The sequence below is a fragment of the Lepidochelys kempii genome, chromosome 3 (assembly GCF_965140265.1).
Source record: "Lepidochelys kempii isolate rLepKem1 chromosome 3, rLepKem1.hap2, whole genome shotgun sequence".
NCBI classification, from domain to species: domain Eukaryota; kingdom Metazoa; phylum Chordata; order Testudines; family Cheloniidae; genus Lepidochelys; species Lepidochelys kempii.
The window spans coordinates 140,783,447-141,251,810 of NC_133258.1; the positions used below are offsets into that span (position 1 = coordinate 140,783,447).

The 468,364-nt window shown below is 42.8% G+C and overlaps 1 protein-coding gene and 1 long non-coding RNA gene across 5 annotated transcripts; one reads left to right on the plus strand and one right to left on the minus strand.

The window, feature by feature from the left end:
• Nucleotides 1-46,226: 46,226 nt before the first annotated feature.
• On the minus strand, nt 46,227-48,541 carry LOC140909301 (uncharacterized). Of its 2 annotated transcripts, XR_012158169.1 has the most exons (3): nt 48,047-48,511; nt 47,071-47,257; nt 46,227-46,984 (listed from the first exon to the last, which is right to left on the minus strand). It is a non-coding gene; the product is annotated as an uncharacterized lncRNA (long non-coding RNA). The 2 variants fall into 2 exon arrangements; XR_012158168.1 differs by having other exon boundaries at nt 46,227-47,257; nt 48,035-48,541.
• KIF26B (kinesin family member 26B) lies at nt 46,803-467,731 on the plus strand. Of its 3 annotated transcripts, XR_012158167.1 has the most exons (16): nt 46,803-47,307; nt 47,975-48,400; nt 181,974-182,507; nt 220,350-220,516; nt 318,943-319,126; nt 368,797-369,003; nt 370,737-370,830; nt 372,937-373,199; nt 377,523-377,706; nt 390,336-390,495; nt 437,371-437,533; nt 438,830-442,253; nt 458,899-459,101; nt 460,283-460,433; nt 462,660-462,900; nt 465,864-467,731. XR_012158167.1 is itself a non-coding variant. In XM_073338289.1 (15 exons), the coding sequence occupies exons 1-15, from the start codon at nt 47,245-47,247 to the stop codon at nt 462,806-462,808; spliced, it is 6,372 nt and encodes a 2,123-aa protein (XP_073194390.1). In that variant the 5' UTR covers nt 46,803-47,244; the 3' UTR covers nt 462,809-464,937. The 3 variants fall into 3 exon arrangements, 2 of the variants coding, with proteins under 2 accessions (XP_073194390.1, XP_073194391.1); XM_073338289.1 differs by lacking the exon at nt 465,864-467,731 and having other exon boundaries at nt 462,660-464,937; XM_073338290.1 differs by lacking the exons at nt 46,803-47,307; nt 47,975-48,400; nt 465,864-467,731 and adding an exon at nt 48,553-48,574 and having other exon boundaries at nt 462,660-464,937.
• Nucleotides 467,732-468,364: the final 633 nt, after the last annotated feature.

A 468,364-nucleotide genomic window follows, 5' to 3' on the forward strand; every position in this document is an offset into this window, starting at 1 on the left:
CCTGTTGCTCTTGCCTCGGCAAGCGCATGTTCTTTGCAGCGTCCTTTTTAGTGTAGCTTCATAATAGCTTCATAAGTTTCCTTTGGCGGGGGGGTTCCTCCACCCAACATTCCCCCAGTACCGGGGCATGCCTCTGTCCCCGGGCTTTAAGGCATGTACAGACTGTGGCAGGACTATACCTAGAAGCGACCCGCACACTTCATGCTTGAAATATCTCCGTGAGGGTCACCTTAGAGAACGTTGTAAGATCTGCAAAGGGTTCCGCCCTAGGACCCTAAAGGACAGAGATCAGTGCCTCCGTATTTTGCTCATGGAGGGAGCGCTTCAGCCTCAGTCAGAACCCAGTGCAGGGAGCCAAACCCAGTGCGGGGAGCCAACCCCAAGCACCGTTTCCTTTAGTGCACGGTGCGCTGACGCTCTCGACGCATGAGCCAGTGCCGAGAAAGGGCTCCTCCAGAGATCCTTGGCACCACCACGGCTCTGCACACAGAACCCTGACCTCTGTGAGGCACCAGTCTCAAATCCTGGTGCCTCACAAAAAGAAGAGGTCATTCAGAGGCCGTTCCCTGACCAGGTCTAAGGATCAGGCAGTCAGTAACCCTCCATCCGGTGCCGTGCCCAATCACCACAGGTCATGTCGACTCCTGCCCCAGCGGGGGTTCAGTCAAGTCCAGACCCTCCTCACTTGCCAGGCCGCCAACAAGAAGACCTGCAGTTCCCCTCCATGCTGGCTGCGTTTGAGGCTGCATTGGGCCTTCTGGCACTTATGGCACCAGCCTCCCCTCCAAGGCAGGAGAGGTAGCTGGCAGTGGTTCAGGCCCCGGTGCAATCCATGGACAAGCCGGCAATGATGACAACTATGTGTGCACCATCCCTGGCGCATCCCCCCCTTCCCCCTCCCTGGCACTGGCCACCCTTATGGAGGAGCCATTCCGGTCCCCCAGTTTGTGGCACCCGTCACTGGCACTGAGGGGCTCCGCTCCTTCCTGGTTGTCTCAGTCAGAGACCTCAGAGTCGGAAGCAGAGTCTTCATGCTCCATTATAAGCAGGAGGTCCTGCTCCTGCCAAGACCGCCATCCCTACCTGGCACCATGACCAATCTAGTGGCAAGCTCCTCAGTGGCCATTCTGGACGCCCTGGGCCTATCATGAAAGCCAGGGGCAGAGCCACAGTTCCAAATTGGCACTGGTGGTCTCGGTGTCCTTTGGGCAGCCTCTCACACTTTCAGCACTCGGGATTTCAACGGTGACCCAGCTGACTTGCATACCAGTGTTAACAGTTCCAGCACTGACTGTGGCACCGACTGCGGCACTGGAGGTCCTTGCTCCTTGGGACCCCAGATTTGCTGAGGGCAGAGAGCAGGCTCCTGTACCGGTCAGCCTTTCGTCCTCCCTGGATGAGGCGTGGCCGGCACATCAGCTGCCTAGCCCTGGAGGACAGCAGGGTCTTACAGGAGCTGCTGAGATGGATGGCTCAGAACCTCAATATTGAAACAGAGAAGGTGGTGGAGGAGACTGACGGATGGTCAATATCCTTTCCCATCCTGGGCCATCCTGTATCACGCTACTCCTGATCAAAACCATCAGCGAAGCCACTAAGATACCGTGGCAGACCTCGTCCTTGTTGCCACCCACTGCAAAAAGGTATGAACGGAGACACTTTTTGTCCCCTCCAATGGGGTATGAACATCTGTATACACCTGTCCTCCCTCCGCTGGACACTCTGGTAGTGAACAAGGCCAATCAGTATGAGCGCCAGGGCTACCAGGGGCTCTCCCCGAAAAGTCAAGAGGCCAAAAAGTTGGACCTTTTTGGGGGAAAGGTTTACTCAACAGGGTGGTTGCAGCTTTGCATTGCTAACCATCAGGCAGTGGTCAGCAGATATAACTTTAATACATGTGGGGCCTTGACAAAGTTTACTGAACTCCTGTGTCTAGACTCTCGTGCTGAGTTTTCCGCGCTAGTAGAGGAGGGTAAACTAATTTCCTGCGTGTCTCTGCATGCAGCTTTGGATGCAACAGACATGGCTTTATGCACCATGGCGACTGGGGAGGCCATGAGGAGGAGTTCCTGGCTGCAGGTCTCTGGCCTCCTGTATGAGGTCCAGCAGACCATCCAGGACCTCCCCTTTTAAGGTCAGACTTTATTTTTGGAAAAGACTGACTCCCACCTGCACAGCCTCAAGGACTCTAGGGCCACCCTAAAGTCCCTTGGCTGTCACGCCCCTGCATTGGGGTGGAGGCATTTTAGAGCACAGCACCCGCCGAGGAGTTACTATCCTGAGAATAGGCAGGAGGGTCCCCATCACCACAGCAAGGAATTGCCAAAGCCCTGGCTGGGATGATTTAATTGGCGATTGGTCCTGCTTTGAACAGGGGGTTGGACTAGATGACCTCCTGAGGTCCCTTCCAACCATGAAATTCTATGATTCTTGGGACACATGGCCATGTGTACCTATGTTGTGCAACAGGCCAGGCTCAGACACCAGCCACTTCAATCTTGGCTAGCCTCAGTGTACCAGCCAGTTCAGGACAGTGTGAACAAGGTTGTGACTCGGCCTTCCCCGGTCCTTGACTCCCTCCCGTGGTGGCTCAACCTGCAGGTAGTGTGTGGGGAAGTCCCCTTTACCAGTCCTCTGCCATTCCTCTCACTGATGACACACATGTCAGACTTGGGCTGGGTTACGCACCTGGAAGACCTCAGGACACAAGGCCTCTGGTCGCAGGTGGAGCTCGCTCTCCACATCAACGTCAGAGAGCTGAGAGCAGTGTGTTTAGCGTATCAGACTTTCTGAGCCAACTTGGCAGGGAGATGTGTATCAGTTATGCCAGACAACAGCATGGCGATGTTTTAGATCAACAAACGGGGGGTGCACTCCTCTCCCCTGTGCCAAGAAGCCCTCATGCTGTGGGACTTGTGTAGCTCATTTGATACACCTGCAAGCATCGTACCTCCTGGGAGTACAGAATGAGTTGGCGGACCATCTCAACAGGTCATTCCACGGCCATGAGTGGTCCCTACACCGGCATGTCGCAAACTCCATCTTTCAATGGTGGGGCTTTCCCCAAATAGATCTGTTCACCATGTGACACAACAGCAAGTGCCAGCAATTCTGCACCTCCCTGAATCACAGCCCGGGCTCCATCGCGGACATGGTTCCTCCTCCCATGGGGAGGCCATCTCCTATATGGGTTTCCGCCTATCCCTCTTGTTCACAAGGTGTTCCTCAAGATATGGAGGAAAGAAACTGCAGTGATATTGATAGCTCCAGCCTGGCCTTGCCAACACTGGTACACATCTGTACTCAAAATGTCCATGGAAGCCCCAGTCACCCTGCCACTCTTCCCAGACTTAATAACTCAGGATCATGGCCATCTCCAGCACCCGAATCTCAAGTTGCTGCACCTCACGGCGTGGAAGCTTCGTGGCTGAACCTAATGGAGCTCTTCTGCTCGGATCTAGTCAGACAAGTCCTCCTTGGCAGTAGGAAACTCTCCACCAGGGCTACCTACCTGGCCAAATGGAAGAGATTTTCAATCTGGTCGGCACAGCACTGTCCATCCCTGATGCTCACCTCAATACCACTTATACTGGACTACCTTCTCCATCTTAAGCAGCAGGAGCTGTCCATATCGTCAATAAGGGTTCACTTGGCCACCATTTCTGCCTTTCGTCCAGGTGCAGAGAGCCGCTCTATCTTTACCAACCCTATGGTCAGCCGTTTTCTGAAAGATCTCGATAGACTATATCCACAAAGCTGACAACCGATCCTGGCCTGGGACCTTAATCTGGACCTCCCCAAACTGATGGGGCCACCCTTCAAACTGCTGGCGACGTGCTCCCTGCTCTACCTCTCATACAAGTTGGTGTTTCTAGGAGGGTGTCTGAGCTCAAGGCCCTAATATCAGAGCCTTCTCACACAGTGTTCTATGAGGACAAGGTTCAGCTCAGGCCCCACCCAGCTTTCCTCCTGAAGGTTGTCTCCAAGTTTCACATCAACCAGGACATCTTCCTTCCAGTGTTCTATCCTAAGCCCCACATAAGTGACAGAGAGCAGAGGCTTCACTCGTTGGACATCCGGAGAGCTCTAGCTTTTTACATAGAAAGAACGAAGCTGTTCCAAAAGTCAATTCAACTGTGGCTGTGGTAGACCGGATGAAAGTCTCCTCTCAGCGAATTTCATCGTGGATCATGTCCTGCATCTGAGAGTGGCAGAGATGCCTGCTCCTCTGCTCACAGCACACTCCCACCAGGGTTCCCACCCAGGAAATATGCAGACCAGCGACGTGATCCTCAATACATACCTTTACATCGCATTATTCTATCATCCAGCAGGCCAGAGACAACGCGGCCTTTGATAGAGCAGTGCTCCAGTCAGTGGACATCTGAATTCCAACCCCGCCTCCGGAATTTAGGCTTGGGAGTCACCTGATTGGAATTGACATAAACAAGCAGGCAAAGAAAATAAGGTTTCTCACCTTCTTGTAATTGTTGTTCGAGATGTGTTGTTCGTGTCCATTCCAATACCCATCCTCCTACCCCTCTGTCGGAGTAGCCAGCAAGAAGGAACAGAGGGGGTGGTGGGTCGGCAGGGCATATAGTAAATGCCATGAAGGCACAACTCTAAGGAGAGCCCAAGCCGATCCTATGGATACTGCTAGAGGAAAATCTTCCAGCTGTTGTGCGAACAGTGCACACACACCTGATTTGGAATGGACATGAACAACACATCTCGAAGAAAACAGTTACAAGAAAGTGAGTAACTGTTTTTTTTTTTCCTGACTCATAGGCCCTTGGATAACCACTTTGATATTATACATATAATACTCATCATTTAACCTCCATCTGCTATTTAATACACTATAGAGTGATGCCTGCTGTCTGTCATAGACAAGTGTTTAGCATGATTTGCACTTACTGGTATAAATTGTATGATCCAGTTATCCAAATCTATTTCTCAGATTGAAAGGTCTCTATGGGAGGGATCATCTTTTTGTTGTCTGTACAGCGTCTAGCACAATGGGGTTTTGGTCTATGACTAGGGCCCCTTGGCTCTACAGTAATACAAATAATAAATATCTCTTAACAACTTTACCATGTTTTCTCCCTGCATGGAATTTTACTCTTGATGACATTGTCCTAAGGGTCCTATGGTTTTTGCATTGGGAAACCTGCAGGAAGGAACCAACTTAGAATGCAGAGTAACTTCATGGAGGTATCAGAGTAACAGCCGTGTTAGTCTGTATTCGCAAAAAGAAAAGGAGTACTTGTGGCACCTTAGAGACTAACCAATTTATTTGAGCATGAGCTTTCGTGAGCTACAGCTCACTTCATCGGATGCATACCATGGAAACTGCAGCAGACTTTATATATACACAGAGAATATGAAACAATACCTCCTCCCACCCCACTGTCCTGCTGGTAATAGCTTATCTAAAGTGATCATCAGGTTGGGCCATTTCCAGCACGAAAGCTCATGCTCAAATAAATTGGTTAGTCTCTAAGGTGCCACAAGTACTCCTTTTCTTTTCATGGAGGGAGGTAAAGCCAAAGGCTGTAAGGAGAAGAGCATGTACACCAGGATGGGCTTTTCCAACCCAGTAAAGGGCTGTAGGGAAATGAAATTCTTATTCTCTTTGAATGGTGAGGGAAGAAAGGGAGGAAGTGAAGGAAGGTCATCACCCAGATGTACAAAAAATCTAAAACAAATTCTGAATAATAATCACAATTTGGGTGCCTTCTACACTATAAATACAACTGAGTCAGGAAACTTCACAACATGATTGCAAGTTTAGGGTGGAAAGGACCTCAACCATGTTCTATAAATCATGTAATGGCTTAGATGTGTTTAACTGAGTTATGCAACAGGGTCCTCTGAGTTTCATTTGTAGTGTGAACAAACTCTTCCAGCTGCTAAACCCCACCCCCACTGACCCCAATGGCAAGTTCTTGATTCTAACCACCTGCCAGCTGGCAAAAATGCTCCCACTGCCTATTCCCCAATGAATGCCTGCTCCTGACTTTACTCCCACTTTCCACTGCTCCCCACAAACACTTGTTCATGGCTTCCTGTCAACCAGCTGCAGAACATTAGGATCCACTCCCCTTCCCAAAGACACGCATCCTAGTTTTCCCTTCTTTTCCGGTAACTTTCATCTCAAGACAAGTGTCCTGCTGAGACCTCCCACAATCCTCCCCAACAAACAATCCCAGTGCTACTCTCTGCCTGTGAAATCCATGCCCCAGCATTCCAAGTATGGAGGCCTTACTCTAGAGGTATAGTCTAGAAAGCCACCTTTACCCCATTCAATGTACATATACTGGCTACAGACCCCAGAGTACCCCAGGCGCCCCTGGTAGAGAGCGACTGGAGCAGATGGGTTTTTCCTCAAGAAAGCAAGCAGATGTCAATTTTTGCCCTCTCTTTCCTCTTGCTTCATTCACCAATTTGCCTGGCTACCTGAGAGTTGAAACAGCCACTGCTGCGCCTCTTCCTCTGCACGTTCAGTTTTAGTTCTGCACCTCGTTGATGTCTACCTGTCTGCTGCTGCTGCAATTGCCTGTGCACCATCTGCTGTCCAACTTGGGGGCTCTCAGCATTTATACCCTGAGGCCCAAATCCTGAAGTCCTGACTTGGACAAAACTCCTATTGACTTCAAAGGGAGTTCGATCTGCACATGGACTTCACGAATTGACCCTAAGTGATGTACAGGATAATAAGGCACTGAAAAAAACCTTTCAGCCTCTTCAGATGTATTCTAGCTAAGGTTACATTTTAGTCACAGGTATTTTTAGTAAAAGTCATGGACAGGTCACGGGCAGGAAACAAAAATTCAGGGCCTGTGACCTGTCCACGACTTTTACTATATACCCCTAACTAAAACTTGGGGGGGGACCCCGGGGGTGCTGCAGGTGCAGTGCAGGATGGCCTGGGAAGTGCAAGGGAGGGAGGCGCATCCTGGGGGAGGAAACAAAGTTTGTAATGTGAAACTTTAATGTAGGAAAATATTTAAATGTTTCTTGCGGAGATATTAACCCCTTTCCTACCGTGGGGCGTAGCAACTGCCTGTGCAGTATGGGTCCTAGGTTCTGCTTTAGTGCATCTGTTCACTTCTCCCTCCAGGGGCTTGCCTAAATTATTATATCCGCCTATTGCTTTCCCAGAGAGAGGTTCTCCGTCAGCTCAAGTTGCAGGGGGGGCTGTGTTTTTGGAGCTGGTGTACAAATGTTCAATTCCAGGTCATGCCTGAGAGGTCTGTACATATGCTGCCATGGTTTGTTACACTCCTGTAGGAATAATAGGATGTTATTTTCAGTAATTAAAATATAGGATGGGCTTAGGAATGATTTGTAATTGTCACCTTTTTCCTCTACACAGGTTATTTTGTCTGCATCAAAGTTTTGAGAGAGACACTGACCTGGTTTATCTTTTATAAATGTAGTAGAAGATTAAACAAGCCGTTATCGAACAAATATAAGTGAAATACATATCAGCTAATTTACAAGGGTACAAGGCAATAGTACACTTAAGGTTATAATTAAAATATAATCAATCAGTCCAATTAATCTGGCTCGCCACTTACTACAATTAATAATTAAACCAAATTATAATGAACATGTTAAGGAAAACAATTCTCTTAAGGTTATACAGCAAGATTGAGCAGAGAAGCTGTTCCATCTGTTTTAAGACAGTCTGTTAAAGGCAGAGGCTGTTACTGGCCTTGGTTTTAAGGAAGCTGAAAATTTAGTGTGGAAATATTAAGCAAGTATATTAAGTAAAACAATCAAGGTGAAAATTACAGCAAAAGCTGACATTTAGTTTCAAAATAACTTTCAGTACCAGAGCTGTGAAAAACTTCACAGTTTCAATTACAGCTCAAGAGAACCTCTTTTAAAGTTTCAGTTTGCATGGGGGAGTTTCGCTGTGAGGTTTGAACAAAAAAGCATAAGAGAAATCTCAACACAAGAGTCCAACTTTCACCTGGTTTCAGATGGGTTACCAGAAACTACCCAATCCTTCATAGTTTCCCCCTAGACCCAGGTTCACGGGAGAACTCGGCCCAGGTCTGTCAAATCGTTTGTGAACCTGTCTCAAGTTTTGGAATGGTAACAAAACTTGAAACCGATGAGTTTCTTCAGGCTTCCTTATGAAAGTTTTATGAAGTTCAGTTGAGTAGTTAATAATAAACTATTTCTGTTTATTAACAATTGAGATCAGCAGGGGAGCTCTTGCTGAAACAATTAGTACCTCTCCGAGCTGGAAGCAGAGTATTCTAAGTGGAGAGGGCCCTTGACTCTGGAACTCTTTTCCCCCATTGGTCCAACAGAACCAGAGTTTGTTGATCTGCAGGACGTGTCGCAAGGCCTATATCCTCAGGCTGTCTGTTTACTCCCCCTAGGGGAGTTGGCTTGAGTCTCAAGGTTTTCTTCTGTGAATTAAGTTTTGTTTTCATTGGCAGTTTCTTCTTAAATCTCCTAATTTATTGTTGTTCTTTAATATTTATATTACAGTAGCCCATTGAGATCAGGGTCTTATCGGAATAAGTGCTCTACAAACATATGAAGACATAGTCCCTGATGCAAAGCATTTACAATCTAAGAAGAAAAGAGAAACATGAGGTGTGAGTGAGACAATCAAATTTTTTATATAAATATATACATTTGTATTTTGTAATTTATATAAACAAGTATTGATTTCTCCCTCTTTCTCCTCAGCCAAGATTGATTTCTTGCAGATGTCATCTAACCATACAGATATTTTAATGCATGTGGCTTTAAAAATTGTGTTTTAAACATGCTTTGAAGTGGTGACCGATACATAAAACAACTGTTGGATTCAGAATATGTAGCCATCTCTTTTGCACAAACATGAAGAATATGGTCTGCCTCTTCATTTTATACTTGTGACATGCTGCCAGTATTTCAAGAGGCTACCACAAAAGTTTCCCTTCTGGCCTCTGACAAAACCTTGGACTCAGGAGTTTTGTCAAAGAAGAGGAGTGAGGGACTGGGGAAGCATTTTTTTGTTTTTGTTTTTGCTCAGGTAAAAAAATTGCTTTTTCAGAGCCATAACTAAAAAGGCAGGCCACATTTTAGCAAACCAATTTATGTGAAATGTGTTTGCTGGGAAGGTCTATATTTTATTCTTGGAGGGAAAAAAAGCTCTCTAGATTCTCTAGTATAGCACAGTGGAAGGTGAGTGGAAGTGGAGACTGCAGGGAGTATATGGGCGATAATCTTCTCCAGGAACTATTAAAAAATTGATGCAATATGGTACATTTCAGAAGCAGAAGCCTTGCTCTTCGTAAGGACATTTCTGAGCCCCTGGGATAAGTTCTCTCTAGCAGGGATGATTTAGCAGTATTCAGACAGATGGTGAAATCCACCAGATGTAGGGAAATCACTATAAATCTTTTTTTAGCTTAATAGCAAAATTTTAACAAGGGGCTCCCACAAGCCTCCTTAAGCTCCTTCTATCACATCACTGTCTTAGGGTCTGATCATTTAGGAAAGCAATGGTTGTGTAAATACATGGGGACAATGCCCACTAACAATGCAAAAGCATGGCAGTTTTGTAAACCATGCCACTGAGCCCATGATAGCTAGAAACCATTGCTCCCTAAGGAGGCAATGTCAGCTGAAAGAAAAAAGCCATAAACTACAGTGTGAATACATTTGTGTTATCTCCCGATAACACACAAGTTGAGTGCCAATGTTCACTCTATGCTTATTCTCTAGGGAGAAGAGCAGACTTTACAATGATATGATCACAAAAGAAAATCACGAACAATAAACTCTTGACACTTGCAACAAACCTTGAAATCATATGAAATGTTCTACAGATGAAGATTTTCATTCTGCATTCCCTGCACACTCAAAACTCCCACAGGGAGAGTCTTTGGGGCATAGGGAAAGTAGGACCAGTCCCAAAACTAGTAGGCACAAAGAATGAATTCAGGAAAACTGTTTTCACTCTCAGAGCAGTAAATATATAGAATAGAGTGTTACTGGGAATGAGACACTGTACACAAATCCAATCTGTTTGATAGGTACCTTACAAATCTCCAAGCAAATGTAGGCCACGTCTACACTGACACATAGTTAGTTACTGGACCTTGGATATGCTCATGCATGCTCCCCATATGAGCACCAAGTGTCCACATATGCATAACACTGTCTACCTGCCTCCACTCCGCTGCTGTTACATGACGTTAGTGCTACCATTTGAGGAGCAGTATCCCAGGGTTCTGGGCCGACAGGGAGACACTCTAGGAACCCCTTTGGTGTGTGGTGTTGGTACTGTGCCCTGCCTTCACACATTTGCCTATGGCAGTTCCTGGTTATGTCTCCATCCTGCCATATTGGAAGGAAGACATGGAGCAATGGGATGATGATTTGGTTCCGCTCCTGCTTCTTATTGCAGGACAGCAGGTTATGCAGTTGAGTAGGTGGTCAGTGAGCTGCTGGATAGAATTTGGACAGAATTTTTGACACATCGAAGATGGCTGCCATTGAGGGTCAATGACAATTAGTTCAGTTCCCATGGTACAGATGTGGTGAATGCTGGCATTGACAAGGTGTGCCCTTGGGTGGACTGTCTCTTCTGGTGCAGGAGAACCAGCATAGTGCAGTGGTCTCACATTGTTTTGGAAACCTAGGATGACCAGTAGTGGCTTCAGAATTCTGTAATGAGGAAATAGACCTTCAGGGAGCAGGTGTATGAGGTGCTCGCACCAAACCTCCGGCTCCAGAACCTGTGATTCAGGGAAGCCATGCCCGCGTAGAAGTGAGTGGCTATTGCCCCGTGGAAGCTGGCAACACCAGACAGCTATTGAGCGTTTGCAAACCAGTTCGATGTTGGAAAGTCCACTGTCAGGGTTGTGATTGTGCAGAACTGTAGGCAATTAACACTGTGATTTACTCATGGGAGCTTGCTATAAGACTAATTCCAGAAATAACAGCTGGATTTGAGAGGATGCTGTATCCAAACCATGTAAGAGCCATGGATGGCACCCATATCCCAGTACTTTGCCCATCACAAGGGGCAAGTATGTGAACTGAGAAGGTTACTGATTCACTCATTCTGTAAGGCTTAGTGGACCACAGAGGCAAATTCATGAATACAAATGTGGGAAGCACTAGAAAGGTTCATGCTCACAGGGTGCTGAGGAGATCAGGATTGTACTTGAAGGAGGAAGAAGGAGCTTTATTCCCCAGAAATGATACTGAGCTGTGCCAGCTCTTATTCTGGGGGACCCTGCATACCTGCTCCTAACTTGGTTCATGAGACTGTATCCCAACATCAAGACTCTGGGGGAAAGAGTTTAGTTACAAGCTCATTAGCTGCAGAATGGTGGTGGAGTCTGCATTTGGTAGGCTGAAATCTCATTGTCGCTCCTTACACACTCGTCTGGATGCCAGTGTGACATTGTTCATAATCATTGTCTGCTGTTCCCTGGACCCTCACAAATGTTATGGCGTGGAGTACTTCTGTCCTAAGTAGGCTCAGGACAAGACTGGTTTACAAACTGTGTACTGGCAACTGCATCCCACCCCTGTGCACATTGGTCTTGGTTCCCAGTGGGTGAGGGATATCAGAGATGCCATATGCACACACATCTTGGCACAGCAGGGAGGCAGAGGATGTCATCTGCCTGTGGCGAGGGACAACTTCACACCCTGTACAGCTGCTGGAGAAGTATGTGAGGGAACATTGGCACATACGGGTGGGGCCACATAGCTTTGTGAGGGGTTTGTTCCCTTGTAGTGAACAGTGGTTAGCTGTTCATTTTTGTTAGGATTCACACATAAACAGGGCACCCCCACTGGGTTAACACCTTAGGGCTGGGTTTGTGCTGGGGAGCCTAGCGGCTGAGTTGTAATGGGATCATTTTTCAATGCTTTTTGTCTTCACTGTTCACACTTGTTTACAAACCTCTGTTATTGAGAGCACTCGGTCCCTCTTAACGGCCATCTCAACATTTGCTCATGGGGGGGGAGGGCACCTACTCTTTTTTTTATTATTTTTAACCATTTGTTTTGTCAGCCAACCGCACTTAGCACCTGTTACGGAGCACCAATCCCTGCTAAGTTTGAAACCGGTCGAGGCTTTGAGGGGCAGCCAGGCCCCGGGAGGGAGCCACTTCCCATGCCGGCTGAAGGTGGCTGCTCTGGTCGCTGGCTCTGTGCAGCACGGTGGATGCCTGAGAGAGATCCACTCTCTCCTCTCCCGGCTGCCAGGGACAGGGGCCGAGCGAGCCGGAATCGTGCCAGCGGGAAGGGGGACCGTGGCTTGCTTGGCTCTGTCCCTGGCAGCTGGGCCCTGGTGGTGAGCAAAGGGGGTGGGATGCCTCCACCTCCCCAGCCAGGTTCTTGCAGGCAGCTGCCATGCTGCACAGAGCAGTGACCCACAGTGGCCACCCTCGGCTGGCATGAGAAGCGGCTGGTCTTGTTCCTTTCACTCTCTGTCGGGGCCAGAGATGGGCCGAACGTGCCAGGGCAGGCGCAGCGGGAAAAGGACAGAGCCCCTTCCTTCCCCCCCCCCCCCACGTAATCTAGGGGGCACTTGACCTCCCCACATGTCTCCTCCCTACCCCCAGCCCAGGACCCTCCTTCTCTCCCCACCCCCTCTCCACCCCACGTTATGTGGGGAGGGCTCTGTCCTCTTGCTGCCCCTTTTCCCCCGGCACCCTGGCATATTCGGCTGCTCTTCCTGGCAGCCAGAGCCAGGCAGGGAGTGGGACAGAGCCCCTCCCGGACGCTGCCTGGTGCAACGCAGCAGATGCCTGGGAGCATGCCTGGCTGCGGCACCCGCAGGCTGCCTCCGGCCTGGGCTTAGCTTCTGGGACAGCGGCTGAGCAAGTTGGAGCCCCCCTACCACGGCATGCTCAGAGTCAGCTCCTGTCCCCAGAAGCTGAGCCAGGGCAGAGGGCAGCCCGCTGCTGCCGCAGCCAGGCACTCTCCCAGTCAGCTGCGCTGCACTTCCCCTTCCTCTCCGCACCCAGGCTGGCTGCTTGGGGAGGGGCACTTGACCCTTTGTGCCCCTCCCACGGGTCACCTCTGTAAACAGGCCATAGAATGTCACGAAGTGGTTCCTCCATCAAACCCATCCATGTGGCTGAGCCAGAGCACGTCTTTTGGAAAGGCATCCACAGGCATTAGAGCCAAATGCTATCAGAAAATCTTGTGTCCTCTTGAGACAGGAGGACATCACGGCCAAGGTGATGTGCCAGCTCCAAAGCATCTGATCCTTTCACTGGGTGCCCGAGGCTCTGCAGGGGCTGCACCTTTTAGCATGCCTCTGATGGGGTGTATAACCCCACACCAGGCCAGGAGGTGTTAGAGAGCAGTCCTGGGCTATGGTGATCCTGCCCCACCACACCTGCAGAACCTGATCAAGCTGAGGAGGAGGAGGAGTTTCAAAGGGGGCCTGTTGTGGGTTGTATGTACTCCCACACTAGCCCAGCAACCAAAGGGTTAATACGGGCACTGCCAGCTGCTGCTGATTGGCAGGCTAACAGCAGCTGGGAGGATAAAAGGGCTGGGAAGCAGACCTGTGGGGTGGCTAAAGAGGAGTGAGCAGGCAGGAGACAGGAATGCCAGTCAGCAGCCTGCTAGAGAGCTACCTGGGAACAACACCCCAGAAAGAGGTAAACAGGCCAACAGACTGAAGAGCCTACAGAGGCCTGAGGGAAGGTAGGAAGGAGCTCAGGGCACTGTCAGTATCAGTGTCAGCAAACTCTCTGACTCTCCTTGTCTAGTTTCAGGGCCCTGAGCTGGAACCATGGAGGGGCAGGCCTGGGTTCCCCTATCAACCCCCCCCCCCCGACAGAACAGAGAGGATGTCCAGATTACTAGATACCAGGAGTGGACTGAAGCCCCCCGAGCTGAATGAGCCAGAGTCACATCCTCCCCCTGTTTTGCTAGGGGAGGTACCTTTGTACTGACGCAGCACCTCACAGAACCAGACAGCTCGGAAGGGGAAGAGACAGCAGAGAACAAGAGACTTACCTGGGGAGATCCTGACTAAAGGTGCAGCAGGAGTCCAGGCTGCAGGAGAGATTCTGCTAGCAGCTGCTACCCCAGGCCTGAGAGGAGGGGTTAGCCTTTCCCTAAGACTACAGAACCCTTTGATCTAACTTCTAGAGGATTATGGGTGAGGCATTTGACCATAAACCCGGTAGAGAGGGCGGGCCTGGGCTCCCTTACTAACCACCCATTTCATGGAGGGGACATAGACCCCCCCCTTTTCCTCCATTGGAGAGGAGGAGGGAATAAAGACATTATAAACCCTGAGCCAGAGGTGTGCCACTCACAGGCAATGAAAGGTGAGTTGAAGACCCTTTCTTTTGTGGGGACGTTGGACTGTATACTTTTTGTTGGACTATGTTAATCCGAACTCAATTGGTGAACTGGCTGGAGGGCCAAGGCCTCAGATCCCCATCACTGAGCCTGGTTGATCCCATGCCTCCTATTATTCCCAGTTGAGCTACTACATGGGAGGCAGCCCCACAGGATCCTAGCTCTCCCCCACAAGACATGGGAGGAGCCAGACCCAGGAACAACCAACATGGTACAATACGTGTTCTGTTTGAAGGAAAACTTGGAGACTCTGGGGCGCGCGCGCTCTCTCTCTCGAGAGCTATTGAAATCTCAGTAGAACCAGGAATGGACCTAAAATAATGGGACCAGGATGTGAAAATTTAAGCCCAGTGGTAGGGTTTGTTGTTGGTGCCAACCTCAAAACTGTGCCAAGTGGCAAGGATCATTCAAGGTGTAAAAAGGGCAAGGGCAGTTGATTATTAAATCCACCCTCCAGGGAAGAGAAAAGAGAGAAAGGGTGTACCACATGAACCTACAGAAGGCTTGAAAGGACCAAGAAGGCCTCCTCATAATGCCTTTTTCACCAGAACCTGACTCGGCCCACAAGTGACCTTAATCCTTTATTCTGGCCCAAACAGAAACAGCAAATGCAATGGTTAATCGAAGACCCCCGCTTGGTGTTCTTAGCATTTCTAGAACAAATCCCACCCAGTCTACCATTAAGTGGACACCAACCCTGAGGAAAAGGTCACTGAAAATCTAGAACTTATTCGGCAGAAGTTGTGGGAAACTGTCCACCAGAAATTATTGGCCGTGTTGGACCTCAGGGTTGTTGGGGAATCCCCTAGTGCAGCCTTTCTCAAACTGGGGGTCCCAACTCAAGAGGGGGTTGCAAGGCTAGTGTAGGGGGTTGCAAGTAGGGTCACCATATGTCTGGGTTTTCCCAGACTTGACCTCTTTTTTGCTCCTCCAATCTCCCCCCGGGCAGATTTTGGAAATATGAAAAAATGTCTCTGATTTTTCCTTACCTTCAAAGCAGCAGGAGAGTGGTGGCCACTGGGCAGGCAGCCAGCTCGGACAGCAGTGTGACCCCCACCGCAGCCTAGAAGGAAGGGTGGCTATTGCCACACTTCTTTCTGCGCCACAGCTGGCGGTGACTCTGTCTTCCAAGCTGGGCGGCTGGAGAGTAGCAGCCTCTGGCCGGGCGCCCAGTTCAGATGACCGCGCCGCCAGCAGCAGCCCAGAAGAAAGGGTGGCACGGTATGGTATCGCCACCCTTCCCTCCGTGCCCCTGCTCGTGGGAGCTCTGCTTTCCAAGATGGGTAGCTGGGGAAGTGGTGGCCACTGACCGGGCACCCAGCTTGGAAGGCAGCGCTGCCTCCAGCAGCAGGGCAGAATGAAGGGAAGGGTGGCATGGTATGAAATTGCCACCCTTCATTTTGTGCCCCTGCTGGCGGTGCCAATGCTTTCCAAGTTGAGGAGCCAAAGAGTGGCAGCAGCCCTGCCTAGAGGCCCTGGCCAACTGCAGGTCCCCCTGGAAAAATGGGTGCCCCCGCACCCAGCTCCCCAGCAGGAGTGCCGGACGAGGGGGGGGAGGTGGGCAAGCCCTCATGCCCTGACCCCTTTTCCCCAGCAGGAGCACAGGGGGTGGGGGGAGGGCAAGAAGGACTGAAGGCGGGTGCCCCCACTTGCTCTGGCCCAGGGCCCCACAAACCCATAATCTGCCTCTGACTGATACGGATTGATCTGGATCATTTGGTAAACTGAGCACAAGCAACACACTTGCATTTTAACACAGCTAAATGTAAATGTGTATATATATTGGAACAAAGTATGTAGACCATGCTTACAGGATGGAGGACTTTCTCCCAGGAAGCAGTGACTCTGAAAAAGATTTGGGGGTCGTGGTAGATCATCAGCTGAACATGAGCTCCCAGTGTGATGCTGTAGCCAAAAAGAGCAAATGTGATCCTGGGATGCATAAATGGGAATTTTGAGAAGGAGCAGAGTAGAGTTTATTTTGCCTGTGTATTTGGCACTGGTTGCTGCTGGAATACTGTGTCCAGTTCTGGTGCTCACAATTCAAGAAGGATGTTGATAAATTGGAGAGGGTTCAGAGAAGAGCCCCGAGAATGATTAAAGAATTGGAAAACATGCCTTATAGTGATAGATTCAAAGAGCTCAAACTATTTAGCTTAACAAAGAGAAGGCTAAGGGGTGACTTGATTAAAGTCTGTAAGTATCTACATAGGGAACAAATATTTAATAATGGGCTCTTCAATCTAGCAGAGAAAGGCAGGACATGATCCAATGAGTGGAAGTTGAAGCTAGACAAATTCAGACAGGAAATAAGTTGTACATTTTTAATGGTGAGAGTAATTAAACATTGGAACAATTTACCAAGGATCATAGTGGATTCTATATCACTGACCATTTTTAAATCAGTGTGATACAACTGTGAAAAAGGCAAATGTGATCCTAGGATGTATCAGGTGAGGCATTTCCAGTAGAGAGAGAGAGCAGTATTAATGCCATTGTACCAGGCACTGGTAAAACCTCATCTGAAATACTGTGTACAGTTCTGCTCACCCATGTTTAAGAAGGATGAATTCAAATGGGAACAGATGCAAAGAAGAGCTACTAGGATGATCAGGGGAATGGAGAGCCCATCTTGAGATGAGACTGGAAGAGCTTGGCTTGTTCAGCCGCATAAAAAGAAGGCTGAAAGGGGATGTGATTAACTCTCTGATGTGTTTATAGAGAGTAAACACCAGAAAGGGTGAAAAGCTATTTAAGCTAAAGGACAACATTGGCATAAGAAGAAAAGGATATAAACTGGCCATGATCAAACTCTGTCTGAAAGCTAGAAAAACCCTCAGAGGGGTGAGGTTTCTGGAACAGCTTCCCAATAAGAGTTTGTGGGGACAAGCAATTTAGTTAGTTTGAAGAGAGCTGGACAAATGCATGAGTGTGATTGTCTGAAGGGACTGCTTGTGTTGGTAGCCGTGGGGTTCACTTCTGTATTATGTCTTACGTTCCTAAAAGATCATGCTTTAAGGCTTCATCCTGCCACCTGCAGAGGTCGGGAAGGGATTCCCTCCCCCATCCCCTGCCTACAGTGTATTCTGGTGGGGTTTTTTTATTTGTCTCCTTCCTCTGAAGCATCAGGGGTGGCCGCGGCAACAGATGGGCCTCTGGACAGGGCGGGACAGGGCTCTGAGGTGGCAACGAGCATTCTCTCTCCCAGGTGTTTGGCTGGCTGGTTCTTGCTCCCATGCTCAGAGCAGTATGTGGGGTTGGGACGGAATTTTCCCCCAGGTCAGATTGTTTGTGATTTTGGAGGGGGAAGGGGGTTCACCTTCCTATGCAGCATGTGGGTGTGGGTCACTTACCAGGATTATCTGGCTACATCTCACTTAAGGATCTCCCTGCCACTGTGGGGGTCTCAGGCACTGGTGCACCTCGGTCCCTCTATTCTCTCTCTGTGGTGCATAACAGTCTAGTCTCCGGTGGGCAGTAATTCTTTGGTCCAATTTTGGTTGTTGGGTTTAGTGTGCGGGTCTGGGTGGGGTTGGAGGCCTGTGACACATCGGAGGTCAGACTGAATGATCGAGTGGTTGCTTCTAGCCTTCAACTCTATGACTCTAAAAGCAATGCATTCATCACTACTCAAATTTTAACTTTTCGTTGCCAATGGGTAAATTACAAATTAGTTGCAGGGACAATAAAAAGGGCAACGTGGGGACACTCTTTCTGTTCTTTCTTTAACTGCAGTATTTAGTGTTTGTCTAGTGCTCATGTGCATTGAGCTGAGACCACCAAGTGCATTTTGCTCAAGCTGCGCTATGAACCAAATCTGAACCATCTTGTGCATTGGGCGTCTGGCGCATCTTGTGTAATGCTGATAAATAGCACAGAGCTCAAACTTTTGTTTAAACAAGGAAAGATTATGACTCTGTTTGCAAGGCATTTTTTAAAAGAAAGCAGATGGAGTAAAAAAGTACTTGTTTATAAACGCCTGTGAGTTGTACCACTGTTGGGCAATTCATTAGATTATCTGAATAGCAGGAATAATGATATCTACACAGCATAACTGTGTGAATTTAAAGAAATACCATGCTGCTGTCCATCTTCTAGCTACTGCTGCTGCACTGAGCCTGTTTCACTCAGGGCTGCCTATAACTTTCTGTACTGCCACAGCTACCTAGAGGAAAGTAGAATCATTAACTGACTCAAACAAAAACTTAATTGAATGACACTTAAGGGAACCGCAGCCAATGGGAGCCGCGGAACCGGCACTCAGGCAGAGGCAGTGCGTGGAGCCTCCCTGGCCACCCAAGTGCTTAGGGGCTGCAGGGACCTGGCAGCTTTTTCCAGGAGCCATGCAGAGCCAGAGCAGGTAGGGAGCCCGAGCGTGCCCCGTCCCTGCTCCTTCCCCTCCATCCCAGAGCCTCCTGCACGTCACTGAACAGCTGTTCCCCAGCGTCAGGGAGGTGCTGGGAGGGAGGGGGAGGAGTTGATCAGCAGGGCTCGCGGACTCCCTGGAGTAACCTCACGGACCCCTAGAGGTTCGCAGACCCCAGTTTGAGAAATGTTGCTCTAACGCAAAACCTTAACTGCAATTTCACACTCTCCTGTATCCAGAAATGGGCACATGTGAATGATACACAGCCCACACGTGTAATGTTATTCTACCTTAATAGCGAAGAGGTCACCTTCAAGATTTTATATTGTTTTTCCGCTGACCGTGCAAAAGAAACCACCATTGGCACATTTTAAAATGAAAAGCTGCATACGTCCTGAAAAGGGCCCTTGTCCACTGATTCCTCCAGCTTGACAACCATTTCTGGATCCTGGGTCCACTCCAAAGAAACCTGTAGGTCTAGGCAACATGTCTGCTATCTCCTGGTCTAGCTTCTCTTGTTAGCTCCTCCAGTTCACAGAAATAGTGTTGTCCTTTGCATATTCCTTGTCTCTCATTAATGCACCAAGGTGCCTTCAAGCTGCCAACAGGCGCCTCAGACAAGTTGTAGGGGTGAGTCCCACAATTCAGTCTAGCTCTTTATAAAAGGAGTACATTGTCCACACTGAACTGGACTGATTTTTTTGGCTCCAGATCTTAATACAAAGGATCTTCAGTCCCTTAACTTCTTGCCATTCCTGATGATGTCCATTTTATCCAGCTATCCAGTATAAATGATCAAATGCAGCCTGGACTTCCTCTGCTGTCAAGCAAGATACCAGAGCCCACTCAGCAACCTGAAGTCAGCTGGTGTTCTACTTGTTGTATACTGACCTCTATCTGACATGTTCTGGTGATCACACTGAGAAGTAGAAGTTGTTTGCTTTGGAAATAGCTTGCAGCTGAGCGCCACACGTGTCCAGCATGATTTGTACAGGTAAATGGCTTCTGGCCAGCTTAACCCCTGTGCAGCAGAGTACAGGGAATAGAGCAAAAGGCTACCTAAGAAGTGACTGTTATACCATGGGAGGGTAGTGAGAGGGCTGCTTACACCATTTTTGATGGTTTTACCAGTGGTCTCTGTCCACACGGATGCTGCATAGGTGGAGACATGCACGGTAGAGAACCACACAGTGGTTAGTTTTTCTTGAAGCAAGTCTGCTTGAGGGCCCCAAGCCTAGTGAAGGTTGAGTTTTGGTGTCTCCTGTGACGGTGAGGGCATAAAGGCCTGTAAGGCCCAGATTCCACTTGAGGTCTTGTGGGATTTGGCACAGGATTTGAAGTCACAAGATATTGCAGGATTTGCTATGAAATTTGGAGCTATAATAGGAGCCCTCCGCTCTGGGCCACTTCCCGATTGCTGATTGCCAGCAGTCAATGAGGACCAAAGCACACAGAGCACATGGGTCATAGGCAACAGTTTGGCAGTGACCAAAACCTGCTTGATAATGCAAGGCATATGGCCTGCTGGCTGCAGGGCTAGGACCAAGACCCAGTGGGGCAGCAGGACTGGCTAACAGACCCATTGCAGCTGCTTAATGCAGGGGGCCATGTGTTGCCTATCCCAGACCAAGAGGTAACTAGAATGGTCAGGAAGGAGAAAGAAAAGAGCAAGAGGCCATGAAGGGAACTGTGTCCTAAATAGGCAGGGATAGGGCAACTCATGGAGATGATACAGTCCATTTCTGATTGTTTTTCAGGGCTCTGAGCCAATGGTCAAGAGCAACATGAGACACCCCGGTCCCTGCAGCAGGGTAAGTTCACAGTCAGGGACCACTGGGAAAGTAGGAGACAGGCCCTGGAGGTATGACCAGCTCAGTGGGTGTGTTTGGAGTTCAACACACTCCCCCTAGTGAGGCCGCATGGTCTCGGGCTCTCTGATGGGAGTGATGAGTGGGGCTCCGGGTGGCTTCAGGATCAGACCTATGGGGGAACACAGGGGGGGTCATGGAACACATCGTGTCTGCAGGAATAGGGTATGGGGGTCCCCAATGCACAGGGTCCCTGCAGCTGCTGGCCCTCCAACCACCAGTTGCTCAGCCAGTGGCCATTCAGATTTTGGTGTCACAGCTGCTGGCCTCACAGCCTCAGCTCCCATCCCCACTGCATAGCCTTTATTGCAGCAACCCAGCAGGTCTGCTATGTTGGTCTGAATGCGATCTTGTATGTAGCTGCTTCTGCTTGGTTGGGGGGCCCATCTTCCCCAGTTAACACATGGGAACCTATGACGGGTGGAGTATATGGACATATTTTACCTGCTGTTCAGGGAACTTATACTGGAAGAGGGGACTAAGGCTGAGAGGAGGAGAACAGATAGGACAAGGTGCCCCAAAGTAGAGAGGATTTGGGACAACTGGCTTTTGGCCTGCATCACCTACAGGAGGGTGATGGGACAGCTATACCCAACAACATATGGGCCCATGCAGAAGTCTTTAGCTATTATAGGTAGGGTGTATAAAATGCCCACCTCATGTTTCTTGTATGATGAGCACTTTAGAATGAGGGCAGACCTGTCCCCCTGCCTGTGCTGGGACAAAATTGATCAAGAACTATGTCTGGAATGCATAGCTTGGAGTGGGAGGGGGGCCTTTAACAGGCTCTCATACTGTTAACAGCCATACGCTGGGGTGAGATTGTGAAAGGGGGGAGTAGGCTCAAGGCACCAATGCCTGACCAGCTGAGGCTTTTGTGCTGGGAATGCAATGAGACAGAGAAGTGTTTTCATGAATGCAGACATGGAGGCAGGCACGTGTCTTCAGTCTGACTGTGTTTTAAGCACACCTTCCTCAGGAGTCTTGGGCGACAGTCCAAGACTGGGAGGAATAGGGACAGGGCCAACATGGCTGAAAAAGGCAATGTCGCCAATTAACTTGGGTGGTTTAGCCGCCCTTTAAAGGAACTACCCTAAGAAGGAGGATCTCATATATTCATGGGAGGGTTTTGTTCAGAGTTTCAGGATCCAGTACAAAGTGGCGAGGCATGAAAGAGATGAAGGAAGACCTGGTGACTAGGCACCATTTTGTCATTCACTATGACAGGGTGGAGGGATGTTTACATGCTAGAGACTGACCTGCAAGTCCACTTGGACGTAGTGAGTGGGATAAGTTTTGATTTGTATTTCAGGAGTCATTGGTGTGCCCATGAGTGGCCTGGGAGAGGAAGGAGTCTGGAGTTTTGAAGGACATCATATTCCTGGAGTTCTTCCCCATTCTGGTGGTGGTCCCCATCTGGGCTGGGGAGTTCACATGACAAGAGCGTCAGGTTTTGGTGGGACAATCAAGTGACTCAACAGCCACTCGGTGAGGGTCCCCTGTTCCTGCACAGGGACCATTCCTTCCTAAACACTCCCACAAATTGGAATTCGGTTAGGAGAGGAATGTCATTCTTGGGTTTGCCACTTGTTCCATATACAGTCCGCAACAGGAGCTACCCATTTGGGCCTGGGTACATGAGAGATCCAGGCTATAGAACACTCACAATCCAGGGCCTATAAGTCACATGTGTGGCTGCCTGATGGAGGCCTTGTTAGTTGAAACACCAGACATCATTATTATCCACCTAGGGGAGAACAAGCTGGAACATGGTCCAGGCGCGAACTGATTTGGAAGGCTAAGCAGGATATTAGACTGTTGGTGGACATGTTTCCTGGTGTGGGGATAGTACGGTCAGAGATGCTGACCCACAGGATTTGGTGGCCGATTTGTTCCTGGATGATCTTTGTATTAAGTTGGCCAAACTCTTAGATAGCCTGTGTGGGGTGAAGGCAGCCAAGCGGATGCTAGCGCTTCCTTATGTCAGGTGCCCAGTGCAGGACTTGCTGATTTACAAATCAAAAAGGTAACATAGCGAGCATCCCAAGGGCATCCCCTTATGAGATGGGAGCATTGTGTCTAAACCCCTGGGGACAAATGAGAACCAGGAAGTGGGACGCTACCTGGGGCGGGAACCACTGCACCAATGTGCTTGATGGAGGAGCTGCTGTGGGGAACAATGTCTCCTCTCACCTCAACCCCCGAAAGGGGGAGGGATGCTAGAGGCTGAGTGGCAGCGTGTGATGATTGGCTCCCCCTAAAGTAAGAGCCACCAAGAATTGACAAAGGATCAATGGGGTGCAAGTGACTGCAGTGGGCTTTCCCCCAATGGGAACCTTGGATGTAATTTGAGCACACCAATAAATGATGGCTGTAAAGTCTATGAACTATTAGAACTCTTGTGTGTAGACATCAGTTGTATTACAGGTGTGCTAGGGGGAAAATGGCTTGCATGTCAAATTGAATTGCTACGTCAGCATAACCTCCTAATGTAAATGCAGCTTACAGCGACAGAACAGGGTTTTTCCCCCAGTGCCATAAGAACATCACCTCCCCAAGTATTCTTCCATTGACTTAGCTGCACCTAGTCTGTGAGCTAGATCAGAATAGCTTTGGTGCTCAGGGGTATGGATTTTTCCTACCCCTGAGTGCCGTAGTATTGTCGACCTAAATTTTAAGTGAAGTCCAGGCCTCTGTTTAGCTTGCACCATATCAGTTTAATTTACAGGTGCAAGATGAAACCATATAAACCAGCTGTAAACTGATGTAACCATCTGCACAGGGGGTTGTACTGATTCTGTTTTCAAATCGACTTAAACTGATGCAACTTCTGTGTGTCGCCAAGTCCTCTCTAAAGAGTTAAAGAACGATGTTCTGCCAAACTTGGTAACATTGGGTCACTCATTCTGCTCTATTTTATGCAAAAGCTTTCCAATGTGTGGAAATAGTAACCTATTAATTGCTGCCTGACATCCACTGAAATTACGCTAGCACTGATAGCTGCCAATGTATTTGATTGTTTTCCCTCTGCTGTAGAGTGTTTGAAAGCATAGTTATATTCTGGAAAGGGACTAGATCAAAATCGCTGTGGATGGGATCATGTTGTGGAGTGCAGCTGCTTCATGGCTTCACTCCTTCCATGGGTGGGGCTAAACTTGATGGAACACACCCAAACTTTCATAATGCTGCAAATGAGAGGCTTCCGGGGGTGTGGGTCCTCTGAAGAGGGAGGCATGCCACAGAATTAACTGTCCTCACCTTCCCACTTCCATGCCCCTCTGACCTGCTCTTTCAAGTTTAGCACCTCTCAACTGGCCAAAGCAAAAATAGGGGTGGTAATTTGGGACTCAATGGTGAATCCTGCTGTACTCCGCTGTACTCACATAACCAGCACCTGTGCAGGGGTGGAGGTGGGTGGGCAGGGAAGAATGGAGAGAGCAGCTGACAGGCTTCTACACCTTCTCCTATGCTGGGAGGTGAGGAGTGGGCAGGCAGGGGTCTGTATCCCCAACCTGCCAGCCAGCACATCCAAGCTAACAGAGGAAGAAGCAGGCATAATATTGTGGCTCTCAGAGCAATAAGAAACTAAAGCAAGTCCTATAAAGATAAGAAGGAAATGTAAGATAGATAAGCCTGTCACTAGCCCACTGAATTTTCTCTGTAAATAATGTAACTGGCATGCAATAGATGTATATCAAAAAGAGAAATGGGGCATTAACATTTTCAGTAATCTGCTCACTGTAAGATTCACATTCAGCCTTAACCTTAGTGAAAAAAATATATATCTGAATCAGATGCTGACAAAATGGTTTTAAATGAAACTGGTGCTCTCAGGTCTGCTGTGCTCACAGAACATGTCCTGCAGTTTTTAAAATCTTAAAGATGTAGTGGAAAGAGATCCCGCAGTCCTAGTGCACTGTAAATGCATTTCTTTGTCAGATATTCAAGCCTTGACTAGAATTAGTATGCTATAGATGTGGTGGTGCGTAGAGTAGTAAATTCTTTAGCCTCTCACATTGTGTTTCATCTGATGCATTTATAGGATTATTATAGCCTAATGCCTGATATGTCTGTTCTGTTGTCAAGTCCCTACTAACATTAGTTACTCCAGCTGCAAGAAAGAGTGCAACACTAACAAGGACAACTTAAACATTTCTTTATTTGGGTTTTCATGGGGCTTATTTACACTGCTCTGTCCTCTGCTTGTACCCTTCCACACCCACTCTGCGCTTCTTATTTATGTGCACCTAACTCCTACCATTAGGTATACATAAGAAGCTTTAATCTAGTCCACAGCATGGAAGCCATTAACTCACTTCCATTTGCCAGTTTTCCACCTTCTATACCTTCTGGCCTATATTCCTCCTATCCGTACAACCAGTGTGATTAGAAATATGTTGGATCTCTTCTGCTCTCTACCTTCTCCTTTTTTAAGAAGATTACCAAGAATGGGTAATTCTACAGGAAGCTGCAGGTCCTAAGAACCAGGATTCATTTGTTTTTAGATAGTAAGGAGTGGCTTTTAAAAAAGTAAATCTTTAAATGGTGTGCTTTGCCCTTGAAAGACACCAGTGTGTTTCAATGATGCCTTGGTAAAAGTGTTAGAATTATGCTAGGACCCATTAGTTCAAGAAGAACTCTCAGTATTTCTCAAAATGGCACTTCAGGTTAAATGCTAACAGGCTTCTTTAATTCCATCAGCTCCATTGCGATACCACACATGTGTTATATTGGGATCCATTATGACTCCACAAAACTCAGAACAATGGAAAAGAGATGGTTTCCCCACACCCCTATAAAAGAAACTAGGATTTTTAGGATGATAAAAAAAAGTCTCATTTTTGGAGTGAGGCCATTTACTCACACACAATGTGGTGCTCACACTTGCTACCCCAACATATTGTTGGTCTCTAGTTACTCCATGTGTGTCTGATAATATTACATAGTCACAGGTGCTCACAGTTGGGTTTTTTTTTCATTCTTCTAATTCATCTTTAGTTGTAGAGTTGTTCATTGTATCTGGGATAGAGGAAAATGGGATTGTCTCAACTTTTAGTATTTGAATTTATGAACATTATAATGCATCCCACGGCATAAAATGACTAAATTACTCCATGCTGCCGTACTCTGTGTATATGTATGTGCACACACTAAATCCTTTATTACTCATGAAACACGTATCAATATATATTAATAATTAGGCATCGATTTTTACTGAGGAGAACAAAGATTTATGAAAGTAGGCAGTGTTATGTGGCAAAAATTGAGAAAGTAGTTTCTATAAAAATCTATGAAACATTTTATATTGGAGATGCAAGGGAATCTTCCATCCCAAACAAAATTAAACCAAAGCGACCGTCCCAGTTGGAAAAACAAATTGATTTAGGTATGTGGAAAACTCAACATTTAAGAGGCCATTGTCTCTGGGGAAGGAGTAAGGACAAATGGTTTGCAATCAATGACCACGCTTGAAGACAAATGGTTTCCTTTGATAAGCTTTCTTGTCTGAGATTCTTAAGTGCAGTAGGGACAGAGGGGGTTAAGACACCTGCATAATTCCCCTCAGGCAAAGTGACTGAACTAGGAAGACAGGGAACCATATTCTCCTTTGGACTAAAGACACAGCTTTTTGTCATTTACACTAGGAAAATGTGCAAGTGTTTAACTGTACATTTAAACAGCTCCACTTGTACTATCAATAGTGGAAGCTGTAGTACAATCAGTTTAGAGAGAGCCCATAGGTTAAAAATGCCTATGTCCTGTCTACACTACCACTTCCAGGACTGGTAGCACCAGTCCAGTGGTGCTGGTGCACAGGAATGTTTAGAAATATTATAAGTGTAGATGCATCCTTTTTGTGGAGGGAAGGATCTGTTGGAGATAAATATTGGGCTTTGTTCATGAAGGGACTTACCATCATTAGAAATGATGTATAGGGCTGTGGCGGGTTTTGTACCTAGTCAACTCCTTTGATTTTGGCGGGGGGGGGGAGGGGGGAGGAGTTAACCCCGCCTCCTGGCTTCTATGCCGGTTCTACAATCTCCCTGGTAGTCAAGGCTGTATGGCCCAATGGCCAGAGCCCCTCTAAATCATCTTCCCCTGGTGGGATAGGGTGACCTAGCAGCTGGAGTCCCTACAACGTGCTCCTAAAGCAGCGTGGCCCAATGGTCAGAGTCTCCCGAAACTCTCTTCTTTTGGTGGGATAGTGTGGCCTCACGGCTGGAGTCTCTACAGTGCACTCCTAAAGCGGTGTGGCCTGAGGGCCAGAGTCCCTCTAAGTCCTCTTCCCCTCGTAGGATAGTGCGGCCCAGCAGCTGGACTTAATCTATCTCCTTTGAGATAAGAGAGAGGTCGGTTAACTATGTCGTCACAAAGGGGTGGGGTGGAGGGGGAGTTAGAGACCCCCGGTAGGGGAGCCCGGGCCCATCCACCTTCACCAGGCTCTAACCCAGGGCCCTGTCACTGATGGCGTGATCCGCCCCGGGTCAGCAGGGAATCCTACCGCAACACGCTGCCCTCAGAGTGGTGGGAGATACCACTCCCTTCCCTTTCCTGGGTCACTTCCTACCAGTTCTCCAACCGTAGCAGTCCCTGTGGCATCAGGATCTTCAGGTTCCTCAGCCCCTGGGGTTCCCACAGCTGCCAGTCTCTGGTCACACTTCCTGGCCCCTCGGCTCCCTGCTGTACGAGTCGCCACTGCTCCTGGGCTGGAGCCTCTCCTGGGTGTCCTCCTTCCTCAGCCACCAGCCCTGACTGAGCAGCTCTGCAGGCTTTTATACTTGACTCTCACTGTTGGAGCATGCCCAGCAGAGCTTCAGGGGTGTGGCTTCTTCTGCCAGCAGGGAAGGGTTGACCCTCTCATTCCCAGTGCGGGGCCAGTTCACCCCGTCACAAGGGCGAATATATTGAAGATTGGAGTCCATTTATTAGAGACAAGGGCAACTACATTTGTATTCCTCCTCAGCAGTCCCTTAAGAGCATCTACTATAGGCTTCTGGCTCCTCAGCTGTTACCTCTCTTGGGTAGAGATCTGTGTCTCTCTCCCTCCTGACTGGGATTTTTCCAGGCTGCACAGTTTCATGCCTACACTGTGATATCCCTAGCAAGCCAGATTGCCTAGGTAGGCCAATACCTGCACTTTGCTTTCTCTTCAAAGGTAATGACCAACATAATTGCAGCAGCTTTGAATTACTGCACAGCTCTTTATAAGAAAGCACATTTATTCTTAAGGTGAAAGCATTACAGAGAAAACATATTAAAACAATAAAAGTTCCTATGTGCACACTGAAAGCTTACCAGAGGTCACTCATCAGTCTTATGGGGCCTCAGTAGGCTAGAGTCTCTCCTTCCCTTGAACAGAAGGTCCTGTCTGTTTGTTGATTCAGAAAGAAGACGCTGAGTCAGTTTAAACTCAGGCTATTTAGCCAAAAGTCCTTTCTTTGTCTGTTGGTCTCTGGAGAATCCAGTTTGAACTAATATATGTGAGCCTCGCCAGGTGGTGTTGCTTCTCTGGAGGTGTTACTACAATCTGAGTAAATTTGTCTAATTACGGTTCACTGTTCTTAGTTCCTGGAGGAGCTGTGGTCATTCTCCCCCACAGAATTATATACAATACCAGAATGATACATGAACTTAATACCGTAATATTTCTCAGATATTGCCATGTCTGTCACAGAAATGGAAGACACAGAATATGTGTGTAAGTCATTGAATCTTAATGTTTCCCTTTACTAATGTAACTATAAACTGTTCTTTTTGTTTTTTCCTTTTAATATTACTCAAATTTTCTTTGTGGGCTTGGTTCTGTATTGTATTAGCATGTTAATGTAACTCCACTGAAGTCAATGACAAGGAAAAAACAAAATGAAATCAAAGCAATAACCAACCGCTGAACAGTAGTATAACCAAACATTATACAAAAATATTACCTAAGACATCAAAAGTACAAAGACATCAGAAGTCCCACCTCATAAAACTATGTGTAATATTGTGTCATTGGCGATCCCTCGAGGAGGATCTCTTTCACAGGTTTTATTTTTCATGGGTCCTTTGGTGACTGAAAAGTCCGATTCTTGAGCCACAGGCTCATTGGCAGACATTGCAGGTGATGTTGGAAGACAGGATTGGGCTGCAATTGCTGTGTGACAGATTTCTTTCCTTTCTTTTCTGGAATTTTTCTGTGACCAGAAAAAGGCGATTTTCCTCAAAAGTGGACGTTCCCTCTCTGACAAGTTATCTTTGCCAGTTATCCCTATCCTGGGCCGCTGTCTCCCAGTGGGTGGTGTCAATGCCACATCTCTCTATGTTTATCTTGAGGGTGTCTTTAGAGCGTTTCTTTTGGCCTCCTCATTTCCTTTCTCTGGTGAGTTGGGCGTACAGCAGTTGTTTTGGTAAGTGTATATCAGGCATGCACACACAGTGCCTGCCCCACCTCAGCTGGTGCTGGATAGTCAGGGCCTCAACACTGAAGATGTTGGCCTCTGTGAGGACACTGACATTAGTGCGATGATCCTCCCACTTTATGTTGAGGATCTTCCAAAGAAAGCGCTGGTGCTGGAGTTCCAGGTTTTTCAGATGTTTTCTGTAGGTCACCCAAGTCTCACAGCCATAGAGGAGAGTTGGGATTACCGCGGCTTTGTAAACTAACAGTTTGGTATGTGTTCTGATGTTGTGATTGCTGAACACCCAGCGAGACAGTCTGCCAAAGGCACAGCGAATTCTGTGCTAAATCTCGACATCTATATCTGCTCTCTGTGAGAGATGGCTGCCAAGGTAGGCAAAGTATTCTACATTTTCCAGTTCTTCTTTGTTGATATAGATCTTCCTTGATGGATCTAATGATTGACCAGTGACTGGCTGGTGGAGAACTTTTGTTTTGCCGATTCAGAGTTATCCCTAGGCTTTTGTAAGCTTCAGAGAAGCAATTAAGGGCTGTTTGTAGATCCTCCTTTGAGTGTGCAACTACAGCACAATCATCTGCATACTGGAGTTCAGTTATGTTGCCGATATTACTTTAGTTCTGGCTCAGAGATGAGAATGGTTGAAGAGGTTGCTGTCAATCTGATATTGGAGGCCAATGCCCTATGGTAGATGGTCTTGGGTTAATGTTTTCATAGCTGCTAAGAAAATGGAGAAAAGGGTGGGTGCCAGTATGCAACCTTGTTTTACGCCAGTTCAGATGACAAAGGGCTCAGAGGAAGAGCACTGCACAAGATGGAGACAGTCATCTGGACATGGAGGCGTTTTACAATGGTAATAAATTTGCTTGGGCAGCCAAACTTTGACATGATTTTCCACAGAGCCTCACGGCTGACAAGGGTGTAAGGCTTTGGTCAGATCGATAAAGGCCATATACAGCTCTTGGTGGTGTTCTTGACATTTTTCCTGGATCTGCCTGGGTGTGAAAATCATGTCGGTTGTGCCTCATGAGAGTCTGAAGCCGCACTGGGACTCTGGAAGTACTTCCTCTGCAAGAGGGAGCAGGTGATTCAGTAAGAATCTAGCAAGGATCTTCCCAGTGATGGAGAGGAGGACAATGCCTCAATAGTTGCTACAGTCAGCGCTGTCTCCCTTTTTGAAAATGGCAAAGATGTTAGCATTACGTAAGTCGGCAGGGATTTCTTCGGTGCACCAGATTTTGAGGATCAGCAAGTGAAGCTTGTTAGTCAGTGTTTCTCCCCCCACTTTCAGTCAGCTGGTATGCCATCAGGACCTGGTGCTTTATTGTTCTTCTTTTGTTTAATTGCTTTGCAGACCTCCTCAGGTGTCGGAGGTTTGGAAAGAGTTTCCCCGATTGGGTGCTGAGGGATGGAGTCGACGGTGTCGTCAGTCACAGTCAATGCTTGATTTAGAATCTTTTGGTAGTGTTCCTTCCAGTGCTCTTTGATGGATTCATTATCTTTAAGAAGGGTACTACCATCTTCAGATATCAGAGATGTAAGGCCACATGAGCTTGGTCCATACAGCGTCTTTGTCTCTCAAAAAAAGCTCCGCATATCATGTCTGTCAGCGAATGTTTGGATTTCTTTTGCTTTGTCCTCCCACCATTTGTTTTTGATTTCTCCGATCCTCCTTTGAATTTCACCTTTGAGCTGATGGAAAGAGCTCTGCTTCTGACTGGATAGTGGTTGGTTTTGCCAGTCGCAGAAAGCTTTTCTCTTCTGGTCCAAAAGGGCTGTAATCTCAATGTTGTTGTTGTTGTTGTCAAACCAATCCTGATGGCGGTGGGTAGCAAGGCCAATTGATTCCTTGCAAACCTCATGGATGGTCTGTTTTAGGGCTTCCCAGTCTTCTTCAACACTTGTTTTGTCATTTCCAGGTGTGCATATGGCCAGTCTGGAATCCTGTACTCCTGGTAGGGTCACCCATGGCAATAAGGTTGAAGGCGAGGTACCAGACAAAGTGCAGTCCAGCACAGCACAACCCAGTATAAGACCTCAATGGCAGAATAGGCAGATGAAGCAGGATCACCTCTCAATGGCTGTGAAGGATGACAAAGGCTGCAATGGAAGAGAAATCCCCAGTCGTCTTGGACCTCCTTGCCATGGGACAGAAGTGCCTCTTCCGCCAAGATTTGTGTGGCTGCTGGTGCACATCAGCTCCCCCGCATTAAACTACTTGCGCGCAGGCTTCTTTCACAGGAAGAACTTTTCCCCCACCCCTACCCATAAAAGTCCTGCGGCGATGGGCGAGTGGCGATAGGGATAGGTGAAGTGATCACCAGGAGTCCCTTGTAAAAGACCCACACACAGGTGGTGACCGTAAGATGGTCGTCATGTGCCCTTGGACTGGGATAGGGGGGCATTTTCGGTAGCAGCGGTCATGACTGAACAGGCCTTTTTAGCCTTTAGCCCCATACAGGGAAGGGGATAGAAAAGGTGCCCCAAACATAGACTATCCCACTAGACCTGACTGGATAACCATGTCCAGAGGAATCACTCCCAATGCGGTCAAAAAACAAAAATGTTTCTTGCAACTTGGAATGTCCGTATTCTACTAGACGGATCAAAAAGTGAAAGACCCAAATGAAGAACAGCAATTGTTGCCTGAGAACTCTCAAGGTATAACATCAACATTGCTGCTCTCAGTGAAACAAGACGTACAAATGAAGGCCACTTGAGGGAAGAGGGCGGTGGTTACACTTTCTTCTGGAAAGGAAAACCAGCAAGCAACAGGCAAATACACTGTGTTGGCTTTGCGATCAGAAACCTTCTAGTCAACTGCCTGACTAAGCTCCCCATCAGCATCAACAAGCGCCTTATGACCTTCCACATACAATTGGTCAATAAGTCATTTGGCACTATCATCAGTGCATATGCACCAACTCTTGATGCTGAAGAACAGAAAGAATCCTTCTACGCTGACCTTGATAAAATTTTGTCATTGAGTCCAAAAACAGATAAGATAATCCTCTTAGGGGACTTTAACTCAAGAGTTGGCTGAGATTCTAACGTATGGAATAGAGGGAAGAAGTGGGCACGACCAATTCCAATGGCATCCTTCTACTCAGCAAATGTGCAGAGCATGACCTTGTGATCACAAACACAATCTTTAGATAAAGCAACAAGTACAAAACACCCTCGCTCAAATCAGTGGCACCTCCTAGATTGTCATTGTAAGAACACAGGATCTAAGAGATGTCCAAATCAACCATGTCATGAGAAGAGTTGACGATTGCTGGACTGACCGCCACCTGGTGAGGTCAGTCATGTCCATCAGGATTGCACCGAAACATAGAAAGCAATCCAAATCACACAGACGGCAATACAACATCCAAAGACGTCAATCCTCAGTGCCCCAAGAGAACTTCCAAACACTCCTCAGTGAAAAATATTGCATAATCAGATGGTGCTTTTTATTGCACTGTATGGGCTATAGAAAAAGATCAAGGCATTAATATTCTCTTAGCATAGTTTTTTGCTGGAATAATGATATACTTTGGGAAAGGCAAGAGAGCAAGAAGACTTTCTATGTTGGCTGCAAGAGATTTAGAAACCAAGCATCTCTAATTGGAAAGATTTTTGTCATTTTATTTGTGGTAGCCAAAGACTAGCTGCCCATATTTTTATAATTAGTTCTTTGTCCCAATTATTAAAGATGCAATTGACTTTCTCTTTGGTCCTCTGATGGATTTCCACTTGTTTATATGCAACTCCATTCACGTAGCTAGGTGGTCATGTCTCTTGAGTCTCCCAAAAAGAGCCTTTTAACATTTTAAATAAGACCTGCTTCTCGGGTCTTATTAGCACCAATCCTGAGAATGAGGCTTCTGTGTAGGGTGTGATGACTCTTGAAGTTGAAGCTGCCATCACCTTTTTTTAATCCATAGGTTTGTTATACATTTTAATGCCTCAAAGGATTTATGTGATGCAACTAATTTCTTTCTTTTCCCGTGAAATGCTATTTATTTATAGAGCTGGGCTTGAATCAAAACCCGGCATCCAAACACCAAATCCAAATTACGTAGCTGAACTTTACAGGTCAAATTCTGATCTCATGTACACTGATTTCAGGGGAGTTACTCTGAATTTACATCAATAGAGTGACAGCAGTGTAAAACTAGTGTAGTTGTGAACAGAATCAAATTATGTTTCTATAATGGTTAAAACCAACATCCGAGATCCGAACACTCTCAGTCACAGGGGTACAAACACTGGATCCAAATCAGAACTTTCCCAGATTTGGGGGTGTTTGAGTTCAGGGCCAAATTTTCAGCTAGGCAATCACTAGGCTTTCTTCTATGTATATCTCCAATGTACAGACACAAAACAAGCAGTTAGCTTTTCACTGGCCCCCAGAGCTTTGATTTGGCCCATTATAGAGATAGGTTTGAGCTGGAAACCTTGCCTTAAACCTGGATCTGGATCGGAGGGTATGTCTACGCTACAGAATAAGGTCGAATTTATAGAAGTTGTTTTTTTAGAAATTCGAGTGTGTGTGTCCCCACGGAAAATGCTTAAGTGCATTAACTCGGCGGAGTGCTTCCACAGTACCGAGGCTAGAGTCGACTTCCGGCGCATTGCACTGTGGATAGCTATCCCACAGTTCCCGCAGTCTCCGCTGCCCATTGGAATTCTGGGTTGAGATCCCAATGCCTGATGGGGCTAAAACATTGTCGCGGGTGGTTCTGGGTACATATCGTCAGGCCCCCGTTCCCTCCCTCCCTCCGTGAAAGCAAGGGCAGACAATCGTTTCACGCCTTTTTTCCTGAGTTACCTGTGCAGACGCCATACCACGGCAAGCATGGAGCCCGCTCAGGTAACCGTCACCCTATGTCTCCTGGGTGCTGGCAGACGCGGTACGGCTTTGCTACACAGTAGCAGCAACTCATTGCCTTCTGGCAGCAGACAGTGCAGTATGACTGGTAGCCGTCCTCGTTGTGTCCGAGGTGCTCCTGGCCACGTCAGCTGGGAGCACCTGGGCAGACATGGGCACAGGGACTAAATCTGGAGTGACTTGACCAGGTCATTCTCTTTAGTCTTGCAGTCAGTCCTATTGAACCGTCTTATGGTGAGCAGGCAGGCGAAACGGATTGCTAGCAGTCATACTGTACCATCTTCTGCCGGGCAGGCAAGAGATGAGGATTGCTAGCAGTCGTATTGTACCATCTTCTGCCAGGCAGGCAAGAGATGAGGATGGCTAGCAGTCATACTGTACCATCTTCTGCCGAGCAGCCATGAGATGTGAATGGCATGCAGTCCTTCTGCACCATCTGCTGCCAGCCAAAGATGTAAAAGATAGATGGAGTGGATCAAAACAAGAAATAGACCAGATTTGTTTTGCACTCATTTGCCTCCTCCCCTGTCTAGGGGACTCATTCCTCTAGGTCACACTGCAGTCACTCACAGAGAAGGTGCAGCAAGGTAAATCTAGCCATGTATCAATCAGGGGCCAGGCTAACCTCCTTGTTCCAATAAGAACAATAACTTAGGTGCAACATTTCTTATTGGAATCCTCCGTGAAGTCCTGCCTGAAATACTCCTTGATGTAAAGACACCCCCTTTGTTGATTTTAGCTCCCTGAAGCCAACCCTGTAAGCCGTGTCGTCAGTCGCCCCTCCCTCCGTCAGAGCAACAGCAGACAATCATTCCGCGCCTTTTTTCTGTGCGGATGCCATACCATGGAGGCCGCTCAGCTCACTTTGGCAATTAGGAGCACATTAAACACCACACGCATTATCCAGCAGTATATGCAGCACCAGAACCTGGCAAAGCGATACCAGGCGAGGAGGCGACGTCAGCGCGGTCACGTGAGTGATCAGGACATGGACACAGATTTCTCTGAAAGCATGGGCCCTGCCAATGCATGCATCATGGTGCTAATGGGGCAGGTTCATGCTGTGGAATGCCGATTCTGGGCTCGGGAAACAAGCACAGACTGGTGGGAGTGCATAGTGTTGCAGGTCTGGGACGATTCCCAGTGGCTGCGAAACTTTCGCATGTGTAAGGGCACTTTCATGGAACTTTGTGACTTGCTTTCCCCTGCCCTGAGGCGCATGAATACCAAGATGAGAGCAGCCCTCACAGTTGAGAAGCGAGTGGCGATAACCCTGTGGAAGCTTGCAACGCCAGACAGCTACCGGTTAGTTGGGAATCAATTTGGAGTGAGCAAATCTACTGTTGGGGCTGCTGTGATGCAAGTAGCCCCCGCAATCAAAGGTCTGCTGATAGCAAGGGTAGTGACCCTGGGAAATGTGCAGGTCATAGTGGATGGCTTTGCTGCAATGGGATTCCCTAACTGTGCTGGGGCCATAGACGGAACCCATATCCCTATCTTGGCACCGGAGCACCAAGCCGCCAAGTACATAAACCGCAAGGGGTACTTTTCGATAGTGCTGCAAGCTCTGGTGGATCACAAGGGACGTTTCACCAACATCAACGTGGGATGGCCGGGAAAGGTACATGACGCTCGCATCTTCAGGAACTCTGGTGTGTTTCAAAAGCTGCAGAAAGGGACTTTATTCCCAGACCAGAAAATAACTGTTGGGGATGTTGAAATGCCTATATGTATCCTTGGGGACCCAGCCTACCCCTTAATGCCATGGCTCATGAAGCCGTACACAGGCAGCCTGGACAGTAGTCAGGAGCTGTTCAAGTACAGGCTGAGCAAGTGCAGAAGGGTGGTAGAATGTGCATTTGGACGTTTAAAGGCGCGCTGGCGCAGTTTACTGACTCGGTTAGACCTCAGCGAAACCAATATTCCCACTGTTATTACTGCTTGCTGTGTGCTCCACAATATCTGTGAGAGTAAGGGGGAGACGTTTATGGCGGGGTGGGAGGTTGAGGCAAATCGCCTGGCTGCTGGTTATGCGCAGCCAGACACCAGGGCGGTTAGAAGAGCACAGGAGGGCGCAGTATGCATCAGAGAAGCTTTGAAAACCAGTTTCATGACTGGCCAGGCTACGGGGTGAAAGTTCTGTTTGTTTCTCCTTGATGAAACCCCCCGCACCTTGGTTCACTCTACTTCCCTGTAAGCTAACCACCCTCCCCTCCTCCCTTCAATCACCGCTTGCAGAGGCAATAAAGTCATTGTTGCTTCACATTCATGCATTCTTTATTCATTCATCACACAAATAGGGGGATGACTACCAAGGTAGCCCAGGAGGGGTGGTGGAGGAGGGAAGGAAAATGCCACACAGCACTTTAAGCACAGCACTTTAAAAGTTTACAACTTTAAAATTTATTGAATGACAGCCTTCTTTTTTTTGGGCAATCCTCTGTGGTGGAGTGGCTGGTTGGCCGGAGGCCCCCCCACCGCGTTCTTGGGCGTCTGGGTGTGGAGGCTATGGAACTTGGGGAGGAGGGCGGTTGGTTACACAGGGGCTGTAGTGGCAGTCTGTGCTCCAGCTGCCTTTGCTGCAGCTCAACCATACACTAGAGCATACTGGTTTGGTCCTGCAGCAGCCTCAGCATTGAATCCTGCCTCCTCTCATCACGCTGCCGCCACATTTGAGCTTCAGCCCTGTCTTCAGCCCGCCACCTCTCCTCCCGGTCATTTTGTGCTTTCCTGCACTCTGACATTATTTGCCTCCACGCATTCGTCTGTGCTCTGTCAGTGTGGGAGGACAGCATGAGCTCGGAGAACATGTCAGCGCGAGTGCGTTTTTTTTTCTTTCTAAGCTTCACTAGCCTCTGGGAAGGAGAAGATCCTGTGATCATTGAAACACATGCAGCTGGTGGAGAAAAAAAAGGGACAGCGGTATTTAAAAAGACACATTTTATAAAACAGTGGCTACAGCCTTTCAGGGTAAACCTTGCTGTTAACATTACATACATAGCACATGTGCTTTCGTTACAAGGTCGCATTTTGCCTCCCCCCACCGCGTGACTACCCCCTCAACCTTCCCCCCTCCCTGTGCTAACAGCGGGGAACATTTCTGTTTAGCCACAGGCAAACAGCCCAGCAGGAATGGGCTCCGCTGAGTGTCCCCTGAAGAAAAGCACTCTATTTCAACCAGGTGACCATGAATTATATCTCACTCTGAGGATAACACAGAGAGATAAAGAACGGATGTTGTTTGAATGCCAGCAAACATACACTGCAATGCTTTGTTCTACAATGATTCCCGAGTACGTGTTACTGGCCTGGAGTGGTAAAGTGTCCTACCATGAAGGATGCAATAAGGCTGCCCTCCCCAGAAACCTTTTGCAAAGGCTTTGGGAGTACATCCAGGAGAGCCGCGAATGCCAGGGCAAAGTAATCCTTTCACATGCTTGCTTTTAAACCATGTATAGTATTTTAAAAGGTACACTCACCAGAGGTCCCTTCTCCGCCTGCTGGGTCCAGGAGGCAGCCTTGGGTGGGTTCGGGGGGTACTGGCTCCAGGTCCAGGGTGAGAAACAGTTCCTGGCTGTCGGGAAAACCGGTTTCTCCGCTTGCTTGCTGTGAGCTATCTACAACCTCATCATCATCATCATCATCTTCTTCGTCCCCAAAACCTGCTTTCATATTGCCTCCATCTCCATTGAAGGAGTCAAACAACATGGCAGGGGTAGTGGTGGCTGAACCCCCTAAAATGGCATGCAGCTCATCATAGAAGTGGCATGTTTGGGGCTCTCACCCAGAGCGGCCGTTCGCCTCTCTGGTTTTCTGGTAGGCTTGCCTCAGCTCCTTCAGTTTCACGTGGCACTGCTTCGGGTCCCTGTTATGGCCTCTGTCCTTCATGCCCTGGGAGATTTTGACAAAGGTTTTGGCATTTCGAAAACTGGAACGGAGTTCTGATAGCACGGATTCCTCTCCCCAAACAGCAATCAGATCCCGTACCTCCCATTCTGTTCATGCTGGAGCTCTTTTGCGATTCTGGGACTCCATCATGGTCACCTCTGCTGATGAGCTCTGCATGGTCACCTGCAGCTTGCCACGCTGGCCAAACAGGAAATGAGATTCAAAACTTCGCGGTTCTTTTCCTCTCTACCTGGCCAGTGCATCTGAGTTGAGAGTGCTGTCCAGAGCGGTCACAATGGAGCACTCTGGGACAGCTCCCGGAGGCCAATACCGTCGAATTGTGTCCACAGTACCCCAAATTCGAGCCGGCAAGGCCGATTTAAGCACTAATCCACTTGTCAGGGGTGGAGTAAGAAAATCGATTTTAAGAGCCCTTTAAGTCGAAATAAAGGGCTTCATCGTGTGGACGGGTGCAGGTTTACATCGATTTAATGCTGCTAAATTCGACCTAAAATCCTAGTGTAGACTAGGGCTAAGTCTTCAGTGCAGGCCCACCTCTATATGTTTACCTTTTTAAACAATGCCCATTTCATCAGCAGCTGGTAACTTTGCACTAACTAAAAATAAATACAAAATTAATAAATTACAAATCTAAGAAGGTCTTTCTTCATAAACCTGCCCCAAAACAATGTGCCCTTGCTGGGGCTTCCACGTATTTGTCAAGCATAGTGCAGCGGTAAGTAAATCACAATGTATTAATCTATCCATGCAATCACACCAGTGTAAGTTTCTGTGCTGAAGCCCATTTCAGAATGAACTGGTTTCAGTTTCCACTCTAGCCAAACTGGAAAAAAGCCATTTTGTGCCATTGCTGTAACAAACGAGGGATCCAATATGATGCAATTGGAGCTATCTCAACACCTCTTTCTCCATATTCCCAAATTTGAGAAGTGAGAGAATAGGAAATAATTGATGAGACTGTTAACCTCGAGATGCTTTTTGGGACAGAGACTGTCACCGCTTGTTTAAGGGAAGTTGGTACCCTGTTCTTCTGAAGAGACGTGTTATCAGTCCTTGCTAGTAATGGACCTAACACACCATCCCTGGTTAGTCTTAATCATCAGTAAGAGACAAGGGACCAGTTCCCAGGTAGTGAGACACAAGTCCAACACTTCTAAGTGTGTGTCTGTACTGGAATGTTGCACTGATGTAGCCATACCAAGGCAAAACAAACCAGTATAGACAAGCCTTCAGATCTCATTGGCCAGGACAGGTGAAACTCAGCCAGAGAAGGCAATGCTCTGATAACCTTTTGCACTGACACTGCACACAGACCACTGTACAGCCATCCCCAGATGTGACGGATTTCTCCCCTAAGCAGTTTAGATGGAAGACTTGTTACAATGAGAGAAACTTGACTCTGCAACAGAGTTAAGACAAGTGGGGTTCCCAGGATAGCCCATCATTTCAGATGAGAGTTTGCTGAACATACAGCAAAGGGATCAGCCAGCGCACTGCCTCTGGGTGCCTGGAGGACTTCCTCAGTGCTGTGATTTGAGTAATAGATCATCTAAGCTTCCCCAAGGACAGGAACACACAACACCATAGTCGGTTCTGCTCACTTCTCATTGGTAGTGGGCTCTCTGGATGGAATGAATATGCTTTTGAGGAGATCACTGCTGCCTACAGGAACATGCCAATTTGGTAGTGAGTGATGTAAAGATAGTGTACATAGTTGTGGGGGCTAGATATTTAGGATCATGCCATGAATCCTTCATCCTGGAGTACCCAGGACTGCTAGCACTCATCAACAAGGGAGATACTGAATCTAGATGGATACTGGGTGAGTAGAATTCTCATGCACACAAATCCCTCAGTATACTGGGAAAGCCTTATGAACCACTCCCACTGCTTTAACTTGCTGTGGCTGTATGGCAGGCCCTGGTGGCGGGGGGAAGCAAACCTTTGAATAGCTCTAGGGAAAACCTGACAAGTGAATCCTCACCGATGCTGTCCAACTAATCCTGTGGCCTCTTTGGAATGTGTGCCATGGTTGTCAGGCTGCCTGGATCTCCCTTCCTGAAGCAAGAGAATGGAGCCATCAGACTGTTCTAAAGCTGCACCCCCTTTCCAAGATCTCTAAAAAATTAAATGAAGAATATCATCTGGCACTGGGCCTGGCACACTGCAGTGAGGGTTGCTTTGATGTGTGAATTGCAAAAGAACGATTCATGTGCAATGAGGGTTTTAGTCAAAGTTTTATTCCGATGAAGTGGGTATTCACCCACGAAAGCTTATGCTCCAATACGTCTGTTAGTCTATAAGGTACCACAGGACTCTTTGCCGCTTTTACAAATCCAGACTAATACGGCTACTCCTCGGATACACACTTTGAATGTATTTTTGGGTCATCGGGAACAGAAACCCCTTATCTGGGTGACATTCCACATTTTTCAACATTATAGCACAGACTGTCAATACTTGTAGCTATTCTGGTACTGTCTCTTTAAGATTAGTTGTGTGTAATCACTGAAGAGCATCCCATTATGAGGGTCTCTTACAAGATACAAGGCACACTGAGGGTCTGGATGCTCAGAGTCTAGCAGCCATCTTGTTATGTATTTACTAAAGAGAGCTGAGGTTTAAACTTTATATCCCTGGTTTCAGTCTGAGTTCCTGTAGTACCACAGCTGCATGGTCACAAGAAGACACTCTCAGCTGCCCTACCATGCCAGAAAGCACAACAATACTACAGTTAAAATTCAAAGTGACACTCATTTCCCATGCCCATCCTTTTAATGCTGCTTTTGTAGAGACTAAGGTGTTATTCAGGTCTTTATGAACTCCTATTAAGCCACCCTGGTGTCCCATGGGAAAATTATTGTAGTGTCCTGATTGATTGTAGAAGACAAAGAAGTGAAATTTAGAAATAACGGAACCTGCACTGGATAAATGGGACAGCAGTGTATGGCAATATTGAGGTTCTGAAAATCCCAGTAGTTGCATGGCCAAGTAAGAAATTAGCACCTAGACAACTTGTGTGCACAGTAAAGAGAGCCTATTTAAGAAAAATGGAAGGCAAAAATCTGGTCTGAATATTCCCTATTTCCTGAGCACCCTAAAGCTGGCCAGCCCAAGCCCATGCAAAGGGGCAAGCCTTTTGAAAGTTCTCCAAAGCAAGTGTCTTGGAATCTGCAGTCCAAGGTTCTGTTCCCAGGTCTACGTGACTGCTGTGTGAATTTGGGAAGTCACTTCAGTTCTCTTTGCCTCAGTTTCCCCAGCTGTAAAATGAGGGCAATAGCCATATTCGTAAAGTGCTGGATGAAAACTGAAATATATGAGCAAAATATTATTGGGTCAATTTCAGCCTTTATGCTGCCCTATTAATGTCAATAGATCCACACCAAGGGATTTAGCCTTGGTGTGGATTTAGCTAAATTGAATTTAGCCTATTATATTTTCACCTACAGATGCACAACTTCATCAGTAAGGAAATATATGTATATATGTACCAAACATATGATATGAGGTTTTTGCTCATAACTTATAACTAATTATCGTCAAACATATTAAAGAGATATAGTTGATCCTCCACCTTTCAAATCAATGAGAGCTTTGCCATTGACTTCAATGAATACAGGATCAAATCCTCAGTGACCTCTTAGAGGTTTACATTGAAGGACATTCAGATACTAATTTTGATATTCCAAAGATTAGTCATATTTTGATCACAAAGAGTCAGCAAACTTCAAAAAAGAGCAAAACAAGTATTCTTATCATCCTCAGCTAACCCAAAATCAGCTGAACAGTTTTTGTTCAAGCTTTCAAAAACAAGTCTCTTTTGGGAAGCAGGCCAAAATTACGTCACAAAAGGAATTTGTTTAGGAAGCTAATGACTTAAGGATGGGCCACTGGAGAACACCAGTAGATCATATGTGAATATTACCTCCACAGTCATCTAGACACCACATAGACAGTATAAGCTGCTTTAACCACGAAACACAGCAGCACCTTGCACATGCCCTCTTTCAGCCCCATTGGTATTTCTTGCCAGAACTAACATGGAAATCACTCAGAAATGAAAATACAAAAGATGTGCCCAGATTGTGCTTTCACACCAGTGTAAATCCAGAGTAACCCCACTGAAATAAATTGAATTACTCCAGTTTTACATCTCAGCAAAATCCTGCCCAGTATGTTTTTGATAATAATGTTTATTACAGTAGCGTCTAAGGGCCAGCCATGATGGACCTCATCGCGCTAGGCACTCTAACAGAGCAGTCCATGGTTCCTGCCTCGAAGAGCTGACACACTAAATAAACCAGACAGACACAGGAAGGGGCAAGGAGTGTTAACAAAGTGATGGCAGCAAATGTCATGTTAGCTCCATGTTTTTTGTTTTGTTTTTTGGTGGGATGAATTTACTTAGGAGGAGGATCAGCTAAAAGGACAGAAAAGGGGAGTGTAGGCACAGGGCAGTGGGAGAAGAGGGCAGATGTGGAGTGAAGTGACTGTGAGGGAAAGGGAGGTTTGGAGCAAACAGCCAGTCAGCACAGGGGAGTCCAATTAAAATGGTAGAAAGTGCTGTGAATGGCCAAAGGTCCCTGCTTTGGCTGCTTCAGCCGCTACTGGCTGGCTCCTCTCTGCAGTTTTCCCTCAAGGCTACATGGGGAATAGACAACCTCTGGGTCCTACTGCCCCTGTAGTGTGTGTTTGTGAGTGGAGGGGGGTCTTTCCTGAACAGTTTTGGATCCAGGGGTTGGAGTGGAGGGGTGGTCCTGCCTGGGCCCCCTGGGTCCTCCTCTTATTTACACAAACATAAATCAGGAACTCCTACAGATATATGAAATCTGTAGAGAAACAGGATTAAATGGGTTGCAAAAGAACATTTAGCAAGATTTGCATGCATTTGTGTTTCACTTTTACAGTGACGTGGCCTCAAAAACGGAAAGATTCAGAAGCTATAAGTATAGTGGAAAGCAAGAATGAGCAGCAGTCTCCTTGCTTCTTATTCTCCAGTACTGAAAAATTCAGAACTCGGCAGGTGAAAGAGCAAATTATTGCCATCACAGGATCCAAGGCAAATGGCCAGCTTACTTTGATTTTGGTAAGTTTAGCACAGACAGTAATGTTCCTGTAGAGTGCCTTCACATGCTAAGGTGCGGTGTTGCAGGGTTTTTATTTTAAGTTTTGCACCCCCTTTAGGTATTCTGGTTCCACAGTAATCTATCATTTTCTCTGTCACTACTCAGTCCATTCCCCTCCAGGTCCAAAAATAGGAAACTCAAAATCTAACGGACTTCAAGCCCATCTCCCAACATTTATCTGGAACTTCTTGTTCTTGGTTTCTTAACACTCATGCACCCGCTCTTTGTCCAGGGGAGAGGCAGGGGAACCCAGGCCTGCCCTCTCCTCTGGGTACCAGCCCAGTGACTCTGTTTTAGGCAGACAAAGACTGTTTCCTTCATCCCTCTGCCACTTCCCTGAGCTGCTCCTACCCTCAACCCACTTATCAATGTCTTCACCAGATCTCTAGACTTTGCTATCCTTGCCTAGACCTCTGATTTGTCAGAGCTTCTCTCTAGCCAGCTATGATGGTGGCTCTTTCCTGCAGCAGCCAGGCTGCACTGCGAGCAGTCCCTCTGCCTCTTGCTTTTAGAGCAGCTGATTCCTCCCTCCTCCTGAGCCCTCTTCCTGGAGCTGAGGTTTGTGTCACAGGCCTCTTGCCTTGGAATAGTCAGCTGCAAGGGTTTTGCCAGCTTCCTTTAGCTAAATGCTCTCTCTAATTGGCCTTCCCAACTGGAGGGCTCAGCAGACCAGCCATCTTCTGTGAGAGAGGAGGCAGCCTATATGCTGGCCCCTTTCTCCCAGTTCATCCTCCAACTGGTTGGGGAAGACAGGAGCCAGCCCCCATGCACTCTACCAGGCTCCTAGTCCCAAGCCTTTAAAGAAACAGTGCCTATCTTTCTCCCAATCACTGCTTATTCCAGGTACTGCTTCTTCTCTAGCTCTATCCCTCCTTAGGCCCTTGTATATCTTTATTGGGCCTACCAAAATCATTGAAGAGCCATGACAGGTGGTGGGGTGGGCTGATGATTGGGGCAGGCCACCCCATCACAGTTTCCTTATAGGAAATATTACAGCAATCTATACAGTAAGGATCAAAATACCAGTCTACATGTTATGCACTACAAACAGCAGAGGGCACTCACATCCCACTGAAAGCTTCTCTCTCTCTCTCTTTGGACTCCACTGCTTTGGAATACAAATCATGGCTGTTCAATGTGACAAATTTGCAAGGGGTTTGTTTTGTTTTGTTTTTTTGGGTTTTTTCTGCAGTACCACTTTGTCCATTTCATCTCATGGGTGCAGTTGCGCTGCATTTAACCTGATAAGCAAAGTGTTGCTAATGGCACTGAAATTTCACTTGCAGCTGTTTTGGTGAATACAAATGCAGCAGAGGAAGAAGTGCTGAGGGCTCTCATCCTCGCTGGCCCACACTGCAAGGCAACATCTACACTGGTAAATTTAGGAGCATATGCCCAACATACCTCAGGTGGCACGTGACCAGAATTCATTACTGATACAGCCCTCTTGCAGCTCCGGCAGTAGCAGTATCATTGGGGGCCATAATACAGACAGGACTAAGGCATTTTTACCACTTTGTTGTCTAATCTTACTGCGATCAAGGTTAGATGACAAAGTGGTCAGAACACCTGAATCCTGGATGCTCTACATTTCTAGACTCCAGACTTCCTGTATAACACAGGCCATAGAACTTCCGTACAATAACTCCTGTTTGATAGAGCATATCTTTTAAAAAAATCCAATTTTGATTTAAAAATTTCTAGTGATAGAAAATCCACCACAACCTTCGGTAAACTATTGCAATGGTTAATTACCCCCGCTGTTAAAAAATATTCCTTATTTCCATCTTCCACTATTGCTGTCACTGATGGAGCTGCAAAGGTGGCCAATTATGGGCCCTAATTTCCCTCACGTAGACGAGGCTACAGGTAATACACTGAAGCATTAGTGGGTGTTATTTCTCTCTCTCTCTCTCTCTCTCTGCTACTTCTTCCCTGCAGCATTTGGTATCTCTAAATAATGAAAACCATCAAGCATTTAAATGCACTTTTGTGTTTGCTGCTTCACCAATTAGCTGTACAATATTGCCTCATTGATCATCCTTGAACTGTTGTTGTGTCCACACACCCCCTCTAATACCTACTGTTTCCTCCCTGTGAACTTTTCAAGGAGATGGACACCAAGATGTTGTAGAGTCTCTGCTTCTCAATCCCTAACAGGGCAGTAGCCTGCAATTTGGACTGTGTAAGCATGTTAGCCAATCTGTTGCCCCCTGGCTACACTATATCCATAATCTCCCAAGGAGGCATGCCGTGACACACACTTTGATGATCACTAACACAGCAGATGTGGGAGGCAGGCACATCTAATAGTGGGGTAATGAAAGCTCTGCGGAAGAACAAAGCAAATCTGCCAGTTCACCGTAAGAAATGCCGAGCCCCAAAAATTAAAAGTTATACACTATGGTGTACAGGGCACATGTCTGCCTCTATTCATGGTCTCTGTTCCTGTGGGACTGAGAACAGAGTACAGTCATTCTTTAATATCAGGAAGCAGGGACTTGCATTACTTTTTCTTCATTACTTTGTGGTCCTGATTGCTCCTATCAGTGGAATGAATAACTTTGTACCTCTATATCAAAAGTTTTCTGAAACATGGTTGTATCTGGAGGGACTCAAGTAGCACCTTCTTTGTTTGCCCTTTTGATCCTATTTTAATGTGTTTGTAAATATTCAGGGCCAGATCCACCAGCAGTGATGTTGTTTTCTGCTGCACTGCCCATGTGATCTAGCTGTAAAGCTGGTTCAACTGACACAGGAAGAATTGTTCCAAAATAAAGATAATAGTCAGGTGGTGTCAAACCTTCCTGCTAGCAGCATAGTTAAGAAAAGGGGGCATCACTGGGCTATCTTTACAGCTCAGGAACACAGGACTTCACTTTTGGCCCCTTGTGGCCACTACATCCCAGTATTCATTAGAGCAGACCAAAGGCTGCTATTCAGAGAGCAGCACCAGTACCAGAAGAGTGCAAAGGTGGGGGTTAAACCACCTTTGCATCATGCCCCCTAATTTGCACTCTGCATTTTGACCACATCAGGGGATCTGGCACTTAGCCCCAGATCCTCAAAAGTATTTAGGCACCTCACTCCCTTTGATTTCAGTGGGAGTGAGGAACCTAAATACCTATAAGAATCTGGGCCTTAGTTTCTTAATTTCATTAGTTTTCTGTGGGAACCAACAAGTGATTTATTAGAAATGTTTGTGCTGCCTTCAAGATTTGAAATAAATAGGGGTCAGGGGGCAAAATAACCTTCCTCTGTGAAATGGGTGGGGGGAGAGAGGGGAAGACAGTTAGACTTTGGGATTCAATTGTTAACAAGTCACTGTAACATGCCCTTTATTGCAAGTTTAATTAATACATTCAAAACAATAACACAGACAAAGAGATTCTAGTGACTGTTATAGATGTGGCAAACATTCCAACTAGCTTTCCTTTCATGATTATTTATACAATATTGGGAACACTTGCAAAAATCATGTTCATTAAAGCTCTGGATATTGGCAACTAATCAATAACTGCAGGGAAGCAACAAGGTGGTTGGGGTTTTGTTTGTTTTTAAGAAGAAGAAGAAAAAAAAATCACAAATGTCAATCAAGAAACACTGCAAAATAAAATGGAACCTCCTCAGCAGCTAATCTATTGCACAGAACTGCAGTGAAGCTTTGACAGTATTTTCAAAGCCTTCAGGGGCGTCACTTGCAAACGTTCTGCAGCTCCTCTACTGACCAAGGAGTGTTATATAGCCAGAGTCTTCCTTTCCCTTACAAAACTGTCAGGCACAAATGGGCAGAAGGATATTGGCTACAAGGGACTCGGAAGCTCCTCCCAGAGACTGGATCCTGATATTTTTGGAGGATTTCTTTTAACTCAGTTACAAACCTTAGTGAAGGAAACAAGTTACCACAGCACCAGTAGCAGAGAGAGAAATCTCTGCTTCTAGGCAGAGCATAGCTCTCTGGCTTTCTCTCTCTTTATACCTTCCTAAAGCTACCTTGGATGTGATTGTTCATTTCACTTGTGGAGGAAAACTGTACTGTCTGGTGGGGGAAAATGCTGATACTCTGGATGCTGGTGTGTCTGTGAAAACAAGAAGTGTAAGTGAATGAGAGAGAAGATCATGAGGAAAAAGATGTTTTGAAGAAAAAAAAATCCAAAACATTTGCCTGAAAACTGATGGTGCTTCTGGGCTCAGTGTTTTCTCTGGAGGAAAAGGTTGAATTTGGTGCAGTGTTTACAGTCCATCTATCCAGCTGGTGAACCTTATTGGATTGAAAATTCTCTATTTTGGATGTAACCTGGGAAATTTTTAGGACATTCTCCTGTTTTATAAAATCATCATGAATTCAGTGGCTGGAAATAAAGAGAGAATTGCAGTCACAACCAGAAGCAGGAAATACGGGGTAAGTTATCCAGACATGAAATGCAGGGGATCTTTTAAATCCATCTGCGCTAAGGGTTTTAATTCCCCCTCCTTCCCAAGGACCCATGCTATAGCTTTCCCTGTAAACTGACCTGTAACAAATGACACCAACATATGAACCTTATTAAGCTGCACGTTCCCATTCAGAGCTTCACCTGGCTGAGTATATTACTTGGTCTATTCAATGTGCTCAAAAATAATTGCATGAAGTACACTGGGTTCCCTTCCCCCTGCGATCGTTGCAGACTTTCGCCCTCCGCATCCTCCCTGTGTAACTTTGTTTGTAATTTCCCAGCCCCGGGGTGCATCTCAGTGTGCGATTCGAGCTGCCCTCGCTTTGCACGGCCCCGTACCGGTGGGGACCGATTCTCTGCCGACCACACGTGCGGGGTGTTCTGACACCCCCTGCCCGGGAAGGCGTCCCCGAGCCACCGCAGTGCGTGGGGCCGGACACCGCTCCGGGGGGAGGGGATCGGAAGCGAGGCCGTTACCGCTTTGCCCCCGCCGCTCTCAGGGGGCCGCCCGGAGACCACGCGGGGCGCTTCGCGGCTGGGGTCGGCCGAGCAGCCGCAGTCCCCGACGGCCGCTGGCCGGCCCCGCGCTGCCCCGCGCCTCACTCGCTGCCTCCCGCTCTGCTCCTCCTCCAGGTGACCGAGCCCTGCTCCCCGACCAAGCCCGCGGCCCCCTTCTCCCCCGAGAGCTGGTACCGGAAAGCTTACGAGGAATCCCGGGCCGGGAGCCGCCCAGCCCCAGAGGGAGCCGGCTCCGCCCTGGGCTCGTCCGGCACCCCGTCCCCCGGATCCGGCACCTCCTCGCCGGGCTCCTTCAGCGGCTCGCCGGGTCCTGCCTCCCCGGGCATCGGCAGCAGCTCCCCGGGCTCGCTGGGGGGCTCGCCGGGCTTCGGCACGGGCTCGCCGGGCTCGGGCTCCGGCTCCTCGCCGGGCTCCGGCAGCGGGGGCGGCTCCTCGCCGGGCTCCGGCAGCGGCGTCTGGTGCGAGAACTGCAACGCCCGCCTGGTGGAGCTGAAGAGACAGGCTCTGAAACTGCTCATCCCCGGGCCCTTCAGCAGCAAGGTGAGCGGGGCGGGGCGCGCGGGCGGCGCGGGCTGGGCTCCCGCCACGGGGCGCAGGCCTCTGAGGGCCGGCGGGGGCCTTAGGCGGGCCCCCACGGCTCATGCTCCCACCCCCATTCGCAAGGCCGGCGGGGCTCCCGTGACGCCAGCAGACTCGCAGCCAGGATTGATGGAGGTCGGGGTCACCCCTCATTTGGGGTGGGGTTTTTTTTAATACCGTGTTTTTATTCCCCGCTTCCTAGCTCTTCTTTCCCTCCAATGCGCCCCCCACCTCTTGCTTTGTCCCTGTGGGAATCTCTCCTCTGCCCTTGCACATGTGGAAGGCTTCTGGGCATTTTGAGTCAGTCCCTCAAGCCTTTCTTTGCCTCCCCCTTTCATTCCGTTGCTGGTATTTCTGTACTCTGATTCCCCACGTACCTACTGTATTTGGTAACAGAGCATGGGCTAGGGTGCAAGTGTCTGAGCATCTGTGGTCCCACTCCCACTTCACACCCCTTCTCTCCTCCCCTGTAGGGGCCAGACTTTCAAACAAGCACCCAGATCTATTAGGTACTTACTTGGCCCTTAATACTGTAGTATCTTGCGGACCTTTTAATTATCAATACAGTTTTTCTCATAGCATCCCTGGGAGCCCCATTTTACAGATGGGTAATTGAGGAGGAGAAAGTGAAGTACCTAAACTCACAGGGGGAGTCTGTGGCAGAGCAAGCAATTGCACCCAGGTCTCTAGAGACCCCAGCTACAACGTCAACCACAAGGGCGATGAGCTCTCTTAAAGAGATGAGGGATCTGGCCACAGGTGTCATATTGGGAGCTGCTGCGTGCAGAGCAGTTTTGAAAAGTGCCTAAAGGGGAGATGTATTTTGGCTCTGATTGTGGGTGGTCAGCATTGGAAAATGTGGCCCTATTAAAGCCATCCTCTGTAGTCAGTAGTTTTTCCACTTGTATTGCAGATGAAGATTAAGGTGAACAGCCCTGAAAGAGTGATCAGCAGCTCTTGTGCTGATTGAGTGCCAACAGAATTGTAAGCACTGGACTCCTCCATAGCAACCCTGCAAGTGCTGTATTGTGAATAGGTCTAGAGCTCCCAGAATGTAACACAATGCAATTGTGTTTGCACTGTTGGGCCCAAGTACTATCAAATGATAATATTTACTCTTCCACTTCAAAGAGTTTTCATTAGTGGTTACGATAAAGAAGTACCTTGGAAAAGAGCTGATTGCTGTGGAAGGGTCTTTAGTACTGTTATTGTATTTACCATTATTTATTTATGTGCCTTGTGTTTTGAAAGGGAGTCAGTGTGATCCCAAACAACAGAATAAAGGGCTAGTAGTAATCTCCTCTCAATAGCTGGTTTGTTTAAGCTGAATTATTCACAAGCAGAAAAAAAAAAGTATGTTGAAAGGGTTAAATTGACTTAAATATTCATAACTGTTGCTGAATCCTGAGGAAGCTGTGCTTGGAATTAATTTATTTAAAACTTTCAGGTTACATGATATGTAACAGCTATGGCTTGCCAGCTTTGGAATTACTGCCCGTGTGATTGCCACAATGTGAGCTTTGAGATAAGAAGGGGAATCACATTTTACAGTAATGGGTGGATAAATCGTAAACTGTAGGGTTTTCTGCCCATAACAAAATGTCAGGTATTAAATGATAGATCTCATTGTATGAGGTAAAAACTCTTCCGCACTCTTGTATGGTTCTCTATTATTAACACTGTAAAGGCTGCAGTCATTACCTTCGTTCCCAACTGCATTAAATCCCCCTGGAATCACTTACCTTAGCTTTGTGCATTGTCCACTCAAAAATCCAGCTGCTAATGATGGTGTTATAGAGGCCTGATCCTGCAAGCCTTATGCAGTTGAGTAATCCTTTAATGTCCCTTCTCTCTTCCCCTTCCATTTAGCATGCCCCCATTCACAAATAAATAAACAAATTATGGAATTAACATACCATTTACATATCATCACTCTGCTTGTATGTGTGTATGGGTATCTCTTTCTCCTATCTTTTGTCTACCTTGTTTATGTAAGCAGGATTTAGAATCACGACAGAGACTGTCTACTCTGTTTGTAGCTGCCTAGGACAATGGGACCCCATTCTTGGTTAATCTCTAGGCACTACCATAATAAACATAATGTGAGTAGTTCCATTGACTTTATTAGGGTTATTTGTGTAAAGATTCCTCATGTAAGACTTTCAGGATCAGGCCCATAAATGGATCTAGTGTATTTGTTCCTAGAGTTCTGAAGGTTGCTGAACACCCTCAGCTCCCATTGAATCAATTCTGCTCCCATTGATTTCAATGAGCGATTGACAATTTGATTCAATGGGAGCAGGAGCAGGTCAAAAGGGTGATTCTCAGTATCTCTCAGGAGCACCTTGCAGGATCCATAGTGTCCACCGTAATATGATTAATTAGTAACATCCATTTGTAACTATGAAACATTGGGAGGATCATGAAATTGGGGATCTAAAAAGCATCAGTCATCTTGTATGGATCTAGCTGACTTAGAAGTGTTTTTTGTTTTGCTGCTGCTACTGAAAATAGCCTGGAACTTTCATAAGCATTATATCTATAGTCAGTAAAACATATTTTTCATTTATATTGTATTTAAAATGCATATAACTTTGGGTAGTTGATATTGTAGTAGTGAATATAATAATCCATTAGCAGCTTTATTTTGGCATATACACAATATAGATTAATAGAATCTGCAATGATTTATCTGAACCTGTACCTATATGAATTCTTTCATACTGAGTAATCATACAATTTAAAATGTTTGAATATATCTATCTAGCCTAATACCACACTTAATTGCTGTGTAAGCAGACTGAGTATGAAGCTATGCAGTGAAGCATTACATTGGTACAGAAAAAGCAATACTTAATGTGGAACAAGGCTGCCTCTGACTAGCTCATTGTTAGCACTGAGGTGTGGAGCTTTAACTTTAACTAGAAACATTCATTCTAAATATGTCAACAGGATGGAAATTTAGGGGTTTTGTTGTTTGGCAGAAAGATTAGTTCTAATTTCAGAAGTTCTGCCTTAGTTTAACCATTTAAATGCTGCACTCTTGGCATCTGGAACAGACATCATAAAGCTCAAATCCCTTTTCCCCTGGTGATACAGATATAAACTATGTACACAAACTAGCTATCTGCATTCAACGGGTTAAGTACTATGAGAATGAGATGAGTTACTGTAACTGTACCCTGAAACACATATGTGTTGAATATGATTTACACAATTGATCTTAGAAGGTTGTAATTAATTATACACTGTGCTGTATATTAAAAGGAATTCAGTATATTTTAGAGGCAGTTTTAATGAAGTATGCCATTTGAAAAGCAATAGGGACTGTCTCAGAAATGAATAAGACTATTGGTAGGTTTTTATTCCTTAATCCGTTTCTCCTTCAAAAGAGTTCATTAAGCTTTTTCTGAACCTGGCCCATTTGGAATATGTCTTCAGAAGGGCATCAGACTCAACTGTATCTATAAACATGTATGATGTGATAGCTTTATATTTACTATAGACTTGAGATGAAATCCTGGCTGCATGTAATGGCAAAATTCCCATTGACTTCAATGATGCTGAACACAGACATTATGTATTACAAAATAACTAGGGGTTAACTAAAGGTTCTGCTCTGTGTGTGTGTGTGTGTATAAATAACATGAATATTCAGATCAAGAGTATAGTCTCAGGCTTTCCAGTGCTATCTTGTTCTGGGGTTCAACAAAATCCAAAATGGGAGCTTTACTGTAAGAGGTAATTTAAATGTATCCTGTTTGGAAATAATTTCTGTGCTTACACTTATCTACCTGAAACATATTAACTAAACATTAGGTGGCCAAAACAGAGGTTAGTTTTGTAAAACACCATCTGTTAAGTGGTTTGTATCCTGGTCCATTTAGCTGAATAACCCACAGTTCCGGGGTGATGGATAAATAGATCTGGTTTAGGCCCAGGACGGTGAAAAGTCCTGTGGATTATGGGCGAAAAAAATTACATCTTGCATTTTTCTGAAACTTTTGCTCACTTGTGCTCACGTATTGTTGATTTAGCCTTTTCCCATTTCAGAAGAGTTCAGTAGTCAAAGGCTTGACTAATAATGAAAAAAGCTGTGCAGTTGATATAATGGAAAAATAGGTTCCCGATAGCTTGTAGCTACTTTAGAAACCTTCCCAGTAGAGACAAGACAGTAATGAACCCTTCCTCGAAGCTTAGTAAGTGGCAGAATAATGGAATTTCATTTCTGTCTAGACCTTTAATTTGTGAACAAGCACGGCCAGCCAGTACAGTGACTTAATTCACTGTGCAAAAATATCAGGCACCTAATCATTTCATCCCAACTCATTGTAATGCAGATAGGATTATTGCATTAGAAATGTGATTTTTAAATGGCCTGGGGCAGTAATTTGTCAGCATTTGGGGGCATTAACTCCATTAAAGTTTAGACAACAGCAACCATTCTTTTGTATTGCATCACAGGTCATAATACCAAACATTTAGTATAAGTCACCTGCAACACATTTTGCAATTGCATATCTCCTGGCAAATAGGGATGTCCCCACATTCTTCCTCCTGTGACCTGGAATTACAGCTGCTTAGAATGGTTCAGATTAGATATGTATACTGGAGAAAGCAGACCTAGGAATATATCTTCACCAATGAAAAATGCATGCCAACTTGCCATTGAAAGCAGCCGGAGGTCACCTGGGCTACAGTTCACTCTGAGACTCCTGCGTGTGAGATAATGTTGATATGATTATTTTGCCCAAACTTTCATATGGCAACCTTGCTTTGGGGAAAGGTGAAAATACTGTATTTTAAGAAGATCCCTTCTTGTGAAGTTGTCAAGGTTCGTAGCTTTGCAGTCACCTCTATGGGATCACAGAGGCTTCACTCTCATTACAATGTGTATGGTAACACCCATTGTTTCATGTTCTCTATGTATATAAATCTCCCCACTGTATTTTCCACTGAATGCATCCAATGAAGTGAGCTGTAGCTCACGAAAGCTTATGCTCAAATAAATTTGTTAGTCTCTAAGGTGCCAAAAGTACTCCTGTTCTTTTTGTGAATACAGACTAACACGGCTGCTACTCTGAAAAGAGGCTTACTATTATTGACTGAAATCGAAATTTGGACCAGGCCCATCTCTATATTCAATTGATTGGAGATTGTTTCCCTTTCTGAACAGAAAATACTTCCAGAGGGCCATGGCCTGACCTTTGGAGGGAAAAAATTGCATAAGATGAAAAATTCAGTCAATTTCTGTGAGTGAGGAAAGGAGTAGAATGTTGACCAAACTCTGCCCTTCCACAAGCTGTGAAATGGGTTTGCAGAACCATTATTCAGAAACATGTCAATGCTTAGTGTATAGCTAGCCCCTTATGTAGGGTGAATTTTGAGTATTGTGGTCAATTCAAGGTGTCTTTTACAGGCCCCAGAGAACACACTGGGCTCCCAAGGAATTTTCTTAACTAAATGCATTGGATTATCTTCCTAAAAGGGAATACTGTATAATCATTTGTAGCAATTTTTTGTGTGTGATACAAGAACAGAGTCCCAGTGTATTATTTTGGGAAGACTGTTTCACAATGAATTCCCTTGATAGTACTCGTGAAAATAGCACATACTACAAATATGGGCCATCAGTATGTAATGGGATGCTTGCTTATGTCAGTGGATTATTAGAAAGATCACAGTATTTGTGAATTTAGGGCTGAAAGAGGCTTGCACAGCTTTAGCCACATCATGAGTGAGCCCTTTAAGATCAGAAATTGAGATGCTTCCAAGCACTTAATTGGACAGCCCATCTCTGCACTATACCTGACTGTCATGCTTTGCATTGTTATGTAAAAGGGGTTGCTGCTTTTTGTGGCACATGGTACATATGTCCGAACTGTGAGGCATGTCACACATGGTTTTGACTGGTATGTCACACTGCTAGTTTATAATATGTCACAATGTAGGTGTCATGCCACGGCATAAAAAGCATGTCCATGGCATTCCTCACACTTCACTAACATATATGTTAGATGCTATCACGAACTGCAAGTACGCTTCGTGTTTTGGATAGGCAGTTTCCAGTCCATATTTGTTTAGGTCTCTATTCAGAAAAGAATCTCTATTCAGGAAAGCAGCTTACTACGTAAAGTTAAGCAAATGCTTAAGGCCTTTACACTACAACATGGCCCCGATTTAGGAAAGCAACAATCCAATACACCAAAAAGGTGCCATTTTGCTTTTCCAGGAAGTGTGAAGTTCTATAAGATGATGCTAAATTAATTGTCACATTTCTAATTTTTTCCATGCACAGAGGTGCTTATTTTTCTTTTGAAATTTTAGAGTGCTCATCTGAAAGAAACATGCAGTTTTCTTTTACATAGCATGTATAATATTGGAGCTAGATTGAGTCACAGACGAATACACTAATAGTTATGTCTCTATTCAGTAGTTTACGGGACCAAATCCTCCAAGATCATATGTGCCAAACTTTGATCACAATTTCTCCCATGAAACATCATTGATTTTAAGTGGTGTTACAAAAACATAACTGAGCATAATTTGACTAATATTGCTGATTGCTGTTAGGATTTTTCATTTAACTGACATGTGAAAGAAAGACCTGTAACCAGACAACTCCACAGCAATTGTCCGTCTGCAGATGCTGTAGAGAACAATTTATTCCAGATAAAACTGGCATTCATTTATTCTCAATGTTTTTCCTTCAGATCTATCTCTTTAGTATTATATATGCTTTCAGTCTATCTCTTTTGTGGGGCTGTGAGGCAGCTTCTATCCACACAAGGCCCTAGGGAAGAATCAGGGCTGATAAGGTCTAATGGCTGATGAAGCCCAGCTGGGGGAGGAGCTGGACTAAGCATAAGGAGAGGAAGTTGGTGGTAAGAGGGTGCGGTAGGAAGAACTCTGCAGTCACATTCTTGAGGTGGGGAATTGGCAAGAAACAAAGAGGAGTCCTAGGAGGGAGTAAGCCCTGGGATCATGCATGGGACTATAGACTGTGGCAAGAACTGAGGGGGAGGGAGCAAAGGGTGTGAAGTAGCCACAGGGAGCAGAGGAAGCTCCAGGGGTGGGCCAGAAGATAAGGAAAAGTAGGAAAGAGCCCAGGGAAACAGCAACAGAGTCTGAGACTGTTTGCTAGACATATCATCCCTGGACTGGGACCTGGAGCAGTGGGAGGGTATAGCTTCCCCTACCGGCCACTGGAGAAGTGGCACAGTCTGGGCAGTGGAGCTGAAAACTGCCTGAGGCAGTTTGTCCAGAGGGACTTTGACACCCCAAAAGGGGAAAATTACAGTGACCTGACCAGAGGGCCAAGCCACAAAGAGGGAGCTCCTTGAGTTAGGAAGAGTGAGCAGTCAAGTCCAGAGAGAGAGTGAGAGACGCCATCCTGCCACAGGGTGAGCAACCGAAGGAGGGGGCATCAGATGAGCCATAAGGACGTATCCCATTGGTGAATAGCTAACTGTCTGACAGGGCTTCTCCCAGTAGGACGCCATCATATCAACAATGCAAAAAATCTAATGTAGAGGCTGCTAACAGATCCTTAAACAAATAGTACTGAATTTTGAAAATTCTTAGTGTGGGCTTCTTGGTCTAATATGCCAAATATTGCTAGGAACTTATTATATCACTGAAGTAGTATGCTAAGAAGTATTTTTTCTACATGTGCAACATGCCTCAGGTGGCATGTGACCAGAGTTCATCCTCAAATTTGGTCTGCGAGTTGGATCATTAGGTTCCCTGGGCCAGGTACTGATGGGGAGTGCGACATGAACGCTGATCCAGGTCCTCTGAAAAAATTCTGGTCCAAATGTATACCTTGTTAATGCCATTGAAATCAATGGACTTGTGACAGGGACGAATTCTCACGCCACTGAAGTAAATGGGAGCTTTACCATTGACTTCAAAAACAAAGAACCAACCAGCTTCAAACATAGCCGAAGCATATCCAGCAGTCCAGCCTCCTGGTTTTGCCCTTCCATACCATCTGTAGGCAAAGCTAAATTGCTTAGAAGTAAAGTGGTCAGATGTGTGCAAATGCCTAGAAGTGGGGACTTTGTGACTCTCCCCTTCCTGCTGTGCCCAGTTAGGAGAGGAAGATCATATGCATGGGGCTGTTCTGCTCCCTCATGGACTTGCACAGTGCCATTCCCTCAGCTATTGAATGGCTAAAACGTTTAGACTAACATGCTTGACTTGAACATCTATGTAAATGCAATTGAAATTTGAAAAAAGCCAGATTTCACCTATTGTATCCCTTGACAAAAGGGATCGTTAAATGTATCTAAGGTGTAACTAATTTAGAACCTTGGTTCTATTTTTATTTAACTACTTGACCCAGTAGAATTTTGAGGCAAACACTGCTATCAATAATATAAAGTTATTGGGCAGTAAATCCAAGACTCAGTTTGGTTTTCTGATTTCCCCCGCCCTCCCCCTTTTGTCCTGGAGTCATAATTCAGTTCATGTTTTATAACGATTACAAAATGTGAAAAGTATTATGTTAAAAAAGCCATTTACCACTGCAGCAATGGTACATTTAACTTTTGTTTAGTTTGGTCTTTTGAAATTGTATCACTTTATAGTGCGTTGTTAAAATGTGTTTGTTGATTAGTTCAAAACTGTGGTTCAAATGAACAGCTGTTTGCAGTTCTAATATCTTCCCCTGATTAATATTTCCATCTTAATTGTCTGTGACAATCATAGAAATATAGGGCTGGAAGGGACCTCAAGGGGTCATCTAGACTAGCCTCCTGTGCTGAGGTAGGACCAAGTATATGTAGACAGGTGTTTGCCTAATCTGTTCTTAAAAACCTCCCTTGGAAGCCTATTCCAGTGCTGAACTATCCTTATAAGGATTTCCTAATTTCTAACTTAAATCTCCCTTACTGCAGACTAAACCAATTACTACTGTTCCTACCCTCAGTGGACATGAAGAACACTTGATCGCCATCCTCTTTATAACTGCCCTTAAACATTTGAAGACCGTTATCAGGTTCCTCCCTCTGTCATCTTTTCTCAAGACTAAACATGTCTAGTTTTTTAATCTTTCCTTATAGTTCAGGTTTCCTAAACCTTTTATCATATATGTACCTCTGTTCAGGATTCTTTTCAATTTGGTCACATCTTTCCTAAAAGTGGCGCACAGTACTCCAGCTGAGGCCTCATCAGTGCTAAGAAGAACAGCATTTGCCACTTACATATGACATTCCTGTTACTACATTCTGGAATGCTATTAGCCCTTTTGCAACTGCATCACATTGTTGACTCGTATACCATTCGTGATCCACTATAACCGCCAATTCCTCTTTAGCCTAGCTAGCTGTTTCACATTTGACTTTTTCCCCCTTCCTATGTGTAATACTTTGCAGCTGTCTCTGTTGAATTTCATCTTGTTGTCAGACCAATTTCTCCAGTTTGTCAAGGTTGTTTTGAATTTTATTCCTGTCTTCCAAAGTGCTAGTAGCCCCTCCCAACTTGGTGTCATTGCAAATTATTCAAGTAATTAATGAAAATGTTGTACAGTACTAGACCAAGGGGAGACCTCTGTGGGGAACCCTCTAGATACATCCACCCAGTTTGACCGAATCATCATTAACTACTTTTTGTGTACTGTGTTTCAACCAGTCATGTACCCACCTTATAGTAGTTCCATCTAGTTTGCTTATGAAAATGTCACGTACAACTATCAAAATCTTACTAAAATCAAAATATATCACATCATTTACTTCCCCCTTATTTATTAGGCCGGTAACCCGGCCAAAGAAGGAAATTAGGTTGGTTTGTTATGATTTGTTCTTGACAAATCCATGTTGGCTGTTACTTATTATCCTATTATCTCTAGATGCTTAAAATTGATGGTTTAATTAGATGTTCCAGTATCTTTCCAGGTGTCATAGTTAGCTGACTGGTCTATAACTTTCCAGCTCCTCTTTATTCCTGTTTTTAAAGATGGGTACTATGTTTGTCATTCTCAAGTTCAGTTGGACCTTGCCCCTCCATGAGTTCTGAAAAATAATTGGTAACAGTTCCAAGATTGTTTCAGATCATTCCTTAAGTATCCTACTATTAATTTTATCAGGACCTGCTGATATGAATACATCTGACTTATCTAAATAGTCTTTAAGCTGTTCTTTCCCTGTTTTGGCTTGCATTCCTTTCCTCTTGTAGTTAATGTTGTTGGTGGTAAATATCTGGTAACAAATGATCTTTTTAGTGAATACTGAAGCAATACAGCCATTAAACACCTGAACCATATTGATGTAATCCATTATTAGTTCTCCTTCCCCACTCATTAGTGGGCATACTTTCCTTTGTCTTTCTCTTGCTCCTAATGTATTTATTAGAACCTCTTCTTATTGCCTTTTATGTCCCCTTGCTAATAGGTGTAACTCATTTTGTGCCTTAAGCTTATTGATTTTTGTCCCTTCGTGCTTGTGCTATTCTTTTGTACCCATCCTTAGTAATTTGTCTATTTCAACTTTTCGTAGTTTTCCTTTTTGATTTTCAGGTCATTAAAAGAGCTCCTGCTGGAGCCAAAATTGCCTCTTACTGTAGAACAGGGTACTCTCACAATAGTAGTATACTTCCTGGGGAAAAAACACCATGATTTCAATCCTAAAAGGGCCCTGAATTATTTTTTTTCCCCTGCTGAGTGATGCAGAATGCAACAGTAATTTTACTAACTAAAAACTTAGCTATGACACAAAAGTAGAATTCTGTTCTTGATTCTTGTGCAAACCTTACATTGTTTATCAATGGGAGTTCTGCTGAAGAGTTAGGAGGGTGGTCCAAACTCTGTAGACTTAGCCCACGGTCCATGATTGAAACAGAAGTTCTCTCTCCACAGAACAAGGCTGACTTCTCTGGAATCACTTAAATGACTACTGTACGTTGTTTTGGGTAAGACTTTTGTATTGCCTGTTTGAGGTGGTTGGCTTTCTTTATAACTAAACATCGAGCTGAATCCCATTCATCTTTCTTCCACTGAAGTCAGAAGGAATTGGCTAACAGTAAATAAAGCCTGTGCTGTGTCTATTTGGCTGAATGATTGTTCAAGTTCTGTAACTCCAAGGGGTCTGTCCTTCAAAAAGATTCCACCAAACTCTGTTAATTCAACTATTAACTGCAGGCATGAAAGCATGGCTGCGGGAAGTGTCACACTGGCAGTAGCAGACTGTGATCACATAGATCACAAATACTAGGGTTTGAGGTGCACAGGAGTCCATGAAGGGTGCTATATAAATGTAAGATTGTTCGTTTTTTGTTCTCATCACTACAGCTTGCTTGGCAGTTAATAATTTATTCAACTAATTTATTTATTGGTTTACAAATTATCTTCAAATGGAATTTGCTTTTACATCTTCAAAAGTACACGATGGTTTATACAAACATATTTCAGCTTGTGGATTGCTCGTGAATTATTCATCATATCCTCATAAGTTAGTATTTGCTATTTATATTTCACCCTTTGTAGTGTGAGATTGGTCACCTAAATCATGAGTAGGCCCCTACCAAATTCACGGCCATGATAAAACGTGTCATGGACAGTGAAATCTGGTCTCCTCCCCATGAAATCTGGTCTTTTGTGTACTTTTACCCGACGCTATACAAATTTCATGGGGAAGACCAACGTTTCTCAAACTGGAGGTCCTGACCCAAAAGGGAGTTGCAGGGGCTCTCAAGTTTATTTTAGGGGGGGCATGGTATTGCCGCCCTTACTTCTGCGCTGCCTTCAGAGCTGGGCAGCTGGAAAGCAGCAGCTGCTGGCTGGATGCCCAGCTCTGAAGGCAGGGCCCGGGAGCAGCAGTGCAGAAGTAAGGGTGGTAATACCATGCCACCCTTACTTTTGCGCTGCTGCCTTCAGAGCTGGGCGGCCAGAGAGTGGCGGCTGCTGAGTGAGGGCCCAGCTCTGCAGGCAGCAGCACAGAAGTAAGGGTGGCTATACCATAGCATGCCATCCTCACGTCTGCGTTGCTGCTGGCAGCGGCTGTGCCTTCAGAGCTGGGCTCCTGGCCAGCAGCTGCCACTCTCCGGCTACCCAGTTCTGAAGGCAGTGCCGCCGCCAGCAGCAGCAGAGAAGTAAGGGTAGCAGTACCGCAGCCCCCCCCTACAATAACCTTGTTACTCTTCTTCCCGCCCAAACTCCTTTTTCAGTCAGGACCCCTACAATTACAACATTATGAAATTTCAGATTTAAATAGATGAAATAATGAAATTTACAATTTAAAAAATCATATGACTGTGAAATTGACCAAAATGGACCGTGAATTTGGTAGGGCCCTAATCATGAGTATTCATGCATGGATATATTTGCACATGGGTATTCCGAACACTTTCTTACTCCATGAATGTTCATGGGGACAAAATTCCACCTGCATGAATGTTTGAGTAAAGCAAATAAAAGGGGCTATGACTTCCATCATAGCAAATTCGTGCTTGTATTAACAAATGTCTGCAATTGCTTGGGGTAGGGGGGTTGTCCAGCTCTTTTCAAGGTTATTCATAGCCTATGGCACAGCTCCACAAAGATACTTAGATACCTAAATTCCAGTTTTATGTTCTACTGTGAACCACAAAATCCCAGCCTGGCTGCTGCCTATCCACTGTAGATGTCTGAACTATTCAACACCTACATTCTTGCAGTAAAAGTTCCCTACTTAACCTAGTTTCTCCTTCTGGGTACATGCACTGCTGCCTCATTCTAGTATCGGCACAGCTACCTCATACCTAAACCCTGGTGCGATCAATGAACTGGGGGAAGACCGGCAGAGGAGCACCTACCTCACCCATGGGGTCTGATCTGGTAGGTGTGCTCAAAGGCTGCCTACTGGATTTGGTTCCATTTAAAAGCTGGCCAGAGGAGGTGATGATGATACTGCTGCATCCTCCCCCCAGTATATATTTAGCCCAGTGGTTAGAGCACTCAGCTAGGATGTGGGAGACCTGGATTCAATTCACCCCTCTGCTTGATGGGGAGAAAGAGGTGGGAGACCCCTATTCAGATTCTAAGTCTCTAACCACCGAGCTATGGGATATTCAGGTGTGTGGCTTGCAGTCCCTTCTGTTCTTCCATTGTGGGTAAATAATTTTAAGTCATGGGGTCAGACAAAGAGAGTGAGAATAGCTCTGTAGCCTGGTAGCTCTGGTAAGAGAGTAGCTCTGTAGCTCTGGTAAGGGCACCCACCTAGATGCTTGGGGACCTTGGGTCCAGTCTCCCTGCTACAATTACTTTTTCTTTATCCAAAATGTAACCGCTTCAGTAGGAGAGATTGAGGAGGAAGACCCCCCCCCCCCGTCCTGTCCCCATCGGACTATCCCATAACTCAGTGGTTAGCGCACACTCCTGAGAGGTAGGAGACTGCTGTTCAAATCCCTTCTCCCTGTCTGACAGAGTGGGGAATAGAACCTGGATTGCCCACATCCTGGATGAGTGTTCTAACCACGGTGCTAAAAATTATAATTGGGCCAGTGGTGGTGGCAGTGGCCCTATCATCACCTCTTCTGGCTGTTTTGTGCAGAGTGAGGCAGGGGCCAAACTGCATCTCACAAGAAATTACTTGGGTGCCTAGGCCACCTGACTCCAGCAGAGAGGTTTCTGTTTATGGATTCCTAGCAGAGATGATGCCTGCCTCTGAGAGAGGTGCAGGACTTAGGACACACCCCTCTTGTTGGAATCTCCCGCTGTTTAGTTTAGGCTGCTCTTTGCTTAATGTTTTGCAGATTACGTTCTGAGGAGCCTGTCTCCTACCATTCATTGTACAGGGAGCCTATGTGCCTAACTCAGGTTTTGTGGATTGCATTATTGCTCCTGAGGTTCTCTAGACACCTAAGTCTCTTTGTGAATCTAGGCCTGTTTGCCTATGCTGAGGAATGAAATGTTGGTTTTTATCACCAGTCCAAAGTAAACAAGGACTGTATTTCATGAAGGAAAATGTATGAACAAAATCCTCCAGATTATGTGATTTATTGTGACTTTTTGCTTGAAAATTCCCATTCATCTTATTTTGGCAAGGATTTGGTCTAATGTTCTGTGGGAAGTGTAAGGAAGAGTGAAATGGGGACAGCGGTGGTTCTGGTATATTATGTGTTGGAGAGGTGTAGATGGGCAAAATTCTGTTCAGATTCACTTAAATACTGTAAAACCCTATCAGAATCAAATGAACTTCGATGGGATCTGAGTCAGGGCAGAATTTAGCCCTTATTTGTTTGTCTGTCAGGCTATACTAATGGAAGAACAGGTACTCATTGGTATAAATTCTATCTACCAACCAGTTCCACAGTGTAGGTCTCAACATATGCTGAAATGATTTCATGATACTTATTTCAAATGGATATTTTCATTTTTTCTGTGCCTCTTAGCTAAATGAACCTCTGACTTGCTAAGTGCCAAATGCTGAAAGAATTACTCATTTACTCCATCCACTTGATAGACTTCTGCAAAAATCCTAGGAGGCATTAAGGCACCAGAGCAGTCTTAACTGTAAACAGGCGCCGAACAGTAAGAATAGAAGCAATTACTCTTCATATCTCTATTAGTTTCTCTGCTCATTTAACAGTGCCAGCAGAAAGTAACATTAATATCCTATTCAGCAGTCAAATGCACCAAATTGGAAGTTGACTTGTGTGTTTTCCCCTTTCCTAATGGATATCATTAAAAGTTAACAAGTCATCTAAATCATGTTAGTATTCCCAGGGTCAATATTGCTGGAATTTCTGGCAGCATTCCCATAGGAAGAGTTAGCACTCTGAGATTGTGTGGCTGGCGTTTGTGTCTCAGTGGAAAGTACTGGGGCTGCCTAAACATTGGCACTATATATCCCTATATAAGCAACAACAACAACAAAAAAGATGTTGGATGGGGACATTTCTAATATATGGCATGTACTCCTTCCCCTTCTTTTTCTCCCTACTGTTCTTATAGCTCTAGTGTAAATATTTCTAATGGAAATTCTTCACAACAGGCATGTATCTTACTGCATGGAAACCCTGCTGGGAAAATGTACAAATGATGAACATGTCAGCTGGTATGAGTTTCAAATTTAAGGGATTGTTAGACCATAGATAGCTTTTATTGGGGTCAAGGTGGCTAATAAACTGGAAGATGCAATGAAAAAGGGCATTCAGCAGAAGAGGATAGCTAGCTGTCTCAGCAGGCTGAAAGTCGTGGAATTACTGGCCACCTGCAAGGCTGTTAGTGATGGTTTTATAAGTATTTTTGCAGTGAGGGTGGTAAATGAAATATAAGGGTGAACTTTAATATGCCTATCATCATCTCCTGCTTCCTTTGCTAAAAGTCCACTGATGATTAAAAGTCACACAGATGTTTTTGGGGTGGGGTGGGAAAAGTTGGCATTGGGGTCATTTCAAAAAATGAAGGCACTAAAGTTCAGGAGTTGGGTTAATGGAGATTCTTGCAGCCTCCTTTGTTCTTACATAGCAAATATGAAAAATAGGGTTCTAGGATTCTTGAAGAGTTGTTTTTCGTAAACTTTTCTCATGCTATGTTGCTGCAAAGAGGTTGCTTGGCCTCTGATGGGTAAGTGGGGTTTTCTGATAACCACTAGTTCTGATTTAGGTAGCTTTCTGCATCCACTACTTCTCCTTTATATTTTAAAACTTGTGAATATGATTTTGGCAAAATGCTGAACTAATAAGGGGTTGCAATTATATAACTTTTTGCTTTTATGTTCATTCAGAGAAAGTGAATGCAATGAAAAGATTGAGGGGGAGATCTTCAAAGGCACAAATGAAGGTTAGGCACCCAACTCCTATTGAGTTTCAGTGACAGAGTTAAGTACTTGACTGCCCTTTGTGCCTTTGCAAATCTCCTGCTCAAAAGGCCAATATAATTCTATGTGAGTACTTTAGGTTTAAATTAAGATGGGTGGGGGGGGGGTAGGGTATTCTGTGATTTTTCTCCCCTCACCCCTCAACTCTTCTGCCACGTTGTCCACTTTCTATTTCCAATGCTTTTCCAGAGCCTTGTCAAGAGAGCTCTGTGACAAGCAGCCAGAGGGAGTGGCTGGTCTGCGAAGAACATGCAAAGTGCTCCTAGGGCTGAGTGTGAGCATTATTTGTTCTTGTGACTGTTGGTGTTTTTATAAAAGCAGCTACTATCCCTGAGCAAGCACACGAAGCTACTAAATAAATCTTTGATTGTAACCTATTTAACAGTCTCATCCATAACACAGTTGTTAAAACATTACTATAATTATGTAGCCCATTCTTACCATAGAGAAGCTGCAAAAATTATTTATTAGCTCTTGAGTATTTGACAATTCAATATTGAATAACAGTTTTCAGTTTTTTGCAACATATTCAGTATTAATGCTGTAGGTCTTCTAGAGTAGAGGAATAAGGCAAAAAGAAGTAGCGTTTGAGGGAGAGGTGCATACAAAATATTGTAAAGGGACTTGAGTCTGGGAGCAAAGAGTGATAAGTATAGGATTTCCATTCCATAACTATAGACATCCTCACTTGTATTTCACCACTTCTTCTCTGTCCTGATTTAAAAAGCTCTGCTCATTGCTAGAGGAGCTCTTCTGGAGACTTGAAAGATTTATAGAAATACACTTTGTATAAAAGCTAGAAAAATTACTCCCAAATCCTCTTCTCTCTCATTTAGATCACAATGCAGAGACTTGTGCACATTTTGTTTTTTAAAAAAGAGTGAACTGTCCTAACAGCAGAAATGGTATTTTGAGGGAATCTTCTTTATTTAAATTTAGATTTAATATTTTAATCCTGATTTTCATTTCCCAAGGTTGAGGCCATGACTTGATTCTATGGACTTGGGAGTGTTAACTGCAGATTTTCCTCCTTGAATCAAGTTAATTTCTTCATCCTCTTCTTCCAGTCCCTAAAATCTGTACATTCCACTGCAGCATCTTGGATGTGTGGCAGATAGTCTTGAGGCTGTTGCACTGCCCATCTTGCACTTGTGGGGCAAGACTCATGCCTTAGTATCTGTGAATTGAATCTAACTACTTCTTGCCCAGGTATTAGGATCCATGCGGGACAGGATTGTCTCTCCAGATTAATTTATTATCAGTAATTATTTGTAGAGGAATCTAGAGACCCCTATTGAGAGCAGAGCCCCACTAAGCCAGGCTATGTACAAACATATAATTGAGAGAGCGTCCCTTTGCCAAAGACAAGAGTTTACAATCTGAATAGACAGGAAAGGCAACTTGGAAGAGGAAACCAAGATGAAATGACTTGTACAGGGTCACACATCAGGTCAAGGCTGAGCTGGCATTTGCGCTTAGGTCTCCTGACTCCCAAGCAAGTGCCTTATCACCAGATTCTGGCTCAGGGTCATCATTCAGGAAAGCTAAAAGGAATCAACTCAAGCTGCGAAGTTATGCGCACAAATTAAAACACAGTAAATCCCTGTGTGGATGCACTCATTCATAAGTAAAATGGCCTTAGCTCGCTGTAGTTTAACAGATTAGCGCTTTCTGCCACTGCTCTAGTTTAAATCATGGATGGTGGATGCCTCAGTTCTTCCTTGTAGCTCTCTCTGTTTCTGTCTTGTCTGTTTAATATTCCACTTCAGTTTAACCAAAGATGAAGCATCCAAATGTCTGTATCTTCTAGGAGTCAGTTTTTACCAAAGTGAATGCTTGTGATGGCTCTTTATAAGCAATGAGCTGTACATAAGTACAAGAGAAGAGAGAACTGCTGACTCCTATTTTGCTATTTGCATTATCAGCAAAGGAAATAAAACTCTTCCCTCCCGCAGTCCAAAAGCACACACAGGCTAACAGGAATCATTTCAATAAGCACATACTGGGAAAGCCCAGATAAGGGTTATTTTGTGGCTGAAATATCAGTGACCAGTGTGTGTTATGTGGGAAGCTTGTGTAGAAGTATTGCTGTTGAGGAAGTAGCGTATAGTAACATGTATAGATGAGACTGATAAATTGTCCTCTAAACAAGCATCTGCAGCAAATTGTCAGACTGAGACGATTTCCCAGCATACCCTATTCCTCTGTGTGACTGAAATCTCGGAGGCGCTATTTACTCACTTACATAAGAAATGAGGGGTTAGGATTCATTGGTTCGGTGCAGGTTTTATTTGATTTTTGCTTTGCATATATATAATTTCTCTCTTTGAATTGCTTTCTGCAGTGATGTATAATGGCAGTGGCAGCAGCAGCACTAGGCTATTTCTGATCAGAATGCTAGTCTCATTTCTAAGAGCTAAATGGCTTTCTGGGTAAAGTACTAGCCTTTGACTTCTAGAATCCTGTTTGCACCAAATGAAATTAATTTAATAGCCTCAGCTTCATTGTCTGTAGTCAGGAGAATGAACAGTTAAGTTACGAGCATGCTCCCAGAGCACTTCTGGCACAGGCAGTGAGTGGAGTTTGGGGAAAGGAAGAAAGAGGACTCTTCATTTTCATTGTCTGGAAGATCCATGATTAACCTCTGCTAAGGAAAGTGGGGCCATTTGCAAATATGTGTAAAGATTATCTCATTCTGAGAGAAGCTTACAGCACTATTCTCCTTTTGCTTACACCATTGTAAATCAGGAGTCAAACAAGTGATGTCAGCAGCGTTACACTGGCATAAAACTAGCGTGAGAGCAGACTCTAGTAGGAAGAGTCCAACACAGATCTGGGGAGAAGGATCTGGAAAAGAGCTGCAGCTGAAAGTCATTGAGGGAAGAGCAGCATGTGGAGGATCTGGCTGTTGGTTGCTTTTCTTTAATTGCTTCTGAGAAGATACGTTACCAACTAACTGTGCTAGAATACCCTGGGTCAGGATAGATGGTAACACTCAAATGCTCAAAAAATTCTAGAACTCCATTCTTCTGGTAGCACAAACCATCTGTTATATTTATATGGCCCCTGTCACCATAGTATCTGAGCACTTAATAATCTTAAATGTATTTATCCGCACACGAGGGAAGTACCATTATTCCCTTTGGCAGATGGGGGACTGAAAGGATCACTTGCCCACAAGTCTGCAATGGAGCAGTCACTTGGACGCATGTCTCCTGGGTCCCAGGCTAGTGCCCTCTATCCACTAGCCCATCCTTTCTCTGCCTCTCGCTGCCTCAGTCTCTTCTTGCAATGGCTGACTGTACCTGCTCTAGTGACCACCTGCTCCTTACAAAGGGAAGTGGGGAGCTGCAGTTTGCATCTGCGCTCTTAAGGGAGTGAAGTATGGTATTAGAATACCTGGCTACTAGTTTCTCAATATGAGAGAGAGACAAATCTTTTAAGAAGAAAAGGGAAGACTCTCTGGTTTTGGTTCTGCATGACTGGCACTGTATAATCTTTACCAGAAGTGAACTGATAAATTAAACTGGTCTGGCAGTTAGTGAGATTTGGTTCTTTAGGTTTTAAAGATAAGGTGTTTTGTTCCCCTTCCCTCTCCGCCTCCCTCTAAGCCTCCTGGAAATGGTCAGGGCAAACCTGGACAGCTCATATACATGAATAATTTAATTGTCCTCTGTTTTCGCTGCTGTGAATGACATGGTATTAGGCATTCTGTTCTTGTTAATTTAATTTTGTATTCAGCCTGCCTCTCAATGTCTATCCAAAGAACAAATGGATGATGCACGGCTTTACAACATATACATATTATTGAACTGTGTCAAAGAGAGCAGGAAGGGGCAGGAGCTGAGGGGGGGGGGCAAGGGAAAGGGCTTTGTCCTTTCCAATTAGGTTCACAACTTTGGTGGATAGTTTTATTCATTCCCCCTCCCAGTTGACAAGTACAGTGTTTGTGAATGCATTTTTTCCCTGTTGTTTGATCAGCTTTATAGATACATTATTTCAAGGGGTTTTATGTTTTGGTAATTGTTGAATAATTCTTTTCCATAGTCAACCAGATCTTGTTTAAACTATGTTCCTTCCCTGGGTTTCCAGTCTTCAGATTTGTATGGTTAAGGGCATTATCTGTAAGGCTTGGGTTGCAAAAATATCTGTTGTCTGAATATACCTCCCATTCCCCCATCCCCAACTAGCATTTTGGTGTTTGATGGCCTCTTCCCTGCACTGAGGGTGCAGCTTCTGCCCCTCTCTTGGTTCATCTCTCCATTTTCATGGGGTCAGAAGTTTATTTCTGGTTACATAGCATCATAGAATCATAGAATCATAGAATATCAGGGTTGGAAGGGACCCCAGAAGGTCATCTAGTCCAACCCCCTGCTCAAAGCAGGACCAATTCCCAGTTAAATCATCCCAGCCAGGGCTTTGTCAAGCCTGACCTTAAAAACCTCTAAGGAAGGAGATTCTACCACCTCCCTAGGTAACGCATTCCAGTGTTTCACCACCCTCTTAGTGAAAAAGTTTTTCCTAATATCCAATCTAAACCTCCCCCACTGCAACTTGAGACCATTACTCCTCGTTCTGTCATCTGCTACCATTGAGAACAGTCTAGAGCCATCCTCTTTGGAACCCCCTTTCAGGTAGTTGAAAGCAGCTATCAAATCCCCCCTCATTCTTCTCTTCTGCAGGCTAAACAATCCCAGCTCCCTCAGCCTCTCCTCATAACTCATGTGTTCCAGTCCCCTAATCATTTTTGTTGCCCTTCGCTGGACTCTCTCCAATTTATCCACATCCTTCTTGAAGTGTGGGGCCCAAAACTGGACACAGTACTCCAGATGAGGCCTCACCAATGTCGAATAGAGGGGAACGATCACGTCCCTCGATCTGCTCGCTATGCCCCTACTTATACATCCCAAAATGCCATTGGCCTTCTTGGCAACAAGGGCACACTGCTGACTCATATCCAGCTTCTCGTCCACTGTCACCCCTAGGTCCTTTTCTGCAGAACTGCTGCCTAGCCATTCGGTCCCTAGTCTGTAGCTGTGCATTGGGTTCTTCCGTCCTAAGTGCAGGACCCTGCACTTATCCTTATTGAACCTCATCAGATTCCTTTTGGCCCAATCTTCCAATTGGTCTAGGTCCTTCTGTATCCTATCCCTCCCCTCCAGCGTATCTACCACTCCTCCCAGTTTAGTATCATCCACAAATTTGCTGAGAGTGCAATCCACACCATCCTCCAGATCATTTATGAAGATATTGAATAAAACCGGCCCCAGGACCGACCCTTGGGGCACTCCACTTGATACCGGCTGCCAACTAGACATGGAGCCATTGATCACTACCCGTTGAGCCCGACAATTTAGCCAGCTTTCTACCCACCTTATAGTGCATTCATCCAGCCCATACTTCCTTAACTTGCTGACAAGAATACTTGCTGACAAGCATCCAGGTTCACCAAACCAAAACTTTAAAAATCATCATTATCCCAAGCATTTATTTAGTTCCCATCAAAGTATTATCTGGAATTCTTACAAAGTTTAAATTGAGATGCTGAAGATATAAGTAAGAGAAACCAAACACCATGCTTCTCTGCATCCTGAAGCTTTACCGGTTGTCTTGGAAACCAGGATTTAGTCAGTTAGGAAAGCCTGGGCAAAGAGGTGGGTTTTGCAGCTGTATTAAAAAGTGGTAGGTTAAAAAACAGCGTGAATCCCAGATGTGTGGGTCCTCTCCTGAGAAAGCTCCACCATTGGCCTCCATGGTGAACTTCATCCTTGGGGTACCAAATTCTAGCATTTACCCAATTGGGTAAACCACACACTGTCACAGTTTCCTACCTATTTGTGCCACAACTGACCCGTTAGAACAGTTTTTTAAGATATCTGTCATCAGTGGTGAATAGATATTTATGAATGGATGACTGGGTGAATGCTGCAGCTTTAACCTATTTTATTTGTTGACATTATTTCACTTTCCTCCCCACATCCTTCCCTCTATGTGCTGCCTATCAGCAACCTAATGCGGGTTGAGAAAAGAAGGGCAAACAAGAAATTTTTTCTTTAAAACTAACACCATTGCAATTAAATGACTGGGCAGCAGGTGTGTTCTTGCTTAGCTTGGCTTGGCTTGCTTAGCTTGGTCAGGGGTCCAGTCTTACAACCTTACTTTTGACTTCAGTCGTGTGAATGAGGGTTGTCAGACTGGGCAATGTGCTCTGGAATTTATCCTGAGGCAGGCCTGTCCTGAGCCACTGATCTCCCTATGAGCGCTGCTGGATGTGCGGCCTCTGTGCCTATGGAGCAGCTTATTAAGATCTCTTAATTTGAACCTTCTGGTGTAACGTGCATACTCTAATGTTATAATACTCTTATGTCTGTTTCCCAGAATCAGCTGGCAACCACCATGGGAATTTAGGTGAAAAATCCATAGGCAACACAGAATAAATGGTTCCTAGATTTACAACAGGTATAACATTAATTGACTTAAGTCTAAATTGTGCATATCCTGAGCCAAACTGTCCTCACTTGCCCTCATGCAACCACAGTGAATCCAGTGAAATTGGGTTGTAAATATAAATGCCCTGTGTGTGTGCAGCCATTTGTAAGGAATTCCTCTCATCTGGCTGAGGCAGTAAGGTAGCCTGTACTCCCCTTTATCATAGCGTGTTGATGGATCCTGTCAGACAGTTTGAGGTTTGTTAGATCACCCAGAACATAGGTGCCTTTAATTCGCTACAGCCCATGCTTGCTATACATATTGCAGCTTCTTTTCCTGTTAGCATGCACGCACAAACTTTAAAACTCTTTCCTCTAAATCTTTCATGCTGTTTAACTTCTCTACCCTGATGTCGTTGTCCCCCCCCCGTTTTAATATATTTTCTAACTAATGACTCATCTGGATAGGATTGCCTCTGGCTCTATGATGTAGCAATTAACTCTAACCCTAAGATGGCAACTTGCTGGTTTGCCTGGCAGCGTGGGGTCTGCAGTAGCTGATAAAACAGAAAGAAAATAAAGTCAGATTCATTCTATGTTAAGATGATTATTGATTTAGTATGCATGGCAGTTTTCTGTGTAGAGGTTTACCAGTTTTCAAGGTGACTAAAATATTTCCAAGTTGATGGGTTTTGTTTGATTTTTTTTTCCAGAGTTGCTGTGAATGTTACACAACTCAATGGGGCTGTGTGCTCAGCAATTCTGTAAACAAAGCCTTCTGGTTTTAGCTAAAAAGACTTTAGGATAGAACTTGAACAACTACTATTGTGCTGATTGCTTTTCTGTATGTTTATAATTAATTACACTGGCATTCAGCCCAGACCTAATGTTTTCTTACATTGCGGAGAAACATTAAATTCCAGTTTAAATGTATAAAGGGCCTTGGGAATCTTATTAATGTTACATTATGGGCACTGGCAAGCTAGCCCATGTACTAATAATGAAAAGATAAAATCTGACATGTAAGCCAGGGTTTGAAATCTTAAACAGACCGTTCAGGTTTGGAACTAATGTCACACATGGGAACTCTCAAAGCGTGACTTACTCCAGAAACCAGGTGCTAACAGAAAACTTCAACTTCTCAACTAGCATCAGAGGTGACAATGCAAAGAAGTTCTGCAGGGCTATGCAGCTCCATTCAATCTTTATAGCATTGAAGGCACCCTGCTAAACAGGCTGTCGGAAATGCATTAAAAAAGGTGCAAAATCTGCCTACAAATGACTAAGAGGCAATAATGATTTGACAAGATATTTTGTATTTTTTAAAATGATTTTTCCCAAAGGGATGATGGGGTTTGGGAGACCGGAGCAGAGGAAAGGAGTAAAAACAAAACCAAACTCCAAAAAAACCCCCTCCCTGCCTGTTAATGAATTATATTGGATTAGAAAGGCATCAAGTGCACCAATATGGCCCTACTACAATGCAACTGGCACACTGTTGTGCCAATCAGGTGGTAGGTATATGGTGCAGGCTATGTTCCCCTTGTTGCCTGCAGAGAGATTTTTTGTAACCGAATTCAGAATGGAGACCTCTGCATTTGTTGCTACATGGGCCAAATTCTGCTCTCCATCATGCCAGGGTAATTGTGTGACGTGAGCAGAGTTACTTAAGGGATTACACTAGTGTGACACAGATCAGAGTTTGGTCCTTAGAGGATTGAATGATCTTGGAGCCAGTGTGTAAGGGAAAGCTGTCCTTTGGCCACCTGTCATGCCCTGTGACTTGCTCACTCAGCATGTCAATCCTCATTTCACCTTTGTTCCCCCTCATTCCGGTGAAAGTGCCTATGCCTAATGAACCAATGTGAGTATTCCAGTGGCCAAATACTGACTTGGTTTGGTTTAGATAAGGCCTGAATTGTTCAGTTGACCTCATGATAATGCTAAAAGTTCTCACCCTGTGGCTAGATGTAGTCCTGGTATTTACATTGGTTTGATCACACCGTTCTGATTGTTTCACGCCAAAACTCACTCAGAACCCAAGCCCTTTATATATCATGGTGTCTGATTACCTCAATTAAATCTTTTTACAAGCATTTTCCTGCACATAGATTTAAATCTGTGAGATATAAATAGGTAGAAAGGGCAGGAGTTTTGTGCTTGGATTTGCCCAATTATTGAGGCAGTAGAAGAAAATGTAGACAGGTACTGTACTGGAAAATGTAGTGGTCTGGCTGGAGTGCTTCATGGAATACTGAAAGGAGTATTGCTGTAATAGGTGACCATTGATAGTTACAAAGCATGGGTTAAATGCTGCCTTTTTGAAGGAAAGCCCATGAGAGGGGAAAAGTGCTTGAAATATGCAGAGAAATTCACCTTGCAGAGTTACTGTCACCTTTGTCCCTTCAGGTGAGAGCAGACCTAGTAGTGCCCTCCAAAACTGGAGGAAGTGGGATCCCAACTCTGAGGATCCTGGGGCATCCTTTTGAAAAGCCTGATGCTCCATCTTTATCATTCTCTTTTCCCCCTCCCCCCATCAGTATAGCTCACTGTGGGGTCAGGGGGCTGCCAGAGGCTTCCTTTCCTGGGGGTGTGCCCTCTTGGAGAGAGTTAGAAAAAACAAGTGAGGATTGAAGGCTGCAAAAACCCTGCCAGATGACAGGAACATGTGGTGCAGAGTGGCCATTCTCTGAGCTGACATGCCTTCTACCTCAAACAGCCCCTTGTATGGAATGGCTTTTGGGGAGAGCAAGGAAGTATGCTGCTGAGTTTGAGAGTGTGAGGCACTATGCATCCAATATCCTGCTCCTTTTGCTCCCCTCTGTGTTGTGTATAGTAGCAAAGAGGAGTCTAATGAAACAAACCCAGCAAAGAGGTCTGCATTGCAACGGGGTGAATTTACATTCTCTCTGGGCTCTTTCCATTACTGAGAACTTCAGCATCACTTATTATTCTACAGTCATTGAAACCTTCTGTCCCTGCCCCTTCTTTCTTAGGGTTCGGTAGGACTCAAATCTGTGATTCTGGGATGGCTAATAGAAAATTGTCAATGACTCAGTTTAGCCTCACAATATGGATGGATAAATATCGTGGGCATCAACTTCTGTTGCCAAAGCCCCATGATGATTAAGTTTTTTATGTTTTTTAATGGAGCTGCTGCATTCCAACTGCGGGGGTTTTACTTAAAAAAATAACAGCCTATTAACCACAAAGTGAGGCAGGTTCAGTAGTGCCAGCTACTCCCTGAGTGGGTCGTGGGAAATCTCTGCACTAGTCAAAATTGTGCCCTGGCCACTTTACAGGGCAGTAAAACTTCATTTTGCTTACAATTCTCCAGCCTTCACAAACTTTGATCTCAAGGTGGTGTGAACCAGGAATAACTCTGTTGAAGCCAATGGAGTCAGGCCCATGTGAAAACTGGGTAAGCAAGAGGATTTAGGTGTTGCATCTTTTTTCTCTTCCTAATTCCTCACTGCTTCTCTGCAGCCCGCTTTTTAAATTTTTTTTATTTTACTCTTCTGCTTTATTATGATGAAAGTGAAACTGTTTCTAAACCATCTAGGCCTGATTCGCTTCAGTGGAGCTACAGGGGCACAAAATGAATGCAGTGGTAAACTGGCAGTTAATAGATAGACCTAATGTAAAAGTAACATGTCTGTTGGGTCATGGGGATACAGTGAGTGGAATATGTTAGCCTTGTAAATATCATTTTGACCTCTTCACTCCAAAGACTGCCGCCTGTATGTTGCCATTGATTAGTTCCTAGTGTTTTTAGTAATCAAGTAGTCCTATTTCATCAGGACTACAATACAGGGGGAGTGTGCATGGGCCTTTAAAACTTGTTGTTGGTGGGTTTTTGTGTGTGTGTGTAGACTTTTAAGAAGTCAGTTGGCCAGGTCCTGGGGTCCAGCTGAACTGCATCAGCTCACCTTTGAACTCCCATGATCCTGAGCCTACTCGCTGCTGGTCCAGTTCACAGACAGAAGATAGAGCAGCTTTCCGTTCTGCTGTAACTTGCTCCAACTGCAACAGCCCCAGGGGGCCAAAAATGATAACTATGAATTGGTGGAAGTAGGGCAGGTGTGCCCATGACTCTTTCCTCTGTATATGCCCCCTGTGGTGGCAATAGAAGCATGGGATGGTATAGGAGTCAATGTGCCAGATCGATTCCACCACAGAGTTCCCCTTCTCTGGGGTGATCATCCTGTGGCCACACCCACACACTCAAATGCACTCTGAGATCCTCTATGTGCCATCAGGGAAAACGTTAATCAGAATTTCCCTGTGAATCAATGATGTTCACAGTTACTCAAAATATTAAAATAGTGGCCATTTGTATTTAATGACTGATTTGGTTTATGTAACAAATTCTGTATAAAAGTCAAATAGTTCAAAAGATTAATGATCCATCTCTCAACACTCCCCCTATGCTAGATGAGGTGTACAGAGGTGAAGTGACTTGTCCAAGGTCACATGGGGAGGCTGTGGCAGAGTCAGGAATAGAAGCCAGATAGTCTGATGCCTGGTCCTGTGCTTTGGCCCAGGTTCTCTTCTGTGATTATTGGACTGGGATGCAGAAACCCTGAGTTCTATTCCTTGCTGTGGTACTGTGTGTGTCCTTGGACAAGTCACATCCTCTTTCTCCTCCCATCATTCATCTGTCTGGTCTATTAAGATTGTAAATGCTTTGGGATTGAATTCTCTTACTGTTTATGCAGTGCCTAGCACAATCTTGGCTAGTGACTCTAGATGCTACTGTAATACAAATAAGCAATGCTAGAGAAACACCATTCTTAGGGTTTTTGTTAAAGTGCTTTTACCCTGCTTCTCTTGATCTAGAAAATGTACATGGAGCTCTGTATTTTTCTCCCAATTATCACTGTACAAACAGATCCTGCCCTCATGTCTTGTCAGTTACAAAACATGCAAACAGTAATTTAAAGCTCCCCACAACTCTCTTATCCCTTCCCCCTTAAATAATAAAAGATAGTGTTTGCAGGGGGTTAGGTATCAATGGTTTGGCTCCTTGTCTCTCTAATGCAGTACATAAGCGCTACATATGAAGAGTATTGGACCAAATTTACTTCTGCTGTAGCTCAATGGCACTATTCCAGGGCTGACTTTAGCCTGCTGTTGTCTTAAAGTGTGTGCACATTAATGTCGTGTACACAGCTTCTCTCCAAAGGCTTTGTAATTTAAAGTTAAACAGTCTGGTTTCCTGTGTAATGCTTGTTGACACTCAGAACTCTGTCTTCCAAATGTAGTAGAGGAAAATATAACCCCTGTCAGAGTCACTGGAGGGTCAATGAAGAACAAAGGCAGTAATCAATCCAAAGCCTAATTAAAGGCAGCAATGTCAGGAAATGATAGGGAATTCAACTGCCTGACACTCACTTCCCTAATTGGACTAGTGCTCTTTATAACTGCTCCCCTCCCCTCTCCATATTGCCCCAGTCATGATAGCAATAGCCCACTGTGGTTTTTAGTGTTTCCCTTTGAGAAGTACAGCTGTGTGCCCTTCTCATTGCTCCAAATTCTCCAGACTGCAAGGAGGATCTGGTCAGAGAGAGACCCATTAGTAGTGATATCTATACCAGTGTATCCTTGCCTGTTCATACCCTTCCTTAAGGCTGGCTTGCTTCTGTGAGGCCCATGAGAGGTCAGTTTTTTAAATTTAAAATAGAACTGTCAAAATGTGCACAAACCTAAACTCTGTAACAGTATGATGCTATTGCTGCATCCCTTGTCATCACAGCTCCATCTTCTCTTGTCTGTTATCCTCACTTGTTGCACCACCTAAATGTTAGATTCAGGACAGGGATCAAACATCTTTCTGTGGGCTCAGTAGATTACCTAGCACCCTGTTGGGAGCTGTATAATAACATTCAACAGAACAAATGAAGGAAATTATAAACTTGCTGAATAAAGGGGACAACTTTGGTTCTTCAGAAAGTTCCTCAGAGTTGCCTTGTTTTTCTCCACTTCATGAGGGGGAAGGAGCGTTCAATAACAATCAGCTTAACAAAATTCAGGACAAAGTCTGTTGGCTCTGGAAGAGGAACTTAAATGACTAAGGTGAATATGTCAGCAGGAGAACAACTGGAGGATGATGTGCTATAAACGGATGAATAAAGGATGTGTCCTGTAATATGCTCCGTCACGTGGTAATTTTCATTGAAATCCAAGACAAATCTTTCCATATTGAGAACATTAACTGTCGTAAATTTCATGTCTATTGTACAGGATTTATGCTAATCTGATCTTGGCTGTGCTATGCATTCCCATTAAATGTTGTTGTGACAGTGCCTATACAGCAAGCCAATAAACTCAATCCTGTCTATTATGCAGAGAAGGATTCCCCAGAGCATTTGAATAGCCCAGAAAAAGGACTTCGGGGGAGGTTTTCAAAAGCACAGAAGGCAGGGAGGAGGCACCCCACTCCCAACAAAAATGAGTGGCCATTGGACATCTAACTCTCATTTGTACCTTTGGAGACTTTCCCTTTATATTTTATTGACCAGTGAAGATTCCTGTACAGTAGAGAAAAGTAAGTGTGTGAATTCTTCCTAAATTCCAAATCACTGGTTCTTGGAGGAAAAGGAGAAATTAGCTAGCACAGGACTTAGTCTTGCCCAGTGGAAAGCAAGGGGTGATCTGCTGATGCCTAAGCTGATGGTGAATCGAATGTTAACCATGGATAAATACAAAGTTGAGCACAGATACACAGGATAGTGTCCACTGGTGGAGTTTAAACTGCATGGGCTGAAGGGGAATTGACATCTGGAATAAGGCTGGCAGAATCTGGCCCTGTCTGTGAGATCAAGGTCTATGAAATATGGTCTGTTCTGGTGAAACCAAAAGAATTGAGAAGGCAAAATGCAGCATTTTAAATAAATAAAAAAAATTATAGACAGGCTCCAGCATGGCATAGGATTCAATGGTTTTCAAAGGATTTTAATTTATTTCTCATCCCCTCTTGAGCTAGACAACAGGAGCGCGATCTTGCAAACAGTGACTCATGCAAGTAGTCCAAACGTGAATAGCCGCACGCAGTTCAGTGGGTACTTGTGTGAGTATGACTGACTTACATCACTTAGGGTTTGTACGGTTGGGCCAGCAAGAGACTAGAACTGGAACTTTCCCGTGGGTCTCACAGATGGCACTGCAGTGCAGAGCACAATCAGCAGGCCAGCTCGCGGGCTCAGTATGACTGTGAAGAGTGCCTGTTCTAACTTCTTTAACGCTCCCCAAAGCGTACTGGAAAAGCATGAAGTATCCCTAGCCATATACAGCAAAGATTCAGGCATCTCTTGTTAAACACAAGTGGTTGGAGTTCTTTTACCCAATTTTCAGAAAATGTTAAAAATGATCACTTCTATCCAGACACAAGTTGGGATAGAAGAAAGAGGCTCCTATTGCACTGTTCTTGAGTCAATTTTAAATAGCAATCTTGATGCCCCTGAATAAAATAACTCAGCTGTCTGTATGAAATACATTAATATTTCTTCATATTTTAAATGCTTTTGTTTTATAAACACTTGAACAGCACTTTTATCCATAGGTCTCGAAGTGTTTCACAAAGCGCTTCATCTCATCTCCATTTTACAGATGGGGACGGGAAGAAACTGAGGCAGAGTAAAAAAAGTCAGTTGTCTCTGATGTCACAGGGAGCTGGAAATGGAAGCCAGATCTCTCATCTTTCCGTCCTTTTGCTCTACCCTCTTAATTAAAGAGTGACAACTACAAATGAAAGGGCACAGAAGGAAGTACCAAGTAGGAATAGTTTTTGTCGTTATAAAAACCATGACCCTTTACATTTAAACTTTTTAATAGTAATCCTCTGCTTTTATCCACAAAGGTGATTTTGAGCAGACTTGTTCTCCAGTACCTGTTCATCAAGGGTAGAACACTGAAACTATGCATAGAATAACTAACAAACAGTACTGCTAAGAGTGTGTTTTCTGTATACCCGTAGCCATGTTTGAAACAGTGTTTCTTTGTGTGTGTTGAAAAAACTTAGAAATATCTCCACTGGTTTATACAAGAGGTGTGGAAAACTCTCCACAGACCTGTCTGTCTCCCACCTCCTCAGGCCTCTTGAAAATTGTGAACCTCATAGTAAAGCATTATTATTTATAATGAACTGGTCTGTGGCATAGTCCAGATCTGTTTATAATCTTTCAACACTTTGGCATTCCCAGCATCCATCAGCAAGAAAGATCAGAGGTAAGGAGAAGAGATGGACCCACATTTCAATATGATAAGCACTCTGAAGAGAACAGATGTTGCTGCTCCTTTGTCTGGGAGTCTCTGCTGCTTATTAACTTACCATAATGATATATTTCTTTTAATTATGAAAAATGGTGAGCTAATAAATATCTCTATCCCAGAGGCCAGCTCTTAGGAGATGAGGATTGAGATTTGGGGGGAAGTCTAGAGCTCTAGACCAGTGGTTCTCAACCTTTCCAGACTATGCCCCTTTCAGGAATCTGATTTGTCTTGCATGCCCCCAAGTTTCACCTCACTTACGTGCTTACAAAATCAGACATAAAAATAAAAAAGTGTCACAGCACACTGGAAAACTTGCTTCCTTTCTCATTTTTACCATATAATTGTAAAATAAATTGATTGGAATATAACTATTGTACTTGCATTTCTGTGTGATACTTGAGCCTTGTTTGAAGCCTGAGCCCCACACAGCAGGATTGAAGCAAGTAACTTAGGTTCACGGGGGCCCCCTGTGGCATGGGACCTTGAGCAGTTGCCCTGCTTGCCATTCCCTAATGCCAGCCCTGCACATGGGATCCTCACCCAAACCCATCCCATGATCCCCCTAGGGGCTGAACCCCCCAGCTTGAGAGAAACTGATCTAGATGAGTTGAGTACCCCCTGGAAGACCTCTGCATACCCTCAGGTTGAGAACCACTGCTCTAGACTGTACAATAAAATGCTGGATGGCATTGTTCGTATCAGTTTATTTCTCCATTAAACCATTACAGAGAATATACCTTTTCCCTGAAGTCAGTGGGAACACTTTTTTCAGATGGACTTCAGATCTTCTTAATCATGGATAATCATACAGAATTTTCCACAGAATTTTGAAACAGTAGTTCCGTCTCCATGGTCAATCAATCTGAGGCTTCTCTGACAAGATGGTCAACAGGGGTTTTTTAGATTCTGGGTTTTGATTTACACACACACAATTCCCTTCATTAGTACCTTACTACTTACACAAAAGGTTCTTGTTATAACCAGATCTCTTCTGGTCGAATGGTGAATCTGTCCTCTTTCAGCTCTGGCATGAAAGATGGTCAAGATAAAGGCTTCAGTGTAGTATTTGATGGGTGAAACCCAGCTCAAGACCTATGCTTCACGTAAGTCACACTTCAGTGGAATAATAAGGCTTGAGAGGGACTTAATTGATGCATGAGCATTGTGCTGGCCTTTGACATAGGAGGGATGTTAACCAGGACAGAATGATAAATCTGTCTACTTTCTTTGGAAACTTCCTCCTTTCTTCTAGACCGGGATAGCTGAAAAAATAAAAATCTTTCCCTTGTGCATATTCTGATTCTTACCCACATTGACTAGAATAGATTGTAGCTTTGCTGTTTCAAATTAATCTAATATAGGTTGGGAAATGTTTCGTTTTTCATTTGTGTTGCTATTAAAAAGTCAATTTTTGCCAGCAGTTGCCAGACAGTGGCTGGGTTTCCTCAGTGTTGCCCTCTCCATTGCATAGGAAAACTTATCAGGTCCCTTCTGTCTTCTTTTTGAAGACTTATCAGGTCCCTTCTGTCTTCTTTTCTGAAGAAATGTACAACAGATTTTAGTCAACTACTTGTTCTTTCACCTGCCACGAGCATTCATTGAGGTTTCTCTTGCTTCATTTGCATCTTTAAAAATTTCCCAAACAAACCTCCTATAATGTTTGTATTTTATTATTTTTGGGTGTGATGACAACCTCTAGAAGATGTAATGCTGGATATTTAAGCTGTTGCTAGCCGTGGTATGGGTTACTTGCAACTCAGTATTAGCATCAAAGTCTAGGATCTGCACACATTTTCAGGTACAGAGGTCAAACCAAATACCTTCTTTCCCATAAATTATGGGATGTCTCAGTGCTGGATTATCCCAGAGTGGAGAAACAAGGGATCATGCTGTGTTTTGAACACCATATTTAATCGTTAGAGGGCAGGAAGGGAGTTAAATGATGTGAGTTTCAGAAATGTTCTGTATGACCTTGTGCAACTTTCACAATGTACTGATGCCTCAATTTAGAAAACTTACCTCTCACAGTGAAGCTTAATTCATTACTTTATTACCTGCATTGAGCTCCTCAGATGGAAGATGCTGTAGAACTTTAACACGTTTATTAATAATTAATTACCTAATTGTTACTGGTTAAATTATGGGGGCATGAATAATATATGTATGAAATAAACTACAAAATATCCATTCTTTATCATAATAAAAACACAGCTGCCTGACTTATTTTTAATCTAGGAGGGAATGAAAGGGAAACTTCTTCTTTATCAGTTTAACATTCCCAAAGACCCTGATTTTTCAGCAGCTAAGATAAGACGCTTCTCAGACACATACATACATTTCCAATCTCCTCTTTCCACACCCCCCAACAGCTGTTTTCCTGACCATTGGGAAACTTTACCCTGCAAGGGTTATTCACCACCTGGATAATTATAACTTTATAACTTTTAGGACATTTCTACCCAAAGGCAAAGAAAGATAACTATGGTAAATGACGTATAATTCTAGGTCTTCGATCTTTCACCTTGGCATATATTCAGTTTTCTCCTTCACAATGGAGGGGGAAAAGCCATTACTCTGAGAAATGAAAGCAGTTAAATGTTTCCACAGGTTGTTATCCAGCTTTTAGATTGGTTTAAAATGGAAACACACACACACACATTTCTTCTTTGTCTGTTATAGCTGACTTTTTTCCCCTGTGGATTGCTTGCTTGTTTCCCTGAGAATTCTAACCTCTATACTGTACGTGCAATATGTACATTATATGTAAACCTGATTTAAGTCAATGGGTTTCCTAATGTGAGTAAATATCTTCAGGAACATGGCTGTGGGGCCTGTTGATCAATGGGACAGCTCCTATTAACTTCAGAAGGAACAGGACTGGATCACCGATTTGTGTGTCAGAGATCTTTGCAGTTAGCAAGGCAGCTTGGGCCTGATTCTTGGTGCAGCCATTTGCACCAGAGCAAAGTGAGTGCAAGTGGATGCAAAATGCTCTTGTTCTGGTTTGATGGCATTTTACAGATATTTTTGCCATTTGCACCAGTGTAAATGATTGCACAAAGTGGAGGGCAACAGACAACTGCGTGCTTGGAGTGGAAGTGGCAAAGGAAGGCATTTTGTCATTGTTTCTTTTTATAATTGTTTGAATACTAAAAAACCAACCTACTAACCTGCTTGCTTCACTATGTCAAAGTATCATGGAACAGGACCCCATTCTGCAGCTCATACTCTCATGAGTGTTCCCACTGTACTCAGTTGGACTAATGAAGTGAGTAAGGGCAGGTCTGCACTACAAATGTACATTGGTGTTGCAGCGCATCTGGTGAAGATGCTCTAAGCTGATGGGAGAGCTCTCCTGTTGGCTTAGTAACTCCTCCTCCGCAAGAGGCAGTAGCTATGTTGGCCGGAGAAGCTCTCCTGCTGACATAGTGATTTCTACATGGGTGGTTAGAGTCAGCATAAGTATGTTGCTCAGGGATGAGGATTTTTCATACCCCTGAGTGACCTACTTATATCGAAGTAAGTATGTAATGTGGACCAAGCCTAAGACTGAAGAGTGAAGTACGTACATGAGGTGTAAGGGGCAGGGATCAAGCCTTGATGACTGTGGTCAGTGTAGTGGTGGACTCAACACCAGGCCAAATTCTACAGTCTTTACTTCAGCAAAACTTTGGCTTCAAAGGGTATTTTGTTTGAGTAAAGAACTCCAGAATTTGGTCCGAAGGCCAATCCTGCTCCTAGTGAGGTCACAGGGAGGTGTTTAGTTTTGAGGAAGAGGGCAAAGGTGAGTTGCTGTTGTCTGAACTATTTTTTTTTTTTAAAGGCTAGCGAATCAGAGCAAAAACTAAGCTGAAGACAGTGAATGCTTTGTTAATGCAGTTGGAGTGGGCTGGTGTGGGAAGGAGTGCACAGAATAGCAGAAATCTGTGCATTGTCTGTAGCCACACATCCTGGACTGGACTTGCCATGAATTGCCAATTAGGTTTTCTGTCAGATTCAAATATGAATGCTTCTAAAAGACTGATTACTGCATTTATGATTGGAGTCTGAGATGCAGGCAGTTCGGTTGGGGTCGGAGAAGGTGATCTGGTACTAGTATGTCTCAGCAGAGTTCTGAATGGCTCTGGGCTTCTTGGACATGTGTTCTGGTGCCCTTTGCAGCTAAGCTACTAGTTCAAACCCAGCATTAGGTCGGTAGCACTCAAAAGGTGCTACTCTCTGATGGATGTTTGGTGGCCTAAGTGAAAAGAGTTGGTAGTCTGTCTACTCCCATTGGGCAAGTATTCAACTGACAACCCCCGCGTCCCACCACACTTTCCTAGTTGGCACTTCACAGCTGACAGGCTGTTTGGACTTAGTTTAATGTTGCAGTCTCACCTGTCCATGCAGGTGATCCCTCCGCTTCAGAGCGGAGGTACATGTGTGGGGCTACAGGGGGAAGCTAGCACTGGTGCTGCAGCCTCTGTACCTCTTCTACAAATGGATACTTAATTCTTCTATACAAGACTGGCCACTTTCCCCAAGCACTAAAACTTTAAGAACTGCCCCCCACCCCTTTCATGACTGCTCCATAAACATATTTTTAATGGGCTAGCAAAACAAAGAAGAAATTTTGCCTCATCCACTCAGTGCTGCTGCAAATAGCTACATGGAAATGGGGGATGTAGGAGAATGAAAGCAAGTCTTTGTATGATTTTTCTCTGTAGCGTGTTTTGTTTGGGGCTGATGGAGAACCGATCACTTGCAGTATGAACAGGGTCTCTGCAAAGTTAGACTGTGCAATCCCATCTTTAATCAGTTTTTGGAGGGGGTAAATAATTGACTCTTTTCTCTCCCTCCTATTTCTTCTTTTATTGCTAAGGCTTAGAGAAATGCTCCGTTCATTGGTTTATTAGCTTTTCTGAGAACAGGATCAGGCAACTCACTTCACTTTTCTAAGCCCTGTTACTGATTGACAACTGAATAATTTGTTTGGGCCATCCAGTGGTATTCCCAGCCTTCCTCCAATATAATTTAGATCTTCAGGTTTTATTTTCTGTGTATTGCTCTTGCTGTGTGTGCACCGATCTTCACCTTTTTTTGTTGGTTTTGTTTTTTGCTAATGTCTTCAGACCTGGCTACTTATGAGGAAAGTCTCTGTGTTCCAAAAGTTCTACAGTATTTGGGACTGAGATGGAAACCTCACTATTGGAAAAAGGACTGAGCATATGGAGATGTTGGGAGAGTAAATAGCTCTGTTTTTAGATTGTGGATATCAAAGTTTTGAGAGAGTGGTTCCATGTTGTGAATCTAGTGGAGTGAGCTTGCGACTAAGAACTCTTGCTTTCTATTTCTCGCTTTACCATAGGCTCGCTTTTGGACCTTAATCAAGTCTTAGTCTCACACTGCTCCAGTGTATATCCAAGAGAGTTGTAACATTGGCTTCAGTGGGAGCAGGACTGTCTCTGTTTTCCCCACCTGTAAAAAGAATAATACTTTAGAGGATGTAAAATACTATTCTAATTCTTATGAACAATAAGAGTAAAATCTATTGGTAGGTGAAGTTTTACATGACCAGACTTTAATTTTTTCAATTACTTTCTAATGAATTTTAACCTGTTTCTAGCACCTTTTTCTGTTCAGTCAAGTAAGATTTTATTGATATTTTATGAAATGCTTAGAAACAAGTTATATGAAGCAGTTAACTTTTTAGAAGGAACCGCAAACTCTGCTGTGCCATCTCTCTGGGAGAGGGGAGAAGATTGAAGCAGGTGATGTAATGCCAGACAGAATAACTGCTTACAAGGGAGATAATGACAGGTAGTTTGACAAGCACCTAAAGGATTTTATAAACGTTTCACACATGCAAATTACATAATGCAACTAATAAAGTAATGGGGCGAGAAGGAGGCTGGGAGAAGAGAACATTTCTTCTTCATTCCTGGTGTCATGTTGTCCATACACCACAGAAAAGTCTGTCTTTGTGTTTTTGACAGTCTTCCACTCCATTACTTCTTAGAACACAAAACTTGCTGTAGGAAATTTGACCCCCTTCTTCCTGTCATAAGCCCTCTTTCTTTTTCTAGATTATATAGGTACTCCACTAATGACACTTAATTCTTAAAAGAAACTGATTATAGTTTAGCATTATTTTGCTTGATGATAAGGCCAACAAAGCATGATTTCAATCTTTTCTGTGTGATTGGTGCTGATGTCTGTGTTAGGGTAAAGAAGTGCAATTAGGATTCTGACATTCAGGCATGTTCCATAGACTCCAGGCCAAATTCTGCATTTTTTGGTGAAAATCTGGAGTCACTACACTTAAACAAACCCCCATTTGAACCAGTTTAACTGACAGCATAATTTGGCCTATTGATGAATTGCTTTTCCTGGTTCATGTGGTTTTTTTTGGGTGAGAAAAATAGATGGCACCTAAAAACATGCACACTTTACTTGATCTCTCTTTTTCCAGATTGCTACATCAGAGATTGATTTCTTACTTTCATGTCCACAGTAGAGGAACATGGCTCCTTGTAACTACAGAGACTGTTAGTAGCACAGATGTATTAGGCCCTGAATCAGCAAGGTATTTGGGCACATGAATAATCCAAAGACCACCCTGAAAGCTATGCACATGCTTAAGTACATTGCTGAATTGGGGCCTAACTGGGATAGACAATGTACAGCCCATCCAACTGGTTAGCTAAGATCAAAGGGATTTTTTTAAACATTATTTTCCCCTAATGTAGATTTCTATTAATTCTTTTCTTAATGTAACTGGGGCCCCTGTCTGTCAAAGCTACCCGTACTCTTAGTCGTGAAGTCTCCCTGATTGACAGTGCTGTTGCTGGAACTAGAAGAAAGTGTTCAGGGTCGTGTAAAGGATTCACTATAAAATAAAAAATAGACTGTACCACTAGCCCAAAGCGTCCTCTCTTAGAAATTCCTATGGCAGGGATTCTGGGGTGGGGGAGAAACCAAGTGAGAATCTCTTCATGTGTGTTTCGTCAAATACTAATTCCGTGTCAGAGGTGGTGGTAAGGAGGCCACTGTTCTGCTGCTGAGTGAGCCATAGTTCCATGCCCAGAACCCAACTGGTCTTGGGGATTCTAAGATGACAGGTCATCTATGCAGAGCCTTCTGGCAGCATGACTCCAGGGCCTTCTGTGCCATCGCTGCTCTTGGGCATCCCCCTTCCCCTTAAATGGCAGGATCCCCTGCATGGGGAACACATGCAAAAAGGCATTGCCTTGTCCTAGTACTCTACAAAAGAGCTGGTAAGAGGATGATTCAGTTCCCTTTTCCATTTTTATCTCTTCCCCCTGTGTGGATGCTGGAAGGGGGGAAGGTGCTGTGGGGAGATCTGTGCATGGAGGACCACTTCCATGTGCAGCTCTCTGGAAGACCATTTATCTTGCCAATACTTGTTTTCCCATGTCCTCCTAACATTGCAATACTAGTATTGGACTAAACCCTGCTCATCTTTGTGAGGCTGGCAGACCAGGTGCCAGCTCTTGCCGAGGCTTTCTGCCTCAGCCAAGCACTGACATGTTCATTGCTGGAAACCAGTCTTTTTCACCTGTGTGTAAGTTATGGTTAAGATGGGTATTGAATTTACAACAATGTGTGTAGTGTTGAGATTTTATGACATGCTTGTAAATCGCTACATGCATTAATATCACGTCTTTATCACATGCTATAAGGTAATATTTGTTTTTGCTTTATAACTGTAAACAAAATTTGCTCTGAAGCTATGAAATCAGTCAGGAAGAAGAGTCTCTTGCTCATCCAGAAGCCCTATCAAAACTAAATGGACCATTGTGGGATATCACAATATAAAGACTTTAACTGCCTCTTCACAGGTGTGACGAGGCTACATGCAAAAGGGCTTGCACCATTAGCTTGAATTCTGAAAGAAAGAAATAAAAATAGCTGACAAATTTTTTTTAGTTTCTTTTCCTATTTGGAGTCTCACAGGGCTGGAGCTATGAAACAGAAGCAGAGATTCCCCAGGGTCAACCTGGATTAGCCCTGAAAACATTCAGAGCTGACAGATTGCTACAACTCTGTCACCTTTTTAAGACTATAGACTTGAATCTTTTGTGATCTTTGGTGTATAGCAAACTATCACTAAGTCCAGCTTGCCTGAGTGGTAAAATAGATTGGAGTGCCTGAAGGGACTGTCTGTGACTCCATGGTAAGACTGCGATAGCGCTTCAGGAGTCCATGTTTGTTACTCGATTGATTGAAATCTAATTATAGAACATAAAACCTGTTTTGGGGTGTCTGCCATGTTTCTTGACTGTCTGCCTGGATGCTGGCATTCGGGTCATGAGCCATTCCAGACAGCATTGACAACCTTATTTGTATGGACTCTATATGTACAATCAGAAAACAGGCTAGGCTAGGGCTTATTTGAGGCTAAACTTCCCTCAGGAGAAAGAAAGGGGAGTCCAGTGCTTAGAACACTCATCTGAGATGTGGGTTCAAGTCTCTGCTCTGCAACAGATTTCTTGTGTGACCTTAGGCAAGTCACTTAGCTTCTCTACAAGACAATCTTCATTTGTAAGTTGGGGATATTAGCACCTCCCTACCTCACAGGGGTGCTGTGAGACTAAATACATTAGACTGTGAGGTGCTCAGATATTATGGTAATAGGGAACAAATACCCATAGTACTTAGACTAGACAGGCAACTTGTCCATTATTAAACCAAACAGTCCTGCTTTTCTAGGGTTTGTCCCCTATCCAGTACTTGGACAACTAGGTGTGGTTTTGTCTGATATTGGATGGTGGACAATACATTTTGAAGAGCACGCCGTTCTGCCCCACAGCCTCTCACGCAAGGTCATGCTGGCAGGGGGTGGAGTGGTGCGCTCTTAAAAATGATGCCTCTCCTTTGTGGTGCCCGAGGTCATACTGGCAGGGCTGGGGCTGTGTGCTCTTAAAATGGTGCCCCCCATGCAGTGTGCTTTCTCACACGTGTTTCCAAAGTCACACTGGCAGGGGTAGGGCCACAGCAGAGGCAGGCCCACGCCGTAACTGGAAGTACTGGAATGTTCAGTTTTCCTGCACACATAAGTGGTCACCCCTACCTTAGACAGAGAATATCAACCTGATTTTCTTCTTACCTACGCGGATAATTCCATTGACTTCAGTGGAATTATGCCCTGATTGACATGGATGAGAGAGGAGAATCTTGCCCTAAATTTCATTACAATCCTTAAATTGTTTGTTTTTAATATCCTTTTTCATATAGAGTACATGCTCTTAAAAGAGAACGTGTGAACTTTATCATTTTGATTGACCTCCGAGAACAGGTCTACGCTACAGACCTATATCAGTATAACATGTTGCTTGGGCGTGTGAAAAATCCACACCACTGAGCAATGTAATTATCCTGACATAGCCACCCCATATAGATAGTACTGTGTTGATGGGAGAGCTTTTCCCATCAACACAGCTACTGCCTCTTGGGGAGCTGGATTAACTATGCCGACAGGAGAAGCGTCTTCACTAAAGCGTGCATTGGCACAGTTGCAGCGCTGTATGTGAAGACAAATCACTCAGTAAATACAACTCAACAGATCCTTTCTTTTATGGTTGCATTTGAACTGATGCCCTTCAAGGCAAACGTCAATCTCATAAATTTTAAAGGGCCAGACCTTATCTATGAAAATTAGCAAGTGATGGTTAACATCATTCCACTTCATTCTCTTGCGTGTCAGATTGTGGGTGACAGAGGGATCTGATGCCAGAGGTTTACTGCTAATGAAAAAGTAAAGCTGAAAGAACGGTCTTTCAGACAGTATTTATGTTCTGTTTCAAGACCTCAATTACGAAGTGGGGCTTCTTAACTGTCAGCATGTAATTGAAAGTATATATAATCATTTAGAGAGAATTTATCAGCAACTGGATAATTTAGCTAAAAAGTAAAATGTTTCTGTGACTTTCTCCTGCAAGTGAGCCACATGCTACTGCTTAATTCAGAGTAGTTTGAAGCTTTAGTCCTGGACAGCAGGGGTGGGGGAATGGTTGCGTCTTTTGCTCTTTACATATCAAAATACTATGAAGGAACCACAGGCACAGCTGGATCCCAACCAGCCATGATTACTAAATATATACAAACCTAACCTGGCATAGCTATGTACATGCTGCTGCTCTGACTGGTTTCAGACAGCTTCTACAACATACAACACAGTGACTGCTACTAGAGGGCTCACAAACTGTTTATAGGAATAGGAAAACATCCCTGTATGCTGAAGGGATCAAAGTAAGAATATTTTGGAATGATTACAGTCGGGCTGGCAATAGGGGAAAGCACCACCCACTCAGAGATGCCAGTAGAGGCTTGAAGGAGCGTGTGTTGTAGATGCTATTGCAATGCTATTGACTAGTAAATAGTTTAAAACCTGTGTTGTCACATAGGCTTTAATTCATAAAGGCGTGGGGGGTGTGGGGCGAGCTGACAACTTGTATGTGGCTGAGAACTGAAAAAGACCACACAAGACAGTGATGATTCAACCATGGTGATATTCTGAACAAAAAAAGATCTCAGCCATACGTGCAGCTGCTTCCATCGCTTCACACTGACTCAAAAGACATTTTAGGCGTCAGAGTGATATTCCTGGAATCTTCTATAGATAATTGGTAGCAAATGTTCCCCTCTACCAGTGTAATCCCCATTTTACAGAGTGGTAAAATACTGACCAACACACAGGGATTTTGCAAGGATAAGTTTATTAATGTTTAAGAAGTGTGCAGTTCTGTGGTGCTGCGCACCATGAAATTACTGGTTTTTTTTCTACAAGAGACGTACTAGTTCAATCAAACTAATTCAGGGAAGTCCTACAGCCTGAATCCATGGGGGTAAAAAAAGATAAATAATGCTTAGATGCTCATCTGCTCCACTGTTAATTCATTACAAAATAGAATGTAAAATTCAGATGGAGGGATGCGTATGAGAATGAACACTGGCTCCATTTCCATTACATTTCTGTTCCAAAGAGAGAATAAGGAATGGATTGGGAAATGGGTAGGTACATTGAAATGGTCCTTCAAAAACACAAATCACTCAAGTATACAGGTTTTTTATAAAGTCAGCTCGCTGATTTCTGAGCATCATTCACTAGCTTTCTTTCACAGCAAATTCCTTCTCAAAATAAATATATTCTCTTTAGTTAGTGTGTGTTGCTTCTCTGTCAGTGCAATACAATTCCAAGTCTCCTCTGCAGACAGGATGATTTTCTCAGCAGTCTGATATAATTATATGTTGAAGCATGCAGTGCGGGACTCTTTCTGGCCAGTGATAAAATGACAATGATTGTACATAATTGCTGAAAACAATTTTGAATTTTATTAATGAGCTGCTCCAAACAACATCTTGTAGACTATTGTCTCAGTTAACAGCCAATTCATAGGAGTTAAGTGTTCAATAATTTGCATTTATTTTTCCCCTATTTATGCTGAAATGGCACTTGTCCATAATTGCCCACACTTCAGATACCTGTTGTTGCTTTTTAGTGGGGGTTTCTCTGTAAGAATTGAAAAATAAACATACATGACTTAGAACTATATTGATTAGCCCCATCCAGAGTATGAGTGGCTGCTTTACCTAGGCAGTCATTTCTCTGAGTTTTTGTGGGGTGGAGAAGCAGCAGGCATCAAGAGGGCTGTAGATGAAGATTGAACAGATACTGAAGTTGATCACTGGGAAGTGATTTTAAATATTGCAAAATGATTTTTTTTTTTGCTAGAGATGTGTTTTTTACACCTTTTATGGCCTTGATCACACAAAGACTTGCATGCTTAACTTATGCATTATTGCTTCAGTGGGACTACTCAGAGCCCTGGTCTACACTAGGACCTTAGGTCGAATTTAGCAGCGTTAAATCAAACCTGCACCCGTCCACACGATGAAGCCCTTTAGTTCGACTTAAAGAGGTCTTAAAATCGATTTCCATACTCCACCACTGATAAGTGGATTAGCGCTTAAATCGTCCTTGCCGGGTCGAATTTAGGGTACTGTGGACACAATTCGACGGTATTGGCCTCCGGGAACTATCCCAGAGTGCTCCATTGTGACCGCTCTGGACAGCACTCTCAACTGAGATGCACTGGCCAGGTAGACAGGAAGAGAACTGTGAACTTTTGAATCTCATTTCCTGTTTGGCCAGCGTGGCAAGCTGCAGGTGACCGTGCAGAGCTCATCAGCAGAGGTGACCATGATGGAGTCCCAGAATCGCAAAAGAGCTCCAGCATGGACTGAACGGGAGGTACGGGATCTGATCGCTGTATGGGGAGAGGAATCTGTGCTATCAGAACTCCGTTCCAGTTTTTGAAATGCCAAAACCTTTGTCAAAATCTCCCAGGGCATGAAGGACAGAGGCCATAACAGGGACCCAAAGCAGTGCCGCGTGAAACTTGAGGAGGTGAGGCAAGCCTACCAGAAAACCAGAGGGGCGAACGGCCGCTCTGGGTCAGAGCCCCAAACATGCCACTTCTATGATGAGCTGCATGCCATTTTAGGGGGTTCAGCCACCACTGCCTCAGCTGTGTTGTTTGACTCCTTCAATGGAGATGGAGGCAACACGGAAGCAGGTTTTGGGGACGAAGAAGATGATGATGATGATGACGACGATGATGAAGAGGTTGTAGATAGCTCACAGCAAGCAAGCCGAGAAACCAGTTTTCCCGACAGCCAGGAACTGTTTCTCACCCTGGACCTGGAGTCAGTACCCCCCAAACCCACCCAAAGCTGCCTCCTGGACCCGGCAGGCGGAGAAGGGACCTCTGGTGAGCGTACCTTTTAAAATACTATACATGGTTTAAAAGCAAGCATGTGAAAGGATTAATTTGCCCTGGCATTTGCGGCTCTCCTGGATGTACTCCCAAAGCCTTTGCAAAAGGTTTCTGGGGAGGGCAGCCTTATTGCGTCCTTCATGGTAGGACACTTTACCACTCCAGGCCAGTAACACGTACTCGGGAATCATTGTACAACAAAGCATTGCAATGTATATTTGCTGGCGTTCAAACAACATCCGTTCTTTATCTCTCTGTGTTATCCTCAGGAGAGTGAGATATCATTCATGGTCTCCTGGTTGAAATAGGGTGCTTTTCTTCAGGGGACATTCAGAGGAGCCTGTTCCTGCTGAGCTGTTTGCCTGTGGCTGAACAGAAATGTTCCCTGCTGTTAGCCACAGGGAGGAGGGAGGGTTGAGGGGGTAGCCACGCGGTGGGAGGAGGCAAAATGCGACCTTGTAACGAAAGCACATGTGCTATGTATGTAATGTTAACAGCAAGGTTTACCCTGAAAGACTGTAGCCACTGTTTTATAAAATGTGTCTTTTTAAATACCGCTGTCCCTTTTTTTCCTCCACCAGCTGCATGTGTTTCAATGATCACAGGATCTTCTCCTTCCCAGAGGCTAGTGAAGATTAGAAAGAAAAAAAAACGCACTCGTGATGAAATGTTCTCTGAGCTCATGCTGTCCTCCCACACTGACAGAGCACAGACGAATGCGTGGAGGCAAATAATGTCAGAGTGCAGGAAAGCACAAAATGAGCGGGAGGAGAGGTGGCCGGCTGAAGAGAGTAAGTGGCGGGCTGAAGACAGGGCTGAAGCTCAAATGTGGCGGCAGCGTGATGAGAGGAGGCAGGATTCAATGTTGAGGCTGCTGGAGGACCAAACCAGTATGCTCCAGTGTATGGTTGAGCTGCAGCAAAGGCAGCTGGAGCACAGACTGCCACTACAGCCCCTGTGTAACCAACTGCCCTCCTCCCCAAGTTCCATAGTCTCCTCACCCAGACGCCCAAGAACGCAGTGGGGGGGCCACCGGCCAACCAGACACTCCACCACAGAGGATTGCCCAAAAACAAAGAAGGCTGTCATTCAATAAATTTTAAAGTTGTAAACTTTTAAAGTGCTGTGCGGCATTTTCCTTCCCTCCTCCACCACCCCTCCTGGGCTACCTTGGTAGTCATCCCCCTCTTTGTGTGATGAATGAATAAAGAATGCATGAATGTGAAGCAACAATGACTTTATTGCCTCTGCAAGCAATGATTAAAGGGAGGAGGGGAGGGTGGTTAGCTACAGGGAAGTAGAGTGAACCAAGGGGCGGGGGGTTTCATCAAAAAGAAACAAACAGAACTTTCACACCGTAGCCTAGCCAGTCATGAAACTGGTTTTCAAAGCTTCTCTGATGCGTACCACGCCCTCCTGTGCTCTTCTAACTGCCCTGGTGTCTGGCTGCGCGTAACCAGCAGCCAGGCGATTTGCCTCAACCTCCCACCCCGCCATAAACGTCTCCCCCTTACTCTCTCAGATATTGTGGAGTGCACAGCAAGCAGTAATAACAGTGGGAATATTGGTTTCGCTGAGGTCTAAGCGAGTCAGTAAACTGCGCCAGCGCGCCTTTAAACATCCAAATGCACATTCTACCACCATTCTGCACTTGCTCAGCCTGTAGTTGAACAGCTCCTGACTACTGTCCAGGCTGCCTGTGTATGGCTTCATGAGCCATGGCATTAAGGGGTAGGCTGGGTCCCCAAGGATACATATAGGCATTTCAACATCCCCAACAGTTATTTTCTGGTCTGGGAAGAAAGTCCCTTCCTGCAGCTTTTGAAACAGACCAGAGTTCCTGAAGATGCGAGCGTCATGTACCTTTCCTGGCCATCCCACGTTGATGTGACGAAACGTCCCTTGTGATCCACCAGGGCTTGCAGCACTATTGAAAAGTACCCCTTGCGGTTTATGTACTCGTCGGCTTGGTGCTCTGGTGCCAAGATAGGGATATGGGTTCCGTCTATGGCCCCACCACAGTTAGGGAATCCCATTGCAGCAAAGCCATCCACTATGACCTGCACATTTCCCAGGGTCACTACCCTTGCTATCAGCAGATCTTTGATTGCGTGGGCTACTTGCATCACAGCAGCCCCAGCAGTAGACTTGCCCACTCCAAATTGATTCCCAACTGACTGGTAGCTGTCTGGCGTTGCAAGCTTCCACAGGGCTATCGCCACTCGTTTCTCAACTGTGAGGGCTGCTCTCATCTTGGTATTCATGCGCTTCAGGGCAGGGGAAAACAAGTCACAAAGTTCCATGAAAGTGCCCTTACGCATGCGAAAGTTTCGCAGCCACTGGGAATCGTCCCAGACCTGCAACACTATGCGGTCCCACCAGTCTGTGCTTGTTTCCCGAGCCCAGAATCGGCGTTCCACAGCATGAACCTGCCCCATTAGCACCATGATGCATGCATTGGCAGGGCCCATGCTTTCAGAGAAATCTGTGTCCATGTCCTGATCACTTACGTGACCGCGCTGACGTCGCCTCCTCGCCCGGTATCGCTCTGCCAGGTTCTGGTGCTGCATATACTGATGGATAATGTGTGTGGTGTTTAATGTGCTCCTAATTGCCAAAGTGAGCTGAGCGGCCTCCATGCTTGCCTTGGTGTGGCGTCCGCGCAGAACGATTGTCTGCCGTTGCTCTGACGGAGGGAGGGGCGACTGACGACATGGCTTACTGGGTTGGCTTCAGGGAGCTAAAATCAACAAAGGGCGTGGCTTTACATCAAGGAGTATTTCATGCAGGACTGCACGGAGGGTTCCAATAAGAAATGGTGCACCTAAGTTATTGTTCTTATTGGAACAAGGAGGTTAGTCTGGCCTGTGATTGATACATGGCTAGATTTACCTTGCTGCACCTTCTCTGTGAGTGACTGCAGTGTGACCTAGAGGAATGAGTCCCCTAGATGTGGGGGGGGGGAGCAAATGAGTACAAAACGTATCTGGTCTATTTCTTGTTTTGATCCACTCCATCTATCTTTTACATCTGCACCGCCTGCTGCCAGCCAAAGAAGGACTGCATGCCATCCACATCTCATGGCTGCTTGGCAGAAGATGGTGCAATACAACTGCTAGCCATCATCATGACTTGCCTGCCCGGCAGAAGATGGTGCAATATGACTGCATCCATCCTCATCTCTTGCCTGCCTGGCAGAATATGGTACAGTACGACTGCTAGCAATCGGTATCGCCTGCCTGCTCACCATAAGACGGTTCAATAGGACTGACTGCAGGACTAAAGAGAATGACCTGGTCAGGTCACTCCAAATTTAGTCCCTGCGCCCATGTCTGCCCAGGCGCTCCTGGCCAACGTGGCCAGGAGCACCTCGGACAGGACGATGACGGCTACCAGTCATATTGCACCATCTGCTGCCAGAAGGCAATGGGTTGCTGCTACTGTGTAGCAAAGCCGTACCGCGTCTGCCAGCACCCAGGAGACATAGGGTGACGGTTACCTGAGCGGGCTCCATGCTTGCCGTGGTATGGCGTCTGCACAGGTAACTCAGGAAAAAAGACGTGAAACGATTGTCTGCCCTTGCTTTCACGGAGGGAGGGAGGGAACGGGGGCCTGACGATATGTACCCAGAACCACCCGTGACAATGTTTTAGCCCCATCAGGCATTGGGATCTCAACCCAGAATTCCAATGGGCAGGGGAGACTGCGGGAACTGTGGGATAGCTACCCACAGTGCAACGCTCCGGAAGTCGACTCTAGCCTCGGTACTGTGGAAGCGCTCCGCCGAGTTAATGCACTTAATGCACTTAGAGCATTTTCTGTGGGGGGGACACACACTCGAATATATAAAACCGATTTCTAAAAAACCAACTTCTATAAATTCGACCTTATTCCGTAGTGTAGACATACCCAGAGTGAGTAAAGTTAAGCATAAGAGTAAACCTGAGGCCCCTGCAAAGACACTGTCTACATTATGAGCTAGAAGTACAATTCCCCGCTTGTGTACGCGCATACTTGCAGTGGAGCTCATTGAGCTAGTGTGAGTGTAAATTGCAGTGTAGATGCGATAGCACAGTAGTGGCAGCAGAGGCCTGGCTGCGTCGTGCCGACTAGAAACCCATTTAACACGCAAAGTGGGTATGTACTCGGCACAGCTAAGCCAGGCATCCTCTACTGTAACCCATGCTACTGCAGATACGCTGCTATTCATACTCGCACTCGCTCAGTGAGAGCTAGCACAAGTATGTGTACATGAGCAGGGGAATCATACCCCTAGTCCATCCTGTAACTGTTACCTCTGGCAATTTATTTATCCCTGCCAGATGAGAAACCACCAGGTGGGATTTGACATTACCATTGGAAACTGGAAGTAAAGAAACTAGCTGTCAACTATCTCAAGCATATTTGAGTATAGATTGATTGTTTGTAGATATAAACTCAGATATGTATTCTCTCAAAGTAATGAAAACTTTAAAATTAACAAGTCTGTCGAGGAGCAAGTCTATTTACTTGTCCTTTGCATGGTGAATAGAAGTAATGAAAAAATATAAAGCTTACTTGCTCAAGGTGAGTGGGAACATAGAGTATTGCAGGCTTGTGTGTGTATCTTTTTGGCAAGCGCATAATATCATTAGCTTGAACCCAAATTTACACACTCCCCTTTCTGAACATTCACAGCTATATTGGAATAAAACTATGGACTCTTCTCTCAATTCTGGTATTATCTGGTGGGATACTCTGTACTTTCAGTCTCATTATTGTCAGATCCTTCAGTTTTCATGAAGTGTGAAGCCTAATCACCTTATAACTGAGACACTGCAGAGAGTTCCTTCTAGTTCACCCTTCAGGAGCTTTCTGGATTTGTAATGCTAGTTAAACATCCTTTCATACAGGTAAGAGTATCTTCGTAAGCAATTCACAACTTTCTTCCAAAATGTGTAGTCTCCCTAATTTCCTCTTGGCAGTGGTGGGAAAGGATTAATTACTACCACTTGTTTCCTTTCCTTGAAAAATCAGGAGGCCTGTGTTCAGGGCCTACATATAGTAAACTTTAAAGATATATTTCTATGAACTTCCCTTTCTCTTATACTCCTTGCTCTGAAAGTTGGGATGTCGTGTACTCTGTGGCTTGGAATGCTTACTGCCTTGATACAAATCAGTACAGCAAGTACTGGTGGCTTGCAGTGGGAGGGCTGAAGTTCCAGCTTAGTTGGACACGTTTCAGTTAATACTGGTCTTAGTTGCAGGTCTTACTGACATGCTGTAGAGATGCTGAATCCAAATCTGGGAAACAGAAGAGGTACTGGGCAGGGCTGTATGCAATTCCCACATTTCTTAACCATTTAAAAAAAGTTTATTTAGGTTGAAGGTAATCCTGGTAGCTACCAGGAATCCGTATGCTGTGGACTACAATGCCACACTGGCAGATCTCCAGACACGACTACTTTATGGTGTATCTTCCTGACCCAACAGTAAGTGGAGGATCTCCAAAATATCAAAGTAGATGATGACACAAAGCCACGCAAGTGAGGGAGAAGACTTTCACACAACTCATGTATTTATTGGGCATATGCTTGGATAGATATTGCTTCGAGCTTCCTGTAGGTGGAGTTACACCATATAAAATGATGATTTATCTGAATGCCAAAAGTAGATTGGTGAAGGGCAACTCTAAGGAAAACAACACGAAAAATAAGAGGAAAAGAAATTGCCTTCCTATAATGACATCCTAATGTTAACAGATCCTTCAAGCATAGGATTGATTGTTCTGTAAGAAGTAGAGAAGGGCTCTAATCACAAAGTTAGAAAATTTACTTTCCACAAGCTCAGTGTGTTCAGATCAGGGTCTTGGTTTGACCCATTATAGGGATAGCAGCAAACTTCAAAGTTTGTACCCAGATCTGTGAAGCTCTCTCAAACTCCAGAGGCTGTTCAGATTTGGAATAGTCACCCGACCCATGTCTACTATTTAATTATCACTAAAGTTATAAATACTCTTTACGCTTTCATAAATAGGGAGCAGATTCTTGAGTAATCAAACCAATGTCTTGATCAAGCAAATAGTAAGATTCTAGAAGGTTGTATTAGAAGGGTAAATGCTGTAACTTTCTGATGCATAAACTTGCCGGGGAGGGAGAAGATGGTGAAACCTTATTGGCTGGGAAATTCCTAAGGCAAGCAATGTGGGTGAAGAAAATGAAATGTGCAATATCCCTGTGTATCACTTTTTCAAGGAGGTGCAAATAGGAAGCAGTTCTGGTGCATAGCCATGCAGATAAATGAATTTTTTGCTTATCTGATGAATTGCAGGAATGTTTCCACAGATGCTACCTGATGTAATTAAATATGGAAGGTATATATATCTCTTCCCCCTTTTCACCCTCCATTTGCTGCTGCAAGCATTGCCTGTGGGCTGGCTTGCTCATGATGTGTAAGAATTTGGAATTCAAGAAACTCCTCTCACAAAATGAAAGAGCTCATCTTAGCAGTTGCACCTTTGAAGCTGGTTATAAAAGGATTTGTCATGATTTTTTTTTTAACCTGTGAATGAATACATTTGCTAATGAATTTCTTGCCTGTGATGTCTTCCACAATGACTTTAAAGGAGAGGGGAAGGGCCAAGAGCAATTAAACACAGGACTTAGAGCAAGTAGGTCTTTAATGAGCAAAAATGTAACCCTTCCAGGCTGTTGTGTTCTTCCCACTGGTTCAAAATCCTGCAAATGGAGCAGCAATAGTTTGCAAGGCTGAAAGAAGGGAGGGTTTTCTGCTGTCTGCAGTATTTTACCAATCTTTGAACTCATCAGTCAATAGTCCTGGTTTCTTTCAGCTTTTCTAGGCTTTGGTAATCCCAGCACTGAAGGATTTCTTTCAATCTTCCATTTACAGTTACCCCCACCCCTTCATAATACCAGTAACAGTTTGGCTGGCGAGGTCAGCTTTGAAGACACAATGTAATTAAACAGGTCTATAATCAAGCAGACCTATAAATAACAATCATGGAGTAAGAATCTCTGAATATGGTCTGTTTCTGGCAGCCTGGAATCTCAAAGTAGTCCTGAAGCTATGGGTGGGCTTGAACACACCTGCCCTCCTGACTGGAAGATGAGGTGCCTTTGTGCTGTGTGTGGGGGAGGGGGAGTTATTCCTTAAAACGGAGAAAAACACATCCAAACATAACTTGTCCCTTTTCCTCAGCTCTAAGGCAGGGGACTCATTCATCTCCCTCTTTTTGGTACAGATGACTCCCCCCCCCCCCCCACGAGGGAGCACTTTTTTTTTTTTTTTTTGGGTAACTTGAAAATTTTCAACAAAAGTGGCTTTTTTGGCAAAAAGTCTAGTTTAATCAAAAAGGTATTTTCCATAGGGGGGAGAGGGAATGTTCTGAAGGAACATTTGACTAATTCTAATTGAAATGCTTTAGCAAACTTCATGTACAATCATCAAACTATTTAAGTCCCTGACCCAGTCATTTTTATCTTCAGTATATCCATAATCAAATAGTTAGAACAGCCTTCCAAGGGGAGTAGTGGGGGCAAAAGACATCTGGCTTCAGGACTAAGTTTGATAAGTTTATGGAGGAGATGATATGATGGGATAGCCTAATTTTGGCAATTAATTGATCTTTTCGTCTATTAGCGGTAGATAAGCTCAATGGCCTGTGATGGGATGTTAGATGGGGTGGGATCTGAGTTACTACAGAGAATTCTTTCCTGGGTGTCTGGCTGGTGAGTCTTCCCACATGCTCATGGTTTAGCTGATCGCCATATTTGGGGTCGGGAAGGAATTTCCCCCCAGGGCAGATTGGCAGAGGCCCTGGGCGTTTTTCGCCTTCCTCTGCAGCGTGGGGCACAGGTCACTTGCTGGAGGATTCTCTGCACCTTGAAGTCTTTAAACCACGATTTGAGGACTTCAGTAGCTTAGACATAAGTTAGGGGTTTGTTACAGGAGTTGGTGGGTGAGATTCCATGGTCTGTGTTGTGCAGGAGGTCAGACTAGATGATCATAATGGTCGCTTCTGACCTTAAAGTCTATGATTTTATGATTCTCTTGGCATTGTTCACACTGCCAAGGGAAGATGGGACTAGCTCAAAAATCTCTTTCTTCTGTGACCTTCACCTGGAATTTGGGTTAAATTTATTCAGTGTGTGTCTGAACATTATGTAAGTCCTAAAATAATCTTTTGTAAAGAATTCTCACTATGAAAAAAATTTGAGGAAAATGGAGGCAACTAAAATAGATATTTGTAAAACATGAGTTTAAGCAATTCTATTTATTATACTACTCAGTATTTGAGGATATTGAGAGAGGATGTAATTCAATGGAAGTATGCTCTTCCATTGAAAATTACAGTAGGGTTTTTTCTAGATTTGGATTTTTTTTTAGCAGTGTTATTGTAAGGGAAGGCAAATCCCCACCATTGCTGGAGAATGGCTACATCTCTCAATTTCTCTCTTCCTCTCTTTTTTCTTCTTCTGAGACTGCAATGAAAAATAAGGAGATTTGATTCCCTCCTTGGCACTACTCTTTATACAGGGAAGATTATGATTTTACAATCTGGTCCTTCGTATTTCATGGGCTGCTCAAAATATATCACCCAGGTTGCTTGGATTTGCCAGTCCAGTCCTGCAAACCATGCTGATCTGAAAGCCCAGAGTACAGTGAAGATGTGTATGAGGCTGGGAGTGGGGAGAAGGTATATCTTCTTGAGACCACCACTTCTGAGGTTCTGAGACAGTGCGGCCAAAAAAACCCTTGAAATGTCACCTGTTTTGACTCTCTTACCAGGCTAGAGTCACCATACTCCACCTGGTTTCAAGAGGAATTGCAGCCAACATCTCATCTGAAAAGAAATACACCATTTGGCTCAAAATTGTATTTATATTTTTTACTTGATTATTTTCAGGAGGCTAAAAAGTCATCCATTGATAGTGGGGGGAGCAGTGCTTTGGAGATGCAGGAACTGCAATGGGCTCAGAGCAGGAGGGAGAAGCAGTCAGCAGGGGTCACATCTGAACTGGCTACTTCACAGAAATTGGCTGGCCCTGAGGACCTAGGAAGCTACTGGACCATCAGGCAATGCCCAGTGGTCTATCCACAGAATGCTGCTATTTTAGTTATTGAGCAATGTAAGAGGGTGGTTATTCTTGCTTTAAAACTTTTGGTCATATTTGTGAGCTATATGTTTTACACTTTTCTTGTTCTGTAAATTCTAAGCTATGATTTCCTGTAGGATGAGCCAATATTAACATTGTGGAGTAAAATGAATTTCTCCGCCCGTAAATTGTAAAATCTTTCTAAGATCCTAAATTTGTAATGCAATATATATAGACTTGCAAATCAGCTCTTCCTTTATTTACCTGAGTATAAAGTTCAATATTTGTCTTGTAACAGATTATATTATTGTATACAGCTTGACTAGACCATCTTCCCACACTTCCTGCTTTGATTTAGATGCTGGTGATGCAATTAACTGCTGCAGGGGTGATCTTGAATGGAGGTCTTGAACAGAGCGAAGGAGGAACTTACTTTCAATAGCTTGGTATTAAAATATCCATGTGTATGTAAATCCTAACTACACACATCTATTTAGTTAGAGCTATAGTCTGCAAACCTTGCTTACCCAGGCTCTCTCACTTCAACTGCAGTTTGCCTGAATAAGGACTGGGTTATTTGCCCTTGATGATTTAGGATCTTTCATTAGCGATAAGTGGTGCAGTGGGCAGGTAGGGTTGCAGGAAGGCTCTTCATGGAGCATGCATAGAAGCCGGTGTTCCATATTAAGGGGCCTGTGTTTTTGTCTAGGAGGAGCTGCTTACCAGTTTCCATTCCTGAGCTCCAGGTCTCTCACCAACCTATGTCCCTCTAGAAACCCAACCCTCTCTTTCCAGTCCCACTCTTCAAACTACAGGATTAGAGTTCCTTCATTTACCAGTGCTTGTCTGCTTCTCGCTAATGGCTGAGAAGAAGGGCATTTCCTGGGGGATTAATCACTGGCTACAAGGAGGTGATGGCCTGAGATACAGCACTGTGCGTCAGTCTCGCTGGTCATTGATCTCTGGTAGGAAATAACCTTTGCCCAAGGCCAATCTTGTTTATGTAAATTGAACATGAGAAGAGCTCTTCAAAGTACATTTTGGGTGCTGCTCTGAGATGCTTTTGGTGCTACCATCAGCGCTTGATGACACTGATATCAGGATCAATCAATTGTGCACTGGGTGCTTCTAAATCCCCATCATATGAAAAGTGTAACATGACTACAGCTGAGTGAATAACTTGTAGTTAATAGTAATGTCAACTAGTTGATAACAGTTGCCTCGAATTGATTTATTATTCAAATTTATGCAACTAATTTCTATCTTCATACATTTTTTTTTAACACTGTCAGGACCGATTGATAACAATTTTCTGTGACTTTCATACTCAATAATTAAGCTTTTTAGGTTAGTTGTGATTGATCACATATGCCATGTTGTTTCTGATTGCATTGGCATGACTCTGTTAAACTGGGGGCATGAGCTTGAGGAAGCCACGGGGGCATTACATTTTTCAGGGAGAGGTATCAAACAGGATTAGGGAATTTTAGAAGACACTAAATTTGTTCTTTCTGGGTCACATCGCACTTGTTCCTGGAAACATTATCCTGCTGCCAGATTTACTGACTCAGTATAGAGTTTAAATTCATTTTTTTCCCTTCTCCTTCTCCGCTGCCCATCCATCCTCTATCTCATCATTATTTCCCCTCCCTTCCATAGTATCTGCAGCTCCTAAAAGTAGCGCAGTCCCCATTACAGATGAAGCATATGCATTGTACTCTTTCATGGAAACTTTACTTTTGTTCTCTTACTCTACATCACTCAAATCCTGTTATTGCTCTTTGTGTATGGAAAAATCACAATGCGTCCAACTCAAAGCTTCTCTGAAGACCTGTCATAAGGGGAGGAGAGTTTAGTGGCCACTTTTCCCCACCATATTCTGATGGTCCTGCTTTGAGCAGGGGGTTGGACTAGATGACCTCCTGAGGCCCCTTCCAACCCTGATATTCTATGATTCTATGATTAACTCAGTTTTCTCAAGAAAGGGGGCCTGAGTGATCTCAGACCAGTGTAAACTGGATGGAACTGTTGAAGTCAATGGAATTGCACTCTTGCAAATCAGTGTGAGAGCAGAACAGGACCCCAGCATCTTTCCTCAGAATGCATATTGGAAAACTGTCCCTGGATCTATGGGCTTTGGACCTTCCTCTGAAGTAGCTGGTACTGGTTCCTGTCGGAGACAGGATGCTGGACTGAATGGACCATGAGTCGGATCAGGTATGACCATTCCTGTGTTCTAAGCCACTTTTAAAAAATCCAGCTGTTCTGGTGGCAACCTGAGGGATAGAAGACTGGCATATTTTGATAGATCAGAGAGTGGAGAAAATAATTACTCCTTCCAATAACTACTGTATGTTTAAGGGCTAAGTACTGCTTTCCTTTATTCACGGAAGCTAATGGGGAAATTATTCACAAGAATAAGGTGAACAGAATCTTGATTCAGATGCTGATTTCTCTTACAGTGATATAAATTGGGAGCAACTCCTTTGGAGTCAAGATAATTCTAGATTTACATAAACATACCGGATCAAGATTTGGTCCTTGACTCATAATAGGAGAATATGCAGATTGATCTGGAAAAAATATAATTATATTTTTTCAAAGCACACACATGAAGCTGAGACTCCAAATTCATGTCTGTGTCCGTGGGGCATTTTAGGTAGATTAGCCCTTCCATCATGCTGAAGTTTATCACTGAAATCTGTCCTATTCCTGCTATTTAAAAAATGTCCCCAAACTGTAATATAACTCGCTATTTATTACTTGTTTTGACTATTAAGTCAGATTCCCATAATCCCCTGAATCTGTGTTTATATTGATATTGTCAGTCATCTGTTATGTAGGGCAGAGCACTCCTAAAATAAGAATTCCCTTCCAGTAGGAGAAGTGCTTCACTTTTCTGTCTTATTTCCTTACCAGATTAACAAAATGGCTTCCTGTAAAAATTCTTTTCATTGCAGTGGAGACATTAGATTTATCAAATGTGGGAGATTTAACTATTGGAGAGACAGACCCCCCCCCTTATTCAAGGTGTTCCAGAGAACAAAAGACCCCACGTATTAGGAGAATATACATTCTGTCATTGTAACACAAAACTATTAAATATAAAACTGTCCCTGAAGGCGAAACATTTCATTTGTTTTACTCCAAATGAATAATTTGTTTAAGATCTACATTTAGCCACTTAGTTCATCTTACTGCAGGCAAGAAAAATTGATTTATTTCAGCCCCTTTGTATTTGTGTTTTATAGTCGGTGGAATTATCCTCTGTTTTTAAATTAAGAAGAGTTCATTTATTTAGATGGAGCTGTTTCACTTGCTGGTAACTGTAATCTTGCTTTGGAATGTGCAATGCAATAATTTAACCTTTTTGCACTCATTGAATTGTGAACAATTTAATGTGCAAGTAGGTTTCTGACCGGTTTTGACATCTGATACGTACCTCAGAGAGATGGGTGCTTGTGGAGCCCACATACCTGTCCTAATTATAGCTCTTGCTTGTTTAAATTGAATGAGAATACAATGGTGCTAATAAATGGACACTGGAGCATTCTCTAGATTCTTCATGAGAATATTGTAAGGTTTTTGGGACTTAAGATCCTGTCTTTCTCTGTTTTTGAACATATCCTTGCACAATGAGACCCTAATTCTTATCCGCACCTGTGGGAGCTACTACAGTAGAAATATGCTGAAAAGTAGAGGGTTTTTAAATATTTCTGTAATTCAAGATGCTTGGGGGCATTGGGGTATGTTACATACACATTCCTATGTGTATAATGTTGCCCGTACTGTTGGAGTGGGAAGTGCATATCTCTCAGTAGGGAGGTGGTTTTGATTTCTGCTCAGTATGGGCTATCAGCAGAAGACGCATCTGATTTCTGTTTGTCCCAGCTGCTTTACTGAGAGAACAGAAAGGACATGGGGAAAACAGAACAAAGCAATGAAGAAACTTGTATAGAGTGCAGAAACATTTGCAAAATGGTGTGCTTGTGAATGTATATGTGGCGATGGGGGTGGGTAGGATGTTCTGTCTTGTCAATGTTATGTCTATGTGAGATCTTGATCTGGAAAATGAAGGGAATGAAGCCGTGGGAGACAGTGGACACACAAGAATTAGCAGTAGCAATAAAAATCAAAAGAAAATAAAGCCCAGCACCATATGGTCTAACCTTGTGCAGTGCGAATCAGTCGTCTTGGGGGACACACGGTGCTGATGAAGCTTAAAACTGCAAATCTAAATTAGTTGGCTTGTTGAAAACTTCTTTTTATATTCTGAGCTTTGCAAGTGTTTGTTACCTTGTCTAAAAAAAGTCATCTACGTATGAATCTCATGTTAAATCATTTGGGAGCGGGGCTTAAAGAAAGAGCAGCAAGTATTAGTAGTGACAGGTTTGTTTTTTTTTAAAGTCTGTCTCTCTGTTTCTCCCCTGTTATACTAATTTTATAGTGGCATAACTCTGTTTACCTCATTGGAACTACGCCTCGTTTTTCCATTGCCTTCAGTGTTCTTAGGATCAGGTATAATATAAAAGCAGTATAAATGAACTCAGAATTGTACATTGTTTGGAGAGGAAGGGATGATTGTGTGGCTAAGACTCAAATCTCTCGCCACAGACTCCCTGTGTGACCTTGGGCAGGTCATTTAGTCTCCCTGGATGGGATCCACAAAGGGACATAGGTGTTGCAATGCTGAGCATCACAGTGACTAACCTTTAGGTGCCTAGAAAAAACACAGGAACAACACTGTGACCCACAAAGTTGAGTTAGGTGCCTAGACTCCTTATGCAATGAATGAGAAGAGATAGGTGCCTAAGAATGTGATCCATAATAGCCAGCACCCTAGATGACTCCCCGCCTATGCTAGCCAATGGGAGATGCCAACAATTGGCGTGTTTTTCACTTTTTCTCTCTCTCTGGCCCAATGTCCACTGTATATTAATACTTACAATCACTGGGCTAGAGAGAGGGCAGAGGGAATGGGAATGACTCTGTAGTCCGGTGGTTAGGGCACCCACCTAAGAGGTTGGAGACCCCAGGTCCAGTCCCGCTACTCCAATTACTAGAGTACAACAGGTCCAACAGGGGAGACTGAAGGTTTTCCCCCGCAATGGAATATCTCCTAATTCAGTGGTTAGAGTAGTCTTCTGAGAGTTAGGATTTGAACAGGAATGTCCCTTCTCCCCTTCTGGAAAAGATGGAGGAATTGAACCTGGGTCTTAGTCCAGGTGAGTCTCTGACCAGTGGGCTTAAAGTTAAAAGGTGGGTAGCACCACCACCTGCACCTCATCCTACAACTGGATTTTGAAAGGAACCTAATCTGGTATGTGGCCTCTGAGCACACCTGCTGGATTAGGCCATGCACCCGTCTTCCCTTGGTTTGTGAATCACTGTGGGATTCATTAGATTGGAGATAGGCATTCAGATGCCCACAGGGAGGGCAGCAGCGTGCATGTCCAGAGGCAGGAACTGTAGGCACCTAGGGAACTTTTACTCTGAAAAACGTAGACGTCTACAGGGTTCGGCAGGAGGTTTGTGAATGTTGTGGAGTGAAAGCTTGGACTTAAGTGCCTAAACCTGAGATTTGGGTGCCTGAGTACCTTTATGGCTCCCACCATCTGTGCCTAAGCTCTTCATCTGTAAAATGGTGATAATGATATTTAGTTTTTCTCATCCTTTGTCTCTGTTGTCCACTGGGATGGCAAGCTCTTCAGAGTGGATACTGTCTCTAACTTCATATTTGTACAGTGTGCAGTACAATATCGCCCTGATTTCACCTGCTGCCTTTAGACGTGACGACAAAAGTTTATAGAAGTTCACATCCTTTCCCCTCAGTTGCTTCTAGTCGAGAAATAAGCACTGCCTGTAGGGTTTATAATTAAATTCCCTGTGCCTGTGAGAGACAGCTGCTTTAGTGGAACAACTGCTTTATTTTTTAAAAGCTGACTTATTTATTCAGTCATTGGCAATACTACAATGCTCAGAAGCCCCAATCAGGATCAGGGCACCATTGTGCTGAGTGATATATCCATATATATAATATGATTCTGAAAAACATGTTAACCCTAGCTTTGGATCTAATGGGAACTTTGCCATACAATGAGTCCCAGATTCCTAAACAAGTAGAGATAATTTTCATAATGAATAACTAGTTAACTTGGTTTACATGGTAAGTCTCTAATGTCACCTCTGTAGAGGTCAGCATAACACTCTTTATTGAGTGATGGTCATAGATAAACTAGAATTGCCGTAATAAACAGGATTTAGTTTAATTCTATTCAGCACGTTCTCCTGTAGCACACATGTTTCTCTGCTTTCATCTGTGTCCTTTCTGCCTAACTACAGATTAGATTCCCTCAAAGAATTTAGAGGTTTCAGAGTAACAGCCGTGTTAGTCTCTAAGGTGCCACAAGTACTCCTTTCCTCAAAGAATTGAATCTCGCAACCATTTTCCTGCTAAGTCTTTTTGACCAATAGATGGAGATGCAGCAATGTAGTCCAAACAGTTCAAGGTGTACAGACTGCAGTCAGATCCACCATCTTCTGGGTGACTTGCCAATATACTGGTAATATGGGATCTGATCCTCCAAAGCCCATTGAAGCCAATAATAGGAGTTTTTCCATTGACTTCAGTGGCTTTGGATCAGGCCCATACTACAGAGTCACAGCTAGATCAGGATGTATATATGATTACTTTTTTGTTGTTATGATGCATTATTGTTTTGCATGTCATAAATCAAGATATATTTCTTGATCAAATTATACCTCTGTCTGCTTCCCCATAAGCAACTTCTTTTTTAAAAATCACACTAATTTCCTTCCTAATAGCCAGGACATTGAGCAAAATGATGCTGGCAAGAGGAAACTGGCCAAATCCAGAATATTGAACCTGAACCTCTTCAGACTGCGGGGCGAGGGAGTTTGGATTTGATTCCAGGTGGAGCTGAATTTGCCCCTACAGTTTTGGTCTCAGACCACATACAAAAGAAGCCTGGCTTCTGGTTTTGGCCAAAATCTCACCAAAAATATGTGCTCCAAAGTTTTTGGCCTAAATTGACAGAATTATCATTAAAACAGCTATTCTGATGAGTCAGGAAAGGGATCAAGAAGATGCATAAGTAATAGGCTGTACTCTGAGGAACGTACTTGTGTACAAATTTAGCACCTAGATCTGTATTAAAAGGGGACACTTCACACATGGATCGCCTCAGTCCTGCATGGTTGACGGTCACACCATTCCACAGATGGCCCTCACAGATGACTTTCTGTGGTTAGGGCTATGTGCATAAGGAAGGGGTGAGAAAGGGCATGTATCTTCCTTCTCTCAACCCCATAGAGAGCCCTTTGCTTGCTGAAAGCGGGGTCTTAGTAGCAGCCACTGGCCTAGGAACCACACTGTCATAGAGCTGGGGCTAAAACCTGTTGGGCTTGGAGACAGGGGTCCCCCTCCTCCCAAGGGAGAAACAGTTTGCAATGTCCCCAAAGAAGAAAATGATGGGAAATGGGGAATTGGCTGTTTTCTCTCTCCTTTCTTGTGCCCCCCCCCCAATTTCTCCCACAGGTTTTACCATGAGGGAGCGTAATTTGGCCATTAGTTTCTATTTAGGCAAAATTACCATGAAGCAAAAGAAGGAAGGACTGAGGAAAAATCTGAGTAGGGACTTGAGAATTTAGCCCATCACTAGGAATCTTAGGCTCCAATCCTGGAAAGGCTTAAGCAGGTGCTTAGCTTTATGCACTCTGACTAGTCCCAATGAAAGCAATGGAACTACTCACTCAAAGTGTGCCAGGGCCCCTCTAATGTTATAGAGCTGGAAACTGTAACACAGTTCAGCTCTGTTAAATAACATCTACTTTGCAGAAAGATTCACCATGTTCTCATTTCACATGGAATTCAGACCCAGCTCTATTTTAACTGAAATTCAGGAGGGTGGTGGTGGTGGTGTGTGGGGGGGAGAGGTTTCTGCCAGGAGGTTGAAGAGTAGTTTCTACCCAATTCTGGCTTTCACAGCACGCTCACACTTACTGCTTTTCTCAGTGCAAAGTGTTCCTGTTTCCTTGACTGCGGAAGCAGAGAGTTATTTGTTAGTGAACTCCTTTTCTCTCTCCGCCTCCCCCAATAAAAGAACTTGTTTAAAAGTCAAAAGAGGTGGGGGTGGGGAAGAACTTCTGGGGCCATTGCCTTACAAGTTCTGACTTGGATTACTGCCAACCAGTGGGGGGGTATGATGCTGTGGGAGGAGAGAAGATGTATGTGTACTAATTTGTTTAGCAGCTGAATTAACTGATTTGTTGCAAGCTTTTGAATGGTAAGCAGTCAGCTCAGCGGGGGACTTCTCCACTGTGTCTTGCAATGCGCGCTTGCTATTAAGTGTTTATAACAGAATAAAAGCATATTGTGTTAACACACTGTGTATTTAACAAGCAGCATGCCTCTTAGCCAATCTAATAGACATCCTGTGCTTGGACGGAGACTATAAGAGATCAGTATAGCCTTTCTTTCCTTTTTATTAATGCAAGGACTGTTAACTTTATTGACCTCTACAAGTCTTATGAAATCACTGAAAAGCTAGACTTACGCATTCAGTAGCTTTTCTTAAAATTTAGATAAGTGGTGCATTGACAGAGCTGTTGTGAAAGCTTAAACCATACTTGTCCTCACTGTGACTAACTCTAGTCGGTTTTATTGGTCTGTCACTTACATGAGGCTCCAAATATATACATCCAAAAAATAAAAGCTATATTTTAAAAGTGGCCTGTGAGGGATTTTCAGAAATATGAGTTTGAGCACTTTTTGTTGCTCTATGATGTGCAAATATTTCTTTAAAAGTTTGCTTTGTTCCCCACGTGTGTTTTTTGTTTTAAACTTTTTGAGGGGTCAGGAATGTCAAATCCAGTTTTGCTGGGAGATCTTTGTGGATATGACTTAACTGGGCCGTTAAACCGGTGATTGGTACCTGGATTAGCCTGGCCCAGGTGTGAACATTTCCATAGCAGAGCTCTATCCCCGTTTGTTCTTGCACGTGGCTGTGTGTCTGGGGGCATATCCCATGCGTCCTTGTGTTTATACACTCTAGAATTCTTTTTGGGTCAGAGGCTTTTCGGGGGTGGGGGTGGGCTAAAACCCTAGTAAGAGTCTGAGTTAACTGTGCAGTGAAGACATTCCCTGGGAGGACTTAGGGATGTATATTGTGAACACTTAACTCCTTAATTGAAGGGTCTAGAGGCTGAATCTTTAAAAAGGCTTCATTGTTGGTCATTCAAGCTAAATAGATGTTAACAAAAACAAAACACAAGTATTCTAAGTAGTCTGACAAAAATGTTGTCCTTTCTCAGCTGCTCAACTTTCACTCTTCTGGGTCTTGTGATTCTGCCATTTCATTGCTCATCCCTCCTGTTTATCCTCATCCTTCAATCTATCCTCTCACCCATTTGGGTGGATTTGGGGACAGTGGAGAGGTGGCTCTCAGTAAGACTGAGTTGTCCATTTACAATCTGGTACCACCTCTGTTCAGTGAATTAGGACTTGTTCATGTTTTTGTGTATTTAAAAAACCAAAACAACAAAACCTACTCTAAGAAAATACCAGATTCCACATAACTGATTTCTGCTCCAACATGGGAAATTAACTTGCAAGGCTCTGGATGTTGGCTCCTGCTTGGCCAAAGGACACATCTTCTGGAGCACTCCTGCTGGAGTGGTCCTTGAGGCTTATGTAGTCAGCTAGCCAGCTGCATATGTGTCTAGAGAAGGACAGACTGACTTCCAGAATATTCTGTTTTGGTTCAATCTAGGTTATTTACGTCATCTTCGTCATCATTGTATCTGAGTGCCTTCCGAAAGTTCATTAAGTGATGTGACTGTCAAGTAGGGTGGGGCTGAGGGAGAGAGAATCAACCATATCTCCTGGGGAAAATTGTGCGTGCTATGTGATATTTTGGTAAGCTTCTGTGGATTTTCTTTTATATTAGAGTGGGCAGGTTGAAGAAGTTCACTTTGCACTTGGAGTAGAGGTTGTGAAGCTTATGATAGTCCTTAGTTCCTGAGGGCGTTTATTCCACAACTTCAGACCAGCCTCTGAGAAAAGCTCCGTCTCCCACCCAGATGAGCTTTGTTCTTATGGTAGGAAGTTACATTTTGCCAGAAGAGTAGAGTTGATGATCAGGGTCCTCATCCCAGAGCTTTAGGCAGTCTTAAGTGTCTTGGATCCAGACCATGTATCACCTTGAAGATAAGGACAAAGACCTTGAACTTGACTTGATATTCTATGGGAAATACTGGAGAGTATAGTACAGGTGTGCTTTGGTTTAATTAGGATTTAGCATTTCTGAACAGAAGCCAAAAGCAATTTCTTCCCTTTAATCATGTTTAACATTTTAAAGTCAGCATAATTCATGGCACAATCCACAGTGCTTTACATGACATCCACAATGCATGTTGCCAAACATGGACTCATGGAGAAATAGTGTAACCCTACTTCTCTCTGTTATATACAAAGATTGGCAGTTCTGCCTCTGCCCACACATTTTTAACTCCACTGGTCTCTTTGCCTTCTGGTGCAGCAGTTCAGGTTAGCTTTTTTCCATAATATTCTCTAACGCTCAAATCTTTCCATTCTCTTCTCATACCAGTTCACTGTCATTCGTTTCAGTGAAGTTCCTCCTGACGTATGCTGATGTGAGAGGAGAATCTGCCTCTAAGCCTTTGAAAAGTCATTTTTGCTTTCTGATTAGAGCTCTGTGAAACCCATTCCATTAGACTGAAATCAGCAACAGGGGGAGCCTTGAGTTTTTTCCTCTAAAACTCTTCCCCTGCTTGAAAACTCATCTTCAACACGTCAATACATTTTCTACCAAGGCCGATTATTTCACATGATAGTGTCAATGTATAAGTTTACATGGTCGTCTCAAACAAACACACAGCACCCAAGAGTAACTCCACTAAGCTCTTAAGCAATTGCCTTTCCCTACAGACCCTCATGTTCTATAAAGGCTAAGAGTGCATTTCATACAATTAAGGGGAAAAAAAAAGCTGTTTCAATACAGCTTTACAAACCGCAGGCAACAAGCCTGCTTTTCTCTTTATCTGTAATACTGGAAACACGGTTACAAGTCATTGGTTCCAGGCATTTCCCTGCGCTTCTTAGGGGATGTCTACACTATGAAATTAGGTCGAATGTATAGAAGTTGGTTCTGTAGAAAGAGGTTTTGTACAGTCGATTGTGTGTGTCCCCACACAAATGCTCTAAGTGCATGTAGTTGGCGGAGTGCGTCCACAGTACCGAGGCGAGCGTCGACTTCTGGAGCGTTGCACTGTGAGTGGCTATCCCACAGTTCCCGCAGTCTCCGCCGCCCGTTTGAATTCTGGCTAGAAATCCCAGTGCCTGATGGGGCTAAAACATTGTCGCGGGTGGTTCTGGGTACATATCATCAGGCCCCCCTTCCCTCCCTCCTTCCGTGAAAGCAGCAGCAGACAATCGTTTTGCGCCTTTTTTCTTGAGTTACCTGTGCAGACGCCATACCATGGCAAGCATGGAGCCCGCTCAGCTAACCGTCACCGTATGTCTCCTGGGTGCTGGCAGACGCGGTACTGCATTGCTACACAGCAACAGTTTATTTTGGCAGCAGACAGTGCAGTATGACTGGTAGCCATCGTTGACGTAGTCCTGGGTGCTCTTTTAACCGACCTCGACGAGGTCGGGGTGCCTGGGCAAACATGGGAGTGACTCAGCCAGGTCATTTCCCTTTTAAGTTTCGTCTCATGGCAATTGAGTCCTACCGGCAGTGCACTGTCTTTTAATCAGCAGCCAGCAGAAGATGATGGCCAGCAGTTATACTGCACCATCTTCTGCCGAGCACCCAGGAGATCATGATGGCTAGCAGTCGTACTTCACAGTCTGCTGCCAGCAAGATGTATAAAGATAGATGAAGTGGCTCAAAACAAGAAATAGACCAGATTTGTTTTGTATTCATTTTCTCCTCCCTCCCTCCGTGAAATCAACGGCTTGCTAAACCCAGTTTTGAGCTCTATCCTTAAGGTTTTGAGTTCTATCCTTGAGGGGGCCATTCTGTTTCTCGCAAAGCCACCCCCTTTGTTGATTTTAATTCCCTGTAAGCCAACCCTGTAAGCCATGTCGTCAGTCGCCCCTCCCTCCATCAGGGCAACAGTGGACAATTGTTCCGCGCCTTTTTTCTGTGCAGACGCCATACCATGGCAAGCATGGAGCCTGCTCAGATCATTTTGGCAATTAGGAGCACATTAAACACCACACGCATTATCCAGCAGTATATGCAGCACCAGAACCTGGCAAAGCAAAACCGGGCGAGGAGGCGATGTCAGTGCAGTGACGAGAGTGATGAGGACATGGACACAGACTTCTCTCAAAACACGGGCCCTGGCAATGTGGGCATTATGGTGCTAATGGGACAGGTTCATGCTGTGGAATGCCGATTCTGGGCTCAGGAAACAAGCACAGACTGGTGGGACCGCATAGTGTTGCAGGTCAGGGACGATTCTCAGTGGCTGTGAAACTTTCACATGCGTAAGGGCACTTTCATGGAACTTTGTGATTTGCTTTCCCCTGCCCTGAGGCGCAAGAATACCGAGATGAGAGCAGCTCTCACAGTTGAGAAGCGAGTGGCAATAGCCCTGTGGAAGCTTGCAACGCCAGACAGTTACCGGTCAGTCGGGAATCAACTCGGAGTGGGCAAATCTACTGTGGGGGCAGCTGTGATGCAAGTAGCCAAAGCAATCGAAGATCTGCTGATAACAAGGGTAGTGACCCTGGGAAATGTGCAGGTCATAGTGGATGGCTTTGCTGCAATGGGATTCCCTAACTGTGGTGGGGCCACAGACGGAACCCATATCCCTATCTTGGCACCAGAGCACCAAGCCGGCGAGTACATAAACCGCAAGGGGTACTTTTCAATAGTGCTGCAAGCCCTGGTGGATCACAAGGGACGTTTCACCAACATCAACGTGGGATGGCCGGGAAAGGTACATGACGCTCGCATCTTCAGGAACTCTGGTCTGTTTCAAAAGCTGCAGGAAGGGACTTTCTTCCCAGACCAGAAAATAACTGTTGGGGATGTTGAAATGCCTATATGTATCCTTGGGGACCCAGCCTACCCCTTAATGCCATGGCTCATGAAGCCATACACAGGCAGCCTGGACAGTAGTCAGGAGCTGTTCAACTACAGGCTGAGCAAGTGCAGAATGGTGGTAGGATGTGCATTTGAACGTTTAAAAGCACGCTGGCGCAGTTTACTGACTCAGTTAGATCTCAGCGAAACCAATATTCCCACTGTTATTACTGCTTGCTGTGCACTCCACAATATCTGAGAGAGTAAGGGGGAGACGTTTATGGTAGGGTGGGAGGTTGAGGCAAATTGCCTGGCTTCTGGTTACGCTCAGCCAGACACCAGGGTGGTTAGACGAGCACAAGAGGGCACGGTGCGCATCAGAGAAGCTTTGAAAACCAGTTTCATGACTGGCCAGGCTACCGTGTGAAAGTTCTGTTTGTTTCTCCTTGATGAACCCCCCCCACCCCTTGGTTCACTCTACTTCCCTGTAAGCTAACCCACCCTCCCCTCCTCCCTTCGATCACCGCTTGCAGAGGCAATAAAGTCATTGTTGCTTCACATTCATGCATTCTTTATTAATTCATCAAACAAATAGGGGGATAACTACCAACGTAGCCCAGGAGCGTTGGTGGTGGAGAGAAGCACCAAGAGGGGTGGTGGAGGAGGGAAGGACAAGGCCACACAGCACTTTAAAAGTTTAAAACTTTAAAACTTATTGAATGCTAGCCTTCTGTTGCTTGGGCAATCCTCTGGAGTGGAGTGGCTGGAGGCCCCACCCACCACATTTTTGGGCGTCTGGGTGAGGAGACTATGGAACTTGGGGAGGAGGGTCGTTGGTTACACAGGGGCTGTAGCGGTGGTCTGTGCTCCTGCTGCCTTTCCTGCAGCTCAACCATACGCTGGAGCATATTATTTTGATCCTCTAGCAGCCTCAGCATTGAATCCTGCCTCCTCTCATCACGCTGCCGCCACCTTTCAGCTTCAGCCCTGTCTTCAGCCCGCCACTTACTCTCTTCAGCCGGCCACCTCTCCTCCCGGTCATTTTGTGCTTTCCTGCACTCTGACATTGTCTGCCTCTACGCATTTGTCTGTGCTCTGTCAGTGTGGGAGGACAGCATGAGCTCAGAGAACATTTCATTGTGAGTGCATTTTTTTCGCCCTCTGATCTTTGCTAGCCTCTGGGAAGGAGAAGATCCTGTGATCCTTGAAACACATGCAGCTGGTGGAGAAAAAAAAGGGACAGTGGTATTTAAAAAGACACATTTTATAGAACAATGGGTACACTTTTTCACGGTAAACCTTGCTGTTAACATTACATACATAGCATATGTGCTTTCGTTCCAAGGTCGCATTTTGCCTCCCCCCAGCACGTGGCTAGCCCGTCCCTGTGGCTAACGGTGGGGAACATTTCTGTTCAGCCACAGGCAAACAGCCCAGCAGGAACAGGCCTCTGAATGTCCCCTTAAGAAAAGCACTCTATTTCAACCAGGTGATCATGAATGATATCACTCTCCTGTGAATAACATAGAGAGATAAAGAACGGATATTGTTTGAACGCCAGCAAACATACATTGCAATGCTTTGTTCTACAATGATTCCCGAGTACGTGCTACTGACCTGGAGTGGTAAAGTATCCTACCATGGTGGATGGAATAAGGCTGCCCCCCCTTCAAACCCTTTTGCAAAGGCTTTGGGAGTATATCCAGGAGAGCTGCAAATGCCAGGGCAAATTAATCATTAAACATGCTTGTTTTTAAACCATGTATAAAAGTATTTTAAAAGGTACACTCACCAGAGGTCCCTTCTCTACCTGGCGGGTTTGGGGGGTACTGGCTCCAGATCCAGGGTGAGAAACAGTTCCTGGCTGTCGGGAAAACCGGTTTCTCCACTTGCTTGCTGTGGGCTATCTACAACCTCCTCCTCATCATCTTCCTCATCCCCAAAACCTGCTTCCGTGTTGCCTGCGTCTCCATTGAAGGAGTCAAACAACACAGCTGGGGTAGTGGTGGCTGAACCCCCTAAAATGGCATGCAGCTCATCATAGAAGCGGCATGTTTTGGGCTCTGACCCGGAGCGGCCGTTCGCCTCTCTGGTTTTCTGGTAGACTTGCCTCAGCTCCTTAAGTTTCACGCGGCACTGCTTTGGGTCCCTGTTATGGCCTCTGTCCTTCATGCCCTGGGAGATTTTGACAAATGTTTTGGCATTTCGAAAACTGGAACGTAGTTCTGATAGCACAGATTCCTCTCCCCATACAGCGATCAGATCCCGTACCTCCCATTTGGTTCATGCTGGAGCTCTTTTGCAATTCTGGGACTCCATTGTGGTCACTGCTGATGATGAGCTCTGCATGGTCACCTGCAGTCTGCCAAGCTGGCCAATCAGGAAATTGAAATTCAAAAGTTCGTGGGCCTTTTCCTGTCTACCTGGCCAGTGCATCTGAGTTGAGAGTGCTGTCCAGAGCGGTCACAATGGAGCACTCTGGGATAGCTCCCGGAGGCCAATACCGTCTAATTGTGTCCACAGTACCCGAAATTTGACCCGGCAAGGCCGATTTCAGTGTTAATCCCCTTGTCGGGGGTAGAGTAAGGAAATTGATTTTAAGAGCCCTTTAAGTTGCAAAAAAGGGCTTTGTCGTGTGGACGGGTGCAGGGTTAAATCGATTTAACGCTGCTAAATTCGACCTCAACTCCTAGTGTAGACCAAGGCTTAGCATCTGGAGAGGCTAATGTCAAAATGCCTGAAAAGAAAGGGAATGAATATTTACGTGCAAGAAAAAGAAAATGGTGAATTTCTGAGTCAGAAGAGATTCAGGTATAAATTGCAAGAATAGGGAAGTATGAAGTTAATGTCTGAAATATTTCCAGATTAAGGCTTAACACGGTGAACACTGCTGTACTGTATGTAAACAATAGTATTTGTGTTGGAGAATGATCAAAGCTCTTTCTCTTTAAAATGACTAAAGAATGAATAGGTCTACTCTTGGAGACTATAAAATGAAATGCTGCTAATCACACTGAAACAGGCCTCTTTCCAAACTCCACCTGTTCAGCATAGAGCTACCTCACCCCAGTACCTATAGATTGTGGAACAGAGACTCTGTTTAGCAAACATAACTCTAGGGCTGCATTTACATAAAAAACTTGTGTAAAAATAACCACAAGTCCTAGGATAAAAAACAGTTAATCTTTTGTCGGACTGAGAATTGACCACTCGTTCTTCTTTGTTTTCTATCTTTTAGCCCATATTTAACCTATGATAGTATTTTACTTCTTATATCATGATGACTTTGTTTCCTTAATAGCCTCTTGCAGGGGACTTTGTCAATGGCATTTTGAAAGTCCAGGTAAATGATGACCTCCATTTTTCATTTATTCACTGTTATGCTAGAGAATTCTAATTGATTACACAGGCATGATTTTCCTTTACTTCCTGATTTACCCTTGACATGTTATGTTAGCAGGTTACCATGTCTCCTAGGTGCTTTAAAATAGATTTCCTGCTGCATTGTAGGAATCTTCTGCTACATCAGCTGACAGTTCTAGGTTTGCTAATGGAAGGTACTCTTAACAACTGCTGCTTTTGATTTGTGGGATTCAGGGGTCATGCAGAAAATTGCAGCATTAGAAACTTGATTCTGTTCCTGAGCTTCACCCATGAGAGACCATTGGAATAGTGAAAGTTGTGTTTGTCGCTCAAGACCTGTAGATGGTTCTGCAGCAAGTCAGGTCAGGACCAGGAGTAGAGTCTAAGACCCTAAACTACAATGCTGTCCGCAGGCAAATAATTTAACCTCTTCTCCCTGTCTCTGTTCTCCCACCTGTAAAAATGGGAATGACGGTAATATCAGCCACCATGGTAGGTCAAACCACACAAAGGACCTCATTTGGAATCCTTTCCAAAAACAAAAATGCCTGCTTTACCCCAGTGCTTTTCTCTTCCCCAAACATTCTGGAGGTAGCATGCTGTGCTCCAGAGTGTCTGTTTCAGACTACCTCAGATCGAAATCCAAACTTATCCAGGTATCTCCCTGGGGTCTGCTTCAGTTGTTTTTTCAAATAAAAAAGAGCTGTATATGAAAACAGAGCTAACCAAACTGCAAAATGGGTTACTTCTCCCTTCTTCTAGGAGAGACTGTCTGCCCCTCTGGCACATACCAGGTCTCTATCTAATCTAGGAGAATGTGAGGTTTATAGATCTCGTTTTCCCAGCAAGTCTTGTCTCAGTTCAATATCAGAAATTGCCTGCCTGGGAACTACATTTCCCAGCAATCATTCCATACTCAGGCGAGGGGGAGTTCTAGCCTGCCTTGCACTTGGTGTTTGTGTTAATCACAGTTAGTGGTGTGTGCTCCTCTTCCAACAGAAACTATCCCCCTAAGACCACTTTTTTCTCCTTCAGTGACTACTTCCCCTGTCAAAAGAGAGAATCTGGAACATAGTAGTGCTCTCCAGTAGTGCCCCAGCTGATTGCCCAACCAGCCCTACAGGGACAATACATACCATTACAATAATACTTTGCTTTCATATAGTACACTTTCTATTGTAGATCTCAAAGCACTTTGCTAATAATGCTCAACCATCTTAGTAGATCTATGGAGAGGACATAACAGGAAGTGTTCAAGAGGTGGGTTTTGGTAGCATGGTCTTTCCTTTTGCACAGTTGGGTTTTTGTTGTGGTTGCTTAAGCTAGCCAGCTTGTATTTACTTGTTTTGTTTTGTTTTCTATTTGATGGGAGGGAAGGGTGTGTTTTTAAAAAGACTGCCATAGCTGTTGCATTTGCTGACTTGTGGTCCAGTGGGAAATTCCAATGGTAAAATTATTTCCTGACTAGAGCACTTGGAGCTTGGAACAAGTCCTTAAGATAAATAAGACTTCCCAAAGGGAGGTGTGGGGTTTGAGGGCCAGTTGACAGGTCAAGCCATGGAATACCGAGACCTGTTTTTGTTTTGTTTTTTTAGTTTGTTCTCAGATATCTGTCAGACACTTCATGTAAGATTTGCCAAGGAGTTAGCAAATTAGAAACTTGACTAGCGATAACCTATGAAACGTTCACACTTGTATAACATAACTAAAGAGTGTGTCATTCTTAGGTGGAAGTCACTGGGGCGACATGAGAACATCTTGGAGGAGGCCTGACATTCTATCCAGCAGAGTTCCATTCCTGTACCCTGCAGGAAAACAGGTGCACAAATGGAGTGCATGTGACAGATGGTCTGTGTAGGGGATGATTAGACTGTGTGAGGTCTAGGTCAGTATGAAAACAAAGCTCTATCAGGTTGGAGGAGGGTGGCTATCAACCTGAATACTAAAAGATCTCAAAGTATTTTTAATTGTGATGCTGAGCATCATGGCACCTAATTTTTAGGTGCCTAGAAAATCACAGGAACAACGCTGCGATCCCCAAAGCCTGAGATGCGTGCATCGGTGCCTTATACAATGAAAGGGTCGAGATAAGTGCCTAAGAACATGATCCACAAAAGCCAGTATGCTAGGCTGGAAGATGCTTGAATGAACCAATGAGGGGGGTATGGGCTAAGCCCTACCCTCTTGTGGAGTTAGGCACCTCCCGGCAGCCCAGACTTGGGCATCTATCTGCTTGTGATCCGTGAATGTGAACCCCTGTCTTGGAGTCAGGTGGCCTATATGCCTAGGTTGTTTCTTGTGAGAATGAGTTAGGTGCCTGCTTTACTCCACACAAAATGGGTGTGTGAGGGGCTTGCCCTCCCTTATTACTTTTAATCCGGCAGGTGGAGCACTCTCCTAAGAAGTGGAGTCCCAGGTTTAATTCCTGTCCCTGCTTGATGAGGTAAAGATGTATGAACCAGGGTCTCCCACCCCTCAGGAAAGTGCTCTAACCACTGAGCTATGGGGTGTTCTGATGTGGGGTTCCCTCACTGTCCCCTGTTGAAGCTGTTCTACTTCGGATAAAGTAGTCATTGGGAGGGGGGAAGAGAGACAGACAGATTTTAGTCTGGTGGCTAGGGCACCCATCTGGGAGGTGGGAGACCCAGGATCCAGTCCCCCTGCTCCAGTGACCTGGATTCGGAATGGGGCCAATCCGGTAGGCAGCCTCTGAGAACCCAGCAGGGAAGCCAAGTTTTCGCCCATCTATCTTCCCTCGTTCATGGACTGCAATGCGGCTTAGATTTACCCTGAAAACTGAACCATCTACAGAGTTAAGTGACAGCTGAGTGGGGGTTGTATGGATTATAGTGCAGCATAAATGTGGTGGTTGTGTGCCTAAATACGTTTTGTAGATAGGGCCAAAGTTATTCAATCACCTACACTCTCTGCTGTGATTCGTGCATCTGAGACATTTATAACACGGGTTAAATGTAGCTGGAATACATGCCATTGTAGCCTTGTCTCATTAAAAGTACTGTATTTTATTGTAGGTAGTAAGCCAGAGAGAAAATATTAGGGTAATGTGGAAAATAGAATTTTAATTTAAATATTAAAGGAAATTCTATAGGGAACTTTGGCCGCCATGTAGTAAAAGGGTGTGTTTTTTTTTCTATAGGATGTTCTTCCCAGGATAATGTTAATTTACAGCATGCAGAGTGAAATTCACCCCAGTTCAGAGGACCAGCATAAGGTTACCACCCTCAATATGGAGATCAAGAAGGATGTAAGTGGAACACGGGTCCTTTGCCGTGGGGTGAATTTAGCTCTTAATGAACAAGGTAGGGGTATATATGTGTACGTGGCCTGCTTGCAGATCTCTTGCTAGGTCCTTAACCTGTATATCCAGACAGATCACCTTTTTGTCCACGACTAGCAATATTATTGTGCCACCGAACCTGTTCTCACGTGTTCGACAACCGTATAGCAGCATTCCTTGGTACACATGCTCTGGCATTCATTGGTCTTCCAGTCCAATATGCCCATACCAAGAAAGCCGGCAAAACCAAACCAGTGCTGATGAAGGCAGTTGCTGGGTTCAGCTTCGAATATCCTCATTTCTGATCTTGTTCTGCCACTTGATGTGGAGCAGCTGATAAGAATTTGATAAGAATCAAAATAACAATCCTGTGTTCTTCAGCTTCTCTCAGCACCCACATTTCACTCGCATACAATGAAGTTGGTATAGCTGTGGTTCTATAGATCCAAAACTTTCTAGCCAGCTTGTTGTCATGACATCCCCACAGATGCCACTGAAGGGCTCAAAACTTGGCAGCAGCTGCTGTTATACGAATGTCCACATCTGTCGAGCATACTCCACCATTGTCTATGACTCTGTCCAATGTGTGGACGTTTCCACCTCTTCAGTGTCCTGTTTGGATAGATTAAAACTGAACTGGTTATAATCTGACGCTGGAGGCTGCTTGATGGTAATGTCCAAGGACTTAGTTATATCTGCTTTAATAACCAGACCAATGCACACTGCTTCTAGCCTGAATAGATCAATCATCAGCTGCAGAGATTCATCAAACTGAGCCAACAAGACAATGTCATTGGCATATTCAAGATTGCAGAGCATAATGGTGTTCAGCACAACATCACCAACAGCAGCCTCCTCAAGATTATCCATCAACCAGTCAATGCTGATATTGAACAATGATGGTGATGGAACGCAGCCTTGCCAAACTGCCGTGGAGATAGGAAACCATGCCACGTATCTGCCTTCAACTCAAACACAGCTTTGTGTGTTCAAAAAGCTAAAAGTGTTTCTACTAACTCATCTAATGGGGATCTTCTATTAGCGCAATAAGAGCCTGTGGTTTTGAAGCCAATGCTTGTGGGTTGTACTCTCTAATTTCTATGTTGCACATACCAGATCACAGCTATGGGTGTGCAGCAGCACCTGGGCTCTTTCTACCTCACTAAAAATAGCTGTGTAGACATTGTGGCTTTGGGTCTGAAGCCATGGGAAGGGGGTGGTTTTCAGAGCCTGAGTCTTCAGCCCGAGCTGCAATTTAAAAGCACTGCTACACAGCTGGACATCAACATGGGACAAGGCATAAATTCCGTGTCATATCTAGTACGTTTAGGGTGGGATTTACAAAAATATTGAAGTGGCTTAGGAGCACAAAGTACTTTTCTAAATTACACCCTTGGTAACTGGGGTTGTTGGGGAGGTGACCTGAAAAAAACACAAGCAAACAAAACAGTTATCAGATTCTGTATATTCAGTGTATACATCTGAAAAAGAAAGATGTCCACTTTATTTACCAACACTTCAGCAAAGTAAAGGGAAAAGGTGGAGGAGAGTTTTTTGTAATGGCTTCAGTAGACTTAACCTTGAAATGGGTACTGGAGACTGTAGGGCTCATTTGTAGGCTTGAGGGAGACTTCAATGACCCCTATCTTAACTCAGCTGTCAAAAAGACAAATTTACTCCTTTCCAAAATCTCTCTTATCATTTATCACTTCTGGTTTATTCTGAGAGCTCAGCAACTCACTTTCAGTTACCTACAAACACAGCTATGTGTGATAAGGGTGCATTTGCATTATGCGAAATGAAACGCAGAGAGATTAACTTCAAGTTGACCGCTTTCTGTTACCTTCCAAACAAAATGTTCTTTCTCCCCGCAAAAAACTCCAAGAAGTCAGTTAGTGTAATGGCCAGACCTACTTAAAATTTCCAGCAGTTCTTAAGCTGAAAGGAATATCTCGAAAAGAAATACTTCTTCTAATTTAGCCCTTTGGATACTGCAAACACTCATGTATGATCATTCTTTTAAGCATGCACTGAATCATAGGGTTTGGAGATGGAAAAGTCTTGTGAGGTGATATAGTTCACTCCTTACCAGTCAAAGATTGTTCCCTACAGAATATTCTCTTGTGTTGTCTAGTCTAGTTTTGAGTGTTTTGAAGTTGTGCAATTTCCACCTCTTGCTTTGGGGAAACTACTCCACTATATAATATCTTACTGTCAGGATGTTTTTCCAAATATTAAATCTAATTTTTCTCTTTCTTGTTTTCATTCTATGACTCAAGGTAGTACAAGGAGCTATCATCTTAATTAGTTCCTTTCCTTCCCTTGAGTAAAAGTCTGTGACCGAATTCACACATAGGGGTGGGGAGAGGCCTACAGCCTATTTTAGGGTACGTCTATGCAGCAATTTAAAGTGTGAAGTAGGAATACATGCGGTAGCTTTAATTTAGCTAGCATGAGTAACTATAGTCATGAAGATGTGGCTGCATGAGTGTCAGCACAGGCTAACTGCTCCAATATAAGCCTATAGGGGACCCTGGGTATATACTTGCCCTGCTGACCTGCACTGAGGTCTGTGCCATCACTTCTCCACTACTGTTGTCCTACTACCTGTGCTAGAGTCACGTCTTCACTTGCAGTATAGATGTACCCTTAGCTGTTCCTGGAGGTCTGTTTAAGTTATGCCAGCCCTTTAGGCTACCCTATGGGTCCCAGCATTGCCTAGAATCTCCACAGTCCTGAAGTCTCACCACCTGCATTGCCATCTCACCAACAGTCTTGCCCCTGGTATATCCACTATGGCAGAGCTTGTGCGGGGGTCCTTGGAATGCAGTCTTGTACATGTGCCTGCAGTCCAGAGGAATCCTCACTGGATGGGTATGGGTCTCATAGGGCTTCTTTATACCACCAGGTAAATTAAAATAGGCAGAGTGTGAGTGAGGATCTCACCCTTTCACAAATGTGGATGTTAATCTTATTTTATCTTAGATGTAAGCCTGGAAAATACCAGTTTTCTAAGGGTCAAAGACTAGAACTTTGTCTTCCACTAAGAAAAATGGTAGCACAGCCTCCCCGTATCTTCCCTTATTGGGAAGAACTGCTGTCAGTGCAGAATGCTGTTTAATGACCTCTCACTGTTTTGGTTTTAATTTTTTGCTGGATAGTTAAAAAGCAAATACTGTTGGTACAGTAGGGATGGCAAACTTGTAGCAAAGGTTGCTTTAGTTGTCTAAAGACTTTCCCAGAATTTAACCACTTTAGGAGCCAGTTCTACTGTGTCTGCACAGCACAAACTCCCATCTAGTTCAACAGGAGATTTGCCTGAATAAGAACTGCAGAATCAAACTATGCATCTACTTCTTGTTGGATTGCATCATATCCATAGATGTAAATTCTCATCTTGCTGCTTAAGGTTTTCCTTTCTCTCATGGTGACCCCTTTGTATAAACTGAGGCTAAATCTGATAGGATGGCAATGTTTGTTTGTTTTTTAGTATGAAGCATTATTTATTAACTTTATATTGGAGATTCATTTTAAACAATTGGATACTACTGCTTAGTATGGATTTTAGTGTTTCATATGGGCTGTTGCCTTGCCCTTGTTCCATCGCAACACCGTGTGTCAAGGGTATCCCCACTTTCTTGCCTCAGTTGTCCAATTAAGGAGACAAACTTGTGATGCTTTTACCCCTTCCTTATGTTTCTGGGCAACTACTCTGCTTAAACTGGTGTAAATAGGGAGCAACTCCTCTGAAAACAAGTTGTACCAGTGTAAGAGAGGCAAATCAAACCCATGTATACTATAAACACATGGGAATATTTAGAACTTTTTTTTAGAAACTGTGTAGTCTTGGCAGGTTGCCTGTCTTGTGCACACACTTTTCTTTTGATGCATCTGAACAGAAGCTCAGAAAGCTCAGAAAGACAGCCACAAAAAAAGAAAAAGGGGTGAGATTAATAAAACGTGGAAAAGGCGGGCAGCAAGAAAAATGATTTTTTAAAGGGTTAAGAAAAAAGAAAAACAACAAAGGAAGAAACATGTCTGAATTAAAGTGCTTTAATTTTCCAACCTATTGCCATAGTGATTGCATTTCAGTCTCTGCCGTGCATAAATTTGAGTGGAACAATTTACCTGTATTGTTCACTTCATGTCATCAGTCTACTTTTCTGTCTTGCACATCAGTCATCCGGGCTCACTTCATTTACTACCATCTGATATCATTCTGTATTCATTTCCCTGCATTCCCATTTGTTACCAAGTATTCCCTTTTTAAACTCCTATGTATCAAGTTCAGTGAGTCTGTTGTTTATGTGTAAGACTAGATTATGCAACCCTTTCTCATGCTGAAGAAACACAATGTATACTCATGCCTACCTGCAGGAATGAATGCTCAGTAACGTAAGAGCTGCACTACTGAGCCCAAAGCATACAGAATTCCAGACCCAGGTTAACTGTGTTCAGGCCTTGATCCTGCTGTCCTTGCTCAGGCAAAACTCCCACTGTAGATTTGAAGTCACAGGAGATTTTGATGGATTAAACACTGCTGGATTGTGTGCATAATCCATCCTGCTCTCACACTTGAAATGGGTAATTTCTTTCCAACATAAGTTAGTCTATTCTGGTGAGTGGTGTGGTATGAAAAACTGGCAGCAAAGAAGTATAGCAGGGTTGGAAAGCTCAGAGCTGTTGGTTTTGAAACAAGTTAAGATTGATAAAAAACCAACAATCTCTGATAATGAGCAAGCCTGCTGAGCTCACATCAAACACACTTTCCCCCCTCAACTATTGTTTGGTAACACTGTTGCCTTAAAATACTTAGCACAACACTTGTCTCAACTCATTGCACACTACAATGTTAATATAGTTCTTGGTCCAACATCTAACTTTGTTATCCATACTTCCATTGCTGTTGCTTTTGTGTGTGACTTTTAGCCCTGCACTATATTCCCTCTTTGCTTGAATGCGTAGACATGTTCCATTTCTGTCTGTCTTAGGGATTTAGGATACATCTGTCACAGTAACGTCTCAGTGACCTGATTGAGCATTTAAGCTAAAAGATAATTAAGAATGAAAAACAGGAAAAAAATATCTTTGCCACAGGATAAGCTTTGCAGGCGAGATGATCTTTGTCAAAGTCTTACTGTAGAGTTGCCCCATTGGAAGGTTTTCAAGTGAGACTAACTCCTCCCACTTGCTTGATGTCATGATCTCCGTATTGCCAACCCCCAAAGTCAACATATCACAATTCAGATCTCCAGAAATCAAGCAGTTGGTGCAAAAAAAAAAAAAAAAAGTAGTCTTTAAAAAACAAAAAGATTCTATTGTGGTTTTTGGTCACTTTTGATTTTTTTGTATTTATGTTTAAAATTCTCCCTGCCCCCCACCCTGGTATGTGGGTGGCAGTAAGTGTATCCGCTATCTCTAATGTACAACATTAGGTGATCCTGACCCCTGCTGCAGGAGCGCTCACTGACTGCCAGATATCGCAGAGCTTCTCCCCAACCCCCACAGTCTAGTGAATTAATTCTGTTCTCTCCACCCCCAGTTCCATCTCTGCTCCTCCTGCAGCTCCACGGACTCTTCACCCTCCTCTCCCAGCCTTAGGTGGGGGGTAACTGCAGCAGAGTCCTCGTCTCTCCCTTCCCATTATTCCTTCCAAAGCTCTGGGGTGCACAGGGAGAGTGCTGCAGCTCCACCAGCCTTCCAGAAGGTGCAGTGTCCACTCCCATCTGTGCCCTGCTAGCTCTGTTATGGTCCCCCGCCCCCCCTCCTCACCATCTCTCCAGGGTCCAGTGCCAGTCTTTCCCAGTTCCCATGTATTTTCTCAGGTCAAGGGCTCACCGCTTCCCAAAGGCTTTTCATGCCCTTCTGCCCCCTCAGTGCATTCATGCAGGTAACAGGGAACACGTCTTGCCTTAAATTGTAACACAAGTGTCGTGATGTCACATACCCAAGCACTGACTTACCCTGTAAGTAAAGTGTGGTGCTGCTGCCAATACTAGGACAGGTGGCAACCCTAGAAGACTTCCTAGAGTGAAACTCTGATCACTAAAGTCTCAGGCCCTGTCTCTACTGTTGTTGTTTTTTTCTTTTAAACGTAACTACACAGCTATGCTGGTATAAATCCAGAGAGTAGATGTGCTGTGTTAGTGTAAGGCAGGCCTTGCACTAATGTGATTTAGCTTTGTAAAAATAACTGGGATAAGTTATACCCGTGCAGTGTCTCTACGGTATGGGGCTACACTACACTGATGTATTTACAGCAATGTAAATTTCCCAAGTCTAGACAAAACCTCGTTTTTCTATACAGTGATGTTTCTCTGTGGAAAATCTACCTTCGCTGTCGAAGCTTCCCCTGCACATGATAAGTGAGATCTGTAAAACCTCATTTTATCCCTGGAACCTTCACACCACAAAACTATGACAACAGCCAGATATGCTGACAGTATTTTGCATTAGAGTTATAGAGCTTGTTGGAGGCTGTTTCTTATCAATGAAGGGAAGGTTACTAGCTGTATTTTATAGGGCCCATTGTGGATTATTCTCTGTCTGGTCAAACTTGCATTTAAAGAAAAAATATTGTTTTTCTTCCCAATAGAAATCAGTCTGCTGCTTTCTAATGAACCATTTCTTCATTTAAATGTTTCCTTTTAAGAAGTTTTACTGCCTTTTTTATTTCCCTAGTTTAAAAGCAACATAATGAGTGCAGCTAGGGCCCCTTAAATACAGAGGCTTGCTGTGCAACAACATGATTCATTAACAGGTAGTTGTGATGTAGGGTCATCTGGCTCCCAGAGCTCAGAGCCTAAGAATTACAAGGGCTCAGGGGCATACAATGCCAATTCCCAGTTTATTAGCAACAAGAAAGAGACAAATCAGGCAGGATTCCCTTACTAGGTTCTAGGCTTCTTACTGCAGTACCCACAGACTCTTTCCAAGAGTCTATTCCAGACTGCTTGCCTTCTGGTAACTCTTACCTCATTTCTTGGAGAGGGAACCCAAACTGCCCTGCTCTTAAGAGGACAGCATCCATCACATCTAGCAAAGAACTGCCTTCCTCAAAAAGATTATTCAGAATATTAATGTTTATTTCATTTTTGTGGATTTGCCTTAAAGTCTCAGGTGAACATGAAGAAGTGGCCACAGAACTTACGTTACCCAGGACAACTATTTGATTTCCATCAAGTACAATTTGTGTGGGATTTAAGGCTAAAGTGTTTTCAAGTGCGTTTGTTTGTCTCATGTTTTCTGCTGCTTCCAACTTTTTGCACATACATGAACACAATGTGCAACTATCTATTATATGTGTATATTAGAGCAAGTCAGGAATTTTCCATCAGTTTTGGATGAAAAGTGAGTTTTCCACAAAACTGACTTTTTTTTTTTTTACAGGAAAAATTTTGATGTTGCTGAAATTTTTCACTTTTTCCATTCTTCTTCTTCATGGCAAATCCCAAAGGCACATAGCCTCTTTGTAGATCAAGCATACCCAGATGAATCTCTAGCGAAGTCCTTAAGACAGTCTGTCTGGATGATCAATCTATGTCATCCAGGGTAATTTTAGTCACACCACCAAAACTTTTGGTACTCGATCACTGGCCATGTAGTGAAATTTCTTCGTAAATCTGCATCGTAAATCTTTGGTCTTCCATCCTAATATCTCCATAACAAGAAAGGTGATGAAACCAAACCTGTGAGGGCATCTAAATGAAATATTTCATTTTGGTCCATGTTCTCGTAAATTTGAAACATTCTGGTTTGTAGAACTGCACTGAAACATTTGTTCTGGGTCAGTCTGATGTTAATCCATGCCTGGCTAGCTTCTATGGTGCCTCTGAGAGTTGTAGTTTGGATACCTCATGTCCCCCATTTGCTTGTATGAGCTGGGTTTCCTGGAAGGACTACATTTCTCATGGTGCACTGTGGTATCCCCTCTGGCTGACCTGCCACGGTGCATCATGGGAGATGTAGCTTGGCTGCGGAGCCCAGCTCATGGAAGAGAATCTGGGGAGAAAAACTGTCAGAATAAGAAAGAGGGAGCAAGAGTGAGTTATAAATATAGTAGTTTATAAAAAGAAGGAAGAAAAATACAGAAAATAATGGATTATATGCAATAGGAGCAGAATTAATTATAAAGAGAGGATCTGGGAAACTTTGTCCATGAGCCCTCAGTGGGTGTTAGAAGAAATATTATACCTTCTAGTGAAACCCTTGCAGTCAATGTATTGTATGCATGAAGATAATCCACTGAGGTTCCCCTCCTCCAACTTTCTACTCTCTTCCCCATTTATGAAATTCAAAGTGTTCTCTAAAGCACATATAGGGGTTATCAATCACGTCCAATATTAGGTTACTTGCAGAGGAGAGTCATTACCTTTAATGTGTAATAACTGTGCCATGAAGATAATACAATAAAATTCAAGAAATGTAATTTAGAAAGGCTTCTTGCTCAATCCTTGTGTTTAAAAAAAAAAATCTTTTATAATCCTATCCCAGGAGTCACAGAAAACCTTGTTTACTGTATTCCATTCTCATTGTCCCTTTTGCGGATTCTTGCAGTGCAGTGCATCATTGGTCTTGGGATGGTCTGTCACCGTGGGTCTGCTAATTTCAGATATAGTTTTAGAAACACGCAAGCCTGGTTTCTATTATAGTATAGCTGCTGAGTAGTTGGCTATTGTCGTGTGACGGCTGGTACTGCGTTGTATTAAAATTAGGGCGGTCGATTAATCGCAATTCATTTTTTTAAAATCATGATTAATTTTTAAGTTAATTGCGTGAGTTAACTGCGATTAATCACAGTTTTAATCGCACTGTTAAACAATAGAATACCAATTGAAATTTATTAAATATTTTTGGATGTTTTTCTACATTTTCAAATATATTGATTTCAATTACAACACAGAATACAAAGTGTACAGTGCTCACTTTATATTTATTACAAATATTTGTACTGTAAAAATGACAAAAGAAATAGTATTTTTCAATTTACCTAATACTAGTACTGTAGTGCAATCTCTTTACTGTGAAAGTGCAATTTACAATGTAGATTTTTTTTGTTTTGTTACATAACTGCACTCCATAACAAAACAACGTAAAACTTTAGAGCCTACAAGTCCACTCACTCCTACTTCTTGTTCAGCCAATTGCTAAGACAAACACGTTTGTTTACATTTACGGGAGATAATGCTGCCTGCTTCTTATTTACAATGTCACCTGAAAGTGAGAACATGCACTTTTATAGCAGGCATTGCAAGCTATATACGTGCCAGATATGCTATGCCCCTTCATGCTTTGGCCATCATTCCAGAGGACATACTTCCATGCTGATGATGCTCTTTAAAAAATAATGCATTAATTAAATTTGTGACTGAACTCCTTGAGGGAGAATTGCGTGTCTTCGGCTCTGTTTTACCCGCAATCTGCCATATATTTCATGTTGTAGCAGTCTTGGAGGGTGACTCAGCACATGTTGTTCATTTTAAGAACAATTTCAGTGCAGATTTGACAAAACGCGAAGAAGGTACCGATGTGAGATTTTTAAAGATAGCTACAGCACTCGACCCAAGGTTTAAGAATCTGAAGTGCCTTCCAAAATCTGAGAGGAACGAGGTGTGGAGCATGCTTTCCAAAGTCTTAAAAGAGCAACACCCCAATGCGGAAACTACAGAACCCGAACCACCAAAAAAGAAAATCAACCTTCTGCTAGTGGCATCTGACTTAGATAATGAAAATTAACATGTGTCAGTCCACACTACTTTTGATTCTTATCAAGCAGAACCCGTCATCAGCACAGATGCATGTCTTCTGGAATGGTGGTTGAAGCATGAAGGGACATATGAATTTTTGGCATGTAAATATCTTGCGATTCCGGCTACAACAGTGCCATGAGAATGCCTGTTCTCACTGTTAGGTGACATTGTAAACAAGAACCGGGCAGCATTATCTCCTGCAAATGTAAACAAACTTGTTTGTCTGAGTGATTGGCTGAACAAGAAGTAGGACTGAGTGGACTTGCAGGCTCTAAAGTTTTATGTTGTTTTATTTTTGAATGCAGTTTTGTTGTACATAATTCTACATTTGTAAGTTCAACTTTCATGATAAAGAGATTGCACTACAGTACTTGTATTGGGTGAATTGAAAAATAATATTTGTTTTTTACAGTGCAAATATTTGTAATAAAAATAAATATAAAGTGTACACTTTGTATTCTGTGTTGTAATTGAAATCAATATATTTGAAAATGTAGAAAACATCCAAAATATTTAAATAAATGGTATTCTATTATTGTTTAACAATGTGATTAATCGCTATTAATTGTTTTAATCGCTTGACAGCCCTAACTGATATAGCTGCATATCGTTTCCCCCTCTCCTTTCTTTAAACAGATGGTTAAACTACATAAAATATTTGGTTAAATCTACTAATTTTAATTTGTCACTCCCCCCCACCCCCCACTATGATGTATGCATTTGTTTACTTTCATCCAAATCCAAGCAGAGTCTAAGACTTTTGTGTTCTGTCACTGTGCTATTCACTTCATTTTCCAGTTGTGGAGGCTTTTCATTTGCTATTATTTCCCGTAGCTATTTTGTATCTCTCCCTCTAGAATTAGAGATTGAAGTCCCTAGTTCCCCGGCTCACATTGCTGTGGTTATTACAGTGATCTATCTTTGTGCTGAACTCTAGCATGGATCATTCTGTTTCCTGTTAGAATCTGTTTTCCATCCAACTTTCATTTCCTATTGTATGGTCCTTTGGGGACAAAGCAGCTTTGTTAGACTAACAGGACTCTCTTTGGAGTTATTTCTTCATTTTCATCAGCTGTGTGCATAGAAATGAGCAGCAGAGCGATGCAATAAAATGATTCAGCTGCGGTAAGCCCCTTTGGGTCTAAAACTGTAACAAAACCATAACTACAGTTTTCCCACAGCAGCTCTCTGTATTACCAGCACAGGCGGTGTGTGGTGGAGACATGGAGGAAACTGGGAAAGCAAAACAAGAAGCAAGGTACTGGAATAAGCTTTCTGTTGTTTTTGAGTCACTAATGGTAAAACTCAACTGGGAGGGGTGACTTACCTGACCTCCTGTATGTTTTAATTGAAACTGAAGGCTAGCTAAGCCTCTCTGACTCTTTCAGCCCTAGTATATGCATGTGATTAAAAATTAAGGTTTTTGCTTGTTTTTTGGCCTGGGGCTTTCCTGGATAGCATCACACAATAGTCCCATACTGAGGGAATGTGAAGTAGTGAAACCAGCTAAACCAAAAGAGGCTGCACAACAAGGTAAGCTTGATGTGTCGGCAGGTAATGTCTTTGTTAGAAACTCCTCAATTTGCCCTAGCTTAAATGACCACGCCAGGAGTTTAGTTTCACTGCAGATTTCTTTTAATAAATTAATGGAAAGAAAATAGAAAGGTTTTTGGCTTCTCTCCCCCAGAAGAGACATTGCTATGTCTTTGTTTTAAAATTGATCCCTTTTTTCAGAGCTAGGCAAATACTGCAAAAAAATTCTTTCACAAATATGCGCTCAAACTTTTAAATGAACTTGCTCTGACTGTTTTTCATGCCCTCTTTGCTGTGTTTTCTATGAGCTTTCAAATGATCCAGTGTACAGACATAAATGGTAGCAGAAAGCAAATTTCAAAGTCACATGCATGAGAACTCACAGAATCCCAATATGAAATATTCGGGCATGAGTGTTCATGCTGGAAGTGCTTAGGAATCTGTCTAATCAGACAGCAGCAACTATGTCAGGTGACTTTTCTAACCAATACAACTCAGATTTTGAAAACTGACTATTAAATAATCACAGTGAACTATCTGTGATTATTTCACAGAGTGTAAAACTTGATACAATTTTATGGAATACATTCAAAGAATGAATAAATCCAACTAGGAACTCATGGTATGTTTGCACATTTTCTACGAGTGGGGAAAAATAGATGCTAAATCTATCAAGTTGTATCAGGTGTGAATTATTCTCCTGACTCACGTTAACAACAAGAAGTTCTCTAGGCTGAAAATCAAATTTTAGGGCCAAATTTTACCTATTGTATTTTTTTATACCATCCTCATGATCATAGTATCTGAGACTTTCAGAAGTCTTTATTCAGTTCTGACTGATTTGAAGTCATTGGACTATTTCCTCTTCATTAGACTAGTGTAAATCAGAAGTACTTCCATTGTGCATAGTGGAGCTACTCCTGATTTATACTTGGTAAATGAGAGATGGTTTTGCTCAAATAGGAGTTCAGCCCAATTAAAGATTTTGGAATTTGGCTTGTATTAATAATATTTGTTTTAAATTGTCACTGCCTTCGGAAGTACAGAATCTAAGCCATGGATCACTCAATACCTTTTGAATAATGAAAGTCTGGAGACATTTTTCTGCATGGCTTGCTTACATACACGCACTGTATGCACCATGAAACTATATCACTGGTATTTTAGCCAAAGATGATTTTAATAATATGCTGCTGTACCTCAGTGTAATTTGCAGAGGAAGATGCTATCCACATGTCCCACAGCTGTTTAGATTAGCACTGATTAATTGCTATTTTCAGGACCTCCTTTTAAGATTTTGTTTTTTAATCTTCCACATTAGCCTGTCAATCAGCTGAGATACTACTTTATCCAGAGAAAGATAAGCTATCTGCTGAGGCTGGTTGCAGATTAGTGTATTTGGATGGGTGGCCAGTACTCAGATCCCTGATAGGCGGCTCAAATAGAGCAGGCAAGGGCAAGGCGGAAAGCCTTTCAGTGAAGTTCTATAGCACATTGGTGGAAGGTGATATAAAGAAACTCCAGACTAAGAGTTCCACTCACCGTCTGCGCAGCCCCTGTCTGCCAGTCTACACTCACTTGTCTTCCTTTGTGCACCTTGAGTTTTTGGCTTCCAGCACCTTTCTGTAAAGCTAGTCATTCTGAGACATGGATTCTCAGGGGGAAACTTTAAAGAACTTAATCATAGAAAGCAAATGCTTATGATTAGTAGTGCAATTAGGAAACTAATTAGAAAATAACTATTTGTTTCAATACTTCAGTTTCAGTAGGCTGAAGTCCTGAATTGGGCTGCATTCCAAAACTGCCTTTGAATGATCTGTGGCAGTGTCTGGCAAATTTGCTATACCTGCAGGCACCTAGCTCTGGCTTTAATTTGGAGTGGGCAAAAGGTGGATGTAGCTGGTTAAGATCTTAAATTGTTAACAGAAAGCAATGGGATAAATTCTCCTCTGTTACACCAATGTAAATCTGACGAAACTCCATTTCAGTGGAGATGTTGTTGCAACTAAGAGCAGAAATTTGCCCAGTGTATCCGGAAGCTTAAGGAAGATATACACTAATGTAGTGATTTAGAATCTTTTTTTTTTAAAGCCATTTTAATGGAAAAAATAAACATTTAAAGTGACATTTATATAGCTCCTATTCTGTTCTCTACAAACTGCATGGATGTCACTTAAAGCTGCATGAAACTAATCAGTTTGCTTCACATGGATTCTGTCACACTGTCTTGACAGTTCTGGCTCACATGGTTTTGTATTGATTGTGTACAAACATGCATGACGAAGCCAAGACTCAAATGAAACTGCTCAGCCCTGTTGTATTGCTTTTGCTTACAAGTTTGTGGTATCATCTGAAATAGAATCCGGAAGTGGGAATTTCTTTAAATTTGTAGCAGGAGGTGAGGCAGCAGAGGGCCAATGAAGCTTTTAAGTGGAAGCTCTGTAGTTGAATCAGAGCATCAGAAAAGCTTTCGGGATTTATTATTCAAATTTATGCAACTAATTTCTATCTTCATAAATTTTTTTTTACACTGTCAGGACCGATTGATAACAATTTTCTGTGACTTTCATACTCAATAATTAAGCTTTTTAGGTTAGTTGTGATTGGTCACATATGCCATGTTGTTTCTGATTGCATTGGCATGACTCTGTTAAACTGGGGGCATGAGCTTGAGGAAGCCATGGGGGCATTACATTTTTCAGGGAGAGGTATCAAACAGGATTAGGGAATTTTAGAAGACACTAAATTTGTTCTTTCTGGGTCACATCGCACTTGTTCCTGGAAACATTATCCTGCTGCCAGATTTACTGACTCGGTATAGAGTTTAAATTCATTTTTTTCCCTTCTCCTTCTCCGCTGCCCATCCATCCTCTATCTCATCATTATTTCCCCTCCCTTCCATAGTATCTGCAGCTCCTAAAAGTAGCGCAGTCCCCATTACAGATGAAGCATATGCATTGTACTCTTTCATGGAAACTTTACTTTTGTTCTCTTACTCTACATCACTCAAATCCTGTTATTGCTCTTTGTGTATGGAAAAATCACAATGCGTCCAACTCAAAGCTTCTCTGAAGACCTGTCATAAGGGGAGGAGAGTTTAGTGGCCACTTTTCCCCACCATATTCTGATGGTCCTGCTTTGAGCAGGGGGTTGGACTAGATGACCTCCTGAGGCCCCTTCCAACCCTGATATTCTATGATTCTATGATACTACTCTTCCTTAATGCAGTGGTTTTCGAACTGCGGGGTGTGCCTACCTAGGGGTGCACAGAGGAACATTTGGGGGCTCAGGCCAGTGACCGCCAGGTGGGGCTTAGGGAAGGAGCACCACCTCTACCCCTGACTCACTTCAGTGGGACACCCAGCCCTGGGGGTCAGTGTCAACATCCGCCGCGGCTGCAACGATTTCCACTCCCGACAACCTCCCTGCCCAGCCCTGGCTCCGCCCCCAGAGACCATCGCATGCGCCTTTCCCCACCCTGAAAACCTGAGGAGGAAGGGACAGATATTGTCTATTTTTTGTCTGAGGGGGGCGCAACTAAAAATTGTAACTCAAAGGGGAGGCTTAGCTCAAAAAGTTTGAGAACCGCTGCCTTAGTGTAACATTCCTTGTTTGAAGAAAATGACTTGCGTGATTAAGTTGCCATTGTCACATGACGGACTTAACTCAGTGGAAATTCATCCAGTCAACTTCCCTGTGACCAACATTCACAAAAGATTTTTTTTTAGGAAACTAAAAAATACATACACCTCAAGCTCAGATATGTCTCTTCAGAAAGAGAAGGATTTGGGCTTTGGGGATATCAGTGGGCATAGAAAGGCTTGGATAAAACTCTCCTAGTTTCACTGCTTGGCCTGGAACCCACACCTGGCCATTGCTTATGGTTTCAGGTTTTGTTTTGAAACAGTCACACAGCTCTAGTTAGCATGTGCATTGGGGAAGGTTCAGATGGAGGCACCATTAGCCTCCGAGGGGAATGAGTGGCTGGGGAGGTGTGTATTTTGAAATGAGCAGAGAACAGACCACTAGGTTTGTCTCTCAAGCTGACAAACCCAAGGAAGCATAAGCTGAGTTGGCCACTCTGATCCCATGTGGTGGTAGATGTATGAGGTTAGATTTTTCTGTAAGGTATGTAGGCATGCTGGACTATGATCAGCTCTGTCAGATCTGAGTGCTTAGACAGTAGCTGAGTTTAACAGATGATGCACACCTATGTGGAGTGTTGTATCACTTGTCATTCTGGGGCCATACCAGAGTCTAGCACAGGGGATTACACTAAATTTGGCTGGGCAGCCTCAACTGTGAATTTTTCTTGCTTTTGTTAGGCCTAAGTTACTACAGTGGCTCCCACACTGTGGTCCGCAGAACAGTGTCTAGTGGTCAGTACAGAGCTGTGTGCTTTGCAGGGGGCTGATTTTCTTTGTGTCTAGCTGCCAGTTGCATTCAAAGACAGCAAAAACCCAATAAGTATTTCCCTAGTATTAATCTGCTGGGTACCAATTGCTATCCTTTTCACTGGGACGGTATTTTATAAGAATAAGACGGGGAAAAAGGTTCTGTGCAGCAGTGAAAGGGAGGGGTGGCACCCACAAGATACTGCCTGTTAAGTTGTGATCCATACTATGAAAATGTTTGGGAAGCCTTGAGTTACTACACTGATGGTACTTTAAAATACTATGCAGCTTTTTGCATTTATTTTTGTGGGCTTGCTCTGAAGATTTATTCCTGCTGTTAGCTGCTGTGATGCCTTTGTCAGGACTGTATATTGGATCTGTTACAAGGAGATGATATATGATTTCAACAGATCAGGTTTGTCATGGATTTTTGTTCTCCTTTAGTAGAAATTCTCTGTCACGCAGTCCTTTACCCAACCATTGAACAAGGGGAAATACACAGGAAACCAGTTTAATGCATAGACCAGCGTACAACTCGTTACACACATTTAAGCTTTCAATATTTACATTTCTAACTGTATAGGCTTTCCTATGCAATCCCCTTGCTGGGCATTCACAGAGGGGTTGGTGATGAGAATGGTGTTTTCATGTATCTTATGTGAATTTTAGTAGAGCTCTGTTGTGCTGTCCCTATGGGTTGATCGCCCTGTTTCACCCAATGGCTAGGAAATAGTATGGAACCAAAGCTGTTTGCATTGGCCACTGCTGAGAAAAAACAGAGATGGATTATCTTGTACTTCTCATCAGAGGGAGCTGAGAAGAGAAAGCTGGGCATTGTTTAGTTTCATTTAGATGATGATAATAAACTGTAAGAAAGCAAACAAAACACTTTAGGCTGTGTTCATGTGTAAAGGGCAATTATAAACAACAGTTTGGGTTTGGAATGTGATATGTTAATATTAACACTTCTAGATTATTTTAAAAATTAAGACATTTTAGCAGAGGGAAATAATGTTGACTTTAATGGACACTGGATCAAGCCTTTAGGCCTGATGGTTCCTGTGATAGACTCTATAGGACAGGATTCCAGGAGAGGAACTCTCCCCTGGAAGGATTCCCATGTAGAGATGCCTCCTGTCATCCCAAACCAGGCAGATTTGTGGGTGGCCATAGGCTTTGGACCCTGTTGTGCTTCCACCAGCTCTCTGCCAGCATGGCTCCCTTTGAGCTGCTCCACTAGGGTATCCCGTGAATCTCTCTGGATTCTACTTTTCTGGGGCCGGAAGAGGTGGAAAACTATGTATACTTTCATTTGGGTTACCCACTCCTCTCCTCATCTCTGTCCCTGTGCCTGCACAGACCCCAGACCATAAGGAAAGGCCTCAATAGGGTGAAAGGTGCTGTGAAGGTACCCGAATCCCCTTCTATGCACAGATCTAGGCATTCAGTATAGCCACTTGTTTTCACTCAGTCCTCGCTCCATCAAACAGGAGTGAATGAGGATTTGCCTGAGTAAGAACTTCAGGATTTAGCCCATACCTAACATCTTATGGTGACACTTGGAACATCAGAAACAGTTGAAAGACATTCTAACCTTAACAAACCCTTTTATTATTCACTCAGGCTGGTAGAGACTCATATCTCAGAGTACAGTCCAGGGGTGGGCAAACTTTTTGGCCCAAGGGCCATATCGGGGTTGCGAAACGGTATGGAGGGCCAGGTAGGGAAGGCTGTGTCTTCGCAAACAGCCTGGCCCCCGTGCCCTCCCCCTCCCACTTCCTGCCCTCTGGCTGCCCCCCTCAGAACCCTCGAACCATCCAACCCCCTCTGCTCCTTGTTCCCTGACCAACCCCTCCCCAACTGCCCCCCCCAGACCCCACTCCCTATCCACACCCCTGCCCCCTGACAGGTCCCCTGGGACCAACAACCCATCGAACCTCCCCCCCACTCCTTGTGTCCTGACCGTCCCCTCCTGGGAACCCCATCCCTAACTGCCCCCCCAGGACCCCACCTCCTATCCAACCCCCCTGTTCCCTGTCTCCTGACCGCCCTCCCGCAAACCTCCGCCCCCCCGCAAACCTCCGCCCCATCCAACCACCCCCTGTCCCCTAACTGCCCCCCCAGGACCTCCTGCTCCCTATCTACTCCCTCTCCCCCTTACCATGCTGCTCAGAGCAGCAGGACAGGCTTATTGGAAAGCCTGGGAGGTGGGTGGGTGTAAGCTGTGCTGCCCATGCAGCAGCGTAACTGCGGGGGAGGGGGGACAGCAGGGGAGGGGCCGAGGACTAGCCTCCCTGGCCAGGAGCTCAGGGGCTGGGCAGGACAGTCCCATGGGCCAGATGTGGCCCGCGGGCCGTAGTTTGCCCACATCTGGTCCACTCCCTGCTCCCATTGAAGTTCCTGGGATTTTTGTTGTTGTCTTCACTGGGAACAGGGTCAGCTCATGTAACAGAAGAAAAAATCCCACCATTATGCTAGATACAGGACTGAATTTGTGGGGGGAAGTTGGGGTACTGGGACTTTAGTCCTTTTGGACCAAAGCCTGTTCACTGGGACTACTTGTATGAGTAAAGTAAAGTCAGTAGGATTAATTCTATGAGTAAAACAAGCAATATTTTTCCCTTTGTGGGAGGACCTAGACAATCTATTGTTGCATGCACAAAAATAATTTTCATATGTGACCCGTTTATGGAAAAAGTATTGCTAACATGTAATAATATAGTTCATATTTTCTCTTGATGAAGCAAAAGCCCAGGGCAACTGATTTTGATTTTCCTTAATTTTTTCCATCACATAGCTCTTGGTATAAACCAAAACCTTTCTACTTTATTTATTTATTATTTATTTTATTTGAATTCTCAGTATGTTTCTGTTGCATTCAGAGAACATGGAGAGCCCTCCTGTAGTTTTTCATAATGGTTTCTCAAAGTCTTCTTGAGCCACTGTTAGCTTCACATATCAAAGGAAGTGAGTTCAAATCCTGTTATGGTTTTATGTTTATATTAAAATTAATTGTAGCTCTTTTACATCAAGGCAGCAATAGATTAATTAATTCTTCTAAAGTAAAAAAACAGCTAAGAGAAAAGAAAATGAGGTGGGGAGGAAATATCTGATCCTAAATATTTTGCATGTTAAAAAATATATCCAAAATAAAATTCAGTCACATGAAGATGCCACAGTAGAAAAGCAGGGGGGAATTTAGACCTCCAATTAAGTGCTTGGCTGATATTAGGGGGTGATCCTGCAAACATTTACACATAAGTAACTTTACTCATGTAAAGTACTCACTCATGTTAACTTGAATGGACTTGGTCATATGAACAAAGTTGTTCGCCTACATAACTGTTTGCAGGATTGGGGTCCTTAACTGGTGCAGTTCAGAAGGAGCCTTATAGTCTCTCTATAAGCTGCAACAAACCACCAGAGGGCAAACTGCTCCTGCACAGTCTATTTGCATTCCAAGTAGACACAATTGATTGTTAATAACTTTCCTTAATTACAATAAGAAAAGGAGTACTTGTGGCACCTTAGAGACTAACCAATTTATTAGAGCATAAGCTTTCGTGAGCTACAGCTCACTTCATCAGATGCATATCGTGGAAACTGCAGCAGACTTTATATATACACAGAGAATATGAAACAATACCTCCTCCTACCCCACTGTCCTGCTGGTAATAGCTTATCTAAAGTGATCATCACCTGGATTTGTGCTGGAAATGGCCCACCTGATGATCACTTTAGATAAGCTATTACCAGCAGGACAGTGGGGTGGGAGGAGGTATTGTTTCATATTCTCTGTGTATATATAAAGTCTGCTGCAGTTTCCACGATATGCATCTGATGAAGTGAGCTGTAGCTCACGAAAGCTTATGCTCTAATAAATTGGTTAGTCTCTAAGGTGCCACAAGTACTCCTTTTCTTTTTGCGAATACAGACTAACACGGCTGTTACTCTGAAACCTTAATTACAATGTGTTTTTTTCCCTAACTATAACCCTATGCATAAGTTTCAAGGAAATTCAACTGTATGGAAATCTGAAGAGTTGGAAAAAGATGTCTGAGTACTAGAGGGAGACAAAGAAACAGACATAAATCAAAATTTCATACTTGGGTAAATTTTTCATGAACTGTCACTCAAACAGTTTGAGCAATTCTTTTCAAACTTTACAGAAACATTGTCCTTATTCTTCAGAGTATATAAGCCTATCAGTTCTTCAGACCAAACCAATTTTTGCTAACCAAATTATAGGGGACTGAAATAGGGCTTATAATGTTACCTGTTTGCAACCTTGATTATGGAGAAATCTCTCCTTATTTCTCCTCCTGGTGCACATCCTTCATTGAATTGGATTAGCCATATTCTTCTAATAGGTAATTGGCTTTGGTGGGGTTAGGAGCCACAGGTCATCAGAGCTCTCAGGAGGAGTGTGTAGAGCAGGGAGACTTGCAAAGAGTGGATTCTATCTTTCGAGACATGTATGGGGAGTTTTTCAAAAGCACTTAGTGTTGGCCTAACTCTGCTCCCATTGAAGTCAACGGGATGTTTAGCAATGTCTACAAGGAGTGGAGTTAGCCCATGCTGAGTGCTTTGGAAAATCCCATCCTTAATGCAGTTTCTGTTTTAATTACATGGCTCTTTGGGGCAGGGACTGTCTTTTTTTGTTCTGTATTTGTACAGCACTAAGCACAATGGGGTCCTAGTCTGTAACTAGGGCTCCTCAGAATTACAAGGCTATAAATAATAGAAGGATAACCGGCCTGATTTCCCAGTATGGACCGGTTGCTTTGCACCGTTGTAGTGCTGTAGAGCAGCCATGAACCTAGCTTAACCAGCCTGTTAAATTGGGTTTATGGCTGCCTTGCATTGTGAGAGTGGAATTTAGCCTAACATCCCAGGCTCGGTCATTCAGACTCTCTCACAACTTGATTAGAAATTGTCAAATGTTTTTGAAATGTTGCCAATGGAGGGCATATGATAAGACAGCATTGTGCCTGACCTCTCAGAACCTCCTTATTTTCAGTATATGTTTTGCTGCTTTGTCTCTGCTAGACGCATCATTTCCTTATAATCCTTACTGTCTCCTTGCTCGTTACCAAGGTATTCTCTTTTACATTAGCAATTGTGTGGCGAGTGCAACCCAGGGGGAGCTAGCATGATATCTGATTGGCTTCTGGCCTGCAGATTACAAGCTGGTGTTATAATTATCCTACATCTGCACAGCAGTGATTTCCAGATGTTTACAGTTTCAGAGAGATGTATTCTACAGGGAATTTTTTTCAAGATAGGTCAAAAGGGCTGGATCAGAACATGCGAAGTGCAAATTCAAGCATTATTTAAAGGGGCAATGTCTGAATGGTGAGAAGTGGGGGATGAAATTGGTGGTTTAGCAAACTGGGAAACTAGTTGACTTTTCCATTCATTCAGCCAGCCCTTGTAATCCCTGAGGTAGAGTGTGACTCTCTGCTTTTGAAGGTCAAGAGACACATCCACAAGCTAGTGAGCTGAGATCTGAAGATATTGGAGACTGAGTTTTCTTGGGCTTGAACAATGCTCTTAATGGGGTAATATCTTAATCAATTCAAACCTTATAATACATCCATTGTCATTTTGGAAAGGAGACAGTACTTGTCAATGAAATTTGCAAGAAGGAAAAGGTGAAGCAGACAATGTTAGTTACATTTCCCACCAGAATAATTTTCAGCTGATCTTGTGGCTTTGAGGGTATGTTTCTGTACCCTTTTCCCTCCCTGTTAATGAGTATCTGAAGGATGTCTCTTTATACTCCTAAACTTAAGCACAGAGTCTGCAGCCTATGAGGAAATTCTGTGGATGAATGGGAGGGGGAGAAAGAGAGTGTGTTTGAAATTTTGGTTGAAATTGGATGGTTAATGTACAGATAGGTAAAAGACAAAGGAAGACTTAAAGACTTTTAGGAAAAAATGCATAGAGACAGATGGAAAGCGCGAGTATGGAGCCAGTCTTGAAATTGTAATGTGCAGATGGAGAGCTAAAGCCCTTAAAGGGAGGTCTTCTACTGTAGACACTGAAGTCTGTGGATGTCATCATAAATTTTGGGTTTTTTTCTTTGCCTTCTGGTATCTGAGCCTTTTGAGTACACTGAGATCATGTTTTCAAGCTTTTCTCTGCAATGATGATGGCTAGAAACTTACTTTTTTTTAAAAAAAAGGAAAGCTGCAATTCTCATGTTGTCAATTGTATCCAGAAGCTAGGGCTTTCCACAGAACATTAAATATTGCCAGACTTTGATTAAAAATTGCAAAAATTGGCAGTGCTGAATAGCTGCATTCCAGTATAGACTGCTGCCTTTCCAAGGCAGTAATGATTTTCTGTTTGAGACAGGGATCTTTTTGATTCTGGCCCCTGTGGTTTTGTGTTGGGTGGGGGTGTGGGATGAACTGAAACTGCTAAGGAAACCTTTTCCATTTCAGCTCTCCAGCTCAATTGTAGGACACCGCAAAATCAAAAGGACAAAACCATCCTAATAGCAGTGTTTGGGTTCAGTTAGAATACTGAACTCTGCATTCTGTCTATCCATGTATAGCGCGCGCTCTCTCTCTCCCCTCCTTCAGCGTGAATAGTAGCCTATTTAACTGCAGAAGATAATGTGTAACTTTGCCATGCCATTCTTGCATAGCTTTCCTAGTGAAATCTCCTGCCTCTGGCTATGAGCCAGACTTGACAACTAGCCATGAAAGCAATTTGGCAAAAATAGTGATTTCCTTCCCCTTTATGTGAAGTTTCTTTACTATAATGTCTTTTTTGCTTGGCAGGATAATTACTATGCCAACTTTGTTCTTAGGGGGGAAAAGAAAGGAAAATTGACACAGTGACTCCCGTAACAGGATTACAAGGAACAAAAACATCTTACAGCTTTTTTGTCTGTGTGCATGTCAGTGAGCTTTTCAGACTGCCCCTCTTCTGCTCCTCAAAAAACAAATGAAAGAGCATCTCACAGACTCTATGCCTCCTTTTTATAGTTTCATCTCTCATTTCTCTGAGACCTTTCTCTTGAATAAGGTGTGTGTGAAGGGACTCCCACCTGGTGGTGGATCTGATTGCTATATAAAATAGCATCTTGACATCAAAGAAGTACACCCTTGAAAGTGCTGCTGTAGGGAAGGAGTGGGGAAGAGAGAAAGTATGTACAAATAAACTAGTTTATAAACTTGAATGTATATACCAAGCTAGTATATGTTTTTTAGTATAGTATAGTTACTAGTATAGTTTTTTTTCCAGTTAGTTAAAAAATGAGAAGGACAGCTGGTAGTTGACTTCTCAGCCCTTATCAATAGGTGTCACTGAAGCCAATGATTGATGAGCGTACCAGTAACTGCAGGGGTGATTTGGCTTGTACACTGCTTTTTCTTGTGTAAACATTCTCTCATCCTCCCTGACTCTAGGTTTTTGTATTTCCCAGTAGTAATATTGTCACTTACCAAGCTCAATATCTTTAAATCCATGTGTGAACATTAACTAGTGACTGTTTGGCCAATATGTTCCAGCTCTGGTTCATCAAAAACTTTACAATGGTTCTCTCTGCAATTTTGCACCTAGACTTCCTTCACTTCAGGGGAAGAGGAATCTGGATTGAGAGATCCTAAACCGTATATGTCCTTCTGTTCCCACCAGTAGCAGTTATAGGCTCCCCCTGCCTCCCCAGCTGCTTCTGGGGTAGCTGAAATATGTAATAAAATGAAGGCACTCTCACTCAAATGCGGCTGCTTTGGAGCCTCCTAGTGGAATGTGCACTACATAATTCAATATGCTATCACTTGCCCCCTTCTGATTTCTTTGGAGATCACAGCAAACCTCCACCCTCATACCATCGTCTCCTGTTCTTATGCCTGACCTGATTCTCCAAAAATGAGCAGGGCTGCAAGGGGGAGAGAGTTTTGGAATATACATACACAGTTTACAGTGCAAATTACACCAGAAATTAGTCTGGCCCCATGTATCTCCATTTGCCTTTAGCTGAATTTTACATGACATTAGGGCTGAATTTTAAAGCTAATGTACTATCTTTGAATCACTCTTCACCCTTTTCTCCTGCCACTCCCACACCATTACTTGTCTCCACTTACTGTCTCGTGTCTTATTTAGATTGTGACCTCTGTGGGGCAGACACATCTCATGTTTTTGTAACACACCAGGTATTTATATTGCTGTATAAGTAACAATACAATGTCATTAACAATCAGGGCAATTTAAGCACCTGTTCCTACATGTATCCTTGATCTGTGCCTCATTCTCCAGTGCCTTATACCTTGTGTAGCCATTTACACCTGTGCAAAGTGAGTCAAACATTACCATTCTGATTTAGAAGCATTTAACCCGCAGTTGGCAAACATTGTACATTGGTGCAAGCGAGTATACATGGTGCAAAGCAGTGGGAATCCAGCCCAGTGTTTTCTGATACCCTCTGGCCCAGATCCTCAGCTTGCACAGCTCCACTGAAGTCAGCAGAGCACACACCAGGCCTAAGATCTGAAGATCTGGCCCAAGAAACATGTAATAGACAGCAGACCTAATCGTGGTTGATCAATATCCCCTTTTCCCTCTCATCAAAGCAATTAGGAAAACTCTCCCACCCCCCTTCCAAACAGAGAATTGAAGAGAGAGAGAGAGAGAGAGGAGGAAAAAAAAAGCAAAGTAGGATTCTTAAAACTAGCACTCAGAACTCTCCGATAACCCTTGTAAGACTGGCAGCAGTCTGGTGAAACTGAAGGCATTACTGTGGCAACACCACCAAGCCAGGAATTTGTCCCTTACTGGCAAGAATAACCAAATGTTCTTTACGTAGCAGCAGAATATCTTGCCATTAAATGTGCCCCTTTACTGTGGCAGTAAGGCCTATATCTCTTGCACATTTTGTTTCTGTAAATAGGGAGCTTTCTGAAAACTTGGACCACCCATAGTCAGCACTTGCTCAAATATGAATAACTTTTCAGACCTTATGAATAACTAACTGAAATGCAGACAGATTCTAAATGGGAGGTCAGACTATATTTGACTGTGTTAGAGTGCCTTCTTTCCCAAGGTGTATATGTAGTATCGACGGCTACTTTTTTATAGTAACGAGAACTACAGCACACTGTGCAAACAGAAGAAATTCTGCCACATGAATAAAAGTCTAAGGGCTCGTCCATGCTAGAAAATTAATTAACCCAACTTCGGTTGGTCAAGGATGTGAAAAATCCACATCCCTGAGTGATGTAGTTAAACTAAATCCCCTTGTAGACTGCACTAGGTCAACCTAGCTACTGCCTTCTGGGGGAGGTGGATTTACTATATCTACAGGAATGCTCCTGTCAGTGTCGTAAAAACAGGACCAGTGCTTAATTTCTAATGAAAGCAGTGCTGGGGATCAGGCAATATTTTTTACATTCATAACTGATGCAGCAAACCCATAGGTGCCGGGGCTATGAATTGCCAAGTCTAGAGGTGCCAGGACTCAACTCTGGCCATTCCTGGCACAGACTAAGCACTGGGCAGGTCAACACTGCAGAATTACTTCAGCATAACTGTGTTGCTATGTTACATTTCCCCTGTTCTCTTTACCAAGCTACGGTTTGGGTAAGGACTGGCAGAGCCCAAGCCCCACTGACCTAACTGCTGGTATAAACAGCACTATGTCGGTGGGAAAGCTTCTGCCCTAAATGTCTTCATCAGTGGTGCCCAAACTTTTCCTGTCACGCCCCACCCCCCCTTACCAGTAATGGAATCTGGCCATGTCTGCCTCCATTACAGCACAGTTGGCTCAGCAGAGGAGCTTGGGCTGAAGGCAGATTTGGGGGCAGAATTGGGGATGGGAGAGGAGCTGGAGCTAGAGATGGGAGCTGGCCTGGGGGCAGAGAGGGAATGATGGTGGAGCTGCAGCTAGGAGCAGAGCAGGGCTGGGTGGTGCTCCCTCCCCACCCCCATCGGGGGCTGTGCCAGGCCCCATTGTACACCCCCCCCATGTTCCTCCATGCCCCCACAGGGGGTGCACCCTCTAGTTTGGGGATCACTGATCTACATTGAAGTGCTGTAGTGTTTTTAATGTAGATAATCTAAATATGAAATCAGAAATGTCACTTTTCAAAAAGATGTTGGCTGCCATGTGGAGGCTTAAAAATGCCACCATGAATTAGAAACTGTCTAATCTGTTGATGGTAGATATCTAAGTGCCAGACAAAAATAAGGAAGAAGCAAGAGTACAAAGCTACAGTGCTTTCTCTTTCCAGTCCCTGCAAGTTAGTCAGGTTTGGGCTCAGTTTCGTGTCTTCTGGCAAGCAGTCCTGTCATTAAGACTGATCTAATTGCCGGGTAGTCTGAACTTGCCTGTGTCATCTACCTCATCTCTGTGGCGCTCAGCTGTCTTGATGGATGTCTGATTCCTGACTACATCAATCTCTTTGAGAACATTTCAGATTAGGACCAGAGCCTTTAATTGTGTTCTGAAGTGCATCAGCAGCCACGAGTGCTCCGGAAGCATAGGTGTGAGAGAGCTTTTGTTGGCTTTTGCTGCTTATGAAACACACTGCTCCAAGCTGTGCCAACTTCAGACTTCTTGTGGCAGTTTTATATGACTGCTCCAAAAGCAGTTAGTGACAGGCACTAGTGTGGAGAGAGAACAAACTGCTGCAACTCTAATATATTTTTTTTTTTTGTGAGAAATCTGAATGTGGTGTGGCAGAGCTCTGACCTTGTCCCCATGGGTCCTGCGCTTCCAGGCGGTTTATGCTAGCCTCAGAGGCTCACTGCGACCCTCCACATAGCCCTTCTCTCTCTAGGGGCAGGGTTACAGTCTACTGAGCCCTTTTCATCATAAGCCAGCAAGGAGGTTGGTGAGAGAACTCCCACAGTCTCTGTTGTCCCTATGGGCTTATTCCAGTACAGTTTAGTTTCCTGTCCTGACAGGGGCCTGTCTTCCCCTCCTAGGAGGTGTTTCGGTAGTGGCGGGTTGGGGGGGAACCCAGGCCCACCCTCTACTCTGGGTTCCAGCCCAGGGACCCTAATGGCAGCAGCTGTTGGCAGCCGACCTTATGCTGCCAGAGTTGCTACATTTCCCTGGGCCACTTCCCCACTGCTCTCCTGCTTCTCTGTTCTTCACCCTTACCTTAGGGCTCCCTTTTCAGTGGCTTGAGGGTGTCTTCATTACCCAGCCCTTCAGCCACACTTCCTCTCCTCTGGCTCGCCTCAGCCTGACCGGAGTGAGCCCTTTTATAGTATCAGAGGGGCCTTAATTAGAGTCAGGTGTTCACATTAGCTTAATGGCCTCACCTGACTCTTTGCAGGCTAATTGGAGTCAGGTGTTCTCATTAGCCTGGAGCAGCCCCTGCTCTGGTCAGTCAGGGAACAGAAAACTGCTTATCCCGTGGCCAGTATGTCTGCCTTCGACTACTCTGCTGTACCTAAGTGGTCTGGGTCTATCACAGTGGTTAATAATTGCTGAGTTGCTCAACAATATTATGTGCATGTGTGTGCGTGAAAAATCCACTTTGTTTAAAAAAATTAGTACTTAGCCTAACTTGCACCATTGTTTCCATCACCTCTATGTCTAAAGTAGCACTTACGTTGGTAAAACTTCTGTCGCTCAGGGGTGTGAAAAAAACACCGCCCCTAAACCACGTAAGTTTTGCCAGCATAAGCACTCGTGTGGACAGCGCTATGTTGGCGGTAGACGCTCTCCCACTGACATAGCTACCACCGCTCCTTGAGCTGGTTTTATTATGTCGATGGGAGAGCGCTCTCTCATCAGCATAATGCGGCTACACGAGTGCTCTTACAGTGGCACAGCTGCATTGGTACAGCTCTGCTGCTGTAAGCTTATAAGTGTAGACATGTCAGGAAACAAGGGTGTAGGTATGCTACAAAGCAGAGCTGTATAAATTGTCCTCTAGCATTGCACAAAAGTATTTATTTTTTTATAAAGTGACACAAAGTCCTAGACAGAAACCCAAGTTGTGTTTGCAGGCTTTACATGAGGGGGGCAGGTAAATAAGATGTCAGGACACATCTCTTCTTTGGAGTCAGGTGGTCTTCATTTCATTTGGAAGATCCAGTTCTAATGACATTACTGCTGCTGAGGTATCTGCACTGTGTCTGGAAGGACGACTTGCGGGGGGGTGTGACTTTTTAATCCATCTGCTTTCAGTGCAAAAGTCAGCACACAGTTTTCTTGAGGCCCTTTCAAGAAACCTTTCCCCCACCCTTTGTAATCTAAATAGACCAGATGAATAAACTGTTCATAGCATGTACTATCTCTTATGTACTTTGTACAATACCTTGGCCAGTGGGCGCCCTAATCTTGATTCTGGGCTCTGGATTTTGTTTTATTATTTGTATTATCATAGCTCCTCCAAGTCCCAATCATGGACCAGGACCCCATCGTACTAGGTACTGTACAAACACAGAACAAAAAGACTGTCCCTGGCGCCACAGAGGTTACAATTTAAGTGCAAGACAAAATGATAAATGGGGGTGTACAAGGAAACACTGAGACAGTATTGGTCAGCACGGTGTTACTTTAACAATTCTTTCCTAGTGAAATCTGTTAGAAAGGGATAGTCCAGTGACTGTTATGTGTCCCTTCTGCTCTTTCATAGATTCCAAAGCCAGAAGGGACCACTGTGGTCACCTAGTCTGACCACTTGTATAATCCAGACTGTAGAATTTCTCCAAAATCATTTCTGAGAAAAACATCCTATCCTGATTTTAAAAATGTCCAGTGATGGAGAATCCACCACAACCCTTGGTTAATTACCCTCACTGTTACATCTTATTTCCAGTCTGAATTTAAGTTTGTGTCTAGTTTCAACTTCCAGCCATTGGATCGTGACCTTTCTCTGCTAGATTGAAGAACCCATAATCAGATATTTGTTTCTCATGTAGGTACTTATGGACTAATCAAGTCACCCATCAACCTTCTCTTTGTTACGATAAATAGATGGCTAATTGTTACTAATTCATTTTGAAAATAGAGGATGTCTGGTCACACTACATACCTTCCATGGCCTTTCCAGTTTTGGATCCCATCCTTGAACTTCCTGTGCTACAGGCTGATTACAGCGGGGCAGTCAAGGATTGTAATTTCGTATATGTATTTTTTGTCCTCCCCCTCCCTCATCCCTCATTCTATGCTATCCTAGGCATCCCACATTGCTTTTGTTGTGCTGGTGTCACTTGGACTGTTCAGAATGTTTTTAGATATAGTTTTTGAAATTAAAACACACTCTTGGGCACATTGGAAGTTTGTAACTGAGCAGGATCAACTGAGCAAATTCCGTTGTAGGGAGAGGTGGTATTACCAGATCTTTAACTTCTTCTGGTCTCCCTCTTATGGTGATAGGATTTATACCTTCTGTCTAACGTGGGATAGAGGGATTTAGATAAACTAAACTACCAGGTAAGAAATTTCCATTCCTTTCATATCTTGGCTGATAGCAAATTTTCTGCCTACTCACCTATTGTACCTCACAGCAACTATAACATTCTTTACAATGTTTACATTTGCTTGGGGGTCTTGACCCAAGGTGGTCTGTTACCTTGGGAATGTTCCTTTAGCAAAGGTTCTTTGAATCTTAGGGCCAGATCCTCAGCTGCTGTAAATTGGCATAGTCCATTTACTTCAGTGAAGCTAAACTGATTTACACCAATGCTGAGGATATGACCCATAGATGTTAGAGGAGAAAAAGACCTGTTTTCACAGATTCACAGTTTATATGGCCAGAAGGGACCATATTGATTATGTAATCTGACCTCCTGCATAACACAGGCCATAGAACTTCCTTGAATTAACTCCTCTTTGAACTAGGGCATATATCTGTTAGAAAAACATCCAATCTTGATTTTAAAAATGTTGTGATAGAGTACCCACCATGACACTTGGTAAATTGTTCTAATGGTTAAATGCCCTCACAGTTTAAAAAATGAAAAATAAAAAAAGAGATCAACTTAGCTCAGGATCTATTTTCTATAAAACCATACTGATTGGCATTAATTATATTACTCTCCTTTAATTCTTTATTTATTAATCTTACCGTAATATGCTGTTCTCTGCAATTAGTTTACAACTCAGCTGTTAGATTTCCTACACCATTCTCTTTCTCAGAATATATTTTCTCGTGCTCTAACCAGTCTCGTTTAAAAATTCTTCAGGGAAAGAATGGAGTTTCTGCTTACTCTTCACCATACTTTTCTTAGAAAAGGTTTTTTATCTAATAAAATGAACATTTTTTGTATTATCTCTTGCTCAAGTTTCATGGAAATTACATACAGTACTTGCATTATGAGGTCTGTCAAACTCTCTGGAGTAGCTCACAACTGAGTGTGCCTACCTCAGGTCAGACTGTCAGAAAACAAGTGTAGACACCTCAAACTGATGATATGTTCTATAATTAGATTTCATCAAGCCAGTAAGAAATATGAACTCCTGGATCACTATGCCAGTCTTACAATGGAGTCGCCCAGTGTCTCCTTAGACTCTATCTTGTCACCCAGACAAACTGGACTTTTATAATGGTCACTTAAACCAAAAATCACATCACTTCAGGTTTCTCCTAGTCCCAAGAAATGAGTCACTTACCCCAGATCAATTGGTACTCCAGATCTTAAACCAAAGACAATGCGGGCAGCCAATTCTATAGTAAAATAACTATAGGTTTATTAGCTAAAAGAAAAGGAAATGAGTTATTCAGAGGTTAAAGCAGGTAAAATATATTAACAGGTGAGTCACAGTTTGTAAATCCAAATGGTGGCAGTGATGTAATAAACTGCCAGTCTCCCAAAAGTCTTTTCAGGGTACTCAGATTGTCTCTGGGGATCTCTGCTTTGCATCTGGTACACTTCCCTTTAAGAGTCCAGACAGTTCAGAGATGAAGGCTCTTTCTTTGAATCAATTTTTCTATCTTCTTCTGACAGAAGACAAGCTGACATTCTCTACCCACATGGGCTTTTCCTATGATGATGAGTGAGGAATGCATTCAGACTTTTGACCTCTGGTCATCATCACAATGGCCATTTGCTTTGGAATTAGAGCATTTCTGTTAGTCCTTCATTAGTGTATCACAATATTTGTTTAGGTTATTTAGTTACGTGGGTATACACAATGGAAATGATTGTTATTACATTATAACAGGAATAGATAAGTGAACACAATACAAGTAACATTCCACTAGTTTTCATGAAGTTTAAATATCTGAATACACACTTATATATTATTCATTTTGATCTATATACTAATCTACACAAGCGAATTGGCCTGTGGCCCTGATCTGACCTGGTTTGCCAGCATCACAAGTTCTTCAGGACAGGATTGACTCTGTGTGTAATGGGCCCCGTCTTGGGGCAATATCAGGACAGCCTCCTGTACTATATCTGCCGTCACTGCAAAGATGAAACTAGGAATCCAGAATGTAGGGGTTTCATCATGGGAAGACATGCAAACAAACTAGAGGAAAATATTTATTTCCTGTACTTCTCTGGGCAGAAATGACAAGGGAATTAACTTTGATGTTTCAGCCATAATGCTTTGTACAGCTTGTTATATCAATGTGATGGTCATTGAAACATTTTGATGGTTTTAGCATCATTTATTATCACTTTGTGTCATCTTATGGTACTGTGTATAATCTGTTAAGATATGGATCCATATGGGGGCTTTGGTTTAGACTGATATTTAACTGGAAAAGACCTGCCAGTATCATTATCGAGCTCTAACTGGAGGTGGCAAGTGAACCTTGTAAGGGGAATCTTTTCAATATCTTAGCTCTTGAATGCATCCTTCCCCCCAGCTTTTTGACAGTAACGCCCCCATTTCCAGTAGCAAATTATTTAGGAACACCAAAGAGCAAACCTATGTAGTGTTTCATTATTTAATTTCTTTGGCTATAACTTCAAGTCTTCCATCCTATAGACTATAGCTCTATAGACTTCTGCCCAGAATCCCCTATATCTTTTACTAAAAAGGCCATTTCACTGAACTTCCAAAGCCTTACAATATTTATTAAATTTAGAGGTTGAATACCTGGTATGATCTGATTCCAGGACAAAAGGTCCTTTTTCTCTTTTATATTTTTGTATGGACTATAGTTAGACCCTTTAATGAAAATGTGCTGTGGTTTTTTTTCTTCTGACTGTTATAAAGCAAATTTTTCTGATATGCTTTGAGATTGTATCATTTGCACAAGAAGCTGCAGAAAGAGATGTCTGTAATAAGTGAACTTCAGTTTAGTATGAATTTTCCAACACAAACTATCTGTGTGTGTAGGTGAAAATGTAGTTTTAATGTTTATGGGAATTACAGTAATTCTAGCAGAAGTGAGGTAGACGTTTGGGCCTGATTCTGATATCCTATAGATTTAACTTAGTTGACTTCAATGGAGTTATTCCTGAGTTAAACCAGTGTAAATAATGTCAGAATTATGCCCCTTAACTGCAGTGATATGTCGCTAAGGAATTGTGAGTGCTGCTTGCTGTTTGAATGTAACAGTGAGGATGGTTGCTGGTGGGAACTGTGGCAAAGAATAATGAAAAGTCACAAAGTTGTTAGACCCCTGGTTTGAATTTGAACCTGCCCCAGCTCATGTGTCCTATTGCCTAATAAATAAATGGGCATAATGCTCAGATACATGAGTTATTTTTAGTGGATTCGGTGCTGGTCCTGCATATGTCAATGACAAAAGTCACACTGGCTTTGATAGCAACAGAAGCTGGTCCAAGATATCCATCTCTGGGTTATCAACATTAGTGTTGCTGGTAAAACCTTCTCCAAATTACCAGTGTTGACAGATATGGCAATTTCCTGCCATATTCTTGGGAGACCTTACTGAAATACGTTTTAAGTATGTTTGGAATCCATTGTATTAAATGAATGGGCCGGGATTGTATGTAATCTCTCTAGAGGGAAGATGTGATAGATATGAGACCTCGGGGTTCAAATGAATACTGCGTTGAACAGCGCGCCAGACAGGAATGGCCTTTTTGGAACAAAAATTGCTAAGTGGTTTTCCTGACGAATATCTAAGTGGGGAGGTGAATGCAAATTCCCCACATCTGGTTATGCAAAAACCCAGCCTTTTGCAACTAAGACTTGAGCAGCGGGCCAATGTTTGTTGATCATCTGTTATGTGAGAACAAGATCAAAGGCCCAAGCTGTATAAAGGAAAGACTGAACTATTCATGGTTCTGGTTCTGAATCTGAGACAGTTATGAACTTGTTGCCATGGGGAAAACCCAGTTGTAGGTTTTGAAGGACTGATACCTATCACAAACCAAGACTAGAGTTGGGGTGACTTCTAGTAAGCTTTTTTTTCGCATGCGGGGAGGTTGGTTTGTTGTTTGTTGTTTTTTAATGTTTTCTCTGTAATGCTTTCATCTTAAGAATAAATGTGCTTGGTTATAAAGAGCTGTGAGGTAACTTGTAAGTGTGAACCTTTACAGATGTTCATAGCCTCCGGAGAGAGAATAAAAACTCAGACACTGGCCTCTGTAGGCAGTCTGGCTTGCTGGGAATATCAAAGTGTAGGCATGGAACTGTGCTGCCAGGAGGAACTCCAGTCAGGAGGGAGAGACGCAGATCTCTGTCCAAGAGCAATGAGGGCTGATGAGCTATAGTTGCCCTTGGTGGATCACAGAGGGGGAATACAGGTGCAGGTGCCCTGAACTGTGACTACGAGTATTCCTCATATATTTTTTTTTAATATCCCTTAATTAAATAGCATTCCAGACCTGGAAGATATGGATGGCTAATGCTTGTTGTGTTTAACTTCAATGTATTGAGTGAACCTTCTTTTCAGTAACTGCTTCACATCTGTGCCTTTATGACTTCCCTTTCCATCTATTTCAGACATGTCAAGTCTCACTCATTCGTATCCTATCTCACTGTCACACACATTCCTAAGCTTATCTCGCTCGTTTTGAGTAAATATATAAATATTTAAAATATTTTTACTCAGGTGCTGCAAGAGACAACAATACATCTGGGGCCTAAGACATGGGGTTTAGAGCTTGGAAAGCTGCTTTCCAACCTTGTGTACTGTGTTAACCATGGAGGCTATGCTGGATTTTTCGTGTGTGAATTTGACAGTCAAAAAAATGAGTTTGCCCAAAAAACAAGCAGGACTTGATTGAAAGTTTGCAGGATCTGCAAAATACAGTTCAAAATTTAAACCGTACTGGACAAATTCATGTCCTCAGGGATCTCCAACGATCCAGGTTTTTGTTCCAATCAACAAATACTTGTTTTTATTAAAATCCACTGGTTTGTATTGCATATAGAATTCTCACATGCCCTAGACTTTAGTATGAATTAGATCATGTAAGTGTTTCATATGCAATATTAAGCAGTGTACGTTTTAAAACAAATGTAAGTGTTGGTTGGATTAAAAACCAGGACCAAAGATGAGAGTCCCTGTCTTAAGCAATGACCTACTACCACCTGGAAAGACTTACTCCTTGGCCTTGAATCTCACTCTTTGGGGCTGTAAATCTCACTCATAAGGACAGCCAACCTTTGGCATTTCTGCTATTTCAACTTCCTTCATGAATTCCATTTATACTCCCTCTTGATTTTTGTTTTGTTTGTCCCTCCCCCCAGCGTTCCTGATATTATCAGAGGCTCGGTAAGTTTCATGCTGTGTGAAATGGAGGATGTCACAACAGGCCTTGAAGCACCTCTTTGGGGGGCAGGGGAGATATACCCCCTGCTAGACAGAAAGGAGGCTGGATTGATTTGCCAGCTGTGTGCATGGTGTGTTTTGGCATCAGGTTAGATATAATCTTTTAGTGCTTTGGACTGGATGTTTTTAGGCTTGATTTTATATTGCCTCCCCTCTTGGCCATGGTATCCAGAGTGTCACAGTTTGGTGGCTTGTCGAAGGCATAAGTGACTGGCATGGTTTAGAACAGGGATAGGAGACCTTGGAACGCATCCTTGGTAGCATGCAGATTTGGAATGCAGTTCGGATGATGAGGTCAAAGCAAAGTGCTAAAACCCCTAGAAAGAAGATAGAATGGCTCTGTATCCTGCAGTTCTTATAAGCCCTTCAAAGATTGGAGGTAGGGTGGTAAATTTGTTAGTCTCTAAGGTGCCACAAGTACTCCTTGTTCGTTGTGATTAAGGTATATGCTTCCTCAGAGCCTGCACTAACACTTACCACTCTATTTGGCTGTGCATGCACAATTTAATTAAATTTGCATGTAGGCTATTGCTTATATCAGGCCTCTGTTTAATAATGGGGTTATTTTCCCAAGGAAACAAGTGGAGAAGAAATACTCTCAAGTATTTATTACCCTAACAGCTGATAGAAGTTAAGTAGATGTTCCTCTGCAAAAACTAAAATCTTCAGCAGCAAAGCACCTACAATATCAGGAAGATTTTCAAGATGTATGCCAAAACTTTTGGATTAATATAGAATGCCATAAATCTGCTATGGCCAAGTCTTTTGAGGAAGGTGAAGTATACACTGAAACTGGATGTTTTTGTTTGCCACAGCATACCTAGATCAAGTGCTGCCTCCTGAAAAAGGGACTCGATGAAAGAAGACATCTGATTCCAGGTTCTGCAATAGTGATTGATGCATTTTAATGCTATGTGAAGTGATCTCTGTGCATGAACAGTCTGTAAAGTGCTGTGGGATCAGTCTGCATGTAAGGTGTGGTATACCGGTCAATGCAAATTGTTTCTGAGCGTTTTTGAAGTCTGCATTAAGGTAGAAATCAATAAATTGGTTGCATCTTCACATGGTCCCTGTGAGAGAGAAAAGAAACTCTCCTTAAGATTTTCAACAGAAATATTAGAGGGGAAATAGAGGAGGGGTCTGGTCTTGTCCCCATTGGAGTCAATGTAAGTGGGATTAGGCAATAAGAGTTCAAAATAATACAGAACATTTTAAAGGCTTATAGACTTACTCTGGTTGTCCAACTTTGACAAATGGTTTATGGGTGTAGGAGAAAAACTGGATCCTTTTGATGTTCTTCGAAGACTAGTTACTTTGGAGCTGGTATTTTATAGACGATAGGTAATATGTTTTAGATTAGGCAATCTGAGGTTTTGCATTGGAGCGTGCTAATAAACGTAATGAACAAAAGCTGCTACTTTAGAGTAAGTTACATAAACTCTGGATTTGCTATTGTGACTTTTTCCCCACCGATCAATATGAGCAATAGCTTTCATTTATTTTTAGTGAGATATTTATATTGGGCTCTAGTCTGACTAGAGCCCCCTGAGAGTGGAAGTAGACAGCATTATGTGATCAATGGCTCCTGGAGGTACTACAGTTCAGATTTTCAAACGCACTCCATGTTGACCTGACTCTGCTCCCATTGAAGTAAATGGGATTTTCTCCGCGACTTCAGTGCGTGAGTGCCTTTGAAAATCCCACCCTACATCTGCTCAGGGATTTGGTCTGATCCTCAGCTGGTGCGAATCAGCGTAGCTGCACAGAAATCAGTGGAGCTTTGCTGACTTATGCAGTTGAGGATTTGGTTCATTGTTTTGGGTGGTGCACTTTTGAGGAGGCATTTGCCATGACTGTACTATGAGGGTAGCCAGCCTTCCCTTTGACATGCTTTCTATGCACAAAGCAGCCATGAACTTTTGCTTAGAATGATCTCTGTGTAAAACAAAGAAAGTGGAACATGAAAGAAAAAAATATAAAGTGTCTTCAGAGAGTCCTAGGGAGGGCGACTTCTCTCCATTTAAAGATGCAGTACACAGAACAAATCATAACAAAAATGATTAGGGGTCTAGAACACATGACTTACGAGGAGAGGCTGAGGGAGCTGGGATTGTTTAGCCTGCAGAAGAGAAGAATGAGGGGGGATTTGATAGCTGCTTTCAACTACCTGAAAGGGGGTTCCAAAGAGGATGGCTCTAGACTGTTCTCAATGGTAGCAGATGACAGAACAAGGAGTAATGGTCTCAAGTTGCAGTGGGGGAGGTTTAGATTGGATATTAGGAAAAACTTTTTCACTAAGAGGGTGGTGAAACACTGGAATGCGTTACCTAGGGAGGTGGTAGAATCTCCTTCCTTAGAGGTTTTTAAGGTCAGGCTTGACAAAGCCCTGGCTGGGATGATTTAACTGGGAATTGGTCCTGCTTCGAGCAGGGGGTTGGACTAGATGACCTTCAGGGGTCCCTTCCAACCCTGATATTCTATGATTCTATAACAATATCAGCTACTTACACCACCACGGAACTGCTTTGCACCTGAGGGCTGGTGCAGAGGGGAGCAAGACTATGGGCATGCCTCCACTCTACACCAACATGCCCTTCCTGGCCTAGTTACTGCAGCCAGCAGCACTGCTCAACCTGTCCTCTAGAGCTCTGAGTTCAAGCAACTAAATTATGGCTGCCTTCTGTGCAGGCTTCCTTTATGAAGGAAAGGGACTTGTTCATTCTTCCCTGTCTAGTGCTGCTTGGCAGAATACCAATAATTTGGTTCATCGTGTGCATTGTGGTATATATTGTGGGTCTGATTCACAAGCACTTTAGGGCCACTTTGCCCTGCTTCTGCAGTGCAGAGCTACTCTAAAGTTGGCTTAACTGGCCACTGGAAGATTCCATTTTGCTTTGGGGGATACTCTAGTGATGTAAAGCCAGTACAGGAGCGCTCACACCAGGCTCCTGGCCACCACCAACACAGGAAGAGTTAGTAGAGGAAAAGGGCCAGAGTGTCCCCTATGGTCAGTTGATCCTTGGCCACATTTCACAGCTGGTGCATATCAGGCTACTCTGCCCTCAGGCTAGCTGCCCTCAGGCTACTCTGGTATAAACGATATGACCAGGCCCAGGCTGCCCCACGATAGGTTGGAGCAAAGCTTGCTTAAAGCCCGTTAGCTACTTTCCCCCCATACCTCTGGATTTCTGCTGACCACTTTCCCTTTGGCTGAATCAGAATGCGAGTCTATTGTATTTTGGGGTGGGGGATGCGAAGAGGAGGAGAATGTGGAAAAATAATCCCTTTTCTTAATTATTGTAAGTTCTATCCTTGTGATAAAAACAATAATTATTGTTTAAAAAAGGAATAGCTTCCATTTTGCTTTCCATTTTTGCAGCAAATCTTTAAGAAAGTTTATTTTTGTCTAAGTATCTTTTGTAAATTGATCTTCTGTAATATGAGTAAATCTGATGTGTCAATATGTTTATTTTTTTTAACAAAGTGCTAATTTGAACTTCCGCAAAAAGGTCAACAGTCTATAGAACAGAGAGACTTTGGGAAGATGGCATGGTGTTTCGTGTGTTAGGTGAGCAAGATATTCCTAATGCCCAACTTCTGCTGAGATCATTGCTGCTAAGAATAAATGTGAAAACAATTATGCACCAAAGCTGGAAACGGGGGAAAAAAAGAAAATTCACAAAGGCTCAACTCTTCCCTGGGAGATGATGTGAAATGTCAGTGGTGCAAGTATCCTTTTTTTTCTTCATTCACTGAGGCTCCACATCAGTGGTGCTGGAACTAGGTATGCTAGGTATGGAAGAAGGGAGGGATCAGTAAGGAAAGCTACCTTATTGAGGTCAGAATATGTAGGGATAAAGTGAGACAGGCTAAAAGTCAAGTAGAGTTGGACCTTGCAAAGGGAATTAAAACCAATAGTAAAAGGTTCTATAGTCGTATAAATAGGAAGAAAACAAAGAAAGAAGAAGTGGGACCGCTAAAAACTGAGGATGGAGTGGAGGTCAAGGATAATCTAGGCATGGCCCAATATCTAAACAAATACTTTGCCTCAGTCTTTAATAAGACTAAAGAGGATCTTAGGGATAATGGTAGCATGATAAATGGGAATGAGGATATGGAGGTAGACATCACCATATCTGAGGTAGAAGCGAAACTCAAACAGCTTAATGGGACTAAATCGGGGGGCCCAGATAATCTTCATCCAAGAATATTAAAAGAATTGGCACAAGAAATTGCAAGCCCATTAGCAAGAATTTTTAATGAATCTGTAAACTCAGGGGTTGTACCGTATGATTGGAGAATTGCTAACATAGTTCCTATTTTTAAGAAAGGGAAAAAAAGTGATCCAAGTAATTATAGGCCTGTTAGTTTGACATCTGTAGTATGCAAGGTCTTGGAAAAAATTTTGAAGGAGAAGGTAGTTAAGGACATTGAAGTCAATGGTAAATGGGACAAAATACAACATGGTTTTACAAAAGGTAGATCGTGCCAAACCAACCTGATCTCCTTCTTTGAGAGAGTAACAGATTTTTTAGATAAAGGAAACGCAGTGGATCTAATTTACTTAGATTTTAGTAAGGCGTTTGATACTGTGCCACATGGGGAATTATTAGTAAAATTAGATAAGATGGGCATCAATAGGAAAATTGAAAGGTGGATAGGAAATTGGTTAAAGGGGAGACTACAACGGGTCCTACTGAAAGGTGAACTGTCAAGTTGGAGGGAGGTTACCAGTGGAGTTCCTCAAGGATCAGTTTTGGGACCAATCTTATTTAATCTTTTTATTACTGACCTGGGCACAAAAAGTGGGAGTGTGCTAATAAAGTTTGCAGATCATACAAAGCTGGGAGGTATTGCTAATTTAGAGAAGGACAGGGATACCCTACAGGAGGATCTGGATGACCTTGTAAACTGGAGTAATAGGAATAGGATGAAATTTAATAGTGAGAAGTGTAAGGTCATGCATTTAGGAATTAATAACAAGAATTTTAGTTATAAGCTAGGGACGCATCAACTAGAAGTAACGGAGGAGGAAAAGGACCTTGGAGTATTGGTTGATCATAGGATGACTATGAGCTGCCAATGTGATATGGCTGTGAAAAAAGCTAATGTCGTCTTGGGATGCATCAGGAGAGGTATTTCCAGTAGGGATAAGGAGGTTTTAGTACCGTTATATAAGGCACTGGTGAGACCTCACCTGGAATACTGTGTGCAGTTCTGGTCTCCCATGTTTAAGAAGGATGAATTCAAACTGGAACAGGTACAGAGAAGGGCTACTAGGATGATCCGAGGAATGGAAAACTTGTCTTATGAAAGGAGACTCAGGGAGCTTGGCTTGTTTAGCCTAACTAAAAGAAGGTTGAGGGGAGATATGATTGCTCTCTATAAATATATCAGAGGGATAAATACCAGAGAGGGAGAGGAATTATTTAAACTCAGTACCAATGTGGACACAAGAACAAATGGATATAAACTGGCCACTAGGAAATTTAGATTAGAAATTAGACGAAGGTTTCTAACCATCAGAGGAGTGAAGTTTTGGAATAGCCTTCCGAGGGAAGCAGTGGGGGCAAAAGATCTATCTTGCTTTAAGATTAAACTCGATAAGCTTATGGAGGAGATGGTATGATGGGATAACATGGTTTTGGTAATTAAATATTCATGGTAAATAGGCCCAATGGCCTGTGATGGGTTTTTAGATGGGGTAAGATCCAAGTTACCCGGGAAAGAATTTTCTGTAGTATCTGGCTGATGAATCTTGCCCATATGCTTAGGGTTTAGCTGATCGCCATATTTGGGGTCGGGAAGGAATTTTCCTCCAGGGCAGATTGGAAGGCCCTGGAGGTTTTTCGCCTTCCTCTGTAGCATGGGGCACGGGTCACTTGCTGGAGGATTCTCTGCTCCTTGAGGTCTTCAAACTACAATTTGAAGACTTCAATAGCACAGATATAGGTGTGAGGTCTTTTTTAGGAGTGGTGGGTGAAATTCTGTGGCCTGCATTGTGCAGGAGGTCAGACTAGATGATCATAATGGTCCCTTCTGGCCTAAATATCTATGAATCTATGAACCCCATGGCTTGAAGTAGTAATAACCAAATAATGGTTTCCATGGTTTCCATCAGCAGCAACCCTGCTATAAAAATTGTTCCAGCACCCCTGCTCTAGATATTAGTAAATTCACAAAATGTTACAACAGTAATGCCAAAAAAGTGGTGGAGTTTTTTTAACATGCCAAGAAGCTCTCGGTGGATAGTAATAAATGTGAGTAGCTTAAATTATAGCACTAACAGAGTCTGGTTAACTGAAGGACCAAAAGCATTTAAAAGGGAAAATGTTCCAGTAACACCATCCTTCCAGTCTCTATGGTAAGCACTAGAGTAATCAATGCTGACTCTTTAAACATGAATAAATCAAAATGATCCCAGTGTTACTGGGCTTACTCCTGGCAAAGCCTTGAACATTTTAAAAGTAGTCTGGGTAATGCGGGTAAAATATATGTAGAATAAGTTCAGAATCTAATAAAAAAGCCTTATAAGATTGAACCACAATTGTATAATTAAAGTTACTAATAACAAGTTGTAGGGGGGAAAAAAATTCTTGCACTTAATTAAAAAATGTGCTAAGAAATCAAGCTACACAGTAAAATTATTTCCAATCTTAAAAACTAAGTATAAGTAATATTGGAACTCCATTTGTTCAAACACACAGGTCAAGAACGTGTAAGGTGGGGCAACATTCATGCCAACAATGTGGTCCATTGGCATGTGGAAATTGGATCATTGTATGGCTAGTACTTGCATACAGTTCCCATTAATCTGCATGTGCAAATGGCCATTACTGTAGGAGCTAGTTTGTGTTTTCACAAGTGCAATTGTTTGTCCCCTGTTTGGCCAACAAAACATATAAGGGCAATATTATCCTGTGTTACAAAAATGTTGTTGATGGATATTGTATGGCATGTCTCCCTTACTTCCCCGGAACCCAGGCCAGCGGGCTGGTGATTTTCTTCTGCATCTTCTGATGCTTTGATGAGCTGCCTACTTGCCTTCAATCTTATTGTAGAAAAATCAGAAAACTCTTCATGAACCTTCATAGAATCATAGAATATCAGGGTTGGAAGGGACCTCAGGAAGTCATCTAGTCCAACCCCCTGCTCAAAGCAGGACCAATCCCCAACTAAATCATCCCAGCCAGGGCTTTGTCAAGCCTGACCTAAAAGCTTCGAAGGAAGGAGATTCCACCACCTCCCTAGGTAACACATTCCAGTGTTTCACCACCCTCCTAGTGAAAAAGTTTTTCCTAATATCCAACCTAAACCTCCCCCACTGCAACTTGAGACCATTACTCCTTGTTCTGTCATCTGCTACCACTGAGAACAGTCTAGATCCATCCTCTTTGGAACCCCCTTTCTGGTAATTGAAAGCAGCTATCAAATCCCCCCTCATTCTTCTCTTCCGCAGACTAAACAATCCCAGTTCCCTCAGCCTCTCCTCATAAGTCATGTGTTCCAGTCCCCTAATAATTTTTGTTGCCCTCTGCTGGACTCTTTCCAATTTCTCCACATTCTTCTTGTAGTGTGGGGCCCAAAACTGGACACAGTACTGTAGATGAGGCCTCACCAATGTCGAATAGAGGGGAACGATCACATCCCTCGATCTGCTGGCAATGCCCTTAGTTATACATCCCAAAATGCCATTGGCCTTCTTGGCAACAAGGGCACACTGTTGACTCATATCCAACTTCCCGTCCACTGTAACCCCTAGGTCCTTTTCTGCAGAACTGCTGCCTAGCCATTCGGTCCCTAGTCTGTAGCGGTGTATGGGATTCTTCCGTCCTAGGTGCAGTACTCTGCACTTGTCCTTGTTGAACCTCATCAGATTTCTTTTGGCCGAATCCTCTAATTTAGGTCCCTCTGTATCCTATCCCTACCCTCCAGCGTATCTAACCTCTCCTCCCAGTTTAGTGTCATCTGCAAACTTGCTGAGGGTGCAATCCACGCCATCTTCCAGATCATTAATGAAGATATTGAACAAAACTGGCCCGAGGACCAACCCTTGGGGCACTCCACTTGATACCTGCTGCCAACTAGACATGGAGCCATTGATCACTACCCGTTGAGCCTGACAATCTAGCCAGCTTTCTATCCACCTTATTGTCCATTCATCCAGCCCATACTTCTTTAACTTACTGGCAAGAATACTGTGGGAGACTGTGTCAAAAGCTTTGCTAAAGTCAGAGAACAACACGTCCACTGCTTTCCCCTGATCCACAGAGCCAGTTATCTCGTCATAGAAGGCAATTAGATTAGTCAGGCATGACTAGCCCTTGGTGAATCCATGCTGACTGTTCCTGATCACTTTCCTCTCCTCTAAGTGCTTCAGAATTTATTCCTTGAGGATGTGCTCCATGATTTTTCCAGGGACTGAGGTGAGGCTGACTGGCCTGTAGTTCCCAGGGTCGTCCTCCTTCCCTTTTTTAAAGATGGGCACTACATTAGCCTTTTTCCAGTCGTTGAGGACCTCCCCCGATGGCCACGAGTTTTCAAAGATAATGGCCAATGCAATGGCTCTGCAATCACATCCGCCAACTCCTTTAGCACTCTCGGATGCAGCGCATCCGACCCCATGAATTTGTGCTCGTCCAGCTTTTCTAAATAGTCCCGAACCACTTCTTTCTTCACAGAGGGCTGGTCACCTCCTCCCCATGCTGTGCTGCCCAGTGCAGCAGTCTGGGAGCTGACCTTGTTCATGAAGACAGAGGCAAAAAAAGCATTGAGTACATTAGCTTTTTCCACATCCTCTGTCACTAGGTTGCATCCCTCATTCAGTAAGGGGCCCACACTTTCCTTGACTTTCTTCTTGTTGCTAACATACCTGAAGAAACCCTTCTTGTTACTCTTAACATCTCTTGCTAGCTGCAACTCCAAGTGTGATTTGGCCTTCCTGATTTCACTCCTGCATGCCTGAGCAAAATTTTTATACTCTTCCCTGGTCATTTGTCCAATCTTCCACTTCTTGTAAGCTTCTTTTTTGTGTTTAAGATCAGCAAGGATTTCACTGTTAAGCCAAGCTGGTTGCCTGCCATATTTACTATTCTTTCTACACATCGGGATGGTTTGTCCCTGTAACCTCAATAAGGATTCTTTAAAATACAGCCAGCTCTCCTGGACTCCTTTCCCCCTCATGTTATTCTCCCAGGGGGTCCTGCCCATCAGTTCCCTGAGGTTGTCAAAATCTGCTTTTCTGAAGTCCAGGGTCCGTATTCTGCTGCTCTCCTTTCTTCCCTGTGTCAGGATCCTGAACTCGACCATCTCATGGTTACTGCCTCCCCGGTTCCCATCCACTTTTGCTTCCCGTACTAATTCTTCCCGGTTTGTGAGCAGCAGGTCAAGAAGAGCTCTGCCCCTATTTGGTTCCTCCAGCACTTGCACCAGGAAATTGTCCTCTAGACTTTCCAAAAACTTCCTGGATTGTCTGTGCACTGCTGTATTGCTCTCCCAGCAGATATCAGGGTGATTGAAGTCTCCCATGAGAACCAGGGCCTGCGATCTAGTAACTTCTGTTAGTTGCCGGAAGAAAGCCTCGTCCACCTCATCCCCCGATCTGGTGGTCTATAGCAGACTCCCACCACGTCATCACCCTGGTTGCTCACGCTTCTAAACTTAATCCAAAGACACTCAGGTTTTTCTGCAGTTTCATACCGGAGCTCTGAGCAGTCATACTGCTCTCTTACATACAATGCAACTCCCCCACCTTTTCTGCCCTGCCTGTCCTTCCTGAACAGTTTATATCCATCCATGACAGTACTCCAGTCATGTGAGTTATTCCACCAAGTCTCTGTTATTCCAGTCACATCATAATTCCTTGACTGTGCGAGGACTTCCAGTTCTCCCTGCTTGTTTCCCAGGCTTCTTGCATTTGTGTATAGGCACTTGAGATAACTTGCTGTTTGTCCTGCTTTCTTAGTATGAGGCAGGAGCCCGCCCCTTTCCCATTCTCCTGGTATCTCAAATCCCCACTTACCTCAGGGCTTTGGTCTCCTTCTCCCGGTGAACCTAGTTTAAAGCCCTCCTCACTAGGTTAGCTAGCCTGCTTCTTAAGATGCTCTTCCCTCTCTTCGTTAGGTGGAGCCCGTCTCTGCCTAGCACTCCTCCTTCTTGGAACACTATCCCATGATCAAAAAAATCCAAAGCCTTTTCTCCGATACCACCTGCGTAGCCATTTGTTGACTTCCACGATTCAACAGTCTCTACCCAGGCCTTTTCCTTCTATGGGGATGATGGACGAGAACACCACTTGCGCCTCAAACTCCTTTATCCTTCTTCCCAGAGCCACGTAGTCCACAGTGATCTGCTCAAGGTCATTCTTGGCAGTATCATTGGTGACCATGTGGAGAAGCAGGAAGGGGTAGCGATCCGAGGGCTTGATGAGTCTTGGCAGTCTCTCCATCACATCGTGAATCCTAGCTCCTGGCAAGCAGCAGGCTTCTTGGTTTTCCCGGTCGGGGCGGCAGATAGATGACTCAGTCCCCCTGAGGAGAGAGTCCCCGACCACCACCACCCGTCTCCTCCTCTTCGGAGCGGTGGTCGTGAAACCCCCATCCCTAGGACAGTGCATCTCATGCCTTCCAATCAACAGAGTCTCCTGTTCCCTTCCCTCAGATGTATCATCTAGTCCACTCTCTGGATTAGTACCTGTGGAGAGAACATGAAAACGGTTGCTTACCTGTATCTGCACTGCTGGTACATGGATGCTCCCCTTTCTTCTTCTGGAGGTCACATGCTGTCAAATTTCTTCACTGTCCTCCTGTCCCCGCTGCACAGCCTGCTCTGAATCTTCAGAACATTGTGCCTGTAGAAGCCTATCCTGACATCTGTCCAGGAAATCTTCAGTTTCTCTTATGCAACACATGGTCGATATTTGTTTCTCCAGACATTGAACCTTCTCTTCCAATATGGAGACCAGCTTGCACTTTGTACAGACAAAGTCACTTCTGTCCTTTGGAAGAAAGGCAAACATGGCACATCCAATGCAGATCACAACAGCTGAACGCTCCCCATCCATGTTACCTTCCTTCTGCGAGCTTCCTCAGGAGTTGTAGTAACTACTCAGAGAAGCCGGCAAGATGTAAGCCGCTGTGGGCTCTCCCCGGGCAAACTCCCAGGCAAACTCCCTCTGTTAGCCTCTCTGCTGTTCGTCGCCCCGCATGGAAAGTGATTGCCCATATTACACCCAATTCACAAGTGCTTGGGAAGGGCTGTATAAATTACACCTCGCAGTGCCAACAAAGCCTCCTGTGCCAAGGTGGGGATTCCCCCTGAGGCACATTAGGTACAGTAGTGTTATGCTGCCCTCCCTTGAGGTTCCTGTTGGGGAAGGGAGGGACATAGCTTTAGCTGGGGAAACATAGACCTTCCAGTGATGGAGGCTGCTGAGGGGAAGCGCTGAACTAGCACTTTCTGGCCAAGTCTCCAACAGTGCCACCCCCTGGCTAGTTTACTGGGCAGCACCGGTCCCCACGGGGCGGTGAAAGACGACGCTGTAGTCTTTCTGTTTCTGCCATCTCCCACTGGTAGATTTCCATCCCGGAGCCCTCTCTGCCATAGCTTAAGCCTTATACCATCATAAACCCTGGCTGAATCTACGCCATTAGATGTTCATAGGTATACAGTATGTTTTGGTGTTTGTTTTTTTTTGGCGGGGGGGGGGAATTTAAACCCGAGAAACGCAATCAGAGCTGACTTTAATTTGGGGCATGTGACCATCACTGCCCTGTGCTTTGTTACAGCGGTGTCCTGCCAGAGCAGTTCCCTTAACTCAGGGATTTTAGCTTGTTTGTGTGAAGGGAGGTAGGGCCTGGTCTAAAACTCATTGACTTGAGTGGGATTGGCTCAAGCCCCTAATGCTTACTTAGCTTTTTCTGAACTGTGTGACACTCTTCCCTTTCACTGATCATTTTGTGAGCCCTTGTCCAGTTCCATCAGCAGGAATAAATTGAAATCAGGATAACAATTCTAAGAGTTCTCAAACCCCCTCCCCCACACACACACGCACACATACTCCACCAATGTGGCCTTTATATTCTAGAAATACTGAGGTCCCATTTTAAATGTGCTATGTCGATCAGCCTGTCCCTGTTTATTTTCAGTGGAGAACAAAGCAGCCGGCTGGAAAAAATAATCCTAAATGAGGCAATAGCACTGTGTGTTTGAGCCAGAGGGATTTGAGATGTGCAGGGAAGTGTAAATAGAGAATAATCTTTAACACAAACACGTGTGACCCAGGCTCTGGGAATGGATCTATAGGCAAGATGAGATGATGTACTTGCTGTTTTATCTGTTTTACAAAATAATCTGGATTTCTTTACTATGTTTCTGGACTCCTATTTATTTATTTGTAGACATTCAGCTAAAAAGAAGCAGATTAGGGGAAGTACAAGTAATGCATGTGGACATGCACTCCCTCCCCCTATACTCTTCTTTATAGGTGGTGATAAAGTTTAAAAGACTCTGCCACATATAGCCTGGATTTAGATGGCATCAGCTTTGATACTTGAAAGCGAATGCAAATGTCAGTCAGTCCATCAATAGATGCATAATGATAAGTGATATTTCAGGTTGGATGAGTTCTGCAGCAGGGATGCCTGTATTGTATATGATCTGTAATCAACAGATTACTGGAATTTTTATAAAATGCTTCATGAAGCCACTGGATATTTTTTGTTGACCACAAAATCCATTTTCATTTCAGGAGGGATGTTTTAACTTTTTCCTAAAAGGAGCATTGTGTGGCAAGTTTGACTTCAGTGCCTATAGAATGGAGTCAGTGGAGGAGAACCTGGAGCCACTTGAACTTAAAGAGAGTTGCTGTTTCAGAATGCTAGATTAATTGCAAGAGATGCCCTTGGAGAAGCGAAGAGTGGGTAGCTCCAATCAGTGGATTTCAAGAGCATTGCAGCAGTGCCCAAGGCTAGCTTGAGAACTAAAAGCACCTTCCTTTCAGATGACATTCGTATTTCCCTATTGATTAGTTTGTGACTGGGGTACACAGGGAACACGGCATTAGTCTGAAGTAATGATCAGTGACTTTAAAGTTTACCCTTTTCAAAGGGTTGGAAGCCTATTCTCCTCCCCAGTGATTAGAGGGCTTTTCAGCTGACACTGTAACCCAAGTAAGAGTGTATTTTGATTTGCAGATTGGGTAATGTTACCAGGCTAGACTTTTCTTTTCTTTTTTTGGATGGGTCACTAGGGGAGTACTTGGGAAAAGATTTGTAATCTTATCCCTCGTCAGACCACACAAGTCAAGAGGCTGATCCCCTTTTGGGTGGTTTATTCAGTGGTTTATTCAGGACAGAACGTGAGCTGCGGAGGGGCTAAGGGGAGGTAATGTTTTCAGCCCACACCTGTAGATCAGTGACATAGGCCCAGCAACACCGTACTGATCGGTAGCGAGAGCTCATTACATGGCTCATCCTTATGCTCAGTATCAAAGACCTGCTGGCATGGTGTGTGTGTGTGTGTGTGTGTGTGTGTGTGGGATGTCCACGCACACGTGAGGGAAGAAAGCTTGGGGAATGGGAAGCATCTGGCCTTGCTCAGCTCTGAATGCTCTCTCACTGAGTCCCTGCTGAGAAGACTTTTCAGCTGAGACCATTCATATCCTGCATTTAGTCACAGGCTGGAGGCCTTGGGGTTTTACAAGGGTCCAGGAGAACGGGATCTTGTGACAACTAGTAGTTAAAAGTTTCATATACGATGGAATGGAGAAATGTGTAATGAATTGCTAAATAGTTAAAAACCCAAATGCAATTGAAAGCCCTGCTATGTTGCAGAGCCCTCATAATATTAGTGGCAAGGAGCAGAAGAGGGGGTACAGGTGGCCATAGCAATAGCTGCAGAGGGGAGAGGTGGGGGTTCAGTGCTGGCACCAGGTGCCCCACAGACAGCCTTCCCCTCACCCACTGTCCTCCAGCCAGTCTTCCAGCCAGACAACCCCCATCGTCCCACCAACGTACATCCAGCACTCCAGACACCTGTCAGCAGTTCCAGACCCCCTCCTGTAGAGCCATAGGCCAGAAGGCTGCCACAAGATCATCTACCCTGTGACCCAAGCACCTTCCAGTACCCACCTCTCTACAGACATCTTCCAGCACGTACCCACCCAGCTACCCTAGCAGCCACCATTCCTTGTATCCCTGCCATAGCTGCCAAGTTTTCCACAGCCCCATATCCTGCCCCAAGCGCTGCTCAGGGCAGGGTCTGTTGATCATAAGACAAAGTTTATGATCATATGCAAAGGATTTGCAAGGATGCAATTTAGCTCATTATACATCTTTTGTGGAATGTCACACATGAAGCTGGCAGGTATATGGGTATAGTTAAAGTGGTACATTTCCCCCTAGTGTGGATGCACCTATGCTGGTGGGTATCAACTGTTGTAGCTTCTTAGGGTAAGGGAAATAGGCTATACCATTATAACTGGGTCTACCCTAGGGATTGTTACCAGCATGACTTTTCTGCAAGTGTAATCTACTCTAATATCACCCTTAATCAAAACAGTTAAACCAGTAGAAAAATTGTGCAGACAGGGCCAAAGCCCTGATCTTGGAAAGAAATATGTACATAACTGAGCTCCTGGGAATATTTTCATTGGAATCAGTGGGGCTACTCACATTCATGATTGTTGGGCTGGTGTTGAAACAGAGTATAATCTCTTCATTGCTACTTTAGGGCCCTATCCTTCCAGGCGCTGAGTGCCTTTAATTTATACTGACTTCAGTGAAAGTTGAGGGCACTCAGTATCTTGCAGGATGGGGCCTAAATTTCTGTATGATGTTCCAACTTTTTTTTTAAGTTTTAGTTTTTATTCATCTTTCATATGTTTATATTAAATATTTTAGAGGCGGAGAGGTTTGTGTGGGCATTTCTCTGATCTCACTACAGGCATCGATTGGCAAGCTGCTAGCTGTTTAGGGATAGAGGCAGAGCAATGTGTTTCCATGTTACAATTTCACTCCTCAAGAAAGCCCCTTTGATATGCCACATCTCATTTTGGGGGTTCCAGGGATCACAGGCAAATAATTACATTTAATTTATTGTATGCACATAAATAAAGAAAAAATAACTATCATTAGGCAATTTAATAATTAGATCATTAACAAACCCTTAATATAATTATGTTAATAGAACCCGTTCTAAATACAAACTGCATCATCTAATACCACATTAAAGATTAAAAAGCTTTCATATGCAAGTGTAATCTCCTCCAAGATAATTTAAAAATGTTAAAATAAAATTTCATTGTTGCACAGGGATTTTCTTGCTCAATTCCCCTTAATGATAATGATAATAGTAATAATGCATAATATAGTCATAGGATTTGAGTAGCAAAATGCAAGTAACACACACAACATGCTAAGATTTAACAACATCAGTGTGGGAGGGGTTCATTATTCAGGCATGGCAAAGCCAGGTGTGAGTTAAGCAGGATGTTTCAAACAAGTGTCATAAATACCTGTGCCATACCACACCATCATGTATTTTACTTACGCTGTGTTTTAGACTATCAGCTCTTTGGGAAGAGACTGTGCAGTGGCTAGTACAATGGACCCTTAATTTGGTTGTCTTTTAGGCACTACTACACTATGTGGTGTTAGTGATATTGCTGTATCACGTCTGGTTTAGTAACAGTAGCTGCATTACACTCTTATCCTTGTGTAAAACTGCTTCTGTTTGGATACACCAGTGTATCTGGGTTACTTAAAGGTTCCCTAATGTCTCAGTCCCAATTTCACATCTTGTTCCTGCAGCTACACAGTTGTGTAGGACTGGGAGCAGGCCATGTGACCTTCATGTCTGCAGCTGTGTGATGTTACATATATTTTAAACTAGTGTTTGTTTACATGGAACAAGTAATGTTAGCACAGTGTTAAGGAGACTACATGGAAATCAAATGGCTTTAATGAGATGGATAGTGCTGCTGTTTATATCTCTCCCCTTTTTAATGATTTCCTGCCCTGGGGTGTTAAATGGTTTATATAGTTGTACAGTATCTTCCCTCATTGCCTGGAGCCCCAACTGCTGTAATCTCTACAGGTTGCTTTATGCTTTTGGTTTTGTCCTCCTGTGTGTTCGGCAACCCCCCACCCCACTAATTTGATCCTGGGTGAATTCACATCAAAGGAATACCTGACGTAGAAGGCATGAAGCAACTGCACAGGATGCAGAGAAGTGCTTGTTTTTTTGAGTTTGGTTGGGCTAAAAAGCTGGTGGAAATCCTAAAACAGTCCTGGTTGTGCTACAACTGCTTGCAGACTGACAGACAGCTGTTTTGCCATAGCGATGAAAGCAGGCGTGTAGGCCACCTGGAACGCTCCACAGACCACGGTTTGAAAACCACTGTGCTATACAGAGGCATTCCTAATTCCCCACTTAATTATTTTTTTAACAATGCAATCTCTGTGCTCATTGTTCACACCAGAAAGGAGACGTGGTGTGCATTGTGTGCGAGGAGAGAGAGAGTTATTCCTGTGAAGTATTTACCATCTCCCCACTCCACTGCTCGTGATCAGGAGCGAAGTTTATTCTCCTGGCTGATCTACACTACGGGGGGTGGGGAGGGGATTCATTGGTCTAAGTTAAGCAACTTCAGCTACGTGAATAATGTAGCTGAAGTCGACGTACTTAGATCTACTTACCGTGGTGTCTTCACTGTGATGTGTTGATGGGAGACGTTCTCCCGTTGATTTCCCTTGTGCTTCTTGTTAAGGTGGAGTATTGGAGTTGATGTTAGTGATTGGTGGTCAATTTATCGCTTTTATAGTAGACACGATAAATCAGCTCCCACTGGATCAATCGCTGCCCATCGATCCAGCCGGTAGCGTACACAAGCCCTCAGTCTCCTGAATGAAGAGTATAGAACATCAATTCAATTTCGGCAAGAAGGGCTGTTTGTTACTGCTACCTGTGGAGTTGCTGTTATGTCTGTTTTCCCTGATGAAATCCCTAATAGAATATCCCTCTCTGAAGCACAGCATAGTGTTCACTAGTTTCTGCCGACTGAAAATAGTTATGGAATTCCCTTCTGATCCCAAACACAGGTCTTTGGTTTGGATTTATTAACAAACTTCAGCCCCAGCTTTCTCCCTAGGCGTGGCTGTTTCTAGGGTTCCTTCTTTAGGACTGCTCAGCCTCAGGGTTTGTCTACATAAGGACACTGAAGAGAATTAATCTGAATGAAATAAGACTGAATTTACATTTAAAAAGTTAAGTTGACCAGTATGTTGCTTGGGTGTGAAAAATCCACATCCCTGAGCGACGTAGTTAAATTGGCCTAACCCCGGTGTGGAGAGCCGTAGACCAATGGTAGCTAGGTCAGCAGAAGAATTCTTCCAACTCACAGGGGGGTGCATTAAGTACAGTGACTGTAGAACCCCTCCTGCCGCTGTAGTGAGTGTCTACACTGAAGGCCTACAGCTGTGCAGCTAGTGAGGGTGTAGTCTACCAGTGTGAATTTGAAGTGGATTAGTTAAACTGCATTAAACCCCTGTGTGGACACTCTCAAATCTCACCATCTTCCGCTCCAAGTCCAAAGTGCATTTCTGTGACCTGTCTTCTCCAAGGGGTTATCTATACAGAGACTTAGTGCATGGCAAGCTGGGGTGTAAATGTACAGCACACCAGCTTGTTGTGCCCCAGGTGGTTGTGTGGATCCTGCTGCCATGCACTATAAGTTCCCTAGTGTGTTTTGATCTATTGCTGTAGCGTGGCCAGCAAGCTGATCCACAGTATATGTACACCACAGCTTGCTGCGCTCTAAGTCTCTGTAAAGACAAGCCCTAAAGTAAATACATAGCATATATATTTAAGCAATACCAAAAAACCCTACCAAAACAAGACCCTCCACTGCACATGCTACTCATCTTGGGGAGAGGATGAGAGAACAAACGTGACAGATAATAATCACGTTGCTTAAAGCATTACTGGAAGATGCTCGGATACTGCAGCCATGAGCCCGGTATAAGTCAGTTTCCTCTCTAATCTGCAATGTGTATGCCAAATTCATCCCCATGGCTTCAGGAAGTGCAATATTTAATCACTTGTGCCTTCAGGGATAGTTGCACTGGAGGGAGGTATTCACCCCTCTTCTGGCAGTTCAGCTAGGAGGGAACAGCTTTAGTTTATATGTAGGAGTCCAAAGGTTCTCAATCAGCACATTTCCAGACTATGCTGGCCACTTCTTCAGTAATAGGCAGATTACACCATGGTATCCCCATTTCTGCTCACTAGGTTGTACTTGTTTCTGTGGGTGCAGCCCTCGGAATGAATCTGATCCCATATGTTATTATGTAGTGGGACTTAAGCACGGGAGTATATTCAATAAAGATCTGTAGCACTGAATGTAAGTGTTGTACCAATGCTGTTCTACCCAAGCCATCCCATGACCTTCCCATCTAGTTATCTATCAAGCTTGATAGTGACTTGGTGCCAGGCAAGAAAAATGGGAGAAAGACCACAGTCTGATAGCTGATAGAGGCACGTGTAGCAGAGACTAATGAAGGGAGGAGGATATGGTGAATGAGATCAGTTCTGAACCTCAAAGTGAGATGAGGAAATTAGCTGTAGTGAGCTGTAGCTCACGAAAGCTTATGCTCAAATAAATTGGTTAATCTCTAAGGTGCCACAAGTACTCCTTTTCTTTTAGCTACACAGTGTGTGTTTCCATAGGAAAAGCCAGTAAAAGAAAACTAAAGAGAGGAGAGAAGAAAGAAAAGGTGTAAACCAGTCTATTCACCCCTTACAGAAGCTGGCGACAACATAAATCAGTATGTTTAGATCACTGTTTGAAAAAAACCCCAGAAGCTACCATTCATTCATAAGCAAACTTCTGATGCAAGTGTTGCTCAGTGTGGGAAGAGAAACATAAGGGCAAAAGCTAGGAATGTACAGGAAAGGTCACTACAGTACATATCCTGAATGGGTGAGGAGGAGGCCTAATTGGAAGAGAGAGTAGCTTTTCTGACTCCTGAATCGCCTGAGGGTTTTTCCCAATTATTAACACTTGGTTGTAGAGGTACTGGAAGTTGAAGCCAGATTAGATACAGCCGTTCTGTGCTTGGTAGCTCTCTTGAGAGGCAAGAAAGTTATGATGAAATAAACAGTAATTGTCTCCTGAAGCATCACGAGTGTTTTTGAATCGACAAGTAACACTGTTGTGTGAACAAAACAACTGGCTTACATCAGTTACAGAAGGTTCTGGATTTCTAGAAATGTCCCATGAGGCTACTGGAACTATACACATGTGCACATGCTTATGTTGGAGAGCAGTAGGTAGGAAAGACCAATGTTGCTCTCACCTTCACTCTTTGTGTTTCATGATCTGTTTGGCTATCATCCTGCAAGCATGTGACATGGTCATTTGGAAAGTCACTGGACTGGACACATGTCTGCACTGCAGCTGGAGGTGTAACTTCCAGCAGGGGTAGCTGTGTACACACTACCTTTGATCAAGCTGATGCACTAAAAAGCCGCAATATAGCCACAGTGGCATGGGTGGTGACTCAGGCTAGCTGGCTGAGTACAATCCCATTCGAGATCCTAGGTATGTGTTTGCGTGGCTAGGCTACGCTGCTATTTACCTCTACCCAGCCTGGAAATTACACCTATAGCTGCCACGTAGACCTACCCTGGTTATGATGTCAGTAGTAGCCTGGTGCTGACGCTCATCAGGAAACTGTAGGATCTCTCTCATGAGAAAAACAAACTAAATTTGAAAAAAAGGAGATACACCAGTGTAACTGTCCTGTGGCATTCATACTTAAACAGCCTCTATCGGGCCACTAATATTGATCTTTAATAAATCTTGGAATAATAGGCAAATCCCCGGGGACTAGAAAGAGCTAATGTTCCGGTATTTTAAAAGTGGTGACCCAGGTAACCATGGACCGTTAGCTTGACATTGATCTGAGTTAAAATCATGGAAATCCTGACTATGCTAACCATCATTTAATTCTTTAATACCAATCAACATGTTTTTATGGAAAATAGCTCTTGTCAGACAAACTTGATTGTATATTTTTTTATATGATTACAAGTTTGGTTGATAAAGTAACTGTGTTGACATAATATACTTAGACACCTGTACGGCATTTGATTAAAAAATTTAGCATTATAAGAAATGAATGCAGCAAATAGCAAATGGATTAAAATGTGGCTAATTAATAGATCTCAAAAAGTAATTGTAAGTGGGAAATCATTGTCCAGGGTTTTGTAGTGGTATCTCACAATATTTTCATCAATGTTATGAACTAAAACAAAATCATTACTAGTAAAGTTTTCAGATGATACAAAAACTGGTGGAGTGGTAGTGATAAAGACAGGTGATCTGGATTGCATGATAAACTGCGCTCACTTCAACAACATACACTTTAGTACAGCTAAATGTGAAGGTCATACCTCTAGGAACCAAGAATGTGTTGTACTTGTAGGATGAGGGACTGTATTTTGGAAAACAGTAATGCAGAAAAGGACTTCGGGGCCACAGTGGATAATCAACTGATCATGAGCTCGTAGTGTGCTCTGGTGGCTGAGAGGGCAAATGCAGTCCTTGGATGTGTAAGCAGGGAAATATTGAACTGAAGTTGGGAGGTGGTAGCATCACTGTATATAGCATTAGTGAGACTACTACTGGAAAACTGACTGGTTCTGATGTCCAGGCTGTAAAGAGGCTGTTGACAAATTCCAGGCTCTCAGCAAGGGCTTGTGTCTGGCTGCGGAGTAGCCCTCAGGATACCGCACACACTCTGTGGCCAGAGTCAGGCTGGGCTACAGAGCTTCACTCGACTTCAGGGCACGGATGAATGGGCAGGATTTGGATTCGCCCTATTGATTGTACCTTTAGATTTCCCTGCTGGTATTGTCATCTTTTCTTCCCACCCCAATTAAAAATCTGGCTGCTGTCTAGCTAGCAAATAATATGCAAACACCTGTGTGCCAGATGTGTACAGCTGTGAGCCTATTACTGCTGATCCATCCTCAGAGCCTCAAGCCAGCCCACAAAACAATTATCCTCCCCCCACTTCTTTTTTTCCCTCCTCCCTGTTCTCCTTTTATAACCTTTCTTCTGTTTTTCTCCTCCTTCCTGCTTTTATTCTGGTGCTGAAAGCTGCTGAAATAGGAGTTGGTTAGTAATTTTCAGGTAATAAGTCTGAGTACCCAAAGCAACGGAGCACTTTTTGCGGTGCAAAGTGGGCTTATTTGCTCACATCTTTGAAGTAAGTGTAAGTACATGAGTAAGCCACAGCTTAGACTATCTGTATTAAAATATGTATGTTGTGCAGATCTTACTAGTATATGTCACTTAGAGAAATGACGCTGGAAACTATTAGGATGTGCAGCGTGTCTTAGTTTAAATTTACATGTGACAGCACTGGCGGGGTTAGGATTTTAGAGTTTCCTCTGAGAAGAATGAGTTTGAAGCCCCCATATAATTCCTGTTTCCAGTTTGTACTTTTGGGACCCAATTCTTCCCAATGTACAAGTAACTGCCATTTACTTCCTGCAAAAGGAGAATGGAGCCCCCAGTGCAAAGCAGAGGTAGGAGTTCTGTCTGACCAGGGGAGGGCGGAGGGACAGGAGTAGAGTTGGTGGAGGGTCACTGAAGAGGTTGGATGTGGAGAGACCAGAGGAACAGAGAACAAAGGTTGTATTACAGGCTGGGGCCAATAAGACACCAGCCCTTTAAGGAGGCAGTCTGGAGTCTCACTGAAACCAGCATATTGTAAAAGCCCGTTTTTCTCTTCCCCAAGTCTCCTACTTCTGGCCCTCCTACTGGGGATCCCTTACTTTGCTCTCTTCTTCTCCTCAGCCTCTTTTTCTCCTTTATGAAGGAGGCCCAGGGAAGGGCTGGAGGAAGGGAAAATCTTAGTGGAGAAAAGGGGAGTTCCTCAGCTGTGGGAAAGCATAATGGGGATTCCTAAGGGAGGGGGCAGTTCCTTTGTGGGGGACGAGAGAAGTAGGAGGAGAGGGGAGTTTCTTTTGTGCAGAAGACAGGAGAAGGAAGTGGGTTGGTCATTTGTGTGGGGGAAGGAGGAAGCATGGGGAGCAGCAGGAAAGGGGAGGACCACCTGTGTGTTATACCACCCTCATGCCTGTATAACGTGTTTTTATTGGCCCATCTCCCTCATGACTGGAGGGTGTGGACAGATCCTTCTCCTTCAGAGTGTTCAAATAAACCAACCCCTTACTGAGGAAAAACAGCTGATTTGTATACAACAGCACCTTGCTCAGCGTGATGGTGGAACGCTTCTAATTTCTAGTCACCGGGTTAAAGTCTGCAGTTCTTATTCGCGTAAACCTCCCATTGACTTGAGTTTATTTTTGAGCCCCCTGTTGTTTCAGCCGAAGCACTGCCATTCCAGCAGTCATGAGCTGCTGTTTTGCCAACAGCCAGGCAATGGACTGCTGAAAGCAGCAAATCTCAGAGACCATTCAGTTTTAGGAAACCGCGTGTGTTCAGGTTGGGGTGCAGAGTCATTTGGAAAGTATCCCAGATGTGTCAGGAATGTGAATTTGTAGGTACTTTTTAGTGGAAGGAAAAACTCACTACATTTACCTTCACACAAGAAAAGAGTGCTTCTTAAACAGAAACCAGCCAGTTGGCTAGTGGGATAGTGCTTGGAGTGTATTTATACAGTGGTGAAAACCATGTGTTTTGTTTTGTTTTTTATCAGGGAAAGAGCCTCCCTTTCCACCAGTGTTTCTTAATTAGTTCTCTTACCCCCCACCCCCCACTGGGAGGAGAGAGTCTGGAAACCACACTTCTTCCAGGACAGAGTTGTGTATCCCTTGATCTTTGTTCTCCTCCCCCTCATCCATCACCTTGTATGATTGATCACATACCAGCAGCCATTGCCGCTTGTACTTTTTTAAAACCAGAAGCTCTATGTGGAACTTTGTGAGTGACTCCAAGCGGGAGATGGCCCCCACCATCCAGCTGCCTCAGTGACTCTTAATTCCTCTCCACTGCTCTTTCTGACAGGCTAATAGCAGCTTCTATAAATTAGTGTCAAAGAATACAACTGGATAAAAGAGACACTAGGCCCATTGGAGAATGGAGTCTTCTTCAGTAGACAAGATTAAAACCATAATTGGCTGAACCTAAGGAATAACTACAGAAGTATTACAAGTAGGGACAGCGTTCCAAAGTTAGATGTGCACAGTTGCGCACATACTTTTCATATGTGTGCAAAAATCTGGTACGCATAGCAGGTATTTCCACATACCTATGGTCTAACAGATACCTAATTGGGCATGTGCAAGTATCTGATTTGTGCCCATCTTTCTCTCCTTATTTGCATGACCCCCATCCAGTGGTGGATTAATGATTTTGCCACCCCTAGGCCCTGAAATAATTGCCGCCTCCCTTTATTATTATATTATATTATATATTATAGGTGTGCAACTGGGCATACTCAATGTTGAAATCTATCCTTTAAGTTTCCTTTTATAAGATCAGGGAGATGTGCAGCAACCCAGCTAGGACAAAGCAGGGATTTTTTTCTGGCTTTGAGCTGCCATTTTAGTGTTGAGATTGACGTTTCGCCCGGAGTGGTGTAGCTAGCCTGTATAAGTACTATAGTTTGTCCCAATCAGCATATTACGGGGTGCTTTTTAGAGGACGCAGTATGCTTTGCTAATGGGGAATGACCACAGCTGTCTCCCTTTCTTTCTGTGATGAGATAGCTACAGTGATGTCAGCTAGAAAACAGGAATGTTCTCATGTGGATTTAGTCCAGGAGTAAAAGCTTCAGGTATTGCTCAACTGCTCACAGTAGGGGAAAAGAAGTCCCTTAAGCTGAAGAGTCTGAAACATAAAAGGAAAGTACTTTCCTGATCCTCAACATTCAAAGAGAACAGGAAAGTCTTCCTGAAATCAGGGCAGACATACACCCACATTGTACTGGGTGAATATTAATATTGCCAGTGCAGTGTGTTCAAGTAAAGCCACAACAGGTGTGTGCCCTAACGAGGAAATCAGAGGATTGCAGGTGCACATAAATATAGAGTACTGAGCGTGTGGACGATAGGTTAGCACAGTGAACACAGACATATTAGTATCACTTCAATACTTAGCGGCGTTGGTCAGGGAGCAGGGCGCTGTTGTGCTAGATGCTGTTTAAAAAAAAAAGCTTACAATTCACTGGCCAGGGATTTGGGGTATGTGAGTTCAAATCCTGGCTCTGTAATCTATTTGGACAAATTTTAATCTCTCTGTGCCTCAATTTCTCATGTGTAAAATGAGGATAATACTCCTTACTTTACCCCACTGTGTTTTGTCTTGTCCATTTGGACGATGGGTTGTGGGCTCAGTTGGGGCCTCAAGGCATCAATATAATACAAATAGTAGGAATCATGTAACATAAACAGGATGGGACAAAGAGGGGAGGGTAACAGTAATAAGAGCATGTTTTCCATAAACTGACAGTGTGCACAGTTTAGATTGCCTGCCTGCCTAGCTGTTATCAGTTTACTCACTTGAGTTGCAGTTTTCGTTGTGACTGATCTCCTGATGCCTTCAGACTCCTTTAGCTTCTTCACCTGTTCAGTGTCAACTAGGTACCCACATTACAATGCTGTTTATACTGGGGATGGGTGAACCAGGTTTGCTGCAATAAAAGCCATCCTGAACCTTTGCCCTGAACTCAAACGAAGTCCTTTTTGTGATTCAAACAAAAGAAATGGTGAATCTTCTGTTATATTTCAGTTTTGGAGCTCTGCACTCCTGTGTTCCAGCCAGGACTGGGAACAAGTGCCAAAATGCCCTGGTATTTCTAGCCCAACCTGAAAACTCTCAAGCAAACCTGCTGTCATGAGATTTAGTGCTGTTTTGCAGACCCCAACAGTTCTGATAATATGGATAGCCTTTCAGGCTCCTGGTGCTTCTTGCAGTGAACATAAACTTCTTTTGAGGTTCGTCCATCCCTAGTTAATACACACCTATGGGACCAGTTACTTGCTGCTTATTAAAATAACCAGCATTCCTCCAGGGAACTCCTGCAGATTGCTTGCTGATGGAATGCTGAAGCCATAGTTGTCATGCAGCTGTTTCCTTGAAATCTCAAGTGTTTGCGTGGGTGTCTCTCTGAGAATGGAGTTTTAACGTCCTCCGTGTCAGAGGCAGTATAGGGTCCATCGGCCCAGTCAGACTTTCCTTTCCTGGCACAACATTGCAACAGATCTGCCAATGCAGAAGAACAAAAATGAGTCAAGACTAATATTTTTAAGCCAGCATCCACTTAGAGATCACAATATGAGAACAGACTTTAGTCCACTCAAATCTGATTAATGTTTGGGGTATTAGTTTGCCTAGTGACACATTTTTCTAGCATCTGTATGTCTTTTGTTTTTTTTATATTATGTTTTTTATATTTTGCGTCCTGAAACCAATGCAGAGCTATCCAGTGGACTCTTGTCAGAATGGCAAGACCATACATAAGGATCAAAAATCCAAAGTTGAGCCCATCTTCCTAGTTCCTCCTCAGGAAGAGGAGAGATCTTCCTTTCTCACTCTGTTTATTATATCAGAATGATCTAATGTTTGTTTTAACACTGAGATGAAGCTGAAGTAATTGACGCTCAGTATCTCTTAAAGCCACCGTGCTACTTGAATATTATTTATATCTTTCTGACATTTGCTTACTTTAGAAATGACCTTATTTCCTTGGAATACTTATTATAGTGTCCAGGAATTTCCATGCTGTACTGCTGCTGGATCTGAGCACTGTATATAATTACTTTGGGTTCCAGCCCAATTGCCTAAGGGGTGGTTAACTTTCAAAGAACAATAACCAGCTCTGTCTCACTAGCTAGAGGAAGGTAGAACTGTCAGGGTGTTTCCCTGGTACATATCAAGCAAATCGAAATAAGACCAAGATCTTAATCTTGCTATATAGAGAGCTTTTCTCAAGCACTGTGGTGAACGTACAGATTCCCTTTCTGCATTACCTGGATGTAAATGAGGGGGTGAAAACCTCCTATATTGCAGTTGAAATGGATAAGCTAGTTTATTCGATATGCAGCCATAGCTATGGTGGACATTCTGTGGGCTGGAAAATAAAATTTGACAACTGTGTTTCCCCATTTTTTCCTGATTCTTCACGGCAGTGTGACGAGCAGGGAGCTGCTGTACAACACAGCTCTTGTCTTCTGACACACTTTGATGCTCTGACCCCTTTGTGCACTGAATAGAAGTGACCAGCCTGAGGCTTGATCAAATCTCAGCCCCCTGTTGTTTCCCCATCAGTTTATATGACTCTCTTGGGCTTCTGCTGCTAGAACTGCTCTTTTTGCTGCTGTGCATAAAAAGGCACCGTGATTTATGAATCAATTAATCACTGCATGCTGAGGAGCTCTTCACGGTAGTTAAACAGAGAAAATAAAATGCTTGAGTATATAATAAAGACAGATCGTAATTAATATGACCCTCCCACTTATGAACCCCTCCCTCCATGCCTTATACTTGCCACTCCTCCTTTCCCAGTATGTGCATACTAGCCTGCCTTGATTTGCATTCTTTGAGTTTTGTTTAAAAAACAATTGTGAAACTGTTTTCTTCGTTTTCACCCAGCTCTGTTAGCTGTCAAAGACCAAATACTGACCTCTAGATAGATTGTGAACCTTATCAGCCAGTTGACTTCAATGGAGTTAGGCTGTATGTCACCTGTGTAAATGAGAGCAGATTTCATTCAAGCCAGCAGTGGGGTAGAGCAGGTTAATTCATTCTCTCTGCCATGCACTCAGGCTTGCGATGGAATTAAGAATATTTAAATACATTTGCCATTTCTCTGTATTTGAAGTAAAAGGGAAGGTTTCTCCTGAACACATCCTAGTTTCTGATTTTTGTTTCTCTGCTGCTGGCATATGTTCACTGTATCAAATGGCCTTTGTTTGCTCCTTAAGCTTATCTCATAAATTGCCTTTTGAAATGCACAATCCTCAGCAGAAATGTTTCACTGCAATGATCCTGGTTAAATGTTCCCTCCCCCCCTTCTTCTCTGCTTGGTTTTCAGGACCCAGCTTTCTCTTCGGTGATCCATGACAAACTCCAAGTTCCCAACACCATTCGGAAGGCATGGAACGAGAGGGACAACAGATGTGACGTTTGTGCCACCCACCTGAACCAGCTGAAGCAGGAGGCCATTCAGATGGTGCTAACGCTGGAGCAGGCTGCCAACACCGAACAGTATGATGCCTCACCAGGCTCACCCCCACCCCTCTCCAATATTCCCACGTTAGTGGGCTCCCGACATATGGGCAGCCTGCAGCCCAGAGACTGGGCATACATGCCCACTTCCTACACTACTGCTAATTACACAGGCTTTGTGACCAACAAGCACAGTGGGAAGCCCAACAGCCTGGGGATCATCAATGGGGTGGAGAAGAAAAATGGTTCCCCTGGACACCAGGCCAAGGTCAGCCTACAGATGGCTACCAGCCCCAGCAATGGCAACATCCTGAACTCTGTAGCTATCCAGGCTCATCAGTACCTTGACGGCACCTGGTCCTTGTCAAGAACAAATGGGGTCACCCTGTATCCATACCAGGTAAGTGGCTTAAAAATGTTTATTTAAACACTTTAATAATCTTAATCCTACTAACATCTTCCCAGCCTCACACTGTGGGACTGATCCTACAAAAATGTACTTCTGCTTTAAAAATGTGGGTATTCCCTTTTGAGTATGCGCGGTACTAAGCACTATGAGCCAGATTTTCCACAGTGACCAAAGATGCAGCTAGGCACCTAACCTGCTTGGGTGTTTTGAAAATCCCATGAGATGTCGAACTCCTCTCTTTTGGAAATTCTACTAGGTGCCTATCTCCCTGTTTAGGCACCTAAATACGTCTGATAATCTGGCCCTGTGCTCACTAATAAGCATTTGCAGGGTAAATCCCTCTGTTGCTATTTTAATACTTATCAGCTATGAGAGTAGTTACTATTATGGTAAGAAAAAAATAAGTGAATGAGGAGCGTTGAGACATCAGTTTTATCACACGTAGAAAAGGGCTGGGTCAAAAAATAAGAGTGTATTTAAAATTATTTTAACTGGAAAATATATGTGACTTTACAGTTTCCTGAATCACATCTGGAGATGTCAGCATGTGACATGGACTGTGCAGTTTGATCTAAGAAAAAACTAGACCTGAGCAAAGAGTGGATAAAAATTGTGAATTATTGCTTGAATAGGAAAAGTAATTTCAATTTGACTGTGTTCACAACTTTTTGCCTTCATTTTCTATGAGCATTTGGATGGTTGAGTTTTAGTATCTTGAACAACAACCGTATACTTATGGACCTCTGTTCATGCCCACACTGTACAACTTTATTACAGGAGTTTAAGAGCTCCACAGGGTTATTACTGGTCTGGTGCAGCCAGGTTAATCACAGGTGGCCCTATGACTGGTGCCACTCCATCATATTTTAAGCCTGAAAGCTCAAATATTTTATTTTATTTCTTCAAATGTCTAAAGTCAATGACAGGGCTAATAGGGTACGTGTGGCACCTTTTCAAGTATTTGTGCAATCAAAGAAAGGAGATGTTTGACATGAATTTTCACAGGGGGCTAGAGAGTGAGCCTGCCCTGCACTCACCTGGCATAGACTGGGCCCAGCTTCCTGCTCTGGGCCTTGCAACATGGTGCACACTACTCTCTGAAATTTGGCCTGGCATCCCAACTGTCCAGAGGGGTGCTGGGCCAAACCCTGAATGGCATTGCAACCCTATGTGCCAGGCTGCAACGCTAATCACTCAAATATGGTCCAGCTGCTCCTCCGTCATGATGGAGAAGTGGTTGGGGCAAATCTGAATGGAACTGTCACCCCGTGTACTAGGTTGCAATGCTGGGCCTACCTCCTGGGAAAGGAGCCACCTCTGCAGGGGGCGTGTGGGGCAGGCTCACTTTCCAGTCCATCACCCTGTGATTGCAAACCCTGGCTCCGCCATTGTCTAAAATATAGCTATTGATGCCGATCTTGTGGTTTCCGTAGCTATCCAATAAGTTGAAATCACAACATAATGCAAAAGGACTGCATGATAATCTGTCCACTTCAGCACAGCCTCTTCTCGACAGACTTGCAAAAGAGAATAAATATGGGCTTTGGAGTGAGGCCAGGAGACTAACAAATCTGGGCACTGGTGGACCAGTCATTGATAATCGTGAATTTTAAATTCTGTATTCAGTTGTCATATTCAAAAATTAAAATCTCTCAGTATTGGTTAGTTATGGTCATAAGGGAACAGAAATGGCAGCCTGTGTCATTTAATTATCAAAAAGCATGGATTTCAAAGTTTGAGTATTTGCCTCTGACTGTTTGAGTTATTTGCTTCAGTAGAATAATTTTGGGACGAAATTCATGAATAATTCTGAATGGTGAATAAATGTGAGAATTTTGTGTTCTGCCTGTGTACATTCTGTATACAGAAAAAAGATAAAATCTGTTGAATATGTTATGTTACACATGATCTCAGATTATCAGAACAGCTTTAGATCTGTCTCTCCAATTTCTTATATCTATATAAATAAAAATATTAATTGGTCAGAGCTAGAATATCCTGCTGGGAAAAGTGCTAGTAGACCATATCAGTTTTTCTGGCTCATTTAGAACCCTGAAAATGAACCTAATTTTCCTGGCTTGAAGGTAAAGTGAAAAAAATTGCTCTAGCCACTTGCCTGAGAATATTTCCTTGTATTGAATATTTCTCCTGCACCTAATAATGAAACACCCTCACTATGCAATAGCTAACAGAACCAGACAAAGGTCTCCAGGGGATAAAGAGCATTATGTTTCCAGCAGCGGTTCAGTGCCTTCCTGTGTCATAATTTTGTCAAACTGATGCCCAGGGACAAGAGCTGTGGGACTGGCTAGACTTAATGGCTCCTGGTGTGGGCATCTCCCCATTGTAAATTAGCTTTAGTCAGATAGTCTAGACAACCTGCCAGAAACAGTTGAGTGCTTTGAAAATTGACCTTATTTTTCCTACTAATATGCCCACCACTCCAAAAAGGGGAAACCTGGCTCATAAGCCATGCCATTCTGTGCCCTCAAGGTAATTTCACACACTAAGAAATATCCTAGTTACAGTTCTTCCAAGAGCGTTATTCAGCCTTCCTGGTGGAAAATCATTTCCAGTCTCTGCCTAAACCCAGAGCCCTGTGTAGGATACAGGGAATGAATGACAGCACTGCTTTGTTCATGTTGAGAACAATGGGAATGAAATTACCTGTGATTATTTCCCAGTGCTGTGCTTCTGAAGCAGGGTGGGGTGGGTAAAGGGTGGGGGGAGGGGGAAGAGAGAGAGTTTCCACTATTTTCACAGAATAAGTCAAAAATTACCACCTGAAAGTGTGTAAAATAGGTGTGAATTCAAAAGCTCCCCACTTTAATAACTTACTGTATGCTCACAGGCTAAAAACCAGCAGCCTTGAGTTGAGATGGGCCAGAACCAGAAACCCAGATCCAAAAACCCTGGGACTTTTCTAGCTCTGGATCTCTATTTAACAGCTGACCCATGATTCTGTAGTGGGCTGAATCCAAATCCCAGGTTAAAACTTGGTGACTCAGTTCAATTTCCAGTCTTCAGACAAGAGACTTGTGTACCAAAAAAAAAAAAAAGGTGGCGGGAGAGGGGAGAGGGTAGGGAGGAAAGAGCAAATTTTTACATTGAACAGTTTTTTCTTTTCTTTCTCTGTGACGACTTAGTAAACCAGTAATAGGGTGTTTTGATCAGGGGCAAAAATTATATTCCCCACAAGTTTCTTCTATTCAGTGTTATGCATACAATTAAGAAACTAATAATGGCCAAATCCAAATTGGATTTGAGCCAGATCCTGAAGTTCACATTCAGGGTAAAATTCTCCCCTGTGCAGAGTAGCACAAGGTGTATGCACCCTAAGTGCTTAGTTGTGTCTTAAATGGGGTAAAGATTTTGTGTGGGTCCTTTGCATAGTTTATACTCATTTAGTATATGAGTTTATACTCATTCCTTACATAGGGGAACGCTAGCTGATGTCAAAGGGAATTTGCCTGAGCAAGGACCTCAGGATTTGGCCAGTTGATGATGATACACCTTACAGGATACCACCCTAATCAGTACATTTCTATTGTTCATTGGTTGCCATGTTATCATTTACGACGAGTGGGAAAACTTTACAGCTGTAAGGATATGACTGTTCATTTTGTTAAGAATCCCAAAGTCCCAGTGTTTTTATAAAAATGAGGCAGAGCAACAATTTTATCAAGAAAGTGTCTCAATTAAATTGTCAGCGACTGTATGGAAACTTCATTATTCATTATCTATGTAAAGCTGTTAGTTAATGTATCTGTAAAAATGACACTGTTGGGCCACATTAAAGAAGCCACTAAAATCTGAATCATTAGCAATTAGAACTTCTGTTTTTAGTTTAAGCATGAGAGCCTGTGCCCTTATTCTCAAGGTTTTTGGTTGGGGACACTTCCTAGTTCAGTGATTCCAAATCCTTTTTCTCTTTTGGATCTCCACTTGTGAACCCTTCCATATGTCTGGGTCTTCAGTAGAGCTGGTCAAAATTTTTTCCATGAAACAGTTTAAAAAAAAGTTTCATCAAAATCCAAACATTGTTGTGGGAACATGTCTATTAGAAACCAAACTATTGGTGGGGAAAAAGTTGAAACATTTCATTTCAATAGTGTTTTGATTAATTTCATTTTGACTTTTATATAAGTCAAAATGAAATGAATTGAGACAACACTATCTAAATGAAATGTTTTGATGGCCCTGAATCAAAATGTTGTTTGGTGGGATATTTTTAAATTTAGCTTTTTATTCCAAATTGGATCAATTATTTTTTTAAAATGTTGGAATTTTCTCACAGAATGGAAATCCCAATTCTTGCCCATCTTTAGTTTTAGGGCATACGCCCACGAAGTTCCCTTTGATACCCAGTTTTGGGTGGAGGAGTCGTTCCCTCTCAAAGAATTTAAACGTCTATCCGGGAGAGGTGAGGGAGAAAAATATATTTTGATTCAAACTAAAACTGGATGGGTTTAATCCTTGTAAAAATTTGTGTGAAAGGCATCATGTGGATTAGCATTGTACAAGCTTCTCCTCATACTAGTCACTCTGACAGCACTCCTGGGTTCTGACCTGCAACATCCCTTGCTGTTCCAAATCTGAGCCTCTTGAGCAGGCCACGCCTCGTGCTCAGTTGGTGTGCTACACAAATTAACCCTAAAATGAAACCACTTAAAAGCTAGGCCAAACCCTCAACTAAAGTCTCCATAGGTGAAAAGCTACTAACCAACTGTTTCACCACTCCACCACCAAGCATTTGTCCAATCTAAACCTTGGAAGTAATTGGCACTGGTGTATTTATTATTTATTAGTGCATTATTACATTGCTATGACTTTACAACTGCAATAACTTTAGGCAGACACAAGACAAGGTCTCGCCTCCAAAGACTTGATAATCCAAGTCAAACGTAAAGAAAAGGGAATGGGGGAAAGGCATGTAAGCTGGTTGTATCTGCCCTTCTCCTAACAGACTGAGTAGGGGCCAAACAAACCCCTTTCCTGGGTTTCCTTTAACATTAACTTCAACAACAACCAATGTAAGAGGCCTGACAGAGTTTACTCTTGAACGTGGTGGTTTCTAGTGCTGCTCTCAGCTTTGAAGAGAGTTCTTAAAGCTTTTATATCCTGAGCTGGATCTAATAGGGCCCCTTCTTGTCTGGTTGCCATCTTGAGTCAGCAGAAGAACTCTCCATCTTTATGCAGGGTCCTAGAACCTGGATTACATTATTTAGATTGGCACATGTATTGTACTGTTCTAGATTATTTTAAAAAAAGAATTTGGTAGTTACTGAGTGAGCAGTGTGTGTCAGAGAGGGAGGGTTAGTGAGAAAGACAAGCCACAAGGATTGGAGAAGTTTAAAGGAGCGTGAAGTGGCATCTTGTAATGGAGAAGGAAAGCTATTCCAGGCATGGGGTGTGGGCAGTGAGAAAAAGGCAGAGACACAAGCACAGGGTTGTAGTAGGAGATGAGGACCGGTGTGGGCAGCGTGAGCACCACGTGTTCAGTTCCTTCAGACTGGGGACATGGAGCTTGGACTTGACCTGGAAAGGGACAGAAAACCAGTGGAGAGATTTGAACGTGGGGGGATGGGGAGGGGGGGATGTGTCCCTTTCTCTTAGTCCAGTAAAAAGCATCCCTTTAGAAACCAAGAACCTAGACTGCAGAGAGCCTGCTAGCCCGGGGCGTAATGATATAGTGTGTATTCAGAGAGCTATCAAAGGCTTTGTTTGTGTACGATTCATGAAAGCTTACAGTACATACTTTGTGTTTCCTCTTTATCTATGATGTGTGTTTATAACTGTACTGTTCTTGATGAAAGTACAAGTTAGTTCTGGAGCTGTGCAGTGATGAATGGTTTGTTTGGGGTTGATTTTGGTCACGGCTGCCTTGTAACACACTAACTCTTTCAGGCACAGGCTTTTTGCAAGAAATTGGTAATGATTAGAGTTTGGCATAAGATATAAAGTTCAAGCCTGGATCAAAACACTGTGTGTGGGGTATTCAGATCTGGGGATTTGATTCCTGCTCTTTCAAGTCTCTGCTCTCTAATTTCTTTCCTTTCACTTGCTGCTGCTGATAAACACATACAGCAGGAAAAGGCTGAAGTGTTAATAATCATTATGACAGAGCTAGGCTAATTTAATTGTTTCTAAAGCCTATAACAGGAGGTACCTAAATCATACTTTTGATTCAATTTGCAGATTAACGGGTGTTTAGTGTAACTATCATATTACACGCAGTCTTACAGATGTAGCGCTGCTTTGTCAAAGCATGAATATAGCAAGCAAAGGAAAAGCTAGAAGTGCCTACCACACCCTGTGACACACTTCTCAGGGTATTGCTGTTCTTACAGAAGGATTAGCAAAGTACTATGCTGGAGATAGGATAGGGGTGTCCTGAGTGTGGCCTCTGCACCAGCAGCAGGGAAGGTGATAGCCTAGAAGCCTGTTACCCCAGCTGTGTGCCCTTCCACTGAGGATTCCAGTACGTTGGCTGTATGGCCAAAGTCCATCAGTAATACAACACCAGATTATCTGGCCCTTTATTCTTATTTGTATTACAGTAACACTTAGAGGCTCTATTATACTAGGTACTGTATAAACCCAGAGCAAGAGACAATCCCTGCCCCAAAGAGCATGGGGCAGATGAGAGACAAAAGGTGGGAGGGGAAACAGGCACAGGGAGGTTAAGTGACTTGTCGGTAGTCACACAGCATGACTGGGAATAGAATTCAGGTCTCCTGAGTCCGTCTGCTTGCATGGCGGAGTAGTGGCTGCACAGAGGAAGAGTGGCTCCTCTCTCTCATGAGCTCTGACTCTGCTCTATCAGGCAGGGAACCTTGCTTGGGCGCATAAGGCAGTAGGCAAATATCCTCTGTGTGTGTGTGGTGTTCAGTTTGTGCTTTGGATGCTAACAAACTAACGAAAATCTTTGGACAATGATCCCAGTATAGAACACACAAACCAGCAATTTGATTTCACAAACTGGCAAACTGTCCCTTGGTGGACCTAGAAGAACAAGCTGATTAGCATTGAAACAAAATTTCCAACTCTAATCCTAGCTCCTGCCATCCCCACCCTCCACACTTTTATATATGTGTGTGTGTGTGTACATATATATATATAAAACATCTTTCCTGTGAATAGACTAATGTCCTTTTTGCGTCAAATCACTGATAATTAGATACATAGTGACGTTAGTGGGGTTATAAGTCATCAGCTGACCTTCTTTCCATGAAATGATCACTCAAGCTTGTGTATTACCGTAACTGGCTAATTATATCTGAATTTTTTTTCAAAATAATGCTCTCATTGTATCCTGACTCATCCCATCAGGATGGCAAAGTTCAGAATTCCATGCTAATTGTAATTTTTTTTTACAATTACTCTGGCGTGATTTGATGTCACATGGCATTTTTCTGCATGGCTTAATGACCCCTAGAATCATTACTCTTTCCTTCATGATATTACACTGACCAAGGGAAGTGAGAGGTAAAGGGTATCCCATGGTTTGAAAAGAGCTAAGGAGGCTTATCCTAGGAGTATGAGAGCCCCATGACTCAGCTGTGATGTGAGAAAGAAATCTATGAGCTCTGAGAGGAGTGAGATAATCCTGTAATTTAGTGAAAGCCATGAAACCACAATTAGTGAGGATTTGGAGTCTTGATTTCCTCCCCTGCTCCATGGCTTAGGAAGCTTGTCCAGATATGAGTCTCTCATGGAATAATAGTGACAATGTCCCTGCACTGATTACCTGCTATAGTTGGGTAAAAGTATCAGTTGGAGGAAGTGGGAGGAATGGGAAGGAAAAATTAGCTAGAGTTCTGGTAGGGAGTGAGACCCAATATGCCTGACTCGACTGTAAGTACCTCATAAATAACTGACTTACTGTATCTCCTGTCAGTATGTTGATTACCAGAACCTAATGTCGCTGAAAACATCATTTACCAGGCATTGTTTTCAGAGACTTCAACGTATAGAATACAATTTGGCTCCAATTCAGCAAAGCATTTAAGCACGTACTTAACATTAAGCATTTGCTTAAATCCCTCCCTATAAAGCACACGATGTTTAAATGCTTTGCTGAACTGGGGCCTTACAGTTTAAAGGGTATGTTGGACAGCCAAATAATGGAGATGAACCACAACCAAAGCCCTGGAATTGAACACTCCTAAACTTTGGAGGTGTTAGGAATCTGAACTTTGCAGCTTATCCCCATCCCCCAGATAGCTAATTTACCCTTAAATCAATGGAAAAATCTGTGTTTCTTCTCTGAGTAATCACCCTATGGGTGCTCCACTTCAGGTGCGCATGATTTTCCTTAGCAGTGTACATTCGGCCAGTGCGTGTGCTGATGATGTCCGGGAGGTGCCCCGCACTGAGGCTCTCTGAGGCTGCATGAGTGAACTGCCCTCAGTTCCTTCTCAACCACCTCAGCCTGAGACAGAGTTTAGCATGTCTGCTGTGTGTGTACCTCGGCTATTGCTGAGCTTTATTTTTTTTCTTAATTTAGTTAGCTTAGTTAGTTGTTAGTAGAGTAGCTAGTAGTTCTGGTTTGAGAAAAAGTCAGCTATGGGTGATGGAGTGCCCTCTTTACCCTGCTCTGGAGCCAGGTTAGGAGAACTCCCTCCACATCAGTGCCCGAGGCTCTCTAGTGCCCCTTCAACCTCGGCACAACATTGCCCCAGAAGGGGGAAATCTCAGAGACCTTGTCAAAACATTCTAAGAGGAGGCGCTCTAATTCCCTTCCCAAGAATTCTACCTCAAAAAGACCTTGTTCTCAACAGCCTGAGATGTCATCCCCCAAGGCTCAGTTCTGTAGAGGCAAAGAGCTCTTCCAGTACGGTGAAGCAGGAAAGTCCCACAGCTCTAAGTCCAAACATGGCTCTGAGCAGGCTCCAGTACAGTCTAGTGGAGATGGTCAAAGCAAGCACAGATTGGTACCCTTGGGCTTAACTCCTCTCCTGGTACCCTTATCAGGTTCTTTGGTACTGTGTAAGCCTCCAGCCACGTCAGTGCCATCTGCACAGCACTCCAGACCATCGGTACTGTCCAGCAAGGACAAGCATAGCGGTCTGTTGGTACCACAACACCTCTTGATGCTGTAGAATACCCAAAGGACTTTTCAGTGACTGCTGTACCAGAGTCTCCATTGCTGGTGGGTACTGAATGCCTCTTGGTACTGAGAACAGCTGGGTCTCTGCAACTGTATACATTCCCTGGTGCCATCACCTCCCTTTTCAGTTGGAGCTCCGCCATTGGAGGAAAAAGAGGACAATGATGATCTCCTTTCAGTATCATCAGTCTCTGTTCAGGGTTCCCCCAATACCCATATAACGACTCTTTTCTTGAAGAAGCAGGGAAGATGTTTGGGGACCTCATCATTCCCGGTGGGAGCAACCCTGGATGCTACCATATGGCCCTCAATGCCCATACTGGGACCCCTGAGCAACTTATCGCTGGGAGATCTCCAGGGCTATCACCCTCTCCCACTGGGATGATAGGGAGACTCAAGTTTCTCCTCCCCAGCAACAGGAGGAAGCATGTGAAGACCAAGAGACTAGGGCAGATAAAGAAACCACCCCTCATGCCACTATCTCACCCACTTTGCCAGATGAAGCAGTAATACTGCCTCCTCCTCTGTCTATGGCCAATGAATTTTGGCAGCTCCAAGATCCCAGTAAGCAGGTGGCAGACTCCCTACAGATACCTCTTGAGGAGGTCAGAGAGTCCCAACACAAGCTGTTGGATATCCCTCACTCTGCAATACGATCCAGAGTTGCTCTCCTTATCAATGAGACTCTGCTGGGACCTTCAAAAGCAATTTGGTAAACCCCAGCTACAGTAATGCCCGTACTTAAGAGGGCCAATTAAAAAAGACTGATTTTCCCATTTCCAACGAGCATGGGAACGTATCATCTCGAACGAATGAGTGATGGAAGTAATATCAGGCTACACCATCCAATTTATTTCCTTCTCTATTCCTCATTCCCCTTCCCGTTGCTCTTTGGGACCCCTCTCATAAGTTCTTGCTAAGACAGGAAATAAACTCCCTTCTTCGTTTAGGAGAGATAGAACTGGGCCCTGTTCAGTACAGGGGGAAGGAGCTTTTCTTTATATTTCCTTGTACCAAAAAAAATGGAGGGTGGAGATCAATCTTAGATCTAAGACTCCTAAACAAATTAATGAGGCCTCAGTTCAGGGGATTGGTTTTTGCCCTTAATCTTCAAGATGTGTACTTCAATATAACAACACATCTGTCTCATAAAAGGTTCCTGTATTTCATCATAGGCCAGGATCAGCATTGGATGCTCTCGTTCAGTCTCTCCTTGACTCCAAGGGTTTTTTCCATGGGTTCTATGGGTGCTGGCTGCCTACCTGTGTCATCAGGTGACCATAGTATTCCTGTACCTCGACGATTTGGCTACTCAAGGGTCTATCATACCAAGAGGTGTCATCCACTCAAGGAAAGTGCTTTCTCTATTCTTGGACTTAGGTCTTCAGCTGAATGTGGAAATATCCACACTGGCTGCCATTCAGAATGTACAATTTATAGGGGCAACCCTGGATTCCTTGGCATCCATGGCCTTCCTTCCCATGGACAGATCCATGACACTATCAAAACTTGTCAGAACTATTCCAGGGAGCCCCCAGACTTCAGTCAGAAACTGTCTTCAACTTCTCAGTCCCATGGCAGCTTGCATCTTTGTGACTCTGTGTTTTTCCAGGGGTGGCTCAGATCAGTTTACTTGCCAGACAGTCTACACAAGCAGGTGTCTGTTCCCCAGCTGGGGAAGCACTCCCTAGAGTGGTAGAAGGGTCATCACAATGTAGGGATGAGGGGTTCCCATCTTCCAACTGATGCCAACAGTAACTGTAACAATGGATGCATCTCTGTTAGGATGGGGGGCACACCTTGATGATCTCACAGTATGGGGCAGATGGTCACCCCAATAAACCACCCTCCATATCAACCTGTTGAAGCTCAGAGGAGTCAGAAATTCCTGCCTTTGTGTTTTTCATCTCATCAGGTACAGGGCTATCAGAATCATGACGGGCAGCATGGCCTGCATGTTCTATATCAATCAGCCGGGAGAAGTGAGATTCCCCTTCCCTCTGCACCAAAGTAATAAGCTTATGGAGCTGGCGTGTAAATCATCTCTTAAGAATTGCAGCAGTGTGTCTTCCTGCCAGACAAAATGTTATGGCCAAAGCTCTCAGCATTTTGTTTTTTCCCAAGACTATGAATGGAGGAACCAAAGGGGAACTCATTGTTACTGATGCCTGAAAAGATAAAAGGAAAGGATGGTGAGAGACTAAGAGATGAAAATTATTAGCGACCTTCCTGGAAAGTCCCAAAGGTACCTCTCCAATAGGACACAAATTAATGCATTGTTTCTGTGATTGAGATGGTTTTGTTATCCACTCCTGTGTAAAAATGAACCCTGAGGTTAGGATTCAGGGGTCAGGAGATGCTAATAAACTTATTATAATTTTGATAGAAGGACCCCATCTGAACTGTGATTTTTTTAAAGAGCAGATTGTCATGTTCTGGGGTGCAACCCAGACAAGGGAGGGACTGTGTAACCCTCTGCCTTGTAACTCTGGGTGTCTCTTAGTGTTTTGCTAAGCGAGCTCCCAACCTGGGCTGCTCACAAACAGCCTTCCAGCATGCAGGTCATACCCTGAATGTCTGTGTATAGCTGCACCTCTGACCCCATCAGCTTGCCAGTCACACACACCAGTTCATGCTGTGGCTTCCACCAGCTTTGGTTACTACTTGCAGGGATGTCCAGCCCTCTCCTGGACAGTTCAGATATTAAATTCCGATGTCCCTGTAAAGTGTCAGTATTTAACAGTTTGTTACTTTAATTGGAGTTACCAAACAGTTAAGCACACAGAACTGGGTTGGTTTAGATTACAAACAAAGTAAGTTTATCAACAAAATCAGATAGGACTTTAAGTGAAAATTCAGGTACGAGAGAGAAAGTTAGAAATGGTTGCAAGCAAATAAAAGTGAAAACACACCTAAAAGTCTAAAGCTTAATCTAGCAAAGTTTTGGTTCAAAGCTCTGTTTAAGATGGCCTTCTCACCAGCGTCTTCGAGCAAGATGGTGACTGATGGAAGGTCAGAATCTCTCCCAGAGGCCCAAAGTGCTGATGCCTTTGTCTTCTTAGATGAAAGAGAACATGGAGTTTTCTGCCCCCATTTTTTGTGGTCCAGTGAACCTTTGAAATGGATTCTGCTGAAGGTTACCCCTCAAAGCAAAGTTTATCCAAACAGTGGGGAAGGCGACATGGAATCTGGTGGTGAAGGAAGCTCCGTGCCCTTTCTTCCTGTACTTGTGTTTGCTAAAATGCAAATTACTCTGTTTCCTGCCATCACCTCTCCCTGTTGTCTTGCTGGCCCTGTTTGCTACTTTTATGTAAATTGAGGTAAACAGGATAAGCCTGTTTAAAAACTTTTGCCTAGGCAGGACTGTCTGGGTTTGAACATATGCTAATAGCATCATGCAGGGGGAATTCATAACTTTAGATGTAATGTTGATAAATATATTTCACCAGGATATTATTGACCAGTGAGTTATTAGTGTTCCAATGATACCTCACAAGGCATATTAGCTTATTACAGTGGTTCGTAGGGTGTGAATACAGGGGAGCTTTTGGTCCCAAAGATGTAAGCTTTTATAGGTGAAGAATCATATTCCCATACAGACAAAATGAAATAATAGTAATGAAGCTGTTTGCTTGGATGATATGCTTGTGGGAGGTAAGGAGGAAGTTACTAATGGCTGATACAGTTGTGAAATGTGATTCCACAGAGCTAGCATGTAAAACATTATTTTCTTTTCTTATAAAGTGTTCTTGAAATGGCCTTTTGAAATGTGGTATCAAATTCCATGCTGGGATAACTCCTTTTCAAATCAATGGATTGAAGTGAAGAGAATTTGGCCCATTGTTCCTTTGTAGTAGGCAGCACTATATTTTCTATTAAAACAAAAGTGAAAGGCTGATAGAGACCTCATCTTCTGTATATCAAGAAACTTTTTGTTTCTTTATCAGATAAAAATATATTTAGGACCAGATTCTCCTCTCACTTACACTAGTGTAAATCCAGAGTAAATTGTACAGCAGACAATGATATTAACACCAATGTAAACCAGATGCAAATGAAGTCAAGATCAGGCCCTTAGCATCTTGTCATCCCAAATGTGAGAACAGCTGAGGTAATAAGGAATGGATCTGGTGTGGTCTCAGGGTAAATGGAATTTCTCTTTAGTATGGAGTGAGAGGAACATATTTCCTTCCACACATCCCTCGTCTGACCCTTAACCTGAATAGGTCTAATTCACTATGTCAGGTAGAGCTGCCTCTACAATACGAAAGGCATGAATGAAGAAGGCCAATTGTCCAGCTGCTTCTGAACTTTGGACCAGCCCCGGGTGTATTTCCTGAAGAGCAAGGAGGGGGTTTCATGTGGCCAGGGGTGAAGAAGCACCACTCCCAGCTAATGAAGCCATTTTAAATGCAGCAATCTGTTCTGAGGGGGAATGAGACCATGCTTCACCTTTCACAACCACCTTATGTAATTGGTTGTACTCAGGAGAGCTCCAAGGATACACAAAGAATAGAGGGTAATGACCAGTAACCTTTGAGGGGGTTAAGCCGGTCATGCTTAAGGTCACTAGGAAATCTCAGCATGAACATCTGTAACTGTGCCTCAGAAAGGGAGAGGATTCCAGTTTCCATCATTCAAGTCCTTTAATGTAGCTGAGACTTCATTTTCATAAGCATAAAAAAAGTCTCTAGTCCAGTTTATAGTCTTAAAAATGTCCCTTAAAGACTCTACAGCAGGGGTGGGCAAACTTTTTGGTCTGAGGGCTGCTCGGGTTTCGGAAATTGTATGGAGGGCTGGTTAGGGGAGGGGGTCATGGCCCAGCCTCCACCTCCTATCTGCCCCCGGGACTCCTGCCCCATCCAACCCCCCCTGTTCCCTGACTGCCCCCCCCCGGGACCCCTGCCCTATCCAACCCCCCCTTCTCCCTGTCCCCTGACTGCCCCCTGCTGCCACATCCAACCCGCCCCCCTTCCTGACTGCCCCCCGGGACCCCTGCCCCAATTCAACCCCCTTGTTCCCACCCTGACCCCTATCCACACCCCTGTCCTCTGACCACCACCCCGAACTCCCCTGCCCTCTATCCAACTCCCCCTGCTCCATGCCCCCTTACCGTGCTCCCTGGAGCACTGGTGGCCGGCGGTGCTATAGCTGCGCTGCCCAGCTGGAGGCAGGCCATGCTGCCGCCGCCGCCACCATGCAGCACAGAGCACCAGGTCAGGCCGGGCTCTGCAGCTGCACTGCCCCAGGAGCTCACAGCCCCGCCGCCCAGAGTGTTGCACCGGCGGCGAGGTGAGGCTGTGGGGGGAGGGGCCAGGGGGTAGCCTCCCGGGCCAGGAGCTCACGGGCCGGGCAGGAGGGTCCCGCGGGCTGTAGTTTGCCCACCTCTGCTCTACAGGTAGTGCAGGAAATGGTGTGCTTGCAAATGAAAGGTTAAATAATGTTTAAATCAAAGGATTCTTCTTCTTTTACATTAGAATGGCTCCATTTTGAATGTGTGAGATTTAAAAATGAAAGTTTTATTTTATATATAAAAAAGAATTCGCTGAATTTGCCTTCAAAGTTTGTGGCTAGTAAGAGAGCCAATAAAGAAAATAATAGAGAGTAGATACTGCCCATTGACTGCAGTGGGGTTGCAGTGGTATAAACGAAGGCAGAATTTGGCCTGAGATGTGTAATTGTAACTACGACAAATTGAAACAAAATATAAAGGGCTGAATTGTGGACCTTTGTACACACACTTTGCTGTTCCACTGATTTCAATTAGTTGCCCAAGATATAGGTCAGTGCAGAATTTGGCCCACGCTTTGTATGTGCAATCCTTATTTAAAGGATTTAGGGTGATATTCTGATCTCAGTTACACCCTTTCACTAGGATTAAACAGGTTTAACTGAGGAAACCCTTAGTTGTAAAGTTAAATATTAGTCAGTTTTAGGTACCAGTGTTTTCTCACAGTTGTTAGCTTGTGGAGGACAAAGAAATGAACGACTTCTGGTAATAGTCCCATTTTGATAGTACCATGGTTAACATATTGATCCCTTGATGTTTTTCCTTTCAGGTCCCCCCATGTGTGCCAGATCATGGCTGTAAAGTCACTGGTTGGTACAGTGGTGGTCTGGAAGTCCACCACCCCTGCAGACGCTAGCATTAGCACTGTGCCTTAGGTACAATGCCTTTGGGAATGTAGGGGGAGCATGACAGTGGCTCCACTGATCAATTTAAAGAGGAGGCAGCTCAGGCCCCCACTAGTGCTCAGCTTTTCCCCTGGGCTACTTCTGGGAGTCTATCACCGACAGTGTTTCCAGATGGGAGGACTCTCTACACTCCTCAGCCGACTTATGCACACGGACAAGGCAAGGTGCAATCTGACTCTGTATGTTTTATTCATATGTATTTCCTTAGTCATCACAATGCAGGCATTTAATAAAGATAGTTCTGTCTTGGTAACAACCCAGGCCCCTCCGTATCTCTGATCTAGTGAAACTCTTATTTGATCTGGTGTGGATCTGATTACATACTTAAGTCAATTTTCTTAATACTCTGTGGACTTCACATGATCTTTTTGAAGTGTGTCGGGGGAGGAGGGGGACACACCTTAGTTTAAAAAAGGATATATACTTCTCTCCATGCAGGCACATCACTGCAGAGATATTAATAGGCATTACACACATGGATAAAGAGGAGTGTGTATTCCTCAGCAGTGATTGTTTAAGATCCTGATCAAGCTCCCATTGAAGTCAACAAGAAGATTCTCATTCACTTCAGTGGAGCTTAATCAAGCCCTAGAACTGGAGGATTTTTAGCTCTGAAGGAATTAAAGCAAACCCCTCTTTTGTCCTGTTGGCCAAACAATGTCGCCAGCTGAAATTAATCAGGTTTCTAGAGAACTTTTCAACATGAGGACTTTTTACCTCCAAATGTCACTGAGGAGTTTTGAAAGCATCATGCACAGTATGTGCTAAATTTGGCCATTTTTGGGGTAGATTTAGGTGCTAAATCAGCAGATTAGATTGTTTCACGATAAATGAGGGTTCTGGAGAAAAATAACTGGCAGGAAAAATACCTTTAAATGACCTCTTTTGTTGCCTATTTCATTACTATGTGACCTAGTCAGCTATCATAGGTGCCTTCAGCCTCATAATCCTAAATGCCTTGAAGCAATGTTAGCCGCCACTGATTATCTCCTGAGTGCTGTATTGCACTTTAGAGCATATGGAAGGATTGCTTTAGACCAGGTCATCAGTTTCAGTTCATGCTGAAATAAAAGTAGGAGAGATGGACGCCTGGCCTGATGACTGAGATTGAACCAGCATTTCTGTGAAAGGAATCATGAGACAGAAATTTGTAGATGGAATGGGCTGAGATGGACACGTGGCATGTATCCCCAGCTCTGACACTTACTGGTTATGTGACCTTGGGGAGTCACTTCAAGTCTATTTGTCCATTTCCCTTCCTACCCTTAGTCTGCCTTGTCTACTTAGATATAAACTCTTCGGGGGCAGGAACTGTCTGTCTGTCCATAGTGCCTAGCATAATGAGGTGCTTATCTCTGGGGCCTCTTGGCACTACTGTACAATAAATAATAATGTGTTGTCCTAGCACTGGTATATATTAGATTGGTAAAAGGGAATAAAAAGTATATGATGGCTTGGTTTGGCTAAATCTTTGCTTAGGTTTGTGTTGTGGGAAACAGCAAATATTAAGATATCGTTAATTTATTTCAGGACAATTTTTATCAGATTTAGTGTGGAGTATCTGTTTAAATGCTTGCTATTATTTTGTCTCTGTCTGAACACCATTACTTGCAGCGCCACTTTGTGTGCAGTAATGTCTTCTACTCCACTGAGTACCCTTTAGATGGTACCATGAAAAGCCAAAGGCCCTATTTGCTGCTAGTACAAGGAAACACAACACCAGTGAAATTGCATGTGCTTGCACGAGTAGAGAGTATGGCCCCAAGACCTTTTCTTGATTAGACTGTCTAACATTAGAGTGGAAAAAATAAACACAGACATCATTGGAAGTGCAAGGCATAAAATAATCTCTTACTACAACTGTTGTATATACTATAGCACCTTCCTGCCAAAGAACTTCAAGCATATTGCTTCACACCTGTGAATTACGTGAATATTATTATTTCCATTTTACACATGTGGGAAACGTGCAAGGAGAAGGGAACTGATTTGTCCATGGTCTCATAAACACAATTTGTGGAAGAGCTTGGAAAATAACCTTTGTTAGTTTAGCTGTAGGCAGCAGGAACAGTTGGCCATTGGATAGGTGGCATTGTTTAGATTTTTTGTGACCAGTGGGAAAGAGTCATTGTTAGATTGGACTGTGAAATGGGAAGAGAGAAATAATGATCCATAACACTCTGGAAGAATCTTTACTGTGAAAACAGAAGACCTTCCAACAAATAATATACACTATAGTAGATTAATCAGGCTGTGACTCATTTTGTGTTTTCTCTTTCCTGAAAAAAACGTGATTTACAGATTTTTTTTTCAATTAAACTGAGTTTATACACAATACTGCTTATGTATATTGCCATTGTACTTTCTGAAAACAAGGAGATCAGAAATAGGAGCGTTGTTTCTGGGGAGAACGCTTGAAAGTGTGCCCTTGGGAAAAGACAAGACTATGGAAGTTTTAAGGCTGTGATCTATGAAGTCTGTGAATTTAGCATCCTTGAATCTTGCTCTTTTTAACAAGCTTCCTAGTCCAGGGTACATCTCCCTTGCTATTTGCCCTGCTTTAGCTCTTAACACAAAAATAGTTCCTGCAGATGCTAAATTCCTTTCATCCAGTGTAAATTGCTTTGTTTGCACCGAGGGAACATCCCATGATTTACTGCTGGAAAAATCACCCTTCTTCATTACAAACTGTTTATTTCTTTATCTCTCCCCTTCATCTGTTCTTATGTGGGGAAGGCCACAGCATCCATATAGAGACCCTACTGCCTTCAAATGGCTTGCCTCCCAATCTGCTCTCTGCTATGTGCTGGCCTGTTTTCAACCTGGCACAAAGCCCTCCTCCATGGAGTCTAGAGCAGGGATAGTCAATTTTTTGTCAAGGTCCAAATTTCTTGGTCAAGTAACGGTCAAGGTCCAGACTCCAGAGACACTTTTTTTAGACCACAACAAAAATAATGATCATAGGCAAATAAAATTTCGCAGTCCATTCAAAAGCATCTGGCAGTCCAGATTTGGCCCACAGTCCGCCCATTAACTACCCCAGTCTAGAGTTTTCCCTGTGTGGTTGATACACCCATGACTTCCAAGGCCTCAGTGGTGTGGAGGGCTTGAAGCATCCTTGAGCTCCCAATTGATTTTCACCCATAATGCATACAAGTATTGGTCCTGTGTCTGATCTCACTTACACCAATGTAAATCCACTGGCATCAGTGGAGTTACTCCAGATTTACACTACTGGGACTGAAACCAGAATGTGGTCTATTGAGTCAACAGAAATACACTTTTAATTATATATATATATTAACTGCTCTCTTCTACCTGTTTTTTACTCTAAGAACGTTTTCTCCAGAGAAAATTACTGCTATTAGTAATATACACTTTGCAATATATTCCAATTTTCATTGCACAAGTGTGAATCCAGAGTAACCCTACTGAAGTCAATGGAGCTACTCTGGATTCACACTGGAGTAACTGAGCTCAGCATCATGTCCTTTGCCTTTATTCAGTGAACTGCCATACTTCTATCAATAAGAAACTTAGAAACAGACTCTCTGAGGTGTGATAGATAGTGCTGGAGGAGGAGAGTGGTATGGAAACCTTAACCTCTCTGTTAGGAACGATTCCTTCCTAGGAGTGTTTCTAGGACCATGTCTTAATCTGATTCTGCATTATGGGCATAAAAGGCTACCATGCTGATCTGATAGTGTTTTACGCCCACTCTGCATTCAACTCGCCCTGGTATAAATGACTAAAAGCCAACTAGGTTCCGTGTAAAAGGTATATTGGGGGATGGGAGTAGGGGAAATCTGCGTGTATCTATACAGCCCACAGAAGCGAGCCTCCCAGACCCAGGCCAACAGACTCAGACTAGCAGGGCTGCTGGTAGCGCTGTTATGGCTTGGGCTTGCAACAGCTATTTTTAGAGCGCTAGCATGAGCCCGCTAGCCCAAGTCTGCTAGCCTCACTGCGTGTACTATGTAGACAAAACCCTATGAAACCTGCTTTTAGTTTCACTTGTGCTGGTTTTACACCATTACAACTCTACTGACCTCAGCCTAGTTTCTCCTGATTTACACCATTGTGAGAGGAGAACTTAGTCCATGGTGTTTAATTGAAAAAAAAATTAAAACAGAGACCTCCTAAAATTTGTTCTTGAATCGCTCTGAAATATCTTATTTTACAAAATTTTTCTAATCAGTTGAGAAACAAACAGTTCGTGGGCATTTAGAACTCTCTTTAGAGAGTTCTAAGAGGTAATGAAAATGGAAGATAATGACCATGTAACACTTAGTATGATTTAGATGGATTACTAGAGTTTAGACACCATCTCAGATGATGAGCCTGTTTGTTGATAGATTTGGATTTCATTAAAGCGCTTGTAATTAAATCCATTGTATATCTGCTCACTATTCCCACTTGGCCAATTAATTTAATCTTGCTGTTTGCTTATATAAATATCAACTGAAATCTCTTGAATGGATTTTAATAGCTGTTTGATTTTGCAGCTTCATGGAGATGGTTTTTGTTGAATTATTCTAAAATGTAAGCTCCTTGGGGCAGGAACTGTCCTTATCTTTGTGTTCTACAGAGCACACACAGTCAGTGTCTGACAAATATTAAATAACATAAAGTAGAGATGTGGGCCCCCAGAGGCTTGCACAAGGGGGGCAAGCAGGGGCACATCCCCCCCGCCAATCGGAGGGAGCACAGAACTCCTCTGGGGACGGGGAGGGGAGAGCAAGCTCCTCCAGCTCTGGGGCCGCAGGAAAAGACCCAGCGGTCCAGCTGCCTGGGGAGAGCAAGCTCCACTGGCTGTTGGGGGGCGGGGGGAGCCAGTTCCACTTGTCCTGGGGTTGCGGCCGGGAGAGCCAGCTTTTCCGGCCGCCGGGGGCCCCAGATAGTGCCCCTCCAAAAGCAGCCAAATTTTTATTCCTGTGCATGCCCCTGTGGCCCAGTGAATGTTGGTTACTTTACCTTTTTATGAAAGAAACAAATTTAATATTATTACTTAATTTTTATGACTCTGGAAGACAGTAATAAAAAAAAATCCTAGTAGTATAAAAATAGAAGATTGAGGGAATAACAAAAATTTCTAAAAATTTGTTAGTTTCCACTAAGTTCTTTCTTTCTTCCCGCCGCACCCTGGCCACATCTCCTTTAATCTGTATAGGTAAAATGACCAGGATATGTAAGGGAATGAGAAAAATTAAAAAATGATTCTGGTAACATCTTTTCTGAATCATAAGTATGTGAAATAATAATTCTACCTGGGGCACAAAGGAACAAACCCAGATAGATCTTAATCATTCATGTGGTAGACAGGCCTACGTGGGATCATTGTACAGCAGAGACCAAAGATCAGAATTTCTAGCAAGAAATGAAGAACGTGCTCCATGCAGATTTGTGTATGTGTGAATTTTGAAATCAAATTAGTGCAATGTGGCGTATGAATGAAAAAGCTAATTATTTGCATTATTTAATGACAACACTGCATTTCAAAGTTAAGAATAGCAGCTAGGAATATGCTGCATAGATTGCAAAAGATCTTGCATATGCTTATATTACTTTAAATCTCTGTTCTGGCCAGCATGGTGTTTGACACTGAAGTCATTAAAGATTCAGTGGATTCTATACTTAGGAATAGTAGGATCCTATTTTACTAGGGACAAGTCTTATTGGATTAAGTGGTCTTTACTTGTCAGCTCAAAATTTCTAGAATTGTCAATTTTCATGCTCAATAGATCATTCTGACTGAGAGTAAAGGAGTTTTAAAAAATATCTCCTTGCAGGAGCATTCACAATTTGTCAGTACTGCAGCTTGTGAATGACCAGCTAATCCCTTCCTGCCTTTTTCAGGTACAGCTATAGGACCAGGTTAGTCATGGATCCTTGAGAGCCAGTGAATCTTTCCATTCTTGTATTTAATTCAAAAAACTAAACAGATTGGGGGGCGGGGGAGGAGAATAGTATCAGCACTGTTCATGGTCAAAATCTTCCAAAGTGATCACTGATTTGGGATGCCCAATAGAGAGAAAAGGAGTACTTGTGGCACCTTAGAGACTAACCAGTTTATTTGAGCATAAGCTTTCGTGAGCTACAGCTCACTTCATCAGATGCATACTGTGGAAACTGCAGAAGACATTATATACACAGAGACCATGAAACAATACCTCCTCCCACCCCACTCTCCTGCTGGTAATAGCTTAAGTGATCACTCTCCTTACAATGTGTATGATAATCAAGTTGGGCCATTTCCAGCACAAATCCAGGTTTTCTCACCCTCCGCCCCCCAACTCACTATGGATGAGCTATTACCAGCAGGAGAGTGAGTTTGTGTGTGTATGGGGGTGGGGAGGTGAGAAAACCTGGATTTGTGCTGGAAATGGCCCACCTTGATTATCATGCACATTGTAGGGAGAGTGGTCACTTTGGATAAGCTATTACCAGCAGGAGAGTGGGGTGGGAGGAAGTATTGTTTCATGGTCTCTGTGTATATAATGTCTTCTGCAGTTTCCACAGTATGCATCCGATGAAGTGAGCTGTAGCTCACGAAAGCTTATGCTCAAATAAATTGGTTAGTCTCTAAGGTGCCACAAGTCCTCCTTTTCTTTTTGCAAATACAGACTAACACGGCTGTTATTCTGAAACCAATAGAGAGAGTTATCCAAAAATTGTCACCCCAAATCGATGGTAACTTAGGAAAATTTTGGTTTGTATCTCCCCTACATTGGCCACTCAGGAGAGATGGGTTGTTATCATTCATTCAGCCTCTTAGTGAATGTGCAATAAATTCCAGGTGGGAGCCTACTATCAGTCTCCTTAAAGTTCTCCACAGACCCAAAGGCCTAAAGGAAAGAGTAGGAACGTGACATGCTCGGTGTAGGGATGTCTTAGTGAAGATGGATGATGATGGTCCATGCAGACAAACACAGGTTATATATGTAGTGGGAAAGGCCATGATCTGTATCTGAATTAAATGCTAGATCAGCTTCAGCTAATCTAATGTTCAACTAGCTAATTTTATTATGTTTTCCTGGGCAGTTCAACAAATTAACGGACTATTCGCTAGAGTTAAAAGGGCCTGATTCTCATTTATATTAAAGCCCCTTTACACTGCTAAAGTGTGTTAAAAGGACCTTTGTGCAAATGAGATTCAGACCCCAAAGACTTCAGATTATGCAGGTAACCAAGTCTCATATAAAATACTTCTATTAATAGGACTATTCTGTTTTCTGTGGAGCAGGTCTGGGGTGGGTGAGTGGTTGTTAAAACAGGATTTAAATATTGTAGCTATGCAACTGAAAAAATGTTATGATAACAGTTACCAGTTGTAATATGAAAACATACTGTACACTGAATAAACTCCATGTTTGTTTTTAGATACAGTATGACATCTCACAGAAGGAGCTAAAGGGGTCTGGATAGCTCAGGATGTTGTTACTAGATTAAAGTGTATTTCGTAGTGCAGTCACTGGTTCAAATCCATTGCAGGTTATCAGTGACCAAAAGTTGTGATTATCTGTGGGAAAAGATTTTGGAATCAGTATGGACAGTACAGTGAAGATGTGTGTCTTGTGCACAGCAGCAGTTTGCAAGTGAATATACTGCTGCATGGGCTCATTAGAAAGAGGGAGGTCACCACCCTCATTTGGAATAAAGTGCTCCAATTTGATTACTTTGCTGTAAGAAAGATATAGTTGAGAATTGAAAATAAATCCAACGAACAGTTTAAGACGCATGAGAGGGATTGCATGAAATGAGAAATTGCAAACATACGATTTATCCTGGAAAGAAAACAAGACGATGAATTTATTTAAGTGTTGAAAACATGCTTGGCACTGTATGAGAGGCAGACAGCCCCGTTTAGGAAAGCACTTGAGCACGTGCCTTATTTTAAGCACACAAATAATCCCATTGGCCTCAAATTAGCTTGCTGAGTTGGGGCCAGCATGGAGAAAATACCTGCCCCAGAGTATTTACAATATATAGAGGGGGCTTAATTGAGTTGTTCAGAATAATGAAGGACCCTTTATTACATTGCCCCATAGTACAAAAACAAGGGAACACTAAAGGGCAGTAAATGAAACAGAAAGGCAGTAAACTTAGAACAAATAGAAGGGAATATATCTTTACACAGCATCTAGTCAGCCTGTGGAATTCACTGCTAGAAGAGGTCATGAAGTCAAATACTGTACCTGGATGATTTTATGACCACTAATAATGTCTGTAGCTATGCAAACTAAGATTATGTTAAGGGCAACCAACTCTTATACCTCAGGGCGTTTACCTTCAGGACCAGGAAGGAATTGTTTCTGTCCTGATAGTAGCCCCAGTTGAAAGCCCTTCCTGGCACCTTCTGAATTCTTTCCATGTATTTCTTGTTAAAACTGATGGTTGCTGCTGTCATAAAAAATAATTAAAAAACCCCAGCAGGACACTTTTTATTATTAACTTCAAAGTAAGACAGGTGTGTATGTATTACGACAGAGGTTAATATTAGATGAACCAGCCTGGTTAAATTTACGCACAGGTCACTCCAAATTGATTACATAGCTTCTGCAGAACAGAGATGTTTTTTTTTTTTGTTTTTTTTTGGTAGCAACTGCCACCAGTGACTCCACTGGAAACGAGACAATTACATGGCAACTCCCATTAGCCCTGATAACTCTTAAATTAACTGTTGTTACAAATGTGTATTGGTGACCTGGAGGAAGGAATGTGCCCCACAGTAGTATTAAAAAAAGGGAACTGGAAAGGGAGCCAATTAGCACAAAGCCAAAGGACAATATAATTCAGCATGACTGTTTCATGATAGGGTTGTGGGTCTACAAATGGCTTATACTGTACACTGTAAAGTATACGCAAAAAGAAAAGGAGTACTTGTGGCACCTTAGCGACTAACCAATTTATTTGAGCATAAGCTTTCGTGAGCTACAGCTCAAGCTTATGCTCAAATAAATTGGTTAGTCGCTAAGGTGCCACAAGTACTCCTTTTCTTTTTGCAAATACAGACTAACACGGCTGTTACTCTGAAATAATAATATTATTACCCCTTTTGACCTGAGTGGTTAACCAGTATTCAGTGTCCTGCAGGTTGTTTCATTTGTGGGAAAAATTGATGATGAACTCAGATATTTCTCTGATGCAATCCTGTTTATTTACAAAGAATAAACACAAAATCCTGTTTCTCTGAACAGAGTAGGAATCAAACAGGAGGCAGTTTCTTCATGTATGGTTCCAACCCTCTTTCCAGCCAGCACTCTGTCCCCAAATGATCCCCATCTTTGCATTCTCCTAGGGCCGTGTTACGAGTACTTCTCTTGTTGTCTGCTTCTGCACACAGACACATACCTCCACTAAACAATACTCAGCCTCCTGTGTTTGCATTCAGCCCCCAGCGAAACTCCTCTGCCCACATAGCTCAGCAGTGGTGCCTATTATTTTAGCTACCTTACTCCTAAAAGGGACTTAACTGCTTCTTACATTTATCCTGAATGAAGGGCACCAGCTTCAGTGAGCTTTCCCCAACTCTCGTCATAATATTATTATTAATGTGTCCTATTAGTTAGGATTGAAATGCTAAAATCTTTGGGACAATATCTAGTAATCAGTGGTCAAAAATGGAAACCAAATTATGGATCCTGCATACAACACTGGGGGAACTTGTCACTAGCATAAGTGAGTGCAATTTCAATTATATCCGTTGAGCTGTGTCCATTTAGGTGGGTAATGAATTTTGTTCACTAAATATAATTAACAGGAAGGAACTGGCTATTCTGTAGCTTTAGACTCTTGCTATAAAGGATCATAGAGAAATACAGAAGGTACACAACAGGGGAAGCAGAAGGAAGCAAGGAGAGAAGTTGCTTAGTTATTCAAAAATGATAGAAAAATTAGGTCTTTCTTTGTTAGAAAGTGCACAGAATGCTGAGGGGAAAGTTGGAGGAAGAAATTGCTGCAGTGTTATGCCACATAGACTCAAACACAAGAGAAAGGAGACATCAGTTTAAGGACTGGAGAGTAAGGACTCCATCCTGCACCTATGTGATACTTGCTGCCTGCACCTCTCACTGAAGCCAATGGGAGTTGAGGGCACTCAGCACCTCTCAGGATGGGTTCCTGAGGCCCTGATTTAGCACAGTGCTAAAGTGTATGCTTAACTGCCCTCCTGAAAAGAGATGCTTTCCTGGATCTGGGCATAAAAGAATTTCCGCAGAATATCTTCAGATTGCTGCCTCTTTGAAATACTAACTACTCGCTAAGAGAGAAAGTACTATAAAGAGAATTAATAAGTGTAGATGAGAGGTTAACTCTTATTTCATCAGTTTTAAGTGCATGATCATATATGAAAAAGGTAGAGAAAAGCATGTATTTCATCAGTTTTAAGTGCATGATCATATATGAAAAAGGTAGAGAAAAGCATGTAGAAGAAAAATATGATGGTGTAAAAATGCAACCAAAAAAAAAAAAATCAGTCATGAGTTTCCCAGACTTTAATTAATTAATTAATTAATTGATTAATTAATTAAAACGTTTTATTTAAGTGCCATGCTTCTATATCCTTTGGGCCAGAGTGTGCCTGTTCCCTTTGTGGCTGAAAAAGTGTCTGTGGGTGGGGAAAAGTGTCACATGGACACAATCACAGTTCCCCTCTGCATCAGCCTACGGAACTGATCAGATACATGGAGCATAGCCTGCTGTAGCCCGTTTAGGCGTGTAGCCACAGGTTAACTTCTTCTGCAGGCCTGGGAGAACAATTCTTCCTAGAACTCTCCCTGGGATGACTCAGTTCCTCATCACTTCTTACCTAGCTGTGGGTCTATCTAGGCATAGTTGAGCCCTTTAGGGCCATGTTCTGCTTGGCAAACTCATCTAGTAGACCCACTGAAACCAGTGGGACTATTTGCTTGAGTAAGATGAGTGGGATTTGAACCAATGGGTACAATTCTCAAAACAACCTTAGTGATTTAGGAGCCTGTCACATTTTCCAAAAGTGATACAGGAGTCTACGTGTCATAGAAAATCATTGGAAATTTACTCCTAAGCCAATTAGGGGCTTTTGAAAATTTTACTCAACACCACAAAATCAGAGCAGTCGAATTAGCAGAGAACAGCCACCTGCTTTTTTGAAACAAAGTAAGTTATTGAAAAGCATGTGCCTTAGTTGCAAGACCAATTTCTTGGCCTAGTCTTTACTTTTATAAAGTACTGTATTGATAACCATAGGAGGAATGATAACGTACAATATATTTGGGGAGAGAAGAATTTGTGGCATCTGCCAACACTACTATAGTTAAACCTGTGGCAGTAATTTCAAAAATACTGTATACATAAAAAGCTTTGAAAAAAAATCATCTCAGCCTATTACTACTTTGTGGGGAAGGGGAAGGAGATGAAATGACATTAAATTCTAAATGGGTTCAAGATATTTGCTGCATCCCTTGGGGATGGGAAATGCTAGTGGAGAACAATCTGACTACACTTGCAAAGAACAGCTGGATAAAAGACAATGGTGAAGTATGTACTGATTAGAACCAAGAAGAGAACTAAAGTCTTGAGGTGACTAGTAGGATGGGCGGAATTTGCATATGTAGCATTCTTGTGCATTAAACATGACAAGAATCCAAGCCGGGGAAAACTGGTGACGTTCCTTCACTGGTCTTTAGAGTAATTCAATCCAATAGAATGAAAACTTCTCCCCTGGTCTGTTTGTTTAGTTGCCCTGTGTATCTGTTTCTATAAAATATTGAAAATGCAGAATAATAATTTTTCTTTCCTCCTCCCACCCCCTTCTTCATGGCAGAACTTTGTCATATTTCTTTGAAGTAAAGACTAATGATCCAATTTAGATGTCTCTGTATGAAGAAGTACTTTATATTGCTTATTATAGATAGAAAGAGGTTGCTTTCTGGGTCAGTAATGCCATTTAAGTTAAGCCCACATGCTGACATACTCTGGTAGCTTCAAGTACTGTTCCTGTCAGAAGAGAAGTGAAAGGTCAATGGTTTACAGATTGCTGCTGGTGGTCTGGTAGCAGCTACAGTAAGATTTGAACTTCTTATAATGTCGTGACATGACGGGTAGAATAGTAACTGGTCAGCAAAATGAAGGTTTGCCTAAGTTTGTCCTAGCTCAGCAATTAACCTAAAATTCTGTGCTTCAGCTGCAGAACAGACCTGCCCCAACTTTCAGATTGCACACATGTGCATGTAGAGAGAGACACACACACACACACACACCCCGGTGTACACATTCTTTCACCCACACGAATCTTACATTGCTACCGCAATTCTTAACTTAGTGCGTTTAGCGCTGCTACTCTGGCCGTAGCTGTTGATGTAAAGTACCTGACACAACAAAGGGATTAAATATAAGCACTGAATCTGGAAGTGTGAAATACGTGTTTAAATTGAACAACGAAAAAGAATGTCCTGTTGCAAATCTGGCAGCAAATAAAAGTTGGATTTAAAAAAAAAACACCATTTCCATCTGAACGATTTATGACAGCAGCAGGAAATGCAGGTAATTAAGAGAATTAACATCTTTCATAAATTAGCCATTTTAAAAGAGGTATTTTATGAAGGTTGGAGGCAAACTCCAGAGATGGGAAGCCATTTTATTGCACTACCATGTTGTTGGCAGGTGTTGCTAGTATTAATACCTGTCCCCCTCCCCATGGAATAATTTGGAAGAAACTCCATGTGGGGAACCTTGTGCACTTTCTCTCCCTCAAACCATCTATTGTGGTATTTTCTGAGAGAGGGGGCGATTTGGGCCTAGGCTGTTTGAACAGGATCAGCTTACTCACAAAGGGCCTGATCATGGCCCAGCTCTGGGGAGCCATACAGAGTTTAAGAGGGAGTAAGATCTCCCCCCCCCCCCCCGCCGTGGCCCTTGTGCAGCCTTTTTGCAGTTACTGCTGCAGGCCTAGGGGTAAATTGAGGGGGCAGGGAATCCTCTAATTCTACCCCCTCTCCCACTCTGCACAAGAATGGTCAGTCTTAACTCCACCCCATAATGTGCCAGCCAGCACAGTAATAGATTATTATCCCCAGGGAGGGAGTCAATGGGGAATAGTGAAGGAATTGTGGTTCTCAGAAGACAGATTCCTTCCCCGAGTTACCCCTCTGGCGGCACAGCTGTGCATCTCCCCTCACACTGGGCTAACAGCAAATGCTTAATCTAACCCTAAATTTTCTTTTTCTTGGCTTTCTGTAGCCTGCCAAACAGCTTGCACATCTCAGTTATGAGGTTTTCAGGGTTCATACTGACCCCAGGGGAATTAGCCTGTCTGAAGAGTCCCCTGGCATTCAAAAAGGGGTTAGCTTATCTGCCTAGGGATATGTTATCCTGTGACTTGCTTCCTCGGGGAGAAATGGAAGAATTCCTCATGATTGCTGGTAAGAGATGTTAGATGCAGAGTCCTTGAATGTTTCTTGTAACACTATATAATCCTCACTTTTATGAAAAGTGGGTCAGTCATAAAATGCGGGCAACCATGCTTTAAGGGTATATCAGCAGTTCTAGGAGAAGCCACATTTTTCCTGGCCACTTCGGTTTAAAATGGATCATTGCATACTTGGACCTGCAGTTTCCACATGAGCGCAGGTGCAGCCCCCAAGGGGGGGGCACATTTCCTCTCCCTGAATGTTTGACTATCCTGTGAATGTTCCTCTTAGAAATGCTGCAGGGCTTATGGTTTCCCCATAGCCTTTACCTTTTTAAACGTAATTGCTCCTCTGCTCAAGAGGCACCTTTATAGGAAACAGGACTCAGCTATAGTCCATGTAATAGGACCTTGTGAGGCAGATTTGATCTGTACTTTGTCTGCCTTGGTATACTGCTTCTCTGTATACTTAAGAGTTCTGTTTCTTCAATGGACAACATAGTTCAGGGGGGCACTGGCAATTTAACAGAACAGAAAGTATAACAAGGCCAAATCAAAACATGCGTCTCCCAAAAGTCTAAGTGATTGAAGAAGCTTCGGGATACACCCTCCTATGTTTGTTAAATTATTTTCTGTGGGGGATTATACTGCTCAAGTGAAGGAGCCAGTGGCAGAGGCTTGATAGGGCAGATTTCCTCTTTGTAATAAAGCTTTGATTGTTGCCAGAAACACCTCCCCCCACCCCCCGCTCCCACAATTCCTATTGAATATTTCTTTTGAAGAGAGGAAGGTTAAAATGTGGACTACAAATGTTCAGGTCCAGGCACAGCCATTGCCCTGCAAATGAAGTTCAAAAGGTAGGGAAAGAATGAGTGCTATTGAGTGAATGGGTGAAAGGAAGAGGGAGGGAGGCCAATTGGCTGAGTAAGTGGTGCGGTTCTTGCCTTTCCCAAGGAAACCATGGAAAGATTAAAAATCCCTTCAAAAATACTGCACCCTAATTTAGGAGATAACATTCTTAGGAGCCAGGAATCAGAGGAAAATGGCTTGGAGTTGAGGTGAATTCAAGGTTACTGGGATGTAAAGCTGGGGGGTAGTGTGCGATTCCCTGCTGCTGTTAGGTATGCCACTTGTACCTCCCTGCACTCCAGGAAGATTCACCCTCATGGAGGGATGGTTACGCTGGGTGAGGGTGGCTTTAATTTGCAGTTGTGGCTCCGCAGAGGCTGAGGGGTGCACTGACTCTGTAGCTGCTGTTGTATAAGGATGTAGGGTGTGACTGCAGAAACCACCGGCCATTCTCCATTTTGGAAGGTGGGGTTCTGGATTGCACATAGTGGCAGGCTGCAGTCAGCACCAGACACTGTGTAATGTGAGTTTTCAGTTCAGGAGCACATGGCCCTTACCTATCAAAGGACTGTATTCTGAGGGGAACTCTTGTCTAGCAGCTACTCCCTTTACACTTGGCTTCTGCATCAATAGTGGATTGTTGTAGCCAAGGACCTCAAGCTGTCATCGTTTAATACGCCGTTGCAGGAGGAAAAAAAATCTAACTTAGTGACCCTGGGTAAAGCCATGGTACTGTAGGCTACGACAATCCCTTCAGCTGCGGCTTCTTGTTATTTAGTCCCAAATTCTTTCCCCCATGAGTTATTATTGCCTAAGTCCAAATGAAAGCCTGGGCTGCCATCTGGCTGTGTTAAGTGGCTTGAGACCGATACATGAAGCAGTGCAAGTTCTTGGTGCTCTGTAGTGCGTGTGGGGGTTTGAAAGGTCACTTCTCCCCCAGTGGCCTCAAATTACAACCCCCATTTTACTTTGATAAATGATGGTCTTTCTGGGAAAAGGGGTTGCTCCTCCTTTTCACTCTGTACCCTGAGGTACCAACTTTATTTTGATAGTTGGGTGAATAGTAGAGTATGGCCCTGTCCTAGACTCTCCTGAACCAATGATTCATGAAGAAAGCCCGTCTGATTTTTGCCACATTAAATTAATATTCAGCTCAAAAGGGCCACGTTGGCTTTAAAATGACCAAACATATCCTGGCTCAACAGCAGGCACTGTCAGAGTTCGGAACAACAGGTACTGTCAGGCCAGGCTTCTTCGGTTACAGCAGGGGGATATCCTTCCTCCCTGTCCCAATTTCACCCAGAACGGTCACTGGAAGAAGAAGCTGGCTCTTTTTATCTTGCCTGCTAGGTTCTGGTTGGCTTCTGCCTGCTCCCAGCCCTTCTACCTGCTGGAGGACCAATCCTTGGTTCTGCTTGCTGCTGATCCAAAGTGGCCTTTTTGGCAGTTCTTGGAGGACTGAACTTGGTGCTTTTCTTCCCAAAATGACACCACCTTTGGGCAGGGCTTTTGCCTTCAATCTCAAAAGGCTCAGTAAGTGGCTTGCACCTGGGGAAAATTGCTTAGATCAAGTCTGAGAGGCAGTCCAATAGTTTGTATACTCCTGAGAAGAAAAGGAGTACTTGTTGCACATTAGAGACTAACCAATTTATTTGAGCATAAGCTTTCATGAGCTAATTGGTTAGTCTATAAGGTGCCACAAGTACTCCTTTTCTTTTTGCGAATACAGACTAACACGGCTGTTACTCTGACTCCTTAGAAGGGCAGTTTTCCCTCTTCTCTCTTCATTTTGCTTCTCCCTTCGAAGCGGAGTATCAACATTTCCTGCGTAGAGCTGAAAAGCAGACATTCGGTTACCTAGGAAGCGAGTAATTGAGGTGTAATTGAAAGTATATTATCAGCCCTGGTCCTGCCATGGTAGAAGTTACTTGCTTTACATATCTCGCTAGGCTTGATTTGTCCAAGGCTGCCATTACATTATTTTGTTTCGCTAAATCATTAATCAGTATTTTTTAAAGTTTTCTTATTTTTAAGCAAGTGAAAAATCAAATAAGGCAAGTTTTTTTTTTTTAAATGAAAACTAAAATGTTTCAGGTTGAATCAGTGACAAAAGATTGGAATTGATTTGAGCAATTAGATTTATTGCATCATGAGTTGTATCTTCAGTGACTGTTCATTCATGGGTCTGGGCAGGATGGAGACATGCGAAGAACAAATATTCCACATTTATACTGCTTTTTGGAGTAGCTCAAAAGGGGAAATGGCTTCATATCTGAAGGGTGAGGGTCAGATTAGAAGTGTCAACAAAGATGTAATCAGAAACCAAGTTTCACACCCAAAAGATTTGAGGGAAACCAAAAGTCTGATTGTATTGTGTTTCACCTAAAAATACTGCCTTGGGCTTTTATGGTAGGTAATACATGCTGTGATTGCTTTTCATTAGTTTTATGAAACATGATGGAGATAAAACAAAAGTAAGGTTACTAAACTTTCTTCCAAAATATTTATGATGCTCATGGTGTATAGGGAGTTTGGGTAAGGTATCCTTTAAATATAACCTCGTTATCTAGTAATCTTTTAGAGTGATCTCTTTTAGAAGAAAGAAAAGGAGTACTTGTGGCACCTTAGAGCGAAACAAATTTATTTGAGCTACAGCTCACTTCATCAGATGCATTCCTTTTAGAAGAAGAATTCCTTTTTTTCTGAAATGCTAAGCCAGACAGGCATTTCCTTAGGGGTTAATATTGGTTATGCTATTTTGAAAGAAAGAATAGATTGCCCAGGAAAAGTAAGTAAGTGTGTGTGTGTGTGTGTGTGTGTCTGAGAGAGAGATTTCTATTATCACCTTCCTGTGGCTAGCAATCTTATCTCTTCCCTGATTAGAAGGATCTCTTGCTGAATACTGCAGATTGTGTCAAATAACCTTCAGTAACAGGTTTTTAGCTTAAATTCAGTATCTCAGACACTGATAGTCTGTGCACCTAATTTGTTAAGTAGTTGCTGAATTTAACTAGATTTAATGGTGACCCCCAAATATTCTGCTTCCCTCCAAAGCAAGGCAAACTTCAGCCATGACATAAGTAATAATATGTGCTTTTTTATAGCACCTTCCAGTTGAAGATGCTTTACAAACATTAATGAATTGCACCCTACTATGTAAATACTATTAACTCCATTCTACAAATGGAGAAACTTAGGTGCCCTGAGGTTTAGTTAATAGGGGTAGGGATAGCCAGCCAGGGTTCTAACATCAAGTTCTGTGGTTAAACTACAAGTCCATGTTTTTTTTCTCCTAAAGTAGAGAATTTAAATCATGATCTATCACCAGCCATTGCTGTTCACTCTGAGGATGTGGCAAAAGAGGAGGTGGAGGAGGTGTCTGATTTTTATAACAGGACAACAAATGGGGCCTGAGGAGCGACATATGTTTTGTCCCACGTTCACTCGGAAGCTTTTGTTGTAGCATGAAAGGCTGCATTGTTCCATGCTTTGTCTTTTGCTGCTGATCGAGGCAGTGATGTGCTGCCAATATTTTAACAAAAGACTTTCTCAAAATGTGTCCTACTGACTTGTGTTAAACCATGAAGTACAAGGAATGCATGTATTCACAGAGGAGAGAGGTGAGAGAATGGGAAAATCTATTAAGGTCTTTTAATCCAGAATGCGCTCTCATAACCAGTCTATAGCAGTCGGACGGCAGCATCACTGAACAGCCTAATGTATATGCTGGGCATACTTTGATAGACTGATTGTGTTGATGCTAGATCACAGGATTTGACTTGGGGTGGGAAGGAAAGGAAATGCTGGAAGGGTTACTGCAGGTGTCTGCCCTGTGAATTTTTGTTTTTTAAATATCTGACACCTCATGTGTTCTAAAGGCAAATTATTTTCTTCTCAAATATATATTTTTAAGTCCCATATATGAATGTCAGACTTGGCAGGGATAAATTAATACCATCTTAAGAAGAGGATGAAGTGCACCAGCGGGCAGGAAATCTGCAGCTCGCTCTGTTTGATACAATAATTTTGACGAGAGTCGTGGGATTCCTCCTACTTACCACTGTAGCCAGGTCAAATGCAATAACGTTAGCTTTAAATCAGTTGTTTATAGATTTCCAGATCTGAATTACCCGTGCCCTTACTCTCATGAATAGTCACCTTGACATCAGTGGGAATGAGTGAGAGTTTTCAAGATTGGTCTCCTAGTCCAGACACAGCAGGCCAGATTCTCAACTGTACTCGAGCCCCTTTTCATGGCTCCTGTGGTATAAAGGGGCCAGAAAGAAGCCCAATTCCCCCAGCTAGCAGCTTCCTGGGTACAAAGTGATCCTGTAGGTGGCATATAGGCAGCCATACTCCAGAGTGTTGGGGGTGTGTGTGCGCTCACCATGGAATGGCCCATATACAGCTGTGGGATGGCACCATAAATTCAAGCCCCTCAAGAAGTGCTTGGATTTACACTGGGGGGCCATTTACATCCCCAGCCAGATACAAAAATTGTGGGGGCTCAAAAGTGGCATGAAGCTGCCTTGGCCCTTCACCACCTTGTGGTGTATATTCTGAGAGGCACAACTCAGAATCTGGCCTGGTGTTCTAGAGTTTTCTCTCCAGTTTCTGGCGGGTAGGTGGGTGGAGCTGGGATTAGCAAACTTCTACACTAGAAATAGAATGCCTGCTCTTGACAGATGTGTAAATATCACCAGCCGTTTACTGCTTTGTGCAACAACTGATGAGAGGGGTGTGTGCGGATAAAGGAAGGAGAACTGTTAACCACAGTCTGTCCTGCAGACTATGGTGATAATCATTACACAGATGTTTCACATATGCAAATTTGAACAGCAGTACCAACCTTTTAGCATGGATAGAGCCCTGGACTGGGACTCAGGAGACGTTTTTTGTTCCTGCCTCTGCAAATGGCCACCTGGGTGAACTTGGGCAAATCAGTTCCCTTCCTGTACCTGTTTCCCCCATCTGTAAACTCGGTATAATGATACTCCTTTGTGTAGTCCTTTGAGATCTATTGATGAAAAATGCTACGTAAGAGCTAGGTGGTAGTAGCAGTATATTGGTACAGTGTTACAAAAAGCTTTACTGAAAATCCTGAAAAATGGGATTAGTGTACACTTGCATAAACAAAATTCCTCTGTACTTCACAAAAGGATATTCATCTCCTCAACTCAACTGTATTTGTCTCCTCTATCCCATCCCCTACATACTAAGATATCATAGAAACTCAGGATTTAATATATTTCTGTTATTTCCAGCTTCTTGTTGAATCCCTTTGATTAATATTTTAGTGTAAGAAAAAGTGACTTGATAAGTAGTGGCTGTTTAAGACCTTTGCTTTTATGTATTAAAAGGCACAAACATGCTACTTGCTGATTCAGTTTCTGTGTGTGTGTGTAGGTGGGGGGACATTCTCTTTTTATGTCTTTTCAAAGTCACCCCATGTCTATCCAGTAAGTATTTGAGCATTTTTTAGTCCTGGTCTTTGGAACATGGGCACACTTCACTGTTTTTAAAAATGGAGTACACAAAAGCCAGTATACAAAATGCCCAATCAAATTTTGAAGAGGCATGAGGTCATACCCTCCAGAAAGCATCCAGAATAGGTTTGATCGTCTTTATTTCTAACATTTTCATTGTTCTATTCATGCTGACAGCTCTGCATTCATATACATCCATGACCTTCCTACTCTGTGTCTCCACAAGTGTGGAGACTGTTTAGCTGCAGTTTATCTACAGATGAGGTGAAGGATATTTTCTGGCTGTCGCAATTTTTGAGACAGTAGAATCAATATTTGTGGCACAGTTGGCTACGAGTGCATGTTGTCAGCCACGCCTTCCTGCTCTTTTGGAGGTCTGTTGTGGCTAAAACAAATATGTTGCACAGGCTGTGAAAATCCTTATCTGGTTCATGGAAGTATGTGGAGAAACTACAATTTCAAATTGCAACTGAGATAACTCAACTCGTCCACTTCTTATCTTTCATCAACTCCATAGCTCCTATGGGAGGATATACCAGCTCCATCTCTTGTTGGCCTTGACTGTTGATTAATGGCAGTCTCCCTGAGTTTAGGTATGTGGGGTGGAGGATCCAAGAGAAGGTTAGGCTTAGATGCGTGCTGCCATCCTCAGCTGATGACCACTCCAGCAGATGACAGTCTAGTTCTGTTGAGTAATTGGGTGAGACAGGGCACAGTTGTGAGGAACTCACTCATTGCCTAGCTGGGTTTGTGAGGGTTGGGAGAAGCATGGGCTGACTGACTATTGTGTGGAACAGTTTTAGATGTCACAAGGAAGGCAGACACTTTATCTCTTCGTAGAGCGCTGGAGAGTAATGTTTGGTTGTAGTGCATGGTAGAAATGCATGAGACATCCTGGAAGCCAAATTAAAACTATTGGTAATAGTGCTACTGAGAGTGCTACTCCTTCCATGCACTAGATCAGCAAGACAGGGTTGGGGGGAGCAATAAGTGGATGAGAAGATTGTGCAGCGCAACCTCTGCTGTCTACACTGGCTCCCCTTGGAATATAAAGTCAAACTCAAGATCCTTATCTTCAAGACATACAATTGGCTGGGCCAAGAATGTCTAAAAAGAAGGCCTAAAGTTGAGGCCTAAAGTCGGGCATAATGGAATCATCCATCCTAAGGATAAATCTTGTTTTGTAATGGGTCAATCCAAGACTGTGGAATGAGCTTCTGCAGGATCTAAGATCTTCCACAGACCTCAGATTTTCCTTTCCAAGTGCAAGGCACATGTCAGCCTCACCTTCAGTAATTAAAATATATAGCACCACAAACACAAAATACATATTAAAAAATCCCTCACTTAATTCCTTCCCCCCCCGCTTCTCCACCCAGGGAGAAAGATAAGACTGCACTGTATAGTTTCTAGTCACATTGTTTAATGTACTTCTAGAAGTGCATTAAGCATACTATGGGATGAGGGTGGCATAAGAACCAGAGTAGAATAGAATAGATGGACATTGGACACTAGAAAACCTTTTGTGGAAGGAAGAAGCTCTACCATAAAGGAAACCAGTTGCTAGCAATAGTTTGGAGGGAACTATTTAAACTATGATTTGGGAGGGGTCTAGCAGTGCAGAGGTGCACTCAGATAGGTATGCAAAAACATGATTGTGTGTGCCACAAGGAAAGAAGAGAAGGGAATTTGTTAAGGACTGGGAGTGTATGAGGTACAATAGAGGATAATGAAGTACTGACATAGGTCCAAGCAAAAGCAGAATTTCAGGCTAGAATCTTAAAATGAAAAATAGTCACACTTGTGCTGGGCTGCTCTGTCAGGGCCTGACTCAGCTTCCACTGAAGTCCAAGGGAGTCTTTCAATTGATTTTAGTGGATCAGGTCCTAGACAAACAGCATCTGTTCTTCATGGCACTTAGAAAAAAATGCTTTTTGTCCTCTGCACGGTTACAGGCATCAACACTCAACCCAGAGAGGTTTGAATGGGACTGAGATTTTACTGGACAGCAGTTCCTCATTTGCCTTGATAGACTTTCCATTTACGTGGTACAGGACATAATGCCAACAGGAGAAAACGATTGCTATAGTGGGACATCAGGAGGGAGAAATCCAATGGTATTGAAAACCCTCTAGGAAAATCAGTGAGAATTAGACTGCGTGACTATAACATTGGTTTCCAAGAGAACTAATAAATAGTTCACTTGGACCCCGAATGACACTTTCCTTCACTTCTCAGATTGTTTGGGTTGTTATAAAAAGAAGTGTCACCAGAAATGCTTGATACTCTAGTGCTGCTTTCTTTAACAAATGCAGATGTATATTTTTCTTTAATAATAAATATCTTGTTACATTTCTAATTTGAGCCCATCATCCAATTCACATTTGCCCTGAATAAAATGTAGGTTCTCAGTACCAGTACAGTACTTGCTGATCTTTGTGGTTGTTTTCTCTAATAAATAAGCATTGGCTAATGTCTTGTGCCCTGCTGTGCTGAAACTGAGCAAGGATAATGGTTTACACTTTCCCCTCCAAATGGAAGGAAGACCACAGACATAATTGAAACGTACGATGTCAGGGGGTAATCATTTAGCGCATTACTTTTAATGAAAATGAGGTGAGGACCGATACAGAATGCTGCAAAACAGCACCATGGAAGCAATAAGCTCATTCACTGAGCCGCAAAAGTGTGGCACATGTACCACTCCTCTTCCATCCCTCCTACCCCCAAAAGTTAGATCACATTGCAGAGGAGTGAGACAGCAGGCTACATCTAACGAGCCTTCTCCTTCTTTCTGTCCTCAGATCTCCCAGCTGATGACAGAGACTGGTCGAGAGGGACTGACTGAAGCAGTGCTGAACCGCTACAATGCAGATAAACCCTCCTTGTACAGCTTCCCTGGTTCCCAGAGCACCTATGTCTCCAGTGAAACTTCAACCGGCACCTCAGTGGCGGCCTCCTTTTTTGCCAGGTAAGAGAGACTTTTCACCTGTTCTCCACAGCAATTTGGAATGCCTGGATCCAGCTTAGGTGTGTTGAAAGGGCTGGTGTCAGTGCAACAGAAAAGGGATGGTTTGAGTACCCTTCTGCACTGGAGTTCTGAGCTGAATAATTGGGATTCAGGCTGTACAGTAGGTTTTTGTATATGCCCCATGTACTGTTGCTGTATGAACACTTATTTGTTAAAAGATGAAATGGGATTAATATATTCCTCCCTGTTTGTATTGGACCATAGAATCTGAGTGACCAAAATGGCCTGTGTGAATGTGGGTGGCATGATGGAATAGAAGATCTCAGCAGCATACCATAGGATTCTTGGGAATAGCAAATATTGATGTATGTTGCCAATGTGATCTATATATATATTTATTTCCACATTTCGCCAAAGGAAATGGATGCTGGATTAAACATTTAAAAAACATTTAGGGCCAGATCCTAAGATGGTGTAAATCAGCATAGCTCCATTGACTCTATTGACTTACCCTTAGAGAGGATCTGGTCCTCCATTTATTAAATGTCTTACAAAAGTCAAACACAGATAAATTTTAAACATATATGTAGTTAGCCACAGCTGAAATTTGTGTTGCCAACTCTAAGCATCCACCTCTTTTCAACAGAGACACACTTCTTGAATCCCTGGAGGTCCAGCTGTTATTAATGCCATATGATTCTCTTTCTTTTTAAGGGGAAAAATATTTCAGATTTCTGAACTTTGAAAACACTAGAGGTGGAAAAAGAAGAAATTCCCTTTACTTGATTTGTTCCTTCCCATGATGAGGGCTGTACATATTGAGCCAATCTCACTCAATACATTTCATTTATGACAAAAGTTGGATTAAAAACAGCATTTAATAGGAACCATTGCCGACTCCATTTACCTCAGAACTGGGAAAGCTCTTCCACTTTCCCATTATAAATGTGGTGCTGCAAAGCTGAGCATGGCAGGATGACAGTGGTCCTGCTTTGCTGTCATTTTCTACTTAATCACAGGCAATTTCAGCGAGATTTGCCGAGCCTTCTTGCATGGTAATATCCAACTGGAGTGCAGATTTGGATCAGCAATTATTTTAGTAGGACTGACTTAAGTAGATTTATGAAGATGATTTGCCCCATTTGCTAAGTGTTCACTGACTGTTCAAGTAGAGAGGATTTATTTTCTCCAAGTAAATTTCAGTGAAATGCAGGAAATTAATGAAACCCATTCAAAACCCATAGTGCAAATCATAGCATTTAAAGTGGAGCCAGTGGAAAGTTCTTGCTAGTCTCCAGTTATGATGTGAACTTTTGGATAGGATCTGCTTGTAAGCCAGAAATCACAGAGATCCCACATCTTTTTGTTGTCTCTTGTTTTTAAAAAAAAGCGCACGTTGCATGACAAAAGTGGACCCATATTTGAATACTATATAAAGACATAATATCTTCACACCATAAAGCAGTCCTGTTCTGGGCTTCCGGTTGTATCATATGGAATGATGGCTAAGACATCAACCTAAACCAAGCACACTTTGCTTTACTTATAATAAGGGGAATCCACTGCTCATGTTTTCAGAGTGTAGGGGACTGATTCTCCCCTGCCTTGCACATGGTGTGGTCATTTACACCTGGATAAAATGGGTCTAAGAAGCTGCCATTAGAATGATAGCATTTTACCTCTTCCCTGCACTTTGCACAGGTGTAAATGATTATAAGGGGCAAGGCAGTGAAAAATCAGACCCACTGGTGTGCTGCAGCATGATGAGATGAAGTAGCCAGAATGCCAAGCCTTCTGTTTCCTGTTTAAAGGTGGAGCCTGGACAGAGCAGTAATTATCCACTGTGGTCAGTTTATTTGACATATTTTACTGTACAGACAACAGTAAATTCAAGAACTGCCTGGGCAATTTCCTAATTTGAGTCTGGAGAGTAAAGGAGCTCTGTAGAAGCTGCTTTTTTTATAATCTAAGTAAAGACCTATAGTATTTACCCCAAATAGATAAAACACATCTCTGACTGAATACACCCCTGTATTCACACCTCACTATTGTAATATTGTATTAATCTTTGTACAGCATGTGCCTTGTCAGGTATAATTTGAAAAGGAATAGCTCACTGATCAATAATATCCTGGTGAAATGTACATAGCAATATTTATATGTAAAGTTATGAATGTAACTGAAATCATGACTGAAATGTGTTTACCAGACAAGTCAGGGGAGGAGGTAAACCTAGCAAACAACAACATGGAACCTCTCTCACCATGAGACTCCATGTCTCTCTCCTCATAGTGGGAAGGAACTTTATCTCGGGGTAACTCTCAGGAAAGTGCATTTCAAAGGGTGACTGGACTACAAAAGAGAGGGCCAAAAACACCTCAGAGAGTCTTTTTCTCTCCCCCATCTCTCTTTCGCCTAAGATGACAAAGGAACCAGCCCTTTGATTTTTGGATTGTGGGGAAGGAGGGAAAGAATCCTGGCTGGAGAATTTGGTCAGCCCTGTTTCCAGGAACATGTGGTGAAGATTTTCCCTTGAACCGAGTCTAGTTTAAGTTTTAGCTACTAGAAGGTGTTTTATCTTTATTTCTCCTGTAACCATTTCTGACTTTAATACCTTGTAGTTGTACTCACTTAAAATCTATTTCTTTGTAGTTAAATAAACTTGTTTTATTCTTTAAGCACAACACTGGATCAGTTCTGATTAAACTGACCTGTTCGGTAACTCCAGCTAAAGTAGCAGGCTGTTGAATATTGATCCCTTTCAAGGTAACAGACCTATACTATCTGAATTGTGCAGAAGAGGGCTGGACAGTGCAGACCACATGTTTGGGAGAAAATTTGGGACTGGCTGTGTGTTGGGTCACCCTGCAAGTAGTAACCAAGGCTGGTGGAAGCCAGAGTGTGGCTGGTGTTGCTGACAGGCTGCTGGGGTCATTGTTTCTAGACCAGCACTGCAGCTATACACAGATGCTCAGGGTGTGATCTACAAGCTGTTTGTGAGCAGCCCCGGTTGGAGTTAAAGCAGCAAAGCATTGTGAGGCACCCAAGGTTACAGGTCACGTGGTGACACAACCGCTCACTAGTCTGGATTGCATACTGGAATGTGACAACATCTCAAGGGATACTTGGATGTAAAGACTCATCCCTTGGAGGTGAAACAAATGACTGAAATGCTTTAGGATGAAGCACACACCAGGTTAAGAACTTTTGACTGTGAAGTTTCTTGAAATTCAGGTAGAAACAAAGTGTAGCAGTGTTGGAGCAGGCTGAGAACAGCTGAGCTCTTATTTTTTCTGATCTTCTTAAGCAGCACTTATTATGACAGTGATATTCACTAACTTTAGCCTAGGGCCAACTGCTAGCCTTGGGGACTCCTCTGAAGACTGCAATGACTCTTGGACTTCTGACAAGCCTGGAGAGCTGTCAGTCATCGAACATGAGCCATCCCAGTGCTCATGTTAGATCCAAAATTGCCATGGGCGAGTTTGTGAATATTCTATAGTAACGAAAAATGAAAATTGCCAAAAGGACTGTGCTGGCAAACTTAGGAAATACCAGATAATGCAGATATAAATAACACATTCCAAACACCAAACAATGGTCTTGGTTGAGGGGCTGAATTTAGTCAGAGGTACTATTTGGATGCTAGCACCAAACCGACCAAACATCCTTCATTTTAAGGGAGATCACTAATTTTAATCTCAGTTACCTGTGTTCCATGCAAATTAGGTGTCTCTTCACAACTTACTGTTACTTCCCTTGTGATGTAAATAACTTTTAATGAAACTGAGGTTCTAAGAAGAGTTGTTTATACTAAAAGAATCAATCCCACAGCATTTTAGATTTCCTGCATGAATAATTTTTTTTTTTTTGGTCACTCATTTCGGGTCTTTGTCACATGCTGCATCTCACATGTGGGCCATGCATGGTGGGTTGAAAGATGGGGTTAGCATCAACCTCCTACTGGGCCCTGGATGCAGGACAATGTCAGCACCAACTGGGGCAGCGGAACATGCCAGTGCTGCCTCCTCAAAAACAAGCAGGAGGAAAACCACCTCCTAGTGTTGGCCTCTCTGGTCTCTTCGTGGAGTTTCCAGCAGGCCAAAGGAGCATGACTGTGCTAAGCATCAATAAGTACCAAGCAAGACCAATCTGTTAGGACCAGCCTCCCTAGCCCTTCTGTCGCCCATTGACTTCTGTGGGAATTGAGCTGGGCCTATGATTAGGGCAGGAGGGAAACTTCTGAGATTAATCTTTGTTCTCTTTCAGACAGAAGGCTTTATATGCTCATCTGGCCTTCCCTGCTCTGCGTTATATATCCAAGCTTTACATGTAGAGCTGTAGGCAACCTTGCTAGTCATTCAAAATGTTAAGGGAACAGCAAGGATGGTACCAGTGAGGCATGGTACCAGAATCTTCCGGTGGTCCTCCCAGCATTAGTCTGTCACCAGTATCCCAATCCAGCTCCTCATTTGCCATATTTGCACTGGGTGGGTTGCTCCTGTGTGAGGGACCGACCCTCCTGGTTTTTCAGGAGGAGAGTAAAAGCATGAATGCCAGTTTCTCTTGAGATGTGAAAAACTGTAACAGTTTAGCTGTTTTTGTGGTTGTAAAGGTTGTTTTCTGTCACTAGCCAGGAAATATAATAGTGTCTTGAGCAATAGCAAGCTCATTCTGAAACCTGATATCACTGTATTCGGATTATTTGAGTCTGACCGGAGAGCAGGGACTCTTGAAAGTGGCCTGAAAATGTGTCTTGGGGTTCATTTTCTATGCCTTTCCAAGGTTTGAGGAACAGCCAGAGGCTACACACCACTGCACTCACAGATGCGTCAGGAAATGTTTTTCAGTTAAAATACAGAGATGTCCAAATTTTTGAAATATTTATTATTTTGGGAGGAAACGATAATAAAACCCCTAGCTTCACACGTAACAGACGTGCAGCTACTCAGCATGGGACGTGCTCCAGTTACAACTGCCTCCTCTCTTGGAAAAACTGCTCGTAACCCTTTCTCTCACATGCACTCTGCATGGCTCTCTGGTTTGACAGGTTGGGGAGGAACTGATGCAGTGGTGTGTTGAAAGGGGCTACTGGGGAATGCCGCCTTAAACTTCTGCCACCACATCGAAGGGGGAGTTGGAACAATTTCCCTTCTGCTATTGAAATCCATTCCCATTCTATACGGCTACACTTTACATCAGGTATGTGGAGCTTAAGGGAGGAAGTATTGGACAGATCCCCCTCTTAAAATATCCATTGAGCTGTTATTCAAAAAGCACTAGGTACAGCTCAGAAGGTCATCTTCATTCTGAGCACTAGTACTGAGTGTATTTGTTAGACACACAAATGATGATGATACTCATGCTCTGCTTTTAGCATTGTCAACTCTTGGTGATTTTATGACAAGTTTCATGATATGTGGTGGTTTTTCTTAACGCTGCGATGTGATTATGTGATAATTGCAGCTTTCACTGAAGGGGGCTGTTAGGAGGCTTATTCCTTCACCCACTTACTTCCCTGGTCCTTCTCGCATGAACAGAGAGCAACAATACCCGAAGTCCAAAGGTGCAAACAATTCAATGTTTATTGGGGTGAACTTCCAGCAAGCATGATTTCAGTTTCCTTTCTTAGTTCCCCCTTCCCAGCTCTGACACCTGTGCCCTGGTTCCCATTCCTGCCCTTAGCCAAACAAGATTCCAATTTCCCCACCCCCATTCCCTGTTCCCATTCTCCCCCCTCACTTCCTGATTGACTGCAGACTATATAGTAAAACTTGAGTTCTGCTTTGCTATACCTTAACTAATCATTTTCCTGAAATGTAACTAACCAATCCTAACATGTTGTAACATGATTATATAACCAATTCTATCCCACCACCTTAATTAGTTTACACCCAGCAAAATTAATTATACAGCAGACAGGAACAATCACAGAACCAGACAGAGATTATACAGACAAACAATAGCAAAGTGGGAACTATAATGACAAAACAATACAGAAGTGAGGATTTCACATCCCAGCTATTGATAAGTGAGTTCTTGCCAGACAGAATGCTATCAAACTAAGTTTTCTTTTACATTTTCTAGGCACTTCCTTTTCTCTGGAGGTGATAGGCATTATCAGGACAGGATTGTATTCCTAACAGCCCAATAGCACCTTACTTCAATGTGACTAGGTTGGAATGTGAGGATGTGACCAGTCGCTTCCCAGCTTATGGCTGCCTCTGTTGCTTAGCCAAAGGCCTTAGCCTAAGAACAGGGCCTCAGACTGTCACAGTAGGAGAAGGACCTTACACCAGCAGACAGTGATTTTGATTCTTTCTTTTATACCTCTATAACTAACCAAGTGATAAGAATACACCTAAATTCTTAGAGTATGGGCCTTTACAGACAGGCCTGAATATCTATATCCTAACAGGGGCGGGGGAAATTATGTTTCTTGCCTTCCTGCTTGTGGAGAAAAGCCTGAAAATATGAACCCTAAAGCCTCAAAAACCAGAAGGCAAATAAAAAGAACCCAGTGTTTATTAATTTTAAAATGTTGTGATTTGTAAGACAACCACCATGATTTTGGGGGTCCTGACTCAGGATTTTGAATGTCTGTGTTCGGTAATACTGTGGTCTGTGGAGCTCACATGCGTACTCTTCCCCATATGCTGCAAGAGGGTGTTTGCCACTAGCAAATGTGAAACTGAAACAGAAGAAAAGGAGTACTTGTGGCACCTTAGAGACTAACAAATTTATTGGAGCATAAGCTTTCGTGAGCTACAGCTCACTTCATCAGATGCATGCAGTGGAAAATACAGTAGGAGGATTTTATATACACAGAAAACATGAAATAACGGGTGTTAGCATGCACACTGTAATGAGCGTGATCAGCTAAGGTGAGCTATTACCAGCAGGAGAGAAAAAAAAAAACCCTTTTGTAGTGATAATCAAGGTGGGCCATTTCCAGCAGTTGACAAGAACGTGTGAGGAACAGTAGGGGGAAAAATAAACATGGGGAAATAGTTTTTCTTTGTGAAATGACACATCCACTCCCAGTCTTTATTCAAGCCTAATTTAATAGTGTCCAGTTTGCAAATTAATTCCAATTTAGCAGTCTCTAGTCGGAGTCTGTTTTTGAAGAGAGAGTTGCCTTGGCAGTAAGCATCTGCATGAGTGAAAAGGAAGGGGAGAAAGAATGGGCCAGAGTATGTTTGTTCATGTTACTTTTGGGTCAGCAGCACACTCTCCATTGTTAGGAAAAGACTGAGTATAAGGTCAGCAGAAACTCCTTATCCAATTCTGTATATGCTGTTAGAGACTCGCATTTTTTGAAATTGGCTAATTGCAGATCGTTCAGGTTGACAGTACCTCTTTAAACTGTTTTGAGGCTTGGTTTAGATGCACCCTTTGCTGACAGCTATTTCAAGCAATGTTTCAGTTTCCTGGTGGACACAAGGCTTTAAAAGTATCAAATGCCAAAAGAAAGTGCCAACCTCAACAACTTTGAGGGGAATTATTTTTTGAGGCTTAGATGAATACATGTTTTGGTTTCTTGCTGTCCAAACTATGCAGTTCCTAACAGAATTCTCTTTCATTCATTGACCAAGCTATATCTAACGGTTACATTGTGGGTTGTATTTTGGGCATCTGAAGAAATACGTGTTAACAAATGCGGCCAGTGTTTGCACTCTCCTCTCCTTAACACATCGCGCGCACACTGTGAAAAATGGGGACTACTAGGATTAAAAACCCATAAACAGTCTGTCAGTGGGAGTGTTGGCAGCAAGTTAAAAACTTCTGTAAATCATTTCCACAGATATTTCTACTTTAAAGCTTGAGCAGGGAGAGCTGCAATCACAATGATCTCAGTCAGCCTGAAAAGTTATGGGTTACATTTTTAAAAGTGGCCTCTAATTTTGGGTGCCTTGGGTTTTGGATTTAGGGGCTGATTTTTCAGAGGTGATGAGCACCTGTAGTACCCTTTGACTTAACAGGGAGTTGTGTGTTCTCTGCATCTCAATCTCAGGCCGTGGGCATGGAGCATTAGAGGCCAATTTTGAAAATAAGTGCTTATGAGCGAGGCTGTCTCCTGTGCTGAGACCCACTTGACGCAGCAGGAATGGGGCATCTGTGGCCATCAGAGAGCCAGTCACAGTTTCTTGATTCTTGCTACCCTGGCTCTGACATGAATTTAAGCAGCCTAGAGGCTGCTGTAATTGCAGAAAGGTGGCAGTGTACCTTAGGTGACCATACACCAGCTGTACTCTGGTCTACTGGAGTTGTACTCCTCCCACCACCCACCTCCTTTCCCATTATGCACTGAGCTTCTTTCTGTATGCCCTGTATTCTGGAGTGGCTGGTGACTGGTGCAGAACCTAGTTCCACTGGCTGTATGCCATTGTAGCCTCTCCTCCGGGAGAATTCTCAAGGCTAGATTCCTGCCCCTGTGCACAGTAATTTGAAAAGGAGAGCTGAAATGACAGAGGAACTTCCTGAAAAATGTGAATGATGGTGTCTTTGGGATGGTAGGATTATTCTATGAAAACGAAATATCTTCTCATCAGAAGGACTGGTAAGCAGAGCTGTGTGAAGCTGGGGAGAAAATAAATGAAAATTCACACATTTCCCACCATTTTATTGTGTGGGATTGCAGGCTGCCAACATTTTGTGAACCCTTGAGTGATTGAAATGCTTTGCATTGAAGTATAGGAGACAAAAACGTAACCAAGAAATTCCCATTTGACAGGATCAAAACGTTACATGAGAACATCATAATTCCAGCAAAACTGCCTGTTTGGTTTCCTGCCAATTTACCTAGTGCCCGGGGATCCCTAGGCTATGTTGTGAGCTACCAGCTGCCTGGCTCAGAAGCCCCCTGATCTGCCCAGGTGCTCTTCTGGTGGGATGCTGGGCTGACTGGCCCCCAAGATACCTGGCTTCCCAGGCACTCTGGGATGCTCCACTCCCTGGGCTTCATAGTTTCATAGAGTTTAAAGCCAGAAGGGGCCATTAAATCTTCTCGTCTGACCTCCTGTATCACACAGGTCATTATATTTCATGCTGTTACCCTGTATTGAGCCCAATAACTTGTTTGGCTAAAGCACATCCTCCAGAAAGGCATCTAGTCTTGGTTTGAAACAATGAAGAGATGGAGAATCCACCACTTCCCTTGGTAGTTTGTTCCGGTGGTTGATCACCCTCCCTGTTAATCATTTGTGCTTAATTGCCAATTTGAATTTGTCTGGCTTTAGCTTCTAGCCATTGGTTCTTGGTATGCCTTTCTCTGTTAGATTAGAGAGCCCTTTTGTACCCAGTATTTCCTCTCTGTGAAGGTATTTATACGGTACCGGTAAGTGTCTGGAGTTACTTTCACCCCTGCTCCTAGGATACACACCTCCTAAGTCTCTCTCTCTTTCTGAGGCATTATCTCCAGCCCTCAAATAATTTTTGTGGCTCATCTCTACACCCTTTCCAGTTTTTCAGTGTCCGTTTTAAATAGTGGACACCAGAACTACATGCAATATTCCTATATAGATTTTAACTAATGCCATATACACAGATAAAATCACCTGCTCCTCTTACTCATTACTCCCCTGTTTATAGATCTGAGGATTGCATAAGCCCATTTCGCCACAGCAATGCATTGGGAGCTTATGCTGAGGTGCTCCTCCATGGCCTCCGTTCCTTGTTCCTAGATGTAGCACTTTGTTTTAATAGAGGCAAATGCACATTTTGGTTTGAATGGGCCCAGCTCACCAAGTGATCCAGATTGCTCTGTCTGACTGCCCTGTTGTCCTCATTATTTACCACTCCATCAAAGTGGCATCCACAAATTTAATCAACAGTAATTTTATATTTACTTCCATATCATTGAAGAGAACGTTGAATAATCAGGCCTCGTACCAATCCTTGTGGAACCCCACTTGTAACACTCCCCTTTACTGACGAATCCCAGTTGACAACTACTTTTTTGAGGCCTGTCAGTTAACCAGTTCTTAATCCATTTAATATTTGCTCTATTGATATTTTATAGTGATAATTTTTTAATCAGAACGTTATGTGTACTAAGTCAAACACCATGCAAAAAGTCTATGTATGTATGACCTACAGTTACCTTTATCAACCAAACTTGTAATCTAATTAAAGAATAAAATCAGGTTTGTTTGACAAGACATGGTTATAAACCATGTTGACTGATATTAATTATATTCCTATTCTTTATCTGCTGAATCCAATATCGGCTTTTCCATTATTATATTATTTGACATTTGCTAGGCAGGGCAAAACCCGCCTAAAGTTCCCAGGTCATCCGGCTTACCTTTTTTGAATATTGGCACAATATTAGCAGTCTTGTGGAATTTTCCTGGTATTCCAAGGTTTATTAAAAATTAACATTAGTAGGCTGGAGATTTCCTAAGCCAACTCCTTTAGGACTCTTGAGTGCAAGTTATCCAGGCATGTCCATTTAAAATATTTACCCCTAGTAGATGTGATATAACCTCCTCCTCAGCTACTAATGGACTGAAACATATTTCATCATCCTAATATACTATGAATAAATCATCCTGCTTTCCAAATACAGAACAGAAATATTTATTGAATATTTCTTCCTTTTCTGCATCATTATAAATAATTTTACCATCTCCATCCAGTAATGTGTCTCTATCATTGATAAGATTTCTGTTGTTTTTAATATACTTTAAAAAACCAAACAAATCCTCCTCCCCCTCCTTGTTGTTGTCCTTAGCCCTGCCAACCATGGAATTTCCCCTGTTGTCTTTAACTCTCCTTACCAATTTTCTGCACTTCCTAACCTCTCGTGTATATCAATTGCTATCTCTTCTCTCCCCACCCTTTGCCATTTGTTATATATTGCCTTTTTATTTCTAATGGCTGCCTTCACTCTGCCAGTGAATCAAGACGGGCTTTTAGCCAAAGTTTTCCTCTTTCTTAATTGTGGAATTATGGCTTTTTGGCATCTAATAGACTCTTCTTAAAGAACTCCCACTTTTCATTCACATTTTTCTGTCTAATTTTTTTCCTCCCAATCAACTTCACTCATAATTTTCCTCAGCTTTGAGAAACTAGCCTTTTTAAAGCACTAAGTATATGTATTACTGGTTGGGCCTATCCTGTGCTTGCCCATATTGCATGTAATCGGGTCATAAACACTGGTCTGGAGGCAACTGCCAACTAGTAGTCCAGTGATGAATCCATCTTTATTCATCATAATGAGGTCCAAAATAGAGTAACCTCATTGTTGGGTGCACTCCCTTTTGTGTTAGAAAATTATCTAATGACGTTTTACTACTGGTTGCATGAGTTCTCCTGGATATATCTCCCAAACTAAGTCCACATAACAACAAAATTTTTCTTTTGCACACAATACAGATCTGGTTGGACTCTGTGGTCTCTAACAGACACCCCCCCCCCCACCAGTCCCCTTGCTGGGCATTTAGTTAGCACATTGATCCATGTGCACTCAAGATCCTGCGCTTCTGAGTAACCTCCCCCTGACCTTTTTTTACCCACTATGTTCTTCCTAAACAGGATATAGCCTCTGATTTTAAAATTCCAATCATGGAAATCATCCCACCAGGTTACAATAATGCAATTTTTAAAAATTTTATCTTCTTAGTGAGAAGTGGACTGTCCAACTCTGTGGGATACCCATCTGGTGAGTTCCTAGCTGCCCAGCTCTCCAGGCTGCATATCTGGCAGGCACATAGGCTACACATTTCTCCGGGAAGCCTGTCTCTTCCCCCTCCCCCAACAGGCAGTTGCGTAGCTCAGGAGCCAGCCTGGAGCTAACCAGAAATTTTCCAAAAAAATCAATTTCAGTTTCTCCAAAATGTAATTCTTCTAAAAATTTCCATTCCATGAAAAAATTTGCATTTCTAACTTTTCATTCCAATTTGGAACAAACTAACTACCCCATAAATAAAAAATTAAAAACTGGGAAATGCCAAATCTTCTACAGGATGGAAATTCTGGTTTCTGTATGTGTCTACAAGAAGCCTCCTTGCTCTGTTTCTAGTCCAGGTTTGCAGATTCAGCAGGTGGAATTTTCAAAATCTATGTAGGCCTTGAACTAGCTCTGCTCGCATTAAAGTCAATGCATTAAAGTAAAATTTGTCACTGACTTCAGTGGGAACAGAGCTAGGCCGTCAGCTAACAAGTTTAGTACAAAGTTCTGATAAGCAGACAAAATTTTGGGTGTTTATCTGAATGAAACCATGAAATCTTTTGAAGTTCATCCACCATTACTAACAATAACTCAAGAAAAGGAAAACATATTTAAGTGCTAGTCAAAAATCTAGTTGTGATACTTAACCTGGCTTCCTGCTAGAAAGATAAACAAATAGTTTGGTCTTCCATGCTAAATTAGGACATTGTATATTGGCAGCAGATGACTAGAATTTGTTTACAAATTAAAATAGTAGATTATGGTCCTTGCCTTCCAGAAAGAATTTTCAAAGTGGGGCCGGGCAAGGCAGAAAATGAAAAAAACTACTCCTCTGTTTGTTTATTTTATCCTGATAGTATAATAATGCTGTACTCGGAGTGACATGCAGTCTGTTTAGGTCCCAAATTTATACATTACTTAGAGGAAGGTAACCCCCCTGCATGTTCCAGAGATCAAAATAATCCTGTAGGAATGCATAGAATTTACCTTAATGTAATGAATATATATTTCTGGACTGAACATAGTCACAGGGTCCCTTTAACAGTAATTTATTTAGAAAATGATTCATTATATAGTGTAACAGACATTTATCCAGGAACGAGTTATTGACCATTGAGCAGCAAAATTAAAGTTCCAATCCATGACAGGTATGTTAGTCAGATATGAGTGGGATTGAAACATGCTGCGCCTGCTTTTGGGAAACGCCTGAAGGGATGTATGCATCCTATGAAGTGAGCTGTAGCTCACGAAAGCTTATGCTCAAATAAATTTGTTAGTCTCTAAGATGCCACAAGTCCTCCTTTTCTTTTTGCGGATACAGACTAACAAGGCTGCTACTCTGAAACCTGAAGGGACTATGATTCTTGATTTTTGCACCTGCCACAGTATCAGACCTACGTTTATTAACAATAAAAGGAATAATAAGTCTAAATGTATGAGTGAAATGGTTAAAATACAAGCTAGTTTGATTTAGGGTTTTCCCATGTAACTATGTCCACAGTGCTGCTGCGTGTTGATACTGATGTTGCCATTAGAAAAACTGATTCCCTCCATTTTCTTTTGACAGCTGTGAGACTTTCTATTGCTGCCCAATGGCATAATTCCCAAATTCCTCGTATGAGCAACTGGTTCAATAGACTGTGGGACACTCTTAATAAGAAGAAAACACAGCCTGGCTACCTGGGCGTCATTTATTGTATTTACTGCCTCTAATACACATGCCTCAAAGCCAGAAAGGTTACTTTCCTCTCACCCATGTTGAGAATTTGTTGTTTAGTTACAGCCTTTGCTTTTGTCTGTGTGAATTGTTATTGTTCACAACTTTGTTGTTTTTTCAAATTTGTGCATTTTAATTTCACATATAAATGAAGTCAGTGGAGTTGCCTCTGGAAGGCATTTGTCCCACTAATTTTAATATGCTGGTATGCTTTTTTTTTCAGTTGAAAAAACTGCACTTGAGGAGGGAATGTTTTCTTACATGCTTTTTCTGATGTACATATCCGTGAAAAGGTTTAGTTCTCAGCATCGGGGAACTCTGGCAGATAGTGAGCAAATATTGCCTGTCTCCCCAAGACCTCAGTCAATAACTTAAATGTTTTCCTACCTGATTATACTACAATGCAAAAGGTAACTCAAATATCTGTTTAATCTACTGAATGTCTTTGTGCACTGCGTGGTAGAAGCTCTGGGTCTTGTGTACCTCCTATCAATAAGAAAGAGTAGCCTAAACACATTCTAGCTTCTGTACTTAGCAATGAGCTTTGCTCCTCATTTCTGAAATGTAAGGTCCATAGTTTAAATTTTATTCTGTATATTAGTCCCTCATCAGTTGCTGTTATTACAGTTAAGAGGCTCAGAGGCATAAGCATAGATGACCAAATTTATCTCTGCTACAACTCCTGTGCCAGAATTAACATAAGCATAGTTTGTATATAAAAGCAATATCTGATTGCAAAAAGAGGCCTTCAGAGATCATTAATCTTTCAACAAAACCACAGTCTTTGTGATTTGCTAAACAATGGTTGATTTTTCAGGGACTTGTGCTCCTAAATCCCTTAGATATTTTTGACCGTTCTACCCTAGAGCAGTGGTTCTCAAACTCTTTTTATCACGGACCACTTGAAAATTGGTGAGGGTCTCAGTGGACCACTTAATGATCTTTCCAAATGTTGTTTGTACTGTTAGCTAACTATTGTAAAGCGCTTTGGATAAAAGTGCTATATAAAAAACCTTAATAATTAATATTTTTTGTTCTACAAATAAAAGCACACAACTCGTATTTTAATATCAGAAGTCTTACCTTTCTAATGCGATGGCTGTGCCCTCTCTCCCCCGCTGCAGCAGCCCCCAAGTGGGGGCTGCGAAGGAGTGGGGTCTCTCCCTCTCTCCACCACCGCGGCAGCCCCCTAGCTGTGACTGGGAAGGAGGGCCATATCTCCCCGGCAGCCGCAGCCCTGGAGCTGGGGAAAGTCACCTCTTTCTCTGGCCCTGCACATCCCAAATTCCCCCCACCTGCTCTTTTCACCCCATTGCCCTCACCCACCTACCCGCTATTCCCCCCAAGGCCACCACCTTACCTTACATGTGCATCTTCTCCAGGGTCCAGGCACCCTGGAGAATTTAATTAGTGGAGCCATGCCTGTGCAGCTCATGCACCACTGGTGGTCAATGGACCACAGTTTGAGAACCTCTGCACTCACCAGATGCTCTAGGGCAATCTCCGTGCTCCCCATCCCTGTTACCCTCCATTCACCATGCTAAGGCACCTAGTAGGTCAAACTCTACCCTCACTTGCATCTTGTACAGCCCCAATGATTTCAATGGGTTTGCATGGGGAGAGAAATTATGACTGATTTGGCCCTCTGAATTCTAGAGAATGTGAGTTTTTTGTTTTTTGTTTTTATTGGTACCACAATGCTTCTGCCTCAAGACTCCACATCTGCTAATTTGAGAAAAAGGAAAAAAGAAGTGAAGCTATTCCCTCCCCCCGCAACCCAACTGTCCCCTGAAATGGATACATGCATTGAGAAAAATTGCTAGCAACAGATTCAATAATCCCTCAGCACCTGTTACATAAGGCTCCTAGTGTTTAATCTTAGCTTTTACTCTAAGGGCAGAGAAAATAAAAGTGGACAGCATTAATCTTCTGACTTCTAGTATAGTCAGGACTGCCAAGCACAGTGTAGATGACCTCAGGATGATTTACTGTTTTGCATGTTTCTTACTTCCCTTAAAACTCGACACAAGAGAAGATCTGATTTATAGAGTCTATATCTTGGCTAACGGAGGGAGGGAGTGAGGAAGCTGATGCGGCTGCACTATCTGCCGCAGTAAATTCAAACAACACTAGTTGGCTTTTTTTGTCTCTCACCTCCCACTTTAAAAAAAAAATAAACAAAAAAACCCACCAAATGAAACACTAGATTATTTTAGGCTCTGGATCTTATAAATCCAAAGTAAAAAGACCATTTCCTATACACCTAGAAATTCAGAGTTCTGATCCTTTAATTCTGATCACTGCCTTCCCATTATGAGATGCACTGAGGGTAATGACCATTATAGCCCTGCACTAGCGGCCTTGGAGTTCCAGCTGTGATTTACTGAATTCTCTTAGCCCCGCTCTAAGAATTAGGGCTGGTCTATGTTGAAAACTTACATTGGTATAACTATGTCTTTCAGGAGCATGAAAAATCAACACCCCTGAGAGATGTAGCTATGCCAACCTAACCCCCGGTGTAGTCAGCACTACCGCCTCATGGGGAGGTGGATTAACTACAGCAATGGGAGAATCCCTCCCATTTGTGTCTACATTGTGTCTACTGTGCCACTGTCATGTTTTAAGTGTAGACATAGGCCTGGAGTACGCTTTAAAAAAAAGTTCAGTTTAATTACATGGGTCAGGGAAGTGAAAAATCCACACACTTGAATGGTGTTGTTAAGCCAACCTAAGTCTCCATATAGACAGCACTAGGTCAATCAAAGAATTCTTCCATTGACCTAGCTACTGCCTTTTGGGGAGGTGGATTACCTACATGGACAGGAACACCCTTTCCATGGGTGTAGATAGTGTCTACACTGAAGTGCTACAGTGGTGTAGCTGCGCGTCTGTAGCATTTTAAGTGTAGACAAGCCTATAGCCTTAATGTTTTCTTAAGAGCGCAACCCATTCAACAGCTGGATGGCTTTCAACTGAGATTGCTGGGGAAGAACTGGTGGCCCCTTAAAATTGTGAAGTCCTTGTATTTTTTTAAAAGAAGTGTACATTAGTCAGACTACTGCCAGCTTGGCTTGTAAGTATCTGTCTCTCCAACAGAATAAACATAGGGGGAATAAACATGGGGAAATAGTTTTAATTTGTGTAATGTAGATGGTCATCAGAATTTCCATAGTTCAGTGATTAGAGATCTTTCCTGAGAGGTAGGAGACCTCTGTTCAAATTCTTCTCCCTCTCTGATTCAGAAGGGGGAATTGAGCCTGAGTCTCCCATATCCGAGGTGAGTGCTCTAACCTCTCTCCTAATAAGGTATGTGGAGTCACTGCCTCCATCTTCTGCTGCTGTTTTGTGTGTAATCAGGCTGACGACTAACTCATGTCTTCAAGAAACAGTTAAGCCACCTGCAGTCAGACAGCTGGTTCCAGTTTATGGATTGGAAAGTAGAAATAAGTGCTTCCCTGCAGCTCACAATTAAGGGCCTATCTCCATGAGAGGGGCAGGGCTTAGGACACCCCCCGCTGGTGGGCATCTTCCATTGGCTAACGTAGGCAACTCTCCTCTTCTCATGCTGGCTTTTGTGGATCATATTCTAGGTGGCTACCTCTCCCCTGTCATTGCACAGGGAGCCTAGACACGTAACTTGGTTTTGTGGATTGCAGTGTTGTTCTTGTGATTTTTTTTTCTAGGCGCCTAAAAGTTAGGTGCCATGATGCACAGCATTGCAATGCCTACGTGCCCTCATGGGTCTCACCTACAGTGACTTAGGAAAAATAGCTCTTAATCTCTGTGCAGGGTTCAAGCATCTGGTAACAGGATGACTCAACAGAAGGGTGAGGGTTTAGGGTCTGGCATTCTACCACAGTATCAGACCATTAAACAATCAAAAGCTTAATGGTCATTTGTGTAGACATTAGTATTGCATACCCCAAGTCATGAAAAATCATGAATCAGACCCCAAAATTATGAGATTAATATTTCAATTTTCAGATCTTTGCATTTGCCCCCCAGGTTTTAGAGCCTTCAGAGTTTAAATTTTCAAGCTTTTCTCCACATTCATGAGGGTTAGAAGCATACTTTAAAAAGGAAATCTGAGAATCTCAGATAGTCATGACTCCAGAAGCTTTAATCAAATAAGCTCTTGAGGTCACAAGCCCCTCACTTCGTTCATCTGTCTCTAGGCTTAGAGGTACCAGTCTGCTTAGATGATTGGTGCCAGCTGTGAACATCAGCAGGTCAGACTGGGTGAAAAAGGAGCACCCTAATCTTTTGACATATGAATTAATAGGGAAAGTTACCAACCTAGATTGAAACTGAATAACACATTATTATGGAGGGGAAAGGTTTTGGGGCTAATGGCTAGAGCTGAACAAGAAAATTTTCAAGATGGTGAAAAATGTTCCCATCTCAAATTGAGATGAAATTTTGAAATCTTAAATATGTTAGTGAATTGATAAATTGGACTGGGGGGGAGGGGAAGAGTCAGGTCCATCAAAACATTTTATTAATTTTGAAACTTGTTGCTTCAATTTCAATCGTTTTAATTTTTTTAAATGTGTTTTTATACGGTCATTTAGCTAAAATTTAGAAACAAACAGTTGTTTCAGCTTAGGAAAACAGATTTTTTTTTTCAAAACGGAATGTTTCAATAGTTTCAAAAGTTCTTTTTCCAACATTAATTTCTTGACTTAAAAAGCAAAACAGAACGGACCCTTTCCCACAAACCAGTTCGAGTTTAATGAATCAACATTTTTTGGTGGGAGAACAGCTGTTGAAAAATTCCCAAGTAGCTCTACCCATGCTTGCTGCTTTGAAATTGTTGGGATGAAACCAAGGCAAAAACTATACAGCTATTTCACTTGATGGCTCATAAAATCTGAATTAAGTCCTTCAAGAGCCTTTTTTCTAGTACAAGACCTTTTTTGTGCAGTTCTGATAGCATCTGGTTCCTGTCTCTGGGAGATCCAGAGAATCCACAGGAACTGACCAGCATGCTGTCTGCTGCAGAGCAACACTACAGCACAGACCAATTTGCCTCGGACAAGTACTGGGTACCTCATTTAAATGGCTGCAATATAAGAAATGCATGTGGGTGTGCTGGGAATATGTAGAATCAGTGAAGTTCAGTTAACACAAGTGATGGGAATTCTGGTGAAAAGCCCTTGAATAAGATTCCCTTTGTTCACCTGTGCGAAGAGTTGGCTGATAAGATAGCAACACCTGAGTCAATAGGATTAATCAGTGTCTCATATTGTCTAAGTCAAGAATATATATCGGGCATAACTAAGGCAAAAGGGGTTGGCAGGTTTCCACGAAAGCTTGAGAACATGGCTGCGTCTTTCCCAGATGAGTTCAAATGATGGGGTTGATTAATTACCTTTAAACAAAATTTATTTTGAGACATAGAGGCCAAATGTTACTCACCATACTTACGTGAGCAATCCCACTGAACCCAATTGCTATTGGATGACTGGGAAAAGCAGGATTTGCCTCAGTCACTTCCAGTTTGACCACATTTGTCATTCTAATGCTACAGTTTATCTTTTCTCTTTGGCAAGAGTTGATATTTAGCAATCAAATTATGTGAAGTTATAATATACTCCAAGATGACATTACCTGGGTCAAGGATTGCAACTCAGAGTGTTCACATCCAAAACAGTGCAAGGCAAAATCTTTTACTGAATAAGCTCTTTGGGGTGGGGGCCATCTTCATTTTGTGCCTTATATTATGCAGAACACGTTGTTGCTTAACAATAATAGTATGGGGAGAGGACCCTGTGAGTCTCTTCTTTTTCTATGACTGGAGATGGCTCAAGTCACCAAGTTCCAGTGTGGCCCAAACTTTTTTCCTCACGTTTGGATGTGTTCAAATTAAAAGTTGCAATTCAGGATCATTGCAAATGCCAAGGCCACAAAGTTCTAGAGTAACATTTTCAAAGGTATTTAGGAACCTAAAATACAGATGGATGCCTAAGTGGGATTTTCAAAAGTGCCTGAGCAAGTTAGGTGCCTAACCTATCTGCATCTTTAACTGCCTAACTACCTTTGAAAATCTGGCTCTAAGTGATTTAGGAAATTTAGTTCCATTTTCAAAAGTGACTTTGGCCCAGATTTTCAAAGGTATTTAGACATTGCTATGCTTAGCACTGAAACACCTCGTTGACTTACGAGCCTAACTCAGGAGCAGCAGAGCCTTTCCAAAAGTGGGGCCAGAAATCCCTTCCCCGTCTACCTAAGGCACTGCCCCAGGACAAGCTGGAATGGGTCAGGAGCCACGGACCATGCACCTGTCTGGCATGGGAGGGGTGAGAGAGGCCCCTTTCCCTGCCCTGCGGACCCCCTGCCCAGGGCAAGTGGAGGGTTTGCAGCTCCCCACAGTTGCCTGCGTGGCTCTTACCCCAACCCAGCTCCGGCCAGGGAACAGGGCCTCGGAGCCGCAGCCTGGCCATGGTAAGTGCTGCACAGCTGGTCAGCTGTGAGGAGCTGTGGACCTTCCACGTACCCTGGGTGGGGGGCCCGCATGGCAGGGACATGGGCTGGGGGCTGCTCTCGGGCCCCACCCACCGCGGGCAGGTAGAGGATCCGCAGCACAGCGCCACATGCTGCCAGGGCAGGGCCTCAGGGGGAACAGAAAGGGCAGGGGGACTGTGGCAAAAAATGGACAGGCCAAGCCCATCCACTTTCAAAAAGTGGGAGGGCCCTGGCCCACTCTATTCCAGCGTCCCTGCCTAACTGTCATTTTCAAAAGTGTTCAGATGGGACTTAGGCTCCTAGGTCGGTTAGCACTGCAACATACTACTCCTGGGGCATTCTGCGCCACTTTGCAGTGCAGATTTTTGCAGAAATTAACTTTGTGCACACAGAATTTCCTTTCCCCCACAGAAATGGGCTGCAGTGCTGCTGGCCGCCACTACAGGCTGCTGGACCCAGCAGAGCCCAGCTCACACATAGAAGACACTATGGGGAGGGGAAGAGAGAGCTAAAGGGTTCCTGACAGCTGCAGTTCCCAGCATGCCCTGAGGGAAGAGAGGGCGGCAGGCAGGAAACTCCATGCAAGCCTGGGACCGAGCATCAGGCTGTTTCTCCCTCTGAATCCCTGGGCTCTTGGGGGGGGCAGGGCGGGGGGCGGATGTCTGGACTGGGGGTCCTGCAGCTGGGCTCTAGGGAAGGAGGTGCAGGTATCTGAGCTAGGGGAAACCCAGGGCTGGGCTCAGGATGGGGGAGGGGTTGTGGGTGTCTGGCCACCTGGCTGGGCTTGGGGGTGTGTGTGTGTGAAGGGGGCAGAGAAACAAGAACCATAGGGGTTTCTTTAACTCTCTACTCTTGGGGGAATTTTTGTGTGTGTCTGTGTTGTTACAGACATACTTGATGACAGGTATTTTGAAATAAATTACAAAAATAATTGAAACTGGCGAGTTTATGTAATGTTATTTTGACAAATAAAATTTGCAGATTTTTAAAACATTTTGGTGCAGAATGCACCCAGGAGTAAACGTACATACATAATTCTTTATACACAGCAGAAAAGCTTCAATACGAGAGACTGAGGGAAACCTGCCTCAGAATATTCCATAGCCCAGTGGTTAGAGTATTCTGCTGAGGGTGGGGACCCCCGTGTTCAAATCCCTTCTTCGCTTCAGGCAGAGGGGAGAGTTGAATCCTAGTCTCCCACATCCAGGGTGAGTGCCCTAACCAGAGGCCAAAGGTTATGAGGAGGGGCAGCACCTCCTCTTCCTCCTCAGCTTTTCTTGGAAAAAGGTCTGACTTGCTTAAGTGCCTAACTCCAGGAGAGAGGTAATGGCTGTGAATCGCAAGTAGAGATGGGCTCTCTGTTGCTCAATGGGGGGATCCAGGGTTGTGAGGTACCTTGCTACCACCCACCCTTAGCATGAGGAAGCCTTGTCTGTACCAGTCAGGGGTCAGCTCCCTGACTCCACTGGCCATGGGAACACAAGCACGCCCCTCTAGGTCTCATAGGACCCACTGTTACTCTGCAGGTTTGTGACCGGCACTCCCCAACTCTCAAGCCTTCTGAGCCTCTACCCGGAGTATCCAGACTGGTCCACTCAGTGTTCACTGATTTGCTGCTTCCATAGAAACAGTACTCCCCAGCTTACCAGTTTCACCTCAGATCACTGTTCCACTTAACACACAGCACTTAGATATGTTTATCAAAGCATATAGATTCAAGTAATAGCAAGTAAAAGCATTGGAAATAAATGATTACATATAAAATAAAATCTAGGGCTGTCAAGCAATTAAAAAAATAATCATGATTAATTGCGTGATTAATCACACTGTTAAACAATAATAGAATACCATTTATTTAAATATTTTTGGATGTTTTCTACATTTTCAAATATATTTATTTCCATTACAACACAGAATACAAAGTGTACAGTGCTCACTTTGTATTTGTTATTACAAATATTTGCACGTAAAAAACAAAATAAATATACTTTGGTACAATCTCTTTATAATTAAAGTTGAAGTTATAAATGTACAAAAAAAAGTGCATTCAAAAATAAAACAATATAAAACTTTAGAACCTATAAGTCCCCTCAGTCCTACTTCATCCAATTGCTCAGACAAAAAAGTTTGGTTACAATTTGCAGGAGATAATGCTGTCCGGTTCTTGTTTACAGTGTCACCCGAAAGCAAGAACAGGCATTCACATGGCACTGTTGTAGCTGGCATCACAAGATATTTATGTGCCAGATGCATTAAAGATTCATATGTCCCTTCATGCTTCAACCACCATTCCAGAAGACATGCATCCATGCTGATGACGGGTTCTGCTCGATAACTATCCAAAGCAGAGCAGACTGATGCATGTTCATTTTCATCATCTGAGTCAGATGCCACTAGCAGAAGATTGATTTTCTTTTTTGGTGGTTCGGGTTCTGTAGTTTCTGCATTGGAGTGTTGCTCTTTTAAGACAACTGAAAGCATTCTTCATACTTCATCCCTCTCAGATTTTGGAAGGCACCTCAGATTCTTAAACTTTGGGTCGAGTGCTATATCTATCCTTAGAAATCTCACATTGGTACCTTCTTTGCGTTTTGTCAAATCTGCTGTGAACATGTTCATAAAACGAACATGTGCTGGGTTATCATGCGAGACTCCTGTAACATGAAATATATGGCAGAATGCAGGTAAAACAGAACAGGAGACATATAATTCTCCCCCAAGGAGTTCAGTCACAAATTTAATTAACACATTATTTTTTTAACGAGCATCATCAGCATGGAAGCATGTCACCTGGAATGGTGGCCGAAGCATGAAGGAGCATACAAATGTTTAGCACATCTGGCATGTAAATATCTTGCGATGCCGGCTACAAAAGTGTCATGCAAATGCCTATTTTCACTTTCACGTGACAGTGTAAATAAGAAGCAGTCAGCAGTATCTCCCGTAAATGTAAACAAACTTGTTTGTCTTAGCAATTGGCTGAACAAGAAGTAGGACTTAGTGGACTTGTAGGCTCTAAAGTTTTATGTTGTTTTGTGTTTGAGTGCAGTTATGTAACAAAAAAAAATCTACATTTGTAAATTACCCTTTCACGATAAAGAGATTGCGCTGTGGTACTTATATGAAGTGAATTGAAAAATACTATTTCCTTTGTTTATCATTTTTTCCGGTGCAAATATTTGTAATAAAAAATAATATATACTTTAATTTCAATTGCAATACAGAATACTATATATGAAAATGTAGAAAAAACATCCAAAATATTTAAAAATTTCAATTGGTGTTCTATTGTTTAACAGTGCAATTAAAACTGCGATTAATTTTTTTTATCGTGATTAATTTTTTTGAGTTACTCGTGTGAGTTAACTGCAATTAATCGACAGCCCTAATAAAATCATAACATGCATTTTAGCTCTTGGACTTACTAGAGTATTGCTCACCCAAAATTCTTGCCATGCTTTAAAGCCAGACTTGGCTGTGTCCCTCCTTTCTTGAGACAACCATGCTGTCAGCTTTCCTCCTAGGTGAAGGACTCCAAGTGTTTCCTTGTACCCCAAGATATACCGGAACTATCTATCTTTATTCATAAACAGGGCACCCTCCTGCTGTCCCTTTCATCCTGTAGATTTCCTTCTTTGTAGATTTCTGACTTGGCTAGGTATCAGATAGGCATATGGCATAAGGCATACAATACACAAATGGTCAGATGGGGAAATGGGTCTTATCTTCTGCCTGACCGGAATATCTCTGAGGTTTGTCATCTCCTGGTGACTTGCCTTAACTAATGACACCTTAAGACCATAATTTTCAGTGAAAATACATAAATCCTTAAATATTACCCGTATGTACATTTCACAATGTTTATGGCGACCAGTGGGCTACTGACTCTTGATGGAGAATTTATATGCCACCCTTTGGTGAACAGTTATGCATATATCAGACCCAGGGGATTTCTGTATAACCCTATGCACTCCTGGAGCCGTTTGCCAGTTGGTACCAAGGGAGTCCCGGGATCACCAGTGCCTTTCTCCAGTCTGAATGTAGGCATTTCCTACAGGCTAGTAGTTTAAGCAGCTCAGCTCAGCTTTTGTGAATCCCATTCTTAGATGCCCATCTCTCCCCAGGCATTATATATATAGCCTAGGTGCCTAGCTTAGAGTTATGAATTCCATTTGGCAAAAGAGCACCTATGACAGGGGTCCTCAATGCGGTGCCCATGGGTGCCATGGCGCCCGCCGGGGCATTTTTGTGCGCCCGCAGGACACCCCACCACTGAAATGCCACCGAGAAGCGTTGCTGTTTCTCAGCAGCATTTTGGCGGCGGCACTTCTTGCCGCTGCCGCTTCTCATTGGTGGCATTTCGTTGGCGGGGTGTCGGGCGCCCGCCACAGTCTTCTGGGAATAGCAATATGCAATATACCACTGATGAGTTAGAGGCTGCAATGTCCCCTTAGTGAAACTAGCCATTGTGAGTTTGTCATATTGACCTTCATTGAAATTTTGGCTTATATGTGACTAGGTCACTCTTGAAAATGGGCCTTAGGCACTTTTGAAAATTTTACCTGTGGTCTGGATCCAAATTTTCCTATAGTTCAGGGAGGCAGGTTTCCTATCTGGGTTCTGGTTCAGGCTCCTCTCTAGTTCTAACATAAAGTGCAATTCTCAAATCCCCAAAAATGATGCTTCTTTTTTCTTCTTCTTAACAAATAGCTACGCTTAAACCCCAAGCACATTATACAATATGTTAGCTCCAAGGGACAATATTCTAAATGAAAACAGATCTCATCCTTTTTCTTTATGCCAGCTCTTCTGTTTAGCAGCACAGCGGTTACTCACATATATACCAGATGTTCATGGAAACAAAATTCCTTTTTACTTTATAGCAAAATCTGATTTTATCCCTTGCTGGCTTTGTCTCTGTCAAACACATAAACACTGAAAGTGCTGTAGACAAATGTGCTCCAGCACTATTGTATATGCCTCCTTGAAAGTGCATGTTTAGATGTCCAATCACAGCTGAAACATGCAGAGTGCTTCCTTGCTTTATTATTGCTCTCAAAATTTTATATAACATGTTATAAAGCAAACCCCATTATACTAGAATTTAGTAGTCTCATGCTGGGTCTAGTCTTACAGCACACATCCAGATTATGCAAAAAGAAAAGGAGTACTTGTGGCACCTTAGAGACTAATAAATTTATTTGAGCATAAGCTTTCGTGAGCTGAATTGGAAGTTTCTCGCTGAATTGGAATTCATTTGCAAATTGGATACTATTAATTTAGGCTTAAATAGAGACTGGGAGTGGCTAAGTCATTATGCAACGTAGCCTATTTCCTCTTGTTTTTTCCTACCCCCCCCCCCCCCGATGTTCTGGTTTAACTTGGATTTAAACTTGGAGAGTGGTCAGTTTGGATGAGCTATTACCAGCAGGAGAGTGAGTTTGTGTGTGTATGGGGGTGGGGGGGATGTGAGAAAACCTGGATTTGTGCTGGAAATGGCCCACCTTAATTATGCACATTGTAGGGAGAATGGTCACTTTGGATGAGCTATTACCAGCAGGATAGTGAGTTTGTGTGTGTGGTTTTTGGGAGGGGGGTGAGGGGGTGAGAGAACTTGGATTTGTGCAGGAAATGGCCCAACTTGATTATCATGCACATTGTGTAAAGAGTTGTCACTTTGGATGGGCTATCACCAGCAGGAGAGTGAATTTGTGTGGGGGGGTGGAGGGTGAGAAAACCTGGATTTGTGCTGGAAATGGCCCACCTGATGATCACTGTAGATAAGCTATTACCAGCAGGACAGTGGGGTGGGAGGAGGTATTTTTTCATATTCTCTGTGTATAAATAAAGTCTGCTACAGTTTCCACGGCATGCATCCGATGAAGTGAGCTGTAGCTCACGAAAGCTCATGCTCAAATAAATTGGTTAGTCTCTAAGGTGCCACAAGTACTCCTTTTCTTTTTACTCTTTGTGATGCATTCCTTAACATAAAATGCAACAAGAAACCCTCACAAGTTCAGTTGCAGTATCTTGCAAAGTCTTTGGCTGGGATGCAGCCAGTGCGGACAAGTCATGCTTCTCTTTTAGCTATCAAGAACCAAGTAAGCATCGTTATTTCAAGGAAGGAGATCTATCCATAGGTTTCTTACTGCACTGTGATGATTTGGAAATTCAGAAGACCTCTACAAGTCTGAATCAAATCAGAGTGCAGAAGTCTTAATTATAGTGGGTTTTATGGCAGACACAAGGCAACTGCTATCTTTAACATCTTTACTTGAAGGACTGATCTCATTCATAGAACACTGTGATAATGTGCAGGCAGCCCCTTTTTTCTCTTTAGTCTTTGGATTACAACAGCATAGCATCATGGTGATCCCTAACCCCAATGAATGCAACAATAAAGCTGACAGTCTGCCAAAACAATATCAACAAGCTGTCCACTGAGACTTAACAGTTGGCATGGACAGCTAGGACATTATTGTAGCTGAATCCCGTTTCAGAAGAGCAACAGCCGCATACACTATGAAGTAATGGTCCTATGGAATCAATTTATGAAGCCTAAAAATGGTGGGATGAGAACAATCAGGCTTGTTTAACAAGAGAATATGAATGAGGTATATTGGCAGCTCTGCAACCAAAAAGAAACAATCCTAAATAGAAAGCTGAAATGGGCCTGGACTAAAACTCTAGATATAACCATCCCTAAACTTTAGGAACGTTTACATCCAGATCTAATTTTGAGTTCTCAGAACCATCTCTATTGTAAATGTAAAGTAGTTAACTGTGCAGAGTGGAGTGTCACTATGCAACATCCCTTAAGATGGAAAAGAGTGCTGTTTGCTGTTCACCTGGCCTGCTTCTCATGTCTTCCCCACTATACGCCATTGTAAGGATGAGGCACAATCTAACCCAAAGAGTATTGCAAAGAATGCAGTGTCTTGAAATGCATGATTGCTGGCTTAGTGATCTCTCCCAGAAGAAGCACATTACACTTGTGTTCCCAAGTGTGCCTGGCTTTGAGTGTTGGGTTTGATCTATAAATCCCTAGGTCAACTTTAAAAAAAGAAAAAAAAAGCTCCGGTTTTTGGGTGCACGGCTTGAGACAAATAAAAGGGAGCTGATTTTCACAGAGTGTTGCATGCTCACCCTGCATCTTTCTGCCACTCATCAATGTAATATCTGAACAGCTCTGAAAATCAGAGCTTTGGGTGGGTACCCAAAATTATTTTGTGACTTTTGAAAGTGTGGGGCCTAAATTGTTTGGGACCTGGCTAGCTGAGAGACTGCCTATCTCTTTTTGCAGGATCATGGCAACTGAGAGCAGTTTAGGCACTTGAGCTGCCCTGGTTTAAATGGCACAAAGCTGCTGGCAGGGCATTCTCAGTGAGGGGCCTTTGATTCTGAAATTTGCCTCCCCTGTCGTCCTACACAGCCAGCAAAATCTATGTTATTTCTTTTGTCAGGTTCTCAAGAAGGGAGTGGGTTAAAATATAAGTAAGTAAATGCACAAACTGGATTACTTCTGTTAAACTAAATGGATGAGAGGGTGAGGAGTTGATGGTTTATTTTGTAAGATTTGTATGTTGTTATCCATCCACCTGAAGCAAAAGAAAGGTGCATTTTCTAATAATCAAAACACAAACAAATAAAAATGCCAATTTGCCTGCTCTCTGGCCATAGAATCATAGAGGATTAGTGTTGGAAAAGACCTCAGGAGGCCATCTAGTCCAATCCCCTGCTCAAAGCAGGACTAAACCCAACTACATCATCCCAGCGAGGCCTTAAAAACCTCTAAGGATGGAGATTCCTCCACCACCTCCCTAGGTAACCCATTCCAGTACTTCACCACCCTCCTAGTGAGCTAGTGTTTCCTAATATACAAGCTAGACCTCCCCCACTGCAACTTGAGACCATTGCTCCTTGTTCTGTCATCAGCCACTACTGAGAACAGTTGAACTCCATCCTCTTTGGAACCCCCCCTTCAGGTAATTGAAGGCTGCTATCAAATTCCCCTTCGCTTTTCTCTTCTGCAGACTAAATAAGCTCAATTCCCTCAGCCTCTCCTCATAAGTCATGTGCCCCATCCACCTAATCATTTTTCGTTGCCCTTTGCTGGACTCTCTCTAATTTGTCCACGTCCTTTCTGTAGTGGGGGCCCCAAAACTGGACGCAATACTCCAGATGTGGCCTCACCAGTAACGAATAGAGGGGAATAATCTCTTCCCTCGATCTGCTGGCAGTGCTCCTACTAATGCAGCCCAATATGCCTTTAGCCTTCTTGGCAACAAGGGCACCCTGCTGACGCATATGGGACGAGCATATTTGACAAAATTTCTAGAAAGACACCAGTTGATATGAGCCAGCAGCAATAGGCAGGGGAGTTTCAAAGGAAACGTTTTAGAGTCTCAGTTTGACCTAAAGTTTTTATTATCTGGGAAGTCAATACAGTTTCTATAAGTGGAGTGTATAATTGTGCTGGGGTGCAAGTTAACCCTATTCAACTAACATCTCATTGAGTTGTCTGGGTTGGAAACTGTGGAGGAGGAGGAAGAGCGAAAGGCAGGAATAGTGAGAGACAGAAAAGAAAGGAAGTGAGAGAAAAGGAGAAGGAACTCCCTTTCTCTCTCAGCCTGCTTCCAAGCGAAGACTGATGAGGCTGTGAAGTGAGAACATGCAGTAAAAAGGGATCATGTAGGGGCTTTGGTGACATGAAAATGCCTTGCAGCATCTTCTGGGACTGGGAGAACACATCCACCCTGCTTATTCTAGAGAGGGTGATTTTTTCAGTTTTGAAGGTAGATATTAAATTTGATTTCGACTCTCAGACTGGGGGAAGATGTGGAGCCGTACCTTCCTAATGTATAACTAAGAGCTGTGAGGATACATTCTTTAAGACTGGATGGTCCCCCTCCATCCTTATCAAGGCTGAGCAGGCAGAGCCTAACAGAAGGAGTAAGGGGTTGTCCAGTGCTTGTGAGATATAATTGCACATGGCTGTCCACAGGAGGGTTAGCATGTGGAAGGAGTAAGGGATGTGTGCTTGTGGGGCCTGTGAATTGGTTGTATCTCCAGGAGGTTCTCTTCTCTCTGATGTTCGTGGCCTGTAATCTAGCTAGTTCCCATCAGAATCTGTCCCGTCTTCATTTCCTTGTGGTTGTCCTACAAAGAGTGATAAACATGACAAACCTAATTTATCTCCCCTGCAACTCCCTTTGTGGGACTGCAGGGGGAGAAAAAGCTTTAAGTAACAGCCTCTAGGAGCTACTTATCAGGTACATTCTAGACTTAATCAAGACAGGCGCCATCACTTCATTCACCTTCCACCAAACACAAACAAAAAACAAAACAAGAGTTCAGTCTCTCATTCTGTTTGAAAATGATACATTCTGTTAGAACCATGTCTGAGCACAACACCACTCCTCTGGAAGACTTTATCTGCCTACACTTTGGTGGCCAATGTTGCTAATTGATACCAGCTCTCTACCACTCTTCCTGACCCTTACTGAGGAAAAAGTGAAACGAAGAACTTGGACTCTCTCTGGGAGATAAAACTTGGAAATAAATCTGGCACAAAAGCCTATTCAGTAAATTTATTTAGAGAGTTCCCTAAGAGGCAGATTCATAGAACATCCCTGTTTTGCTTCAAGAGTTTTAATAATGGAACAGCAACAGAGAGAGACAAAAGTTGCCATCCAGCTGGAATATGATCCACTGGTGGCTGAGTCACCCTTGGGAGCTCTGGTGTGGTGTTCCCCTTATCAATGGACTATCGCTAAACCCTCAAATGAGAATATTAAATTTCAGCTATTCAAAAACGAGTGGTAAGTCATTTCTTGTACTTACTGGTGATTATTTAGGGCTTGACTGTGCTGTATAGACACTGGGCCCTGTGCGGAGCTACTTTGCACTAGGAGACATTATATTAAAGAGGATAAAGGATCTACGACTACTATAGTACAACCTAAGGGAGATCTCCAATAATTGAAGGTCAAGATTTTCACAGATAGGAACTTAAAGTCAGATTCCTAAGTCCTGATATAGGCTATTGAACAAAGCTCTAATTCAGCAAGTCCCACTGCAGTCAGTTATACAGACACATGAAATCGAGGGGGTTTAGGCACATGCTTAAAATTAAAGGGTTGACTTAAGTATGTGAGATTTTAAGCGCTATACTGAATTAGTGCCTCTATCAGCTGGCTTTTAAAAGGGTTCTGAGCCTCCAGCAGTTCCCATTTAAATAAATAGGATCCTTATTTAGAGTATGGATATAGTGTTCATTTTTTAAGCACTTTGGTGGGCTCCTGGGGATGGAAGGCACTATAGAAATATATTGTAGCTGGCGCCAAGCCAAAAACCTGGATCCAAACATTCCCCAGACTTTGCAGCTGGATCTGAATTTTGTGGCTAGGACCAATTTTATGCTCAGCTCATCAGTGCGCCATTTTGTGGGCTGCACTTAGTTGCTGGATGAGTAGAAAGCTAATCTCATTGTATTTTTTTCTTCACGATTGAGAGGGAGAGGAGGGAAAGGAAACTTTCCATAGACATATAAAACTCTGCTGGTGAGAGACCACTGCCACATTGCATTAAAGAGGCATAAAAAGCAGAACAGTAAAGGAACTTCCACATCTTTTGGCTATTTCATCAAAGGCTCTCTGTCTGTACAATTCACAGGCAATATTGCTCCGATCATGGTTTGTATGTATATGGTTTGCCAAAGGGTCACATTTCCTGAAATCCAGTTTTTTAAAAAGATAACAGCCATATTTATTTATCCAGCTTGTGGCGTGAAGAATCACAAATCAATAAAAAAAAAAAAAGTCAGTGCATCAAAAAGATGCCAATATATAAAACATAAATATTATTTATATTTCTCTGCTAAATTCCTGGCACGCATTTGGGAACTTTAAAAGAGTGATTGTTTGTTTACGTTGATTTTTTGCACATTCTAATTTTCTTCAGCACCTTTGTAGAATATGCTCTGTTGCTCAGCTGTTCAATGCATGTAATTATCGGAGGCTGTTAGTGGAGGCATGGGGTTGTGGTATTTTCTGTATGACACCTACTTTAAACTGCTATCTCACTCTATCTTTGTCTAGGTGCTTATATAGGTCTCATTAACTGTAGCCTACAGAGAGGATGCTTGCTTATGTTTATATAGAATTGTTGACATGTAAGTAGGCCCCAAAATCTATTTCTTTGACAATTGTCAAGGGAGGCCTGGTAAAATATGAGTAAAGTGAAGTGACACAATTCAGAGGCAAGTTGAAGATAAATTAGGACATGCATAACCCCAGGTTATCTTGTAAATGTGTTTTGGTCCTTACTGGTTTTTACAAGTGTTTTCAATTCCAAGAGAGCCCAAAGCTCACAACAGGGTTCACTTAGCCAGCATTCTGCTACCAGGAGATATAAATATGGGCTAGATTCACAACCTGGTGATGCTGAGCATCACCACACCTATCTTTTAGGTCTCTAAATCCCTGGAATTCACAAAGCCTGAATGTAGCACCTAGGCTCCCTATGCAATGAATGGGAAGAGATAGGTGCCTTAGAATGGGATTCATAAAAGTCAAAACGCTAGGCAGCGCCTCATCTAAGCTAGCCAGTGGGAGATGCCAAGCTAAGGGGTGTGCTGAGCCCTGCCTCTCTCGTAGATAGGCAACTGAATGGAGGCTGCAGGGAGACACGTCCTGCTTGGAAGTCTCAGCTGCAAACCCTCTATTGGTATTGGGTGCCTACAGTTTCAGCAAGAAGAAAAAGAAACGCTCCCTCGTAACTTCTAGCCCTGTCATTAGGGTACTCACTCACCTAGGCTATGGAGACCCTGGTTCAAGACCTTCCTTCTCCTGAGAGAGAGAAGAGATTTAAACAAGGCTGTGCTATCTCTCAGAAAAGTGCCCCAGCCACGGGGCTACGTGCTATTCTGATGTGGGGCTCCCTCACTCTCTCTTGTGTTGAAGCTGTTCCGCTGTGGAGAAACAATTTTTAAAAGTCATTGGGCGAGGGGGCCTGGATCCTAGGTCTCCCACCTCCCAGGTGAGGGCTCCAGCCACCTGGATACAGTCATTTTAAAGTTTTTCTCTCTCTCTTCCCCCCAGTGATCTTTCATTATTTATCCACAGTGGAACAGCTTCAACAAGAGAGACTGAGGGAACCTTACATCAGAACATCCTATGGTCCAATGGTTAGAGCACTCACTTGCGAGGTGGGAGATCCCTGTTTAAATCCCTTCTACCCCTCAGGTGGAAATGGAACTTGAAACAGGGGTTTCTCACAGCCCAGGTGAGTACCCTAGGCTTTGTCTACACTGGCACTTCATCAGCAAAACTTTTGTTGTTCAGGGGTGTTAAAAAAAATACTCCCCCGAATGACAAAAGTTTTACCGACGAAAAGCGCTGATGCGAACAGCACTGTCAGCAGGAGCGCTCTCCTGCTGACAAAGCCAATGCCGCTCGGACGTTCTCTCCTGCCGACAAACAGCAGCTACTCTGTGTGGCTTTTAGCGGCACGGCTGTAGCGGCACAGAAGTGTAGCTAAAAGCTGTGTAGTGTAGCCATAGCCTTACTCGCTGGGAGGGAAAGCCTCTTCCCATGCCCCCTGGCCATTTTGTGAGCTCCTGTACGGGGCCCAATCTGGTAGGCAAGCTTTGCTGGATTGAGCCCGACAGGCAAGTTAGTCAAAGGAAGCACTAGTCTGTTCTTGGTTTGTGCATTGCTCTGGGCTTAGGTGTTCGGACATATGGCATGGAGCTGCAGTCCAGAAGCAGAAACACAGGCATCTAGGGTACTTTTGCTGCAAAAATTTAGGTATTTGGCAAGTTTAGGTCCCTGCAGGGCTAGGGGACAGCTGAGCAGGGGCTTTGTGAATCACAGTGGGGTCTGCTTCTGGGATTTAGGAGCCTAAAGTGGCAGCTAAGTCCTTTTGTGAATCTAGCCTATTGTTCCTAACTTGTGAAAATATTTCTCATCTTACAATATAACTCATGTAACATACAGTAGTCATATATATTGTAATAATATTTGATAGGCTATTCATATGGGAATGTTTCTAATACTGAAATATGCCTTATTATATATAGGCCCAAATCAGATTTTTAGCAGACTAGAAATGGATCCAATAATCACAGCATCATTGGGACCACAAGGGTAATCTAGTCTAACCCCCACGTATGGGCTTTAGCCATACCCCTATAATCAAGTAACGGTTGCCAAAATCTGAGGGTAAGTTAGCTGAGGTCATTGTGCTCACCTCCGTAACTGATTTTTTTATGACCCAGGGGCTGAATTTACTAGTGAGCGATCCGTCCAGATTTCCAATGATATGGACCTCCTCATGATGTCCTTACTCCATTTTTATTCTGTCCTTACACAGGCAAACTCTTTGACTTCAAGTGGAGTTTGTCTGGGTGAGGACTGAGTAAAAGATGAGGATTTCAATATCTAGCCCTATGCTAACTGCTAATTAAGTGTAAATGCCTCCCAAACTATCAGAGCAAGTGATGGAGTTCCAGTAGCTATAGTATTGGAGAAACAAGACCACAAAATTAGATGTCTGAATTAATTTTCACAGGGTTTTTAATTTCTGCTGCAAATCTCTTTTTTTTTTTAAATATTGGAGTCAGTGTGGTGAAAACTTTCATACCCTTTCCCACAGTCTTGGCAGAGACAAGCATGGTGGCGCCTATCATCTCTTTTCTTCTTAGATTGCTGTGAAATTGCTAGCACAACCCCAGTTTCCATTTTACTTCAGCCACCGTGGGGAGGCGAAAAACAGGGGAGGAGGGGCATGAGGCAAGAACTTCAGCACAGACACAATTCACTTTGCATACAAGCTACCAAATAAATAAATAAATAAAAATCTAGCAGCAAATACTAATGTATTGCTTTAAGTTGAGCATTTCCTCCTTGTCTTTGTTTGCAAACAGCCAACTATTTGCACACTGCATGGTGGGAGAAACACAAAGATGATACTGGAGTGTGCAGAGCAATACTTGTTGCCAAATTATTTTAGCTTCTCTTTTGCTAATCAGATTTGGAACCTATCCAGGTTGCTTACCACATGTTTTCTTGACCAGGTGGATCTTCTCAGTACAACTCCTCTCCAGCACTTGATGTCTTGACATGCATTGGAAAGTGGCCACGGGGCAGATTAAGCACAGCAAAAAATGTTCATGTGTTGGTTTGGGTCCAGTTCCTACCATTGTTCCCCATGTTCTTTTCCTTTGGCCACCTGCTATAACACCTTTATGGAAACACATGTCTTTAGACCAACCTCCTTCCTGAGCTGGCTTCAGGGGTTTTTTTTAGAATTTTTCCCTTCAGAACTGTTTCATCCTTCCCTCTTGCTTTCTGTTGTCTCCGAGAGACTCTCCGTTCTTTTGTATCCCTGAGGTGACACTAGAGAGAGTCATCTGTGCTAGCTGTCAGGATGAGCCACCAGAGTAGCTCTGCCCCAATCCATGCTCCTAAAGCCTGGTAACCTGTCATGTACTGATTCCCCAGAGCAACATGCAGGGTAGACTCTGATTTTTTTTCCTATGTGGGTCTCACCTCTAGAACTCCCACCTTACTGCCAGAAGGCCCAGGTTTCTAGCTGCCCCTGATATTTTCCTTACCTTGTAGAAAAGTCTTGTAGGATAATAGAGATGAAATCAAAAGGGTTCTATAAAAATGTCTCTAAAATCCTATGGAATTGAACACAGGATGGTAATCTTTGCATCCCACTATAACAGAGTAGCTTGCCCCTTCAATGAAATCAGGCCCAACTCTCCTGTTCCAGTCCAGGTGTGCCCTAGCTTGGTGTAATGACTGAGGATGACGGGGTGGCCCCTGGGAGTTGTAAATGGGAGACAGCCCAAAAGCAAGAGAGAGTTCAGAACCTAGAGAGCTCAGGGTGTGACTGTGTGTTCAGAAAGCAGAGTTCCGAGGTGGGTGAGCTAGCCACAGAGCAGAGCTGGGCTGAGAGCTTCCGGAAGGGAATTCCCAATATGGAGAGAGCAGTGAAAGTTTCCTAGTGAGCCCTGGATCCAGATCAGGCTGTTGAAAGCACAAGGCTGGAAGGCAGTCGGGGGTCACTTACAAACTTCCCCAGGCTAGAGAGCCATGGACAAAAAGGGGTGAAAGCTGAGAGCAACAGAGGCAGGTACTTTGCTGGCTTTCTGAGTCCAAGAAAGGCTGGAGAATGATGGAGGGGGTGAGCCCGCTGATGTCTCTGGGCAAAGACTGAAGCCATACCTGGGAAGGAAACAGGATGGAGAAGCAGCCTAGCGGGAGGGGCTGGAGTGAGACATGGTAAGAAACACTATAGCTGTTCTCTGGGAGTTGATTGAATGTGCCGTTTGGACTGTCGTGGGGAAATCTGGATTGCGGCTGTGGGACTCTTTGAAAGACATGAACCCCACACAAGGCTATTTATAATCTGAGACCTTGTGTGGAGTTACTGTGGAATCTGAAAGAAAGGGGAAACTGAGACAGGTGCATGGCCTGCCACAAGAGGGCATTTCAGGAATGTGCTGCCAGAACACACATGGTGGGGAATTATGAGTAGGTGATCCATCCATGGGAAAAGGTTGAACTGAGAGAGCGTCAGAAAGGAAAACTGAGGCGGGGCAACTTGCAAGTGAGGCCACGAGGGGTGTGGGGAGGAAGTTACCCTATGACACCCACCATAGAACTGCTCTGCATCAGGTCAGTGCTCCTGCACAAGTTAGGGCATCCTGAAAGTCATGGGGCTCAAGAAAAAGAGAATAATGGAATCCATCTCTTTTGTGATGACAGTTATAGAACTATTCTCCTACTGCTCATGCATGATTTAGGAATAGATTGCTTTGGGATTCACAGCATTCCACTATGTTTAAAAATGAACGGTGTGAAGGAAGTAGCCAGCAGTGCTTCAGCAGAGCCTGATGCAAGCATCTGCATTCCACTTTCCTTAGACTGTTTTAACCCCACTGAACTATTAAATTCCCAAGATTTTGCTCCCTGTAACCTCTGAAGGCTTCTCATGATCCTGGGGGATGCTTGAACCCTCCTGGTTCCTCAATCATCTATTATTACTCTTCTGTGCTCCGTTCATCTGTGCTTGACAGTTTCCATTCCTTGATTCCTGCCCTCTATCCTGTTTGGTCTCCCTGTGGATTATTAGACTCTGAAGTAGCAGCTGTGGATGTTAGGAGAACCTGAATCAAGCTCATGGTTCCTACTGACTTCTTGAGAGTGGGTGCAAGAATCCATGAGTCTTGGGGAGCTTGTCTAGGAGCAGAGGTGACTTGATTCACACGTGCTGGCTTGGGAGCAAGGATCTGGTGGAGCTTCTAAAGTCCAAAGGGTTCCCTGCCTTAGCCTATATCCCTATGTGCTGCAAAACTCTGTTTCCTGCCCTCACTCCCCCACCCCAGTCCCAGTACCCAATAGGGTTTAGGAGCTTTACAAGATGTTTCATTCCTTCCCTCCCAAGTCATGTCACAAACCGTTAACACCCCTCCCCCCATAAAGAAATCAATGGAAATTTTCCCCTCTCCTCATTTCCAAAAAAAATCTTCCTGAAAGTGGGGTTAAGGATGATTGTCATGCACCTTAACTGGGAATTTAACAGTGGTAGATACCACAAATGGACAGTCAAGGACTCCCCAGTGTGCGAGTATGGTTTCCCACGACAGACTATCGAACATATCACTACCTACTGCCCAATTTATAAATATGAAGGAGGAATTACTGTAATAAATTCTGCTACTCCTCAGTCAACTTCAAGTGAAATTGTAGTTGCTGCTCTACTCCATCCATAAGAAAGAAAGAACTGGGAATTTCCAGACAGTCAAATGTTTCAGTTTCTGTAAAATTTAATGTAACTGAATTTCCAGTGGCTTCAGAGTTCCTGTCAACGTTTTGTATGCTCATCTTACTGATATATGTTCACAACCTTGACAAAGTGTTTGGGCTAGTTTCAAGTCACGTCATTTTCAACTAACTAAAGACCTGTCTTTTTGTATTGAAACAAAATGGAAAGGAATATGAAACTGTTTCCTTAAATAAGATTTTCTGAGGCATACCAAGTGTTTTTTGTAGCACATTGTAAGACGTAAGGATTTAGAAGTACCACATGCCAAAACATACTACATTGTTTGTTTTGTAAATGTAGTGCAAACAATTGGGCAGACATTAGTATGTCTCTAACTTAAATGCTACTTGTTTAAGTGCTAAAATGTGTAAAAATCACTCTGCTCCTTAAAGTGTTGACACAGGTTTCAGTAAAAAGGATGTCAACAGTTTAGGATTTTGATTTGTCTAGATCATAAAGCAGTTTTGGGATTTGCCCAATAATTTGTACTTTTGAGAAAAAGGCCTTTGTCACTCTTGGTTACAAAGGAGTTGTGAACAACTACATGTGATCAAAGTTTGAACACAGGTACTTTGAATCAGTTGAATTTTCTTGGGTTTGTTAAAATTCATAGACTCTACATGAGTGCAACTAAATATTAGTAAACTGAGCTATTGATGAGTGGTGAGATAGAAGAAATGGCTGGTACCTTCATAGACCTTAATGGAGCTGATTGAATTAATTGCAGATAACATTAATGCCAAATCTAGACTTTTTTTTAGTTCATGAGTCATTTGAGAGCCTATCTTGACTGCTGTAAATGTGAGAGAGCATCTTATTAAGCTGCTGTGCTCTGTGGATCTGAACTGTTCTGATGGGCTCTGGACTGGATTGTAAACTCCTTGCGGCAGGAACTGTTTTCTTACGTGGCAGTAACACCTTCCCTGATGTAGCTCTGTGCGTCAGTACAAATGTCACTGGCACTTTGAAACCAAAACCACTTTCAGAGTAACAGCCGTGTTAGTCTGTATTTGCAAAAAGAAAAGGAGTACTTGTGGCACCTTAGAGACAAACCAATTTATTTGAGCATAAGCTTTCGTGAGCTACTTCATCCGATGAAGTGAGCTGTAGCTCACGAAAGCTTATGCTCAAATAAATTGGTTAGTCTCTAAGGTGCCACAAGTCCTCCTTTTCTCAAAACCACTTTGTTGCTTATGTAGGCTGAACTGTCCACGCAATGAGAGAAAGCAGCATATTAACGTTAATAAAGGATTAGAGGAGGGTAATAGAATTAAGGTCAATCAACAGGGTTTTTGGAAAATAGATCTTGTGATGAGATTATAAATTTGGTTGATAGATGTGGGAATGTTGGTGTGAGATTTGATAATGGAGGGTGCTTCAAGCTAGCAGACAAAACTAATACAAGATCTAATTGCTGGAACCTGCTGCTAAACAAATTTTTAACAGTAAGGGTAATATTAAATTATCCTCACTACTAAATATGCATGCCCTGTTTTGAGTCGGGCTAATTGCCCATTGCAACAATTTACTGAGGATTGTGGTGGATCACTGGCAAGTACTCCTTTTCTTTTTGCGAATACAGACTAACACAGCTGCTACTCTGAAATAAATCAACACTGGATTTTTCTTTTAAAGATATGCTCCTGTTCACACAGAAATTAAGTCAGTCAAATCCTATGGCCTGTGTTATGCAGGAAGTCACGCTAGACAATCACAATGGTGCCTTCTGGTCTCAAACTATGAATTGATAAGCTGATACCTGTGATACCTGTAGGTAGAAGCAGGAGGTACCAGAGATTCCTCTGCTTGCAGCGTGAGATGGATGCAATGCACATGATAATGGGAAAAGCCTGATAACTGCTATTCATATTAATCAATAATGTTCTGCTCATTGATGCCTAGAACTTTCCTTGAAATTTCCGAATTGATCAGAAGTGGTGGTCAAAAGTTATCGCATTACAGAAATGCTATCAAGTTAATTGTAGGGACTCTCTTTACTTGGCCTGTTTATATATCTGATACACATTTTTGAATGAATTGTCATTCATGTTAACATTTTGTGAAACATTCAGTTTGCATGAACATTTTCACAAATAGCTGGTGGCTGTCCAAATACTCAACAATTAAAATAATGTGTCCACTTATACCAGTTTTACTCATCAGTAGTACCTTGCTCCACAAGGTTTTTCTTTTTGAGTGGGACTTCTTGTAGATTAAGGTTCTATTCAGCATAAGTAAGGGTGATCCCAGTTGGACCCAACATGACACCAAAAATAATTGGGCTAGATTCTGCCACCCCTTTACTCACCTTATTTCACAAATAGTCCCACTGAAATCTACGAGATAGATTGCCTCTTTAGGCATAGCCTCGGCAGGGGGTAGCATGCAAGCTGCATCATGCCAGGTGTAACCACAGGAGGTGGTGTGCCTCAGAGACAACCTTCCAGGGGAATGTCTGCACTTTGAGCTGGACGTGTAATTTCCAGCCTGGACAGACAAACCTACGCTTTGATTGAGCTAGTGCACTAAAAACAGAAGTGTAGCTCACAGTGCGAGCAGCAAAACGGGTTAGTTGACCTGAGTACAATCCTGCTCAGGACCCTACGCACATACTTGGACAGATAGCCCCTTCTACTGCTTGATCTGCCCAAGGATTTACCTAGGGTCCCAAGCAGATTTGTGCTTAGGGCACTTGTTGCCCAAGTCACTGCAGCTATGCTTGATCAAAGCTAGTGCGCATGTCTTCCTGAACTGGAAATTACACTTCCAGCTTGAAGTGTAGATATACCTACTACAGACACGGTTCCCTCCTTGCTTCCCCCTTGTTCTGAGCAGGATGTGGGGGCTAATAATCTTCTGCTGTCAAATTTCCAGGATCAAACTGTGACACCTCCCATGCCAGTTCATCTGCATTGGTTGGCACTTTGGGGGGTATGAAATCAAGGCTCTGCTCATTCACTGTCTCTCCTTGCCTACTTTTCACCCACCTGTTCTGTGGAACAGAGACAATTCTGATGAAAATCAGAAAGAGTTTTGCCAACAGGAGAAGTTTTTTGAGCCAAATCTTGCTTCTCTTACTTGGGTGAGTATGAAATGAATGAGATTACTTACACGAGTGAGGGCTCATCTCCACTATGCAGTCTTTGACAAGAGTGCTGTACCCCAGTATAGCTAGATGGGCAAAGCCTGCTATTGGAGATGCAGCTTATACTGGCAAAAGGAGTTCTTTAGCTGATGTAGTTAAACCACCTCCTGGAACAACACCCATATAAACTAAGTTTGCACATGGGCGTCGGCCAGTACAGCTATGTTGGCATGGTGGGGTGTGAATATTTTACCCCCACACTCCTAACCCACATAGGTATGCGAGCAACACTTTATGTTGTAAACTTGGCCGAAGGCTACCTTCTCTGTAGGACCAAGATCTATCAAGTATGGACTGTCTTGTAACAAGAAGAACTTGGAAGGTAAACTGCATCATTTAAAATGAAAATATATAGACTTGCTTTTCTTTTTTGTTCAGTAAGATATCCTCTTATTAAAAAGTTAGGTACCTCCTGGAAGAAGGCTGTGTATGGTCCTTGCCAGCCACTCATCAGTTCAGCAGGGATAGCACTTCAGGATTATATAAGTACGTATTTTTGCAGTGAAAGTTATTTCTCATCAGTAACTGGAGCAACCTCATTAAAAGGAACAGAGGGAGAAAATAGACCCAACTATCTGTGGGCCTGTGAAAAAAACTTCCGTTACGTTGTGTTTGGATCTGTGTTTCTCCAATCTATCATTGACACTAAACCCCTCTCCACAACGTCTGTTAAAATAAGTCTGCTAGAATGATGCACCTGCACTTAAAAGGCTTGCACAGTGAGGCTTAAATCCTGCCCTTAACTCCTCCAATATGCAGCACACATGGTAACTCACTCCTTTATGTTGTACTACGCATATCATACAACATTATTAGCCAATAGGCCAGACTGTGCCTTCTTCCACAAGGAGCCCAATAGAAATCAATGGGAACACTCATGAAATAAGGTGCTACTCACCATGAATAAGTGTATCGGAATCTGACCCTGTCCATTTATTGTGTGTTTGTACAGTGCCTAGCACAATGGAGCCCAACCTGCTCGTGGCTTGTAAGTGCTACCACAGTATAGACTTTTAATAATAGTAAGAACAGCAATTAATGGGAGGTTGTGCCATTGACTTCAGTGGGGCTGGGATTTTACCCCATAACAAGGGACCAAATTTTGCCCTTCCCACTTACATTCCTTACTTCATGAGCAGTGCTGCTGATTTCAGTGGAATAAGGTACTACTCACCATGAGTAAGGATACCAGAATCCAATATTTTAAAGTTATGAGAAAAAACTTAATATCGTTAGAAGTTGGTCAGCGGGTCAGTCAAACTGTAAACAAAAATTTTCACAGCTTAGGAGAGTGTGAAGAACAGTTAATTCATCAACTCAGCTTCCAGGCATTTTCCGATTGTGTCTTCAGCTTCCCAAATATTGTTGGCATTAGCATATTCCACTACCTTCCGCAAATGATGCATTGACATGTGAATAGTTAGTCCAGTGTTGTACTGGGATATCTGTATTACATCCTCATTGAATGGTTTCCATTAGGTATAGCCAAAAGGATTAAGTGGTCATGCACATATTAGACCTTGAATGAATAGCTTCTGTCAACTACAGACTGGAGGAACAATTGCACATCCACAATAAATTTGCACAGTAGTTCCTGTGGAGTATAAGCTGTGTGTACCTGCATTAGTCTCTATTAAGAAGAAACAGGCAGAAATGTTCCATTCAGGCTTTGCAATATGTATTCAAGTGTTTCCATAAAAAATATATTAGACTCTAATCTCAAAAATAATAATAAAAAGCATAGGGGCCTTCTAAACCTATTTTATTTAATCTTTCTCTAGTGCACACTCATTTCCTGCAGACAGTTTGGCTTCAATTTAAAAAAGAAAATCCTGATGTTTAAAAATGCACATTAGTTTCCATGGAAATACCAGCCTGGAAATTTGTTACCTGTATGGGGAAAAATGGAAGTAGTGTTTTTGTTTTGATTTTTGTTTGTTTTGGTGGTTGTTGTTTTTGTTGGCTTATTTGTATCATCTCCACGAATGTGGCTCCTAAACTTTGATATCACAACTACCTAGAGCAAGCACTGAATTTTTGACTCCCTGAATAGATTGGTAAGGGTGGGTTTGTTGTATTTCTCCCAGCCACTGCCCTTACTGTTAATTTCAACTATTTTGTACTCCTTTCTAGGCATATTTAAAACTAAGTAATATAAACACAAGCACACATTTTTAGACCTAAATGTCTGTTTTGGTGTTGGCATAGAACAGGTGACTCTTCAGGTCTCATGGTATGTAATCACCATAACATCTTATTAACAGAGTAGACCACATTTTAAATTTGAGATTAATGAATAACAAAAGGGGCTTAATTCATAAAATAACTTGTTTGTTGCAAGTAGTTCACTGAGTGATAGCAATAACTTCAGCTCCCTACTGAAATAGAACAGATTTGAGCCAACAGCTGATATGTGAAGGGATTCCCACCTTATTGCTGTTTCCCCCGAGATAGTTAGTTCCCCCTGTGTAGACTTTTCTGTTGCAGGGGAAAGGGAGACCAGAGTAACCTATTCAGAGAATGACAAGACAACAAATAATTGATATAAGTATTACAGATGTTGAGCATTGGCCCATCCCTTCATGAATCACCTCTTGTTGTTTGGATGTGGTGGTGTTTGAAGGAGGAGCCTTTCCTAAGGTGACACTTCAGTTCTGCTCAGGATTTATTTCAGTAGGAAACTGGGATTCCTTGTCCAGCAGGATGTCTCTTATAATTGTGCAGGCACATAAGATTTTGCAGTGCTACATAACAAAGGCAAATGTGTATGACTTTGGGGAGCCCTGAGCCCTTAAAGGCTGCAAATTCATTAGCTTAATTGTGAACTTTTTACACACAAGTTTTGGACAGCAGTATGATGTGTGCTTTGGCCACTTTCCCCTATGTGTTGTGCTGCACTGCTGAAGTGGTCTGGCTGTGAAGTGATTTGGCTAGGAAAGATCTCTCCTCTGCAGAGGGAATCCACTGGTGGCATAGAAGCTCTTATGCTACTCTTTGTCTCTGGTGCTGGTATAGCAGGGAACAGGGGGGCTAGTTGGATGGAAGGGAATCTGGCTTGGTCTTCCCTCTGCTGCTCCAATCCCCAGCTTCCTTGGGCTTCTCTAATGTGGCACAGAAGGGCTGGACCCATACATGATGACATCAGGATTAGGGTGGTGTATAGATGAGCTTCATCCTGTCTTTGCAACCCTCCCTCCAACTTGCTCACTGCGGCTCTTGTGGCTGAGGATCTGGTTCTTTGTCTTCTATAGATAACCTTTTAGTTCTTGTCTCATCTGTCTCTTTGTATTTTAAACTACTTGGCCTAAAGGTCTTGAGGGGTTTCATCACCTGAAAAGGGTTTAACTTTATAGAAACTTTCAATAAGAATTCTCTCTGTTTAGGCTATAAATAGTTGATAATTAACTGAATGCAAGACTTAGTGGTTTAGATACAGTAATGCCTAACTTAAAGTTGTCCCGATTAATGTTGTTTTGTTGTTACATTGCTGATCAGTTAGGGAACATGCTCGTTTAAAGTTGCACAACGCTCCCTTATAACGTAGTTTGGCAGCCGCCTGCTTTGTCCACTGCTTGCAGGAAGAGCAGCCCCTTGCAGCTAGCTGGTGGGGGCTTGGAACCTGGGTGAACTGACAGCCCCATATCAGCTCTCCGCTCCCCTAAGTTCCCTGTGCGGCAGCCGCCCAGCAGGCTATCAATTGCCAGCAGTTCAGCTGTCTCTCCCTCCACTGCCATGTGCTGCTCCTACCCTCTGCCTTGGAGCTGCTCCCAGGAGCCTCCTGCTTGCTGTGTGGAGGGGTGAGGGGGAAGAAGGGGACTAATGTCAGGGTGCCTCCCTCCCCCATACTGCTGCCCCCTGCTTACCCCTTCTCCATATAGAGCAGGGTGGGGACAGGACAGGACTCGGACAGCAGTTGCTGTCTCAACTTCCTGATCTTTTTAAAGGCAATGTACTTAGAATGTGGTGTCAGCATACTTAAAGGGGCAATGCGCATCTCTCTCTCTCTCCCCCACACACACAGTGTGTGTCTCTGTCTGCCATGCTGTCTCCCCTCCCTCCATTCGTGCTGCCTTGTAGAGTGTGAGGCTACATTATCTACAATGTGTTAACGCTTGAGGGCTCAGCCCAGTGCCAGTTCATCATTTAGCAGTAATATCCCACCCTCTTCCACGCTCTGACTTCACCACCTCAACCAAGCTTCACAATCATCATTGCTGTATACAGTTAGGGTGACCAGATCGCAAGAGTGAAATATCAGGACACATTGGGCAAGCGATGGGTGGGGGAGAGACAGACACAGGTGCACAGCCCTGGCTGGAGCCAAAGGCACACTGGTCCACCTGGCCCTGTGCTACCAGCGTGCCCCTTCCTGTTGGGGGTGGGCCCATGCTGTGCCACACAGCTTCCCTGCCAGCGCCCCCTAGATCCACTTTGCCCAGAGCCCCCCTATAAACCTTCCACCACAAATGCACAGTGCTGTGCACACACACACCCTGCCCAGCGCCCCCCGCCCACAGCCCCACCACAGCTGCCCAGCACCCCACACAGAACCTCCCACTAGCTAGTTTCCCAATACATACAGATTTCCCCTCACTCCCTTCCTCCCTCCCAGTGCCCTTCCCCACAGCCACACCACCACAACTACACAATGCCCCACACAGACTCCCAGTGCCCTGACACACACAGATCTCCCCCACTTCCCAGCACCCCCCAACAGGCCCTCACTGTCTAGCAGCCCAAAACACACAAACCTCCCCCACTGTCCAGCGCCCTCCACACCCTCACAGCCCAGCACCCCCCCCACACCTCCCAGACACTCACCATCACACCCTGCCCCCTTCCCTGGCCACACTCACCAGCCCTGCTGGGAGGTCTCTGGCTTCTAAGGTGAGAGCTGCGAGGGGAGTCTCCAGAACTCTCCACGTGCTGCGCCCACCACAAGTGTGAGCTCCGTGGTTCCCATTGGCCGGGAAAAGCGCCAGTGGGAGCTGCACGAGTCGCAGAGCAGGGCTTGCAGGTGCCGGCAGCACGCAGAGCCCCCCAACCCTAAGAGGCAGATGGACCTGCTGGGGGGTGAGGTGGGGAGTCCCAGCGGTGCTTACGTGGGGTGGCTCCCATCCCGGGAAGCATCCGGCAGGCAGGTCCCTCTGGCTCCTAGAGTCATGGGTTGGGTGGGGCGGGGGGCGGAGGGCTCTCTGCCCACTCCCAGTGCCTTCAAGCCCCGCCCCGTAGCACACGGTGCTCCTGCCGGCAGCTGGTTGCCAGGAGCTGCCTCAGGAAGCGGTGAATGGTGGCGCCGCGGCTGCGGTCTGGATGGTCCCGATATCGGGACAAAGGGCATCACCCCGACGGATGTAAGGTCGGGACGCGGGACAAGTCCCCTAAAATCGTGACTGTCCCAATAAAATCGTGACATCTGGTCACCCTATAAACAGTATTAAATTGTTTGTTTAAAACTTATATTGTATATATAGGTTTTTGTCTGGTGAAATTTCCCCGGAACCTAACTCCCCCCTTTTACATTAATTCTTCTGGGGAAATTGGATTCACTTAACATCGTTTCGCTTAAAGTTGCATTTTTTAGGAATATAACTACAACGTTAAGCGAGCAGTTACTGTAATTGTATTGGAAGAACTCATGTGCAATAACTGTATATCCCAGTCAAATCAGATTATTTTTTTTTTTTTGCATTTGGATTATAAAGTGTAAACAGTGTCATGGGCCATTGGACAGTTATTTGATTCCAGGATGTCCTGAATAAATAATGCTGAACAGTATTAGGCTAGCCCTTTTCCTTTATGGAGATAATTTTAATTAAATGTCAGTTGATCTAACAAAAAAAGGAAGGAAACTAATTAAAATTATTAAGAAGTATTTCAGCAGAAGTAGTCTGTCAGGAGTGCAGAGAGAGAAAATCAATCAGCCACACATTTTCTTGACCTATTTTGTCCACAAGGCCTTTGCAGTATGATCTTTATATACAATGGGCAGGGGTAGGAAGGAAAGCGTTACCTGGGGTGCATTTCTCTATTAAAGTAAAGTAAGCTCAGTACATTCTTTGTTGCATTCTCTCCTTTACTGTCCCTTTGCTTCCTTCCTTCTAAATTTCCCTGAACCAGTGGCCATGGTAACCCTCCCTCAGAGTAAGCTAGGTTACCTTCAATATCACCTTGCTGAGTCTGGCTGTTAAATGAGCATCGTTTGCTGATTCACTTGTACAAGGTCATTCTTAATTTCCTTCTGGTTTGAGCATCAGTTCAGCTTCCAAGAATCTAAGCTCCATGATCACTAGGTTTTCGCCTCTGTGGGGTGGTGGTGGTTGGTTTTTTTTTAATAATTGTTTAACATTTTTGTGATGTGACTTTGTCAGTTCTCTCATTATTTCTTCATCTTTTATTGCTGAAATAGGAAAACCAGTGCATTGCTTCACATTATGTACCTGGGGCCTCCCTGCACACATTCTAAGTATGCAGAGAAGATCTGAAAAATGTGATGGGTTTACTGCCTTCTGTCTACGTCTGAGATAGTGTGCTGTAAATGTAGTAATGTCTGCATATTATTATATTGTTCTGCCCATGTCATTAATACATTTAAGGTACATCACTGCTCTTCTAACTGGCATGACCCTGCGTAACATATATAGTGCTTTCTGCTGGCTGAGTCATACAATGACATATACGTGGTTAGTGTGTGTTTCATGTCAGCTCTTTTGGATGGGACGTGGGTTATTGACCAGCATGAACCAATGGGAAGGGTTTGGATGAGAATTTATATGTTTGGTTTTTTTAAACACAACTTCTTGAAATTAAGAATGAAATAGGGAAGTCCCAATCAGTGCTTAATTTGTAATGAAAGGTGCTGGGGCACAAGCAATTTTTTTACTTTCATAACTGATGTGGCAAGCCCAGAGGTGCTGGGCTATGAACTGTCAAGACTAGAGGTGCCAGGGCTCAGCACAAGCAAGCCTTGGCACAAATTAAGCACTGATCCCAATAGCTTATTTAGCAGCCTTTTGCTGTGTTGGAAATGTTAGTTCAGTCTCCTGGGCTGGTCTCTCACTCCACTCGTCAGCAGGTATGGAATTAAGCACAAAGCATAGAGTCAGGCTGAATTCTTCACATTGTTTTTCCACTGAATGCATCTGATGAAGTGAGCTGTGGCTCACGAAAGCTTATGCTCAAATAAATTTGTTAGTCGCTAAGGTGCCACAAGTACTCCTTTTCTTTTTGCGAATACAGACTAACATGGCTGCTACTCTGAAACCTCACATTTTAAAGGCCACTTTCACACTCAGAATTAATAGGTGAGGAAAGGAGTAAATGCGAGAGCACTGTAGCAAAGAGCTGTTTGACATGGTGTTAATGTGCAATAATCTTCTGTAATCACAGAGACTGCCCTGCGTAACATTCTGAAATGATCATGGCTCATGCCAGACAGCAAAGATCACCTTTGCACAGCAGCTGTGACAGATGGATTAGAGAAAGCGCGAAGATGTCATATTGTTTGTTGTTGTGACTGTTAAATAAGACAGGTTTCAGAGTAACAGCCGTGTTAGTCTGTATTCGCAAAAAGAAAAGGAGTACTTGTGGCACCTTAGAGACTAACCAATTTATTAGAGCATAAGCTTTCGTGAGCTACAGCTCACTTCATCAGATGCATTGAGCTGTAGCTCACGAAAGCTTATGCTCTAATAAATTGGTTAGTCTCTAAGGTGCCACAAGTACTCCTTTTCTTTTTAAATAAGACAATTCTCCTGAGTGTGCCTACCCTTCCTTAAAAAACTTGACATTCATTTCTCTTGTGAGATAGAGGATAGGTTCCTCCTCCATAAAAAGCAGTGTGTGTTCATACGTTATCCTTCCCTTCCCGTTTCTTGTTTATCATTTTCTGTGTTTGTCCAATTTAGATTACAAACTCTTTGGGAAAGCTTTATTTCTGTAAACTCTCATGCAAACTTATAACAGTATATTATGGGAAGCAGTGACCCTGAAAAAAAAGATTTGTGGGTTGTGGTGTAGGAGTAGAGAGAGAGTTTTACTTCTGCATTTTGCACTTATGCAAACCGCTTCTGGAATACTGGTTCTGGTGCCAACAATTCAAGAAGGATGTTGAAAAATTGGACAGGGTGTAGAGAAGAGCCACAAGACTGATTAGGGGATTAGAAAATGTGCCTTAAAGTGACAGACTCAAAGAGCTCGATCTACTTGGCTTAACAAAGAAAAGGTTAAGTATCTCCACAGGGAATAAATATTTAATAATGGGCTTTTCAATTTGACAGAGAAAGGTGTAACAGGAGCCAATGGCTAGAAGTTGAAGCTAGACAAATTCAGACTGAAAACAGGGCATACATTTTTAATGGTGAGAGTAATTAACCATTGAAACTATTTACCAAGGGTCATGGTGGATTCTCCATCACTGACCATTTTAAAATCAAGATTGGTTATGTTTCTAAAATATGCTTTCGGACTTATTTGGGGGAAGTTCTGTGGCCTGTGTTATGCAGGAAGTCAGATGAGATGATCACAGTGGTCCCTTCTGGCCTTGGAATCTGAGTATATAATCATATTTATTACAGTAGTGCTTTAAAGGCCAGGACCCATTGTGCTGGATGCCGTAATAATCATTTGTATTTTTTTGGGGCGGGGGGGAAGAATACCGTGGACCAGATTCTCAGCTGATGTAAATAGACATAGCTCCAAAGATATTTTAGGATTGGAAGCTCTATACCAGTTCTCTATCTCCTTCTGTCCCTCCCTCTTGCTCTTGTGTGCCCCAGGTCATCAGAAAAAGTGATATTGTACCCAGTATTTCAAACAGCTATGTGCTTGAGTGGGACAGATATGTTAGAGTACACTTTGCAGTCGTGCTCTCACCCTCAGTCAGCTGAGCTGAGTTAATTATTTTCCAACCTCGTTAACCCAGATCATAGGAACTAGAGTTCACTCCTTAATTAGCGCCTCCTATATTTGGCAAAAAGAGCTGCTGTATTACTTGTCTCTTCTTTCTTCAGCTTCTTCCCAGGTTTCTTTAAATGTTTTGGTAGATAGATCAAAAAAGTGAAGGACAAACAGCACACACATAGTATGGACAAGTGCTTTCCAGTCTTTCTCACAGGGTTCTCTCACTACACTCCGTTACTGAATTACAAGGGAGAATAGAAAGCAGAGTGACATGATTTACACTGAGAGGGAGGAGCCTGGTGTCCTGGCTCTATTTGTAGTTAATTTAATTTATTATGTATCACCTAGTTGAAATTATTTCCTTTGGATCATCTGGAGGCTTGGCTTAAAGTGCAGTTCATAGAATCATAGAATATCAGGATTGGAAGGGACCTCAGGAGGTCATCTAGTCCAACCCCCTGCTCAAAGCAGGACCAATCCCCAACTAAATCATCCCAGCCAGGGCTTTGTCAAGCCTGACCTTAAAAACTTCTAAGGAAGGAGATTCCACCACCTCCCTAGGTAACGCATTCCAGTGTTTCACCACCCTCCTAGTGAAAAAGTTTTTCCTAATATCCAACCTAAACCTCCCCCACTGCAACTTGAGACCATTACTCCTTGTCCTGTCCTCTTCCACCACTGAGAATAGTCTAGAACCATCCTCTCTGGAACCACCTCTCAGGTAGTTGAAAGGAGCTATCAAATCCCCCCTCATTCTTCTCTTCTGCAGACTAAACAATCCCAGTTCCATCAGCCTCTCCTCATAAGTCATGTGTTCCAGACCCCTAATGATTTTTGTTGCCCTTCGCTGGACTCTTTCCAATTTATCCACATCCTTCTTGTAGTGTGGGGCCCAAAACTGGACACAGTACTCCAGATGAGGCCTCACCAATGTCAAATAGAGGGGCACGATCACATCCCTCGATCTGCTCGCTATGCCCCTACTTATACATCCCAAAATGCCATTGGCCTTCTTGGCAACAAGGGCACACTGCTGACTCATATCCAGCTTCTCATCCACTGTCACCCCTAGGTCCTTTTCCGCAGAACTGCTGCCTAGCCATTCGGTCCCTAGTCTGTAGCTGGGCATTGGGTTCTTCCGTCCTAAGTGCAGGACCCTGCACTTATCCTTATTGAACCTCATCAGATTTCTTTTGGCCCAATCCTCCAATTTGTCTAGGTCCCTCTGTATCCTATCCCTGCCCTCCAGCGTATCTACCTCTCCTCCCAGTTTAGTATCATCCGCAAATTTTCTGAGAATGCAATCCACACCATCCTCCAGATCATTTATGAAGATATTGAATAAAACCGGCCCCAGGACCGACCCCTGGGGCACTCCACTTGACACCAGCTGCCAACTAGACATGGAGCCATTGATCACTACCCGTTGAGCCCGACAATCTAGCCAACTTTCTACCCACCTTATAGTGCATTCATACAGCCCATACTTCTTTAACTTGCTGACAAGAATACTGACAGTTGTGGTCAGAAAAGTGACTATGGAAAAATAGCAGCTTCTTACTCATTCCATAGATCAGCTGTTTTCATATGTTCCAAGTCAGAGCTGTTAGCTGAAATAAGATAAATACATTTAGCTACTTTTAACTCCTGTTAGCATTATAGAGTCCATAAAGCTGTGAGGGAGAGAGCTGGATTCTTCTTTGTCTCAGACATTATTAACAGAATTGCTAATTAAATTCCAGCTACAGACTCTCCTCCTCAAGGGTTGCAAAGGTTTACATCTCAATTGCATAATAACAGCACGTGTACCTCACCTCAGATTGGTCGAAGTTATTATAGATTGTGAATGTGTGAGCCAGAAAAAAGATAGCTTTATTTTATGTAGAATTTGCTGGGTTTGCAGCTGGAAAAAAAAATCTCTTTGTTTTAAAAGCACACTTACTTTGCTCTGGATAATTGAAAGACAGTAAAAAAAGAACCCCACGCTGCCATTTTTTAGTATCTTTTGGCGGAAACACCGAGGGTTATGGATTTATTAGTCTGAGTGACAAACAAAGGAGATTAAACAATGTGGATGGTCTTGCCCTTCTGCTCTTCAATCTGTGTTTATTCTGTTGATATATAGAGGGTTTCCTTCTCCAAGCACAAAAAAAAATCACTTAAACACTTCGAAACAAAAGAAAAAAAACATTTCCTGGACATTAAAGACCTTAACAGGTCTGCAAAATGTTGGGTGAAATTTAATGAATCCCCTCATTTTGGCTATGTCGTGAAGCTGCTGCTTATTAACAGTTCTATTGCAAACTCCAGCTCAACATGAGAAAAGTGCTATGGGAAGTTGGCTACAAGTTAATTGTTTCTTATCCCTAGACTTCAGGACAAACCTGCAGTAACATGAATTTTACCAGGTCTGAATGCATTGACAGTTGCTTTGTGGGAAACTCTAAAATGCGGTTTCTGGAAGCAGGAAAAAAATGCCAAAGACAGTAGTGTTTAGACCTGTCTTTATTGCAGCTGAAGAGAAGGCTGCAATTATACCTTTTAAAAGTTGGTAATTTCCATTCAGTTCAGAGGGAAGTCTGATTCATACTCCTGTGCACATCATATGTTGTGGAGGGGTTTTTTTGTGCCACATGCAGTTGTCATAGCTGGTATCCAGTAGAGGTCTTTGATCTTTTACACTAGAAAGGCTTACTCCAAAAGGTGCTCCCTCAGGCTGTTTTGGTCTGGTGTGTGAGGGCACTCTAAAATAAAGCACCTAAGATAACTCTTTTGGAAAAGTAGAGATATATGTTCATATATGAACTTCGTGAAAACATCTCTTATTTACGTATTTATACTGACAAGCAATCGTTAAGAATTTGGCCCAACATCAACAGATGGTTTGGAAGGGATTCATAGATTTTCCCAAGGGATCGTTGTGATCATTTAGTCTGACCTCCTTCTAACACAGGCCACAGAACTACCCCAAAATAAGTCCTAGGGCATATCTTTTTTTAGAAAAATATCCAATCTCGATTTGAAAACTGTCAGTGATGGAGAATGCACAACAACCTTTTTTAAATTGTTCAAATGGTTAATTATGTTCACTGCCAAAAATGTATGCCTTATTTCCAGTCTGAATTTGTCTAGCTTCAACTTCCATTCATTGGAACATGTTACACCTTTCTCTGTTAGATTGAAAAACCCGTCATGAAATATTTGTTCCCCATGTAGATTCTTATAGACTTGAATCAAGTCACCCCATGACTTTCTCTGTGTTAAGCTAAATAGATTGAGCGCTTTGAGTCCATCACTGTAATAAGCCTGTTTCTAATCCTTTTAGTCATTCTCCTGGCAGTTCTCTGAATCCGCTCCAATTTTTCAACATCCTTCTTGAATTGCGGACAATTTATCTGCTTGATATTATTCTGTCTGAATGCAACAAATGGACTGTTAGGAAGAAGAAGCAGGAAATGAAAGTGATGGGGGTAAGATACCTCCAGTGAGAATACCAAGGTCTTTAAGAGAACAATGGGGACAGTATCTAGCAGCAGTCACACCAGTGCCAAATACAGAGGTAAAATAACGTGCCTACAAATACTTGAGATTCCCCTGTTTATGCATCCCAGAATTGCCTTTTGGCCACAGAGTTGCACTGGGAGCTGATGTTCAGATGATTATCCCCCATGCCCCACCCTCAAATCTTGTGCAGAGTCACTGCTTCCCAGGACAGTCCCACATCCTGTAAGCATGGCCTACGTTCTTTGTATCTGTTCACATTAGCCATATTAAAATTCCCATACTTCTACATACAAGAGGTTCCCAAAAACGTGTAGGTATTTGCATATGCACCCAGTACTAACCTGCAAAGAGTCAGCCTACAAATAAAAAACCATATTAGTGTATGGGTAATGAAACTTTAACATGAAGAGAAACAATCTATCATAATCACTTCCCCTTTTATAATTGCAGCTTTCTGGATCCTTGTATCTAGATGGAGCTCCTCTTCTGTGCTTTGCTGAGCTGCACAGTTCTTAGGGATCATTAGAGGTGTACCCTTTCTGTAGGTCTCATAAGATGCATAAGACAGGCATTCATGTGATCTCTTAGTCAAACAGTTCCAAACTATGAAATTTATGTTTTCTACAGATAGAGGCAAACCAAAAGCTCACGGTAAGTTACATTAAAAAATTAGAAGAGAGAGCACTGAGGTCAAAAAGTTGAGCATTCATGTGTCAGGAAATGACCAAATTAAGTTTGCATGTTCCTCGTGTGTGTGTAATTCAAGACTGTTTCATAAGCAAACAATCACATACTGTTTATTGAACAGTACAAAACAACTTTTGTTTACAGTTTTGGATACATATCTGATACCCACTCTCTGCCCGTCCTTCTTGTATACCTACACAATTTTTGTTACAATAGTCCAGAATGTTTTCATTAATTTAGACTTTTTATGGGTTCTCTTCTCTGAGGTTTGTATTTAAATTAGTCTAGTCAGCAGTTGTATACCATATACCCCTTCGGATCTAATTCATGGGATGAGACAACTAACACTTCAGTAAAATGTTGGGTGCCTGTATATGATAGCAAGTGGTCGTTTTTACCTTATGTAGTGTTTATACTTAACTTGCAGTCTGTTGTATGAATATGGTTTAGCTGTGTACTCTACATTGCATTGACTTTCACGGACTCTGCCTGGCATACCCAGAGCACTTATGCATTAGTTGAAGAAGATACTTCTCGTCTGTGTACGAGTCACAGTTACAAAGCGAGCTGCATTTTAGACCCCATTCCAGTTGCTCCTGAATGCACCCCTCAGGTAACAGGCTTGGCTTCCGTCCCCTCTCTCAAGAGTGGAATCCTGCGGTTCAGCCACTCTTAGAATGGTTTTCTGGGTTGCAGTCCCCCTTCATCCCAACCAAAATAACACAATAGGCTCAGCCGTATTTGGCACCTGCAAAGACTCTGCTCTCTAGGAGCTTGTGACACGCAGTTGATTAACGTGACCTCAAAATAGCTTCTTCAATAGTACCTCCTCCAAGTGCACTAAATGCCCCAGTAACAGCGATGTGGGCGAAACCAGACAATCACTACATTCTCGAATGCACTGTGACAGACATATAAGACAAAAACACCATAGCACCTGTGAGTGAACAGTTTTCACAAAGCGATCACTCCTTATCTGACCTCTCAGTCCTCATCCTCAAAGGAAACCTGCACAAGTACTTTCTTAAAATTAGCCTGGGAGCTTAAATGCATAACTTCGTTAGACACTATATCATGAACTCTATAAAGACGCTATATTTATGGCCCACTCAAACACACTCTAGCCCACTAATGCTCCTTTGTCCTATGACTGCAGAGGTATTAACTGCCCACTTCACCTTGAATGGTCTCTCACAATATGCATGTAGCTCCTTATGCTAAACAATCTGCTCCACCTTGTGTTTAGCTGTGACACTCTGAGTATCTTTCCCAGATCTGAAGAAAAGCTTGGTGAAGGAGACAAGCTTTCAAGCTTACACAAGCAGAAACTTGTTCAATAAAAGTTATTACCTCACCCACTTAGTTTCTTCAAAACAAATATATTGTCTATTCACCAAAGTTACATAAAAAGTAGAGAAAAGGGATAAAACAACAAAAGTGTATGTGCTGGTGGTCTCATCTAAACCTATGTCTCTTTGCACATTTTGGTAAGCCCAAAGATGCTGCTAGCCCATTGGAAACCCTAAGCAGAAATATTTTTGGGGCCCCCACCACCACACAAAACATACAAAAAAAGCAAATGGGATTCCCCTTGAGTTGCTTGAGGCCCTAAGCAATTGCTTAGTCTACGTATGCCTTGCGCCGGCTCTGGGTAAGTCCCATTTAACCCAGCTACCTCCATCTCTCGGCTGTGGGAAACAGACTGGCACGGCAGCATTCTGTTAGATTTCCCTTGAGCCCCTGCTTCCTACTTCTTTTCTAGGTAGGAGTCTTTAATGGGCCAGAGTCCCTTTGATCCTTGGCTTGTGCCTTAGAAAGAAAATAAAACTAATAGCCCAGGGAGCCAGACAGGTGGGCATTTTCTAATTAATAGCTCTCCCATTGTTCTCTTAAAGACCTTGGTATTCTCACTGGAGGTATCTTACCCCCATCACTTTCATTTCCTGCTTCTTCTTCCTAACAGTCCATTTGTTGCATTCAGACAGAATAATATCAAGCAGATAAATTGAGGTACATAGATATCCGTAAATAATACACACCTCTCTTGTTCTCCAGAATAAGGTTTTGGAAGAATGTTTGCTATCATATTGTGTTGTTTGAGAAATAGTAGGTGATCTTGTAATTAAAGACTATACCAATGAATATGCAGAAGGGGGAAGAGGTGTGGTTGCTTGAGCAACGTGAACTTTTGTGTTGCCTGACTTTTGAATGTTTTAATCATGTGACCTTACCTGTCTCTAAATGTAGGGTTTATTTAATGGAATATACAGTGCTGTATGTCTAATACATCTCTTGATGACAAGTATCAATAAGGTTTTGTAAGTAACTGAACAGAGACAATGAATCATCCTCGCAGCCAGCTACATTATAGTGTCTTCAGATCTGCATTGTTTTGCTGGAATTATATCTTCACAACAGAGCTTGTATTCTCTTTTGTGTGAGTACATCATATTAGTTCCTGTTTAACAAATCAAGCCACAGCTGTCTAAATACTGCATTTGCAATTGTTTGAAGGTGTGATGTGTTAATAGTTTCATACAATGATAATGCTGTTTCATCATGTGGTATCGATATCGGCAATAGACTCATTCTATATTTAGCGAAGTCATATATGGAAGGAAGACAAATTCAGATTTTATTTTTTGTAAATCTGCATGTTCTTTGTACCCTGAATCCCCTCATGGTTCAGTAGAATACTATACTCACTTTTCATCACTGAGGCCCTGATTCTGGAAAGCATTCCTATTTAGGAAGGGCGTTAAAGCACGTGCTTAATGTTTCAGTAAAGTAAATGGGACTTGAACATGTACTTGAAGTTAACAATGTGTTCTACTGCTTTCTTGAATTAGAGTCTCTACTCTCTGTGAGTAGGGCAATTGAGATAAAAAAATCAAGCACATGCATGATAAGTGCCTCAGGATTAGAAGATCTGGGCTCAAATATATTATGTAGATCCCAAATAAAATGAACTTGATGGTCTCTCCCATGCTAGTCTGTAGGTGGACATTGTTGACATCACACAATTGTGGTCTGTGCCTGGTGTGAGCCGAAATACGTTGCTGTAATAGAGAGCTTATATTATAGGTCATGACAAAGGAGGGGTGTGGGTGTGGGTTTGTGAGAGAGAGAGAGTGAGCACAAGCGCTGCAGTGCTAATTTGATAAGATGACAAGTTGCAGGAGGATATTATCAATATATTGAGATATAGTTTAGGTAAAAACATAGTGTGGATGCTTCTATTTTCTCTGATAAACAAAGAATCTATTAGTACTGGGAAACCCAGTTTTGTAATTACTTTTATTTTACTTGCAGGATCTTGGATGATGTCTGCTTGTGACTACAAAGGTTTCAAAATAATCACGCTATTTTGTAAAATGCAGTAATTCATAAATGCAGTGCTGGAGCAACTGGTAATCTGGTCTGAATTTCAAAGCTATGATATTGTTAGCAGTGTAGTGTTGTTTGCTGGTGGTTGCATTTATTTCTTTGTAATATCTGTGGTTCATTGGGATTTGGAAAATGCAATGATTGCTTTGAAATGGCTAACATAATCCTTTCTTCACGACAACACAAGCCTTCATTGTGGATGCAAGAAATAATGAAATATTCTAGCAGGAATTACATTCAAGTGGATAAAGGTATTCAGTACCTATTCAAACATATTTGAAAGCGTTTTCTAGAGAAAAGGGGATGAGAAAACCTCACTTCTGGGATTCATACTGCCGTCAGATCCCATTCTACAAGACGCTTCTCCACTTCTGGGAGATCACAATGGATGTTTGGCTCAGCAAAATGCCATTCCTGATGTAACTCAAATGAAGTCATTGAAGCTTCATTGTCTGAACTGATGTAGGTCCATGCCCCAGAGTCTGTATTACCAGGTAGAATTTTATTTTCTGGAATTTATCTATACTGGTAGAAGGCAAGTGTACACCTTCTTAGCACAACTCGCAATGTGATCTGTTAAAAGCAGAGAAGCACCCAGAAAAGGTACCTGTAGTGGGAGCTCTAAATCGCACAACCTGATTTATCAGGTGATTTTTTTTTCTTTTTTTCTTTTTTTTCTGCTGCAGTACATGATAGTAATTTTATTCAGAGTTTATTTAATACACAATTTAAAGAATGCAGTTTGATCTTTAAACCCTGAGAGCAAAATGAGAATGCTTGATCATTTTGTCAAATTGCAGCAGCATGTCAATTATTAATAAACATGGGATAGTGAAGTAGATATCATCGAAAAATATATTTGTATACTGAATGAAGTATTCCCTTCTGAGATCCTTTTAGGCAATTATACCATACATAATGAAGTCCTAGAGTGGAAATCAAAGAAGTGTCACCCTGTATGACTTGGTGTAATGGCACTGAGGGAGTCTGAAAGTATTGTCTCAATTTATCAAGTTCAAAGACAGGCGCCTTACATTTAAAAGGCAACAAGGGAGCCTTCAGAAAAGTTCATTTGAATAGCTCCTCTTTCACATTTGTTGTTTTGTTTTTAATATCTGGGCTTTTAAAACATTATCCTGGTTGAGGTGATCCACTAATGTTCCAGTCATGCAGCCCTTTTCCCAACAAAACCCTCATTGACTTCAGTGAGCGTTTTCCTGACTAAGGACTGTAGAATTGTGGCCAGGTTGGAGATTTGTCTGCGCTTTTTAATCATCTCTATATTTATTTATGCTAATTTATTGTCTAACTCATGCTTTCCTCCTCTTCACTAATCATTTTCTGTCCTGTGATCTATATTTTATTTTTGGAGTCCTTTTGTAGCAGCATCCCCTACTGTCACATGCCAAGGGATTAAAAGGGCACTTTGATAATTTTGTCATTTTTTCCCCCATACTGATGTTTATAATAACTCATTGAAAATGTGAAAATAAAATCAGTTCCTTTGTTGAAAACTGCCTCCTCCTTTTGCAGGCGCACTGCTCTGTTTTGTTAGTGCTGCTCTGGACAGCTGGGATACTAGCATTGTTTGGTTTCTTTGTTTCTCTAATGGAAAAATCTTATAGAATTTTGTAGTGAACTATATCCTTTCTTTAGAGTTTTAAATCAGTATGTTGAATTTAACAGGGAATCATATCCCTGCTATAGAAGTCTATTATTTAGTTTAAAAATTCAGTAGAAAGGCTCTTGTTTTTATTAAATAGGTCTCATAAAGTAACTTCTATAAAACTATTGGCTTAACCCTTACATTTGATAGGTGTTTCCCATAAGGCGAGAAGGATAACTGAAATATGGTTATTTTAAAAATGCCCTTGGGTTGGGTAACTTATTACATTATTTGGAGAAGAACTATGTCCTTAATAGATAAATGTGATGTATCCTTCTCTATCATTCTTATTTGGTTTATGTTGTATTTGAAAAAGTGTGAAAATAAAAGTTTGGGAAAAGTTGCAAAAACATGATCAAAGACATAGGACACAATCTTTAGAATAAACACTTTCCATACTAAAGCATCGACTCTGATGGGGGTATGCTGTAGTATTTCCTATGCTTAAAATTGCTGATCATGGTGTTGGACACATGACACAGTACAAAGAAAGATTTCAGAGTAGCAGCCGTGTTAGTCTGTATTCGCAAAGAGAAAAGCGAGCTGTAGCTCACGAAAGCTTATGCTCAGATAAATTTGTTAGTCTCTAAGGTGCCACAAGGACTCCTTTTCTCAGTACAAAGAATGTTTGCATTTAAAGGCATCTCCCTGTCTCAGAGTAAAGATAGGTCAAAATTTTATATTATCAAGAGACATTGTCTTGTTGTCAGTATTACCAGATTTATCTCATACATTTTCAATTTAATGGGAAAAATGTATTTTCTTCTATAAAAGTGGTGAACTTCTTGTCTGCTGCTCTTCCCTCTGACAATGCTAGAAGCTGCTAGATACTGTCCCCATTGCACTGTGCACGCTAGCACTTGTGCTGGCGAAACGTATGCCAGCTATTGTCTTGTCTACCTGAAGACAAGAAAACGTTGAATTTTTTTGACGTTGTTTGAGTTTTGGATTACAAAACGTGATAGCATGAAGGGAGAGAGTTTTCCCTAATGCGGATTTGTTTACATCTAACCTAAGATGAAAGAGCTGACCTCTGAACCCCCAGGTTGTCATGGGACTTGTGGCACCTTAGGATGGATTCATCCCACACTACAAGATGAGACCAAATGAAGTCTCCTGAGTTGCAAGTATAGTTTTTATCATTAAAATAATCCATGTTTATTTCATGCACCAAACAGTGGTATTGGTTGGATTCCCGCACTATGGGGACTATAGCATTGTAGCTACAGTGCCATAGCTCAGCCAACATAACCCTGTAATGTAGACTCAGCCTACTGCAACGGAAGAGGTTTTAAGTGTAGACCAAGCCTAAGATATGACTGTTATTTCTTGTTATGAATATATAGAAGGAGGATGCAGTATCTTAAATATCACCAGGATAGCCATGTGCAAATATGTGATTGCTTGCTTGATTTTTTTTTTTTAATGTAGACCACTCTACAGCAAATGGATGTTTCTCTGCATCTTGGGCAGTATTGAAAACTGTCAGAGGTGGACCTTGCATGTTTACAAATATATGCACAGACTTTGGTCTAAACTGTAGATTTAATGCATTTGTGTCTAAAGCCACTCAATAAATCTGAACAGAAAACCCAGTGATCTCAAGGTCTCTTGGAGTGGGCAATGTGTTCCATCGGCACACTTGTGATACTTCCTCGGGAGGAAATTACAGTGTTGTGTACTGTAACAAAATAAACTGTTGAGGGACTGAATGCTTAAAAAAAGCATTTTGACACTTCAAATGACTTGAGCTTTAGGATCACCCAAAATGTAGGTGTCCAAAGGAAGCTTGGAGACTGCCTTTATATCTAAATGGTGTGTGAACTTTGTGAAGATGCTTTGTAGAATAATAATTCTGATGTATTCCTTCACGAATCATGCAGACAGTATGAATGATGTAGAATTGTTATCCTACAATATTATATTATAGTATTTATAGACATGGCATGTATTTTCAATAATATAAGTATAAACACAATGGGCAATGCTATTTAAACACCAGTACACTAGGACCAAGGAAAGAAGTGTCAGCTCAATGAACACACTTTCAATGCTGGCATGTAAGGCACAAGAACAAGTGGAAATGCAATGACGTAAGTTTTGCTAAAACATTTCCTATAATTGAAATATGAGACTAAAATGAAAATGTAACACTAGTGGTTAAAGCTTCTTCTCATACTTCCTCCTTTGACAGAATTTCATTTCTCCTACCTATGGATGATACTCAGTACTGTAACTAAAGAATGTGTTCTATACTGTGTACTTAAATCAACAATCTAATTGCTCTTGTGTGATCAGAGGAACTGGAAATTGAATTGGAAACCTCAAGGGCCTCAAAAGTGATAAGTCAGCCAGGGATACTAAGGCTTTCACTATCTGCTCCATCTACTTAATTAGAAGTTGAGTAGCTGATTATCATTTACTCCACCAGAGTGTCAAAAACCTTCATTGGAAATGAAACTGTGATCAAGACGAGCATGTGGCAGAGTTTCGTGAGCCATAACTAACGCTTATTTATCTGTGGCAACCACTGGAAAGAGTGGGGAAGGGAAAATGCTGCACCTGGCAATCTAACAGAATTCCTGTGTGTGCAGTGAAATAATTAGTTCTAAGCTATCATCTTGTGTGGATCTCTACAAACTGGGCTTCATTAAGGAAAAATGGGTTTAGGGATATTTTGCTTTTTTTAAGTTATTTGCCTTGTCCTTAAAACAATGGCTAGAGCACTAGCCAACAATATCTGTGCTCGCTGGGGAACTTGTCCTAAGGGAATTTGAACAGTGGGGTCTAATATCAAGTATTACATGGATAGAAATAAAGCCATGTATCTATGCATTACTCTCAGTTTGGAGAGATTTCCCCCAGTATACTGTGCATTATCCTACAAGGTTTTTAAGATCACTTCAGAGGTCTGGTTTAAAGAGCAGCCTTAAAATTCCAGAGCATTTACTAATTGTATGTTAGCTACAAATAACTAGTGGGCCACAGTCCCATTTTTCTTGTTTAAATATGATAACATCACCTAGATAAACTTCCTAAGATTTAACTGCACTTATCAGTGTTCAGAGTAGCAGCTGTGTTAGTCTGTATTCGCAAAAAGAAAAGGAGTACTTTTTTCCACTTTTATGCATCCGATGAAGTGAGCTGTAGCTCACGAAAGCTTATGCTCAAATAAATTGGTTAGTCTCTAAGGTGCCACAAGTCCTCCTTTTCTTATCAGTGTTGTGAGGGTAAGAATAAAAATCGTTGTAGTTGGTTCCCAAAGAAGGAAGCCTTCCCAAAGCCCCAGTAAGCAAGTCATTCCAACGTACACACAAAAACTTGTAGACAATTCTGGTTCTGTTAGTTCTGATAACAATATCATTTGCATTTTCACCCACAGCTGTTGACATATTCCAGTGCTTTTACATCAGATAACCTATTTAAATGGGGCTAATAGACAGGTGAGGAGGAGTCAGTAAGAAATCTGTACTTGTTCAGGGTGGAGGGGGAAGAGTTGTGGGAAAAGAGTTCTAAGAAAAACACACTTAATTAAAATCATTAACCAGTGGGATGCAAAAGAGCCATATTGCCAAAGATTTTTTATTGCATTTTAGTGCCCTTTTTATCTATGGTAGATCTCTGTATGTCGGCATCAGCCAGAGAAACACATTTTCCTTTAATGGAGACTGACTGTTGCAAAGCTATTCTGAATACAGGGAAAATGCCTTCCCAGAATCATCCATGGCCAAAGCTGGATATTTCTTTGAGTTGGGTTCCAGTTCAGCTTCTAAATTTGAAACTGCTGTTGACATTAATGTGAGCAGGATTGGGCACTTGTGCCAATGCAGAGAAGAAAAGATGTTCTTTATTCTGACTGCTGCAGTACAGATGGATGAAAATTCTGTAGCACTGATCTTGAAAACAGAGACTGGATGTTTCCATTGATTTGGACAGCATAAGAAATAATGCCCCTCTTATTCTCTTTGTTCTGTATATTCTCAAAGATCAGTCCTGCAACCTTTAACCCATGTGAATAATCACATGAATACTGTTTAGGTAAATATGGGTTGCAGGCTCAAGCCTTCAGTTTTTTTAGAGATCCAGAACCACAGAGCTTGCCTGTGTTTGATAGTCTACTGCTGTCTATTCAAAATCAGCCACCACATGTTATCAGTTCCCAGTGCCTTCAGAAAACTTTTGTAATGTGTGGGCTAAATTTGAGTCAGCCTCGGAAGTTGGGAATTCTGAATTTATGGTAGTTTGATTCCCAAGAAGTACTTTTAAGAAGGTGGACCTACAGTCCTGTGGAAGAAGCAGACTGTGAAGGTGTTCACTCGTGCAGGTAGTGCCTCCTTGTGGCTGCTCTTGGGATCAGCTCTCAGCCGGTCTGGCACCCTCCTTCGGTTATTCAAGCTGTGATCCACCCCCTCTCATCACGACTCAGGGGTGTTCCCTCTTTGTGAATCCGCCCTCTGCCCAGGTCACTATATATAGTCCTCCCCTTCTAAGGTAACAAAGTCTCTCCGGAGCTGCTGTTTGGTTGGCATCTCCAAAGCTCCTGTGCCACTTTCCAGTGGCTGATAGGGGAACCCAGGCTCCACCTCTACGCCAGGTTCCAGCCCAGGGACCCTTTAACAAGCAGCCAGGGTCTACATGGTCCCACCTCTTGCTGCTATTTCCCTGGGCTCCTTCTCAGGCTTCCTTCTCCCCACAACTTCTCTGGGGTTAACTCTTCTTCCAGGGCTAGAATCCTGGGGCTTATTCTCCCTCCTGGGTTGTCTCCTTCCCTCCTCTCTGCTCCCAGAAAGTGACTGCAGACTCTCTCCCTGCTGCCTCTGTCTGCGGCAAACTTCCTGGCTTTATGATCCAGCCTGAACTCCTTGTTCAGTTAGGTTTCGCTGTTCCTCCAGGTGCAGACAGCTATCTGAACTGTGCCCCCGAGGCCCACATTAACTACTTCAGGGCCCGTCTGGGGTACTCAGCCCATCATACGCACCTGTGTTTTTGTTCCTAAAGCTAGCTTTGACTACAAACTTCTCAACAATACAGTTCTTCAAATCTGTTAGCTTTTGGAAGAGGGAAAGTGGAAAGTTTTATCTGCTAAGCAGTTAAAAGCACAGTAGCATATGAAGATCATATTATATATCAGTATATCATGTATGATTCTGGGAGTGATTCCTTTCTCTCAGTTCTTAAACTTTTTCAGTTGGTAGCACCGGTGTACTGAGGATTAGAGGAGTACCTTTTTTTTTTTTTTACACTAAACTCATAATGCTGCATAGAACATTCAATAGGATGAAAACTAAGTTTTACACAAGTAACATGAATGGCATCTGGTATAATACCTGTTAACATATAGAATGCCTTGAACAAGTTGGCAGTGCTTTCTGTTGTTTTTGCCAACAACTTGTCACAACTGACTCTGTTTTCCTTTAGAACTCTCAGAAGAGTCTCCAAGACTATGTTGTGGTTTATGTTGTCCTAAAACTCCATCCTTGTAAAGACTGGCTGCTGTACAACTTTGGGATAAAGTAGAATTAGTAATCCAAAGACATTCTATTCCCAACTATTCACAAACTCATAATGGAGCATAAAGACATGCTGGTCCTGAGTGACAGAGTAGTTAATTGCTTTGCACTCTAAGATTCGGTCCATTGGGTGTTCTGGACTTAAGTGACGTTGACGTGTTCTGTTCTTTTTTTGTTACTGCATACAGCACAGTATGTATAGAGATGAAACTTCCTGACTTTTTTTCTCATAGGCTTAACTGTGAAAGTGAGTCCTTAGTGAGGCTTTCAATTATTTTTCCCCCCTTTCCATAGGCGATTGTATGGATTTTTCATTTAATGATGAGTCCATATAGAGAGGCAAAAAAAAATTCCCCATAAATTCATTATATTTTATTTGCAAAGTATATATGGCACTGTAGGAAAGCGAAGACTCACCGCTGCAGCGCCTCCTGCTGGTTCTCTGGGAATTAGCTCTTTTCCAGTTCTGGAGTGCCCTCTGCTGGCCGGTGTCTCGCCTGCCTCAGGCCGTGTCCCTCCCGGACCCCGGTGCCCCGTAGCTTAGGGTGCTGTGCCACTGCAGTGCCCCCACGCTCTGGGTCTTCCCTCCCAGGGGAACCCCCAACCCTCTAAGCCCACCTTACCTCAGTGGCTACTACTAGTCATCATCCAGCCCCCTTTCCCTGGGGCAGACTGCAGTCTATAGTGGCCACTCATCATTGGCGAGTGGGTAGGACCTGTTGCCTTTGCCTATCCCCAGGCTGCCCCCTGCAGCCCCAGTACCTTTCGTAGGCCTTCAACAAAGCCTGCAGGCTGGGGGTTTAGCAGGCTGGAGCTCCCCAGCTCCCTTTGCCCTTCCCCAGCACTGCTCCATTTCAGGTACCTTGCTCCCAGGCAGCTGCCAGGGCTAGAGTGAGACTCCTCCAGCTCCTGGCCCCACAGCCCTCTTATCAGGGCCAGCTGGGCCCTGAATGAGCTGGCCACAGTTGTGGTCAGCTACTCACTCAGCTGCTCTCACTGCTTTTCCCAGCTGCAGCCCTCTTCAGGGCTGCTTTTAACCCCTGTTCTGCTGGAGTGGGCAGCCGCCCCACTACAGGTGCACATGTTTTGATTTTGACTGACCAGTTTTTAAAATATTAAATTGACTAATTTTCCACCATCTATTTATGCAAAGGATTAAATATGTTTAAATGGATGTGTGGGGCATTTTGTGGGTCATACATGGTAAAACACACACGGAAATTAGATTATTTTTTCCATATGGGAGACATCAAAAGGGTAAAATGGGATTGTACAGTCATCTTTTCTTATATCCCTTATGCTTCCTTCTAGTGAGTTGATGAGAATGATTCAAGAATTAGAAAACATGCCTTTCAGTGGTAGACTTGAAGAGTGCAGTCTAATTAGCTTAAGAAAGAGGTTATAGGGTGATTTGATTAGTCTATAAGTATCTACATGGGGAACAAATATTTCATAATGGGCTCTTCAGTGTAGCAGAGATAGGTATAACATGATCCAATGGCTCAAAGGTGAAACTAACCATTGGAGCAGTTTACCAAGGGTTATCATGGATTCTCCATCACTGACCATTTTTAAATCAAGAGTGCGTGTTTTTCTAAAAGCTATGCACTAGGGATTATTTTGGGGAAATTCCTTGTCCTATGTTATACAGGAGACCAGACTAGATGATCACAATGGTCCCTATTGGCTTTGGAATCTATGAAATTGATGTGCTTAGGATAGTAATGTAGCATCCCTCTGGCTTCATACAGATTATTTGACTAGACTCGCTCAGACTTCATCAACAACAGTTTTTAGAATTACAGGTCTGTGCACTGAATATACTTTGAAGAGGGCTTTTGTACGGCTTTTATTGGTCTGGATATTGTCACAGTCAGGTATTGCCTGGTACAGCTCTGCCCTTTTTGAGAGAAGAAAGTTCCTTTGCCCCCGCAGAAATGTACACCCTGCATTCCCATTCTGAGCTTCCAAATTTAACAGTGAATACTATGACCTCACTTGATTTATTCATAACTATTTTCTGAGGAATAATGTCAGGTTACCTTGCTTACCACTTGGAAACTCTACTCTCCCTGCTTACATAGATCTTGTCCAGTTCATTTATGCTTCCTACAGGTATTTATGCAACAAACTATATCCGTGTACTTATAGACAGCATAGTCATCGGTGGGAATCAAACCCAACACATTAAGAACCAAAAAGCACATACCAAAAAGTTATTCCGCTAGCTGTTTGTAAATAGTAGGCTTTTATGCTATTAAGACCAGCCACTAGAGGAGCTATATGATCCCGTACATTAAGTTAGTATATTACACAAAAGATTAGATTTTGGCTTGTCCCTCTTGGATATGATGTGGGAAGGATGGCACAGGGAGCCTCTTCCTTTTTCCTAGGGCATCTAGCTGGTCTGTAATAAAAATCTGTGGAAATTTACTTTTTGTTCTTGTTTAAATTTTCAATGGGAAATTTTGAATTTTGACCAGACATTCAGAGCTGAAAGATTCTAGCTGAAAACTAAAGATTTTTGGCTGAAAATGGGAATTGTGATACCTCACGGGACTTGGAGTTTGTTCCTCACTTTTCTCTATGGGCTGGGGTTCCCAGCTGGACCCATAAAGCACCACTGCCTTCATTATTGTTGAGGGGAAGCTGTGCAACATGGAGTCCCTGGCTGCAAAATTTTGTTTTGTTTTTGTATTTTGTCAAAAAAGCAAATTTTCCATTGAAAAACAATTTTGATGGAAAATTTTCAATCAGTTCTGCTTATGGAAGACCTATGAAGACGGGAGACATTACATGTTTTGACAAGCAGGTATAATGAGTATTATATAGTGAGCTGCCTACGACAGTTTGCCTTGCACAAAGAGGATGTCTCAAAGCACATTCACTCACCTGCATATGTAACTCCACATCCCATTAGCACTCCTCACAGGACCAGAACTACAATTTGGCCTGAAATGAGGAAAATTCACATATCTGTATGTATTTTACGTATTGTCCCTCTGTAAAGGTTAATTACGGCCCTAGTGATGTAACTGGCTCTCAGGAAATATTAATTAGTGTCGTCTCCTCTCTCCCCCCCAAAAAGCTCCCAAAGAAATGTGAGGTTTTATTTCTCATTCCATTTAAGTCATAATGTAATTTCACATACTGGTAGGATTATAGTAAAGAGAACTGATATGGTAAATTGAATAAGTGGCTAGAATGGCTGACTGATGATGATTAATCTTGATGCAGGCTTGTTTTGAGGTAGAGCTTTCTGTAGTTGCTTTTTTTTTCTTTTTTTTTCTCCCACCTTATTGCATTTCAGTCTGGGGAAGACAAGAACATTTCTTATTCCCGTCATGGACTTCCCCAAAAAGTTGAAACTCTCTCCAAATAACTTGATGATTTTTTTAACAGCTTTTCTAAATAAACTTTGGAAATTTAAAAAGAAAAAAGAAATAATTTGAACAAAAATATTATTTTTCTATTGTCTATTGTTATTGCATGCTATTTCTATTCCAGTAGCTCCCAGAGTTCCTGATGAAGTGCATACTCCTGTTGTTCTAGGAACAACAAACAGAGATGTGGTCCCTTCCCCAAAGAGCTTACAATTTAAAAAGACAAAACACAAACAAAAAGGCGGGAGCGGAAGAATAAAAAATGCAAACAAGTAAAGAGATCAAGGTGATGATATGCCTACCTCTCATCCAGTTAGCTCCATTTCTTCTTTATTTCATTTGTTCTTTTTTATCTGTCATGAACGAGTGTGCAGTATGGGAGAAAAGCAGGAGAAGGGGAATAAATGGGAACAAAAGATGTAGGAAAAAAATGGGGGGGGATATATTTGGGAAACTGTGGCGGATGTGTCTAATATTTTCTTGGAGCGTGTTTTATAGCAACTGGAGCTCTACTGTAGGTCACTACTGAGCCAGTGACATTCATATTCCATGATCCTGCTCACTCTCCTTTTAAATTGATTTCTACAGTTACAAATCCAAGAGGAAAAATAAAGATACTAATTGAATTTAAAGGCTCTCTGACTTGGCTCAGAACTCAAGCAAAAGCTGCAGAGTGCATATTTACCAGCTGTAAGAAGGAGTTGGCTTTTGCTGTTTACAAACACAAGAGGTTGGCTTGTGTAGCCTATTCCTTCCCAAAAGAAAGAAAAGAACCCATAATACCCCTGGTTCAGAACATGAAATGGCTTGAGTAGAGCTGTGTGAATATCTGATTTTTCGGTTTGCTGGCAGTTCTGAAAAATTTGTTTCGGGTTGAACCAACACCAAAATTTTTCAGCATTTTCATCAAATTGAAAAATGTCACTTCAATTTTGGGCTTTTTAAACTGTTTTTGAAACAAAAACAAAGGAAATTAAGGGGTAGGTTCACAAAAGCAGAGAAGGAGGTTGTGGTATCTCCGCTGTATTCAGTAACCCAGTGGTCAGGGTACTCACTTGGAAAGGGGAAGATGTGGGTTCAGGTCCACGTTTCCCTCCTCCCTTGTTAAGTAACTTGACTACTGGCTATTGATGATTCTAGGATGGGGTGCTTTCAAGATCTCCTCTTGAACCTGTTCCACTTATAAAGTAGTCACTGAGCCAGAGAGAAAATGACTCTCTAGCCTGGTGGTTAGGGCATCCACCTGGGAGATTCACCCAAACCTGAATTTTTTTTTTTTTTGGAGACAAGAGTTTTGGCCAAATCTTTTTGCTGAACTCTGAGCAGTGAATGAAAAGTTCAAACTTTGTAGGCTACAGTCAATCACACAGCAGTTGTAACTCCCACAGAATTTCTTCCACAGATAATAATATTAAGGAATGCAATGTCTGATTCCATTTTATCGTACATGCAGCTGAAAAAGATGCAGAGTTGCTTTTAAATTCCTGTCAACTGCTATTAAGTTTAACTGCTAGATGCAAAATATAAAGTTCTAGACAATGCAATTAACATTTCCAGTGCTGATAACGTTTCCAGACTAATGGTTTGAACGAATAAGGTAAAATTTTAGTAGAAGAAATAATTGAACCATCAAGCTATTTTCACTAAAAAACCCCAAGCTTTTTAAGAAGAAGCTAACTAGGGTTTAAAAAAATATGTTGTTATAACTTGGTACTTGCTGAGTTCTGTCATTCTCTGAAGTGGAATGTATTAATACATACTACAAAAAATTACTAGGGTACATGACTGACTCAAATAATTTATGTTATTTGTTATAGAAAATTTTCATGCACTGCACCTGCTTATAATCATAGATTCTGTTTCTTGCCTCTTCCATACATAAGGGCCACTATCTATTAACCCCATTATTGATATTCAAAACTACTTAATCATGGACCTGTTATTTACAATTACCTGGTTAAACGTATAACAATCTCTACTGTAAGGCCTAGGTTGGACACCTTTCTAAAACAGGGTCACTTTGGTTTGGGACTTATCAGGTGCAATTTTCAAAAGTGCTCAGCATTGAACTAATTCTGCTCCTGTTGAATTCAGGGGTAGAATCCTTTGGATTTCAACAGAGTAGAGTTAGGTCAAGGCTGACAGCTTTTGCAAAACCCACGTGCCATATTTACTTCATGCTAGAGGATTTTTTTTTTTAAGTTTGAAGGAAATTTAGTCAAGATGTTCTTGAGTTTATAGCTAAGGGGAAAAATAAATGTTTCAAAATTATTGGCAAATAGAGAGAGTGTCCTGTTTAAGGCAGGTTCTGCACAGAAAGAGTTTTCTCTGTGAGTGGACTGACCGTGAATGCAAACTACCTCAGGATTTCAGCAGATAAATCATTTTGTAACAGGAAAGTGAATGCAACTCCGGCGTACAGAAGAGTGGTCAACTGTGAATTGAATTCTAACATTCCCTTAGTGCTTCTTCCTGGTTTCTCCTTCAGCAAGCTGCCCACAGTTCCTTCCACCATGATTTATGACCCAGTTAGGTTCTTTCTTGTCCCGGTTCTCATCATGTAGTCGTTGTCATCCCTGCTCACTCTTCCCAATCCTTCTGATTCCCGTCTCTTCTTCAAGACTTCTCAAGGTGCCAGGTCCCCTCATCTCTGGGTTTCCTTGCTGTCTTAATGTCCCCACTAGCCACAGCCCCTGCGTCAGAGCCCTGCAGCCCAGTCTTCAAGGGGGTAATCTGGCTGCAGGAGGATTCTGGGATGAGCTGTGTTATTGGAAATGTACTAAACCAAGTCATCTTGAATCAGTCTGATATCTAAAATTACTGGAAGTTGCTTGGGAACTGATTGTTAATCACCAGTGGCACAGAGACTGAAATACTTGATACCAGGTAATTTAATGATTAAATATGTCTCCGTAGGGTACACTGATGAGTAAATATTTAGTTGTCTAACCATGACAACTAAATATTTTACTACTGGACATATGGACAGATATTTAAACTGATTAATGAGGTAATGTGGAGGGAAGATCTAGGTGGAGCCAACAGAGGGAAATGAACCTCCTGGCCAGATGGCCTTCTTGAATAGTTTACAGGGGAGCAGATGCCTACAGGTGGTACTTTAATTGAAAGTCCCTGGGGAAGCTTGCATGAGCCACTAGGGACATAGTGGATACCTAAATGAAAAACCTCCCAGAGAACACTGAGGCTTAGTGTATTCATCCATGGGAAGCCTGTGTCTTTCACATGTATACTGTTAAACAATAACATGATGGACATATTTCCTATGTAGTTCATCTGACTGCAGATGAACTAATAGGTCTGTGAAGATAAGAACAATGTCAAAAATGCACAGTCCCAGAAAAGAAAAGAAAAGTTACAGTATTTAGCATTTGCTGTTAAAAATCAAATTAGTTATTAATATTAATACTCCTCTTTACTTACTAAGGGCCAAACATATGGAGTGAAGTAAGTGCACACCACCTGGTAGGGAGGTGCGGCTTGTGTTGCTTCTCCACTGGCAGATGCAGAAAGGTGAAAGGGTATACAAGAGCACATGGGATGCTGTTCTGTCTGGACCTTGTGCAAGGAGTCCAGAGAGAGAGGCTACTTGTGCTCTGTCTAATCTACCTAGTTATAAGGACTTTTATATATAGGGTTGCCAACTTTCTAGTTGCACAAAACCGAACACCAAGCCCTGCCCCTTCCCTGAGGCCCCGCCCCCCACTCACTACATTTCCCCTCCCTCGGTGGCTTGCTCTCCCCCACCCTCATTCACTTTCACTGCACTGGGGCTGGGGGTTGGAATGTGGGAGGGGGTGAGGCTCCAGGGTGGGGCCAGAAATGAGGGGTTCTGGGTGCGGGAGGGGTCTGAAGGCTGGGGCATGGAGTTGGGGTGCGGGAGGGGGTAAGGACTCCAGCTGCTTCTGATCTGCTTTGGATTCTGTCAATTAAAACAAAAACAAAGGGGGAATGGTAATCATGTGCTGTGTGAAATAACTGGATGCATTGCTCAATCTTAGTTTGCTTTTCTGTTTGCTTTTCTTATTTCCTTTGAATGTGGTTTCACATTCCTGTCTCTGCTCCCTCCCCCGCTTTTATCTTCCAAGAGGATTGTCAGCAGAAAATTCTGATTGTCAATGAATCAAGTTCTCTCTGTGAGACTTGCATCTCCCCACAAAACCCTTTGATAGGTTCTCTGTGGTGTTTCTGGCTGACATTTTCCTGTGCCACGAGCTTTCTGACCCAGATTCTGGTCATATTACAGCTCAGAATGTATATGACACACCCTCTGCCTTTGCTACAAGAACAAGGTCTCTGACATTTTAGCCTCAATGTGACCTGACTACCCATGTATGAAGTGTTGTCTACTACCTAAGCAGTGCACCAACAAAATATGGCTCCTGTATGATCAATGTCTTAGAGCACAGGCCGTAGCAACCTCCTTGTGTTGTTGTAGAAGAAATTGTCAGTTTTACTCACTACAACGGGAGCCATGTTGCATTGGTGCACCAGGTTGGCTGTACTGCATCCGTGCTCCAACTCAGAACTGTGGCAGAAATTGCATCAGGTCACTAAGTAAAAGGCTGCATCAGTGCAGCCAACAGAGCCAAGTCTATGTCAAAAAGCAGCAGTTGGTATATTACAGCAACCATGTTGGCACATCACTAACCAGAAATGAGTTGGGGCATTGAGTAGATGGAGCTGCTACAATATAGGAACTGCAACAGTGCGTCCTAGAAACGCAGGAATTGCCACGTTGTAACAGGTACACAATAGCCAACACTAGAAACTTTGGCCTTCTGAGGGAGGTGCAAGAAACTTTACAGTAGACAGATAAGGGAAAATCTTCCCTGCAGGGAAGTCTGCTCCTAATCTCTAAAGATTGGCTTAAAGTCTGAGCTCTTATACCTCTTCCAAATGACTTTTAAAATCACTAAATATTAGATATTCTTGTTCCCATAATGTTTTCCGTAAGCAAAAAATGTTGATAATGTTGATAAAATTTTTTTACTAGTGTTGAGAGAAATTATGGGGAAAAATCTGTTTTGGAGAAGGTTCATTTTTGGACAAAAAACCCTTTTTGTTTGAAAATTTTCTACTAGAGGATCCCGTATCAAAGGAACAATTTTATAGGCACAAACATTGGAGTATATTGACGTTAAGTGCCACATTCTGCCCCTGGACATATGTGGGCAGGTCCAGTTGACTTAGGGAAGAGTTTTATGGGGATGCAGGATAGGTTTTAATAAAACTATATAGAGGTTTTTACAGAAATAGAGAATGGAGGCTAGACCACCCATGAAAGGAGATAAAATATTGAATGTAGCACAAGATAAACCAGAGGTTACTGTTAGCTAGAACAGAAATAGGATATATTGCCAACATTTGAACTTTGTGACCAAATGACTGGTCAATTGGGATTCTGTCCGAAAGGATTGGGAAATGTTATTCCAGTAGAACAAACATTTTTAACAAGTTTTTTGACCCACTATTGAGCACTGATTAAAACGTTAAGAATGTCAGTTTCTGTTGCCCTATAATGTAAATAGGTAAGACACTCACTCTGTGACTTGCTCATCAAGGCTCATCCATGGTATACTCTGTCTCTTGAATATTCTAAAACAGCTGCTTATGAAAAAGGATCTGTTGAGCTGGTAGTTAAATTTGGGTCCAGTGAAGTGATGTATTTATCCTTAGGCATTGCTTCATCGTCTTGTCCTTTGTGGCCCATTATTATTTTAGTAGCAGCTGTGAGTGAGCTGTAGAACTCACCTGTGAGTGAGCTGTATCCTACGTCTTCATAGTTACCAGCACTTTGAGGGTGAGGAAGCTGTTCTTCTGATATACAGTTTCCATTAAGCACTAGAACCATGCAATAGATAAATATTTTTGGTAACTCTTTTAAAATGGAGTGTCTTAAATGTATCTTGCTACTCACTTAGGGCAGGATTATGCTTGGCCTCTTTATGGGTGTGCCGTGGGGATGGGGAGGCAGAGGAAAGAAGCATTCTCTCTCTCCCCTCCCACTCCCCACCTCCACATGCTCCATGGAAGAGCTTGGCACGGGTAGAGTCTGCACTGAGAGGAGAGCAAAGACTCCACTTTCCCTGATCCCTCTATTCCTCCCAAAGGGTGCCGGGAGAAGGTAGAGAGGTGTCTCCAATTACACACACACACACACACACACACACACCAACCCAAAGCGTCGGACTGGCACACTGGGGGAGTAATCGGTACCCCACAAATATGTAGAGCAGTGTATGTGCTCCTCCTGTTACGTCTCCAGAACATTTTAAGAGCATGATCCAAAGCCTGTTGCTGTCAGAGGTACACTCCTGTTGCCTTCAGTGGTTATGGCGCAGGTGCTGTAAAGAGAATCTAACCCTTGTATTTACATTACAGTAAAGGTGATCGACGTTTGTTGTTCTATTAAAGACCCTGACATTTGCAGTTGCTCTTTTAAAAATTTCATTATTTTCCATTCAGTGTTTCCCCAGGAAGGATGAGTTGTGAAACTCAGACAGTAACAAAGCGGGTAGCAATAAACACCCCCTGTTTTACAGTTGTCTTAAAAGCTGACATACGTGATGCATACTGCAAATGCAATACACAAGAGCAATATTCAACTTTCAAATACAGGCCTATGTATTACTGCAAACACATTTACTTTGAATGGTATTGGAGAAATCTAAGGCTACATCTACGCTAGAGAGCTGTGCCGCTGCAGGCCCTCTAGTGGGGCCGCTCTAAGCCGATGGGAGAGAGCTCCCTTGTGGGCTTAACTACTCCAACCCCTGGGAGTGGTGGTAGCTGTGTCAGAGGGAGAAGCTCTTATGTCCATGTAACTTATGTCACTCGGGGTGATTTATTCAGTCCCCTGAGTGATATAAGTTACGCAGACATAAGCTGCAGTATAGACATAGCCTTGGCTCATAAATGCTTAGATACTATAGTGATGGTCATTATACAAAACCCTGCGAGAGAGATGGGTAGTAGTCACAGGGGGAAATGATCTGAAACACACAAACTCAGTGGGAGGGAAAAACCCAGTACATAATCCGGCTTGTGGAGCCTTATTCCACTGGCACGATCCATGTGCATCAGGCAAGCAGGTTTTGACACCTGGAAGGCACTAATGCCCAATGAGACTTAGTGAAGTGTTAGCTATATGATATATGCCTGTAGCATGTAATAGGCTATTGGCCTGTGGGCTGTAATACTTTGGGTTAATTTCAGTTTTGGGGTTAGTGTGTGGTTGGTGTCCTATGATATGCAAGAGGTCAGACTAGATGAACTGGTGGTCCCTTCTGGCCTTACACCTTGCAGGACTGGGCCCCTGGAGAACTGCATGTAAATACAGGTTGAAATTCACTGCAGTGCAGAGGGTCTGTAGAAGGGGTCTACACATGCCATTTATTTCCTCGATGTAGGGCTTTCTGTTGGGTTTAAATAGTGCATAATGCCTTGTGGCTGGTCCTCCCCTCTGAATACAGTTCATACGCTTCCTTCGCTCATGCAGAAGCATAGCTATAGGATTGTGTGCACATGCACATCATAATATATTGTATAGTGCAGTGCACTTCTTAAGGGCCCAGCTGTGGAAGCCCTCTCGGTGCACAACTCACCTTTGACTTTAGCACATGGGGTGTGTATGAGGTATGCTTATCAACAGTAACCACCTCACATATTAGCACTGTGGTTCATAGTAACTTGTTAACGCTAGTTCTTGCAGCTCTGTACAATAATTCATAAAATTCTTTACAGTCTACCAAAAATGTATGAAAGTTTTGAACATATATAGACAAGAAGGAAACTTTAAAAAAAAAAGAAAAACCTAATGCTAAAGGAAACTGCTGTATGAATGGAAAGGCTTTTACTACTGTTGCATACCGATGCAATAGCTGATCTTCAGCTCTCTACCTCTTCCTCTTCTCTACCTCTACCTGCTGGCCAAGGCCACAGTTTGTTTCCATGGGTAGGGGGAAGCCATGGAGAGGTTATGTGGCAGCAGGCATTCCCTGAAATAATTCTGCCTGACTCAGCCAGAGTTACTTGTGAGGCTCCAGGAGAGCACATGGTAGAGTAACTGTTCCATAGCTCTTTAGAAGTGGGGTGCAGGCCAGGGAGTAGTAATGTAGTCAAGGGGAAATGCGAGAAAATGGAGTTTGGGGACTATGGAGTTATGCTTCGGGTCGTTTACTCACTTCTTTTTTTACCGCTGACCCTCCTGGGGACCTCACAGGGCCTGGGGAACAGCCACCTCGCACCTCCAGCTGCTAGCCGCCCCACAGCCTGCAGGCTGGCATTCCCTGCCCCCATGCCTCCCAGCTGCCTCCCAGGGGACCTTCAGTGGCTCTGGCCAGCTTCACCATCACCAGGGCAGCTCAATCAGCTGGCATACGGAAGCCAGGTGTCTGGCCCCACCTTCACTTCACCCTACCCCCTTTGGGGAGGCTAGTGCTGGTGATGACTCCAGTCTGGTAGAGTGCCTCTGTTCCAACTGGACTGTACCCAGACTTTGTTTGGAGTGCAAGGCTCCTGCACCCTTCTCCCCAAGAGGTGCACTTGTGCATGTAGAAACCTGAGCACAGAATTTAGAAAGAAAACATTTTAACCAGTACTCCTTCCTTTGTGTGTTGCATGCAGCTATAGGTTGTTTTTCTGTGTAGTGTACACACTGTAGTGTACACGATGTTACAACTATCCTGAACTTATTAGAATGAGATAAGTATAGACAGGACTTTGTCACCTACATCTGGGGAGGAAAACTATAGGGCCTGTTTCTCCAATGTTCTTTTGCCTTGTGTGGTCATTACATCTGCAAAACGAGCACAAAGTAGCGGTAAAATGCTTAGAAACAATGAATCCTGGGTAGCATGATAATTAGAGAGAGCTGATGATTCTATTAGTGTGTAATGTTTCTCTAACAAAAGATGACTGTAGTCATGATTATCAATTTCTCTATTCACATGACAAAGATTTCTAAACCTGTTAAAACTTTCCCAAATAAATAAATTGCTTCTAAGGCCATGTCTACCACTTATGCTGGCAAAACTTATGTTGCTAAGGGATGTGAAAAACCACCCCCATGAGTGACATACGTTTCGCCAGCATAAGTGCTAGTGTTTGCTAGCTAGTGCTATGTTGGCAGGAAAGCTACTGCCACTCACGGAGGTGGTTTTATCATGTGTACGGGAGAGCTCTCTCCTGTCAGCATAGAGCAGCTACATGAGTGATCTTATAGCGGAGCAGCTCCATCGATGGACATGGCCTTCATCAGAATTTTACACCCGCTTTGCCCAGGTGTAAATGATTGCACAGGGTTTGAGGAAGTGAAGAATCAGGCCTCATGTCTTCATCTCTGTACAGAATACTGCCCAGCACACAGCTGATGCAATAACTCCCCTTGAGAAGAGAACAGACGCATTGGGTAAATTCCCAGGTCTCAGTATAATTATTGTATATTCAGTTTCATTCCATCTCTCAGACTGCCCTTTGATTGAAAGATGTCCTTTGGTAATAAATAGGAGAAGAGTATGGAGTGTGTGTGTATGTTGGGAGTGGGGGTGGAAGAATTGAAAGAGGGAACCAGTATGGCCAAGCAAAAGGTAAGAGAAAGGAGAGGGAATTCATCCTCACAGCAGTTCAGTATCTGCACATGTTTGTACATGTACAAATTGAACACCTGTATATGCATGAGTGTACTGTATATCTGTGTTTGTTTCTGTATGCATGTATAGTATGTAAATAATGCATAGCAAATAGTATACAGATTTATTATATAGACGTGAATGACCTGATGTATATCCTTGTAAGGTTTATAGGCTTAAAACCACTTCAGTTTGATGGTTTGTTCCATTGTGGCTGCTCCATAAGGGAATTCCTGCACTACAGTAAGTTAATGGGAGTTCCAGCAAGTGTTTCCCTCTCTGTTTCTCTCTCTGTCACACACAGACATTCTCTCTCTGTCTGTCTCACACACGCTCCCAGATTGCAGAGAAGACAGAAACCGATGCAGTTTTTCCAGAAAGCTGCACTGGAAAGGTTGCAACATGCTATTTAAAAACTGCTGTAGGTGGGAAATGTGCTGCTGAAGCAGGTGCTGAATTGGATCCGAAGTTCAATAGAGCCAGCCAGTATCTTGAGGAAACGTCAGCTTGGGAGCACTAGAATACCTCAAGACCTTTGATTCCTGGGTTCATTCTGGGAATGCACAGACCCTATGGATTTCAGGATTTTCATGTCCTTCTTTCTTCACCTTCGCACTGTTGTACTTCCTTGTGAGATGGCCACAGATCTGAGCGAAGTAGCCTGTGAATGGACTTGAAGAAGTTATCTTGTATTTGTTTATGTAGTCATAATGTAGCGATGATGGAGTGGAAAGCAGTGTAAGTAATATGATTGATTATTCAGACAGTAAATCAGAAGAGTTTTGTTTCCTTCTTTGCTCCTTTTATAGCTTTCAATATGCACATTTTAAAAATATAAGCAAAACAGTATGTTCCCTGGTTTGCACATCAGTTACCATGAGAAGTTTCTAGTGCTGAGATTATGTAGAATTTTTCATAAATGGATGGCTGAATAATACATGCGAATGACAGGCTTGCATCTGGATGGGTCCTTATCTTCCTGATGCAGAATCGATCTTGAGCCTGGATGGATCAAAAACCAATAAAACAGTACATTAGGGTTGAATAATTAATACTAGTTAACATTATTTTTAGGAGCCAGAATGATTTTTATGACTGGGCCTAATCCAGTTTAGAAAAGACAACCTTTTTCAGTTTGGGAGAAGCTCCTAGTTTGAGATGTAAACAGGCAATTTCATATAAGTTCAGGCTAAGAGACTGAGGTAAGCTTCTGGTTTCCAGATACAGTGGACCAGATCCTCAGCTAGTGTAAATTGACACTGAAGTCTGTGGAGTAACTCTGATTTACACTTGATGAGAATTTGTCCCAGTATTTCCATGGCTGCCGAGCTTGCTTCAATACACACAATAATTTGCTAGTGCTTAAAATATATTTTTCATTCTGCTGTTTGCCAAGTTTCTAGTGCCATGGCATCTCTCTACATAACAGGACGTGCTGTGTATATAGCTGGGCAGCCCTGCGAGGAACAGCAGTTTGTTGTGATAGAAGCTCATTTTGCTGCTGCTGGTAAATGTCCACAGAAGTTTCCTTCTGTTCTTGTTTGTTTTCTAATCAGGATCGCAAATGCACGGCCCTCAGGAGTTTTTAACTCCAAATTATTGACTGATCATTAAAAATTAATCTATATAGCAAGTTTCAGAGTAGCAGCCGTGTTAGTTTTATATTTGCAAAAAGAAAAGGAGTACTAGTGGCACCTTAGAGACTAACCAATTTATTTAAATATAGCAAGTAGCAGAAAAAGAAAGTCTAGAAACATAAGAAATGTGGAGACGAATCCTGTGCTCTGCTGCGTGCACACATTGGTGGGGAAATAGGTTCCAGGGATCCTATTAGCCCCATCCAGTGGTAGGTCATCATCCCAGCCTATCACTCAAGAGAGTGCTAGATTGGAGTGCTGGCTAATGAATGCTCTGGCATACCATGACCTCAAGGGGCATGGCTAGGCCTCCAGCCATGTTGCACATGAGCTGCTGTCTGTGGCACTTTCTAGCTAGTGGGTGAAAGGTGCTCCTTTTCCCAAGACCAGCCGTGTATGCTGTCCATAAGTTGCAGCTGCCTGCCTTGAAGAATCCTACCCAGTGTAGGGTGACCAAACGGCCCGATATTATCAGTACCGTCCCGATATTAGGGGCTTTGTCTTATATAAGCAACTGTCCCTCCCCCACCCCAGTCCTGATTTTTCACACTTGCTATCTGGTCACCCTAGTCCAGGGTGACGATGGCTCTTGTATTTAATAAGTACCTAGCACCTTCCCCATTGCCAGTGTGGCTTCTGTAAATAAGGGCAGATTTTTGTCCTTAGCTTTGGAATGATTTAGACATGCTGCAGTTTTAATCTCCTTGGCTCTTTTTTCCTGCTAATTCAACCTGGAAAGACTTTATATAACTAAAATTTATTACAGACTAATTAAAAACAGTGATCGCCAAATGGCCACACATACCTATTTAAACTCCCTGTTCTCGTGGCAATGGGACAACATATCAAAGCATTCAGAATAAGTTTGCTTGCTGCCTATGTATGACTACTTAAAATAGGTTGTGGGTTTTTTTTCCCCTGCACGCTTCAAATTATCTCTGCATTAACATCAATTGATATAGTATGCCTGGCTTGCAGCCTGTGCTGTGATCTCAGGGTTGGTGGAAAAGTAACATGAAAACAAGCTTTGCTCTTCTAATTCTGCCTTTCCTCACTGCATCAGGTACAGGGGCATGGGAGAGCTGCCCATGCTACGTCTAGCGCTCCTCTCATTATAAGACTCTGAACTCATGTTAGATCGTTATAAAGATCCTATTTATAGCACATGCAATCACTGAGTCTGAAACACAGGCTTTTATGGCCTGATCCTGTGAGGTCTTGAGCGTCTTGGGGAGGGGGGCACTCTTGGCTTCCACTTACTTCAGTAGCAGTTGAGCTGTCAGCACTGTGCAGGATCAGGTTCACAGAGAGGCAAGGCGCGCAGGCAGGGCCACATCCTCCAAGATGCTCAGCATTTTTAAGTTCCATTGTCTTCTATTAGGAGCTGAAGGCACTCTGAGGTGCTCAGTACCTTGCAGGAGTGGGCTCACACTGTGAGTTCCTTGTGCAAGCTCAGACATGAATAAAGCTGAGGTCAGCCTTGGTCAGCTGGTGAGTGAGATCCTATCTTGTGAGATTGACTGAAACTGCACCTCACGGTATTGATTTGCATTTAACGCGATCAGAGAGTGTCTCCACGCAGTGTCAATGGTGTGAAATATAACCATACAGAGAGGCTGAGCTGATGTATCGCTCCATCTGGTATAAAATGCTGGCTACTCCTGCACAACATGGACTCTGGCTTTTTTAAACAACTTTATTTTGGGAGGTGGGTATCTGGAACACAAAACAATTATGTAAGACCATGCTAGTCTGCTTTAGCCTAAGGGCTCAACAAAGGTTACTCATACAAGTGGTCGTATTTAGTACAGTGAGTAAGAACTAATAGAGAGAGTAAGGATTACATTATCACACCTTGCTGGTATAACATAACTACAACCTGAATAGTTATACCAGGAGGCAGTTATACTATTTTGTTTGTACTGGTATAACTGGACTTTATACCTGTGTAGCCTATTCTGTTTCCCACTGGGAAGAAGCTGTCCCAGTATAAACACCTTTGTACCGGTTTAACAGCCTCCCCGGTAGGGGGAGGAGTGTACCACTTTGACCAGACCTGTATAGTAAAGCAGTACAGACGCTCCCCGACTTATGCAATCGTTCCTTTCCGGAACGCCTTGCGTAACTCAAATTTTGCGTAAATCGGAAACGTATACCAGACCATTACGCCAAAAAAACAAGAACGAAAAAACCCTCCTATTTCTAGCTTACGGAACTTTTTCCGTAAATGCAGATTTGCATAAGTCAGGTCTTGCGTAACCCGGGGAGCATCTGTACAACTTTTGTGTGTAGACAAGGCCAAAGAAATACATGGTTGTACTGCATAATACAAGGCTGTCTATCAGTTTATGGCATTTCTATTACACTTATCATTGTATTATCTTAAGTGCCATACACAGGTTAAAGAATATTAAGGCATATTTTCATATTAAGAAGAACTGGAAAGAAGGGAAAAGCTCACACCTAGAAGTCCAATGAGAGAGAACTTGGGGAAACATGGGATGCAATATGAACTACTTCAAATTAAACTATTCTCTTCCTGAAACTCTCAGCCTGCTGATTTGATATGAAGTGAATGTTTGAATGAGGCTTCTTCACAGGTCTTATAAAGTATGTCCACAGCCTGTGGTGGTGGTGTAAGGGGGCAAAGTGAAAGATAGATTGACCAAAAATAAATGCAATTCCTGAAGCATGGGTGGCTATGTATGTAGTCCTTTGAAGGCTGCCTATGAAAGTTCCCAAAGGCTGCCTGTTAAATCCCCTATGAAGCTTAATGTGCATCCTATTAAACTAAAATGATTAGCTGCCAAGAGCAGTGTTCTGAGAGGGGACAAAATACTTTTTAGTAGTCGACAAGGAAAGGGTCTAGATATGCTGATATCTACAAGCAGTAGTTTAGAAAGGAACTGACTGGAATCTGTGATACTGCTGAGCAGTACAATGCAGGAGTCAAGGTGAGAGGATGAAGAGAGAAAGAGGCTGTAGTAGTCTCCTGAGGAGTTTGATATAGTTCTGCACAGAGCCCAGAAGGCCTAAACTGATAAGGCCAGCGAGCTAAGATAAGTCACAAATTGATCAATACCTTACAGATGGACTGAAGCTTTCATTCTGATCTAATGTTCAACAGGAGAGTGTTTTGCTGTAGATAAATTGGAGAGTTATTTAATTTCAGTAGGCAACTCACTATGTGCCAGATCACACTCCTTAACTACCTCGCATCCTCTCAATAGGGTTTCAGTTCTTTTCCATTTTGTTTAAACTAAATAAAATGGTGAGTGTGTTTAGACAGGTCACAGAGTCTAGTAATATGGGAAACTAAATTCCAAGGTTTATTTACTGGCCAGGAATAGTAGAATGTAAGACTGAGGTGATTTTAAATCATCAACTTGTCACCTATACCTTAAGTGACCAGATTTTCAAAGTAAAAAAAAACAAGGACCCCTCTTGCAGACGAAGGGTTGGAGAGATGGCAGAGGGGGTGGTTTTTGTGCAGGGACTGCTCCCTTCATGTGTCCCCAGTTGCACATCACTTCTGTCCCCCAGACTTCCCCCGGAGCTGCGCAGTTATTCAGTGTCCGCTGCCCAGGGCAGGGCTTAATAAGTCATTAATACTGTGTACTCCCTAACACTTCCCAAAAACTTGATGAGTATCTCAGAATGCTGAGCCCTGATTCCTGCTTCAGTACTGATAGGAATTCATGGCAAAGGAGGATCAATTAGAAGTCCTGTGTGTGCAACAATGAGGCAGTCCAAAGACCCAGAGAAAAGCTTAAAGTGTAGGCTCCCTTTCGAAGAAGATTGCAACTCTCCATTTTCTGTAAATGGCAAGACAGGGACTGTGTCTTTGCTAAAGGTCAACAGTAGCATAAACTTTACAAAATCAGATTGACTTTTAAAGATAACCGTATAAAGGATCAGGAAATACTTGAATCATAATATTCTAGGTTATAACATTATCCGTCCTGCAATGCCATGCCATGCCGAGGAAGTTCTTGTTCAATAAACAACCTCCTCACTCAACTCTAGAACAGGTTGGATGAAATAAGACTTACAACCCCCTTTAGAGTATGTAAGCACGATGATTAAAAAAATGACTTTCCATTGGAGACCACCCAGTGTCATGTAGCCAGGTACTACACTAGGCATAAGAAACTGGAATAAGGAATTTGCTAACATTCTAGCGTATTTCCTGTGGATCAGGCATTCCATGTTGCATTAGTCACTATTTTATGACATAACTGTTTTTGCTACAATTATTTTGAATTTGTATTGCAGCAACACGCAGAGGCCCCAATCAGAATTGGCTTTTTAACTATTTTTGCTAGATGACACTTGATAGCACTATTTAACAGTAATGCAGCCCTTTGGTCAGGGACCGTAATGGGGTACCTAAACTTTACCCAGTTTTGTGCTGATTGATAACTTGCTAGGAGCTCAAAACTCACCTCCTGTTTGCAAAAACATAGCTGGGGTGTTTCTAGCTGTGAAATTATAAGACGTGTTGCCATACTCTTTTCTGTGCTCTGCACCTTTAAATGTAGAGTGTCTCTGTTGTGAAGCAGCTGCCGGTTTGCTTTCGTTGCAGGGGCAGAATGACAGGGAGAGTCACTGTGTTCTCTTGCATACAGAGGGTCAGATTTATCAGTGTATTACTTCAGTTTTCTGCCATTATAATGCCATGGAAATTAGTGGAGTTTAACTAGCATAAAATGAGAGTACTACAGTGGTGAATTAGTCCCAGATAGAGTGTGTTTCTCTCTCTCTCTTTCTGATTCTCTGTCTCTCTTTCTTCTGATATAAAAGTAATTTGTTTTGGGGAATACATGTTGTGCTCCCTTTATATGGAAAAGCAGAACAGGAGCAGATTGTAGCTGCCCTCATCTCTAAAATAGAGAAGAGAGGCAACAGAACCTGACATGCAATCCTGCATCTTAATTCAAGTGCCCGGAAAGCTTAATCCCTATATCAAACAGGAGAACACATCTGCATTGGACAACTACATGGGGTCACAAGCCTCACGTTAGCCATGCTGACATATTTCATCTGTCTATGGATGTCTATAGCTAGGCATCCAATACAAGAACTGGTAGAAACGTGATTTCAGTTCAACTAAAAGCATTGTCCGCAAGCCCCTAACTGGATGTGTTTCTTTTTTGGATGTGGGATATCGATTATGGAGGCGATGTCTTCAAGCTACTTAGCAGCCTTCCTTATTAGGAGTAGACCTGCACAAACAGGTGATTATGCTCTGACTGTGGCAAAACAACAATGTGAGCCTGACCCCTGATGTTAGGGAGCTCCACAACTGAGGCCCTTCAAGCAAGAGAACCCTGCCCTCAGCCCCTGACAGCTTTGCCCAAGCTGCTGTCATTTGCATCACTGATATTGAATATAGCATTCTTGGAAGGGAGTTGAGGGTCAGTTGGTCCCCGGCCTAACGGGCTCTTAACCTATTTAGTGCTTCACAGATGAGACCAGGATTTTTAAGCAGGTACCAGATTGTATGAGGAGTCAGTGTAGAGCTCAGAAGATAGGGATGCCATGCTTTTGCTGATTTGGAAATGAGCTGTGACATGCTGTACTAGCAAAAAGAAAAGGAGTACTTGTGGCACCTTAGAGACTAACCAATTTATTTGAGCATAAGCTTTCGTGAGCTTTCCACAAAGAGCACTCTCAGTTAGCTCTAGTTAGAACGTATTGTAGTAGCCCAGCCTGGAGATGACAAAGCCATAGATTACTGATGCTAAATCTGCATCTAAAAAGAAAGAAGAGGTCTCTGACTAACCTTAAATAGGAAAAAGGGATTTCTGGCTGCTGTTTGGTTGTGTAGGAACTATGAGGAGTCCAGAAGGACTTCTGAGACTGCACTCACCTTGATGTGCTGAGAGAACAATGGGTGCAGTCAAGGATTCTGCTAATTACTCAAAATGTTTTTCTCTTCCTTCAAGGATCATCTTTGTTCCAGCAGGGTTGAACAAGAGCCAACTGTTCTGCATTCAGGAATCAGGAACTTATTTCTTTTAGGCGTTGGCACGTGGGTCAGTGGGGTGTTAGCACCGTTTTCTCCTGATGGATAAGAGATATAAACAAGGATGTCATCTACTAATTGGTGGATGGGACCAGTTGGTTGAGTGTGCTGATGGCCTGCATGTGCGTGTCATTGGGGAGAAAGATCACCAGGCAATCACTACTCTGGAATCTCCGCAAAATGAAAGAGCAAAGCCAGCTTAGTGTTTTATATTGTGGGGTTTGCCTCTTTCTTTCTTGAAACAGGAAAGGGCCTTACTTAGAGGAGCCAGTGTGGTCTGTAGTTTATGACCCCTATTGTAAATATCATTTTTTAAAAGAAAGTTAAAGAAAGAAATGGATATTTTTTTAAATTGCTTTTCTTGGAAAACAAAAGTAAATGTCAAATTTCTGCTTAATTAATAAGCAGGCCCGAATCCATGAGAAATGTCCCCAGAATTGAAAATTAATTGGATTTTCAGTGAAAGACCCATAAGTAATGAGCGAAAAGCTGCAGATTAAAGGCTTTGCATCCTTTGCAAATTCTGCCTCTTGGTATCTAATTGCACCTCTATACAGTTTACTGCTTTAAGGCAATGAATTACTACTTCGCGTGATGTGTTTAATTTCATGTCGTTTTTCATTTCACTTGACTGAAAATAGAAAAGTAAGAACAAAAGGTTTGTTTAATGACAACACTACACGCTAACAATGCTAATGCTTTCCAGCCTCATCTTTCTCTAAATAATTTAGTTTGAAGCATAATTAAAGAATGTGAAATATTAAGGGCAACTGCTCAAGGACCTGGGGCCTGATACTGCAGAATGCCGAGAGCTTGTAATTCCAGCTGAAATCAGTGGGTGGTAAGGGTGTTCAACAGCTTGTCAAATTGCTTCCCAAGTCATCATGAGAGAGGAAGGATGGTGTTGTGGCTAAAGCACTGGATTGGGGCTCAGGAGATCTGGATTGTACTCCTGTTTCTGCCATAGACTTAAGAATGGCCATACTGGGTCAGACCAATGGTCCAGTGTCCTGTCTTCTGACAGTGGTCAATGCCAGATGCTTCAGAGGGAATGAACAGAACAGGGCAGTTTATCAAGTTTCCTGTTCCATTTCCTGTTGCCAAGACACAGCTTCTGGCAGTCAAAGGTTTAGGGACACCCAGACCGTAGGGTTGCATCCCTGACCATCTTGTCGAATAGCCATTGATGGACCTATCCTCCATGAACTTACTCATTCTTTTTTGAACCCTGTTATATTTTGGCCTTCACAACATTCCCTGACAATGAATTCCACAGGTTGACTGCTGCGCATTGTGTGAAGAAGTACTTCCTTACATTAGCTTTACACCTGCTGCCTATTAATTTCATTGAGTGATCTCTGAGTGTTGTGTTTTGTGAAGGGGTATATAACAATTTCCCATTCACTTTCTTCACAACAGTCATGATTCTGTAGACCTCTGTCATATCTCCCCTTAGTCATCTCTTTTCTAAGCTGAACAGTCCCAGAATTTTTTTAATCTCTCCTCATATGGAAGCTGTTCCATACCCCTAATAATTTTTGTTGTCCTTCTCTGTACCTTTTCCAATTCTCATATATATGTTTTTGAGATGGGGCAACCAGAACTGCAGGCAATATTCAGGGAGCAGGTGTACCATGGATTTATATAGTGGCATTATATTTTTTTCCCTTTTCTAATGGTTCCTAACATTGTTAGCGTTTTTGGCGGCCTCTGCACATTGAGCAGATGTTTTCAGGGAACTATCCATGATGACTCTAAGGTCTCTTTCTTGCGTGATAACAGCTAAATTAGACCATATCATATGGTATGTATAGCTGGGATTATTTTTTTGCACTTAGCCCTTGAATTTCATCTGCCATTTTGTTGCCCAGCCACCCAGTTTTGTGAGAACTCTTTGTAACTCTTTGCACTCCATTTTGGACTTAACTATCTTGAGTAATTTTTTATTGTCTGCAAATTTTGCCATCTCACTGTTTACCCTCTTTTCTAGATCATTTATGAATATGTTGAACAGCACAGGTCTTAGGACAGACCGTGCTATTACTTCTCTTAATTGTGAAAACTGACCATTTATTCCTACCTTTGTTTCCTATCTTTTAACCAAAAAAAGAAAAGGAGTACTCGTGGCACCTTAGAGACTTAAAAATTTATTAGAGCATACGCTTTCGTGAGCTACAGCTCACTTCATCGGATGTAGTTCACGAAAGCTTATGCTCTAATAAATTTGTTAGTCTCTAAAGTGCCACAAGTACTCCTTTTCTTTTTGCGGATACAGACTAACACAGCTGCTACTCTGAAACCTATCTTTTAACCAGTTATGGATCCATGAGAGGATCTTCCCTCTTATCCCATGACTGCACACTTTGCTTAAGAGCCTTTGGTGTGGGACATGTCAAAGGCTTTCAGAAAAGACCAAGTTCACTATATCCCCTGGATCACCTTTGTTCACGTGCTTTGTTGATGCCCTCAAAGAATTCTAATAGATTGGTGAGGCATGATTTCTCTTTACAAAAGCTGTGTTGACTCTTCCCCAACAAATTATATCTATATATGTCTGATAATTCTGTTCTTAACTATAGTTTCAACCAATTTGCCTGGTACTAAAGTTAGGCTTACCGGGCTATGTGGCTTCCTGTGTGACCTTGTACAAGTCACTTAATCTCTCTGTGCCTCAATTCCTGGGGGGCAGGGATTGTTTTGTGTGTTTGTACAGTATCTGCCACAATGGAACCCCAATTTAGTCAGCGCTGTCATCATAAATAATAATAAAATTTGTGAGCAATTTAAAAACTACATTGTTCTGTGAAAAAAAATGGAACTGCAATTGGTTTGTTCTTTAACAAACTAGAATTTATTTGTAATATGAACCAGCAGTAAAAATGAAACATTTCAAAAACTGCAGTATGCTTTTGAGCCCTTAGGTGCCTTTTGTCTTGGACTCCCCAGTGCCACACATGCCTTTTCAGTGTATTTCCATTGTGGTCAGTAGAAGCAGCCAACCAAGTTCATCATCTTTGGACATATGCTGTAGGACTAGAAGGAATTGGAGTACTGAGAACAAATGTCACCTCATAGTTGTCAGTGTTTAAATAAAGATCAGACAAAGATGTACAGGAAATCTTGGAGATCGTTTAACGTTGTAGCTTAAAATACAAGGTTGCCTGTCAGCTCTGATCCTTACGGAATTGCATTTCACTGTATATGCCTCAGTGAAATATCCAACTGTTGGTTTTTATTTGCTGGCTTTCAAAATATGACAAGAAAATGAAAAATACACAGTTTAGTGTCTCCTGTAGTTCTCCTGCTAGCCAGAATGTTAAACAGCAATAATACGACTTGTAGTTCTCTGTTGATGTTATGAGTGTGTTGCAATGACTGGGGCAAGATGAAGCAAAACTAGCTTGCTGCACTATGTGGTCAGATGTTAGCATCTGAGGTAGTGAAAGAACCCAAATCCTATAAACTTCATGAAAACTCCATTTAAATAATTGTTTAAGACTCTAAGGACTATTTTTAAATGGGCAGTAATTTATGGGCCTCACATTGGAAGGCTTGAAGTAGTAAATTCCTTGAATTTCCTGCCATAATTGTAAACTACTGACTCTTTAGTAAGGTCAGCAATGGGCTAACTAACCAGGAGCATGGTCATTCCTCTCTTATCAATCTTATTATTCCATTGATCTGAGGTTTGCCAAATCCCTGCATGTCAACATTTGGAAAAATCTATGTGGTGATGCTACAAAAGACTACACATCATCAGTGCAATCTCCTAGTCACCCCTAGCCCTTAATGCTTTCTAGCTAAATAATCAGGCCTGGAAATTTTGCACAGCTTTATTGTTTTATACTGAAACAGCATAAATGTAAAACAGTGCACACTGCTTTTCTGTTACTTTAAAGGCAGTACTAACTCTGGAAGGGTCCGGCAATAGTCTAATGCTAGATAGAAGCAAAGAGGATTTTCTCTTGACATTCACTTCTCACATCCAAATCTTCGGCATGACATAATTAATTTTACACCCTGACCTGCACAGTGCTGAGCACTCTCAACTTCGCTCCTGAAGGGTCATCAGGCCCTTTGCTGAGATATTTTTTCCCCAGTGACATGAAGGTACATTGCTAAGAAACCAAGCCAGTAATTGCTCAGTGGTTACATTTGATTTGATTTAAGTTTCTTAGAAAAATATGGAGCTGTTTTCCTTCCCATATTAAGCTAATGGTAACCATCTAATTTTATGGTATCCAAACATAATGGTTTAGCTTGATTCCTGCATCAAGCATAGTATGACACCTGTCTGACTCTCAAGACCTTGAAACTTTACAAGAGTCAGGAGCACTGTGATCATTGAGACTATTCTGTCTGTAAAGCGAAATAAAGGCATTTAAAGAGATTAAAGGGATAGGGGCAGGGACAGTAGTCAGTTGCAAACAAATACAATGTCACTCTGCACATACAGGAAGGATAAAGATGACCAGACTAAATATTAAAAGTAACTAATGATTTTGGGTACCTCAGTATTTGGTTGTCCTGCTTGAGACATTTATAAGGAGCCTGTGATTTTTAGATGGTAAGTGGTCATCACTTTCTTAAAGTTAGGCTCATTTAAGGTGGACACAGTGATGGGGGTGTACAAACACCACACTGGCCAGAAAAGGGTTAACGAGCTGTTGTGGGCTCAATGAGCTGTTGTGGGCTCAGTCAGCCCTGCCCTGCTACACTTGCAATAGGTGTCAGACGTGGACCAGGAAAGAACAGACCTCCAGCTCATGCTCTGAGAGAGAGGCCTGGCTGGAGCCAGGAACTGCTTGAGAGACTGCTGCTTGCCAGAGCCTCCCTAGAGAAAGACAGGTCTAATGAGGGACTATTGTTTCCTAACAGTGCCTTACTTGTGCTGAGGGGTAAGACTGCGGCAGGTTGTGCCCCACCTAAAGGGAGCGGCAGCCAAATAAACCCCTTTTTGTTCATCCAGCCAAGGTCTTGGTAGTGGCTTGTCCTGAGCCCAGGAGCAACCTCAGGCACATGGGGTAGATAACGTGGACAGCAGCCTAGTTCCTGTAGTCTCACAAGCTGCTCCAGGCCCCTGTTGCAGATGCTCCCATTCGCAGCGTGGCAGCTGCCCGGCCTTGGCCCACTGAGCCAGCAGGGCAGCCAGGGGCAGCCCCCTGGGGCTGTCTTGGCTCAACTGGTGGGGGATGTGCAAACCTGCTCAGAAGAGACTGAGACATCCACTGAGACCAGCTTTGTATCAAGACTGATGTAGCCAGGAAGGAGCTTGTTAGTTTCCATCTGGAGTGCCCGTCCCTACAGTTTGCTATATGGGAAATTCCCCAAATTTTCAATGGGTTCTCACCCTTTGAACTTCTGTGGGAGACAGCCCCAGGGTGTCTTAGTCCTAGCACAGTGGTCTCATTTGGCCAGATTCTGATCTCACTTATTCTAGTGTAACTCAAGAGTTACTTCATTGTAGCTGGTGGATTTACGCGGTGGAAATTCTGATGTGAAATCGGAATCAAGCCTATTGATTTCAGTAAGTTCTTCCTGTGTGAAAAAGGGCTCTGAATTTCTGGGCTCAGGCCCTGATCAAAGATTGAAGGATTTGGACCTATTTTACTGTCTGTTACAATTAAGTCACAACAGTGAATTTCTGGGTGATTATAGCCCAGCTGTATTGGAGTCCAGTCATTAAGGTACTGTACGGGGTCTGTGTGTGCATTTAACCACCCAAGAAGTAAAAGATTGCTCTGAAATGTACAGCCTGGATAGCTTTATTGTTGCTATGAAATTGACTGCATACATAAATATAAAGGCAACAGTAAGGACCAAGTGTTTACTGGGCATTAGAGAAATGTTTATGGCATCTTTTACAGCGCAAGCAGAAAGCTCAAATTGTGTCCAGATTTTAAAGATACTGCACAACAATTAAACACAAATGCTAAGGGTCTGACAGGAACCTACAAATTCAGGAAACTTTAAACTGATGATTCTTATTCCATTCTGGATTCATCTCACTGGGCTAGATTGTCACTAGTTTTGGCTGCACTGGGAATTAAGGCAGTGTAAAACCCCCCTAATTCTCTGTTTGACTGTGCTCAGATTGTAATTCCAGGTGGAATGATGAGAGCAGACCCTAATCACCCAGTATTCCTGCTGCCTGGAAGGGGTCGGAAAGGGGTCTAGAGTGGAAGAAGCCCTGACTCTGCTCCTCTTCCCCTCATCCATTCACCAGCCAAGCTCACGGAGCAATTAAGTTACTAAAATGGAAAGAGGTGAAGTAAGTTACTTCTTCCCCCAGAACAAGATTCTGTGAGTTTACGGTTCATGCTCTGATCTGCTGTTGGAGCGATGCACCTGTGTTAGGCTCTTTACTCAGGACAGGTTGTAAAATGACAATTTAGCCCCTTGTGCCAAGATATTATTCTATATTGCCAATAAATTGGTTTGGGAGGTTGTGGAATCTCTGTCATTGGAGATTTTTAAGAGCAGGTTTGACAACACCTGTCAGGGATGGTCTAGAATAGGGGTTCTCACAACAAACTTTTTGGTGGCCTCAGAGTACGGCCACCAACCCTTGCTGGTGGCTGCACTGACATTTTTTCCTAAAATACTTACTTAACTTTAGGAAAAACAAATAAATATGTACATATATGTGTCCAAATCATTGTAATTTATTTATGTAGGGTTTTTTCAGACTCAGTAGTAAAAATAATGTACAGTGGTCACTATTCTTTATGGACCTAAACAGAATAGAAACACAAAAAGGATGCTTTGCATGTTCTTGTCTTTTTGTTGTTTCTTCTGCTTTTTTGGTTGCTTTTGTTTAAAAAAAACTTCCTACATAGTACGTCTGCTGCTGTGAAAATGATATTTGTATGTTTGTTAATATTACTTTTCACAGCAGACTTACTCAGCCCCAGCAAGCTCTGGGACAAATTATGCCCTGGATGGGGAGTAGGCAGGGAGGCCATGGGGCCCAAGGATGATGGCATGGGTGGTGAGCCTGGGACCAGAACCTGCTATCGTGTGGATGGAGCGCAAAGCCCTGTGGCCAAAGGCTGCCCCCGGCCCCCACCATGCCCCAGGGAAAGTGGGGAATTCACCAGCTGCCTGCATCTCCAGCATTTGTGTCTCCAGAGGTGGGCGGGGCCCAACCTCCACTGCTGGCCCTGGAAGAGGGGCCACTGCTTACCCCCAACCCCCATCATAGCCCAGGAGGCTGTGGCCACAAGAAAAGCCCCTGGTGGCCACATGCAGCCACAGTGGCCACATTTGAGAAACACTGATCTAGAATACTTAATCCTGCCATGAATGCAGAGAACTGGACTAGAAGACCTCTTGAGGTCCCTTCCCTTCCAGTTCTATGATTCTGTGAATGATTTCTGTTAATTACCCACACTGTCCTCAGAGCTTTAGAAGACATAAAGGAAGACCTGGCCTATGCACTGAGGCACTTTCTATTTTGATTGTAAGACTAAGGGCAGACACAAAAACACAGTAGGAACTCCCAGTGGATGGTGTTAACTTAATATCCCTTAGTAAAATGTGGTGCCTGAGGACCATCCAGAAGAGAAGCAAGTTCTAAGTAGATTGATCTAGTGTTCCTGAAAACCAGGAATGTCCTGCTTTCATGACTGATCCCTGTGTTCCCGCTGGTTTCACAAAAATCAGTATTTTGTCCTACCTTTCGTAAACCGCTGAAAATTGGCCACTGGAAGGAACCACTAGCCTGCAGAGCTATTGAAACTGGCAGCAGGCTGGCTGATGCATAGGTATCTCCAGGACTGCCGCCCACAGTGGCTGCCGCAATGATTGAAGCTTCTGAGTTGTGACAGTAATAACAAATAGTAACAGTGCCAGAAGAATGATCCCACCCTAAGGCAGAGCTTTGGAAATAATGTGAAGCATAATGTTTGCGTGACTGTCATCTTACTGTACACTATGTTGGCTGTTACCTTTATTAGTTTCATTCAAGCCACTTCTTTTTCTGGACCTGCAATGCTGCGATGACTCATTTTAAAATGAATGCATATATCCCAAACATAGCACACAACATGCAGATCATATTTGTCAACACTTCAATTGGAAATAATCAAAACAAACTGCAGGCTTCTAGTATACCTTTATCTGGCATTACACCGATTAGCAAGACTCATTTTCAGATTACACCTCTGCCAATAGGTGGCAATTGCAGTTTCTGCTTTTGCTGAAGTAAAAAATGTGGCCCAAATTTTCAAAAAGGTGGCCACTGATTTTGAGTGCCCAACTTGACACCATGGAACTGCCATAGGTGTCTCAAGCGGGACACCCAGAAACTGATACAACCACTGTTAGTGGCTACCTGTGAAAATGTTGTTTAGGCACAAACATTGGCAGCAATAGATGGGACTAGCAATTTCCTTATTTGTTGTGATATTAATTTTTAAAACTTCACTGAGTAAATATTTAGGGTGTTTGTGAAAGGCACTGCTTTCTAACTGTGACTTTTATCCATTTTCTAATAAAGTTGTAATAAGCAGAATGCAATGCATTTCTGTGTGAATAGAGCATAGCAGTTTAACTACTAGAGAAGTGTACTGATCTCCATGGGCCTAAATGTGAACTTTGTCCTTCCCCTGGAGCGCAGTTACTCGCACACCTAGAAGTACAATATTGCTATTTTGAAATGGAATTTGTACATAAAAATAAGGAAAATAATTAGACCTGTTTTTTTAATGAACATTGCTAACACTAGAATCCCCATTGCTGGAAGTTTTTTTAGAACAGGGTAGACAAGCAGCTGTCAGAGATGGTCTAAGTATATTGTTCATCCTGCCTCAGTGAATGGGGCTGGACTAGATGACCTCTTGAAGTCCCTTCCAGCCCTCCATTTCTATGATTCTGTGCCCTCAATATGTATACAATGGCTTCTTCTGTATTATTCTCTATCCCTGACACTGCATACATGTTGGTTGCTTTTTCAACTATTGCAATGCAGCAAGCATGTTTTTATTGAGTTGTCCACAATGATACTAAGATCCTTTTGGTGAGCAGCTGCAGTTAATTTAGAAGCTATCAATGTATACAAGTAGTTCAAATTGATCCTTCCCCTGTGCATTAACTTGTACTTGTCAATGTTGAATTTTTACTGTTGCCCAATTACCTAGCTTTGTTAGGTTCTTCTGAAGTTTTCCATAAATATCTCTAGGCTTGATTCACCTAAATAATTTTGTCATTTGCAAATGTTGCCACCTCGTGTTCTCCTACATTCTGACTATTAATAAACATGAAGAATGGGTTTCATAGTACAGGCCTTTGGGTTACCCCACTATTCACTTCCTTCCTTGTGAAAACTGAGCTTTTAATTCTGTCCTTTCATTTCCGTCTCTTAACAAGTTTCTGAGCAATGCATTTTGCCCTTCTAACTCTTAAGAAATTACCTCTAAGCAATTTCTTCTTGGTTTCTTTAATAAACCCCAGTGAGGGTCTTTCGCTTTTTGAAAGTCCATCTCAATTAAGAATTGACTTTGGTGGGAGTGGCTAGCTGACCACTGATCCCTTTTGAAAATCCCCCTGCATATACACAGTTATAATGAGGGAGGAGGAGATGTCACAGCTTCTGAGTATTTTGGGAGATGAAAAGTCACTCCTGACTCCCACAGGAACATGGTTTTCTTAGTTAAATTTGTTGTAAAAGTTGACCCTCAAAGTAGTGAACCCTGTCAGTCTGCCTAGAGCAGGGGTTCTCAGGACAATTTGTTTGGCAGCCTCAGAGTGTTGCTGGGGGCTGCTCTGACAATTTTTCCTAAAACACTTAATTAACTTTTGGAAAACAAATAAATATGCACATATACATGTCCAAATCAGTATAATTTATTTATTGCTAGCTAGTAAGTCTGTTGTGAAAAGCGATATTAATAAAGATACAAGTATCACTTTTCGCAGCAGCCTTACTTAGCCCTGGCAAGCCTGGGGACAAAGTAGGCCCTGGATGGGGTGTCAGAGGAGGCAGTGGGGGCCAGGGGCAATGAGGGGAGATTGATGGGGCGGAGGGGAGGCAGCAGGGGGCTGGAGCCTGAAGCCCCACACCCAGAGCCTGCCGTCCCACTACCCCAGGGCTGAAGCCCAAAGCCAGAGCCCCGCCATGCCTGGGAAGGTGGGGAACTCACCTACTGCCTGCTTCTCCAGCATTGTGCCCCAACTGTCTTCAGAAGGGGGCAGGGCCCAACCCCTGCTGGCAGCCCCAGCAATCAACACCAAGGTGGTGCATCCAGGAACAACAGGGATGGGGAGGGACTGCTATTTTGCCCACAGCCTCCACCCCATCACAGCCCATGAGGCTGTGGCCGCAAGAAAAGACCCTGGTGGCCGCATGCGGCCATGGTGGCCACATTTGAGAAACACTAGCCTAGAGGTAGACCTCTTCAGTACAGAGCAAACCCACCAGATAAGCTAGATCTTCAAAGCATTTCCCCTTTACTACCAATGGACCTTCTATCATATTTGGATTGAACTTTGAGTAGCTTTCGGACATCCTTTCTGCAATCTTGGACTCTAGCCCTGCAGTGAGATCCTTGACCACAGAGCTTCAAGCTTTCGCAAAGTCCCTAATATCACACACAGGTATTGGTTCACACAATACTGTATCCCATTACAGGAGTGGGCCCTTGGTCAGACAGTGGAACAGTTTTAAGTGGGAATCACTAGGATCAGATGAGATGGTAATATAGATCTGGATATTGTCAGCTTACTGGTGATCTATAGGGCCATGCTACCATTATTATTACCATTTTTATTACGGTAGTTCTTAGAGGCTCCAAGTGAGATCAGATAGATACTGAACAAACACATAATAAGAGAAGCTCTAAAGCCCTTACATTCTAAACAGACAAGACAGATAATCGGTGGGAGGGAATGCAGAGGCACAGAAAGGTGAAGTAACCTGTCCAAGTCACACTGCAGGACAGTGGCAGAGCTAGAACAGAATCCAAGTCTCCTGACTCCCAGTCTAGAGTCCTAGCCACCAGGCATCAACATGAATAAATATAATGAATCTCCAGGGGATTCGAGGTGTGAGAGTCCCCAGAGCTGACGATGCAACACCACGAACTCTAATTTCCTGAAAAGAATGAGTTGGAACCATTCTGACGCAACTCTATCCACCCTCACTAGGCCACGCAGCCACGTCAGCATTGCCTTGGGACTGTCTATTTCCAAAGCAACTGATAGCTGGCCATATTGACCACTTTAGGTCCATCATGCAAAAGTCATTCAAATAAACTAATCTATCATGCAAACTAGCATCATCATGCAGCCTAAAGCCAGTTCAAATATGTTTAAAATATCTTTTTATTCAGAAGCCTTGGGAGGTATCCAGTTATTGCCTTCTTGATCAACTGTCAAAACCTGGGGGGGGCAGGGGGCTGGGTCATAAGGCAGGGAGATGTAGCACTTTGCTCTTAAATACATTTTGCCACTTGCAGGTCAAAAAAGAATTCAGGGTTTTTCTTGAATGCCATCCCAAAGGTTATAACTGTCAAATCAGGATATAGTTCTGAAGTTTGGAAAGGCCGGTTATCCTACAAGTGTTTTTTCCCTTTAAAGAAAAATGTCAACTGTGGACTTCATTGGCTCAAGAAGGAGCTTAAGAAGATTATACTATCAGTATAGAAAAAGGGAACAACATAATGTTGGGGAAGAATAAAGTGGCATGAGAGAGAGAGAATGACTGAACCAACTTAGAACACATTTCTGAGGAAATATGCTCACGAACAGTTTTACCCTAGGCATGAGTTAATGCAGTTGAATGGGTGCAATTGAGGGTGTAATCTGGCCTGAGGTTTACAGAGCAATTGCCTGTCTTTACAAATAGACTGCTGAGCCTAAAGACATACACACAGCAGTGGACTTTTCAGCGTAGCGAGATTTCTATCCAGCCCTACAGTTATTTGCAGTACAAAATTTTGCTCGAAATAAAGGTGTAAACATATTTAGGCCGGGACCCATTAGAAACTACAATTCAGAATGACCAGTGTTACCAATCCTCTCACGAACACATCTGAAATTCAAGCCAAGACTATGATGTATCAAAAGAACAAAATGTGATGCAATTCTTTTGGCAACTTTTTTAGGGTTGTTTTTTCTGTCTTCTCTCTGAGGAAGAAGAAGATCATCATAAAAGGGAAGGTTAGGTGATAAATCAAAGTCAGATACTAGAGGAATGGGATGGACAAGGAGCTGGAACAATAGAAGGTTCTTGTGGTTAAGGCACAGAACCAGGAGTCAGGTGACCTAGGTACCCCTTCCCGCAACTCTGCCACAGACTTAAGTGTCCTTGGCTGTCTCTTAGGCCAGAATTTTCAAAAGTGGCTTCTGATTTTGCCATCTTGGATGAGGCACCAAAATCAGTGACAGCAACACTGGCCTTAAGATCTCTCTCTGTCTCAATTTCCCCATCTGTAAAATGGGGATAATAATAATTGCTTGACGAGGACACAAATATTCAAAGCTGAGATGAATGTATATATAAACATGTTTTATTGTATGTATTCTTTGGAGTAAATTGATTTGATCAGTTTCTGAGGTTTAGATTTGGCTGGTATGTATGAATCTGACAATTATGAAACTTTGGCCAACAAAAAAGCCAGACAGAATTTAGATTTCTGATTCTCATTTATACTCTGGCAAGGTAAAGGGGAGTTAAGTGGGCATAAATTATATTCATACCTACTTTAAGGCCCTTTTCTGTTGCTAGAACATGCAGCATCAAGGGACCTTGGTGTAATTGAGAATCAGGCCCCTAGAGTTCAGAATGATACATGCATCTCAGCTTGGAGTATTTTGGAAGAGATCATGTGGAGCTGTGCTAATGTACACCAGCTAAGGGTCTGCCCCATAATTGTGCCCATTTTACAACTAGGGAAACTGAGACACAGAGCAAAATAACATCAATATTATAATATACTCATTATATTTGGTTGCCTAGGTAGGGATACCAATGTGGAGTGTGTGTGTGAGAGAGAGAGAGTGTGCAAAACAACAACAATCAAGTTTAATTGCTGAATCTTTTCTCAGAGTTAGAAATCTGCTCAAATAAGAAAATGTGACCAAATATTTTTTTAATTGAAATAGAGTAAGAATCTATCATGCTAATGTAGGAAAGCCTAGCTTTTTGAGTCAAAGTCTGGACAAAAAAGCACCATTCTTGTCCAAAGTTATGTTGCGAAAACAAAGTCAAAATTAAACTTACTAAATTGTTAGTACAACTGTAGCTTGTGTGCTTCTCTCCACCTCCTTGCAAATAGCATAACTTTTGGTCACCACATGTTCAGATGTTAGACTGGTTATTTTTTATGAGGTGGTAGAATTTTTAAAATAGCTTGTGGAAGGCTTCTTACATGTCAGTTAATTCACCTAAATATTTAATAATAACTAACATAATAGTGGGTGCTTACATCCAACCATTCCACAACTATTAATTCTTTAACCAAAGGCTTATGGGTGACAAACAATTCTTTGTGAACAGAAATAGCAGAATGTTCCACTGATTGGACTTAATTTTATAACGTAAATTGCTGTACGCTCATTAGCTTAATTATAGATTCTGGAGATTTCCTGCAGACTAAATTGGAGGATAGTATAGAGAAAGGGGCCTGATTTTGATCCTACCTTATTGCATGGTGCTGTGAATCAGGGATAACTTCACTGAAATCTGTGGAATTATACCAGTGAAAAATTGGTGTAAAAGAGATCTGAACAGTTGCCAACTTTCATGCGGTAAATAAGCACCCTGACTTTCACAATAAGTCAAAAATCAAGCTAATCCCATTTCAAAACAAGGCCAGAACAACACAATCCCTAAGAACCCCAACACTCTATGTGACTAGATCCCCCCGGCGTGCAGTCTGGGACTGTGCTGGGCCCACTGTGCACCCCGACTCTCTTCCCTGCCTTGCCCTTGCTTGCCGGGAGCCGATCAAAAAAAAAAAGAAGCAACAAGCTGCAACAAGCTATAAGCCAAAAAACTAGCCTCTAACAAGCAACTCACAAATCAGTTAAGCCAAAAATCAGTTAAGCCAAAAACAAGTCCAATTTCTGCGGGGTTTTTTTTGCAGGTTTGGCATGTCTGGATCTGAATCACTTTTGGAGTCAATAAGGTCGAAATTGGGGATTCTCTGTAAACGAGAAGCTGTGAATACATTAGTTATAACTTATTGTTTTGAGTAGAGTTTTTATTTTACTTAATTTTTTTTCCCCACAGGGCTGCTCAAAAGTTGAATCTGTCATCCAAAAAGAAGAAACATAGGCCATCTACATCATCTGTGTCTGAATCTCCTCTCTTCTCTACCAACTTCAGCAGTATCCTTCAGACTTCCCCACCCCCTGCACCACCATGTTTGCTGAGGGCAGTCAACAAAGTGAAAGACACCCCAGGGTTGGGCAAGGTAGGCATCACACTATCTCTAAAATAATTGTTTTTCTTTGAGAGGAGAAACATATCCTATGCAAAACATTAATAGAGTACTAGACCTGTTGTGTTTTTTTTTGTTTGCCATACCCTGAAACTTGTCTTCAGTATCCACTCACAAGTCTGACAAATTGGTTGCTTAATGCAGGTGACCTTCTAATAAAGCTGAAGCACATTTTGTGCTCAATGAACCAGACTCAATCTTGTTGGCATAACACAGGTTTCAAACTCCTTGCTGTGGTAAATGAAATGCCGGTGAAACGACAAGAGTTGTCTGCAACCCCAACTCCACCTGGGGCCTTCCAGTAGGTTGGTCTCTATATTGACAGCTACAGCTCAGTCTTATCTTCTGTCCATCGATTCTGCCCCCTTCCCCCAATCAAAACCCCTTTAATATACTGATTGGCTACAGATCCTTAAGTACATGATGGCAGCACTAGGCCAGCTTGAAGATACATTGATATATCTTCTCTCCAAACCAGCTTCCACTGTTGGGTCATCTATGGTACCCTTCCATGGTTGAAGCCCCAGGGCGAGATAGCTGCTTGCCTTACCTGAGGGATAATCCCTTCTCTAACCCCCTGTACAAATACCCTGCCATCTTAGGTGTGAGTCTGGCCCATTTCATTGGGGAATACTTTGGGACAGTTGCTCAAGACAGGAGTTAGTCTCTAAGGTGCCACAAGTCCTCCTTTTCTTTTTGCGGATACAGACTAACATGGCTGCTACTCTGAAACCTTAATAAAGATAGTCTCTTATACAGGTTTTTAGTATATTATGCTTTTCTGTAGTCATCAGGTGCTAAGTGAAGACACTGAATTTGCAGAAAACCTCTTTCCTTTTTAGCAGAGAAATGGTAATGTTCAATCTGGACATACTGTACACAGAATGTGCCTCACTGTTTCCATTGCTGCCCTTGGGCACTAAGGGAAAGAGTCAGGCAATGACATGATTTTTCACAGAACCACATCCATTATTTTCATGGATGGCTTATCATCTTAGAGGGCTCACGGGATTTTTTTTTCCCTCCTGGTTTGGATGAGAAGTACTGTGTGGGCCTGATACTGGTACCATTACTTCAGTGGGAGCTGCAGGATTGGGCTCTAACTATTAGTTGTTCCAAGCATTTAGTATGACAACCAGGTACAAGATTTGAACAGTCCTGTTTTGAGTAATGTCTTTAAATGATTTCCACTGCAAAGTTTTCTATGTCCTCCCAGGGCTCTTATGTTTCCAGAATCAAGATGAATAAAGTTTGCATTTACGAATAGTGAGGGATGTGCTCATGGAGGCAAGGAACCAAAAGTAGCATTGGGCCTAATCGTTCAGTCTTTATTCAGACAAATCTCTTGTTGCCTTTAATGGGATTTTTTTCCTGAGTAAGGGCATCAGGTTTCTTTCCATAATATGGAAAGGGCTATGCAAATATACACATACAGCTCTGCCAATATGCTTCAGTTCTGACCTGCTACATTCCTGCTATTCTATCTCTGGGCCTCCACTGAGCATGGAGTTCCAGTTGTGTGGTAGTTTTTTTATATCCACAAACAGAGCCAAGATTAGCCTGTCTACCAAAACCATTTACATTTGGAACCCAAGTAAGGAACTGAGGGCTTGTCTACATTACTGCGCCAGGTCGATCTAATAGTGAATAGCGTAGCTGAAGTCGATGTACTTAGATCTACTTACTGCGGTGTCTTCGCTGCGGTAAGTCGACAGCTGATGTTCTCTCATTGACTCCGCTTGCGCTTCTCGTTCTGGTGGAGTACCGGAGTCGACTGGAGAGCGCTCAGCGGTCAACCCCCACTGGATCGATCGCTGCCCGCTGATCCGGCGGGTAGTGCCGACAAGCCCTAAGTCTGTGGGAGTAGAAGGGCATTGTATTCATCCACTCTACTATCCCACCTAACTCTCACGTACAGCCTCATTTTCTCCAAGTGTAACTCTACTCTCTCCACTGTAATAAATGGAATAAAACCCAGGATCATTTGGATTCTAATCTTCATTTTATGATACTGTGATAGGTGGTGGCTTTTCAGAGTCTCTTTCCCTTCCAAAACCTGTCCCCTTTGGGAACCTTACTCCAGTCTTTTAAGTACACAGGTATGGGGGAACCTGGGGAATGTTCAGGCTCTGGGTTTTCCTTTTAGAGAATCTATAGAGGTCTAGCTTATTTATGGTGGTAAGGTATGGCTAAACCCTCACCCAGGATTTAGCCATATCTTCTATCCCTGTCTTCAGTGATGGGCTTGTACCTGGCCTGGTGAGTCCTTGTGGGAGGCGGAGGTTTACATGCTGTCTTCCTCCCAGCAACCCTGTTGTAAGAATCCACTAACTCTGAGGCACAGTAGCTTTCCTCCTGGTTTCCACCCATTCCAGTAACAAGTTCTCCCTTTTAAGATTGCTTCCTCCCAAGTGGAGCAGGCTCTGCAGTTGTGCTGCTTGTTAGCCTTCTCCTGATTGGGATGAGGGTGTGCCCCATCCAAGGTACACAAGAGAATATTTCTTTCTAAATGAATTTTTTGTCATCTAGTAGTAACTGATATATTTAGGAAAGAAGCTGTACAAAGAGTCATAAATGAGGGCTTTTAAAATATTTAATGTGTGCTTCTTCAAAGAAAGTAGTTGTCACAAATTAGATTTAATTCATAGAACCAAAACAAGTGAAAATAGTTAATTCTGAAATATTTCTGTACCAAAAGCTGTCTAGCCTGCATTTCCATTTCTGTCCTCTTCTGTTTCTCCTATGAGTCACCTTATAATTATCACCTACAATTCATATACGTTCATCAAAATTGTTCCCATCAATTTTCCTCTGTAGCATAATTTGCATTTTAATATGTCAGGGATAGGTGTGAGACATAATAAATGGATAATTGCAGATGGAGAATGTAGTTTGCCAGTCAGACTGTGGAGACCTCAGATCTAGTGATGGAAATTTTCAACCTATTGGATCACTGAGACATTATTATTTACATACTTATTGTTTGGCAGTGCCCTGCTTCAAAGATAAATATTTCCTATATGGCTGTTCAAGAAGCTCTGTTAATTTCCCCCACATTTCCTTTCAAATATTTGCATTTAAATGGAAGTTAAAGTGTAGATTAAAGTGAAGGATGTGGAGTTAGGTTTAGGAAATTCAAGACTTTACTTTGTTGGTTGGGATTGTGGCTAATCTGTTCTGGAATAATAGGAGGCTATCAAAAAATGACCAGTATAGCAAAGATCTGATTAATTGTGAGTGAAGACTGAAATATCTGGCTATTTGATATTTAATTGTGATACAAGCCAGGTTTTAGCCATCAGCAAAATATTCAGAGGTATTAAGGTTACTTACCAGCTCAGATACAAAGGTGGTAGGTATAGAATAAGAATATAGATTGACTGATGTATTAGACTTAAAAAGTGAAGTCGGGGTCAGGTGTTTAACAACTTCTCGCACCCAAGACCGTCCCATAAAACATACTGTAACTGACTGGAATTTGGAACAAGCATTGTCTTCTTGTTAACACTCAACCCCAGAGGAGGAGGAAGGGCCTCTTTCAGCACTGATTTGCTCCTGTTTTGACGGGTGTACTTCCACTGATTTCAGTAGAATCTCACCAGAGTCAAACTGGAGCAAAGCAGTGAAGAATAAGACCCATAATCAGGAAGCTGTGCGAAGGAAAAATAGATGTCTTGATTTTTCTGTGGCCCTCCTCTGTTGGATTCATTTCCAACAAATTCTAATTAAAGAAAGAGATACATGGCCTGTACTGCAAATAAATTAGCAGTGGAACACACACACATCCATCAATATCTAGCCCACAGGTGCTTCAGCTTCCATGTACTAGTGACAGTAGCTGGCTAGTAACCAGATGTTTGTGTGGGATCCCCACAGTTTTACAGAAATAGATTGAGTTGTCTTTTGGGCATGAATGATAATCCTCTTCCATAGCATGCAACAGATGGAGCCACTACACTTGCTTCTCCTTTGCCCCCATCTCTGAGTCATGGTCATATTCTGTACTCTTGTTCACATCTGGGTGGCAGATTAGTTTGGTTGGATTTAGACATACATATGGAGTGTAGTTGTACTCAATGTTTGCACAGGACATCTTTAAATTCTTTTGTACTTTTATCTCGGCAGTATATATTGTAGGTTAGCCTTTTTCAGTCAGAGAACTGAGCAGAGGAGCAGAAAGGTGCTCTCTGTACAACTGATGAACAATACCAGGATTTCACTCAGCATTAGAATATTGTGGTAAATGTTAGAGCTAGTTGGAAAAATATTTCCTCCTCCCCACGGAACACTTCAATTTTTTGTTTAAAAAATAAAAATAAAATGTTTTGGGTTTTTGGTCAAAACCTGAAAATTTTCAGTTTCCAGATTTTCAATGCAAACTTGAAATTTTCTGCAGAGCAGACACTTTTAGTGAGAAATTTCATTTTGTCAAAAATCCAATTTTCCATTGAAAAACAGTTTCAATGGAAAATTTTCAACCAGCCCTAGCAAATGTACTGCTTGCATGCGGCACTTGGTTTTTCATGGCCTGATGTGGTTTCTGTTGTTTTTCTGCAAGTATCCTTATAAAATTCTGCCACTGAAAGATGACATTTGTGTCAAGGGCAGAGACCAAATGGTTGTTTGCTCATATACTGTATTGTGATAAAAGGATTGTTTTTTAAAGCCGAAAATAAAATAGTAATGCACTGTGAGTGAAATTCAGCCCCGGACAGATGGCTGCCATAGGAATTAAATGGGATTTAAGAGATGCATGACTCTAATGTGGATGCTCTGCATAAGGGGGAATTTCAGCACATTAGGAGAAGCTGAATACACTTTGTAATACATAAGCCTAACCACGTTCTAACTGACAAACACTGATAGGTAGATTAGTAGCTGAAGTGGTGATTGCTCCTGATTCTGTCCATTTTCTATTGTCTGTGCCGTGATTAGAGATATATTTATTAATTGCTTTTGATTTCTTCGGTGCCTGTCCCAGTCTCTAAGTACTTCACGTTATTTAAAAACACTATTATTTGGTTAAAAAAAATCCAAAATTTGCCATACAATTCATGGAATATTCCATAACAGCAGAGACTGGCCTTCCAAACAAACACAACCTTCAAACCAGAAATCCATATCAAGATTTCACCAGACCCTAAGACAACTCCCTTCCAACAGCCATGAAAAGATATAGGCTGGATTTTCATAGGTCCCTAAGAGCTGGGCATCTGACTCCTATTGAAAGTCAGTGGGATTTCGACACACAACTCCCTCAAGCCTCTGTGGTCATCCCAGTCATTTCCCAGACACACAGAACAATATAACTGGTGTATGTTGTACAACACGGGTGTTACAATACTTGCTTGTATTTACATTAGCTACAGGTACAGATCGTAGATTATTTGAATAATCCTGGTCAGAAAGTGTTTCCAAGAGTTGTTTCACTACCTCTTTTAACTTCCTAACTCCTCTTTAGCACTTCATTGGAAAGCAAAGACAGAAAGCTGGATTGAAAGGAAGAAAACCAATGTATGTCTTGATTAAACCCACAAAACACAGGCAAAAAAATTTTAGTGTAGAAGTGTTTGTATTTTGACGAGCAGATTTGTGGATGTGAGGAATTTGTTGGCAACATCCCTGTGTGCATTGAGTGGGCGTTTATGAAAATCCTCTATTAAGGTCAGCAGAAAACCAGATGCAACTTCTGAAATATGTACAGTAGCTCCCTTCATTGACATCCATTTTGAAGTTTTTTAAAGTGAAGCAGGGGAAAGGTTTGTCTCTCCTTTGGAAACCTTCATCCTTGGGAGTACAGAGAGAAGAACGTTAACTGTTACAGGACAAATGAGATCTAAACCCATTACCACTTGAACACAATTTATGAGGAGAAGAGTGAAAACTGTTTCTTTTCAAAGTTGCCATGGTTACTGAAATGGAAAAAAGAAGAAATACCCCATGAGGCGTTTAAAGGACACGTGTGTTCATCATTGTTGTCAACATGACTGTTCTATAAATTAAATAGTTAGTTCCACTTGGAATGAAATCCAGGTGGCCTTTTGCCCTCCAGTTAGTTGCTCATAACTGAAATTTTCTCCAGCAAGCACGTTGAAAGGATCTGGCTGAGGCTTTCGTACATTTTGGCCAGATTCCTTCTGTGTGCGCGCTACCAGAAGGATTTTAAATATTTTCTTCACTTCAAGCTGCATTTAAAAGACAAAAGATGAAATTAAGAGAAGTTGGAAGAATTGCTCTAAGCTGTTACTCACCGGCCTTCCCAATCATATTTTCCAGGTACAGTTAATTTGCACTAAATTAAAGCCCAGCCTGATGGTGCCAGTGCCACGCTCCCAGTTCTGTGCTGGAGCACTGGGCCAGAACGTGTCTGGCTCCCGCCTGGCTATGCAAGGGAGGGAGTGTGTGTGTGCAAGAAACCTCCACTCACTTGTGCACCCACCATTGAAGGGATTGCCGTTGTTATGGTTCCTGCTGTCTCCTAAGTGCAGGAACTGCTCTCTGCTGGAATCCCTGCAGGCAGTGCAAGGCACCCCAAAAAGAGGTTATTTTTCCTAACCTATGCCAACCGGCCAGCATTGCTGTGTGACTGGGCCAGTGTTGCTAAACTCCTGGAAATGGTCATGTAGTTATTGTATGATTGGGAGCTCTGGGAAGAAAATCTGCTTCAGTGGAATTCCTGTGCTCAACTAGAATCAGAATTTAATGGTGAAATTTTACTTTCGAATCGGCAAGGCAGATCTCAGTTCCCACTGCTGACCTGAGAGCAGAATTTTGCCCTAAGTGGAAAAGATCTTTTACAAACTGCTGTGGCAGGAATTTCATTTTCCCCTTAAATCTAAACAGCACAGAGGCTGTTAGGTTAGTCTCTAAGGTGCCACAAGTACTCCTTTAAATAAATTGGTTAGTCTCTAAGGTGCCACAAGTACTCCTTTAAATAAATTGGTTAGTCTCTAAGGTGCCACAAGTACTCCTTTCCCACCTGTTGATCACTTTAGATAAGCTATTACCAGCAGGACAGTGGGGTGGGAGGAGGTATTGTTTCATGATTTCTGTGTGTATATAAAGTCTGCTGCAGTTTCCACGGTAAACATCTGATGAAGTGAGCTGTAGCTCACGAAAGCTCATGCTCAAATAAATTGGTTAGTCTCTAAGGTGCCACAAGTACTCCTTTTCTTTTTGCGAATACAGACTAACACGGCTGTTCCTCTGAGAGGCTGAATAGAGCAACATAAAGAGACCTTTGACCTCTCGCCTCCTGTCACAATCACATTTTAGATTAATCTCAGCAAAATTAAATGATGGCTGACTCTGTCAAAAAAAAGTGTGGGCAGTAGATATCTTGGGTCCAACTCTGATGTTATTCACACCAGTTTTGCTGCAGAGTAATCCTATAGATGAGTCACTCCTGATTTACCCTGCTGCAAACCCCCAGAGTGGCATTTCTTCATGTCTTTGTCTATCTTGTATTCTTTAGTGGCTCAGTGGAAACCTACCAGTGCTGATCATCACTGTCTCATTTGAATGGGAACTCGTCTAAAGAAAAATATGGACAGTGGGTCACTGTTTAGTAAGTTGTGAGTTTTCCTTTGGTACCTCAAAATCTACAGGAAATGGTGTTTCTTTTCCCATTGAAGTAGTTTAATGCACTCAGATACCGTGGTCATGGGTGACCTTATAGAAACATAGATGGACTGAGGGAGGTTCTAGACAAAGCTCTACAGTAAAACAGAGGATGGGGTTAGCTTTAGAAATAAAACTGTTTACCTTATTCTACCAAAGGTCCCCGTTCAGTGATAGAAGAAAGCAGTTTCTTCTGTGATTCTTTAACATGGTTCTATAGCATAGTTTCTACCATGAAACTTGATTGTTTCACATGATTTGACTTCATGTTTTTAGCTCAATTTCACTTTTAGCTTTGGAGTACAATTTAAAAAAAGGTTTACACAAAAACCTGTGAACTGATACAGTTGAGTTTTGCACAATTCTAATTGGCTTATCCACACAGTGCCCTAGACCTTGTGCTGGACATATGTTTTTATGCTCATTAGTGTAGACTACTTCATTGTGGTAGTGTATTTGTGTGATGTCACTAAAGGGCAAAGTAACTATAATTGCTTTGTAGATCACTAGCCAACCACCTGCCGTGATCCATGAGATTCAGTCAACACAGCTCAGCTGATATGGTTGCTGAAGTCTAATGAATCTAATGAAAGAAGCTCTAGAAATCCTTAACAACCGGTCAATATATTAAGTGATCTTTTCTGCAGGGTTGAAAAACACAAGGCATATTATATTGCTTAAATTATGACAAAAGTACAGTAGCCATATTTTATAAATCTCTTACACAAATATAAATTACAATTCTTTTAGATTATAAAAATTCATCCTTCTTAACAGTTTGATTTCTTTGGACCTTTGGACCTTTTATTTTTACTACTTCTGATACTTAGATCAAAATTGTACTCTCTATATAATAATATTTTGTGGCATTCTAGTAGACCTAGTTAATCACTTCCACTTCACTTCTGGAGCTTTCCAAAGTGTAGTTTAAAACTCTTTCCCCCCTTTTTGCTCATGTTTAAATCCCTGTAGAGAAGGTTAATAGAAATCAGGAAAGTCAAGATCAAAGAATCTGAAAATTACAACAATGATTCTAGTGCAATGCTAGTAAGAAATTTAGATGCTGAATACTTCCCCAAACCTAGGAACTTAGGTAGGCTGGTTGGTTTGTTTTTTAAGATCTTATTAGTTCGGGGGGCAATAGTGTAGTAAGTGCTGGGGGGGAGGGATAGGTCAGTGGTTTGAGCATTGGCCTGCTAAACCCAGGTGAGTTCAATCCTTGAGGGGGCCAATTAGGGATCTGGGGCAAAAATTGGGGATTGGTCCTGCTTTGAGCAGGGGATTGGACTAGATGACCTCCTGAGGTCCCTTCCAACATTGATATTCTATGATTCTATGCTTAAGCCCACAGTATTTAATATGGATATTTTTTTCTTAAATTCCAAAAGCCCATTTCTTCCTCCCAGCCCTTTCCCTGTGTGTTTGACTCCTCTCTGCATGTGTCCATGCGCAATGTTCAGTGGAACTGACAAGATGGTAAAGCTGTTGGAGGCTTCAGTACAGCACTGCTCTAACAATACTGACTAATGATCCAATGAGCTTATTGATTAAGCCCCGAAGGTTGCTCTGCTTTTCTTTTTCTTTAAAGGCCTGGGCTTTACCTTGTGCCTCTAACACAGCATTGATTAAACAGTCAGTCTAGCTGGGGAAGATCTTAGATTTTAATAATGTGAGTGCCTTGTGGACACCATCCCTCCCATTTACTCTCCTCTGTGAACCCATTTCCCCTCCCATTTGTGATTCCAATAGAGCACAGCTTGACAACTTCTGTCTTCGGCATTCACCGGTTCCTTCACAATTCCTCTGAGACATCCTTTCTCTCCATGCTCCGGAACTTCATCTGCTTCCTTCCTTCCCCACTCCCTGGTGCCTCAGGAACAGCCACCACAACTACAGTTACTCAGTGGCTAAGAGAACAGGCTTGCTTATACTCTGGATCTGTAACATTACTCCAGGACCATCCATCAGGAGGCATAAAAGCAAGATCCTTGCAGAACCCTCCCTCCGGATTCTGAGCATGTCAGGCCCCATCCCCAGCTTGGCTGGCTAGCGAACACCATGAAGTCATCCACAATCCTTGGTTCAGTTTGGTAATAACTAACCTGTAAACCATTGGGGTTGCCTCCATCTAGTGAAGAGATGGCCAGACTTGCGAGTACCAAATCTTTGGGACTTGGTAAAAATGACCTTGCTGGCTTTGCATTGTATGGCTGAGTATTTGGTCATATGTGAACAGAGGGGAAGGTGTGCAAATGCACATTTTTGATCTGATCTCAGGTGTAGGAGAGGTCCAAGCAGTGCCCCCTGCCATGCATGGCTGACCATTCTGGAAATTAGTCAAGATGCCACAGTACTCCACAAAAATCAGAGCATATGGGCACCTAAGGCTTTCTGTGGACCTTAGGTGCCCATATTGTAACATTTTCTCCAGACCTGAAGAAAAGCACTATGTAAGCTCAAAAGCTCGTCTCTCTCACCAACTGAAGTTGGTCCAATAAAAGAAACATTACCTCACCCACCTTGTTTCTCCAATATCCTGGGACCAACACATCTACAACAACACTACAGATATATTGTGTCTCTGTTAGGCAGAACTCTGAATTGATTTCATTAGGGACTTCTGCTTAGAAACTGACGGTGGGATATAATGCAGGATGTGGGATAATAAAATGAAACAGCATTTGGATCACTGTTTAATCAATCCTAAATGATTCATTCTGTGTATTCAAATAGGTCCTTCTATATTGTCATTAATACGGTCTCAGTTAAAATACACTTTTAGACACTAAAATACAAATTGTAAGCTACAATAAGCATCCTTTCAAAGTTCACATTCCTGCTGTCTAAAAAATATAACTTATGAAAATGTATTTTCCACATTTTGTATGTGGTAAAGGTGAAAACAAAGTTTGCAATCATCAGCATGATCAGTCATGCGATTAATTCTTTATATAAAAACAGGTGGCAAGTTAATCCATTTTTAAAGTCTGTGGCCCTCAAAACTTCTACTCTAGGGAATGGAGCATGATACACACACAGCACAGAGATGGCCAGTGGCATGCTGGTTGAGTATGTCAGTTGAAAAGATAAAATTTTAAGCAATAGTGCTTGTTTCATAGTCTACATATATTATATATAGATCTTGTTACAAAGTAATTACTGGTGTGTATAACTAGTATATGCACCATATATTTTGTAAAAGAAAGACAACACCTGCCAATAATATATTAATAGAAAACTGTTATGGAATTTAATTCAGAATTATGTCCTTTCTGTACTTTGGTTTAACCATCCCATATGTAACAGGAAATTTTATTCCCTCTGTAGGGTGGTTCATAACACTGACACAATTGATAGAAAATGCTATTAAATTCCATAGGTTTTCAAATTAATTTATATAGAGCCCTTTATTGCATTTCTATAAAATTCATGGCTTCATCTGTGTTACATTCTGCAGGAACCTTCCATAAATTCCTTCAATTTATAAAACTCTCTTTTTCATTTTATTTAGGAAAAGCTATTGTCTGAAAGTGCTCTATGTCGGAATATTAGCAAGAAATGGATTGTGTGTACCTCTGTGCTGTAAATTAGCCTTTATTACTGCAGATACTTCCATGATAGATACAGAGAGGTAGAAAAACGTATCTGTCAGTCCTTTCCCTCCTCCCCTCTTCTCCCACAGGAAATATGACGTGTATTTTAAATTGTTGTACACAAGTGTAGGATTAACTATCTTTCTTTCAGGTCTTTTCTTCTTCCCACCCTTCTGTATCCTTGGAGGTTTATCTGAACACAGTCAATTAGAAATAGAAATATGCTCTTGACTAGATTGGCCCCAGCACCTTAATCCAGATTCCAGCAGCTGCCTGACTTAAAAAGCCTTCACCGTCCAGGAAAATAATTTAAACCACTGGATTTTGCCTTTTAAATTGCTGTCAGCTATCAGGAGCAGTGGTAAGGTATGTGCTGGCAAGAGATCTGACAGAGGTGCTGAAGATGTGTGCTGTCTGGCCACACAGAAGGTGAAGGCATGCACACTGATTGACAACAGCATGTGCAGATGTGATAAACATAAGGAGGCCCATGCTTCTTTGGGGAGACTGAATAGCAACACAAATGAGGAAACGGAACTCCCCAAGAGACTAGTATTCTGTGTGCAGTGGGAATCCATGAATCTTTTCAGATTGGAGGGAGCTATTTATCATGAAGACTATTATGCAGTGTAAGGCATTGCTGCAAGAGAACACCACCAAGCTATTTCCTACCTTATCAGTTTATATTATTAATGCAGCAGTTAATAAAAGAAGTACAAATTAAAAATAACTGGATGGGCTGATAAGCAGAATTCTTGAGGTAGAGGCGACCAGAAATTGCTTTAAACGATGCACTGCAATGCAGGAAATATAGGGAGAAATAAGCCTTGGCCTCTTTGCTTTTATTATTTTCTTATTATTCAGCTTATCTCTGTGAGCCTGACTACTAGGGCTTTACGTGGCACTTAATAGTCAGATTTGTTTATGATTTGGGGCCAATTTTTAGCTGGTCTATCTCCTTCCATAGGCGCCAATAGTATTTTGAATATGAATAACACTCTGAACATTATCCCTCCCCCTCTCCACTCCACCGTACACTTTGTGCTCCTCCAACTCCCAACCTGCAGTAGAAAGCTCTACATGTTATACTGTAAATCTCACCTGTTCAAGCCCCAAGCTAAATTTAAATACAAATAACATTCCAGCAGAGTGGCTAGTCACCACTCTCAAGAAAGAGTTTCCCACTCTGAATGTCCCTTGGTCCCTGGTGACACAATGGTTGGGTCTTAGAAATGGGACCCTTCATGCAGCATCCATCTCCTAAATTTCTGGTTACCATTCTTTTCCCCTGACTCTTACCTGCAACCATCCAGACCTCTTTATCCATGAACTGACCTATGGAGACCAGGGAGGGAGTTAACTAATTTCTGGGCAACCACAGGGGAGATTTGAACAGCAGTAAAAGAATGAATAATAACTTCAAAACAGAGCTGAGCCACTCTTTTTGCCACCGCTGCAAGACACCAAGAGTATATTTACTTCAACGTGTGGGCTGAGTTCTCGTTGATTGGGCCCCTTATTTGCTAAGTAATTTTGAGGGCACTCTAAAATTCAGCTCTCGGTGAAATAGGTAACTGAGTTAGTGAGGTGTCCAGCCGTGTCACACAGTTCTGTCCTAGCAACACAGGCCCACTCAGAGTGAAGCCTGTTTGTTTGAATGCCTGAGTCAGAAAAACAGCCAAAGCTTTAAAAACAAACAAACAAACAAACAAAGGCTGTAGTGCGCCCATTACTCCCACCCTGTTGCTGAAAAGTGACAGCATTTGCAAAACTAGCAAGATGGGTGCACCATGTCTCAGTTTGTAAATCATTTGTCAGCCTGCTTTAACGTGATTTAGCAGTCAAGGGCTTCTCTGTGCTCTATTATTACTGAAGGACTTTATTTTTTGTTCAAAATAGTCCATTGCCTCAGAAATACCCTATTGTGCTATAAGGAGTAAGGTCGGTATCAATGATTCAGCAGGTTAAAAGGGTGGAGTGGAGAAAGCTGTTACTTAAATATTAATATCTTCAGTTAGAGTAGTGGGAGGTAGAATGCGGGGAATGACAAAGCACACACTAGACTGAGCAGCCAAGCTGTGCACTGGAAATTCTCTGTGGCTGAGGGCTTGGAATTTTCCCATGGCAGGCCGCAGAGCAACTGCAGAGCTGGTTTGCCAGCTTAAAGCCAATTCAACCTTACGGCTGAAGAAGCCTCTATGCTGTGTGGTTCCCTTGATGCAGGGGATGGGGTGGGAGGACAGCTGGTGGATCCACCAGCCTCCCCTCTGCTTCTTGCCTATTCCTCAGAAGCCCAACACTTCCCACTCGTTTGCCTCATTTGGCAGCTGGCATGCAGCTGTATCTCCTCCCCTAAGCCAACTGCTACAGCTGAAGCTACTGAACACATGCCAGCTAGAGCTGGCCAAACTCTTCATTTACAGTTAATAATCATTACCATTTAAGCTCCTCTTTTTGGTTGGCAAATAATTTGCCAGCTGATTCTGATTTTGTGTGTGTGTGCGTGCGTGCGCACGTGCATTTGTGGCTTGTAAATATTTATCAAATGTTCAGACTGAGTGGTTCAAAAAGTGTTCACTCAGGCCAGTCGCTATTCACCATTCCTGCCATGTGCCTGGTCTCCCTACTCATGTAGCATTGTTTTTGCTCTGTGATTGGATGACTTAAGCATTCTGAGTGGGGGAATGGATACAAATGTGTGAAACCTTGAGGATTCACAAGCATTTTCATATGTCCCTGTTAGCCTTGCGAATACCCATGAAAACGAGATATGACCCCACAAATCCTATCAAATTAAACGTGGTGTCTTTATTTACAAAAATATTTGCAATTTTTTTTCACTTACCCACCAGTGCTAACATTTCCCATCCTGTTGTGTCTCAGTGCCCTTCATCTGCCTGGTTCACCTGCTGCTCCTCTACTTGTTTGCCTACCAATCTGTCTACAAATGCCATGTTCTAGGCCAGGTTTTGCAAACATGGTGGTTAATATGGCCTTGTCTGTTCCCAACTGAGTTTTGTGTCTTTAGGGACAGTGCTCTGACTTCAAAGGCCCTTTTTTTATTTCCAGTGTGATTCACCTGTATGTCAGTGGCTGGCTTTCTTTTTCCTTACATCGGGAAGGGTGGGCGGGGGGGGGGGGGGTGAGATGGAGATGCAGCTATTAAAATTAGAATCAAAAGGTATATGTTAATCTTCACTTTTAAAAGGGATGTCCCTGCCCCCACATACACACAAATAGAGTGATAACCATAAACCAATGATTAATCAGACAGTCTCTGTTTTAAGGTACAGTCAGCATCCTTTGTTTCACAGGGCTAGACTGTGGCGATCAAGTTAGGGAAGCATGCAGATCTGTAAAGAGTGTTCCAAAGGCAAGTAACTAATATTTTCTCAGAGCTTTCCCCGATACTGTCTGGGCAGACTACCCTGCTGAAGAGAATAAGGCGGATGCCCATCCCATATGATTATTTCTTGCTTTTTTGGAAAAGTCATACGAGTTGACTCCATCTGAAATACAATAGCTTTCATAGCAAGCATTTCCGCCTCAGCTGAGTTTTGGTTATGTTCCATAATCACTCGTATTGAACTAGCACACTTCTAGGGTAATCCTATTAGATATAGAAGTGTGGATGGATGAGACTTGGTTTTGCTGGTGAATGGGCCCTAACTATCTGATCCTGGACAAAGACCACCTTTCCTTTTGTTTCAAGTTTCATTTTTGTCTTTTTTAATTCAGCCTCTCATGAGCAACCTGTTTTTAATTAAAAAATTGTTAGATTTATATTACTGTTTGATTGAGAAGCACCCATGCAGAATTCACTGGCTCCCTTGACAATCATCAATACACTGAATAAGTGAACAGATCCATCCGTTATTCCAAGATCAAATAACCCAACAACAACATAGATATAACAAAACTCCGGTAATCCAGTTATCCAAACTAAATTTGTAATAGTTGTTGGAAGTCCCTCTTATCAGAAAATTAAACTGGGGATAGTTAAATATCCGTAATGGCTCTTGATAGCTTCTTGAGAATAGTCCTTCACACCTGATAATAAGCATTGTTTTAATAGGAAATGTACTAAACAATGTAGATCTGCCTGAGGTTGAATAGGATATTTGTTCATCATTCTTTAAGGCTAGATTTCAAAGCAAACATTTGAAAAGGATAAGTGTCTATAAAATGATTAAGTAGGCATCTTGAGTTCTGCTGATATGAACAAAAATTTGTTTATCTTGAGCTGAAGAAAACGTTAAAATAAAATGTAATGTTTCACCCACAAAATCTGTTTCTACTAATGGAAATTTAAAAATGGAGGGGAGAAATTAGGCCCAGCTCTTGCATGGCTTGTCTTGCATGGGTGGTGTAGGAAACCTCACCCTTTTAGTGCCCTTTTATAAGGAGATGCCAGACACAACTGCAGTATTTGCTCTAACTGGAGAGCAAGGGCTATATGAGGTTAGCAATGTAAGTCACCCCAAAATGGGCAGGAGGAGGTGAGGCTTTGACCCATCCTCTGCTCTAAATCAACCAGTGGGACAGCCTGTTGATTAGAGGCACTCACATTCTATCCTCTGAAGGGATGGTGCAGCAGTTGTGTTCCTGGGGAGCTCAAGGAGGCGTTATGCTGAGAAGTAACAGCTTTTCTGTGGGGGCCTTGGAGCACATTTTATTTGAAATAGGCTATACCCTGATTGAGAGTGAAAGCCTGAAACAAAATGGAAAGGCACTTTCCTAGGAAACTAAGGGGAGAACTGTAAGAAAGTTGCAGCACTGTAAAGTGCCAGCGTAGACAAGCCCTTAGGGAAGTTGAGGGGGAAAGCTGTTGGTGGTCTCCTGGTGAATAGGTGTCTATATCAGAGAAAACAGCACTTCAGCTGGCTGTCTCAGTAGAGAGCCCAAGATTTAAACAGTTATGGACACCGAACAATCCTTTTGGTCCTGGAAATGGTTCTAACCAACAGTGCTGAGATAGATGGGTGGGGAAGCTGCCATGGCTATTGCTTATGTTGTACCATGTCTGTTTATAGAGAGAGACTTTGGCCTTCAAGACTGTCAACATGGCATCTTTCCTAAGTATTAAATTCACTTCATAAAATAAACAAAGAAACCTCCTAATTCCTATACATTGGGTCTGCTGTCCTGCAGCACTCATGCCTTCAACCGAAATACCAGCCTTCCTGTGAAAAAGTAAAACAAAACCGTCTCTGTCGTGCAGCAGTGCCTTTGAGTTTACACAAACCAAGCAGCTGCTAGAGATCACAGCAAGTCCAAGAATATAGGGAAGATGAAGAAGGAAGGATGAGGAGGATTGGGCAAGTATATGTTCAGATTAGCTGAGCTTTTAGTTTGCTAATATATAGGTGAACTTTCAGACAAAATATCCGTATAAAAGTACAGGCTGCTGTAGCTGCATAATAGAAAAATGGTCTAGAGCTTTGTTTTTTGGTCTTAAGTTGCCTAACTTATTCACACACATTTTAGAGAGCGAAGACAAATGTGGGGGGGGAGAGGGGGAAGTAATGAACTATTTGTTCAATTTGGATATTTAAAAAAATAAATCTTAATCCTACCTCTGTACAGGTAATGCTTTGTCCTCACAATCCATATTTGACCCATTTACACATTTAGTTAGAATAAATCTAAAATAAGTTATAGGTAAAAGTAACCTTTCTAGGGGAATGAAGGGAGGTGAGAAGTGATAAACTGTAAATTCCAAAACTTTGCTTGGCTGCAGGGCTTGCCTTGACACAAACTGTCCAAGGTGGTAAGAGAGCCATTATCACAGACTGTACTGTCATTCTCAAACTGCTGAGTAAATTGTTTTGTTTCCCATTATTGCTCATCAGACCTTTGTATACTAAAGCACATTATCTGTAAACCATTGATAGAAAAGCTTTTTCCTTTGCTTGAGGGGTTTTTTTTTAGAAGATATCCATGCAGATATACATTCAAAAAGTCTTTTGATAGTAGTATAACTCAAATATAAAATAGATAATTCAGGACTAAAAGAATGTGTCACGAGTTCCTCACGAAGAATGATTCATTTTGTTTTGGCCATGTGCTTTTTCTCTTTTTAATTTTAATTTTAATGGGTAGAGCTGATGAGATGCAGAGGGCAAGTTGAGTAAGCAAAGGAGACTGACAACAGCAGTGTCGATATTAGTGAAGATTCACTAATTAATTGGCTATGCTTTTGAGTTTTTGTTTTGCTTTTTCGGTTGGGCTTTTTTGTGGTCTTTTTTTATGTCTTTTTGGTCAATTCACCCATATTTCAAAAGACCCAAGAGTGTATTTACATTGATTCTGCTGTCACCCATTGGATACTATTCTTGTAGGACATTCATCCCCATATGCCTTTGACAGACAAAGAAAAATTATTTCCAAGTGAGAAATTAGGTGCTTCTAAGAACCAGCTTTTCAGAATAGTGTCTGCAGTCAAAAAGGCTGATCGTCCAAATGATAGCCATGCATGGCTGGCTTTCCTCTTTATGTTGCCTTGATTGAGACAAGATGAGCATACTGCTGGCCTTTGCAGTGAATAATTTTGTTAGAACAATCTCTGCAGGGAAAGGCTTTTATACACCGAGAATGACAAGTGTGGCAAATTGCTTACAAAGCCCAGACCTAGAGGCCTCTCTTTCTAAAGCTGCCAGCCCACAGTACGAGAGCACTGCAAAGCTGAATGCAATAGCTGTGCCCCTGCTGTAAACAATAGCACTTGTTTCTACACAGTCAGCTTGTTGTCTCAAGATTTGTTCACATGTGACCATTAGGTCTCTGATACCAAGATTACATGTAAACCAGGCAGAGCCCTAAATTCACAATGAGGATTGTCTGTAATAATAAAAGCAGTAATCACATGCATAATGTGTATGTGTAGGGGCTTAATCCAAACCTCTCCTTTCCTTTCCTTTCCATTCCCACCACAGAACTTTGCTTATGCATCACTACTGCAGCTGCCTCTGATCTAGTCTTCCTGCTTTTTAGCATTCCCCTTTCCAATCTGTACAAAATGCCACTGCCAAAATCATCTTCTCTTACTCCTCTGAAGTCATTAACACTGTGATAGCCCCCCAAAAATCTCGAGCCCAGAATGGGGTTACATTGTGCTTGGTGCTGTACAGACCCACTCAAGCAGAAATGGTCCCAATCCGAAAGGTTTGTAATCTAATTTGCAGCAGGATTCAGCAAATGACTGTGGCATTTTGCTCCATCCTTCATATCCCTCCACTGGCTTCCTCTAGCTTTCTGGATCACATTAACACTTCTCATTCTCACTTGCAAGCTACTGCAGAACGTTGCCCCTACACCTCCCCTCTCATGTCCTCCTCCTCCGTCAGGAGCATGGTCCACCCATGCCACCCTCCTTAAAGCTACATTTGCATCCTCTCATTCTCATTTTCCATGCCTTCTTCCTTGCTCCCTCTTACTCTTTGAACACCTTTTCTCTCCTTGTCTACCAAATTATTGTCTTCATTCACATCTAACTTCCCCCATGAACTCTGCTAACCTTACTCCACTCTAAGGAAGTGGGGGAGGGGAAAAGTTTGGTGTTATAATGTTACAAATATTTTTGTTAACTGTAACAAAAGGGAATGTGTGACATTCTGTAACTTGGGGGAGCATACTGTAACCCCCATATTCCTCATTTTCATATTATCATGATCTTGCATATAAAGCATGCCTTGTAAGGTATCGGGGAAAGGTTATGATCTGCTGAAAGTCATTTCTCTATCCATTTCTGTGTATCATTAATGCATATGAAATTATGAGAATTGTGTTGTGTGGTGGTCACTAAAGCATTCTGTAAGTTGGGGAATCAGCCAGATATTAGCTTCCCAAAGGCAACAGCAAGGAAAGTAACCAATGCCCAGGTGGGGTGTCAAACAACCCATCAATAGCTGTTGTCCAGCAAGTGAGCTACAATGCTCAACCTTGTTTGGAGAGACTCAGCAATGCTCACCTGACTCTGAAGGGGGGGGGGCAAAGCCAAGAGGGAGGAAAGGACATGATAAAAGGGAGAGACATTTGCCATGCTCTTCCTTTCTCTTCCACCTCCATCTACAGACACCACCACCAAGTGACTGAAGCACTGATCAAAAGGGAGAGCCTGGCTGAAGAGCAACCAGCCAGCCTGTGGTGAGAAGTATTTAAGTTTGTAAGGGCATTCAAAGTGTTAAGATCAGCTTAGAATGCGTTTTGCTTTTATTTCATTTGACCAAATCTGACTTGTTATGCTTTGACTTATCATCACTTACAATCTATCTTTATAGTTAATAAATCTGTTTGTTTATACTACCTGAAGCAGTGTGTTTGGTTTGAAGAGTGTCAGAGACTCTCCTTGGGATAACAAACCTGGTACATATCAATTTCTTTATTAAATTGACAAACTCATGTAAGCTTGCAGTGTCCAGTGTGCATAACTGGACACTGCAAGATGGAGGTACTTAGGGTTGTGTCTGGGACTGGAGATATTGGCTAGTGTCATTCGGTTGCACAATCCAAGGAGCAGCTTACCGGCCAGAGGCTGTGAGTGAACAGCCCAGGAGTGGGGGTTCTCACAGCAAAGCAGAGTAAGGCTGGTTCCCAGAGTCAAGGACTGGAGTGACCTAGCAGATCACTGGTCCACATAACACCAGAGGGGAACGTCACAGGATGATCAAACGGACTAGGCCAGATTCTCATGTGGTGTAAATCAGCATAGCTCCATTGCGGTGAACAAATCCGTGCTGATTTACCCCAACTGAGGATCAGGTCCTTAAAATCTGAAACTTTCAAATAATTCAGCATGTATATCCAATACAGATGGGGAAAAAAGACAAGCATTTGGATTCAGAGCTACCATATAGAACCAGGCATACAGATGAGCACTAGTTTTATCCAAGTGCCAATATGATCCAATAGCTTTGTGTCAACTGCCCGAAATAGCATTTTTACAGCTGCTTCAGACTAGCTACACCTAAAATCACCTAGTGCAGCTGCTCAGTCTAGTCTCCACACCCTGGAGTCATGCTCGCCTCCTCTCAGTTGCCCAGTCTTCTCTGCTGCCCAGTGATGCAATGATCTGTTGCCCTTTTTCCCACTGACTTATTGCTTTTTTTGTTTGACAGTGCAATGATCCCTAGTGTATTATTAGAGTATAATACAAAGCTATTAATTATTTTTACCATAGCAGCGATATCCCTTTTCATAAATGAGGCTTACAAATCTCACTTCTGGCTGTTACATATCAGTGTTATCCTTTAATTTTTTTTAAAAGCATGTATAAGTTAAATGATGGATTGCATTAATAAAAAAAAAGCAGTGTATTGCTATATGTAAACTAGTCCCTTATGGTATTCTGTGCCTCTCTCAGCCTTGTATCAACAAAGTGTTCAACAAGGCATTCATTTAGAGAGGGGGGGAATCACCTGCCCTGAAAGTTCAGGCTTTGACTTAGTAAAACATACAAACTCTTCTTTGTCCAAACTGTGTGCCAAATAGAAAAGGACCAGGAGCAACACAACTGGAGTGCCAGGACTTAAGGACACAGAATGAAAAAACCCATTTCATGAGAATGTGGCATGAGGGGATATGAATGTACATTCACACACACAAAGAAAATCAAAACCCAACTAGATTATTCAGATTTGTAAACACGTTGGGGGCATATCCCTGGCAGGTGTAAAAGGGTGTAGTCCCATTGCTGTCCTTGTCGAATACGATTGTGGATCTTATTAGAAGGCTTTATGGCAACAACATACAGTAATCCCATAGAACTATGCAAGTCTAGTCTACTGTCATCTCACCACTTGATCAAGAATGCAGTTTCCACACTAGGTTTAAGTACTCCTGAAATGACTTAATGCTTCTATCATATTGTGTTCATGTTTGCAAGACACTGCAGATTATCTTTACAATTAATTCACATGCCATGGATTTTGTTGAAGTTAACATGGCAAGCTGTAGTCTATTTATAATGTTAGGGTAGACGCCAGGTATTCAGAAAATGTGGGGTTTTTTTAAAACTAATAATTCAGCCAAAAAGTAATGCTGGATTTGCTGTCACTGAACTGACAGGATGTTATAACTGCCGTAAATAAAACTGACGGCTAAAATCTTTTGGCCTTCCAGATGTACAAATGAACCAAGCATGGATTAACTAGTTTCCTCTGATGTGGTTTGTACTAATCCAAAATCCCCTGGTAACAGAAGAAATACTTTAATTAGAACATCTTGGTTTCTGTTCTTTGTATGCTGAGGAACTTCGCAAAAATCACTTTTTAGATTAATAGTATCCAAAGCTAAGTGAAGTGTTAGATCCTTATACCTGAATGCTGCACTTAAATGGGTAGGCAGTGCGCTTACTGGAATCAATTAAAGCTAGATCACTTCTCCAAGGACAGAGTTTGGTCATAAGTGGTTTAAAGAGCCTCAAAAATGAGGCTCTCCAAAAAGCGCCTTCCATTTCTTAATGGATGTGTTCAGTGATAAGGATACTGGGTCAGATTCTCCGTCTGTAGGAACAAAGTGGGGACTAAAGGTGCCTTTAAATCACTTTTACATCTCTTCATATTTTTGGACCATCCTTTGTTCAGCTCCTGAAACAACTTAGTGTAGGCCTAGTATTACCCTAATTTACATTTTTTAATTACCCCCTCGGATCCATTATGTTGGCTGAGAATAGCTGGATGTCCCTTTTCTCCCTGATATGCCTTTGGCATAGCCTTTGTATCAGGGACTTTGAAGTGGGAAAATGTAGAGCCTTTCCAACTATGCAGCATCCAAGGATCTCCCTTACGCCAGAGATATTCCCTGGGCATTGGATCCACTAGCTCTGTGGCCTTGTTGTGCCGCTGGAATGGCATAAAACACCTGCGCTGGAATACAGAATCTGGACCACTCTGAGAGAATGACAGGTAGGCAATTGGAAAACAACCCTCTGCGTCAAATCATCTCATTTTCATGGTTTAACAAAAGCCAAGCCGAGGAAAAGTCATTCAGAGGTGAGACTAATAGAGAGCAGGCTCTCTGTCAATCTCTGAATGTACTCCCAGAAAATTTCATTAAATGCTTCAGCTAGTAACTGCTAGTCTTTCTGCTGATTTTCCCTTTGTTCTCTTTGGTTCAAATTTAGAGCAGAATGATTGTGGGAGGTTGAGAGAGAAAGCAGAAGGAACAATACTGAGCCTAGGTCTATACTACAGATCTATATTGGTGTAACTATGTCACTCAGAGGTGTGAAAAATCCACACCCCTGCATTATACCTCCCTAACCCCCGCATGTAATCAGCGCTCTGTTGGTGGCAGAGCTTCTCCCGTCAACACAGCTACCAGCTCTCGGAGAGGTGGAGTACCTACACCCACGGAAGAAGCTCTCCCATTGGTATAATGGCATCTTCACTAAAGCGCTATAAAGTAGAATTGTACATGAAGACAAGCCCTCAGTCACCTCAATAGAAGTCAGCTTAAGTGGTTACTGTGCTGGTACACTGAAGTTTCTGTTCTAATGAGGTGAACTGCTTCAGTTAAAATAGCAAATACAATCTCAAGAATCTCAGTGGGTGGACCTCAAGTGGCTCGTACTTTTGGACATTTATCCAAAACAAATCCGAAGATTATCAGTTTACATGATTAACCAAAGTTTGAGACCCCTTCCCCACATCACTGCCTTGCTCCTCATTAGCCACCCAGGAATTTCCTGCACATTGGAGGAATCTATAACAAGCCAGGTATGCCACTTTAAGGGTGATTTGCATTTCCTGAGCTGTGCAAAGCAGTCTTATTAGGGCCGAGGGTCTGGCATTGTGAGCTTGTTTACTAGGAATCTAAACTGGCATATTTGTAACCTTCTTTTGGCTCCTTCTACATGTGTGTTACATCAACTTAGATTCTCTCCAGATTCCCTGAGACATGCTTAGACTCTCATCCCTTGGTACATCACCTCTGAATTTGGCTGTGTCGGAACTATAAGGGTGATTTGAACAGTAGAGTATCAGAAGGAAGAAAATAGTGCAGAAAGGGAAGAGAGCTGCATTTTGAGGGAAATTTCCTGATGAGCATAGGCATTCATGCTTCATATGACATGGTCAGGTTTTTAATGCTTAAATGGGTAAAAGTGTATAATTAAAATAGAATAAGTCTTCAGTACAAACAATCTCAAGTGAGCTGATATTGAAAAAAGTAACCTCGCCTTTAAATCTCCTCTGTCTCTCTCTCTGTAACTCCTCCTTTTGCAAAGATTGTACCTGCTTACTTCCAGAATAAAAATTAAAACCAGTGTATCTGTGTCTGCTTATATAAAAGTATTGACAATTCACAGCAGGGGAGAATGAACATCTATTTTATCATGAGTGTATTTTTATATAGACATTCTCCCCTCACCCCCATCTCAGACACATGCACAGATGCTTCCAGGCAGAGGCCAACTCATTCCATTACACTATAGCAAACAAATCTGATCCATAAAAGTCTGCATAATTAGATTAGCCTTTTGCCTGGTGAAGACTTCATAAAGTTCTGTTAATAAAATGAAAAAGAGCTAATAAAATAAAGAGAGGAATTTAGCATGTAATGAATTTGAAAATAAAAATGTCTGTTGTTTTTCAAGGTCATAGAAATGGAATTCACTGGATACATTTAGTTGTCAGCTGCCGGCCACACTGATGTTGCACCAGAAATGTTGAATAAACAATCTGTCTTCATATTTCTTTAAAACAGCGTATTTAAAAATCCCTGTCTGGTGCTCAGACTGGAGAGATTCCCCTTCTTCTTCCAAACATGGAAGAGCTGATACTTACCGACAAGTATTGTTCATATTTTATTGTTTATAACTGCCATCAGTTTTCTTGATGCTGCTTCAAGGATCTTCTCTTCTAAATCAGATGGGCAATACAATTACATATAATGCACCAAATTTCCAGAGGATGGTGTAATCTCAGTTGTGACATGTAATATATAGGAGTTTGGGGGTGGAATTTTCAGAAGTACACAGTGTTTGCCTAACTCTGCTCTGAGTGGATTCAATGGATGTTTGCACCTATTTAAATCAATTATAAGAGATCATCCATAGTACTTTTGAAAATCCCAGTTTTATATATTTTTGCAGTACCCTGTACATTTTAGTGTCAATGGCACAAACTGTTTATTTGTCAGAGACAAATCTGAAAGAAAAGTATTAAGGTTGTCGATTAATCACAGTTAACTCGTGATTAATTCAAAAATATTAATCACGATTAAAAAAATTAATCAAGATTAATCACACTGTTAAACAATAGAATACCAACTGAAACTTATTAAATATTTTTGAAAGATTTATATTATTTTTATTACAAATATTTGCACTGTAAAAAGATAAACAAAAGAAATCATATTTTTAATTCACCTCATACAAATACTGTAATGCAATCTCTTTATAGTGAAAGTGTAATTTACAAATGTAGATTTTTTTTGTTACATAACTGCACTCAAAAACAAAACAATGTAAAACTTTGGTGCCTACAAGTCCACTCAGTCCTACTTCTTATTCAGCCAATCGCTAAGACAAGTTTGTTTACATTTACAGGAGGTAATGCTGCCTGCTTCTTATTTACAATGTCACCTGAAAGTGAGAACAGGCACTTTTGTGAAAGGCATTGCAAGGTATTTACATGCCAGATATGCTAAACATTCGTATGCCCCTTCATGCTTCGGCCACCATTCCAAAGGACATTCTTCCATGTTGATGGTGCTTGTTAAAAAATAATGTGCTAATTCAATTTAAACTGAACTCCTTGGGGGAGAATTGTATGTCTCCTGCTCTGTTTTACCTGCATTCTGCCATGTATTATAGCAGTCTCTGATGATGACCCAGCACATGTTCGTTTTAAGAACACTTTCACAGCAGATTTGACAAAACACAAAGAAGGTATCAATGTGAAATTTCTGAAGATAGCTACAGCACTTGACCCAAGGTTTAAGAATCTTCCAAAATTGGAGAGGGATGAGGTGTGGAGCATGATTTCAGAAGTCTTAAAAGAGCAACACTCTGATGCGGAAACTACAGAATCTGAACCACCAAAAAAGAAAATCAACCTTCTGCTAGTGGCATCTGACTCAGATGATGAAAATGAACATGTGTCAGTCCACACTGCTTTGGGTTGTTATTGAGCAGAACCCATCATCATCATGGACGTATGTCTTCTGGAATGGTGGTTGAAGATGAAGGGACATATGAATCTTTGGTGCATCTGGCATGTAAATATCTTGTGACGCTGGCTACAACAGTGCCATGCGAACTCCCGTTCTCACTTTCAGGTGACATTGTAAACAAGAAGCAGGCAGTATTATCTCCTGCAGATGTAAACAAACTTGTCTGAACAATTGGCTGAACAAGAAGTAGGACTGAGTGGACTTGTAGGCGCTAAAGTTTTACATTGTTTTATTTTTGAATGCAGTTATTTTTTGTACATAATTCTACATTTATAAGTTCAACTTGCATGATAGAGAGATTGCACCACAGTACTTGTATTAGGTGAATTAAAAAATACTACTTTTATTTTTTTACAGTGCAAATATTTGTAATAAAAATAAACATAAAGTGAGAACTGTACACTCTATTATTCTGTGTAATTGAAATCAATATATGTGAAAATATAGAAAACATCCAAAAATATTCAAAGAAATGATATTCTATTATTTTTTAACAGTGCGATTAATCGTGATTACTTATTTTGTATTTTTTGTGGGGGGAGGGATAGCTCAGTGGTTTGAGCATTGGCCTGCTAAACCCAGGGTTGTGAGTTCAATCCTTGAGGGGGCCATTTAGGGATTTGGGGCAAAAATTGGGGATTGGTCCTGCTTTGAGCAGGGGGTTGGACTAGATGACTTCCTGAGGTCCCTTCCAACCCTGATATTCTATGATTCTATTCTATGATTTAATTGCTTGACAGCCCTAAAAATATGTAATACAGCATCATCTGAATCCTTTGTTGTTAATTAGATCTAAGTAAATTGCAATAATTCCCACATTACAGCTTCTGATTAACAGATGTGCTGTCTTGCCCACAAATATAGTATGTTTGCTACTAGTATGGGTAACTGGCACAGTGGGTTAATGCAGTGTTTCACCTCTAGACATCTGGGCTCACACCCTGACTCAAGCCTTGTGTAAAAATGAGTTTGTAGTCACTGAGGACTTTTTTTTAAGCACACCTCATTCATACTGCTGCGACCTGGTTTGGCATGTTTCCATCTCTCCTCCGGAGAAGTGTAGGAGGAGGATGACAGTGGCGGCTGGAGGTCAAGAATGAGAAGCATTGAAAGAGATTGTGAAGAAGTTTTTGCGGCACCTACCCACACTGGGCCTGTGGTGGATGAATAAAAGTACTGTAAAGAGTATAGCATTATGTACCTGTTTGAAAACATAAAGGTGCCATTCTTATGAAGTGAAAATGATAGTTCCATCTATTCCTCCCCAGCTGGTGTATCTGAATGACATTGTCATGAAGGTGATTGCATAGGTTCTGTGAATACTTACTGGACTCTTTGCATAATTTAAGGCCTGTGCTGACGCTCATGTTGAGCAGTCCCTGACTCACCCAAGTAGTCTCATGGAATCATCAGGGCAGAGTACTATTCAACATGATAAAGCGTGGCACTGTTGGGTCATGAAATCATCAACTGTTTAGGGCAAGGAACGAACGTCTATTTCTTCCTGTTTGTAGGGGACTATGCAAGATAATAAAACTGTAGAAATAATAATTCACTGTAGCGGAGCCAGAAAAGACTGAGCTGTATAAAAAGATGATACGGCAAAGGAAGCACGGCATATAGTATGGGAGGGCATTTAATACAGATAGAAAGTGTTGGATCCTGATAATTCCAGGCTCGCTCATGGGAGTGTTCAGTAATATAAAAACAGAATATCTAGCATTGCTCATATCATTGGCCCGTATGGTCTATTATCCTGTCTCTTCCATCAGTGATTGCTTCCTGTTTGCGCCGAGGAAGGTGAAAATTAAAGCATAAACTGTGCAACATAGGTCTCTGGGGAAAAAGAATTACTTCCTGACTCCCATGGACAATCAGCTGACACAGTGAAGTAGGAGGTTTGATTACCCATATTGTTTCCTTTGTACCATAACTACAGAATAAATGTTATTAATGGTTACACAATTGTCCAGACTGTCACATGGTAGTTGCTCCTGTGATTAAACCAGGCCCAGCTCCCTCTGCATCAGAACAGGTGGGTCCAAGTGAGCCAGTTAAAGGGGGGTGGGCTACACTTGTGGATAATAAAGCCTAAGCCCCCCTAAGGTCCTTACCCTTACCCTTGCTCCGCCTGTTCCTGCCACATCTCCAAACCCTCCCTCAAGGGCCCTGCCTGCCACTCACTGCTCTTTGCGCTCCCCCAAGCGCCTCCCCCAGCTGCCAAACAGCTGATCGGCAGCACTTCCTAACAGCTGATTGGGGGCCCTGCCTAACAGCAGTGGCTGCTGGGTGCTGAGCACCCACTATTTTTTTTTCTGTGCTTGCTTGAGTCCCGGAGCACCCAAGGAGTCAGCGCCTAGATGAGCGCTTAGATCAGCCCTTGCTATCAGGGGAGACTGAGGTGGATCTTTGTTACCAGGGAGGAGGGGAGGAAGAGAGGCAGGGTACCAAGGAGCGACCTTTGGCCGTGAGGGGATGCTCAGGTGGCAGCCACCACATTACAGATCCCTAAAAAAATCTAGCTGTTATTTTGCCTGAATGCCATCATGAAGTAGTGAGTGCCACAGGTTGACTAGAGGATTCTCGAAGAAGTGCTTCCCTTTTATTGTTTCAAAATTTACTTTTCTTGCTCAAAGATTCTAAAAACACTTTAATTTCAAGTGTCACAAGGTCATAGAGATTAGCAATAGAAAACCCTTCTTAAAACACCCACTACTCTTTTCAGAATTTCCCTGGCCTAATAGGACTCATTGTCTGTCTGATATTTAGCCTATATTCTCCCCTTAGTAACTTCATCCATTCCTTTTCGTTATATCTCCTTTTTTCCAGCCTAACAAAATCCTTATCTACCTTTTAAGTATTTCATTCAGGGTTGGACTGATTTGAGCTGGTTGGGATCCTAAAGCTATCCCACCCTGCCTGCTAAATAGGCTTGTGGTAAAAATGGGAAATTTTGCCATTGACTTCAAAGGGACCATGGTTTCACGTATATTTTGACCTGGTTGAGCACAGACTGTGCCAAATAAGCACAATATATATTTTGCAAAAGCAGCTTTAATATCTACCTATATTCTGCCTGAAAACAGCCCTTACACACAACCCCGCTTTAGTGCTTAATGGTTAGGAATGATTTGAACAGGGATTAGGGTCCAGGCTTCGGCCTGCGCATATGGGCATATATTTATAACCTCCACCCACTTCCCAATGGCACTTTCGTGACTTTCTGGAAGAGGCAGTATCTGGATGGCAAGTTTCTGTCATTTATTCATCTGCTGCCCAGGGGTTTCCAGGCCTGTTTTCATGTGAGGCATTGTCTAGAATGTGTTTTGTTTTCAATTCATTTTGTCTTGGGACATTAAGATTTTTTGTACGGGGAAATGTGTTGCTCTGAATCAGCATCACTAGAGACCAATGGGAGTGTAGATTAGCTCTTCAAAGTACAGGTTAGACGACTTCAAAAATTATAATGACATAGTTTGAACTTGGTTTTACAGATAGCAATTTGCTAAGTCTTATTTTTTTCAATTTTATAATGTCCATTATGAAGGATTTAAAAATAATAATTTTCCTCACTGCAATTTTCTTAACCCCTTCAATACCTGTGAACACTGCAAACACTATACTAGAACTTCTGATGAAGCAACATCTACCAAGTCATTGCATGTCTTGGCTCTCCTTTCAAATCAATGGCCATATGTCAAAATACATATTCCAGGATATGCCTAAATGCTAAATCCCTAAAATTTGCCAAACCTAATTCTTTAAAATCTGACAAACTTCACTGATTGACAGTGAAACTAATAACTGCTAGAGCTGATTGAAAACTTTTCAACTGAACTTTTTTTTTTTTGGTCAGATTTTTTATATTCAAAATCTAAAGTTTCCTTGGAAACGTGTCAGTTTTGATGAAATTTCATTTTCAAAAAAGATATTTAAAAATCATTCTGGAAGGTCCAAAAGTCTCTTATCAGCATGTAACATTTTGATTTTTTTGTTTTGTTTTGAAATGACTTTTTTGCTTTTAAATTTACTATTTTATATTGTTATAAATTGTATTATAATTTTTAAAAGTCTGGATCAGAAGCAAACATTTTGATTTTATGAAAACAGAAAGTTTTAATTGACCTGATAAGAAATTTTTGAAAAAATAATTATTTCACTAGAAATCTTGAATTTGTTTTGTTTTCATTCCAATTTTGGACTAAAACAAATTTTGAAATGTCAAAATTTCCCATGGAACCGAAATTCTGAGTTTTGACTAGTTCTAATAATTACCTTTTCAAAAATGCAGCTGTTGTTAGTTAAATGTCTCTCTTTCATATTTGGAAAGGGGCTTCAACTGCACATTTTGAAGCAGGACCCAGATTTCAAATACCCTGAAATTTAGAGATGCATGGGTTCAGGTTTTTGTTCAGTCCTCTGTGAAGAGAGGGGCTATCTGCAAAATTCGGTTCCAAATTTGAACACTCAGACACACAATTCAGATTTTTTGTTTTCATCCGGGCACATCTCCTAATTGCCAGACCTAGTTCCTATTCACTTTGGAAGTGGTTAGGGCTTTATACTGCAAGGCATTGAGCATCTCATAAAGTTGCTCAGCGCTTTGCAGGACTGAGCCCATAGATACTACATTGTAAAATGTACAATAGAAAATAGAGACAGACAGTTCTTATGAATTAACCTGATTAACAATAAGGCCAAAATCCTGCAAGAAAAACTGCCCGGGCAGACCCCCTGTTCCTCTGAAGTCCATAGGGCTCTGCATGGGGACAAGTGTCCACCTATGCAGAGTCACTTGTAGATTCAGGGTCTAAATATGTTCAAAGGATAGCTGGAAGAGGTGGCACAAAACACAAGTTTGAGTTTTGCAGAGAAATCTGGTAATGAAATGGAAACAATAATATAGATACTGCTCTGCAGAGTACAGAGCACGCAAAGGAGGCTCAGAATTGTGGCTCCAAACTCTGGTATCTAAGTATCTCCGACTCTGTGGACAGGGAAATACTTATCACTTTGAGGCATTTCAGATATGTAACTGTGGGTAAATGCTGCCATTTCAACAGCTACCATGGTTCATCTGTTATAGCTGAATCTTAAAGGCAGAATAGCTATGGTCTGCAGGCATCATATCTATCAAGTGAATTAAAAAAAAAACCTAACTCCCAGATGAACTAGCAGGGGGTTGTTGAGTTATTCGCAGCTGGACGTCACTATTACATAAATCTCACTTTCCTCCCTTTGGCTAAGTCCATCTGGTCACTTGCAATATTTTAACATACATTTCAGAAAAAGTTGTAGCCTGTGGATGTTCATGCTCTGAGAGGACTAGTAAATTAGCCTTACTGTGCATGTCAGTGAGCTGTACAGAAAGGATTTGACCCATAGACCAGAACAGTTCTGAAGAAGTTATTACAATCTGTCAAGTCAATAATTCACATTTTAGAAAAACCCTAAGTACAAATTTACAACTTGGTTTCATTTTACAACCTATCAGGCCATTAATCAGAGCTTTAAAAAGTCCCTTAATGCAGTTTTACATAATCTGTGTTCCTATGTTTTGACATGAGAGACTATAGCCGCTCAGTTAAAATAATATTAGGAGGCCTACTGAGGCTATGTCTACACTGCCTCTCAGTTCAGACTAGGTGATTTGAATAGCTTTCTTCCTTTAATCTTTCCTTTTCTTATGTTACCAGACATAAAAAATCCTCCATCCCAATGCTAATCTGTGGTGGTGGCAGGCATAGAGGGTGAATGACCCTAAAAGGGAAGATAGCTTTACTGCATCAAAGAGCCAGTTGCTTCCACCATTTGTTGGGCCTGTTCATTGGCTGCTATTGTCCTGTCCGCTGTCTGGGATGCTGGGCCACCCTTGACTAACAGTCAGTAATATTACCATGGGAATTATCCTGGCAGGTGAAAAGGTGCTTTTAAAAGGATTTATGGGACAGAATCACCAAAGGCTGGAATAAGTTATATGCACGGTAGGCCTTTGCCTAGGACCCTCAGCTCTGGAAACACTTGATTAGTTGATGTGCATGCTGACATCACAGGGACATCAATATGCTCAAACTGGAGATCATGAGGGGCAATTTGCATGAGGCAGGGGAAGTCTGTGCTAGAGAAGGGATGAAGCAACAATGCCTTGTGACCTAAACCCGTGGGAGAGGAGAATGTTGCAGACCTACTGTCTGCACCCCTCTGCGACAAGGAGGAGGTTTCAAGAAACGAAGAGGAGGGATGTCTGCATGATCTGCAGATAATGGAGATGCAGAGATAGCTGAGGATGTGGTTTGGGGATTCTCTGTTCCTGCTGGTGTGATAGAAAGACACATCATGGGTGTCAGAGCCCAGGCTGAGATTGCACGGTTGGGAATTTAAAGAAATATCTTGGCTTGAAAACTGAGTACAGTGGATTTGGAAATCAATTTTACAAAATCTTTCTGGAACCCTACAATGCTGTTTTTACAAAGTCACTTTTCAGGGTAGTACCACACTTTAAGACAGCCCTGTTTGCACCATCTTATTCGTTTATATCAGTAGTGACATTGGCCTTTCAGCCATTACAAATCATCTGTCCACTTCCATCGGAAGGGAATTGTGGAAGAAGAGGATGAAGTCGCTGTGTGCTTTTTCCATAGGACTGGTGCTTGAAAAGTTTTGCATTGGACAATCAAACCTACTTAATCCTCCTAAACTTGGTTGCTATATTGACGGGCAGAGGTAAAGTGGTTACCATTCACTTGGCTTTCACTGTTTGTCCAATTAACTTGTTAATCTGAGGTTTTTAAAACCCAAATATAAATGCATTTTACAAATTGATTTAGATTAAGGAGCTCAGACTGTATAGAGTTACAGAGGATTGTTTTGGAGTGCACCTGGAAATCAAGATAAAATAACCCTATGTAAGAAGTAGCTTGAGAACAAAGTACCATTATGACAAAGCTTTGCTCTAATAAAGTTCTGGTAATAATGACCATTGCCTGCATACTCAATAAGATCTTATTTTGTGTTTTGGTCATACAAGAAAGCTAATTATATCTGATACAAAAACAGATTTGCAGAACTCAGTAAAGTTAGGTTTTATAGACCTTGTGGACAGCAGCTGCAGGCTATCAATCTGGCTCCATGATAAATGATTCTGACATTTTCCACAGACACAACTTGCAAAGAAGGCCTTTTATTTATTCTCAAATGTTGAATTCTGCATTATTGATCAGGTGCCATTTGTTAAAGGTTGCTACTTGCTAGAAAGAATTACACAGCCCCTGAGCTACATATAACATAATGAATTATTCCATTAAATAATAGCTACGTTAAGAGAACATTAAGATTGCATGGTTGAGCACTCAAGTCAGAAAATGATGGCTAAGGTTGAAGTCAATGGGAATTTTGCCTGAGTAAGGATTGCAAAATACTGCCAAGCATATATACAATGAATGCTAACAAGCAGTGTATGTTCATTCTATGGCATTTAGTTAGTTACCTGTTTTTATTCACAGACACCAGCGTTATTTGTTATACCATTTTACAAGGCAACAAGCACGTGGCTGAGATTATTAGTGTTAAGACTGACTAGGCCGATTGTTTGGCTGTTTCAAATTGCTACACTGTTTCATTTATCAGGGTTGAGGGTCAATAGTGGTGCTATGCTGTAAATTGCAGCTGAGAATACAGAGGAGGTTCACAGCTCAATGCAATGTTAGACAAGTTCAGTTTTTCAAGTTAGCAGCTCTGTTTAGTTCCCCTCTGGGCAGTCATGTTTAGTCTTCTGTCTTATCCTTTTATCTGCCTTTCTAGCCCAATATCCTCTTGCTTCTATTAGTCACAGGGCCAAATTGTGCCCTCAGATTCAATACTGTATATCCAGAGTGACAACAGGAAGTTACTATGGATTTACACCAGTGTAATTGAGAGCACAGTTCGGTCCAAACTCTGTACCCCCCCGGAAGCAATGCTTGCTGAGCACCAGCGTGTTAGGGCCAAATTTGCCCAGACTTGTGTCCCCTGGAATTCCATTGACTTTAGTGGGGCTGCCGAGGTTGTGAGTGAGGGCAGCATTCAATCCTTAATAAGGGCTAGATTCTGGCATCTCTCTTCAGGATTTGCGGCCCCTTACGCTGTGCATGGTCCCTTTGCTTTCAGAATGGCGGAAGAATCAGGTCCCCGGATACTGATCTGTTGTTTGTATTGTGTTAGCGCTCCATAAATAAGATATGAATAGTTGATTGTTCGGATTAGAGTCTGAAGGTCAAAGCAAACAAGTAATCCTGAGCAAAATAAAACCTATTGAAGGAAAATGTCAGTTAAAAGGGTTCCTCACCTGAGAGGAAGGATAGCCTCGTGTTTATGGGACAGGTGTGGGAGACAGGATCTAGGTTCTATTTCCTGGGCATCCTATGTGATCTTGGACAACTCACTTAATCCCTTTAATATTTAGTTTCCCCGTCTGTAAAATGAGGACAAGGAGACTTACCTCACGAGCATGTCATGAGACTTAATACATGCATGTTTGTAAAGCATGCTGAGATCTTCAGATGGAAGGTGTGGTAACAATGGGAAATATTATTGTTTGGGGTGGAAACCCTGTATTTATTGTTTTCATTTAATAAGTTCCCTTTACCTTTTATCTTTTTTGATTGTTGTTGCTCATTTCTAGATTTTGAGCCTGATTCTGATTTCATTTACCCCAGCGTGAATCAGGAGTAATTTCACTGAAGATAAGGAAGTTAGATTGGTATAAAATTGAAGTGAAATCTGGATCTACTCTTGAGTTTTTTTCAACGTGAAAAAGCTTCCATTTTCTGCAAAGGCTAACTGCAGAATCACATCTCTTGCCTGTGAAAGCAAATCATTAAATGTCCTGATATTTTCCCATAGCCTTAATCCCAGAAGCCTCTTCCCAAACTCCCAGCTGCACACTACACACCCATTTAAGGTTGCCATACCCCTTTCAAAGGTAGGGTTCTTGTGCTGTGTACACAATAATAGACAAGCTATGTCATCTTATACGGTAATGTCACCTCCTTGGATTTATGTTGACTCCACCGAGCAATGCTATTCCTCCTGCTTGTTTTCTTCTTGACAAATGCATATTGGTCTAGAGCTTTGGAATTTTTTTTCTCTCACTGAACTCCCAAATCTTTTCCCTGCTCAGTACCTTGAATCACCCACTTTATTTATTGGCTATTATTATCAGTTTTCATTCCCTGGCTCTGCGCATACTTTTCCACACTTATCTACATTAAACTGCAATTTGTCACCTATTGCCGCTCAGCTTTAAATAATGTAAATCCTTCTTATCTGATTGCACTGCTGCTCATTATTTACGGTGCCACACCATACAATGTCATGTGCAGACTTGGAAATCTTCCTTCATGCGTAATCATGGAGATCATTTGTATAAATAATAAAAAGGCCTAGGCTTCTTTGTCTTTTGTGCAATGCCTAAGCAGTCTTTGTCTGGCTAACACTTACAGCAGAAGTCATCTCAAAGGCATGCTTAACAGTGACTTCAGAATTGTTTTTCTTTTTTCTAATTTTTTCCATTAAAATTCTCATTTGATTAAACAAGAAACAGAGCATCTTGTTTAAATAGGAGCTCCTGGTCTCTGCCCTTGTACCTTATCACGTATAATGAGAAACCCTGACTGCCCCTCTATCTAGTTAGAGAATTAAGGTAAACTAGCTGCTGAATGTACGAGGTCAGTTATAATGCACCTATGTAATACTTGTTTACTTCACAAAGAGGATACTGGTGTTTTTAGCAGTATGTTGAGTATGGAGCAATGTATCATCTTAAATACATAGCGAGGAAGTTTGAGATGTTGATGCTGTGTGAAATACACCTGCTTCCTGCTGCTTTCTCTGTATAGACACATTCACACCAGGGATGGAGAGCCCTAACGGCTTTGAAATCAGTGTGGTTCTGTTTTGCAGGAGGAACAGGTTTCTAGGAGGGAACCATGAGTGCAGTAGAGCAGAGCTCCCTTAAGGCTTCCTGCACTGCAGCAGATTCAGTGTTTCTGTGGGTGGTGTAGCCATAGACTAGACAAAAGGGCCAGTGGACTCCTCGCTGCCTGGATTCCCCAGTCATTACCCTTATCATGATGGGAACACACTGTGAAAACCCATGGGGGTTTCTGCGGCTTTGAGGCTATGTGATAAAGGCAGACGAGCCATTCCACTGATACTCCAAATCCAATGTCTTTGGGGACATATACGTCCCTGGTCTCTGCAGATTTTCTTGGTGCACAGAATGCCCTTTCTGGGGTGTGCATGGAGGCAGCATTTGGCCTGTGGTATGCATGGGAGGCTGGTACTCCTTCTGAGCTTTGTGTATTTGACGTATGTTCTAAAAGGCTGAACGCTAATCAGAATGTGAGTATCCCTGTGGGATATTGAGGAGAGGATTTAGGGGAACCGGGTTAGAGTTGTGTTTGGGTTTGGGGGAAACTCCAGCCTAAAAGCCCATTAAAAGTGAAGCTGTGCATAAAAGACGGTCAGTTTAGACAGGGGAGGAAACCTGACCACAGGGAAAGTGGAGCCCTCATTAGCATTCTTGAAATTCATGGCAGTCAAACATATTTTTGGTTACATTTTTAATCGAAGCTGGAGAGCACATTCTGTACTGAAGGGGAGAAGTGGAGCAGAAATTTTCCTCTTTCTACTGGTATTGGAAACCCTGGAGTACTTTGTATGCAAAGCTTCTATTGACTTCACTGGTAGGTGTCCTCTAAAAGATCCACATAATAGTTCTGGAGGAGACGAGTTTGACAGCTTGTTCAGGGATGTTTAGGTTGGGCTGTTCTGGTTTGAGTCCCTCTCTTATGGAAATAATATGAAATGTCTGATTTAAAGAAATTTCCAGGAGAGGACAGAATTCCATCTTCAACATACAATCTGGATTAAAATGTTGCTGGGCCTTTTGCAAGTAGGCAGGTGTGTATGTTGGGGGTAAGAGGGGAGAGGGGGCACCCAAGGACCCAGGTCACTCTCTGTCCCTGTGCTCGGGGAAGCATAGAGACTGCTCCCTTCATGCTCCTTTGGGAGGCAAAATTGCCCATAAAGTACATGATCCCATGGGTGTTGGGCAATTCAGGGAGGGATTATGCCTTCTGGTGATGTGATCCAAACTCCTCTGTCCCTAAAAACAATGATATTGAGTGTCCAGGGAGATTGAAGTGCTCTCCTACTGGTTTTTGAATGTTACAATTCTTGATGTCTGATTTGTGTCCATTTATTCTTTTGCATAGAGACTGTCCGGTTTGTCCAATGTACATGGCAGAGGGGCATTGCTGGCACATATCACATTGTTAGATGTGCAGGTGAACGAGCCTTTGATGGTGTGGCTGATGTGGTTAGGTCCTATGATGGTGTCCCCTGAAAAGATATGCGGACAGAGTTGGCAACGGGGTTTGTTGCAGGGATTGGTTCCTGGGTTAGTGTTTTTATTGTGTGGTGTGTGGTTGCTGCTGCGTATTTGCTTCAGGTTGGAGGACTGTCTGTAAACGAGGACTGGCCTGTCTCCCAAGGTCTGTGAGACACCTTCTTGTTAACTGTTAACCTTCTTGTAATTTTCTCTCCCTTGGTATTCACCCCTTCTTGTTAACTGTTGAGAATAGGCCACTTCCACCTTAATTGAATTGGCTCATTAGCACTGATGCCCCACTTGGTAAGGCAACTCCCATCTTTTCATGTGCTATAATATATATTCTGCTTACTGTATTTTTCACTCCATGCATCTGATGAAGTGGGTTTTAGCCCACGAAAGCTTATGCCGAAATAAATTTGTTAGTCTCTAAGGTGCCACAAGGACTCCCGTTGTTTTTGCTGATGCAGCCTAACACGGCTACCACTCTGAAACCTGTCCCTAAAAAGAAAAGAACCATAAAGTTGCACTCTTCTTCATTAGGTTAACAAATGACCAGATGGCAAAGCAACTTCTCATGTGACTTGGCAGGGACATATAAGCTGGTTTCAGGCAGTATGTGGTACTCAGCATTGTCTCCATATCAGTCCAAATGATTACAGAATTTAAGGCTGCTCCCTATATGAACAAGATCCAACTGGCTTAGGCTTCGTCTTGTGACCTAAAAGAGTTTGTACTGTTGACCTCTTATATACCCCCTCATATTTTCTTTTGTCCTTTCAGTTATATTAGTTACAGAAACAACAATGTGTAGATGGCTAGGTATCTGTAGGGAGTAAAATTATTGCTGTACAACCCAAGATAGGTTATAATCTGTGAAATCTGCGCTGATGACATTTGTTTGAGTGACAGTGAGGGATTGGTTGCTAATTTGAAGGTGGAAGGCAATTTCAGTGAATGTGATTATGAAATGATAGATTTCATGATTCTAAGGAAAGGAAAGAGTGAGAGCAACAGAATAAGGACAATAGGCTTTGAAAACAGACTTCAACAAACTCTAAGAACTAGTAGGTAAGGGAAGGGAAGAAGGAGTTCAGGAGAATTGGCACTTTCTCAGAGATAATATTAAAGGCGCAACAGCAAATCATCCCAATGGAAGGAAAGACAGAAAGAATAGTAAGGGGTCAGTATGGCTCCTTCAGGAACTCTTTAATGATCTGAAAATCAAAAAGGAATCTTACAAAGAGTAGAAACATGGATAAATTGCTAAGGATGAGTACAAAAGAATAGCACAAGCATGTAGAGACAAAATCGGAAAGGCTAACACACAAAAAGAGTTACATCTTGCAAGGGAAATAGAGGTATTAAAAAGAGGTTCTATAAATACATTAGAAGCAAGAGAAAGACAAAGTGTAGTTCCTCTACTTAGTGGGGAAGTAGAGCTAATAATGGATGTTATCAACAAGGCTGTGGTGTTTAATGTTAATTTTGCTTCAGTCTTCACTAAAAAGGTAAATTGTGACCAGATCCTTAACACAATTAACGTTATCAACAAGGGGGAAGGAACACAAGCCAAAATAAGGAAAGAACTGGTTAAAGACTAGTTGAGCCCAGGCTGGAAGGGTCTCTAGCCTGTGAGTAATAATACCTGAAGTTTCAAGCTGCAGGTCAATGCAGCTGGCTTTCAAGAATATCTGGAATCTGCCTAAGACAACATTTAGGATGAGAAATTACTATTTGTAGACAATTTCTTTCGTGAATCAAGCTTAGTTTGCATGCTTTGTTTTATTTTGCTTAATAATCTGCTTTGTTCTGTTTGCTATCTTTATAATAACTTAAAATCTGTCTTTTATAGTTAATACATTTTTGTTTATTATTAAACCCATTAAATTCTAACTGGGGGGGGGGGTGGCAAGAAGTCGTGCATATCTCTCTTCACATTGAGGAAGAGGCAAATTTTTATGAACTTGCACTGTGCATATTTTTCTATACAGTGCAAGACAATGTACCTTTGGGTCTGCACTCCAAGGGAGGTGGGCACCAGAGTGCTTGGGCAAGTCCCTTAAACTGAGTCGTCCCAGAGCTAATCTCAGTGTCTGTGTCTTTCTGCAGCTGGGTGTGGCCCTGCCTGTGGGTGTGCTAGAGGAGGTTTAAGAGCCTGGCTCAGCAAGACAGGTTAAAGGGGGGCCAGGCTGGCAGAACAGGTGGGCTCAGTGGTATCTCAGTACATCCAGTGGCACTGTGAAGGGGGCAACCCGTCACAGTGATATATCTTGATTTTTAGTAAGGCTTTTTTGACACAGCTCCACATGACATTCTGATAAGCAAACTAGGAAAATGTGGTCTAGATGAAATAACTATAAATTGCATGCAAAACTGATTGAAAGACTGTATTTAAAGAGTAGTTATCAATGGTTCACATTCAAACTGGAGGGATATATCTAATAGAGTCCTGCAGGGATCTATCCTGGTTCCAGTACTAGTCAGTATTTTCATTAATGTCTTAGATAATGGAGTGGAGAGTATGCTTATAAAATATGCAGTTAATACCAAACTGGGAGGGGCTGTTAGCATTTTGGAGGACAGGATGAGAATTCAAAAGGACCTTGATTATTTGGAGAACCAGTCTGATATCAACAAGATGCAATTCAATAAAGTGCAAATTACAGCACTTAGGAAGGAAAAAGCAAATGCACAACTACAAAATGGGGAATAACTGGCTAGGTGGTAGTATTACTGAAAAAGGTCTGGGGTTATAGTGGATAACAAATTGAATGTGAATCAACAATGTGATGTACTTGCCAAAAAAAGGGGGGGGGAGGAGGGCTACTGTCATTCCAGGCAGGTCATATGTAAGACATGGGATGTTATTTCCCACTCTTCTCAGCACTGGTGAGGCCTCAGGTGGAGTACTGCGTCCACATCTGGGCGCCACACTCTGAGAAAGATGTGGACAAATAGGAGAAAGTCCAGAGAAGAGCAACAAAAATGATAGAAGTTTTAGAAAGGAATGAGGAAAGGTTAAAAACTGGGCATATTAAATCTTGAGAAAAGAAGACTGAGGGGGAACCTGATAATAGTATTCAGATATGTTAAGGCTTGTTATAAAGGGGACAAGGATCAATTGTTTTCCATGTCCACTGGAGGTAGGAGAAGAAGTAATCAACTTAATCTGCAGCAAGCGAGATTTAGGTTAGAACTTTCTAACTATAAGAATAGTAAGCATTGGAATAGGCTTCCAACGGAGGTTGTGAAATTGCTGTCACTGGAGATTTTTAAGAACAAGTTAGACACATACCTGTCAGGGATGGTCTAGGTATATGTGTGTGTGTGACAGTCTGTATCCCTATGTTCATCCTTTGTACAATGATATATGATGATATATTTTGTACAAAGTATGCCTTGTGAGGTATCATTTGAAAACTTATAATTTGCTGATTATTATTGTCCTGGTAAAATATGTGTGGGAACATAGTATGTAAAGTTATAAAATTCTACTGTATTACATTGCTGAGACATGTTCCAAGTTTAGAAAAGCAGGCACAAACCAGTTCCTCAGAGACAAAAGGCAAACGGATGCCTCAGCCAGGTGTCAACAAAATCAAATGGACTGTCACCTGGTTAAGCGGTCACCCTTTGGTAGGAAAAAGGGTACATTTTGGAAAAGAAACTGCTGTAGGTTCCCGTACCCACAGACTTGCTGTCTCCTGAACGTCAGCTGGAGATGATTTTCAAAGAAAAAGAGAACTATAAGAGAAACAGACCCCCCCCCAAAAAAATCTCTCCCTTCATCTCTACTGACAGCTTCGACAACACTTGAAGGACAAAGGAAGCACCATTGGACTGGGGAGGGATCCTGGCAGAAAGGAATTCAGCCAGTAAGATTACTAGAACATGTGGTGAGAGAGACGTTTGCTTTGAATTCACTTAGCTTGCTAAGTTAGGTGTCAGTTGTATTTTACCTTGTATTTCTTTGTAACCAATTCTGACTTTATGCCTCATTACTTGTAATCGCTTAAAAATCTATCTTTCTGTAATTAATACACTTGTTTTATTGTTTTATCTAAACCAGCGTGCTTGGATTGAAGTGTTTGGCAAACTCCGTTTGAGATAACAGGATTTGTGCATATCATTTTCTATTAATAAAATCATGGACTTTATATTAGTTTGTGTTGTCCATGAGAGGGCTGGGCAGTACGGTATGCACATTTAAGGGGGCAGTCTGGGACTGGGAATTAGTTGGTGTTGCCCTGCAGTGTAATTCAATAGTGGCTGGCTATAGCACTCATACAGTATAGCTGGGAGTAATTTCCATGCTGGAGGCTATGTGAGTGTTGACCAGGAGTGGTTGCTCTCACAGTGAAGTAGTGTAAAAGGCACCTCAGGCTGGAGAATTGAGGGACCAGAGCTGTTCGACAGTCTAGACTGTACCCTGGGTAATGTTACAGTGTGATTCTGCCTCAGCATGGGGGGATGGACTAGATCAGTGGTTCTCAAATTGTGGGTTGGGACCCCAAAGTGGGTCACAACCGGTCAACAGGGCTGGCTTAGACTTTTTTGGGGCCCAGGGCTGAAGGCGAAGCCTGGGGCCAAGCTGAAGCCCAAGCCCCACTGCCTGGGGCTGAAGTCCTTGGGCTCAGGCTTCAGTCCCCCTTCCTGGGGTTGAGTAGCAATTTTTATTGTTAGAAGGGGGTCGCAGTGCAATGAAGTTTGAGAACCCCTGGACTAGATGGCCTCTCCAGATTGCTTCCAGTTTTACAGTTGTATGATTCTATGATTTACTGCTGGAAGCACAAATCATCTTTACAGCTCTGCAGATTGGTGATGATGAGTCAATAAAGGAGATAAGCCTCCTTGTTGGTTTTACCAGCACAGAAGAAATGGAAGGGGTGCTTAGAAGAGAAGGAAACATAGAACCATAATGGAATAATAATTGAAAGACCCATCTGTTTTTTGGTGGCACTTCTGCTCATGCATCCATACTTTAAAGTGGCTCTGGATTGAGATCTGTGTTTTCTGGAGTACACCATTGATTTTATCTCCCAGCTTTCAACTTTTTTACCATATTCTTTTCCCCATTCTTCTTCTTTCATAACTTTTTCCTTTTTTGTTGTCTGTGTGCTGACATTAGACCCTCTGGGACTGATTCTGATCTCACGTACACTGGTGTAAATCAGGAGTTACTCTAATCAAGCCAATGGAGGCATGCTGGTGTAAAATGGGTGAGATCATCATCATCAAGGATGAGGCCTTGTCTAGAGTTTTTTCAAAGCAGAGACATTGGCCCTTATTCTCCCCTCATTTGCACTGGTTTTATCCTGGTGTGACTCAAGTGGGGTTACAGGTGTGAAAGACAGAAGAATCGGACCCCTTTTGTAACACACGTAGCATCCAATGAGCTCTGTACAAATAGAATAATAAGGAATAGTGTGTGTTAGTTTTCTGCTGAGTTGCCATAACATTTTTATCTTTAACTGTTTGTGCCTTTTGATAGGTGATATAAATGGTGGTGTAATTTACAACTCCAGTGTTAATAGATAAGAAAATTGGACCAGTCTTTTGTGTACAGGATAAGGGGGGGAAACCACAAAGGAACCATTTGTGGGTCCCCAATCTTGGATGCAGCCAGGAACCAATTTGTTTCCCAATATAATTTAGAGCACCTTCAGCACTGCTCCTCAACCCTGGGGACATCTGCCTTCTGGGGATTGCAGGGCAACAAAGATTTTGGTCTTGCCCCTCCCCGTGTGCATACTTCTGGCTTGGACTAGTGCTGGAGGCTGGGCTATGCCAGCTTTATGCCACTGAGCAGTGCTCCTGGTGTTGGCAGTATCCATAGAGCCTGCTCTGCAGCTCCCTTGTGCTGGCTATAGGGGAGTGAAGGATTTAGCCCAATGAATGTAAGTGGCATACGGTAACTTGCACAGATCTGACAATTAGTGGGTATGCAGAATTCAGCACTTGCATAAGAGGACGCCATTCCAATCAGGTACCACTGGAGGTTGCACTCATGTCAATGTGAAATTGCTCCCTAGTAGAGTTGTGGATAGTGAAGGTGGGAATTAAACTAGAAGTGTGGGTTTTATCTTGCATCTTCCTGTTAGCTGCTTATCCTGCTACATCCTCTCTTCCATTCTCTTGGAGTATGAGTTACAAACCCACTGAATCCCAAACGAATGTCAATACCAGAGCACTGCTTTGCCACTTGCACACAATGGCCTGATTCTCTTCTCACTCAAACTAATGTAAATCAGCAGGGGGTCCACGGAATCCAGCAGAATTACACCACTGATCATAAATGGCATGAGAGGAGAAAATTACATTTTCTGACCAAGTTACACCTGATGTAACTTACCCCATGGTTTTTGTCACTTCTGAGCTTGGCCCAGAGATTTCCATTGCAGCTGCCTTCACTTACTCCAGGCTGCATTTGGTTGAATTTGGCCTGATCTCTTTATCTTGACCATCTAGATTTCATTTTAACCTTAACAGTTATGTCTTCTGAGCTGGAAGAAAAGGATGTGAGTCTCCTTGAAATGGTGAAACTTACCAAAACACTTCCAGATCATCTGGACAGTGCGGGAAAGCTTCTAGCTTTACATCCATCGTGTGAAAAAGTACACGTGCATAAGCAATGAGAAGTTATAGATTTTATTGTATTGTAATGTTTTGTGTTTGGCTACAACAAAATATATCTGCTGCCATTATTTACAGAAGTAACGGTGAGAAATTACAAAGCCCACTCTTCATTAACCTCCAATAAGGCTGTTCCTGCAGCCAGTGATTGCCATTACATTGATGGAGTGCTAATATTGCTCAATAGCCTTGCTCTGCCTGTCTCTCCACTGAATACATCACAATCCCTGCCTCCCCTCACTCTACAGTGTATGTCCAACAGAAGGTGCTGAAATGATTGATGAGTGAAGCAGCTCATAAAGACAAGCACACTGCCCAAAGCAACAGCTGTCTAGCCCTATCCGCTGAATAATTAGATAAATGAGCCTCAAACTAGATCTTACAGTCAGGGGTAGGAGGAAGCGAGAATATCCCCAATGTTGAAGCAGGTCTCAGAAGACTTGTGTTCCCTTATTCCAACTTCCATTCCTGGTTATTGGTGTTTTATGCAGTTTACCTACCCCATGTTCCATACTTCACTGCCAGGAATCCACAAGTCCCCGGCAGGCATTTGAGAGAGGGACATATCACTGGCTTAGTTTAGCTTTTTTTCTTCCCCTGTGGACCTGACTGTTGTAGTTTCCGGCACTCACAGAAGCTTTGTCTTTCTGTGCAGATTGAGAACGTAAGAAAAGGGCCATGGTGGGTCACCAAATGGGCTTATCAGAGGAAAAAACCTGCAGTTAACCAATTCTCTCCTCTTGATTGAAGATCACCATGTTTTGGAGGCACAGTGTGAAAGGTGGGAAGTGAGTCAGCATGGTTCTTCAGCCTAAATTACATAGTGACCATTAACAAATCCACATGGACTTACAGCTACTGTACAGTGGTCTAGAAATGACAAAATTAGTTCCCTATGCATAAAATAACGGTGCTATGACTGACACTACTGAGCGGGACCTGTGAGTAAATGGTGACTTTCTCATGCCGGTGACCCCTGGACATAAAGACATCCGTAAAAGTGGTGTTACAATTTAAAACCAGGCCTGGGTAATGAAAGCCTAAGCAGTATGGGCTTGATTCTGCTTTCGCTTACATCAATGTAGATCAAGAGCAACACCGTTGAAGCCAATCAACAGAGTGCAGAACTGGTGTAAGAGCACAATAAAGGCCTATAGACTGTACCCGAAACCCCTTGAAATCAATTAAAGGACTCCTAATAATTCAGTGCTCTTCTATCAAGCCCTGTATGCACAACTGAGACGAGTGGGCTTGGATTGTGCCCTGTATCCTCAAGTTTGCAAGCACTGGTGCTGCTGCCCCTGGAGTGTGCAATATTAGGAGGCAAGGCTTAGGTTTAGGCAAAGAAACTTCACAATACAGGAAAAGAATTCATTCAAACCAGTGTAAATCCAGAGTAAGCAGACTGAGTTAATCTGGATTGATATGGGTATGAGACCAAAATTTGACCCAGAATGTTTGTTTTATCAATACTGTGTGTTCCAAGAGCACACTCTTGTGTCTTGCTTTTTTTTTTTTTTTTCTGTTTTATGGAAACAATCAGAGAAGTCTATCTGAAGCTTGACACTGTCAAGGACCTGAACAATTATTGGGACTCAAATAAGAACTTCAGCAGGCAGTCTGAGTGGTCCTGTAAATCACAGGTGGTATATCCTAACCCCTTAATTGCAGGGGATTAGTTGGGAAGTGTAGCAATGGACTCGGGGAATAATGACACACAGGAAGCGAAGCATAAAAACCCAATTTCCTGCCTTTAAGGAGAAAAATCTCAATTTATAGTTCATTTAAATTGCAAGGCAAGGCAAAAAGTATTAAAGTTCTTAAACCCCACTGTTCAGCTGGCTTCAGATGAACTGCACTGTATTCTCTCTTACCCAGAGCAGCAGCTGTGATCTTCAACCTGAAATTGAACTGAAAGTCTTTTAAGACCATTAGGTTCCTGGAGCTATACCCATAGCTGAATGAATTACTGTTCTACCTTCTTTCATACTGCCTCCCTGGTGTAGTATATTGCTTGGTCCTGCACTGGCTTTAAACCCATCACCCCTACCTGTTCATAAATCGCATGTGAAATTGTGAAATGGGAGTTCAATGGGCCATGTGGCTTCATCAGTTCTGCCTTATGTAGTCGATATGATTTACTATTGTCATAACCAGAGTTGGGGAATTTTCTTGTGTGACATCTTCTCTATTAAGTTACATAGGTAATAATTAGAATATGTAATAATAATTTGCACTTCAGTAGCACCCTCCATCTGAGAATCCTTAAAGCACTTGACCAATGTAATTGAATGTAGCCATACAACTTTCCTGTGAGGGAGGTGGTAAGACACTGCATGTCTTTGGCAAATCCGGAGATAGAATCCATATCTCCTGGCTCTCAGTCATTTATGCCTTACCCACAAACCATTTGCTCCAAATATGAATAACCCTTTGACCTGGATATGACGTAATGTTTTACTGTGCTTAGCATATAGTACCAGGGTTACATGTGTGAATCTAAATATCAATATCCCCATTTTGCAGGCCACCTCTACTGTATCTTATACCTTTTCTGTTTGTTCCTTCTTCAACTATACGCAATGGCAGCTCTCTTTAGACTGTAAATTATACTTATTTTGCACACCTAGGGCTTGATTCTTCTTCCAATTAATTTGGCGTAAAACAGGAATAACTCAATTGAAATCAAGGGAATTACAATGTGATAAAACTGGTATAATTGAGAGCAGAGTCAGGCTCCTACAAAATGCTAAATCAGTGGTAATCCTTTGTTACTACTCACACTCACTTTTCACGTCGGTTATACACCCAGTGTTTAATTTAAAGCACTGTTTTTGTTCACATTCATTTTGTCCAAGAGATTTCCATGACAGTTGCATTTCTTTTTCTAGGTCCAGATTTGCTCCATAATGAGTTTGTGTCTAGTAAAAACCTGCCTATGTTCTATTAGTCTTTTTTCAGAGAGGACATTGCTTTCAAAGAGGTTGGTAAAACCTCAACCTCCAAAAAAGTCATTCCAACTTTGTGGCTGAGACTGTGGTGTCTCCTTAAAATATCTGCTAAAAGCCACACTAAGTGACATTGTAGATTAACAGTCGAAGGGACATCTCCCATGTTTAATAATTAAAGGAATATTTAGTTTTGGAAACTAATATAAATATTACCTATCCAAACTGTTTATAATATTTGGAGAAAACTGTTTAAATTCATAGGGAAAATAACGATGTGAAGTTGATCCACTTTTTCCTAGTCTTAAACAATTTTTAAACACTCCTCTTTGCCATTTCATCGTACAAGAAAGGTCAGCTAAGACCTTTTGTGTCTAATTAGCTCTTACAGCCGTTTCACCCTGGGGTGACTCCAGGTGACATTAGTGGAGCTGCTTCTGATTTTCAAGCATGTGAGATCAGAATCTGGCAGTCCTTGCATCTGGTTTATAGTGGGCATCTACTAAGTGGACGATGACACAAGGCAGTCCTGTGATTTGCCTAAGGTCATTACCCTGTCGTGAGTGTCTCTCTTAACTGAGGTTACAGTCCAGAATTCTCTGGTCAACATAATCATTCTTCACTTTGACCAATAGAAACTCCTCGGTCTCTTCTTCAAAACAAATGAAAGACCAACGCTCTGGAATTATAAATGTGCATTGCAACACAGTGTCGTCATCTCACCTCACATATATCAGAAGACCAGGAACTAGTAAGCAAATAATGTATGCTATCTGTCTCTGGGGTCTTCCCTGATGAACTTGGGATGGCAGTTTATTCAGCAAATTTACCACTAATGATAGTAAATTTTATAGTTTCAGCTACACTGGTTTTTTATGCCAGTGAGAGAGAAACCTGGCTCCTGAAACCTCTGCCATCCTAAAAGCAGAAACATTTGTTGGAGAATAGAACGGTCCGTTATGTTAATTCAGCAACGAGAAGAAATGGGCCTAATTCTGATTTCACTTATCCAGGTGTAAATCAGGAGTAACTCCACTGCAGCTAAGGAAGTTACACTGATGTAAAACCGATGTAACTGAGATTAGAATCAGTCCTGGGGTGTATTCAGTCAGGTCTTCTCCCTGCATGAAGTGATAAGGAATTTTCAGGATCTGAGTTATTAGCTCTCAAATACAACACCTGAACACACAGAAAAAATAGATTTTAAAAGTGCATCAGGCAATTTATTTTTATTTACAGTGTTATGTCAGTTTGATTTCCAGCAGATCAGTCTAATCCAGCAGATCCCAAATGTTGGCATCTGTTTAAAAATAGAGGACGCTGCTGAGAAAGCAAACAGGGAGCAAGATGCAAGCAGGAAAACTGTTAAAGGGTTATATTTGCTCTTTTGTTTTCTTGCCCTGCCAGGGACTTATTGCTGTGCTTCCTCCCTCCTTCATTGACTTGACTAGTGAGCTCTCCCTGAGCTGCCTGGAGAATTGCATCTGCAATCAATTAATTATATTGAGCCAAATTCAGCCCTAGAGCTCTAATGGGCGTAACTCCCACTTTCTTCAATGGTAGCTGGGCCTACCTACGGCAGAGCTGAATAGAATGCCTTTAACACAATATGGAAAGTGGGGCAGTGTAACAAAAAAAGCCTTTTAAAATGAGGGATTGGGGAGAAAGGTTAAACAGACAGTGAGGCTGAATAAATGAGGACAGAACCTTCCACACTCCAACAGTGTTTCTCTGCTTTATCTTAATTGATAGTGGAACACAGAACAGAAAGCCTGCGTACAGAGTCTTAACCAGACTCCCTGTCTAATGATCAAATTGTTTTCTTACAATAATAGATTTAGGGCCAAATCACCCCTTTTAGGCATGAGTATACGCAGAAAGGAACACAAAAATACTGAATGGACTACACTGATGCCTGGTGTAATTCCATTGTCAGTGGAGTTATAGCAATGATGAAATTGTCCCAGTGAGTTTGAACTCACCAAGCTTCTGATTTAATCTCATCTCAGTTTGGAGGGCTAGTGCCACCATGAAGGGGGATCCTCACCCACAAGGAGTGCCATCCCAAAGGGGGAGAGGAGCATTTGGCATTGGGTCCATTCCCCGCTTGTGCACAGACTATATTCAGATGGTAATTTGCATGAAATTGCTCTGTTTGCATTGCAAAGAGAAAGAAACTGTATTTGCCTCAAAATTTGGAAAATAGTCTTCTCTTAAGGCATACATGCCCTTCCATAATGTTAACAGTAGTTATGCTTTCACACTACGATGAGGACACCACTTACTGCACTGCTACTTGCCCAAACTTGTGTGTTTGATACAATTGACATATTTAAGAAGCTTTTAACCATAAGTTCTGTCTGGTTGCCGTCTTGAAGTTAGTCTGCTTCCGGACAAAACAACACAGCCGTGACTTGAAAGGAAATACACAGGAGTTGACAAAGATGGGGAATGTATCCTACAAAGTTCAAAAAGTCAAGTGCCAAATAATAATAAAATTACTGAAGGGACCAAAGCTGTGTTGAATTATCAGTGGTTTTGCTTATATCTAAATTGCTTACAAGTTTGGTTAATGATACTGTATAACCTCATTACATCCCACAGAGATGTATCTTAGTTATAGAAATAACACCTTGTTATGTACTCATCTAATGGGTTGTGAGCGAACGTGTTTTAACACATCCTTTAACACTTATTACATTCCAGACCCTTGGAGATAATTTCAAAAGCTGACCATTAAAACTAGGCTCTTTCACAACTCTTCGATGACACTACGAACTGGGCATTTAATGTCTGCATTTGGATTAGAAATTAAAACGTGTAAATTACAGATATAGCTTTTATGTGCTTGCTTTATTGATCAGTCGTCTTCATAGAAACAGCATCAGTCTTGATAGCTTAGCAGCCTAGATTACCTTTTGGTTTGCTTAATTGGTCTACCAGGGTGCAGTTAATTTTCTATTTATGTGAATCGCAAGACAAAAAAAGAGGATGTAATACCTTTGTACTAGAGTAACAGAGACATTAAAATACATTGATGTGCCTGGTAATTATTAAATATACAAGCTGACCATTAAGGCGAGAGAGGGGGCTCTCGGCCTTATTAATTGTGCACTGTAGGCCAAATCCTGCTTCCTTTACGAGCACTTGGATGTCTATTGACCTCAGTGGCCCCACTGGCTTGAGTAAAGCAAGAATGATTTGGCTCACTGAAATTTGAAAACCCATTTAAAAAATCCTAAACTCTAGTATATTCAGTGCTCTAATTAAATGTGGTTTTCTTTCTGTGTTTGCTGACAGGTGAAAGTCATGGTGCGCATTTGTTCCACCCTTGCCAGGGATACATCTGAGTCCAGCTCCTTCTTAAAGGTTGATCCCCGTAAGAAGCAAATTACTCTGTATGACCCATTGTCTTGTGGAGGCCAGAACACCTTCCAGAAAAGGGGCAATCAGGTTCCCCCCAAGATGTTTGCTTTTGATGCAGTTTTCCCCCAAGATGCATCTCAGGTAGGCAACGTATGACTTGGACTAACAAGGATCTAAGATGCTTTCCAGGTTGCACTAGTGTGACCAAGAGGCATATTCATCCCTGCTGTAATTTCAGAGATTTCACTGGAGTTAGACCAGGGATTAATTCGGTCCATAGATGCCAGCAATATTGTGACAAATACATTAAATCAAATCTCTTTAATATGATGATCAGATTTTCTTTAATCCAGCGGTTCTCAAACTCTGGGTCAGGACCCCAAAGTGGGTCGAGACCTCATTTTAATGGGGTCGCCAGGGCTAGCTTAGATTTAGGCTAGCTTTGGCCCCCAAATCCGGGGTGGCAGGGATTGGGCAGGCTAAGGCTTCAGTCCCCCCTCCTGGGGTCGTGTAGTAATTTTTGTTGTCAGAAGGGGGTCACGGTGCAATGAAGTTTTGAGAATCCCTACTTTAATCTTTTGCATTACATGTGCGATAAATCATACGAGTGATATAAAATGCTGCCTAGCCTGCAAATAAACACCAGATAGCAGTATTTGATGGTACACTTTCAACTGTTTTTGGTTAGTGCTCATGTTGATCATATCAGTGTTGCAAGTCAATAATGTGAAGATGGCTAATCCTACATGCTGTCCTCAATTTATTAAAAAGCAGAGGAATATTTATGTCAGGTTTTTCCACCCAGTTCAGTATAAGAAGACACAGGCTTTACCCCAGATATATAAATAATTAGTGATAATCTTAATTACGGATTAGAAAACAACAGAGTAACAAATGTCTGTGAACTGGACCAATCGAGAAGCAACCACCAAGATCTTATCTACAATAGGAAATTTTTCCTAAAATTCCTAAATGTTGCTACCACTGGCTGAGCTCCAGCTGATTGGTATAGTGTAAGAAGTGGAATAGAATAGTTTAGACAGGGGTCTGGGTGTCTGTCTGTGTTATCTAAACCTGCTCAGGGTGAATCTATATGACAAGGTGCTTAAAACACCACCGGCTACCAGCATCTTGTCTTCATTAGGGCTCCTACCATTGTTAACAGCTGGGGAGATTCAAAGCAAAGGTGGGGAATTTTAGAAAATATTTCCTAGTGAAGACAAAACAAAAGGGGGTGTGCCCTGTTCATAGACTTCCACCCACCCCCGCACAAACTCTCCAACAGCAGAATTGTAACATTTCCACTGCATCCAAAATTCTGGTAATAATTTGCTAAACAATAGAGCTGGTTGAAAAAATGCAATTTTTTAAAGAAAAAAGGTAAACAAAAAAAGGCCAAGTGAATCCGATTTTGTATCCAGCTTTACCAAATAATGAGCCTCTCCTCTTCCATTATGCGCATTTCACCCACCTCTGCTTAGCAGGTGCGAAGTCTATTTAGAATAAAAGAGCCATCTGCCATTTCTCAACATACAGAACTTTTACAAGGATAATGAAGTTTCAGCACCTCATGCTGAAGCAAATGGACTAGGGCTTCCATAAAGGGAATTTAATTGGCTCAGAGCCAAGTCCTAATCACCTTACTCATCTGAGTAGTCTCATTAACTTCAATGGGGCAACTCACCTAAGTAGGGCATGCAAGATTGGGCCTACTTAGGTGAGTTGCCCCATTAGAGTTGTCATCAGAGATGACACGATACTACTGGAAATCAGCAATTGCATTTTGGTGCTGTCACAGCCATGAATATTTATGAAGTTCTGTTAATTTTTTTTATTGTTAAATATCTTTGTCAATCCTGTTCTACCTGTGGCAGGCTGAAGTGTGTGCTGGGACTGTGGCTGAAGTGATCCAGTCAGTGGTGAATGGGGCAGACGGCTGCGTGTTCTGCTTTGGCCATGCCAAACTGGGTTGGTATTGTTGCATTTCCTTAATCAAACAGAGCAGTTTCTACTTCAAGCCTTAAATGATTTTTATTTTAGGTTAAGGAAAACAACAGCTTTTAAACTGCCTGCGTTCAGTACACTATTAGGTATGAAATTGCACATGTCTTTTCCCTACCTGGTCCTTCTTTCTTATTTGTCCATTTATTCTGCTGTTGCATATTGTCGAAGTCCTAGATTGTGAGGTCTCAGCAGCATGGGTTGCCTTTGTGTATGTTTGTTCAGTACTTTGTACAATGGAGTTCTGGGCACTACTGCAGTGGAAGTAATAGTAATAAGAATAATTCGGTGATTAATGAATTATCCCATAGTAGTCTACAACTTTTATGAAGATGTTCAGTGTTAGAAATCTAGGCAACCATTTCAGTCTTATGGGCTGCTTACAAACTGACTATATTCCTTCAATGTTTGTGACTCAGAATATAAGCATTGGGACTGGGTGCCTAAGACACATGATATTTTTTGCTCTTCCTTGATGGATGACCTACGCATTATAAACCACTTTCTTTTCTGCCTGAAACAAGTTGCATTAATTGAATCTTCAGCGACTAGCCAAAAATTAGCTTCTGCAACCATTTGCATGATCAAAACTTTCAATGCTGACAAAAAGAGTGTAATCAAAACAAGATTCTTTTAGAAGACATTAAAATTCTAACATAATTTTATGTACTGCTCATCCGTATCTAGAGGTATATGTTGGGAAATGATGACTTTTTAATGGCAACAACTTTGCCACCTTTATTACTACCTGAAAAGTGATCCCACACAGTTCTACCACATTAAAAAGACACTTCAAGGAAACTTCCATTCTTCAGGCAATGAAGAAGTAGAGTACGCTGTCAAGGCCTGGTTGTCTCAAATTGCATCCAGAATGGAGGTACCCAGAACTGATGAATACTTGAAGTCTCAGGCCTTCATGACTTGCTTAAGGCCAGAGAGTAATCCCTGCTCCCAATCCAATGTCCTACCAATTGGCCGATTGTGCCTCCCAATTTCCACAGTTTTCAATTATCTAATCTAGACTGAGATAAAGCATAAAACATTAGCTGACAATGTGCAGCTGCTTCATTAACTGCCTTCCCCACTATTCCTACTCCTATGGACACACACAGTTTCACAAAGAGTTGTAAAGTCTAAAAATATCTTGCTGCACTAACCCTCTTAACATTAGATACCACTTATGTCCATAATTCATGAAATAAAATGAGATTAAAAAAAAGCCACGAGAAATTGTCTGAAGTGTATGCATATCGATATCGTTTGTGTGACAGCTATAGAAAGAGCTATACATGAGAGAGATTCTGAAAACTTAATTATGTGCAGTATATGAAGTAATACAGAAAACAGTAAGATAATACTGTATGGATGCTTTTAATTAACAGATGTTTTAAACAGAGACAGGCCTGCACCAAAATCCTGGTTCCAGAGAGCACCAAACTTAGGGAATGTTTTGATCTGGATCCAGACTCCACATTTGTGGGACCACCTCTGGACCAGATTATTTATATGTCTAGCTTCTGCCGAGTGTAGCTAAGGGTGGGGATGCTGAAAAGAGCCACCTGCAGCTACCTGATCCCCGGGGCCAGCTCTACGTCAGTTCCAGCCCTAGCATCCTATAGAACTATCTAGGGGCTGCTCTAAAGTATGCTGGCTAGTAACATTCCTCCCCACCTCCCCCAGGAGATCATTTCCAAACTAGGGATTGTTGGAGCACATGACACTTGGCCACCCTACCCGACATGCCTTCTACACTGTTAGCTGCAGAGTGGTGTGGGGGCCAGATATACCCCAGCTAAGGATTCCTTGAATGTTAGGGAAATCTTCATCTAGGAAGATCTGGCTGTTTTTCAGCCCCTTTATGGTAGCGGAATGCTGCAGAGAAATGGATAGCAGAGCTCTGGATCTAGCCTACCAATTTTAAATGCTGTTATTTGTCCTTTCTTTCCGTCTGTCTGTCTTTTGTAAAGGAAATTGTTTTCCTGAGCCTGTGCAGAATAATGTCACTTGACAGAAAGCTCTGGATGCACTGAGTGTAATTTAATTTTCTTTTCTCCCCTCCCTCCTACCTGACAGGAAAGTCATACACCATGATTGGAAAAGATGATTCCATGCAGAACCTAGGCATAATCCCCTGTGCCATCTCATGGCTCTTCAAGCTGATTAATGAACGGAAAGAGAAGACTGGGGCCCGCTTCTCAGTCCGGATCTCTGCAGTGGAAGTGTGGGGGAAAGAAGAAAATCTGAGGGACTTACTGTCAGAAGTAGCTACAGGCAGCCTGCAGGATGGTCAGTCCCCAGGTGTCTACCTTTGTGAGGACCCAATCTGTGGCATGCAGGTGAATTTAAGATTTATTTTAAAGGGAATTAATCTCTAGCAATGTAATATTTAGGCTTGAAAGGATTAGATTCTCATCAGTAAACGCTGGAAAATATCAATTGCTGCACACACACAAAAGTGATAAAAATATGTCCATCGATGATAACTGAACTTTCCAGGGAGGCAAAGTAAGAAAAATGCTTCTTGAGAACTTATTTGAATTTGGTTTAAGGATATTTACTTGTATATTTTGATGTGATGCTGGCAATTTTTGTTTTAACAGTTATAAAGCTTTAACTTTTTGATTCTCAACGTCTACTATCATTTAAATAATTATTGTCCAACACCCTCCCCCCAATTTCCTGCAATTGTGAAAATTTAAATTTATAAAAATTAAAATATGCTTAAAACTAAACCTTCATCAAAATTATCAAAAAAAATTAAATCAAATTCTGCCAAGCCTAGTGATATTTTTCTGTGCTACTGAGATGGTAGAACTCAAATTCAAGAACTACTGGAAGTATAAACTTTTCAGACTTGAATGTGTTTACTTTGAAACATACAAGAACTTTATGACCTGCAGCTGTGGGACCATCTGCTTTTCCGGCCTCAATATTTGTACCTCCAATATAACTGATGGTGAGCAGGGGTTGATGTTTGCAATAAAATTTGAAAACATTCAGAGCAAGCAAAATTCACCCCCCCCACCCCAAAAAAAAGAGAAGAACTGCGATCTCTTTTTATAAAACAACAAGCTAAAATATTTACAGTATTGCACAAATAGCTGGAAGTCATTTATATGGCTGTTTATCTCTCTATAAACTCCATTATTTATAGCACTAGCATTAGCAATGTTGTAGGAAGTATTAATAGCTACTTATTAATTGTTGCCAAGAAATAAATGTTAGAGCTGGGCAAGCCAAGAATAACTCCAGCTCTCTTCAGGCGTGGAGAGTCAGCAGGAACACCTAAGTAGTTCATATTACCTCCTGGACAACCATCAGAAAGTCTATGGGTTTTTTACTTTTACTTAGTTGGTACAAAAAATGCTCACTCTTTCCTTTTACTACATACACAGCAACAGGCCTTGTCCCCACGTGAGCTCACAATTTGGGGGAAATCCACAATGACAGGACACAATTATGGTCTCTGAACCCTAAGCACTTAGCAGCCTCAGGGCACCAGTCACTCTAGAGAGTGGGGACAGTAGAAGCAGGACCACAGGATGATGTACAGTATTGTCAACCCCAACTGTCAAAGTGCAGTATGTAGAAAACAAGGGCCTCATGGTTTCACAGCTACATACAACACAACTGAATTAATGCTTGATATACTCAGAGGAAAAGAAGGTAAAATGTTCTATTAATATATGTACAAAATCAGCAACATGATTCCTATACGTCACATTATTCTTAATCAGACTTTAGTGTATATGGTTTTGAGCATTATCTTGTTGTTTACAAGGTGAGGTTGTTTTAATATATATCTACCACAAACCATGCTCTGCATCAACTGAGAAACTATGCGTTAGTAAGAAAACAAGTAGATTAGTGGGACTTGGTTAGACTGAGTCTAGCGTTCTAATGATTTTATTCACCCTTTTTTGGGCTCCCTCTCTTTTAGAAGAGGAACTTACTCCTGGGCTGCACTCATAGTAAGGGCTGAAAAGGGGAACTTGTCATTGTATTTTAACCTCTCAGACAAACAGGCCTCCCCTGTAGTCTGTGGACCAGCTCTGTGTATTACCAATACCAATGCCATTATCAGTGTGTGTACAATTATTAAAAATTAACACGGCATGGATTAAAAACTGGCTAACTGATAGGTCTCAAAATGTAATTGTAAATGGATAATTGTCATCTAGCGGGTGTGTTTCCAGTAGGGTCATGCAGGGTTGGTTCTTGGCCCAATGCTATTTAACATTTTTATCAGTGACCTGGAAGAAAACATAAAATCGTCACTGATAAAGTTTGCAGATGACACAAAAATAGGGGGAGAGGTAAATAATGAAGAGAGGTCACTGATACAGAGCAAGCTGGATGTAAGCAAATGTGTGTTTTAATATGGCTGAACGTAAATGTATACATCTAGGAACATGGGGGACTCTATCCTGGGAAGCAGTGACTCTGAAAAAGTTTTTTGGGTCATGGTGGATAATCAGCTGAATGTGAACTTCCAGTGTGACATGGTGTGCAAAAGAGCTAATGTGATCCTTGGACGGATATACAGGGGAATCACGAGCAGGAGTAGAGAGGTTATTTTATCTCTGTATTTGGCACTGGTGTGCCCGCTGCTGGAATACTGTGTCCAGTTTTGATGCCCACCATTCAAGAAGGATATTGATTAATTGGAGACGAGAACCATGAAAACGATTCAAGGATGAGAAAACATGCATTATATTGAAAGACTCAAAGAGCTCAATTTATTTAGTTTCAAAAAGAGAAGGTTAAGGGGTGACTTGATCACAGTCTATAAGTATCTACTTGGGCTCTTCAGTCTAGCAGAGAAAGGTGTAATACAATCCAAGGGCTGGAAATTCAGACTTGGAAATAAGGTGTAAATTTTTGACAGTGAGGGTAATTAACCACTGGAACAATTTAACAAGGGCGTTGCGGATTCTCCATCGCTGACCATTTTTAATTCAAGATTGGATGGTTTTCTAAAAGCTATGCACTAGAGATTATCTTGGGTGAAGTTCTATGGCCTGTGTTATACACACGGTCAGACTAAATGATTGCATTGGTCCCTTCTGGCCTTGGAATCTATGGAGCTATGAATGTTATATTTCATAATCACGTGTCACTTCTCCAAACTAACGTTTGATTACATGAATCACACACACATTCCTCACATTATCAAGGGTTAATAATAGCTGAATTAATGCTGGCTATCGTTTTGGAGAAAGAAGAGCAGTTTATATTCCCAACACTGGAGACTGTGACTGAGGTCCAGCAAATGCAATTTTATTATACACGATGTGCTGCTTCATCTAATGGATTGCCTCCGACCAACTTGTGGGGGAAGACACAAGGGGCTTCCTCTCTTTTATGATCTTCCTCCACCCCTCACAAGGGCTGAGTATAATCTACAGACTTCTGTTTTCCCAGAGTGCAGGGACTGCTCCCCCCTCAGTTCCTCGCACGCAAGCCATAGCCATGCACCTGCCCATCCGCCCCAGTCAGCAGAGCTGGCCGGGTACAGAGAAGGGAGCATTCTGGGGAGCTCTGGGATATATTGTGTCTCTCTAAAGGCCAGTCCAGCTCAGAATTGCCCCTAGCATGTTGAGAGCCTGAACCAGTTGTTCCCTGCTGTTGCAAGGCCTTTCGGTGCTATTGCAGTGGGAAGTACAAGTCAGGGCAACCTGGGCAACCCCTGAATAGGGGAGGCTCAACCCTCCTTTGCTTGGTCCCTTCACAGGCTATAGCACAGGTAACGGGCTGAATCCACTCTGTAGTTCTAACTTCTCCCCACTGTGATTCCATTGCTGATGTTAGCAAGCCTCTAGGTTGTCACATCCATAGAGATGCAAAAACAGCACTTCCGCATGACATTTGGGTTTTCTTTTTTTTTAAAAACAAACTGAATACTTAGAGGAGCCTTGTGCCCATTAGTGATCCCTGCTTCCATCGATGTGACCGAGAAGCATCTTGTTTTTTATTGTTGTATTTTAAAACACAGGCTGCAGCCAATGCAAAGCCTCCTCGTGGACATTTTTGGGGCCTAAATGCAGATAGAGAGTAAAGCAAGAACAAGGTTCTGGGCATGTACGATATGTATTAAAAAGACACATGAATTTATATCTCTGCTACAGTGGTTCATTTCTATGTTAAATCTCAAAAGGGGATAATGCAGTAATCCCACTTTAGCAGAGCAAACACTGTGGTAATGCCTGTTAACTGACAGCTCTGAAATGGAATGGCAATGAACCGCAAACGGTGGTGGTTGTTAAAAACCAACTGCAAGTCCAAGGTAATGTGACATATTACATGGCTTAAGGTTTAGGAAAGTAGTGCAACAGAGACACTTACACGTATCCTTCCATCCCCCTAGGAGTACATCTAGTCCTTAGATTTTCATAGAACTGCAGCCAAAGGTACAGCAATTAGGTACAGCCATACAGTCTCAGGCAAAAGCCTGGACATGGCAATCTATCTTGTGAAGCATCTGGTACTGGCCATGCTTGGTGACAGGACAGCTGAACCCTCGGTCTGATCCAGTATCACAATCCTATGTCCCTAGTACATTTACCTGTGCTTAGACTTCAGGGCACCAAGAATGTTACCTGCTAGTGCTGAAACCCAACAGGGCTGCTTTATTTGCTTTCCCCTGGGTTGTCTTGCAGCTTCAAAACCAGAGTGAGCTCCGTGCCCCCACTGCAGAGAAGGCTGCCTTCTTCCTCGATGCAGCGATAGCCTCCCGCCGAAGCAGCCAGCGAGATTGCGATGAGGAGGACCACAGGAACTCGCACATGCTCTTCACTCTGCACATCTACCAATACCGAATGGAGAAGAGCGGTAAAGGTGGCAGTAAGTCATTCCGTTTTCTTCTGTTTCCTCGCCACGTGCAATTCTATCAACTGGTGTCCTTGAAAAGACGAGGGGCCAAATTGTCTACTGGTGTATGGAGCTATGCCAATATATGCCAGCAGCGTGTTTGGTTCAGTGTTCAGTTGCCTTTGTAATGTGAATTAGTGGGCTGGTCTATACATCTAAATGAAAAACACCATCAGATTTGGCCTTAATTATCACCCTTGCTGGGAGCCTCAGCACAGAGATTAAGGATCAAAAGACCATGAAGACTGAAGGTTCTTCTCATCAGTACGGTATAGCCTAAATTGAGGATAATAATACGACATTCTCTATCGTGTCCATGTAGACTGATAAACTCTGCAGCGCAGGGACTGTTTCTTCCTATATGTTTCTATAGTGCCTAGCACAATAAGGTCAAAATCTCAGAGCTTCTAGGCACTATTGTAAAACAAATAATATTTAGATTGTGAATTCTTTGACTCAGGGACTGCCTCTAAAAAGGCTATGTGTTTTACAGTGCCTGGCACCATGAGGACATGCTCTTGTTTGGTAGGACTACTCTAATACAAATGATAAATAAAAACAATAATTCTCACTCAGTACTTCTTCAGGAAAAATTCCCATTGATTTTGAGGGACTAAGGACTCCTGGCTCTGGACCTGGTTTTTTTTTGTGTTGTTTTTTTTTAATAAATTGCAAACCTGTTTGTTTTCATTGTTTACAGAATTAGCACTTAAGAGGGGTTCTGAGAGCTTTTACAAAGGCATTCCTGTCTGTTGAAAGCATAGGGAAAGCCAAGTATCAAGAAGACAAAAATGCTTCAAAACTGTTACAGGAGAGTCTGTTGCACATATTGTAGCAGTCCCCAGAGCAGGAAGTCGCTGTGAATGCTGTAACGCACCAGCACGGCAACGTGCCAGCTGTCCCGCATGCTCAGAAGCAAACACTGTAGCCATTCCCAGCACTAGACCCTTTGGGTTCCTATAAACGCTTGCCATAAATGAATACAGGGTTGCTTTACTCGGGCTGCCAGAAACAGACATTGCAGTTACCAGTGGCGCTGTGGTCTTGAGTTACAAACAAAAGATAGTAAACACAACACCCAGCAGCTCCCAGTCTAGCCCCTGGGGGGGCCGAACAGTACAGAGAATGAAGGTGGGGCTACTTGGGCCTAGTGCCAGGAGTACTCGCGTTAGAGCCAACAGCATGCTGGCCAGAGTCCAGTCCTTTTTGTCTGACCCATTATCTTGTTCTGACCCATCCATACAAACCACCTCCGCCTTTGCAGCCCGTTGCTTGTTATCCACCACTAACACTGTCCCTCTTCCAAGCAAAAGGCTGCTCCCATTCTGGCTTTCTGCCCTTCAGTCCCAGCTCCCAAGCTGCCCATATTTCTCTCTGCAGCCAGCTCTCAGTTGCTCTTGCTCATACCCAACCTCCAGCTCCCACCTGAGCCCAGGTCCTCTTTAACCGCTGCCAGTATTCCATCCGTAGGGCCCTACCAAATTCACGGCCATGAAAAATGCATCACAGACTGTGAAATCTGGTCTCCAACCCCCCGTGAAATCTGGTCTTTTGTGAGCTTTTACCCTATATTATACAGATTTCATGGGGGAGACCAGCGTTTCTCAAATTGGGGGTCCTGACTCAAAAGGAAGTCGCGGGGGGATCACAAAGTTATTTTAGGGGGGACTCGCAGCATTGCCATCCTTACTTCTGCTCTGTCTTCAGAGCTGGGCAGTCAGAGAGCAGTGGCTGTTGGCTGGGTTTCCAGCTCTGAAAGCAGCACCCTGCCAGCAGCAGCACAGGAGGAAGGGTGGCTATGCCAAACCATGCCACCTTTACTTCTGTGTTGCTGCTGGCAGCGGGTCTGCTTTCAGAGCTGGGCTCCTGGCCAGCAGCTGCCGTTCTCTGGCTGCCCAGCTCTGACAGCAGCACCACCGCCAGCAGCAGCGCAGAAGTAAGGGTAGCAGTACCGCAACCCCCCCTACAATAACCTTGTGACCCCTCACAACCCCTTTTTGGGTCAGGACCCCTACAATTACGACACCGTGAAATTTCAGATTTGAATAGCTGAAATCATAAAATTTACAATTTTAAAAATCCTAGGAGCGTGAAATTGACCAAAATGGACCCTGAATTTGGTAGGGCCCTATCCATCCAGAACAGGAAAGGGATTATGAAGCCCTCTGCTGGCTGAATGTTGCACTGGATACTAACACACCATCCAATAAGGAGCCAGCAGGTTCATTAACATATGTTTAGTGGCTCAGAGCGGGAAAGATTTTCCCCTGTGCTCCAAAATATTCCAGGATATCAAAAACCATTCGCATCCCGAATCAGGATGAAAAGTCAATCTCAAATTATTGCCTACCAAAAATTGGGGAGGGATATCAGTTCAGGTCAATTGCAATGTTTTGTTTCAATAACTTTGAAACATTTTGTTTCAATTTTGACCTTTTTTATTTGATTTATTTTTACTATAATTCGCTTAAATTTTGAAATGAGAAGTCATATCAAACTAAAACCATAATTTTTTGTTTCAAAAATGTTGGAACAAAATGTTTTGACAATTTCAGAACTTTTTCAAAACATTGTAGCTTTGAAAAAATTATCAGAATTGACCCTTTCCCGTGAAAAGTTTTGGTTTTGTTAAATTGGCATTTTCTGATGACAAAATTTCGTCAAAAAAATTCCGACCCTCTATAATGTATAGTTTTTCTGGGCCTAAATAAGCACTGCGGAGACCGTGAATATTTCAGCTTGTGTATCTCTATAGATTATTTGTGTTAGGCAGCAGACTACAATCTAAGATGTCCAAAGAGTGGCCATCATTGCCATATTTATGCCTATAGTTTGAATGCAGCATATTCAAATATTCTGTACTGTATTTAAAATGTAACAGCTATAGTTGCTCAAATGAAAGTGGAGATTGCATTTTGTTTTAGTAATAACCTGTGTGGAATTGGAAGGCAAAATTCAATTAACTAAATGTTTATTAACTAACCACCCTGCAGTGGAAAGGAAGACTGTGAATGCTCAAACTATCTGGTTGTTGGGAAGAAAGAGGACTGGTTTTGAGGGCATTACCATTAAAGTCATTTAATACTCCATGCTTTTTACATATGCACACACACAGCCTGTTTTCAAATACAATTTAAAAAAGAGCTGTGGAGTAAAATTTATTGTTTCCTGATGGCTTTAATGGCTAATTCTAAAAGATTACATGATCCCATAGATTTATAATGTGAGATGCATCATTCCCTAGTTGTAGGTATGTTTTGCTTTCAGGCCATGCCGCCCTGACTGAATGTTTCCATATCTGGGAGACCTAATAAGCCAAGGAGGTCGGATCTAGTTGATGATTGGAGGAGTGTGTGTTTGTGGGGGAAGGGGTTATGCTAGGAAAGGGTTCCTAGTGATGATCAGAGCCTAGTTTGCTGTAGTGAAGCAGTTGTTAGAAAACAATGACAAGATAGTAGTGTTGGTTCAACGAATAGGGTAAAAAAAGGGGGGGGCAGCTTTTAGTGAGGCAAAGATCAAAAAGTTTAAGTGTGGCTGTGTTCAGAAAAGTGACTGTAAAAAGGACACTTTGGTACTATACTTACCTAGAGTCCTAATTCACGATAGGCCAGAAGTTGTTGATGTAAGAAGCAGGCACAGTGCCATTGAAATCAATGGAATTATGCCTGCAACGTTACAGGTGGTGGTGGTGTTTTTTTTTTTTAACTGTCAGTACTGCAGAGTCAAGCTGGCCATGGACAATGAAATTTTATGGTATTCATCTTATCTCATCTTCAGCAAAAACTGCCACCTAACTTTGGATTCCAGAATTTTTGGTGGTAAAAAGCATGCAGAATGGAGAACTTCCTTTTCAGATCCCAGATTGAGTGAGTGGTGCCGTCAGCCTAAAAACAAGTCTTGTTTTGACTTGCTGATTCTCTTAAGTTTCTGCACAGAATGTTCTTCTTGCCCACTGGCTACTGGATGATGAGCAGCTGACCTTTACATGTGTGTGAATTTCTCTGAAGGAAAACCTGAAGTTCCTCAGAAACAATCTCAACCTGTTTATCTGAAACTCTCTCTTCAGGCTAACCATATGCAGGAAACATATTTCCAATACCCAGTAGTCTGAGCACCAGAAGTGTTTGTCATGTGTGCCAGTCCTGGCCACTTGGAATAATCACCATCAGCAACCAAACACGGGTCATTGATTCTTCTTAGCAATATCAGTGCATAATATTCACCAAGGCTCATTAACTGACTTCCATAGATAACATGTGCCAAGATACAGTGACTGCTATAGGGTTCAGTTTGACTAATTTCAGTACCTTGGTCCAAATCTGGCCACCAAAATTAACTTCTAATCATCAGACTTTCCATTTTCACTTTTACTTGGTGATGATCAGTGAAATTCAACCAGAATCTGAAGCTGTGAACTTTTGGGTATTACTTTTATATTCCGTAGTAATCACTTTCCACTGACAAACTGAGTTTAAAAAAAAAACAACCCCCCCCCCCCAAGAATAAGGATACAATCTTTCATACACTGTGTGAAAGAGTGTGTTGGATTACATTAACCAAAATGATCTTTCTTATGGATTGTGCAGTCCTTGGCTCAGCAAACTGTTTATATAAATCACTCTATCTGAAGCTCCCCGTTGGCTTTTGTAGGAATTTCCCATCTATTCTTCCGTGTCCCTGCCCCCATTCCTGTACAGACTGGGAAATGGTGTCTAGAGGTTCTGGAGCCATTGTTGCTGTAGTCCAGAGGGTAGGACCCAAAGGGGCTCAGTTCAGTGTTCTTGGAACTAGCACATTCCAAAGGGGGTTACACAGAGATTTCGTAGGAGTCCACTCTCCACTTACATAGCTGAAATGCTGTTCCACGTTTTTAGGTGAAAATAATTTCTCTTGGTGGACTCAAAGCAGCAGTACATACTACATTTGAGTTTAAGGTTAAGTTTTTTTCTGTGACACAGTTCTTAGTTCTGGAATTCTGGTTCTACGTACATAACTATCTCTCCTGATAGATGGCTCCCAGAATGACAGGCTGTGAAGAACAATTTAGGACAAGCCAAAAATCAGATACATTTTCTCCTTCTCTGTTTTCTGAAGTGAATTGTACATCTTGCAACTAGGATGTTTGCTTGGGGTATAAAGTGATTCATAAGCACTTCAGTCAAGTCCTCATAGTTCATATCAGCCAGTATTTAATGGAAATAAAACTTTTTCAAGAGAGAAAATGTCCCTTTATCAACCATTTACAACAGCTGATCTTGCAAATATGCTCAGTGCCATTGGCATAAAAATATTGCTTTTCACATGCACTTCAAATCCTCTCCTTTTCTCATCAAAATGGTAACTGTCCATTTTTCCATCGGGGGCCATTTTTCCTTTCATTTTTAACCACAGACTTCTTCCTGATGCTGCCACACTGATAACTTTGTTCTTTCTAAAAGGATCCCATCACAAAGATATAACACTCTCACCAATAGCTTTTTCCCCCATGTCTTCCATAAATCCAGTGAGCCAGCCATTCCTTTTTAATCAACCCCCATGCCTTTCATTGAATCAAAATAACAAGTGAGCGCAATAATGATTAGGTCTTGATTGACAAACGACAGCTGACAATTCAGTCTTCGATTCAGTCTGTTCAACCCAAAAGGAATTGTGGGGAGGTTGGTCTCTTTTTTTTTCGTGTTTTTACCCTTTTTGTTTGTTTGTTTTAAAATAAATGTAGCTAAATTTCAAAACAAAATGCTGTTTTGAAACAAAAAGTCAAAGCATTTTTGTTTTAAAGATGTCGAAACAAAATGTTTTGATTTTTTTAAAATTTGTTTTCATTTTTTGGCCTAAACTATTTATTGAATTTGATCTGAATTCATGAATAATTTCAGTAGACCTGAAATGACATTTGTCATTGAATAAAATATTCATATGAAAAATGTTGCCCATCTCTATAGTAACCCCATACAGTCACCACAGTTCTTCAACCTTCCCTATATACTGCATTCATTCACGAAGCCTGCTGCAGGTCCATTTATCAAATGGTATCTGAAATGGCAGGGTTGTTATTTCAGCGTTTGCTGCAGGCTTTACAGTATAACAGTTCACTAATTAGTCCAAAATACAGCTCCTCACCTTGAACCACTGAAATATAACAGGGACAATATTTATGAAAATAATCTACAGAAAACTGTAAACAGTTCTTTTAATGGTACTTTAAATTGTGGTTACTTTAAAATGCTGCTGTATCCTGAAAAGTGATTCTGTAAAACTGCCAATGGTTCCCTGCTTGTGTCTTGATTACTCCATATCAATTCTGCTCATTTTGCTACCGAAAATATGTTACTTTTAGAACTACAAGTCCTTCATATTCAACCTGGGAAAGTCAAGCTAGGTTCCTTTCTCCTTGTGCATCATCACTGGTACAAAGTTCTACAAGAGCACTCATATCCTCAGTTACACTTGTATGCTCTATTGGAGATTAATGTGCTTATATAGGAACAGTTGAGAGTTTAAATTGAAGACCGTGGGATTGCACAAGTACAAATATGGACATAATTTGGCTGCAGAACCTTTATATCACTGGCGGTGATGCCTGTGTTGTAAAGAACTTAACTTCAAGTCGAGTTTGCAGGGCTGACAGGTTGAAAATGCATCTTCCAACTTGTAAATTGAGCATATAGGAAATCAGCATGGCACAATAAATGCTGAAACTGTACAATGCTGCTTTTACAGATTTACTTTTCAGGGTAGAATATCAGTTTAAAGGAGTACTGTTAACACTAGTAGAGCCAAAATTTGACCTCTCCTTCCTTCCTTCCATCTGTACTCCCAAAGTCCTTGAAATTTGTTTCTTAGGCCTGGTCTACACTAAAAAGTTAGGTCGAAGGAAACCGCCTTAAGTCGACCTGTTAACGTATGTGTCTACACTACCGGGTTCTTTACGCCGACCTAAGTTGCCTCTAATGTCGACTTCTGTAATCCACCTCTGCGAGAGGCATAGCGCTTAATTCGATTTTAGGGTCGACTGCGAGGTAGTGCAGATGCAGTGTTGTGTGATTCAACATAATTGGCCTCCAGGTGGTGTCCCACAATGCTCATCTGTGACCACTCTGGAGATCATTCTCAACTCCGCTGCACTGCAGTCAGGTACACAGGAAACAGCCCCTCCCCTGCTCAAGCCACGGGAATTTTTGACTTCCCATTTCCTGTTTGATCAGCATTGGGAACGTGCCAGCTTGAGCACCGCTGATCACGGAGACTACACGCCCCAAACGTGCTCCAGCCTGGTCTGCACAGGAGGTGGTGGATCTCCTCGCTGTGTGGGGAGAAGAGTCTGTGCAGACAGAGCTCCGATCCAGAAAACACTGACATCTATGCAAAGATCATTCGTGGAATGGGGGAGAAGGGCTACACGAGGGGGACACAGCAGTGCAGTGTGAAAATAAAAGAACTTCGCCAAGCGTACCAGGAGGCAAGGGAGGTGAACAGTCGCTCTGGTGCTGAACCCCACACATGCTGGTTCTACAAAAAGCTGCATGTGATTCTCGGGGGTGACCCTACCAGCACTCCCACAAGCAACAGGGACACCTCACAGGTGTGTGAGTCTAGGGACAACAAAGAGGATGATACGGTGGATGAGGAGGAGGAGGAGGAGAATGGGAGACAGGCGAGCAGTGGATCCATTCTCCCCGAGAGCCAGGAAATATTTTTAACCCTGGAGCCCTGTGGATCACAGGACATCACGGTGGCTGACCATGATGCCAGGGAAGGCACCTATCGTGAGTCTACAGTTATAATCAAAGTCCAGTTAAACTTTAGCAGGCGCACACATTCAGTTTTATTGCATGTTTACTGTGAAGAAAAAGCGAGGTGCTGTGGTTTTCTGCTTACAAGAGGCTGCTCCAGCTACACAGAGGGTGGCCCCCAGAAAAGACTGTTTATATGGACTGGGATAGCCCAGGAATCCTCCATGGATATCTCTAGGAAACTTTCATGGAGGTACTCTGCAATCCTTTGCAGAAGGTTTCTGGACAAGGCAGTCTTATTTCTTCCACCATGGTAGGACACTTTCCCACGCAACTCCTGAATTAATTCTGCTGGCATCATTGTGGTACACAGCATAAGGACCGGGTTGATACCCAGACGCTTGCAGCATCTCCTGCCTTTCCGCCTCTGTTACCCTCAGGAGACTGATATCACATAGGGTCGCCTAGGGGAAACAGGAGAATTTCTCATTAAAAGTGCTCTTACAAGAAAAAAAGGGCATGTAGACCCCCTCCCACACACACACACATTCCGGATCGCTAAACCACACGGCTGCTAATGTGCCTTTACTGTGCTCGGCAAGTAGCTTAAAGTGGCTGATAGGGGACTGGGGCCCCACCTGAGAGATTCCGCAATTTGGGAGTGAAAACGTTCCCCTTCCCCCCGCCCAGTTCGTAAATAGCTTCCCATTGTGCTATGGGGAGGGGCGATTGTTTGACTAGCTACCTCTGGTTCTGACATGAGCCTGCCATAAACTTCATTCAAAGTGCTGTCACCCATGACCCGGGGGTGGGGGGGGGGGGGCTATTCACCATGTCTGGAGCAGTAAAATGGCACAGTGAATGGTTACAGATTCTGATTATGTTATGGCTTGCACCTAGTGTAATAAGGTTTTTTTTTTGTTTTAATGAAAATGGCCTTGTTATGGAAACATTTTATTCATGTACAATGGCTCCTTTATTTTTTCCCATGACTAACAACTGGAAATGTGTCCTTCAGTGTGACATCAACACCTGAAAGCAGACTTTCGCTATTAGAAGAAGGAGAAAGAGAACGTGGGAGGACATGTTCACCGAGATAATGAATGCCTCCGGGGTACCTGACACAGAGCTGAGAGCGTGGAGGATTTCACTGTCTGAGAATTTAGACATGGACATGGAGAGCGGGAAAGCTCCTTGTGAGCGAGAGCATGCGGCGCAGGAGGTGCTTTTGATTATGAGGGACCAAGCAGACATGTTGAGGCATCTGGTTGAACTGCAGGAACAGAAGCAGGAGGGGAGAGTCCCTCTGCAGACCCTGGTGGACAGCCAGCCAGCATCACCTGGTGCAGAATCACCCTCCCCAAAGCGTTCCCTGAGGCATGGGCGAAAAGTCCATTTTCCCTTTCACATAACTCAGGGGGAGGGTACAAGGACCAGAAGGCGTCCATTCCCAGGTCTTTGATGGTCTGGAGTACGGTATTATGTTACACAGCTGAAATGTTGCCCACATGCTCAGGGTTCAGCTGATCACCATATTTGGGGTCGGGAAGGAATTTTCCTCCAGGGCAGATTGGAAGAGGCCCTGGGCGGTTTTCACCTTCCTCTACAGCATGGGGCACGGATCACTTGCTGGAGGATTCTCTGCACCTTGAAGTCTTTAAACCATGATTTGAGACCTTCAATAGCTCAGACATAGGTGAGAGGTTTATTGTAGGATTGGGTGGGTAAGATTCTGTGGCCTGCATTGTGCAGGAGGTCAGATTAGATGATCATAATGGTCCCTTCTGACCTTAATGTCTATGAGTCTATGTTTCTCCCCTTCCAACTTTACAACCCCTTTTCCCCAAGGTTACCTTTTTTTTGTTCTCCCTCTACTTATGTTTGTTAAATAAAGTAAATGGATTTGAGAAATAAATGTTCTTTATTAAATAGAAGCAGTGGGCTTGGGTCGGGGGTTGGCTTTACAGGGACAGCGATACAAGGCAGGTGAAGATTTGGAAAAGCACAATGCACATGAGCAGCTCCCATTACTTATGGCTCATTATTGAAATGGCTTTTCAAAGCCTCGCAGATACACAGCCCCTTGTTGTTGTGCTCTTCTTATTGCCCTGGTGTCTGGCTGCTCAAAAATGACTGCCATGTGATCTGTCTCAACTGCCCACCCTTGCGGAAAATGTTCCCCCTTTTTTCACAAATATTATGCAGTACACAGTAGGCAGCTATAACCATGGGCATGTTCTCTTCACTAAGGTCCAACCTTGTTAGTAAACTTCTCCAGTGCCCTTTCAAATGACCAAAAGCACATTCAACCACCATTCTGCACTTGCTGAGCCTATAGTTGAACTGTTCCTTACTGCTGTCCAGACGGCCAATGTATGGCTTCATGAACCAGGGGAGCAAGGGGTAGGCTGGGTCCCCCAGGATAACTATGAGCACTTCAATATCGTCAATGTTCATTTTGTGGTCTGGAAAGAAAGTCCTGGATTGCAGCTTCTTGAACAGACCCGAGTTCCTAAAGATGCGCGCATCATGAACCTTTCCCGACCATCCTACATCGATGTCGGTGAAACGCCCCCTGTGATCCACCAGCGTTTGGAACAGCATTGAAAAGTATCTGTTTCAGTTTATGTACTCTCTGGCAAGGTGCTCTGGTGCCAGGATGGGTGTCATCTATTACCCCACCGCAATTAGGGAACCCCATCATGGCAAAACAATCCACTATGTCCTGCACATTTCCCAGGCTCACTACCCTTCATAGAAGAAGTCGATTAATGGCCCTGCACACTTGGAGCACAGCAGCTCCCACGATTGATTTACCTACTCCAGATTGATTCCTCACTGACCGGTAACTGTCTGGCGTTGCAAGATTACAAATAGCACTCACTTCTCCACTGTCAGAGCAGCTCTCATTTTTGTGTTGCTGAACTGCAGGGCAGGGAAAAGCTCTGCACAAAGTTCCTGGAAGGTGGCCTTCTGCATTCGAAAGTTCTGCAGCCACTCCTCGTCATCCCATACCTGGAAAACAATGCAGTCCCACCAGTCAGTGCTTGTTTCACGGGACCAGAAACGGTGCTCAACAGAGTGCAGCTGCTCTGTAACTGCCAGCAGCAACTGTGAATTGTTTTTTTCAATGGCGTGCAGCAGGGCTGCTTGCAGGACATCGCTATGTTCCGCTCAGTGGACCCTACTTCGGCTCTGGAAATACTGCAGGAGAAGGCGTGAGGTGTTTGAGATGCTCACAGCAAGAGTGCACAACTGAGCAGGTTCCATGCTTCTGGGGTCATGGTGTACACATAGTGGTTTTAAGGTCCGAAAACCACTGGGTTGTTTGCTGTTGAGCACAGTGCATCATGGGATGCTGACACAATGTTCACATTCTCCCATGCCACAGTGTTTTGGCCCCACGAGGCATTCCACAAACTTCTCAAAACACACTGCGGCAAGGTGCACTTCGGGATAGCTACCCACGATGCACTGCTTTGTGCATCAATGTAGGCACTGCATTGAGATAATGAGCATGGTGTGGCCATGCACAATTGGCTTGCTTAATTCGGAGGCTCGAGGTCGAATTAGATAAAGTCAACTTAATTTTGTAGTGTAGACAAGCGATTAGTATGTGCTTTGTTTTCTTGGAATAAGTGTTGCAATGCTCTTTTTTCCTTTAAAGCCCATAAACAGTGCCACCATTCCTATAGTAGCAACAAATCTGTGCTCATAATGGATGGAAAAATATAAAGGAAAAACAAATTTAATTCTCTAATTTCCAGGGTGATTTGGATAGTAGTATTCATTTTGCAATTATGAAAAATTAGTTATGAAAAATATTTTGAATAATGCCCTTCTGATGTCTAAGGTGTACTAGTAGAGCCATGTGGAGTGATAGCTTGTAACTCAGGTATGTCTTTAAGTCGTCTCTGAGTACTCCTCATAAATATACCTTCAGAACCATTGGAAAGCTGAACATTTTTCAAGTAAAGCTGAATATTCTACAAAGTTTGGTGGATTTCTATTGATTTTGGACATCAGGAACTCAAGAGGGGATGGTGAAGTAAGGGAAAGATTGAAACTGCATCAGAACCTTTGTCCACGAACCGGCCTCTCAAGCTGTAGATCAGTGGCCAGATCTCCATTTCTGACAAAGGAGATTGAAGGGCCAATAGCACAGAGGACAACTCGGGTATGGACTAGTGCAGGGGTTCTCAAACTGTGGGTCAAGACCCCAAAGTGGGTCGCAACCAAATTTTAATGGGGTCGCCAAGGCTGGGGCCCAGGGCTGAAACCAGAGCCCAACCACCTAGTGCTGAAACCAAAGCCCAAGGGCTTCAGCCCTGGGCAGGGGGGCTAAGGTTACATGCCCCCTCCCTCTGCCTGCCCAGGGCAGAAGCCCTGGGGCAGCTTCCCCCCCTCCCTCCCGGGGCTGCGGGGCTTGGGCGGGCTTAGGCTTCAGTCACCTCTTCTGGGGTCGTGTAGTAATTTTTGTTGTTAGACAGGGGTCACGGTGCAATGAAGTTTGAGAACTGCTGGATTCGTGGAATCACTAAAAAAAAAAAAATGGCACAACAGTGACTCCTACAGAGTGAAGCCTGCAGGATTTGTGATTGCTGCTAATGCCGGCAGTTTTTAAACAGGTCAGCAATGAACAGCAATCTACAGCTGTGAGTGGTGGAAATGAGTTAACAGGACTCCTACCGTTTGTTACTGCTCACATTACTGAGATGCGGTTTCTGAACTGTTTCCCCTTAATAGGTCATGATGAGCAATGGCTTTTGCTTTCGGGGGAAACTTTCTTTCCAGGAGCTGCATTTAGAGTAACTCATCAGAGGCACGATGCTAACTGCTCTCCTTCTCTCCGATCTTCATTTATGGCAGTGTCCGGAGGTCGCAGCCGCTTACATCTCATTGACCTGGGTAGCTGTGTGAAAGTGCTCAGCAAAAACCGAGAGGGAGGCTCCGGACTCTGTCTTTCGCTGTCAGCACTCGGCAATGTCATCCTTGCCCTCGTCAACGGCAGCAAACACATCCCATACAAGTAAGTGATAGTCTTATGTTAGGCATAGTGGATGGTGATGAGTGCCTTTCTGTGGTGTTAGCTGTTTGTTTTTGTGGTGGGGTTGAATAGCAGTGCTCAGGAAGGATAGAGAAATGAATGATAGAAAACTGTGGGCCAGATTGAGCACCCTTTGAAGTAAATGGCAAAATGTGTATAGGGCTCAGTGGCTGTATGATATCTGCCAGCTAGATGGAGCAGAGAGATTTCAGTTCTGAACCTTGTGCTTTCAATGATCAGGGCAGAGTTTCTCCATCTCCTTTGCACATGGTGCTTGCACAAGTTTGGGTTCCCTACATATAAGACAATTCTGACTGTGTCGACATTATATTTTTCCTGAAGCAGATCCCACTGAGTGAATCCTCCCTCCCCTAAAGAAGGGTGGTGGTGGTGGTGGTGGTGGTTTCAAAGATAACAGCCAGTAGGGACAGAGCCATGTTGACATGGAGACCCAGGGGACTGAAAATTGGTGCAGTGGTCCTGGTGTCCAGAGGTGCTCGAAGATTTGTGGCCATCTCAAGGCATCTGAGACATTAGAATGCAAAAACTCCCTGTTTGCTCCACAGGTACACACTTTGCTCCCTTTATGGAACAATTTGGAGGATGCTGCAAGCTGGAACTCATATGATTTTCTATTTCCAAAGTGGATTTTAGCCTCTCAGGAGGTAACACATGCATCACACTGAAAATGCAGCATTGTTACAAGGTTTAGTTACTGCATTTCAAAAGTTTCTTGACTTTTTCCTAGTCTTGTGCGAATCTGAGTGTCACCTTATCAGCTTGCAAAAAAAGATGCATTCTGTTTGGTCATGCCAGACAACTAAACTGTGCTGTTTCAGCTAGTTTCTGGGAAATCAGAGAAAATGTGTACATAGAGGATATGTTTTGTCCTCATTTCTCTTCATCATTATCTCTGGCCATTTGTCATGTCTGCGAGTCTGAAAACAAGTTTGGATTCATTAGTCTGCAGTCACACAGACTCCTTATCCATAACCTAAATGATTCTGACTTTGTGAATCATATGGCTTTCTTAGTAGAGAGCATAAACCATAGGTAGCAGCATCTAGAGCTTTCAGGTCTTAGTGTCATGAGCAAAGAGTAATCGTCTAGTCAACATCCTATACTGTGGAGTCTGGATGAATGTTGCCATTCATGAAGGAAACATTGAAGAGGGTCGGGGTGGGAGGATGTATCAGGGAAAGTTGTGTGAGCTATTCATAAGAAATAATTCATTCCCTGAATTTCACCTTTCTTACGGTCCAGAGTCCACAAACAGATAATCCTTTTTGCAAATGTATTCGTGAATTGAAGTTATTCTCAAGTTTTATTTATTTTTTGTCTTGGTATTGGACTTTCAGAATTCAAGCTTAACTGTGATTGGTCACATAGGTCAAATGGCTTGTTTCTCTTCCTGGCTTGGATGATCATAACTCTAGTAATCAGGTTGTGAAATTGGTTTGAAAAGCTAATATAACATTTGTTTCCCATCACTACTTGGCTGTGTGAACTTAAAATCTGCTTTTCACAGATAGTCATGTTACCAGAACTCACACTCAAAAGGGCCAAATGAACTCATATAAAAATATCAATGAATATTCCTGGAACATCTTGTGGAGCATTTGCCTAGCTCTGATATGAAAATGTCCTGTATGTCATACTTGACAGTGCAGCTTAATGTATGTTTGAAAAATAGATCACTTTTCTTGTCGATGTTTGTGGGTTGAAAGGAAGGCAGGCTGAAGGACTGGTAGAGGGTGTTTGTTAGTCATGCTCCCTAGGCTAGGACTATAGATACGTAAAATAGTTACCAAATAGAACAGCTGTCTTTCTTGGCAATGTGTGCTAGGAGAAAGGCAACAGCAAAAGTGCCTTCTACTTGCTACTCTGGCAGTCTCTCATTGCAGTGATTCCCAGCTGTTATACTGTACTACTTTAGGGTTTACATAGACTCAGAGGTGCCAGCACACTTGCTCATGTTTGTGTTTATCTAGTGAAAAGCAGCTAAAGCTCCTTCTTGTTCTGCATTTCCTCCAGAATCTGTTGATAAAAGAAAAGCATAAATGGTTTGCCGGCTGTCAATGAGACACAGCCCTCTTAAAATACTTTCCAAGGAGCCTTTTAAATTTCATATTAGAATACACGCTAACATATTTGGGGCCAGATTGCCTGTAGCTCTGCCAGGGGCAGTGGGAGAGAGGAAGGAGCTTCCCCCCCTTGCACACCCCATGGAACAGTGAGGGAAATTGGAGTTCCTGTGCTTGGGAGAGTGCAGACGCTGCTGATTCCATGCCCTAGCAAGAGTGCGATTGCCCCAGAGTGGAAAGGTGAGGCGGGGAGGCATGTCCATGGTGCATCATAGGGAGTGGATTGCACTGTTCTAAAGGGTGTTATAACCTGTACATTCACTCCCCTCCCTTTCCCCTTCAAATGGTGTGTCTTAACAATACCCCTTTCCTGGTGCTGCCTCTGGCTCTGTGTGCTCCAGTCTAGCCTGTTTAACTTAGAGGTTTTACCTTTCTTCAGGGTGACACATTATTTCATTGTTGAGGGTAAGCTGTGAGCCTAACGATGTGTGAACTTACGTCTTGCAAATGGTACTCTAATATTAACACACGTTTTCTTATGTGACAGAGTGATGCTGTATGTGAAGTCAGCAAATGTCCATAAAACAGCACACAGACAAAGCATCCTATTAGTATTTGTGTTATTAAACAGCCATTGGTATTTATATGGCAATCTATCAATATACTCCATATGGTTTCTTGGGAACCCCAATATACTGTAAAATCTCAGAACAGGCTTATCCCATATCTTACCACACAACTTAGATCAGATAATGACAAATGATGTTCATTTTTCTCAGTGAAGCAAGTCCATTCTCCACACTGTAAAGTGCTGAGAACCCTCAACTTCCATTCAATGCTATATCAAGCCCCATGTCTGCAAGATGAAGTATGAAAAACAATGGTCTAAATTTATAGCTGGGGTAAGCACTCAGCTAAATTGACTTCAGTGGAGTGTGTATGTTTATGCGAGGAACAAACATGTCCTTGTGTCTGCAGTCTTCATGAAAAAATATTTCCTAGTGCCTAAATATGCTTTGAATGTTTCTTCATATCCATGTGGCTATGGAATTTCAGAAGCCAGGGAGTTGGAAGCAGATTTTCTTGCCAAAGAAAAACAGATTGGAAGCAATAACACAGACTGTTATTAACTTCAGCATAAACTCAGTTAATGTAGATTAACATAGCAATGTAGGAATTCTCAAATCAGATCGGATACCTGGTATCCTGCCTCCGATCTTGGTCAGTCCTGGGAGCTTCAGAGGAAGGTGCAAGAATCCTCATTATAGACCACCACATGTAGTTAATGATCCGTTTGTGCTCTGAAGTATGAATATATATCCCATATTATCCAATTTAATGCAACTCTGAGTTTTCTTATTATCCATATAAATATCTAGTCCTTTCAAAAATCTTACTAAGCTCTTGGCCCCCATGATATCTGTGGCAATGAGTTCCAGCTAATTATGCACTGGGTGAAAGATATTATTTCCCTCTATCAGTTTTACATGTGTTGCCTTTCAATTTCATCAGTGTCCCCTGGTTCTGACATTATGCATATCTCCCTCAGAAGAGTGGGAGAGGATTGTTTCCTTTGCTTGAATATAAAATAGTTGCATAAAAAGTATAAAGATTCACACACGCTCCAACAAGCTGAAGGAACAAAACTCCAGCACTGAGCATGTTTTAGAGGACTTAAGTGTGCTACGGGAAGAAGGTTTTGCTAAGATGCGTGCAGTAATTGTTACTGTTTTAAAGTGTTCAGATTTACAAAAGTGCTGTGTTATCTGCCTCTGATTTCAAAGATGAATGTGTTTAAACCCTCAAATGAATACCCATTTGCACAAACTCCAGATACCAGTTTATAGAGCTCACTGTTCAAAAAGGACCCTGGTTGCTAGGCAACAGTAGTGGTGATAATTCATGGTAATGCCTTGTTGGAAATAATCATTTTTACACATTTTAATGACTTTGATAATACAAGAAAACAGTGTTTAGAAAAGTGCAGGGATATATGAATTCCTTTCTCAGAAATCTCAGCTGATTTTATTTTATTTAATAGATCTTGTCTGTAAATTCACTCTTTACATTTGTTTGCGTTCCTGGAAGCATCCTGTTTGTTGAGCTACTGATGCTTATCCAGTAAGGCAGCATGGTCTAGTAGGCACGTGGATGAGAGTGAAGAAACCTGGGAATTCCTTGCACTGCCACAGACTTGTATATTTATCAATCTGCGTAGGTTGCCCACGTCGCTGCAGTATGTGAGTGCCTCTTAAATGCTGGAGGATGATGAGTATTATTACTATAGGCAGGAAACTGAGGTACAAAGAGATTAAGTGGTTTGCCCAAGAATACACAGGAAGTCTGCCGCAGAGCCAAGAACGGAACCCAGATCTCTTGAGTCTCAGTCTAGTGCCTTAACCATAAGACCATCTTTTCTCTCTTACTGTGTTACTTGGGCAAGTCACTTAACCCTATTCGTTCCTTAGTTTCCCATAAAATAGGGATACTGATACTCCACCCCACTTTGTAAAGGGCATTGAGATCTGTGGGTGAAAAGCACTGCATAAAAGCTGAGTATACAAATATAGGCTGGGCCGGTTCTTCATTGTTATGTGATTTTTACACTGGTGTGACTACGTTGGAATCAAAGGGAAGCTGACCTGTTGTTTAGCGAAAGACAGTCTATCACTATAGAAAGGGAAGAGGGAAAACTGTTTTGAGCTCATTTATCATGGTATAAGAATTTCCCCTAAGCAATATGGGGTATGTTAAATTTATCATTTGAAATTGTTCCTTTCTAGTCATGGGAGAAAAGGAAAAATGATTATTTGAATGTATACGAAGAGTCCACTTATGTTCTCAGTTACATGTGTGCACATCCTGAGTGGCTCTTTTGAAGCCAGTGGAGATATAGCAGTGTAAAAGCTGGCATGGGAGGAGAATCAGGGATGAAGTGTCTGTTGTATTGCATGCATTGTCATGGCATTTGTTGCGTGAGTTCGATTTATACCTCTCTGTGCTCTACAGAAATATAGCACTGAAACCTCTTCACTAGAGACAGGGGGACAGCTAGAAAACCGTGAACCATAAACTAAACAATGCAAAACACTACTCAGAATAATCTGACCAGTAGCACAGAGGCCTCACTAAGGATATGTCTACACCTTGAGCTGGATGTGTAAATTCCAGCTCCAGAAGTCATACCCTCGTTAACTCTCAGCAAGTTAGTGTACTAAAAATAAGTTGTAGTTGTGGCAGCAGGAAAAGCTAGCTCCCCTGAGTGTGTACTTAGCATCTTGAAAAGGTACACACTTAGAATGGCTAGCCATGCACACTGCTGCAATTACATGCTATTTTTAGTGCTAGTGAGCTAGTGTGGATATGACTCTTCACGCTGGAGGTTATCCTGAGTTCTCCTTCAGTCTTCAAATTATAATTATGCCTCTTGCAATGCTCCTCATGGACTATCCTCTAGAATGCAAAGGTGGAGAACATACACTAGGCTTCTCATGTGAGTGACAGAAGAGTCAGGCTGTTACATAAGGCAAACTCAGACACTATTGTTGGCCTTAATGGACCTGATCATCTTCTCTCTTACATCGGGGTAAATCAGGAGTTACTCCATTGAAGTCAATGAAGTTACACTGCTGAAAAAATGGTGTTGGTGTATAATCAGACAAAATATGTTTTGTCCAACACTGGAAATCTTTGGAAGGGCCACCTCCAAATCTCCAGTTGTATGCAAAACAGTGCTATTTGCCTGTATCCCTCCTTAATCTGTCAGTAATCAGGTACAGTGACAGGCTCCCTCAATGCCATCAGGAAAGGAGGTTTTCCACAGAGTGTATGGAGCAGCTGTTGAGAGAAAAGTTGACAATAACCGCTAATAAACAGCAGATCATTCCAATTAAGTAGAATAATATTTTAATGGCAGAGATTGCTGCTTGATGGAGCTCCTGTCACCATTAAGATTCTCGTTAACTAGAATTGGCACATACAAACTCTGTCTTTAGCTATGATGTTCTGCCGAATCTTAGTTTAGTAAAACTCTTAGTACCTCTTAGTACTGCATTCTGGGCCCGTCCTGCTGCCACTGAAGTTAATGACAAAACTGCCATTCATTTGAGTAGGGGCAGAATCAGGCTCTCTCTGGCGTGTGAGTTATTGCTTGAGTGTATGGGTGCAATTCAATAGTATTTATAGTGGCTTTACACTAGTGTAACTACTTACTTCAATTAGTCTTGATTTACACTGATGTGAAGATTGGAATGTGTCTATATCACCTCCTTTATCTTCCCCTTGATAAGGGCATGTTCCACAGATCATTGAAATAATTGGAAAAACTCACATTGACTTCAGTGGGTTTTGGATTAGCACCCTAGTCTGATGTGATTAGATGAATTTAAATAACTGTTAGTGCATTAGAAATAGGTGAATTAATTTACTAGTTCAAAATTTATTCATGGAAATCAGAGTACAGATAAAACAGGAATAGAAAAGAGAGAGATGAGGACATATAGGCATGAGAGTTGGCAAAGAACCAGGGGACTGGGAAAAAAGAAATATTCCTGAAGGGAGACAAGGTGAAAGAGAGATCTCTTAAAGAAACTGGGACATAGGGCCTTGAGGATGCAGCAATGCACAGGGTGGAATTAAGAAGAGAAGGAGAAAGGGGAATGAGTCCTTTCAGGAAGAGGAATAAAGCTGGAGAACCATCACTGACGCATCCAGCTTGGGGAGATCCATCAACAAAGATCTTGATTAATATGAGACAACTATTTTAGAAAAAGTTAGAAAAAAGCTGGAAAACTTGATATTGTCAAGTTGATATTGTCAAGTTGATATTGATATTGTCAACTTGATATTGTCAACTTGATATTGAATAATTTCCACTCTTAGTCACTCAGAACAAAAGGCTTTTGCATGATGTTGGCAGGTAGACTTTAAGGTCCAAAGCCTCAGCTGGTCTAAACTGAAGTCAATAGAACTTTGCCATTTTACATCACCTGAGGATCTGCTCCTAGGTGCCTACTCACTGAGGTGATACTCACTGACACTGACCTTACGTTTTGCAAAATGGAAGAAGAGCAAAAGCAATTGTAACAGAGTGGTGAGAACCACAAAACTGTCAGGGTGGGGATAATGAGTAGCTTGGCTATTAAAGACACTTTTAGGGGTTTTTCACTGATGACAGATATGGTTGAAGATTTTACCAGCTCGAATTTCTGGCAGATTTTCTTCTTTAAGCCAAGGATCATTGTGTAGTAGATTTGGGGATATGCAGTTTCGGAATGCAGGAAAACTCTTACCTGCACACTTCATTAGAGGAAATCGAACTATAGATCAAGAGCAGGAGAACAACAAAATACTGACTTCACCAGCCACCAACATTTTAGTGTTGGTGAGCAATGGGTACTTGCTCTAGGGCAGTTTGTATCATTTAGATAATTTGATCGCCCCAGGTCTGAATTACGTCTCCACAAGATCAGCCTGCTTCATCAGATCTCAGTTGGTATAAATTGGCTTAGCTCCACTCACTTCAATGCCAGTTTACACCCATTGAGGATCTGGCTCAGAGTCTCAGTAGTGATATTACAAGTCACAGCAGTTGGGCTGCATGACTTTATCTGGTTTGGGGTTCACATTGGTGATGCCAGACATCATAAAGCCAACACAGCATATATAAGCTGCCATATTCACTGGGCCTGATTCCCTAGTCCACCAATTTTATTGCATAACTCAATTGGCATTAATATTATAACTCCGAGTTTACACCCAAAGCACATATGGGAGAAGAATCAGACCCACAATCTAGCTCTTTCTATTCTGTATAGAACTACTCAATCAATTAATTTATGTAGATGCTGTAATATGCAAATAATGATAGACTACTAAGGAAAATTAGAAGCTAAGTGTTCATGGTTTACAGTCATACTTAATGTGAATTAATAATTACATTTAAATACTCCTTCCCAGCAGAAGTATGCAGCTGTATCAGGGAAGGATTCTAGGTTGGTCCAGGGCCAACGTGCACATAGCCACCATTGCACAAGTGAGCCAACAATGTGCAATTATTGCTCAAATATAACTTGATTGAGGCTCAATTAGGCAGTAACAGTGATTTTGCATACAAATGAATTTGCGCTTAATTCATTAAAATGCTATCTGGAACATTAATAGCACTTCAATCAGGGTATCCACCCATACATTCTCACCTGTTTCACAACTGGTTCAGGCTCAATTAAGCATTAATAGATTTTTCTCTTATGCAAATGAGATAATAATTCATTTCATGTATAATTGAACAAATTTTAAAAAGTCATGTTCATGGAAAAGATAGATGCCATTAGTGGTAGCAAACTATCTAAAATGTGCAGTCGTTTTTCTGAGGCTTAGTTCAATTTGTTTTTTAGGACCAATACCTTTTAAATGTTTGCATTCAAATGAAAAAGGATCAGATATCGTTACTGAAATTAATTTCCATTCCCTCCCACCACCAAAAAAACAAAGAATGTGATTTTGGGCAGACAATTCAGAGGCATCCCATTGCAGACAAAAGAGAGAAGAATTCCTCTCTACGTAGCATAACTACATACTCCCTAAAATATTGGGTTCAGTTCTGGGCACCTCTGTTCCAGAAGGAGGTTGGCAAACTGGAGGGAATTCAGGGGAGAGCAGTAAGTATTGTTAAAGGTCTTGAGGGACTGACCTATTTATTAGGACTGATTAAAAGAAATAAAGCTTTGTTGTAAATACATAGGGAAGAGAGGAATTTATTTATGGTGACACAAGGGGATATATTTAAGTTGGAGTAATGGAATGAAAATAAACAAAGGGAAAATTACACTGAAACATTTGCTGAAGGAGAAGCCTGTTAGTGGAATAATTTCCCAAGGGATGTGGTGAAAACCCCATCAGCAGAATAATGTATAAGTAGGCTGGACATACAACTGGTAAATATACTGTATGAAATAATGGTGAATTGGTGGGGGACAGATTTTGAGGGCAGGATCCTTGGACCAGATCTTCAGCAGGTGTCAGTGGAAATAGTTCCATTCGGGTCCTTTATCTTCATCCATGTCTGTAAAGCATTTACAGTATCACACTGCTGGCACTACACAAATCTATATGGTCTAGAAAGTCTTTCAGAACTCTCATTTGTGAGAGTCTGAAAATGGGCTGTCTATTTATATGTTAAGATTCAATATGCTAAAGAAACTCTTCTGGTTTCACTGTATCAGTTGGCACCTTCCTCAGAAAACCCACCTTTGCAATTACTTGGAATGTCCAGTCCCCTTCTCTGGTGTTTTAACTTTTGTTATCCAGTTTATCTCCTTAATCAATTAGTTACAGTTTTAGAGGTCCCTTTCTTTCTGAAATGAATGCTAAAGTTCTCATAGGGCTTGGCTGGAAGCCCACTGAAGTCAATAGGCGTCTTTTTATTGACTTCAGTGGGCTTCGGGCTTCAAGCCCACTGATCATAAAACATAAAATGTCAAAGATTGTTAACAAAGAAAATAAAAGATAAGCACACAATCTTCATCTTAAACCTTATTACACTAGGCAGTATTTAGATCAAGCAATTTTCTCACTCCACTATATGTTACAGTTCATAATACACAGGTTTCCCTCTTAAACCTGGACCAGTCTCCTCAGTTGAAGGTTTCGTCTTCTCAGCGTCTTTATTCTTTTGCTTCCAGCATAGGGTGGAGAGGAGAAAGGCAAAAGCATGATGCCACTGTCCCCTATTTTATGTCCTTAGTCCACGTGCCTAGAAGACACTTGCCCAGACATGTCCTGGTGGGCTGTGCTGAGAGACTGGGTTTAGCAATCCCCATTGTGTGGTGATTGTGCAATTGTCATTGAATTGTAAATCCCTTGATTACGGCTTCCCTGCTGATTCATGGACATTAAACACCCTCCTGGGAGTGTATTGCCTTCTTTGTATGTCCCTAGCAAATTTACAGCATGTTTCAGTAACAACCATACAGCAAAATCTCATAACTTCATGCACACTAATGATATACATATTTGGGCTGAACAACAGTTTCAGCAGATCATGGCCTTTCAAGTGATTTCTTACACAGTATGCAGTGTGTGAAGTATCACAACCATATATGAATTATGAATATGGGGGTTAGAGAGTGTTCTTTTGAGGTACAGTGTGTCACAATGGGACACATTGGAAAGTTAGAAATGTAGAGCCTGATCATCAGCCAGTGAAAACGAAGCTGTAAGCATTTATACCTACCAAGGTCCCATTGGAAAAACGGCAGTGTGATTCTGGGCTCAAAATCACGTGAGTAGGGATTGAAGTATCAACCATCAACTTTCTTCTTAGTTTATGAGAACCCTTTTTATTGAAGTGGCTCAAGAACAACTATATGATTTTCTTCTCCAAAGTCAGAGATGTACGTGATGGGTATTTCTAACCCTTTTTTTTTTTAAAAAAAACCTCTTCAGTTACATTTTGTGGATATTAGGATCTTCCTGATGAGAACGTGAGGTATCAGTGTTGTTTCACAGGGAAGCTGTTTTATAAGAAATGCTGTAGACCTGAGTCTCCTCTTATACGTAGTTTTATAATATGAATATAAAGTCCATTGACTTCAACAGAATTACCCCCGGGTTATTTTTGTATACGTGAGAGGAGAATAAAGCCTTTCTGCCAAATTCTGCTTTCCGTTATGCCAGTCTAAATCTGTCTAAGCCCCACTGCACTTGGTGAAATTACTCTGGATTTACACTGCTGGTGGGAATTTTCCCTTTATCTTTAAGGCCAACATTTGCACCTGTTTTTCCTCACACTGTAAACCAGGAATAAAACCAATGAAGTCAAGAGAACTACACAGGGGCAAATGAGAGACGAATTGGGCCCACTATATCTAATTGTCTTAAGAGCATTGGAACTACAGTGCTAATGCAAAGATGTCATCTCCTTCTAAACTTTAATAAAACTCCTTCATATTTTTGTAATATATTTGAAAAGAAGGTAACAAAAACAACCCCGTTGACTTCCTTTCTAAATTATCAAAGTTTTGTGTTTATTGGTTGCCTGAAGACCTAAACACAAGCAAACAGATGTGCAGTGGGTTTTTTTAAAGAGCACACAGACTTTTTAGAGGTATGCAGTTTGGTAAAAATCAACCAACTTGTAAAATACTAAACAAAATCAGGCCCCTTTTATGCCACAAAACTGAACTTATTATTAACCTAATTTTTAAAAGTGAACTCCTTTCCTCAGATGTGAACTCCTGGATCATTATAACAGTTCTACCATGGAGCCACAGACAGTCTCCTTAGGCTCTCCAATTATCTTGCCACCCAGGCAAGCTGGTCTTAGTGACAATTGGAATATTATAAATAAAATATTCAGGTTACTTCCAGTCCCTGAGACAAGCTCCCTTGCATGTAGCATTTCCAGGGTGTGATAGGGCCATTCACCAATCCTTTGTATTGTGATGTTCCTTCAGGCCCATTTAATCTTGATAGTCCTCCTTAATGGGCACGGGGGGACAATTCCTGTGCCTGGGTTCACAAGTTCAGAGCAAACATTTTCAAAGCTATAAAGTAAAACTTGTATATTTCCTTATAGCATGGAATACAGACATTAGGAGTGAGATTAATGCCTGCAGCAGTTTACAAGCATTCCATACAGTCTAAATGCTAAATACATTCTTATAAGACTAACCCTGTCTTGAACAATACTAACATGCAGGTGAGCTGGTTTGGTTTGCAGCTATGAATTTGTCTGTTCTTAGCTAATGCCTTTGACCTTGCTCAGAACTGGCGCTTGGTTTACCAGCATTACAGATTCCATAAATATGTTTTGTCCCTTCCACCCCATTAACAAAACAGCATTATCTGACCAGGCTGTTATCTTGTTTTCTTATATGATTGCCAAATGTAGTCAGTTTTGAAGAGTAGATGGGGCTTGAGGTCTTGAGGTTTCTGTCTAAGATCAACACTGTTTTCCCTAGTATATATAGTTATGTAAACAAAGACGCTATCCATCAATGTCGAAGAGTATGTCAATTGGTGTCAAAATGTCTATCCCTTGTATCTTCCTTCAGTACTGCTGAAAATGTTTGTCCCACTAGCATAGACAGGGTTAACTGAGTTCAACATTGCTAAGCTGTGGTAGGTGATATCTGCTATCTTGGATGTAACCAGGATTGAACTAGGGATCTGTAGAACCATACTCATGAGCTGCTCTAGTTTGAGCCAAAGGACAAAGTCCTGTAGTTGGGATTCGTATCATTTATGAATTGGGCTCAGTGAGGGACACACAACAGACAGACAGTGAATAATAGCTTACACTACAGCACTTTCCTATGATGGGTGTTGAACTTGACTGACTCTGTCAGCACTTAGGGACACTGTTTTCAACACTGCTTGAAGGAAGATGGGTAAGGGGAGATATTTTTTATACTCACTGTCAATAACGCCATGCCCTTATTATAGAGACAGGGCCTGAGTTCCTTGAAACCACCTTTTGAATACTGAACATACATTTTCATATCAACCCACTGACATTAGCAGTGTAGCAGAATCTGCTGTGTTTATAGGTCCTTGGCACTGGAAATATGCTCCTAGTCTGTTGTAACAGTGATGTTTTCTGTAATGTGCTTTCTAGCTGCAAGCCTGTGCAGAAGGACACAAATACAGAATTGCCCTTCGCTACCCAGTTAGCATATAGTGGATGGAAAAAGAGAGCTGTTTGCAGAGATAGCATTTCCAGTAGAGTGCTGTGAAGTGAGAAATAACTGGATGTTCTGCAAAAAAAAAAAAAGAGAGAACCTGAGACTGCTCGGCTTTCTGATTCAATCAGTCAGAATCCCTTCCAAGTTGATCTAGACACGGAGCTGAATACTGTTTGCATTATTCGTGTATGTAGGCCCACTGGACATAACTGTCCTCTCACTTATACTAATATAAGTTGGGAGTAATTCCACTGCAGTCAGTAGTGTAAAACAGGGGCAAGTTAGAGGAGAATTGGTCCCACTGACTTCAGTGGTACTTCTTAGATGGACAAGTTTTGACCGAGAAAGCACATGTCGGTAAAACAGAATCTGTTGGTGGCTAAAGAATATTAGAGGCGTGGGCCCTATGTGCTCCAGAGAAATTCTGAATGTCCTGGTATTTGTATTCCTCACCTGGATTTGAGGCTTCATACCCTGAGTGGTTGGTTTGCAGTAAAAGCTAGGCTGTTCTCTTGGTAAGAACTTTGGGATCTTGGAATCCAAAATAAGCCTGTTGAACTGGCAATATCTCCTCCCCTCGCTTCTCCTCAGTGAGTGATTGCTAGCACTTCGGATGTTTATGTGGTGTTTAATGGTGCTATAATCAAGAGACCTTTATTCTAGACTCTGCAGAACTGCCTCTGAAATGGCTTGTGTTAGTTCTGTGCTACACTTTATTGAAGTTCTGTTGAGTCCTTCACCTGGAAACACCTGCTAAGGTCATCTACGTCCCCTCACAGATACAACATCCTTTCAAATCATGTTTCTATTCAGCTCAGTATGGCAGGCACCCACCACTGTAAGTCAACAGAAACAGGGTCACTGGAATGCTTCAGCTGCTTTGTTCTTTTGTGCGTATTTGAATGAGACATTTATAGCTTCCCTTATGCAAAATTTTCCAGCAGCTGCCATCCATGTTCCCAGTAGGGGCCTGGCTAGGCCAGGTAGAGCATACCTGTCATTGTCAGAGTCCTCTGTGGGATGTCATGAAAGGGATAGAGCTTCATTAGGACTTGGGTCTACTGAGAATGCATTTAATAGATTTTCAAATGGATTGAAAAGGATTTCTCAGCCTTTCTTGGAAATGATTGCGATTAAGCATGGAAAATTTTAGCCCCAAAGATTTTTTTTACAAAGTTGTGAGTCGGTGAAAGCAAGGAAATATCATGGAAGTGAGCATGTAATCTCTGGCTCCTGCAAACACAATACCACAAAATAATTTTACAAGCCTGCTCATCTAATTAGGGAAATATTTACATTGGTGAATAAAACATGATTTTGAAGTGTCTGTATTCACATTATTTTGTCACGTGTATGCAAAATAGAGAATAGCCTTTGAAACCAACCAGCAAGTTCCACTGGCCTTATTTCTATCAGATATAAATGATATATCGTATGCTCTGGTTTAATTGTATCGTATGTAGATTTATATATAATGTTGCCCTTACTTCTGCCACGTGTATCTGGATACCAGTGTTGCTCCTCTGCTGAGCAGTAGCAGATTCTTTCAGGAATCCCAGCTGAAAACTAATATCTTAATTCCCAAAGAGCAACACTGCATCAAAAAATTATTCTAATCAGTGACCAAGACAAATAGCAAATTCATCGGTGGTTCACGGTGCTCCCTGTTCCCCAGAATGTTGTACAACCAAAACCTAACAACAACATGTCTTCCCAAGACTGAACATTAGCTTACACACGGAGAACTCAGAAGCCTGCGTGTACTCGTGCCACCTGCTGATGTCAGCCATAACAATAATAATTTGGATATGAGAAAATCATTCAGACTTGGAACTACACATCTATTTCATCCCTCTACCCTAAAACCTATTTATCCCAATGCAGAACACACATGCGTTTATTAATAATTTTGAGTTATTAACACAACACATATAAGTATATACTGTACAGTAAATATTACTGGGAAGAGCTTTATTAGTTCATCTTTACTCTTCTCCCAGAAATATAAAAATCCCATCTTTCCCATTCAAATCTTATTCTATGGCCCATATTTAATCAAAAAGGTGAATTCTGTGTTCTCTTCTACCTATTATCTCCCTATTACCCTTGACTTGTGCCAGTAACTGAAGCTATTCTTCACATAAATTCCCTTTTAAAGCTATACAGTTAGGCAGTACCACTCTTTGTGCCAAAAGCCAGCTTGTACCATTTATTGACAATTTGTAGTCTTAACCCAAAAGAAATTGGGTTTCTTCGAATCAAATAATACTCTGCTGACATTCATTGTGATATGCCACCCTCATCACTTTACTCAGCATTTGCAATACCTGAATGCAAAAGAATTTTATCCTTGGTTAACCTCATAACACGCATTAAGAATCAAACGGCCACCGCCTTGTCACGGCTCCCTTTTTCATAGTGATGGGCCGTTATGTTCATACTCAGGCATTTCCTGTATTTAAATATACAAAGGTCTGGACGTTCCCCCTGATCCTCATGAGGAGAGCTGGGGCCTGGGAAAATGGCACTAGAACTTCACTCTACTTCCTACATATAGGTCCAGGTAGGGGAGTATTGAGGGATCTTTGTCCTGCTCCTCCAAGGTCTTAAGAGGAGAAAGAGAAGTTTTCTGTGCCCATGTGTTTGGGAGGAGGGGGGAGTGTGTCCTGCCTCAGGTGGATCAAATGCTTCCCCCTAACCAGCAAAGGTTAAGCTAGGCAGAGCTAAAGGAGTGCGGAGCATATGCTCCTAGCAGAGCCTGCTATCAGCAACACACCAGATATACTATAGCACAAATCTCAGACAGAAATACTCAGTTCAGTTGGCTGAATAAGAGCCATACTTGTGCTCTGCAGGAAATGATCATTTTGTCCAGCTCTACTTTTATTGGATCCTGCATGAAATCAAGCCATCTCTGTGTAAAATATTGTAATTGTTGGCTAGCTCCTGTCACCGTTTCTTAGGCAAAACTCTCATTGACACTAATGGAGTTTACATTTGTTCAGACTGTGGGATAGGACCCTTAAAAACAATCTCAGGCTTTTTGTCACGTCATCTTCTTTGCTGTAGTCTTTTTACATTAATCCTCAAAGCACCTTTCCATATTGTCTACATGCTCTGTATTTCACCTGTTTTATTAATTACTACATAGAGAACAGATATGGTAGCACTGCTAGTTTACACTTAGCTTTACAGAACATGGATCAGACACATTCCCTACACAGATCTTACCATCTTTAAACGTTCACATTGATTAATAAAAGACAACTGAATGAAAGCACCTCCACATTCTTTCCTTTCGCTCTAATTTACTTCGGTGCTACTTTTTCTTTATTACGTGACTTCAAAAATGAGATATGAGGAAGTCGGTTGCAGTCTCTTCAGAATGTTGTTTCCACTGTCCCAAATTCCTGTTGGGATTCCTCAGATGTTTTCATAATCTTCTTCCAGACAGAGTGGTTTCACACAGAGTCATAGAAATGTTGGGTTGGAAGAGACCTTGAGAAATCAAGTCCAGCCCCCTTTGCTGAAGCAGGACCAAGTAAACTTAGAACATCCTTTACAGCTGTTTCCCTAACCTGTTCTTAAAAATATATTAGAATCCTATTTAATCCCAGTTATTCCATACTATCTGTAATCTTAATTCTAGAATTCTTCCAAACAGGGGCATCCCCAGGAAAACACTATGGGTGAGAATCTGTGTGGCACTTTTTAACAAGCACAGCACAGAACTCCTAGTCCTGGAGGGAGAGGGGCGCAAGGTAGGTGTAAGCCACCTTTGCTCCCTCCTCCTCCTGGGCTGCTCCAAGGCCCTAGTGTTAATTGGACAGCCCTGGGAACATGCCTAACAGCAGCCTTTTCAGGCTGCCCAATGGGCCATAATGCTGCCTGGAAACTCCACGAGCATGCCCCTTGCGCGCGCACACACACCCCCCCCCTGCATGTTGCCTACGCCAGGGCTTGTGAAGGGTCCATGGGAAGCAGCCGTACAGCTGTCTCTTCACTGCCAGCCCTGGAGGAATCCTCCCCCAGCCTGATATGGAACTTAAAAGCCCAATTTATGCCACACTATCCCCTGTAAATGGGCTGCAGGGGGAGTGGGGTCTTCTCACCTTGTGTTTTCTTCCATGTCTGCCAGGCGTGATTATAAAATGACATTAGCTGCTGTGATAACTGATTTAATGCCACCTATCACAATGGTAAGAGATCAAAATCTTGTGTTACAGTTTTAAGCATTAGGCTGTGCTTGGCTCATTAGTGTGTAATGTTCAGACAAGCTAGCCAAAATGTCACTGCTGAACATAAAAATTAGTAGATGTTCTTTAGAAGGAGTCTGGATTAGCAGTGGGATGTGATGCTTTCCATTTCTAAGCTGGTGGTCCTAGTTCTAGGTTTGATGGCTAACTGGGAGTTCCAGAAGTTACATTTGCAACAAAAATACTCGAAAACCAAAATAAAGGTCTTCCTTATTTATGACAAATAAAGGGTTAATTAAAAGGGCTTGGTTGAAATTCTCCTCTAAGTTACACCACGTGCACCTCCAGACCTTTAAAGCCGATGCACGTGTTGTAAATCACGACAGAATTTGGGCCCTTGTTACTCCATTGCTTCATTGTTGTTATTACAGTGGAGGCTTTCAAAAGAAAACAGAGATATTAAGCCACCTACTGTACATTGTAGTAAACATCAGACATCAACTGAAACAAATAACTAAACATGAACTACTGAAAATGAGTAACGATGCTACAATGGCTTGAACTCTCAGACAAGTCCATTAGCTGTTGATTTATTTACTCCATGTCTGTTTGAGAACTTGAAATTCCACAGAATTAATTGGACAGAAAACTAAAGCAAGTATATGAAATCATTTTAAAAAAAAAACAATGACCTATGCAATGGGACATGAAGGACTTACCAAGTCTGTGTAACCTGATTTCTGTGCACTAAGCTTTGTCCTTGCGGAGATGTAATTACCTGGTGGTAACCACTCCCAAGCTCCCCCTAATGCTAGTATGGGAAGTGTCACGGTTCCTCCCCCACTCTGAACTCTAGGGTACAGATGTGGGGACCTGCATGAAAAACCTCCTAAGCTTATCTTTACCAGCTTAGGTCAAAACTTCCCCAAGGTACAAAATATTACATCCGTTATCCTTGGACTGGCCGCTACCACCACCAAACTAATACTGGTTACTGGGGAAGAGCTGTTTGGACGCGTCCTTCCCCCCAAAATACTTCCCAAAACCTTGCACCCCACTTCCTGGGCAAGGTTTGGTAAAAAGCCTCACCAATTTGCCTAGGTGACTACAGACCCAGACCCTTGGATCTTAAGAACAATGAACAATCCTCCCAACACTTGCACCCCCCCTTTCCTGGGAAATGTTGGATAAAAAGCCTCACCAATTTGCATAGGTGACCACAGACCCAAACCCTTGGATCTGAGAACAATGAAAAAGCATTCAGTGTTTTACAAGAAGACTTTTAATAAAAAATAGAAGTAAATAGAAATAAAGAAATCCCCCCTGTAAAATCAGGATGGTAGATATCTTACAGGGTAATTAGATTCAAAAACATAGAGAACCCCTCTAGGCAAAACCTTAAGTTACAAAAAAGATACACAGACAGAAATAGTTATTCTATTCAGCACAATTCTTTTCTCAGCCATTTAAAGAAATCATAATCTAACACATACCTAGCTAGATTACTTACTAAAAGTTCTAAGACTCCATTCCTGTTCTGTCCCTGGCCAAGACGACTACAGACAGACACAGACCCTTTGTTTCTCTCCCTCCTCCCAGCTTTTGAAAGTATCTTGTCTCCTCATTGGTCATTTTGGTCAGGTGCCAGCGAGGTTACCTTTAGCTTCTTAACCCTTTACTGGTGAGAGGAGCTTTCCCCTGGCCAGGAGGGATTTCAAAGGGGTTTACCCTTCCCTTTATATTTATGACAGGAAGCGTCTCTGAACAAGTTCCATTTGATGTCTCTTTTCAGTAGTCAATGATGGGGATGACTGGTGTACTCAGCGCTATGCTCCAAAACCAGGATGTCTGACATGGCTTATGCAATGGGATTAGTGCTGTAATATATGCTCCAAATGATTTTTAATTTCTTCAAATCATTCTCCATTTGTAATCCAATTAGACTGCTGTATTTTTCTGCTGAGTTGAACCTGTCCAGTCAGCAGACGAGCTGCCTTCTAAAAGATGTGCTCATCAACGTTTGGTTGGCTGTGCTTTTTTTTTTTTTTTAAATACATTCACTGCTAAATTGCCTGAATTAAGATGTCCATTTAGCTCACTTAGTGCTATTGCATAATGGAAACAGTTACGTAAGTTGACAGCTACATGTGTAGAAAGTCATGCTGGAGCTAGGAACTCAGGGCTCATATTCAGAAGCTATTGGGACAAATCCTGAAAGCTTTACTCTGTTAAACAACTATTGGGACAAATTTAGATGCCAATTTAGGTGCTCTGCCCCTGGAGGGGAACCCTGCAGTGATTTGACTACGGATGGTCAGGCTGCCATGGAATGGGGTTTGGAATGACTGCTCATGTGTATGAGCTCCCCACCTCTCCACTAAAACTCTTTGGATCGTAAATCCTTTCTCTTCTGTACGCAGGGACCTGGGAAGCTTTACAGTCCACTATGGGGTCAAGGGAATCAGTGTAAATCCCCCTAATCTCCAAGGAAAACTACTTGTGGGTCTGGAGGGTCTTTGGGGAGTTCTGCTTCCTCCCCTTTTCTGCTGCTTTATATCTGAGGCTGAGGAATTTCTTCATCTTAATAGGATCCCCAGCTGGTAGACAGCTGCAGCTCAGAACCGCCAGTGGGGGCTCTGATTCAGCCCTGTTGGTGAGGGGAAGCCCTTTGCTTCAGCCACAGAACTCCGGCAGCCATTCATCTTTGGAGACCCCGCCCCCCAGATAGGTTCATTGCAGAAATGATGACCTCCTGCTGGCATTACTCACTGGTGACCCTACATCTGTACATAATGTGGGGATAAGTCACAGTCTCCACCCACTGGAGAGAAGATGAGATGTTGCTTACCACTCCATGGGCACAGAGCCGGGTCAGGCTGCATAGCTGTGGGAGGACTGTGATCAGGACTTCAGTCAGAGTTTTGGCTAAGTAAGGACTTCATGATCTAGACATTTGTCTCCTCTATGGAATGTCTAATCTCTACAATCACCAACAAAAACTAGAAAAGGAACAAATAAATCCAAGCGAGGCTAGAATGAGATAGCAACTGAACTGAAGCCCTGTGTGGAGAGAGGACAGCCTAGAGATGTGTCCATAAGGTCAGCCCAGAGTTACCTAAAGACAAATTGAAATACTACTCCGGAGTTTATGGGTCTGATTCTGATCTCTGGCTTTCTACTTATGTCATTCCATTGCCTTCAATGATTCAAGTGAGAGCAGAATTAGGCCCAATGTCTGCATGTTGTCTGTTTATTTTGACAGAGATAAAGCACAGAAATGGCAAAACAAAACCCTAGAGCTAGGCAATGGTCCTAATTATAATCCAGTGAAGTCACAAGGTCTGACCTTAGGGAACGTTCTTTCAGTGTTGCAAATCCAAGTCTTTAACACAAATTTTACAATGGGCTGGAAAAATTGAGTGATTTGATTGTTTAGCATTTTGAGTAGATAAATTAATCCACTGTACTATAATTAATCCATTGCCATCATAAGTCTCTATCATATCAATATACTTGAAAGAAAGCAGACAAATATAGCAGATAAGAACATTTTCAAATTCTCTTTTTGCTAGTTTTCTAAGGGCCTGATCCATCTATCTTTATATTGAGTAGCACCCTACTCTGCAAGTAGTGCCATTGATTTCAGTAGGATTTGGATCAGGCCCTTTAGTTCTATTGCCTCCAATGGGGCTAATTGCAAAGTTACTACTCTGTATGAATAAGGGTGGCAGAGTCCTCTTTTTCTAAGCACTAAAGCCTGTTCATGTTTGTGTAGCATCTTCCAGGATGTCAAGACCCAGTGCTCTTGACTATGACAGTAAATCTTTTGAAGCCACTGTAACTGGGGGAATGAATAGCTCCATGTCCCTGAAAAATGCCTTTTCAAGCAAACAGCCTGTCTCGCTTACCTTTTACTGGCGCCAGATGTTGAGGATATTAAAACTTATCTGTCTTCCATTTTTCAGACTGTGACAACTGGAGAGATATTGATAACTCAGAAGAGCGGTAGGAGTTATTTAGAGAATGGGGGTATTAGTGTAAGAAGTAAGGGCCTGATTTTCAAAGGTATTTAGTTGCCTCAAGATGCAGATTGGCACTTAGTGGGATTCAAAAGCTCCTAAGTAGGTTAGGTGCCCAATTCCCAATTTACATTGAGTCTTCCCATTGACTACTGTGGGCTTTGGATCAGGCCTCCAGGAGTGCACTGTGTCTTTCTCTTGTGCAAAGAGCAAAGGGAGAGGACAAGTAGGCTTCCCTCCCTTTCACCCCAAGCATGGGCCAGATACAGCTGCTGTCCCTGTGCTCTCCTTAACACCCACTAGCACCTTGTGGGTTTCCAACACCCCAATAGGTCTGGATTGAGTAGATGCTGGGCAGCATGCTTTACCCTACTTAGGAGTTGTGCAGTGGGCATACATCCCCTGCACACCTGGTAGTTCAGGGAGGGATTGTGCTTCCCTCACGTAATACAGTGGCTCCCAGAGCCCAGACCCAGATTCACACCCCCCCCTTAGGCAGGGCTGTGAGGTTAATACAGGGGGTAAAGATAAACTACGTCACCCAGGAGCAGATCTGTCTGTGACTTGGTGACCTCAATTCTCCAGACTCTGTGCAAATATTTTCTACTGCTCCTATTAGTTTGGAGTTTGCCACCATTCATACTGCTTTGTTTGGGGTTTAAAGCATTTTGATAAATCAAAATAAAGAAAGAATACATTAAATAGGCAAATCTCCAGATTTAACTTGACTTCAGTGGAAAAGCATGGATCAGTTTAAGTTCTTCCTACACTGGGCCCAGATTTGCTTGAAAGGTGCATAGAACTCGGCAAACCTTTCAGCGAACATGATCTCAGTGCTGAGCTTGCAATGAATCTGGAAACCAGGTGATTTACAAGGAAGTCCTTTCCAATGCAAATCTCTTTTGGATAAACTCAGGAATAATCTCTTCCTGACTGAGGAGATATCTGAGACATTAGTCATTATCTTCAAAAAGTCCTGGAAGATGGGAGAGATTCCAGAAGACTGGAAAAGGGCAAATATAGTGCCAACTATAAAAAAAGAAATAAGGACAACCTGGGGAAGTACAAACCAGTCAGTTTAACTTCAGTACTGGGAACAAATAATAAATCAATCAGTTTGCAAACACCTAGAAGATAATAAGGTGATAAGTAACAGCATGGATTTGTCAAGAACAAATAGTGTCAAACCAACCTAATAGCTCTCCTTGACAGAGTAACAAGCCTTGTGGATGAGGGGAAGCAGTAGATGTGGTATATCTTGACTTTAGTAAGGCTTTTGATACTGTCTCACATGATCTTCTCAGAAAAACTAGGGAAATACAACCTAGATGGAGCTACTATAAGGTGGGTGCATCACTGGTTGAAAAACCATTTCCAGAGATTAGTTATCAGTCAAGCTGGAAGGACATATCGAGTGGGGTCCTGCAGGGATCAGTTCTGGATCAGGTTCTGTTAAATGTCATCATCAGTGGTTTAGATAATGGCATAGAGAGTACGCTTATAAAGTTTGCAGATGATACCAAGCTGGGAGGCGTTGCAAGTGATTTGGAGGATAGGATTAAAATTCAAACAAAAACTGGACAAACTGGAGAAATGGTCTGAACTAAATAGGATGAAATTCAATAAGGACAAATGCAGGATGCTCCACTTAGGAAGGAACAATCAGTTGCACACATACAAAATAGGAAATGACTGCCTAGGAAGGAGTACTGCGGAAAGAGATCTGGGGGTCATAGTGGATCAGAAGCTAAATATGAGTCAACAGTGTAACACTTGCAAAAAAAAAAAAAAAAAAGCAAACATCATTCTGGGGTGTAGTAGCAGAAGTGTTATAAGCAAGGCATGAGAAGTAATTCTTTCACTCTACTCCACGCTAATTAGGCCTCAACTGGAGTATTTGTGTCCAGTCCTGGGTGCCACATTTCTCCAATTTGTCCACATCTTTCCTGAAAGTTCAGAGAAGAGCAACAAAAATGATTAAAGGTCAAAAAAGCATGAACTATGAGGGAAGATTGAAAAAAATGGGTTTGTTTAGTCTAGAGAAGATGGAGAGTGGACATAATAATTTTCAAGTACATAAAAGGTTGTTACAAGGGAAGGGAGAAAAATTGTTCTCGTTAACCTCTGAGGATTGGACAAGAAGCACTGGGCTTAAATTGCAGCAAGGACGGTTTAGGTTGGATATTAGGAAAAATCTTCCTGTCAGGGTAGTTAAGCACTGGAATAAATTGCCTAGGGAGATTGTGGAATCTCTGTCATTGGATGTTTTTAAGAGCAGGTTAGACAAATGCCTATCGGGGATGATCTAAATAATACTTAGCCCTGACATGAGTGCAGGGGACTGTACTAGATGACCTCTCGAGGTCCCTAAGATTCTATGATTTTTCAGAGCAAGGAACCTGGACAGTGCTATACCAAAGACTAGCAACTACCCAACAGCCTGCCAGTTTGGGATTCCATCTTGTCTCTGCTGAAGTCAATGACAAAACTGTGCCATTGCCTTCAGTAGAAGTGAGATTGAGTTCTTGGACCCTAACCTCCCAAAATTCCCAGTTTGTCTATTCCTTTACATAAAAAAACATTAACTTCTCACAGATTATCCAGACTGTAAACAAAATATTAGCCTTAGTACTTATGATGTATGCCTATTAAAAGAATCAACCCTTATAACACTAATCTCTTGGCACCGTGACTGGCATTAACTGGTCAGCATTTGCTTACATTTACCACACAGTGATATGTGAAATACCAGAGTGTTACGGTATGCTTTGACTCAGAGATAACTGTGGTATCTCAGATGTCTCTTTGCTATTGAGATTCAATGACGAGGTTCCATCAGATGGAGAAAGAAGCACATTTTTAATTTCAGAAATTGTTATTTTGAAGGGATCTTCCATGCTTGGCTTCCTCTTTCATTTTCCTTTCTTTGTCTTTAAAAAAAAAGTGCAAATGGGCCCTTCAGGGGGTTTGAATTATTGTATAACAATTCCTTGTAGGGTATGACAAGTTGGATCGGTGCCTCAGCTGGTGCCTAGTTGTGATGATGGGGGGCATGGATGCAAGTGAGCGGGCTGAATTCACTCCAGGCTTGATTGAGGTGACAGTGGTGGGTTGGGGCAAGCAGCTGCAGGGTATGGAGGAGATTATATCGGTCCCTTGGCTTGAAGGAGCATGTCCACCATTAGTTATTAGGGTTTGCACCAAATGGGTGGTTTTAGATCTCCTCTGCTCTTCGACAATCACATTGCTGCAGTGGCTCAGTCAGCTTTTTACTACACGTGTCTGGCAAGGAGGTTGCAACTTTGCATTTCATTTCCTTTTGGATGCGGACCTTAACTCTGTGAGGCTCCCTACCCTGGTCCAAAATAGCCTATATTTGGTGTGACCTTTCAGGCACACTGACCAAGACACCTGTCTGAGAGGGGTTTTGGAGAGGGCTGAAGGTATGCGTCCCAGAATGATGACGGAGTTGAAAAGAGCTTTTTGTAGATGACTAGCTCAGTTCCTGTTTGAAATTGTCAGTGTAACACTTCTAAGATTTTGTTCTATTATCAGTTCTGTTTAGGGCACCTAGAAGTTTGTATAGCCATCTTTTTATTATTGCAATCTAAATAAATACATAGATAATACCAGTACTTTTGTGGCTCTGTCACTTTCCTGCACACTCCGATCTGTTCTGAATGCCTATTTGGTGGAGATGCGGCCACTGTCATGGAGAGATTAACACATGCTGCAGACTTTGAGAATGATTTCCAGATATGGTAGATGTCTTTCAGGCTTCATAGCATGCTATATTAGCGCAGGTAAAATTGCAAACTCTGTAACAATTATTATGCTGCAAGTTTAAAAGGTTTTGTTCTCCCTGCTGCCACAAGCTATTAAGAGATCTCTGACACTTTAGAGATCCAAAAGTCTATACAGGGCTTGTCTAATTAATGGTATTGTAGTGGGCAAAATAGATACAAGAATCCATTTATATGGGGAGTGAAACTTCAGATAACATGAAAGCCACATGTGCAACATTAATATGCTAAATTGCTGTAAAGATGAAGATAAATGTAATTAATACAGCCTAATCTAATTCTCCAAGTAGTTAAAATGGCAAGTATATATCCATTACAAATCAACATTACACACTTAAGGCCTGATTCTGCCACTCTTACTCATAGAATCATAGAGTCATAGAAGATTAGGGTTGGAAGAGACCTCAGGAGGTCATCTGGTCCAACCCCCTGCTCAAAGCAGGACCAACCCCAACTAAATAATCCCAGGGCTCTGTCAAGCTGGGCCTTAAAAACCTCTAAGGATGGAGATTCCACCACCTCCCTAGGTAACTCATTCCAGTGCTTCATCGCCCTCCTAGTGAAATACTTTTTCCTAATATCCAACCTAGACCACCCCTACTGCAACTTGAGACCATTGCTCCTTGTTCTGTCATCTGCCACCACTGAGAACAGCTGAGCTCCATCCTCTTTGGAACCCCCCTTCAGGTACTTGAAGGCTGCTATCAATCCCCCCTCACTCTTCTCTTCTGCAGACTAAAGAAGCCCAGTTCCCTCAGTCTCTCTTCATAAGTCATGTGCCCCAGGCCCCTAATCACAATGAGTAGCACCTTACTCTGGAAGCAATCCTGTTGATTTCAGTGGGACTTCTCTAGGAGTAAGGTGCTACTCAATGTGAGTTTAAAAAGTAGAATTGGTCATTTACTCATCCTACTTCCATTGACACCAATGGCAAAAGTTCCCCGACTTCAGTGGGTGCAGAATTGGGCCCAATAGTACAGTTAAAAAAAAGTTGGCATCACCTTCCAAAGTTAACTTCACCACCACATATAATTAAAGAGCACCTATTCATTCTCAAAAGACATTTATTCCTTCTAAGTTTGCATAAACCTCACACTGAGGTCAGTGGGAGCCTTTCTCTAGACTTCAGTGGGAACTGGATTGGTGCCTGAGATAGCAGTGCGGGAAATGTAAGCAATTTGGAAGTCAGTTTCAAACATTACTAAAATGAATTGATATTTTTATCAATTTTAATACTAGAAAACTTCATTTCCTGCTGCCCATTCTGAGTGCAGCTCAGACCACTTGTGAGTGAAGATCATTGCCATCTGATGGCTCTTCCCTGTCTGTATGAAATGAATTTATGCTCTCCATTCAATCCCTGCAAAGTTCACATCCTAAAAACTCCCCACCCCAATTGACTCTGCTGTTGGCAGTACCAGTAAGGAGGTCCATGTTTCTGTGGTCACAGGTTTGTAACATCATTGGGGTTACCCCAAGAATGAGTTTTAGCCCTCAGACTATATATTGCAGATTTATCCATCCTTGGCCTCTGTGAGGCAAGACCTGCAGCTGTAGGCACCTCTGATGTGTGGAGACTATAAATCTGAAGAAGAATCTCAGCTTTTGTATTTTTAAAAAGAGTATGGTCAACATTTTCAAACTTGGGTGCCTGAAGTTAGGCAAGTAAATCCATATTTAGGCATCTTGGTACGTGACCTGATTTTCAAGAGGAGCTGAGAACCCACAATTTCCACTGACTGCAGTGAGAGCTTCTAGATGCTTCCAGATGTGTATTGGTTAACTTTGGACTTCAAAATGGTGTTCAAAGTAATGTTTTTAATCTGTAAAGCCCCAGATGGTAGGACTGGACAATCTGTGAGACTGGGCCCATCAGCATGTACTGTACTGCTTCACAAGTGGTAGATGGGGATGCTGGATCCTTTTCCACCCACCATAGAGACTCCAGCTTTGGAATTTGCTTTAACCATTTATCCACCAGATCCCAGATTTGTTAAACTTTGAAATGACGCAAAGTCCAGCTCCTCCGGGACATTTAGGGAGGAGGTGGGTTGAACATTTTTTAGCAGGATTTTTGGGGTTATGTGAGGTAGGGTTTGGAATAGTATGGCACAATGGGGACTCAAAGGGAATTACTAGTCATAGCAGTAAATCTTGGCCTATGGCAGTTTATTTTGCCTTATTTTTGCAGTTTACTATTGTCGCTATTTTATGTTGTGTTTTTGAAATTTTGTAACAAATACCCAGATTTACTTTACTTATCTATTGATATGATTGAATAATAGGACAACTTTCTGCAGTATAGCACATTTATTAAAGTCAGTCTTTAATTTGCTGCATATAAATGGTTATGCTTTCTCTGGTCTTTCACTGTAATGCTGTGGATTGAACACACTAAGGGGCTAGCATGCACAATCTTTCTCCTCAAAATGCTAAGTATTTCACTGAGTGACCTTCCTAGTTTCCTGGAGAGTTGACCTATTTGTGCTAGTTGCAAATCCAAAGTGAGTGGTTTCTGAAATTGAACAGCAAACAATTTATTTTCAGGTACCACTCACTTTGGAATTGCAATTAGGATAACTAGAGCTGCTCTCCAGTGCAGGAAATTGGGAAAGCCATGCTGCAAACTTGTTGATATCTTGATAGGGGAAAGTAAACTACTGTTGGCTGCTCCTGTAGATCAAATGAGTCTAACCAGAAAGAAGCAATTATGAAATCTGCCTGAAAGGTCAGGAATATTCATTAAACAATCATTAATGTTTGATGTTAATTTCACTTGAGGAAATAACCATGGCATTCCACTTTGGGTACATGTGAGCTGTAATGCTCCCCAGCAGGGGAGGGCAAAACACTGTTACCTGCGGCCCTTATTGAAGAGTCTCTGTAAGGATCCTTTTCTTCTGCACCAAAAACTCTAGAGCTGGGTGAGGTTTTTCACGTGAATCATTCTTTTGCTGAAAGACACAGATTCAAGTCACTCAAAACAATTTGTGAGTTCAGGTCAATGTCAACTAATTGTGTTGGTCAAATAAAAAAAACCTCTTAAATGTCAAAATGGTTAATTTTGGCATTTCTGCACTAAATATTTTGACTAGTCATTTCAGAAAGACATTTTGTTTCAGAATTTCAATGTTTTATTTCATTTAAAAAAAATTTAAGAACCTCAAAAATTAAAAGTAACATTTGGTTCAACCTGAAACATACTTTTAACTTTTTCATTTTGCCAGAAAGATAAAAATAAAATTCATTTTGGGTCAACCCCTTTTAGTTGCTCAGTTCAGTCAAGAAACTGAAAAGTTGGTTATTCTCACAGCTCTCAGAGGCAGGTAAATGCTGACCTAGCCTTTCCAGAACATTGACTGGGACCTGGAGGGTCTTCACAGGCCCCAGAGGTTATGATCAGCCAGGTAGGCAAGCATCTACTGCTCACCAATTTACTGAGTGGCATTGAGGTTGGGCTCAGAGGCAGTCACTGTCCTGTCCTGCCTTCTAAATCAGTGTTTCTCAACCAGGGTCTGGGGCCCTCTGCGGGGCCGCAAGCAGGTTTCAGGGGGGCTGCCAAGCAGGGCCAACATTAAACTGTCTGGGGCCCAGAGCAGAAAGCCAAAGCCCCACTGCATGGGGCTGAAGCCCGGGGCCCTGAGCCTTGCCACCTGGGGCGGAAGCCAAAGCCTTAATGTAGCTTTGCAGGGGCCCCTGTGGCATGGGGCCCTGGGCTATTGCCCTGCTTGGTACCCTCTAATGCTGGCCCTGGCTTTTATATGCAGAAAAAACAGTTGTTGGGACGCAGGTGGGCCGTGGAGGTTTTATAGCATCTTGGGGTGGGGGGAGGCTCAGAAAGAAAAAGGTTGAGAACCCCTGTCCCAAGGGATGCCGCTGGAGATCAGTTACAGCTATTAAGCTGGTGGGAACTGGCCTGTTCAGAATCTCAGAAACGTAGGTCACTTATTGATGTTCTTAAGTGTGGGTTTAGGTGCTTCACTTTCGGCTCCCAAGTTTGAAAATTGTGGCCATCCTGCCTTACGTGCAAGGGCCCAATCCTGCAAACAGTTGAGCAACCTCTGAAGTCAGTGGGAGCTGAGGGAGCTCAGCACCTCTGCAGGATGGAGCTCTTCAGAGTGTGACAGAAATCCCTTTTCAAAGCTGGCGGTAGTCTCCTGGACCTTCTTCAATCTGGCTTCCAACCCCTTCACTCCCCTGAAAGGCAATGTACTTTCTCTCGCCCCAATTTCTCGCTGGTCATTGCTTTGCTGTTGTCCAGCCACTGCTCTCCTGTGTTAGTCACTGGAGGAACTGGTGCAAATGCTTCATGGATGAAAGAAGGAGAAAAGAATGTTTTTTTTTAAAATGTCTCTAGAGTTGATTGTCGGAGAAGGTTTCTTCCTGCCTCTTTCTGACTAGTTGGGTTTTCTTTAATGCCAGTCTCTTTACAGGCCACATGTATGCTGCACAGCCCTTCTCCAGCCACTTTGTCACCTGCATTCCTGCTTTGCTCCTCCTACGCAGCCCAAAGGAACAGAAATGCTTCTAGGGGAGCAGAATGCAAACTCTTAAACTACTTCCACTGCCTTCCATCAGGAGATGTAACTGGTCTGCTTATCATGTGAGCCAACCAGATGGCTGGGAAAAGACAGCAGAAGATTGGGCCTCTCTGCCAGTTGCCATAATGCTTCCAAGTGGGGGAGTGAAGTTATCAAATGGTTGGGGAGGGAACAGCTGGTGGGGGGGCACTTTATTTGCCATTTGAGAATGAGATGTGGTATTTTGATATGCAAAGTTAAGTTACTTGTAAGATTTCTATGTGATTTAAAATCTGGAACTGGGTTAACTGGTGTATATATATTTTAAAAAAACACCACCTTATAGGAAAGCATTTACTATTGAGCTTTTATCTGCCAACACCATTTTTGCTGCCTATGGAGTTTTCTCCAACATATGGTTGGGAAACCTAATTAGCTCACTGGATTAACTGAGCTTCCTTTTTTCAATAGAGATTTTACTGGGAACTGACATCTGTAAAGAGGCACAATCTCATTTAGCATTAGAGCTCTGCTTCTTTGTGTTTATCTTGAAGGGTTTCTGGGTTTTGTTTTTTAATAGCTTTTTTAATGATATTTCAACTGTAAATGGCAGGAGTTAGGATATGGAGGGGAAAGAGATTCTGTCATGTACTGTAGTCAGGTTTCAACACATAGTTTCCCCATCTCCGACCACCACCTGGTCTCTCTTAGCAACATCCATCAACCCGCTCCCTCACACCTTATCATTCTCAGCCTCTCTCACCCTATCACTCTCAGCCTTTCTATGCCTTCCAATCCATCAGTGTTGATGACTTCTTGTCAGCCCTCCTCCCTGGCCTCTTTTCCTTTTCTTTCATTGCTGTGGTTCTTGGTTCTGTACATGCTTCGCTTTCCTCCCCCCTTGACTCTTTTGCCCCACCCCATCACAAGGTCCACCCTGGTAACCCCCAACATCTGCTTTGGCAGAAATCCTGTGACGGCAGACAGACTTCCTCCATTACAAATTCATTCTCTCTTTTAGTTCTGCCATCTTCCTAGCTTAACAGCTCTATTTTCCAGTGTAATTGAATCCTACATCCTCAGTCCCAGCTGCCTTTTTGCCACCTTTGACTCACTCTTCTGATTGTCCTCTCCTCCTGTCCTCACTTCTGTCTCTGCACAAGATCTCATCAATTCCTTCCAAGAGAGAGCTGACAAAATACATGACCTTACCTCTCCCCTCAACTTGCCTTTTGTTCCCCTTTCATCACTTACAGCTCTTTCCTCCTTATCCCTGGTTATGGAAACAGATGTTTCTCATCTGTTCTCCTCCTTTAACCCCTCCACTTGCCCCAGTGATCTCATCCCATGTCCTATTCTCCCTCATGCCCACTTTCCTCCCCTTCCTTACCCTTCTCCTTAACCTCTTGCTCTCCTCTGGCTCTTTTCGCTCATAATGCAAGTTGCATGCTTTAGTCTCTCCCATCTTAAACACCCCCCTTACCCCCGACACTATTCACCCAGTTTGTCTCTCCAGCTACTGCCCCATTTCCTTTAAATTTTTAAGCTCATTGAACTTGCTGTTAACATTTGCTGTCTGGCATTCCTCCCCTCCAGTTCTATCCTAGACCCTTTCCAAACTGCCTTCTACCCCTTGCCCTCTACTGAAACTGCTCTCACCAAAGTCTCTAATGATGTCCTAGGTAAAACTCAAAATCAGTACTGCTTCTTCATCCTCCTTGATCTGTCATTCACCTTCAACCATGTTAACCATGCTCTACTTCTTAAAATCTTGTACTCCCTTGGCTTCCATGACGCTGCCTCTCCTGGTTCTCTTCCTAATCACTTCTTCATCCTGTCCTTTGGTGAATCCTCTTCATCTGCCCTCCAACTTCTGTGGGGATTCTACAAGATTCTGCCTGTGGTCCCCTTCTCTCCCTCTACATCTTATCTCCAAGTAGTCTCATCTGTTAATGCAAATTCAAATACCATCTCTGTCCTGAGGACTCTCAGATCAACCTCCCTATTCTAGACCTGTCTTCTGTCCAAACTAAATTCTCAGCCTGTCTCTGTGACAGCACCTCATGGATGTCTAGCTATCATTTCACACTCTACCTGGCTAAAACAGAACTTTGAATCCCTGCCTCCCCGCAGCCCACACACAACCCCAAGCCCTAATTGCTAACTCCTTTCACTGTGGAAAACACCACCATCCTACTTGTCATGTAGGCCTGTAACTTGGGTATCATTTTTGACTCAGACCACTCTGTGTCCTCACATCTAAGCTATGTCTAAATCTCACTGGTTCTTTCTGAGTAACATATTTAAGGTGCAGCTTTTCTGATCCATCCACACGGCTAAATCTCTTGCGAGGCTCTCATCATCTTGCACCTTGATTACTGCAAAATCCTTCTCTCTGACCTTGATAAATACACTCTTGCCCTGCTCATATCCATTCAGAATGCTGCTGCAAAGAATATTTTCCTAGCCCACAGCTTTGACCTGGTCAGCCCTCTCTTTGCATCCTTCCACTGGAGCCCCCTTCTCTGTCGCATCAAACACAAGCTACTTGTCTTCACTTTTAAGGCCCTTCATGACCTATCCCCACCTTACCTATCATTCACTATCGAGATGTAGACTCTTGCCTCCGATTGGTCATGATGCCAGCCTTCATCACCCACTTGTGAAATTTACCAACACACACCTTGGTGCTTTTTCCCAAAAAATCATAGACTTTAAGGTCGGAAGGGACCATTATGATCGTCTAATCTGACCTCCTGCTCAACACAGACCTCAGAATCTCACCCAACCACTCCTGTAACAAACCCCTAAGCTATGTCTGAGCTATTGAAGTCCTCAAATCGTGGTTTAAAGACTTCAAGTTGCAGAGAATCCTCCAGCAAGTGACCCATGCCCCATGCTGCAGAGGAAGGCGAAAAACCCCCAGGGCCTCTGCCAATCTGCCCTGGAGGAGAATTCCTTCCTGACCCCAAATATGGCGATCAGCTAAACCCTGAGCATGTGAGCAAGACTCACTAGCCAGACACCCAGGAAAGAATTCTCTGTAGTAACTCAGATCCCACCCCAACTAACATCCCATCACAGGCCATTGGGCATATTTACTGCTAATAGTCAAAGATCAATTAATTGCCACAATTAGGCTATCCCATCATACCATCCCCTCCATAAACTTATCAAGCTTAGTCTTGAAGCCAGATATGTCTTTTGCCCCCACTGCTCCCCTTGGAAGGCTGCTCCAGAACTTCACACCTGATGCATCCCAAGACCACATTACCTTTTTTCACGGCCATATCACATTGGAAGCTCATAGTCATCCTGTGATCAACCAATACGCCGAAGTTCTTCTCTTCCTCTGTTACTTCCAAGTGATGCGTCCCCAGCTTATAACAAAAAATCTTGTTATTAATCCCTAAATACATGACCTTGCACTTTTCACTATTACATTTCGTCCTATTACTATTACTCCAGTTTACAAGGTCATCCAGATCTTCCTATATGATAGCCCTGTCCTTCTCTGTATTGGCAATACCTCCCAGCTTTGTGTCATCCGTAAACTTTATTAGCACATTCCCACTTTTTGTGCCAAGGTCAGTAATAAAAAGATTAAATAAGATTGGTCCCAAAACCGATCCATGAGGAACTCCACTAGTAACCTCCTTCCAGCCTGACAGTTCACCTTTCAGTATGACCCGTTGTAGTCTCCCCTTTAACCAGTTCCTTATCCACCTCTCAGTTTTCATATTGATCCCCATCTCTTCCAATTTAGCTAATAATTTCCCATGTGGAACCATATCAAATGCCTTACTGAAATCTAGATAAATTAGATCCACTGCGTTTCCTTTGTCTAAAAAATCTGTTACCTTCTCAAAGAAGGAGATCAGGTTGGTTTGGCACGATCTACCTTTCATAAAACCATGTTGTCCCAATTACCATTGACCTCAATGTCCTTAACTACTTTCTCCTTCAGAATTTTTTCTAAGACCTTGCATACTACAGATGTCAAGCTAACAGGCCTGTAGTTACCTGGATCACTTTTTTTTCCTTTCTTAAAAATAGGAACTATGTTAGCAATTCTCCAGTCATACAGTACAATCCCTGAGTTTACAGATTCATTAAAAATTCTAGCTAACTGGCTTGCAATTTCACATGCCAGTTACTTTAATATTCTTGGATAAAGATTATCTGGGTCCCCCGATTTAGTCCCATTAAGCTGCTCATGTTTGGCTTCTACCTCGGATGTGGTAATATCTACCTCCATATCCTCATTCCCATTTGTCATCCTACCATTATTCCTAAGCTCCTTATTAGCCTCATTAAAGACTGAGGCAAAATATTTGTTTAGATATTGGGCCATGCCCAGATTATCCTTAACCTCCACTCCATCCTCAGTGTTTAGCGGTCCCACTTCTTCTTTCTTTGTTTTCTTCTTCTTTATATGGCTGTAGAACCTTTTACTATTGGTTTTAATTCCCTTTGCAAGGTCCAACTCTACATGGCTTTTGGCCTTTCTCACTTTATCCCTACGTGTTCTGACCTCAATAAGGTAGCTTTCTTTGCTGATCCCTCCCATCTTCCACTCCTTGTAGGCTTTCTGCTTTTTTCTTAATCACCTCTCTGAGATATTTGCTCATCCAGATTGGTCTACAACTCCTGCCTATGCTGCTCCTCACTGCTTATCATGCTGACTAATATTGTCTCACTGTTTTCCATGTACTGATCCATCTTTATCCAGGGCCGGATTAACTCTCCTGTGGGCCAGGGGCTATTTAATTTTGTGGGGCCCCTGTATACAAGTCTTTTTCCTAATTTAAAAGAAAATGATCACAATTATGACATCAAGGTTATTAACGCTAGACTAAACTTGCCTTTTAATTAACATAAAGCCATTCTGTGGTTCATTTCAGTCTTAAAACATATAGAATATAGTTAAGTTAATTCGAAATAGCCTACTTCTTATCTTAGAACAGCTGTTATATTAGTTTCTTTCTGGGAGGGAGTTTGGGTGCAGGAGGGAGCTCCAGGCTGGGGCAGAGTGTTGGGGTGCAGGAGAGGGTGAGGGGTGTGGGCTCTGGGAGGGAGTTTGGTGCAGGAGGGGATTCTGACCTGGGGCAGGAGGTTGGGGTGCAGGAAGGGGCAGGTGGCTCCCAGCCGGCAGTGCAGCAGGGCTCAGGCAGACTGCCCACCTGTATGCCATGGGCCCATGCTGCTTCCGGAAGCGGCCGGCTGCTGGCACGTCTCTGTGTGCCCCTGGGAGGAGGGGGACAGTGTGTCTCCGTGAGCTGCCCCTGCAGCTCCCATTGGCCAGTTCCTAGCCAATGGGAGCTGTGGGGACGGTGCTAGGGGTGGGGGAAGCGTGCAGAGCCACTCCCCCCCCACCATGGGCCACAGAGATGTGCCAGCAGCCAGACTCTTCCGGGAGCGGCATGGGGCCACAGCATGCAGGCAGCCTGCCTGAGACCTATCTTATCACAGGGGCCCCCCTTAGACCGGGGCCCTGGGCTGCAGCTCCTAAAGCCCCTGTGTTAATCTGGCCCTGTCTTTATCCATCAGTTATCTCTTGTCTTACACTTAGATTGTAAGCCCTTTAGGGGAAGGACCATGTTTTTGTAATGTGTTTATATGGTGCCTAGCAGAATGGGGTCCTGATCCATGACTAGGGCTCCTACACTCTATGCTAATACAAATAAATAATAATAATAATGGTAGCTAGGGTCCATAATCTATTTATCCAGATGAAAAAGGAGGCAATTATCCCTCACTAGTGTAGTTTTCTTTCTCCTGTGAAATGATCTTGCCAATACACTTCTATTTCAGCACTGATATGTCCCTGCCCAAACACCTCCTGCAACAAAGTAAACATACTTCCACTTGTTTAAACCAAAGTAGTTAGGCTTAATGCATAAGTGGAGAGAAGGGCGCTGTAGTTATGTGTTCACTATCTACGTCCTAAAAACAACATTATTACATTTGTTAACTCTGCTCATAGGCCCCGGGGGAGGACTGCATTGTATAGCATTTAGGACCAGATAGTGCCTGCCCTTTATATGGCTGCCTAAATGAGGAGGAGAATACAAGGGATCTTCTCAACTGCTTTCCCCACCACACTGGGGACAAGGACCATTGTTGTCATTGCAATTTCCCCAGTTCAGATACAGATCCCTGCTAGCACCCCAGCGGATGCTAGCCATGCCAGAGGTGTTGGGCTCCCTGGTCCTATTCCTCACAGCTCCTCTACACTCAACAGCAGGGCGGGCCAGCCACAGTGTACACTGCTAAAGAAAATTAAGCCTACATGAGCCAGTTTTCCAGCAACCAGAGAGCTGCTGCTTTTCAGTTTAAGCCTTCTAGTTCTGGGGTTTACATGGGTCATTAATAACATACCTAAGAATTTAAGAAACTGTACTCCTGACTATAGGCCCAGTCCTGAATCCTCACCCCATGGGAATTTTGTCTGAGTGTAACCTGAGTAAGAGCCTCAGGATTTAGCTCTCTGTTCAGATACGGGTAGGGAGGAGAATGCTTGGGTTGGCATTTGGTCAAGAACCTACAGTATAAAACTGTGCAAGGATGGCCACATTTGACAGTATGTGGAACCATGCCATGTCAGACTGATTTGAGTATTTATTGTTACAAAGGGCCGGGGAAAGATGATGTCACAGGTTTGCAGATGAACATTTCAATCTGTGTTAGACCCATCAGGAGTGGTAACTTCTTAGCCACTTCCTTGTCTGCAGTAGGAAATCTCATCTTAAAGATATTTGGGTGGTAGGGTACACTGGACCTGTCTTCCATTATCAAATGCTATGGCTGCAGAAGCTGCCTGGGCCTGGCTATATTCTGTAGCTGCATTAGTCCTTGCTGCCAGCCACAGAGTGGATCATTCTCTCCAAATTCAAAATGGCAATTGCACCAGTTGTGCACTAGTCATGATGATAGTTCCATCCGTGAGTGTTTCCTGGGAGGTACAACACACCACAAAGAGTCAAGAAAGAGGGAAGTGGAGGAGGGGCCATCCCTCCTGGAGCTTCTCCAGCGCTAGTGCAGCAGTGTGCTGCTCAGAATTGGACTGTCAATATCAGGAAAAATTAAGCCTTTAACTTGTAACTTACAGAAGAACTGTTCTATGATAATAATGGCTTCACTGTGAGAGGGTTTCCACTATACCTAGGTTTAAATTAATTTGATTACACAACAGAAACCCAGAAGAGCCTAAAGCCCAGAAGAGCATGTGTGTTACTGTCAGTTTATGGTCCAGCCCTTCTGGCTCTTTCCATAGCCGTTTGAAGTCTCTTCAGCTTGGGAAGAGTCAGACCATTATACAAAAGTTATAGCTCTTGAATAAGCACTTCTACGATCAGAGGTTAGTTAAGTTTAATGGAGAAAAAAAGAAGCTTCTTTGAACTTTTGGGCCTCTGTCTATTTTTGTCTTTAATGGGGAAAAAGAAATGATCATTGTACACACACACACTCACACACACACACAATGTCGCAATATTAACATTGCTCAGTTAAACTCTTAAAAAGCCAGGAAATGTAAAAGATGATCATAACACTGTAATTCTCATTCAAGCCCTTGTCATTTTATTATTTGATTTACTGCAGCCTCCCCCTTTCTGCCATGACTCCTGCAACCCTGTTTCTCTCAAATCCATTCCAAATGCTTCTTGGATTATTTTCCTAGCTAGTCAGTCTGTCCTGTTCACCACCCCCACCCTTGAGTCTCTCCACTGGATCACCATTCTCCTGATCATCAAACACAAGCTTCTTATCTTCACAACTTAGCCCCACTCTACCTAGCTGATAAAGAGTAACTTATCATGATGTAAATGGCTACTTTCACTTTGCCAAAGTTCCTCCTCAAAGGCCCACCAATCAATTTCGTACTGAAACTCATCCCCGCTTCCCCTTTTTGCCCTTAATCATGGGAAGAATTCCCTGATATAAACAATAAAGCTACTACCTTATCTTACTTCAAATCCCTCCTTATCTTGCCTTGGATGCCTAAAAAGTCCCTCATACTGATCATGGCTAAAAAAAAAAAACTTTGTCCCTCTTCCCCTGCCTTACTTTTTCTACTTTTTGCTAACTTGCCCATTCCTACCACTCCCTACTCTGCCTCTACCCCAATTTAATAAAAATGAACAGAAAACCAAACATGGAGCTAGCAAAGCGGTACCATATTTGTTGGCTTGAAAGTTACATGCCGATCCTATACCTTCATCTGTTTTATGTCTTTTAGACAGCACACTTGTCTAAAAGACAGGGGTTCTCTCTTACCTATGTAATGGCCTGAAACCAACTGGGGCCTTTTGGCACTACCATAATATAAATGTTTACTATTACTAATAAAGCCATGCATATGTACGAGGGAGCAGAGTTAAAGCTTTATGTGCAAACATAACTTTGATATTTACTAACTTTTTGAATGTTATAAACCCTATATAAATAATTACATTACAAACTACTTGAGGGCATATATTAGCTTATCATGTAACAATAACACACCTAGGTGGTTGACAACATTCTCCATTTGGCCTAGTGCCTAGCAAGACACCAAGGTGTGCGATTAACAGAGTAGTTACACATGTTCTGACATGTCATGTTGCTCAAATAAAATGTAATGTTCTCTGTGGAGCCTTACTTTTTCTACCACTGATGCTAATGTTCTTGTCACTGGTCAGAGTTCTCAAAGAAGTGGGGTGGTATGTGTGGGAGAAGAAGAAAGAAAATGTTTGTTTTAATAAGGTTAAAACCCAGGGACAAGCACATAATAGGATTGGCTAAATAGGCCCCCAGGAAAAAAACTGGATCTCTTTCTTATAATATTTCTCTTACATCTGGAGGATAGGAGTTTCCTTTCTCCACCAAGTGAATGAAATATGGTCATGAACATTTCTATGAAATTCCTGAGCATGTTGTATGTAATACCCATCCCTGACTACTTCACATTCTGTTGATAGAGTTGATATTACTTCCCTTAACAAAAGCAATCCTCACTTCCCTTTCTTCTTTGTATCAGATTTTGAATACTTTGGCTAACATTGGTTCTTATAAAATTGAAGTACTTACATCACCAGCTATAGCAAGGCAAGTACAGACATTATACAAGCTATGCCCTCTCAGGGCTGCCAGTATGTCTCATGCCTGACCTGCCATCACCCTTCTAGTTTATCTTTGGCAGTCTCTGTGCAGAAGCCCAGTCATGCCAAGCTTTGTGCGGGGGAAGGATCCATGGGGATGAGAGAGCCTGTTTCCCTCATGGTATCAGCAGCTGGGATGTTTATAAAATGATTACCTACTGGAATTGCACTACAAAAATACACCGGCAAAGGGCCAGATCCAAGGTCTGTTGAAACCATTGGAAAGCTGTGGGCCACTTGAACACTTGAAACTTAGAACAGGGAAACTTCTGTGCTCTCAATTCTGCCCTGTGGGCTCAGGCCACAAGGAAGAAGAAGCTGCCTGATTCAAATGTAGAGGGGACAAGAGCTGGACGCGTGTGCGGGTGGAGGGAGTAGATTAGAACAAGGGTCCTGATGAATGAAATTGGGACTGGAACTAAGTGAGAGATTGTAACTGCCTGGGCAGGGAGACTGGGAACCTGGGGCAGAGAGGGAGACTGAGATAGGGTGAGGAACTAGATGGGGGAAGTGAGAATAGGACTGGTTGGGTTAGGAGACTGGGACTGCAAGCCAGTGCGGGGGAAACTGGAACTGGCCAGGTAAGGAGACTGGAACAGGGAGCTTGAAATGGAGTCTGGGATGAGGCGTACAGAGAGGGAGACTGAGATTGGGAGCCGGGATGGGGGAAAAGATTAGGACTCAGATGGGGAACCCCAAAGGGGGAGACTGACTGGCTAGGAGAGGAGACTGTGAAGGGGATGAGGAGCCAGGCTGTGGGGACGGAAGAGACAAGACTAGACCAAGGACATGTTGGAGGGAACAAGGGTGGAAGGTTCAGGTTTTGCAGGGAGAACATTGTCCAAAGGTTCTGTGCCGACCAGAGAACACTCCACTCCAGAGCCTGGAATGGAACCCGAGATTCCTGGGTCTCTCCACTCCGCTGCTGTCAGCAAATATCTGTGAAACTCAGTGGCAATGAGTGAGTCTCATCCCCCTCTAGTGCTGGTTCACACAGAGGATGAAAACCTACTTCTGCTGTCAGTTGCTCCATTAGCTCAAGTGGCCGAGGTTTTTGTGCATATAAAAGGTCTAACCCTGCTGATGACCCAAAGGAGTGTATCTGCGATGCCACATGATGGAATTTTCAGTTGGCCCTTTTCAAACAATAAAAAATGTACACCCAAAAATACATTAAACGAATGTTAGGGTTGTAAAGTGAAGCACACAAAAGTTAGGAAGTGAAAGAGTTAAGGTTCCCTGAACAACCTTCATTTGGCTCCCTTTGTGCATATGCTTTGTGAGAACATCTTTAATTACACGATTACTGTAATGGGGGGGGGCACTCACCTCTTAGGTGTCTCCTGCTGCTGTGTGTGGTACTGCAGTCCTTTTCCCTGTAGGTCAGTGGTTCCCATACTTGTTCTACTTGTGCAGGGAAAGCCCCTGGCGGGCCGGGCTGGTTTGTTTACCTGCCGCGTCCGCAGGTTCGGCCGATCGCAGCTCCCAGTGGCTGCGGTTCGCTGCTCCAGGCCAATGGGAGCTGCTGGAAGCGGTGGCCAGTACGTCCCTTGGCCCGCGCCGCTTCCTGCAGCTCCCATTGGCCTGGAGCAGCGAACTGCAGCCACTGGGAGCCGCGATCGGCCGAACCTGCGGACGCAACAGGTAAACAAACTGGCCCGGCCCGCCAGGGGCTTTCCCTGCACAAGCGGCAGAACAAGTTTGGGAATCACTGCTGTAGGTTATCCACCCTGTTTGGTAGGTCTTCGGTGCCAAGGCCCTCCGGCCGTGTGTCACAATCAAAATGAGCCCCTTACTGGGTAACAAAAGTCTAACAAAACTATCTATCTGCCCTCATCAGGGTCTTCAGCCCCAGCTCTGGGCCCTTTAAAATCAGCCCTTTGCTTGGGCTTTACACCACTTCACTGATGGCTTCCTTTAATTGCTTGCCACTGTTTCACTGGGCCTCTTCCCACCCGGCCCCTTTAATCTTCAACCCTTACCTCAGGGTTACAGTTCTCAGGTCCCCTCTCTCCCAAGCTTAAGCAAATGCAACTAGAACCAAATGCTGGTTGTTCCTCAAGCTCCTGTGGCCAGAGAGGAGCATCCTTTCTTGAGACTCCAGTTCCAGCCAAACAAAGCCCTGCAGCTCCTTTTATCTGAGCCTGCTGGGCTCTGATTGGCTGCTTCCATAAGACCTCTCTAGGCAGGCTTGCAGGGCCCACCTTCACTACTCCTATTCTGGGGTGGAGTGTAGTTAGCCTCCTGGCAAAGGCCAAGTACACCCCATCACAATCACATAAAACAAGACCCCTGCCTCATACTGTGCATAGGACCTGCTTTGGGGCTGAGGCAGGCTTGTGTAGTGAAGGAGGCTGTTGTCTGTAGGACCCTTGCCTCATTTGTTGTATAATCTGAAAGATGTATAGTGAATGAGGCAGGAGATTGCAGGAAAAGAAAGGATGACTTTATGGTTAAGGCAGTCGAATTTCGCATTGGGAGAATTTGATTCTATCCCTGCCTCTGCCACAGAGTCCCTGTGTGATGCTGGACAAGTCACTTAAACCAAACTTTTCACAGGTGCTCTCACCAGTTGTGTGTTCCTCATTTTCTGGGTACCAACTCACGACCCTGGGGTCTGATTTGAGAAGTGCCGAGTACTCTCAGCTGCAACTGAAATCAATGGGAGCTGAGCTTTTAACTTATACAGTACTAATAATGCTATGTACTCTGAAAAATCAGGGCCTAGTATCTCAGATTGGGCACCGAAAATTAGTGAACACTTTTTGACACTTTAGGATACCGGAATGGCCCTTTTATAGGGGTTCACTGGCCATTTTCAACTCAGCAGAAGAGAAACTCTTGGCCATCTCATCTACAAGGACAATTGCTGCAGGTGGTCAGTGTTAGTACAAACACCCTCACAATGTGAACATAATGTTGTGGGATCTAATGCGGTGACTTGGCATCCCTGGGAAGATAGCGTAATTAATAGAAGAGCTCTATAATGGAATGGAAAGTTGTGTTTGAGTCAATAGCAGATACATGGCATGGTTTCCTATCCCCATGGGAGTTCCACAATTTTGAAATTGCGAGTTTTTGCTCCAATGTGGAGGAAATTTTGAACTTAAAAAAAAAAATCCTACAGAATGGGGATTCTGGGTTCCAATCAGCTGTAGCCTCTATCCTTGTTCCCTGTTGAGCAAATAACAAAACAGCAGTTTAGGCCTATTCCAGTTTCCATTGGTATTGTGCATCATCTGTCTGAAAAGGGATGAAAAGAGGATGGTTTGCTCTCTGCAGCGTGGCCCCTGCTGTACTCCCACATTTCTGTGTGGCAATCTGCAGTGGCAGCATGTCTCCTGCAAGAAGAACTGAGCTACTCGAGGGGAAATGAAGTGGAATATTGGCGCACTATGGAGGTAGGAGCCATCCACATGGACAGCTCTGACCTCCCCAAATCTTGGGGGTGCTTCTACATAGATCCTGGAGATGTACAGGGTGCTAAGGTCTCTCCTCTTCTCACTGTGGTTCCCCCATATCCCAACCCCTGAAGGAATGATTTACCACAAATTCCAAGAGGGGAACTTCACAGTGTTTTCTTGCCCTTGTTGCTCCTTTCCCTGGCTTTCTTCATAGTGGCGGTGATCTGTTTTTGTGTTTAACTGTGCAGGATGTATCAATCATATTTGTGATGATATTACTGTTCTGAGGTCTGAAAGAGGGAGGTTTGTTTCCCATCCTTTGTTCTCTGCAACAGAGCATGCATTGTGATGCAGTGTTTGCTGCAAAGTGGCTTATGGTAAATTTCCTAAAACATAAAAACGTTAATGGATATGACAGAAATAAATTTTAAAAATTAAGACAGTGGTAAAAAAAATTGATGGGGAGGAGGGGAATCGTGTCCATCATCCAGGCCATTTTGTTCCTCTGGGAAGATAATAAAAAGGAACCCTCTGCATTCCTTGAAATCCTCCAAGGAAGGCTGAACTGCACCCCCATCTAATGAGAAGAGCTGTAAACATTGTTCAAATCAGCCTCTGCTCAATAAAAGCAACAATGTTTCCTCAGGAGCAGCAGCCCTTGAGGTTGCTTCATTTAATATTTCCCACATGTTCCTTTAGTTTACATAGTCGGGACAACATGAGAATCTGTAATGGTCTCATCTTCACAAAAGACACTTATTCCAGATCTCCTTTTTGTAAAACCCACTGCCTCACAAGCAAAGGGATTTAGCTGTTGCAAATATCATCTTATCTACCCTAATGAAATGATTCATAGACTTTCTTTATACTGACATAAATGCCATGTCAGCATTCAAAAGAACAAAGCATTTACTCCTTGTCTTGGACAATCCATCAGGCATATTTTAGAATATACTGAGACCCATATAAAAATATTTTACCAGTAATTTTATGGCCTGAAGAAGAGTAAAAATATATATAATCTGCTACTAAGCAACACCTATGGGATGGCATCTTCCCCTTGATCTTTTTCTTCAAATCTGAGCATGTCCTATTGTACGAGATTAGCAAACCATGAATGGAGGAATGTGTCTCATGACAGTATGCAAAATGTTTGCAAAAAATATGATTAGCAAATATTTTTATTCTCTTGTTGGGATCCTGTTTGTAAGCAGCAGGAGGCTGCTTATTGTATCTCAGAGAAAAGTGGAGCTGATAACCAAAATAAAGCCAGTTAATACTGAATGAGTGAGCTTTATAGCCAGAAATCAGGGAATGGCTGGGTTTTTGCTGCTGTTATTTCAGAATAATCTAAATGAAATTCCCCTTTTAGTTGCTATTTGATTTATATCAAGGGACCAGCTGAATTATATCACAGGAATTTGCTCTACACCTTCACTCTTCCTGCTGCAAGCATTTATTTTGGTGTATCGCAGGTGATGCAAGTTACCCTATATTCATACCATATAAATCTCTAGGAGAGCCATAGCACAGTTTGATGATGATAGCTCTGTGGATTATGTATTTTCAGGAGATCTAAATGGTTAGAATGTATTACGTTGCTCTCCCCACTGTCATTGCATGTTTTGCTTTGATGGAAGCTTGAATGAAATGAAAGGCTTGTTATTGATTTCTGTGCCGATGTTAATAATTTCCATGTAACTCTGCTTTGGCATGGCAGTTACTGATGTACAGAATTTGACATCTTAATTATTCTTTGATGGGAAGGGGGTGCAGTAAACTGATAAAACAGCCTTTTATCTCTGGATCTGTGGGTCCAAAGCTGACTTAGGTCGAAGTGAAATGAGTGAGGTTGTCTGTGTCTAATCCTTACAGACATCTGTTTACATGTCAAAGCCACCGAATAGTCTTGAGTGTATCAGGAAGCAGAAGTACCGAGAGAGAGTGTTCTTTTGGTATCTCTGACCCAGCTGAAACCAAAAAGTAGTGGAGATCTCATAAGAGGCATAATTTATGAGCTTTCTACGCTTATTTCTAGAACAAAGATATTCAGGTAGTCATCCAAACTGTTGGCTGCTTAACCAATCCAGAAGAGCCCTACAAAGCTTTTAATGTCCAGCTATGAGCTCAACCCTCACAGTTTGGATCTGCTTGCAGAATTCCCTAACATTTGGGGGTGTTTAACAGGTGTAGCACTGGTCATTAACAGAGATTGAACCCAGGACCTTCAGCACCAAGGATCTGATCCAAAGCCCACTGAAGTCAATGGAAAGACTTGGAAAGTACAAACTCCTACCACTAGAGCTAAAGAAACCACTTTTTTTGTAGTGAGTAAACAGCTAGCGGTTATAGTCTCCGCTTTCAGCCATTTGAACCAGTGTATCACATTCAGATCTAGGGTTTTCATTTGGGCCCCTCTCTAGATTTAATTTAGTATTTTTTTCCTCCCCTGACATTTTTAGAAAACTGCCTCTTTTAAGATTTTTACTACTTCTGTGTGCATTGTTGAGATGCATCAGGTCAGACTGCACTGCTCCATTCGTGCTGTAGGCTGTTTCTCTAGCCATCGTGTAAATTAATGATAAGTAACTTGGGCCAATCCCGCACCAAGAAAAGACACTTACTGAATATGGAAATTTACAAACAAACCTTTATGAATAGAATTTATTAAAAAAAGCTCTTAAGCTTTATATATATAATTTAACATCTAGCTAGCTTGATTCCTCACAGATGAGGAGAGTGTTTGGCAGGAATCCGTCTATCCCTTGCATAACTCAGAGGATATCCTTGTATAGGCAGGGTAGAAAAGAATTTCCTTGGAGTCACCTACACTTCTTTCCCTGCTTGTTTATCATCACACGTCAGGGCCATGTTTATTCCAAAAGGAAAGATACAGTAAGTCCTTTTATGGTCTTGATGAAGCCACCTGGATTGGTCTGAAGGCAGGAGTTGAGAGTTGTGGAGGCAAACTGGAATTCATTTAAAAACCTGGGTCAGGAGTCACTGAGCGTCCTAAGGAGATGACCTGTTTGCTCTTAGTGTTGGTACAGCCTCTCGGGGCATAATCGCTGATGAACTTGAGTGTGTTTTAAGGTCTCATGTGAGCCTCTTCTTAATAAAGCTGGCTGTGGAGTCCCAGGAAGGAGACTCGAAACTTTCTTTTTTCAAAAAGTATTGTAAGTGTCTGGCCCTTTTACTTGTGAGGATAGCCAGGAAACATGTCAACTGATGCACACTGAAAGCTAAGTTTGAAAGGCACAGAGCTAGTTCTGCATTGTGTAGGTTTGGTTTGTATCTCAAAGAATCATCTCACCAACCCTCCCCGAAATCCTTAGGTAGCCTTGTGCATGATGGTGTGATGGTGTTACATTTGGGTGGTTACATGCGTAAGGGAAGCAGCAAAGAATTCTTTCTCAGCCCTCCAAAAAATGCTAAGATGGGCTCTGCTTGGTATCAGTTTTTGAGCTCCTTGTGTGTGCCCACTATACTGTGACCATAACAGTTTGTTTTCCCCAACAGTGCCTCTGTAGCATGAATGAGGGACACACCGCAAGATCCCTACAAGCCATCCCCCCACACCCTGCCAGCTGCTCCAGCCATGCACAAGGAACAGAGGGAAGGGAGACAGGGTCAAGCTACTGCTGCCCTGCATTCTACCCCAGGCACCAGCCATGGGAAACTCGCTGGCCCCAGCTTAGGAAACTGGCTCCCACACACCAGCTGGGGGAGACTCCTAGCAATTGGGAAAGACCTGCCTACTTCAAGACCCAAAGGGGATCCATTTCCCAACTGATCACACAGCCCACTTCCATAGGGGATCTGCTTCCCACAGCCGTAGGCAGCAGGGTGACTTGCCTTCCACCAGCAGAGTCTGAAGGACATCTGTCTGCCAACATGGCTGCTGCTGTGAGGTGCAGATAGGGCAGTCACACAGAGGAACCTCAGTGAGCTCCTAGGGAGGGGCAAGCCTAGTAGGTTGAGTGGTGCTGGGCTGAAGAGTGGGTATATGGAAGGATGAAAGGTTGGAGGAGGAGGAGGAGGAGATGTAATTGTTGTCATTAAGCATGTGGGGACTATTTTATGCAAGGAATGTCACATTAATTGTTGACTGAGGTAGAACGTATTTGAGGCAATGCCTTTTATACTGGTAACCCATCACTTCCCACAATATTAAACCGGTACCACTAAGGGGGTATGTTTGTAACATTGTCTTGTTAAAGTAGTTGTCATGTATGTCATTTCCTGTACTCATTATAATCACAGGCCTGGGGGATAAAATGTCATGATTTCAAAACCTGGCCTATTCAGAGAGAGGGAGTGAATGACAAGAACAGAAGATGGCACAACCTGATTCCAGCCTCTGTCAAGGCAAAGATCTAATATAAATGAACAATGATTCAAACTCTTGCAGCCTAATCTTTCTCTGATTTTCACCCGTTTTACCCTACTGTAATTCCTGGAGTTACTTTTAAATCAGATTGGATGTTCTAAAAGAGATGCTCTAGAAATTATTTTGGGGAAGTTCTGTGGCTTATGTTATACAGGAAGTCAAACTAGGTGATCACAATGATCTTTTCTGGCTTGGAATCTGTTACCCTTGTGGGTGAGAGAAGAACTGGAGCCTCCATCTCTCTGTCATCCTTTGACAGTTTGTTTTTATACTGTATACTACAGTGCTTCCTGAGAACTAGTCTTGAACAAGTATAATGGGCATAGGTCCTTCATTCTCCCCTCTGTCTTAGCTGTGGAAATAGTGCTGGGGGAATCGGACAGCAAAGAAGATAGGGAGGAAGAATCAAAAAAAGAAAAAAAGTTCTAATTTTAGCCCAAGGGTTTTTCAGTTTGCTGAGCTGCGGACGAAAAACAGCACCAACCCGGAGAACAATACTAACTGGTGTTCCATTAAAAAGAGAAAAAAAAATCTTGCTGAGATCTGAAGTCAAATCACAACAGTAAAAAGTGAAACACAGCTCACTAATGTAGCCTTAATTCATTTTATTTTGCAGAGACAGCAAGCTCACAATGTTGCTCCGGGAGTCCCTGGGAAACATGAACTGCCGCACCACTATGATAGCTCACATTTCGGCAGCAGCAGGGAATTATGCTGAAACACTGTCCACCATTCAGGTTGCATCCCGAGTCCTGAGGATGAAGAAAAAGAAAACTAAGGTAAGGAGATGTGTAACTCCTTGTCTCCTTGTAGTGGAAAACAAGGACCCTACAGAGCCCTTAGTGAGATGGAGAGGCCTGAAACATAACCAAGTCAGTACTCATAATTCCTTAGTGTATGGGTTGCATGTATTTTATGCTTGTTGTGTGGTTTAGAGTTTATAGCAGAGAGTAAGGGAGAGAAAGCTTCAACCTAAGATGCAGAGGAGAGTTCAAGCACATTTACTATAATAGCTTTCTAAGCCTAACTCCAAGTCTGTCATTTAGTAGTGCAAATATAGCTGGTAATGTGCTTTTCTCAATTAAAGTTACAAGTGTAAATAAAACAATAATGAATGTTACTTTTTTAGAATTAAAGGAAATTAAGATTAATGAAGAAAAGGTTCCCTATTTTTCCCATAAGACAGCAAGAGCAATGTAATACAAGGCAAAATCTCCACCTCTGCTTAGACGCACACATAGTCCTGTTATTTCAGCATACGTTTGGTAGATTTTTCCAAGCAGTGGACTAATAGGGAGTGAGGTATATTCATTTTCATGCTTCCAGAATCCTAGCTTCTTTTATAACCTGGACTGTTAACTTGTTATAGCAGGTGAGTTTTGTGATCATGATTTAAAATGATTACATGGATTAATGCTAAATCTGAGCTAAGACCAACAAATGGACTCCATCTATACCATGTCACAACAAGCTAGCCACAGAAAGAGATGCACACCACACCCAAGTGTGTATTGTGATCAAAATTTGATTTTCCTTGTATTTTGTGCATTATTTGAACCATGAGGTTGAACTTCTTTTACAGCAAAGTCTTATCGGTTAAGTGCTTTGAAAGCGATCTAGTTCCTTTGATCAAGACTGGATCCACTGAAGGGTCTTAATGCATTCATTCAGTGCAGTCATTGGAAGGCAGCATGATCTAGTGGTTAGAGTTGGGTCTATTTCAATTAGTTTATGATAATAACATGGGCAAGACCCTTAATCTTTGTGTGCATAGGTTTCCAAAATGGCACTAATAAGACATACCCAACTTTGTTAAGTACTTTGAGATAATTAAATGAAGGGTACAATATAACTATAAGTTCTTCTTGTTATTGTTGGATTTAACTCCCTTCCCCCCAAAGTTCATAACAATTCTTTTACCACGTTGGTGTTTTATATGTCATGCATTTATGCAACACTATGCATTGTTCCAGTCATTTTAGGATTCAGCTGCATCGATAGTTGGGATTCCGCTGTATGTGTGCTTTACGGAAGCTGTTTGTGGTTCTGACATTTCATTTGCTCTCCAATCATAGTACACATCAAGTTCTTCTGGTGGTGAAAGCTCTTGTGAAGAAGGAAGAATGCGGAGGCCAACCCAGTTGAGACCCTTCCATTCTAGAAATGTAGTTGACCCAGACTTCCCTATTCTGCACCTATCAAGTGATCCTGATTATTCTTCCAGCAGCGAACAGTCCTGTGACACAGTGATTTATGTTGGCCCCAATGGCACAGCCCTCTCTGATAAGGAACTGACAGATAATGAAGGCCCCCCTGACTTTGTCCCTATAGTTCCTTCTCTGCAGAAGACCAAAACTGAGGGCAAACTGGAGGAAGTGAGTGAGACAGACTCCAGCAAGTCTGAGAGAGACTGCCTGAAGTGCAACACGTTTGCTGAGCTACAAGAGAGGCTGGACTGTATAGATGGCAGTGAGGAGAGCAACAAATTTCCATTTGAAGAGCTGCCTGTTCAGTTTAGCACAGATCAGATGTCTAAGTGTCCTCTACCAAGCCAAGTGGCTGGTCTCAGTCATTTATCAGCATCGGATAAGGAAGATGCCACCGCCGACTGTCAACAACCTGAGAAGGAAGTCAGGGAAAATGTAAGTGCAACAACCAACAAAATTCAGAGAAATCATTCCCCTGTTCCTCCTGGAGCTCTCACTAACATTTCAACTCCTCCTTCTCCTAGGAGTGTAACTGGCAGCTCTAGTAATCAGCTTAGCTCTTCCCAGTTAGCCCATAGCACAAGCCTGCAGAGCAGCAGAGAAAGCCTCAACACCTGTGGCTTTGTAGAAGGCAAACCTAGGCCAATGGGTTCACCACGGCTTGGCATTGCAAGTCTTTCCAAGACATCAGAGTACAAGCCACCAACTTCTCCTTCCCAGAGATGCAAGGTTTACACCCAAAAAGGGGTATTGCCAAGCCCTGCGCCATCACCCCTGAGCAAGGACTCTGGAATGGTGTCTAGCGAATCTTTGCTGCAGCCAGAGATCCGGACCCCTCCAGTGGGAATGAGTCCTCAGATCTTGAAAAAGTCAGTACCCTCCAGCAGTGGGGATTTTGGAGAGACCATTCTTGATGAAGAGCAGGAACAAAATATTTCACCAGAATCAAAGAAGGAGATTCTGAGCACCACCATGGTCACTGTGCAGCAACCCTTAGAGCTGAATGGAGAGGATGAGCTGGTGTTCACCCTGGTTGAAGAACTAACCATTAGTGGAGTCCTTGAGAATGGACGCCCGACTAGCATCATCAGCTTTAACAGTGACTGTTCTGTGCAGGCTCTGGCCTCTGGGTCTAGGCCAGTTAGTATTATCAGTAGCATTAGTGAAGACCTCGAGTGTTACTCCAATGCAGCTCCTGTTTCTGAGGTCAGCATAACACAGTTCATGCCGCTTCCAAAATTAGGACTGGATGACAAAGCCCGGGATGCCAGCAGCAGACGCTCATCCATTAGCTCGTGGCTGAGTGAAATGAGCACAGGGAGTGATGGTGAACAATCATGCCACAGTTTCATAGCCCAGGCGTGCTATGGGCATGGTGAGGCTATGGCAGAGCCCCCTATTTCTGAGTTTGCAGGTGCCATACAGAATACTAGCATGATTTGTGTAAATGACAAGCAAAATCCAGTGACTGACAATTTGCTCATACTATCAGAAATGGGGGAGGAAACTTTCAGTAAAGTCCCACCCCTCAAGGGTTGCAAAATATCAGCCCTGGGGAAAACTACTGTCACAATCTCAAACACAGCAAGCCTAAGCAGTTGTGAAGGCTACATCCCAATGAAGACCAACATTACTGTTTATCCATGTATTGCTGTTAGTCCTTTTAAGGCACAAGAGACTGATGAGGCCACATCTGCAGTAACTTCAGCTGCTAAAGTTGCTCAGTCCCATGAGGAGAAAGAGTCTAGTGTTAGGAAGGATATCAAATTTGAAGACCCTTGGCTAAAGAGGGAAGATGATGTGAAAAAAGACAGCTCTGGGGCCAGTGATGGGCCAAGACTAGAAACTGCAGTTGGTCCAGCCAAGCCTGAGCAGAACAAGAAACAGAACTCAGCTGACAGATTCAGTAGCAGCAGCGGGGAGACCTCTAGCTCCCCAGGTTCCGATCCTCTGAAGAGGATTGTGGATGGGTGTGAGATGGCACTTCCAAGTTCTGCAACCCAGAGCCCTGTTCATTCCCTGGATGCTCTGAAGAATGGCAGTCTCCCTAGGGCCCTCCAGAAGGTCAGCAAGCAGGAAGAAATTGATGCTATCCTCTATCACTGTGCTGCTGAGAACAATGGAATGAGTTCTCCTTCTCCCTCCCAGTCTAGTAAGGCTACCCTAGAAAGAAGAGTCGCTTCTCCCAAGCACTGCGTTCTCACTCGCTCCAAAGGAACTCCTCCGCTGCCTCCTGTGAGAAAATCAAGCCTGGATCAGAAGAACAGGGCCAGCCCTCAGCATAGTGCTTGTAGCAGCAGCACTAGCAGCCCACCCAACCAACCAGTGTCTTTTCCGGCCAGCTTTCCTGATGAGCTGAATGGGAAGCAGAAGGGCTCCAGCATTGACACCAGCAGCAATAGCAGCAGCAAGTTATTTAGTGCCAAACTTGAACAGCTAGCCAGCAGGACCAATTCCCTGGGCAGGTCCACTGTGAGCCACTATGAGTGTTTGTCTTTGGAAAGGGCAGAAAGCCTATCTTCAGTAAGCTCCAAAATCAGCCCTGGAAAAGATACCACCATGCCAAGGGCTGGGAGGAGCCTCAGCCGCAGTGCGGTGTCCTCACCAACAAACTCCGGCACATCCCAGTCTGCAGGTGCCTCGCCAAAGGCCAGCCAATCTAAGATATCTGCAGTTAGCAAACTTCTTTTGGCAAGTCCCAAGGCCCGAAGCTTGTCTGCTTCCACCACCAAAACATTAAGCTTTTCTACCAAGTCTCTGCCTCAGTCTGTGGGGCAGAGTTCAAGTTTGCCTCCCAATGGGAAGAACATGTCCTGGTCAACTCAGTCCCTTAGCAGAAACAGAGGCTCTGGTCTTGCTTCAAAATTGCCCCTCAGAGCTGTCAATGGACGGATTTCTGAACTGCTCCAAGGGAGCACAAGTGCCAGAGGTGTACAAATGCGTGGAAACTCGGACACAGATGAGCGAGGTGGCCTTCATGGAGAGGAGAAACCAGCTGTTCATATGCTGCCTTCACCCTACAGCAAAATCACCCCTCCGCGGAAGCCTCACCGCTGTAGCAGTGGTCATGGAAGTGACAACAGCAGCGTCCTGAGTGGGGAGTTGCCGCCAGCCATGGGGAAAACAGCTCTATTCTACCACAGTGGGGGAAGCAGTGGTTATGAGAGTATGATGAGAGACAGCGAAGCAACAGGGAGCGCTTCTTCAGCGCAAGACTCTATGAGTGAGAACAGCAGCTCTGTCAGCGGGAGGTGCCGAAGTCTCAAAAATCAAAAGAAACGCTCAAACACAGGTATGTTTGCAGATGTGTCCAAATATAACATTGACCACCAGGCTAGCTTGTTCTTGGGCGGCAAGGCTTGCACAGAGGGATGTCTAGGTCAATAGCAGAACACATGTTGTATTTAATGTGGTTGTTTGGAACTAGAAACAGGGTAATTCTAATGACAGGCCCTTGAGCTGTGAACGTCTTAGGTTTATTCACTTACCAAGCCCTGCTCAGTTCCACATTTCCTTTATGAAGGCATTTCCATTGCAACAGTTTTAGTATAAATTATTTGTTTCAAGCTGCTCTTATTGTATCCTTTTCCTGAAAGCAGGGCAACTTTTATAATGGGAACTATTTTCAAATATTTAGTGATTGGGTTTTTTTAGCTTAAACTCACAAAAAGATGCCCATGCAAGGTTCTTACATGTAATATATATTACAATATAGCCCCAGCAGAATTGAAACAATCATGCAGACAAGAACTCAGCCAGAAAAAGCTCCTTTCCAACACTTCACCTTTCTGGGAAACAAACACTCCACCCTCTCTATAAACCCTATCAAATAGCTGTCAAATAGATAAACTCCAGTCATAAATTGGAGGCTTTTATTATGGTGAATAGCAGGGAGAGGAAGGCTGATGTATGTCATGAGGGCAAGAACTGAGGTTGGTTGTGACTACAAGGTTTCAGAGGTTGGTGGGTGTTGCACCAGTGTCACTGTGTAAGTTGCAGTACAAATGCTAGAGCCCAGCAAAGGGGAGAAAGAGACTATAGGACTCGCACAAGGAAAAGGGCACAATAAATTATATATTGCTGGGAGGCTGTCCGGGTGATATGGGATATTTTGCTGGGGACATTTTATTTTTTGGCTTCCATTTTTGAGGTTTGGCTTTCTACTCACCTTAGTAGTGAAAGGTCTGAAGGTACCAGGAACCTCTCACTTTGACAGATGTAAAGGGTCTGTGTGGATGGTACTGGGAGCTAGGTGGCAGACGGGTGACTCTGTGAGGGGTAGATCTTTCCTTAGCTTTTCATTTCATTTCCCCTTTCATCAATATGATCTCAGTGGCTGGGTGAATAGGGATTGCAACTTCCCAGTAGCTGTCCTAGGAGATGTGGGTGAGGAGAGCCTTCTGTTTGGATGATGACTGTGGAAGAGTGTCAGGGCACTACTACCCCCATTTTATTTGGTAGCAGTTTTGTTTCTTGATAGCTAGGGATGGAGGGTGAGAGCTATGTTGTCTTTGGAGTGCACCTTCACAATTAAACGTCGCTTGGGTCCTCAACTGCAGCAGCTCTTCCTCTTAGATGATTGCTATAAGGTGGCTGAAAATGATGCCATTGACTGTGAACATGGAGATCTGAGGGAAGGATCATTTGTGGGGCTCAGGATGGCTAGTTGCTCTGCTACCAGGTATAGAAGACAAAGTGGGAGGAAGGCTTTTTTTGCTGATAGAGGCAGGTGTGCAGCCCTTGTTATCAATTCTATAGATTTTATCTGGAACCTCTTCTGAGGAGCATAAAGCATTGTTTGACAGGGTCCAAATGCTTAGGTCATATGCAAGGTTAGTGGCTAATAAAATCCACAGCAGGGCTTGTAGGGAACATTCCTGAGCAAGGCCACCAACTTCTGCAGAAGTTGTGTGGTCTTCCTACGTCTGCAGACAGAGCGCGCGCAGAGCTGCTCAGAGCTATCCAGTGCTGAAGCAGAGTGAAAACTAACCTGATTCTTATCTTTTTTTCACCAGACGTGGAGTTTGTTGGGGCTTTTTGGCTGCTATCCAAATTACTGATCTTGAACTTGAATTTCTTGTGTGGGTTAGGTCCTTTCTGCCCAGACACCATTGTCACAGGTTTGCTCAGATGAGTCACTATCACTAGCGGCCCCAAGATTTGAATATCTGGGGCACATCGTTTTCAGTGCAGGGCCATCATCTCTGGAAGCTGCCTACCCTGTTAATCCAACAGAGCCTGAGCATGTTGACACCTTCAGGGCACTTTGTAAAGCTCATTTGCTTACTCAGGCTTTTGATTGGTGGCTGTGTGGAGAGAGTATGTGTGCTATTTTTAACAGCTTAATTTTGAGGTTGACTCTTTATATAGTTGGTTCACCAATTCTCATATTATTTTGAATGAGCTGGACATGGGTCCAGTAATTTTTACACATTTTAGAAATAAAATTAAAAAGTTAATTCAATGTCTACACATTTCTCATCATGGAACATTTACTTGACAACTAACAAAGCTGTAGCTCTCTTACAACCCATGTCCTCTTTGCATTGGGCCCTGCAGCAGTGAAGCCATAATTCTGTGTTTGGTGGTAGCACAATCTTCCACATGTCGACAGATTTATGATGTCATAAAAACAGGATTATGACTTCAGTGCAGTATCAAGATGAAGGGAAAAACTGGGATGTAAAGGCGAACAACGTTATGATGAACGTACATATATTTTTATAATAGGACAAGAACCAGACTGGTTTGTCACATTTCTTTTTACATAAATATCCTCTTCCTGTAGGTTTGTACTAGTCTGAAACATCTCTGTTAAGGAATATTTTTATGAAAAAAAAACATACAAAGCTGTGCAGCTCTTGAAGCATGGATATTATTTTAACGCATGGTGTCACGAGCATTGGACCCTGTTTGATTTGCTGTCAAAGATCCACTGTGTTATAATGGATACGGCAGTGTAGATATGCTCATTTCAGGTCAGATGACCTTGTCCACTTTATTTATGATTATTATTAACAGAAAGGCTAGTTGTCAGACATAATCAACGTGAATCTACAGAAAGCCCCTTTAAGAGAAGTTGTAAAGAGCCTTTAAGGGAATCACCAGTAGTCTTGTCAGATTTCACAATTACTTTTGAAGTTCTGACACGCTGAAGAGACAGAATTTTTTTCTGTGATTAAGATCTTGGTTTTTTTAATGTTCTTAAGTGCATTTTTACTTGTGGGTACTTATGAATTGGTTGTTATAGCCTAGGTATCAGAAATACAATGGCAGCTTTTGAAAGATAAAGCCAATTCATAATCTATAGGTTTAGCCTTGGTTTAAATTTCAGAATCTAAGTAAGTGTGTGTTTCATAGGCAGCCTAACGTGGTATATGCAGTATAAACACACACACACACAAACCATCTTCCATTATATTCTCCCACCCACTCTTCAAACTGAAATATTACAAGATTACATCATCAAGCAATGAGCCTTCTTCCCTGAAGTTAATAGATCAGTTTAATAAGTTGCCCAATTTTCCCAGCATTTAACACTGATACTATAATATTAGTGGGTCAGTATATTATTGCTCTGAAATGATTGCTTATGGTAGAGGGGATTTTAATTATTAATTACAGTTAGCACTAATCTGGGGCTGTACATTTTCAAAGCACTGTACAAATGTTATTTAATCCTCCTGTGATGTAAGTATTATTATAATCCCCATTTTGCAGATGGGGAAAATAAGGCTGAGAGGTTAACTAACTGGCCCAAAGCCACAGAGTCACCTCCACCCTAATGCTGACTAGATAGACCCACGATTAGACCTCAAGCAGGTTGGCTCCAGGCCTTGAGCTCAGCTGGCTGGACCACACGTCTCTAATCAATGCCACTGCCCTTTTAGAACAACAGAGCGGAAGGTTTGATTTGTAATTGTCTATTTGTGACAGACTGTCCTGCCTCTGCACCTCCTGGCATCTGTGCAGCTGCTTATTCTCTGGTTCCTTCCCTCCCCCATTAACCACTCCCCACTAAGAGTGAATAGGTGCCTCAGTCACTTACTTCCAACTGGGAGGATGGGATTATGCAGCAGTGAAGGCGGGTGACACCTGAAAGTAGGGAGGCAAAACTGACACACACATGCTGAAAGGCAGTTTAGGCATATGAAAAACTATATTATCTGACACCAGACTTTGCTTATTAGGGAACCCTCCCCATGGACAGCGCCTAGCACGATGGGGTCCCAGTCCAAAACTAGGCTCCTGGGCACTCCGGTAATACAAATAAATAATAATAATAATAATACACTGGTCAGCAGCTCTTGATCCCCACACACAGAATAGGCCACAAAATAGCTACTTCCAGCCCAGAGAACCAAAGTGCTACGGTTGCTTCTGAACACATGTCCATGGTGCAGTGCTCCTTCTTTTTAGCAGTGTAGCCATGTGTTAGAAATAAATGCAAACTATAAGGTAACAGTGACCTTTTTTTTTTTTTTAAATGGGGGTGGAATTTGAAAAGCACGCAGCAATGGCCTTAACTCTGCTCCCTTGAAGTCACTGGTAAAGGCTAAGTGCTTTTGTGTCTCCTTTATGTTACCAGGAAAAATACTCCAAGCAAATTCCCTTTTGCAAAGTCATGACAGTATTTCAGGAATGCCGGCTTTAAGGGGTAGGCAGGGTGGGGCAGCGGACTAGGCACCAGATTGGGAGTTGTAAAACCTATATTCTATTTTCTGTTCTGCCAATGACTCTCTGTGTCACTCTGAGCAACTCATTTAATGTCTCTATTCTTCAGTTTCCCATCATAAAACAGGATGATTTTTGTCCAACTTTGTACAAACCATTGGGATTCTAGAATGAAAAAATATTACATACATGTTAATCACTATTATTCTAAAGAGTTTAGCATCTGAAAACCAGTGGACCAAATTCAGTCTGTGTGTAAGCAGGCACAGCTTTCACTGAAGTCACTCTCAAAGCTGAATTTGGCCCACTGGGTGTAAAGAGCCAGCTTTTTAGGCATATGAAAAACGTTACTTCTAACTCCAGGTGCATGGCTCCTGGCAGCAATGAGGTAAGGCTAGAACAGAATCCAGGCCTGTAATTAGATTTACACTGTATAGTAAAGCTTCACTTGGACTCCCATACAATATACATGAATGCCTTTGTTTTTTTCCCCCTGAGTATATTATTTATTGGTTCCTGGTACCTGCCTCCTATGATGTTTCCAGACTGGCAGAGTCTGTAACGAGCACTCTCATGGGGCCAATAGCACAGAGGAGCATTTGATACAATTTGTAACAGGATGAGGGTTTTCTATGGAAACCACAGAGCTCTTCCTTCGGCATCCTCCTTCCCCTTTCTGGATTGGTTTGGGTGCATAAAAGAGTCTCATGTCCGCGTTTTATATGGCTAGATCAAAGGCCTCTGGCATGTCTGTGACTAATTACAGCTTGCAGTGGTAGTTCAGGGCTGGATGGTTTTCTCTCCTGAAGAGTATGTGTGTGTTTAGATTTCTGGTTCTCTCTAGTCCAATTTTTTTTTAAATAGAAGATAACTGAAAAGCAAATTGAATCTGAGTTTGCAAAAGCATGTGTATCAGAGCTGGTTTCAGCAGGGTGACATATTTGGATCTTTAGGATCTTGGCTTCAGGGTCAAAGGGGGACTTAGAGCAGTGAGTCAGAGGCAAGCAGTGACCGCTGCTGGCTGCCTGCCTGCCTGCCTCATGGCAGGGGTGGGCTGTCTCATTGGGGGAAAGATCAGGATTCAGACTTGAGAGGAAGACGAGTCCATCTGGAGAGGAGGGAGATTCTCTCCAGGTGGCTTGGTAGGGAAGAAGCTGCTGTATATAGGGCCTTCAAGTTTGGTCCGTCTGGGCCTATTTTGCCTTACTCATCATTGTATGTCAGTGGTCATTAAAAAACAAGAAGCTAAAGAATCCCTATTAAAAGTACAAGCCAGTCTTCTGAATGAGGCTTATCTAGAATGGGGGTGGACCTAAGCTGCAAAATTCAGACTTTCCTAATGTTTAAAGGGGTTTGGGTCTATTATAATACTAGGCCTCAGTAACAACATTTGGATTCACAGCTGAACTGTCCCAGTATTTAAAGGAGTTTGGATGCAGGGATCTGCTTTAGGTCTCTGTCTCCTACAGAGTTTGACAAATCCAGGATATAATTTTTTTAAATTTTGTTTTTTATCCGGAAACTTTCTGGACTGTAGATAATTAAAGCTTCTTGCTGAAACATTTTAAGGGTTGGGCAGTAAAAGTTTCACGGCTGCTGGCAGCTCTTCTGGTGCTAAGTTTCACCCCCAAGAGTAGAGGAAAGTACTACGTGATTCTAAACATCGTCATTAAAATGACAGACTGTTTAGACGTGACAATAATTATATATAATTGTAGTCTCTTTACATCACGTCCTACCATTATAACTCTAGGTTTCTCTGGAGTCAGAGATGTTTTTAAGAATGGGGGTTCAGAGGTTCTGTAAACTCCAGATCCGAACACTCCTCAACTCTTAAGAACTTTCAGATCTATTTCTGTTAATGAAAATACTAGAAAATACCAGGCACGGATTGAATCTGTGGGCAGCAAATAACTTGAATCCAGCTCAAACCTGCTACTGATATCAGGCAGCACTGAAACAGGATCTTAGCAATAATGATGAAACACAGAGACAGAGCTTTTCTTGTTGCATCCAAGTGAAAAGGAATTCAGTTCACATTTAGCCTGCATAAGCTCAGAACTGCAAAATATCCCTGGCACCATAAAGCCAAAGGGCATTTCCAACCCTTGCATCTTAATTTGTCCACATCCACAACTGAGGACGATAAGGACAAAGACGATAATTCACATGCTGCGTTATCCCCCGCCATGACTGGTGCCATTAAGAATTATAAAGGGAGATGAATCTTTGTGAGTTGGTGACCCCCCCCACATTCGAACGTGTGACTGTATTGCAGAGAGGGGTGAGTGGGGCCCAGCCACAATTATTTTCTGTTGTTGTTGTTGTTCATTAAAACAACAGCATTGATTTTCCCAGGTCAAAGCCAGGTCATTTCATGCCACAGATCTGTGTGGAAAGGGATCACAGTAATCATTTTTTACACGCTTGACTACCATGTGCCGGTGCTGAGCTTTCGGCTGCACGAACATAGGAATGATTTAATAGAGGAAATGGCAGCAGGCTATTGTGAACTCTGCAGGCTCCATGTAACATGCATGATTGAGTCAGACACCATTAGGCGGGTGTAAATAAAACCTGGTCGCTGCGTTGGCACAGAATTAGCTTAGTGGAATGCCTCTGCCACTGTCCTGTCTGGAGCTGATGCGGTTATAGCATTGTCCCCTGTCCTTGGCTTGACTGGCAAGGTGACTGGTGAATCTATTACTTCAGTGCTATAATGCTTAGGACAATAAACGGCTCTGTGTCATCTCCATATAAATAGTGTCATGAAACTGACAAATACATTCGGCATCAAAGGCCAGCCATAAGATAAAGATTTAGGAAAATCTCTATATTATGGCACTTTTTTGCTAGCAATGTGTGGGTGCTGAGCACTGTACCGGTAAGATCTACATCTTCCCTGGGACTTCTCCCAAACTACATGTCAATCAGCCAGGCTAAATGAAGTGCTGTATCCTGATTTGGTTTCAGCAGTGCTCATTCACTGGCTCTGAACACTATGCCCCAGGCATGCTTCCAAAGGAAGCAGTAGTTTGGGGTGTGTGGTCAGGAAAGGTTGAGTAGTGGGAAATTGACAAAAACAGGTCAAAGGAAAAGGGAGGAGGCAATTCGGTCATGGGCAACTGACTGCAAGGGCACACCCCACAGGAAGTAGGAGTGAGAGGAGAAATCAGTCTTGCTTTCTCAAATAATAAAAGCAGAAGCCCAGTTGCTAGAAAGTGGGGAACAGCAGGGGGAACTCTGCATACTGTCTTCACAAACAAACAAAAGGCCTGAAGCGACACAAAAAAAAGTGCTATTTCTAATGGGAGGAAAGTGTTCTCTGAAAACAGTGCAGTAGAACAAATTGTGTGTTTTGGGGTTTACAGTTCTACAGTACTTAGTGTGGTGATGTTTAATCTCTTTTGGGTCAGTTGTATGGTTTGTTGGCCAGGAGAATGCTAAACCGTTAGATCTGTACACAAAGGCAGTTGTACTTCTAACAGCAGCTCGTGTAGTAATGAATGGCTCCTGCTCTGTATCTTATCTTCTTCCCCCTTTGAACTTGCAATGTAAAGTTGTGGAGTCATGGGGCATTTAGTTATGATTTTTTCTATTTATTGGACCTTGAAATTTTAGGGGGCAGCTACTGTTTTGTGCAGAGTTCAGATGCAGGCTGCTGCAGAGGAGACACACATTCAGCTCCTTATGGAGACTTTATTTTTGTTCTTTTTTGTTTTACGTTTATCTATTTTATTTTTAAAAATTCAGATTGGAATTTGCCCATAGAAAGCAATCTAACTGGGAATACACTGAGACATCCAACACCTAAGCAAATCCCATTATCTTTTAGGATTTCAGGTACGTGTTTAGCAAAGAACATTTGACTAGTTCCATTGACTTCAGTTCGACTCTTCATATTCTTCAAATTATGATCAAATACCTAGTGATTGAGAGTCCTTTGTCTGTAGTATCTTAAAGATGAAATCTTCTCAACACTTGTCTTCACTACAGAGTTAATTTGACTTATAACTTGAGCGTTGCGCCCAATTCAAGTCCCAGCCAAATGCCTTAACTCCAGTGTGGTGGGGCTTTTAAATTGGCTGGTCCTTTAGGGGGAATAGGCAACTCATCAGCTGCCAACCCAGTCACTCTGTGCAGCTCAAACTGTTATTTCACAGTGTGGCTGCTCTCACTCAACTTAGACTAACTCAAAAGGAGTTAATGTGGGTGTAGCTCATTTAAATTAACTCTACAGTGAAGACATAGCTTTAGGCCTTGTTGTCACGCTACAAAAAGTATATTTTTTACATTGCAGTAACTAACACACACGTGCTATCCTGAGGTAAACTAGCTGAGGTCGGCACTATCCCACACCTGCAGTTGACTTTGTTTAGTTTGTCTTGTGGTAAAAATAAAGGGCCTGGTCTTCACTGCGTTTTTTTACTATGGGATAGTTCACACATGTTCGTACCCTGAAGTAAAAAAGGTACTTGTTTTAGCTGTGAAGACAAGGCCCTAGGGCTTGTCTTCATGTACACCACTACAGCAGTGCAGCTACACCAATGCAGTGCTGTAGTGAAGACACTCCTATACCGGCGGGAGAGCGTCTCCTCTTGGCGTAGTTAATCCACCTCCCTGAGAGGCGGTAGCTGTGTTGACAGGAAAAGCCCTCCCGTCAACATAGTTCTGTGTACGCGGGAAGTTAAGTCAGCATAACTGTGTTGCTCAAGGATGTGGATTTTTCATGCCCCTGAGTGATGTAGTTATGCTAATCTAGGACTGTAGTGTAGACCTGGCCTTAGAGTCAGATGCAGGAGAGGCTATTTAGTAAACAGCCTGCTGTACTATAACTGAGACCACTATTACTGATTTGGCAGTGGAATCAGTGGACTGGATTTCTTTTGCTCTAGGATGAGGTATTGATATCCATTTAGTTTTTCAAATGGAAAACGAATGACTCGCTTTTATATTGTTGGAGGGTCAGCTGGCCTGAACAGATTACTGGTGCACCGTGTGTGTTTGCATATATCCACTACCAGGGGGAGGGGGAGAGGCATGGATGGATGTGTGCTAATACTGCCAAGCTTCCAGGTTGAACAGTTGCCTTTTTTAAGCAACGTGCTGGCGAGCAGAGGAGTGGTGCATTGTAGTCTGCTATAAAGCTCTTTATTAATTACATAGTAAAGATTTATGAGCTCCCAGCCCCATAGAGCCCATTAATAAACATGTGTCTTCAAAGGGGTATTTTTAAAGAAAAAATATATATGTGTTTGAACAATTGAATCCTTGTCTTTGTGTGTTATCATGGATGAGCAAGCTGTCACCTGCCCTGTGGTATTCATCCTAAAATGTTGCTTTGGATGTACCTCCTTACCCAGCCCATTTAATGTGAAATCAGAGAAACCCCAGAGACTAAATGGAAGGACTAGAAGCGGTAGGAATTCCTGTCAAGATACACCATACCTTAGGTACCCAGGCTAATAAGCAGCCCATTAATCAATGCATATTTTAAATAGATTAGGTTCCATTCAGCATCACTGCAAACATGCAGGAGTTGTTTCATTTTATTTCTCCCCAACACATGCCCAAAAGCAAAGATATATCACCCAGAGTCAGTAAAAATGAAGAGCGTTGACCCTCCCCTTATGCTCCCCCCCCACACACATACATACCTTGAACCTGTAGTCAGATCTACACAGATGGTCCCCTGTGTCTGTGCCGAGCCGCATTTACTTCAGTAGGACTCCATGCAGACATAAGGGTCCACCCACCCGGATCAGGTCTCTCTGGCCTGTGTTTATTTAATGTCTTGACGGAACAAAGACCAGACAGCCACATTATTGTGGTAACCCACTGGCAGCCCAGACAGGAATCCTGACTAGGAAAACACAATGAGCTCATATTCGCTTCTGCCACTCTTGTCCACTCTGCCTGTCCACCTAGTGATGGTCACCGGGACACATGGCCTAATGTAAGAGCCCATGTAAACCACCTTTTGGATCATATGATTCCTCTTTCGCACTGGGTCAAATGGGGATGCGTGAGTACTAAAAAGCAAAACCACCCTTCTACTACACACACCTGTAACATCTTCCCCCTATTTCCAAATAAGGTCCTGATTCTGTCCTCACAGCAATGTGAATCCTGGGTAACTCCACTGAATTCAGTGCAGTTAAACCACTATAAGTGCCATTGGAATCAGGCCCTGAATCTCCCATAGGGAGGCATGTCCCATCTCCTATGAGATGAACCCAAATCTGCACCAATTACATAAAAAATTGGTGTTAACAAACACATGCACACTGGAGAAAATACAAACTAAATGCTTTATACAAAGGTGATATTAAATGAGTCACAAGCAGGAGTTCCCACCAGGATGAGTTTTGGTTGTGTTCAACTGAACCCTTGTAGCACTAAAAATAACACATAAGCACCGTTAATACATTTCCCCCTCTGACATGAAAATGGATGTATGCATTAACACACGGGCTTGATGCAAAACTCATTGGGTGAGGTTCTTTGGTTTGTGCTATACAGGAGGTCAGACTAGATGATCATAATAGTCCCTTCCAGCCTTAAAGTCTATGACTCCATGAATATATAAAATTGCAAATGTACTAAGTTGCAAAATACAGCTTTGTTCTCAGATTAAAAAATTCCAGTGCTTGATCCTGCAGTAGGATGAGAGCCTTTTGGGAAGTATCCAACACAGTCTGCTCATAATGGAAGCACGCCGTGCAAGATCAGTCTCCAAATTTGCTACACTTTAGTTTTAAAAACAATTTCATCACTGTGGACTGGTTTGAGTCAGGAGAAAAATTGGTATCACTTGTCACCAAGTGAGGGTGATATTCCTTTAAGCTGAAAGGTTAGTGTTTTGTTATTTTATAACTGATTTCTTTAACCTGAATATGCCAGGCTCTTGACATAGTAGGTGACATGGTACATTTCTAAATGCATAAGTAAAGCCCTCAGTGTTTTAACAAAATTGGTTATCCCTTTTATACTCTTATGCAAGAATTCTACCACTCTCTGGCCTGGTGCTGTTTAATCTCACGGCTGGTTAACAGCTGGTCTCTCCCTTTGGTTGTCTCTGTGTGGGGCCACTGGACCAAAGTCACTCTTAGCTTTGCAATTTAGTTATGTCACTTGAAACAGTGCCTTTGCTGCGTTTGTCTCTTGTCAGGCCACTGCCACATATATCTGTGCCATCTGGTCAGTTCTTGCTGGGTCTGTGTTGTCATCCGTCACATGTCGATTTTACTCTTGATGATGCAGCTTCATCTAGGGCCTGATCCAAAGCCTGTTGAAGTTAATGGAAAGATGCCCACTGAAGTCAGGCCTAGGATCACTGTCGCTCCCTGATGTCTTTTAGGCTTCACTGGTTCCTGCATGGTGGATTGTCCAGCATTTGCTGGGCCCAGAGTTTAGGAGTCACAGCATTGTTATTTTGAAATCTCAAACCATTTGGCAAAAAGTTAACCTAGCATAGGGGGCTTGGAGACAAAGAGTCTGTCTCTCCCTGACTTGACTTCTCTCTTTCTCTCTCCTTTCTGTTTCAATAACTTTATTGATATGACAAGGGCTACCGGTGTTGCCAAAGTGAATGCAGGATGGCAGGGCCGTTCTGACAGAGTTGATAGCAAATTTCCCCAGTGTCTCTGTTTTACATTACTGTCTGTTTCTGATCTGGTGGTTCAGTCTGCCATACACTTTTAAAGTCTATTTCTACAGTCTCCCATTATGGAGAAATCCTATAGAAAGTGATATAATTTCTGTAGGCATTTGTTTGTTTTTTGTTTTTGATGATTCTATAGCATTTAATATACAACTGTATCCTTGCCATAAATTTCTATGTGATCTTGCAAACAACCTATAGAAAGGGGGGTCATTTTCCGTTAGATTCTGTGGATTCAATCCTGGCTCCATTGATGTCAATAGCAAAATTCCCTATGGGTTTTTTGATTTTTCCCTAAGGGTCTTTTCTGCAGTTTTCTCTTCTGCAGTCTCCCCCTTCTATCTGTAGCTTTGTCACGTAGGGTAGCAGTACGCATTGGTCTCTAGGTTAACGTGAATGGTTCATGACCAGGCCTCTTCCTCACAGAACTCCCTCACTGTAATTCATTCTCAAGCACTTAAGTCCAAAGCTTCTCTGAGTGCTCATATTGCCTCTTCTGTTGTGCCAATTGGCAGCACCTCGTTCCCTAGAAAGCAAACAACAAAAGTGCTGGGGACCAGTTAAAAACATCTTTAAAATAATTTTGTGTGTCTTTGCAAGCAGCAGGCTGGGGAGAACCACTGTAGCCCTTCATTTCCAGTCATAGGAAGCCACAGAAAACTGCTTGGGGACTGGACAGCCAGTAAACTATTTATTAGTCTCATTTGTCTCACACCTCTTCCAGTACCTGTCAGGGAATCAGCCCCTTTTCTCAGTTGAGGCCGTGTTGATGTTGCTTTACCATACTGTGATGCTAACAGAGGGAAACAGATATCTAACGGTTAGAGTAGGGGACTGGGAGTCGGGAGATCTGGAGTCTATTCCTCAGTCAGTCCTCCTGATTTTTTCAGGCCCTATTTAAACTACACGGTTACACAAGTGGTGGCCAAGTCATATTACTACATAGTTTATTCTTGCCTATGCAGGCGGAACATAACATGGACTAATCATGCAATAAGTAAATAACTCCACCAGCAGCAGGAATTCTGGGAGCACTAGAGAGATTCACTTTAACCACCACTTGTCTAACCCTACCCAGAGCACGCCTAGATGACACGGCGGTTAAAAAAGCATCAGCCTGTCTAAACCAGTGCTTTCACTGTTCTTGTCACTACACTAACATAAACGGTAACATAGACATAACCTTGTAGCCTGGTCCAAAGCCCACTGAAATAATTGCCATGACATCCACTGACTTTGGTGGTACATAGGCAGGCCCCCTGCAGTTGGGTTTTCTTATTTGTACTATGTTTATTAATAAACCCTTAATAATGAGAGCAAGTAAAAATGCTAATTATTTTTCATGGGGAAAATCTGAAATATATTTTTTTCTAAATTTAATGGGAAAATATTGGGGGGGGGAAGGTAATGAAAAACTGATGGTTTTTTTCAGTTTAAAAAAAAAGGATTTTGCTAAAAAATATCTGGGTTTTGAAAACCAAAACCAGATTTTACTCCCTGAAAACTGAAACAAAAGCCAAACATTTTTACTAAAAACTGAAAATTTGGAGAGAAAAGTTTTTGATTTTTGACCAAAAAAGAGGAAAATTTTGACCAAAATAAAATTTCCCACAAACTTTTTCATTTCTGTTTTTCATTAAAAAATGTTTAGCTAAATTTCCATAGGAAAGACACAGTGTAAATATTAATACTGACTTACCAATAGTGTATCTTGCACAAACTCACTGGTTTTGTGTTACAGCTTGTGTATAATCTGCCAGTGTTCCATTGACACTTGCATACACAAGTGAAGGCTCCCTGCATGATCTGAAGGCTCCCTGCATGCTTGCATACTATATGAAAAGGAGAATACAAGTCTGTGTCATTGGCGGTTCAAGATTGTGCACCACAGGAGCCCTTGCCTCATTGAGCAGAGTCTTTCCATTGACTTCTATAGGGTTTGGATCAGGCCCATGATGCGCAGAGCAGAAGGTTCGTCTGCTGTCTAGCAAATAGTTCCATGTTATGGAATCACTGTATTTTATCCTTTTCCTTTTCAAAACACCTAGAAAATTCCATACAGAAAGTATATGAAAAAAGCACTAGAGTTGCAAAGTAAACTCTTTATTACTAGAAATACCAAAGTTAAATTTGCACACACAAGCTTAACTCTGCCCCCTTTTGTGTCTGCATTGTGATACACCTTTTTAATTACAGGATAATGCACTGTTTTTTCAGCATGACACCCTGTACCAGGGTTTGCCGGTATAGCTATACCTGCAAAATCCTCTACTGTGGATGCAGCTTCTACCAACAAAAGAGTGTTTTTGCTGATACTGTATAGCTCATACCAGTTCATCAAACACCATGAGCTATCACAGCAAAAGGCCTTTTTTTTACTTGTGTAACTGCCTCTACAATGGGGCTTGCTAGCATACCTATGTCAGTTAATTGTGTGTGTGATATATATATATATATATATATATTCCTAAGCAACACAGCTATGCCAGCAAAAATGTTAAGTGGAGACCAGGCCTGAATGTGTGGATTGGATGGTGAACGAGGAAAGGATGTATAGTGATTGAGGCAGACAGCTGGAGGGGATTGACTGGAGTACAATGAATGAGATGGGGGGGGGGGGGTGCGAATTGAGCAATAAGGGGAAAAAACCCACAACACATTTGGAATAAAGGAACTGCCATGCTGGATCAGATTCATGGTCCATCTAGTCCACTATCCTGTCTCTGACAGGGGCCAGCACCAGCTGCTACAGAGAGAGGTACTAGAAACCCTGAAGTGGGCAGTTATGGAATCATTTGCCCCTTGTTTAAAAGTTTGCTCATGCCCAGAAGCCTGAGGGTTTATATTAGAGCAGCTGCCTTATTCTCCAGGTATCCTGAAGAGAACACAGTTAGTGATCATGTAATTAAAAACTGCTTTGAAATACAGGGGGCAGAAACAAGGTTGCACAGGCAACCTTAATTTGGACATTTCTAGTCATCTGTGTGCTTCATTTTAAAACTGCCTGGACATAGTTTTTGTATGGAAAAGTATTTTAAATTGGGACTATCTAGGGTCCAGGATGGCTGTTTCCAATTTAGAAGCTCTGTAGATTAGCCACAGGTTTTTCACAGGGAAGGTGAATGGTGGGAGAAATGATTCATCAGTGTTTAAAAGTATTCTTTTCAAACCTACAGCCCCCTAAATCAGTGGGACAAGACATGCTTGTTTGCCTATTTTTCTGCTGGTGTGCAAACATTAGTGGAAAATCAGACCTAATTCTGTATTTGCAAATGCAAATACTGGAAGGTCAATAGATTTTTAGCTTTTACCCAAACATCACCTTGCCAGTAGTTTACAAGATATTTACATTGAACTTAAAATGAATGCAGTTTTTGAGGTTCCTCTAAATGATTTTATCTTGGTTTTAAAATAAAATCTGTGCACGATTATGCTGTATCCTTCCCCTGCTGGCACCAGGTTGAGTCTTTGCAGCCAAGAGAGCCAGTGTATGGTTTCATTCAGGCTGCTTCTCTCTCCTCCCCCACAACCTCTCCTGGAAGAACACTACAGTAGCTGTCAGCTAGAAAATAAACCAACCATGTTTCCCTCTCCCCTCACCCTCCATCTGTCTCTTTTACTGTATTAAGCCAGGAAGAAAAATATAGCTGATTCCTTTTTCTCTGCCTGTGTAAGTCTGTCTCTCTCTGTTTCCCATCACCCTATACACACACCTTTCTTGCTTTCTTTCGTCATGAGGTTAGCACCATATTTACTGCAATTAGCAGTACAGTAGCAGCTTTCCACACTGCATCAGCTTTGTCTCTATTGGCCTTTTTTCTAGAACTGTTCAACCGTTGCACTGCCCTCACCAGCAGCGGTGCCGCGAACAGAAACCATATGCAGGGAACTGCTGGTATTTGAACCACTATGGCCTCTCACCATGCAGTTCTGATTATTACTATGTCATTCCTACCACTGCTGCAGCTGCAATGGTGCAAGTGCCCCAGTGCGAGAATTTCTGGAAGAATTCTAGCATGGAAACTCTGGTGGTGAAAACCAAGGCGGAGCACAATTGCTGCAGGGGTAGTTCTACGCTTGTTTCTTTTCAAAGGCACAGATGATAGTTGGGCACCTAGCTCCCATTGACTTTTCATGGAAGTTGGCACAAAGGACAGGTTGGCAGCCATTTGAAATTGTTCCCTAATGGGGGCAGGCTAGCATGGGCTGGCTAGCGTTGTTCCCAGAAAAAAAATCAATCCACACTCGTCAAAGGAACCCGTGGTAAAACCACAGTAGAACATGTCAGGCCAGTTTCACCAGCAGACTCCAACCCTGCTGCAAAAATTTCTGCATGTCAGTAAATGTATGCACATGAGTAAAGCATGCACAGAGGTTTTTGCACATTGGGGCCATCCCGTGTACAGGGTCTTAGTGACTTGGTGCTCTATGTTCAGAGTTAAGAAAACCCAAACCTTCATGTCTTCAGGTTCTCTCTCATTGTTTTTTATTTAAGAGGGTTGACTATATTACGTGTGTGTAGAGGTCTCTTTTGGAGGAGGAGCAGAAATGAGAGGAATTAACTATGCTAACATAACTTGACAATTCATGCACTTTTTAGGGTCTCAGAGACGAAGACTCATCCCGGCTTTGTCACTTGATACAACCTCCCCAGTAAGAAAACCTGCCAACAGCCCAGGGGTCCGTTGGGTAGATGGTCCACTGCGAAGTGCACAGAGGGGGATGGGTGAACCCTTTGAGATCAAAGTCTATGAGATAGACGACGTGGAGAGACTCCAACGGCGACGAGGAGGGGAAAGCAAGGTGAGTGCACCTCAAAGGACTGATTCCCATTTCGATCCTAAAGGCCTGATTCTGAAAGGTGATGAGCAGCTTCTGGGATCTGCTCAACATCTCACAGGATTAGGTTCCAAATCAAAACTCAAAGCTCATAGATGAGCACTGCAAACCAAGCTAGCTTCTTTTATCAGAAACTTCCAGAAACTCACATGCTCAATGATCCTCATCTTGATTGACCTCTGCGCCCTACCACCATCTGTTTGGGAGAGTGAGTGATTGTGCTTTTGCTCATTGTGGCTCTTAGGTGTGAAATTTTCTCTCCCTTGACATCCTCCCAAGCTCATCCCTCTCATCTTCTAAAAAGCATCTGGAAAGTCTAAGAGTCAGATTCTCAACTGGTATAAATTGGTGAAGCACCTTTGAAGTCGATGGAGCTACACTTACCCCAGCTATGGAGTTTTCCATGATAATCTCTCTTGACCTTTGTCGACGACCCTCCCCACCCTTTTTTAATCATGTCACATTATTTGGCTTTTGTTTGTTTTATTGTTGTTTCATAATGATTTAGATTGTACGTTATTTTAAATTGTTGTTCAGCACCCTAAATATCTGATGCTTTCAAAATACAAGTATTAATGATAATGAATTAAGAGTTGGTCAAAAATGCAAATATGTTCACAAAACTATTTCCTCTTTTGTTGAACGTTTTTGAAATTTGATTTTTATCAGCTCTTATTTACTATAGAATTGTAATATTGTATCTATTACTTACATAGCACATAGCTATGCATGGTGGTTTAATACAGCGGGAGATGGATTTCCTACTCTGAGGAGTTTAACTATTTGGTCAAATCCTGATGTCCTTACTTAAAAACAACCAACCAACCTTCTAGGGAAATGAATTGTAGCAACTTTTTTGCTTGAATTAATTTGGATTTCAAGATGTTGCCCATTATTAATAAATTATTATAGCTGCTATTAGCTTTTGCTGCTCTGCCTGTATATCCTAGCCTCGCTTGTGAAGAGCAAACACCAAACCAACCAAACAAAAAATAAAACCACCTATTATTCTGGCCAGTGATTTTACCTGCTTCCATGTTAAGTGGTTTGTAGTTATTATTGACTGGAAAATTGACTGAATCCAGGATGGATTTTTCTTACCCTTTTCACCTATTCTTTCCCTTCTCCTTTTTCCTGGTTGGCAGGAGCTGATATGCTTCAATGCCAAGCTGAAAATCCTGGAGCATCGCCAGCAGAGGATTGCTGAGGTCAGGGCCAAGTACGAGTGGTTAATGAGGGAACTGGAAGTGACCAAACAGTACCTGATGCTGGATCCTAATAAATGGCTTAGTGAATGTAAGGACTTCATTTTAATTGCCTGTATTCATAAGTGCCCTCGGTTTATTTCATTGAGGGGAAGCAGAAAGATTGACTGATGCTGAGGCTGCGATGTAAGCTAGTATATTTGTAAACTAAATTGAACTGATGTGACCTAGGGGCCGGAGTTAGATTGACTGTATTTCTAGAACTGTTTCCCACATAATTCCTATTAAATGTTGACTACAGAGCTGAAAACAATCCTATTCGCCCAGGAGCCGAATACTGGAATGGTTCACCATTGTAATGGTGAATATTGCCCTTGCCATTGCCAGATTAACGCTCATGTGTCTCAGTCCACAGCTCCAGAAAATTAGATTTTTAAATTTCTTTATTTTTTAATTTTTGGCCTCAGACATATATCTGAGTGTATAATGTGTATGTATAATAAATCTACTATCCTTCTGCCAAATAACACTATGAAGCAAATTTGTCTTTTGACTCTAATGGAATTGCATCCAGGATTAATTTGGCCTATTATTTATAGCTAGAAATTGCTAAAGTTCATAGAAGTTTGTCTTAAAAGGAATTCACTATCATAGCCTCAAACCAAGGAAGACTTAAATAAATAAAAATAAAAGCCTAGAAGAAAAAGATTAAAAGAATTGCAATGAACATGCAAAAATCCATACTTGCACACAGATGAGTGACAATCAGGTTTGGTCTACACTTAAAACTTATACCAGAATAGCTGTTTCAGTTAGGTGTGTGAAAAAGCAGACCCCCCTCCCCTCCGGTGCCACAGCAATGCTGACAAAACTCCCAATGTAGACGTGGCTCTGCTGATAGAAGAGGGCTTCTGTCAAAGTCTCTGACATCATTAGGGGAGACGGTGTTCCTGCACCAGCAGAAAAATTCCTTGTGTTGGCATATGCTGCATGTACAGTATTGAGGCTGACAAAGGTATGTGAACTTAGGCTTTGTAGCGTAGACATAGCTTCAGACACTCTAGGGGGATGTGTGTGTGTCTATATCTATTTTAAAAAAATGAATCCAGTTTTATTTGGGGTAGTTGCTACTTGTAATTGTTATAAGCCAATGGGACTTTTGTTGCAGCAGTTGCTTTTGAAAAGTTCTAATTTTCCCTTTGATAAGTGCAGCAGATAACATTACCACAGAATTTGCAGTGTTTGGTACACTTGACAGGGGGAGTCTCGTGAAAGTTGCAAAAATGTAATCTAGTTACCAAGGGCATACACACAGTTTTAAAGGTGACCACTGGAAGTTTGCACAGATCAACATTCACTTAGTCATTTGCTCCGTTGCTTCCATTTCCCATTGGAGAAACAAGGCAATCCTCAAGCATTGTACAGACTCCAGACCTTAGGAGTGAAGTTTAGGTGATGTAGATTAGCCAGATTCCCTCAGATCTACCCTCACCCAGACTACTGCTGTGCAAGGGAATCCAAGCTCTCTTAATATATGTGCTTAGGAGCCATAAAATGTTGCAAGTTAAGTTAGCCCACAACCTACTTTAAACATACGCTTTCCAACATGTAAGACTCACTTACCAATGGGGAAAACAGGTGTAACCAGGTCTAGGAGATTCAAAGCATAAGAAAGTGTAAGGCTCCAAATTCAGCGAAGCACTTAAGCACGTGCCTAAGTCTCTAAATCTATCCCTATTCAGCAAAGCACTTAAGAAAGTCAATGGGACTTAAGCACATGTGCTGAATGGGGATGGACTGAAGCAGGGCATGAGTATAAGGGGGACTAAATCAATGTAAATGGATCTAACTTACCCTACACATCACTTCTGAATTTGGTTCCATAGGGTTCCACCTGTATATTTCATACAGAACCAAGTTAACATGGAAAGTGAAACACACACATTCATGCCTCATACCAATCAATGGAAAGTACTTACCGTGAGCACTGTGGTTGTTATAGAGTATTTGGGGGTGGTTTTCTGGGGGAGAGCATACGGCTCTGTGAAAATGTGGTACGACGACAGTAATCAGTGATTCTGGAGCAGATGGGAGAGCATGACACTAGATGAAGAAACTGCTGTTAATATTTAATATGCTACTGTACTATTTTCACGCTCATTGAATATGAAATGCAGCTTTAAATTAAAATGCAAACCTAGAGTTGATAATATATACAACAGGGGTGGGCTCAAAGGCTTGGGTCAGGCCCATCTGTCCCAGTAATCTGTGCTGGGTTTTGTCCACTGTCCTCACTACCTTATTTCCTTTCTCACAGTTGACCTGGAGCAGGTATTCGAGTTGGATTCCCTGGAGTATTTGGAGGCCCTGGAGTGCGTGACTGAGCGTCTGGAAAACCGCGTCAACTTCTGCAAGGCCCACCTCATGATGATCACCTGCTTTGACATCACTTCCAGACGTCGATAAAGGACCAACCTCAAGAAAATTTCAAACTACTGCCCCCTCCCCTTCCTGCTTCTTTTGAACAGCACCCCAAAGACAACAGAATGAGGATGAAGGTTGGTGTCAAGTTTTGACTGTGTGAGAGAGAAGAGATTTTCTTTATAACACCGAAGAATAGTATAAAAAAAACAAATATGTGATGAACGCAACAACACTGAGACGTAAGGATGCCAATTTCCCTAGCCTGAAAGAGCACTTTTAAGGACATGTTTGTAAATAAGAACTGCTGGCAGAAGTGACTTCTTCCCCTGTGTTAGCTGAGAGAGGGGAAGGGGTGGTTGTAGGATGGACTGCTGTTGAGAGCTTCATAAAAAAAATATTGCAGAGAAAGACTATTTAAGTGCCTTGCAAATCTTTATTATCCAAACATTTATGTTCATACTTTCTTGTGTACATATGGTGCTAGTCAAAGGAAACAAAATCAAACATTTTTGAAATGTATTTACAGCTTGTTTTTTCTCTTGGTGTTTTCTCCTATTTCAGACTTGCTGTTTCTAAGTAACTTGTGTTTGTAGAGATATTTCCTAATCAGTACAGCATATGAATAAATGTTAACTGTCTTTTATCGTTACCGGAGTAAGGCCACTCAAAGAGAACATTACCTCTCCCAGATGGTTCGAAAACTGTTTCTGGCAGTGAGTGAAGTTAGATTGCACCCTCTTTGCTCTTAAAGTGCTTTATCTGTTAAAGAACATTGTGAATATTACTGTTGGTAGAGTTTTACATGGTACCATGGAAGAGGAGAAAGAAAACTATTGCAAAATAACTACTGCAATATGTGTTTCATTTGATGTAACTCTACCATTTGTTCTCCTTTTTGATATACCCTTAGCCTTGTCCTGGTGATGCCAGAGTTATGGCTGACAAGACACCTTCCTCTCAAACCCCTATTTTCAGGTGCTAATAACTTTCTGGAAAATTACCCTTTAAACTGAGGTTCTCATGCTTACCAGTCCAAAACTGAATGATTTTTGGGGGGGGGGGGTGTGAAATATCTGGTGACATTTAATTTGATCATTTCTTGAGTTATCCCATTTTTAAAACATTTTTCATCTGCTTTTTTTCTGTGATGGATCATTCCACAGTCAGGGCTATAACTGAGGGGCACTTGCTCGGCTCAGTTGTAATTGTTCAAGAAGTAAACACACCTTATAAATGAGTGGACATATCATTTTGGGCATGGAGTGTATGTCACTTTCCATACCAAATTAAGTGCCAAATCTTAGTCCCACTGATGCCAATGGGTCCAGCTCTGCATGTGCGAAGAAATGCTGTTGTATTTATTTCAATGCATATATGAGCACTTCTATTTTATAACACACTGAATTATTTGGCACAGGTTTTTTTGTTTACTGAAATGAGCACACACACAAATTCTGCTCTCAGTTACACCTGGACAGCCTTGGGCATATGTAGTCAGTGGAGTTATCTGGGAGAAAATAAGGGCAGAATTTAACCTGTATTCCGATATGCCTCGAATCACTGGTTTAGAAACTCAATCACATTCTATATATAATACCTCCTTTATTAGCTATGGGCCTCTTAATGTCCCGGGTGAAGTGCCCATTGACTTCAGTGGTGCAGGTTTGGATGTTGATTCTGCAGTGAACTCCATGCAAGGGGAGCTTTGCACAGAGCCCCGCCTACATAAAGCTCTTTCCAGGATCAGGGCCTTAGGCTGAAAGCTCCTTGGGACTCAGGATGTCTTACTTTGTGGGCCTGATGCTTCCTGGACACATACAGGACACGTACAACATCAAGCCCTTTGTTTGTAATACATCAAGCAAACTGATGGCACTAAGCAAAGGATTAATAAATAACAGAAAACTCTACACATGCGCATGGAACAATTACTGTGGATTTCATAAACTGGAGATTCCTAACGTGTGAAATCCCAGCTATTCTGTTGTATTACTCTAGCGTTATGCACTTGCGTAAACTCTGTGCATCAAACACAGAGCAGGGACTGGCTGGGAAGCATAATTATTCCTCCGTTGAAAACCAGTTGCATAATGTTGGTATCTTGTGTGTGTACACAATGGTGTTAGGGAGCTACAGACAGATTATAAATGGAAAGCAGTATGTTAAAAGCTAGCAAACAAAGTGATAGGCTGGCAAATAGTAAACACAGAGAACATGTTAATACCTGACATCTGACTTGGTAAGTAGACTGCATTGTCCTTTTGGCCCCAAACTTTCACATATTGTCACATTTTGCAGATCACTTGTATGGATTTAAGCTTCTGTACATCATTTTTCATCACCGGGGTGTGCACAATGTCAGCTACATAGTACAGTCCCTGTTACCTGCAATATTTAGGCTCAGTGATCATGAAAGTTACTGTCTTGAATGCTATGACCATATGTTTAGCAGTGTTACAGCTGTAGATTCTAAGACATTACAAAGAAGTCTTCCATTTATCTAACATGTTTGCAGTATTGCTGTAGCCATGTAGGATATGAGAGAGACAAAAGTGTTGAGGTAGTGTCCTTTATTGGACCAAGTTCTGTTGGTGAAAGAGATGAGCTTTTGGGCTCCACAGAACTCTTTTTCAGGTCTGAGTTTCCAGCTCTGAAGAAGAGCTCTGTGGAGCTTGAAGGTATCTCTAGCAATCCTTTTAAATGATATATTATTTACTAGCTTAACTTCGTTAGTCACAATAGGCTACATTCATCCTTTATGTAGCTCCAATGAAGTCAATGCAGTTGCATCAAGGATGAATTTGGCCTATTGTAGTATTTATTTGCTGTGTAATCACAGTGCTTACAAACATTTTACTTATGGGACAAAGACTTAGTTAATGAGGATGAACAATTCCACCACACATCAGTATTGTATGCTAAAATATATGGTCATTTCTTTGTAGAATATATGGACCTGCTTCAAGCTCTACTACTGTACTTTTGAGAATTAATGCATAAAGGGGAATGAAAATCTGCCACATGTTTACATCTGAAGCTGCAGAATTTCTGCCTGGGTGAAAATAGCTTTTTATTTGCCTCTATTTTTATATTTCAGATATCATTCCAAGACACAAAATGGATCATTCAGAAATATTTATTACCTTATTACTGGAAGACCCAAAAATTCTACAAGCCGCACCCTGGCAATTCCACACTTTTTAGCAAGTGCCAACATAAATGCTATTCTTACTTTCTACTGTCCTTTTAAAATCAAGGTATCTTACTTCTCCATGTGCAACTTAATAGAATGCCAGGATTTGCATACTGGAACATCTTTTCAAATGAATGGAATGACAGGATGTGAGAAGCACATCCAGACAACTAGCAGTTGAATGTAGCAACGTTGGCTGTAATTAGGTTTCAAAGTGAACATTCCGTTAACATGAATGGGAGGTGGTCACAGTTCTCTAATTTCAGGTCTCAAAGTGAGGACTGAAAAAGACATCAAGGTACTGGCTTACATTGCCATGGCTGTCCAATGCACTGTAAGGACAAGACATTTTGGGTCTAATTCTGAAATCGCTTACCCACACAAACATAAATAAAGAGGTAGTGGAGGTATATGAGTTTAAGATCAGACCAGGGCTTTTCTTAAATCAAAACCAGACTGAAAACCCTTGACTTAGAGGGAGTTTGAATCTGATCTGAATGTGGACAGCTCAGCTGGTCCCCTATGTTCTATAATAATGGGCCACATTAAAAACCAAGATCCAAGTGGGAGAGGACTTTGTGGAAGGCTGGAGTGATCACTTTAGATACTGGAGAGCACAGCAAAGGTTATGGAAAACCTGGTATTTTTGAATAATTCATTCAGTTGTAAGCAGTGTTCCCACTAATTTTTCCATCCATGTGCACCACCAGTAGAAACCAAAAACCTAATAAATATATTTTTAAAAAGTTACCATAGGATAATTTCTCCAACCAGGACAGGTTAGGAATTTTAGAAATCACTCCTCAAAGAATTAAATTTAAGCATGAGAGAAATAAAAATTATGAAATGCACAGACCAGTCAAAAAACTAAAATAACACACTTTGAAAGAAGTATCAAGAAGTACCAACAACAATAAAACAAGTATGTGTGAAAGACAGAGTGTGTGTGTGTGTGAGAGAGAGAGCGAGAGATGCGCATTGCCCCTTTAAGTAGATCGGGCACGTTTAGACACAGCAGCAGCTGGCCGCAAGCTCCGTCCTGAGCCCAGTGGTGTGCCCCGCTCTGTGGAGATGGGGTACAAGGGCCGGGGGGAGGGGGCATTTGGACATCAGCACTTCCTGACCCCCTCCCCTCTCAAGCAGGAGGCTCCCGGGAGCAGCATGGGAATGGCGGGAGGGACACCTGAAGTATACAGCACTTGATAGCCTGCTGGGGGGCTGCCCAGCTGCGCAGCTTAGAGAGAACTTAGACTGTAAGCAAGGATTACGTGGAGGAAATGTAAGCGAAAACTGATACTGGTCCTGTCCTTTCCTAAAGCAATACTGTACGGTTATAATGGGCTTGAGTCACCTCTCATCTACAGAGCCATAACAGAAGAGCAACTCCATTAAAGTCACTAGAGTTACAGCTGTGTAAAAACTGGTTGAGGAAAAGGAGAATAAGTCTCCTTGTAACTTCTTCAAGTGCCCGCTGACTTACTGCACGGCCAGTCGTAGAAATGGAGCGGAGTCTTCTTCTCTTTCCTCTCCTCGTGTGACACAGCTTGATCCTCCAAGGCCTCTATGGCCTAGAACAGAGGTGGGCAAACTATGGCCCACAGGCCGTATCTGGCCCACGGGACCGTCCCGCCCGGGGAGGCTAGCCCCGGGCTGTCCCCTCTCCAGCACTCTGGGCTGCGCAGCTGCCAGTCCTGGTACTCTGAGCAGCATGGTAAGGGGGCGGAGGGGTTGGATAAGGGGTAGGAGGTCCTGGGTGGCAGTCAGGGGACAGGGAGCAATTGGATGGGGCAGCGCTCAGGGGACGGATAGACGTGGGAGTCCCAGGGGTCCTGTCAGGGGGCAGGGGTGTGGATAGGGGCTGGGGCAGTCAAGGGACAAGGAGCACGGGGGGGGATTGATAGGGGGTGGGGTCCCAGGCAGGCAGTTGGGGTAGGGGGGTCCCGGGAGGGGTGGTCAGGGGACAAGGAGCAGGGGGGTTGGATGGGTGGGGAGTTCTGAGGGGGGCAGGAAGTGGGATGGGGAGGGGGCCAGGCTGTTTGGGGAGGTACAGCCTTCCGTACCCGGCCCTACATACAGTTTCAGAACCACAATGTGGCCCTCAGGCCAAAAAGTTTGTCCACCCCTGGCCTAGAACAATTCTGAGCGTCTTGCCTGTAACCTCTGAACCCTCTGTACATCCTTCCTCTAACTTCCAACTAGACAAATGCTAGAGGATTCAGAAGTGCAACTGCAATATCATTTTCCTATGAATGAGAGATGCATAAAAGGTTCATAAGGGTCTTTTCTTCCAACTCTCTGCATGGGAATTAGTGGTGTATGCAGGGTCTTTCTTTAATATTTATTCCATAACATGGTTCATTCAAAAATAGCAACTATAACCCTAAACCTGCAGTCTGAACTCTGTG

What these genes read in the sequence shown, in the direction of transcription:
- KIF26B (XM_073338289.1), top strand. Translation starts at nt 47,245, where the DNA reads ATGAATTCAGTGGCTGGAAATAAAGAGAGAATTGCAGTCACAACCAGA. An exon ending in GAAGAGCGGTAAAGGTGGCA is followed by an intron (nt 377,707 to 390,335) that starts GTAAGTCATTCC and finishes CATTTATGGCAG; the next exon opens with TGTCCGGAGGTCGCAGCCGC. An exon ending in AAAGAAACGCTCAAACACAG is followed by an intron (nt 442,254 to 458,898) that starts GTATGTTTGCAG and finishes TGCACTTTTTAG; the next exon opens with GGTCTCAGAGACGAAGACTC.